The sequence below is a fragment of the Ictidomys tridecemlineatus genome, chromosome 1 (assembly GCF_052094955.1).
Source record: "Ictidomys tridecemlineatus isolate mIctTri1 chromosome 1, mIctTri1.hap1, whole genome shotgun sequence".
NCBI lineage: Eukaryota > Metazoa > Chordata > Mammalia > Rodentia > Sciuridae > Ictidomys > Ictidomys tridecemlineatus.
The window spans coordinates 87,507,611-88,084,326 of NC_135477.1; the positions used below are offsets into that span (position 1 = coordinate 87,507,611).

General features: G+C 38.5%; 5 protein-coding genes, 1 long non-coding RNA gene and 2 other non-coding genes across 20 annotated transcripts in view; 3 read left to right on the forward strand and 5 right to left on the reverse strand.

Moving 5' to 3' along the window:
• Window positions 1-3,240: 3,240 nt before the first annotated feature.
• On the reverse strand, window positions 3,241-15,131 carry Zbed3 (zinc finger BED-type containing 3). 5 transcript variants are annotated; one of them, XM_040272243.2, is made up of 4 exons: window positions 14,788-15,131; window positions 11,862-11,993; window positions 10,715-11,094; window positions 3,241-6,512 (listed from the first exon to the last, which is right to left on the reverse strand). In XM_040272243.2, the coding sequence occupies exons 3-4, from the start codon at window positions 10,799-10,801 to the stop codon at window positions 5,799-5,801; spliced, it is 801 nt and encodes a 266-aa protein (XP_040128177.1). In that variant the 5' UTR covers window positions 10,802-11,094; window positions 11,862-11,993; window positions 14,788-15,131; the 3' UTR covers window positions 3,241-5,798. The 5 variants fall into 5 exon arrangements, with proteins under 5 accessions (XP_040128177.1, XP_077900178.1, XP_005329032.1 ...); XM_078044052.1 differs by lacking the exon at window positions 14,788-15,131 and adding an exon at window positions 14,640-14,778; XM_005328975.5 differs by lacking the exon at window positions 10,715-11,094 and having other exon boundaries at window positions 14,788-15,098.
• Window positions 8,628-8,765, reverse strand: LOC120886034 (small nucleolar RNA SNORA47). Its single transcript, XR_005728810.1, has one exon. It is a non-coding gene; the product is annotated as a small nucleolar RNA SNORA47 (small nucleolar RNA).
• Window positions 15,132-63,299: 48,168 nt separating the features above from the next.
• Window positions 63,300-77,989, forward strand: LOC106145001 (uncharacterized). Its single transcript, XR_013436849.1, has 5 exons — window positions 63,300-67,365; window positions 71,703-71,867; window positions 72,910-73,004; window positions 74,374-74,454; window positions 75,213-77,989. It is a non-coding gene; the product is annotated as an uncharacterized LOC106145001 (long non-coding RNA).
• On the forward strand, window positions 69,014-69,085 carry Trnav-cac (transfer RNA valine (anticodon CAC)). Its single transcript has one exon. It is a non-coding gene; the product is annotated as a tRNA-Val (tRNA).
• A 12,893-nt stretch (window positions 77,990-90,882) lies between the features above and the next one.
• Window positions 90,883-320,608, forward strand: Pde8b (phosphodiesterase 8B). 7 transcript variants are annotated; one of them, XM_013360189.4, is made up of 22 exons: window positions 90,883-91,067; window positions 220,260-220,319; window positions 232,026-232,216; window positions 235,422-235,481; window positions 238,023-238,080; window positions 243,727-243,815; window positions 250,803-250,881; window positions 254,664-254,804; window positions 256,364-256,452; window positions 258,821-258,881; window positions 290,299-290,341; window positions 293,033-293,110; window positions 295,420-295,496; window positions 296,845-297,009; window positions 302,443-302,488; window positions 302,971-303,106; window positions 303,985-304,183; window positions 308,883-309,100; window positions 310,569-310,689; window positions 315,896-316,063; window positions 318,200-318,329; window positions 318,819-320,608. In XM_013360189.4, the coding sequence occupies exons 1-22, from the start codon at window positions 91,032-91,034 to the stop codon at window positions 318,926-318,928; spliced, it is 2,355 nt and encodes a 784-aa protein (XP_013215643.1). In that variant the 5' UTR covers window positions 90,883-91,031; the 3' UTR covers window positions 318,929-320,608. The 7 variants fall into 7 exon arrangements, with proteins under 7 accessions (XP_013215643.1, XP_013215644.1, XP_013215642.2 ...); XM_013360190.4 differs by having other exon boundaries at window positions 220,263-220,319; XM_005328976.5 differs by lacking the exon at window positions 90,883-91,067 and adding an exon at window positions 119,898-120,425.
• Window positions 320,609-323,252: 2,644 nt separating this feature from the next.
• Wdr41 (WD repeat domain 41) lies at window positions 323,253-365,078 on the reverse strand. Its single transcript, XM_013360179.4, has 13 exons — window positions 364,746-365,078; window positions 362,502-362,617; window positions 351,006-351,054; window positions 347,654-347,785; window positions 346,007-346,069; window positions 341,150-341,261; window positions 338,910-338,972; window positions 337,333-337,443; window positions 332,363-332,547; window positions 329,486-329,607; window positions 328,142-328,230; window positions 327,096-327,229; window positions 323,253-324,483 (listed from the first exon to the last, which is right to left on the reverse strand). The coding sequence occupies exons 1-13, from the start codon at window positions 364,794-364,796 to the stop codon at window positions 324,331-324,333; spliced, it is 1,380 nt and encodes a 459-aa protein (XP_013215633.1). The 5' UTR covers window positions 364,797-365,078; the 3' UTR covers window positions 323,253-324,330.
• A 132,370-nt stretch (window positions 365,079-497,448) lies between these two features.
• Otp (orthopedia homeobox) lies at window positions 497,449-507,058 on the reverse strand. Of its 3 annotated transcripts, none has more exons than XM_005328983.3 (3): window positions 506,773-507,058; window positions 505,073-505,482; window positions 497,449-499,385 (listed from the first exon to the last, which is right to left on the reverse strand). In XM_005328983.3, exons 1-3 carry the CDS (start codon window positions 506,807-506,809, stop codon window positions 498,855-498,857), a joined length of 978 nt encoding a protein of 325 aa, XP_005329040.1. In that variant the 5' UTR covers window positions 506,810-507,058; the 3' UTR covers window positions 497,449-498,854. The 3 variants fall into 3 exon arrangements, with proteins under 3 accessions (XP_005329040.1, XP_040128736.1, XP_077900264.1); XM_040272802.2 differs by lacking the exon at window positions 506,773-507,058 and adding an exon at window positions 505,899-506,239; XM_078044138.1 differs by lacking the exon at window positions 506,773-507,058 and having other exon boundaries at window positions 505,073-505,885.
• A 46,376-nt stretch (window positions 507,059-553,434) lies between these two features.
• The window catches only part of Tbca (tubulin folding cofactor A), a 64,125-nt gene continuing 40,843 nt past the window's right edge, over window positions 553,435-576,716 (reverse strand). The window contains exons 2-4 of the mRNA XM_005328984.5: window positions 568,989-569,094; window positions 556,122-556,208; window positions 553,435-553,664 (exon numbers count right to left, since the gene is read on the reverse strand). Coding sequence (XP_005329041.2) covers window positions 553,584-553,664; window positions 556,122-556,208; window positions 568,989-569,094 — 274 coding nt within the window. The 3' untranslated portion in view covers window positions 553,435-553,583. The remainder of the gene's footprint in view (window positions 553,665-556,121; window positions 556,209-568,988; window positions 569,095-576,716) is intronic.

Consider the following 576,716-nt stretch of genomic DNA (forward strand, 5'->3'; position numbering starts at 1 on the left):
TTTGAGATCTATTTGGGACTTCTGACCTACAGAACTGTAAAACTAATTTGTGGTGTTTTAAAAGTCACTAAGATGTGTAATCTATTACAGTATAAATAGGAAACTAATACAAAGCCCAACCTTACTTCTGCTGGGGAAGCTGTCAGGCCTGTCTCTGATACCACAGCTTGTGGTATCAACATAAACCCAAGTGTTAACAAAACGCACAGACCAAGATCCAGAGCTCCCAGTACTGCCAAAGATTAAAGAGACGCCTTGAAGGAAGTGTAACTGTTTAGTCACAGATGCATATGGACCCATGGACTGGGCTTCAGACCCTAATCTGTTGCTTACTACCTGTGTGATCTTCTGCATTCCACTTTATCTTTTGGAAGTTTGGGGTGTCATTTGTAAAACATGAACAATTCTTTCTGCTCTGCCTGTAAGGTAGTGTGAGGACAAAAGGAGTAGATTATTGAGAGTGAGCTGATGATTGCTACATATAGGTTCAGTTCTTGGTAGTGAATCTGATGGAATTAGTACTTAAAACTGTTATTACTTTTAATTATAATTTTTAGCAAAAGAATATGTGTGTGACTTTCAATGTTTTCCACTAAATCTGCAGTTAACAAGAAAATCCATTTAAACCAATTAACTGATTCACTAAAATGTCCATTAATGCTTTAATGTATTTCCTGTAATCATAGCTTATTAGAGCCAAAGAGGACCTTAATAATCACCTCATCCATTTTCCAGGCAAAGAAGCACATTCAGGTTGTTGAAAGGGTAAGAAGGTTAGACCTTTTGACATAGAATTCCTTGGCTAGACACAGTGTCACAATTTGTGATCCCAGCAACTCTGGAGGCTGAAGCAGGAGGATCACAAATTCAAAGCCAGCCTGGGCAACTTAATAAGACTCTGCCTCAAAAAAAAAAAAAAAAAAAAAGGTTAGGGTATAGCTCAATGGTAGGACCCTCCTGGGTTTAATGCCCTGTACTGTAACAAACAAGGGGGTGGGGGGAGCCAGACCTCTTTAATGAGTCCCACACAGTCCAGAATTTTTTTAAATGCATGTTTATGATTCTCTTTTGAGATTTCGAGGATACAGTTATTTGAAGCAGAAACATCCTAACCCAAATCAAACCCTTCTGTAGCCTCCAAAGAGAACAATTTATAGTTCCTTAAAGGTCCCTAGTCATTTCAAGTTTAGTTGTCATTATCATCCTGCTTTCCCGCACTCCCTCCTCCCTGCCGGAGTTAAACCTAAAGAATCAGCAGGCACCTTACAACACTAGGAACTGAGTTCAGGACACAGTCTGTATGCCAGTACCAGCCACCCACCTTGCCACTCTATATACCCCTCTCAAAAGAACAGGGTGAGCCAGGCGCAATGGTACACACCTGTAATCCCAGAGGCTAAGAGGCAGGAGGATTATGAATTCAAAGCCAGTCTCAGCGATTTATCGAGTCCCTAAGCATCTTAGCAAGACCCTGCCTCATAATATATACACACACACATATACATATATATGGTCTGGGGATGTGGCTTAGTGGTTAAGTGCCCCTAGCTTCAATTCCTGGTACCAAAAAATGTACACGATGGTGCCATCAGCAGGGCCAGTCATTTAAACCAGAGGAACTCTGTTGATACACATGAGGGATATCATCGTCACCAGTTATCAGTGACAGCTCTTTTTGAGCACCTGCCACAGCTAGAGAGGTAGATACAATCCTCAGAATCTACCTCTGCATTCTCAAATCCCACTCTTTAGCTGCTAGCTGGGTGCCAGCTCAGTTGCTTGGTTCTGCACTTCATGCTTTTGCAGATGAGCCAAGGAGGAGTCCTTAAAGCTAAAGAGCCTCAATATCTATAGAGGAAACTGGAGTCATCAGGTGACCTGCTACCACTACTATAGTCTAAGCGTAGACAGATTACTCTCTGGGATCCTGATCTGTCAAATGATGGACTGATAGGACCACAGTTTTCTCTAGCAAGGGGATTATATCCAACACTATCGTGGTGGAAGTTTTGTTTAACTACAGATGTTGAGGGAGAGGATTTGTTATTTGGAAAATGTAAACAATTTTTTTTTACTATAAAAGTAATTCATGCTTGATATTAAAAGTTACAGCAGTGCAGAAGCATGTAGAGCAGAGTAAAATCAGGCCCCTTACGTCCCATAGCCAGCACGAGGTCATGTTCAGGCTGCTTGTTTTCTCTTGTCCCCTGAACATGCCATTCAGCCTCCCATTAGCATTTTCCTGAGGGAATGTTTAAGAGTCTAAGAGTAAATCTGATCTTCATTTTAATGGTTCTGAAATTGGTGGAATTGAAAAGTTACATGAGGTTTTTTTTTTTTTTTTTTTGCTTTTAGATGAGCTCTTACAGCCCAACTTATAAATCCACATGAAGAAGTTAAAAATTGCAATAAGTAAGATAAATAACTTGTACTGTTAAATTAGAGTAATACCAAATTTTGAAAAGACAAAAGAAATGACAGGACATTAAAGGATTGTTTTTTTTTTTTTACTGTTATTCATAGGTTGTGACATTATATTAATTATATAATGAGAAAAAAACAGTTTTACAAAAAGTATTCCTGAAAAAATATCTGTAAGAATAGTTCATTGGATTCAAACCAAACAGACAGCCTAATAACTGGAACTTTTAAAATCTTTATTGACTGAGCTTCAGAAAATGATTGCTACTTCCTTTTAGGCTTTTTTTTTTTTCTTTTCTGTTAGGACTTATACTCAGAGAATAAAAGACAAGAAGAATCATATTACCGATGACAGGAAAACTAACTTGTAAAAGTCTTAAACCAAGTGGATTCCATACCTCAAATATTTATTGAGCATCTATTATTTGCAAGGCACTGTAAGAGTAGAAGAATTGAGAACAACTTATCCCAAGGGCTCAGGGTCTGACAGGGTTGGTAAGACAAGAACCCACACAGCCATGTGCTAAATGAAGAGTTGTGACACAAAATGCTTAGCAGAATCCAAGAAGGTAAGAAAATGCCTCTCAATAAGGAGAGATCAAAGCAAATTTTGTGGAAAACGGGGATAATATTTATTTTTTGAGGTGCTGGGGATTGAAACCAGGACCTTGTACATGCTTGGTTAGGGCAGTATCGTGAAACTATACCCCCATTCTTGGGTAGGATTTTTCATTCTCAGATTGAAGGGGTTTAAGTGGAGGGAAGGTGGATTGAGGCACAGAGATGTCAAGATCAGGGCATGTCAGGAAGAGAGTTCAGTTTGGTTGGAGCATATAGTACATGTAGGGGAGGGGATAGATAAGACTGGCACAGGGTGGGGGAGGAGGAAGAGAATGTAAGGCCACAAAGTTTGCTATAATAAGCAAGTGATGTGTGATCTCAATTTTTTAGCAGGAAAATTGATGTAATCAACATTAACCTCGGGCAGACAATTTTTTGGCCATGGTGTTAGGTAGTAGGTGGTATGGGAAAACAAGGATGGTAAGATGAATCCCAGATGAATGACAAATGAGTTCTGAGTCATGACGACAGAAGGCAGGCAGGAGCAATATTTTACAGAAATAGACTTAGAGCAAGTGCCTAGGAGTCAATGAGCTTGAAGTTCAAATCCTGTTCTGCTTTATAACAGTTATATGATTATGAAGACATTAAGTCCTCTGAGCCTGTCTCATCTACAAAATGGGTGTATGCATGGAGTTGCTGTGCTGCAGAATAATTCTTGTAAGGTATTTAGCCCAGCTGTGAAACCTGGTAAATGCTCAGTAAATGTTCATGTCACTAATTCCAGTTACTCAGTAACTAAAAATGGAGTTAGGAAGGAAATAGGTGTCTATCCCAGTGACTAAGAGGGATGTGGAGCTCTCTGGAAGGAGAATTGCATCCTGAAGGACTTATTGCATTTGGATCCGATCCCTACTCACTAGCTGTGATCTTGCACAAGCTACTTAACCCCTTTATCTCCCTTTTCTTATTTGTAAAATATAGTGTCAATGTCTCCCCCATGGAGCTGCTGTAAGAATAAAGTGAGATAATACATGTAGAATGTGTATTATGTGCTTGGTATACTTTAAGTGCCTAGAAAATATTAGCTTTTTGTGAAAGGATGCAGTTGAATAGTTTCCGCCTTCCATTTGTGATGGGAAGATTTGCAAATAGGGGCAAGTGACATATAATGGGACTGGGCATGAAGGGTTAGACCCAGTTGAGCCTAGAGATAGGAGTTGCTGGGACAGTTCATTGTAGCTCTATGAGATGAGCAAGGAGTATAGAATAGAAATCGTCCTGGAAAATAATCAGCCAAATACAGAATATAGGTAGAAGCTTCAAAAAGTGTGTCATGGGGGAAGAATCATCAGGAGGCTGTTCTAAACTATGAGATGTAAGTTATAACTAATAGTAATGCATGGACTTCGGACCTTGTTCTTTAAAAAAAAAAAGTGATTCTTCATACAATGGGGGCATCTTGTTTCAGGACTTTTATTAGAGGCCATAGAAAAGTTACTGTAATCGTGGCTTCATTCTTGGGCAATACATACTGAAATTCTTTTGGGTGGAATATTGTTTACACATGCATAGGGCACAGAGAAGGAAATGTCAATAAGGCAAAATATTAACAATTGTTCAATGTAGGTAGAGGGTACATATATATGGGGTATTGATTTTACTAACTTTGCCCTGATGGAGATTTTCAATATTAATGAGTACAAAGGAGGCCTGAGGAAAAACTATTTGGGAACCAGCTCAACCAGGAAAAGCAATTCTTTGGAGGAAAAGCAGGTTCCACCTACCAAAGAAGGGATTATAAAAGGGAGAGACGAATCAAAATAAGACTGAATACAAATCATATTGTAGTGGCTTGGAAAGAGTGGAATGTTGCATGGAACGCCGACCGGCAGTGAAGAAGTAATAAATGGGGAGGAAGTAGAAGCAGCAAGGATTACTTGACCCTGCTGGGCTGAATTTTTTCAGTACAGAAAAACTGAACATAGCTGAGGAAGATACTTAGGAAAGGGAAGAATGCTAGGAGAGCAAACACCTGTATGGAAAAGAAAGGGTGTGAAGACATGGCAGGAAGATGTAGCCTTAGATGGAAGGATGCTTTCTGTTTTGGCCCAGAAGTGAGGTCCATGAAGATGTGGGGAAGGAACTGCTCTTCCTAGTGATAAGATGTCTTGCTATTATGGTGGCAGGAAGGGGAAAAGTACAATACCTGCCACTGGATTTGAATACAGCAAGGTGAAACAGGTTGCACCTGGCACTGGTTGAACAAGTGGAGGCAGGGAATAAAACTGGGCGGTCAGCCCTGATAAGTTCTAGAGATAATAAATATAGAGAACTCTAAAGAGCATTTTTTTTTCTCCCACAACTTGGTACTGGGCAAACCTTATGCATTTGATGAGTAAAACTGTCTGTCCTCTGGGTAAAAGCTTTTATCCTCATTTCCGTGCCCTCTCCTTGGGCTGGTATGGTATATAGGCACATAGTATAATAAGTCCTTAGTGTATAAAAAAGCTTCTGTCCTTTTAGTCACCAGTCCTAAGTGGCCCTGCACTGGAGTGACTAGGGCTGTTTTCCTCTGCTATGCAACTCCATTCCTGTGCCCGACAAAGCCTGACAGCACAGGAAGCCAAAGGGGCTCTTTCCCAGGTACCTGGAGAATAAATGGTTTTGGTTCTACTCTGGTATCAGAATCGCGTGGAAGGCCCACATTTGGTGGCAGCGACACTTCATTCTGTGCCCAGGAGATGTCGAGAGCACTGGTCCGAGTCCCACTTGCAGGAGCGCTGCCACGCGCTGGTGGAAGTAACCAAGGTCCTCTACAGCAGGACCTTCGTGACAACGCACCCATCGTCCCTTCCCTCCTCGGCCTCCTCTTTGAAAGGCAGGGGCCACGCAGCGGCCCAGTGCTGGGAGCCCTCGCAGTGCCTCACCTCCGCCAGCTCCCCCAGCCGCGCCTCCAGAGCTGCTCGCTCAGCCTGCAACTCAAGGCGCGCTCGGACCGCGGCGCGTTCCTGCTCCTGAAGCTCCCTGCGCCTGCACTCCAGGGCGCGCTCACCCAGCTCCACCGCTGCCTCGCGCCGCTCTAGCTCCTGCTCCCGTCTGCTGCAGCGCACTGCCAGCGCACACATCTGCTCTAACAAGTTTGCCCAGTCACCTTCTGCGGCCGGGTTGGAGGGCGGCAGCAGACAGGGTGGAGTAGGCGGTGAGCACCCGGCGCCGCTCTTCTCCAGCTCCCGGCGGTGCGCGCTCTTCAGATGCTTCCACAGTGTGGAGGTTCCCGCCTGGAAGCCAGGGCCACGTCCCACCCGTTCTCCGCAGAGCCGGCAGGTTGCCCAATGGCCTGACGGGTGCCCTGTACGTGCCGGGGCCAAATGAAAGTATCCCCAGGCCTCGGAGTATGGCGCTCCCAGCAGGCCGGGAGGCGCCACGGGCAGACCCGCACACCCGCCACAGGGTGCTTCCGCGTCGTCTTGCTTACTGCTTTCTCCCATGGTCACAGCCAGCTCCTCACTCCATTCCTTCTGCAGCGTCTGCATCCAGAGGGGGAAGAAAGGGAATCATCATCATCTACACACAAAACTATGATTGTAGTTAGCCTCCCTTTCATGTGCAAAGGCAATAGTTGTCTGGGTTTCTTTCTCCTTAACAGTGTTAAGTGCTGGTGCATCACAAAAACATGTTACAATTGTCCAGCCTTAGGAATTCTCTTTGGAATCCAATGGGTCCCCATGTCCCATGTATTTATACTAATTGTGAGAAACTAAGGTTCTTGAGCTGAAAAAAACTAGCTTAAATAAGTGTTGTAGTTTTAAGACTATTTAACCCACACACTATTTTTCTTTTCAGAAAAAGGGTGAGGTTCTTTTATGGATCATTCTCAACAGTGTTGCAGACTAAACTTTAGAAACAAGCAGAAAATAAATTTTGGGAAATGAAAATTTTGTTTTTAAACTTAAGCTGTGGAAGTGCCAGTGGTGAACAACCTTTCTTTTTCCTTCTGGGTATTGGGGGTTGAAAGTGGTGCTCTATCACTGAGCTACATCCCCAGCTCTTATTTTTTTGAGACAAGGTCTCACTGAATTGCCCAAACTGGCCTGGAACTTGCAATCTGACCTCAGCCTCTGGAATTGCTGGGATTACAGGAATGCCCAGCCCAAACTAGTTATTTTCATTTCTCAACCTAACTAAATGGTCCCTCTGTATATTTGCAAGTTCTGAAGCTTTGCACAATACTTGTACCTAAGGAAGAAAAAGAAAACAGTGTGTTGTTTTGTCTTACTAATTATCTGTGTTAAAGGGGTTCAAATGTAAGGTGATAACTATCACTGCAGTGTTTTATATTATTGAAACCAACTCACTATTACAATAACATATCCAAAAAAGGGTGGAGGAAAGGTGAAGTTTTTTGTTTAGGAATAAGTTGATGAAGACCCAAATGTATGATTCTGGATAATCTTACTTTGAATATTTAAAAACAATAAGAGAACATATGACATATCCCTTAAGCTCTTCTGACATCCTAATGTCAAGGTTAAGGTGGAAGAAGCTGGATCAGTGAACTGTCCAGTGCCTGTAAATACTGTCAGGTTCTAAATCAGCAGCAGTGGAGATGATAAAAGTTCCAGGATCTCTCTAGTTAAACACAACTGGGAATGTCTGAAGACAAAGATGAGAACAGGAAAGATAAGCCACTATAATAATAGCAGTTAGTATAAGCTTTTAATTCAATTGCTAATAATCTTGTTAAAATGCATTAAAATTTTTTAAACCTAATTTGTTCTTTTACTCACCAAGCAAGTCCACTCATGCCATTTAGCAGCTCTCTCACATTGAAAAAAGATAGTCTATCAGAATCATCATAAAAGACAAATATTTGATCTCTTCTAGCATAAAAAATGGCTATGCATCTTCTGATACACATGATTTAATTTAAATGTGGTTATTCATGATAAGTAAAAGTTCTTTAGAAATAAAATCCTACATTTCCCTCAAGGGATTTATTAAATTGCTGAAGTCCTGAAGGTAGGAGTAGGTGGGATGAGAGGTTAAGATACTTTCAAGAAAGGTAACAATTATGGTTGGTAAACAGAACAAGATTTTAGAATTAGAAACATTTTTCTTAATCCTCAAATTTTCTGTGCTTTTTTCCTTTTTAGAATTCCATTTCCTTTTACATTGTGTATAATCTTTCCGTAGTTCTTTATTTTTTTTAATTAATGGGTATATACAAAAAGTGGAGGTAGTGTTGCAATGAATTTCTGTGATTTATTTCATAAGTTTTAAAAAAATTAAACTTTTTCAGTAACATCAAGACTACTGTTTTGCATTTTGATATGCTTTCTTGAGGTAGGTGCTGGAAACTGTATGCAACCTGCAGATTCTCTGTGCCAAAGCCTGAGAGTCATCTTTGCTGATATTTCCCCTAAGAGTGCCAGAGGTGACCCATTTCTATCATGCTTTTCACCTCTGTGCAAGTTGTCTCTTGGTTTCTTGAAAATTCTGGGATATCCAGAGGAGTGTCACCTGTGTGAATACTATCTATTATAAGAGTTAAGATGGGCAGAAAGTGAGAAGCACTGATTTTACTGTCATGACCTTGTGGATTTAGTGGAAAGCCTCATCTGAGCCACGGACAAGCAGTACCACAAATGTCGGCCAGCACAGTGCTGCCCCTCCGAAGTTGGCAGAGGGACATCCTCTGCCTGGGCAACCCTTCGCTGTTGGAGGTCTTAACCAGTAGAAAGCAGTATGGTATGAGACTGCCTCACCTTCTCAGTCCTCCACACTGGGCTGCATTCTGGCTCAATATATTCTTTTCAGACTCAGTATCCAAAGAATGACCCACAGTTGACGATCACAGTCATACAGCCTGCCCAGCTCTACAAGACATCCTTGAAGTCATCTCAACTGATCCTATTTTCAGCCATCTAACTTGGAAGAGAGTGTCTGGGAAACTCCTGAGTCATAATAGAGCATGCAGAAAGCTCTCACAAACGGACATGAACAAAACATGCCACCAAATAGAAAAATGGGCAAGAAATAATAGCAGGCAGATGATCAAAGAATGAACTCAAATGGCCGGGAAACTTGTAAAAACACACATCTCATATTCAGAGAGATTGTATAAGAATAACAGTAAGATCATTTTGTATCCATCATTCTAACAAAAGTGAAGAGGTTTACCAGCCAATGCTAGAAGGGAAGCTGAGAAAAGAACATACTCACACATTATTAGTGAAGATATGACAGCTTTGGGGAATGCAATCTGATAATTTCCATATTAATTAAAAATAGATATAATATCTATTCTGTAAAACTAAAAGCACCAATATACAAAGTCATATGTGGTAGGGTGTTTATTGAAACCTTATTAAGAACAGCAAAAAAGAAACATGGAAATGCTTAACATCACAGTGGCTGGGCTCATACTATCTGGTCATACCAGGGAATATTATGTACCCATTTAAAAGGAGGGAAGCTCCGCCAGATGTCCTAGAGGAATTTCTGGAGGAACTGTTCAGACAGAAAAGCAAAATGTAGAAAAGTGTGTATAAAATGACCTCATTAAATAATACATCTGTATAGAAATTATCAACATACAAATGCTCTTCAACTTGAGATGGGGTAACATCCCAATGAATATAAGTTGAAAATATTGTAAGCAGAAAGTGCATTTAATATACTTAGCTCATTCAACATCCTAGTTTAGCAGTGCAGTACACTGTAGAGTATCAGTTGTTACCCTTTGTGATCATATGGCTGACTGGGAGCTGCAGCTATTGCTGCTGCCCACATCACGTGAGTATTGTACTGCACATTGCTATCCCAGAAAAAGGTCAAGTTCAAAGTATGGTTTGTACAGAATGCACATAACTTTTTTTTTTTAATTTTCCAACAAGTTTTATTTTAATGTCTTTTTAAATTTTTTTTAATTGGTTGTTCAAAAGCACATAACTTTCACATCATTGTAAAGTCGAAAAAATCCTAAGTTGAATCATTGAAAGTTGGGGCCCATCTGTATAAATATATATGAAGAAAAACAAGGAAGGAGAACCTGATTTGATGTAGTGGTAGCTGATATGAAAGGAGGGAAAAGAGGAAGAGGGAGACACAAAAGCAAAAGAAAAAAAGGTACTTATGCATATGATCATATGCATACTTTTAGGCAGAGTGTGTGTGTGTGTGTGTGTGTGTGTGTGTGTGTATGGCAGGATCTATATATAAATAAAAAGTAACTATAAAACAATGCTTGGCTCCTCAGGCATATGAGCTCAGGCAAGGTGTTTTAGTTAGCTGTTTTGCCACTGTGACAAAAAAGCCTCAACAAAAACAATTTTAGAGAGGGAAAAATTTACTTGGGGCTTGTGGCTTCAGAGGTCTCAGTCCTCAGATGGCTGGCTCCATTGCTCTGGGCCCAAGATGTGGCAGAAAATTATGGTGGAAGAGTCTGGTAGAGGAATGTGGCTCAGGACATAACTAACAGGAAGCAGAGAGGGACTCTACTCACCAGATACAAAATATATACCCCAAAGGCACACCCCAGTGATCCACCTCCTCCACATACTACCAGCCTAGAATTACCACCCAGTTAATCCCCATCAGTGGATTAATGCACTGATTAAGTTAAGGCTCTCATGACCCAATCATTTCACTTCTAAATGTTCTAGTATTTCTCACACCTGAGCTTTTGGGGGACACCTCATAATGTAAACCATAGGTAGGCCACCCTTACCTCTGGAAGCTGGAGGGGACTTCCCAGTCTCATTGGGAAGCCCATTGCTGGCTTCTTGGAAGACCTACATGCATAGAATGCTGCCATCTATCCTGGAGGAAACTCAGTGTGTGGAGATGCTTAGTGTCAGTGCCCTGCCTAAGCAGGAGATTCTATATCCACAGGAGGTATAGGACACAAGGAGAGAGCAGCACACCTCATTCATTGCCTTGGCTGTTTTCAATGAAATTAACCTGGCCCTATGTAGCACAGCTAATTGAGTCTCAATCTCCCCACGTATCAAGGAAACTGAAAAGATTATCTGCCATTAAACAAGTGGCTAGGTCTTGCATCACAGGTCAGTGGTAGAGCGCTTGCCTCACATGGTTCGATTCTCAGCACTGCATATAAATAAATGAATAAAAAGGTCCATCAACAACAAAAAATTTAAAAAACAAGTGACTAAAATCAGATAATGCAAATGATCTCACTACTAGACTCCTCAGTGCTATATAAATTTAAGGCATGAACAACAAAGCTACCAGTATTTACTGTTTAGACATACCCACATTGCAATTTTAGTGGCTAAAATCTGTTTTTCTGTTGGACATTCTGTCTAAACTGGAGGATTTCCCTCAGAACTTTCTTAATACAAAAAGCAAATAAAAAAGAATAACAAATCCAAGGCCTTCATTCTCCACATTTATTTTTACTTCTAAACTGACTTTCATGTAAAATAAGTTGCCCATCACTTAGGCCAAAGGAGATAATGGGAAGGGTTTAGTTAGCTGAAGCCTGTGATATGTACTTGTCCCTTTCCAAGTTCTCAATAACAAAACATGGGCATTTTCTGTGTGATTAGCTAATAATGGAAAATTTGAGCTCCCTTAATATTTCCTTAAACATTTTTTTTTTAGTGAGAGAGAGAGAATTTTTTATCTTAAACAGAGAGAGAGAGAGAGAGAAAGAGAGAGAGAGAGAATTTTAATATTTATTTATTAGTTCTCGGCGGACACAACATCTTTATTTGTATGTGGTGCTGAGGATCGAACCCTGGCGGGACGCATGCCAGGCAAGCGCGCTACCGCTTGAGCCACATCCCCAGCCCTCCTTAAACATTTTTTAAAACAACTATGAAGGTGCCAACAAATGTTATTACTTTGCTTACATTCATTCATTGATTCATTCCACCCAGCTCTTTCAAATGCTCACTGTGCACCTGCCCAGGGTCAAATGCGTGTGCCTGCCGCTGAGCATTTCAATAACACCATGTATTCTCTGCCTTCAGGAAGCTCACCACCTGGTGGGGAAAAAAATGTTTTCAACAATAATTCTGATATCCTGATAAAGATCAGATCAGTATTCACTCATCAGGATGAATTCCATCATACCATGTTCACAAAGCAGAAGGGGAAAGCAAGGGGCAGCTCCTTGGCACCAAGGCCTTGTTGTCTTATACTAACCTTAATAGTGCTCAGCATCTCTTCTCTGCCCTTCCCCAGTGGGTATAAAATTGATTGTGTTATCTACCACCAAAGCCCAGTACCAACAAAACCCATTACTGTTATTACCATTAGTGATTAATGCCAATAAAATTTCAATGCTTTAGTGTATAACTAAAGAATAAAATATCTTGAAGCTACATAAAAGTACTGCCAGCATGAAACAAATTCAACAATGGAAATTTTTGTGGTCTTCAATGGGGGGAATCCTCATGATACAAATGTATATTTTAGATATTTTCTGGAAAGGGAGAGGGTGTTATTATTGGTACCATGCCTCTAAAACACTCCTATGCTGAATTTTATTTTGAGCATCCATCGTCTGGAAGATATGATGTCTAAGACTGTGAAAACAAAAAATTCACACTAATATCTCTGCATTTGAGTCTGATCCTGAAGAAGTTCTAATAATCTATCAGGTTAAAGCTTGAGAGCCTCAGTATGATCTCCCTGAATACCAATGTAGAGAGTGAAAAAAGAGCTCAATTTTGTAAATATTATATAAATATTATTATAAATCAAACAGATATTTCTGTCATTAGCTAAAAGGCAGAGACTTTCAAGGTCTTTGTTTTTTAGTTCTGGTGATTGAACCCAGGGTCTTCTATCACTAAACTACACATACCCCCATCCCTTATTAATGCATTTTAAAAAATATAAATTGTAAAGCATTCTTTTCTTAAGAAGACATTTATCTCAGACCCACATTGCTTTAATATGTGTAGTCATCCTATGAACTCCCTATGAAAGCTAATTTTATTTTATATATTTATGCTTAAACCCATAAAAAATATTAAGCATGCTAAAGACCAAAGAACCAAATAATGTTCTCAAAAGAACAACTGAATTATAGCTCCATTTGTCCTTCTGCAGTCATGGCTAATCACTTTAGTTGGATTAGTCAGGGAGAAACACAAATATACTTGTTGGTTGAGCTCTGGATTAGGTGAGAAGTCCACACTAATGTGAAATTTATACAGACTGTGTGAAAACACTAAGAAAGATTTTCATTTATTCCATCCACCAGTGACAAACCAAAGTAGAATACAATAAGTAAAAGAAATAATTAGCTTTGGCCACTGAAATGTCAGGAAATCACAGTTCATTGTTATCTGTTCATCTCTGTTGACCTATTAGGTTGCTGCCATGTATTCATGTATCTATAAACAAATCCAGACAATTAGAAAAATTAGTTTGCAATTATAAGGCTTACAGCTTTCAAAAGCAAGTAAAAATAACTCTAAACTGTAAAATGTGAATACCTAGGTTGGGGAATAAAGAGTTAAGTGTAAAAACATTTAGAAAAAGGTTATTTGTGGATTGAAAAAATTTACTGGACCCACAGCTAATTATCTGGTGAATCAGAGATGTGCCCTAAATGTCATAAGCCAAATTCTTAGATCTTTCTACCATTAGCTAAAAGGCAATGGAGCACTCTCTCTCTCTATTAATGCATTTTTAAAAATGAAAATTGTAAAACATTCTGCTATAAAGTGGACCTTTATTTCAGATCTGCATTACTTTATTTCATACATAAAGTTCTAAAAGGAAAGGTGGCCATTCATTTTATCTTGTAGAAATGAATAATTTAATATGAATTAGAGGGATTTAAAGGTGCCCTACTTCGAAGGCCTTTGTAACTCAAAAAAAGATTTTTAAATTGAGAACCAGTTTGGGCTCTTAGCATTTTTACATATTGTATGCTTTCTGTTGCCAGTTGCCTTGAACTACTTTTTGGCCAGAAAAACTACTAATATGAATAAAATATATAGCAAATAATGGCTCTAATTATGTCAACTTATCAAGCAATTCTGCAACAGCTGCTCTTAAACACCTTAACTTTGTAATTTGGGCTATTTGGAAGTCCAATTGGTTGCAAATACTTTTTTTTTTTTCTTTTCTTTGTAGGAGTGGAGAAAACACTGGTTGGTAAAGCTTTACACTTTTGGCTACTGTATTTACAGTATTTACAGCAAAGTATTTGCAGCTAACTGCTCTGGTATACTCCGAAAAGATCAGGAAATCCTTTTGTTTGAAGACCACAGCAGAAGGAGTGGGGGTGGGGACTCTAGTTTGAGCATCTGGCTGGCATTGGGGTTCTCTCCCCACAGGTGGGACACATTAACAAAAGTCCCAAAGGGCCCACTGCAGAGCGCCCAGCCCTTAGCGCTGTTAACAGTCTCACTGCAATAAAAGCAAAACTTTATAAAGAGACAGTAGGAAAGTGGTGATGGTTTTCGACATTTCGAAAAAGTTTGTTGAAGAGAGTCTGTAAGAAGGTGAAAAAAGGAGGTGATGGAAAGCAAGCAAGCAGGGCCTCTACGTAGAACCCCGCATCCAATGCATCTTCTGCAATAACGACAATAGCGCAGGGCACGCCCAGCACCCCTGCACAGCGCAGCCTGTTGATGCGCGGGCTGGGCGTCTGCGGCCAACCGGCTTACCGTGGTCCCCGCGATCCCTGGCGGGTGGCCGCGACGTTCGGGTTCACGTCGCAGCAACCCCGCTCGGCCCCCCGACCTTCCCGCTGCGGCCTGCCACGCCCCGGCCACTGGCCCCGGCGCGGCTCGGGGATACCAGGCCCACACTCACCGTGAGGCCCGCGACACGGGCGGGAGTCCCCTACGGGCGGGAGTTCCCTGCGGGTCGCGAGTCCTGATCGCCCATCCCCTACAGGCTCCTCGCAGACATTTTGTCCCGAACGGAAACCTCCGCTTCCCCCTTAAAGACACAGCGCTCAATTCAAGTGTGTGGGAGTGAGAAGGAGGACGGAGACTAGCGGTGGCCTTTAAGAGGACGCGGTGGGGGAGTTACTCTTAAAATCGTCCAGGCCCAAGAAGGATAGACGCGTTTGCCAAGGTTTTTAAGTGATGCAGCAGCTTAGTGAAGTTTAAAATGTGACTACTATTTTATGTTTTTGCGTTAACCTTCCAAGACCTGGATTCCCTGTCTTGAGCTCTGAGCGCAGTTTTCATCCTTTCAGGTTCAGGGCTGTGAAGTCACAAGTTGTTAGAAGAAATCCCCTCCAAGCAAGGTCTGGACAGATAAAGGCAGAGCTCTTTGGCGTCCACCACCAGCATGGTGTACCAGTTTGCCTAGTTTATACCCAGGTACAAACAGCCCCTACAACTCAGTGATTTATAATAATAAAGCTCTATTTCTGAAGAAAATTACATCAGTTACATTGCAGGCTTGGCTCTACTCTACCAATTTATTCCAGGATCCAGGTCAAAGATTAACTTTTTGAAACATGCTCACTGGAGTGCTGGTAAACCAACTTTGGGGCAGAGGGGAAAGTCCTGATTTGTAATGTTTGCTATTTCAATGGTGTAAATACTCCCACCATGACCAATTTCAATCTGCCATATTTAACAGGAGCCTTGCCAAGTTCCTGGATGAAACTATCAGCTCTTGTACACAACTGACACATGCTGCTCTTAAAACATTGTGAGGGCCTGAATTCTAATTGCATTTTATTTACCAAAGCAAAATCACATGACCAGGCTTGCAGTCCAAGGTGAAGAAAGCATACTTCCATACATCTATAAGGAATATTTGCAAGTCAGGTGAGAATGAGCAGAGAGATGTATAATTATCTTAAAACAGAACAAGAGTGCTGTAATACAACTCACCCGTCCTGCTTTGGTTCAAGTTTTCCTTGTGTTTGTTTTGTCATTTTGATGCTATGGATCTAACCTAAGATACTAAGCTAAGTGCTAAGTGACTGCTCTACCACTGAGCTGCACCCCCAGACCCTCAATTAATATTTTTAACCTGATTCTTTCTAGAAACTAGAGTTGCAAAGCCTATTTAATGGAATTTCTCCTTACCATCCCAAGAATGATTTCAGAAGAAAAAACTAGTTGGGTGTCTTTTAAAGAGAGAAATTTGCAATGTAAATGTTAACTTTTAGGTTACTATTTTTTTTTAATCTGACTGAAATGATACTTATGGCTGTAGACATAACTAGAATAAAGGAATCAGGTTAAAACTATTTAATTCATGTTTTACTATGTGAACAACATTTTAAATTTGTTTTATCCAGCAACTCTTTTTAACAAGAGACTTTATTTTCAGTGCTGGAAGTTGAACGTAGGTCCATTTTTGCATGTCAGGCAAGTGAGCTATGTCCCCAATCAAGGCTTTAATGTTTTTTGTTTGTTTTTAAACATTTTTTTCAATACCTTTATTTTATTTATTTATTTTTATGTGGTGCTGAGGATCAAACCCAGGGCCTCACCTGTGCTAGGCGAGCCCTCTACTGCTGAGCCACAACCCCCACCCAGCTTTAATGTTTTGAAGGCCTTAAAAATCCATTTGTCTTTAAAATGACCATGTAATAAAATACAAGATTTTTTTCATTAGTTTACAGAAGAGTTTTCAGTAAGTGCCTTTTTTCCCCCCTGCAGGGATTGAACACAGGGATGCTCTAACTCTGAGCTTTACCCCTTTTCCAGGCCCCCACCTTTTCTAACCCCCTTGCCCTCTCCCTCCCTTTTCCAGACCTTTTTATTTTTATTTTGTGAAAAGGTCTTACTAAGTTGATGAGGCTGGCCTTGAACTTGCAAGCCTCCTGCCTCAGCCTCCCAAGAAGTTGGGATTACAAAGTTTCACCTGTACCTGGCTTGCCAAGTGGTATTTTAAGCCTGAGTAGGAGTCTAGAATTTCAAAAGACCATTCCTGCCCTCAAGAAAATAATAAGTAAGAGGGTAGGACAAATGCAACTCTAGGAAAAAAGGGACAGTCAATGTAAGAGGAAACATTCAAGTGCCATACTAAATTGAGAACAGCTATATATTTTTCAGTGTGGCAGCATTTAAACAAGACCAGGAACATGGTGGAATTTGGACTCCTGGCATTACACATTCATTATTCTAACCAGATGTGTTTTTCATTTATTTTTGAAGTCCAGAGAAAAGGAACTTGTTTTCCTTGTGTTTCATTCTATTATCAGAAACCTCTTCCTTATAGTTGTAAATTGAAATTATAAAATGTGTCTCAAATATCTAATCACTGTTCTTCATCTCACATTCCTTGTTGAAGTTTCAGCAGGAAAAACACTTTTTCTTCTCTTGGTAGTGGGAGTTCTCCTAACTTTCATCATTAATTTAACAATAAATAAACAACATTTCCTTTACATTATCTAATGGTATATAGTTGTCCATAGTATTCCTTCAAATTCTTTTTATTTCTATAAGTTGATAAAATGTCCCCTCTTTCATCTGTTTCCTAGTTGTGCTTTTGCTAAGCCCTCCCATGGTGTCATGCCATCTGCTTTTGGTGAGGCACCTTGTAGGAAATAGTTGCATAAAATTAATTATCAGATGTAGTGCTGTGATGGCACTTACCACCATTTTCTGCTGCATCCTGCAGTGTTTTCTCTGTAGGGTCCAGTGGAGACCTTTCTCTGATGCCTCAGTGTCAAGATCTGCATCCCTTGAATAAATGGAACCTTTTAATCCCACTGGGATTATGTAACAGACTTGTTTTCTTATGTTAGCTGCCAGGCAGGCTAAGAGTCAAATACAGAATATCTACCCTATTAGTTTCTTAGGGCTGCCAAAGTATACAGAGTGACTTAAAACATCAGATATTTATTCTTCCCTAGGTGTAGAGGTTAGAAGTCAAAATCAAGGTGTTAGTGGGGCCATGCTGTTCAGTTTGAGAAAAATATTTATGGAGATTGCCTCAAAGCCCTGAAATACCAAGCTGTATACCTGGACCACATTCTTTTGGTAGCAGAAAGAAATGGCTTTATTCCTATGGGAGTCATTAAAAGGTATTAGGAGTTATTTTATATTTACCAGAGCTATTAGGAAGAAGTGGCTCAGATATTTGTCTCAGAATTTCAACTCCTTTTTCAGAATCCATTAGTTCATCCTCCTATATGGGGTTTATGCATCTAGTCCCCATAAACTACTATATTCTCTAAGGCTGGGGGAAGCTAGGAGGTAAGGCAGGCAAAGACCACCCTCTGCCCCTCACATTCTTTCTCTTCTATGATTCTAAGATGCCTCAGAAAGGCCGATGGTGCTCTTTCTAGCTGCTTCATTTAGTTTCATGTTTGCATTCTCTTCCAAATATATGTGTATATGACTAGACAGTGACAATCAAAATCTGCCTGCTATGGGACACACTTAGAAATATTTTTTTCCCCTAAAAGTCGGGCACAACTTTTTTTTTTTTAATATTTATTTTTTTAGTTGTAGTTGGACACAATACCTTCATTTTATTTATTTATTTTTATGTGGTGCTGAGGATGAAACTCAGGGCCTCTCATGTACTAGTGAGCGCTCCTCCGCTGAGCTACAACCCCAGCCCTTGGGTATGACTTTTTAAAAAATTGCTATATTTCAAAGAGAAATATAGCAATTTTTTAAAAATTTAAAAATTTAGACTATTTTTAATTCTTATTAAAAAATACCCAAGAAATGGGTTTATTTAGCTCACAGTTCCGGAAGTTCAAGAACATGGTACCATGCTCAGTTCTGACAGACATTATGGCAGCACGTGTGATAGTGGTGAGTGCCACTTATGGAAGAGAGAGTCGGAAGAGGCACCACACTCCCTTGTAGCAACCCATTCCCCTGGGAACAAATCCAGTCACCAGACCTGTATTAATCTCTTCCTTGGGTGGCAGCCCATGACCTAACCACCTTTTACCAGACTCCACCTCTCAACCATACTGGGGATCAAGCTTCCAGAAGAAATGTAAGGCATCTGGGGAAATTGCAAGGGACACACTCAAACCATATCCAAACCATAGTAGGGTAAGAGAGAAAAGAAAAAACAAAGCAATACGAGTGACAGTGATAGGACTCCTGTTCTTACTCACCCACCAGGGTCCCTAGGTGAAGCTTATGCTTGGATGAGAAGAGAGCAGAGCAGATAGGACACAGGGAGGTGACCCTGCACAAACAGCCTGGCCCCAGAGAACTTTGCTACATTGGCCCACTTGTTCAAAGAGCTGACAGGGTGGGATTAGGAGTCCCTCTTTTTTGTTTAAAGCACTAGTGTGACTGGCTGGAGTGGACATCTGCAAACTTATCTTGCTGTGATTCCAGGAGTTCATCTGTAGTCTGGGTTGATGTGACCTGACCCTAGTGATCAGACATTCCACACAAGTTTTGAAGTTTTTATGAACTCCTTTTGCCAATGGAAAAAGACTGACTTTCACAAAAGAGCTGCTGTTTCTATTTCCTGAGATAATTATAAAGAGCAACATCCTCCCCCAGCATTAAATTATTTTATGTTGTGTCTATTTTGCAATGGAAAAAGAGTAAATTACTATCCGTGTATGTGTGGTTTTTGGGGACAAGCAGAAGTCTGATTTATGGATGTAGGGTTTATTGCTGTGTTCCCTGAGAAACTATCAGAACGCTTTTGTGTTTTGGTTTTGGTTGAATCTCCTTGGAATGACCCAGCCTGCCTGCCTGGATTTATGATTTAATCAATTCAGACTCTTTCTCTCTGTCCAACCAGATCTCCTACTAGCTCTTTGAGTCCCAGAAGACTTCTTAGGCTACACCATCTTATAAAGGTCTCTCCTTTGTCTAAATTTCTCTTGTCCTCTCAGTATCAGACTCCTGGCACATTGTTTCCTAGAAGCTAGTCCTGCTTTCACAGCTCCACTGGAATGATCTCAGAGCAATATTTTAGCCCACCATTTCATTGCTGTGACCAAAAGACCTGAGAAGAATAATTAGAGGAGGGATAGTTCAATTTGAGGCACATGGTTTCAGAGGTCTTAATCATAGATGACTGACTTCGTTCCTTGGGGCTCCAGGTAAGGCAGAACATCATGGTAGAAGTGTGTGGGGGAGAAAAGCATCTGGGAACGTGACACTAGGAAGAAGAGAGAGCACTCCTCTTGACAAGAACAAACATACACCCCAAATGCACATCCCCAGGGCCCACATACTCCAGCCACACTCTACCTACCTACAGTCACTACCCACTACCTAGGGATTAATGCACTACTTAGGCCAAGGTTCTTATAACTCAATCATTTCACTTCTAAATGTTGCATTGTTTCACACATGAGCTTTGGGGACACCTAATATCTAAACCATAACAGGCAGCAATCAGATCTCATATATCTCCTCCATCCTTCTAAAGCCTTATATGATGCTGGGCAATTAGGTCTCAGTATCCTTGGAGGGATTGAAAATTCAACATTAGAAGCAAGGCTGGGGATGTAGCCCAGTGGTAAAAACCAGACAGGACACAGGGAGGTGACCCTGCACAAATAGCCTGGCCCCAGAGAACATTGTTACATTGGCCCACTTGTTCAGACCAGTCCCTGAGTTTGATGCTCAGAACAACAAAAACAAAAACAAAAACAACTCCAAACAAACAAACAAACAAACAAACAAACAAAAAACCCAGGAAGCAGAATGGTGGTTGCCACAGGCTGGACAAGGAGTGGGGAGATAGTTTTTAATGTGTACAAAGTTGCAGTTTGGGAAGAGGAAAGAATTCTGGAGTTGGATGGTGTAATGGTTGCACAACTATGTGGATATACGAACCTAATGCCAGCAATGTGTACACTTTCTAAAATTCTTTTGTATCAGGCTTTTTGTTTAGATTTGTTTTTGGAGTTTGTGTCTACAAAAGAACAGTTCAAGTCTACTTGGAAGAAAGTTTCCCTCAGAGTGATGGTAAAAAGCTGAGCAATGAAGTGACAGTGGGCAAGTTACTTAACATCTCAGAGTCTCGAATTTTGTTTGGTTTTGTTTTTCATGTGTAAAATGGAGATAATAATAATACCTACCTCCATAGGATTGTTGTGAGGATAAAATGAGATGAATTGCATAAAATGCCCGCAGAGGACCTGAGGTGGAGTACATTACCATCTAAAGGCATGAAAATTCATATGACTGCTGAGAATTCTTTCCATCTGTGACTTAAGTGTGGGCTTGAGAACAGATGCAGACCTCAGGTCTCTTGAAAAGGTGCCTTGTGTATGATGTGTGCGCCCACATCTAACCAGACCCCTGGAAGGCACCTGGGTGTTGGTAGGGGGAACAGCCCCACCCAGAGTGTCAGAACTTTCTCTCAGACTGACTTCCCCACCCACCCAGAGACAAGCTGCCAGCAACTCCTTGGCTCACATGTCCTAGCTGTTCTTCTTTCTTTAGCTCAAGTTTGAAACATCTTAGTAAAGGACTGGATAAAGCACCAACTGGGCTGTTTTTCTTTTCTGGTGATTAAGATGCTAGCACTCACTTGACCACATAGTCAGAGCGCCAGGCAGCTTCCCCAGCAAAGAGGGCTGCTGGAACACAGGAAGGGTGGGTAAGGAACAATGAGTGTCCACCTGCTCTGAGAGGTGCTCTGGGCAAGCCCAAGAAGTAGAAGCCCCAGGCCCACTTCGATGACCTGGTTCTTTATTGGCGATGATCTATTTACCATGATATCTGTTTTCAAAAAACACTTCGAAGAGTGTTAAGTGTGCTCATCTTAAAAGCTTTCAAATTGACATCTAAAATTATTTGGCCTCAGTCATATATAGGGAAATTTATCAGGTTATAAAAATGAAAATGATGCAGCCATATCAATGTTCATAGCAGCCCAATTCACAATAGCCAAACTGTGGAAGCAACCTAGATGCCCTTCAGTAGATGAAGAGATAAAGAAACTGTGGTATATATACACAATGGAATATTACTCAGTAATAAAAGAGAATAAAATTATGGCATTTGCAGGTAAGTGGAATTGGAGAGTATCATGCTGAGTAAGCCAAGGCCAAAAAACCAAAGGCCAAATGTTCTCTCTGATAAGTGGATGTTAATCCATAATGCGATGGGGGGTAGGAGGGTAGGGGAGCATGGGATGAGTGGAGGAACTTTGGATGGGGCAAAGGGGAGGGAGGAAGGGAGGGAGGGGGGATGGGGGAAAGAAAGATGGTGGAATGAGATGGACATCACTACCCTAGGTACATGTATGATTGCACGAATGGTGTGACTCTACTTCATGTACAACCAAAGAAGTCAAAAATTGTGCTCCATTTGTGTACAGTGAATTAAAGAGCAGGCTGGGGCTGTAGCTCAGTGGTAGAGCACTTGCCTAGCACGCATGAGGCACTGGGTTCAATTCTCAGCACGACATAAAAAATAAATTTAAAAAAATCCATTCTGCTGTCATGTATAACTGATTAGAACAAACAAACAAATAAATAAATAATTCTTAATGAAAAAACTCAAAATATAAGGCTGCATGAACATTTAATTTATACTTCCAAACAAAGCTATTTTATAATCCTATTTACTAGTAAGATATACCGTAGTTATTTTTCTCCATAACTCATTATGATGGGATATTTTTCCAAATAGTTCTTTTTCCAAATAGTTCTCCCTTTGAATGTGATACGAAGCTCTCATTTTCCCCATAAATTGCATATTGATAGAACATGGGAAGTGCAGAAATGCTGTATATCTCCTGAAGTTACTTCTGTATTTAAAGTATAGTGAAAATTACTTACTAGGATGATAAACTCGGGGCCTGTTTAACAGAGCAGAGAGCAGAACTCCACATTCTGGAACTTGGTTCAGTCTGTTCTGAGCAGAAGCCCACTGCTGACAAGATGCCTTTGGGGAGGGAGCAGAACTGAGGGGACAGATGGGCACAAGCCATCAGGAGCAAAGGCAGAACAGCAGTGGAGAACACAGCCTTGGACATCAAGTTTCCGGGGGTCCACTCTGCTGTGCACTGGCTCCGAAAGGTTGGACAGCCTCTTGGCCTTTCTGTTCCTTTTGCTTTTTTCTCTGTAAAACGGAATAATAGGGCTGGGGGTGTGGCTCAAGCGGTAGCGCGCTCGCCTGGCATGCATGCGGCCCGGGTTCGATCCTCAGCACCACATACCAACAAAGATATTGTGTCCGCCAAGAACTAAAAATAAATATTAAAAAAAAAGAAATTAAAAAACAAACAAACATTAACAACAACAAAAAAAAAACCAGAATAATAGGAGTTGTACTTAGGGTTGTTATAAGAATTTAAATAGATGACATACGGAAACTCCCACCACCGTGTTTTCCTTGGACAGAGCCATCAACAAACAACGCTTAGGGTTCCTGAGTTATAAAGCTGGACGAGGGTCCAACTTTCTATTCCTTTACCTTTCTTCTCTGGGTTATCCCTTTGGAAGCCTGGTGACGAGGACAGATCTCTACTTGGAAGAAAGCACTCTTCATTCCCCTCAGAAAGCTAAGTGGTATCCAAGAGTTGGGGAAGTCCTGTAAGCCTGCCTCACGTGAGAGGTTGGTTCATGTGGCAGGGCCTTCTTCACCATGGTGGGAAGCCACATGGCTGCTTGAGAGATGAAGTGCATTCTTAGCACAGTGGATGTTCTCTTTACACCATGGTGGACAATGAGAAAGGCCATGGCTTTTGTCTGGACCCTCCAAAATTCATGAAACTGAATTCTCAAAGCAATAGTATTGACGGGTGGGTTCTTGAAAGGTGATTAGATCAAGAGGAAAGGACACAGCATTCACCCTCTGGAGCACCTGGCCACAAAGCACCATCTTGCTGCAGAGAGCAGCCCTCACTAAGTATTGAGTGTGCTGGGCCCTTGTTCTTGGACTTTTTAGCCTCCAGAATTGGGAGAAAGACATTTCTATTCTTTATAAATTACTCAGATTGTAGCCATATTAAACAGCTTTCACCATTATAATGAAATACCAGAGGCTACTCAGGAGATTTATTTAGCTCACAGTTTTGATGGTTCCAAGTCCAAATGTCTTAGCAAGGCTTGGTGAGGGCTGCCCCTGGACTGCATCACCTCATGGCACATAGTAGATGGCAATGGTGGGAGCAAGCAATTGATTACCTCTCAAACAAGGAGCAGAGAAAGAATGGGTGGGGCTGAACTAGGGCTTCTATAGCAATGCCTTGGAGAGAGCTACCAAGGAGTCCCAGGAGAACTGCCTTTTTTAAAAAAAATTATTTAAAAATTTTTATATATGACAGCAGAATACATTACAATTCTTATTACATATACAGAGCACAATTTTTCATATCTCTTGTTGTATACAAAGTATATTCACACCAATTCATGTCTTCATACCTGTACTTTGGATAATAATGATCATCACATTCCACCATCATTTCTAACCCCATGCCTCCTTCCTTCCCCTCCAACCCTTCTCCCTGTATAGAGTTCGTCTATTCCTCCCATGACCCCTCTCCCTATCCCACTAGGAATCAGCCTCCTTATTTCAGAGAAAACATCAGGCATTTGGGTTTTTGGGATTGGCTAACTTCACTTAGCATTATCTTCTCTAACTCTGTCCATTTACCTGCAAATACCATGATTTTATTCTCTTTTATTGCTGAGTAATATTCCATTGTGTATATATGCCACATTTTTTTTTATCCATTCATCTGTTGAAGGGCACCTAGGTTGGTTCCACAGTTTAGCTATTGTGAATTGTGCTGCTATAAACATTGATGTGGCTGTGTCCCTGTAGTATACTGTTTTTAAGTCCTTTGGGTATAGACTGAGGAGAGGGATAACTGGGTCAAATGGTGGTTCCATTCCCAATTTTCCAAGGTATCTCCATACTGCTTTGCAGATTGGCTGCATTAATATGCAGTCCCACCAGCAATGTATGAGTGTACTTTTCCCCCCCATATCCTCTCCAACTCTTATTGTTGTTTGTCTTCATAATAGCTGCCTTCTGACTGGAATGAGATGAAATCTTAGAGTAGTTTTGATTTGCATTTCTCTAATTTGCATTACTCTAGCAATGATGAACATTTTTCATTTATTTGTCGATTGATTGTATATCCCACTTATTGACTGGTTTATTTGCTTTTTTGATGCTTAACTTTTTGAGGTCTTTATACACCCTAGAGATTAGTGCTCTATCTGATGTGCTTGTAGTAAAGATTTGCTCCCAAGAGGTAAACTCTCTATTCACCTCACAGATTATCTCTTTTGCTGAGAAGAAACTTTTTAATTTGAGTCCATCCCATTTATTGATTCTTGATTTTAATTCTTGTGCCACAGGAGTCTTACTAAGGAAGTTAGGGCCTAATCCAACATGATGGAGATTGGGAACTCCTATTTCTTTTATTAGAGGCAGAGTCTCTGGTTTAATTCCTAGGTCCTTGATCCATTTTGAGTTTTGTGCATGGTGAGAGATAGGGGTTTAATTTCATTTTGTTGCATATAGATTTCCAGTTTTCCCAGCACCATTTGTTGAAGAGGCTATCTTTAGGAAAACTGCCTTCAAAGGGCATGCTCCCAGGGAACCAAGGACCTTCCACTAGACCCCATGCCCCAAAGGTTCCACCAACAACACTTCATGGACCAATCACAATGGACCCTTAGGGAACAGAATTAAACAATGAAACCACACCTAAACCCTAGCTGTGGTATTCCTTGTGGCAGCAGGAAAAGAATGAGAGAAGCAGCAGATGAGAATTCAAGAACTTGGTTATGTTTTTGTTTTTCGTGAGGCTTTTTGTGGTATATCATAGATATGCTCCCATTTTAAATGTACAGTTTGATGTGTTTTGAAAACTGTATATAATACATGAAAATACTATATCAATGAGTCACAAAAAATTTCTGTAACCTTGAATTGCCTTATATCCTGTTCAATTAACTTCCTCTTCTCCCCATCCCTTAGCAAACACTGATCTGCTTTCTATCACTATAGAAAAGTTTGCATTTACTGGAATTTTTTTTTAACACAGGGAGTGTGTCAGGCTTCTTTCATTTATCAGAGGGGCACGTTGTTGTGTGTATCAGTGGAGTCTTCCTTTTTTTACCCCTGAATTGTATTCCATTATGTAGGTATGCCACAATTTGTCCATTCCCTTGACACACATTGTGAGTGGTTTCTGACTTGGAGTATATTATGTATATATTAAAGAACTACTATGAACATTTGTATACAAATCTTTGTGTGAGGACAAGTTTTCACTTCTTTTTGATAAAATACCTGAAGTGGGATTGATGGATCCTATGGCAAGTACAAGTTTAAATTTATGAGAAATTGTCAGAATGTTTTCCAAAATTGCAATAATATTTTATTCCTGTAAAATACCTGACAAGTACAACTTAAGAGGAGGAAAAGCTTATTTTGGCTCACATTTTCAGAGGTTTAGTCCATGGTTGACCTTCTTTATTGCTCTGGGCTGAAGGTGAGGTGGAGCATCATGGCAGAAGGGTGGGCAGAAGAAAACCACTCCTTCATAGCAACTGGAAAGCAGAGGAGGTGGGGAAGGGACTGCAGGGAAGATAAACCCTTCCAGGGTACCCCCAGTGACCCACCTCCTTCAGCCAGGCCCCACCTGCCTACAGTTAACCACCCAGTTAGTCCCTTCAACTAGCACACACCAATTAGGTTATAGCCCTCATAATGGAATAATTTCTCCTCTGAGTATTCCTGTATTAACATAGGAGCTTTTAGGAGACACCTCACGTCCAAACCATAGTAGATATGAAGTAGTGTTTCATTTTTGGTTTTAACTTGCATTTTCCTGATCCCTACTTGCATTTTCCTTACTGATGTTGTAAGGCCATAACAAGTGCTTATTAATCATTCATATATCTTCCTTTGTGGAGTGTCTTCAAATATTTTTCTCTCTTCATGGCTGAATTAAATTAATACTTTACACATTCTGCATATAAGTTATTTGTCAGATATATGTATGGCAAATGTTTTTCTGTGGTTTTTCTTTTATTTTTCCTAATAGTGTTTTTTTGGGTGAGCAAAAATGTTAACTTTGTAAAAGCCAAATTTACAAATTACGTCTTTATTAGTTTGTGGGTTTTACCAGGCATCTGCCTGTAATTCTAGGAACTTGGGAGGCTGAGGCAGGAAGATTGCAAGTTTGAGACCCACCTGGGCAAATTAGTAAGATCTTGTCTCAAAAATAAAATAAAAAGGGCTGTGGATATAGTTCAGTGATAGAGTGTCCTGGGGTTCAACCCCCAGTACAGAAAAAAAAAGTTGTGAGTCTTATGTCCTGTGTATGAAATATCTGTCTCTACCAAAGTTGCAAATACTTTCTCCTAGGTTTTCTTCTAGGAGTTTTACAGTTCCATCTTTATACCTGTTATACATTTTTAATTAATAATTGAATTTGCTATGAGATAAGGGTCATACTTACATTTTTTACATAGATAATCAGTTGTACCAGGACCATTTATTGAAGTATCACTTTTCTCCTTGAAAATGTCTAGACACCTTTTTTGACAATCACTTTACTACGTATATATATGCATGCATACATACAGTATGTGAGCCAAAATACACACACACACACACACACACACACACACACACACACACATTTTGGGACAGTGTCTATTTTAATATCCTCTTGACTATTACTTTCATATCACTTTCAAGTTATCTCATATTGTGTATCTCTCTTTTTTTATTTTTGAATTGGGATCTCATTATCTTGCCCAGGCTAGTCTCAAACTCACATTCTTTATATAAAACTATAGTTTTATTTAAAGTCTTAAAATTGTTTGGTTATATTAGTTTTTTTCCATTTCCTTATAAAGTTTAGAATCAGCTTGTCAAGTTCTAAAAAAATCTGTTGGGGAATTTTGATTGGGATTGTGTTCAATCTTTGAATCAATTTGGGGAGAATTGCCATCTTAACAATATTGAATCTTCAGGTTCATGAACATGATATATGTCTCTGTTTAGATCTGATTTAATTTTTTAGCAACGTTTTATAGTTTTCAGTGTACAGGTCTTATAAAAATGTGTTAAATTTACCCCAAAGTATGTCAAGATTTTTATGGCATTTTAAATGGAACTATGTTTTGAATTTTATTTAATAAGTGTTCATTACTGGTATATAGTAATACAATTGAGTTTATATATTGACCTTGTATCTTACGACCTTTCTAAATTCAACTTATTAGTTCTGGTAGTTTTTTTTTCTTTTTGTAAATTCCTTTGGATTTTCTAACACAATAATGTTATCTGTGAAAAAGATTGTTTTATTATTTTCCTGTCCAATATCTATACCTTTCTTTCCTTTTCATGCTATTTTTGAAATGGTTAGGACTTCCAGTGAAATATTGAACAGATGACAGAGAGTATCCTTGCCTATTCACCACATTAATACTGAAGTATTCAGTCTTTCACCATTAAATTTGATAATTACATGTAGATCTTTTCATAGATGTCAGAAAATATAGTTTGTTTTTTAAAAATATATTTTTAAGTTATTGATAGACCTTTATTTTATTTATTTATATGTGGCACTGAGAATTGGACCGAGTGCCTCACAATGCCAGGCAAGTGTGCTACCGCTGAACCCCAGCCCAATATAGTCTGCTTTTAACTATTACCATGCTCTGCCAATTTTAAACAAAGTCAATGATAAATTATCTTTGGTTTGTCTAAGTTCCAACAATTGCTAAAGTTCCTGCTGCGTTAATTGGTTTATATACATAAACTTCAAATGTATACATTTTTATCAATTACCGCTTCGTAATTATATTATACATGGAAGTTAATTAAGAGAATTCCCAGTTATGTAGTTGTTGTCCTATTTCCTCCCCCTTTCCCTGACACTTCCCACACTAATCCAGCTACATGCTTTCTTGGGAGAAGAAATTTGTAATAGATTGAAATCCCTCCAGCTTGCTTCAGGTGCAGTTGTGACTCCAACCCCTGGGGTACCCATATTCCTGCTTTTATACTGTGGAGTCCAAAGAAACGATTACAGCACAGTGACTGCAAAAATGAAGGAACAGAACTTCAATTCTGTCAACTCCATGGCCAATGAGTTTTGTTTGGGTTTATAATTCAAAACAGTAAAACTGGGAGGTGTAATTTTTTGTTTTTTTGGTAAGGGAAAACTTTCATTGATACATGACATTGAAAGACCCTAGCCCAGTTAGCCCAGTTACCTAAGGCCAAGATATAAAACCAAGATACCAGGCACGCCATAAACAGGTTCAGGCGCCAGGCATGATTTCCAGACAACCGGTTGAAGAACAGAGCACCCACATCCTGGGGCATGAATGAATAAACAGGAACAGATAAGCAGGAACAGAAAGAATAGAATGCAGACCTGTGGTTTTTGGAATGCAGACCTGTACCCCCTAGGTGGCCTATATGATAGATTTAAACAAACCAATAAGAAACCTGTTGCTTCCCGTGCGCGCGAAACCTGTCCTAAACCCTATAAAATCTCTGTATCCCCAAGCCCGGTGTGCCAGTTCACCAAAGCTCCGGCTGAGGTTGCTGGGCACCCGCAGGCGCCTGTGTCCCAATAAACAAACCTCTTGCTTTTGCAGCCAGTGTTTCGTGTGATTTTCCTTCGACAGGGATACGGGGGTCTTTCATTGGACTGGGGTCTTTAACAACATATTTTACTGAAGTGAGTCATATTCTTAAAAGTTTATTGAATTTAATTGCTATCCTTGTTGTTATTTGTTATTTAATTGTAATATTATTCGTTTCCACAGTAGACCAATATGTAGATCTAGGGTTTTAAAAATTAATGGAGTGAAAATGATCACTCATTACTTTTGCATGTTTATGCTGTAATATCTTCGTTTTTTAACTTGTTTCATTAACATACATATATGCACAACATTCAATAAAAGAAAGCTTTTATTGTCATCGTGTGTGTGTGCGTGCACGTCCATGCACACGCTGGGAATTTAACCCAGATATACTCTACCAAGGAGCTTTGCCCCCAGTCCTTCTTTTATTTTTATTTTGAAACAGGGTCTTAGTAGGTTTCAGAGGCTGGTCTTGAACTTGTACTCCTCCTGCCTCAGCCTCCAGAGTAGCTGGTATCACTGGTATATGTCACTCCCAGGCTCAGCATTTCTTTTCTGGTGATTGTTATTAGGTTTGGTTATTTGTGACAATAATTTTAGCACAGAGCAGGAGGAGGTGCTCATGGGTCATCAGTGCAGCTTCTGGGTCAGTGGGTGAAGCCTGCTCAGGGCCAGCCTCAGGCAATTATCTGCCTATGAGTCTAAGAGTGTGGTTGCTTCTGAGGAACACTGTGTGTGTGTGTGTGTGTGTGTGTGTGTGTGTGTGTGTGTGTGTTTCCCTGAGGCACAAGTAAGACAGGTATACTAATGATGAATAGCCATGAGACACTTTTGTAAATTCCTAGACTGAAGACCCTGAACTGAGAATCAGGACTCTTTCCTATCACCATATCATATACTTTTCACTTCTCAGGGGTAAGTGAGGCAATCTCAGCGATTTATTTGGTTCTGAGATTCAGTGAGTCTCTGATTGCATGAGATATAAGAGGTTGGTATTACTGTTGTTATTGTTTGTATTAATGAAACAAGGAAAGTCTCTGGAGACTTTGATCAATGGAGCAGGAAGGACAGTAAGGCAGTTAAATATTTAAACATTTTCAAAAAGGCAAACTAATGAGTCTTGTCCTCATACATGGTTCCATCCCAGACTGTGATCTTCTACCTTTTTTTCAGGTAGAGGGTAGACTCCACTGTTGGTTAACCGATGACGTGTTGGCCCTGGAGACTTCTGGATGTTCAGCTCCAACCCAGGTCTGTGTGAGCTAAGGTAGCAGAGGCAGAGACCCCCGCCTGGTGCTGTCCTGTTCCCGGCAGAAGCATATTCATTATCAGAGATCAGAACTTGCCAAGGCTATTCATGGATCACCTACATGAGAATCACTTGGAGGACTTCCAGAACTACTGACACAAATATAAGGACTCAGGAATCTGGCCAAGGCAGTGAGGATTTGAAAATGCTGATAAAATAGAAATGAATTACTAAAACATGTTGTAGTGTCTTTGTTATATATATATATATATATATATATATATATATTTTTTTTTTTTTGGTTGTTCTGGGGATTGAACCCAGGGCCTTGTGCATGTGAGACAAGGACTTTACCAACTGAGCAACTGAGCTTTATCCCCAGCCCTATCACAATATCTTTAATGATTAGATGACGGATGCTTTCTCTGTCCTCTAAACATCCTTCTGAAAAATCAGAAGCTATTTTAAGTAAGGTATAAGACAAAAGATACATAACTGATATGACAAATTATAAGATGATATTCATCACATGGAATCCACGGCCTGAATGAAAGGTTAGGGAAATCGTGGATTTCTAATGAGAAAGTCAAGTTTAATTGTTCTCTGAATAGATTTGTGTTGGGGGTTTGGCAACCAAAGCTTAATAGCTAATTACAAGGACTGCCAGAGAATAGTGGGTAATCTGCCTCCCAGTTTCATGTTGGTAATATCATAACTGCTGTTTGTCACAGGACAGCAAGGTGGCAGAAATGGATACAAGTTGTGGCCTTTTAGAGGAATTCTAAGATGCTGCTCAGCACATTGGAGAATGGGTGCCAGTTGTCAACCATGGATGGAGATTGAATCAGTAGTTTCAAGGGCTGCACAGTGTTGCCTTTGAATCATGGAGACAGCAGGGACTGCTAGGTGGCCTCTAGCTGACCCCTTTCACTGGAACATAATGCACCCAATTATTTCAGACAATATCACCTTCTCTATGTCCCTCTGACTTTTATCCCCCATCCAGCCAATTCCCTTTGGTAGTTATATATCAAGCAGAGTTTTGTAATTCTCTGTATCAAAAACATTTGACAAGATTCAACACCCATTCAAGATAAAAGTTATTAGCAACCCTGGGATAGAAGGAACTTCCTTAACCTAATAAGAGGCATCTGAAAATTCTACAGGTGGCATCATATTTAATAGTGCAAAATTGAATACTGTGATCACTGCAATTGCTCCTGCTCTGCCACTGTCATAGGAATATCAATAGATGCCCCAGGAAATCTCCTGTGTTCCTGACACAGTCTTCCTGGCACATATTACATACAGTAGCCTTAGCTGTTTATGATAATCTGAGTCAGTTACTCTTTTCATTATGTTAACATCTTCTCTTTGCTTGGGGGTCTAAAACCATGAACTGCTCCAAGTTTACAGATAGTATACAGAACTTTGAGTGGAAGTTCTACCATTTCCTCTAGTGAACATGTTCTGTTACCTAAAAGTAGGACAATTAATTCAGCAGAATCTTAGCCTGTGGGGATAGGAAACTAATTGTTAAATGGATCAAGAGAAGTACTGGTGAGATGAGTCAATTCTATTTCTACTTCATATTTCCTGGACCAATATTGCTAGACATTGGGGTCATAGCACCATATACCAGCTGTAGTTTTAGCCCATATATACAATATTCTGCAGGTCAGTGTCAAAACCAACACGATGCTGTTTCTGAGATTATAAGAAAAGGTCTTTGCAAGAATGTCTGCTTTTAGTCATGAGAGAGTAAGCCGGTCTTGAATTATATTTTGAATGTAAACAAGTAGAAAATTGAATGAGATGTAGGAATTAGACAAGAAGCAAACAAGATGGTAGCCCTGTGATAAGGAAAACAAAAGGTGTGAAACACCATGGTAAGGTCTTTCTGCCTGTGGGTAACTGCAAGGCAGTGTTTCAGGGAGAGCAAGTCATATAGAGTGAGCAATTCTCACCAAGTTAAATGGACAAAGGCCATTGTTTGAGAAAACCAAGATATCTATGATGCATAAGGCAGTATATTTGAGAGGAAACTGAACAAAAACAGAGCTCAAGGTATTTTCAAGCAATCCCCTTAAGTCTTGTCTGAATACTAAACTATTCAGGAATATGGTGCATGCCCGTAACCCCAGAAACTTGCAAGACAGAGACAGGAGGATTGCAAGTTTAAGGCCAGCCTGGACAATTTAGTGAGACCCTGTCTCTAAATAAAAATATAAAAAGGACTGGGGATGTAGCTTAGTAGTAGAGTGTCCTGGGCTCAGTCCCCAGGGTTGCTACATAAATAAACAAACAAAAAAGATAAAGGAAAAAAGAAAGAAAAATTAAAACTTTCTGCATTGAAATGCAAAGAGAAAAGACTGAGAAAACAACATCAATGAGTTGTAGAATAATATTGAATCAACTATATATGTGTATTTGATCTATCAGAAGAAAAGGAAAGAAAAAGAAAAATGTTTGAAAGAGTAATAGAAAATTTCTAAATTCTTCACATTTGTTAGGATCTATTGTTTTCTAAAAAAGAGAAATAACTCTTTTTGGCAAGGATGTAGAGAAGTTGGAAGCTTCGTGCATTGCCGATGGGAATGTAAAATTATGCAGCTGCTATAGTAAACCATTCGATGTTTCCTCAGAAAGTTAGACATAGAATTACTGTGTGATCCAGAAATTCCACCTCTAAGTATATAACCTAAAAAATTAAAGTAGGGACCCCAAATGGTGCTTCTACATCAACATCCATATGCAGAAACAATCTGATTGTCAAAAGAGATGAATGTATGAACAAAATATGGTATACATATACAATAGACTATTATTCGTCTTTTTAAAAAATGAAATTCCAACACATGCTATGCCATAAATGAACCTTGAAAACATTATGCTAAGTGAAATAAACCGAACACTAAAGGAATAATATTGTATAAGGAAAAATATTGTATAATTTCACTAATATGAAGTTCATAAAGACAAAATAAAATAAAGGTTGCCAGGAACTGGAGGAAGAGGAGAGTGGGGAGTTCCTGCTTAATGGGCACAGAGTTTCAATTTGAGACGATGAAAAATCTCTGGAGGTAGAGGGTGATGACGGCTGAATGACAGTTTGATCATACTTAATGACACTGAATTGTACACTTAAAATGGATAAAATTTTATGCTCTCTTTTACTACAATAAAAAAGTTCTTAAAGTTAGTCACCATTGTTCAAGAAGAAATTGTGCATTATTTGCAAGTATAGATCATTTGGAGATGATGTTAAAAAATCAACGTGCTTGATAGAAATCATTTCTGTAAAATGGCATCTATGTGATTCCTATGATAGTTTTGAAAAAATATTTTTAACTGTAGAAGGACACAAAACCCTTATTTTATTTATTTATTTTTATGTGGGTACTGAAGACGGAACCTCACCTGTACTAGGCACATGCTCCACCACTGAGCTATAATCCCAGCCCTCCTATAATCTTTATAAACATAAATGCTTATAGAAATTTAAATTACAATTGTCCCTATGAATTCCTGATGAATACTTTCTGAGATCTGCCATAAATGAATAATCAAAAGAAAAAAATAAAATCTTCTCTAATATTTCCATGTCTTTGAGCTTTCTGGCTCTTCTGTCAATGCGATGTCAGGCTCCAGCATCTGGACTTTATTTATTTCTGGCCATTGATTTGTCCATCCCTTAAGAAACCATCCTAGGCAGTAGATTGCTCCAGGTTCTTTTTCCAGGACCTTGAGTTTGAAGCAAGGAAAAGTGCTCCATGTCAAAAATTTTCTGTTATCCAGTTTTTCTATTTCTATTCTGGTCCAACATTCTCAAGATCCACTCCAAGAAGTCTATGCAGATTCCTGCCCACATGCATTAGCCAAGACCCTCAGTTTCTTCAATTCCTTCTTTCCTCTAGGAGCCCAGGTGCATTTTCCCACCTGCTTGAGTCAAAACCCAATTCTGATTTTCATTATGGGGTCAGTGAGTAGAACTGGGAGAGGACTTTGAGAAAGACAAGCATCACTTTGTAGAGCAAGACTCAGGTGAGGCATCGCCAGCGTCTCATGTCAGTCTCCTCTAGCAAGGGACAGAAATCTGATTTTGATCTCCTAGAAGATTAAAATAAATCTAGTGACTCAATATTCTCAGACTTTTCTACCCTATGCCAGATCTTAACCTTTTCCTACCAGGTCCCTATGTTTGAAATAGGAGACCAGTTGGGGATCTGCATTCTGTCTCCTTTATGGCTGTCACCTGATGACTAAATCTTTGGTTTAATATTCAAGATAGTATTCCTTGCATCTGCATAAGATCAAGTTTCTTTCAACATTGCCCTGGAATCCTTCTAAGGATCACACTGTTCTAGAGTTGAAGTTGGCTAACCTGACTCTGTCATTTTTTTTTTTAATCAAGATTTCCAAAGCAGTTAACAAAAACCAATAAATCCCTTGTTTCTTACACTATGGATATCATTGCTTTCATGTTGTTCAAGTACCACAGCCACCAGGTGACCCTGAGCTGCTTCTTCCTCCTATACCTCATCCCAATTCTCCACAAAAAGAGCCTTAATTGTGTTGTTATTGCATCTGCACTTACCACCAAAAATGGGGCTGGAGATATAGCTTGGTTGGTAGAGTGCTTGCCTAGCATGAATGAGGCTCTGGGTTCAATCCCAGTAACACACACACACACACACACACACACACACACACACACACACACACACGTCCTTATTTCTGTCCACCTGCAACATTCCATACAAAGGGAGATCAGAAGTGGTAATTGCCCAGTACTTGAGGACTATGCACGTGTAACTGCCAATCAGCTTTCTACAGCCTCACAGAAATTGGTGTCAGAGAAGTGAAATCTGGAGGTCCAGTGTCTGGATGGAGGCACTTTCAGGTTACATCTGGCCATGTGAAGCTGGCCAATGCCTCTTTGAGACTGTTTATACCTGTGGCTGAAATGTCTGGGACAACAGCATGCAAAGCAGTATACAAGATTCTAGTACCGTGGAGGCTCTGCCTATAGTTGGGTGTTACATACAAAATATTGTCAGCTGAGCATTTACTTGAACTCATGTATATTGGACATCAATTCCTAGATTCGTTTGACCAGAATTGCATCAAAGTCTACCAGCCTAATCAATATCCTATTTACCTGTGTGATTCTGATACTGGATTTGGTCTGAGTCCCAGGACCATGATCATAAATCCATGTCTCAGTGGACTAAAGGAGAAACCAAGCTAATGGGTTTCAAATTTAGCATCCTTGGCCTTCATCAGACATTAACCTGATAGTGATTTTATTTACAGGTAGTTTTGAGCAACAGAGTGTGAAGCTGAATAGTTTATTCCAGTTTAGTTATTAGATCTGAAATCTATTTTATGATCTATTATATCCTGATAACAATTTACCAATATTTCCCCAACTAGTTTATATCTGACAGTACCTTCAGATTTTAAAAAAAACATCTTCAGTATGAAGATAAATATAATTATTAGACTGCCATCATAAGTATTCACTAGTTTTAGAAAGTTATAATTACTTCAGGATTTTAAAAGATGTTTTATTATGAAAATTCCTAACATAGACGAAGTAGAAAGAATAAAATAATAAGTCCCTGTGCTCCCATCGGTCAGTCCTTAGGGGACCTTTACCAAGACACCAAAGGAATTCAGAATTCTAAGCATGCTTTGCAGGTAGCCAAGATGGTTGTTGTAAGAGAAGAACATTTTTCTCACCATTCTTGTCACAGCTTGAACGAGTGAGCACATCACCTACCTTGTAAATGGATTTTTACCTCTCTGGTGGGTTTATTTGCTCAGGTTCCCTTTAGCCAGAGGGGATCAGGGTCATGGCCAGGCATGAGGCAGAGTCTAACTGTGCCCACTGGAGGGAGCCGTGTCCTCCTGTTTCTCAGTAATTTGCTGTAAATTGGTGCTGATACTTGTCAAAGTTTTATTTAACTTTGTCCTTCTTCTCCTTCTGCCAGAATATCATTGGTTTTGCTTGGTCTGTGGGATACAGTCCGTGACCTTCACACTGGCTCCGGCATTACCGACTATAGTATTTCTCTGTAAATGAATTGGTATAACGTCACCGACCTTCTACATTGTTTGACTTTTGCATTTCGATCAGTCCAGGCTGCTCACTGTTTTCCATCTTAGTTCAGGGAATCCAGAAAAACATTGCTTTGAAATTGATTTTTTTTTTTAAAGTATGTTTTTCTAATGAAACTCCTCAATGGCCTCGATTGTGTTTTCCAACTCCTCCCATCTCTCTTCTGTTTTCACACTGAGACACATTTGTTTTTCACAGTCTGGAGCTCAGGAAAAAAATGTGGACTGTATTCTATGGTGATCAGAACCCATATGGACCTCTGAGTTTTATTTTGGGCACTGCATTTGGAAGGATATATTGGCAAACCGGAGTGCATCCAGAGGAAAGCTAACAGGTTGGTCTGAGCAATGTATGATGAACAATCAGCCATGGAGAAAAGAAGGCTCAGGGCTGTATTCAAATATAACTGGACCACTGAGGGAAAGTTAGCCAGAAAAAAATTTCAGCTTATGATGTAAGATTAGAAATACCTAATATTTAAACTGGATTGATTCAGAAAGAAGTGCATTCCCTCCCTGGGTGTCAGATAAATACCAGATCACATCTCTCATAAATACATTTATGGTGGTTTGGGGGTATACATTTACTGTATTACTAATTTAATCCTCACAGCAACTTTATGAGATAGGCACTTCAAATTCATAGGTTTTTATCTAAAAACCTTAGGACCAGACATGTTTCAAAATCTTTAATTTTCTGGATTTTGAAAATTTATATGGCACAAGCATACATTATATTAGAAAATATTTCCACAGGACTGTACTCTGTAATTAAATGTATTTATGTGATAAAGCATATGGGTTTTTACATTAGGTAGAATAAATTCCCTGCAGTGCGTTAGGATAGATTTTGCTATTATTCTGAAGTAGTTTTCGGTTTTTTGGATTCTGATTCCAGATAAGGAATGTTGTCGTCCCTCTTTCATACTTGAAGAAATTGAGGCACAGAGATTAAATAACTTGCTCAAAGTTGTCCAGCTACCACACAGATCAAAGCCTGACTCAAGCAGTGTCCTTAACTGCTCCCTGGAGTGTTGCTTCAGTACCCTGGACTCCACTTCTGGAGGCGCTGGCCTGAACCACCTTACATGTCTCCAAGTCTTTGAGTCCCTACCCTCTAACTTAAAATGGCTTTGGGCTGTTCCTAGAGATCAGGCTGCAAAGAGAAACATTAGGAAAAAAGTGACCTCCTGTCCTACCCCAACTTGTTTTTTGTGTCTTTTTTTTTTTTTTTTTTGGTACCAGGTATTAAACTCAGGGGCACTTGACCACTGAGCCAAATCCCCAGCCCTATTTTGTATTTTATTTGGAGACAGGGTCTCACTGAGTTGCTTAACGCCTCACTTTTTTGCTGAGGCTGGCTTTGAACTCTCAATCCTCCTGCCTCAGCCTCAAGCCACTGGAATTATAGGCGTGTATCTTGTGTGTTTACGGGAGGCATTTTAGTCCAAAGCTCTCCTACCACTCCGCAGAGGCAGCCCAAGAGAAAATGATGTGTCATTGTCATTTATCTAAGGTGACCTTTCCTTTTGATTCCTTTGCCACTAGATGTTCCCTAGAACATTATGTGAGCAAGCTCAGGCTTGCTCCTTTCCATCCATGTTTCAAAACAAATTTTCCCAGGAAAGGAACTACTGACATTTAACTCTGCCATTTTGAGATGGGCTAGATGGCAAACTCGGGCAAAGCCATTCAGCCCCATCCATCCATTAGTAAAACAGGATAGGTATTCATTACCCAGGATAAATTCAGATTCTGCGGAGCTTCCTACTATTTTGAGGCACCCTCTTTAAACAAAAGAATACAAACACATACATATGAATCAGGTACAAATGTGCATTTATATAGAAATAATGTCTGTGACCGACAAGGAGAAGTGATGCCCACTGCTACCACGGAGGAAATAAATTTACTGTTATACACTAGAAGTTAGAATAATCTCAGTGAAAGAGCATTTTGGGGTATAATTAACAAAAACATTTGTGTGAATGTATCTCTAGGACCCGTTCCTGGAGTTAGGAGTCTACTCAGCAAGAAGTCCTGAAGCTTGAGATTCATCAGCCTCACAAGAGATGTGAACAGTTAATTAACAAGAATAAATATATGCAAATCTGTTTCATAATTACTAAATACTGTTCAATACTGATAGTTTGGGGTTTTTTGTTTGTTTGTTTGTTTGTTTTTGCTTTGTTTTTGGTCTTAACTGTGTTGCCCAAGCTGGCCTCAAACTCTTGGACTTGATAAAGCAGTCCTCCTTCTTCAGCCTCCTGAATAGCTGGGACTATAAGCATGTGTTGCTGTGCCAAGCTTGATAGTATTTTGATATCTAGAATGAAGCATAAATGTTTATTGGACAGGTGATAAAACAGATGAAAATTTTTTCCCCAAGTTATTATGTAGACTTATGGTATAATCCTTATCCAAGCTTTAAAAATTTTGGTACTGGGGATTAAACTCAGGGGCACTAGACCACTGAGCCACATCTCCACCCCTACTTTGTATTTTATTTAGAGATAGGGTCTCACTGAGTTGCTTAGTGCCTTGCCATTACTGAGGCTGGCTTTGAACTTGCAATCCTCCTGCCTCAGTCTCCCAATCTGCTGCGATTACAGGCATGTGCCACTGTGCCCAGCAAGCCTTAAAAGTTTATCAGAGAAATATAGACTTATACTTTTGCAAAAGAGTCAAATAACAACTCCATGTTCTGGTCTTCAGATTTTCTAACTCCACTTTCCAGAATTAATACATTTCTTCCATAGTGCTAAATAATATGTATTATATTTCTTTCTCTTGATTATCTGTTGACCTCAGATATTATCTAGTGACTTTCTCTGTCTTCTTCCCATTCTCTCAATTTTTAAAAACACCACAACATGAAATACTTATTATAGCAGAACAAAATAGTAGACTATGATTATATTTACTTTTAATAAACATCTTATAATTTTTTTGGAGTTAATATTGTGCTAATTTTACATTTGTTTAGGTTTTAATTGTACCTATGCTTGAGTTTTCCCACTTTGTTTTTTTAATTCATTCTTTTTAATTATACAGGCCAGTAGAGTCTATTTTTACATATTTATACAAACATGAAATATATCTTATTCGAATTAGGATCCCAGTCTTGAGGATGTATAATATATTGAAATTCACTGTGTTGTATTTATATATGTACTTAGGAAAGTTATATCATATTTATTCTACTGTCTTTCCTATCCCCATCTCCCCTCCCTTCCCTTTATTCCCCTTTGTCTAATCCACTGAACTTCTATTCTTCCTCCACCCATTGTTGTGTGTTAGCATTTTCATATCAGAGAGACCGTTTGATCTTTGGTGTTTTGGGGATTGTCTTATTTCACTTAGCATGATAGTTTCCAGATCCTTCCGTTTACCAGCAAATGTCATAAAGAGCTGGTATAAATATTGATGTGGCTGCATCACTGTAGTATGCTGATTTTAGAGTTTTCCCACTTTCTACAAGAACATTTTATGTATTTTTTCACACAAATAAACTCCTTACACTGCTGATAGCATAGAGCCCTTCTCCATATTTGTGTCTAAACTGGTTTTTGAAGCTCTCTAGGCAACAATATGAAATTTCCATGTGCTATCATACTGGAAAATTCCTTCATCTCTCTCTTACATTGGATTTCATATTTCCTATCCTCCTTTTTCCTGGTTTAGTTTTTCTATTTGAATAATATTATTCTGTGGTAGCTTCCTGAGGAAAGGTATATGGGAGTTATATTAACTGAGACTATGCATGTCTCATGTCTTTAGTCTAGCTTTATAACTGATTGATAGTTTGAACAGACATAAAATCCTTAGTATAAAATCACTTCACTTAGAATTTGGAAGGCATTTCATTGTCTCACAGCTTCTGGTATTGCTCATGAGAGGTTCTGCCATCTTTATTCCTACTTCTTGGCATGCAGTAACTTTTCCTCTTTGGAGGTGATCTAAAATTCCACAATAAAATATGTGATAGATTAGATTATTGCTGAAAAATATTTGCTCTCTTTTTTTCTCCTCCCACTTTTATTTACTCTTCTCCTTTCCCTTCCCACTTATGTGAGTGGGGTAACTTCCTGTTTCTGATTCTAAGCCTGATCACATGACTTACTTTGGCTAATGGGGTATTAGCAGATATGCAGCAAGCAAGCAGTCTTAAAAGGCATTTGTGTGGCTGGGCTTGTTCTCTCTCTTTCTCTCTCTCTCTCTCTCTCTCTCTCTCTCTCTCTCTCGCTTTCTCCCCACTTCTGATTTCGAGTCCTCATTTTTAAATTTTGAGATAAGGTCTTACTAAGGATGAGGATCTCACTAAGATGCCAAGGTTGACCTTGAACTTGCAATCCTCTTGCCTTAGGTTCCCAAGTTGCTGCGATTACTGGCATGGACCGCTGTGCCTGGCTGGACTTTTTCTTCTTTGGCTTGTGCCAAGATAAGCAGCAGAACATGCTGATGGCTAGCCCCCTGATCCAAGGAGGAAGAGGAATAACACATGGAACCAAGCCAGTCAGTCCTGGACAAACTCTACCTGAATCAGCAGAGCTGCCCAGGCTGAGTCCAGCCTAGATCTGCCAACACTCAACCCACTCACAGATCAATGGTAAATATAGTCTTGCTATTTTAATTCACTAAATTTTTGGATGTTTGCTGTGCAGCATTTTGGGGCAGTAGCTTTTGCTATAAGACTTTGATATCTAATTGTGTGATATAAACATAAGAAAAACAAAAAAAATAAATGGCTTTGGTTTGGAGACTGTCTAGTGGGTACAAGAAAGCTGTAATAGGAGCTGTAAAGAAAATAGTAATCCATGTTATGTAGGGATGGGATTATTTTATAAAAGTGTCACTTTGGCAACTTGAAAGTTAGAATATGATCCAAAAAATATTTGGATTTGTGCTGAGAGATCTCCAGACAAAATGATGGAAATGTGAGCTAGCTGTTTTCAGCTGCATGTAATAGGTACTGTACTACGAAACAGGAGTTCAGTAAAGAACCAGTGGTTATCAAGGAAAATGTAGATGGACTAGGGATAGCCCAGGAATTCTGGGATTTGCTGAATTGGAAAACAAAATCTTTTCATCAACAACTTGCTACTTTGTGGTAAGTAAAGTACACTGGGCTTCTCTTCTGGAAGGTTCTGCAGTCCATCTCTCAAGATTAGATGGCTGTACTGGCTGTAGTTTGTCTTTCTTGCCCACAGAGCTTTAGCAAGCATCACGACCTGGTGTTCGTGACTGCCTGATCTAGTCATGGAATCACACACAACATAATATCCATCAAGGGACCCAGTTCATGGCTAACTAAGTATAGCAGCAGGGGATCCACTGGTCATTTCATATATTGCATCATCTAGAAGGATCCAGCCTCATAAACCACTGGAATGGTTGCTAAGGCATAGCTGAAGCTCCGGCTTGGAGGTGATACTCTGAAAGTCCAGGGCACCGCTCTCAGGAAGCCCTCTGTAATCCTCTGTACATCCCCTTTGCTCTGGATGAGACTTTATCTGAATCATGCTGGTGTCTGAAGTTTTCCCTATTGTGGCTGCTCTTTCCTCACTCCTTTCTTAGGTACCAGACCTGAATTGTGATCTGAAGACTCTCCACCTGCTCCTGCTCTCATGGGATCTTCTATAAACTTTTTTCGTCCTCAATAGAAAGAATACTTGGACTTGGGAACCAAGAGGTGGAAATAAGAGTGACCCCACTTACGGCTCCCAATGCCCCCCACCCCAGGAACTTTGTGTTTCCTATCTCCATACCTCTGGGTTCTGCAGGATTAGAAGTTCTGGTTCACAGATGAGGTACACTCCTCACAGGAGATACAGTGAGGATTCCATTGAACTATAACTGCCACCAGGGCATTTGGGATGCTTTATACCCACAGAGCAGCAGGTGAAAAGAGGCATCATGATCCTGACAGAGATTATCGGCCTTGATCCAGGGGATGTGGGGCTGCTTGAGAGCAAAGGGGAATGTGTGTGGATTCTGAGTGATCCTTCTGTGTCGTGACACACGACTAAACCAGCCAAGGTCACTCCAAGTGAATTTGGGCTGACTAAATAAAGACATAGGCACAGAAAGTTCCTTTTCTTTGGGTTGAGTGACTGATCCTCAGCCTCAACTCCTACAAGGGGGGCAAGGCAGGCAAGAAAGAGAGAGAGAGAGAGCACACCTTGAACCTGGGTTTTTCTAGGGAGACACCATTCAAATGAGGCAAGGGGTCAGGTTTCAGGGGGTTGAGTCTAGCTTTGCCATGTTTTGCTGTCAGCAGATTGACTGACATCTTTGAAGGTCACACCCGTCTCATGTGCTATGTGGGGATCATGGCAGAGCAAGCGAAAGGGACACTTCTGTCACCAGCCTAAAGAGAGAGGCAACGTCAGCCCAGTCCACTTATGTGCTCCGTGCTCACAGTTTACATATGCACAGCCCATGGCTGGCTCGCCACACTCATGAGCACCTCTTTCCATGTTCTCATCCTCCAACTCTGAAGAAATTCTTCCTGAAAAGAGTGTGATTAGCAATGACTAAGATATCTCTGAATCAAGTCTGCATCACCAGATAAGCCACTAAGCGCTGCAGAATTTAGAACTGAGAGGGAGGGGAGTTTAGACTGAGGATGAATGTCTCTTGTGACTTCAAGACAAACAGTAGCCCCAGGGTCTGTAGATCCACTAACTTCCTTCTTCTTCCACTAATTTTCTCCTCAAGAAGAGAGGCCCATAGTGATCATGGTGACTGAGATCTTTGCAGGACAAGAAATGCACTGTGACAGTCATGGAGGTGCACTACTTTGGTGATCCTTTAAGTTAACCTGCTGTGGAAGACGTGGTTGACCCACACACCAGCCTTCACACACTATGGTGGGAACAAAGGCTGTCTTCCTCCAAGGCGGCTCCCAGGCAATGACAGCATCAGGTGAGGAGGGGAGAGCCCGGCTGTGCCTGCCTGATGTGGAGCTCCTCTACCAACCAACCTTTGCCTCAGGGACTTCTCTTCATTCCGACTGAGACTGTCTCCAAGTCATGCCGGTGTCTGAAGCTTTTCCTACTCTACTCTTTCCTTGCTCCTTTCACAGGTATCAGACCTGCACCAGGATCTGAAGTCTCTCCCCACGGCTCCTGCTCTGGCCCTTTATCCTTCACAGGTCTTTTCCCCAGTAAATCTCTTGCACATTTAAACCCATCTTGATATCATCTCAGAGGATCCCAAATGATATAAATGTACAACAGCATTTTTTTTTGGTGTGTGGGGGGTGATAGCTAATCGATACACTATCACTCAACGTGGTTTTCATTCATTGTGCTGGACCCTTGGGGACTCCTTCAGTTGAAGGACTCAAGATTCTCAGTTAGAGGAGATCTGATTTCTTATTTGGAAATCTTCTTTGCTCATTTCTCTCTCTCTGGATCTCCTAAGAGTTGAATGTTGGATCGCCGAGATTGAGTTTGCAATTTTAAAAAATCTTTTCTTATTTCCATGTCTTTGTCTTTTAGTTCTATCTTCTAGGAGACTTTCTCATAATCTTTCAACTTTTCTATCAACTCTTTACATTTTCATTGTTTTCTTCTTCATTTTCAACAGCTCTTTCTTATTTTCTAGTTGTTTGTTTACTTTGGTATTTTGTTTTTATTTCATGAATACACTTTCTCTTCCTGTCTATTTCAGGATGTTGGTTCTAGATTTGTTTCTGAAGTGTTCTTTTATTCCCTACCTTGTCTGCACTTCCTGGAACAGGCCTTCTGTTTGTTGGCTTCTGATTTTGGTTTAGCGTGGTTTTTTATTTGTCTTTTTTTGCTGGAACATACCTCCCTTTTTTTAAACGACTAATGCTTCTTGATTATATGTTCCTATTGAAAAGTGAATTGTGAACTGGCTAAATAGAAAACTGAGCATGTGGGAGGGGCTGAAAACCACCTTGGCTCCACTGTAGGTGTATTGCAGTAAGAGTGGCTTTTTCAGCCAGAGAAATGTAGATGTCAGTATCTATAGGACTTTGTCCGGGGATCACTTGTGTCTGGAGAGAAGAATCTTCCAGTCTCCTTCTGAAGAGTCTAAGCCTAGCAGCTGGCATTTCTGCAGCTGAGACAAGGAGGACATTTGCATTATTTAGTACTTTTTCTCTGCAAACTAATCCACACCATATATTAGAAACTTTCAGGCTAACTTTTCTAAGAAACATATGTAGGGAAAGATTTATTTTTTATGACTTTGGGGCATGGGTGAGGACTGTATTCTTATTAAGTCAATTTTTGAATAAATCTCCCTGATATGGTTTGAGTGTTTCCCCACTCAGGTTAGAAGCTTGGTCCCCAGTTCATCAATGGTGATGTTAACAGATGATGGGAACTTTAACACATGGGTCCTTTTATGGGAAGTAATTCGATCATTGAGGGCACTGCCCTTGAAAGAAATTCCTGGTTAGTTCTCTTGAGAGGGTTGTTATAAAAGGACAAGTCTGTCCCCTTCTTTAGCTCTGTCTCCTTGTCTCACCATTGGATTGCTCTCTCTCTCATACTCATTTCCACCATGATGCCATCTACCACGAGGCAGAGCCAGCACCATGCTGTATGGACTTTCAGTCTTCAAAACTGTGAGCTAAAGAGTCCTGTTTTCTTTATATAGTACCCTGTCTCAGGTAATGTGTTATAGTAATAGAAAACACCTCCAATGTTTATGTTCATCAATTGCCTCATCAAATCGAGTGTTCAAAGCCTGAGCATTTCTGGGGTAGTACATGGGAAAATCAATTTGCTTCTTGATGATTTTATTCCCTGTAGTTTCCTAAATTTCACCTTCGTCTACTCTGCTAAGGCCAGAATTCGCCAGTTAAGGCCAGACTCCTGCAGTTACTTTCTGTCTTTAAATTGTGATTTGAGAGAAAAGGGTCTCCTGCTTCACCAGGGCTGCTTATGTTTCTCATGTTACTTGTGGCTGGAAGAGGAAATGAAAAAAAAAAAAAAGATCTTTTCTCCATCATTTTAAATGGGAAGTCCTTCCAGTTTATTTCATGTTAAAATAGTAAATGCCTAATTCATAACTAATATGCACAGACTATCCCAGGAGAGCCTGGTCCAGGAGGGATGGGGGAACCATCGTGGGGGCTGTGTGCACAGATGCAGCTAGCTAGAATGTCAAGAGCAGAAAGCATGAGGTAGCCTGGAAAAAAGCACGTTTCCAAATGGTCTATTCCAAACGAGGGTGGGAACTGCAATGGGTTTGAGGGTGGACTCATTCAGATGTGGAAGAGGGACAGATATGAGATGCTCTGATGTCAATGGACTAGCCAAGGCAAAGTCAAGGTAGAAACACCCTCTTTAAATTTCTATCCAAGCTTCCTGGTTCTCATTGTCTTCACAAACAGTAAAGAGTAGCAGTGGCCAGATCCCAGTGTTTGGAAGGGGCCTTCTGTATACCTGGAGAAAGAGCCTCCTTCATGAAAGGCCCATGTTGCACTTCTGCTCTGCCTCTGAGCAGTACTTTGCCCTCCCAGGTTGTGGACCTTGTCTAGTTGGGGTATTTCCCAGCTACAGGAGTGAAACAGACATGGCGGACGGGGGTGAGATGGCTAGAGGTTGGTCCTCATTAAGACAAAAGGGAGACTTCAAAGTCTGGGAAGGCTAGGGAGGACCCCAAATCTATAACCGACAGAGCTAAAGCATAGACTCTTTGTGCCCACCTCAGAAGCCATTAAAGATAAGAATGTTTGCTCATGAGCAGAAAGGCTCCTATTGCTCTACCCATTCCGGTTTCTCATGTTGATAGTAATCAAAAATTTTAAACCAAGTACCTGAAATTCTGTTATGATTGTCCAAGGACATTTATGTAGACAGGGAAATTGAATGTTTGAAGCCAATACCATCCTTGGGAGTTTGGAGTCTTGGGTGTCATCTCCTCCTGAAGCCACCTCAGGGGTTTGTCTCCGTACTTTCCTCTACGGTAGCATGCTTTAGGGTCTAAAATGGGTCAGGAGTTTCTTAAAGTTTTTTTTTCCCTCCTGCCCCTCAGGTTTTTCCCCCGATACAACTTGTTATTTTTAATAGAACAATTGTGCAAGGATTATCCGCTTGAGAGTTCTTTCTAGATTGAGGTATTTCTAGAACAGAGGTGAGTGGGCTGCTCTGATTTTAAAGTTTGCTGTGATTATTAGAAAAATGTTCTTAATTTCCTATCAGTTTGCTTATCAGAAACTATGTGAAGTTTCCAGAAAACAAATGATTTCCTTAGCTCCCACTTATTGTCTGGGAAGAACATGTATTTTAGGAAGCCATTTAGCAAAGACCCCTTTTCTCCTTCTTGCTGATCCATCTTTTCCTTTTTTTTTTTCTTATCTGTTTTCCTACAATCCAGACTGATCTTTCCTAGTTTCTCCAATCTAATATACTGTGTCAAGTTAAAGAAAATTCTTGTTGAGTCTTTTAAACATAACCATAATTCAAATAAGAAAAGATGTCTTAGTACTACGGTCCTGGCAGCACAAATTTTAACATTGACCAAAGTGACTTTTTTTTTTTTGAACTTGGATACTTGGAGCTGAAGCTGAAGGGTGAAATGGTCATCAGTAAAACTAATAATTAGTTACCCCAGGCATGTAACAGCAGCAAAGAAATGTCAAGCCATTAATTAAAATGGCTATAATTTCCCTCTTGGAACCAAGTTGTTCCCAGTTAGCCAACATCTGTCACAATCTGTGCAAAAGGGCAGAACGTGCTACACAACAGGACATTTGAAAACCCAGCTGCAACACATTAAACATCAGAACACAGAGGCTAACTTGCTTGAGCCATGGGAGTTGCCGAGTGAAGCAGGGAGTGCTCTGTGCAGGGAGCCGTCATGGACTAAGGCTCCTTCTTTCCCCACTTTGGTTCTCAGTGGACTGATGTGAGCAAGGCCACTGTGCACTGACCACATCTGCCAGCTGGCCATCAATGCATGAGTGAGCCCACCAAAATTAAGCTGCTGACCCACAAAACTGTGGGCTAAAGAAATGGAGGTTGCTTTAATCCGTGGATTTCTGGGGTACTTTTGTTACACGGTATCAGATATCCATATGGTATGTTTTTCAATCTAAGTTTCTGTCTCGTCAATTCTAAAAGTATTCTCAATGATCATTACTTCAAATATTACTTCTGTCCCCTTTTCGTTTCATCCCTCCCATGACTCTGATTGGCTATCCATCCTGTCACTTGTGGATCTTCCCCCAACCCCCATGCCATTTTTATCTCAGTGCTGCATTCTGAGTCATTTCTTTGTTTCCTTTTTTAAATCCATCTATTCAGTTTTGAGTTTAGATGGCTGTGAGTTTCATTTGTGAAAAACACCTTTTGGAATTTTTTGGTATCTTTATTTATTTCATTTATTTTTATGTGGTGCTGAGGATGGAACCCAGGGCCTCACCTGTGTGAGGCAAGTGCTCCACCGCTGAGCTACAACCCCAGCTCCCCCACCCTCACCTTTTTAAAAATTATTTATTTCTTTCATACATGACAATAGTGGAATGCATTACAATCATAATTATCCATTCATAGCACAAATTTTCATAACTCTATATATAAAGTAGGTTCACACCAAATTATGACATGATACATGAGCTCTCTTATTGATTTTTTTTGCATTACAATTCTTAATACACCTTTATACCACAATTTATCATATCTCTGTTTATATATAAGGTATATTGACACCAAATTCACATCTTCATACATGTATTTTGTATAATGATGACCATCTCCTTCCACCATTCTTGCTATTCCCTATCTCCCTCCTTTTCCCTCCCACCCCTATCCCCTATCTAGAGGTAATCTTCCTCCCATGCTCTCCCTCCCTACCCCACTTTGAATCATCCTCCTCCCTTATATCAGATAAAACATTCGACATTTGTTTTTTTGGGGATTGGATAACTTCACTTAGCATAATCTTCTCTAATGCCATCCATTTCCCTGCAAATGCCATGATCTTATTATTTTTTAGTGCTGAGTAATATTCCATTGTGTATAAATGTCACTTTTTTTTTTATTCATTCATCCACTGAAGGACATCAATGTTTATAGCAGCACAATTCACCTTTTTTTTTTTTTTTAAAGATGGCATCTCGCTCTGTTGTCCTGGCTGGCCTCGAACTCCTGGGATCCAGCCTTCCTTCTGCCTCAGCCTCCAGATTGGCTGGGCCTACAGGTGTCCACCACCACATGTTGTTGCCTTTTGTTTCTCCACACTTTCCTATTTAAAAAAATATTTTTTAATTGTTTCAAATTATGTTTTGATTCATCTGTTTCTCTACTTCTTGAGGCATTAATTTTCCTGTTAATTTCACGATCTGACTCTCAAAGTGGGTTCCTCCTGTGGTTTGGAGTTTGGGGTTTTCCCCTGGTGAAGATCTGTGTCCTGGGCTGTCAGACTGTGCTTTCACTGTCTTTTCTAGATGGAGGTATTTCCAGAACAGAGCTGTGATTAAAGTCTGCTGTGATTATTAGCAAAACCTCCTTATTTCCTATCAGTTTGTTTAACAAAAACTCTATGTGAAGTTTACAGAAAACAAGTATTTCCTAGCTCCCGCTTATTGGCTGGGAAGAATTCATGTTTTAGGAAGCCAATTAGCACAGACTAATTTTCTCCTTGCTGATCTGTCTTTCCTCTGCTGGGGTCCTACAGATGTCACCAGCCCTCAGCTGGCTTTAACGTGTTTTCTCAGTTTAGTATCTCAATCTTACAGTGGGAAATCTGAGCTCATGGCGTAGCATGGGCTGAGTTTCAAGTTTTTTGTCTGACATTTTCACCTGTAGCCTGAGAACCCAGGAACTTGTCTGGTCCTATTTTTGAACTCAGATTTTGCAAAGTGCTCAATTCTGGTTGCCTTTCTTGCTTACACGAGAGACAACATCTTATTGGCTTACAAGGGTGTTAAAATTCCAGAAACCCCTAGGGCCCATAGCTTGTCCGAATCTGGCAGAGGCTAGAGTGGCTTTAGTCTTTACTTATTGCTCTGATGTTCTCTTTCCTCCTGAATGCCTTCGGGTTCTCTCTTTCTTTCTCTCTTTATATATATATATATATATATATATATATATAAACACACACACACACACACACACATACACACACACACACACATGCAAAACTTTTTCCACTTAGCCTTTCTCTGTAACAGTAGCTGAAGAGGAATTCTGCTCTATCATCTTAGTTCACTATATGGCTGGAAATTCTCTTCTCCATGCTTCTGAGATGACGACGACGATGATGATGATGGTGAGGAAGAGGAGGAGGAGGAGGAGTGTGTGTGGTACTGGGGGTTGAACCCAGGGGAGCTCTATCACTGAGCTACGTTCCCAGACCTTTACTTTTTTCTTTTCAGCCAGGGTCTCAGTATGTTCCAAGTCTGGTCTTGAATTTGCGATCCTCCTGTCTTAACCTCTTGAGTCACTGGGCTTTACAGTGTATAACACCACTCCCATTTTGAGATATAGTTTTATAATAATGAAAGGTAAAAATCACAACAAACGTAACATTTGAAAACCTAATATATACTTTATTGTTAGAAACACAACAATAATGGGATGCTTTAACATGCTGCACTGAGTCTTTACCAAATCAAGAAAGTGAAAATTAACCACAATAAAGGTATCTGAAAAATACTAGAATCAAGGTAGGTTTAATATATGTATATATTTTGAGGCTGCGGTTGTGACTCAGTGGTAGAATGTTTGCCTAGCATGTGCGAGGCCCTGGTTTCGATCCTCAGCACCACATATAAATTAAGGTATTGTGTGCAACTACAACTAAAAGATAAATAAATAAATAAATATTTCAAATTTGTAACCTAGAAGCAGTGAATATGCATTTTCTGATGCTTGCTTGATCTTAACAGCCCCAAGGGCTCGAACAGCCTTTAGACAGCACTGGATGGAGTGGACTTGCCATGGCTTGCTGCCAAGACATCTGTCCCACCTACTTCATGGGTCTTTAGGGTATCCAAGTCCATCTCAACTCCGGGGGCCACTGAGTCAACTCTGACTATGCAGCCTGCGTAAGAGAGCTGATTTGTTATGTTGATATTTAGAGAAAGAGTCTTTTTTTTTAAAAAAAAATATTTTGTTCTTTTTAGTTGTACATGACAGTAGAGAATATTTTGACATATTTATCTCAATATGAGGTACATCTTTTTCTAATTAGGAGCACAGTCTTGTGGTTGTACATGATGGTGAGATTCTGGTGGTGTATTCATATATGTATGTAGGAAAGTTAGGTCAAAATCATTCCACTATCTTTCCTATGCCTTTCCCTTCTCCCTTCTCTTCATTCCCCTTTGATAAAAGGTTATATTTAATCTTGGCTATTTTTATGCAGTTCTTTGATCCTGAAACAACACTTTACATCTAACTTACTGAAGACCCACCTATACACCTACCTAGTAGTTTCTAGCCAGTAAGACCTATTGCCCATTCCATGAGATTTGTTTTGAAAATCTTATAATTACAATATTCCTTGTAATTGTGAAAAATTGGAAACACCTGAATGCCCCTCAGAGGAATAATGAATAAAAATATAGTACATTCACATTATATTGTGATATGAGTTTTTGCAAAATTCCTTTATAATGGCATATGATTTATTATAACAGCTATAAATGGATTGCATGCATATGTAACAATGTATCATATATAAAATAACTATATAAATCAACACATAACAATAAAAAGGAATTAATAGAATAAAATATACATGTCACATATACAAATTTAAAAATACACATTTATAATATATATTGTTTAAGAAATCATATCTATGTATATAAAATTATTACCAATGGATGGGTTGGTTGTGTTATACACTAAATTCATGATATACTTCACTTTTATCTCTTTTATTTAATTTATTTTACATGAGCATTCTATAATACTTGAGGTAAATATGATAAACTGTCAGTAAATGTCAGTTAATCTGCTTGCATATTAATCTTTTGCATTTCTCACTTTATTGAGGTATAACTGATGTACAATAAGCTACATATATTTTAAAATGTACAATGTGAGGAGTTTGGGTAAACGTATTATGTTATTCAGCTTTTCATTATTGTAACAAAATATCTGAGACACTCAACCTAAAAAGAGAATAGGATCTAGACATCATGACACATGCCTATAATCCTAGAGACTTGGGAGGCTGAGGGAGGAGGATCGCCAAGTTTGGAGCCTGTCTCAGCAACTTAGTGAGACCCCATCTCAAAATGAAAAAAATAAAAAGGGATGGGGATATAGCTCAGCGGACAGTTCCCCAGGGTTTAGTCCCCAGTACCGAAAACAAAATAAAATACAAAAGACCAAAACACACACACACACACACACACACACACACACACACACGCAAAACAAACAAACAAACAAACAAAAGCTACAAAAGAGGACAGGTTTATTTTTCAGTCCATGGTCATTTGGCCCCATGGCTCCTGGGCCCATGGTGAAGCAGTATATCATGGCAGGGAGTGGTTGGTGGAGCAAACCATTCACCATATGATGGTGGGGAAGAAAAAGAGAGGAAGAGGAAGGGCCAGGGTCCCAATATCCCTTCAAAGTTATGCCATCATGCAACTAGAAGACTTTTGACTGGTCCCACTTCCTAAGGGTGCCACTACCTCTTGGTAGCCCCATGGGCCCGGCACTAAGCCTTTAACACATGGGCTTCTGAGGGACACTCTCCAAACATCACATATATATACCCATGAAATCTTTACTCCAGTCAAGACAGAGGGCATTTCTGTCACCAGAATCGTTCCCTCAGGCCCTTTGGCAATCCACTTCTCTCTCTTCCCTGACCTTGGAGACCACTCGTCTGCTTTCTGTCACTATAAATGAGTTTGCTTTTTAAAATTTTTATATAAGTGGACTTCTACAGTATGGACTGTTTTGAGGAGGAGGTATCTAGCTGCTTTCATTCAGCAATTTCTCAAAATAAAGACAATTTTTAAAATTGTCTTGGGGCTGCTGAGGAGTCAACTGGAGCATATAACCTGTGATTCAGAAATGGAGGGAGGAAGGAATCTATGGAGCGCGGGTGCTCTTTAGGATAATCTTTCAAGCAAACACAAGGAGCAGATGTACTCTAAGGGTTTCCATCTTCCTCAGATCTTCCCTCAGGTAGTCTGCATTTGTTCTTTTGGTGCCACTGTCTGAAATTGCACAGATGAGTCTTTGGATAACTAAGGAACCCATTTGAAGCCTGAAGTATCAGGAGAATTCATTCACAGAAATTGTTCAATGGGATGGCAGTTATCCTAACCGTCAACTGAACTTTAGCTTTCCTAAAGGAGTGGTGGTTTGGATCCTGGAAGAGAGGAGCTAAACTGTATTGAAGCGTGGGTACTGGGGAAATGAGAGTGGGGCAGCACCTGGGAGATCTGGGGTATCTCCAGGATGCAGGGAACTAGGATCATGGTGAAAGGACCCAAAGAGGTGGAAAAGGGTTAGAAAAGATGATGGGAAGACAGCCAAGGTTAAACGTTACCCATTTCATAATGTACCTCTTGGGCAGCCTCTGCTGAGAAACTCGCAGGGAAAATTCCCATTCCATCTTCCTGCATCTCTTGTTTCACAATCACAGAATTCTTATTCTCTAAATCCAACCTGATATTGTTATTGCTATGTGGATTAAATCTGCTCTCGTTGGCTGGGCTGGGAGCCCAAGTCCCAGTTACAGCATTGTTTCTGTGGAAAAATGTGCCCAAATAGAAAATACCTGATCTCCAAAGAAAGTTTTGAAACATAACTTGTTATACTCCAGGGACTCCTTACCTATATAAATCTTTGTAACAATGAGCTATGTTAGAGTGGAAATATTTTCACAGATATAACTCTTAATCCATAGCCAATATCAGTCATTAAAACATACTGTTCAGTCTTGGGGCCCATAAGTGGAAGATGTTATGGAAAGATTGGAAAGGAGCCAGGGGAGGCAAAGTAAATGATGAAAGGTTTTGAAAAATAGCCCTTCAGGGAGAAGTCTACATTAGCTCAGAGAAGAGAGGTGTGAGTGGACTGAATATTAGTCTTCAAACTACAGAGGGATGCTACATTATTGACGTCAAGTCTTTTTTCTGAGTCCACAGAGGGCAATATTACAGGAAATGAGTTTAAACTACAGCAGAAGGGATTTAGGCTGGTCATCTGCTCCCAACACAAAGATCAGAGACTCAGTCTCAAGTTCCCAAGCTTCCATCTCACCAGAGAGCAGGTCATTTCCGAGTTTTTTTTTTTTTTTTTCCTCTCTGATCACTGGTAGGCTAACTCCACACAAATCTAGTGACCCGCTTGCAATTGTTTGTTAACATTATTTACATTTGGGAAACTAAGGAGTTCTGTCCAAGAACAGAAAATGTTTCAGAGCAACCGAGAGGGTACATACAGTAAGGCAAGGTGAAATCACCTGAAATGGGAAAATTCAGAAAAAATCTCAACTTTTGGTCCACCATTTTACAAAGCTGCTCAAAAGAGCGTGTGTGCTGGGAGTTGCGTGTTTGGCACGCAAGTGATACCAGCCCTGCCACACTGTGGGACAGGGGGTCTTGGAAGTTAGTATGTCTCCAGGGGCTGTTGACAAATCAGAGGAGAACAACTGAGGTGGAGAGAAGAATCTGGAAACTGAGTCAAATAAAGAATAGTTGAAGGAACCTTGTGTGTTGGCCTGGAGAAGACAGACACACCTGGGTGGGGGGTGGGGGAAAGCTGTTTTCAAATATCTGAGGTGCTGTCAGGTGGAAGAGAGATTAAAATTGTGCTGTGCAGCTCCAGAGGACAAATGTGGGGCCAGCGAGTTCAGGTTACAAGGACAGAGTGTCAGCTGAAAAGACGGAAGCGCTTAATGATTATTAAAGATGTTCAAAGGGGATTGTGGTGCCTAGTGACGCAGAAGTATTTGTGTGCAGACACTAGATAAGTGTCTCATAGGAACGATGGAGGAAGTGTTTCTGGGTTCTTCTTTTTTTTTGTCTCACTAATCAAATGAAACTTTAGAGAGAGATACTAACAAACAGTGCCTTTCTCTCGGTGCTCAGGAAAGGTGAACTTTGTAGTCTTAACCACTAGAGGGACTCAGGACAGCAGCATGGCAGTGCCTCCATCTGCTCTCTCCAGCCGCACAGCAACTGGTACCAGTCTTGGTTTTTGTCTCCTTGATTCTGCAGCTTTCAATATCATCCTCATGGATCTTTCTGGAATGTTTATGTTTTATTTAACTGCTCCATGTCTGAGGGACCTCTATGTAGAGAGGCCCCATCGTTGCTATTTGCAATCTGTTTAATGCTTGATTTATTCATTACATAAATGGAATAAATTGGTTTCTTCTAAAAATGAGAGAACTCCTTAAATAACTAAAAAAAAGTTATCAATTTTATAATATAAACCTTTCCAAACATTTAAACATTAATTTATAAACTAGTTGAATTCTCATCATATACATATTCTTCTATTTTGATTTATAAAAACCTTTTTTAATTAGGGCTGGGGCTGGGGCTGGGGCTCAGTGGTAGAGCATTTGCCTTGCATGTATGAGGCACTGGGTCCTCAGCACCACATAAAAATACACAAATAAAATAAAGGCATCTGTCCATCCCCCCCAAAATTAAAGGATTTATAATTAAATAACAGCAATATTATAAGTAATATTGTGTATAATCATATATTCTTCTTAAAGCACAACTATATCTGAATGTCTTAAGTGCTTCAAATGCCTTGAAAACAGAAATACACGAATGAATCGTCTCAGTGATACATATACAAAGCAAGGGATGAATTTGGTTATGTAGCCGAGATTTCCCAGCAAAATATTGAAGGTGCCACCTGTTTTCTTCTTGGTGCTTATAGTAAAATGTGAGAGGAGGGAGATAGAGGAAAGCTTTCCTGTTAACCAAAGAGGAACCAAGACTTGGTGATTTTGACAATTTTTAATCTCTCCTGATGGCAAAAGATGTGAAGATGAACAAAGCTTGCTTCTGAGCATGTTGCATAAGAGATAAGTCCTGGCTCCCTCAAAAGAGCCAAGCAGTGATTATACAGGCTTTTGTTAAAACCTCAGGAAGGTCAGAGAGTCAGGAGAGTCTTCAGTCACCCACGGGACCTCTCCAGAGACAAAGATGTAACTCATAGAAGCTTTCAAGGAATAGGGTGATAGGGAATCTTAATCGAGCTGTCTTTAACCATCTCATCAGGCCCCCAGGTAGATGAGGGTCTATTAAAAAAACAAACAAATTGGGAATGTGGCTTTTTGTGTAAAGGGAAATTCATAGGGATCCACAAAGTATTTGAGAAAATTATTTCTGTAAACACTGCCAACTTAAGCTGCAAGGGACAGAAAGAGTATAAAATGAAAGGAGGCTGATAGATCTCAAAATTCTACTGGCAGGAAGCAGGATGGTAGAACTTCTCAGCTGCACACATGTGCTGTCTTCATAATATATATATATGACTCAGAGGATGGAACCAGCAGCTATGGAGGCTTATGCCCAGTCTCTGAAATCTAAAGAAATTCTGGATGGAGTTTTCAGGTTGGAGTTTTAGGTTGGTAACTCCTTTTTACTTTCTATTGCCTACCTGGTCTTAAATGGGAATGTCTGTGTTATGGTTTGGATGAAGGTGTCCCCCAAAAGCTCATGTGTGAGACAATGTTAGAAGATTCAGAATCTTTTTTTGTTTGTTTTTATTGGTTGTTCAAAACATTACATAGCTCTTGACATATCATATTTTATACTTTAGATTCAAGTGGGTTATGAACTCCCATTTTACCCTGTATATAGATTGCAGAATCATCTTAATCCAATCAGTAAATTAAGCCCCTGATAGGGATTCACTGAGTGGTAACTGAAGTGTTAGGGCGTGGCTGGAGGAGGTGGGAATTGGGGCGTGGCTTTGGGTACCTATTTGTTTCTGGCAAGTGGAGTCTCTCTCTGCTTCCTGATGATCGTGTGAGTCGCTTCCCTCTGCCACACTCTTCCTCTGTGATGTTCTGCCTCACCTCAAGCCCAGAGGATTGGAGCCGGCCTTCTGTGGTTTGAGAGATCTGAAACCCAGAGCCCTTAAATAAACTTTTCTTCCCCTAAAATTGTTCTGGTCAGATCTTTTAGTCACAGTGGGGAAAAAAGCTGACTAAAACAATCTGTAACTATTTTATTATACCTGTTCCTACATTGTGTGCTAGGAGTCAGATAACTGATTTTTAGTTTTGTAGATTGAACTGTGGCTAAAGAGACTCACCCATGCCTGGACCAGATTTAGATGAAGAGAGTCTGGATTTTGAGGAGATCTGTCACAGTATGAGGTTCTTGAGGACCTTGGGAGGGAGGAAATGTATTTAGCATGTGGGAGGGTCATGAATCATTGAGGGCCACAGGAGGAGCTGTGGAGGACAGACTTTAGGGTGTCCCCAGGATCCCAGCTTCTGGTTTTGTCCTTTTGTGATATCCTCTCCTTGACTATGAGTGGGACCTGTGGCTCGCTTTTAGCTGGTCCAATTTGGCAAAAGTAATGGAACAAATGTGATTACATGTGCATTATATTAATCCAGCTTTCTAGGAGGCTCTCTCTCCCTTGCTGGCTCTGAAGGAGCAAGTTGCTATATTGTTAACTATTATCTGGTGAAGGCTATGCAGCAAGGAGCTCAAGGAAGGCTCCAACTGACAAAGAGCAAGAAAACGAAGTCCTCAGACTGACAACCTGCAAAAAAACTGAAGGCTCAAACAGCCGTTGGAAACAGGTGATCTCAGTGAGACATGAGTAGATTCTTAAGAGTCTTAAATGGATGTTTAACTTAAAAAAAAAAAAACTGTTAAACTCTTTCTCACTTTTACATTCCTATCAACTGAGATAGCATGCAGGAAGGAAAGATCACAGAAAGCTGGTATCCCTTGAATAGGACCCAGAGCCCCATAAGGATGGATTGAAACCCATGTTTATTTTTGTTACCTTTGACCTTGTTGATGGGCATTCTGCAGAGGCTGTGGTTCTTCATTGTGGAGCTAAATGCATACACCTGGCAAAAAATCGGAGTCAGAAAACTGAAGGCAAATCCAGAAAGTAGAGCAATCATAAGCCCAGATGCTGCTTCACGACAAGGTGAGTCAGCGGATCAGCAACAATGTGTGACAACTCCAAAGTGACTCACGCAGGTGCCAAAACAGAATGCACTACAAGCTTACATAGTCAAATGTTTTAAAACGATTAACATACTTGGTACAATTTGTCTTATACACCTAACTTTGGAATCACAAGTCAACTTTTCGCTTTCAAAAGTTCACTGGGGCTACTAGGTACATTTTTTTATTGTTATACTATGTTGTGGTTTCTCCATCCATCACCAAATGGAAATTTGGGTTGTTTCCAGTTCTTGACAATTATGAATAATGCCGCTATAAATATTCATGTACAGTCTTTGGGTGTACATGTTTTTATTTCTCTTGGGTAGATTCCTAGAAGTGGGATCACTAGATTGTACCTAACTTAAAAAAAAAAAAAAAACGTTAAACTGTTTGCCAATTTTATATTCCTATCAACTCAAACCTGTAATCCACTCATTTATTGATTTTTTTTCCCCCTTCCCCTCATTTCTGTTTTCAAAACACTTTCCCTCAAATTATTTGCACTTAAGTGCTTATCGCAGGGTTTACATTTCAGATAAACCCAAACTAAAGCAATTAGTCAAGGCACTTCTTACAACCAGAAGATGTCCAAGGAACAGCCGTCAGGGGAGTGAGGGGCTAGCAATGAGAACAGATGTGGTCTACCTCATTCATTCATTCACCTTCTCTCTCTACTGGCCCAAAGCAGAGAACCCAGCAGAGGATTCTGGGAAGGATCTAGGAGATGGCCCAGCTCCAGATATAGGGTGCACTGATCCGTGGACCATGGCTAAGGCACAGCATCTTTTGATCACATTGGACTGGGATGTGAACAGTAATCCAACACACATTGAATTGAGCCACTGAGATGAGGGTTGATCTATAGCTGGCATTCTCTAAGAAGCCATAACTTCCTGTCTCAGGAAGCATACAAGCAGTGGTTGAAGGTTCAACTGTCAAGGATGGTGTAAAAGTGATTCCTGGGAGAGCAGACCAGATGGCTTATAAAAATAATAGCTGACATGTGTTGAATTATTATTGGTCAGGCATATATACACATCCTCTCATTTAAGTCTACAATAAGCTTTATCATGCTCATGTTCTACAAGTGGAAAGCAAGGCACAGAGAGGTTAGATAACTTGTTCAAGGTCACACAGCAAGCATAGGGGTTAGACCAGACACTCTTCTCACCCCTTCTGGGCACCCCTCTCTTAGTATGGTTTGAAAGATTGTAGGCTGGGTTTGTTTCATCCATGCACAGCTTTTTGTTTTGTTCTTTTAAAATTTTAGCCTGTATTTAAAATTTAAAGATTTCACATAAAATTCCTGTTTTCCAATTTCTTTTGAAAAGTTGAAAAATCTGGCAAAAACTGGGTTTACAGACCATTAAGGCAACACCTAAGTCTTGGGCCCTCTAAGGGGGAGAGTTCCCACAGCCCCCCCTTTTAGACTGTCAGCCTTTAGAAGCTTTCTAGTTTGTGAACCCTGAAAGGCTCCAAGGAAAGCCAGGTTTTCCGCTAGAGTACAGTTTCTGGGCACACCACAGGGACTCAATATTTATCAATAACTTTGAACAGAACCTGGATCTTCTGATTCTTCCTTTTCCCCCAATTTTTTTTCTTTCTTTCCTTTTTTTTTAAAAAAAAATTTTTAGCTGTAGTTGGATACAATATCTTTATTTTTATGTGGGGCTGAGGATTGAACTCAGTGCCTCATGCATGAGGGGCAAGCGCTCTACCACTGAGCTACAATCCCAGCCCCCAATTTGCTTTTCTGTGACTGAGAACCACTGAATCTGGGTGCCTGAGTGGTAACACACAAAGCAAATTTTTCTTTTGTTCCAAGCAGCCAGGACCCAGGTTTCAGGTATTTACAAATGCTGTGCCTGACCTAGGTTCCATTGGCATTTTTATCAACTGAAAATATTTGCTCCTTTACAAATAAATAGTTTGTTCCCTAATAACCATTCCCAGCCAGGTGCGTTAGTTCTCTCTTAGATTAGGTTGTACACAATAGATTCTTTGTTAAGTCCTAGTGGCAGGGAGGGGCCAGAGGCAGGAATCCCCTGCCCCCAGCTTTGGAGACCTGCTGTGACAATGCTCAAGATGAACAGAGTACAATTTTAATCCGCCTGGTGTAGAGGAGCCACACGCGGCTGAACTCACAGGTGGGTGTGTAAGTGTGTAAGCCGGCACCACGGAGGAGGCTTTCTCCTGCCTTGCTAGCAAGGCTCCTTGGTAGGAGTGCACGTCTGGGGCACAGCCAGGGTGGCAGTGTTGACTCACACCCTAAACCCCCCAAGCTCCTGATCTGCAGCCAAGCCTGCTCCTCCCCCACCCAGACCCTCCCCACCAGCCCTAGACCTGCCCGCCTCTGTCTGGAGGGCTCCTCTCCCTCCAGGAGGGGCTGGGCCTGGCCTCTTCCAGAAGGGGTCTCCTGTTTGTTTATATGCAGAGTGAAAAGAGCCCTCCACGTACCTGCACCAATTTGAGAGAAAAGTGAATTGCTTAAAGCTGCAGTTCTCAAACTAGAGGGATTTCCTCCAGGGAACATTTGTTATCCCCCCAAGGGATTTCTGATGATAGGGAATTGAGAGGTGAAGGGGTTTGTAGAGCTGCCTGCATTACTGGGCAGAGACCAATACACTGAGAACATCCTCATGCCTAAGACAGCCCCGGGTGAGAATCTTCCAGCCCCATGTCAGCAGTGCTGAGACTTGAGAGAACTCACTTAAAGGAAAGCTTTCATGACGTGTTTTAGACTTAAAATTATGAGGGCTGAGGTGTGTGTGTGGGGGTGGTGGTAGCTGAGTGTTTGTGCACTCTCTTTGCTTGCATAAGGCCTTGGATTAGATCCAAGGGGTGAGGTGGGGGGACATACACACACATACATACATACATATATATGTATACACACATATATACATTACAATTATTATTTTATAATCATAGAATAAAATAAGAGTTATTTAAAATATAGATAAATATGCTAGAATCCCAAGTATCATCTGTATTTATGGATTGGGGTCTCTGCATATAGTAGTTCTCAGTACCTACTTGTGCAATGAATGAATGAATGACACACTGTTCAAATGTCCTTACTAAACTTGTTAGAATGTGGCTGTTTCCTTCTTGGGGCTATCTACATCTTTTGGGGGTAGCTGGGAGGAGATATTAGAGATCTATTTATTTATTTAGTTACTTACTTACTTAACTTACTTTTCTGCTTTGAGTTTTAGCATAGGGGGCCCTGTCTCCAGCTGTACTTTATTTAATAAAAATGTTGTCAGGCGACCCAGGTTCGATCATCAGCACCACATACAAACTAAGATGTTGTGTCCGCCGAAAATTAAAAAATAAATATTAAATTTCTCTCTCTCTCTTTAAAAAAAATGTTGTCAGATTTCTCAACCTTGTGCTATTGTTTGGGTGAATTTGCCTACAAAAATTTCAATTCACCTATGAAAAAAAAACCGGGCTTGACATTGATATGGATTGTAGCCATAAAGCCATTTTTCACCAAGGAAGAAGTATTTCATAATTGAAAACTTAAATTGCTAAGTATACCCCTTGAGTCAGAAAACCTCAAAGTAGAGTGTTTTACAGTGTTCGACATGGGAGGCAGGGTGAAATCTTGACTCATTTCTGGTACTTCTTGGCATCTACCCCAGTTGCTGTTGGCTTGTAGACTTCTTACACAGTCAGTCTGTGTGTTCTTCATGGCATTGTTACCACCTGGAATTCTATAATTTTTAATTTATTTTTTTAATGTTAGAGATTGAATCCAGGGCCTTGCACACACTTGGCAAGTACTCTACCACAGAGCTGAATGAATGAATGACTCCCAACTCCAGAAGATACTGTCAACACATTTTATATCTCTTTCCTCCTCTAGATTTGAGTTTTCCAAGGGCTAGGGCATTCTCACCTATTTATTACTCTATCCTCAGTGCCTAGGTTGGCATTGACTAAATGTGTGTTGAATGAGGCCCAGGGACTGAATGACCACTTTTCTAAGACCATACAGAGCCCCATCAGGAGAAATGGTCACATAACTAGTAACCAGATCTAGGCCCTCTGCTTGTGGTGGTCTACCCCACCTCCTCCACACCTACATCCGGGGTGGGGGAGATGCTAGGCTTCCTCTATTTGTGCTGCAGGAGCCGCCCCATGAGACTTAGGAGCACCAGGATGTATTATGGAATCATCTTTTCCCAAGCTGGAGGGGCAGCTCAGGGAGTGATCTTGTGATGTAACACATTGGGAGACCAACCTGGTTTGCCTAGGACATAAGAATTTCCTGGGATGTAGGACTTTCAGTCGGAAAAGTTAAACTGTGATGAAATTGATCACACGATGTGACAGTTACATTCTACAAAAATCTACGGTGCCTTACAGTAGATTCCTCCTTTGGAGAATTCTGTCAAGTTGTCAGGGAATCTTGGACTCTCAGTGGTTCAAGGGAGAGACAACTCAGTGATCTGTGAGTCTGAAAGTTGTTGTAGTCTCATGTCTGCATGAGGAATGGGGACAAGAGCAAATTGGTGCATATTTGCCCCTGCTAATAGAAGGTGGCCTGTGCTCAATTTAAGGTGAATGTTGTCCTGTGGAAATGAGATCTCATGTAACCAGAAGAGCTCATTTTCAAAAGAGGCCTGAAGTCTGTACATATGTGTTACAGAGACAGATGGATTTCTACTGATTTTTGATATTGAGAACTACTTTTTCAAAATGTAAACATTATGCAATGCAACAAAATGTAACTGCAGGCCAGTCTGGTTCAATGGCCATTGATTGACAGCTGCTGATAGAGTCTAACGTTGTACAAAGGAGGAAATGGAAACAGAGTCCAGTGAGGGCAGAGCAGGGCTGAAGAAGCCAGGCCTTTTGCCCAGACTAAATACTAGTTTCTATTGAAGATTAGTTAATATTTTTATGGTGGAGGAACTTGTAAAAGAAAAAACTGGTTGAGCATCTACTGTGTTTCAGACCATTGCTTCCTGATTTCAATGTAAACGATCACGTCCAATTTTCATAATATACCTTTGAGCAACTTTCTCTCTCCATGCCTGTTTTCTCAGATGCACCTAATACCAGCATATAACTTATGAGGTCATGGTAAAGATTAAAGGAATTAATTCCATATCAAGGGCCCGAAAGCACAAAGTAAGCAGGTTTTGGCTCTCACTATCACTGATACAGACGATGTCATCTTCATTGTGCATGTGAAGAAACTGATTTCTCAGAGGTTACTTAACTTGTCCATGATTGCCCAGCAATAAATCAGAATCTAAGTTGAATACTGGGTGTCTGACTCTAAGTCTTTGCCTACTTGCTTTAGCAGTGAGCTGATGTTTTACATTCAAGATAAGAAAAATGAAAAGTTCAATTTTTATCAATGGCAACCGTGATCAGAAGTTAAGTTTGGTGATTTTTCCTTTTCCTGTGAGCCCAGACTCATCTGCAGTGATGGAAGGGAAAACGTTACACAGATAATAAAAACGGTGGGTAATAAAAATAATTTCAGCTTGGGCATTCATTATGCAATTTGGAGGCAGATAATTTATCTTCCTAATTATGTTTTACTTAAGTTGATTTTAAAATTGGCTTGTTTATCCTGAGCGCACACTGATTAACAGCAGGGAGAGGTGGCCTAGAAACATCTTAGGTGGTAGAAACTGAAGATATTTTGAAATCTGAGGGAATTTCCATGGATAATTCTCATGTAGCTAGTTTCTATTGAAGACTGGTTAATATTTTTATGGCGGAGGAACTTGTAAAAGAAAAAACTGGTTGAGCATCTACTATGTTTCAGACCATTGCTTCCTGATTTCAGTGTAAATGATCACATCCAATTTTCATAATATACCTTTGAGCAACTTTAAAGAGAGTGAATTTGAGCAACTCAAGGCTGATATATTGAGGATACTCTGGGAATAATAACTATTGTGATTGGTTGTTGGGAGTATTTAAATACAGGTTGCAGACTTGGAGAGGTGAATGGACCCCATGCTTCCGGTTCATTCTTCAGAGCTAAGCAGAGTTCAGACAGTCAAGGTAGGTAGGTCCAATAAAGAGAGGCGAGCCAGCTGGAGGTGACCCCAACAGTTTCCTTTCCATTGATATCCACAGACGATTAAATGCCTATTACGTACTGTGAATTTTGCCAGTTGCTGAGGATACCAATGAATAGGGCCATTGTCTGCCCCTGTGCAACTCCACAATCTAGTAAGGAAAACAGATATTGCAGCCCAGTTGAATCAGTGCTGAAAAAAAAAAAAAGAGAGAGAGACAGGATTAGAGCAGAAAGAGTACAGGAGAGAGGGAATCTCTTTGCCTTAGGGCGGCAGCATCCATCCCTCACGCCTCCTTTACTCATTCAGTTTCTAGGGTGGGGCAGGGGAGAAGTACAGCAGTGAGTGGGAGGGCTAGAGGTTGGGTGTGGGTGCTAGGGCCCCTGCAGGCTCAGAGTCAGCAGGTCTTTGTTTCAGCATATGGGGGCCACTAGCAACAGACATGGGAACGGGCATGGGGAGTCAGGGCAGCTCTCTGGTTCCTCTGCAGTTGGCATCTTTAATGGTTCCAAGTAGCTGCCCTCTGGCTCACAGAGGGACAGTGGCTCCAGGGCTCTGACAACTTCCTTTGATGGCCCCTCCAGCTTCAGGAAGTTACCAGCTGCCCCACGGTCCCCTGGTTGGTGGCTCAGTTTTCCAAGTGCCTATAAAACCAATGCCTGTGTGAAGTTCATCTTATTTAAAGACAGAAAGTGGTTTCTGTATTTCTGGGTGGGCTCTGCTGAATATCAGCAGAGCTGATATTTGAGTTGGTTCTTAAAGAATGAAAAGTTGGCCTGGGGTTGGGGCTCAGTGGTAGAGCGCCTGCCTCGCACATGTGAGGCACTGGGTTCAATCCTCAGCACCACATAAAAATGAAGTAAAGATATTGTGTTCACGTACAACTAATAAATAATAAATAAATAAATGCATCGTGTCCATCTACAACTAAAAATATATTAAATACCTTCTCTCTCTTTTCTAGGTAGACATCCAGGGAAGTTTGTGTCCTAAATATACTTGCAAGTGTGAGACTCTCCACTATGGGGTTCCCAAAGGCACAGACAGTCCCATCAGTGGGGAGACACTAAAAGACTTTCAGAAAGAAGATGAAATATTTAGTTATTTTAGAAACTCATTTAACCAGTTCTGCTCAGAGAAGATTAGTAAAGAAAAGAGCAGGGTGGACAGGTAGACGAGTGAAGAGACAAGCACCATGATTCAGGGCAGAAGTCACTGAGCTTAAGACTATGTACAACACTTGATGGCTAAGGAGGAGAGGGCACACCCTACCTGTTATTCTCTTATTTCCAAGAAAAGAAATCTCTTATTTTCCTGGCCCATAATAGGTGCTCAGTAAATATTTGTTGAGTGCTTTAATAATATTTGAGTAACTTATTTGTGTTACAAAACCTTAGTTGTGCCCTTTCTTCCCCAATATTGCTTCCCCCTAGCTGAAACTTTGCTTGGCCTGTCCCATGGAGTTCACTGCACGCTGTCCTCAGGTTTCTGCTTCCCCTTTCAGGTCATCCTGGAATTCACACTGCTTCCAGACCCCTCTCTCTACTTCCTTAATATAGTTCCTTCATTAGAGCCATTCAATAAGCAGGTATTTATAAATACTCAAAATGGACATTTACTAAGCATTTAAAACCTGCCAGGCACCTGCTAAACACGTACCACACCTTTGTCTCAACCCTCCCCATGGCCCAGTGATGTAGTTAACTTTCTTCATAGAGGATAGAGGCTGAGGAACTTGTGGCAGGTCACACAGCTAATTAGTGGCAGAGCTGAAATTCATACTCAGGTACACAACTCGAAAGCCCAGGTTTTGAGCACTAGAATAGACTGCCCAGCACTGTGCACTGTGTGTAGCTGGGGATATAAGGAAATGTTAAGACAAACCCATTGGGAAAAAAAGATAAATACACCAAGAGTAAACTCGATGCTAAAAATGCATCATAACTCAAGGCAACAAAAGAAGAGCTGCCACAGGCCAGGATGTGATGACTACCAGTCTGAATGGTAGGGAAAACAGGGAGGGAGGTCATCCTGGTCTAAGTAATCAAGGAGGCTCAAGGAAGGAGGTCAGGTTTGACTTGTGGCTTTCCTGCTATTTAAGGAGACCTGTGACTTCCTTTGAAACAATGAAAGAGCAGTTAGTAGGTCCCTAGTGGACTGATTGTAAATTGCAGCGGGAAGTTAAAGGAGGGAGAAAAATTCATATGAACTGGAGCAGGGCATCTGCTTGGTGGTCCAGCTCTGGGCTCCTGCGGATGGAGCCTGGATGAGTTCCTGGGTGGAATGGCTTTGATCACCCCACGGAAGACCCATTTTGTACATGCATATTCTTGGGTTGAAACAGACTTTTTTCCTGGGACTCCATGTTTTCCTTTAAGTGTGGCCTTTCCCCACATCACCTGTGATCATAGCAGGGAAAATCCTTCCATTGGAGCTGAGAAAAGGGCACCATCTCTCCCAGCCCAAGGGGTGACAGTAACAGAGGAGACTGAATTTACTTACTTGTGGTGTATACTCATTAGGTAACACAGAAAGATATCCTCAAGAACTCCTAGAAGAAGAAGTTGGAGAGTCTCAGCGGTGAGGTGAGAGGACGCCTGTGCATACAGTAATCTCTGTACCTTCTTAACCTGCCTGTCATTTTTTCCCTTGGGGAACTCCTTTCCTATTCTATATGGTCTAAAGTGGTCTTGATCCCATATGCTGTCTCCTACCATAGAGGAAAGGGTATAATGCATCTGGTCACTCAGATTCTGCCATCCCTCCTGCCATAGTTGTTGAGCTGAGCCTGGAAAATGGGTAGGCCCCTCCTCTCCAGCTGGGCTAGCCTTGAGCTGCAGGAGAGCACCATTTACCATGGCAGGGCTGCACAGGAACCATCGCTGGGGAACGTTCTGCAGGCTCATGAGCTCTTGGCTCATACCTACCCAGGGTATGAGTGATGAGTCTTCTCTGGTTTCTTACTGGGTGTACGTTCAGACGCTCAGAGGATAGTGTCTCTCTCTGGTGATTTGGGGCCTTCACAGTGTTAGTCTGGTTATTCCAAGGAAGCTTAAATTTACTTGCTGGAACAGAAACCCATAATGGTTACATTTAAGGTTAAGATTATACTTTGCTTCCTGAGGCAGAAGCACATAATAGAGGCATAAATCACCAGAGGGGATTTGAGGAGGGAAAACAGTCATGGCTGCACATTGGCCTTACTTTTTGGCATTCTGTTAAAGCAAAAGGACGTTATAAATATGTTGACAATTATTTTTCACCCAGAAAGATTATACCAGCTTACATTTTCACGAAAGATCTGGGAGTATCTTTTTCTCACTGGCTTCACCAAACCCAGGTATTTAAATTTTTTAAAAAATCAATTTGATAGATAAGAAGTTACATTGTTGTTATTCTGGTTCTTATTTTTTATTTCTAAAGAGTTGGGGTCATTTTCATATTTATTATCCATTTATATTTCTTCTTTATTATCCATTTATATTTCTTCTCTGGGTAATTTTGCAATTTCCTGTTGGTATATACATCACTTTCTTGTTAACTTTTTAGTGTTCTTTGTATAATAAGGACCTCTCAAACTTATCTACCTTAGAGATTGCAAATATTCTGTCATTTTCTTTGAATTTTTATTATGATTTCAAAACTATTATTGCAGTATAATTTATATACAGCACAATACATACACTTGAAGTGTGTAAGTCACCAAATTCTGATAAATGTATATATTCAAGGTACTATGACCACAATAAAAATAGAATATTTCTGTCACACCAAAAAATTTACTTGTGCCATTGTATATAGATCAGATTTCCCGATTGATGAGTTTGTTCTTATTCTAGAACTTCCTATTCATGGAATTGTATAATATGTACTTATTTCACAAAGTATATTGATTTTTAAGCTTCTTCATACTGTTGTATGTATCAATAGTTTGTTCTTTTTTCTTGTTGTGTAATATTCTGTTATATGACTATACCACAATTTGCTTATCCATTCACCTTTTGGTGAATATAGGGTTTTTTTTTTTCCGGTTTCAATCTATTATGAGTCACACTGATATGGACATTTGAGTACAGATCTTTTTGTGGGCATGTGTTTTCATTTATTTTGAGTAAATATCTAGAAGCAGAATTGCTAGATCATATGGTGTTTAACTTTACAAGACACTAGCAAACTCATTCTCTACTCCCACCAAAGTTGAGAGTTTCAGTTGCTCCAAATGTTTTTCAACCTTTAGTACATTTAGTATTGTAGTCTGCTTAATTTTAGCCATTCTAATAGATATTTTTGGGTATTTTGTTGTTTACTTGTGCTTCTCTGATGACTAGAGCTGTAAACATTGTTTTATGTGCTTATTGGATATTTGTATATCTTCTTTTGCTATTGTTTTAAATATTTTGTTCATTCTTATTGAGTTGTCTTATTTTTGAGTTGTTAAGAGATTTTTATTTGAGGATAACGTAATCACACATGTAAGCAATTCTATGGAGTATACCCCCCCAAATAAATAAACTTTCCTAGAACTAATAACTGAATTTAGCAAGGTTGTAGGATACAAGGTCAATATCCAAGAATCAATTGTTTTTTTATATGCCAGCAACTAAAAATTGGAACATGAAATTTAAATTATCATTCATACTATTATCAAAACCCTAAACTACTTAGGGATAAATTTAAGTAAAATATATCCAAGAAAATCTATGCAAAAACTATAAAATACTGCTGAGAGAAATTAAAAGATATGCTTTAGTGAAGGAGTATGCTATGTTTATATATTAGATTTACTATTTGTAAGATGTCAGTTTTCCCCAAATGTAGATTTGACTAACCCCAATCAAATCTTTCAGGCTATTTTATAGAAATTGATTGACAGGTTCACTCTAAAATTTATATTGAAGCAGAAAGCATCTAGAAATGTTGAACATTTTATAAAAAAGAAGAACAAAGTAGAATGACTTGTGCTGATTTCAAGACTTAGAATAAGAGCTGGGGGTATAACTCAGTTGGTAAAGTGCTTGTCTCACATGCAAAAGCCCTGGGTTCAATCCCCAGCACCACCACACACACAAAAAAGAGACTTAGAATAAAATTATGGTAATCAAGTCAATGTGGTATTAGTGAAAAAACAGATCAATCAAACCAAAGAGAGTCCAGAAACAGACCCAGAAATATATGATCTTTTACAAAGATCACTTTAATGGGGAAAAGAGTCTTTTTCAACAAATGGGTGGGAATAATTGTATATCTGTATGAAAGAAAAATGTTCCTCAACATGAATTTCAACCACTGCAAAGATCAAATTAAAAGAATCCAGAGTCTAAAACATAAAAGCTGAAATTTTAAAATTCTGGAAAACAAATTAGAGAAATATTTCTGTGACTTTGGGAATACACAGAGTTTTCTTAGAACATAAAAATTACTAAACATAAAAAAAACAAAAATTAAATTTTATCATAATTTTCTGCTCTCAAAATAATTAATAAAATGAAAAGGTGAGCCATGGTTTGAGAGAACATGTAAAATATATATATTTGATGAAGAGCTCGTATTATAGATGTTTTTGATATATAAAGCTTTAAAATTTTTATAAAATCAAATTTATCAGTCTTTTTTTTTGTGACTTATACTTTTGGCATTGTTCTTAGATTCTATTAACCCCAAATTTATAAAAATATTTATTTACAATTTTCTGACTTTTAAAAAAAATATATTTTTTAGTTGAGATGGACATAATACCTTTATTTTATTTTTATATGGTGCTGAGGATCAAACACATGTGCGAGGCAGGCACTCTACCACTGAGCTACACCCCTAGCCTGTCTGACATTTTAATAAATGTTAAAATTATAATCTAACATCAAGATATTTCAAATTTTATTATTTCTGAATTAACTTTCAAAATGTTCTCAAACTGGGAAGGGAGTGTCGCTGTGTGGTAGAGTACTTGCCCGGCATATGTGAGGTCCTGGGTTTAATCCCCAGCACACCAAAAAAAAAAAAAAAAAAAAGAAAACAAACTAAAATAAAAACAAATTATCCTAATACTATCTATTGATGTTCCATCTGTCCTCCCAATTTGAAATTCTATATTTATTAAATCTTAAATACTTATGGACACTTGGGTCTGCTCTGGGTTGTTTATTCTGTTTTCCAGCCATGGGAATAGCGAAAGATTCTTATTTTAATTTTTTTTGGTACCCTGTGAATGCTGATGTTTTTTTCTCTCTTTCTCTCTTCCTTCTATTCTTTTTCTCTCAGCTGCTTCTCTTTCCACCTCCCTCCCTCCCCTCCTCTTTCCTCTCTTTTCCCTAAAGATTATGTTGACTTCTAATTGTTCTCCATGCCAGCCACCTTTTCCCCAAATCATCTTGCTGTTACATTTGGGTTTCGTGAGAACCTAAACTGTGTTTACTTGGAGAGAGAATGCAGCAATGGTGGTGTTCAAGCTAATGGAAAGCTAGTCTGTTTATTACCCAGTAATTCCAATGGGTAGGGAGAAAAATTTGTCACCTTTTCAAGTTATAGGAGTCTAATTTATAAATTGCCTTTCCCAGGGTCCAAGCCTGTCATTGTCCCACGGAATTATTAATAATTCAAAATAGTTCTTAGGGGTATTTGACTTACTTGCACAAAGAGTTGGTTCCATATTTGCTTTAACAAGACCTAAGGACTAAATAGGGTTGACTTCAAATAAAAAGACAGGTTAAAAGAGAACATTAATCTTACTCATGGGAAATGATTTTTGTTTTACTTTTTCAAAGTAGCCATTTGCCATTGATTTTACCCATGAGGCAGAGAATAAAAGCCAGAGAAAGAACAAGCAGAGTACCTCTGGAACTCAATTTTGGGGTGGAAGTGAGGGTCAGAAGTGGGATTAAGGGGACCATAGGAGAGCACAGCAATTTGGGTGGAGAGAGGACTGGAGAGATGACTTGCATAGCAATCCCCGTCCTCTGATAATAGTCTCTCTCCACATTTCTTTGGTTTTGGGGGAGATTTTTCTTCAATTTATTGAGAGAGAGGATTTTTATATAGGGTGTTCATATGACTCCGTTGAAGTAATGGACAAGAGCCCTTTGTAGTGGTGTGGACATGCCTTATAAATTTAAGAAGGTATTATTGTGCTTCTGAATGTATAAGGAAGACTGAAAAAAATTATTTATTTACTGAAAACTGTTGATCGTGAGACTTAAAAAAAAATCTCCATTTCCCCTCAAATAACCACTCTTAACAGTTTGGTACCAATTTTTCCAGTCATTTCTTATAAGACAGAAATGGGCCACTTCCACCACAAGGATATAATAAGTAGTTTCTTCCCCCAGTTCAAGGACTGGCTGAGCAGCTGTTTCACAAAAATCTGGCCACTCTCCTTCTCCCTATCACAGACTCTGCCCAACTGGCCAGTAAATTAATAAGACTTAATGTTATCCAGGCTTTTAGTCAGAAATTATAAAATTATAGGCCAAAATCTCATAAAATTGTTAGGAGTTTATGGTATATGGAGTCACATTTTCAGAACTCCATGTTCTTTACAAGCAGAGCTTCCTCACGATTTGTAGCTTTCCCCCCTGGATCAGTCAAATGTGGCCTTGTGATCCCATGACCTTGTTGTCTTCTTTGTATTCTGCTGTCATCTGTTAAGGACATTGAAGGCCAACCTCTAATCTTACTTTCTAGTAAATAAATGGTGCACATGGCCAGGATGAAACTCTAAATAGCTTAGTGCTGTGGAATCGGGTGCAAGAGAGTTCTGCAGGAGGAGGAGGAAGAGAACAGCAGTTGGGGTGACTTGGTGGACTTCAGGATGAAATAACCACACAGCATGCTTCCTAGCTGTGGAAGGTAGGCACTGTGGAGTCTAGTCCAGCTCTTCTGTAAATGAGCCAAGTGGGCAATGCTCAGTTAGGCGGCTTCAGAATTTTGGGCCACTTTTGTTCATAACAGGATTAGCAATGCATGTGTTGTGCCCATCTCATGGTGTTCTTATAAAAATTGTGCATGATCAGAAATGCAATATGACTTTGTAAAGTACAAAATGATGGGGATTCTTTTAGGGATGGTACCTTTTGTCCCATTCACTCTGAGAAAAATAAAAAAGCCAAATCATAGGTCGAAACTACAAGTTTACTTCTACTTGCTCAGCCCTCCCAACTCATTTATTTTGTGCCTGCCAAGACACAAAGTCGAGGAGGGAGAGCTGAGAAGAATCACTCATCTCTCAACTTAAAGGACTAAATGGTGATAAGAAATAGTATTAACAGTAACCTCATATTCAAAGCTCTGCCTTTGCTCTGCTTCTTGCCTCTTACATGTGAGAACCAATGTTCCCTCCACCACCCCAACTTGCAGTAGTGTTAACAGAATTCACTGGAAGCAGAGAATGTTGGTTATGAGAAGGGTGGGAAGGGAGTGCACATGTCTCTGTGGCAGGGAAGGGACACAGCAGGAGCCCTTGAGGGTATCAGAAATTCCCTAGGCAAAGCTTTGGGGAAGTTCTGCACCTCTCTGAAAATCCATGAACTTGGATATTGTGATTGTTGCTGGTCACGGGCCCAACTCCTGAGCCTGCTGGGGGCACATAGCAGTGGTAACAACTGGCTTGGTGGGAGAAATAAGGTCCTGATAGTGTTTGCCAAATTCTCTGGTGTAAATGCTCCCACCATAGCTGAGTAGTATTCCCACCCATGAAGATTCACTAGACATAAGTGACTTTAGGTGCATGGAGAAGAGGAAGTGTAATGAAATAATTAGGATAGGATGAGGTTTAAGTATCAATTATTTTTGTTTGTAATATAATTTAATTGTATGTCCATATAATTTAATATTGCCATATTTATTAATTTAATATAATTTAATAAAGACAACAATGACAACCATCTTACAGAATTCCTGAAATTTTGACACTCGGCTCCCACGAGGCAGTACAAACCAGTTCTAGCATGTCATCAGGTCCAAAGGAAAAGACAAAAATCTGAATGTGTAAGTATGATATAATATCCAACCTTTACAGAGAGTAAAAGGTTCCTGACTACCATTCATTCATCACTACCCTGGCAGGAGAAGAGCCTTAAATGGAGTTTATGACAAACAACAGGGTTATTTATTTATTTATTTTGATGCTGAGGATTTAACCCATGGTTGTTCTACTACTGAGCTATGCTCCTAGATATGTTTCAAAAATATTTTTTAGTAGTCAGTGGATCTTTTCTCTCTCTCTCTCTCTCTCTCTCTCTCTCTCTCTCTCTCTCTCTCTTCCTTCCTTCCTTCCTGTACTGAGGATAAAACCCAGGACCTCACACATGCCATGCAAGCATTTTACCACCGAGCCACAACTCCAGCCCCACCTACCCCGGATATTTTTAATTTTTATTTTGAGACAAAGTCTCAGTAAATTGCTGAGGCTGACCTCAAACCTGTAATCCTCCTGCCTCAGCCTCCCAAAATGTGGGGATTACAGGTATGTGCCACCACATCTGGCACAACAGGGTTTCTTTAATGAACTACTACAACCAAAACCAGTAGCCTTTCCTCAGCTGTCAAAAATTTTCCATGTTATCTTATGGATTCAACCATATCCATCTAGTAGAGAAGAGACCTGGGAGGCCGGTTGATAGAGAGGGTGAATTTTGAGATGTAAGGAAGACAGGAGTTTGGTCTGGACATGTTGCTCAGTGGTAGAGCATATGCTTTGCATGCATGAGACCCTGGGTTTAATCCCTGGAACTGGGGCAGGAAAAAGGATGGAAGATGGGACCTGAACAGAGTCAAATAGGATACCTCCAGAAGGTTTTAGAAGCCAACTATGGTATTTGAATGCTGGATGCACAGTTTGGGAAAGGAAGCACCAAAAATGATGGGGGGAAAACCAACTCCTTGCAATTCATGATTCTGCCCTGCGCTGGTCCTGGCACAGTTCTTGAAGAACTATGTTCCCTTGTGAGATTCTTTCAGTAAAGAAAAAAAAAATTCTTATAAAATTGGACTCGCAGAATTCAGGCCACAGATTTGTCCTCCACCCTATAATGGGACATAAAATGAGAAGGACCTGAAGTCTAGGTCCTACTCCATTCTTCCCCATGGAGTACACACAGAGAGAAAATTGGCCAAGTGCCATTTCAGTCCATTATCAATCCAATCTACTTCTTTTTGAGTGGGAGCAGTGTTAGAAATGTAGTCCTAAAAATAACATTGAAAGATGTGCCCTTCTAAATCACACCTATGTAAAGCCAGGTTAAAGTTTTCACGTGTGTGCACACGTATGTATGCATGTGTAGGGTGGAATGAGAGGATGAATGATATCTAGTGTGTAATAGTAATTTTCTCTCCTATTTTTATAATTTCTTTTTAGGCAGGAGATGCAACTTGATCAGGGAGAGGGATGAAAGGAGCCTGTGCTGCTGAGGACCTGCCAGGACCTATCAGGACCCAGGTACTGTGCATAGCACCTTTTCTCCATTATCTCATACAATGCTTGCAAACCTTGGAGGCAGGTGATTTTATCACAGAGAAAGGGTAACCAGCCCAAAGTCAAACAGTTAGGAAGAGAGAGAACTATGCTTTAAACCAACCTAGTAGACACCCAAAGTCACTGTCTTTTTCTCTATGCTGTGCTGCTGTTCAGCACTTTGTTCATCAGACCAGAGATTGCCAGAGGAGTTGGGTCGTCATCATCTCAGCATAACCAGCACCAGAACAGTGCTTAGCACAGAGTAGAGTTCACAAACTTTTGCTAAATGTAATGATTTCAAAGCAAAAACTTAGCATCTGAATGTTTGGCAGCATGTGAATTGGGACGACTCTGCCACTCTCTTAGGTGCAGTGAGTTGAAGTGATTCTGTCCCAAGAGTCAAGACATAAAACCAGAGAATGGCAGACGTTACTCCCCGTACCTGTAGTAACGGTTATTGGTTTATTCATAAGTGTGGCCCTGTTTGCCGGCATTCCTTGGCACACTTTGAAATCAGATGCCATTTGATGATAAAGATGTGTTGGATCGCACACCGCATCATGTCTATTTGTGGCTTCTGAGCACAAGAGCACTTGATACTATTTGAGAAAACCCAATACAGGAATAGCTGGATTTCAAAAGAACTTGCAATTGATGTTTGTACTTCAAAATTGTTTACCATGAGCTTCCTTTAGTCAGTCATAGAGTATGAACTCTGAACTCTGAATCAACACTCACAGGCTGATTTGAAGACCTCTTTCCTGCTGTGTGCTGAAGTTGATGGGGGAAGCAGAGACCACCATCCACACCCACCCACTCCTGGTACAAGTAGACCCTCAGGTCTCCCCTTCTCCTTTCTCTCCCGGAAGAGAAACATCCCCTGAATCTATTCCTAGGAAGTCTGGTAGAGGGACAAGCTGGCTGCCTCCGAGAAAGGACATTTGCATGGAAGAGCATAAGCTGGGGAAAGCTGAGAGGACGAGTAGAAGGAATTGGGACATTTTTAGGAATGTCACCTCCAACCCAAGAAACACCCATCCCGGGGAGTGAGGCCCACCCCGTGGGACTGTGAGAGAAACATGGTCCCCATTGACAGAGCCCCCACCTGTTTACACTAACAGCTTCCATCACCCAAGAGGGTAAATTGAGCTGATTCTTTGATGATGAGGAAGTTAAGTGGAATGTGAGAATCCTCACTGCTGACGTCAAGCTTGCCTTTCATTTTATTTATACCCATGACATTGTGACACGGGATCTAATTTTCCATTGTATTTTTTCCTCTGTTAGGAACCAAGTGATGACAAGTGAATTTGTGTCTGAGCTTGGAAAAAAAAAGTATTTTAAATTTAAAATCAGAGACCATACAGGAATCTGTGTCTATCTCTTTCTTCCCACAGCCCCCTCTTCCCTTTAATGGCTAAACTAACCATCCAGAAAGCCAAGGGAGCACACTCCTGCAGGGCATGGCTGCCTGAGAAGTCAGGGCTGCCAATATCTAGTTGCCCACTCCTTACCCATGACAGGCTGTTCCTTCCTGGCACGGGTGCTGGAGAGAGGCCAGGAGCAGTGAGGCCACACAGCAGCCTTGGCACAGAGCCTCAGCTGCTGTCCGGGCATGCAACAGGGCTCTGGCTCCTCAAGTGTGGTTCCAGCTCCCTGACCCAGAACTGCTCATGCAGGGGCTGCCCAGCTGCCTGAACTCTGGTGCAGTCCCACTTCTTCTGCCCCTTCAAGGCACCAGGACAATAAAGGAGCAGAGATGAATCTAGAAGGAATGGTTGGGACAAGTTATACCCCATGTGTAGAAACAGCTTTGGGAGATATCCCATAGTGGAGAGAATGGTATGTATGTCCAGTAAGTGAGGAGAGTGGACTTATCCAAAATTCTAGTACTATTGCTGAAGGAGGGGCCTTGGCCCTACCAACCGCCTCCCTCTGTTATTACTTAGGGCCTTGAACCCACAGACAGCTTCTCTAACCAGGATCTCTCTTCCTGCCCTGAAATAAAAACTCCCCCTGGGTCCCCATGTGCCTGCTGCTCTTCCAGCAGGGCCTCCTGTCATCAGGTTTGCAACAATGTTTTTCAGCCTCTGACCCCAGAGAAATCAGACTTCCTTGTACTCAGTCCAGAAGATGTTTGTTATTCAAGATTCTGATGCAGAGATAAGGGAGGCCTCAGGCCTTTCCAGTTAGTAAACCAGCAGGGTCTGAGGATTTAAAGAAACCAAGAAGTACAAAGACAGACACCCCCTGCAAGGCGGCGACACAGGGTCAACTCCTGTCACCTGAAATCTTCCAGATATTTAGAAATGAGTGTCAGTGAGTTCCACTACATCGACCTTGGTTGTTGTGTTTGGTTTTGTATTGCTTATGTTTGTTCGGAAACAAAGGTTTCCAGGAGCACCAGCAAAATGGGATATGTGTTTATTGAATCTGTTTTAGTTCATTCACTTGACTTAGTGCTGCCTTCTACTTCTCTGTCACTTTTCTCTGGCAATCGAGGTAAAATGGCATGCAATCAACTGTTATCCAGAGGGAATACCTTTCCAGACGACTTGGTATCCCAACCATCACTGGGCTACAGGCTCAGGACTTGCTGGGAGGGGGTTGTCTTCTTGCAAAACAGTTCAGCACAAGTCTGGAATTCCAACAGCAGTGGCCCACATTAGACCCAATTCTGAAGGCCTGTCTGTTCCCTCCAGACAGGTCTACCATGAGCTTTCTACTAGGTGCTGGGGCAGAGATGGGAGCCAAGAGAGAGGAGGTATGAATGAGACATGGGCCATTCCCTGAGGCCAAAAGCATAGGAGTAACACAAGTTTGCAGAGAATAGTAATGGCGGCAAGAAAGGCCAAGGGTGGACTTGGCATGTAACTGAAAACTCTAGGTTGTATTCTGGGATGCTGGTGTCAACCAGCAGTCCTTTCCCAAAGGCTCATTGGAGGGCTTTTTGGGACAAGTGCACAAAATTTATAGTCAGTCCTAACAATGAGAATTTGCCCTTGCCAATGAGTTCCTGGACAAATGTTGAAGCCTCTAGTTTGGAGACCATTGTGGAGACTCATTGGACTACAGGACCAGGGTCATTAATCAGGTGAAGAGAGAGTGGTAATTTCAAGGAAAGGAGGTAGTATGTCTGGAAGAGGACGAATCAGTGTGTTGTGATTTGGATGTGAGGTGTCCCCCAAAAGCTCATATGTGAGACAAAGTTTAGAGGAGAGATGATCAGGTATGAGAACCTTAATCCAATCAAAGAATGAATGCCCTGATGGGATTAACCGTGTGGTAGCTGAAGGAGAGTAAGGTGTGGCTGGAGGAGGTGGGTCCCTGGGGCATGACTTTGGGTTATATATTTGTAGCTGGGGAGTACAGCCTCCCTCTCTATTTTCTGATCATCACATGAGCTGCTTCCCTCCACCACACTCCTGCCATGATGTTCAACCTCACCGTGTGTCCTGAGACATGAAGCTGGCTGTTTATGGACTGAAACCTCTGAAACCATGAGCCCCAAATAAACTTTTCCTCCATTAAAATTGTTCTTATTTGGTCTTTTAGTCACATCAGCATATAGGCTGATGAAAACACAGTGGCCCCGTGGCTGTGCAGAACTGGACTCTTGTCCCCATCCTGAAACTCATTGCAACAGAGCTTTTCCAGTTGTGGTGTGTCTAAGAATGTCCTATCAACCCCCCGGAGATGTCCTGCTGCAACGTGGGGTTTTACAAATGTATGATCCTGCAGATTCCGTGAGGGCTTAAAGTGTCATGGTATGCAGAGGGCTGAGCACAGGGTCAAGGCTCAAACCTTTTAATTTTCTTTCCTCCTCCCATGACTTGAAATGTAGCCCTATCTCATGTTACCTATTTTAGCTCTAAGAGAACATATTCCTGAGTTGTAAACTTCCTGGGAAAGTCAGGTTGCTAAAGTACAACCCTACACCTAGAGCAAAAAGAGTTGATGTGGAGTGATTCATGATACTTAAATGGGATCTGGTCAAGTCAGTGTCTATAGATAAGAAATGTGGATACCATTTCCTAAGAGCAGGTGTGTGTGTGTGTGTGTGTGTGTGTGTGTGTGTGTGTGTGTGTGTGTTTTCCTCAATCACACCCAGTTCAGAAATGTCATAGAATTTAAACCAAAGAAGGTATGGGTTAGGTTTTGGGAGCAAAATGGGCATTTGACCAGTTCAATTACAACCACATCTATTGAGTGCTCTTTCTGTGCTGAGTGCTGTGATAGGTGTTGGAGAAGCTGAGGTGAAGAAGACTTGCTTCCTGCTCTTAGGAGCACACAGTCTCACTGGGAGATGGACGTACAAATGTCCATAGGGCAGTGGGATAAAAGCCACACCAAAGGCCTGTACAAAGGGCAATAAAAACTCCCCAGTTCTGTTTGGGGAAGTCAGAGAAGGTCACAGTAGCCAGCGATGTCAGAGCCAAGCCTGGAAAGGAAACTTCTAGAGAATTAACAGAACTGGAGGATAAATGAACAAAACTCCTTTAAGAAGTTTTTTATTATTGTTTTTAAGCTCTGACCTAAATCATTGTTATAGGCGTCCAGAAGATATGAGGCCACGTGGTGTTGAATTTGATTTAAAATATTACATAAGCCATTATATATAGAAACACATATGGAAACAATCTGAAAATATTTCTCCTTAAATATAGTGCCATTTGCTTTTGTGAGTTTTCTATTTCTGGATGAATGTGTGAAATATGGTTTGGTCTTCTGAGACTCAGAAGAAATTACATCACCATCCCAAGCAAAAATGATTTCAGTTGCTGATTTGGTCATTCATTTATTTTGTCAGTCAATAAACATTTAGTTAGAAAGTTCAACTTGTGAAGTCCTGCAATCAGTCAGTCAGGGACACAAAAACACATAAGACACTGTCCTGCCCTCAGGATCCTTCGAACCCAAAGAGTAAGAAAAAAATACCTAACCATAAATAATTCTGACCCAAATGGGTAATGATATCTGAACATGCAAACATAGTGATCCATGGGTCAAGAGGAAAACAATCTGTTTAATGGTTGGGTTGACCAGAGAAAGTTTGACTATTTATGGAGAAGGAGCTGTTTGCATTGGCCATGTAGGGTGGGAAAGGACTGGATGTACAGAAACATGAGTGGGACTAGCTCTCTTAGGCTGAGGAAAATCTGTGAACAAAATAGGTGGGTAACTTGAGATCAGTTGTAAATGGCGCTTTGTTGGGGTTAGGAATATAACTTGGTGAAAGAGCTGGCATAGGTCGATGCCAGCCTCACAGAAAAGCTTGAACACGATTCCCCCTGCTGTGACTACTTGGAATTTGACATGCCAAGTATTTGTCACGTGGTTCCTTGGACATTTGTTTCAGTTGGCATCTCAGACTTGACCTTAGACTTAGCAAAATTTTGTCTAACCTACGATATGTTGTTTACAAAAATATCCCTCTATGTAGTACTAGTAATATCACAATGTGGCTCCAAATGGTTTTAAAGGTCACAGATTGAAAGTAGAGCCTTTTCTTCAGGAATTTATATTTCCACATCTGGAGGTTGAAGGACATGGGTTTTGAATCACAGGCCACTCAGAAAAAGGCTGAATGCTTATTTACACAGGTGTGGACAGAGTCAAGGGATGGCATAGTGCCTGTGGGCTAGTGAAAGCCAGGAAACGGCTCCTACCCCTAGGCAGGTAGTAGTGTAACACAGGAAGAAGGAGATATTGGATCAGGGAAGGAGGTCTGGGCTGTCATGCTTCCAATCCTGTGCTGATTGCTACCAGTTGTCTGAAAACCTGCCTGGAAGTGAGAGGGCAGGGGCCCATTGATCCACCCTACAGATTGGCTTCTAGGATGCAGGGTGGGGGAAGGAAGGACAGAGAGCCAATTGGGAGGGACAATCAGACGTTGAATAAAAAATCCCAGCACAAGCTGGGTAGGCTAGCTCATACCTGTAATCCCAGCTGCTCAGGAGTCTGAGGCAGGAAGATTGCAAGTTCAAGGCCAGCCTCAGCAATTTAGTGAGGACCTGTCTGAAAACAAAAAATAGAAATGTAGATGTAGACCAGGAACCCACCTCTCTCAAATTTCTCAGCATAACCCTCTCTAGTGTTAATATTCTTGTGTGTGTGTGATAGAGAGAGAGAGAGAGGGGAGGGGGAGGTGGGTACTGGGGATTGAATTCAAGGGCACTTGACCATTGATCCATATCCCCAGCTCCCATTTTGTATTATATTTAGAAATGGGGTCTCACTGAGTAGCCTAGCCCCTCGTTTTTGCTGAGGCTGGCTTTGAACTTGCAATCCTCCTGCCTCAGCCTCCTGAGTCACTGGGACTACTCGTGTGAGCCACTGCATCCAGCTCTAGTTTTAATGTTCTTATTATTCCAAAGAATCCAAGCTACAGTATGCCTTCATTTGACAAATATGTTCCATATATTCATTTTGTTATCAGACATTTATATAAAATAAGAAACACAGGGAACAAATTGGTTGGATAGAAAAATGGATGGATGGTGAAGGAGTATCTGATTAGACATTTCACTAAGTAGTAACTCAATCAAATGGTAAGGTTGGTGTGTAAGGGACTTGGCCAGGTTGGCTGTTGTTATATCTTCAGTGCCTAGCACTGTGCCTGGAGCTTAGTAGATGCTTAATAAACATTGTTCTGAACACTCCATTAATGAAACACCAAGAGTACCCAGCAACACAAATGTGCATTTAACAAAATTAGGGTCAGGGGCTAACATTCTTTGACCTAGGAGAAGCAGATGGTGACAGTGTTTGCTTCTCTGCTTCTAGTAACTTTTATTTTTCCCACATTGTTTATTGGTGCATTATAGTTGCACATATGATGGGATTTGTTGTTATATATTTGTATACAAGCATTTAATATAACAATACAATTTGGCCTCTAGTAAATTTTAGACCATTTAATAATGGTGGAAAGATAAAAAAATTGTCTTTCTCTCAATCTTTTTTAGTCATTTAAAAGAGCAACATTATAATTTCTGCATCTTAATCTCAATAGTTCATTCATTTATTCATTTAGTAAAAATGTATTGAGCCAGGCGTGGTGGCACACGCCTGTAATCCCAGCAACTCCGGGGGCTGAGGTAGGATGATCTTGAGTTCAAAGCCAGCCTCAGTAGATTAGCACTTAGCAACTCAGAACCTGTCTCTAAGTAAAATATAAAAAAAGGGCTGGGGATGTGACTAGGTGGTTAGGCACCCCTAGATTCAATCCTTGGTACCCCCCCCAAAAAAATGTGTGTGTATCTATATCTATAGATATAGATATATCTATATAGCATATAGAAGTAGCACTTTAATGTAGATGCACTTACACCAAAGTGCTCTCTCTCTCTCTCTCTCTCTCTCTATATATATATATATATATATAGAGAGAGAGAGAGAGAGAGAGAACACGAACTTATTTTGTGTCTGGGAATCCAAAATTAAGACAGGTATAGCTTCGGCCCTCAAGGTGCTTAGTCAAGTAGTAGGAAGAGATAGGACATTAGGAAATTGCAATATTAGTGCTGGCTAGGGGAAATGTGGGCTGTGGGGCAGGCATAGAGGTGTGGTGTCAGAGCAGGTAAGTTGAATACTGAAGGACTTTCCCATTTCCTTATCCATTCCTGTTTACTTATCTCTGTCATCCATTTTACGTCTTCAACGCCACAACCTACTCATCTCTCTACCACTTCTACCCACAAAATACTTCACTAAGTAAATGGCTTGTGATGCAAATTCCTTACTCAAGTAGCACTTTAATGTAGATGCACTTACACCAAAGTGCCTGAACCAACCAATGAATATATGTAGATTCCATTTAATCAGCTACTCTGTAAACATATGAAGAGAATACAGTCCTTCCTCCCTAGTTTTATTAGCCTGTTTTCTGTTACTATAATGAAATACCTAAAACTGAGAACTTACAAATAAAATAGGTTCATTTTTACCTCACTGTTTTGGAGGCTGAAAGTCTATGCATCATGGTGCTAGATCTGGTGAAGGCCCCATGGCAGATGGCATCATGGTGGGAGCATGCATGCCTGGGAAAAATCACGTGGTGAGAAGGGAAGCCAAGGAGGCTGGAGAATGGCCAAGCTTGTTTTATTACAACCCTCTCTTAAGAACTAATCAGGGTCCCACGAGAACTATATTAGTTCCTTTGAGGTCAATGCCCTTAATGACCAAACACCCTCTAAGCCCTACCTCTTTGAGGTCCTAGCACCTCTTACATCACCACACTGGGGACCCAGTGGGATATCTAAACCATAACATCAGTTCTTGGTAGAGAAGGGTACAAGAGGTCAGGAGGGTACAAAGCGGATATCTGGATTAGAAAGAGCAAAAAATACAGATACAGGAAGGGAGGCTGAGAACCCTGTAGACAAACCTCATGAACTACAGATTTTGATTTGGAGAATCAGTAATATTTACTTCCAGTTCTTTGCAAACAAATAGAAAGTATGTGAAGAGGGTTGTTTGTGTTTATTTGTTGGTTTAATTTTTAACTTCTAGCAACTGAAGTTAGGATATAAAGTCTCAGAACTGTTGGTACAGGCCTGCACAGTCCATATCAACACTGGTTCATCTGATTTATAAGGGTGGTTGGCTAGTTTTAAAACACGGGCAATTTTGTTATAAAATTGCTTCTTTCTCAGATGGTTTTGTTAAATGAGATATTTGTGTATTTGGGGATAATGAATAGTAATGGCAGGAAAAAAAACAATTTGAGGATGAAAAGCAGAGCAGGAAAAATAAAACATATATATATATATATAGTGCAGGTCAAAATCCAAGGACCAAAAATTCCCCAATTTGCCTTTATTACCCTTTCTGAAAAGCCTACTGGTAGTTGTGAGAATTTGGTGGAAATGCATTTTAATTCTTAGATAAGTTTGGAAAATGTAGGTATTTTAAAATCTTCTCCCCTGCACCCAATACATCTCAATTTTTAACAGAGTGAAATTCCCCTTCTAGATCTAGAAAGTGTTGCTTAAGTGTATGTATGTGTGTGTTGGGTGTGTGTGTTTCATTTTGTGTAGGAACATTATTTTGGATAGGATTGAACTCTCCACATTTATAATCTTAAGGGAATTTAGCATTTTGGTGACTTTTTTTTTTTTTTTTTTTTTTTTTTTTTTTACTATTAGCATACTTAGTCCTTGGCTTGGAAGAAGTTATGTTGGGATCAACCACTGGCCTGTGAGCTGATTCTTGTACCTTCCTGCCAGCTGCTCACATCTGACTTGTCCCATCCTTTTATTCTGTTCATCCTGGAAAGTTGGTAGTCATTTTTGAGGCTGGACCCCTAGGTCTCCTGCTCGGAGATTCCACTCTGACCTATATATTGACGCTGCTGGCCTTTTTGGCTAACTCAAACATTTCCCTTCACCTGCAGGCCTGTTTCCTCTTATCTACGAGACATCTTTCCTGGGTGAAACTGTGTATCTCAAATCCAACATGCTCAAAACTTTTCTGCCTCAGGGTTTGGTTTTGCTCAACCTGATCCTGTGGGAGGTACCAGCATCACAGAGTCACCTACACATAACTCACAGGTTCCCAAGTCCTATTCTACCCCTGGATTTCTTTCCTATATATTTCTTTCCTTCCTTTCTTGTCCATTCCTAAAGCCACTGCTCTCACCAGCTCTTTCTGGATTATTATTAATGATCTCTCTGTCCCCATTGACACCCAATGCTACTCCATGCTTCTCTCATGCACCAGGTTTATGGGTGTGGTTTTATGGTTATAAGGCACACATCCCCATATCTTTCTCATAGAAAGTCTTTCAGCAGCTCCCCATTTTCTAGCTCTTTCTGTTGGTAGAAAAGTCATTTGAACAGTTCTAATCCTCTGATCAGGTTGGCCTCATCTCACAGTCCTAGTTTCTTAGTGTCTGCTAACATCTCCTCCTCTGCTCACCCTTATAAGTGTTGGTAGCTCAGAGTGTGGATTTCCACACTCTTCTACTTTATGGTGACATGACCCCTGTAGGTCACCTCCCAAGTCCCACCTCTCACAGCTCCCATACATGGATGACTCCCAAATTCATGGCTTCAGTGCAGACCTTTCTACTGAGCTCCTGGCACATAGATCCGCCTCCTTAATACCTTCCCTGGTGTGTCTAATAGGGGTCACACTGAAAAGGCCAAAGTCGACTTCTTGGTTTACTGTGCAGTCTTTCCTGCTCCTCTTTGGCCCTTCTCCACCTCAGTGAATGAAATTTGAAGTATTTTTTCATAGTGATGAAAAGCTAACAAAACTCTCCCTCCCTACCCCCTTGTGTGTGTATGTGTGTGTATACCTATATATGTATCTTGTATATATGGTAAATATTTGTTAGAAAGGTATTTCCCAGAGAGGCAAATTTGTTCAATTATGAATTCATTCATTTGCTCAGCAAATTTTCCTGTTTTCCGATGCTGGGAATTGATCCCAGGGCCTTGCCCTTGCTAGGCACATGCCCTTCACTGGAATGTAAACACCCACTGCTCAGGCCCAAAGCCTACAGGTTATTTTCTTTCTTACCTCTCCTTCTACTCCCCATATCCAATTCATCACAAATCCTGTCAAATTACTGCACTCAAAATGCATCCCGGGGCTGGGGTTGTGGCTCAGTGGTAGAGCACTTGCCTAGTGTGTGTGAGGCCATGGGTTCAATTCTCAGCACAATATGTAAATTCATAAATAAAATAACGAATTATCAACAACTAATAAAAAATATATATTTTTAAAATGCATGCATCCCAAACCTGCCTGTTTCTGTCAGTCTCTGTTGCTTTCTCCCTAGTCACCACCATCTCTCACTTGGATTATAGCAACAGCCTCCTAGTACTCTACCAGCCTCTAGCTATGATACCCTACAATTGATTCTCTATCCAGTGGCCAGAGTGATCTTTTCAAAAAGCAAATGATATCATGTTTCTTTTCTGCTTACAACCCTTCCAAGGCCACCTGTTGCACTGCAGCCACACTGGCGTCCTGTCACTTCCTGGAACTCGGAGAGCAGGTTCCTCCTACCTTAAGGATCTTGTATTTGCTCTTTCCTCCTCTGGGATCCTCTTCCCCAAGATCTTTGCATTCCCAGCCACTTTGGATAATGCATTTGCCAATTCAAAGATCCATACATACAGAGAGAAGCCTTCTCTGACCTCCCAAACTACAGAGGCCTCCCTCTTAGTTTCTATTATAGTAATTTATTTTATTATCTTCAGATCAGGACACAATTATATTTTTCTTTCTTCTTTTTCTGTAAGTTGTCTTTGTTCCCTTTGTAGAATGTAAGTATCATTGTATCTGCAAGTAAAGATTTATTTTGTTTACAATCTGTCCCCAGCACCTAAAATGATTTCTGGCACATAGTAAGTTGCTCAAAACTATTTGTTGAGGGCGGGGGATGTAGTTCAGTGGTAGAGCTTTTGCCTAGCATGTGCAAGGCCTGGGATCAATCCCGCAGCATCGCAAAAGAAGAAAATTTGCTGAGCAAATGAATGAATTCATAATTGAACAAATTTGCCTCTCTGGGAAATACCTTTATAACAAATATATACTGTATATATATATATATATATATATATATATATAAAATGTACATATATATGTATATACACAAATGTGGGGGGTAGGTAGGGAGAGACTTTTGTATGCTTTTCATCACTATGAAAAAATACTTTAGTTGATTAACTTCTAAAGAGTAAAGGTTTATTTTGGCTCACAGTTTTGGAGGTTCTGTTGGTTCAATTGATATTTCATGTTGGGCCTGTGGCAAGGCAGCACGTTATGGCAGGAGCCTATGGCAGAGGATATCTGCTCATCTTGATGGCCAGGAAGCAAAGGAGAAAAAGAGGAAGGGATCATGGTACTTCTATCCCTTTCCAGGGTATGCCCCCAATGACCTAAAGACCTCGGCCCCATATCCTAAAGGTTCCACCACCTCTTAGTAGTGCTGCACTGGGGATCAAGCCTTCAACACGTGGACCTTTGTGGGGACGTTCCACATCCAAATTAAAGTAATAGTATAAGTATCAATGAAGAATGAGAGGGACTGAAATGGCAGCTACTTGACACTGTGGCTTCTCCTCAGATATAAACACAAGACTGTCACCCTTAGTGCTCCTGCTGATATAAATAATGAGAGATATTTTAGTGATAGTGTTGAACTAACCAGTATACATAACTTTTGCAGATTTGTAACTCTAAGCCACAGAGCCAATGCTCATGTCTGCGACAGCTGCAGGTATACTATGAACTTTCAGTTTTTCTCTTTTTCACTTGAGTCATCCTGAGGGCAAGGATCCAGTTGGAAAATGTATGGTCCAGAGTTCTATGGAAGTCATTTTTGGTTTTCTCAGAGTGTCTTTGGTTGATTCTAAGATATGAGTATTATTAATACCAACTGGGGCTAGGATCCCAAATTTATTCACAGATTTAGAGTGAGGGAGATCACAGGTGGCTTCTCGTAGTCTGTTCCTGTTACCATTTGTGTAGTTATTTGGTTTGGGGGTAGGGATGTTGATGATGGGGTGATACTCTGCCTGCTGGATGAATGAATTACAAGGGGGGAGTTTAATGTATGTGTTACCAGTGACATTGATAATCTATGGAAGGTAAACCATGGACTTAGTTTTTCCAGAAACTGTCAAATAACATTAGCACTCAACAGCACTGGTCTCTCACACTGTGGTAAATATCAACTTATTAACACCATCAACATCTTCAGTCTCTGGGGAAGAATGCCCAATGACGTGTTCAAAGGAACCTAAATGGTACATCCCATTTTTTAACCTTCTTAATGGAACAAGAATTGTGTTATCAATAGATAATGTTGAACTTGTACACTTGAGTGATTTGGTTTCTATTTGTTTTCTGGGGAAGAAACCACTTTTTTTCCCTTTCCCAATCTCTGCATTTTGAGTAGTTGTAGACCTGAAATAGGAGATGAGACTGTACATCTGGAATAAGGTGACTTCTGCTTCTCTGTTGGCTTGTTGGCTTTCTGGTGATTCCAGATGTACAGTCTGGAATATGCATATTCCAAGAAGTAGATACAGAGAGCCATTAGCAAATCTCCCCCAGCAATGCCCACTTTCCTTAAGTAAGCATCAGGAGAAGCAGGGATCTGATAAATGGTCTCATGGAGACTTTAAAGGCACACAAAGTTACCATAAATAAAAATATTTACAATATTTAGGATAAAGCAAGCTGAACCAATTAGGAAAAAGAAAAGAAAAAAGAAAACACATAAAGGAAATTTCGAGCCCTTTCAAATCTGAGAGGGGAAGATATTTCTGGGTTTGAGCAGAGGAGAGGTGGATTGTCTGCTGCATCTGTGTTGAATCATGCTATGTTAGCCATTGCCTACGTACTTAGCTTGGTTTAGAGAGAGATGACAGGGGTTGGGGCGTTGTTTCATTCCTGGTGTTAGGGGTGCAAAGGAAGGGCAATAGACCAGTGATACTATCATGGAAGTGTTGACTGGTTGGTACAGAGAGCAAGATAGAAGGAGGAAGACCAGATAGCTGTGGTTTGACTTTGGAGTGGTTAGTAGTTGGAATCAGATCGGAAGCTTGGGCGATGAGCTCACACTTAGATAGGACTCACACTTAGATACATCCATGTCTAATGGGAAGTGTGGTAGAAAGGCTTCATTATGCAATTTTAGATTCCCCTGTTCAGCTAGCCAGAACTCTGTGTTTTGGTTTCTTTTTAAATTTTTCTTCTTTCTTCCCTTTGCTTCAAATCCCTTTCCTTCTCTTTCTTCCCTCTGTCCCTTCCCTTACCTTCTTCCTTTTCTTTCTTTTCATCTCTTCCTTCTTCTCTTTTCTTCTTTTAAAAACACACACCACTCCATCGTCCCCTTTAAGGTACATAGTAGATAATAAATACCCAGTGGGTTAAGTGTTGGTCTCTATTTTGTTGCATTATAGCATGGATGGAATACAAAACTTTTAAATGTTAGGTAACTTAAAACCTAACAATTCATACAAAACTTCAGAACTGGGGCTAAGTGTGTTGAGACACATTTCTTTATGCAATATGTCTGAAACAATAGACCATTTGCTGATTGCCACAGGTACCTACTGTGCACAGACATCCTCCTAGCTCTTGAGGGCTCTTTTGGAAAATCCCCACACTCAGAGGAGTGAATAATATGGCTTTTGTTTTTCTTTTATAGAACATTAGAAGAGGGGTTGGGGGTCGTGGCTCAAGTGGTAGAATGCTCGCCTACCACCTATGAGGCACTGGGTTTGATCCTCAGCACCACATTAAAAAAATAAAATAAATATAAGAGGGATTCCAAGGAATTGATACCTTATCCCTTCTCATCATCTCTTCATTGTTGTTTTCCTTTATCCTGTTCTCCTTTTAATTTATTTACTCTTCTTTCAGAATTTTTATTTTTTGCTTTGGTCAATTTACTCTGAGTTTTTCAAACTGTCCATTTACCTACTGAGTTATTTTTGTCTCACATTTGAAGTTTTTCTTTCGCTTTATGTCCCACCAAATCTCATCCTGAACTTGATCATTTAGGCTTCCAGTGTCTTTGCCATCCTGCTTTTCCCTGTCTGTACCGGCCTAAGGCTATGAGTATTAAATAATGATTGACATGATGCTAATTTAAATGACCTTGGTTCTTTGACCCAGCCCCCTACTGCTACACTTTTTCATCTCTGGAAAGTAGAAGTGTATTAGTTTTCTATTGCTAGATGATAACACACACACACACACACACACACACATTTAGTGATTTAAAACAGCACATCTCTTACCAATTTCATTAGGTTAGAAGTCTGGGCATGGCTTTTGGCATTCTGTTTTAGGACCTCTTTTGAAAGCTGCACTCAATGGGTCAGCTGGGACTGCAACCTCATCTCAAGGCTGGGGCTGGGGAATGACTCGCTTTCAGGCACTCTTGCTTGTTAGTAGGATCAGCCCCATTCAATTGGTTGATCTGAGGGCTCAACTTTCTTACAGACTCTTGGCCATTTCCTTGCCATATGGGACTCCCTACCATGACTGCCTGCTTTATCAAAGTGTGCCAGAGAAAGAGTCAAATCCTAGCAAGACTATAGAATCTAATCCATGTGGTGACATCATGGTTACCTATATTCCATTGACTTATTCCATTGGTGGGCAGCAAGTCACAGGTTCACCCCATACCCAAGGGGATGACCCAGGGCATGAACACAGGGGGTGAGGACAGTTGGGGGCCATCCTAGTATCTGTTTACACAAGAAAGAATGATTTTGTGGAAAAATACCATTGCGTTTCTAGAAAAAGACCTTAAAGTCTATATTAATACTGCTGTCACATGTTATGGTAGGACTTTATAGATTAATGGCTGACACCAAAATAATTTTTCTTCTTTGTCTCTATGTCCTTATGAACTAGGTTTTATTTCTAAAAATGACTTGTTTTCTGCCATTAGAAATCTCTTCAGCTTCTCTGGATGAGAAAGTCAGCGGGAACAGATTGTTTGGTCTTGGTTTTGGCTGGACTGACTCAACTCTGTGGGTAGCTGAGAAAGGAAAAGCCCTTCTCAATTCTCTCTAGGTCTTTGTTAGAAATCCCTCCACCCTAGAGGAGCCAGGTATGGGCACTCATGGGATAAACTGGAAGCAAGATGCCAGGTCTATTTATAAGTGAGGCATTTAATTAAGGATAATTTGTTACTTTTTGAAAGTATGGGAAAGATTCATAGTTCCGTTTAGACCTCTAATGACTCCAGCTCCCTAAACAGATTGGTGGGGGGTGAGGGGAAAGCTCAGGGGTGGGGGGAGGGCTGCACCTTTGCTTGATCATGTGTGACTCATGTTTGCAAATTGTCTGAGAAATTAAGACTGAGGGATAATCGCCATTTCCTAACACATACCATAGTACGTTCTTTACATATTTATTTCCATACAGGTCTTTCACTTTGAGGAAGAATGATCTTTATTTGCTATTTTATGTGTGTGTGTGTGTGTATATATATATATATATATATATATATAATACATATGTATGTGTATATATCTATATATCTCTTTCTATGTCTCTCTCCAATATTGCTCACTTTAAAAACCTCCTTGAAATAATGCATACAAATTTGAACTAAGAGATGCAGGTAAATCTGTTTGAACGTATTTTTGAGTGTAGAGGCCCAATGAGAGGAGAGTGGGGAACCCTGGGCATAGTTAAGAGGATACATGGAACCCCAATCCCAAGTCCCAAGAAAGATGCCAGGTTCAGCAGCGCCACTGAGACTGACTTCCCTCCAGGGGACAGGGAGGCGTTTCCAGAGAAGCGCAACTAGGCGGACGCTTGGTGGACTCAAAGTCGGGGCTCCACATCCTGGGAGGGGCGCTAGGACCCAGGCACCCGCTGGCCTCGGGAGGTTCTGGGGAGTGAAGGCGTGTAGAGGCTCAGGCTCGCAGCCAGAGTCCCTCCGGAGGACCAAGGACCAAACCCTTCACGTGGGCCCTGAGGCCCCAGGGTGCAGGGTGCTGGGCGCGCCTCAGTGGAGGGCTGCTGCACAGGGATCCGCACCTGCCATACTCCAGCAGCCGCTAGCCACCGGCATGGACTCGCAGCGCTACCAGCCAAGCACACGCCAGGTGAGCCCCCAGCATGGGGTCCAGGGCAGACCCTGATACCTGGGTACCTGGGAACCAGGACGAGCCCGGCTAAGACGCTCAGGGTGAGCATGCACAAACCCGGAGCGGAGCACCCAGCCTGCCTTCAAGCACCTCACTGCCGCGCGCTCCACCCCGCGCCCCTAGTTTCTGCTTATTCTGGTGCCCGGCTCTTTTTCTTTCCCAGGTGGGAAGCACTTGGAGGCTCTGGTGTAGCCATCTCATTTGTAATTCCCAGTAATAATAATCTCCCACAAACAACTGCTGTTCGTATCTACCCAGCGCCTTGCAGTGATCCCTGAGCCTCGCTGTCTCGGCTGCGTCTGCTTTGGCTCTGCTCCACTGCCTCCTGTTGCGTCCCGCGTTTCCCAAGCTCTCACTGCGCGGTCCCTATGCCCCGGCCCCTGCTATGCCCAAGTGTTTCCAATGGCTGCATAGCTGCCTCCCTTTCCGGGGAGCTACGCACTGTAGCCCTAGCCTGAGTGTGGATGTGGATGCTGGAGTGTGCCCTCGCTCTGGAGCTGAGCGGTGCTTCCAACACCACGATCCGAGGACCCACTCCCGCCTTCACACTCAGTTCCCCCAAAGGCGTTTGCTGGGCGGATAGACCAAGCGCCACCTCTTGCCCCTGCGCCAGTGGATGTGTGGAGGGGGAAGCAAGCAGGGGGCTTGGGAGAGAAGGAACATGCATGTAAAGAAAAGTCTTTCGTGTGGGATCTCGGGAAAGTGTCTGTGACCAATGTCTGCTCTGGCACTGTGAACTTGAGGGCATTCTACTAGGGGTGTCACTGAAGTGCATTTTGTTACCAGAATCTTGTAACTTCCGTCACTCTGGTGTTATGGGAGGTGAGGCTTGCATCAGTCTTTCCAAAGTCTCTGTACCCTCAAGATTAGCATGCCCACCTATTCTGCTTCTGGTATAATCTTGACACTAGTTTACCGTCTCCAGGTTGCTAGCCTCAGGAAAACACCACTGATGGGTGAACTGCGATTTGATAGCACCCTAAGACCACTGTAGTTGAGGGTTGGATATCTGTCCCAGCAACCTTCGCCTAGCCACAAGGTCAGGAGACTGGGGGGGCGTGCTTGTTGAGGGTTAAGGACTCTGAACCTGAAATTTAAACGTGCAGTGCTAACTTAGAAGAGAGTCTTCCTTTGAACTGTGTATTGGGAGACAATCAACAAAAACATTTGCACAAGGCTTCTGGGGTAGGTGAGGGCCAGAAAAACCCGCCCTCTAGGATTTATAATCGCTGGTTTCACATTGCCAGTTCTTGCCTGACTGCCCTTCTGACCTTGAATGAGCTATTTTAACTTTGCAGAGGCTTGGTTTTCCAAGAAGCAGAAAAGGAAGAATGATAATTCACCAGGAGTGGGAATTGCTGGGAATGGGAAGCAGGAGCTGGGTTCTAGCCTTTGCTGTACCGTGAAACCAGCAAGCCACACACCCTGTTTTTTTTTTTTTTTAATTTATTTATTTGAAATAGGTATACATGACAGCAGAATGAATTTTGATTCATTGTACACAATTGCACTGCAACTTTTAATTTCTCTGGTTGTACAGCAAGTAGCATTGTACCATGTGTGCAGTCATACACGTATCTAGGGTAATGATGTCCATCTCATTTCACCATCTTTCCTGCCCCCATGTCCCCTTTCCTCTGCTCCCTCTACTCCCTCCCCTTTGCCCAGTCACAGGTCCTCTATTTCCCCCATCCCCTCCCCCCCCATTATGGATCAGTATCAACTTATCAGAGAGATCCTTTGGCCTTGGTTTTTGGGATTGGCTTACTTCACTTAGCATGATATTCTCCAACTCCACCCATTTACCTGCAAATGCCATAATTTTATTCTCTTTAATGCTGAGTAATATTTCATACACACCCTGTTTTTTGATCACAGTTGTCAAAAGGACTCAAAGGGAACCTTCAGTTCTGTGGTCCAGTGGACCTCATAAGAATCTGCCAACTTTAGATAACTAGCTTACTAGTAACCCACTAGTTCTTTGGATCTTGCCATAGATTGTACTGAGTTCTAAAGAGTGTTCATCAGGACTGTGGATGAACTGAATTTTAATTCCAATCTGAATTTTAATTCTAATCTGTTTATAGAGATACAGATTTTTTTCAGGCTTATAGTTTGTGGAAATAAGCCTGACTTGTTTAGTTAATACTTAGAATGCATTGGAAAGGGCCTACTTAGAAAGTCCTGGTTGAGCTAGAGTTTGGTTGCATAACCCTGGAAGGATGAGATCTGTTCCATGTATTTGTAAGACCCTAACCCTAATCACCCTCCTAAAGGCATGAGTAGAGAAGCCCCCAGTTGACCACTTACTAGAAGAGGGCCCAGTGTGCTGCATATCTTATGGAAACCCCTTCATTTATATCTGACAAAAATTTATTTACTATGGAATGACTCAGTTAATTTTAACTATCAGAAAAGTATTTTATCAGTTTGGTAATGAAATCATGAAATTGTCTTTAGAAGCTACATTATATATTGGAATGTCCTATATTGCCAGAACATTTTGGGGTAAGCACTGCTTAAGAAAAAAAAAATGCAACTTTTAATTTTAGAAGAGAAAATAAGCAGGATGCTTTTTGTAAACTAGGTAAATTTTTTTAAAAAATAAAAGAACACAATTAAATACAACACAAGCCACAAGCAATCTTATTTCTTCAAGTTTTCAGAGATGAATCTCAGCATCATGCTGAATGTTAAGCACTTGCTGTGTGCTAGGGATTGTACTAAGCACTTTATGTACACAGTCTTCTTGTAATCCTATCAGCACCTTCTGAAGGAAGTGCTGTGACCGTTTCTTTCAATTTTACAGATGAGGGAACTGAAGCTTCTTGATTGAGATCATATAGCTAGTAGATGGCAGAGCTTGGCCAGCTAGCTGGGTTTATTTTCAAAGATCTAAGCAGTATGAAAGAGGGAATAAGGGGGACAGAAATTGCCTACTGGGTGTCAGATAACTTATTCACCTAAGTGAATTTAAATGAAAACTATTTTGTGAGAGGTAATTTCATTTTCTTTTTCAACTTATATTTCCTTGTTTTTATCAATATGATTTGGGTGTTTTCTGGTCAACAAAGAGACTGACCTCTTTCTTTTTTTAACTATATCGACTTCAGTGCAGAGGGATAAATCATGATTTACTTAAGCAATTCCCTGTGAATGGGCATTTGGATTATTTCCAAATGTTCACAATCATGTATATTACTAGCACAGTCAATCTTTATATATTTATATATGGATACTTCTACAAATTTGTATATTTCTGTATACCTGTTCAGATATATCTGGTAGGTCAATTTCTAGGGATGGCATTGCTATGTGAAAAAGCAGAGTTACTATTACATACATAGTTTTTACTACATACTTCCAACTTGTTTTTCCAAAGAAATTTTTTTTCTAATTTTTAGTCTAGTTCATCCACTGACCTGTTTTTTTGGACTTTGGTAAATCCTTTAACCTGAAGTGGTCTTAGGTATATTATCTGTAAACTAGAGATGACTTGTTGATGGCCAAAGTCTCTTCAAATATTTTCAATTAGAGGCTGAACAGATGAATTTTTTTTCTTTACCTCCCCAAACAACCTAATATCATAGGAACTTCAGGGTTGTTTCTGGTGCCCTAGCTTTTATGAGGTAGATTTTGTGTGAGAGAAGTGACTGTACCATAGTTATGAGTCAACCTGAAACTTTAATAGCTCAAATAAGAAGGCTTATTTCTCACTTACATTTTCTATCCAGAGCAGAGTGCCTGCTCCACACAGTCACTCAGGAAGCCAGGCTGATACAAATTCTCCTGTCTTGTAATTACACTCTTTAGAATTTGTAGTCTCGGTGGTGTCCTGGCAGGGGAGAGACAGAGTGGAGAATTAGTACCTGCTCTTAAATGTCTTATCACAGGAATAAGGCATGTTTCTTTTATTTACAGTCTTTTGGTCAGAACTCATTGTGATACACAAGAAGGGAAATGTTGTTTTCCTGTGTGACCAGGAAGAGGAAATGGTAAATACAGTAGTACTCTGGATTAGTGTCAGAGCTGCCATCATAAAGCATCAATGGCTGGGGGTTTACATAATACAAATTTACTCCCTCATAGTTCTGAAGGCTGGAAGCCCAATATCAAGGTTATCAGCAGGATTGGTTGCTTCTGAGGAATTCTCTTCTTGGCTCATAGATAGTCATCTTCCTATCTCTCTACATGGTCTTCCCTCTGTGGTCTGTCCTACTCTTTGCTTATAAAGATAATTGCCATATTGGTTTAGGCCTACACTGATGATATCATTTAATATGAATCCCTCTTTATGAACTCTTATCTCCACATATAATCACATTCTGAGGTACTGGAGGATAGAAGCCAACATAGAATTCAACTTATAGAGCATTGTCACTGTAAGCCAGTACATACTAAGGTATGCCCACACTGTTTTTGTTTGAGGAGGCTACTTAAGCTCATGAAGTCACACTATAGAATCATCTTCCTCTTTACATCACATCCGTCTCCCACAGACCCTGGCCCCACATTTCCTAACAAAAAGTGTTGTTTTCAAAATTCCCTTTGTATTAATAACTGAGCCCAACATCACTATGACTGGCCTCAAGTAACCTTTTATTGATGGCACTGACTCTACTGTGAGGAGGGAGACTGTAAATGAGAGAGAGCCAACATCATGGTAAATAGCATGAATCTCAAAGCAGACTGCCTGTGCATTAATCCCAGCTCCAGCACTTATCAGAAATGTTTTCTCATCTGTAAAATGGGGGGACTCATACTTTCTTGTTGTTGTGCTAATTAAATGAGATAATACATATAAAGGGGTTAGCATATAGTAGGGGATCAAAAAAATTGTTGATTTCCATCATTTGCAAGTTTGGAAGCTTGTGGAACCCTTCAAGTCCAGTGTGCTGAATCCCAGATCATGCCTCTGTGCCACAGAGAGCCCAGAGGGCCTGCTACTTGAGCTCCTCAGTGTTTCCATGGCACTCCCCAAAAGCATGTATTTCTTAGAATGAAAGTAATTGAATTATATATATATATATATATATATATATATATATATTTTTTTTTTTTTTTTTTTTTTTTGTGGTACTGGGGATTGAACCTAGGGCCTTGTACATGCTAGGCAAGCACTCTACCAGCTGAGCTATATCCCCAGCCCCGCATTATCATTTCAATACACAGCTTATACACATTGAAGTTATAGGTTAGAATTTAGACCCAAAAAGGAACACAAGAAAGAGACTGTCCCTTTAAATGTCTCTTTATGACTGTTATCCTACTCTGAGGCAACTAGGGTTGGCAGTTACAGTGATTTGTAACAGCAAAATTGTAGTTTTTCTGAGACGTGTCTTTTACCTCTCTTATTTTAATGAAACTGGGATCAGGGTGTGTTTTATACCCCCAAATATTGGAGAGTTAGGCATAGAACCTTCTCCCATTGGCCTGCTTAGGAAGACAACTTCAGACTTACCTTCTCACACCATCTTATCCTTGTGCAAACATAAGTCGTTGGATTGCTCTGTACCTGTGGTGGATTATTTGTCTTGATTATTGTGAAACTGTTGATTCCTAGGGCTGACCTGGGACTGGGAAAGCCATGAATTGTCATGTGACCTTGTGCCTGCATAGTTGGAGCAATGTACAGTCCAGTTGGAAACCAGAACAGTGACTTCTGGTCCGGGTGAACTGCACCCTTCATCCCTGGCAACTGTGTGCATCCCGCTGTGGGTGGAGTGGGGCCAAGACTCTGCACTGTAGGTGGTTGCTGGGCCTTCCTCTGAGACTGAAGACCATGCATTCTTTGTTTCCTGACCTGGTTCCTGCTGTAGAACTAAGTTAAGGCAATGATAGAATAAAGGCCACTGTGCCTGGTGAATTGATTACCAGTCTGAATCTATGGCTACTGCTGCTGGCCAAGCAGCATCTTATAAATTGCTATTAGTCAAGCAGTGTTGTAATGGATTTGTCATTTTCTGTGAATATATGTACACAGTTTTAGCTTTTTGTGTTTTCAAATTTTCAATAGAGGTGGGTGCCTTGTTGGTAATACATGAGTTGAGTTTCATTGCTGATTAAGATGATTTCGAAAGGCCACACTGTGATTTAGCATCGAAACAAAGTTATTGTTTACACAGGAGCCAAAGAAATAGAGTATAAGGTATGAATTTGATATTGATGAAGCAAATATTTGTCATTGGAGAAATGATGCAGTTTCAGTTTTGCTTTCTCTGTTTTGCAAAATAAAAGCCAGATGCTTTTAAGAAAGAAAAGGTACCCCCCCAAGTATGTGAGGCTAGATTTATGTTTTGTTACTGAGATGTGTGCAAAGGATTATCAATTACTTATTAAGTAACTAAGCTGACGGCAGAAGAAATTGCCTAATCCCTTGGTATAGAGGGAAAAAAATTCAAAGCAGTGAGACTAGTGGGACCAATTTTTATATCCTGTTGGAATACCATCAGGCCATTATGTCATTGATTAATGAGCAGCATTTTTTTCATAGAAATACAAAAAGTGATGGTGTTTTATATCATCAGTGTTATCTTAGATGAAATGAAATCCAACAGAGATGGCAAAGTCTGGAACTTAGAGCTCCTATCTCTCAAGCAGTCTATTTTTTCCTCCCTGCACCAATGTATACATTCCCTGACCAGGTGTTCTCTGACCCCAGCTTCTACGTTGGTGGCATAGTCACTTGCATGACCCCAGAGTGCCTCCTTAGGAGTGAAGCACCTCTTGTTTTAGTGTATTTGTGTTGCTTTCACAAAATAGCCGAGACTGAGTAATTTATAAACAATAGAAATGTATTTTCTCTCAGTTCTGTAGGTTGGAAAGTTCAAGATCAAGGCTCCCAGCAGGTTTGGTTTTCCAGTGAAGGCTGCTCTTTGTTCCCAAGATGGAGCCTTATTGCTGCAAACTCCAAAGGGAAGGAACACTGTGTCCTCACACGGTGGAAGGCACTGAAGGGTAGAGAGAAGGAGAAAAACTCCCTGCACAAAACCCTTTAACAACACATTAATCCAATCATTAGGGTGGAGCCTCCTCAAAGGTGCTAGGAATTAGGAAATTAAATGTTTAACACACGTGTTTTGCATCCGGGATTAAGTTTTAAACATGTGTTTTGGGGGACCATAACATTTAGACCATAACATTTTGCCTTTAGCTCCCCAAATTCCTCGTCCTTTTCACATGTACAAAACATTCATTCCATCCTAATAGCTCTCAGAGTCTTAACTAATTTCAACACCAACTCAAAAGTCTAAAGTCCGGAGTCTTATCTAAATCAGAAATGGGTGAGACTCAAAGCACAATTAATCCTAAGGCAAATTATTCTCTAGACATGAGCCTGTGAAATCAAACAAGTTATAGGATGGACATTTCCATTATGTCTTCATCTGTTTTCTGTTGTTATAACTGAATAACACAAACTGGGTCATTATAAAGAGATTTATTTCTTACAGGTCCAGAGTCTTGGTGGCAGTCCCACTCCTGACTCTTCATTAAGCATTTCCCTGGTGGGGACTCTCGGCAGCTGCTCTGATTCCACAGTTCTACTCAGCATTGCCCTGGTAGGGACTCTCTGGTGGCTCTGTCCATGAAGCAAGTCTTTACTGGGGCACCATGGCTGTTTAATGCATCTCTGAAATCTAGGTGGAGGAAGCTCTTACATTTTGCATGACTGCAGAATTAGCACCACAAGGACACCATCAAGCTTTATTGCTTGTGCAGTGACCCTAGCTACACCTGGGCTTGAGTTAGGGTTGGAGCAGCCAAGGAACATTGTGCTGAACACGTGGAGTAGAGACAGTGGTCCCTGGGCAATGGCCTTTCCCTTGAAATTATTCTGTCCTTTGGTCTTCTGTGATGTGCTAATGCCTTTATAAAGAGAGGAAGAGAGATCTGAGTGGGCATGCTTGCTTTGGCTCATCATGTGATGCTGTCTGCTATGTTATAATGCAGCAAGAACTCCCTCACCAGAAGCTGAGAAGGTGCCTGCACCATGCTCTTGGATTTCAGAGCCTCCAGAACCAAGACCCACAAAAACTAAAACTTAGGCAGTGTCCACATGATGCTAACTCTGTAGGTACACAGAAGTATAAAGGGATGCAAAGCAACTGTCTAACTCACATAGCCTGCAAACATCTTCCATTGTAAATATCATTTCTTCTGAGGGAGATCAGTGGAGAGCATTACTAAGGTTGGGATATAATGAGAAGTTAAGTGACTTAATAAACAATTAAGTTTATTAAGTATTATAGTCTATGTGTTCTTTATCACAAACACATGCTAGAAGGTCATGACTGATTACACATTAAGAAAACAAATGATTTCTCTAAGTTTTTAGCATCTGTTTTAAACTTTCATTTAGAATTTTATAAAAGAAAATTCAAGATCATCTTTGTTGTATCATAATGGAATAAAAAGAGGAAAATTAACTTGTTCAGGGATTTGCACTAAAACTATAGAAGAGAGCTCTTAGCAACCTAAAAGTGCTTTATAAAGTTGAGGAAGAGTTCTAGGTCTTTTCTTGGCTGATGATGAAATGACATTAAGAAGTCAGAGATAAATAATATGGATATCAGGTTTACCATGAGCCTCTTTGTCATATAGTCCATTGACCACTGTTCCTGCTCAGAGAGCACCATTTTGTGACATTCATTTTCTTGTCTTAAAGAGGAAAAACTCAGTTTATAGCACTTTGAGAGGGACAGTGGCCACTGAAGTATTTCTGCCATCTGTCTTTTATTGAACAGGATTTTCCATTTAAGGAAGGGCATTTGGGATCTTGTAACATGGCATGCACTCAGAGTTCTCCGTGTGCTGTTACTCGTGCTGTAGGAATAATTTCCCCAGGAAGACCAGCGCTTACCCACTGATATCTACAGCAGCAGAAAAGACCCCATGGCTGCCAGGATTGTACAAAAGGAAGATCAACAGGAAGGTGGAAGTTGGAGAAGAGAGTGGAAGGAACAGAAAGGAAGGCTTTCTGGAGGAAGAGTCGGGAAGAAGTGGGTTCCACCCTTTTGCATCAAAGCGCACAGGGAACCATGGTGATGTTGTTTAGGACATTGGAAGTCCACGGGCAAGGTGTTTCTGCTCCAGATCCTGCATAAATAATCAGAGGACTGGAGAACCAATACCTTGTCACTTCTGTACCAGTTCAGTTAGTATATTGGTGAGGAAGCTCTGGTAAAGCCAGAAAGGGGGCAGCGGAAGGGGTGGAGGCAGGGACACTGCACCATCTGTTTATGCCTTCCTCACCCAGATGGCCTCTCGTATAGGCCCACATGTAGGTGGCCCTCCTGGTTCTCCCCTAAACCCTTTTCTCTGCCTTTAGAGGTACTCGCTCAGACTTCTGGAATCTTAACTGCCACCACCATTGTCAACGAGGGCGATGGTAGCTATGAGCCCAGAGGAGGACAGTGGCAGTGTGGGACAGTTGATTCCTCACCCTGACTTCTCACTGGTAAAAGAAGAATTGTTTCTACTCCTAAAGAAACAATTTTGGACCAACATTCCTCTCCTTTTGTGTTTCTCTTTTAGTGCAAAGAGAAAGTCAAGAAGGAAAGGAAGGGAAGAGGGAGAAAAAAACTGTAGTAAGTAACAGGGAGAAAGATAACCTGAGAAAGATTGATGAGAACTGCCCAGGATGGGGTGGGGAATGTTGGCTCTACTCTGTGGGTGGTCAGAGAAGACCTCCTTGGTAAGGTAATATTTGAGCTGAGGCCTAAAGGAATTGGGGAGTAAGCCGTGTGGATATTTGGAGAAAAGCATTCCAAGAAAGAGAAAGCAGGAGCAAGGGCCTGAATGGAGCCCATCCTTGTGTTTGAGGCACAGGAAGGAGGCCAGGGTAGCAGGAATAAGGAAAAGTAGTAGAAATGGAGAGTGGAGAGGTCACAGGGAGCCAGACTGCTTGGGGCCTTGTGGCCTGCTGTAAAGACTGGGCCAGATGAGAAGGGATGGGATCTGGCTAAAGTTGTAGGAGATTCACTCAGGTTAGTTATGAAAGCTAGCCACAGGGGGGCAAGGTGAGGCTGGGAGCTATGCTTGGAGGCCATCATCATAACTTAGATGATGATGGTTTAGACCGGGATGGAAGCAGTGGACATGGTAGGAAACTAAGATTCTAAATTGATTTTATTTTTTTAAAATATTTTTTTGGTTGTCAATGGACTTTTATCTAATTTATTTATATGTGGTGCTAATAATCAAACCCAGTCCCTACACATACTAGGCAAGCAAGCACTCTACCACTGAGCCCCTCTAAATTGATTTTCTAAGTAGAACTAAGAATATTTGCTGGCAGATGGAATGTGGGGTAAGAGAAAGATCTGGGATGGCAGATGTAGGATAGCAGGTTCCCTTCTAGCACTAGCATGGAATAAGATTGGTCCTAAGCTGGGTTGGAGAGGCTTGCTACCTATATACTGTCCTTTGCCCATATCCTTGTGAGTTCTTTTCATGAGGTATCTCAGATGATGTGGGTTGATATGAAAAGTGACATGGTGTGGCTTGGTTCTTATCTGCTGACAAGAACCAGTCTGCTGTTCCCTTCTAGGGAGATCTAAGGCCAGGCTTTGCAACAACTCAATATGCCATGGTCAAAATCAAGGATATATAAAGAACTCAAAAAGCTAGACACCAAAAAAATAAAGAACCCAATCAATAAATTGGCAAGGACCCGAAGAGACACTTCTCAGAAGATGATGTACAATCAATCAACAAACACATGAAAAAATGTTCATTATCACTATCAATCAGAGAAATGCAAATCAAAACCACTCTAAGATTTCATCTCACTCAAGTCAGAATGGCAGCTATTATGCATACAAACAATAATAAGTGTTGGCGAGGTACACTTATACACTGCTGGTGGGACTGTAAATTGTGTAGCCAAATGGAAAGCAGTATGGATATTTCTTGGAAAATTGGGAATGGAACCACCATGTGACTCACCTATCCCTCTCCTCTATCTATACCCAAAGGACTTAAAAACAGCATACTACAGGGACACAACCACATCAATGTTTATAGCAACACAATTCACAATAGCTAAATTGTGGAACCATCCTAGATACCCTTCAATAGATGAATGGATTAAAAAATGTGGCATATATACATAATAGAATGTTACTCAGCAATAAAAGAGAATAAAATTTTCCTCCTTATTCTTTCAGGAAGGGAGAGCATGGGAGGATTAGATTAATTCTAGATAGGGAAGAGGGTTGGGAAGGAAAGGGATGGGGAAGGGGATTAGCAAAATGGTAGAATGTGATGGTCATCATTATACAAAGTACATGTATGAAGACTTGAATTGGGTGTCAACACTCCTTATATACAAACAGAGATATCAAAAATTGTGGTATATATGTGTATTAAGAATTTTAATGCAAAAAAATAAGTACATGTATAATGGCATAAATTGGCATGAACATACTTTATATACAGAGGTATGAAAAATTGTGCTCTATATGTGAAATAAGGATTGTAATGCATTCCACCTTTGTGTATTTAAAAAAATAATAAAATCAATAAAAAAGAATAAAATCATGGCATTTGCAGGTAAATGGATGGAGTTAGAGAAGATAATGCTAAGTGAAGTTAGCCAGTCCCCCAAAACCAAATGCCAAATGTTTTCTTTGCTATAAGGAGGCTGATTCATAGTGGGATAGGGAGCCGGAGCATGGGAGGAATAGACTAACTTTAGATGGGCAGGGCAGAGAAGTGGGAGGGGAAGGGAGGGTGCATGGGATAATTAATGATGGTGGAATGTGACGGACATTAGTATCCAAAGTACATGTATGAAGACATGAATTGGTGTGAATATGTGAGAGTATTCTGTATACAATTAGAGATATGAAAAATTGTGCTGTATATATGTAATAAGAATTGTATTGCATTCTGCTATCATAAATAAATAAACAAACAAATAAATAAATAGAATAAATCAAGGATCTCCTCCCCTTGGAAGCCTTCCCTTATAACCAAACTTCGAGTGCCCCTAAGTGTCAAAGTTTTTTAGCTGAAAAACATTATTCTTAGTAAATTAATCATAGCCATTAGAAATATAAGAATCAATGAAATCATCAATTATAGATTTTTTTTTCATAAATGAAATGACAGAAAGAGGGGAGAGAGAGAGTGGGTGGGAGGGAGGGAGGGAGGGGAGAGGAGAACTTACATCTCTAGTTTATGGGACAGTGCCAAATGAGGCTCAATCAGAAGGCAAGAGAAAGCAATTGTTTTACTAAGATCTGATCTGACACACAGTTGGGTTGTGACAGAGGTGCAGCTGTGATCTCCTTTTGACTTTGCCACAGTGGGTCTATCTGGAATTCATCTATTGCTTCTAGAAGCCTAAAAGTTGTATTCCCAGCATCACTTTGGTTGTAATACAGGTATCAGCTGTCTGATCTGTTGGTCAAGGCCTCCTGTAGAATTAAAATAATTTCTGCCACAGTAACGACCAACAATTAAAAAAAAAAAAAAGAAAATGCAGAAAAAAAAATAATTTCTGTGCTCTAAATACATACTTTGGAAAATATCAATTGACTGAAGATCAAATAGTCACAGAAAGGCTATGATCAGCAAGGAATGGTAAGTCTATTATTTTCTTATTCTTGGAGCTTAGATGTATTAGCTTTCTCAGATTGCCGTAACAGAATGCCACATGCTGGGTAGTCTAAACCACAGAAAATTCTTTCCTCTTCATTAAATAAATGGTCTAGAAGACCAAGATGCTGTCAGGGTTAGTTTCTGCTGAGTCCTATCTGCCTGACTTGGACATAGCTGCCTTCTTGTTGTATCTTCACATGGCTCTTCCCTGGTGCATGAGGGAGCTCTCTGGTGCCTCTTTGTATGAGGACACCGATTGTATTCAATTTGACCCATCTTTATCTTCATTTAACCTAATTACCTCATTGAAGGCCCGGTTTCCAAGTATAGGTTATGACTCCAACCTAGGAATTTTGTGAGACATGCTTTAGTCCCTAACATGAAGTAAATGCTGTAAGTTTTTAAAAAAATGTTACTGAGGTCTAATATATGTAAAATAAAATATATACCTTTTAAATGTGCAGCTTGATGAGTTTTGACAATACCATGCAATCACCTCAAGCTGGATGAGGCCAGCTCTTTCCACCTGTTTCCTCTAGTCCCTCGTGCTTCTTCTAGTCCATTCCCAACACCCCACCAGACCCCACTAGTAGCCACAGACCTTTCTTCTATTCCTGTAGAGTTGTCTATTATAGTTTAATGCCAATGAAATCATAATATAGCTTTTTGCATCTTCTTTCACGTAGTAATAAGGAGGTGAGATTCTTGTTTGTTGTGTTGATCAGCAGTTTGTCACTCTTTTAGTGTTTCATTTTATGAGTATAACCACAATATATTTATTTATTCATCTGCCAATGAACATTTGTTTCCAGTTTAGGGCTACTATTAAAAAGCTGCTATGGACACCAATAGAGAAGCCTTTTGACTATGTTTTCATTGTTCTTGGCTAAAGGACTGGAGGTGAGATTTCATGGTTTGATGTAAGTGTACTGTATGTTTGATAAGGAACTGTTTTAAGCCTGTGTTCCAGAAGTGGTTGTACCCATTTACATGGCAACATATGAGAATTCCAGATGTTCTGCATCCTTACTAAGGATGTTATTATCAATCTTTTGCTTTTTAGCCCCATTAATGGCTACATAGTGATATTTCATTGCAGTTTTATTTACATTTCACTGATGACTAATTGATACTAAACATCTTTTCTTGTATTTACTGGCCATTTTTTATTTCATGTATTGTAAAATATTTGTTTCAAATATTTTGTTCAGTCTTTAATTGGGTCATCTGCCAGCTTTTGTATTCATTGAGTTTGTCTATTGTTTACCTGTTATTTATTTATTTATTATTTTTGGTGCTAGGGATTGAACCTGATTGAACCCAGGGCCTTGTGCATGCAAGGCAAGCACTCTACTAACTGAGCTATATCCCCAGCCCTGTCTTCTATTTATTAATATCCACTTTGTTTATTTGACATGTAATAATTGTACATACTTATAGAATACATTGTAATAATTCAATATATTTATATAATGTGTAATGATCTTAAATATTTGTCTTTTTGTTGTTAACTTTTTTCTTCTTTTCTCTGTGATTCTATTTGAGTGTCTTCTAGTTCACTGATATTTTTTTCTACAGTGTCTAATCTGCTTTTAGTTTTATCCAGTTACAATTTCATTTCAGAACTTTTATTTTTCATTTCTAAAAATTCAATTTGGTTCCTTTTTGATCTTCTATTTCTCCTCTCACAATGTTGTTTTCTTTCAATATTTGAACATAATTATAATAGCTGTTCTAATGTTCTTGTCTGATAGTTCCAATACTTCTGGTTCTGTTTACGGATCTCTTTTGATTATTGGTCATCTTTCCCTGCTTCATGGTATATCTAGTAATATTGATTGTACACTAGACATTAAAAAAATTTTTTTAGATGTTGATGGGCCTTTATTTTATTCACTTATTTGTATGTGGTGCTGAGAACCAAACCCAGTGCCTCTCACATACTAGGCAAGAGTTCTACCACTTAGCTACAACTCAAGCCCCTAGAAATTTTGAATTTTACATTGTTCAGTGATTAGGTTTTGTAATCTTCTTTTAATGATGTTTGGAGTTTGGCTAGAAAAATTAAGTTAAGGGCTGGCATTCTGGCTCAGTCGTAGAATGCTTGCCTAACACATGTGAGTCCCTGGGTTCAAACTCAGCACCACATACAAAAATAAATAAATAAAAATTAAAAAAAAAATAAAGTTAATTTTGGCTCAGCTTGATATTTTCAAGTTTATTTTATTTTATTTTTTAAAAAAAGCACATCTGGGGTTTTTCTCTGTAATCTTGTTGTTAAGGTGAGACCTAGTTGGGTTCTCTGCTGAATTATCTGAGTAATTAACAGTGATTCTCCACTTTGGCTGGTCAGAACTTAGATAGCTCTTGACTTCTGTGTAAGCTCCGTGAATGGTTCAGCTTATAACTTTCTAGTGATTCTCTTCTTGATCTTCCTGATCAGTGGAATTTCATTCTACTTGTGCATTTCTTAGTATTTAATAAACTCTCAAGTGCCCCTCTATGTTCTTTTTTACATGAGGCTCCCTCATTTTGAAACTCTGCACCATGACTTCTAGCCACATAAGCTCTGATCTCAGTCTTCTCTTGTCAGTCACTGTGCTCTTCTTGGAATTCCTTCCCTGTTCTGAGGTGTAGAATTTGCCTTCAGGTTGAGTGCTGGGATAATCACATTGTATATCTCATTTCCCTTTTCTCATGAACAGCAGTCTTGAGCTACCTATTTTCTAATGTCTGATAATAGTTTTTAATATATTTTATCTTATTTTGCTAGTTGTTAATAGAAGGAGGATAAATTTGGCTCCTGTTTTTTCTTCATGGCCAGAAACAAATGAAAATTTTATTCATGATCCTATATAAAAAGGCAAAAGGTTGCCATCTTAAGATGATGTTCTAAGATTGGGGTTATAACTCAGTGGTAGAATGCTTGCCTTGCATGTGCTAGGTCCTGAGTTCAGACAAACACACACACACACACACACACACACACACACACACATACAAGCATGCACATACACAGACAAGCACAGCACACACACACACACAAGCAATGGTTATGCCAAACAATTTGGAAGAATTGTAATGCATTGTTTTCATTTGTCATTACAGAATTTTTGTTTTTCCCATAATGGTTCCTATGACTTAGTTTCCTTTTCCTACCCACCCAATCCAAATTGGACTGATGTGACATTTTAAATAATATTTAGGTTCTTAAATGGTTTTTCAAACTTTCCAGGGGAATGAATACACACACACACACAAACACATATATACATTCACATATGTATATATATATATAAACATGGCTTTTAGTAATACATTATAGTTATATATGCTATTGGGATTCATTGTGACATAATTATATATGCATGGAGAATAATTTGCTCCACTTCAGTTTCTAGTACTTCCCCCTTTTCTCCCCTCCTTCTCCTTCTCCCCTGTTCTCTTTCCTCTACTGTATTGGTCTTCCTTCTGTTTATTTATAGTTTCTTAAAATTAGTGCTTTATAGGTTTATCTAAAGGTGAAATTCACTGTGGTATATTTGTATATGTACATTGCATAATTTGGCCAATTTCATTCCATTGTTCCTCTCTTTCCCTGTCCGTCCTACCTCCCCCTCAATCCCCTTCCTCTGCTCTACTGATCTCTCTTCTATTTTCATGGGATTCCTCCCATTTTTCCTCCCTTATTTTGGTCTAGCTTCCACATATGAGAGAAAACATTCAACCCTTGACTTTCTGAATCTGGTTTACTTCACTTAGCATGATGTGCTCTAGTTTTATTTATTTACTAGCAAATGCCATAATTTTATTCTTCTTTATGGCCAAGTAGAAGTCCATTTGCATATATACCTCTTTTCTTTATTCATTCATCTGCTGATAGGCACCTAAGCTTGTGCCATTATTTGGCTATAGTGAATTATGCTGCTGTAAACATTGATATGTCTGTATCACTACCTTTTGCTGATTTCAATTCTTTTGGATAAATACTGAAGAGTGGGATAGCTGGTGGTTCCATTCCTAGTTTTTTGAGGAATCTCAACACTGCTTTCCAAAGTGGTTATACTAATTTGCAATCCCACCAATAATATATGAGTGTATCTCCCCCCCCCATCTTTGCTAGCATTTAGTATTCTTGAGGATTGCCATTCTAACCAGAATGAGATGAAATTTCAATGTAGTTTTGATTTGCATTTCCATAATTTCTGGGGTATTTGAACATTTTTCAAATATTTGTTGATCATTTTTATTTCTTCTTTTGAGAAGGGTCTATTTAGTTTATTTTGCCCATTAATTGGCGGTGGGTGGGTTTTTTGGTATTTTTGAATTCTTTATATATTCTGGACATTAATCTCTAGCAGAATTTCTCAGTTCCTCATAGCAGGAATTCTATGAATGGCCAATAGTCTTGCTTCCTATATTTCTCAAAACTGTAGGTTACTGGTAGATATATCTCTAACTCATTATTATATGTTTTATAATCACTTGTATACACAGACAGAAACAGGATATTAAAAATGCAATTAATGTGAAAAGTCATGCCATCTGAATTGTAGTGGGCCATGAGATTTTTACAGAACTTTCTGCAACTTAGTGCTTAAAACATCTTGGAAAGGTATAGACTTTGTGGTTTATCTCCATCTCTTACAAAAGTGTTAAGGAAAATCTTAAAGACCAGCTTGATTTCTTATTTGTTATGATTTGGATCCTGAATGTCTCACAACAAGTTTATGTGCTGAAACATTGTCCACAATGCAGCAAGGTCCAGAGATGGTACTTTTAGGCAATGTTTGGATCTTGAGGACTCTCTATCCTCTTGAGTGGGTTAATCTATTTGATGGATTAATAATTTGAATTGACTACTGGGTGGTAACTATAGGTAACTGGAAGAAGTAGGTCACTGGGGGCATGCCCATGGGGACTTTATCTTGTCCTTGGTTCCTCTTTCTCTTTCTGCTTTTTAGCTGCCATGAGCTGACAGCTTTCCTCTATCACATTTTTCTGCCATGATGTTTCTGCCTTGGAGCTAGCTGCCCATGGACTGAACCTCTGAAACCATGAGATGAAATAAACCTTTCCTCTTCTAAGTTGTTCTTGTCAGGTATTTTGGTCACAGTGATGCAAAGTTAACACATTAATTTAACAACAAAAGATAATTCACTTATAAATATATATATATATAATTATTTGATATATATTTGATATATATTTGATATATATGATATATAACAACAAAAGATAATTCATATATAAATATATATAATTATTTGATATATATTTGATATATATGATATATAACAACAAAAGATAATTCATGTATATATCATTATTATATATATATATATATATATATATATATATCTCCCAATATGTCGTTTTCACTTCAAAGGTCTAAAAAGTTGGTTTCTTTTTCTTTTTAAAGCTGATGATGGTGACTTAAGTAAGATCAGAATCCCTGTTATGAAGGATCTGAATCTTTCAGATTTCAGTGAGAAAAGAAATGAATTTGGCATTAGCTATTTTTTTCTTTAAAGGCCTATAAGATTTTTATAACCTATAAAAGTTTGATAGCTCCATGCTCAGCAGAAAGCAAGTAATTACTTAACCAAGGTAGGTGGGAATTCAGGTTAATGGTAAACAGAAAGATATTGAAAAATTTCATCTCTAAAGGGTAAAATCACAAGAGAAGTATACATAAATAATACATGGAAAGTACAAGATCATAACACAGGAAGTTATTTTCAAAATGATGCCATTATTACTATTATTCAATTTTGTCTGTATACATACACTGTATTGAATTCACACTGGGGAACCATTCGCCTCCCATCCCTATCTCTGCTTTCTAGAACTTTATTATTCCCAAGGATAGTGGACTTTTGTCTTTCCAGGTTTAAACTCTGCATATAAAGAAAAAGAAAATCAAGCAGTCTCCTGGAAACGTATATAGTTCTGTTGGAGTATACGTAAACCTATCCCTCCCCCACCCCCACTCACTCTTTTCAGAAAGGATCAAGAGTATTAAAAATTTGTCCTTCAAAGTTCCTGGGGAGACAAATTCCTGAAATCCATAACCTTCCATTCCTTGTAAATTGCCAGATGATAGTGCTCTATGGTAGTCCTTTGTGTAATGAAGCTTCAGGTTTAAATACACACACACACATACACACACAATTTTTATATGCACATTGACTTTCAAAATGAAATAAATAAACTGAGAAAGTGAATTAGTGAAAAACTAGATCCTGGGGATGAAAGCAAAGCAATAGTTTTACTATAAGAGTTATTAATGATTCTTTTACTTCTAATCCCAGCATTTTTGTTTTGGTTAGAAGGTACTTAGAACATTCTGGTTCCCACTGAGGAATAGCTGTTACTTCCTTTTTTAAATTAAATTATTTATTTATTCTAATTTGTTATATATGACAGCAGAATGCAATTCATTTCATATTACACATATAAAACACAAATTTTCAAGTCACTGGTGGAACATAACGTATTTTCACACCATTCCTGTGTGAAATACATACATGAACTTAGGGTAATGATGTCCATCTCATTCCACCATCATTCCTACCCCCTTGCCCCCTCTACTCCCCTCTCTCCCCTTTGCCCTATCTAATGTTCCTCCATTCCTCCCATGCTCCCCCAAGCCCCATCGCCATTGTAAGTCAGCATCTTCATATGAAAGAAAACATTCAACCTTTGATTTTTTGGAATTGGCTAACTTCACTTAGCATTATATTCTCCAACTCCATCCATTTACCTGCACATGCCATGCTTTTATTCTATTTTATGCTGAGTAATATTCCATTGTGTATATATACCAAAGTTTCCCTTTCCATTCATCTTACCGAAGGGCATCTAGTTTGGTTCCACAGTTTAGATATTGTGAATTGTGCTGCTAAGTATATGTTATATTATGTTTCAGAAAATAAAATATCATAAGTGAGGGGTTGTGTTTGTGTCATTGTTTTTGTTTTGTATTATCTTACTTTGTGTGAAGCACTGATTTTCATAGTGTGATCCCCAGATGAGTGGCATTTGCATCACTTGGGAATGAGTGAGAAACTCAAATTCTCAGACTTTGCAGTCTGTGTTTTAGATAACTTACAATTTGTTAAAATTTGATAGCCATTGGTGTGGAGAACCTGGAAAGCTCCTCTCCGTGTGACTCAATCCATTTTTGTGCATGATAGTATAAGCCATGTAATATGAGGTTTGAAGAAGTGATCACTTGTGCCCCCAGCTACTGTTGCCTTGGAGATATTTAGTGGAGTAACATGGGAAAGTGCCACGCTGCAGAGCAAATGTCAAACTCCAAGAAGGAAGAGACTTTCTGCCAGAGGGCTTCTAGAATACCTCCTTTCACAGTCCCAGCAGCCAAAGTGAGAGGATTAAAACACCAGATGAACAGAAGGTGTTAATGCTGGGCCCTCAGGCAAAGCTACAGCCTGGAGGCACCTGGAGCTAGTGAAGAAGTCAAATCCCAGGGCTTAGAAGCTTGCTTTTTTTTTTTTTTTGAGGCAAAAGTTTCAAAGGCTGACTTTAGTCATCCTGACAGGAAGCAAGAAACTAACATCCATGTGTGGGCCTGAATGTAGAGAAGCCCTCGAAAGTCTTGGCAAAGAGATGGTTGTCTTAACCATGTGGGGGAAGGGTGGGCCATATGCTTGTTGGTGAGGAGGACCTGGAGGCTAATACATCCAACTGTCTTCATGATTCTTTCAACAAATACTGAAACGTATTATTTCTGGTTTTAAGTACTAGAGATCCAGCCGTGGACTTAAAAGTGATTCTTGGCCTCGTGTCTCCCGTGTTGTAGTTATATTCTGGAGATACTTGAATGGACACTTTCTGGTTTCTAGACTAAGATTCTGGACCCCAAAAGTGCAAATCCAGGGAAAGAATCCCTTATATAGAAGAGGCTCATTTCTCCTGAGAGTACTCCCCGTTCTCACCCATTATCCTACCTATCTAAGGTGGGAATTTTGCAATTGCTTTCAATGTCACCAGCTTCCTGTCCCCTCACTGAATCAGTGTCAGATCCCAGGGATTTATTCTTGGTAAGGTCTGTATAATTCCCTCCCCTTTCCCCTCTATACTCACACATTTCATCTACTTGATATCCCCTAGGAGTTCCATAACAAAATACTGCAGACTGGGTGGCTTAGACAATAGAAACTTATGTTCTCACACATCTATAGCCTGGAAATGTACCATCAAAGTGCCAGCAGGGTGGCAAGGCCTTCCTCCTGGGATTGCTGATGGTGCTGTCTCTGTGAGTTCATGAGGCCCTTCTTCTGTGTGTGCATGCAGCTCTGGGGTCTCTTCCTTTTCTTATAAGGACACCAGTCCTGTTGGACAAGGGCCTCACCTTTATGATTTTATTTAACCTTAATTATCTCCTTCAAGGTAAATTAATTCAAATACAGTCACCTTGAAGATTAGGGTTCCAGCATATGGATTTTAAAAAGATAAAATTCAGCTCATAACGATCCCTATTATCCTATTTCTAAATTATTTTTTGTTGATTTTTGTTTTTGTTTTTTGGTACTGAAGTTTGAACTTAGGGGTGATTTACTACTGAGCTACATGCCTAGCTCTTTTAATTTTTATTTTGAGACAGATTCTCACTAAGTTGATAAGACTGGCCTTGAATTTGCAGTCCTCTTGCCTTAGTGTCCCAAAAAGCTAGGATTACAAGTGCCATTTCTGAATTATTATAGCTCCTTCTTGGTCCTCATTACTGACTCCCTTCACTGCCCTTGAGTATGCAACCAGATTCATCTCAGTGAAATAGAACTTTTAAGTTACAGTCTTATTAAAAACTAGAGTGATTTCCAGTGACTAGAGTTTAGTCCAACTCGAGAGTCTGACATTTGCTTCCCTGGTAACACCATAACTTGTCAGCCAAAACAATGCTGTTCTTATACCCCACAAAGCATTTTGAATCATCTCCTTCATTGTTCTTCAAGCAATCAGTGTTCCTACCTGTAGGCTTTCCTGTGCATTGTCTTCCCTGGAATGTCCTTTTTTTCTGCATTTTTAAACACTGTCATTCTTCCAGGAGCCACACACTATCTCCTCAGTGACATCACTTCCACCCACAGTGATCTTTCTTTCTGGGCTTGGATTTTTAGTTGAAAGCAAATGTTAACACACTTCTTTTGTGTGAATGTCTATGTTCCTGGCCAGACTGTCTGAGGGTAAGTATTGAGTATTTTACTTCTTTGTATCCTTCCCTGTGTGGGCACAGTGGTAGTTTTCTCATTGAATGAATGGATGGATGGGTAGGTGAAAAAAGGAATGAATGAAGACTCCCTTTGAAAAAGTTTTCTGAGAATCTTAACCTATGTGTCACCTTCTCTGAGAAAACTTCCATAACTTTACCCTAGTCTCTGTCACATCAGCATTTTAAAATCCCTTCACGACCATCAGAGAATTCTATTGTTTGTCCTTTCATCCTCCCAAAACTGAAACAGAGACTATTTCTGACTTGTTCCCTAGTGTTTATTTAGTATCTGATGCATGGTAGGCATTCAATTAATATTTGCTGAATGAATGAATGAATGAATGAATGAACTTAGCATCACATAGTATGATGAGATCTTTTAGAATGGATGGTGTATGCCTAGCAAGATGTGCGCGGCTCAGTTAGTAGAGCTCTTATTTAGCATGTGTGAGGCACTGAAAAAATTTTTAATCCTCCTCAGCACTGAAAAAAAAAAAATTACCCATGAGGCATTTAGGAAATCTCACACTAATTTAGAAACAAATATGCCTTGTGCTTGTCTTATTCATTATATATATTTTTAAAAAGTTGGTGTGAATTTGTAATTTGTACCCTGACTAAGCATACCTAAAAAACTCAAAACACTATATAAGAGTATTAAAGGAGCATGGAGTTTACTATTTGAAAAAAAGCCAACATTTAATAATTTGGCAAACAGAACTTTCTTTTTCTAGACAATGGTTTGTATTCTAAATTGGATTTTCACACAGGGTATTTCCAGAAGGGTGGTAGAAACTACAGTGACTTGTACATATAGAAGCTTCAGGTCTTCCATCTTTAAGTTTTATTATCCTTACTTCAGGAGTTGCTGTCTACTTGTCTGATCTGCTCACTGATTCCGGTCCCACTAAGGTCAATTCTGCGTCTGTGTCTTTGTTCACACTGATTCCTATGACTAAAAAGTTATCCTGGTTCAGGAGGATGACAAGCCTCGTTCTCCAGCAAGCCTTCTCCAAGTATCATAACTCCCATAAAAGAATTGACAGGGCTGCTCATTTTTGCTCTTGCACTCTGATACCCATGTATTATGTTCTGTTATTTTCTTCTAAGTTCATACCCTTGATTGCCCTATAAGCTCCTTTTTCGTTGGACTGTACCTTGTGTTTCATTTCTATGTCCTTTCATGACTCATTTTGTGAAATGTACTTATAAAACTCTTGGAAATGAATGTTCCATACCTCATAGCCTGATTGTTTGGGTCCAGGGGAATTCTGGGTTAGGAGCAAGGGTCTTCTGAAGTCCCTCTGGGGCTGATCCAGTCCCTTCCTGTGGTGTTCTTATAAATGGGAAGAACAGATCACTTTTATCCTATGCAGGGACCAGCATTCAGTGCAATCCATGTTCAGTGATGTTGACCTAAGGGAATCAGATGTTGGCTGAATCTCTACTTCCATCTTCTCTATTTGCATTTTCTACATCTGCCAAGAGAAAATTCTCCTACAGGCCAAATCCTCTCCTTAATTTCATTTGGTCTTTGGCAGAAGAACCAAGAAGTGATGAAACTATAATTAAAAATACAACTCACTTTTTCTGTCTTTAAAAAGTTGCATCTATAAACTCTCTTGGTATGGCTATTTTACCATAAAAATGGCTGTGTGTCTTTCTTAGACTTTCATTTTCTTTTTGCCTCTGTCTCAGTGTATATGATTCTGTATTTTCTTTGTAAATGGGTGTACATTAATTTCTCTGACTTCCTCCATCTCCTCCATTCTTCAATTTTTTCCATCTTTGACCTTGTTTAGGGGAAAAAGCATCTCTGGAAGGCCAGAAAAGAAAACATAATAAGCTAAGAATATTTTAAGGAGAGATTCATATAACCTTACACTCATTCAATTTTAAATAGAAGTTGGGGATAGGTTGCATTGAGTAGGGGATATCTGAACAGAGATTTAAAGGAAGTGAGGACGTTAGCAGAGGGGACAGCTCCTGGGGAACGTTGAATCTCTTGGAGAAACAGCAGGGAGGCGTGTGTATTTGGAGCAGAGAGTTAGGGCAAGAAGGAATCGAGATCAGTGAGTTTGGCAGGTGCCCAATTGTGTAGAGGCTCCTAGGCATTTGTAAGGATTTCAACCTTTACTCCTCTCCCCAAAGGAGACTGTGGAAAGGCCATGCTAGATTCATTTTCTTCAAAAGGACACCTGCTACATCCAGTCCTTAATACCTGAATCTAAGTCTTTAGGATAGGACTAGGGAACTGTTGTATTTCTGACAATTTCCTTAGGATGATTCTGATGTACTATTTGGTTTGGGATTGCTCTCTCAAAACAAAAAACACCTCATAGTTCTAACTTAAAATAACTTCATAAAAAGACAAAAACTTTTATGGCATCTTGAATATTGGTGATTTAGAAACTTTGGGGATTCTTTTAGAAAATCTCGAGGTTAAGTGACTTGTCCAAGGTTATACAACTCTAAAATGAAAAACCAGGTTTCATATTCACCCTTCTAACTCAGAGTTCAATGCACTTTTCGCTGTACTGGTCTGCTTAATAAACGGTATCATTTCACTTATCAGGTGGTTAGATTCCCAATAAATTCCACCATTAGCAACATGGTGTGAACTCAGAAGCTTGGTAAGGTTGATTGGTTGCTTAAATGTTTGGTTATTCAAAGATGAGTCAGATAACTGCTATAGCTTTAACCTCTGTGGTTAAAAATCACTGAAAATGTATTAATCACATTTTCTGTTTTTTTAGAGAAATTTTGGAAGATTCTTACCATTTTAGAATTGGAATGGACCTTACTTGTTCAGTATCTTGCAATGACTCTGGGTCATAATTTTGAAGTAAGCTCTTACTTAATATCATTATAAAACATAAAAGCCATTCAGCTGACCTTGGATATATCTGAGGTTTAGATTTTTAAATACATTTCTAATTTGGTTTTCTTTCTTCTGATTTGTTTCTTGGACATGTTGCTAAATTTTTCCCCACTTAATTAAATTTTTTTTTATATAATGTTGGGTTTCTTGGCCTTGTTCTGTAACTTGGGTCTAAATTATATCTGCAGTGTCTGAGATTGTAGACTTTGCTGTTGTCCTGGGATGCACTGAAGTAGTTACATGGGAATCAGTTCAGAAATCATTTATATAGGCAAGAACTCAGGACTCAGAACTAAGCTGGGGAAATGATTTTAGTGAAATAATTTCTCCTCCACTTCCACGTTTGTGCAAGTTTCAGCGATCAGATCTGTTCCAGCAATGGGGGCAGGTTGCATATTCCCACTGAGAACACTTGGTGGAGATTATAGGGATATATTATTTTTTCCTTTCACTAAGCCAGAATTGGCAGTGGAAGCTGCTTGAGCTATTGCTGCTTTGGAAATGGGAGGAAAAATATATATCTAGTGCATTTCTTCTTTCATCTTCTTTTCCTTCGAAGAACTGACTTTCAGCAAAAGACACTGATCCCAGTATAAAGTGTGCAATTAACCCACTATTTTAGTCAGCTTATTTTGTTGCTGCAACCAGAAGATCTAAGAAGAACAGTTTTGGAGAAGGAAGAATTTATTGGGTGTTCATGGTTTCAGAGGTCTCAGTCCATCAATGGTCATTGTCATTCCTCAGGGCCTGAGGTAAGGCAGAACATCATGGCACAAGTGTGTGGTGGAGAAAAGCAGCTGGGAATATGGCACCAAGAAGCAAAGAGAGAGAGACTACCTTCACCACTGACAAAATATATGCCCCAAAGCTACGCCCCTAACAACCCATCTCTTCTAGCTACACCCTACCTGCCTGTTATCACCCTATCAGTGGATTAATGCACTGATTAGGTTAAGGCTCTTAAATCCAATAATTTTACCTCTAAACTTTCTTTCATTGTCTCACAGATAAGCTATCAAAATCATAACACCCACTAAAGCAACTCAGTCCTATTCACTAACTATGTTGGTGTTATCTGCTTCCCCAAGGCTTATTTTATATATATATATATATATATATATTTGACTGCTGGTGATCAAACCCAGGGCCTTGTGTATGCTAGGCAAGTACTCTACCACTGAGCTACATTCCCAGCCCCATTTATTTATTTATTTAGGATATTGGGGATTTAACCAGGTGTGCTTGATCACTGAATTATATCCCTCAGCCCTTTTTATTTTTATTTTTAAAAAATTCCGAGACAATTCTAAGTTGTTTAGGGCCTTGCTAAATTGCTGAGGCTGGCCTTGAACTTGCAATCCTCCTGTCTCAGTCTTCCTAGTCACTGGGATTACAGACATGCACCACCACGCCTGGCTCCCCCATTTATTTTTAATGTGGAAAGTTCATCCTAAATTTGTTACTAAATGACTTGTACCTTCGTGATTCAGCTCCTAATAGTCTCTACCAAAAGATTGGTTATAAATTCTATTTTTAAAATTATAGTCTTGCCTTCAAAAGCCTCAGGAAGTGGCCAGCGCTCTTCTCTTCTCTGGGTGGTTTCTTGAGTAATTCCTCAAGAAAACTGAAAATGTAGACATGTGGCATGAGAATTATGGCTCTAAGTTTCAGTATGTTAAAGCTGCCACCATCAGCTCCATGAAGGTTAATGACTGCAATGGGTGCATAGGAGAGAATCACAGATGAGCTTTAGGAATGATTAACTCCTGACTTTACACCAGGGATTAGAATGGAGATCAGTGTTTTTATAATCTAGCTCTGATGTTGTTTGCTCAGGTCCTAAATGGTCCCTTGGAAGTAGAACAGATGGTAGCTATCAGGTTTAGTTTTAAATGAATGATTGTCCCATATCTGTCTGGACCATTTAATGTGGTGTTCTTATAGGCATGGCCCCTCGGCAGCCAGCAAGGAAACCATGGGGGAAGCTGAGATGCCGGGAAAGGACTGACTTACCCTTCCAGCTACTGGGAGTGCTGCCAGCAGAAAACCCTTGGCTCAGGTGCTGATTTGTAAGGGGAGTGCCTTAGTTGAAGAGAGCCAGCTTGCCCAAGGTCACTGAAGTGGTCTGCTCTTAATAACCCATCCACAATCCACGTGGGTATGGGCCTCTCAGTCTAGGACACTCCTAAGTATCATCCCATTTTCAGAAACCTTCCTGCAGGGAAGCCTGAGGCTAGGTCAGTTTTCCCTCTGCTTAAACTTTCCCCTCCCTCCTCTTGCTTTCTGTCCTTTCACAAAAGTTGATTACAAGAGAACTTTCTAATAAATATTCTGCCTGTTAAATACCATCTCTGAATCTGCTTCTTGGGGAACCCAATCTGGGCAGAAATAATATGAACAGTTTGCTTGTACATTAGAAAATGTAGTGTAGACTTTTTCCAAATGAAGGTTTTCCTGTCATTAAAAGAAAAAGAAAACAAAAAAGCTGAGTAGAGAAGTAAAAGTAAAAGAATAAAGTTAGACTAACTTTTCCCCTTCCCTATCTGATTTTGAGACTGGGAGTGATGTCTTGCTTTTCTATGAAGGTTAGAAGCCATCATTCAAAGTCTTCAATGGGTCACTTCAAGAGTTGATGTTATGGGGAAAGGATGAGAAAAATGAAGACACTATTTCTAATTGAATACTTACTACTTTGGGCTTTGCATCAAGACTTTGTGGTTTTGCTTTTGGCCTTATAAGCAACTCTAGATAAAGTCCTTGAGTAGACTATCTCAGTAGCTCCCTTGTGTCACTGTGACTATGGCAGGAACTACTCAAGAAGCCCATGAGTAAGTGGGCAGTGGTTCCTGACAGCTGTAACCCAGAATTCACATCAGGGAGAGAAGGAACAGCAGCCTTGTTTCTAAAGGCATTCTTATTCTCCTGCAATGAAGCTTAGTCGAGTGAAGGAAGGCATTTTTGACTGTTTAGCCCAGGGTGTGACAAAGAGCAGTTCAAAACTGGAGGCTCCATGGGGTAGAAGTCAGGGTGAAAATTTAGTGACATCCAGGGAAGAGGTCAAAACTCAGGGAGAGAAAACCAAGAAGCATGCAGACAGCTTCTTTCTGCTCTTCCCTTGAATCTTCTGTGGAAATTTGGATTTCCACAGCTGTGTTTAAGGATTCATTCCTCTGCAGGGCCTTCCCATTCCTTGGCATGAACTTCTAAATGATGAGTAGACAGGGAATGGGCTTCTGAAGCCTGGGCCACCATCCAACTTAAGCCTAAGTATGTGGGAAGGTGGGGATTGAGCAAAAAAGGATTGTATTCTGGAAGTGTGAGGTCTCCCCTTCATCACCTTCACCTGAATGTGTTGATAAGCAAGTAAATCAGTTGGGTGGGCCTGGGTTGTGGGGTCCCTATTATTTCAGGAGGGACAACCTATTTTGCTCCAGGATGTGCTAAAAAAAGCGAGGACTTATTGAGTTCCTTCTCAGGCTACCCAGCCCTTTAGGGCTTGGCTAGGGGTGTGTGCCAGCAGGGGACTAGGGACTGAGGCACTAGGGGGCGGCGTCGGGATGGGTGCAGAAGGGACAGGCCTCTGGACAGCGGAGCAGGAGGGGAGGGCGCTAAGGCGTGGTGCCAGTTGCTGCGCCCTGGGGCCCGGGACCAAAACGAGAGGCGGGGGCACGCTCTGCCCAGTCCCAGAGCCCGGGGCGAGGCGGGAGGGGCTAAGGGGCGCATAGGAGTCCGGGCGGTGGCGCCCGCGGAGCGGAGGCACCTGAGGAGGGCGGTGGGAGGGAGCGAGAAAGGAGGGAGACTCACGCAGACTGAAAGTGTGAGGGGCTGTGCTGACGGGCGGGCGGGCGCCTTGGCCCGCGGCCGCAGGCGCAAGAGCCCGGCGAGGTCGAGCTGGGCGGCGGCGCGGGCCGAGCCGAGGGAGGAGGGGAAGGCGGAGGCGCGGGGAGCGTGTTTGGGGCGCCGCGGCGGGGAGGGTGGCGGCCGCCGGTGCGTGCGGGGCGCTGTGTGTGCACGCTCTCCCGCTCGGTGAGGAAGATGGCCCAGAAGGGAAAGTTGGGGTGACGCGCGCTGCTCCCGGAGGCTCGGCGGGGGTCATCGCGGCGAGCCCGACGGAGCGGCGGCCACACAAGCCGGGGGGCGCGCAGTCCAGGCGCCCCCGCCGCCGCGCCCGCCCCCTCACTGCAGGTGGCAGCGGGTGCGCTGGGTCCGGGCGGCCCTGGGCTCGGGCGGGAGCGCGGGGAGACCCGGCCGAGGGATGGGCTGCGCCCCTAGTATCCATGTCTCGCAGAGCGGCGTGATCTACTGCCGGGACTCGGAGGAGTCCAACTCGCCCCGCCAGACCACCAGTGTGTCGCAGGGCCCCGCGGCCCCCCTGCACGGCCTCTTCGTCCAGACCGACGCCGCCGACGCCATTCCCCCGAGCCGGGCGTCGGGACCCCTGGGCGCTATCCGCGTCCGCAGGGCCCGGGCTGAGCTGGGCAGCGGTAGCAGCGCGGGCTCCGCAGCCCCAGCCACGACCACCTGCAGGGGCCGGAGGCGTCACTGCTGCAGCAGCGCCGAGGCGGAGACCCAGACCAGCTACACCAGCGTCAAGGTAAATGCTAGGCGCTGACACCGACTGGTGGGGGTCCGCCCGCCCCGTCCGAGCAGGGTTCCCACGGGCTGGGGGCTCCGGTGGAGTTGAGGGGCCGTGACGCGGCTGGTTTGGGGAGAGTGTCACTGAGGAGTTTACTTTTCATTTGAGGGGGTGATAAGGACCCAAAAAATGGGGACTGAAAAAGACCCCCAGAGGGGTTGACGAAGAGACCTAAGCTGATCTTGGGGCCAGATGGAGAAAGGAGCGCAGTGGGAAGCAGTCGGGGTGGCCTGTTTCTCACTGGGGGAGGAAGGCTGTGGCTCGGGAGTATGCAGCAGCAGGGTTGGGTATATATCATTGACAGCATTCAGGGCAAGTCCAGCTGAATGAGATCCGCCGAGCTGGATTTGCATGCCTTGTAGGTAACTGATGCAGACCCAGTACCAGGATATGGTAGTGCCTCCTATTCAGATTGTTACCTGGGAAAGCCAGTCAGGCCGGCTGGAATCTCAACACAGGGATCCAGCGCTGGGATTTGTGAATGAATGAGAGTGTTTGTGTTTTCAGTGAGAGGTAGGAACAGATAGAGGAGCAATGTGGAACCTGTTTGTAGAGTTTGTATTTCCCTGGGTTGGCTGTATTGTGGTCATAAATGAGAGAATCCAGCCATGATTTTGGATTGTCAGCAAAGCTACAGTGAGGGGACATGGTTTCTAGTACAGTGCGGCTCTCTGAAGATGAAGATTTTGCACAGACATTTGATCTTTGGGAAGAGGAATTGTGAGGAAGTTGAAAAAACACTTTAATGATTAGTAAGTAGATATTTCTTAATGTCATTTGAAAATTATTATTCTAATAGTGCAGTCCTGTATGTTTTCAAACTACTAATATATCTAAGAATATTTTCATTGTGTGAATATTTCATTGGGCCTTTTCCCTTATAACAAGCAATGATAATGGCACAATTTGCAGAGGAAATGTGCAGAGGAAAAAAAAAACAGTCTCTATGACAGTTTTTTTTTTTTTTGTACCAGGAATTGAACATAGTGGTGCTTAACCCCTAAGCTGCATTCCCAGCTCCCCACCACCCTTTTTATGTTTTATTTTTAGATAGGGTTTCTTTAAGTTACCTAAGGCCTGGCTAAGTTGCTGAGGCTGGCTTTGAACTTGCGCTCCTCTTGCCTCAGCCTCATGAGTCACTGGATTTACAGGTGTGCACCACTGCACCCTATAACTCAGTGTTAGATAGACATAGCTTTACATAGCCAGCAGATTATTGAGAACCATTCCATGATTTGGCCAACACACAATTGAATATTTGTTAGTAAAAACCTTGTTCAACGGTTGACCTGGTGTGAGGAGGCTCTGGACTTCATTGGATGAAGTCAGCACACAGTAGAGGAATGAGGAGAAGGGGTAGTGTGTGCTAACTTCAGTGTGGAAGACCAAAAACTTCTTTTAATGAACTTAATCTTTTAAAAACATCATCTGATTTTGCAATATAGAACTTAACTGATGTTTATTTGTAGGTTCAGTGTTTCTCTGGTAGTAATCATAATCATCATTAGAATAAAAATACCACCTATTGAGCACTTAGTATAAGCAAGGAACAATCTTCTTTTCTTATTATTGTGTGTTAACAGTGCCTCATTGGCAAAGAATAATCAAAGGGTAGACACCTGGATTCATGATGGTATTATTTATCAATTGCACGTTTATTACAAAGGCATATGCTGAACTCTATATAGCCATTTCAAGGGATTAAAATGTTATTTTTGGTGATAGCATTAAATTGGGATGTTATCAGGAAGGACTATCCTTTTACCTTTTTGCTGAAAAGGACATTTGAAGACCCAAGGCAGTAGTTCAGAATGGTGACTGCTCATGAACTATGTGGTCTTTTTTTTCTGGTTGCTCAAGAGAAATTGTGCATTTTTGCCTTCCAGAGTAGCAAGGACCTCACTTTAGTACCTGGCAACTCTAGTCACTCTGTGTTTGTTTAGTGAGGGAAAGAATAATGAATGAACCCATTCTATGTGTTTTAATGCTTCCCTCAAGAGGCTACTTACAGACCAAATGGAGTAAAAACTAGAGGGAAAATTAGTCCCGATTATTAGCAACTAGAAGAAACTTGTATAAATCTCATTGTTACTTGGCTTAAGTGTTCAAAGGCTTGACCTGGGAAGGAATTTAACTCATTTTGTTTTACCAACAAGATTGTCAAATAAGAACTTAATTCATTCCAACCTATTATTAAGAATGTTGGAAATGAAACTGCTGCCTCAGTGATTCCACACGAATTTGCATCGTGTAGATCTCAGGAATTATATATTTGAAATTAAATTTGAGACCAGAGTTATTTATACAGATCATACACAATTTTATCACATAATTGCCCTAAAATATTTAATAGTATTCTTTTTAAGCTGTGACTCAGTGTTGCATTGTCTTTTCTAGTCTTAAAGTTCATGTGTTCTGTACCCTTTTGTAGATGAGATAATTTTATAAAAACTTTACTTTCATTTCATTTTAGAATAAGAATTTTTCTTTTGCCTTAAGAATTTGAGAGAGTTAAAAAAAAAAGAGTTTGAGATACTTGCTGGTTGCTAGCTATGTGTGTCTCCACCCCTTTCTAAAACATTCAGGTGGAAAAATAAGATCTTTGCTATTTGGTTCTATTTATAGTGGTGGTGGGTTTCAATACTTTTTTTCTCCCTTTTTGTGCATCAATTATAAACAATACCCTCATTATCTACTTGGGCTCTTGTGTTCCCCAGAGTGCAAATATGTGTGCTTGATCTCTTTTTCTTTTTCTAGCAATAATTCATTTCATTATGCTTTTAGAATGATAAAGCATTATGATGTCAAACATGATGTCAACAGGAACCTTCTTGAATACCTAATTGGCAAAAAAAGATTATAAACATTAATAATTCATATGCAGTACAATGATATCACATGGGTTTCCATTTCTGGTAAGAAGTTAGATTTGTCTCCCAATTGCTGTAAAACTGCAACTTCCTAGCAATTTATCTCCCTCTTGCTTGCCTTTTTAAAAATAGTACTCCAACAGGAGAATCCTGCAGGATGCTCACTCCTGATATTGTGCCAGTTTTGTAATTCATGTTGGAAATCCTTAGAGGAGATGGTTGAACCTCTCTCTGGGAGGAGCCAGGGATTCTTACAAATCTTTTCTCATACCAGCTGTTGCTATTTGGGAGTATCCAGGACTAAGCAGCCAGTTGTAGTATAGTTTTCATTGTTGATATCATCAACTTGTAGACACCACTGTAGAGGTTAACTGTTTTGTGGATGAGGCTTGAGAGTTGTTAGTTTCCAAGTGACTGTGCTGATAGCCAGCATCTCCAACATCCCAGTCTTCTCCATGCATTGTATTCATTTATTTATTGAGCCAGTATTTAATGCTAGGAATTCAGGAAATATCCATGGAATTTGGTAAGCAAAGCCTAAGAGGAGGGTAAAACTCTTGCAAAAGGATGTGCCTAAACCAGTTTTTAGTGACTTCAACAATATATTCCATGGCATCCAAGAATCAGGATACTCTCATGTTGACTCTGTTTAAAAGGAAAATAAATAAATATTTTTTTTCTGAGCTTATAGTCATATAATATCATTGAGATATTATTTGAGAGAATGGTGAAGATATTTTAAAAAGTCATTTTTTTGTTTGTTTTCTAAGTCAATATTCACAAACTTTAGTGTACACTAGAATCACATGGAGGGCTTATTAAAATACAAACTGCTCACCTCACACCCAGAACTTCTGATTTAGGAGGTCTTTGGTGGGGCCTGAGAATTTGAATTTCTAGTGAGTTTTCAGGAGATGCTAATGTTGCTGATCTGGGGGCCACACTTTGAGAACCACTCCTTTTAAGTGAACTAAATTGTTTTGTTGACCAGGTGGGACTGCCTGTAGCAGAGAGTATGGTGCCACACTACCTATATTTGGGGCACTAATCATAGCCCTTCATCTCAGTTACTTTTGTATGGGGAACCTACCATCTCTATTTATGATGTCAAATTCTGAAACTTCAAGTTTGTATGAAAAGTCTGTAAGTGAGGAAAGCACTGGACCATGTAGCCCATTTGGGTTTATGAGGTTCAGTTCTCCATAGAATCCTCTTAGGTTTGCACAGGTCCTAATGCCCTGCTTTCCCCTTGGAGTTCCTCATTTGCCTCTGCCCTGGAGGGGCCATGTCTACATGATGGGAAACTGCATGGCAAGGAAGGAGCCTAAGAAGAGGCTGGATGTCTCATGCTCCAGGCCCATTTTCTGTCCTCAACTCTAGGAGTTCTTGCTAGTCCTTTCACCCTCATTTTTCACTTTAAAATGGAGCAGAAAGTTGGGTTAGCTCCAGTGACTACTGTAAATTGCTTTAGGAAAGCCCAAATTTGCCTTGGCCATTGCACATTTTTTCATAGTTTCACCCCTGCTCCTGTCAACACACTGATTTAGAGCCAGTAATCTCATTTTCCTAATTTTTCACTGCTTTCATTAATAGTTACATTAGTTTTTAAGGACAATCAGGTAATACTTTCTTTTGGCTCCATTAAAAAAGACCTCAAGCCAGAAAGTAACTATTTAGTGCAAGCTTCCAGCTTTTTTAGAGGTTAGATGGTTTGTATTGAAATCCCACTCTGGTGACCACCAGGTAGGGCTTGGGTCACCAGAGTGGGCAGGGAAAGGGTGGGGTAGGTTCTATGGCACCAGACTGGTGATAGTTTTAAGGCTAGAAATCCAAATAGGAAGGAGGGAGTGAACCTATAGCATCAAATAGGAAGATAAAGTGCAGAGTTTGGAAAACCTTTGAGTTGGGAAGGAGCACATGAGGATTTTAGGGTCAGGGGGGCAAGTGAAATCTAGAGCTGATGGGTTCCCCAAAGATGAAGGCTATTGAACCAGGTGGAGACTTCAGATTGGGAAATAGAACCTCTTTGCTTTCCGTTCTCTTGAGTGCTCTCTGTTGAGGATGAAGAGCTCAGATTGGAGGCAGCAGTGACTAATCAGAGGGCTATAGATAAACCCTGCACCTGGATGAGATGAGATTAACCAATTACACCTTCCTTGTTCCGTGATCAGACAGTGTCTGGGAAGGAAACAGGTTATAAGTGCAAATAAGTTCATCTGAAAACAGTGTCATGGAGGATTATTTCAGATGTGCTGGCAGGATGAAGGAAGGCCAACAAGTGATGTGCAGCACCTGAAGACTAGAAAAAGAGGGAGCTGTTCCCATGCTATAGTGTCAAGAGGTAGTAGTTATGAGAACCAAAGGAACCAAATCTATAGGACAGGGAAGGTCCCAGAAGCTGTGATCTCAAGGGGGACAGGTAGTGTTTGGAGGGAGAGAGGTAGACAGGGAGGGAGCCAAGGGAGTAAATACATCCATGTCACTGTCCCCCCCGTTTCCCCCGACCCCACTGGCTCATCTTTTATATTGCCCTCCCTTTCACCCCCGCCACTCATTTTTCCTTTTAATATTGCCTTCCCTTTCATGGATCTTCTGCCTGTACCTTCTTTTGACTAAACACATCTGAAAACCAGCCTGTTGATTTTGATTGAAAAGGATTCTATTGATCAAGGTTTCCAGAGTACAAGGCAGGGTGGAGAGTGGGTGTGGAGGTGCAAATCCTGAGCATAACCCATCGGCTGTCTGTGAAAATTGTTAAGATTTTTTCAACATCGTTAGAGATACCTAGGTACAGATGAACTCAAATTAAGAGGGGCAGCGTTGATGGTAGTCTAAAATAATGGCATATAAAAATTTCATTGTTTGCATTCCCTGTTTAATGACTTATGATATTAAAATATATCCAGTGATCTTTGTTGGAGATCTCTAAGTTGCTGTAGACATAGTCTCCTCCTGAGTTCATGACTCTCTGACTCTGCTGAGATATGTTTATATCAGTTTAGTCCATTTTTTTTCTCAGTTTGTACTTCCCCACTGTCTACAACCTTCTACCCACAAAAACTAAATAAAAACTACAAAAAAAAGAATTTTGCAATTTGTTTATGAACTGATATTTTCAATAAAGGATATATCTTAATACATATTTTAAAAATAGTAAAATGTGTCCTGGAGTTTTTTTACTTATTTCTTTACCAGGTGAGATCAACCAATTACACCTTCCTCGTTCCCTGATCGGACAGTATCTGGGAAGGAAATAGGTTATAAGTGCAAATAAGTTCATCTGAAAACAATCTTGGGATTGAACCCAGGGTGTCCTATGTGGTGGTCAAGCATTCTACCTTTGAGCTGTACCCCACTGTTCTGGGATTTGTTTTTAGGTGGGGTTACCTTTATCTTATAATGGAAAATCTTTGTAGTTAATTATGTTTTAATAGAGAACATTTTTTTTTAACAAGTTGTACTATAGATTAATTTAGAATTGGCTACTGATGGCTCCTCCCCCATTTCCTCTCATCTCCCATTGGCAGATAAAACCACTTTTATTTAGCATTTCCTTGCTTTATTCTATACCATGGATTGACTTCTTTTACCTCCCCATTTCTGCCTCCTTAGGGACCGTCCACACAAAAATAGTTTGTGACATGGAGTTATCTTACTCTGCTGATAGTTTGCTTTAAGAAGCTATTTTACTTTTGGATAATCCATCAATGAGAGAAAATAATATTTTGCGATTGTCTTTTGTTTCCCAGGTGATTCAAGTTTTCATGCATGGTTCATAGATTTTACAAGGTAAATAGGGTGGATATAATAACATTAGTTATTATTTAAGTCCTTGCTATTTGCTGAGCACTTTATATACATCATTTCATTTAATCTACTTTATTTCATGTAATGTACAGAGCTACAAATTATTGTTTCCACTTTAAAAGTGAGGAAAATGAGGCTGCAAGAGGTGGAATAAATTGCTCAAGGTGAGAGATGAAATTTGAATGCAAGCTTATTTGAAGCCAATCCCAAGGTTCTTAACTGCTGAGCTTTATGGCCTCTTACTACACGATCCACTCCTTAGGTGAGGCGCCACCTGAGACCTGTGGACAGCCAGGCCCAAGGCTGATCTATGATTGGTGCTAAATGTAGAGTTATTTGGAGCAAAGAGGTGAAGCAGGTCGGGGCATCAGAGCAGGGTCTGTGGGAACAGAGTTTTCCTTAAACACATCCACTATCACCTCTTCTGTGAGCTTAAACGGGTGTATGGTTTTGAGGTTAGTGTAGAATATCTGATGCACTCAAAATTCAAGAAGTTTTGGTACAACATGCCATTATTTTCACTGGACTCAATGCTTGACGTTTTATAAGTGCTGTGCTGTACGAAGAGAAGCTGCTAATAGTCATGTGTTGCCATTATTACCATTTTGGTATATAAATGAGATTCGGTTATTTAAATATTTTTGAAATAAGGTATTGGAAAATATACCCCACACTTTCAAATAGATTGATTTGGCTAACATAAACAAACTGGGCTTATCTAGAGATGTGTTATCTGGAAGGTTTGGAAAACCACAACCATGGACCAGGATTTGATCTGCTTCAACTGGATTTCCAAAGGTGAAGGCCCAGGGGAATTCTGCCAGTTGAATGCCCATGCTGTGGTTTGGGTTCCATGCCTGATGGGCCTGCACAAGCAGAATATCAAGGTCAGAGTCTTTGGTGTTATCTTGAGATGGTTCCACAAGGAATCTTTGTCCTAAATCTGTAACTTGGAGTCTAGGTTTGCGATTGATTGCTTAGAACCATTTTGCATGAGTGCTGCTGGCTTTTGTATTGCTGCATTTCAGGTGGTGTCAGATATAGTAGGTTGCTGGGAAAGTTTTACACTGTAAATCTAAGACCTGTTTTCTCAAATAGGAAGGTATAATGATTAGCTCCAGGGACCCAGTTGCCTGTGTGAGTCACGAAACTGAGACAAGACCCTGAGTTCTGGAAATTTTTATAGAAAGACACATGAGAGACTTTTAAGCAACCTATCATGCAGGGGAACATAAAAAAAAAGCAAGCTGCATTTTTTTTTTTGACGTCAGAACCACAAATAACATTAAAACTCTGGAACTGGAAAATGACAGAATACACGATGGATAGGGCTTTTGTCTGCTCCAGGGTTCCTGCTGAGGGACCCTCAAGCAATAGCTGTGGCTAAATGGAGAGCAAAGTACATTTATGAAGGTCAGCAATGGTCCAGCTGTCCATGACTCACCCACGGTGGTCTCCGGGCCACGTGGGACATTTTGTTTTTTTAGCTTAAAAAACTGATAGTCTTGCCTGAGAAACTGGGTGACTGTGAGAAGACCAAAAAACACCAAAAGTCTTGAGCTGAACTTTAATTAGAACTAGGAGTCTTTCCCCATAATCAAGAAAGTATAATATTTAGAAAACAAATGATGTTTAGCAAAAAATAAAGGCAGAATGAAGCAAAGTATAAACTTTGTTAGTGGCTGTGCAAATCAATCCCAAAAGGATTTGAAATGATACTAAACATGCAAATAAGCAGAACAAAACAAAACAACAACAAAAAACTCCTTGTCACTTTAGGAGAATACCAGGGAATCAGCTAATTTTTTTGAAAACTAGAAATAACAGGAAAGATACATGCATTTAATCTGTCTTTCCTATAGAAACTGTGTCCCAGGGAAATCAACTAGTTGGTGAGAAGTTTCTCTTTCTAGAAATCTATTCCAGCTAATAAATTAGATCCAATAACAGAACAAGAATATTACCATTTTGCAACTCATGATAACTAATGGACATAAGCCAGGATCACTAACAAGGGTTAGTATCATGGAAAAGACAACCACTGTGTCTCCTGATGTGCGAATACAATGTCATCTTAAATGTATCTTACCTAATAATAATTGCTGGCAAAGATGTGTAGGAAAAATAACACATACATTATTGGTTGGACTGTAAATTAATGCAACTGCTATAGAAATTAGTATGGGGATTCTTGAAAAGACTAGGAAGGGACCCACCATGGGACCCCAATATACCTACCAGTCTTTGACATTTAACCCAAAAGAACTAAAGTCAGAACACTATAGTGATACATGCATACCCGTGTTTATAGCAGTGCAATTCACAATAGCCAAGTTAGGGAACCAGCCTAGATTTCTGCTAACAGATGAATGGATTTTTAAAAAATGTGGTATATAGTCACAATGGAGTTTTACTCAGCCAAAAAGAAGAATGAAATTATGTCATTTGGTGGCAAATGAATGGAACTGGAGACTATCAGGCTAAATAAAATAAGCCAGATTCAGAAAGTCAAGAGTCATATGTTTTCTTTCATATGTGGAAGTTAGTTAAAAGGAATAAAAAAGTCATCTGACAAAAATAGAAGGGAGAGTAGAGGAAGAGGAGTGTGGGGAGGGGGAAGGAAGGAAAGGCAGGGACTGGAGAGTGAAATAGACCAAACTGTGTTCTGTGCATGTATGAATATATCACAATGAATCCCACTTTTATACGTAATTATAATGCACTAACAAAAAATGTATTTATCTCATCCTCACCCTCTGAAATTGAGTTATCATCTGATTCAACTTCTAATTAACTACTAGCTTCTGGCAAACAGTAGGGAAGTGTGTTAGATGGGCCATAGGAACACATCATGTGATACAAAGATTGGGGGAAATCTACACAACACAGAACTCAGATTTCTCAACAAATAAATTGCAAGTGGAAAAAAGAGAAAGAATGGGAAACTCATAAATTAAAGGACGCTTAAGAGACATACCAGCCAATTGTGATGAATGGATCTTATGGATACCAATGAACATAAAAGAATAGTTAACAAAACAATTAGGAAAATGTGATTGCTATCTAGTCATTACATTTTCTCCTATATAATGTTTGGTGATCTTTTTTTAAAAGCGTGCTTTTAATTAAAATAAAAACCATAATGGAATATTTGTAGGTGGAACAGAAAGTAAGTGCTTTAATGCAATCAGACACACCCCTATTTACCTGGAGGTAAAGTAGCAGGATGGAAAGAGGACAGTAGGTCAGGTGTAACTCTGAATCCCTCACTGTGTGATCTTGATCATGATCAAGCCACGTGAGCCCCTGGGCCTCAGCTTTGTCCCTAGAGTTATGGGGTTAATAACACCACCTGAGCCCCTTACCTCCTCAAACTGGCAAGGATTACTTCCCGTGACTACTCCCTGATAATTACTCTGTGAAGGGACTGCCCACGTTCTCCCTCACCTGCTTCATCACCCTCTAATTAAACCCACTTCTCCCAAGGGACACTTGCACGGAAAGAAACCATTTCTAATTCAATTTTATGTTTCTCTCATGGCAGTATTGTTTCAACAGTGTAAATATATCCCAGCCACACAATGGGTTAAATACTTTTTTTTTGATTAACCTAGAAACCTAAATGCCACGTAGAAAATTGTTTCTATATGAAAATCCTTTGCTAATATCAACTGGGTGCCTTTAAACATTTTATATGTCATATAATCTGCATGTAAAAGTGAGACCTGCCTTTTACACTAATCCAAAGCATTTTCTGATTGATTTTTAGGGTTCAAAGTTCTCACTTTTGACACACAAAAGATCTTCTCGCCTTTGGCCCCACCTTTTTCCTTTATGAAAATCTGAACCAACAAGGGGAAGAGAAGAATATATCTGTGACATTCCTTCCTACCACTCCCCTTATGGAGGTCAGGCTAAATGGACCATACACCCCTTCCCTCACCATTTCCTCTAAAAAAAAAAAAAATGATGGCTGTGGTCTGAGGTGACCAATCTCAAGGCTTCACAATCCTAGTTGAGTCCCAGGTCACTAAAGAGAAAGGCTTAGTGTCATTTCAAATGCTTGAACACAATATGTATAAATCCGTAAGCATTTGAAATGACACTAAGCCTTTCTCTGTAGTGACTTGGGGCTCACAAGGATTATAATATTTGCCCATTTTAGATTGGAGGGAGCTGATTCAAGTTGGTGAGGCACTTGTTTTGAAGAAATAGTTCCAGCTAAGTTGATTAAGTTTTGTTGTTATTCTTAATATCTTCTTTGTAGACAGGGACTCACTGGATATCCTGGAACTGGAGGCATATCTTGGTATCCACTCTGCCATCCTGAGTCATTCCAAGGCCCCAAACACCATGGAGTCTTTAAAAGGAGTCATTTCACAAGGCCTTTCTACAGCCCCTTTCTTATAATTTTTGTGGCTACCAAAGGGCAACCTGTGATGATAGAATCGAACTCACTGGCCACAGTTGAGTTCTTGCACAAATTCTGCACAAATTTTGCAACCTTGGAGAATGTATATAATCCCTCCTCATAGGATGGGTATAATATACTGCCAAAAGGATTGGTTCAAGTGTGAAGGGGAACAATTCCTGAAAACCTTATAGGTTCGTGTGTGTGCATGCATGCACATGCACATTTCCTGCTTTATATTGGGCATTACTCTAGGTTTGGGGATTAAAAAAATGAATCAAACAGTTTTGTCTTTTAGGAGCATTCATACTTTGCACTCAAACGATGTTGCCATCCATTGTAGCAAAGCACTGCACTGAATGTTGGCAGGAGTTAGGGTTTAGGGACTGAGTTCTTTGAGAGGAAGCACTACTACTGGGAAAAAATGAATGATGAGCCTGAGGAACAAGTCCCCACGGAGCAGACAACTATGTGATCACAGATACCATCATATTTAGAGGCCAGAGGCGAAATTAAGGTCAGGCTTTTAAAGCCCAGAGCTAAAGCTGCCAGATGCACAGAGGATCCAAGAGAACTGATTAAGAATGAACTTGAAGTTTGGTGAAGTTGATGACTGACCCTTGGGTAATGTGATTTGCACACTCCCAGGCATGGTTTGCCTTGGGCTGAAGCTCTAGAGCAGCATCATCCACAGAAATGTAATGTGAGTCCCAGATAAACCCCAACAGAGAGATTTTGAATTTTCTATTATTCACCATTTTTTAGAAAGTAAAAAGAAACAGGTAGAATTATTTTAGTAAGTATTTAACAAACATATTAAGAACATTATCATTTTAACATGTACTCAGTATAACATATTTAATGAGATAATTTGCATCCTTTAAAAATTTTTTTGAAACTGTCTTTGAAATCAGGAGCACATGTCACAGTGACAGTACATGTCAATATAGACAAACCACATTTTAAGTTCATAATGGCCACAAAAGTAGCTGCATAATGGAAAAAGAGAAAGAAGGTGAAAGTTCACATCAGAATTATGAATCAAGCAATTATAGTTTGACATTGCAACTTGACAAGAAATGAGGCATAGAAGTTTTGTTGGTTATTTGTCTCTTGGTTTTGTTTTTTCTCTGTCCTCCTTTGAATTATGATGGGGCTAGAAGTCTACAAACTGTGTCTTCCAGATTCTTCTGCAGATGATCTCCCCTTAGGTTTTGCAAGGAGGAGATACTGGCAGGAAATTGGATGAAAGGAAGAGCAATAGCAGCCACTCCCATCCAGTGGTACTGGTGGTGACTGAAGGGTGCAGAGCCAGCCCTCTGCTCACAGCCTGAGTGTGGGCTGTGGGTTCCAGCCCAGTGTGTTAGCAGCTTCTCATCTCTGAATGCTGCTACTTCCTCTCATTGGTTTCTCCAGCTTTATTTCTCTCTTTCTTTTGCTCTTTCATACCATCTAATACTCTGATGAACAGTTCTGTATGTCTGTTTCTCCCTTAATGTATGTGGGGTAGTTTCTAATTTTTTTCACCAGACACTCGGCACCTGAAGTCAGGTTATAATCTCATGTGTATCACCCACTTAGTTCTGTGACTCAACTTGTCTAATTTTCACTTTTTCCTCTGTTTAAAGTGGATATTAAAAGTACCAAACTTACAGAGTTGCTGTGGATATGACATAATTAATATATGTGCCATTGTTAGCTTTGAATAGAACTCTCAGCAAGTGTTGCTTGTTAAGGCTAACACTATACAATATACATGCTTCAAAGGCAAATCACTTAACATTTTTTTTATTAGGGAAAATAAATACAGAAATGGAGAGAAGAGTAATAAAACTTAATGTACACATCACCCAGCTTCAACAGTTTCAAAATTAAGCTTACTCTTTTATCTATACCACCTACTCTCCCCACTATTATGGGATTATTTTAAAGCAAATCTAAAACATTCTATTATTTCAGCTGCAACTATTTCAGCATGTAACTCTAAAAGATAAGGACTGTTTTTTAAAAAAGCATAACCATAATACTCTTACCATGCTTCCAGATTAAAATAAATTTTTAACATTATCAAATACCAAGACCGTGTGCACATTTTCCTGATTATCTCATAAATATTTTCATTAAAAATATTTTTGTTTGAATTATCTTGAGAATAAGATCTACCCATTGCATTTAGTTGGTATGTTTCTTCAGCATCTTTTAAGCTGAAGGCCCCCCTTCTTTCTCTCTTTCCTCACAGTTTATTTGTTGAAGAAACTGGGTCATTTGTCCAACAGAGTTTCCCACAGTCTGGGTTTTGCTGATTACATTCCTGTGGTGTCCTTTACCACGTTCTCCTGGCCCCATATTTCCTGGATATTGGTAGTTAGATCCATAGACTTGATCAGATCCAAGTTTACTTATTGAATTCTTTTTGGGAAGACTACCTTATAGGTCATGTTGTGTACCTCTGTCAGGAGGCACAATGTCTGGTTGACTCTTTTTTGTGATGTTAGCAGTCATTGCCAGTTGTTACTTAATTCCATTAAATCCTTTGGCATTAAAAGCCCGTTGCTCTTTCTACAGTGCCTCTGGAATCATTCTGTAAAGAGCACTTCCCCTTCATCCACTATTTGTTTATCCTCGAGTATAGTTCATATGCGAAAAGCTGAGTGAATACTTGCTTCTTAACTTCTCTTCAATGTTCCTGTTCCATGGCATTCCCAAAGGTAACCAGTGGTGTGTTTAGTATTGTCATAAACTTCTCGGTTTAGCTGGGCCTAGAGGCACACGCCTGTAATCCCAGTGGTTCAGGAGGCTGAGGCAGGAAGATTGCAAGTTCAAGGCCAGCCTCAGCAACTTAGTGAGATCTTATCTCAAAAAAAAAAATGGCTGGGGATGAGGCTTAGTAGTTATGTACCCCTGGGTTTAATACCTTCAGTAACCCCCAAAATGACCTCTCCCCTCAAAAAAGATCTATACAAATTAGGTATGTCTGAGTCCATTGCAGTTATTGAGTTGTTGACTGTATTGATGCTCAGCTGTCCTGTCTTTGTTCACATTGGCTCCTGTATCTCTTTCCTTGTGTTTTGGTAATGTCCAGGAGAGTTTTTGCTTTTGGGCCTGACAATATGTTCCAGGCCCATGTGTTCATTCCCTGCTCCTGATCTAGAGGATCAGTCATTCTTCCCTGCAACCTACTTCTTTTTATTATAAAATGGGATTTAGAGGCGGTCTGGGCAGTGAGGTGTTCATTGCTAATGAACTGGCCTTTATTTCTGAACTTCTAAGTAGACATAGCCAGGAAATACTTTTTAAAGGTAAAAATACACCATGAATTTATACTTAATTCAAATGTATGACTATCAGATTCTTCTTTAAATCCCACCAGTGTTGACACTTCTTTTTTTTCTTCTCCATGAATCCAAGTCCTTGTTCCTAACAGCATCATGATAATTTGTCATTTGTTCTATCTTATAAAACACACACATCTTGGAAAAAGAGTGGTCAACACTACTTCATGAACAATATGATCACTGAAAACAATTTAATTTTTTCTAGTCATTTTTGATGTTAGGGTATATCCCACTAGGGATGAACAGGTAAATTACTGTGTTTTTAAGTAATTTGAATCAGTTTCTTTTGTGTATCTCTTCTAACAGTGGAATAGTTATTGCTTAATTAAAGACAGGTTAATTTGTTTCATTTTACCTTTGATTCTTTTTTAAAGCTTAAAAAATTGTTGGGGCTGGGGTTGTGGCTCAGTAGTAGTAGGGTGCTTGCCTAGCATGCATGAGGTACTGGGTTTGATCCCTAGCACCACATAAAAATAAACAAATAAAATAAAAGTATTGTGTCCATCTACAACTAAAAAAAATTTAAAAAGTATAAATTGCTCACATGTTCCAAGGTCAAATATATAACATATATTCAAAGATGTTCAGATTTTATTCCTGGGCCCTTTGGTTCTCTGGAAATTATAAAGTAGTAACACAGTTTTAGTTCAAGCTTAAGCTTAACATCTCTATGAGAGGGTTCTCTGTGAGTCATACCTGCTCTCTTGTCTGCTTTTCACCCAGCTGTACTTTGGTTTTCATGGAGGTAGGAGACCAATTTTCTAGAGCAGTTATTCTTTGAATGGCATACATATTAGACATTGTAATTCTCCTCCCTTATCAAGACAGCAACATGGTTTGGGAAGAATAATGACTTCCCAAATGACTGCCTCTTTGTCTTCACTCTTGCCTGCCCACTAACCTTAAAGTGTCTTACCTTCACAAGGGCATGAGCCCTGTTAGCCCTCCCAGAATGCCACAGGGGCTCAGCATCACTACTTTAAAGAACTTCCTTGAGCACTCTTGAGAACTTAGAGCACAGTCGCACCTTATCTTGAGGTTAATTATCAAGACCCAAAGTCAGACTTTTTCTTCCACCTTAGAAGTGGATTTATGTTTTTGTGTGTGTTTGAAAAATCTGTTTTTTTCTTTGTGATAGACTCACATAGCTGATCTATGATGACAGTCAAAGGGGTTTCTTTTCTTTTAAAATTCAATGTCTACTTGCTTTCTTATTGATATGAGTGTTTCTTATTTGGCAGTTTAATTTGTAAATGTATCATTTTTTTTCCTTTTACAGATGTGTTAACCTTATCAGCTAGTAGTGCTCAAGGCAGTTTCTTGGCTCATGGCTGAGTGTATGAGTGAGCTACTATGAGAATTTGGGATAGAGCACTGTAAGGAAGACAGGGAGACGCAAAGACACCAAGAAAAGAGAGAAAATATGCATTAGAGAGAAGTGTAAGGGTCACAGGTGGGAACTAAGAAGTGGAGAAAGTGCTCTAACGAGTGGATGTACGCATGTCTAACAGAGGTTCCCTTGGAGGTGGAGTAGCAGGTTACATGTCATTGAAGATGGAACGCAGATCCCAAGCAGTTCAGGAGGGGTAGACGGGATTGGGGTAAACATTCAGGACCTTTGGGGGCAGGCTAATTCAATCCAAAAAACATGTACTTGAGGGTCTGAGTATCAAGCACCTGCATTAGATTTAGGAATACAAACATGAATAAGATGATTGCTTCTCTAGGAAAGTTGATGTTCTGGTTGGGATGGGGACGACATATAAACAGGTTATAATCTCTTACTATAAAACACATCTCCACAGACTTAGGGGCTTAACATACTCTTTTTTTTATTTGTTTCTGTAAATCAGGAACCTGGGCACAGCTCACATGGGTTCTCTACTTTGGATGTCTTCCAAGGCTGCTGCAGTCGAGTCGAGGTGTTGGCTAGGGCTGGGTGTTACCTGGAGGCTTGAATGATGCAGGTCTTCTTAGCTCCTTTAGATGGTTGCTAGTTCTTGGACAGCTAGTAGACTGGGGGCTTCGGTTCCTTGCTGACTGTTGACTTCGTTCCTTGCCACACTGGCCTACCTGCCATGACAACATGCTTTGTCAAAGCCAGAAAGGGAAACAGCCTGCCATCAAGTAAGATGGTGCTCATAATCTTACGTAGCCTGTTACAGAGGCAGAGGCCAGGATTCCACAAGGGAAAGATCCCAGGAGGTGGAATCACTGGGGACTCTGGTGGAGCCTGCTCACCATGGAGGTGTTTGCTATAGTTCTATAATGTCTGAGAGAGAGTGTGTTCCTTGGGAGCATGAGGGAAGAAGAACATCCATCCCAGCCTAGCACAAAAATGGCTTCTCAAATAATGTAATGACAATATGTCTGAGTGTGACCATAAGGACAAATAAAGATAACTTGGTGTATAAATGCTTTAGGGGAGTGCAGGTGGTGGTGGGGGGAGTTCCAAGCATAGGGATCATGAGAAACATCAAGGAGGTGGAATAAGGTAGTCTGAGGATCACCACCCAAGTAGTTCAGTGGAAATGTATGTGGAAGACATGTAGGAAGAGTCAGAAATGGAAGAAACTCAGGGCAAGGACCAGATTTTGATGTTTCTCCTTTGCCAGGCTAAAGAATGAGGATTTTATCAAGGGGACACTGGGAGAATTTTAAGCAGGGGAGTGACAGAGTTGTGATTTCACTGGTGTGGAAGATTGATGTTAGTAACCTTTGAAATGATTCAGATGCCTGACGAAGAGGACTTGTATCAAAGTAGTAGTGATAGAGAGGAAAGAATTCATTTTTATTTTTTAAATTAGGAGGTTATGTGATGTTTGGATAAGGCAGAGAGGGTGATGGGATAACTTGGAAGGATGTCCAGGTTTTGGCTTAGTTTTGGCAGAACATCCTTGTTGGGGATGTGGAAGGGGACAAGGAAAGGAAGGTGTGGAGGGAGAGATCTGTAAGTGTTTATGTAAATTTATAAATTAAGTGACTGGCTACAGGAGAATTTAACTCAAAGTATTCTTTATAGCACTTAGGTTCTCAATTTAATCAATGTAACTATATAAATTTACTTTCTAGTTAAACCATATGCTCCACTGTTAGGAGAGAGAGTCAAATACTGAATTCACTTTTCTTTCAAGCAGTTTGATATAAGAAATTTGGGGTCAGAATTAAACTTAGGCCAAACATGGGGAACCCATCTAAACAGTTCTCTCTAGTGCTTAGAATATTGTATTGTTCACTTGCATGCAGGCAATACTACAGAATTCCATAACTAGATATAAAGTGTTATGTAACTGACTTTTTCTTGAACACTGAGATTGTAACTTGCAAAACATGAAATTCATCATCATGAAGTGTACAGTTTGGTGGATTTTAGTGCAGATGCTCCTCAAATTAAGATGGTGTTGCATCCCTTATAAACCCTTTGTGAGCTGAAAATCTCATTAAGTGAAAAATGCACTTAATACACCTGGCTTACTAAACATCGTAGCTTAGCCTAACTTATCTTAAGGGTGCTCAGAATGCTTACATTAACCTATAGTGGATAAAATCGACTAATACAAAGTCTGTTTTATGATAATAAATAGCTCATGTACACATACAGATGAACATTTTGTAGACATGATGGCATTTAAAAACATAAATCACAGAAACCAGAAAACTCTAGCAACACTGAAGAGTGTCAGTTGCTTTCGCTTGTGGTTGTGGGTCATTGCTGCGCAGCATTGTGAGAGAGTATTGTACTGCATTATCACTGATCCAGGAAACAAAGCTGCAGGTTTGGTTTCTATTGAATGTGTACTGCTTTCACTCAGAACCGCTGGCAATTGCTAATTTACTTTCTGTCTCTATAGCTTTGCTTATTCTGGCCACTTCCTATAGATGAACTTACAGAACATGTAGTCTTTTGTGTCTGCCTTTGTTTTCTGCTTAGTATCTTTTGAGGTGCATCCATGTTGAAGCATATAATAGTACTGCATTCTTCTTTCCTGCTGAATAGTATTCTTTCATATGGATAGATGACATTTTATTGATCCATTTATCAATTGATAGACATTTGCATTGTTTCCAATTTTTTTTGGCTATTATGAGTAATGAACATTCTTGGGTACATACTAGGAGTGGAACTGTTGACTCATCACTCTGTGTTGAACTATTTGAGGAACCACTAAACTGTGCTCCAAAGCAGTTGCACAATTTTTTCTTCATACCAACATGTATGAAGATCTCCAGTTCTCTGTGTTCTTGCCAACACTTGCTATTGCTTGTCTTTTTTTATTATAACCATTCTAGTGGGTGTGCAATGGTGTATCATGTGGTTTGACTTGCACTTCCCTGATAGCTAATTCAGGGTTGTTTTTTTAAAAAAATATATATTTTTTAGTTGTAGTTGGGTAAAATACCTTTATTTTGTTTATTTATTTTTATGTGGTGCTGAGGATCGAACCCAGGGCCTCACATGTGCTAGGTGAGCGCTCTACCGCTGAGCCACCACCCCAGCTCCTAGGGTTGTTCTTAAGGGTTAACAAGAAACCTTATGTGAAGTCTCAACATGATTTTGGGTCTCAGTTCTCTGCTAGATTTGTGGGACTTCCAGAATAGCTGAATTAGTATTCCATGCCAATTTTATTTACACCCCAGCTTTTTAGCTCAGGAAGGCAGAGTACAGGTGTGGCTCCAACACTTTAAAGTGATGTTTGCTCAAATTCTCTATGGAACCCTGTCCCAGAGGTCTGGAATCACAGTCTCTGGGGCCTGCCAGTTTGTGTATTTTTTAAAAGCTACAAGTTCAGTGTGGATATAAGGCAAACAATTGAGAATCCTCGCCTGGCTCCCATCTGGGAGAAATAATTGAGAAAAAGCAAGAGACTTGGTCTCAGGAGTCCTTAAGCAGCAGCACCTTTATTTGTCACCATGGGAGGCGCTACTGAGCAAATGCCATTCATAGGAGCCAAAGAGTTGGTCACCACTTCTGTAAGTGCAGAAACCAAAGTTTAAATTTGGACCAAAGCTTAACATTAACACAAAATAATCAAAAGCACTATAGTTGAATGCACTGGTTTGGGCACAGGGAGTAAAACAGATTATATTGGTTCTTGATATTTCATTTGGTAATGTAGAGGAAATGGTAGTAAAAATAATTCCCAAATGGCAACTCATGCAAAATTCATAAGTAGTTGTTTTGGAACACATTTTCTTTTTTTGTAGTTGTAGATCTTCAGAATGCCTTTACTTGTTTATTTTTATGTGGCGCTAAGGATCGAACCCAGAGCCTCATGCATGCTAGGCAAGTGCTCTGAGCTTCAGCCTCAGCCCCTTGGAACTTGTTTTCTACATGCATGTTTAAAGGCAGATTCAGCTGACAGTATGGAAACTAGCAGTAGAGCAAACAAAACTAAGAGACCAGGTTTAAAAGCAATTAGGCAAAGTCTGTGGGAATGCCCTCTTTCCACATTTTAATTCTTCCTGCTTGTTGTTTGGATTACGTAGTGTTGCCTTTTTGATTGGCACAGTACCTAAGGAAACAGTTTATCTGCAGGCTTTTCTCCTCTGGTTATGCTGGAAAGAATTGGAGATATAGTCTTAAAAGGAGGGAATTTCAAATCAATTTCTTTTCCTTTATATGATAATCAGAACAAGTAGGAATGAAAATAATAGCAACAATGTCAAAAGGGAACTGTGTGACAAAAGGTTTTGCTACATGCTAATTCCGAATTGATTGCAGTTGTCAAAGTTGCATCAGTCCCTGTCCCAGGGGAAACAATTTACTCTGATTGGTTCTAATCAAGACTTTAGTGTGTCATTCTGCATACAGAGTTGTGAACAGAGATAAAGCAAGACAAGGGACAGTAGATGCCTAGACTAGCAACTGTATGAAGCCCTCACCAGGTCTGGCATTGCTGGCAGAGAGGGCTTTGGCAGGAACTGTGCACTTGAAGACACAAGCTATTATCAAAACATGGCACTGATACAGACAAGGGGTGGGAAGAAATGATCTGACTGCTCTTTCCTCCAGTGCCTTCCTAGCACCTCCCATTGGGCTGCACCTAATGTGAAGCCAGTCTCCAGGGAGGCTGGTTTAGGCTGCAGAAACCAACCCTCCCAGGGCACTGACCAGGGTAGGGTGGTGAATGTGAACAGGGTGGTTTGCATTTGGAGGATAACTTGAACAATAATCAACTATTTTACTATGATTTTTTTGTTGTTGTTAATTCTAGAAATTTATTCTACTTTTTGTTAGTTTTAGAATATGTTATTTTGGAAAACTCCAAAAGATATTGCAAGATAGAAAGTCATCTATTTCTTTTAAAAAATTCCACTGCATTTCACATTTATTTTCATAAAACTTCTTTTTTAAAAATATTCACTTTTTAGTTGTAATTGGACACAATACCTTTATCTTATTTATTTTTATGTGGCGCTGAGGATCGAACTCAGGGCCTCAAAAATGCTAGGTGAGCGTTCTACCACTGAGCCACACCACAAAACTTGTTTTTTATGTGCCAGACTTTATCATTAAATCTCTTAAATTTGTTTTGTACTTTTTTCTTATTTTTCCATTATCTTGGTACATATCCTTGTACTGTGATAAGTCTGAAACAGAACCAGGCTGTCTTTTAGATCGATAGAGGTGTTTTTATCTTCAGATTGGCAGAGGTGTTTTTATATTCCACTTTTCTAGATTAATGTGTATTTGTGAATTATTCAAGGTGGTTATTTGTCTTCAAATTGGTCAAAATGACTTTACTTTATGTCTTTTGTTAGCTTACAGCAGAGGGAGAAGAGGCAGTGGGTTAGAGACATCCACATAGCTGCATATATTGCCTTATATAGCTGCATAGATCTCCTTGCAGCAGACCTGGGAATTACTTTGCTCCACATATGAATGAAATATACTAACTTGAAATGTTTGTGCTAACCGAGTGACCTGTTTTCTGTGTGTCGTGCATATTCTCTTAGGTCTGAGTAAAGGGCTGAGATGAAGGTCTGTGTCTCTGGATGCCTATGGGGTTGCTAGGAAATGATTTCAAAGTGCTCTGTGGTGATGCAGCAGGTTGAACTTTTTTTTTGAAGCGTTGTCGTGGAAACCATGTGCATCATTGCCTTGTCTGAGTAATTTATCTTTTAATGATAAAAAATTCCAATCCAGGGTGAATGCATACAAATCATAATAAATGCAATACAAACACCAATAACTTTAAAGAGAACACTTTTATAAGTAGAAATCTTTTGAAATAGAAGATTTCCCTGTGTTAATGGCAAGAGTATTTATTGTGAAAGTCACGTTGGTAAGGGCTTGGCTGTATGAGGTGACAGGAGCTAATCAGTTTGTTTTCCTTCTCATCTTTGGAGGAGGAAAACCATGTTTGCCTTGTGGCTTATTGCTGTGGGGTTTATTACGGACCCCAGCTCTTGAGCATATAATCGAAGTGGGAGACAGCACATTGTCACCATGAGGCTCAGTGAAATAGCCAGGGTTTTGTTCTTTTGTTGGTTGATTGGTTTTACTTGTCCCTTACTCCCTCTGGCTGACCTCCCTGCTGGTGATATTGCCAGTTCTACCATCCATAAAGGTCTGTCACATGGAAATGGTGCCCAGGGCTTGTTCTCTCTGCTGAGCACCCCTTCATCCCACTGTCCTGACTTCCTTGTGCTGGTTTTAAGGGCCCTCAAGTAAGACAAAACCTTTGGAGACAAAACCTTCTACTACTTCAGGTGTTGATGGATGCTGCTTATATCTTGATCAGTGGTTTACTGGGATAAACTTTCAAATGAAAGTACTTACTCAGTATAAGGGAACTGAACTTGAAGGAGACATAATACTGTATTAGCTATTCATTTGCTTCCATGGAAGTTAAGTTCTAGGGTTGATCCCTCACCCCCACCCCTACCAGCTCTGGGTGTTTGTTACATTGGATTAAATCAGCTCATTTGTTTGTACCTTCTCAAAATGCCTTTTATTAATATACAATGTTAATATTTTAATATTTTCAATATTTGGATTTTATTTTAATTTAAGGGGGAAAAATTTAACTCCAGGCATGAGTTAGATAGATAATGAAAGATATCTAACGGAAACAAATCAAATTAAATCAGTATGCCGTTGAATAAAATTTAAGCCCTGAATCTATATTAGTTTTCTCATTTAGCATATATTTTCTCAGCAACTGTTTTGTGCCAGGCACTTCTGGTGCACCTATTTTGTACAAAAAGAATTGCCAGGAGCCAGGAGGTGCCTTTAAGGTGCTGAAGGCAAAGGCCAGCCAGAGCCTGAGGCCAGTCCAGAGCCGCTGCAGACTGGAAGGTTGCCATCTGGCGGCCATATTGGGATCTCTGAACTGAGGTTCCTGTGATTTACTTCCCATAACTGACTGTTTCTCCAGTTCCAGAGTTTTGGCGGAAGCTCCTGATGACAATGTGGTGGATAAGCTCAGTGTTTCCGTGTGACCTTCCAGTATTGACCTTTTGTAGGCAGTGTTATTTTTGTGGATGAAATGGTGCCCAGAACCTAGGGCTGGAAAGACAGAGTGACTGACCCAACATGTTTTACTTCTGCTTTGATCTCTACTGCTTTCCACCCTCCTGTGGGCCTCAGGGTAAGAGTGAGAGGCCCTACTAGTCCCATTTTAATAGTCTGGCCAACTCATGTACCTAAGATTCTGTCTGCCCTTCCAGACCACAGATGAGGCAAGACTGTCCTGTTCAAGAGGACTTCACGGAGGACCTAAAGACGATTGAGCAAGCTGAGTGCTCACTTAGCAACTCAACTCTCTGGTTCTCTCTTTGCTACAGGAAGCTCTTCCCCAATCCACCAGATGCTCTGGTCTGGCTTTCCCTACTCAATGCCTTTCCATAGACATTTGACCTTTATTATCTCTCTTTCAGAGTCCTCTCCAAGATTCTTGGACTCCTAAAATCCAGACCAGTTGAGGCTAAGACTCTTCTAGGAGATATGTCATCTTTGAGAATTAGAGTTTGAGAGCTTTGGGTCTGGAATTCCATTTCCTGCTCTTGCTACATGAATATTATTTTGTCTGTTTTCCTATTCATGGATTGGGGGTAAAAGTAATGCCTATCTCATTTAGAATTAGTGAGGATTAGTTGAGAATATTCATGCAAAGCACTCAGAGACCTGCCCGACACTCAGTGAATGCTTCTCATCCTACTGTTATTGGAAATGCGCCCCTCTCCGTTGGTCTCCCTACCCATGAGGACCGTTCTTAGCTCTCCTGGCTTCAACATAACTATTAAACTTCACCTGACATAATGCCCTGCAGAGGTCTGTGATCTTGTGGTTTATCTTATAACTTGGCTTCCTCTTAATCACAAATACTCATGTCCTATCTTTCTTCCAATATTTACCTGTAGATTGTATTTGTATGTGTGCTCTTGCATATGTGAACGCCAAGTTGGGAAAAAAAAGAAGTGGAGTCATAGGCTAAAAATGTGCACCATTGATTAATCTTTTAACACATCATTCAATGGATGAATATTTAGAATAGACTTTGCTATTTATTTCATGTGTGTATCACAGCACCCAGCCTTCCTTCATGACAGCAAGATTCTCTGGGCTGTGCTCGTGCCTTTGCCTGTTAGGGTATAACTATTTTCCAGTTCTAGGACCAGGAGACAGAAGACAAGGGCATTCATTCATTCATTCACGCAGCAAGTATGTTGAATGCCTACTGCGTCCTTGATTCAGGAGACACAAACTAGATACTTGCTCTCATGGAGATTATGTTGTAATTTATTCATTATTTTCATTCATTCATTCATTCCTTCAACACCCCTTGAAATTTTGTATGTTTATCTTATGATCAATAAGGAGTACTTCTTTCATATTCTTCTTTTTCTTCATTTGTACTCTCATTCATTTATTTGTTTAGCAAATATTGATTAGGGGCCAAATATGTGTCCAGCAATTTTTGAGACACTGGGTTACAGCTGTGAAAAAAAGCAAAAGTTCCTGTTTTCTTGGAGCATACATTCTAGTTGGATGAGACCACCAAAAATATAAATAACAAAGATAAAAATGTAATAGTTAATGATAATTGTTATGAGGAAAGCATTTCAGAGAAGGGGAAAAGAAGTGACCCAATACAGTTCATACATGTTAAATTTCATTGGTTTTTAAGGTGCACTTCATCAAAAAATATTTTTACACAACTCTAATATTAGGATGCACTTAAAAATTGATAGTATTTCTACTTTAATTGGCAGTATTTCTTTAAGTGGTAGATAAAAGAGTGGTGTATCTTATAATGCACAGCATCTTAGATGTAATAAATATGACAAGCCTCGTTATGTGTCAGGCACTACTCTTAGAAATTAAATTAATTCATATGACAGACTTCTCAGGATGGTACTTGTTAAGGTTTGCATATGTCTCCCAAAGTGCATGAGTTGGAAACTTAATCCCCAAAGCAACTGTGCTGGGATATGGAGCTTAATGAGAGGTGGTTAGGTCATGAAGACCCTGCCTTCACGAATGGATTAATGCCATTATTGTGGAGTAGATTTTACAAGACTGAACTGTTATAAAGGAGAGTTTGGCTGGCTCCCTTTTGCTCTGCTGACATGTATTCCCTCACCATATGATGCTTTCTGCCATAATGTAACATAGCAAGAAGGTTTTCACCAGACGCAGCTCCTTGATCTTGGCCTTCCAGTCCCAGAACTATACCAAATAAATTTCTGTCTTAAATTATCCAGTCTCTGGTATTCTGTCATAGCAGCAAAAATGGAGTGAGACAATACTCTTATAATCCTCCTTTAAAGGATGAAGATATAGAAGACTAGAGAGATTAAGTAATTTGCTCAAGGTCATACCTCTAGGCAGTACCAGAGATAAGATTAGAATCTTGGCTGGCTGGACTCTTAACTGCTGTGTTGTATTGCTAGAGAGGATGTCAGAACAGGCTTTGCTGTGAAATGTTCTTTTCAGATGAGACTTGAAGTAGGTAAGGGAGGAAGCCAAGTGACTACCTGTTCATTGGCAGATATTAATGTAATATTCTTTCTAATTTTGATTACTTTTTACTTGATGTATCTTTTCCCTTTCTTTTACTTTTAGCCAACTATAGATTTGAGGTGAGTTTCTCATAGACAGCATATAGTTGAGTCATGTGTTTTAAACCTATTCTAACAATTTTTTAAATTGGTTTTCTTAGGCCATTAACACTTAATACAGTTTTATACATATATGCTTTAGTTTAGGTCTGTAATTTTTAATTTGTTTCCTGTTTCCTTCTTCTATTTGAATTTCTCTCTTTTTTTGCTTTACTTGAACATTTTTTGGTATTCAATATTCATTTATCTTCTGTGTCTTTTATTGTATCTCATTGTATAATTTTGGCATTCAATTTTGATTTATCTATTGTGTCTTTTAATGTATCTCATTGTATAATTATTTCTAGTCGTTGCTGTAGGGAGATTTTGTGTGCATACACACATGTACACACACATGCACACACACTTAATGGTTTTTGGACATGGTTATCTGTGTACTTTATTTTTTCCCACATTTTTAATTGATGCATTATGGTGTACCTAATGATGGGATTTGTTGTTACATATTTGCACATGCACACAATGTAATAATATAATTTGGCTAATATCACTTCCCAACACTTACTCCCCTCTCCCAATCTTTCACCTCTTGATCCCTTATGTTTACTGATCTCCCTTTGATTTTCATGAGATCCCTCTGCAACCTTTCTTTTCATTTTTCTCTCTAGCTTCTGGCATATGACATAAAATATATCACCCTTGACCTTCTGAGCTTGATTTATTTCACATAACATGATGGTCTCTAGTTCCATCCATTTTCCTGCAAATGATATGATTTCATTTTTCTGTAAGGCTGAATAAAACTTCATTGACACACATTTCTCAGACTGCTTGGAAATAATGTTCTACTATTTCAAGTGGTATGAAGAAATTTTCATAGAGGTACTTTTACACTATGCTCTTTGTGTTATGGTTGTTTTATATACTAGATCTATATATATTAAAAACTTCATCACACAATGGTATAAATGTTTCTTTCAGCTGGACATGATGGCTCATGCCTGTAATCCCAGAGGCTTGGGAGGCTGAGTCAGGAGGATCGTGAATTCAAAACCAGCCTCAGCAACTTAGTGAGGCCCTAAGCAACTCAATGAAACCTTGCCTCTAAATAAAATACAAGAAAGGGCTGGGGATGTGGCTCAGTGGTTAAGCACCTCTGGATTCAATACTGGGTACCCCCCCCCAAAAAAAGTTTCTTTTAACTGTCAGATACGCTCTAAAAAATCCAAGAGGAGAACTGTCTGCTTTAGTTATGTAGATAGTTTCAATTTCTGTTGTTCTTTCTTCATCCTGAGTTTTCAGTTTGCTTCTAGAATTCCCTTCTATCTGTAGGGAATTTCTTCAGAATTCTTTGAGAGAAAATATTTTGACAACCGATTCCTTTTTCCTTTTTTTGAAGAATTTCTTTATTTTACCTTTATTCCTTATGGATATTTTCACTGAATATAAGATCCTGAAATGAGAGGTTTTTTTTTTTTTTTCAGTACTTTGAAGATGTCTCTCACTGCCTTCTATTCTCTAGGTTTCTGGTGAGAAATCTTCAGTTGTTCAAGTCATTTCCTCTAGAATTAAATTTCACTGGCTGTTTTCAAGAATTTTTAATTCTTTTTAGTTTTCAGTAGTTTGATTATAGTGTTTTTGCACATGGGTTTCTTTGAATTTATCCTGTTTGGAGTTGGCTATGCTTGTGGAATATATAGGTTCATGACTTTCACCCCAATTGTGGTGCTTTCAGCCACTATTTATTCAAATATTTTCTTTATCCTCTTCTTCTGGAATTCTTGTGACATGATGTTGGACCTTTTTTAATTTTCCATAGCCTTAGAGCTCTGATCATTTTTCATTCAGTATTTTTTCTCTGTTGTGTAGAATGGAAAATATTATTGATCCATCTTCAAATTTACTCTTTTTTATCTCCATCCTAACATTGAACCTATCCAGTTAGTTTTTTCTTTAGATTATTCTATCTTATAGTCTTAAAATGTCCATTTGATTCTTCTTTATATATTCTATTCTTTCACTTGTTTCAGGTATTGTTACTTACATATTAGGCTTTTGTTTTTAAATAATAATTGCTTAAAAATCATTGTCAGGTAGTTCTAGCATCTTTGTCATCCTTATGTCATATCTATGTTAGTCAGGGTTTTACAGAGAAACAGAGCCAATAGGATATACATATTTATATGAGAAGATATTTATTATGGGGATTAGTTTATGCAAATATGGAGACTGAGAATTAAAAAAAATTTTTAGTTGTTGATAGACCTTTATTTTATTTATTTATTTTTATGTGGTGCTGAGACTTGAACCTAGTGCCTCACACATGCCAGGCAAGTGTGCTACCGCTGAGCCCCAGTCTCAGCCCAAGCCTGAGAATTTTTGATCTGCCATCTAGAAGCTAGAGACTGAGAAATCTCAATCTGCTATGTATGAGTTGGAGTCCCATTTGTAGTTCAAATCTGAAGGCCTGAGAACCAGAGATGGTGATAGTTGTAAGTCCTTGTCTGAGTATGAAGACCAAGAACCAGAAGCAAACATATCCAAGCACAGGAGATACTGGATATGTCAACTCAAGAAGAGATAGTAAATTTGCCTTCCCCATACTATTTGTTCCAATTAGTCCTTCAATGAATTGGATGTTGTCCCCTCACATTAGTGAGGATGGATCATCTTTACCATCTATCCATTTAAATGCTAATTTCTTCTAGAAACCTCCTCACAAATGTACACCAAAAACATGTTTTATAAACTATCTAGGCACCCCTTAGCTCAGTCAAGTTGACATAGAAAATTCACCATTACAGCATTTGTTGTATTTTCCTAGATAAGTTGTAATTTTCTTGGTTTTTAGATCTAAGAATTTTGGATTTCATGATATTATGAGACTCTGTGCCTTAATGAAGTCTAAGGTGAATCTTGATATTTTTATTTTGGTAGTGAATCATCAACCCACTTGGGTTTAGACTGTGAGTTCCCATCAGCCTTCTAAGTGTTGGTTCCATTGTCTAAGCCTTCATGATACTCTTTGTATTTGTCCAATGTGTGTACAATCCAGTGCCAGACTATGACTTAGAAGGTGATCAATCTCATAATTTTGTTCTCAACATTTATAGTATGCTGTCCAGCATGCTGTCTACATATTTGCAATGTGATGTATGTGATCTCAAGTGCTTTGGTTTTCTAAGCTCTTCCTTCTTCTCAATCCTGATATTTTTCTAGTTTCCTGGATCTCCCCTTTTGGGTTCCTGGACCAGCAATCTAGGACTTTCTTTACCTTATTCACACACATGATTTGTGGTCACATTCAGGGCCAAGTAATGAGAGAACAGAAGAGAGGCAAAAAGAACTTCTCTAATCAGGAAGTTTTCTTCTTTTTCAAGTTTAGTCTCCCACGAATTGTTGCTGCTTCTGCCATAAGATAACATGAGAGCTGGGGTGAGACAGGGTGGAGAAAGAAGAAAGGCAAATGGGGAGTCTCCCCCACCAATTGCTGAGGGATCTCTCTCTCTCTCTCTCTCTCTCTCTCTCTCTCTCTCTCTCTCTGAACTAAGGACATTGGGAATTCACTTATGAGAGACTAATGACTTTCCGTCTGGACTGAATATAGGCAGAACACCTGTGGGGTTGGGAGATTGGCAACCTCAACACCAGCTTGGGTGATACTTTATAAATTCTGGTTTCTTCCCAAAATACATGCTACAGTTTGTTCTTCAATATTCTCAAATTACTGCTCCATGCATTCTCCATGGAGAATTTTATAATTGCTTCAGGTTAGTGAGAAAGAACAGAGTGTACTTCCTCCATGTTACCCAGAACTAGAACCTCTGGACGTTTCATCAAAGACTCATTGGCATGCACAGTACATGACTTTGGTATTGAGCCAGTTAAGGAAGATTTGAACTATAGAAAGTGTTCTGTTACATAGAAAGTGTTGGTGGTGCTGGCATCTTTTTCAGAGGCATTTTAGCAGCAACAGCAGCTCTTTTTTTTTTTTTTTGAACAATGATGACTTTGGAAAATTAAAGCAAAGTTTGAAATGCAAGTTGGCCAGACACTTGTGGTTTCTTTAGCAAATTAAAGTAGGTTTGCCATTTCCCCAGAGAAATCATCCTAAGCTAATGTGAACTTTGCTTTAAGAGCACATTATCTCATGAGAAAGGCAGGAAAGGGGGCTGGGAGCTAGCTTTGACTTTCAGAGAGAGGTGGACCAAGTGTTGGCCTCATCACTTAGTAACTCAGTGACCTTGGTCAAGCCACTGAGCTTCTCCATCTTTTTTTTTTTTTTTTTTTAGAATTTAAATATTTATTTTTTATTTTTTGGTGGACACAACATCTTTGTTTGTATGTGGTGCTGAGGTTTGAACTCAGGCCGCACGCATGCCAGGCGAGCGCGCTACCGCTTGAGCCACATCCCCAGCCTGCCACTGAGCTTTTCTAACCTCTGTTTCTTCATGAGTAAAATGCAGACAGTTATCACCTTGTTTACAGGGCAGGATTGCCTCGAGTCCATGAGGAAGTGCAGGCAGTGCTTGTCACACGGTCACATGCTACTCAGGACACGGGAGTGATTATTCTTATTGTGATTGTCTTGGTGTCAGAAGTAAAATGTGCCTGTGTGTCCTTTCTGATTCCTCTTAATCTGTTGAAATACATAGTATCGAATCACTCTTTCCCTCTCAATATTTCAGTTCATATTACACATTAAGTAAGATTGTTTCCTAAGACTCAAGAACAATATGCTTTGAACTATGGTATTCTGTAATGAAGTGTTGGAACTTATATGTGATTACAATGCTGAGGTACTCCTAGTACTTACCAAAGAAGAGCGATGACATGCAGGTGTTGAAGTCACCGTGAGCACGTCAACCAATCCTGGATGTTTTCTCTAAGAGCTGCCCCCTGAGAGATGCTCCACTAGAGAATACCTGGAAAAACTCTTTTCAAACTGTCTCCTCTGTTAATGAGAGTTCTGTTTGTTCATCCTTCATATATATATATATATATATATATATATATATATATATATATATATAAATTCATTTAAATACACCTCATTATGTGTTTACTGAAGTGAACAACAATCTAGTCATTTCTTAGGAAGTTTGTAAACAATGCTTACTTACCAATATGCTGCTTGGTTGTAATTACATCTTATTCGAATGGCTCCTTGAGCATTATATCCATCCACATTTGAAAACCTGTATTTGAAAGGCAAAATAATTTTATTTTGTGGAAATGCAAATCAGGCAGCCTTTTGGAGGTAAGAGTTATGTATTTTCTTTTTTTTTTATTCCCTTTCAAACACCTATTGCATAAAAGGTGCCGAATAATTGTGGGCTCACTCAATTTAAATTTGAATGCTTTTGAGTAATTAGTGTGAGTATAACATTTTATATTGAATATTTTACTGGAAATATTTTAATAACTAGTTCCCTGTGATGGAGAAGATGGTGGCATAGGGTTATTTGCCCAGTGACAAGACAGAGTATATTTGACTATGTTGTGGGTTACACTTATTTTCTTTCTACATGAGTAGAATCCCATCTGTATAACCTCCTATGAGCCCTGAGTTTTAATTAAAATTTAAACTGTTCTTCTGAAAAACTCTCCATTTGAATGACTAAGACACAATACAAAAAAAAAAAAAACCATGGTTTTATTTTAATTTCTGTCCTATGCCATCACTGGAAAGCTTTGAAATGGAAGCATCACAGAAAAAGTACTGATGAAGGAAGCCCAGCACTTAAACTTGGATGCACAAGGAGAGACTGGGCTTCAGGTGCTTCCTTGTGTCCCCCCACTTGAGGACCCCCTACAAAACATTATGTTCCCAGGGGATAATGGACCAGTAATAGCAATAAAAAAACACACTTTAAAAGCCACCCAAGTAGAAGAGTATTCTGGAGAGACCAGCCTGGGTTATGACAAGAACTCTGAACAGGAACGTGTTTAACCTCATCCTGGATCTTCAGAACCAAGCCGAGGAGCCTTGTTTGTTTGTTAGGGAGACACAATAAACAAGAGATCTGGCTATTTTCATTCAAAGTGTGGATTTTCATTCCAGAGAGCTTGGGCGTTATTTTCCATACTGAAGTGCTCCAGTAAAGGAGAGCAAAGATTAACGTTGTTAATTGTACAAAGAATTAGAGAAAAGAAAGGTGACCAGAGATCATCAGCAAAAGTGCTTAAGAAAGAGTCATAGTTCTTAGCTAACCTATTTCATCTATATTGGCATGTTTTAAAGTGTGTTTCAAAGAACACTAGTGTTGCAGATGTCAGACACATGCAAACGGAATAGCGGGGGTCCATAGCTGTGTGGAATTAAGCCATGTGTAAACCATTAAAAGGAACTAGATATTTTTTGGGGGGTACTGGGAGTTGAACCTAGGGGTGCTTTACCACTGAGCTACATCTGCAGTCATTTTTTTTTTTTTTGAGACAGGGTCTCACTAAATTGCTTAGGGCTTCTAAGTTGCTGAGGCTGACTTCAAACTTTGCAGTCCTCCTGCCTCAGTCTTGTGAGTTGCTGGGATTATAGTCATGTGCCGCTGAGTCCAGAAACTAGAAAATTTCTCATTTGGCAAAATAATAAGTATTACTTGGAGATCAAATTTATCATGGTTAGATTTTTATTAATGAGACTTCAGGTAAGACATCAATCCCTTCTGTTAGGAGTTTTCTGCGAAAACAGCAGTCAGATTTATTTTTCTCATTAGTCGTGGCATTCTGAACAAGGAATCAGTTTTACTTTTTTTTTTTAATATCAACTACAACAACATGTTTCTTATATTTTAAAAAAGTGGTTTCTTTTGATCAGATTTGCAGTGAAGTTAGTGAGAAAAGTTTATGGTGAACTTGTAGTTACAATTCAATAGTTGGACTATAACTTTTTTGGGGGTAAATGGGGTGCTTCTCAGAAGATGCCTTGTGTGGTATAGCTATGATAAAAAATGTAATTACGTTGTGTAAAGCCATATGTTCTACCAAAAATGATACTCTACATTTACAGTAAGCATTTTAGGAGTTATTATTGCATCTTTTATATGTATTTTTAAAAGAATAGCTTTATTAATTTATATACTGTGAAATGCATCCATTTTAAGTGTTACAGTTTTATGAATTTTAGTAAATTATAACAGTTTTGCAAATATTACCAAAATCAGTTTTAGAAAAATTTCACCACCCTTAGAAGAACCCCAGTACCTGATTATAGTTGAGCATACTCCCACCCCTAGACCTAGGCAACTGCTGATCTTCTTTCTGTTGATTTTACCTTTTTTGGGGGGAGTAGCATATAAGTGAAATTATAGAATATATAAACTTTTCTATCTGGGTTCTTTCACTTAATGTTTTCTAAGGTTTGTCTGTATTGTAGTATGCTAGAGTATTTTATTCCTTTTTATTGCTGAGTAGTAGTCTATTATATGGATATACCACATTTTATCTACCCATTCATCAGTTGATCAACATTTTGGCTGTTCCTAATTTTTTTTTTATAAATTAGTTGTTTTTAAATTATGTTTTAGTTGTTGATAGACCTTTTTGTTTTTGTTGTTTATTTTTATGTGGTGCTGAGAAATGAACCCAGTACCTCACACATGCCAGGCAAGTATGCTACCGCTGAGCTCCAGCCCCAGCCCTGTTTCTAAATTTTAATATTATAAAGAATGCTTCTATAAACATTTGAATACATGTTTTTTTGTGTGAAATAATGAAATATGTTTTCATTTTTTCTGTTAAATACATTAATGTAAGTGGAGTCAGGATTGTGTGGTAACCTTTTAAGGAGTTGCAAAATTGTTTTCCAGAGTACTGATGGCATGCTACAGGCCTACTGCTACCATTGTATAATTTTCTTTTTGATTACATGGTTAATATTTGGTCTGGCTTAAGAGCAGGAAGCCAAGTGTAGGGGAGGGTTGGAGAAGTCCCTTTACCATTACCACTCCTGTGGCAGGATGGGTGCGAGGGAATTGGCTTGGATACACAGTCAGAGGTGAAGAAAGGACTGTGGGACACCCAGGCTTGCAGGCTGTAGTAGCAGATCCAGAAACTATTCGGATGGGAGTTATAATGATGTAGACTGGTGGCAGCTGTCCTCTGAAATGGAATTCGTGGGCACAGTAGAATCCCAGATGTGGGCTCAGCTCTGGATAGGAAGATTGGAAACAATAACAGCTCTTGCCTGAGGCTCATGGCAAGACCACAGCTCTGGACATCTAAATTTAGACAGAGACATAAGGTCGGAGGCAGGGATGGAAGCAGGTCAGAGAGGAAGTTCTGGAGAGCTGTGCCTAGGAAACCACACGGGCCCCAAGGCTGGCAGCAAAGATGCACAGCAGCACACTTCTTACCACAAGTCCATGATATGAGCTGCCCAGTGGGCTTCAGCTCTGCTGCAAAGAAAGCAGGGACTTAGGAATGACAATGATAATAGCAAGCAACATTGTATGGCACTCATTTCTTCCTAAGTACTATTTTAAATACTTTACATGTCTATTAACTTGTTTATCATGACAACCTTGTTAGGATAGATGCTTTTGTCCTGTTTTGCTTGTCAAGATCTTAGAGCGTAAGAAAATAGTTGAACTGCCCAAGATCACACAGCTAGTAAGTGGTTAAGTGATAATTAGACATAGCCTTCCTCTTAACCACTGAGCTAACTGCCCCTCATTGGCATCCTTGGCACTGCTGCCTGCATCAAGTCTGCAACTTGTCAACCAGAAGTGGCTAGGAGCTTGAGACAGGAGAGGCAAAACCCTAGTTGAAAGTTTAATGCAAAAAAAAAAAAAAATCTTACAGACAGGCTACAGGTTCCAACGAGAGGACATGTAAGCATAGACAGGGAAAAATACCATATGTAAAATGAAATCGTATGTGAAACATTCCTTAAATTGCTTGAAATAACCCAAAATTCTTCCATACAGCTATGTAGCTTCTCTTTGAGGTGTGTCTAAGGTAGGCACCGTAGCAATGAACTAGATAGAACATTGTCATACAGACTGTACACGATTGGGTCCATTCCATTGATTTGAGTAAGCTATCTTCTATTCTTCAAACTAGCAAGATATTACATACATCAATGAGGTTTTAAAATGAATAATATTTTAAATGAAATAGCTTTTTGGCTTTTGGGGAATAACATGAAAAATTGTGTTGAAGTCAAAGCATCAATGTTTTGTGACTTTTCAATGAGTTCATATGCTAGAGATGAGATTCTCTTAGGAGGCATGTGGAAAACTTCATCATGAACAACTATTTATTGAGCATTCAGTTTCCTGATCATAAAGAATATAAGGCCTAGGCCTGTCGGCACTTAGGAGTTCAAAAGGTCAGGTGAGATGATGACCCTTGGGCCTCCTCTGCCTGTCTCATTTCCTCTTTCTCTTTGGTCTTCATTTCATGGGGGAGGCTGTGTGTGTGTGTGTGTGTGTGTGTGTGTGTGTGTGTGTGTGTTTACTGAGTACCATGCATTGTGCTTGCATTTCTGTGCGTTATCTCATTTATTTTTACTGAGACCTATGAGACAGATATATTATTCTTTTCATTTTACAGAAAAGAAATTGAGATTTAGAGTTTGAATAACTTATCCAAGGCCTTTCTGATCAGAATCTGTGTTCTCACCACTATGAATTTTGGATCTTTCCTTCTCTATACCATCACCTTTTAGCTTTCCTTCTCCGATGATCATAATATTTCATGGGCTCATAGGAAGTGCCCATCAAACATTGGTTGAAGTTGTGGAGAGTCCTTTTGTGGCTGGGTGTGGATGGACTAGGAACTTCCTGTTGGGATGGGGAGCAAAGGAGAGAGTGTGATGATGTACCAGGTACTATATGTTCTGCCCTCAAGAATTAAGAACTCCAAGTTTAATTAGTGTTGTTGTTGCTTAATATGCTAATGCGTTCCTAGGTCATTAGGTGGATTTGTCATTGCACACTGCAGCCACATGTTGATCTAAAAATGACTGAATGTGTCGGTGGGGCCTTGGACATGGGGCCTGTCTCAGGAGTCAGGGACTCAGGACAGTTAGCTTGTTCACTGGGACTCCCAGTCATGTGAGGTCAGGATAACGGGGGAGAGTCTTGCTTACTTACCGTCTATTACAGGGATCAGCAAATTTTGGTCCAAGGATCAAATTTGGCTCATTGCCTATTTTGATACAACTCATGACTTATGTGAAAGACTTTAGCAAAAGAAGATTTTGTGACAGGTGGAAATTATCTGGAATTCCAACTTCAGTGAACATAAATGCTGTGTTTTGAACCAGTCACACCCATTCATTTGCTTATTTGCCTATGATAGCTTTCACACTATACTGGTGGAGTTGAGTAGTTGTGAAAATAGCCTGCAAAATCAAAAAAAAAAAAAAAAAGAAAGAATGAAAGAAAGAAACAAATTTATTCTCTGGCCTTTTACAGAGAAAGTTTGCCAGACTGTGGTGTATTGGAGCAGATTGGAGAGATGGGGCTTGCTGAGGAAGATGATTGACCTTTACAAGGGGGAAGGAGGCAGTGAGCAGCTCAGGGTTCTCTCTGAGTAAGAGCTCCTTAGACCCGGGGCTTGATCTCAACTCCACCTGTGTGACTTTGGGCAAGTTACTTAACCTATCTGTGCCTCAATTTCAAAATCTGTAAAATCGGGATACTAATAGTTCCTAACTCGTAAGTTGTTATAAGGATTATATTTGTCTATAAGCATTATACACAAATTATTCAAACAATGATTTTTCATGAAATTATAATGTAAAAGGAAGATAATTCTTATTTATCTTCATGTCATGGTGAGCTATCTAGGCCAGGTACACCAAGACTCTAGTAGTCTCCCAAACTTAAGTCTATCTGGACAGCACCCTGCTCTCAGAATTATGAGACCCTCTGGTCTTCTGAGACCTTTCTGTCCCCAGCACAGGCCCTGGTGGCCTGGAATATACCTTTCTCCTGCGTCAGCACCTCTCTGTTCAGCCCTTTCCTGAGGCTCCTATTCTCTGTTCCAAGACTCCACTGAGGGAGGCCTGATGTGCCGCTAGTACTGTTGTGATGTGCTCCGTCCCTCCAGGCCCCAAGCTTGGCCATACTTATTGAAAGCTTACAGATTAAATAATGATGTCTGGAATTTTCATTTCCACGTGGGTCTCCCTTCATGTCATGTCAAGTCACAACGAGTGTGAGCCTTAACTCCGAGTGGAGGTGGAGCCATGCCCTGTGATGACCCTGTGACCTGCTAAGGCCTGGCTGCCTGCAGATTCATCACTATTACCTCTATAAACCTTGGGCCAGGGGTTTGCACCCATGGTTCTTCATCCTCATGCAATCCCTGCAGAGGAGCACTGCACTCATCTGGTGGTTGGGGAGTGTTGCTACAGTGCTTCAGATGAATGTCCCTGAGTCGTCAGGGTTCATTGTGCCCTTTCCCCTCCCCTGGTCAGTGTTCTGTAGAGATGTGGTTTCCCCCTAGAAAAGGGGAAGTCATACCCCAGTCAGATAATTGTGGGTCCTTTCTGGCCCCTACCTTTGGCTACCTCATTCCCTCGTCCCTGGCCACATTTCTTTCTCCAAAGCATCACATGAAGTGGGTGTTTGGTATGTATGTCTTTTCTGTCCTGGGATCCATGCAGGAAAGTCTGAGGTTATAAGCAGGCAAACAGAGAAAAATTCAAGGTACTTAAAAAGCCTGATGGTGTTTGGATTTAACAGCACATCTCAGCCAGGCCTGTTCATCCCGCCTGGGACAGCAGAGAAGAAAGAGGTGCAGACTCTGACTCTGAATCCACAGTGAGAAGAGAAGGGTCAGGAGCATCAGCTGGACCACCAGCTCAAGGTGGGCAGGGATTGTTCCCTGTTTCCCTCCCTGTTGGATCTCCAGGGCTCAGGGCAGTGACAGACTCATAGAAAGCCCCCACCCAACACCCTCTGAAGTCATTGAGAGTCTTCCTGGGGCTGAGTCTTCATGGGCAACACATTAAGTGTGCGTGCAGAATCCTGCTGGTCTGTGGGAAAAGGGAAAATCTACACATGCCAAAGAATTTCGGGAAATTTACACATCAAATGTGATGTGTATACTGAATTGGTCCTTCTCCATTTATATGTTGAAGTCCTAGGTCCACATGGGAGATAGGGCCTTTAAGAGGTGATTAGGTCAAGAGAGGTCACAGGGTCAGAGACCTCCTCCAACAGGATTAGTATCTTTATGAGAAGAGACGTGAGAGCTTGCTTTTTTCTCCACAAGGTAGAATGTGACAAGAAGGCAGCCCTCTGCAAGTTAGCCAGAGAGCCTTCACCATGACCCAAGGCTTCTGGACTTGATCTGGGACTTTCCAGCCTCCAGAACTGAGAGAAAACGAATTTCTGTTGCTTAAGACACACAGTGTGGTATTTTGTTTGATGTCCTGTGGGGACCAGTACACATGTCTTCTCATTATGCATTCATGTATACATCTAGGATTTGGCTGGAAAGGTCTTTCAACAGCAGAAGGCGAATTCTTTAAATAATGCTTTTTTAGTAGTTAAAAAATTATAAATCGGGGCTGGGGATGTGGCTCAAGCGGTAGCGCGCTCGCCTGGCATGCGTGCAGCCCGGGTTCGATCCTCAGCACCACAATCCAACAAAGATGTTGTGTCCGCCAAGAACTAAAAAAAATAAATATTAAAAATTCTCTCTCTCTCCTCTCTCACTCTCTCTAAAAAAAAAGAAAAAAAATTATAAATCAAAATAAGTAGCAGACACAATGATCTATATTTTTACAAAAGTAAAAACTATGCTTAATTATTTGTTTAAAAAGGCTCACCACAAACCATTTTAATTCCCACACTAGCATTGTGTTATTGTCTAAGGTAAGGAAATTCAGGCTCAGAGAGGTTGAATGTGTTATCTGAGCCCCCACAGTTTTTAAGGGGCAAAGTTGAACCCTAGTTAGGTTTTTGTCTCTTGGTCAAGGCTATGAGACTCAGGGATATAGTTCAGATTCCCTATGTTTAATGACAATATCTACCAAGTGGGAGAAAAAAGAAAAAGAGAGAGAGATTAAAAAAAAAAAACAAAAACCAAAAAACAAACTTCCAAATCAAAGTACTGTAACTCAAGGAGAAATCAGGAAAATTTAGAATGAAGGTTTGTCTTTGTCCTTAATTTACCTGACAGCATTTTCTAAAGTAATGGATGTCTCAGAAATGTGTGGGATGCAGTATGCCACATTTGCCACAATTACGAGGCAGGAGAAGAAGAACTGGGGAAGGCATTAGCAGCATCCACACTTATCAGCTGTCAAGGCCGTTTGCTCCTGTTCGCCTGAAGCACGCCACTTTAGAAGCACTTCATTTTCCACTGATGAAAATTAGAGGAATTAAGTTTCTTGGACAAGCGTTCCCACACAAAAGACACCATTCCACTGAAGTGACTGCAGGGTTAGACTTGATCCTTCAGAAATCAGGGAGGCTTGTGAAAACAAAAACAGTTACAAGTCAGCGCCGGGCCTTGGATGAAACGTGTGCTGAGGTTCCTTCTGCAGGCGGGCTGTCCACACATGTTCCCGTTGCACCATTCCGGCATGCTGTAGATGGAATGAGGTCCCCCCACAAAAAACCTGTGTTGAAGTTCAGTTGCCATGAAGAGGTTGGGCTTAACAGGTGGTGGGGCCAAGTGGTCTCCACTTCATGGGGTTGGTGCCAGGAGAAAAGGCAAGTTTGACCCTTTTTATGTTTCTTGCCCTTGTACCTTCTGTCATAAGATGATAGAGCATAAAAGCTCTTTGCAGATGCTGGCCCCTCCATCTTGGACTTCTAAGTCTCCAGGACTATAAGAAGTATATCTCTGTTCTTTATAAATTGCCCAGTCTCAGGGATCCTGTTACAGTGGCACAAATTGGACTAAGACACTACTTGACTACTTTTCTCAATTACCTCAATTTTCAAAAGACAAATAGCATGAGACTAGCCTCTACAGGCCTCTCTCTCATCCTACCGGGAGGAGTGATAAGAGGGTGTCACTGATTGTCTGTCTGCTCTGTGTCAAGCTCTGTGCTAGGCTTTTCAAATGGGCTTGTTGATTTTTATCTTTATGACAGTTGTGTGAGGTAGATCGCATCATCCGCATTTTACAAATTAGCCAATAGACTTGCTAACTAACTCATGCAAGGTTTTTCTCTTTTATGGCTGGAAATTAAAGCAAGGTCATGTGATTCAGAGATGCTTGTTCTCACTGTTAGTGGGGCCCAGTGACTACCTTTCCTTTTCTTTCTCTAAGATGGTTCTAAGGAGAGGCAAGGCCTTCCTGCCTCGGGACTGGGGCAGAGCAAATTGATTTGAATTTCCTAGTGTGGCAGACTAGAAGTAGAAGCCCCCTATCTAGACTTTAATACAAGATTGGTGGCCTTCTTGTGTTTCTTGTTTTTTTTCTGCCCATTTCCCCTTTTGAGAAAGAGTAGAAAGGAGAAGGTATATATTAATTTGGAAAGGCCTAGGCATCTCTTGGCAGAGATAGCTAGCCTTTGAGGAGTGAAAATTTTGAATGGTAACACATTGGTGCTTTGGTAGAAAAGAAGAGTACTTCTGATTAACATTTTCTCTCTGTTTTTATGTACCATATTCAAACCATTAGGGTTTGAACAGACAGTTCTCTATTTCAACCCTTCCATGGAGATCCCTTTTTACCAAGTCTAGTGCTTCCACTTATGACATTATATCCTATCATAGAGGAAAATATTGTATTGTTAGAGGGCGGATACCATTTGTGTGACAGAATTGACCCCCGCCACCCCCCAATAACACAGCTCAAGGAGAAGCGGCAAGAAAATTAATCAGTGTTCAAGGAACAGGAGCTGATCTTCTGATTCACTGAGTTAACATGTTTTTAGGGCAATATCAGGTATTTCTCTGAGGGAAGTTTGATTTTCATACATGAAAATATTGACTCAAAGTGATTATGAAGAAAACAATGTTCTAAGTGTGTTGCAATCTTATTTTAAGCAAGTATAAGATCTGAAGAATAAATGATGTGGTGATCAGGTAGTACTTGAAATCTGTGTTCTTCACCTGCAGAGAGAGGAGTGTGGAGAGGAAGATAGCGGACTATGAAAGATTTTGTTCATTGCTGTTGATGCATATTTTTTTCCTAGCAGCTTTCCACCCTTCATGCCTTTAGATTCCAAACTCCTCTCCAAAGCATCAAGTTACAAAATGATCAGCAAAAGGCATTTGAGACATTTTTATTCCATTTCTTAGAATAAACCCTCCAAGTAGAAGAGGAAAAGAAATTAAAGATGGCTCCATATATGTTTATTTTATTTGTTTGAAATTTCATTGGCATGAACACAATTTACAGTGAATATAGTTCTTGGTCAGCCTTCTTTATTTGGCATTATCTTTGAAAGATGGCCTAAAATATTGGTATAAAAGTTTTGGAGTAAAAGCTTGTGTTACTGGAAGTTTTTAGTTGTACATTCCTGATTCTTTATGTATAACTGAATCCCAGCAAAGAAGGAAATCTTAGGTGATATCATTGGTTACAAATATAAATGAAATGCTTTTCTGTTATTAAATTGATATATACCTGGTTCTAAGAGGGGATGGATGGACTTAATATGAATATAGATTGAACTATGGTAATACTGGAATATTCTACTGGATGTTATAGTGCATGCCTGAAATCCCGTGACACTCAAGAGGCTACACAATAAGATTGTAAGTTTGAGGCCAGCTCAACAACTTACTGAATCCCTCAGGAATTTAGTGAGGCTGTCTCAAAATAGAAAATCAAAAAGGTCTGGGGATGTAGCTCAATGGTGAAGCACTCATGGGTTCAATCCCCAGTATCAAAAAAAGTTTGAATCTTCTGAATTTTATGTTTTAGTTACAATCCATACGAAGTATGCTTTCACTTCTCTTCATTAACGTGGCCTAAAGGGTGACCCAAAAGTTAAGGAAGGTATTCATGGGAAATCAGCAAGTAGGACCATCTCTATTATTGTATTCTTATTTGAAATAATTTTCTTACGTTCCTTTCAGATTCATTTTTTATTCATTGTGGGTCACAGCATCTGGTTGCTTAGCAACTAGATCACATACGATGAAACTTCTTGAAAGAACTTTTAAGTGTAAACTTGTAAGAAAACCGAGAGATATCTTGCATATCATGAATCTCTTTAAAGGAGAATTGAATGGTGCTCAGCAAAGAACTATAATAACAAACTGTCCCAAAAGTAGATGGAAGAGATCTCAGAATTATTTGAATAAGTGCTTTCCAATTGGGGAATTTGGTTTTTTAAAAAATTCAGATAATTGCATGGAAGAATGGTAGACTGACTCTTTTTTAAGATTCCCACTCTTAATGTTTGTTTTTCTTTGTTCCCTGCCTCTTTTCTGTAGTCACTGTTGTTACACAAGCCCCTAGCCAGGTGTGTAATGATGTGCTTTGTTCTTCTGTTTTGTTACAAAAGGGCTGATCTTGTACTCTCTGTTAAATTTTTTTCTTGTCTTGCTTATTGATTTTTTTCCTATCAAGTTTCTACCTCTAAAATACAGTTGATTAATGGTTGGAACATTCATTGTAACTTGAAATGAAAAGAATCACAATTGGAATAAATTTCTTTTGATTGTTCTATCAGTTCTTCAACATTAACTCATTTCTTTGTGCCTGCTATTTTCTGTTCTTGAAATGTCTGACATCTTTGTGGATGGACCAGCAACAACAGATGATTCTGAGCCTGCCCTATGTGTCTTAGCTGGTGTGTGCCTTTTGTGGGTACTGGGAGATGCAGCATTTGAAATAAATCATACTTTTTGGGAAGAAAGGGTAGGTTGAAGAGTCATGTGATTTGAATCTTTTGTTTCTAAAGGACCTTCAGTTTCTGTTGCTTGCTTCTTTTCACCATCAAGCATCCAGGGGATATGACCCCCAAGTTGCTTCCCACCCCCCAAGTGTTTTGTCCTCTCAAGACTGCCCTCTTGGGTCCTGCAAACCTTCCAGCACTGCATTTCCTCTGTGGTCAAGATCAGAGCTGTTCTCTGTATTTCTGTACTCAAGGTGGCATGCTTACTGGGGATGACTTTCATCTGTTCCACTACCAAGCTCTGCCATCTGACTCGCTTTCCTGGCAAGGTTTCTGCTGGTTTCAGGTGTTCATTTTTCTCCCTGTGTGTTACCTGAAGCTTGGAGTATGCTCCATCTCCTGTTGTGTGGTGGGCAGGGCTGGCTTCATAGGCAGCCCACCAATGTAGTCGCACAGAGCCTCATTCTCAGAGGGCCTCATGCTTGGGGTTTAATGATGGATGTTACAGTCCTGAAATTCCTAATAATTTGATTTTAGGATTTGTGTTTTTTGTTATTGAAATCTGGTGGGACAATGAAACTTGTGCCGGAACCTCAAAGCCTTGGCTTCCATGTAGTCCCTCCCCCGCCCTTTCCTGCAGCCTCTCTTCTTACCTCCCTGGTTGAGTTCTCAGTCACTTACCCCCAGCCTGGCCCAGCTCTTACTGTGATCCTCTGGTTGGGGTGGTGTCCGGTTGCATTGTGGGTGGAGGTCCATGTTCTGTCTAGTCCTCTAGCTCACTAGGGCCTGGAAACATGTAAGGGAAGGGTTGGGAGTCTCAGCTTGGCATTGACACTATGCATTCAGTGGGTGATTCAGTGGGGTCCTCTTGTCCATGGCTGACCCAGGTACATAGCATGTCCCAGAAGAGAAGTTACAATTTCTAAGGTGATAGGCCCCTAAGAAGGGGAGACTGACTTCTCTGACCCCAGCTGGGATCCCTCATTTTAATTTTGGATTGGGCCCTGCCCATTTCATGATGGGCCCTGGCTATCGAGTTATTGGTGAGTTATGTATCATTTGCTCTCCTGGTTGATTTCAAAAGTTTTCAGAAAGATTCAAACTGAGGAAGCTGTCATTATCTCCTGAGAAATCGGAAGTTCCTGATTTCCTTTAATTTGCTTTATTGATTTTCTTTCCTTACTGTAGAAACAGTTCATGCTGTTTGCAACAAAACAAGTAAGATATTTACAAAGTAAAAGTCAACATTCTGATCTTTCTGTCTTCCAAAGTGACAAGTGTTCACATTGAGTATGTATTTGTGATCTTCCCAGATTTTTATTAGTGATCATGTATCACGCACACAACTTACATACACACATACACACTTACATATTTATATATGACAATATACATACATACACTCAAGGCATGTGGAATTATTAGAGATATGGCCAACATGCTTATATCTTGACAACCTGAAAGTCTATTTCAATATATGTGGATCCAATTCATTCTTTTTAATAACATAATATTCTCTATCCATAGATCTCCATCATTTATTTGAAACTCTTGTAATGTTGGATATTTAAGTTGTTTCCACTGTTCTAGTGCTATCAACAAGGCAGCAAATAAGTCTCTGTTATTTGTATACTTATATCTAGTGATTTTAGTTTGTGATAATAAATGACTTAAAATCAAAGTTCAAGACTAAGTCCATATTACTTTCCAAAAAGATTAGAGGGATTCACACTCCCACCAGCAGTGTCTAAATTGCCCTTTTCCCCATACTATTGCCAACACTGGAAATTATCAGTCTTGTAAATTATTATTTATATGAACAGTGGTCTTGATTTGCATTTTCTAAGTTCCTTGTCACATATTTATTACCTACTTGCATTTCCTTTCCTGTTAATTTCTTATTCATCCATTGTATATATTTTGCTATCAGAACACTGGGGTGATGAACCTCTTTCACCTATGTGGCAAGAGTTTTTTCAGTTACCATTTGTTATTTGACTTCATGATATCTTTGCCATTAAATCACTAAAATTAAATACATCTGTTGTTTTCTTGTTGTTTCAGTGTTTCTTGACTTGCTGAAGAAATTGTGATGCTAAAGTTATAAAAAGTCTTCTAAATTTAAAACTATTTAAATATAAGAACACTTAAAAACTATTTTAAATATAAGAATTTAAAACTCTTTAATATACATGAACTTTATTTTTGTGTCTCACATAATTTTGTTTCCTTTCAGATAAGTAATTATTGTAGCCAGTATCATTTATGAAGGAAGTTATTCCTTTCTGTAATTCATCCTATATTATGTTTCTAAGTATACTTGCATCTATTTCTGGATTTGCTATCCTGTTCTGCTAATAAATTTGTGCACTCTTCTGCCAAGGAATATTGTTTTAGTTCAGAGCTAAAATAAAATATTATTTTATGTGGTGAAACAAATATTGTCTCATTATTGTCTATTTTGCAAGATCTTCTTGGCAGTTCTAAAGTGCTCTTCCACATGAACTTTAAAATAGTTGCTCCCATTTCCTCTAAAAACTCTATTGAGACTTAGATGGAATTTTATGTATTCAAGTTGAGATATTAATTTAAAATATGTATGTGATTTTCTTAATATTTATCAGTTTCTTTACTATATTTTATACCTGTTGTTGCTATTATAGATGGAATTATTTTTTCTATAGGGGAAAACTATTAGTTTTCACTTGTTTATCTTATTTTTAGCCGCCTTATTAAAATTATTTTATTGTGAAACTTTCAATGTTGATGCTGAAAAGTCTAATATGTACTAATTCTCTCTTCTGGGATTTTCTTTCTTTTTTTAATTTAAACTTTATCTTATTTGTTTATTTTTATATGGTTTCAGGGATCAAACCCAGTGCCTCATGCATGCTAGGCAAGTAGTGCTCTACCACTGAGCCACAACCCCTGCCAAGCTTTTCTTTCTTAATGAAAGTTTATAAAATTTTCTATTTATTCTGGTAGTTCATGTATTTTAGAAGAATGTACCTTGTTAAGCCCAAAGGTTTAAGTATTTCTAAGGAAAGTTTTCATGTATTATTTCTTCAATTATGTGTTCTCCATCTGTTCCTTTTTCTCCTTTAGAGTTAGTAATTTCGCAGTTTTTTGTCTTCTAGATCTACTCTCAATTTTTTTGTCATGTATTTTGATAGATTTTTATTGGTTTTAGAGCAGGAATCTATAAACTTCAGGCCCCTTGCCAAAGCCATCTTGATGTCCATTTCTGTAAATAAAATTGTATTGGAACATAGCCCATCTCCTGTGTACATGTGTTATCTATTGTTGCTTTCATGGTACAGTGGCAGAACTGAGCAAGTTCCACAGAGACCATATGGCCACAAATTAAAAAAAAATATTTACTAACTGGATCTTTAAAGAAAAGGTTTGTTGACCCCTCTTCCAGACTATGTATTTTATTCTCAAGAGTGAATGTGTTCTTTCAGTTAGGTTATTGAATTTAAAATATTTCCCGTATCTTTTTAGTTCAGAAAATATTTTTAAAATATTCTAGTTACAGTACTTTAGGTGTTTGTATTCCTTTGTCCTTCAATGTTTGCTGTAGGCTCTGATATCAGTGAGGTCTGTCTGATTTCAGTTTGATCTTTTTTTTCTTAGGAACCAAGTCTCTTTTCAGGGATTGTAGGTTTTCTTCACCAATCTCTAGGTTGATGCCCTCAGTACCAATGCATTGAGGGTGTAGTCTTTGCTGGGGGCAGTCTCTGGTCAGAGAAGGAAGAAGGAAAGGAGGGAGATAGAGATAGAGATAGAGATAGAGATAGAGATAGAGAGAGAGAGAGAGAGAGAGAGAGAGAGAGAGAGAGAAAGAGAGAGATCTGTTCAATGATGATTGAGTAATGTTCTTATTCTTCAGCCTTGAAAGTGCAGTCGGTGGGTAGAGTAACCTATATGCAAGTCCATACATGTAGATACACATCTTTTGCGTTTTGGGGAAGACAGATGTTGGCCCTAGATGTCATGTATCACAGATTACAAAGGCAGGACCCACTCTAGCCTCTTAAAAACTCCAGACCTTAAATGAAACAAAACACAGACCAACAAACAGAAACCTCCAGGCCTTATCTGCCCCATACTTGCTAGGCCTCAGCAGAAGGGACAGTTTTGTTTTCCAGATTTTAGAGTCATTTAGTGAGTTCAGAGATAGGGAGTTGGCAAATCCTGTTGATTTCTAACTTGGACATTTACTGTTTTGTCTGTTTGACCAAACCTGGAAGCATTAGGTGATGGGACAGTGATAGTATGGATCAGCCTGGGACTTGGCACACTTTGAGTGAGGAGTTTAGCAGTTCATTAAGGAATTCTATATTCCCATCAATAAATGGAGGGACTACTCTTACATTTATTTTCTTTGTATATGTGTATGTGTATGCAAATGTACACTCCCTTACACATGCAAATGTACACCCCCTTACAGAAGCATACACAGGCTTGATGTTGATCATTAAGTGAATACTATCATAAAAGTGCTAGATATAGTAAAACCAAAACAGCCCAATCATGAAGGAGAAATAAACTAAAAAAGATGCATGCTTAAGCACTCTGTTTGATAACCTTCTGTTTACCCCATCTTCTGGAAATTCCATGAGAATATCTACTGGATAATGGATGTTCCTTATTGCTGTGGTTTACAGAGAAAATGCTAATTTGGTTGATCTTCAGATTTTGCAGTTTTTAGATGATTCTCTTTGAATCAAGGATTTTCAGGTTTGGAAGGTGATTTGCATTTGTTGTTCATCACTGTTAATACCTGTACTTCAGACGATGTTATTTAAATCTATGAATGTTCTTTATCTCTGCCAACATTTTTATTTATAATTATTTGTTATTCGTCATCACTTAATTATTAGTTATAGTGATAAGATTTTTTTTATATCTTCAGAAGAGCTTTTTCCCTAGAGGAATGTAAATGGTGGGAATACATGAAAGCAAAGGTAGGTCATATTTTATGTACCATAAAAGAAGTACAACCCTGTGGGAGCTATTCTGATGTATCATTTGGTTTCCTTATGCCTTGACTAAACGTAAGTGTGTGGGCAAATTCATATTGCACTCAACTTTTACTAGTGCATCATTATTCTTATCATAATCTCATCTGATTCCGTTTTATTTCTAAAATTCTATAGTGGTTTCTGTAAGTCTAACACCAAAATGGTTTTTTTCTCTTATTCTATTTCACCACACAGTAAATACTCTACTTTATTGGAATTAAGTAGTCTTTAGTGCCTGAGGAATGTCCCCCTCCTGTATTAAGGATAAAGGCAGGTTACACAGATTTTAAGATTCTAAGATTTTTTTCTCTTTCTTTCTGGTACTGGGGATTGAACCCAGGGGCACTCTACCCCTGAGCTACAGACCTTTTTATTTTGTCTTTTGAGACAGGGTATCCTAAATTGCTTAGGGTCTCACTAAGTAGCTGGGGCTGGCCTTGAACTTGTGACCCTTTTGCCTCAGCATTGCTGGGATTACAGGCATGCACCACTTCTCCTAGAAAGATTTTCTTTCTTTCTTTCTTTCTTTCACAAATTATAATTAAACACAATTGTGGGAAGATTTTCCTTAAAAAAGATAAAATAAATAACTCTTGTAAGTATATTCTGAGTTCTGTACAGACATTTATTCTACACCTTTACTTCTTTTTCTGTGTTTGAACATTGCTATCATTGTTGTTCAGAATGGTGCTAATGAGATACTGTGGAGTTATTTCCTGTACAACAAACTTCTAAGGCATGAATAGCCAAATATTATCTTTCAGAAAAAAACTTAAAACCAAAAAAGGATTGAATAATATAGTTTTCCGGATAATCTTCATTTGATTAGAAATCCACTTAACTAGAATGCTTCCTTTTTTGAGAATTTTGTTTAATTGGTATTTTTCTTGGCTCAGCTTTTCAATCGATTTAACAATAATGTATTGAAACCCCTTTAGGTTTTAGGCATTTTTCTAGGTGACAGAGTAATAGCAGTGAATTGAATGATAACATAGATAGATTGTGATGGTTAAATTAGACGTTAAAAATTAGAAAAGCCTAATAACCTAACATAGAAGATAAAGTAGCTTAAAATTTTTAAAAATGGGTTGTAAACTCAAAGGAAGGCAGATAAAGAAGAAAAAGGGAAATCAAGAACAGAAGAGACAAGTAGAAAACAATAAACAAGATGATAGATTCAAACCCAGCCACTTCAGTGATTACATTAAATGTGAATAGTCTAAATATCTCAAATGAAGGGCAAAGATTACCACATAGGATAAGAGAAAGGGCAAGACCCAATTATATGTTATCAAGACACCTATCTTAAATATTTAAAAAGACAAGCTAAAAGTATAGAAAAAGGTATATCATGCTAACATGAATTAAAAGAAAGCTGAAATGGCTATATTAATATCAGATAGAATGTGTTTCAGAACTAGGAATATTGTCAGTGGTAAATATTATAACTTCTTTGTTAAAAAGAGATCAGTGAATCAAGAGTTCATAACAATACTAAAAGATTATATATCTAACAATAAGGCTTAAAAATATGTAAACTAAAATTGGGTAGAACTGAAAGGAGAAATAGATATATTTGCATTTATAGTCAGAGACCTCAACATCCTTTTCTTAATAATAATTTGGGGAAGAAAATTCTGGACAAAAGAGAAGATGCAAAGGTCCTGAAGTTAAAAAGATTTTTAGTATTAGAAGAACCCAAAGCAGCCAGTATGTTTGCAGCAGAGCAAGTTGATAGAGCTTTGTCTATGATATACCAGGGAGACAGGGAGGTTCTGGATTTTGAAGGATCTAAGGGACCCTTATAAGGACTTTGAAAAAGCACAAAATAGGATTGGGGAGAAAAAATGTTTGCTTTATAGCCTTTACAACAAATGGTATGGGGAAAACTAGAAATCCAGATGTAGAAGAATGAAACTTGATCTCTCTCTCTCACCCTACACAAAAGTCAACTCAAAGTGGATCAAAGACCTAGGAATTAGACTGGAAACTCTGAAACTGCTAGAAGAAAATGTAGGCCCAACACTCCAACATGTTGGCATAGGAATTAACTCCTTTATAAGGTTCTAAAGTGCAAGAAATAAAACTAAAATTCAGTAAGTGGGTTGGCATCAAATTAAAATGTTTCTGCATAGCAAAGGAAAAAATTAAGAACGTGGAGAGAGAGCTTAAAGAAGAGCTCTGTCACCTGTTCCTCAGATAAGACATTAGTGTCCAGAATATATAAGGACTCAAAAGACCAAATAACCCAATTAATAAATGGACAAAGGAACTAGACAGACATTTCTCAAAAGAAGAAATACAAATGCCTAACAAATATATGAAAAAAATGTTCAGCATCTCTAGAAATCAGAGAAATGCAAATCAAAACTACAGATTTCCTCTCACTCCAGTCAGAATGGCAATTTTCAAGAATACAAATAATAATAAGTGTTGGTGACAAGGTGGGGGAAAAGGTATAGTCATACACTGTTGGTGGGATTACAAATTAGTGCAACCACTCTGTAAAACAGTATGGAGATTCCTCAAAAAATTAGGAATTGAACCTCCATATGATGTAGCTATTCAACTCCTCAGTATATATCCAAAAGATGTAAAATCAGCTTACTATAGTCATACAGGCACATCAATGTTATTGGCAATTTACAATGGTCAAGCTATGAAACCAATTGGAGTGCCTTCAACAGATTAATGGATAAAGAAAATGTTATATATACACACAATGGAGTATTACTCAGCCATAAAGAAGAATGAAAGTATAGCCTTTGCTGGTAAATGGATGGAACTGGAGACGATCACACTAAGTGAAATAAGTCAGACTGAGAAAATCAAGGCTGAAATATTTGATATGTGGAAGCTGAGTCCAAAATAAGGGGGAGAAAAAAGAGAGAAAGAAGGAAAGGGGGATTTCATCAAAATAGAACAAAGATCAGTGGACTAGATGAAGGGGATTGAGGGGACAGGAAAAGGGATGGGAAGACAGTGGAATGAATCTAACCTAACCTTCCTAGGTACATATGAATATACCACAGTGAATCTCACCATCACTAAGTAAGTCACTAAAAAGCAAAACAAAACAAAACCCGTAAAAGTCAGTAGCAGAAAGATCAGTAGAGTAAGTAGAATAGACAGAGGCAACAGGAGAAGGGGGGAAGGGAAAGAACAGAGAAATACTGGGGACTGAGAGCAAATCGTGTTCCATGCCTTTGTAATATGTCAAAATGAACCTCAATGCGATGTACAACTAATAAGAACCAAGAAAAAGAAAAAAATTTTAAGTTTGCTTCATACAGTAACTTTGATTTCTCCTGGGGTGGGGGGAAGCTTTAGAATTTTACTCCTGGCTGGGGCAGGGGGGCTTTTAGAATTTTTTCACAGTCTAAAACTGAAGACAATAGGTGACAGAGAGCCCTGTACTTTGAAGAACAGGCTGAACCTGGTAGGATACCATAAGGAAACAGATTTTTTTTTTCTTTCCCATCACTTTTGAAACCTGTACTTCTAAGTTTTCCTTCTGCATTTCTGGATTGTATCTCAGAGATCTATTACAACTTTGAATCTTATTTTTAGTTATTAAAAAGTCTGGTCTGATCTACATCACCCCTCCCCAACCATTATCCAAGACTCTGCTCCTGCCCTACCTCAGCTCAGGGCCGTCTGTGTCCTGGGGACCTGCAGAGCCGTATGGCCCTTAGCTCAGCTCTCCTTCTCCTCCACACATTTCTGCACAGGCTTTTGGCCCCTCAGGATCTTGGCAGGGTTAATGAGAAGCAGAAGGGTGGAAATGGGGTCCTTTGGAATCTTTTAATGCTTTCTTCTTGTTAGTGAGTGCCTTCTCTCATGGAGTATTTTGGTGATTCTCTGTGTATTCCCCCTGCCCCACTTCTACCCCTTCACCAGAGGGATGTGCTTTCCTGCTGACTTCTTGTTTTACCCTTTTGTTCTTGGCTCCTGCATTTGGGGGTACCACTCCAGAACAGTGGCAGGTGGCCCTCCTGGATCGGGTTCCTTCAAAGTAGCTCCAGTCCTCTGCTACCTTCTGCACTGTGGGCCAGGTGCAGGGAAGGTACTGTCTTTGCCGCACCAGGCATTAGAATTGTGGACTTCTCTCCCTTCCCTCTTGCCCTCTCCCTTCAGGGGTAGTTCTAGGCTGCTGTAATTTATTGCATATGCCTTCAGCTCTCTTAAGAACTCTTGTACACTTTCTCTAGTGGTAGTAGCTCAGGGAGGCCTATGCTTTTGTTTTTGTTTTATTTTAATTTTTTTCCTGTATCCCAGCAAGGATTCTGCCCGAATGATCTACTTGCCAGCCTCCTGGGGGCAAGTATGTCCTCTCTCTTGGGGAAATTATCTTCTTGTTGCTACCCTTAGAGAGAAAAGGTTCTCACCACTTCCCTATCTAAGAAGGAGGGGGATGGACATCATTACCCTAGATACGTGTATGAAGACACAAATGGTGTGACTCTACTTTGTGTGTACAGCCAGAGACATGAAAAATTGTGCTCCATTTGTGTACTATGAATTGAAATACATTTTGCTGTCATGTATAACAAATTAGAATAAGTAAATAAACAAATTAGAATAAATAAATAAATAAGTAGGGGGAGCTTTACAGTAGTCCTTACCGTGCAGAGTGTGTGTGTTTTCTTTGGTACTGGGAATTGAACCCAGTGCCATGGAGGTGAGAGATGTCTTTATAGTGTGAATCCGCATTTCATCCTTTAGCCATTTAATGTCCTGTTTTGTGTAGAAAAAAAGTTTCAGTATAGGAATATAGCTGTCATTCATAGTTTACTTAATTGCTCTAATGTAATTTAAAAGACCAACTAATTTGGTTGCTCAAGATTCTTCTGAAAAACTCAATATGGTGCTCGGAATTTAAAATCTTGCTCAGTTAAAAAAGTATTCCTCAGAAATCAGCTCATCAGTTTACTGTTTGATTTGGAAAGGAATAGGCTTCTTCCTATGAGGAATATTTTTAAAAGTGACATTTAAAAATTAAGGCTCACACAGTAGTGCACATCTATAATCCCAGTAAGTGAAAAGGCTGAGGCAGGAAGATTGCAAGTTCAAGGCCAGCCTGGGCAACTTAGGGAGACTCTGTCTCAAAATAAAAGAATTAAAAAGGTGCTTGAGGTGGTTGAGTACCTCTGGGTTAAATCCCCAGGACAACAAAAAGTAGATACTTTTTTTAGATAAAATAATTTTTTATATTTGTATATGGAAAGAATGCCTTTGTTTATTTTTACATGGTGCTAAGACCAAACCCCAGGGCCTCATACATACTAGGCAAGCGCTTTGCCACTGAGCTACAGCCCCAGCCCTAGGTAAAATAATTTTTATCTAAAAAACTAACCACCAATTATGTAGATACTTTTGGAAAGTTTGTATATAACATTTAATATTTGATAAATTAGGAAATAATAAGTACTTTCATAGATATCAGTTTTATAGACATCAAATATTAATTTCATAATAAAAAATAAATATATCCTCAGGCATGGTACTGATGATTTTCACTGAAGCTTACTCCGTAAATCAATTGTTAGTCTCTCTTCTCAAAGTACCTTTTTTTTTTTTTATTAGAAAAGTGATTTAAAAACAAGTCATGACTGTGCTAATACTGAAGATGGAGAAACAAATTAGAACCTATTGATCAAGGTCACCTATTAATTCTGTGGGATGTGGAAAGACTGTAACATAAAATCTGTTTGAAAGCTATTTGTATTATCGCTTTTAAATGTCCAGAAGTAAAAATGATAACCTTTAAATAATAAGTTAGAAAAGAGTCTAGTGGCTTTAAAAAATGTCAGAAGCCATCTTGTTGGAATTTTCCCAGGGAGGTAATAAAACCAGCCTGTGGTCCTCACTAAAGGGTCTCACAGGATGTTTCGTCCATATTTCATCATGAGGAATGTCTCCTTTGTTGGGAGGAGAAAGATACCAGGAAGGAAGAGCCCGAATCCCTTAGGATCTGTGTGAAGACCAAGCCCTTTTTTTGTTTTTGTTTTTATTCATTTATTTGGTACTGGGGATTGAAGTAGGTATGTTTTACCACTGAGCTACATCCTCAGCCCTCATTACTTTTTATTTTATGACAAGGTCTTGCTAAGCTGGCCAGTCTGGTTTTGAACTTGCAGTCTTTCTGCCTCGGTTCTGCCTCGGCCTCCCCAGTAGCTGGGATCACAGGTGTGTGCCATCATGTCCCTCAAGCCCGGGTTTTTTGACAGGTGGAAGTGAAAGTATTGCTAAACATTTCTCTTCAAGATGCAATGTCAAGATGAAATGAAGCACTAATAGATAACTCTTGAAGATTGGCAAGACTTGGAAAAAACCACTTATTTCTCTACATTTTGTTCTTAGTTATGCCATTTTGTTTCTAATAAATCATTAGCCTTTTAACAGACAGTTGATTGCTGTTAACTGTCGGTCCTCTCCCACCCCATATCAGAGATCCAGCCGTCTCTCCATCCATTGCCAGATCCCCTTCTTCCTCATGGCAGCTGCTGGCCACAGAGCTTGCTCTCCATACTCCACACCAGCAAAGTACTGGCAGAAGATTCATTAATGCTTCTCCTCAGGGTGTCCAAATGGGAGAAAGACTGTCCTGATGTCCTTCTGAATACAAATGTTTGGCTAGTTCTATTCTCAACTTCTGTGCCCCCAGCAGCAGGGGACTTTTCTGAGAAGTGCCTGTTGTTCCAAGGGGAGCTGTTTGTATTCCTGTGGAACATTTGAGGACATCTCTCTCTGTCACTGGCAGTCTCCTGTTTTCTGTTTTTCCTTTCTGCAGCTTTGTTCAGGGTAAAAAAACAAAAACAACAACAACATAAAAACAACTTGAGCTGTGCTTTTATGTTTTCATTTGGGTGTGTGAAAAGTATTTTAAAAGTGAGAATACTAAGCCTTAGAAACAGTTGCAGGAAACTCAAGTCTATATTCATTTTATACAAATAGTAACAATATACTTCATGTCTATATTGTGGCCAGTTAAGATGAAAAAAATCCTGCATGAAGGAATGGGGGGGGGTGCAAGCGAAAGTCTGGTGATAAAAGTGGGCAAAAAGACAGAAAATGGAGAGAATGGGAAGACAGAATAGTAACTCACCCAGAAAAGGGAGACAGTAAATTTAACATTTAAAAATGTTATTTAGCTCATTGATTAGCTTGTCTACAATCTCCCTGTGTGACTATTAAGCATAATCAGTATTATTTTTCAAAAATAGAACCAAGGGAGAAAGACAAGTATCCCTCTCACTTTGTACCCTGACTGAAATACTGAAGAAAGACTCTGGTGGGGGTATCATGCTTACATAAATACATGATTACACAAATAGAAAGTAACAGGGCTGACTATACACCCATTACACAAAAATTGATATCTATACTTAAAAACTTATTATCAAGTGCATACATTGCATGTCTTATTCAGTGTTTGTGCACAAAATAAATCCGATTCTATTTAGTTGTATTCTATGGATAGCATTTTTATTGCACATGTGAATTGACTGTACATTGTCTTTATTACACTTATTGTACCATGGAGCCCATAATGACAGGACCTCCCATGGAGGCTTGCTGGACTCAAGGGAGACTCTTGATTTCTCTCCCGGTGTCTGCTCTGTGAACCACATGACCCAAGGACTTAATTTGTTCAGCAGTGGAACCTGACCCTTCCACTTAGGCATATTCCACTACTTTCACAAGGCCAAGTATGCATTGGTTTTTCATTTTCATTTCACTTATGTTATAATATCTTTAACTGAAGATTTCTTCTTTTTTCTGATATAATAGTAATTTTTAGTAATTTTAAAGGGCTTTGGCCAATGGTACCGAATAGAAGACACAGAGATAAACCCATATAAATACAGTTATCTCATACTAGACAAGGGTACCCAAATACACATTGGAGAAAAGAGAGCCTCTTCAACATAAGGTGCTAGGAAAACTGGAAATCCATATGTAGCAAAATGAAACTAAATCCCTTTCCTTAACCATGCATAAAACTCAACTCAAAGTGGGTCAAGGAACTAGAAATTAGCCCAGAGACTCTGCACCTAATAGAAGAAAAAGTAGGCCCAAATCTTCATCATGTCGGATTAGGCCTGACTTCCTTAACAAGGCTCCTAAAGTACAAGAAATAAAATCAAGAATCAATGAATGGGATGAATCCAAACTGAAAAGCTTCTTCTCAGCAAAAGAAAGAAACAATGAGGTGGGCAGAGAGCCTGCATTTTTGGGAGCATATGTTTGCCACACGCACATCAGATAGAGCACTAATCTCCAGGATATATAAAGAACACAAAAAACTTAACACCAAGAAAACAAATAACCCAATCAATAAATGGGCTAAGGAGCTGACTAGATACTTCTCAGAAGAAGATATACAATTGATCAACAACTATATAAAAAATAAGTGTTCAACATCTCTAATAATTAGAGAAATGCCATTCAAAACTACTCTTAAGATTTTATCTCACTCTAGTCAGAATGGCAGCTATCAAGAATACAAACAACAAGGTTGGTGAGGATGTGGGGGAAAGGCACACACATACATTGCTGGTGGGACTGCAAATGGGTACAACCAATCTGGAAAGTAGTATGGAGATTCCTTTAAAAATTTGGAATGGAACCACCATTTGACCCAGCTATCCCACTCCTTGGGTCTGTACTCAAAGGACTTAAAAACAGCATACTAAGGGGCTGGGGTTGTGGCTCAGTGGTAGAGCACTCAGCACCACATAAAGATAAATAAATAAAGGTATTGTGTCCATCTACAACTAAAAAATTTAAAAATAAAGTTTCACACACACACACACAAAACCCAGCATACTATAATGATGCAACCACATCAATGCTTATAGCAGCACAATTCACAATAGCTAAACTGTGGAAACAACCTAGATGCCCTTCAACAGATGAACGGATAAAGAAAATGTGCTATATACACAATGGAATATTACTCAGCAATAAAAGAGAATAAAATTATGGTGTTTAGTGGTAAATGGATGGAGTTGGAGAATATTATGCTAAGTGAAGTTATCCAATCCCCAAAAAACAAAGGTTGAATGTTTTCTCTGATAAGTGGATGCTAATCTATAATGGAAGGGGCATGGGATAAATGAAGGAACTTTGGATTAGGCAAAGGAGGTGTGGAGGAATGGGGATAGGAAAGACGGTAGAATGATATGGACATCATTACCCTAGTTACATGTATGATTGCATAAATGGTGTGACCCTACTTTGTGTACAACCAGAGAAGTAAAAAATTGTGCTCTATTTGCGTACAGTGAATCAAAGAGCATTCTGCTGTCATGTATAAATGATTAGAACAATTAAATTAAAAAAATTAAAAGGAGAATAAAAATGCAATTATGCTATTCAAAATATTTTTAAACTTGAAATGAGCATGATTATCACTTCGTAGAAATTGGTCAAGTTGACTCTAAGACATACATCTTATCGGTGGTGTTGCAACTTTTTGCTGAAATAGAAGATGGAGGACACAGAGTGGTTAGTGGATCCTACAGAAGCCACCATGGAGAATATTTGAGTGATCAGCAGCACACTGAATACTTTTTTGTTATTGAATAAGATAGGTTCTGTTATTAATAAATTGAGATCAATAAGAAATTCTGTTCCAATGCTGATCTTGCAGTAGGTTAAATAATATTTTCTGATGTCTCAGTGTGCCTTCTTGGAACATAGCTAAATAAATAAAAGCCTTTGTTCTTGGATCATGTATTTAAGTGAATAAAGGTTTTTACTGTTTAGTACTAAGAGCTATAAAGCTATGTTAGAACTTTTAAAATGATCTGCTATTATAGATTCTGGTAAGTAATTTTTCACAGGGAACAAATTTGATTTTTCTCTACTGAAAGACTAAATTACAGGAACTCATCATCCTGCTTCCCTCTGTGCCCATCAACATAGGGTGATTTGAAAATATGATTATTAGCTTATGTGATTTGATTTATTAAAGTTGAAGAGATCTCATCGTATCATTGCTAAAGGTTTTCAATTGGTCTGAGTCGTTGGTATTTGCACAGGGTACAGTGGCCATATAACTAATTTCCTGTTGAAAATTGTCATTATTGTTATTTGTTGCTATTTTTATAGAACTTTTTATTGACACTTAATTTGCCTATGCAATTAACCCATTTAAAATGCACATCGTGTTGGTTTTTATTTTATTTTCAGTTGTTCAACTATCCACCACAATCAATTTTAGAACATTTTAAATGTTCCTCCAAAGAAACACTTTTATACATTAACAACCATTACCAATTTTTCTCTTTATCTTCCAGCCACAGGAAAAACATAAATTTACTTTCTGTCTCTATAATTTGATTATTCTGGACATTTCATGTAATTGGGTTCATACAGTATATAGCTTTTTGTATGTGGCTTTTGCAGTTTAGCATGTTTTCAAGGCTCCTTCATCTTAGAGCTTGTATCAGTTCTTCAGTCCTTCATATTGCTGGATTACATAGCATTGCATGGACATACCACATTCTATTTGTCTATTCAGTTCATGGACATTTGGAATATTTATACATTTTGATCCAAGAACAAAGGCTTTTATTTATTTAGCTATGTTCCAAGAAGGCACACTGAGTAATGTCCATATAAACATCCATGTATGTTTATGTGTATATATGTTTTCATTTCTTTTGGGTATATTTGTTTGTAGAAGTGGAATTTCTGGGTCATGTGACAACTCTGGACTTGACCTTTTAAGGGACTGGTAGACTGTTTTGCAAACGGCTATACCATTTTATATTACCGTCAACAGTACAGGAGAGTTCCAGTACCTTCAGATTTTTGCTAACATTTGTTAGTGTTTATCTTTTTATTCTAGTGGAGATAATTTTGAGAATGAAAGTGAGCACTACTACCAGATGTGATCCAGGTATGAATATCTTGAGCTAACTAGGACATTTGATTTCTCTGCAGCTCTGAGCAATGATGCCTACTCTGAAGAGCAAAAGAGGGGCAAGTAGGGTGAGGTTTAGGAGGAGTGGAGCAAAGTGCCAGGAAGTCGTAGCAGTTGAATCTAGTCAACAAGAGAACTCGTTCAGGTTTATCCTAATATCCAGGGGTAATTATTACTGTTTCCAAGGATCAAGCATACATTTATTTTGAAAGGAATAAAGCCCTTTAAAATAATTTTATGGCTGACAATGTAGCTTAGTAGTGTAGCACCTGCCTAGTAGGGTGAAGCTCTGGTTAGATTCCCAGAACTGCACAAGTTTAAAACACAAGATCATTTTTACATTGGCCAGTTATATTATTACTCTTAATAAGAAGATTCAACAATAGATCATCTATGCTCAATAGGTAAAATAGCTACCCAGTGAACCGTAGCCATTTCATTCAAAATTGGCTCCAGGGACAAATATGTAACAGATAATACAGTCAGATCTTCAATTACTCTTACTATTGTTTTTTCCCAGGGACATTTTTTTTGACACCAAAATACATCTCTGGATTTACAGGCTTTGCAAATATTTGTCATCTTATTTCTTTTTTATATTATTAGTGGTCAGCTGGTCATATTCTTGGAAAATGTCTTGTGTGGAATTCTCCAGCCTCTGCCCTCTCACTGGGGCAGTTGATTCATGGGGCTGGTAATAGCTCACAGTGCTCCTATGGAATGGTGAGGTGATGCCATAAGAACATTGTGAATATGAGCTGACCCAGAAACCAAAACATCATAAATAATCGGTGGTGCTGGCACAATAAATACCTACTGAACTTTAATACCCATGAAATGCATTTTCTCTAGATTAGGTGATCAGGTGTGTTTCCTTTTATCTGTTGGTAAAAACTTACATCTAAATGTTTCCCTTTTGCTGACAGAAAGCTTAGAGATAATTTGTTGTTGTTGTTGTTTAGCCGGAGTAACTAATTCATCAATATTTTGAATATAAAAACGTCTGTGCTGTTTCCAATGTTTTTAATCAAATTTTAATTGTCTTTATTTTATGAGGTTTTAAAAAACATTAGCCACCTTCCAATTTATTTTGAAAGTTAGAGTTTCATAATTTTTCAAAATTCTCACCCATAAAGTATAACTGTTTTTTTTTTTTTTTCGCCAGTATTGTAGGCCTCTTGAAAAATCTCATGATTTGATTTAGCTAATTGGCTCTCTTAAGGGTGCCGCCCTTCTCTAGGCTCGCCAGTATCTGGGGTTATCCTTTGTCATGCCAGGGAAGCGTAAGAATGTTCTTTGGATGTTCTTACAGAATTTAATTAGAAAAGGCAAAATGCTTGATAAAGAGACATTTATCTCAATATTAAATCTTCTGCAGGAAAATGGCCTCAAGTCCCCAGGCTCTTTGAGGTCACCAAAGCTCTCCTTGACTAAAGTGTGTAGATGCAGAATGGTCTCACTGTTGTCCATCTTTTGGGGGAACAGGTAGGAGTAATTCCCCAAGAACTAAAGAGGTAACTACTGCCCAGCACAGTGGCACACGCCTGTAGTCCCAGGGGCTTGGGAGGCTGAGGCAGGAGGATTGCAAGTTCAAAGCCAGCCTCAGCAAAAGTGAGGCACTAAGCAGCCCAGTGAGACTCTAAGCAACTCAGTGAGACCCTGTCTCTAAATAAAATACAAAATAGGGCTAGGGATATGACTCAGGGGTTGAGTGCCCCAGAGTTCAATCCCTAGTGCTACCCCAACCCTGCCAAAAAAGAGGTAACTACCATGGTCCTAAGGTCTTTTGAGACTTAGTTCAAACTGCCTAACTGTGCTGCTCACGGGATCAGGGGTGCTTACCATAGCAATGATGGGTTGCCTCAGAGAGACCTAATGCCCTTGTGCACCCAACTGTGTGCCAGCATTGTCCCCAAAGTAGAAAGTAAGTACAGAACAGTTGATCTTCATTTTCTGTGCATTCTGTATTTGAGAATTTACCTACTTGCCAGAATTTATTTATAATTCAATCATCAGTATCCTCAGTATCTGTGCAGTCATTTGTGAACACGGGCAGAGTGGTGAAAGATTTAGTCATCTGGTATGCATGTTCCCAAGATGAGGTTGAACAAGGGATGCTCTGCTTCTTCTTTCAGCTCTCATACTGTAAAAAGCATCCTTTCCAAGGGTCTATTTAGTGCCATGTATTTCAGCTTTTTTGTGCTACTCATTGGTGATCTCACTGTTTACAGTGGCCCCCACAGGCAGGGCTGTCTGTTGTTCCTGAATGCCAGAATTGTTAGATAAACTTTGTGAAGGTGCAAGTTATAGCACTGCTGGCCATGAGTTCAGTGTTAATAAATTAAAAATATCTATTTGGTGACATGTCTTTAAAATGGAAACAAACATAAAACAAAGTTATGAATTGATTGGTTGAAAATCATGTGGCCAGAGGCTTGCAAGAACGGAAGCCTGTTTTTCTCCGTAGAAGCGATGATTCAATATTTATTACTTCACTATTTAAGGTACCTTTAAGATAAGGATAACCACTTAGCTGATTTGAAATGTAAACACATGCAGTTCTGTAAGGAAATCTCATCAAAGACTCTGCTCATTGTTTATGTTGCAGGAAACATCTTAATCTAATTTTGAACTCAACAAATTCCCAGTCAGTCTATAGACAACTTGTTGGCTCAGTGAAGACACAGGTCTTACCTGAATTCTTACATCTGACCTGATGACTTTATGGAACAGAACTGCTTCGATAATGAGAATCTACTGTCTCTTTTCTTCCCCTTAGGATTCTTCCCGTTTGTGGGCAGCATGCCCTCCAGGATGAAGCCGTGGGGCTTTTTGTTTGTTGGTCCTGTTTTCTCTGGAGGATTTTTACTAGACAAGTTAAGATTATGTGGTGTTGAATTGAGCTTTTTTTTTTTTTTTTTTTTTTTTGGAAAAAATAGTCCCCAAGTCATCTCCATGATGTTTGTTCCAAACATGGAAGTTTATGTACTCATCATGAGTCTTTGAAAGTTGACAATGGAATTTGATTCATTCTAGATCCTTTAAGCCCCACCTGACACATTTCCCTGCATTCAGATTTACTTGCTGATCAACTGAGTGACTCATTCACTGTTTCCCACTTCCTGGAGGTTTAGCATCACTATTAAAAATAGAAGGAGTGAGAGGAAATCTTAGAGTAGTTTTGATTTGCATTTCTCTAATTGCTAGAAATGTCGAACATTTTTTTTTCATATATTTGTTGATTGATTGTATCCCATCAGAATGACAGCTATTAAGAATACAAACAACAATAAGTGTTGGTGAGGATGTGTGGAAAAAGGCACACTCATACATTGCTGGTGGGACTGCAAATTGGTGCAGCCAATATGGAAAGCAGTATGGAGATTCCTTGGAAAACTAGGAATGGAACCACCATTTGACCCAGCTATCTCACTCCTCAGTGTATATCCAAAGGACTTAAAAATAGCATACCACAGAGACATAGCCAAATCAATATTTATAGCAGCATAATTCACAATAGCTAAGCTGTGGAACCAATGTAGATGCCCTTCAGCAGATAAATGGAAAAAGAAAATGTGGTATATATACACAATGGAATATTACTCAGCAATAAAAGAGCATAAAATCATGGCAGATAAATGGATGGAATTGGAGAATATAGTGTTAAGTGAAGTTAGCCAATCCCCCCAAACCAAATGCCAAATGTTTTCTCTGATATAAAGATGCTGATTCATAGGGGGGTTGGGGGGGGGAGCAAGGGAGGATTAGACAACTCTAAATAGGGCAAAGGAGTGGGAGGGGATGGGAGGGGGTATAGGGGTAGGAAAGACAGTGGAATGAGATGGACATCATTACCCTAAGTAGATGTATGAAGACATGAATTGGTGTGAATATACTTTGTATACAACCAGAGATATGAAAAACTGTGCTCTTATGTGTAATATGAACTGTAATGCATTCTGCTTTCATATATAATAAATTAGAATAAAAAAATAGCAGGAAAGCATTACACAGTGGGTTCAGTGGCAAGGTTTACCTTATTTCTGAGCTTGTGGCTCTCTCCCTGAGCTAGAAGGAGGCTGCTCTGAGTACCTGCCCTCTCCAGTCACAGCAGCAGAGTCAGAGACACGTGTCTCTACTGGAGGCTGAAGCTCCAGGGTGCCACCCACTTTGAAACCAGTGCCTTCTGTTGCATCACTTAGTGACTCTTGATCCTAATCTGAGCTTGTTTCTCACAAGCCATCATGTTGAGCCAATCCCCAGACAATGGGTAGTGATTAAGTAAACTTTCACAAGGCTGCTTATATTATGTGAAATGATTACACAGAGATTGTTTACAAGAGCGGTCAGAAAGGAGAGTTCAGTTGAGGTTGGTGTCTTGATTGAGCCAACGAGTTGTCTATAGGATGATGATTGGGAAATTGTTTAGGTTGAGATTAGAATAAAATGTCTTCTGAAACACACAACCAATCCCTTGAAGAGATTTTCTTACACAACAGTGTGTATTTTCATGTTGAATCAGCTTAGTGATTGTCTTTATTTACCAGGTTTAAAAACCCCAGTGGAAGGGTGGTTGGTTCTTAGGAATGGGAGAGGTAGTTCAGGAAGGAAATAGAAACTACCAGTGGCTATATGATACCTTCATCCTTAGTTACTTATTTTTTTTAAAATTTTTTTCGTTGTTGTTGATGGACCTTTATTTTATTCATTTATTTATATGCAGTGCCGAGAATCGAACCCAGTGCCTCACACGCTCTACCACTAAGCCACAGCCCCAGACCCCCTTCATTGGCTTTTATGATTTCAGTGTCTCATTCTCTCCCATGTTGCCTCTTAACCCTTCACTCTAACCTCTACTTTATATCCTTATCACCAGAGCTACTGCCTCTTAAGAGATACAGTAACCTGATGGTGGCATTTGGATGAGGGACCCTGAAGCTCTGAATCTTACTTGATCCTTTTGCTCCTTTGGCAAGTGGAGGGGTCAGCCAGAGGCATCTCTTCTCTGACTTGCAAGCAGTGCTGGTGTGGTCCTGGCTCAGGCTTTCTCTGGAAGCCACTCCAGTTCCTGGCCAGGCTTACCTTACCAGCCAGATGGGAGTTGAGAGGGATCTAGAGCCACATAGGAAACCAAATCTCCTGAAACCATGCCCTTTCCAGTGTTGCTCATAGGCTTGTCCCTTACCATTTGCTCAGGAATCAAGCCAGCCCTAGAGGAATAACCCTATTCATGGACTTCAGGAGGTGATGGCATCATGGGGAGCATTGTCCACTTCCAGTAGAAGGGAGTCCATACTGCAAGGGATGTGCTATTTAAATGTCCAGGGCCCCTCCTTTAACACGCTTTTTCACAAGTCACTCTGTGATGCGTCATCAATATAAAAAGTAAAGTAAAATGGCAATTCATAAGACCATAGGGTTCCCCTATTCCAGAATCATTGATCAATGGTGGACCGTTGAGAGTGTGGTTTCCATAGATAAGTGGGGGTAATGATAAAGGTGATAAAAGCTTAAGGAGTTGTGGGGCAGTGAGCTTTGAGACAGCAGCCAAAATATGTATATTTCATATTTCAAGTTGAACTATTACTTATTTGTGTGAAATAAGGTAGTGACTGAAGGTCACACAGTTTACTTCTTAGGATGTGAAAAGTAAACACTTATTTCTTTGGGCAGGGTTATCTGGGGATAGAATTCAGGGGCACTTGGCCACTGAGCCATATCCCCAGCCCTATTTTGTATTTTTAGAGACAGGGTCTCACTGAGTTCCTTAACGCCTTGCTTTTGTGAGGCTGGCTTTGAATTTGTGATCCTCCTTCCTCAGCCTCCTGAGCCACTGGGATTATACGTATGTGCCACCACACCTGCCATGGTAAACACTTTCGAAGGTAGAGAAGAGGGATATTGAAAATATTAATAAATGGGATAATAATTAATAGGTCATAGTCCAGGAACAGGCCAGAAGGAGAGGAATCAAGAACAAGTTCGAGGAGGTGAGAGAGACCAAAGCGGTTCTGGATGATATCCATACAGGTTTTCACTATGACCAATACAAGCCACTACTTCCTCCTTGAAGCCTGACCAGGTGCTAGATGGTTCTTATACATTTTTACCTGTTTTTTTTTTTCCAGCATATTCTACAGGTGAGAAAACTGAGACCTAGGGCATGTTTTTCCAGGTGAAAAATGGGGAAGAGGGATGTGAGTCCAGCCCATGTGACGGACAGAGTCTGCTGTGGCAAAGCTTTACAGGTCCAGGGTGGTTCTTGGAAACACAGCATGGGTACGAACTTGGGAGCTATTAGAAATGGAGATGGTCAGCTCTGTTCTCAGACCAACTGAATCAGACCTTCACTCTGACAAGACCCCCAGGTGATATCTGCACGTGTTGAAGACTGAGAAACCCCTGGTCTAAATCTCTGCCCCTCTAACCTTGAGTTGAGGATGTTGGCCTGGTTCCCTGCTGAGTGTGAGGTCAGGGAGCAGGATGAGGGAGAGACTGGAGGGGGAACTGGAACAACAGTCATAAGAACAGGATGGGTTGTATAAAGAGAAAGCTTCTAGAAGGTTACGATACCTGTGAATTCACTGGTTATGACTAAACTGGGTAATGACTTCAGATGAGTTGATATAATTGTATTTTCAGAGTGAATGCCCATATATAACCTCAGTTTGTTCTAGATTTTCCTATTTTTCTCAGCTATTCATTCTTGTAGGAGTGTCAAACCACAACTGGTTGATGTATTACCAAAGGATTTTCAGTGCCTTAAACGGGCCCTGCTATTTCACAATCTGTCTGTGCTCTTTGTACACATAATTCCTTCTCTTTTTCTTTTGATTTGACATTTTTAAAATTATAATTTGTTGTTTTCAATATACATGACAGTAGGATGTATTTTGACATATTATACATACATGGAATGCAATCCATTACAATTTTGATCCCATTCTTGTGGTTGAACATGATATGGAGTTATACTGGTCATGTATTCATATATGTGCATGGAAAAGATATACCTGATTCATTCTACTGTCTTTCCTAATCCCGTCCTCCTCCCTCCCTTTCATTCTCCTTTGTCTAATCCAATGAACTTCTATACTTTCCCTCCCTACCCTCCCTTGTTATGAGTTAGCATGCATATATCAGAGAGAACATTCAGCCTTTGGTTTTTTGGCCTGGCTTATTTCACTTAGTATGATATTTCCATTTCTATCCATTTACCAGCAAATGCCACGATTTTGTTCTTCTTTTTGGTTGAGTAATATTCTATCATGTACATATACCACATTTTCTTTATCCATTCATCTGTTGAAGGATACCTAGCTTGGCTATTGTGAATTAAGCTGCTATACACAGCATCATTGTAGTATGCTGATTTTAAGTCCTTTGGGTATAAGCTGATGAATGGGCTGTGTCAAATGGTGGTTCCATTCCAAGTTTTCTAAGGAGTCTCCATACTGTTTTCTGTAGTGGTTGCACCAATTTGCATTCCCACCAGCAATGTATGAGTGAGCCTTTCTCCCACATCCTTGCCAACATTTACTGTTACTTATACTCTTGATAATTGCCACTCTGACTGGAGTGAGATGGAATCTTGGTGCCTGGCCCTGACCTACCTGGCACAGACCAGCTCAGCTCCCAACTTGGCTTGACTTTTTAAATCTCTGTTTGAGAGTTTCCTCTTCAGGAAAGCCATCCTTGGCCATCCATGGTCCTGGTCTGGTTTGGGCCCCCTTCTCCATGCTCCTACTTGCTACTCTGCAAGACTGTGGCTGGAAAATGATCATTGCAGAACTTGGCATAGTGTCTGGCACATAATAAGTGCTCCATAGATAGTAGCCTATTATTAGCCTAGAAGTGAAACCAATCAGAGTTGAGAGTTAGAAGAACACATGGTTAAGAGAGAGTGGCACGATATAAAAGGAGGAAAAAAGAAAAAACAAAGGACCTAGCAAGAGCCATATTGAAAGGGTTGAGTAAGAGTTTTCTGTACTGGAACAAAAATGTGAGAAGACAAGAAAAATGTTGAAATGTTGGTTTTTTAAAAAATTCATTTTTATTGTATATTTTTAAGGTGGGAGACATGATATTTTGATAGACATATACATGGAATGGTTTTGAATGGCTGTGCTTGCTGCAAGGTCAGTTGTAAAATGGGTTAGAAGGAGGCACTGATCTAAAGAAACTAGGTCTTCCGAATAATTCTACTTTTAAGAAAGCTTTGTACTTGTTATACCTGATTATAAGAGTTAGAACAAATTTATGACGTGGCAGTTTTGTTTTTAATTTATAGGTATGTCTTTGTGCTGTGTTATAAAGTCTTGTGATCAATATGCGGTGTATGTCTTCCATTTGTGTGTGTTTTGTGGAATCTGAAGCCCTATTTTATCAGCTGCAAAGTTTTACAGTTTGATTCTTTGTGTCTTTCCTGTTAACTCCATCTGTAATTTAAATCATTTTCTTAAACAGGCATGTAATCACCTATTATGTTATTCTTCCTGGGGTAAAATATAATTACATTCAGTAATTTGATTTTTAAAAATTCACAAAGTATCTATTACCTGGAAAGCACTATGGAAAATGCTTTTGAGGGATGCAGTTATGAACCAGAAATTACCTTTGTCCTCCAGGAAGCCTACAACCTAGAAGGGGAGATACTGCAGGAAGAGATGCCAATAAGCTTAACCATGTAAGACATGCCATAAGACAGGCAGGGTAGTGTGTGCTTGCTGAGTGAAAATAACCCACTTTTGGCCAGGAATAGGGCTAGGGGATAATGCTTCGAGGAAAAGCTGATGGTTCCTTTTTTCCTTGAGGTTAGGTCGAGGTTTGACAGGAAGAAATAGGACAAAATCAGGTGTACAAAATAGTATATAAAGATAAACTTTGATTTTCCTGAACACGTTGTGGTAAAAAAAGAAAATATTGCCAGATGATTTCATTATTTAAAGTTTAAGTGGCCACGAAAAGGAAAATCTACCATTTAATGAATACTGATGTTTAAATATGTATACATTTCCCCTCCCTACTGTCCCTTGTTATAGGTTAGCATCCATATATCAGAGAGAACATTCGGCCTTTGATATTTTGGGGACTGGCTTATTTTACTAGCATGATATTTTCCATCTGTATCCATTTACCAGCAAATGCCATCACTTTGAGATCTATCTATCTATCTATATATATATATATATATATATATATATATATATATATATATATATGGTATTAATTCTCACAAATCCCTTTTGAGGTAGAGAAGTGTTATTATACTCATTTTACAGGTAGAGGAACTGAGGTTCAGAGAAGTTAGTCATTTCACTCAAGGTGTAGTACACGGCATGGTTGGGATCCAGACAGACCTATCTGATTCTAAAGCTCATGCTTTCCTCACCACTTCTGCTGCCTTCCTGTGACAATGACTGACACATATTCATTCATTCTACAAGTCTTTAATGAGTACTGGGGATGTGGCGATGAGCCATCTTGTCTCCCCAGTAACACGGCTCAGCTGTGCCATGTTCCCTGCTGAATGTGTGGCACACATGGAGGCGCCAGAGTCAAAGTCAGTTCTTCTGGGACATAAAGGTTTCCAACTAAGTGTCAATTAGAGGATTAATAGGCCTTATTGATCTCATCAAATGACTTAATTGGTTACTCCATCAATAATTAGAAAAGGCTCAGTGCTTACTGAGAAATCATAGATGGAAAAGTAGAGCTTATATAGATGCCATAGTTGCAAAACCTACAGCATAAATATTTTATTAAATGTTAGTAGTTTACAATTTTAAAAGATGTAAACCTGAGTGCCCAAGAGGGTACTGCATCTGTACCATGCTGATTGTAATACAGATAAAAGTTCATGTGAATGTTTCAGAGAGAGAGAGGAAGAGGGAGAGATTTTGTTGACAACCAGATAAAATTTTATGGCCAGAAATTTTATCTACTGGTGTATTTTAAAAAATATTTTGTTTGAAAATGCCGAGAAACAAAAAATAATGTAAAAATCAACCATAATATCACTTAAAAATATATGTATGAAAGTACCCCCTCTCATTATCTACTCCTCCAGCCCCATTTTGGAGGAGTAGATAATGAGAGGGGGTATTTTCATACATATAATGTGGAGTTTATCTTTTTTGAATTTGCTACTTGTGTTGACAAATCCTATTACTTAAGTTTGCACATACAGTCTTTATTTTCTTTTTTATAAGAAGAGGATATTTTCTGCCATTTGCCTTTTGTAAATGTAATATGTCTTTGGTTACCTTAATCAATTTATCTTCAGTTTTTAAAGTGTTCCTGTGAGGGTGCTAACACCAATAGGGTTTTCAGCCGCTGTAGGTGAAGCTGTGAAATTGGATCTTACACTAAGCTGGGGACAGCCTTCTATAGTATGTGAAACCTGGGTGAAGAATAGAAATATCTGTGAGTCAACTAAAATACTACCAATGACTCCAAAGAAGCAGTTATAGATTTGCTCTTAATTGCTTTAATTGCTGCACATTTCTCCCTAGTCACTCAGTGAACTTGTAAGAATCCACCCACAGTTAAAGTCAGACTTGACAAGTTGTGAGAAATTGTTATGAGGACTACAATTCTTTGTATCCCAAGTGAAAAGTACTTCTAAGATGTTTCTTAAAATGTTGAATTTCATTTAAATATCTCAACAAGGAAAAAAATTTAACCATATGAGACTGAAAAGCTTAAAAGTAACTATTATCCCATCCTGTGAAAACACCAAAGGGTACTTAAAGAGGATAGAACGTGGGTTATGATTTCTATACTATTGTCCTCCGAATGGAAGCAAGTAGCATGCATTATCCTTTATGCTGAATTAGTTACATAAAAAATAAAGTTCAGAATATGAGTGGAGTTCCTGTGTGGTGAATTGCCCAAATTACGCTAGTGATTGTCATTTGTCATGTACATCATTTATTTGTAGAGTTCTGTCGATTTTAGTGAAATTATCTGAAAGTTGTCTCTGGGGTATGACATTTCTGTGTGCTTTACTTCACTTAGCGTGGAAAATGTAACCAGCTTCCTTTCTGTTCCTTAAAAGAAGTCAAGTCTTTCCTGCCTTGGGACCTTTGCACCTATAACACCCCCACTCCCTCAGGCCAGACTGACTCCTCTTGGGACTTCAGGCCTCCATCTCAGAGAGCTTGCCAGGAACACTTTATCCAGAGTGTCTTCTCTCTAGTTACTGTCATTTAATCTGCTTCCTGACACTTGCCGTAGTTGACATTGTCTTGTTTGTGGATTCCTCAAGGTCGGCTTCTGCCTGGACACACAGTGGACTGTGGACTCCTCTGTGAATACCTGCCAAGTGAATAAAGGGCTTCCCCAGTTGTTCTTTCCTCCTCCCTCATTTCTTCATTTATCTGCTCAGCATCAGCCATGTATTGAGTGTCTCCTGTGTGTAAGTCACTGTGCTGGGCTTTGCTCAACCATAGTGGTCTCAGTGAGGTTTTCAGATGATTAATGCTGCACCTCTCAGATACTCAGACTTACTTAAAATATTAGATATAAATACATAATTAAAGGGTGTTTGCTAAATCTGGATACAAATCTTCCTTGATACATAGGAACCTCTCTCTTAAATAGAACTACCCTGCCATAAGGTGGCAGGGCCCTCATTGTGAAGGGACCTTATGGTATGGTTTTTCCATCCACAGTTTGGTTTCTCTCTGTGCTCACAAAGATGCCACTTCTCCTGTAACCCTGACCTATTTCCTCCAACAATGACTCCTTCCCTAGCTCTGGACACAGAAGTCCTAGTCACTGACCTCTCCCAGCTAATGCAAGGTATCCAGGGTGGAGGTTCCCACCATGTCCTCTGTCATCCTGGCTCCCCTGCACTCTGTGAGAACCTGAAGTTATCCAAATATATTCCTGATTCACTAAGGGGTGACAGAGTAGAAAATAGAAGGAGACTTTTTGAAAATTATATTTGCAGAGTTTAATATTATGAATATTTTTTATTTTGCCATGAAATCACCTGTGTATATTCGTTCCATGAAGTCACCTTTAAAGAAAACAGCTATCATCTATGATGAGTTGTCAGATGCAAAAATTTAAACCATTTTCTTCATGGAAAATGGTTTGAAGGAGTCCTGAAGTCCAAAGAGGAGTTATTCTGGCCTGAAGGAGTGGGGGTGTCGGTAGGTACAAAGGTCCCAAGGCAGGAAAGACTTATTTTAAGGAACAGAAAGGAGACTGGTCACTCCTTCCTTGAGTCCTTTATTTCTGCTTATTATTTCTATGTTTCCATTCAAAGTTCTTCAGAAGGTGTATTAGTCTGTTTTCTGGTGCTAAAACAAAATACCTGACACTAGGTACTTTATAAAGAAATGTTTATTTAGCTTACAGTTTTAGAAACTGAAAGTCCAAGATTCAGTGTTCACATTTGTCTGACCTCAGATGAGGCTCCCCCTTGGCTGCATTACATGGTGGTTAGCTTCAAGGCAGGATGGCATGTGAGAGATAAAGCCATCGAGTAAGCTAGAGGCCAGGAAGGGGCCAGGTCTCCTACTTTTATAACAACCTACTCTCTCAACTACTGTCTCACCCTAGGAGACCAGCATTAATCCATTGTGAGACTTAATCATCTCCCATCAAACCCCACTTCTTAAAGGTTCCACCACCCAGCAACATTGCCACACTTAGGGACAAACTTCCAATATATGAATCCTTGAAAGACAAACCACTACAACAGGAGTGGCAGGATCAAACTGAAAAAAATTTATGTTTATTTGGTGGGGATTTCACATCTAGATTTATTCTTCTTGATGTGAAAAACAGTATCCTCTGCTTCATATTTAAAATTCAGACCTAACTTTTTTTTTTAATGTATACATATATATTTTGGTTCTGGGGATCAAACCCAGGGGTGCTTTACCACTGAGCCACATCCCCAGCCCTTTGTATTTTTTATTTTAAGACTGGGTCACGCTGAGTTGCTTAGGGCCTTGCTAAGTTGCTGAGGTTACTCTCAAACTTGGGATCCTCCTGCCTCAGTCTCCTGAATTTCTGGGATTACAGGCGTGTGCCACTGTGCCATCAAGTAGCTGTAATTTTGAAAGCTGGGTTCTGTTATTATCCAGTTTTTATTATCTTTTCTATTTTATGTGCTCTTTCTTCCATTTTTTGGGAAATGGAAGGGCAGAGATGCTGAGTCTTATCAGTGCATTACTTCCCCCATATTGCAGTGTGTCTTGATTAAGACTTCCCAGTGACCACGTTTTCCAGTTGGTGAGACTTATTTCATTAACTTCTACAACTTTAAAAGGTTTTTTTTTTTTTTTTAAATCATGGCTGAAAGTACACTCCACCGTTCCCTATTTCTTAAATAGACTCTGTAGAACATACAACTTTCCTGACTGGGTGAAGGCCAGCCTCATGAGCCTCCTGTCTTGTCTGAGGCTGGAAAGGGATGGTTTGGAAGCTGCTGAGCTCATGAGAGTGGTTTTCCTAGGCACCAGAGGCTCTTCTGTCTCCGTCAGTTGCTTCTTACCTGTCTCAGCTGCTAGTTCCTGCAACCATCGGGGTCTTTGTAGTTTCTGAGTATTCCTCATTGTAAACACAGTCAGCTAAGTTAAGGCCCAAATTTTCTTCTACTTCTTCTATATACGTCAGTCCCACGGGTTCATGGTCTTGGTTAGGTTATGGTAGGTAGGAATGTGACCTCTGGCTAAAGGGAGAGGGGGATTTCTTCTTAAATTATCATTGTAAGTCACTTAGCCCTTAATGATGGCTGAAGAATTCTACTTGAGATCATGTTAAATTTTTAAAGAGAGATACGTTTTTCAAATTTTTGAGTGGATGTTTTTGCATACTAATGCCAAAACATGGTACAAAATCAGCCTTCATCATTTCCAAACTGAAAACATGGTACAAAATCAATCTTCATCATTTTCATTTCTTTTTCTGATAAATAATATTTTAATTTAAATTGATATCTCAAAAAATCCCCCAAGTTTTTATAAAATATACAGTGGGGAAGCTTTGTGGCTCATATGACGACTTATTATTACAGTGCTTTGTTTAGTACTTTAATTACTATAAATTTCTGAAATAAAATGAATACATAACACCTTGTGAAATAATTTTAATTGCTATTTTAAAATCTTTGTTCTATCCAGAATTATATTTTTATGTCATGTTTCACTAAGTACTGGTAATTATGTGAAGATATGATGAATGGGTATATAAGAAAAGGGAATTTAGATTCAGTGGGGACACCACCTAAAAAATAAACTTAATTCTGGATTTCCAATTCTTTAATGTTTTGTATTATAAACAGGATAATGATTATTGCATTACAAAATACAGTATGGGAATTGAACGAGAGTTACTATTCTCAAGTCAGTTACTTTTATGTTGCTATATTTTGTCTTCATGATGTTCTAGATGTTATGCTTTTTTAATCCCACTAGGGTCTATAATGCTGCTCTAGTTCCCAGCTTCCCATCTCTCATATATGGTGGTACCATAAGCATTGGAAAGAGCACAGTCCTTAGAGCCAGGAACACTGGTTCCTTTGCTCTTTAACTGTGCACTTTGATCCAGGAGCTGTCTCAAATGTTTTTTAGATATTGCTCCCCTTAGTGATCACAGAGCACTCTGGTGCAGATATTAGTATTCACAATCGACAAATATGCAAACTCAGGCTCAGAGAGCTTAAATAACCCTCAGAGTTTCTAGCTGGTTAGGGATAAAAATTGGATTTGAATACAGGTCTTCCAAAGCCTGCCTTGACTCATTGCCCGGGACCACCTCCAATGCTGTCTGAGCCAACTTTGGGATTTCTGTGAAGTGAGAGTGACAGTGTCTCCTGAGGCTCTCCAGAGGCACAAGTGAGAAAAGCATAAAGAACTGGAGCAATATAGGTATTACAGCATGGATAGTCATTTTCTTCCTTCTGCACAGATTTTCCTTTTTCTGGATTATAGGTAGTAGTGTCTCCCACCTGGGCAGGTTAATCTGCCACCCCAGCTCTGGGTGGGTATACACCAAGGAAGGGCAAGTAACTGCAATATGCCCAATTAAGCAGGAAAATCATTGTGAGGAAAGGCATGCACTTGAGAGCTGTTCCTGTGTTCTTTGTCATCTGATAGATGGGCTCATTCCCAAGGCTATGCGAGGGCAGGGGACTGGGTATTAACCAGGACACGGAAGAGCTCATGGAGTTGTGCCTCGCATTGCCCTGAGTTTTAAATTATTAGTTCCTTATGCCATATAAGGTAAAATTCACAGGTTCCAGGGATTAGGACCTAAATCTTTTCAGAGGACATGACTCAGCCTACCAATACCAGGTTTGGGAATTCATGTCATTGTCATCTGAACCACTGTAAATTTTGCTCCTGTTGTGCAACCCCCACTGCCCCAATTAGACCAGTTGGGAGGTGGAATTTTTTGTTAGATGATCTGACTTGTCAGAGTCTGGGGGCTCTCCTGTGACAGCTGGTGGTAATTTGCATATCGGATGCTCTGCTAAGAACATTATAGATGACCCCTTTTCATTCAGCAGACAGTTCCTACATGGTCTCAGGTCTACCTACAGTGGGCCTGGGGTTGCACTTGCTGCTGTAACTAGTGTGCAGATGTTTGGACAAGCCCCAGACCAATGTGTATGCTGTAGTGCCATTTCCCTGTTGGCCTCCATGAAAGTTCTGTCCTTGGAACATGGCCTCCAACCCAGCTTCCAGTTTCAGTCTGGTTTCTCCTGGGTCTAGAACCCAACCCTGACCCTAGCTTGTGTGGCTGTAGCGCTAAGAAGTTCTTTTCAGCATCTTTCCTTAGATTCTGCTGTCTGGATGCCTGATTTTTAGCCAGGATTCAAATCCAATGTATTAGTTGCTAATTGCTGCTGTAACAAATTACCACATATTTAGTGGATTAAAACAACAGAACTTTATTTTCTTACGATTTTGGAGACCAAAATTTGAGGTGAGTCTTAAGGAGTAAGTTGGCAGAGCTGGTCCTTCTGGAGGCTCTAGTGGGGAATTACTTCTTGCCTCTTGTATCTTCTAGTGGCTTCCAGCACTCTTCATCGCCTGGTCACGTTACTCCAACCTTGACTTCCATTGTCATGTCTCCTTTTCCCTTTCTGTTGTCAAATCTCCCTCCATCTTTTTCTTTTTTAAAAAAATAAATTCTTTTTAATATTTACTTTTTATTGTAGGTGGTCACACAATATCTTTATTTCATTTTTTTAATGTGGTGCTGAGGATCGAACCCAGTGCCCACACGTGCTAGGCAAGCATCCTACCACTGAGCTACAACCCCAGCCCTCTGTCCCTTTCTTATTGCAATACTTTCGATTACATGTAGGACCCTCCCTCCCTAATAATCTAAAATATATTTTTCATCTCAAGATCCTTAACTTAGTCACATCTGCAAAGTTTCTTTTGCCACATAAGGTAAAAGTCACAGGTTCCAAGGATTAGGAACCACATCTTTTTGGAGGAGATTATTCAGCCTACCAATACCAGGTTTGGGAATTCATGTCCTTATCATCTGACTCACTGTAAGTTTTCTTCTGTCCTCCCACCCCCACCACACACACATACGCATGCAATACACTAGACTAGCTGGGAGATGGAGTCATTTGTGGGGTGGTCTGAGTTGTCAAGAGTCTGGGAGCGCTGGTGTGGCAGTTAATACTTTGTGAGTAATTTGCATTTCAGAGGCTCTGCTGAGGACTTTGTAGATTGCCCCCATTTAATACTCAGAACAACCCAGGTCCTGTGGCTTCCAACAGTAGGTGCTGAAGCTGAACCTTAAGTAAATCAGATGTTTAATAGCTTAAAGTCTCATGAAAAATTAATGGGGGAGCTGCAAGCAATCCTGGGCAGTCTGGCTCTAGAGCCAGAGTTCTTATCCTCTCTATGAGAGGTAGACCCTGAGATGAGAGCTACAACATGCCTTTCTCCCCAAGGACTGTCACATGGCAGGGCTCCTGCTACAGCTTGGCCCTGTGGTCCCAGCTTCTTTCCCTTCCCTGCCACCTTGCAGAATGCACCTTCCCAAGATGGGACAGCCAGGAGGAGCTTTCTGGCTCTCTACCATCAGAATGCACAGAGTTGAGGAGCCTAAGCGTGGCGTGTCATGAAACACTCCTGGCTGGAAGTCAGACATTAGAGCACACTGGAGGGCATTCACACCCTGTTCTGCAAGGAGACCGTTCCATCTTTCTGATTGCTTTGATACTCTCTAGAGCTTTCTGTTTGTATTTAGAAGGCAGTGTTGGCAACAGATGCAGGGTTACTGCTGGTACAGAAGCAGCTGGAGTTTTGCAAAAGGCTGTTAGGCCATGAGTCATCCTTTTGACAGTGAATTCCAAGTCCTGGTGGATCAATGTCCAACAGACTCAGGGAAGTTGAAAATCTAGAACTCTCTGCCTGATAGCCCCATATGTGGCTGGTAGAGCTGAGCTTCCTTGAAAGGCTTCCTGTACTGAATATTTATGGTGAAACCATAAGATGCCAAGCCAAAGGATGTGTAATGAGAATTAGCACTTAAATCCTACCTTGACCTTGGGGAGTGTTCCTGAGGCTTCCTGTGCCGGGAGGTTCCTGGCTCAGAGTCCTCCAGCCCAGGCCTGCGGCACCAGGAACATTCTCCCAGAGTAGGAGTCTTATTAAATTCCATGTAACTTAAATACATTTTAAGTAACAAAAGTATGGGTATATTATTGATGAGATTACACATTTTTGCACGTTTTAAATTATGAAAGTAAGCACCAAAGTGGTCTTCTTTTAGCAGACTATTTTTTAGAGTAGTTTTAAATTCCTAGCAAAACTGCTGGAAGTACAGAGTTCCCATATACCCGCTGATTCCACAAGTAGGTTCACAGCTTCCTCTGTTATCAACGTCCCCACCAGAGTGGTACATTCGTTATAGCTGATGACCCAATGGTCACGTTACTCCAACCTTGAGCATGACCCATCATGCTCACCCCAAATTCACAATCTGCATTAAGGTTCGCTCCTACTGTAAAAGAGTATACATTCTGTGAGTTTTGACAAATGTGTGATGGCATAAACCCACCATTAACAATACCACACAGAGTAATTTTACTGCCCTAAAAATCATCTGTGCTCCACCTATTCATCCCTCCTTTCCCACTAATCCCAGGAACGACTGATCCATTTAATATCTCCATTATTTTGCCTTTTCCAGAATGTCAGACAGTTGGAATCTATATAGAATTCCCCATGGGCTTCTCTCACTTAGTAATATGCACTTAAGGTTCCTCTGTGTCTTTTCATGGCTTGATAACTCATTTTTTCTTAACTCTGAATCATATTCCATTGTCTGGACATACCAGACAATAAGACAGCTTATCCATTTGCCTGCTGAAGGACTTCTTAGTTGTTTCCAAGTTTTGGCAGTTATGAATAAAGCTATGATATGCATCTGTGTGCAGTTTTTTATGTGGATATCAGTTTTCGGGTCATTTGGGTAAATGTCAAGGAATGCAATCAATGGATCATGTGGTAAGAGTATGTCTAGTTTGGTAAAAAAACTGACAAACTGTCTTCCAAAGTAGTTGTGTCATTTTGCATTTTCATGAGCAATATATGAGAGTTCCTGTTGCTGTACATCCTTGTCTCTATTTGATTTTGTCTACGTTTGAAACTTTTGCCTTTCTGATAGATATGTTGTGGTATCTCATTGTTGTTTAAATTTGCATTCCCATGATAACACGATCCTGAGCATATTTTCCTACACTTCTTTGCCATCTGTATATCTTCTTTGGTGAGGTATCTGTTCAGATCTTTTGCCCATTTTAAAATCGGTTGTTCGTTTTCTGACTGTTAAGTTTTAAGAGTTTAAAAATGTTTTTTGGGGGGGTAATAATCCTTTGTCAACATATATTTTGAAAATATTTTCTCCTAATTTGTAGCATGTCTTTTCATTCCCCTGACAATATCTTTTATAGAGCAGAAATTTTAAATTTTAAGTCAGCTGATCAATTTTTTTTTCTCCTATAAGCTGGGCTTTTTTGTCATATCTAGACTGTCATCACCAAACCCAAAGTCACCTAGATTTCCCCTCTGTTATCTTCTAGGAGTTTTATAGCTTGGGGCATTATATTTAGGTCTAGGTTTCCTTTATATTAATTTTTAATTGAAGAACAATATTATCACAGAAAAAATAGAAAATCGTAAGTATATAATCTGAGGAGTAAAAATACACAAACACACAGACACACACACACAAACCACATTCATAACTGTCACTCATGTAAGTTAGGAAATAGATCCACAACTGTAGAAGCCCCTTGCGCTCTTCCTGATCATTCCACTCTCCCTTTTTATTCTGACTTGTAAAACTATAGCACTGCCTGTTTTTTACCATTGTAAACAAATTCACTCAACATGTATTATTTTATGTCTGACTTCTTTTGCTTAATGTTACACTTCAGAGCTGAATCCGTATTGTTACGTGTTACAGTACTGAATATGTTCACTGCCATATAATAGTCTGGTATATTATACCACAATTTATTTACTTATTCTCATATTAATGGATATTTGAAATGTCTATTTGGGACTATTTTGAATAATGCAGCTTGAACATTCTTGTATATATCCTTTGATGCACATAGAGGCATATTCCTGTTGAGTACTCACCTTGGAGTACATAGGTAGCGTCATATATTTCTAGTTTGTGCCTAACTGTCCCAGTTTATACTTTGTTTTCCATAGTAATAATGAATTGTGCTCCCGTTCATTCTCAGGAGTGTCCTTCTGAGCCATTAAAAATGTCTCAGAAAAAATGACATTCTGACATTAAGAAAACATGTCTCTTGATAAATAGTCATTTAATATAGTCCCAAGAAATCTTTCCCTACCTCATGGCCATGAAGTCAGTATCCTATGTTATCTTTTAGAAGTAGTATTATTTTACCTTATTTATTTTTTTCATGGTAACTCAGATAAAGTAAACTTTTATATTTACCATATCTGATGCTTTTTATTCTCTCCTCAGCAGTTAAGTTTCCTTCTGATACCATTTCCTTAAACCTGAAATAATTATTTTAGTATTTCTTGCACTGCAGGTCTGTGGGCAAAGAATTGTCTTAGCTTTACTTTGTTCAGAAATGTTGATCCTTTGTCTTCTGGCTCCATAGTTCCTCATAAAAATTCACTGTTTTGAATTGTTGTTCTACCATGTATAATGTGTATTTTTCCTCTGGCTGCTCGTTATTATTGATTTTTAGCAGGTTAATTATAATGTACCTAGATATGGTTTTCTTCAAATCTTATTTTGTTTGTAGTTTGTTGACTTCTTAAATATGTAAACATATATCTTTCAGCAAGTTTAGATATTTTTCAGTCTGTGTCTTCCATTTACTTTTTCCTCTCATTCTTTCTCTTCTTTTTGGCTGGGACTTCACCAGTAACCAATGTGGTCGACCCCTGTGCATTTGTGATTCTGGGGCCAGACAGGGACTTGGGCAGAGCCTCTGCACACAATTTAGATTTCTCCTTCTCTAGTTACCTTCTTGCTGGAATTCTTTCCTTGTTCTTGGGAACCTTGGGGCAGCCAAGGCTCTGTCCTCTGTTTCCTGAGGCAATATTAATGTTGAATATTGAGTTTGATCATCCCACACTATGACTGTGTCCTCTTCTCATGGCAAAAGTGAAAATCTGGGGAACTCTAAGGGTCCAGGAATTAGTACAGACAAATAGTGTGCACGGAAAGATACTGTGCACAGGAAGATAGTGTGCATACTTGCCTAGCATACATAGGGAGCTGGGTTTAATTCCCAGCACTGGGGGGAAAAAAACCCACAGAAACCTGGGGAACTATTTTAATCAGCTTTTTGACTGAAGTGACCTAAAGACATGACAAAAATAATTATAGGAAAAGTTAATGTAGGGGCTAGGGTTTCAGAGGTCTCATTCCATAGATATCCAACTCCATTGCTCTGGGTCTAAGGTGCGGCACACCATTATGGTATAAGAATGTGGTGGAGGACAGTAGCTCAGGACACGGCACCAGAAAGCAAAAAGAGAGACTCCATTCACCATGGACAAAATATAAATCCCAAAGGCATGCCCCCACAACCCACTTCCTCCAGCCACACCCTACCAGCCTACAGTTACCACCCAGTTAATCCCTATCAGAGGATTAACACACTGATTAGGTTAAGGGGGTCATACCCAATCATGTCATCTCTAAACTTTTGTGCCTTGTCTCACACATGAGCTTTTGGAGGACACTTCATATCTAAAACTCAATAGATACTGGATTCTTTCTCCAAGCTCACTTCCAAAATCTGCTTGCTTTTGTTCACTCTCCAGATCCCGTAGGTTGTTATTTTATGTATTTTTCTAGAATTTGTCATTGTTATTGGAGACAGGGTTGGTGGTTTTGGAATTTACTATTTCTTACTGGAAGAGAACCTAGTTCATTTATAGTAAATATAATTAGCAATAAATTTGCATTTAATGCTTTATTCCAACTATTTACTTTCTATTTTCCATACCTATTCTAGGTTTAGAGTTTCTTTTATTATCTTGGTTTCTATCAGTTTAATTTTTTTTTTTTTTAGTTGTGGTTGGACACAATACCTACCTTCCATTCGTTTATTTTTATGTGGTGCTGAGGATCCAACCCAGGGCCCTGCACATGCTAGGCGAGTGATCTACTGCTGAGCCACAATCCCAGACTCCTCAGTTTAAATTTTTAACTTCATTTCTTTCTCTGTTAACTTGCTAGTTTACTGTTTTATTCTTTTTGGAATCAGTAAAAATTACAACATTACTATTAATCTATTAGCCGGATGTTTTTTTAAAATTTATTTGTTCTAATCAGTTATATATGACAGCAGAATGTTCTTCTATTCATTGTACACAAATGGAGCACAATTTTTGACTTTTCTGGCTGTACCCAAAGTAGGATCACACCATTTGTGCAATCATACACGTACCTCGGGTAATGATGTCCATCTCATTCCACCATCTTTCCTACCCGCTTTCCCCCTTCACCTCTTCCCTTTGCCCTATCCTAAGTTGCTCCACTCATCCCATGGCCTCTGCCCCCCACTTTATGGATTAACATCCACTTATCAGATAAAACATTTGGCCTTTGGATTTTGGGGATTGGCTTATTTGCTTGGCATGATATTCTCTAACTCCATTAATTTTTCTGCAAATGCCAAAACTCTATTCTCTTTTATTGCTGAGGAATATTCCATTATGTATATATACCACATTTTCTTTATCCATTCATCTACTGAAGGGCATCTAGGTTGGTTCCACAGTTTGGCTATTGTGAATTGTGCTGCTATAAACATTGATGTGCCTGTGTCACTGTAGTATGCTGTTTTTAAGTCCTTTGGATATAGATCGAGGAGAGGGGTAGCTGGGTCAAAGGTGGTTACATTCCAGGTTTTCTAAGGCATCTCAATACTGCTTTCCATATTGGCTGCACCAGTTTGTAGTGCTACCAGCAATTTATGAGTGTGCCTTTTCCCCCACATCCTCTCCAACACTGATTGTTTTTTGTATTCTTCATAAACTACCATTCTGACTAGAGTGAGATGAAATCTTAGTTTTGATTGGCATTTCTCTATTCACTAGAGATGTTGAAAATTTTTGCATGTATTTGTGGATTGATTGTTTATCATCTTTGAGAAGTGTTTGTTCAGCTCCTTAGCCCATTTATTGATCCTTAGTCCACTCTTCTTGCTAACAATTGCTTTGGCTATTCTGGGTCTCTATGCATTTGGAAAAATAAGAGACCCAAAATAGCCAAAGCAATCCTTAGAAAGAAGAGTGGACTAAGAATCAATAAATGGGCTATTTCTATTTCTATAAAGGAATGACATTAGGCTTTTAATTGAATCTGTATAATGCTTTCGGTAGTATGGCCATTTTGACAATATTAACCCTATCTATCCAGAAGCATGGGAGATCTTTCCATCTTCTAAGGTCTTATTCAGTTTCTTTTTTTAGTGTTGTGTAGTTTTCACTGTAGAGGTCTTTCATCTCTTTTGTTACAATGATTCCCACGTATTTTATTGTCTTCTTCCAGACAATAGAGGGGCTTTAGGACACTTAAATTTCAGTTATTTTCCTCTTGATTTTATGTTCTTATTGTCATGCATTTTAATTCTATATATTTTCAGATTTCAGAACATATTATTATTGTTTTCTAGACTCAATGTTTATTTGGATTTACTCAAAAATTGCCTTTTTACAGGAACATTCATGATATTTTTGACCTCTGAGCCTCAAGATGAGATCATTTGTCTTCTGACTAAAGATCTCCCTTTAGTATTTTCTTTAGTGCCAGTCTCCTAGTGATAATTCTCAGTTTTTGTTTGGAAATTTTATCCTACTATTAGTTTTGAAGTATATTTTTATTAAGTATAGAATTCCAGGTTGGCATGTTATTTTATTTTCATATTTCAGTGTTATTGTATTTTGCCTCCCATTATTTCTGTTAAGAAATTAGCTATTAGTCTTATTATTATTGCTCCTTTAAGCTAATTTTGTTATTGTCCTTGGCCATTTTAAAATATTTACTTTGTATTTTGTGCTCAATGGTTTGTCTATCATGCACTTAGGTATTATTTTCTTTTTATTCCTTCTTAGGGTTAATTGTGCTTCCTGGCTTGATTTATTTCTTTAGCTTTGGAATATTCTTAGTCATTTTCTCTTCAAATGTTGTTTCTGGTCTCATAGTCTCCTTGTGATCCTCCTGGGACTGTATTTACATGTATATGACATCTTTTCTGTCCCAGATGTTTCTGACACTCTTTATATTTGCCATCCTTTTGTTTCTCCATATCTTTTTCTGTCATATATTCTAGTTCCCAAGTTCTCTGTTCACTATGCTGAATATCCTTATAAACCCAACTATTTAGTGACAAACTTTATTGTGTTTTTAAGTACTAAAATTTCCACTTAATTTTTAATAGTAGCCTTAGTTTTTCCAAACAATTTATATTGTCTCTTTTAACTATTTGGACATGTTAACAAACCGTTGTTTTGTTTTTTTTAAATCTGTCTATGATAACTCAAGTATCTAAATCTTCTATGTGTCTATTTTATTTTTTTCTTTTGGCTCTTGATCAATTTTTCCTCTTGTAATCCTAGATGGTTTTTGCTGAGTGTTGAACATTAAATTATAGCAATTTTAGAAAAAAATTGATGTTCAAGATGACATATTTCTCCAGACAGATTTTACTTTTGCTTCTAGTTGGTTGCTAGGCAAGGAGCAGGTGATGATAATTTAACAAGTAAGAAGACTTGAAGAAGAGTTTCATCCATATGAAGGATGGTCAATTTCTAGGTCAATCCTGTACCTAGATTATAGCCCTTTGGAGTCCCATTGAAAATCTTTCATGTTTCCAAGAGCCCTCTTTCCTGATGAGCCCAAAATACCAGTTTTGTCCTTCCATATTTGTGAAGTGGATGAAAGCTCCATTCAACTTCTCATCTGCTGCTTTCAGAATGGTCAATGGCCTTGAAGAGCATGGGCACCCAAAGTCACATTTTTTCCCTATGCCTAAAAATGTGCTATTTCATACTTCTCTTTTTGGAAGGAAGGCATTTTGGTGGTTACCAGGAATAAAGTGTGGAACAGGTGGAAGAATCACTGGGCCAGCAGCCCGAAGACCTCAGTGTTGTCCCAGTATGATGTCCCATTTGTGCGTTGCCTTGGGCATGCCATCCACCCTCATAGGCATTATTGGACAACCTACAAAACAAAAGGTTGGACAAGATGACCTCTTGGAAGCCTTGCCATTCCCAGATCCTTGGAAGCCATCTTTCACCATGAGGACAGCATCTAAAGGACATTTTGTAATAATAAAAGTGAGGGCATAAAGCAACTCTTCTCTGTGATATTGGGATGTGAGTGGCTAAAGTTAGCTAATTTAGAAGCTGACATCTGCTTTTTTTAAAATCAGCAGGTCAAATGTTCTAGGATTTTATTTTGCTGTGTACTAAAGAAAGAGCTTATGCTATGATAACCTAGCTTATTAAGAGAGATAACAAATGTAAGGCACCTATTTTATTTCTGGCTCACTCTGGGGATCAGTAAGAATTTTCCAAAAGAATGAATGAGAAATCATCATCATAATATCTATCATTTATCACCTGCCTGCTGTGCCAAGATACATCCATGAGTAATACAGATTCAACATCTGTCCTCTCCAAGGGGCAAGTATTATTATCCCTTAGCTATACATGGGAGAAAGGAATTCCAGTCTGGTTTTATATTAAAAACCTTTTACCAAGTAGCAACATTGGCAGCTTTAGTTCTCCAGTAGCCCGCATTTTATGCCAAGGAGCAAAGTAATCTTCCATTTACCAAGGGCTTTTTCAGCTTTTTAATGATGTATTAAATTAAACACCCACTCACCAAATATCTGTGAGCGTTGGTTGTAGCAGATGGATCTGGGCGTTGGGTGCTGATATGCATCCTGTCACAGCTGATCATTTATTGGTTCCCTAACTGTGATTGGATAGAACTGGCATCTTTCTCCTAGGGTCCTCCTGCACCCAACAGTTTGTGGTTATGGTGACCAAATTATTGCGTGATAAATATAATGGCAGATGTATAAACAGAGGAAAGGAGACAAAGATTGAAAGAGTCTCAGACATAGTTTAGGATTCTAGCTGTTTATTACCAAGGCCCAGAGGCCCAGAAAAGCATGGTGTGTGGGGGTGTGTGTGTGTGTGTGTGTGTGTGTGTGCGCGTGTGCATGTGTGTGTGTGTGTGTGTGTGTGTGTGTGTGTGAAGGTATCCAGAATCTCTGGGAAAGTTTTCTTCTCCCTCAGGCAAGGTGTGAAAACACTGGTCACCTCAGATCCTCATCAGCACCAACCATCATCATTGAATAATCTTTAGAATTTGATGAGCAAAAAGTGGAATTTAGTTGTTTTAATTTGCATTTTTGGATTGCCAGAGAGGCTGAGCATTGTTGCATAATTTTTAGAGCGTGTTTGTATGTTTGTTTTGTGAATTGCTTGTTCTTTTCTTGACCTATTTTTAATTGGGGTGCTTGCCTTTTTTTAATTAAAATCTTATTAGAGCCTGAAAAAATTCTAATAAGGATGTCAAGGCCTTTATATTTACATTACTAATATTTTTTCTTGGTTTGTTTTGTATTTTAATATTTATTATGCTTTTAAATCTTTTTATTAGTAAAAATCTAATAATATCTTCTTGCATGGTTTATGTCTTTGATGTTATTTTTAGCAAAAGTATGTCTTTAATTATTTTTAAATATATGTTTTTCGTGTCTCCAAAGATAATGCATATAAATTTACTTTTTTAAAACAATTATTTGTTCTAGTCAGTTAAACATGACAACAGAATTGTTTTTTCAATTTTTTTGAGTTTTTTTCCATCTGAAATTTTACACCTACCTGGAAATAATTGGGTATGTTCCTAACACGTGGAATTGACTTCATTTTTTAAAACATAGTTAACTAGTTATCCCAATATTATTATTGAATTGTCTACTTCTTCCTCACTGATAGGAAATGACACTTTTATAGTATACTAAAATCTTGTTTGTCAATATATAGAGAGGTTATATATACATACATGTATTGAGTCAGTTATAGGTTCTGTTATCTTTCATTGATATCTCTGCCAGAATCACATCATTTTGATCATTGTATCTTTGCAGTATATTTTTACATCTGGCAGAGCAAAAGAATCATAATTCTTCTTTGCAGTTGCTAGCATTTATTCTTCTACAAGCATTTCAGAATCATTTCAGAAGTTGAAAATGTTGTGCTGGAATATGGATGGAACTAGAGGACATTATGTTAAGTGAAGTAAGTCAGGCACAGAAAGACAAATACTACATGTTCTCCTAGATGAATGATAAAAAGAAGTTGATCTTACAGAAGTAGAGAATAGAATGGTGGTGATCAGAGACCAGGAAGGGTGTGAGGGAAAATGGGATGGTGATAAGATGGTTAATGGGCACAGCAGTGCAGTTGGAGAGGAGGAGTATCTTCCAGTGTTCTATAGTACAGTAGGTTACTAAGGTTGACAACAATTGACTATGTTCAAAATAGCTAACAGAGAGGGTTTTGAGTGTTCCTAGGACAAAAAAGGATAAATGTTCAAGGTTATGGATATGACAGTTACCCTAATTTGATGGATCATTATGCACTGTACCCTATAAATATGTACAATCATGTGTCGTTAAAATTTTTTAAATAGAAAAATAATTGTTCCAGGATACTTATAGTAATTACTATGTGGATTAATTTAGGAGAGACTTGACATCTTTTCAGTATGGATTCCCCCTTCCCCCAGAAAGACAATGGATCATTTCATTTACTTCCCTAGTAATATGCAGCTTACCTGGGGGCTAATGTAGCAGGTATAAGCACAGGGTTTGGAGGCAGAGACTCCGAGTTCAAGTTCAAATCAATTCATTAATTAGCTTGTGCAGCAGGGAGCAAATGTTAATTACCTCAGTGACTGCAATCTAGTGGATGCTCAGTAAACATTTGTTAAAGAAATGTTTGGATGAAACAGTTGTTTCTTAAGGTTTTTGTTTTTGCTGTTGAGAATGAGTGCAGTCCACATCCTCAATTAACTTATCTAAAAAGTGGGCATTGCCATAAGCTTTCTTCGTATCTACTTTGGTGAGTTGTCTCTTCAGATCTTTTGCCTATTTTTAAATTCTAGTTGTTTGTTTTCATGTTGAGTTTCAAGGGTTCTTTGTGTCTTTTGTGTGTAAGATGTCCTTTATCAAATATGTTTTGAAAACATTCCCCACCCCATCAGTGGTTTGTTTTTTCATTCTATTCATAGTGTCTTTTGAAAGCAGTTTTTAATTTTAATAAAATCTAACTAGCCATTTTTTTATGACATGGATACTACTTTTATGGTCTGATTAAAAAAATCTTCTTATATCTCCTCATAAAAACAGAAAAAATAATGTAAATGAAGCATACAATACACAAGTAACATCTTTTATAAAACTAATTATCTAAGTATGTCCTTGAACACAGAAGTACAAGCAACTGGAGTCAAAACACTAGTTACCACAAGCTACCCTGCAGGAAGAAATGACTGAAGGACAATGACTTCCGGTGACCCTGAAGGGTGGGCATCCCAGATATTGCCCCTAACACTTATCTCAGAAAGTGGGGCAGTCACCCTGGGACTTGGTATTGACTTAAAAGCAATAGCTGAGAGTGGAGGTGGCTTTACAAGCCCAACTGGCAGGTAGTGAAGGTCCATGAGAAAAATATGCCTATAAAACAGAGGAAAAACAGCAACCTAATGTCTCGAAATGATCTAGAGGAAATTAAGAAAATGATTAAAGGTTTTGAAAGAACAGGATGAATACAAATTAAAAAAAACAGATCAGAGAGTAGAAAGATATGAAAGAATTCGTGGCTAAGAAAAGAAGTAGAAATAAAAGCAAAAGAAATCTAAGAAATTCAGATCCAGCTGGAAATAATATAAGGATGAACATACTCTGCTGAAACACTATAAGGGGAATAGAAATGAGAACAGAAAAAGAAGAAACAAAATGAAAAAGCAGATAAAAACATTTGAGAGAAAGAAATAAATGTGGAGCACAGGCAAGGGAAATCCATATAATCCACATAATGACCCATTATATAATGTAATCACAAATGGAATATCTACATACACACATAGATGTATGTAATATATACTACATACATTTTTATTATATAGAGGTCACCAAAAACAAAAACCAAATCACATTGCTTACTGGCAAGATTGATCCAGAATGGAAAACATCAATACATATTCTAATAAAATAATTTTGCTATAAAATAAATAAATCTTTTGGGGGTCAGGCCAAAAGACCGATTATTTTACAAGGAAAAGAAAGTCAGACTGGCACCAGACCTTGACAGCAATGCTTTAAGCCACAAGACAATGGAGAAACATAAAGATAATCTAGAAAAGAAAAATCATTCTCTCTCTAGCCGAAGTGACCTTCAAGTATAAGATCCACAGCAAGCCATTTGAACATGCCAGACCTTAGGGAATGAGTTTCTGCAAATCCTTCTGGAGGAATTTTCTGGCAGCCACTGTGACTGGAGAAGCTTGGCATGGGGACTGCTGATTGGCACATGAGACATTGGGGTGCGTTAGAACCCTGGCTTCTGTGCGACCCCTGACTTTCCTGGATTCCCTTAAGTGTTCCTGATCCAAAGACAGCTGTGAATGTGGACTGTTATCCCTCAGTGGGAATGCCATTTCTCCTTTGCTCAGCTGTTGGCCTTGTCCCCAGTCCTGTGGGTTATGATTGTTTCATATCCTTCCTTTTGGGAAGCCACACACCAATTCAGCTGTAGTTTGTGTGGCCTGTTCTCCACTCAGAGGATACATATTATCAGATCTCTTTCAAATATCAACAAGGGGAAGTAATTTGTTTTCATTGGATGCTTCCTGTTTTAAGCACAGAAAGGCTCATTTGACCTTGTTTAATAGGAATAAAGGGGCAATTTATTGGCTCACAAAACTGTAGACACAGCTTCAAGCAAGGCTGGTAATTTGGGGGTATTCCAAAGGATCTGGGTTTCTTTCCATCTCCATTCTGCATGGTGTTGCTTTCATTTTTACGTGGTGTCAGCATGTTATAAGCAACAACTTATATATATACACACACATATGTTATAAGCAACAACTTGTGTGTGTGTGTGTGTGTGTGTGTGTGTGTATTTTCTCTTAGCATTGTTGGCAAAATCCTGAGGTGAATTTATATTTGACCAACTTCAGTCACATGACAAGCCCTCACCAGTGGTGGAGGCCAGGGAAATGAAATGCTCATCTGTGTTCACATTTATTCATGTGTCCTCTTTAGAACCACACAGATCCCAAACAGAAATCAATGACCCCTGAAGAGAAAAGAAGGGATGGATGTTGGAGACATTATCATTAAAGGAATTTAAAAATGAAAATGCTCTCTTGCCATCTCTGAAGATGACCATGTATTGACTTATTGATTGTGGTACAGATTGTGGTGCATAATATAAATAGATACTCTCAGGGGACGCAACCTACCTAACCAGGTCCTGAGGAAGTAACTGAGGTTCTGGGAGAATCAGCCTGATTTTCTTTTCTTTCTTCACCTGTCCTCAGCCCTCTGACAATGGCGTTCCCCAGAGCTGTCTGGGAAACAGACTCTGCCTGCTCTGAGTGTTGATAGAGTTTTATCTGCCTCTTCTGTATACTTCTGTCTCTCTCTGACCCTCATACTCATTTCCTTGTGGGTGGCCCAGAGGCATTTCAAACTCAGCGTGTCCAGCATGTCCAGCACTTAACTCATTATCTCCTACAAGTGTACTTTACCTCCTATATTCTTTCTTTTCTTTTCCCCTCCCTCCCTCCCTCCTTTCCTTCCTTCCTCTCTTTCAATAGGGACTGAATCCAGGGAATTAGGGGTACTTATCCCCAGCTCTTTTTTATTTTGAGACAGGGTCTCACTAAGCTGCTTAGGCCCTCGCTAAGTCACTGAGGCTGGCTTTGAATTCACGATGCTCCTGCCTCAGCCTTTGGGATTACAGACATGCACCACTGCACCAGCTTACCTCCTGTATTCTTGATCACCCACCCAGTCACTCAAGCCAAAGTCCTTAACTTCACTTTCTTTCTTCTCCTCTGCCCACGCCAGTCTCAGTTGGTTTTCTGAGCCCGATCTGCCTCTAATTCGTCCCCCTTTTTCCATTCCTTCACTACTACACCTAGGGTAAACACTCAGTGTCTTCTGTCTACACTGGTGGTGGTTCTCAAACTTTAGTAAGTGCCACGACTTACTAAAGGTCAGTCAGGCAATGCATCGTTGGGCTTTATGTCCAGAGATGCGAATTCAGTCCATCTGGGACTGAGAGTATCCACATCTATAAGTCTCAGTTGATGCTGATGCTGTGGGTTCAGGAACCAGCTCGAGAAGCACCAGATTGGCCACTGAAGCAGCTCCTTTCTGATCTCTGGCCCTCCAGTCCTGACTCTCAGTTTACCTCCACATTTACCAGAACTCTGCAGCTAACCACTGATCCAACAGTGCTACAACTCAGTCCACCTGGGAAAGTCCAAGATTCTTACCACAGTAACTTTTCATGACCTGCTTATTGTGTTGCAGAGATTGGGGGTGCAAGGCCTGGGAGTGCATGGCTTGTGAGGTAGTCTTCTTTAATCAGGGGTTCTCACGTGCTGGACAGCATGGGCCAGAATGTTCTCAGTGTCTGACTGAAGTATGTGATGCCTTATTCCTGAATTCTGCAGTGTGATCAGAGCCTGGTCAGGGCACAGAACTCATATTCTCTCTGATGAAGGCATTTTAAAAAAATTTCCTTGAGTACAGAAAGCTGAGAACCCAAGGCCTCTCAGAACAAGCACATGGGCAGGACTATATAGCAGGAACAAAAGGGAGTCCCTGGCCCTCTTTCTCTTAGGCAGAGGCAAAGTAAGCCAGCCTGTTCTCAGCCAAGAGAGGTCAGTGGATCCAAGCATGGTAGGCTATGAATCTGGACCATTTAAAAAAAAGAGATGTACTTTGGTTGAACATAGAATGGTCTTTTGAGACTTATTTAACCCTTTGCGATGCTGTGGAAGTTTCCTGCTCCCTGCTGTGAACATGTTCATTCTGTACCCCTTTCCAACTAAGCAGTTTCTAGGAGGAAGAGGGGTACTACCGGGGAACCCTTCCTCAGATCAGCTGCATGTTCATAACCAATGCTGCTCCCCTGCCCGCCTCTCTACATCTTAAAAATAATGTAAGGAAGAAGCAAAGTCTTGGGTGCTGTCTTCCTGGCCTCAGAGGATCAAAGTGCAGGGGGGACTATCTCCCACATGCCTTAGCTAAAGGAGAGGGGCTAGGGATGGGTCTGAGTCCTTGGGGACCTTACCAGGGGCAGCTCTGCTGATCTGGGGGGATCTATCATCTTTGCTAAACGTCTAAAAATGTTGAGGTTTTAACTGTGTAGCGTTTTACTCAGGTTTTATTCTTTTGGATGTGAAGGGTACTTATTATGAGGTAACTACTTGAAATTATGATCATTTTTACCAAGTAAATAAAATTCCTTTCCAAAAAAATGGGCATTTGCAGTTTTTGTGTGACCTCACATGGCTTCTGTTAAATGGGATTCGTTTTGGTGAGATTTCTTTTTTAATGGGAGTCGGTGCCCAGGGTACCCTGTGGACCATGTGACCTGTGGGACTCAGTGCCTGAAGGTCAAGGTTCATCCTAGTGTGAGTGGCCCTGACACACCAGTCAGGAAAGCTAGTGTTGGTTGAATTCTTGGTGGGGTACCTGATATGACTGGAAAATTCAGAGTTGCTTCAGGGTCATGGAAGACCTCATGTGAGGTTCCAGTGGAGCCAAGCGAGGAAAACATTTCACTCTTGGTTCTCTGAGGCAGCTCTGGTTTGTCAATGGTAAAATTGAGGGCAGAGGCAAAATGGGTAATTGAAATCCACAGGAAATCTCTAAAACTCATTTTTAGCAGATGGTTTGTTTCCTTGGCCATCAAATGTGTTTACCAGAACTGCTCACCGTGGAGCAAAATTGACTGATTTGGATATCTTCCCTCTCTACTTTCTCCCTTCTTCATTTAATGCTCAGGAGAAGAGCAGGCATCTGTTACGGTGGGTCGCAGGAGGACCAGAAATGAAAGCTTGGGTTTTTCCAGTCTGTGTAATTGCCTGCCCAGTAGTCAGAGGTCAGCTGTTCTTGCTTATTCTCTGGTTTACACAGTGCAATTTTACATGCTTGAAGTCATCAACAGTGTCTATGACCAGCAGTGTCCCTCATCAAAGGAAGGAAGTTAGAGATGTCACGTTTTTGCCGTTGCCTATAAATTCCTCTGCTCCCCTTGTTGGACCCTGGGTTTGATTTTGGAACCTGGGAATGGAGCTGTGTTAACACACTCAGCCTAGTGCACTAGTGATGAGAAACCTTTTGTTACTGAGGTCTTTTGGCCTCCTCTGCGGTTGACTCTCTGAGCCTTCTTTGTGCTGTCATGTCACGGGTATAGTCTGGACCATTTTTTTTCCTTTCCATTTTAATACATAATCGATATCAGGCTGAGCTCCTTTTTCATGGCTGTAGATGACATGACTGTGTTGTGTGAATTATTTTCTCTTTCATCTGATCTTTATAGGGGAAGTGACTTCTTCATTAGAGGATGCCAGCCAAGATTTTCTGTTTGGATCTGATGACATCTGCATGACTTCTGTGTTTGTTTATTTTTTTAAGTCACTGCTTCAGAGCGACATGAGTATGGCCTTTTTTATCTTTTCTCACTGACATATTTTCCAGGCAGGGTGAGAAGCAGCACGCTCTCCTCCTCTCAACTAGTAAGGCTCACAGAGAGCAGTGAGCAGCTGTTCTCCTCCTCCTTCTCCACCTCCTTCCCCCCCCCTCTTCCCTCTCTATCTCATTTTCCTCCTCCTTCATACTGGGATTCAAACCCAGTGTCACTGTACAACTGAGCTACACCCCCATCTCCTCCCTCCCACCTTTTTTTTTTAAACTTTGAGAGAGAGAGTCTCACTAAATTGTTAAGGCTGACCTCGAACTTGTGTGATCCTCCTGCCTCAGCCTCCCAAATAGCTGGGATTACAGGTGTGCGCCCAGTCAGTGATAGCACTTCTTAAAAAAGAACAGCCTTGTCCACAGTAGTGGCAATGGGGAGTGGAGGAAACTGCATGGGTGGGCCAGTGTGAGCTGGACTGTTGGAAGGCCTGTCCCTGTGTCTAGTGCGTGGTGAGGCCCAGGCTGTGGGGATGGGGGTGCTATCATCTCCATCTTTGCCCCAGCAGTGCAGCCTCATGGATTCGGAGCCCATGTCTGTAGGAGTGTGTGTTTGGTGGCAAATGCTGTGGACACTTACCTCTCAACTCACTTCATCTTTTCCCAGATTGTCATTTCTCAGGAGCTTATTTACATCTTGTTTATAAGTCATTAGAAGAACCCTCTTACTTATTTACAGTCACTTCATACCCCATTTGAAGATCTTTCTGGGACAAACTGAGGCATAAGTGAAAACAGGAATTAGAGCATGGTCTTCCCAATGAGGCAGGCCTGGACCGCAGCCTCAGCCCCAGCCCCTGGGAAAGTCTCTTCCCCTCTCTGCAGCTTTAACTCCTTCAGTATGACAAGGGCCCAGGCGTCACTGTGGGATTGCAGTGACCAGTCCATGAGATGATGTAAGTGAGGGACTCATCAGCTGCCTCTTGTCCTACAGGGACACAGAGCACTCATCTTGAACAAGATCCCTAGAGTCTCAGCTCAATTTTCTTTGATTTTATTTTACCAAGTTCCAGAGGAACTCCATCTATATTCTGAGAATCTTAATTATCTCATCTTATTTCACCAAATAATGGCTTCCCTGGAAAATAAAGTAGTAAATGTCGAATATTGACATAGGGGATATTGTTTAATTAATATTAAGCCCCAAATAAAAGGTGACCTTTTCAATAAAATTTAATATATATTTTTAAAATTTTACAATGCTTAATATATACAGTCAGATAGAGAGCATCGTTTAATACACACCTGAGTAGTCACGACACAATGCTTAAAAAAACAAATTATTAACAAGATAGTGGAAGCCCCTGGTATTTCTGTCCTTGAATACATCCTCCTCTCTGCTTGCAGGACTACTTGCCTCAACTGGGAACTTGTCAGTATTTTTTGTTATATTTTGTTATCAAATATTCCTAAACTATATTTAGTATTGTTTTTAATATTTCAAAAAAATTATCTAAGTGGTATTTTAAGGCATGTGTTCTCCTAAAACTGACATTTTTGTGGTAGCCTTTAATTTCATGTTTGTTTGAGAGATTTGTCCATTTTGAATGGGTAGCCCTAGTTGACTCATTTCATAACTGTATAGTATTCCTTTTGTATGGCTATTCCTTGGTATATTTATCAATTTCACATGATGGTAGATGTTAGTGGATTGTGAATTAGGCTGTTTCTAAACTTTGCTTTTGTAAATAATGCTGATCCTTGTAATGCATCTTTATATTCACAGAGAAAGCTGTATTATAGAATATACTCTTTTTCATCTCTAGTAGAAATTTCTGAATTATTTTTCAGACAGGTCGAACTAGTTTACACACTCACCAGCAAGGTGTAAGCATTCTTGTGGGTCTACCTTCTTGCCCTTGCTAGATGGCATTTGATTTCTTCACCATTTTCCTGATTAAACTGGTTGGGTGTTACATAGTGTCCCATTGTAATTTGAAATTTTCATTTTTGCTGATTACTAACAAGGTTGAACTCCTCTTTATACTGTGTTCCTTTTTTTTGGTTAATCTTTTAAAAACTTTTGTCTAACTTTCTTCTTGTTTGTTTTTTCAGTTCCCATTTTAATTTTTTTAATTTTACATTTTGGTTACTAATATTTTGGGGTTTTCAGTATTTTAGATTTCATCTCTCTGGAAGTGGGAGATCTCTTTTCTTTTTTTGTTATAGTGGTCTTTTTTTTTGTTGGTGGTGAACAGAAGTTATAATTATAAAGCAAATTAATAAATCTTTTCTTTAACTGTTATAACTTTTGATGAGTAGATATTTGTATATTTATGTGATTAAACATCATGCTGCCAATTAATGTAATATTGAAAACAGCAGGACACTCAACATCAAGTAGTTAGATATGTCACCTACTGTCAAGGTTTAGTGACTATGATGACTCTTCTACCTATGTATTGCAAAAATAGGCTACAAAAGATATTTTTATTGATTTTGATTGTAATTAATGGATATTGTTTTGCATGGGTCTGGTTAAGGGAACAGTGGTTCAGAACCCCTGGTACATCTGGGGAGTTTAAAAAGTGCTGATACCTGGGCACAGAAATCCTCATTCTCTTATTGTGGGGTTAGATCCAGCCTGTGATGTATTGTAATAGTTCTCCAGGGTCAGGTGGAGAATGTCCATCCCAGAAGTTTCAGCAGGAAGAGGAGGGAAGATCATGAGCCGCTATGACCTCTTGGGCCCTGAAGGGTCCAGGGTGTCAGAAATTCCAGGAGGTCCTGGAGATCAACCAGATCAAAGCCAGGCGAGGGCTGGAGGCTGATGTGAGGGCCAAGCCAACCAGTGGGCCGTGCCTGAGAGGACAGAAGGCAGCTGAGCACAGTGGCTGGAGTGGAGGGACGAGGAACAGGGGTCCTAGTCTGGAGCAGAGATGCCCAGCCTCTCGATGGGGTCATCCAGATGCTGCAGTGCCCTGGCCTTTCTGATTGGCAGCCATGGAGTGGATGCAACTCATTCAAAAGGCAAAAGTCAAACACAACCTTTGTTTGCCCAGAGCTCAAAAGAAAAGAGAACCTCGTCAGCCTGAGAATGGAGGATGGACAGGGGACATCTTGAGATACTTCAGTTTTATTTTAAAATCAGAACTAAAAGGATAGTAGGCAGAGTGGATTAAGGGCACATTGAAAAAATGAGAATTCCCATGCCACAAAGGGTCCTCTTACGAGTGAGAACTGGTCTTCACCATGTACCCCTCATGAAATGGTCAGGTTTGCCCTAAGCCATGTGAGTCTGTGCCTCTGTGTGAATACTCAGTCCTGTGGGAAGGAAGGGATTCCCAAGGGGAAACCTTTGAGGTAGAGAAGATTCAGACAGAGCTGGTTTCTGGAAGTCATGAATCTCACTCCCCAACACACACATGTGCACACACACACCCATACCCCTTCCTTCTCAGGGATGTGGAGCTCTGTGAACAGACTCCGAAGGTATGAGCAGAGATCGCCTGGTACTGCTCATCTAATATGCAGAATTATTAATGGAGTCCAGAGAACTTGAATAAAAAGGTGGATGGTGAAATTTTGGAGCCTAATGGAAGAACAGTACAAGGGGAGTTAGGGAGAATGAAGTCTTATTCCTGAAATTACTTAAAATCTGTGTGATCTTAAGCGGTGAACTCCAATTCCAGAAAAGTAAAACTTTTACTGAGCACCTTCTAGAGGCTGGGGATAAAATGTTGAAAAAGACAATGTGTTTTCAAGAAACTTGCAGTCATGCCAAGGAGCAAGATGGTTAAATGACTAATGAAATAAGAGCTGTGAAGTGTAGAAGGATCCCTGAAGAATAAGTGTTACCCATTCCACCTGAGTGAAGCTTGGCTTGAGCATCTTCAGATGGCAGAGGCCACTGGAGCAGGCCCTCAAAGGATGAGCAAATTGCTGAGCCCCTGAGGGAGGGAAGGGCTTGCTAGGTCAATCACTTTCCTCCCTGAATTCTCAGCTGCTCTCAGGACAGCTCTAAAACTTAGTGCCAAGCTAACTTACAAGATTCTCAATGCTCAAACTACCAAGAGCTATGGCAATCACCTCTCGAGAATGTGGTGTCATGACATCTGAATGATCCAGCCTGAAAGATATTGTGTGTCTCGTATGCCTGTCCCCCAGCGGCTGGGCTGCGTCTTGGAGTTCCCTCTCTATTGAAGGGAAGCCAAGCTGTGCTTTTTGTTCCTCTAATTCCTTTTCTTGATCATTACTATATAATTTCCCACTTGTTTTTCATTGCTATTGTTCCTACTCAAAGGAGTTTTTTGTTTGTTTTGTTTGTGCTAAATCTCTGTTCTTGTTTATTCAGAAAGTAGGCAAACCAAATGTTTTATTTTCTCAAGTCAAAGATCTGATTCTGTGAGTCCTCTTCTCAAAAATGTACAATGTGATGATTGGTACTTACAGAATGAAAAGGGAGATGCTCTCTGAAGGTCTGACCCCAGCTCACTCAATCTTCTCTTGATTACACTTTATACTCCAGCCCCTTCAGACACTTCTTTTCTTCTCCATGGGCACCTGTACTTTTCTGCCTTTGTGACTTTGCTTGAGCTGTCCTGTCATGCCTAGAATCTCCTCCCTCAAACCAGAATCTCTGTCTTCCTATTGCTTACTACCTTCCCATCTTCATGAAATCTTCCTTGATTTCCCCGCCTCCCAAAGCAGAATTACCTCTTCTCTCTCAACTTCAAAGCCTGAGGGAGAATGTCTTGTAATTAGAATTCTATATCCAGCTAAACTATCAAAAGAAAGTGGGCAACAAACATTTGCAGATCAACCAAGACTGAAGGAGTTTGCCCCTCAAACTCTATGAATGAAAAGATGCATTCCCACTCCCACGGTCCAGGAATATATCTTTTTATTTCAACGTAGCCAGGCTGCATTGCTAGGTTGAGATCAGCCATGGCACATCTATTTAAATCATGGAAATCAGCAAATGCTATAAAATAGAACTCTTTCCCCTACTAGAAAGCCAGTTCATCTGAGCCGGGCATGGTGGCGCACACCTGCAAATCTCAGTAGCTCAGGAGGCTGAGGCAGGAGGATTGCTAATTCAAAGCCAGCTTCAGCAACTTAGGGAGACCCTAAGCAACTGATAAAAAATAAATAAAAGAAGCTAGAGATGTGACTCAGTGGTTACATACTCCTGGGTTCAATCCCTGGTACCTAAATAAATAAATAAAAGCCAGTTTATCTGAAGGGAAATTGGTGATCCTACACACACACACACACACACACACACACACACACACACACACTACAAATGGTATACAGTATGGTTAAAACTACAGTATTTTCAACAGTCCTTCCTTTTTAGATTACTGGGGACTCCCATGGTTGGAGATCCTGGGAAGTATGTCTCTCCATTTCCTGGTCCCATCCTCCCCTCTTCTCAAGCAATAGAACTTTGCTGCCTGACTCCACCCCTACACTTGTTTCTTTGTCCCTGGCAAACATGATTGCATCCTGAGGTAGAGCTAAGATACTAATTGAGGATCTGTACATCTGTATTTGCTCAGAGTTCACTCTTTGAAGTTGAAAGCCTCGGTGAGGCCACACAGGTGTCTGTACACAGTTGCTGGAATGATAACTTGGTGACATAGAGGCAGCAGAACTCCTCTGTCAGAAACAAAAAACTGCTGTGTGCAGTTTCTATCTGCTGCAAGTTTCCACTGTCTGGGGCCAGTCACATAGCCAGCAAGGACAGGTGCCAGGGTTCTTTTGGGACAGTTGACCTCTTTTGAACATAGAAGGCAAGGTCACGTGACCTGGAGCACAGCCCAAGCAGGTACAGAGAAACCAAGAGACACAAGCCAAGTGCGGGGGGGGGGGGGGGGATGGGGGGGGAGAGTCAGGACTAGAGGAGATAATTAACTGAGGCACCCAGGCTGGACTTGGTGGTAGAGTGACAGCACTGGGCAAGGTCGCAGTGACATGGGACTCCGCGGAGAAAAGCAAGGGACAGGTGGAGATGGGAGCAGTGGGGGCTGGGAGAAGGCTTAAGGCTTGGCTCCTGCTAAGTTGGATCAAAGTTAAAATGAGCAGGGGACTGACTAGGGGACAAAACATGGGGCCTTCCTGTTTTTCGGTAGGAAAAAGGTGTTTTCTGGATAGAATGTCCCTTTTAAAATTCCATGCTCCCCTGTGGTGGCTGTCTCCTGTCTCCTGCTAAGAGCACACATGTGAAAGTCCTAGCACTAGGCCCAGGACAGGGGTGGAGGGAATGTTCCTAGTCACCAGGCATCCCCCTGGTGCGGTGTAAATTAGCTGCCTCCTGTCACCGAGGAGGTGCGCTGTATCACTACTTCACGTGCATAATTGTACTTACAAAGAAGTACAGGCAACACATCAGTTTGGGGAGAATTATCTTTATTTTGGGGATAGTTTGTGCCCTTCTCCTCTCAGTCCCTTAGTCTTCCAAAGCAAGTAGCTTTCTATTTCATTCCTTTTAAACTTTGATTGATTTATTATTTTATCAATTTATTTTTTTGTCCCTGGACGGCCCTTTTAGGAACCCAGTTTTGCTGGAGGACCACTAACAAGTGGCCTTATTGGGTGGGGCTCCTGTGTAGGATGGATGCTGTGAACTCTGGAGAGCTCACAGGGAGAGTGAGAAGATAGCCCAGATTGCTGCACTTATCTGAGCCAAATTGGTTTCACTTTTTAATCCATTTTTTTAAGCTGAGTCCTGTTTGAAGGTGGGTATGTGTTTCCAACAGCATCAGCCTTGGGAGTGGAGCTGGGTGGGGGCCAGCAGCTCAGGAAGGCAGGAGGCCCCAGGATGTGCCTTTCATTCTTGGGACCATGCATGAGGCTGCTGGTGTCGGTGTGCACACCTTGCAAAATACTGCTTTGCTCAGGGAAAAGGAGTGTAAGAGAAGCACACACACAACTCAAGCATGTCACTTTTACCTGGACACAGCAGTAAAATGCTGAAGGAACTTGTCTCTGGCTCATAGGCTCAGGGACTTGAAGGCCTAGTCAGTTTCACTTGACAGACCCACAGTCAAGGAGATGACATCTACTCCAGAGGAGCAGGAGGGACAATTTTGCCTACTTGAGAATCACTGTAGAGGGCCAGCAACCTCAGGTGAGCTGTCGTGAGAGGGCTTTTCGAGTTTTCTGCTGACCAGTTTGGTGAGAGGACAAAGCACTCAGCCTCATTTCTTTACACAGTGATGTCAAGGCAGGGTGGGAGAATCCTGCCTACACAGGAAAAGAATGTTGAAACTTTGGAGAGCATTCACAGCATGAGTGGCCAGAGTTAAACGTGGGAAAAGAGAGAGCTAGGGAGAAGGAGAGTTTTTAGTCCTCTGAAATATAATTTCTAGAAACTTGTGCATTTCTTGTTTTGTTTTATTTTAATGGAAAAGGCCTCATCTGATTCCAGGTCATTGCAGTGGTCCTATTAATTCTGATGCTTGCTGACAGGGCTCCTTATGACTGACAAGGGGACAGTACAGTATGTAGCTCACAGGGTAAGCTTTCAAGTGGTGGCAAGGGACTAGAACCTTTTAGAGAAAAACAAATTGGATCCATGGAGGTGAGGTCAAGACCTTCAACAAAATTATTCTAGAGAAAAGTCATTTTTAGAAATTCAAGTAAAGTAATTAAAAATAAAGACAAGTATTTGCTCTTTGCCTGCAAACAAAGGGGATCAGATGGTGTGGTCTAGTGGACACCTAAGAACCCAGACTCACTGTAGGAGCAACAGGGCAGAGTTTAGCCTCTTGTAGTCATGATGTGGAAATTCCACTGAGATGAATAAGATATTCATGGTAAATGTGGGTGAGAGTGAGCTGTTTATTCTTTATACTAAAACATGAAGATAAGAAAAATAAGATTCAAATATAGAAATAGCTTTTAAACCATAAGTATACTTTAGCTTCTAAGGTCAAGGGAAACTTTTATTCTCTTTTGAATTTTAACAATAATTATAATAATAGTTGTGCTTAGCATATACTATGTGCTCAGTGAATGATTAATGAATTGCTTTCTGCATAAAATAGTACATGTTTTGTATAAATCTAGGCCCTGAAAGTTGAAGTAACCCAAAGCTACCACTTAGTAGTTGGAAATATATCCTTCCAGATATTTCCAGCAAATATAAATGTATATATTTTGTTATAGAATCAGGTTTGTACTGTACATGATATTCTGTAACTTGTCTCTAGGTAAGTAAGTTAGATCCTTCCAATTAGAGTCTGCAAATTTGCATAATATGTTGTGTGGGAGGATTTGTCAATTGCTGTAGTTGAAGGCTTGACACTTCTCATGCGCTCTCGTTTATTTAGCAGGTGTCTTCTGCGGAGGTACGCATTGGGCCCATGAGACTGACGCAGGACCCTATCCAGGTATGCCTCCATTCCTTAGCAGGGACTTTATTGTCAGGGCACATGGTTACACGAAGGGGTTCAGATAGCCATCCTTGCCCCACATACACGCACATGGATACAGGCTATATATATATATGTTTGCAAATGTTTGCTTTTATTAATGTCATAATTGAGGACTTATTATTTTCTTTTTTAACTTTTATTTTGGCAGGGGGTACTGGGGATTGAACCCAGAGTTGCTTTACAGCCTTGCCCTTTTTATTTTTTATTTTAAGACCGGATCTAAGTTGCTTAGGGCTTCACTATGTTGCTGAGGCTGGCCTTGAACTTGAAATCCTCCTGCCTCAGGCTCCCTAGCAGCTGGGATTACAGGTGTGTGCCACTGAGCTCAGCTCAGATTATTTTCTTGAAGACTAAATATTGTTCCATATTGAGTATAGATATAATGAGTAAATTCCCTGGTGAATAGTGAGGAAGAACAACTTTTCTACCAAAAAATGGCTGCAGCCAGAGTAGGAGGAAGCAGTGTGTTGGTGAGGGCAGATTTTGCCAGGGCCAGGTGTGAATCTCAGCGTTACCTCTCATCAGCTGTGTGAGCTCACAAGTATTGGTTCACCCCAGTGGCCCAGTGCGCTTTCTGCAAAGTGGAGACAATGATGCTTTCCTCATAGGGAGCTGTGAGTGAAATGAAATAGCACGGGGTGCCTGGGATGGTGAAATGAGAGCTATTATTGTTGTTTGGGGATAAAAGAGGACAAAAGTCTTCCCTTTCATGTCCATGTGACTTAAGCCAAGTGGCCACTGGGCTCTTGAAGGAAACTAGGGTCCCAGGAGAGAAGGCTGAGCCACCCACAGGGCTGACCTGGCTCTAACAATGACAGCAAGGGTGTCTTCTTGTCAGTTTCCTATGCCCATGTTTGAGAAACGCGTACAATGGAAATTTGTACCTGTTTAAATCATTTTAAAATCCTCATCAGCATATAAATCAGCCTATTAGTCCTAAGTAAATGAGCCTCCTCCTTGTACCAGCTGTAGCTTGTTAGCACCTGGAAGCTTAGCCTGTGCTTGGGTTGCCTACAAGATGTAGACAAACCAGCCAACATAGAGATGACAGGGGAAGCAAACTAAGGAAATGCACTATTTGAGTTAAAAGAGAATGATGCTTTTTTAGATGCTTGGAAAAGGAAATGCAAATCTAGGGAAAGGAAAAAACAAAAGGAAGAGTTTTAGCTTGGGAAAATCTGATGAAAACAAATTTAGGAGGGAGAGAGAGAGAGAGAGAGAGAGAGAGAGAGAGAGAGAGAGAGAGAGAGAGAGAGAAAATAAACACAAGCCACAACTATTTGTGTAGAATACAAACAAGTGGAAAATTCCAGTAGTCACTCTGAGGGCATGTACTTTGTACTCCAGTTTTGAATAAAGGCTGTGACAAATAAAGGAGCTGGTGTCAGGAATTTATTCCCAAAGCAATTCCTGCAATACTTCTTGGGGGACTAGTATACAGGCAGATCAATCTCATTTGTCTTCCTTTTGTTCTATGCTGCCCTGGCAATGAATGCTCATGATAAGGCTGTCTCATTCTTTTAAAAATGTAATTTGTTAGAAAATATTTCAAATATTCGTAGAGGTATGTGTCCACACTCACTTCTATCAGATATTAACATTGTGCCCTGTTTGTTTCAGAGAGGTCCCCCCAGCTCCAGAAACAACAGATTGCAGATACTATTTAGCCCTTCATCTATTCCTTCCTTTCCTCTCTGAAAATAACCATGATACATATTTGGATACTCCTTCTTCATATGTATGAATCCATTCATAATATTCACTCTTTTTTTATTGTTGGTTGTTCAAAACATTACATACTTCTTGATATATCATATTTCACACTTTGATTCAAGTGGGTTATGAACTCCCATTTTTACCCCGTATACAGATTGCAGAATCACATCAGTTACAATAATATTCACTCTTGTTTTGACTCTTTTTAAACTTTATTTGAAAGGTGTCACATTCTAAGCATCGTTCTGAAATTTGTTTTCTTCATCCAGTATCATTTGATGTCATATCTAAGAATTCATTGTCTTTTCTTCTTCCAAATGCTTTATATTTTTAGTTTTTACATTTGACTTTATGATCCATTTTAAGTTAATTTTTGTCTATAGTGTGAGGTAGAGATCCATCTTCATTTCCCTGCGTGGGATACCTTGTTGCTCCAGCAGCATTTATTTAAAAACACCCCTCTTTCTGAATTGAATTATCTTGGCATCTTTGTTAAAAATCAGCTTCCCATACATGTGAGAGTGTATTACTATGTGCAAGATCATGTCATAATATCTTCCTTTCAAAATCTGGACGAATTTTTTTCTTGCCTAAGACTAGTTTATGAATAATGTTTAGGTTTTTTTGTTGTTGTTTTTGTTTGTTTGGGGGGCACCAGTGATTGAACCCATGGGCACTGGACCACTGAACCACGTCCCCAGCCTACTTTGTATTTTATTTAGAGACAGGGTCTCCCTGAGTTGCTTAGCACTTTGGTGTTTTGCTGAGGATGGATTAAACTTGGGATCTTCCTGCCTCAGCCTCCTGAGCTACTGGGATTATAGGCATGTGCCACTGTTCCTGGAAGCATGTTTAGTTTTTAAAGATACTTCCAAACCTTTCTCCAAAGTGGTTGTATCATTTTATATTCCTACAGTCAACATGAGACTTCAGGTTACTTCAAATCCTTAGTACTATTCAATGTTGTCAGTTTTTAAAATTTAGTTAGTTTAGTGGATGAATAGTATTCTTATTGTGATTTAAATTTGCGTTTCTCCCTGACTAGTGATGAGCTCTTTGTCATTTGCTTATTTGGCTCTGTTCTATGCAGTGTTTGGTCAAATCTTCTGTTTATTTTTTATTGGATTAATTTTTTCTTTACATATCCTTCATAAGATTTTGGGAACATTCATTTTCTCCCAATCTATTGCTTTTTTTTTTTTTGGTACCAGGGATTGAACACTGAGGTGATTAACCATGAGCCACATCCCCAGTCCTTTCTTTAATTTTTTTATTTTGAGACAGGGTCTCACTAAGTTTCTGAGGCTGGCTGCAAATTTGCAATCCTCCTGCCCCAGCCTCTCAAGTCACAGGGATTGTGGAAATGTGCCACCACACCTGGCTATACTGTGGCTCTTTTATTAATTTCCACAACTCTGGCTTTTGATGAGGAATTTTTTTATATTTATTTAATTTTATATTATATAATACATGCTAAGCAGTTAAATTTTATAACAAAGTCTCAAGCTATCCTGTATTTCTGTCCTTTCAAACATGGTATAGTCATTTGCAGGATTTAAATAGCCCTTGACAGCTCTACACCCCCATAACTAAAAAACAGTTGTCTGTAATTTTGAATTTATTACACTTGATATATTAAAACATACAAAAATATTTTTTATTTATACTCAAACTTTGAAATATAATGATAAAATGAATGCTGTGAACTCACCACCCAAAGCAAGGACTGAAATGTAACCAGTGCTACTACATAACCACCTGGTTGGATGAATTTTGCTTTAAATGACAGCAGACTCAAGCAGTCGAGTGTTCCTCTCTGAGTGAAGAACAGGATAATTGAGGCTCTTAGAAAAAAAATAAGATGTTCAACTTAGGACCAAGAATGCCTCTACTTTGAAACATAGAGTTTGACTCATGGATTCATCCAGCAAGAATCTACTGGGTACCTACTATGTGCAAGGCTCCATGCTAGGTACTTCAGGAGGCAGAGATAGCATGATGCTCCCCAACCACACACAGAAGTCTGGAAAGGGGTTTTATTATTCATAACCCTCTAATAACAGGAGCTTTGGTAGCTAGTCACATATTATGCTTCACATATTGCAACTGTCTTAAAAAAATCAAGCTGTGACTTAAGGATGGCATCTTTGTTTTACTTTTTTTCTCCTTGGAGAAAAATATCTATTTTGTTACTTCACTGGAATGCCAAAAATATTAATTAGCTACATCAGCCAGGAGCCCTTAGGGCTTGGGAGGAAATGGCTTGATAAGAATATTTCAGGATGTGGTTGTTTTGAGGGTGCATTTCTGAGTTCACCAGGGGAAACTGGGACATGGAACATGGGGCTGCGGAATGCCCCACACAGAACTGGCAGGAGCACGGGTAGGAGTGGAATGGATTGCAAGTGCAACGTGGTGCGGTACAGCACATCTCTCCTGGGTGAGTAGATGTGAGTCACTGAGAAAGTCATATTTTCCAATCTTGGCATGAAAATAAAAAGTAAGGGAAATATTATGAGGCAGTAAATTCATATCAACATGATACTGTCTGGAAGTCAACTGGTCTTTTTTTCATCAATGCCTGGAGCACACTTATTTCCCCAGTGTGTTGAAATGATGTGTTTCTGCTTAGAGGGTCCCGTCCCCACTCCCTCATGCTAGGTTGCCCAGTGAAATGGGGATCAGACCCCCTTTAGCTGGTGGTTGAAGCTTTTTCCTTTTTTTTTTTTTTTTTTGCAAGGTAGCATTGCCCTTCAAAACTTATCCTTCCATGTTGCATGGGCATGGATTTCTCTAGAACATTGTATCCTGGGGGTTTTACCTATTGAGATCCCATGCCTCGTGGGGAGCTGACTGCCACATATTAAGTGAAGCGAGTGATGCAGATGACTGGTGCAGATGGGCAAACGGGGTAACTCGCTGCAGTGAGCATGTTCCTTCCCATCTGTCCTTCCTGTTGCCACCACGTTGTGCCTTCTGCCTACTACAGCCAGTCTCATGGGACCACAGAGCTGTTAGAAATTTTGATCCAATATTTTAGGGGATTAAAAATAAAACACAAGAGAGTAAGTTACCCAAATAATGATTTCAAAGCCTCTGGGGGTAGGCAGCCTCAGTTCCCCTCCTGCTACCTGTGCAGCTATAGACAAGTCTCTTAACCATCCAAGCCTTAGTTTCTGTCTGTTACATCTGGATGGCATCCACCTCCATGGAGTCACTAAGGTTTATGAAGTGAGAGGATTATTTCCAGTACTTTGGGTATAATATGAATGTCTCAAGCTATAGTTCATATCAGCACCATTTCCTAGGGACAGTTAAGGAAAATTCACAGTTTTTTCCATCCCTCATCTGAACTGGCCTCTGCTCTGAAGGAACTGGACCACTCACTGTTCAATGCTATATTTATATGGATGCAACGTACATGGTCTAGTCTAGAAGGTCCTTGTTATCAGGGTTTGGCTTAAGGCCAACCCAAGGATTCTGAAAATGGGTTGTTTGATAGAAGATACTGAGAATCCGTTTGGAGCTCTGTAGACCCAGCCTTAGAAAGAATACTAGTAAGAACAAACCCTTATCTTATGCTATCTTCTTCCACTTAAGGAAAAGTTAGTTTTGTTTTTATCTTTTTTCATTTTTAGTCTTTACCAGAAAAAGATAGTTTCATTCTATCTTAGCTTATTGCTCTCCTCAAAAAGAGATTTCTCTGTTCTTTCTTGATAAGACTTGTACAAAACATGGTTGTAAGGATTTCCAGAAAAGTAAGGTGATATGGACTGAAGCTGGGAAAAGATGGAATTGATGTGGGCTCCAGTTCTGCTGCTGCTTTCCTAGAGAGATCTCTGACCTCAGCTGTGGGGTGGGGTTGGACGGGTCATACTCAGAGTCTGCTCTGAATGCCTGAGAGCCGTGGCCTCTGTTGCTATCATTGCCATCACCTGCGGTCCCTATGCTTTTCGTCTCCACAGTCTCCCACAGCAGACCCCTCCACCTCCTCTTGCCCAACCCTAGGTCAGCTCTTATTTCATCATAAGCTTAGGGTGAAGATGAATTAAACCTTGTGGTTCCAAGAAGGTATAGGCAATATTCTTTTGGAGAAAGAGGGGAGAGGTCTTCGTAGTTCCATTTGAAAAGCAGTGCAGGTAGCCCTCCCCTTCACACAGTTCTAAAGTGCACAGATTTCATTGATTAGTTAGATTAGCACCAGGCCCCCCCAAAATGTGTTTCAGATGGCAGTTACATTGGTGTTTTAACTGTGAATAATTGCATAAAGTACAAACATCACTGCAAGCTCTTCAGTCCACAGATCACTAGGTAAATAACAAATGGGCAGCATGACCAGTGATCACGCACATCAATATTTCAGAGTCTCTGTAATTAGTCCAAGCCTATCTGTTATTCAGCTTAAGTACAGACAACAAAGTGTGTAGTTGCGTTTCCTCCTGTCTCTCAGTGATAAACCCACACGACTTTAGGAAAAAGTAGACCATTGAGAGGAAATAAACCAACAAAGATGAAAGCACAGCAAAGAAATGCCAAGTGATGATTCTGTAAGTGAAATTTGAACTGAATGGAAATGGAATTAGAGGAGAAATAGCTGGCCACGGGAATGCTGATGGGGCTATACCTCTGGGAGACTCTGGACATGTAGCCAGTAGAAGTTAGTGAACATAAGCTCATCGGCGTCAGTGAGAACAGTGTTTGTGACAAGAAGAATGAAGATGTCACAGAGGAAGTGAGGTGAGCAAAACACATCACACTCATTAAAGGAATTCTGAGGGTGTTGCATGACACTAGAAGCACAGAAGGGAAAATATTGGAAGCTGATCCAAACTTAGAAGGATGACAGTTCTTCAAGGAAGAGAGAAGGTGCTTAGTCCCTGCTGTAATTTATATGGCTAGAAGGTGACAAGCATTATTTAAACTACTCTTGATAATTTTTTAAAATAAATAAAACATCTTAAATCTCCACGTTTCTAATGCTTTAAATCATAACATACTGAATATTCATTTTACATTTTTAGAATTTCCCTATACATTTGTAACCCAGAATTAAACTGCTTAATGATGCTCTGACAAAAATCTTCAAAGGTCAGAGAACCATCGTTTATTAAGATCATGCTGCATTCAGGTCATTTTATAAGGTGCACTTTGCACTCCCATGCAAAGTGAGCATGTCAATTATGACCCCAGGTAGAGCCCAAGTTGGCTGAAGTCTGCTGCAGAAAAGAAGACAGTTCCTCGTTGTTCAGGCGTCAGCCCAGATCCATTCTTTATCTTCTATCAAAACATTTTGCTAGGTTTACTGTTGTTGGAGTGAGATGTCCTTCTGATTCTTCTCCTGTGCCTGGTTTCTTGTCCATGCATGATATTTGGACACTAGTTCTTAGTATTTATTGTAATCATCTGCTTTCCTAACTCTCTCCCCTGCTGGGGCCCTAAGGGGAAAGACTGGCCTGTGGCAGTTTTTGTCATGGTTTTAGTTCCAGTTCTTAACATTTTGTATTATCAGTCATCAATAAATATTTTTGAATGAATGCTGAGTGTATTATGTATATCATGCACAAGGATCCATTTACTTTTCTTTGTTACAAATCAAGTTCAGTTTTATGCCTTTAATGATTTTTTTAGGAATGTATTTTGCCAAGTCATTTTACAAGATTTGTTTTAGTAAATGGTCAATACAGCTTAACAAAGGACCACATCCAACAAAGAAACTACAAATACTGATATGTAGAATGTTAAAGCTGAAGAGCGGCTGTATTACCGAAGATTTTAAAAATATTTTTGTTGGCAAGTAATAGCTGCCTTGTATAAGAAAAGTAAATAAAGGAGTCAGAAAGTCCATTAGAAAGATAATGCAAATTTTTTTCAGAATCCATGGAACACTTGATGAAAAGTCTCCCCTCAGTGTCTTCACCTGTTAGTGGGCCAGAGGTCCCATTCTATGGATCTGTATCTTTTTGTTCAAATCCTAATCTCCTGGAAGCACAATATCCTTAGTCTCACTGTGGCCTGGGAGATGGAAACAGAGTCCAACCCTGGTCACATAGATCCATCCTCCTGGAGAAGACATAGTTTTTTAGAGCTAGGCAAACATTTTTAAAAAGGTGATTAGGACAGTGTTTTTACTTTAACTTAGATATTGTATTTTTATTCCTATAGATTTTCACTTTGCATAGAAGTTGAATAATTGGAAAGTAGCCTTTCTAAAATAATTTTTAGTAATGGGAAGAATTTTAAATACTACTCAAATAAATTCCCCAGTAGTGCCTTTATAATATGAATACTCCAATTTTAAAATGCAGATTTTATTATTATTTAAGGATGGCAAGGTCAACAGCCCAGGGGACAGTTGACATTCAACTGTCCTAAGGGGGAAGGCATACCACATGAGTCCTAAGGGGAAAGACATACCAGGCCACATAGGGCCACCCAGCGAGGCATAAGGATCAGTCCAGAGGCCAGGGAGCAGGGAGTGCCTGGGCAAGGGCCTTTACTATCATTTCCCTGGAAAGGAATGGGCAAGCAGGGTCAGCTGGTTTGCAATTGGCTAGTTTGGATAATTTTAGGGGGTCTAGAACATTTGTTTTGTTTCTAGTTGTCTAGTACCTAATCCTGGGATGAAAAGGGCAGGAGAGTAGTGGCCCAGAGGGTGAAGTCCTGTATGAGAACCTATAGATAGATAAAGGAGGAGGTTAGAGTGTGAGCTCTGGGTGTATTGGTTTGCATATTAAAGAAGAGCTAACAGGAGAGGTGTTTTCTTTTTCACCCCTGTTCCAGGGATTGAACCTAGGGACACCGTACTACTGAATATACACCCAGCCCTTTTTGTTTTTTTTATTTGAGATTACTTGTCCTGGAGTTTATAATAATCCTACTGCCTCAGCCTCCCAAATTGTTGGGATTACAGGTAATGCTTTTCCTACCTCTAGGAATTAGTTTACCCTGGGAGAGGCTGTCCCTCCGATGTCAACAAGGCCCTGAATGTCAAAAAACATCCAAAACACAGAAAATAAAAAGATATGGTTAATACAACTCCTTCCCATCAATGTGTCTTGAAAGTTTTCATGTGAAGTTTTTTTAAGTCTTTTAAATGACCTACACTTAAAACATGATCCAGCGCTGCTGTGAACTTGACCTCCTCCCACACTTCCACTCTCTTACATTCCTGTCCATCATACTGTATCCCTTACAGTTCGTCAGACATCTCAGGCACAGTCATGGCCCTATAGGGCTTCTGGAACTCTACCTGGCATGCTTTTCCTTCAGACGCCAACTCCTTTCCCAGCCACTCACTCCATACCTCTACCATCCCCCACTCCTGCCCCCCCCATACTGCTCGACTGCATTTTATATAGCACTTGGCACTTTTTAACATACCACACAATCTCCTTTCTTAATGTACTATTGCTTTCATCCTTCTACTATGACAATTAAAGAATCTTTGCTTTGTCCATCAACTAAAAACAGTGCCTGCCACATAGCAGATGTTCAGGAATATTAGGTGTTCAGATGTTGTTGAATAAAGTGCTTTTTATTTTCCCCAAAGTGGAACACTCGGTCTTAAAAGGACACAAGAAAAATGAGATCAGTGGTATCTGTAGAAATGTCCAATAGGAATAGGATTGTGTTCTTATTGTGTTAGTCAAATTTTGAGGCATGATTAAATCAAGGAAATACAAGTTGTTGAAATTCATGTTTGAAAATCCATCACTCAGCCAGACAGATGAGAAACAAGAAGTTCTGTTACTCTCTGGCTCCATAGCTCTGCACATTGCGTTTCTCAGGTTAATCCCACAGCTACACCAAGAAAAGGGCTATTGACTTTTTTACAAACTGGTTTATTCTACCTGCTGTTTCTCATTGTGGCTCCCCTGTTAATAGTTTGGTTTGAAGGCTTTCTTTTCACTGTGAAGGTACAAAAGGTGGTGCCCTTCAGTTTTCTTGGGAGATGCATCTCCCATTTTTCCCTTGTAGGAGCTCTGTGTCTGAAGACATTAGGAGTGCCCTGGACTGAGGAGTGACAGGCTCTGACCAAAGTGAGCCTTTAGTAAGTATGACTGCCCCAAGTGCTACTGCTGTGTGGTTTTAAGCCACATGTGAAGAAACTAATGTTGAAATCATACTGAAAAACTGCATTATTTCTTTTTCAGAAATATGGCAGTTAGAAAACAGAAAATGCTTCAAAGTATAAGACAACATGTATATTTGGATATCTAGTGATATAAAGGAATTATTGGGGAGGTTTAGGTATGAAATAGTAGTGTGGTTGTTTTTTTTAGGAAAGTGTTTAACAGATGTGTATGGATGAAATGGTGCAGTATCTGATTTGCTACAATCTAACAGGAGCACTGGGGAAGGGGGAGGTGTAGAGATGAACTCACATTGGTTGGCAGCTGGCTATTGAGAAAGCCGGGTGATGGGTGCATGAGGTTTATTATGTTATTGTATCTACTCTCCTAGATAGTTCTGATTTTCAAATAATAAAATACTGCTTAATTAGAATAGTAATTATTGGACAATTTGGTGTATTTCTTTATTTAATACATTGTTGGTATTTTTAAAATTTTTAGTCATTGATGGACTATATTTATTTATTTTTATGTGGTGCTGAGGATTGAACCCAGTGCCTCACGTGTGCTAAAAGCGCTCTACCACTGAGCCACCACCCCAGCCCAATTTGACCTATTTCTGATTGTAAATGAAACACACTGGGTGATGAATGATATTGGCTATTGGCTTAAAAGCCCTTCATGCTGAGAAACTACCATTCAATTCCTAATTGTTTAAACCAGTAGTGGCTGCTGAAGAATATTAAATGCCTTACCAATATTTTGAGATATTTAAGTTTTTTCTTACTGGACCTCTTCCTGGGAGGTAGTCTTACTCGTATTAAGAGTAAAGCCCTCACTGAGCACAGTGGCAGACGTCTGTAATCCCAGATACTCAGGAGACTGAGGCAGGAGGATCATAAGTTGGAGAACAGCCTGGGCAACTTTGGGAGATCCTGACCCAATAAATAATAAATAATAAACAAAATATATAAAATAAAAAATAAAGACCTCTTACATTTCTCAGAAAAATCCTTAGAGTTATTACTCTTTGACTTACCAAGTACTTACTGAACAGCTACTCAGTGCCAGCAGGTCCTTGCTCTTCTGGTACTTTATTCTCTAGTAGGGGAGATAGAGCATATGTAAATAACTTCAGATGTTGGTGCGGCTGTCTCTGGCTTTCTGGTTGGCAGAGAGTCTGTGTTCCTGAGCCCAGGGGATGAGGAGGGAAAATGGTGTGAAGCACTGCTGCCTTCTTTTCAGTGGGTGGAGCTGCACTTTGCAATGAAGCAACTTGAAGCACATTTTCCTCAGTTTAGTTCCATCCACTTCACATTTCATGATCATTCTTTGCACATTTTGGCAAAGATTAAATGTTCAAATTAGTTTCTGAGGTTGTCTTGAGTTCTTTTGAGTTCCTGTGTCATTATAGGTACTATAGTTGTGAGTTCAGAGGAGGGGAGGCCTCCAGGGACTTGGAGGCAAATGTTACTTGCTCTGGAGCCAAGTGATATATTCCTATGCAATTCATCACCTAATGTGCATGAAGTACCCTGTAAATAAGTTTACTGCTTATCTTATCTTAAGAACACTTATAATTGCAACAAGTAACCCCACCAGAGTGATTGAGCACCAATCTGTGTCTAATCATTCAAGTCTTAGAACTAAGCTTATGGGGTGCTCTGCTAAGCACATCTCACAGCAAGAGAAATAGACCAAGGAGATGAATTAACTTGTTCCAAGACCCCTAGAACTAGTTGGAGGACCTGCATTTGAAGTCAGATACTTCCCTCCAGTGCCTCATGTTTTACCAGTAGACCACAGGCCCTTTCCCAGTGTAGTCTCTGAGGACAAAGATTTCTGTCAAGATGCTCTGTTCTCTGTTTTTCAGGTTTTGCTAATCTTTGCAAAGGAAGATAGCCAGAGTGATGGCTTCTGGTGGGCCTGTGACAGAGCCGGTTACAGATGCAACATTGCTCGGACTCCAGAGTCAGCCCTTGAATGCTTTCTAGATAAGCATCATGAGATTATTGTGATTGATCACAGACAAACTCGGAGCTTTGATGCGGAATCAGTGTGCAGGTACCTTCCTCCTTCTAAGGCATTTAGTATCTTAACTGTCCACTGAACAAGCAGCTCAAGGTTAAAGTTATAGATATCTTTAGTTCTAGCCCAAATATTCTATAAACTGTGTTGACCTTGATGAGCAAGTGTACACAGATATCTGTGATAAAAGCTGTAGCTTTTCCCATAGATGTTTCTCCCACCTTGCTGTTTTTCCACATTTAAGTTGGGCTGAATTCCAAGATTTGAGCTGGGCTCAGGGGTATTCCTCTTCCCACCTCATGCACTGCTCATAAAAAAAATAAAATAAAATTCACACAGTTTGGCTTGCACAGATATGGTTTGGATTTAAGGAAGATATTTTAAACTTCATTATTCTGTCCCAAAATGAACATCAGAAATGTGTGAATATACATTTTTCCATGTGTGACACAGATGGGTAGATCCTGCTGCAGACTTCCCAGACATGGAGGGAAGGCAGACACTTTGCAGTAGCAGAAAGTCTTCCAGGGCCCAGGCCCTTGCTTGTTTACAGAAATGCCTGCACTCTGGGGAGCAAACTCATGCCTGTTCATAAATAAACGCACAATCATAGAAGTTTGCTTGTGATGAACTGAACCATTTATTAGAAGTGGAATGCTTTGAAGCTAGACAGGAAGAGGTCACTAATTAAATGCTAGACCAAGACAGAGTCCAGTTACATATGGAGCTGGAATTCTCTTGAATATTACTGAGAGGAAAGGTGGAGAAATTGCTTCCTAGAAATTTTGGTACACTGACAAGAAATTAATGTATTAGAAGAAGTTTCTTGTCCCAGGTATTACCTTGCGATTCCTTGATGATTTTCATTTTCCCAAAGAAGAATTTTTTCCTAAGTAACCAATTTATTAATGTTTTAATGGTCTTAAATTGTATCTTTCTGAAAGGAAATATTTTCCTATTTAATAATATAGGTAAACTCACACTTAGCATATTTGGATGTTATTGTTAAGATTAAGAAATACATTTTGGGGCAACTCTTATCAGGTTTCCTCTCACCCTATGAGAGCTCTGTCTTTTTTCTTTCTGTTTGAATAAATCCCACTCTTAAAAAAAAAAGAAAATATTTGTTCCTTCTAAAATGATTTGCATGTTAGAATTGGGTCCTTTGTAACTATGTCAACTTTTTCCTGGCTTTCACTTAGTTTTCTTATGTGTTAGTAATGGAAAAACCATAGTCCTTGTACGTACGTAGAATGATTAAGGTTAGCTTCCATTGTAAAGAAAAAAGAATAGGAAGAACTCCTTTACTTCGAGCAAAAGCCTCATTCAGCAGATCAGCTTTACATTCTTCATTGAATATAACCAGCGTGCTGCTTCTGTCTCAGCTGCACAAAAGAGTAATGGGGAAATCTGTACAGTTCAGAAGGCAGATGTACATAGCTGTGTGTTTGCCAACCACTACTGGTCTTGTTGGCAACAAATTTTCAAATGCTTACCTATCAGCAAAGGAGATAGTGGGGGACACTCCTAGCAGGTGTGCATTCTTTATTGTCATTGATGACCCTAGATCTCTGGCTTTTGATCTAGACTGCACCTTGGCCTAGCATACATGCTTGGACCTTACATCCATCCTAAGTCTCTCAACCAGGAGGAGGTCTGGGTCCCTCTTATCACACACACTTCTTTGGAGGGATAGAAGGGAAGAGGTAAGCAGCAAGAAGCAACCTGAAAGAAGTGAAAGGAAGCCAAGAGTGCACGCTCCAGACCAGTTAGATTTAATACATGCTTTAATGATTTGCTGAGACTCACCGCTTAAAGTATGACCTAGCAGTGTGCCTGTGCTGCTTCCCTGGGGTTGAATGAAGGTTAGAGTTCATGGTGTTTACCTAGAGATCAGAGCACGCCTCTGAAACACCATGTTGTTTTAATTTGGTGCTTCTGCTGAGTATCCAGTGGGCTCCTAAGTATACGATATAAGTAGCTTCATCTTGGCAGCATCTGCTCTCTGGGGTGGCTGAATGGCAAGTGATCTGAGCCAGCCCTGAAAGGGTGCTGACTGGCCTTCCTGCTTTGTCTCCTCAAAGGAGCTCACTCAAATACCATTTACCCACAAGGGAAACTTAACTTCCCAGGAATAGGCAGCTGATCATGTTCCTGAGCCTGTATTCACACAGTATGAGGTCTCAAGGAGTAAGATAAGGAGTAGGTAAAATTTTTAAGAAGGGTCAGGAAATTTTGGAGTTGAAGGATATAAAGCAGTAGGAGCCACTGTCTCTGGGAGGTAGTAGCCCAGACACATTAATATGGAGAGGACCAGAAATACCTATACCTAGAGAGAAAAACAAATACATATTGTTTCACAAATTACTCCAGAGTAATTCTGTCCTTGGTGATGGTGGTTCCTTTTTGAGGGATCTCAAAACAAGCAGAGGCCATACCCAGGAGATAGGTTAAAACAAGCATGCTGATTTGCACTAATATTTAAGGAGGTGTTCCTTTATTAACAGTATGTCCTGTTCATAGTTCCCTGATCGGAGCAGTCCAGAATCTGGGCTGCAACATAGCATATTTTCTAAGAAGATTCATGGACCTCAGAATTCTATATTCTTCTGTAGTTTCATCCTATGAAATTTCTAGGAAGTAAACTAACTGTATACAGGTGGTTCTAGTACAACAAACATCATTATCTAGTGACAGTTACTATATTGCAACGTTTCTCAGCCCCAACAAATGACCAAATTGCTTAACGTATTTAAACACAAAAGTACAACTGAAAATTTGGGGCAACCCTTTGAACCATCTTTAATAGGCTTTATACATGGATGTGGCTTTCTGAATTATCTACTATTTGAAAAGGAAAAAGATTCAACCTAACTAGTCTCTCCAGTACAAACTAATAACTGAAGGATTGAAGAATTGCCAATGTCTTTTTTAAAAAAGAGTGGGATTAAATAAATTAAAAAAATGAGATTTAGGTGGAATTTACCAATTTTTTGAAGTGGAAAATTGGCAGGTATGACCTTGTTGGATGATTGCCCAGAAGTTAAAATAATTTTTTAAAAAATGAGGAGATGTCCTAATCCACAAGGGCATCTTTCTTTGTTGTCTTTCATGTGTTTTAAGACTTTTTCTTTAGAGAAAGATTTGATTTGGGGCCACTTTCAATGTGAAGTAGTTTCATATTTGCTTAATATAACAAAGGCCAGATCACCTTGTTTGACTTGGAGCCTTCTCATTGCAGGTCGATCCGGGCCACGAATCCCTCGGAGCACACAGTGATCCTTGCCGTGGTTTCACAAGCGTAAGCTCAACTCCTGCCCCCAGCTGGAAGTCCTACTGTTCACTCTGAAACATTTGTCTGATGTAATTCGGTTTTTGCTCTAGCAATGCACAGGGCATATCTTGGGCCCTACGATACCAATTTTAGAATTTGCTTTGGGGATTATGTTTATTTCACAAGTTTCTGGAAATATTTCAGTTTTCATCTCTTATATAATTGCTGTTAACACATTCTCAGATACCTTAGGGAAAAAAGTTTATTTATCATCCTTATATGCCAGAAATGAATAGAAAATCTGAAAAGGAGGTCTAGAGAGAACATTGTTCCTGTTAATCTTTATTCTTTGAAGAAAAGAAATGGGAAAGTACTTGATTTTTCATTTCAGAAGAAAAAAAAATCATAGCATGAGAACAAAGAGGCATTACATCCACGGCAAGAAAAGGTTTGTGAAGTTTATGTGAGAACCATCGTTTGACTGGAAGCAGGACAGTAGGGTTTATATTGATATTGGACCACGGAGAAGGAGAGTGAGCTATAGGCATAATATGACCGTGGGATGAGAAACTGCTCTGCTGGGTTTATTATCTGAAATGGCCAGCACTCAAAATAAAAGAGCCAACAGGGTGGAGAAAAAAGCGAGCCAGATGTGGTGGCGCACACCTACACCTGTAATCCCAGTGGCTTGGGAGGTTGAGGCAGGAGGATCACAAGTTCAAAGCCAGCCTCAGCAAAAGCGAGGCACTAAGCAATTTGGTGAGACCCTGACTCTAAACAAAATTCAAACTAGGAATGGGGATATATAGCTCTGTGTTAGAATGTCCTTGAGTTCAATCCCCACTTGCCCTCCTCCCACACACAAAAAAAAAGAAAGAAAAGAGAAAAAACTAAAAAAAAAAAATGTACAAGTTATAAGCTACAATGGTAGGAATCTTTGTAAGTGACAAAATTTGTTGTAGTCAATGAATGGCTTTCATTAGCTTCAGAGAGAATAAGACCTTACTTAATTAAGGCCGAAGACCTGTCAGACTTGGCCCCATTGTGGCATTTGGCACAGATTCTGCAATGAAGGAATTAACAAGCCAGCAACTCTAACGAGAAAGTGTAGGGCTCCTGCAGACAAGCTGGCCCAGGGAACTGGTGAAATCTGCATGACAAAGTCCGATTGGTGTGGTAGGAAATCATGGCTGCAAAGTCCTGCCCTGACCAAGGTCCCCAATTTACATGTTAGTCCTTGAGTCTTCACTTGATACCTACCATGGTCTGTGGTCCAAAGAAGGTGAAGAATTGTCCCCATTAGTTCCTTAGACGTGCCATCTGGTGGGAGATGAGATCCCAAAGGGAGGGAGTGGGGGAAACTGAGACATGAGGTCAGCTTCCTTTGGCCCTCTTCCTTACATTTGTCTTCTGGACACTCTAGCCCCAGAGCCTTGGACGTGAACACCAGAAACACACCAGGCCACACAGCCTTTCCTCAAGCCTGGCTTACTTCATGGGCCCAAGAATAAAACACCCTTTTTCCCACACTAGAGCAAAAATTAAGTTTACTGTAGCTTATTTGTTGTGATATTTCATCTGTTTTATGTTTTTATTATAAAATATTTCATCTAGAGAGAGTGTTCATTAAATGAATGCCTGGGTCTATGCTATCCAACTTAAGAAATAGAATATTATTAATATCTTTGGAACCCTTTCCACATCCCTCCTGATTTGTCATTTAGAGAAGTCAGAATCTCAAGTTCCTGAGGTAGAAAGAAGGTAGAACTTTCCCGTAGGGCAGAAATTGGCTGTGGGCAATGCCATAAATGAACAGTGGAGTTTCTCTTGTTCTTTTCTGTCAGCATTTCCACCCAATCCTCTTGAACCACTTTTCCTCCCATATTTTCAGGGTAGGGTATATACCCCCATGCCACTTGCTAGCTGTCCCAGGATAGTTGGCAATAGCAGCCCAGGTATAGGATATCTTCATGACAAGTCAGCCCCCACCCCTACCTTGTACTCAAGCCAACTGTTGTAGGCTCAGTATAGGAAACCACTTCATAAAGTGGGTGAAAAGGATCAATTTTGGTTTCCTTCCTTTCCAACTTTGTGTTCTTGCTGACACTTCTTTCCCACTTGCTGTGGGGTCCCGCAGCCATTAATGCCAGGTTGTCTATGACACAGTGAGAGTGGCGTAGCTAGGCCTTGGGGTGGGAGTCATACTTCCAGAAGCTTGGGGGCCAGCAGTCTCAGGATAACTAGCATAACTGATGTGACCTTTATAGTACTGTTTCGATATATCTGCTCCAACCACAAAGAGAAATCTACAGTTGGATCAGGCTACTCATGTGTATCAGGGACGCTTTTGGGCACACCACTGGACTTGACTGCCTGTGTTCTGTTTGCACCTGAAAGGCAGATGTGAGGTCTGTGTTCCTGATGGCAAGTGTCCCCTATAGGAACATACAGATCACGAAGCCACTCTTAGAGCTAATGCCCATGGTCTCATTGCTCTCTCTCCATGTTTCAGTGTGAGGAATCCTGGTTTGTATCTGCTGAGTGACCACATTTTCTGCTTTGCTGCAGATCTGATGACCATGAAGAGGCCTCGGTCCTTCCTCTCCTCCATGCAGGCTTCAACCGGGTACGTACAAGGTGAAGCGGGACCTCCCTCTGACCCTCCCATAACAGCAAAGCAAATAGCTAGGGGAACTTTTAAGGGTCATGAGCTCCAAAATTGAGAGGGGAAGGAAGTAGCTGTGTTTTCATTGGGTTGGAATGAGCAATTGATAGTTAAGCTTTTTGCTTTTTTTCTCCACCATATAACAGATATGTAATGACATAAAAATACATATTAGAATATCAGATCAAGATTCTATAGTTCCAAAGTAGTCTGATGTAAATCAGTTCAGTTTATCAGATTTAACGTGTGTGTATGTGATTATATAAAGATGAGTCCACCAAATTGGCACTTGGGATTCTGTGTTCCCCAGGACCTGGCCACAGCTTTTGCTCTAGACAGGCCTATGGTGGGCACAGCATCATGTGAACTTCTGGTTTACACCATCAACATCAGCAAAAGAAAATTCTTGGAGCGACAGCTATGTGAAAAACACTGATATTCAACTTGGAAGATTAAAACTGATGATTCCAAGGAAACTTATCCTAGAAATATCTAGGCTTGCCAGGTTTCTTAAGGTAGAAATTTGATTGGAGGCAAACTCTGTGCATGCAAATAGAAAGAAAATAATGGAGTTCATTTAAAATTTTAAAAAAGGAGAGAAAGAGGATGGGAAAAGATGATTAAAGGGCTGAGATTGTGGCTCAGCGGAAGAGCACACGTCTAGCACACGTGAGGCCCTGGGTTCGATCCTCAATTCCACATAAAAATAAATAAAATAAAGGTACTGTGTCCAACTACTTTTAAAAAATAATTTTTTTAAAAAAAAAGATGATTAAAATGTGAATGTTTAAAATAAGCATATTTCATAATTTTTAAAGAAAGCAAGTTTTTATAGAGAAGCTATAGAGGATCTTCCTTTATAAGTTTGACATTTTTTAAAATATAACAAACATATTTACTATTCCAGTTAAAAATTCCCTTTGCTTAAAAATAGGGTTGAGATCCATAATTGACTTATGCAAGTTTTGTTGATGATCTAAACTCAAGTAAATGACCTGTACCATCCTTGAAATTCCTAGTTTAAACTATAAATATTAGCAAAGAAAAATTCTTCAAGTGATAACTACTTGAATAAAGCTGATATTCAATTTTAAGATTGATATTAATTACTCCAAGTGGACTTTCCAACAATGAAATAACTGGGCTTACCCTGAATCTCAAAGAGATGGTATAATATACCCCTTCTAAAATAGGAAAAGGCTTGTTTGTGCCTTGTAGATTAAGAAAATTCCTTTAGTTTTTTTTTTTTAAGTATAGTGCTTTGCTCTCCTAGGCTTAAAAGAAAATTCCTCTTGGTTATAGACCATGGAGGAGCAGAAACTGTCTTTGCTGCTTTGTGCTTGGTGTGCTTCACGGGAAGCAGCATGCTGTGTGAAAGATTCAAGGCAGCATAGTGACTCCATGTGTCTGGTTACCAATACTCCGCACTCTCCTGGCATTTTCTCAAGTCTGTCATCTTCTCCCAATGGTTGGCATTTGTTTTGGAAAGCTACTCTATGCACAGAAGTTTAATGAGGATGCGTAAGAGAGTGTTCTGAGTTTTGGAATAGAGAGTTGCCAGAGGGAAAATCAACAAAGAAGCCACGTGGTTCAGATTTATTTTCTTTACTTGTTTATTTTCTGAGGAATAACTCTACAACTAGTCTCAGATTCATAAATCAAGTGTCACATTGGCCATCCTACTCCACCCCTTTCCAATGCTGACCTTTTTAAGCCTGAGTCAGGACCCTTGAGTGTGAGGTCTTCAGTTTTCTTCATTATCTGGGGGATGATTGGAGAACATTGTGGACACACTGTGGGTTTTATCAATTAGGACTCATCTTGGTCTGTGGAGTGGTCCTTCAGAATTCTGCTTTGGGTTCAGTGATCCTTCTCCCTCCAGCTGGCTTTGAGATTGGTTTTGTTTGGAGCCATAGCATCTGGGACTGGAGAATTGAAACTATATATATATATATATATATATATATATATATATATATATATATGCATGCTCATGGAAAAGCTTGGGGAAAACAATTGCCTTTCTTTAAGTGTTTAGTGCTCTTAAGAAAATTTAACAAAAGTTCGTCAGTTCCTCTTTGTGTGTTTGGTAACCTGTCCGTGCTGTTCTGGAAGGATTTGTTTCCTGGATGTGTTGCTGATTTTTGTAGTCAGCCAAGGTGAATAAACCTTTGGGAGTAGGGGGTCATGAAAGCCAAGCCCTGTCAGGGACCACCAGGTGTTCCTGAATGCTGGGTCAGATCTGATTAAGGTCACTTACCAGTTGGGTCTACATGTCCCCAGTCACTAGGGCTCTCTCCCAGGGAAGCATACAATTCCTGCAGTGGCTCCCAGAGTTACTATGGCTTGAGATCAGCTGAGGTGGATCTCCAGGTGGCTGTTAATCTCTTTTGGTATCTCTACCCAAGCACCTTCCAAATATGCCATCTATTCTTGACTTCTGTGAAGTTGTTTCCCTTCTCTGAGTTGTTTTGATTGTATTAAATCATTTGCTGAATCTCAGCTACCTAGATGGCCAGCGCTTCAGTGTATGGTCCTCAAGTGGGGATCCATCAATAAATTGTGTCATCAAATATCCCCAAGAACTCCCTGTGAAGCCTTTGGAGCCCCATACACATGGCTTATTGAATGGATGCTCAGTCCACACTGCACCTTTTAGAAACTAGCTTCTTAATAAAGATGAAGCTGTTCCTACATTAAACTTTGCCTGTTCTTCTATTCAAAATGATGCTTGTTCATCTCAACAAGTATTTATGGAGCTCTGACTATGTGCAATGCAATGTGCTAGGCATTCTTGGGGCACAGCTGCAGGATATGGTTCTCCCTGGAGAGGATCTCTGTGGAGTAAGAAGTGGAGAGCTGCAAATTATTATTTGTCAGGCTTAGTTCCAGTGATTTACTGAATCCTCCTTGACATATGAGGGATTTAGTATTTTCTCAGTTTTTACAGAGGAGAAAACAGTTTCAAAACAAATAAATAGCTTGCCAGAACTCAAGTTTATGGCATAGCCAAAGATGCACCTGGGTCCACTAAAGTAGTATTTCCCAAATTGTTCCATGAAACACTAGTGTTCCAAAAACTCTTAACAGGTGTTTCATGGAAATAGCCTTCTGGGGAATCAGTGCAGACTTGATTTCTCCTTCCCCTGGAGAACCCACAGAGCATGTTAGCAATGCACATTGAATGCTCTTGAGGGCTCCTGTAGTCAAGAAGCCCGCTAACTCCATTCATCCCAACATTATCAAAACTTACTTTATCACAGAATTAATTTAATATTTCTTCAAAACATCAGAGCTCTGCTGTAGGCTGAGACATAGTTTTCATCCATTTTCTCAAGTTGAACCTGACCATTTTTAACTTAGCTTTGTAAAAAAGAGAGAAAGTATTTCCCTTCTGTGCATATTTATGGTTCTTGCCATAGTCCTTCTTAACTTCTATATGGAATAGTGAGGGACCAGTGGCTTAGGAAAAGTTGGGGAGTTCTTGAAGGTATTTACCAGGGAGAAGGCATTTGCTCCAGATGTTTGAAAATGTGTGTGTGTGTGTGTGTGTGTGTGTGTGTGTAAGAGAACAGGAGAGAATGATTTTTTTCTTTGAACAACTTGGTTGAAGGAAATTTAAGAAATGTGTCTTTCAGCAGGGCCTGCTACTGTCCCTTTCTGCCTGTGTAACTATCTGAGAGATAAATATGTGATTGAGAAGTTTGGAATACTTTGGAAGTCTGGTTATCTTTTCATTTAATACTTTGCTAGTTATATGTTTAGAAAGATTTGCATAGTGTGTATTTTTTATAAGTTAAAATGCAAGATATTTTCAAGTCAGGTGCAGTGCTGCACACCTATAATCACAGTTATTTGAAAGACTGAGGCAGGAGGATCCAAGTTCAAGGACAACCTGAGCAACTTAGCAAGACCCTGTCTCAAAAATAAATAAATAAATAAATAAATAAGTAAGTAAGTAAATAAATAAATAAATAAATAAGCAAGCAAGCTCAGGGGTAGAGTGTCCTTGGATTCAATCCCAGTAACTCTCACACACACGTACCTCTCCCCCCACCAAAAAAAAAGGAAAACAAAGCAAGACACAGTCCCCATTCTTAAGTAGAATTTTCCTTAAATCTGTTTCTTAATGTTTTTTAGTTATTATTTTCTGAGTTAATTATTTCTCATTATCAATGTATTTGTATAAGAGAAGTACTCATTTTCTTGTATATCCTACAAGTAATATGATATATATATATGGAATGTTTTACAAATTATTTGGGTTTGTTAAGTAAAAACCCTACTCTCCTTGGAGTGCTGGGCTTCAGCATCTCATGCCTCCTATGAGTAGGTGCTTAATGCTTCTTTGATGAATGACTATATAATGCATTTTCTTTGGCTCTATCATTTGCCTATCTATCTATTCACTCATCTACTTTTTTTAAATAAATACATGAAAGTCTTTTTTTTTCAATTAAAATGAAACAAATTAATCTTTTGAGAGTGAGCAGTTCAGTGGCATTTAGTTTATTCACGGTGTTGGGCGACCACCACCTCTCTCATGAGCCCCAAATAGAAACTAATTTCCCATTAAAGAGTCACTCCCATCTTCCTCCCTGCAACCTTGGCAACCACCAACCTACATTCTGTCTCTGGGGATTGACCTATTCTAGATATTTCATGTAAACAGTATCATACAATACATGAATTTGTGTGCTTGTTTTCTTTCACTTATCATTTTTTTCTTTGAGGTTCATGCATGTTGTAGCATATATTAGTAGTTTGTTCCCATTTTATGGCTTGAATGATATTTCATTTTATGTATATACCACAGTATTTTGTGTGTGTGTTTGTTTGTGTGGCACTGGGGATTGACCCCATGGTCTCATGCCCTGTACCACTGAACTACATCCCAGCTCTATATTTTATTTCAAGACATGGTCTTGTTAAGTTGCCCAGACTGGCTTTGAACTTCTGATCCTCCTGAGTGGCTGGAATCATAGCATGCACTGCTGTGCCAGCTTCCATTGTGCTTTTGATTTGCATTCCTTTGATGACGGATGATGGTGAGCATCTTTTTGTGTACTTGTTGGTGATTTGTAGTTTTCTTTGGAGAAATGTCTCTTCAAGTTCTTTGAATAGTCTTTAATTGGGTTGTTCTTTTGTTGTTGATCTCACTGATTTTTTGAGGAACTCTGCATTAGGCACTTGGAAAGAAGCAAAGAACATCTCTCCCCTTGATAGATCATTGATAGTGTGATGCATACTGAACATGTTGAGTTTGGGGCTTAGCTGATTTTCATTAGTGCAATATGAAGCAAAGACATTTTGGTATTTTAATGCTTTGGGGGAGGCATTCAAAGCCCTTGTGTGTTTATTTTCCTATAACTATTTTATCCCACTTTTGTTATAAAGGGAGCTAAATGTAAGTATTACCTTCTATGTTTCTCATACATTTAATTAAGCATTTCAAATTCCTCGACATTTTTTCTATTTCATCTCATCCTACCTACTAGATGGCTTGCATAAAAGTTACTTGGGGGTAGAAACAACTTAAATTTTTCTATTTGACTCTCTAAGAAATAATTGGCGATGTCTTATGTATTATCTTTGCTTTATTTTCAGAGATTTATGGAGAATAGCAGCATAATTGCTTGCTATAATGAACTGATTCAAATAGAACATGGGGAAGTTCGCTCACAGTTCAAATTACGGTAAGTAGCAAAACAAGACTGTAGGTACCACGAGGCTAGCAATTCTTTAGAAAATCTTATCTGTCAACAGGCTGATGTTCACAGGTTCATAGCTGAATCCCAGGGATTTTGAAACTGTTAGATGGCTAATGGCAGCTAGCCAACAGCAATATCTAAGCTGGGGGCCCACTAACATAATGAAATAAATTAGAAGCATTTCTTCTTTTGATAATATTTTCCACTATTTACATTAGTTTTAAAATTATAACCTAGGAAAATTTATATTTAATTTTTATGTTGTTAGACCAAGATTAAGAATAGCCTTTGAGGGTTACTTTCTATTTTCTACTTACGACATTTATAAATCCTGCTTAAATTCTTATAGTAGAGGCAAACTAATGGGAACATTATTAAGCTAGCTTTAATAATTGCTGTGTAGCCACAATAGTAATTTCATGAACTCTGTTTGCATCTTCAGTATGCACAAAGTGTCTTTAAGAAATAGACGTGAGCTCTCTTTATAGATACAATGTGTTTTAAGAGCAGGCATCTCACTGGTACTCAGTTCCAAGCTGGGATTCTCTTGTGTCTGCTGCTGGCCAGATACTGGGTGGTGGCATTTTCTGCTTCTGAGCTTTCTTGGACTATCAGGATCTAAGTGATCTGCCTGGTTTCTGCTCTGGCTTGCTCTCAGTACTCTCATTTCTTCAACCTGCCCTCCTCAAGCTAAAGGAAAGAGGCAGGAAGTTCTTCTCTACCTATAGCCCTCCTGGAAGGGCCAGTCCTACACAGCTTCCTGGCATCTCATAGGATAGCCCTACAGAGCTTCTCTCTTTGGCCAACTGAGAGGTCCCTGGTAGTTTCATGCCCAGTGCAAAATCAGCAAGATAGCATCTCCCTGTAATGATAATGTATTTGTGTGTGTAGGTGGGAGGGTGGTGGAGGTAGGAAATCAAACCCAGGGCCTCATGCAAGCTAGGTAATTATTCTACTACTGAGCTACATCTCCAATCCTTCTAACAATTTTACTTCTTATCTTGATTACTTAATTTGTGTTCAAAGATGACAATCCCCCTGTTTTTTTCTCCAGTACTGAGTATTGACCAAGGACACTCTGAATTATATCCCCTACTCTTTTTATTACTTTTTATTTTGAGGCAGTAACTCACTAGGTTCTCCAGGCTGGCCTTGAATTTGTGATCCTCCTGCCTCAACCTCCTGAGTAGTTGAGATTACAGGCATGTTCTACTGAGCCCAGCAACAAAAATCTTTTTAAACCCCCCTTCTATTCCTGGGAAGCAAAATTGATTGGCATAAACCTCCAGAAGCAGGTCCCTCTGCTGGGTACACCCTGATCTAAGAAGTTGCTTTTTGGTGAGTAAAGAGCTTTAAGAAATAAAGTGTTAAGATAAATACTTTTTTTTAATGGAAGAGAATTTTAAAAGAATGTCCAACCAGTGGGAATTCAGATATTTGGAAAACTCTGGTATTTCAGTCTTTAATGAGGAATATTGTCAAAAACTTTCTGAATGTTTAAATGAGTTAAATCCTGGTTTCTTTTTATCTGTATTTTTTTTTTTTTTGGCTTCAGACAACTTCTTAAAATTTTTCTAGAAAACCACATTGCCTTTACTTCAGTGATTTACGCTTTTTAATCATGTATATTAATTGTATTCCTAGTGGTCTCTATTGCTTTAATTGGGGGGGGGGAGAAAGTCTTAGTATTTTTATTTGAGATGTTTTTACTATAAATAAACTTAGAAAAAGAGATTTGATTCTTGTTTAATTCTTTGTGCATCATCTCCAATAAGGAATGTATAGCCCAACACTCTATAGCTTTGGCAGGCAATTCCCTCGTTTTATTTTAGATAGGTGTTCCTGTTTCTTAGGTAACGTTAAATGAGATGGCACATGTTAGATGCCAGGAGGGGCCCTGGTACAGATTTTGTACTACACACTGCCATTGGGGACTGTCTCAGAGATCTTAGGGGCACTTTGCCCATGGCAAGCAGGACAAAGCAGGCCTACCCATTTGAAATGAACACACCTAGCTGATACAAAGGTGTAAAGAAAAGGCTTCTGGTTACTGTGCTCGTGAAATCTGCTTAGACCCAGGGTGCTGAAAACGTCTATGGGGGTCTTATCAGATTCAAACACTTGATTTCTAACAAGTAACGTGATATGATAGTACCATGACTTCTTAGTCCTCACTCCTGGAACTGGTTGGAGGAGTTGGACCCATTGCTGAGACCATAATGAAAAGATTTAGGTTCTTCAGATAAATCAGTGTAAAGCTGGTGAGTGGACTTGACACAGGGAGACTGTGGCCCCAGGAGGGAGGGCTTGCCTAATTCCCAGATCCTCTTACTTTCTACACTATTGTTTTTTAGCTATTTCTGCCTCTCTACCTTACCTAAGTGTGTGCTCTTTTGGGGTATGTGCATGTCCATGCATGTAAATCTCTCAGGTCTACCAAAACTGGGCCCAGAAGATACGTGGACAGTGACCCAGACCATGACCTCCCTCCAGCTCTTTGAGGCATTCAAGGACATCAAGAGCTTCTACCTGCATATGACTATGTGGCAGGCAAATGACTATGTCGTTTGTTAGACTGGAAAATGAGCTCTTTATTATACAATGCCAGAATAATTATAGTCTAATTATGTAATACTTTTCCCTACAATTCCGCCCCCAGCTGCAGCTAAATATGTAACATGACTGTCATTCTGCAAGGACATAGTGTGTACAGCAGTATAATGTCGATTATAGACACTTCTGTCCAGAACATCATGTATGGTGAGCATATTTACTTCACCAAGAAAAAATAAGAGATCATGCATGACTGATTGGATCAAACACAATATGTGGTCTGATGTTAAGATTCCTTTGTGTAGAATAACTTTTTAAAGGTGTAAGACCTAAATGACATTTCTGTGTATATTTGATGAATTACTCTGCTGAACAGAAGAACTCATGAAAGGCAGTGTCTGGGATAATCTGAGTTAAATGAGGACCATTTGTCTCTTCTAATGTTCTTATGCCTCTTTATCATGAAAAGACCTATTTCATCTAAAATAAAGATAATGATTTAGTTCCTCATGAGGAGTTTCAGCTGATCCGTTTATATTAATGCAGTTCCAGCTATTCTTTCATCGTTAGTTGGTCTACAAGTTACACCCAAATCATCATGTTTATTTTGCTCCAAATCATAAGATGGTAGTAGTTCTCAGTTTTAGAAAGAATCAAAGTTTCTGAGGGGCAACACTCTCTTTTCCATGGAACCCTTCCTTTCTCAGTGTTAACAGACACTTGTAGAGCACCTTATCCTCACCTAGGCTCTGTGTGACAGCCATTGAAGGACAGGAGTGAAGCAAAGCTGTAAACACTTAAAATAACCAGCTCATTCTGCATGTTGTTTTGGAACAAATAGCAAGTCTGTGATCCCTTACTCTGCCACTTCCCCCTCCCTACTCATTCCAAACCCCTGCTCAAATGTGAACTTGTGTCCAGAATTTTCTCCCTTCAGACCACCACCTATCCTTTTTCTAGGAGGCTTCAGTGTGTGTGTGTGTGTGTGTGTGTGTGTGTGTGTGTGTGTGTGTGTGTTGTTTTGGTAGCATGAAGGTCCCTTTCAAAGGGAGATCATATATTCACCCAGCCACAATTGACAGAGGAAAACACTGAGAGTGAGGGGCCTCTTACCACCCAGCCTGTTGACAGCAGTGCTGGACTGGGATCAGGCAGCCTGCTTTTCCATACTGTGCTCTTTGCACTCCATTCTAGCACTAGTTCTTCTTTTTTTAATGTTTTTTTTTTAGTTGTAGATGGACACAATACCTTTATTTTATTTATTTGTTTTTATATGGTGCTGAGAATTGAACCCAGCACCTCACACATGCTAGGCAAGTGCTCCACTACTGAGCCACAACCCCAAACCCCTAGCACTAGTTTTTTATAGACTTTCTACCTGCCGCTGGGTGATGTTTGCTTTTTCTCTCTAAACCTTCAAGTCCTTAAAGAAGGTGCTGGGGAAGCCAGGCACAGTGACACAGACCTTAATCCCAGGTATTCAGGAGCCTGAGGCAGGATTGCAAGTTCAAGGTCAGCCTAGGAAACAGTGAGACCCTGTCTCAGCATTAAATAAATAAATAGATAAATAAATAAATAAGGCTGGGGATGTATCTCATGGTCAAGGGCCCCTAGCTTCAATCCCCAATACCGGGGATGGGGGAAACGCAGGGGTAATGGTTATATTGCCCATACTACCTGGGTTTCTACACCTAGGGTACTTTCCTTACCTTTGTTTCTTTTTCCAATTTTCCAACTTCTTAACCTGAAGGATAAAAATAAAGACACGTGAGAAGCGGTTATATGGTTCCCAAGAATGGAAAATTAATAAAGCTAAAGTTCTTCTGCTTGAAGAGTATGAATAATTAATACAGGCAATTAAGTTCTCAAACTCTAGGAACATGACTCAAATTGATTACGCCATTTTGCTGCAGGTTTATTTAAATAGAGCCATCAACCAAAAGAGGTTAAAAGTCCATATAAACCTTGCAGTCTGGTCGTGTTTGTCATGGCGGAGGTAAGAGGGAGAATAATATGCTGCTCCTATCAATAGTGTGCGTATAAGAATTTGTTGTGTCTTACGGAATTTGCATCATACCTACAGAAGATTTTATGCTTTGTAGAGAATCATAAGATGAATGTTTAATAGATCAGTTCTGGGGGTTGATCTAAGCTCCCCCATAAAGGCCATGCTTCAGTTGACAAAATGGTAATGGTCTAAAGTACCTGTTTATATACTTAGTTGAAACATACAGGTACCTTAGGGAAAATTCTTTAGCAAGAGAGGAATTTATCATTTGATAAAATGTGTTAATTAGAACTGAATTATCCAGCTCTCCAAGTTGACATATTAGCCTATACAGAGTGTGTTCCTCCACACATAACTTCTGAGAGGCACTTACTGCCCAGAAGTGCTTTCCTGTAGTGCCGAGCTCCACTCTGGACCAGGAGCCTGGAAAGTCCTGTTGCTAAGGCTGACTTTTCTTGCCTCTCCAGAAGCAGTGAGCAGTGATGTTGGTGACAGTCTTAAGCTTCCTCTTTTTTTTTTTTCTTACTTAAAATGACCGTTTACAAATGCAGTAATGGTCATGGGACAGCCAACAGTTTAAATTAGGTGGACTGGAGCATTGAAATAAGGACATGGTCTGCACCACTCAGGAATTTTGGTCGAGTTAAGTTGTTCCTCCCCTCTGCTCTGCTCACCCATGTCATGTTCATTGTCTTGCTTACCATCACACTAACGTCCTCGTCTCTGCAACCATAGAAACTCACTCTGTCGTCAGTGGACTAAAATTCTTCACTCTGCATGTATGTTTCCTTACATACATTACTGAATGCAGTTCTTGGTTTGACATTTCAGCTATTCTCATGAGAAAAGATCAACTACAATTCATCTTTCTTTTCACCAAAGGTTTTCGAAAGCCTTAGAGAACAAAGAAATATTACTCTGTGATCTTACAAATAATAACTACCCATGTATCGAATTATTATTCGGCATAATCCCAAGCACTTTGCCATATGCCTCACATACATCATCCTTTCTGATCCTGACAAAAATCTGTGAAATAGATCATCATACTCATTTTAGAGATGAGGAAACCAAGGGCCAACAAAGACGAAAATTTGTACAAGATTCCGTAACTGGAAAAATACAGAGCCAGATTTCACTCAGAACTTTTTGCCTTTTTCCTTGTAAACAGAGCAAAACAGGGTGGCAAAGTTAGATTGCCTTGATGACTGGAAAACATGGTACGAGTTTGTTTTAGAAGAAAAAGAAATATCAATGAGTAAATCAATGTCTTTTGTTTTATTTTTGTGAAGGATAAGAATGGCTTTGCCGGGATTCTTTAGACAGTCCATATAAATAACAGAGCTCTAGCTACATACTTACTGTGCAGGACAGTAAATAACTCGCTGTGTTTGGAATTGCTCTATATTTGAAAGTTAGTTAAAATTATAACCACAAATTGAGAGTCTGGTTTCCCACATATAAAGGGCAGGTTATCAAGAAAAGTGCCACCTGGGGGGGTGCATAGGTATAATGAACTGGGCAAGAGGACTCTGCTCTATCTGTATTTCCTCATACCAGTGGGTATGGTTGGAAGCAAAGTAACAAAAGGAGGGGGTGGGGAAGGAGAAAAAAAAATTTTTCTGTGTCTGTTCCAAAAGGCCAGAATTCCTCAGATCCAATTTAGGCCTAATTAGGTTTTCCTAATTGATGAGGACTTGACTTCTCCCTGACCACCACCGTGAAGGAAATGGAACATCACTGATGTAGAACACATGGGACTCACAAGAGAGTCTCAGCTGCATCCTTATTCTCTTGTGTCAACTGTTTAAGTTCTATTCAGCACATAAATAATCCATTCAGATTGTGCTGAATTATAATCTTTCTTTTTGAATCATAAATACAGATATGTATTTTTTTGTTTATGGATTTATCTTACAAAACAACTCTCTTTTCAAAACATTAATAACTGTCTTCATTCGTTCAGGCTGATCTAACAATATACCTGAAGCTGATTAATTTATAAATAACAAAAATTTATTGCTCACAGTTCTGGAGACTGGGAAGTCTAAGATCCAGGGGTCAACAGGCTCAGCCTCTGGTGAGGGCTGGTTCCTCATAGATGCTACTTTCCATATTCTCATGTGGTAGAAGGAACTAGGGTGCTCACTAGAGCCTCTTTTATAAGAGCACGGCTCCCATTCATGAGGGTGGAGCTCTCACAACATAATCACTTCCCAGAGGCCCCACCTTTTAAATACCATTATATGGGGCATTAGATTCCAATGTGATTTTTGAGGGGACATCAACATTCAGACTACTTCAATAGTTCTAATGGTTCTAATGAATTTGGGATCTGTTTACTCTGTTAAGTTAACCTAAAAGTGAATGGTTTTTATAGAGGACTAACATCAATCTTTTGCATCTTTCAGGGCCTGTAATTCAGTGTTTACAGCATTAGACCACTGTCATGAAGCCATAGAAATAACAAGCGATGACCATGTGATTCAGGTATGGAACGAAACACTGTATATTAGTAGCTGTTGAATAGAACCTTTCAAGTTTGAGCCACTCTTTTCCAAGTACTTTCCCATAATTTTCACATTTTCCTTGAAGAAATGAAAATCAAAAGTATGCAAAGAAAATACTAATAGACTTAAGCTAAGAATTAGATATTCAATAAAGAACAAAAATTGTTGATTCATGTCAGAACCTGATATTTCTTTGATGGTGACAGAGGAAAATTTTGGGGTCATCTGTTAAGATAGCATTTACATAGAAATAAATCAGAATTATAGAATAAATGCATATATATATATATATATATATATATGTATATACGTGCCTATGGGAACAGATTGTTTTCAAAGATATTTATTTGCCAGCAACTGGTATTCTAATTATAAGGCACTCTAATATTAATATCCTCTTCCTAAGAAAATGTCTATAGCAGACAAAACTTGGTTGGGGCTGGGGATGTGGCTCAAGTGGTATCGTGCTCACATGGCATGCACGGGACACTGGGTTTGATCCTCAGCACCACATAAAAATAAAATAAAGATGTTGTGTCCACCGAAAACTAAAAAATAAATATTAAAAATTCTCTCTCTCTCTCTCTCTCTCTCTCTCTCTCTCTCTCAAAAAAAAAAAAAATTCTCTGAAAGATAGAGGTTCCACTAATTGGTGGTGGCCTGTCTGCAGCAGATTTGCAGTGTCACCATGTGTGAGGAGCACTTGCTATCATCAGTGGACAGTACCAGTAACAGTGGTCCACCCATGGCTCCCAAGACAGGAGATTCACCTTAGCCTCCTCTGAAACCCCCTGTGCACACAGACACACCTCGCCTCATCCCAGATCAATAATGGCAGTGGCCCCCCATGCCTAGGCCCTGCCCTCAGCATTTTCATGAGGTTATCCAATTTCCATTGAAATTGACAAATTGCCCTGTAGTACAGATGAAAACACTGAGTGAGGCAAGGCCAAAGAAAGCCCCAGTAATAAGCATTCAAGCCAAAATATGTAGCCACTTCTTTCTGACTCCAAAGCCTTCCTACCTGGTTTCCTGTCTGGCTGTGTTTTTAGAATTTGTTTTTCTTGCTGTCCCTTGAAACGGAGCTGATGGCTTCCTCGAGTTGCTGACTGTGAGTGGCCTACCAACCCATAGCTCTGTCTCTGGGACCACAGAGAAAGCCAGACATGTTTCCATTACAGCCAAACACAGGTCCCACATCTCTTCCCCCCACTTTAGTCCAGGCTAGAATATCAGTGCTATTTATGGTGGGCCACTTGGCTGTGATTTCAGCAATTAGGAGAAGGGACTTCCTGCCCTCTACACACCTTCCCCCCTTGTAATCTAACTGATAACTACTTGAGAAGGAAACTGACCTTCATTCCATAGGTAGCCATCAGTGGGTAGTAAACCCATATCCCTGGGAGAGGTAATATGGCGACGGTGTTGCCACTGTGGTAGAAAGCATCTCGCAGCTTCTACCTGAAACAGAAAGAAACAGGAGAGCGAGGACAGTGGACGGCTATCAAGAGTAGATGGAGGGAGAGTTGCTATCCCGAAAGGGAAACTTGGGTTCTGAAATTAGACTATAGTTTTTTTTTTCTCTCAGGGAATTTCTTCATGTTACTTTGACAGATGTACCAGCAATCTGAAATGTAAAACTCAAGGCAAGATGAAGAAGGGAGAAGTTGGATTGGGAATGTTGTATGGAAGGGGGATACTAAAATGACCCTCGTGCTGTGAATTCGAGGCCGAGTCCTCATGCACAGGCTGTCACATTTGTGTTCTTCCTTCTCAGGGCACTCCAGCTACATGGTTAGGTGCCTTTTTGGGGTTGCTCTTGAGCAGTTAGGTATTAGTACTTAAAATGTAGGAACGATTTCTATTATCTATCTGTTTATCCATCTATCCATCCCTTTCTTCTTGCCTCCCTCTTTTTAAACTATCTGTTTTTTCTCTAAAACATTTATATGACATAGTTCTAAGCATTTTACACGTATTTATTTATTCCTTGAAACAATCCTATGAGTCAGGTACTACTGTTATTCTTATTTTACGGATGAGGAAAGAGAAGTAATTTCCCCATAGTTCTGTAACCGATAATTGGCAGAGCCAGGATTTGAACTTGGGTGCCTTTCCAGATTATGTCCTGGTGTACCTGCTATATTTGGAGGTTATAGGATTCCTAGTGTGAAAAAAAGGGCCAGGACTTCTACCTGTATTAACAACCCAGTGGGGAAAGCATACACACACACTTGAAAATGTACAAGACTATAGCCAATCAACAAGGAGAACAATACATTTTCAAATATTATCTATTTACTTATCAAATATTTACTAAATAGCCCTGAGTATCCAAAGGTTACTCCCCAAATAGCCCTTTCCTTGAGGATTTAAGTGCTCAGTGGTGGAGAGAAATCAACAGAAGTTTAAATTCAGCATAATTAAAACACTAGAAGTCTGCCCGGGAGTCAGTGGGAACTCTTAGGAGTGGCACACCTGAGATTGGGCAGAGGTCAAGGAAGGATTTCTGAGGAGGAAAGGGACACCTTGGAGGTGGGGAAGGGCATTCTAAGCAGACAGCATGTGGGGAAAGGTGCTCAGTGGCCTGCAGGGTGGGGCTGGGAGCCCTGCGGCCAGCCTAAAAGTAGGAACCATGATGGGAAGCAGTGCTGCCCTGTGCAAGTGACAGGCCCAGAGAGAGTCTGGAGATGTGTGAAGATAGTGTCCTGGACTCCTCTTCAGCCACCCCAACAGAGCCTGATGGCCAGAGCATCCTCCCCTTCAGCTCCTAGTGTTAATGGACACACTGTTCCCAAGGGAGTAGCTCTCCAGGTGTCACTTTGTCACTTGGTTCATGACTGCTCTTATCCCCGTGGAGGGCAGGAATAATCACAGTTGGCCAGACTGTTTTAAAGCATCAGACAGATGGGAATTTGTGCCCAAAGAAACCTGTGACCCAGGTGCAGTGTGTTCTCACATTTTCCCCACGTTCCCCTTTACTTGTCCCTCCACCCGACTTCTCATCTGGTGGCTGTGCTCCTTGAAAAGAAAGTGGTGGGTGGGGGCAGGAGCCAGGAGTTAGTTAAGACAAAGCTCTGAGTTCCTGAGTCCACTGCAGAATTTGGAAAGACTGCTGACCCCGAGTGTGTTGTAGGGATGCTCTTTTCTCACCTGCCTCAAACCTAATATCCAAAGGGCTACTTCCTGGGCCATTTAATGGCATTTTATTTTTCAGATTAGACTAGAAGTAGCCCCAGCAAATGTGGCAAATGGAAAGGAGATGTGATATCTAATTGCTGCTTTACTGAAAAGGTTAATGTAGGCCACAGGCCATTGAACTAAGCGATTTTGTACTTATTTATTTATTTTGCAGTGCTGGGAATCAAACCTTGGGCCTCACATGTGCTAGGCAAGTGCTTTACCACTGAGCCACATCCCCGGCCCTGTTTTTATTTCTATGTTCTTCTTTCTCCTTATTTAATGCAGTAGTTGGTGGTGAAAGAGGCCCTCCTCAAGCCATGACTGCTAGATGAGGGCATCCTGCTCTTTTCCTGCTAAAGAGTTTCTTCTGGTTTCCCACAGGGGACCAGAATAATACTTGAATGAATAAATTTCTTGGCCCAGGAGGGAGGCCACTACTTCAGGAGGGTCAGGGAATGAGATACCCAGTGATATCTCCATCAGAGAGCAGTTGTGCAGGGCACTTGTTGCTTGATACTCCTGTGTCCCAGAAGCATCTCTCTGGGGTACACTGATAAAGTCTCCTCCTCCCATTAACAGTATGTCAACCCAGCCTTTGAACGAATGATGGGCTATCACAAAGGGGAGCTCCTGGGGAAGGAACTTGCCGACCTGCCCAAGAGTGATAAGAACCGTGCAGATCTTCTCGACACCATCAACACGTGCATCAAGAAGGGAAAGGTGGGTGGAACTGACCAAACCACTCCAAGAACCCCTCCCCAGTGCTTTTTTCCTCCTCGGGAGTTTTTATGTCCCATCCTTAATGTTGGTTTCCCTAATAATGTCATAATGAAAAGAAGATCTTTGATATTTGCAAAGGAGCCAAGGGTTAGTTCATTTTGGGTCTTGTATGAATAAGGTGCTTGTTACGATGCTACAACAGCTTTGTGAAAGAACACTTCATCCGTTGCAGGCATGTACCCCCCCCCCCCCCCCGTCATTGCTGGAACACCCTGCCTGTCTTTATACCTCCTCAAAGGTATAAAGAGAGCTGCTGTGTTTTTCAGTTTATTAGTGTCTGGGGACTGGAAGGACTTCCTATCAGTCCTGATGGGTTAGCTCAGTTTTTTGGGTCAGTTATTGTTTTTCTGTTCTCTCATCACTATTCAGTAATTTACTGTGTAGCTTGCTTCTTCCTGACCCACCTGTTCCCCCAGAGGCTTCCACTTCATCCAGGTTGATGAAGGCATGGTGGAGATGGGGGAGGCATTTCCCCGCTAGTCACCTTCCTCCTGAGGCGTTCTGGCCCTCAGAGCTGGGACTGAACTGCCTGGACGCTTTCTTATAAACATTCCGAATGCTTCCTCACTTATTATTTCTTCCATCCTCCTTTCTCTGCTGTGCACCAGTTCAATAAATACTGTCTTCATTGAATACGGAGGTTTTTTAAAATAAGAATAAAATAAGTTTGGATTATCTGAGGGCCCAAATTACTTTTAAAAAAAAAAGTTGGAGCAACAAGACTTAAAAAGGAAACAGAATATTATAAAGTACTCCAGAAAATTTTTGCCCAAAGAATGCAGTCACAGGTCTGGTGACCCTAATATGTGTTCTCATTAGACACATCATATATGAGAGGGGGGCGAGAAATAGCTGCAGAGAATCTCAGTTTCTGATTTAACCACTCCCTCCCAGAATTAGTGGAGATGCTCACCTGGCTCTTTATCCAAGCCCGATCCACAGGGTCCAGAGAGCAGGAATCTTCATGCCCTCCTTGGCATCATCTATGGAAGTGGTGAGGAGCCTGCCTTGCCCTGGAGAAGTCTTGGCTAGGAGGCTGCTGGGATGTTAGAAAGGTGGGGGCTTCAAGGAGGGTTAAAGAGTCGCAAAATTATAACCAGATCCTTCACTTTCTGATGTGCAAGTCAGTGAGAATCTCTACACCTCAGTTTGTCCATCTGTAAATAAGGGTGATAATATCAAGCTCACAGGTTGTTGTGAAGATTTAGAGAGAGAGAGAGAGAGATGCCATGGAACCCATAGGGCTGATAATACAAATTCCACTCACTGGTCAAGTGTCCTGGGATCCAGGACAAACAGTATAGCAGTGGACATGTTGGTTTTGTGGTCTTGTCTTTATGCACTGTGACCAGGACAGCATTGTAGCAGGTGCAAAAATGTAGCAGGTTTGTAAAATGTAACAAAACCATGGGGAACTTTCTCACAGCCTTCTAAGAACTTCTGTGGGAGCAGCTGTGTGCCTCCACCCCAGGATTTAAGAGTTCTCTTTGTCCATGTAGGAGTGGCAGGGGGTTTACTATGCCAGACGGAAATCCGGGGACAGCATCCAACAGCATGTGAAGATCACCCCAGTGATTGGCCAAGGAGGGTGAGAGCAAACTCTTCAACTCTTTCAGCTGAAGATAAGGACTCAGGGGCCTTGTGGGCATTGGGTTTGCATATTGAAATGCCAGCATAAGCCTTAGGTCCACAAACGCAGCAGGGTTGGGGCAGATGTTGCCTGTATCAAGGGTACTTCCATTGGGCCAGCGGCAACCTCTGGCGGTGGTTTCCCTATCCTCTCTCCTGTCTGTGGTCTTTCATGAAGCATTGCCCCCACTCCCCAACTGTCCACACCCACCTGATCCTATGTGGTCCCATTATTCCTAGTACTTGCTAAGCATATTTAAGGTCTAGGCTGTCCCTTCCCCTTGATGACAAGTGATTTCCAACCAGAGTTGCCGGTCTCAGCCCACAGGGAACCAACCTTCTTTCCTTCTTGAGGCCCCAACTCTTGGTTGGTTCTCTCCAGACTGACTCTGAGCTTATTCTACAAGGGGAGAAAGAGCCATGGAACCTGCTGACCTGCAGAGAAAGGTGTCTGATCAGGAGCTAAGGGCATTTGATTCCATGGACCCCAGGTTACTAGAGAATCCTGTAGAGAGATAGGAAAACAGGCAATTCCTTCTCCTTCTTCCAGTCAAATTTTGTGAGGAGGTTCACAGAGATAAATAGGACCACCAAATAGGATGATTCTTTGTAAACTAACTTGAAGGTCAATACCAGCACAAGACTTTGAATTTATAAGGACATTGACATGTGACATTTTGGAAGGAATCACGATAGCTATTATTATGCCAGTGACTGGAATCAGAAAGTCCCATATATAACTTCCAGACAAGCTGAGTTCCTTTAAAATCATTATGTGATTAGAAAACTAGATATTTCGTGGAGCTGGGGTTGTGGCTCAGAAGTAGCACACTTGCCTAGCATGTGTGAGGCACTGAGTTCAATCCTCAGCACCACATATAAATAAATGAAGATAATAAAGGTCCATCAACATTCAAAAAAAAAAAAAAGAAAGAAAAAGAAAAGAAAACTAGATATTCCATACATTCAGTAGTGTTTGTAAGTTATTTCCCCTCCAGTTTTACTTGCTTGGTTAGTTTGAAAATTGTCCTTCTGTCTGTTCAAATACTACCTCCTGGTATTTCATGCTGTTTTGTAATTTGTGTCTCCCCTTTGGCTTGACTCTGGAGGTTGTGGGCACTGGCAGGCCCCTGACCAAGTATTCCCAGCCATGGGGAAGAGGCTGTCCCTAGGCCTTCCTCCAGACGGGTAGCACCTCACCTACAGCCATCAGTGCACATAACCACGGGAGGAAGATAATGCCCGTGGCTGTCATGTTGTTTCTGTCATCATCCTTAGACCATCTTCTCAGAACATGGAAGCTAAAAATCATTTTGTAGGTGTGACCAGAATCATTGGGTAACCAAAGCAGAGGAAATATGCTATTGCCTGGTAATTGCTGTCAGAATAATTTTTTTTCTGATTTTACAGATGAGAGAAAGAAATTCTTTTATCCAGACATAATTTCCAGTGTTATTTTCTCTAATTGTAGACATTGAGCTATCAGAGGCTATTCTGATTAAAAGTAGAGTAATTTTACCCCATCCTATTTGAGTGAAACTCATTACAGAATAATACAGGATTTTTAAAGCTATCTTTGGAATCATCTAGAGAAAAGTAAACCAGAGAGAGACAGAGACAGAGAAAGAGAGACAGAGAACGGATGTACCCAAGTCTTCTCAGATATAAATTCTAACATACTCTCTGGATTTCATGGCTTTACTCTTGGTAGAAAATCCATCCTGAGCTGATTTTTTTTTTTTTTGCACAGGACTGGTGCACCTGTCCTCTTCTTGTTGGTTTCTCTTGTGGTGAGCAGGACCACAGATTGAGTTTCAGGATTCTGTCCATGACCTTGAAATAGGAGGATTTTTCTCAGCCTGAAAAATGCCATCATTATGACAACCATAGTGTGAAAGAATATGGAATATTTAATGTAAAAACAGCAACCATGAAATTTGGTCATTGTCCAAATGAGTCTTTCGCTTTTTATATAAGCAATAAAATTATTCATGTCAGCTGAATTAAGACCAATTTATCTGCAGTAGCATTTCATTTGATCACTGAAGATATCTAGGCACCAAACTTCAGGAGGCCATTGCAAAATGAAATACCTATTAGGAAGGTTTCCAAGCCAGCTAGAATGACCAGGAAGGCTTGTGTTTGAAGGCATTGTGTGGGCCCAGGGTGGAAAGTGAGTTTCCTATAGCTTGGGTTTTGTTTGAATTCTACACCTGCCCTAGGAGTGACCTTGGAGTTTTGCTTTAAGAAGGCTGTTGATGTTTTCTATTTGTTGACTTGTTGAATCCTCTCCTATCTGACTAATAACTGATTATTTATATTATTAGGAAAATTAGGCATTTTGTCTCCCTCAAGAAGCTGTGTTGTACCACTGACAATAACAAGCAGGTACAGTATTCAGCTTCTTCCGTTTGCTTTGTCAGCTTGGCCGTGTGTTACATCTCAACCACTGTTCTCTGCTTGTCTTTCTCCATATCTTACTGTAGTTGCCAGTGAAGAAGGTTTATGAGAAAACTAGATACCTCTGACAGATTTCCGCCCCCCCCCCCTAAATTCCTCTACAAGTCTACGTGACATGATTAGTAGTCTACATTAGTTATGCTATACCTTATGCCTGACTCTCCTGGCTAATGTATTTTATGATATAAAATCCTTCTTCCAAACCAAAAATGTTCTATTTCCTATCTTAATCTTGTAAACAAAAATGAAGTATGTATTCACTTGAGCATTTCACCACTACAAATGATCAAAAATAATTTCAAAATAGTCCTTGCCATTCCATCATGTAGAGCAATACATTTGAATGCTGCCTTCTAAAATAACAATTTTAGTATGTTGTTATATTCAGGAACTTTTTAAGGTAGTTTTATCACAGGAAGCATCCTGGAGACTGGTATTTATATTTGATTTATACTTTTACCACTGGATAATGTAGATTTTTTTATCTTATGCTTTATAATTTGTTGATTAAAAAGTATATAACAAACATAATTGCCAATCTGTTTTTGAAAAATTGCACCATGTGGCCTCTGATGAAGATTTTTAAAGAAGGGACAGTCTCAGGGACTTTAAGAGCACTCAGGGAGGAATCTATTGTATTTTGTGTGGTAGAGACTTGTGAAGTGCAGAATGAGGTGAAGCCTGGTCCGATGAAGAGATAGACCTGAGCTGGGAGGACTGTGGTCACCTGGGCTCTTTTCAATAAGGAGAGACTCCAGAGGGAGGCTGGGACTGGGTCAGTCGGTGCCTCAGGGCATCAAAGGCATCTGTGGCCATGGGCTTGTTCATAATATTTATTCCAACCCAAAATGCTTTCTTCAGAACTGAGAATTTAATCTGGAAGCAGGAAATTTTCCGGTAATACCATAAAGTCACATAGAGAGAGGCAAATCCTTGGAGACCCCTGGGAAAGAAAGGGAATGACTTTCATAAGAAAAAAAAAAAGAATCTTCAAACAGCCTCCCTCTGGAGTCTCTCCTCTCAGACATGCTGAGAGGAGAAATGAGGTCTGCATGAAAGGTGACACAGGCAGAGGAGGGAGAGGGACAGGCGACCCTGCTGTGTCTTTTACTGAACACAAGCTGTGCAAACCGCTGTCTCTGGGCTACGGACCCACAGTAGAGCACACAGATACACTTGACCCACCAGTTTGACCTCACTTCCCCTCCTCTTCCCTTCCTGAGAATGAATTGCCAGTCTCCGATTCCACATGTCTGAATCGTAACAGTCCCCCACAATTCAACCCGAGAAGTGTTAAGAATCACCTTGCTCCCCAAAGCACCTTCCTTCCTTTGTATTACCTCCCCCCCACCCACCATTGTCCACAGCTGTTTTTGTGCTAACTTTCCCTCCCCTCATCTCTAGGTGGGCTACCTAGTATTTGTGTGCCCATCTGCCTGGCACATAGTAGGCCCTCAACCTGTTGGTTAGCTTCAACAAAATGGAGAGTCTCAGTCCTGGCGTCCTGTCAGCTATGAATGCTTCTTTCTGGACCAGGAGAGCAGACAGTCCGTTAGCCCAGGACTTCAGGATGCAGAAGCAAGGGACCACCTCTTCTTCTCTGCAGCTCTAAATAGAAACGCCTTTACTGCCATGAATCAGCTGCTGTTCTGAGAAGAGTAGAAAACACAGAGCTCGGATACCCTGAGCCATTGACGTCACCTAATGGTGCGGCACAGGCCTAGAGAGACTCTTAGTTTTTCCAATAATAAAGCATTTTTATCCCCCTGGCTGGCTACGGCACTTTTCCTCCTCATCGAAGGCGGCGGGAGTGCATGGCCAGGGGCTCCGGGCCAGGGAGGGCTCCCTGGACGGGGACCAGCCTGTCTGCAGGCGTTCCTGTGGTGCTGCTTTCTGGGGTTTAGCCCTGACGTCAAAATCGACCCGTGGGCTTGAATTTTAACAAGGAACAAAATAGTAAGCCAGGCAGCTGACTGCTGGTCGTGTTTGTCATCAGGAAAGATTCCTTTTCCGCTGTGAGTCCTGTAGCTTTTTACCAAGAGACTGGAAATGCTCAGCAAGGTTTGTCTGCTATAAACATTTTCTTCCCCTCCGCCGCACACACTTTGTCCCCAGATGTGCACAAAACACCTGCTCTGTGCTGGCCCCAGGGATGCGGAGTCTTGACCTTAGATGCCACAAGGGTCACGGACCATTAAACAGATTGAACAAAACAAAACATAACACAGGGGAAGAACCAACTGACTACTGAAAAAGCATGAAACTCGGGGGCTAGGGAGGCTGGCAAAGAGTTTTTGAGGCTTTGTCTAGGACCAGGGCAGCAAACTGCAGCCTCCAGGCCAGAGGTGGCCTGCTTTGTACTTACAGCCACATTCTCTTTGGCTGCTGTCACACCATGACAGCAGAGTGGACCGGTTACAACAGACCATAGGGCCTGCAAAGCCAAGAATATTTGCTGACCTCCATTTCTAGAAGATAATTTTCTTTTTTGAATTTCCCACTTTTTTTAGGCTAGGAATATCCCAGATTCCCAAGAATTCTTATCCCCTGCCACAGTGCACATACTCTTAGGGGACCCTCTGTCTTCATGTTAACCCCATGTTCTATTTCAAAGCCTGTATCCACCCCTTTATACTGGCATCCTAAGGACGTGAGGACATAGGTCCCTGGAGGCCTTTGTCTTTTCCCCAGGTCAAAATCAAAATTCAAATATATGACTAAAACTGTGAAATTTCAGGGTTCTGTAGCTATGGCCCAAGAGTGAAATTGCATAGAGAAAAGGAGGTGTACAGAACCCTGCATTACATCAGATCCGCCTAAGCCAGACCAGAGCCTGGCCTGGGAAAGGAAAGGGCCTGAGTCAGGGGAGCCTGTCACAGCAGAGGGGCCTCCTGGCGCCACCCCTACAGTGTCTGTCCCCAGCATGATTGCACAAGCCTCCCCTGGTCTCACTCCTCCAAGCCTTGGCCATAAGAATATCCAGGGCACAGCAGTCCTGAAAACCAGTGTGCCAGTGGCAGGCTTAGATCCCATGGGAAAGAACATGGGAAGGCAGTAGGCAGAGGAGGACAGGGCTGCCGTTGTCAGTGTCTGTCAGATGGCCTGATCCCTCTTCTCATGGAATCCCTCTTCTCACAGGGCCATGGAGAAGCCCTCAAGGAGCTGCAGGTATCTCCCATCCTATAAGAGGAAGCATTTCTTTTGCAAAATCAGGGAGCGTCAGCCACACGATGAGCAGCTCCAGAAAAGATGCCCCCTTCCATTCCACAGTGGGGAGTATATACAAGGAAAGGCTGTGGCCAGACTCAGAGGAAGCGTTCTGCTTTCTGGCTAATCGAGGATCCAAGACAATAGCGGAATGAGAGCAAAATGAGACCAGTCTGACCTGATTTTTGTACAGGGCTTATAGAGCTAGAAATTGGGGCCCTGATTTTGCAACTCCGTTGATCCCCTGCTCAACCTCATTTCAAGAATGTTATTTCAACCATGAAAAATAGGAAGGGCATAATCTCTGAATGGAGAGTAGCTATTTAACTAGAAAGAATTAGGCTTCATGGAAAAACTGGTTTCTTCCACTGCAAACTGATATACACGCGTTGTCACAGTCTCACATTAGCCTGGGGCCTGACATTAGGAAGTCACAGCTTCAAAAGCACTTTCACATATGTAACTTATATGAGAACAGAAAGGCTTTTGAATTGGTCAAGTTTACAATGTTGAAATCTTACTTTGGGATATAGCTTATTGGGGTTCATGCATATTTTGTTTTATAAGCTATTTAATCTTGAAATCGTACAAATTAGGAAAAAATAGGACTTTCCTGTCATAGTAATGCACAAGGTTAAGACAGAAGTGTCTAAAGAAAGATCTAAAGGGGATGAGATGTGAAGGAGCAGGAAAGAGAGAAAGGGATCTTCAGTTTTGTGAAGGCTTCATGGAAGGAAGGAAGGAAGGTCCAGACCCTGGAGGCAAAAGCAGGGGAAAGTTTAAAGGGATTGCTCATATTCGGTTTAAGGTGGGGAAACTGACCAAAGCTCATAGTCTTCATGGATGGTGAGTTCCCCACTATAAGGGGGTGGGGGTAGAACTAGACTGAGCACTCAGTGGGAAAAACTGTCCGAGGAATTCACTGGAGGATCAACTGGATAGATGATTCCCAAAGTATGATTCCCTGGAGCAGCAGCAGCAGCATTGATGGGAATTTGTTAGAAATGTAAAATCAGAACAACAGAATCAGAAACTCTAGGGCGGGACCTCAGCACTGTTTTAACAACCCTTCAAACATGCCAAAGTTTGAGCGTTGTAGGCCAAGAAGAATGACTTGGAGACTGGGATGGTATGAACTATTATCATTAGTCCAGGGGCAAGGTCTGTCCTGAGTTAAAAGTAGTCAGAAAAAAAAATTGTTTTCAGTATTCCACGGGCCCTCCAGGTCTCCCTGTCCCCCAAATTATTACGTACATAACCAATATATTTCTCATGTGGCAAGACAAAGAATATTTGCTTGCTCTTCAGGGCACACATCCAAGTGTGACTTCTTAAAACAGAATTGAAGACAAGGTTATTATAGCTGCAAGCATGACCTCAGCTGCCTCTAAAAGTGGCCATTCACATTTAGAAGTATATTTTGTGTCATTGACGTATTATCACAATAGAAAGTTTGTACACACAGCAGGTGTCCTGAAATATTTGTTGGTATATTTGGTAAAGCCACTAAATAAACAAAATTATCCAAATTTTTCCATTTAGCTTTAGTACATATTTATAAGAAGCTATTTAAAGAAAGACCTCTGACGTTGCAAAACCACATTTGTTTTTCCCTGAGAAACCACATTTTGAATAACCAAGCTTTGAACAGACATGGATGGAGGACCTGCTGCAAGTCAGGGACCCCGGGAGCCCCTGAGGCTGCAAGACTGCAGGAACTTACAGGAGGGACATTGAGAATTAACATCGTGTGCATGAGAAGGTCTTGGTTCAGAGGAGGGAGAGGACAATTTCATGTTGGGCATTGGCGGGGTCATGGCCTGTTTCGTGAGTATCAGAAGTCAAGTTGAGAGGGAGTCATTTGGCTAATAATGGAGAAGGTAAACCAAAGACATACGAAGTCTATGTACTGACATTGAGCACAGCATGGGAGGAGAATGCACAGGTACTGGTAGACTCAGGTGTTCTTTACCCTGCCAGAGAATCTCCAGCCTCTTGTGGCCAGCAGGGCAGCAGGCCCGGAGTTGTCTGCTCTGCACAGCGATATATGGGGTTTCTTTTGCCTCCCCCTGTTCTTTCATCTTGTCCTCTCTGCCATCACTAGATGTTTATAAGACACTTGGTCTACAGTGTAGGATGGGAGAAAGGGAGGGAGAGAATGATAAGTCTGAGCTGTAACTAAAGTTTCCCTCTGATGAAACCATTAATGTCCCGTCACCAATAATAACCTACTCCAACAGGGAGGACCTGCTCAATTTAGCTTCAAAACTGGAGGCCTAAACATATGGAGAAGTTAGTTTGACCTAAGAAAAGTAACATAGGTTCGATAATGAATGAGAAACAGACGTAACTGAGCTCTTTCTTTAAAAAGTGATGTTATTTATCTCTAATGCATTTAAGATAACTAGGACTTAAAGAGGTGATATAATGTTGGCCTTGAAGAGGAGGATTTTTGCCTCCAAAATTAATTTAAATTTCAGAGGTCCTATTTTTATGATTTGTATCACTGAGGTTATTGCAAGATTCTGCTCATTCTGGAGACTTGCCCATTATATTACCTAAGACCTGGCTTCTGTTAACATTTTACTCATTCACCAATGTTTTGTATGTGCGATTTATGAGCATTAGTACTCTCTGGAGACTTTTCTTTTTCCAAGGCACTAGCTGGTGCCTGATTCTCCAGAAGGGATTCATTCAGTTCATGTTAAGGAGAAAGGCTGAGGTTTGACATTTGGCTCAGCCTGAGTAGTCATTTATTTATTCACTAAGTGAGACACAGCAACCACCTGGCACTTTGGTCCAGTGGTGGACATTAACAAGGGGTCACCTGTCTCTCCCCACATCTGTGCCTGCTCTCCTGTTGTGCCTGACTTGGCTAATAGGACACCATCCAGTCAGCGACCCACACCCTAAACCAGGGAACCACCCTTAGCATCCTTGCTTTCCTGATTCCCTGGTATCCTGGAAGCCACTTAGTTCTGAAGATTGTGCCTTCATCATAGCTCTTGACCTCATCTCCTTTCCTCCATCCACAGCCCCTTCATTTGAGCCATTAGGACCTCTGGTTATACCTGCTTGCCATGTCTCTGCACACTGTGTGCTGGAACCAGACTGTATCCACTAATGAAAACTGATGGTTTCTTTTTCTAGAATTTTGTGAGTCATTTGTTAAATTGACCATTATCAAAAATTAAATTGTAGAGCTGGGTGTGATGACATTCACCAGTGGTCCCAGCTACTCAGGAGACTGAGGCAGGAGGCTGGCTTGAACCCAGGAGGGTAAACCCAGGCTGGTTAAGATGACCAGACCCCATTTAAAAAAAATAAATTGTGTAAGAATGCAATTAAATGAATTTTATTTTAAAGAGTATAAGTTTCCAAAACCATTACTTCCTTAGCATGTTTCTACATGTGTTATCTGCATGCTAGAGATTCTGCATATTTATTTCATCTTTATTGTGGAATTGCCTCGTAAACATAGGCTGCTTTGTATGTCTTCCTGACTCCACATTCAGTGACTTTATGTTTACAGAGTCAAACAACCACCGCAGATGGAAATTAGCAAATACTACAGATAAGGACTTTTTTTGGGGGGATTGGTTCTTTAGACTGAAGAAAAAAATATTAAAAAACTAACATTTAATTCAAGAAGTCACTCTAATGAATGAATGAAATTTCTATTTTACTTTCATCTTTTTAATGTAAATGAAAATATTAACTAACATTCACCTTGGAACTCTACTCATTCATCAGTCACAACTCTCAGTGGGCTACAGGCACAAGAAGTCAGCAAAAATCAACAAAAGCATTTGTAAGAATCAATTGGCTGTGTAAATTTTACAATAAAGAATGTTTTATGGCTCTGTGCGGTAGGTAGCACATGCCTGTAATCCCAGCCACTCAGGAGGCTGAGGCAGGAAGATCATGGGTTCAAAGCCAGCCTCAGCAAAAGCGAGGTGCTAAGCAACTCAGTGAGACCCTGTCTCTAAATAAAAAATACAAAATAGGGCTGGGGATGTGGCTCAGTGGTTCAGTGCCCCTGAGTTTAATCCCCGGTATCCCTTCCCAGGAAAGAGTATTTTATGTTTTTAGTATTATTTAGGATTTGTGAGTTTATATTCTTTAAATCAGGTGCTGGGACATTTTTTTCAGGACCATTTATAAATATTTTAGACCTTTCAGTCTCAGCTGCAACTCAACTCAACTCTTAGTGGGTAGGCAGCCACAGAGCAAGTGTCAAGGAATGGTTAAGGCTGTGTCATAAAATTATATTTACAAAAGCAGGTGCTAGTCCCTGGGCCAGAGTTTACTGACTCTTTTAGCCAGCTCTGCATCGCTGTGATCAAAAGAACTGACAAGATCAACTCAGGGAGGAATGGTTTATTTTGGCTCATGGTTTAGAGGTTCAGTCCATTGTCAGCAACCCTGTCACTCTGGGCCCAAGATGAGGCAGAGCGTCATGGCAGAAGGGTATGGCAGAGGAGAGCAGCTCTGCACCTGATAGTAGGAAGCAGAGAGAGAGCTCTGCTTACCAGGCACAAAATATAAACCTCCGTCCACACCCTACCTGCCTGTGGTTACCATCCAGTTAATTAATCCACTGATTTGATTACATGTCTCACATAACCAATCATTTCACTTCTGAAAATTGTTTTATTGTCACCATATGAGCTTTTGAAGGGCACCTCATATCTAAACCATAAAACTGACCTCTGCTTTTTATGAAAAAAATTTATGGTAAGCTTATATGCAGCTACCCATGAGAGTTTTTGTTGTTGTTTGTTTGTTTCAAGTACTGGAGATTTAACCTAGGGCTAACCCAGATTTTATCACTGAGCTAGATCACCAGCCCCTTTAAGTTTTTGTTTTAAGACAGAGTCTCACTTAAGTTGACAAAGCCTCACTAAGTTGCCGAGGCTGGCCTCAAACTTGCCATCCTCCTGCCTAAGCCTCCGGAGTTACTGGGCTTACAGGTGTGCACCACCATGCCGGGCTATCTGTGCACTTTTGCAGCAAATCAGTGATTAAATCTTTACTCACACGCCATTGATTATCATCTCATCCAGTCCCCAGGCCTCACTCTAAAGGGCTCACCAGTGATTCTTCATCATCCAGGAAACAATCATCAGACATGGTTTAGGGGTACTCACCTTACTCTCCCTCTCCTCCCTGACACTTTGAAGCTCTCTCAACACAGCTGGTTTGCTCATACAGTGGGGTTTCTCCCACCGCTCTCTCTTTTGAGCCTGCTCATCCTTCTTCTTATCCTCCTAGAAATCTCTTGCTCACCTGTCCCAGGTGGTGTCTCCTCTAGAAGTGCCCCTGGCCACTTCTCTTTCCTACATGGTGGACTCAGCCCTTATTCTTGCTTCCCCATGAGACCAGATCACCAAGGACAGTATCCTGTCTTGGACTCTGCACCTCCATCTCCTGCTGCTTCTACTAAACTCACTCAATGAATGTTGTATTGTTGAAGTTTATCAGGGATCTTCTGTTTATGTGTCATAATAAGACATAGTATTTGTACCCCTCACTGTGCCAGTGCTTGTCAAATAGAATTCCTGTAGCCCTCACCACAACCCCATGAGGTGATCCTAGGATCCCCTTTTTTATACATGAGGAGTCTGAGGTATGGAATAGTGAAGAAACTTGTCCAGGTGTCACATAAGATAAATGTGGCAGAGCCAGGATTCAAATCTGAAAGTAGTTAGCAACATGGTCTTAAAAGAAATCCAAGTGCATATTTGGAGACTTCGTAGAGAATGGTTATCCTTACTTAGAAAGCCAGGGGATGACTTCACAGAGGAGATGTTGGCTGAGATGGGTTTAAATAGTAGTTAAAATGTGTTCTTAAGGGAGGAATCCCTGCAGAAGCTAAAAGGTAGCTAGAAACAGGAAAAGAGAGCATGACCAGGCTTGGATGGATCCCCTGGAGTGGTGGAAAGTGGGTGAGCTAGAGCTAGAACTGCCAGTGAACTTGGGGATCCAGCCTCGGCCACCCACCTACCTCTGTCCAGCTCCTTGGTGTACTCTGCCTCTAGCACCTTCAGGTCCCACAGCCATTGCTGCTAGCTGTTTGGACTAAAGGAAATCATACCATGTGTGTGGGTATGTTTATGTGATGTGCGTAGGGCAGCTTGGAGGTAGGTGTGGAAGGCTAAGACAGTGAGGTACCCAGCTGTCCACAGAGGAGCCTGGGGCCTTTCCTAGGAAAATCTGGAGCCTGGGACCACCACTGCTTTTGAAGATCAGCAGAGTGACTTGTCCTGGGACCAGGTGTCATCAATAATGCATGTTGAGTATTGTCACTTCTAACTGCAGCCCTTCAGAATTCATTCCCCATCATACTTGGCAGTGTGCACCCAATGCAAACCTAACAACCAACCATAGTGCCACCTTTTCCTTTGCCTAAAGAGTCTTTTGTCTCAACCATAAAGCAGTATTCATTGCCAAGGATTGTATTCACACTTCTAAGTCTCATTCACACTTATGTGGTGCCTTCAATTTCCAAGAGCAAAATCCCAAGAAGTGTGGCCTTCTCTACTGCCATGGATAGAAAAGGAAGTGAGGTGAAAGAAGAATTTGAAATGTTTCGGGTTAAATTTGCTCTGCTACATTTTGGAGAAATCTGACTTGCATCAGTCTCTCACCCTGGTTTGCTGAAGGCTAAGTTTCAGATTTGGGACTTCAGAACCCAGCTCCAGGAAACCAAAGAAAGCTGCATTTGCTTATCTTCATGACCAGCTTGTCCCTAAACCCAGAATCACAATTGTAAGGAGTGGGTTCAGTAATACTTGTTCTTTGTTAGTTAGCAACAGAGGCTGTGGGCTGGTGGCTGAGCAGGTGTGACGTATGTACTTGGAGTCAGTCAGTGGGAGTATGATAAGGGCCAGGTCCTGGGGGTGCCTTTCATTCCACAAGGGCTTATGGAACGCTTCATACCAAGCAAGAACCAGAACTAAGGCACTGAAGGAAAACCACGGGCAGGGCCTGCACCAACGCTGCTTTGAGTCCCTTGGAGGATTATGAGAAGGCTTCCATCTGTAGAACTGTTAAAAGGATGTTAAGTGCTTAGTTACAGAACACTGACCCAGGCATGACAAAGGAAGCCAAAGGCAGATTCATAGGAAGCCGGTTGTAATCATAAGGAACACCAGACCTGTTTGACGGTGGAAAGGTCTCTGGGGAGATTGCCTGTACCTGCTCCTCCGCCTTGGGGGCAGCACTTGTAAGTGGCAAGGAATGTGAAAAGGCTCTTTATCTTGGCTGCTCATTGCAGTTATCTAGAGAGTTTAAAATAAAGTATAAAACAGTGATGTTGCATTTCAGGGGCTCCAAGAGGGTGGGTCTGAAGTGCAGGCTGGCCATGAGGGTTTCTGAGACCTTCCCCCAAGGGATTCCAATGTCCTGCCAAGGTGGAAGCCACTGACTGAAAGCGAAGCCTCCGGGGGATTTGGTCTGGTGTGATCGGGTGTGTTAACTTAGGGACTTTTCCCGCTGGACAATTTAGAGGCAGACTAGAGTGTGGTTTGATTAAAAAGCCATGGAGGGGCAGGTTGCTAGAAGAATGTGTGTTATTCTCACAGGGAGGACGAGGCACTGTGGAACTGCCAAGAGCAAGAACCTGGCCTTCCTCAGCTTTGAACCTCCCTTCCGAGCCCTGGCATAGAAAATGTCTGTTGAATGAATTTTTGCATCTGGGAACTGAAATGTGGGAAGCAGGAGTGGTTTCCAGGAGCCAGGAGCCCTCTGTCTGCTCCACAGGCCTGGGGAGCATGGAGTGCAGCCTGGGCTTCTGGAGCAGCCTCGGACCCACAGAAGGCCCACCTGGGAAAGGCCAGTGGCTGGGCTTGATGACATGAGGGTAGCCCCTGCCTGACTTCCCAGCTCTCTCTTCTGACCTAGCACAGAGCCTGGCACATGGGAGGGGAGGCATTTCCAAATGGACAGGTGATGTTCTGGGCAGTCTTCCTCCCTGGGCTGTTTCTGGGCGTCTCTGTCCTTAGAGCCTGACCCGACCACACTGTAGTTCTGATCACAGTGAGATTTGGGTTACATGCAACCATGCATCCCTTGGTCTGCCTCCCAAGTCTTGTTACCTGATTCAGCTGACAGGATTTGGGCTTATGTTGTTTTTCATTTCTCTTCCACATTAATGTTTCATGGCTGTGAGATCGAGTAGGAGAAGTAATGGTATAGACAGGATTTATTGAGTTGTTGGTTTCAATTTAAATTTGAAAAATTCACCCAGTTGCCTTTAGGATATGAGAACTGTTAAAAAAAAAAAAGTCTTCGATAAACCCATGTGACCCTACAGAGCTGAAACCCTAAGTCTTGTTTCTCTACTTGTCACTGCTGGGTCCCTAGGTGACATAGCAGGTTGGCAAACCCATTAGTCGCAGAAGCACAATGTTCTGTGTAAGTGACCATATGCTGCTTAATGACATGACCAATTATGAGAGCTTCGCTATTAACTGATTGTGTCTTTGTGTGAACATCATTGCAGGAAGGTGGCTATGACCACAGTCATATCTGTTGACAGAAATGTCATTATGAGACATGACTATAGTTGAGGAGTTATACTCTAATTATGTCCCTGGACAGCACTCTGGTGGCGAAGGGATGGTAAGACCCCCATAGGAAGGAGCCCTAAGGAGCAACTGTCCCAGGAATGGTGAGCTGTGCCAGTTGGGTCAGTCTCAGGCAGGGACAGTTTTGTGCTTTGTGGAGTCCAGAGGGCAGATCACCAGCCCTCTATGTTGCCAGTGGCTTTTCTGTACCTGAGCACCTCAGCACCCACCTGTGCTTGGGGATTCTACCACAGTGGCACGTAACCTCTTGGGGCTGCAACAGCTCTGTGGGGCCAGAGTGTCACCTGTGTGTGTTCCCCTTACCTTTTGACCAATCAGCACTCAGATGGAATTGTTTAAGCAGTGGCTCCTGAGTCGTTTTCTGGACTAGTAAACTAAAGCGACATTAAAACCGAAACATCTTTAAAACATCTAACCAAAAGTGTTGGGGCTCTGGGGCCCTGACCTGGCTAGCAGCCTCCTGGTGGCCAGCTGAGGTAGATCAGTGCAGGGACCACTGGGGTGGCTGTGCAAAGGAGCACGTGAGGTTAGGCCTGAGAGGCCATCAGGGCAGAAGTCAGTGATGACCTCTGGGGGTCCAGGCTCCCTGGGGCCTCCATACTCATCAACTTCTATTGGAGCAGGAGAGTAAAACTGGAAGAATAAAAGACTGTATATGAATTTATCTGAGATGAACCCAACTACTATGTGTAACTCTCATGCTCTAATGAAAAAGTTCTTTTCAGACGACATTTATAAGTTTACAAAGAAGAGCAAACATTGAAACACTTGTCTCCCCCAAAACACAAAACAGGTGTCTTTACATAAAAAGGAAAGGGAAAAAATTGCCTCATTTTGCTCAGAATTACCTTCCTCCCTGTGCAAGGGCTAAAGGTGACCCAGTGTTTTGTTGTTGTTGTTGTTTGTTTTGTTTTTTTAAATATACTTTTAGATGTTGATGAACCTTTATTTTATTCGTTTATTTATATATGGTGCTGAGAATCGAACCCAGTACCTCACACATGCTAGGCAAGTGCTCTATCACTGAGCCACAACCCCAGCCCATGACCCAGTGTTTTGATTCATGTCTGCATTCCTCCTTGGTTCAGTAGTAGAGAGCAGAGAAGCAGAAGCTGCAGCCCAGCGGGTCCTGTGCCTGTTGAGTGGGCCATGCCTCTTGTGTTTGAACTCATCTCAGGCCCACAGTACAATTTCCAGATAGTCTTTCTGGCCACGACCTTGACTTTTGATTCTGAAAATACAAGCTGGTAGCCTGGAGAGTTTTGTGTTTGTCTAAGGCTCTGAACAACACTGAGTCACAGAGCTGGGCTGAGTCATGGCAGGTGGGCAGCTCTGCACAAGCAGCCCACCAGTTGTTCCTGTTCCTGAACCAGCCTCCCTGGCCCCCTCTCTGGAGTGAGATGGGCAGCTCCAATGCTGACCGGGACCAATGAGGCCAGATGGCCTTTGTGACTCCTGTTTTCTCCCAGAAGAGAGTTCCTCAGGTATGAAAGCACTTGATTGCCTGGAGAAATCTTGACCTCTAGCATCCCATATTTGATAATAGCATTTGGAGAAGAAAGTATGATTTCCTGTTTGGTCTTCCAACTCCTTCTCTCTTTGTCTCCCCAAGAACTCTGACTTTCTCCAAAACTACTGAGCTAAAGCTGTCTTTCTCTCCAGTACATTCCGCATTCCTGCCGGCTTTGTCTCCCCCAACTTGGCTCTAGGATCATTCATTTCTCCCTTTGAATAAATCTAACATAATTTTCTCATGCACACATATGAAATTACCTAAGCGAACACCCCCATTGTGCCCATGCACAAGAATGGGGTTTTACTAGAATGAGATATATCCTATGCTTATATAATTTTATCAAAATGGATTCTACTTTCATGTATAACTAAGAAAAACAAATAAAATAAAATAAAATAAAAAAGCCATGCTGGCTGCCTGTTGCCTATAAGGTCTGCCCTGGTGACTTAGATTCCTTCACAAAGGATCAGCTATTTAGCATCCTGTTAGTTCACTCATACTGACTCCCAGTTCCCATGTGTGCATTCAGAAGGAGATTGAGAAATCCTGTTCCTCCCATGGGATGTCTGTCCCCTTCATAATGGCTGTCCTTTTGGGGGTTCTGCTACCCTTGACTGCTATGTCACAGCCCAGTGCTGAGTCAAGTTTTGTCCCACCACAGAAGTCATCCTAAGCAACCTCAGTGTCTTCCCCATCCTGACTACTTCTGTCACCAACTGATTACCTTGCACAATGCTAGGCAGGTGACTAATAAATTCAGGTGAAATTGAATCACCTAAAATTGTTCTTAATTAGGTTACCAGCATTATGTCTTACAAGACAGTCCTTGGAAGGTACTTGATAAATGACACAGAAGGAATAAGACAGCCCCTGTCCCGGTCTTCCTAAGTCAAGTTAACTATACTCAGATATATGAAAACAGAAAGAAAAGCAGAGTTATCGTCAAACAGCTTAAACACAAATGAAAAAGGAGAGGTGAACATAAGAGATGTTTTGACCAAATAATGAGCCAGATTTTCTGCTGAGTAAAGTTTTGAGGCATAAGACAGAGATGGGAAAAAGAGTGACCCTAAGGGAATGGCCAAAGCACTGACTGTTCCATGACTTTAGAGATGGACAGGAATCTCCAGGGCACCAATGGCAGGTCCCTGTTTCCCAGGAGACCTGCCCACGGAGCCTGAGCAGCTGCAGGTGTTCTAACCACCAGTTCTTGCAATCCAGCAGGAATAACTTCAAGCCTGTTGCACAGAATATAGACAGGAGCTTATTGGAACAGCGAGAAATAAGGATAAGTTACAGTTTAGGCCCTATACAGATGGCCTCTGAGCAGGACAGCATGGCTCTTAGAGTCTGGGGTGGTTAAGGGTTTTGGGTTCCTTTGTTCTTGCCCTAGTTTCATATTCCCCCCTTATGTACTTCATTTCTCTTTGTATATAGCCCTTGGCACATTTCCTTTGGGACAGTACTAATGACCTAGTCCAAAGGGGAGGGTTATGAGGACCTGGTCACAGGGGTGGGTGTGACATGCTTTTGAAACAACAATTCCCTGCAGGGGTTATAATTAACTATGGTTGGGGTAGGTTTGGCATACCAGTTCCCTTTTTCCAGATGTTTGTCTGTTTTGGTTAGTTTTCCTGTGATTCCCTGTTCTTCCCTATGAGTTATTACCCTTCATTGTCCTTCTCTATCTACTCACTCATGGCTGACCAGCTACTTAACAGTGTCTTCACTGGACAAGAGAAGGAGGGAGGCTAAGGTAGTCTAGCTCAATATGCTGGGTGGAAGCCACACAGGATCCTGTGGCTATTTAGATGTGCAGAAAGAGATTCCAAAATGACCCACTGTATCAGAATACAATGAAGCTTCACAGTCATAATTTACTGAGTGTTTATTTTATGACAGGCCCTAGGCTTTTAAAAGGCATCATCTCAATCATCAAGTCCATAACACAGTATTGTCTTCATCCAACAGATGAAGAAACTGGTACTGAGAGAGCTTGGCATCACACCTTGCAACCACTTCCCAGCCCCTCCAGCAATGTTCTCACTGGCACAGTCCAGCTTCAGCTTACAGTATTTGTTGTGAACCACAGGGAAAGCAGACTCAGTGAAAAAGACACCCAGAACCCATCTATTCACAATTCACATTCCACCCAAGTTTTTTCTCTAGCATTTTGTTTTGAAAATTATACAGCAAAGTTAAAGACTTGTACAGTAAACACCTGAATGCCTTCTAGCTAGATTGTACCTTTAACATCTTACTCTACTTACCTTATTATATCTCTTCAAACATACATCCTTTATGCATCCTTCAATCCACTTTGGTTTTTAAAATAAATTTCCTGTATTAGTACTCCTCCCCACATGCTTAGCCTGCATTTCATTCATTAAGTACAGTTCTATATTTGCTTACATTTTATATAAGATTAACATTCAACAAAAATACATGAATAGTAAATATGCTTTTGCATGATCCTTGACAAAAGTATGCACCAGTGTGACCTAAACCCCTAACAAGACATAGAACACATTACCATTCTAAAATAATCTTTCATTCCATATCCCAGTTTATCTCTGCTGCTCAACCCCCAGAAGCAACCATTGCTTTGATTTTTTTCCACCATAGATTAGTTAGGGCTGTTCAAGAAATTCACATAAATGGAGCCATACAATATGTACAAATATAATTTGTGCAAAGCTCCTTTCAGTTAGTATAATATTTTAGAAACTTTTGGTTTTGAGTGTATCAGTGCAGTGCTTTTTATTGCTGAGTAGTATTCCATTGGATTGGTACACCGATTTGTATTAATCCTTTTTCCAATTGATCAATGCCTAGATTGACTCCATTTGGGGGATATTATGAATAAATCTTCTATGAACATTCTCATATAAGCATTTTTATAAATGTGTATTTTAATATTTATTGGGGAAAGCCTAGGAGTATACTTGCTAAGTCACAGATTATATATTTACTTTTGTAAGAAACTGCCAGTTCCTTTCCCAAAGTAGTTTGTTTTATCATTTGACATTCCCAAGAACAACATATGAGATCTTTGCCACACATCTTTGTTTGTAAAGACTGTGTTGCCAGTCTTTACAATTTTAGCTGTTCTATTAGGTGTATAGGTTTTAATTTGCACTTCTCTGATGATTAATGTTGAAAAATTTTTCCATGTGTTATTGACCTTTCATAAAGGTTAATTCAAAGGGTCTATTCAAAGTCTTTGCCACTTTTTATTGGACTATTTTTTATTATTGAGTAGTAGAAATACTTTATACATCAATCTATTGCTAGATATATATGTTTTACTAATATTTTCTTCCACTCTAGCTTTTCTATTCATTTAACAGAATTTTCATGAAGAGAAGTTTTTGATTTGACATTTATAATTAATATTTTGTTCAATTTACCAGTATGTTTTTGTTATTGCTTTCAGTGACTTACCTCAGAAAACTTTGCTTATACCCAGGCCATAAAGATATTTTATATTTTCTTTTAAAGGCTTTGTGGTTTTCTCTTACATGTAGATCTGTAATCCATCTAGAATTCTTTTTTGTTTGTAGTGTCAAATAGGATCAAGCTTAATATTTGTCCATCTGGATACTCCGTTATTGAAATTCAACCATTTGTTGAAATGACTTTCCTTTCTTCATTGGATTGCCTTGGCACCTTTACCAAAGGTCAAATGATTGTACAGTATTACTACCTCTGGACTCTATTCTATTGCATTGATATATGTGTTAATCCGTATGTCAATTGCATACATTTTTAGTCAGCTTTTTATTGCTGTGATGAAAATACCCAACCAGAACAACTTAGAGAAGGAAAAGTTCACTTGGGGCTTATGGTTTGTGAGCTCTCAATCCACAGAGAGCTGAGCCTATTGTTCTGGGCCCAAGGTGAGGCAGCACATCGTGGTAGAAGGGTATGGTGGAGGAGTACTGCTTATGGCATCCATTAAGCAGAGAGAGTGGCAGGGAAGGGGCCACAGGAAAGATGCCCACAGAAAGATGCCTCCTATAATAGTTCCTCATCTGCCTACAGTTACCACCCAGTCCATTCAAACTAGGATGGACTGGTTAGGTTGCTGCTCTCACAGTCCAATCATTTTGCCTGCATTAACACAGGAAAAAGCTGCATTAACAGTTTTGGGGGGACACATCATGTCCAAACCATAACACCCTCTTAATTACCTCACAGTAGGTCTCATAGTCAGATAATGTAAGTTATCCATCTGATTAGTTATCCTGTGTTCTTTGCACTACTATATAAAATGTATAATTAGCTTGATAATATTTACCCCAAAGCCTGCTCAGTTTATTGTTAGGAATTCATTGAAACTGTAGATCAATTGGAGTGAATCAATATTTAATGATAGTCCTCCAATCCATGAACATGGTATACTTCTCCATTTGTTTAGATCTGTAATTTCTCTCTGGAGTGTTTTATAGTTTTCAGTATAGAGGTCTTTGTGTGCCTCCCTGAAATGTTGATATGTTGTTTTATTGGGAGGTTCCAAGACCACCCATCTGTTTGGTGATTCACCAGAAAGACAAGGATTCAAAGGCAGTTGTATTTGTGGCTATTTTATTACAACAGTCATTAGAGGAAAAGATATATCAGCCAGAGTCTGGAGGAAACTCCACATAGGCTCCTAATGTTCTCCTCTCTTCTATCACAGTGGAATTCAACACGTGTGCATTGTTTTCACCCAAGGACTCAAAGTCCTACATTGTTTTTTTCATTCAGTTCAAAATATGTTATAATTTCCCTTGAATTTCTTCTTGGTTCATGGGATATTCAGAAATTGTTTGTTGGGTTTGGTTTCTAAATATTTGGAGATCTTATAGATATTTTTCTGTTAAGAGTTTCAAATTTAATCCATTGTGGTCAGAGAACATACTTTGTGTGATTTGAATCCATTCAGATTTATTGAAACATGATGTATGGGCCAGATAGTCAATATTCCCAGTTGATTTGAAAAGAGTATATATTCTTCCCTTATTGAGTGGAGTGTTCTATAAATCTCAATTAGACCAAAATGATTGATAATGTTATTCATATTTTCTGTATTTGCTAATTTTTTTCTAGTTCTAAAAAAAATGCCAAGAGAGAAATGCTTAGATCTTTAATTATGATTGTGAATTTGTTTATTTCTCCCTAATCAAAATTTTGCATGTGTTTTGAAGCTCTGTTGTAAAGTAGCATGCACATTCGCACACACACACACATTTACTATGTGTTTATGATGAATCAACCCTTTTGTCATTCTAAAATGTTCCTTTTTAATATCTAGTGACACTCTTATAATCTATTTTATTTGATTGAATATAGCCACCGCAGCCTTCTTATGCCTTTCTGTTTGCATCATGTATCTTTTCTCATCCATGTACTTTCGATCTGTGTCTTTTTAAGTGAATTTCTTATGGAGAGCGTATTAAGGTTTGATCCTTTCATCAATTCTAACAATCTGGTTTTAAATTGTTGCATTTAATTCATTAACATTTAATGTAATCATCAATAAGTTTGGACTCAGGTCTACCATTTTATCCTTTGTTTTCTGTTTGCTCCTGTGCTCTTCATTTTTTTCTCAGTTCCTTTATATGAGCCTTCTTTTAGATTATTTGAACAAGTTTTTAAAATTCCACTTTAACCATTGGCTTTGTAGTTAAATCTCTACATTTTTAAATGGTTTCCCTCAGGATTACTGTACACCTTTAACTTTACACAGTCTTCTGTGTAATATTATGTCTACTAATATTATGCCAATTCATGTGAAACATAGAAACTCATGCAATTTTAAGGTTCATTTACACTTTTCCTCCTCTCTTTTATGCTATAGTTTACATATATATTGCATCTACATCCATGTTAAAATCCACAAAACAATGTCATTATACACACACATATAATATATGCATATTACAGAAATTTAGAGAAAATTGCCTCAAATATTTGCTACTCCTGATATGGAAGATTGGTAAGGCAGCAGGCATGTTTATTCTGTCCTTCCCTCTCTCTGGAAAGTTTTGTGCCTTTAGGCAAATGCCCTGGCCACTTGACATCAGATGCCTCCCTCTATGGCATATCAGTAGGTGCCTTAACTGCCTGCAGACCTCAGAGGGAATCACATCGTTTCAAACATACTTCACTCAACTCTATGGCCTCTAATTCTTGAGGAATTACATCATTAACATGGCATTTTTGGGACACTGAGGAATACTTCCCACCTATTTTTTCAGGAAAATTTCAATATAGTTGCTGGGTATGTGATGTTTGGATGCTGTATTTTGGCCCCACAAACACAGTGATATGGCCACTCTGGGACACCATACCAACAGTTGTTTTTGTAGGGTGATGAACAACCTCCTAAGCCACACTATGCATTATTCTCACTTGAAATAGAGCTTCAGTGTCATGAGGGTTAGTTTTGCCACTGGAGGCAGCCTCAGGGCCCAAGGGTATAAATATACTGTGGGGACCTCTGGCTTGAAGGCTCAGGTGCACTCCCTCAGCAGTGAAAGAACATTTATATTTGTTTAAAGTGAGAATGTTTCCTGACTGCACTGGCCGCCACCTATTCCTGTCTCCCTTCCATCAGCCAGGTCACCCCAGAGAACTGAGTCTCCCTATAATTACCTCCTGGAAGTAGCCTGTCATCAGGACACTCATAGTCCAGTGCATTTGGCTCCAAGAAAAAGTTAGTTACAGCATGCTAGTAACCATGTTCCTGCTTGGCTGTGGGTACCATTTTTTAAATTTTGTATCTAGCAGGGGAAAAAAAAATCTGTGCATGCCACCTGAGATTTGTATACTTTTAAAAAATGACAAATGCCGTTTGGTATGTCCATTTTGCTAGCCTTTTTCAGAGCACAGGAGTGTTGTTTAATACCCCTCCTGTGCCTTCATTTCTAAAGGAGCATTTCCAGACAAATTGGGTGAGTGGTCTCACGTCCTAGGATTTCTCCCTGGACTGGCCCTCAGACTGGCTGCCCTGTACTAGGAATGGCAACAGCATCCCAAGGAACAAATGATTTGTATGTGTGGATTGAGTTTATTTAGTGTCAAGTTTGGGAATGCCCACAACTTACCTTCTAACGCTTTGACTTCCCAGCCTTTGAGAAATGCTGTCTTTGGCTATTCTTGAACTAGGTCCTTGAGAGAGGAAGCTTTCTCTCTTGTCCTCTGCCACCCCCTCACCCCACCCCCACCCCACCCCCACCCCAGTATCTAGAGCATCACCTGGCACATAGTAATGCGCTCAAGAATGAACCAACTCAATTGTGACAGCATCTGTCTTTATCTGCTATTGACAGTTAAATCCCTTGAGGATAGAGATGGAGATCTAATTATTTTTCTCTCAATAAACATTTCTTGAGTTGCTTTAGCAGATAAGGGATCAATTAGAGATGCCCTTTTACTCCTGGGCATGATTGTTTACCAAATGTAAACAAAGATTCTAATGAACAACATTTTCAGAACCTTGGGACACAGAATGATAAAACTGTTTTATGTTCCTATCCTCTTGCTATTACTAATTTTTCTTTGTGCTGTCCCCACCTCTGCAGTAGATCTTGGTAGCTCTCTGGAGACCTGATTTATTAAGCATTGGTCCTGAGGATCGCTTCTATCTTATGCTAATCAGAGTGCAAATGAAGCCCTGGTGTCATTAAGTAGTTTAATGACTCTCTGTTGAGGGCTGAAGTAACAGGAGTGGGAAAATGTTAGATCTTTGTAATTTCCTCATTCTTTCGACAAAATCCAGCAGGCATGTGGGTTTATACTTTGTGTAGCAAAAGTGCCATCCATCATTAACAATTCTTCAAGAACAAGAAACATTAAGCAAAATGAAATTTTTTCCTGAAGCTGTTTGTATTTAAGTTCTTCTTTTCCCTGTGCACTGAGAGGACACAGGATGGAGGAAATGACAGCATGCAATTGAGGAACACAAATGTGCTGCTTGCATGTAAACTGCTCGGCAAAACACACCACATGTGCTCATATTTAAGCTTTGGAGGAAATTAAACTCAAATCGATCCTGAAATAGCAAGCATTAAGCATCACTGAATCCAGATTCTCAACAAACAGAATTCATCTGTGAAAGAGAAGCAAAGGGAGTAGACATTATCTGGGCCACAGTATGGGCCAGGCCACGGGTTCTCAAAACATGCCCCTGGACCTACCTACAGGCTCAGCATCACCTGGGGACTTAGTAGAAATGCAGCTTCACTGTGTGCAGTGGCACAGAACTATAATCCCACTACTTGAGAGACAGAGACAAGAGGATCACAAGTTTGAGGCCAGCCTGGGCAAAGGAGTGGACCCTGTCTCAAAATAAAATTTAGAAAAAATAGGGGTTTGATCCCCAGTACCCACCGGCCATGCACACAAAAGTGAAGCAAAGCAAAAAAAGGAATGCAAAGTGTCAACCCTTACCCAAACTGCTGAACCAGAATATACAAGGGCTGAGCCCTGAAGAGAGTGTTAGCAAGCCCTTCAGAGATCAGCTTGAAGCTTGCAGGCCAGGTCCTTTGCACACATTATCTTATTTGAACCTCTTAGATTCTCAAAAGTAAGTATAATTGTTAACTCCAAGTGTCAGCTTGTCTGGGTTAAAAAATACCTAAATAGTTGGTGAAACCTTCTTTCTGGGTATGTTTGGGAGAGTTTTTCCCAAAGAGGTTGTCATTAGTGTTCTAGGATCTTAGGGTTTTGGACTCTCAAACTTATACCACTAGACTGCCTGGTTCTTCAGTTTACAGATGGGACTTTCTAGTCTCTGTAAACCATAAGCCAATTTGCATCATAACCCCCCACCCTTGTATATCTCTCCATATACCCTGATGGTTCTGTTTCTCTGAACAACCCTACAATACAGTTGATATTGGTCACCATTTCCCCTAAGGAAACTGAGAGCAGGCGAAGCTTCTAAGTACCTCAGTCTGTACAACTAGAAATGGAGGCATAAAGATCTGTTGTGGAAAACCTGTGATCTTTTCACTTAACTAGTGTTTCTCAAACTATAATGTGTAATTGAATCGCCTGAAGATTAAGTGTTACAATGTAGATTCTGATTCCCGGAGTCTGGAGAGAGACAAAGAGTTAGTAGTTTTAACAGACTCCCTGGTGTCTCCAACATCTCTGGTGAACCAACCATACCTGGAGCATAAAGGTGTCACACGTTACCACATGGTCCCTACCTGAGGCTTGAGCCTGACCCAGGACTCCAAGAGACCCAAATGCTTGGTCTTTGCCTGTCTGATTTGTGTATCAGGATTATGTATATCAGAGTACAGGGGGCCTGAGATCTGTTTTAACAGGGCTCCAGGACATTCTGATCCAAAACTCAGTATTTTTCAGGTTATCAAGTACAGTGGCACTTCACCATAGGTGTTTGAAAATCATTAAAAGAGAAATTGGACAAATGAAGAAAGTTATAACATTTAATCCTGAATGGCAGTTTGCATTACTGTTTTTCCATGAGATAAGGATATGAAAATGACTATCACTGGGCTAAACCATGAAAATGCCTCTCTATAAAGGCTCTTAAAAATGCTTGCTGAATGTAGAGCCAGTGGGCACAAATAAAGCCCTGGGAAATCAGATATGTTTGATCAAGGTACACCAGTGGTAACTGAACATGTTGATCTGGCATCGCACAGGAGAGGGATGCTTAAACTTTTCCAAGAAAATATCTGTAATAGAGGAGAGGAAACCTAGGTTTGTCTGGCATATGGAAAAACGATCTGATAAAACAGCTTGGAATTTTTCTTTTTAGTCTTGTGAAATCTTAAAAATTCATATGCCCTTTCAATCATATCAAACCAATCCATGTTGCTTTGATATACATAACATTTTTAATTGCCATTGAGATTAAAGAGAAGGGACACTGTTGTGCTGGGTCTATTAAAATCTTAAAATTTATTGATGTTAAGAGAACTTACCCCAAAGATTAGGTTCAGCATCTGTGCAAACCCTCTTCTGTCTTGATGCTCCAGGATTTTGAGAACTGAAGCTCAGAATACATGAACACAAGTGGCCACAGCTTGTCTATGGCTGTGCAAAGGTATCATGGGGACAGGGGCCCAGGACGTTGCATGAGGTACTTTGTTCCTGTGTTTGGGGACTACTTGGGTATGAGTGTTGAGAAGTGTGTTTTGAAGTGGTTTTTGAAAACAGAGCAGACAGAAAAGATCTTTGATCTAGGCATCAGATCCTTTCACTTTTTGAGAAAATACTCATCAAAGTACTTTCAGTAAAGAAAGATGATCAAAGATGCTCTGTATGACACCACTCTGCTATTTCATTACATGTAAATGAAGGGAGGGTCTCAAATGACTGTTTCTGTGCTCAGATCAATTCATCCAGCACTAGAACTTCTCCTCATCAAAGGGATCTTGTCACATGCATGAAAGCATTTAGTTTTGTTGGGAAGCTTTAGATAAGTTTAGTCTTTAAAAAATGGATTTCTTAATAAGCCAACTTTGAAGCTACCCTGATTTTTAAAGTAAACAGTACTTTTGTTCATCTTAATCAACTTTCTACCCCTTTTCATAACATTTGGGGGGCACAGAAAAATAGCAATAAATTTTGAGTTTGAAAACATTGATCCAGATCTTTTATCAAAGTCAGCATTTGACTATGAGATCAAGAAATATTTTAGTCATTTCCAATTTTATTACAAATATATGGATGGATTTGAACAGCATTTTTGTTTGTTAATAATATCAACGATTTTTACTATTGAATCCAATGAGAAATGTTCATAGAGAATCTCTCAGAGGCTCGGGGAACCTAGTCAGGGATGAGGTTGCATTCAGGTATTTGATGACTTTGATTTCTCACCCATAAAACTCTTTGCCTATCTGATCTGTGTATCAGGATTATATATATATCAGAGCACAGGGATGTATTTTTTTAAGTCAATATTGTCTTTGCTTTTTGAAAAACCACCTTTTATGTTAAATTTTCATGTGTTTTATCATGAAACAATTTACAAATTAATTTCTTCAGAGGCATAAACATTAAGCATAATCAACAAAGACCAATATGATGGCCAAATCATCAATAACAATATCTTCCCCACAGCTCTAAGGTAAAAAGAGTCTGGTTCATCTCAGTATCTTATGGATTCATGTTATATTTGTTAGCTCTGTGTACTAGATATACAAAGACCATCAAATAGTGGTATACAAAGGCCATCAAATTGGAAATAGCTCCTGTCCATAGAACTTATAGTTTGGCAGAGGAACAGACGTTAGTCAAAAAATGCAAAGTTGTGAACTACAGTAAATCCAATAAGAGAAAAGTCCATTGAGACCATGTGACAGTAGGGCTTGACCTTGTAAAGATGGGCAGGAAATATCAGGGAAGCCTTTTCTGTGCAAATCACATCTGAGCTAAAATCTGGAGGCCAAGAATGATTTGGGAAACTTCCAGAGCAGAGGAGACACACATGCAAAGGTCATGAGGTAATAAAGGACATGGGAGAATTAGAGAAATGGAAAGGAAGCCAGTATGGCCTGTGGCTAGGAGTAGTGGGCAGAGTCCCAGCCATAGAGCTGGCAGGGGCCAGGCCAATGACAGAGCTTTCTAGCCAGATTGCTATCCAGGGTTGCCCCCAAGACCAATGAGAAGTGGGAGTTATAAGCAGAAGGTGAAGGGATTATGCAAGCTTGTACTGGCTATAAAGTTGAGATGGACTGGGCTGGGGGTATTGGCAAGTCCAGAAAAGCGCTGATGGTAGCCTGCATTCTGATGCTAGAAAGATGCAGCCGATCCCAGGGGTATTGGAAAGAGATTTGACAGGATGGGATGATGGGCTGGACACAGGTTAGGGAAAGAAAAGGAAGCAGAAGGAGGATCCATGCTTGAAGACTGAGGTAGCTGTTAATTTAATAGTGATTCTGATACCTTTGACCTTATTGTTCAGTAAGGACAAAATCATACACACACTTTGCTGCCAAATACTATTCACCTTCCCAAGGTAATTCTAAACTGAATGCTGAAGGAGGCATTAAGTATTTATTTGCTGACGTGTTTGTTGTATTTATCCTGTCCTTGACTCATTTTAGATATTGTTATTTATTTATTTATTTATTCTTTCCTCTACCAAATTCTACATTACTTGTTTGGGGTTTAAAATTTATAATCAGTAAGTTATTCCTAGGGTTGTTTGATTTTTTTTTCCTTTGAAGTTGACTCATTTTTTTAAAATATATTTTTTAATTGTAGATGGACACAATATATTTAGTTTTTATTTATTTGTTTGATGTGGTGCTGAGGACCAAACCCAAGGCCTCATGCATGCAAGGCAAGTGCTCTGAGCCACAACCTCAGCCCATGGATTGACTCATTTTATTTTATTTTTTATTTTTTTGAAAAACATCGACTTTTATTCAATGCCCTAGAGTAAGAACTATGATAATTATCTATATTCTCTTAATTTTTATTTTTTTTATTTTTATTTATTTTTTTTATTGATTGTTTAAAACATTACAGAGCTCATGATATATCATCTTCCATACATTTGACTCAGTTGGGTTTTGAACTCCCATTTCTACCCCAAATACAGATTACAGAATCACATCTGTTACATACTCACATTTTTACATAATGGCATATTAGTGACTGTTGTATTCTGCTACCTTTCCTATCCCCTACTATCCCCCCTCCCCTCCCCTCCCATCTTTCCTCTCTACCTCCTCTGCTGTTGTTCAATTCTCTCCCTTTTTTTCCCCCTCCCCTTTCCCCTCATAACCTCTTATAATTTTGTGTATCATTGAAGGTCTCCTACCATTTCCATATGCTTTCCCTTCTCTCTCCCTTTCTCTCCCCCCATTCGTCTTTGTTTACTGTTAGTCTTTTTCTCATGCTCTTCCTTCCTGTTCTGTTCTTGGTTGCTCTCTTTATATCAAAGAAGACATTTGGCATTTGTTTTTTAGGGCTTGGCTAGCTTCACTTAGCATAATCTGCTCTAATGCCATCCATTTCCCTGCAAATTCTATGATTTTGTCATTTCTTAGTGCTGCATAATACTCTATTGTATATAGATGTCACATTTTTTTATCCATTCATCTATTGAAGGGCATCTAGGTTGGTTCCACAGTCTAGCTATTGTGAATTGTGCCGCTATAATCATTGATGTGGCCGTATCCCTATAGTGCGCTCTTTTAAGGTCCTCAGGGAATAGTCCGAGAAGGGCAATAGCTGGGTCAAATGGTGGATCCATTCTCAGCTTTCCCAGGAATCTCCATACTGCTTTCCAAATTGGCCTCACCATTTTGCAGTCCCACCAGTAGTGTACAAGTGTACCCTTTTCCCCACATTCTCGCCAACATTTATTGTTGTTTGACTTCATAATGGCTGCCAATCTTACTGGAGTGAGATGGTATCTTAGGGTGGTTTTGATTTGCATTTCTCTGACTGCTAGAGATGGTGAGCATTTTTTCATGTACTTGTTGATTGATTGTATGTCCTCCTCTGAGAGGTATCTGCTCAGGTCCTTGGCCCATTTGTTGATTGGATTATTTGTTATCTTATTGTTTAATTTTTTGAGTTCTTTGATTGACTCATTTTAATTGCTAAAAAATCGTACGATTTTTTTTAAAGCTTGATTTGAATGCATCATCATTAAAAGTGATGCTTTCATGTCATTATATCTCAGGACTTTCCTCCAAGAATTTCTCCACAATTTATAAAATCAATCAAATGAATTAAATGAGTATTTTAAATGGCTACCTAGGTAAACATTACACTTCTTAGATTGATAGTTGCTGTTTATAATTCCTTAGTTATGTTTTTTTTCCTAGTTATGGTTTGATGTAGAGCATCATCTCATGCCCAGGCTCATGGCAGGGAGTCCCAGAGACTGTGACATGTCATTCACCTCATTTGGTTCCAGGCTGTTCTCAATTTCCTTCATCTTCTTTATTTCACAGATTTTAAAATTGTACTTCAGACTTCTTAATTTTAACCATCAAACCTTATACTAAGTGGAACACACAATTTTCCAAACACATTTTTATGAAAGGTTTTAAACATATAGAAGATTTGGAAGAACTTTAAGTGAATAACTGTGTACCCACCACCTTGGTTCAGTCATTAGCATTTTGCTCAATCATGTGTCCGTTTGGGTCCCTCTAGACATCCCCCAGTCTATCCTGTTTTTTCATAGATCCTCAGGTGTCCAAAGTTATGAATGCCAGCACATTTTCAGATCAACTTGAATATTACTAATTGGAATTTTATTTTTAAACACAATAAATATCTTTATTTTATTTTTATGTGGTGCTGAGGATCAAACCCAGTGCCTCACACATGGTAGGTGAGCACTCTACCTCGGAGCCACGCCCCCGCCCTACTAACTGGAATTTAATGTTGTTTTTTAAAGGTAGAAATTATTTACAGTGACATGTACAAATCTTAAGTATGGTTTCCTCTGAGTTTTGACAAATGCAGATAGCTCTGCAACCCCAGAGCCATCAAGAGTGCAGGCTTCTCTGTCCCCCCAATTCCCTCATGACCCTTTGCACCCTCCACCCCTGTCCTGCCCACCCTAGATAGAACCACTATGTGTGAATGTTTAGTCATAGGTTGGATAGAGCTTCACTCAGGTGCACTCTGTTGTGCTTGGCTTCTTTTCCTCATCATAATGTTTTTGAGACTCATCTATTTTGTATGTATCAGTAATTTTTTCCCCTTTTTATTACTAACTGTTCTTTTGGCTCAATCCTCTGCATTGTACTTCTCCTAATCTTAGATTCCTAGGCTGTTTCCCACTCTGGGCTGCTTTGAACATTCTTATACAAGTCTTTCTGTGAATAAAAGCTCTTGTTTTTCTTGGGTAAATACTTAGGGATAGAACTATTGGGTCATAGGGGAGATATATATATATATATATATATATATATATATATATATATATATATATATATATATCCATCCATCCATATCCATATTCCTGCCAGACCTTTTCTCAAAGTGGTCATACCATTTTATTTTCCCTCCAACATCATGTTAAAGGTTTCAGTAGATCTTCATCCTTGAAAAATTTTTTCTTTAGTTTTAGACATTCTGGTGGTGGGTGTGGAGGAGGAAAATATAATTTTTAAGTGATTATTTTTTAAGAAACAATGCTTTTTAGAGTTAAGCATAAGTGTTTGTAAACATAGCATTTAGCACAACAGCAAAATTTGTGGCAGCCTATGGTATTTTAAGTAATTAAAGGTTTAAAATTATGAGTCCTCCCTTAAGCTGGAAGTCTCCAAGGACATGCTGAGAAACTCTAGCTTTGAGCTCTGACAGAGAACTTCACAGGCCAGGGATGGTGGATTTCATGTTGCATAAACCATAGTGCCAAAGCCTCTGTTTTTCCAGTAATGCACAGTATCACCATTCCAAGCCAGTTCTGCACATGAAAATATTCTACATTTTAAGATTTTATAAAGGGAAAAACGCATCACACTGTGTAGAGTGATGGCATGAGTACATTGAATTCTGACCTTTTTGCTTTAGCAAACATGTGATAAACCTTTTGATCAGAGAAATTCAAACCATCCCCCAAATCTCAAGGAGAATTATTTTTCAAATAGATGTTGTACATAGATCCAAGAGATATTTCCTTAGACCCCAGTTTAATAAGTCAAAGGGTGAGAATTCCTTTCTGGAGCCTTTCTCTGACGGAGCAATTGGTTTTGGACCACGGCTTGATGTTGAGCTCTGTGTACTAGCTGAGTGTCATAGGGAAGTTTAAAACCTCAACTTCCTTGTCTGTCCAAAGGAATGGTGCTACTTCCCCACTTGCAAGGGTGTTGTATGATTACATTGCAAATGGAAAGCTGTCAGTCCTTGGGAAACATGTAAGAGATGTGTGTTGTCACAGGGTGAAGCTTAACCCTCTTCCTGCCCCACGGTCCTCAAGCCTGTGAGCCTCCCCGAGCTGCCCACCACAGAGAACATGGAACTACAGAACCACTCATCCCCCTATTTATATTCTCAGCTCAACTAGGGGTTGTGAGGAAAATAATTTTGATGGAATAAGTCCTACCAAGTTATAAATGACTGGTGGGTTTAGATCTCTAGAAGAAATTCTCATTCTAAGAGAATTTGTCATCCAAGTGAACTCAAGTTGTAAAATGGAGTATTCAGGAGAGGCACACAGATCATCAGAGAGCTTCAGTTAAAAACCCAGCACTGCTGGGGTGTGACAGAGATAGGTCTTCTGGTTCTGCCACTGGTTCAAAGCATCACAAAGTGAATCACAACAAAGGATCTGGGCAGTAGATGCTGATGCAGCCCTGGAGAATCTCTGATTTCAAAGCAAGGAGTATCTCTGGGCTCTCCTGCTGGCAGTAGACGCAGAGAGAGAGTAGTTCAAAGGCCCATGAGCCAATCTGGGGGCAGTGCATCCAGCTTAGAAAGTACCATGTGCAGCATCCTGTGTGGAGAAAGATGCAGCAGAGACACCCCAGAAGATGGGACTAGTACCTGTGCTCTGCATCCTTCCCTAGTCACTCTTCTCACCCTCAGTGGATGGGGTACATTCTCCCAAGAAAAACCGGATTGGTTTGCAAATCTGCTGGACCTTATGCTTCATTTGGTTCCTCTCCAGACAGCACACAGCCCATGTTGAGGTTTCAGGAGCTCCATCGTTCAGTCAGCTGGCCTGTGGGTCTGCAAAATATGAGGAAAGGGGGTTTTGGGTTTTAGGTAATATGGGAAGCTTTGGGGCCTTGCTCCTAAAAAGGAGATGTATTTTGATTCAGAGAGAAAAAGTAAGCATTTAAAAATCACTTGCTTTTGAGCTAGAGCTGATGGTGAAAACAAAACTAGGCAAAAGTTTTATTCTTTCAGTATAGTATAAAAATCCACACTGAACTTAATAGCTTTATAGCAGGTAGTCTTTATTCTTTAAGGAAAATGTAAAATACTTGTTCACAGAATAAATAAAAGGACCCCAAATTATGGGATAACTGAGTCAATAGCCCTTGGTGACATAATGACCAAGGTTTCACAGAGGTGGGTCATGTAATTGTTTCTGTAATTATGTGGAAAGGGACTGAGCTGAATAGTTCATTTTAACACTAAACATTTTACACGATTATGTTTCAGTGTTCTGTCAGGCTGGACCATTTTGCCTGTGTCTGATACATGTGAGATTTCTAGCCATTACAGTTGATGTTGCTAAGCCATCCTAACCTTCCTCCACTGATGGTCCCACACACTCATCCTATTTTCCAAGTTAATCTCATCCCCTTGTTGAGTGGCTGAAAAGGTCTATTGGTCTGAGCCCTGGATGGAAGCAAGTGGAATTGGCAGTGAAGCAGCACAATTAGAAGTGTGATAGAACAAAATGTGCCCCACCACTAGTAAGAGAAGCATATTTATTTCTTGTGTTAATGGCATCATTTAAAATCTGATAATGAGAAAGAAATAGGTGCAAAACAGCATCTCATGAGTTCAGATCTCATTGTGAGGAAGAAACAGTATAAATTGGCTCTATAATTGAGGAGCATTTGAAGGCCTTTTGGAAAGTCTGAAAAAAAATCCTGGACTAAAATTTAGATTACTTTTATATTACAGAAACATTTTACAAAATATCTGAAACAAACAGGTTATAATGAGACTGATGAGGAGAGACACTGCAGACTTGGCCTGAGCCAGGAAGCTGAGAAGCAATTACAGGTTATATATGTTACTTTAAATTTAGGTATGGCTTTCTGTCATTCTGCATTTCTGCAGACTGTCAACATGAGAACAGCTGACTGGAGCGTAGCCATCCTGCTTAGAAAGTAGGTCCTTGGGTATTTGCTTGCTCTTAGGCTCAGCTGTTCTGGGTGTCTGATGGTGATAGAGCATTTGTAGTCTTGCCGCGTGGTGTACATCTTTCATCTGTTCATCCTGTCTGCAACTTTTTGCTTTCTTGAAATCTTCAGGGTTTTTTTTTTAAATAACTAAATTGTTTGAGAAATATAGCAAATGCTCTATTTAAAATCTCTCTTCTTTCTTCCAAACTTCTGCATGATTTTAGATTCACAAGATTCATCGTGATTCAGGAGACAATTCTCAGACAGGTAAGACTACTTCAATCTGACTCTAATATGCTCAGAAGGCATTCATGGGTTCAAGTCTAAATTGCCCTGAAGGAATTTCAGTTGACATCCGCTATGCCAAAACATGGATTGCTAAAATCCAAGAGCTAATATGGGAAGGTTGGAGAACCAGAGACAAATTTAGGACCTCTTAAGATTCCTTGAATCCTCATCCATGCTTCCCCCATCTTGGTTAGAGATTACAAAGAGCAGATAAATTCAAAATAGAGTGGCTCAAAAGTCTAGAGGAGACTCTGGTTGGATAGGAAGCAGGTGAGAATATGGGGTTGGTTCAACTATGACCATTCTTTCCTTTCTATGCAATAACTGGTGACTGGACCATCCAGTTAGAAAATGTGGCTGGGCCCTGGCCTGGTAGGCAGGTGCCCTGAGATCCTATTTCAGCTGCCAACCTACTTGCCTAAGACCTTGGGCAGTGCTCTGGTTTCTTTCTCCTTAAAATGAAGGGCTGGAGCTCAGGACTTCTACATGTGGAAAGGCCTGGAATTATCTGCCCATTAGAGTAAAAAAATCAGCCGGTTAGTAAAGATTTTTCAATTCTTGTTCTTTTAAGAATTGCAACCAACCATTCTCTGGCCTGTTGTTGTCTAAAACCAGGTCCTGGCCTAACTCTTATTCCCTCTCCTTGATTCTAGGATGAGCATATTTAGCCTACTCAGAAAGATTTCATTTGCTTTTTCTGACCTTTAGTGTCTTCATTTGCAAAGCAAATTAACAACGTCTTTCTTGTGGTTAATGGTGAATAAAGAAAAAAATGTATACTATCTAGCAGTACCTGCATTTAACTATATGGTATCTTCCTTCCCATTTTCTGAAAATTTTCTAGGCCACAACAGCCTTGGATGACATGGTGACATTCACATGCAGGCAGATTTTCTCCCAGATATTTTAGTTTCTTGAAACACTTTAGAGTGAAGGTATTATTTTAACAAACTTATGAGTTTCTGGTGCCCCAAACTGAAATGAGCATTTACAGTGCCCAGCATTGCCTTGTACATCATAGACACTCAATGAATATTCACATTGAGCAATTGAAACCATTCCATCCTGGAAACCATAGGTTCCACCATTTATTAGCCCTTTGACCTTGGGCTACCTACATAAGTAAAATGAAGATAGCACTATGTAACTTTAAGAATTGTAATTATTAAATGAGATAGTTATTATATTTAAAGTATATAAAACAATGCCTGGTACATAATAGGTGATCAGTAAGTGGTAATTATCTTTTTTTTATTTGGTGACACAATATCACTTTTTGCCATCAAATTTGGCTGTTTAAATCACCTTTTATCCTTCTTTTCTCTACTTTAGATTTAAATTTATTCTACAAGGCTTCTGTTAAGAATGAATAATGAGTTCTCCGATTTAAATGGCATTATTTTAGCCTTTATTGAAGAATAATTTCTCCAAACTTTTAATCATTTCTATTGTTATAGATTCTCTTAATTCTGAGTTAAAATTGGGAAAAATAAGCATTATCCATCTTTGAATAATTTCTAATGAATGGTTGAGAACCCAGGCAGCCAGCCTCTGTCATAGCCTTAAAACTAAGCTCTCTGCTTTTAGTTGTATTTAGAAACTACATTTTGAGGAATTTTAAGTTCAATTTATTATTTGGTAAATAAATGTTAGGAATGTAGCTGATTAAATTCTTAAATAAGCTAAAGACATTCGTCTTATTAAATGACCAAATTAGTTTCTCAGGGTTGTGAAAAAGCCATGTGACCCTAATAATATCACTTAAATCACTAATGTCTGTAGAGGTCTTTGTAAGGAGAGGAAAGGTATTCAGGCAGAGTCTGGAAGATGAAAATTAGGCAAAGGACGAGTAAATATTTTCAGTTAGGTCACTTAAGACAAGGTTCTATGGCTACATCATTCAGATTAACTTTGTTATAGTTCTGCCTTCACTTTGTGCTGTATAAATACAATCTAGGTTTTGTTCTTATTTTTACCATTTTTTTAGTTGAAACAGATTTCTTAGGACAGTAAAGTGGTTTTAAAAGTTGATGTAGAGCTGAGCGTGGTGGTACACACCTGTAATCCCAGCAGCTCCGGAAGCTGAGGCAGGAGAATTACACATTCAAAAGCCTCAGCAACTTAGCAAGACCTTATCTCAAAATAAAAAATAGAAAGGGCTGAGGATGTAGCTCAGCGGTAAAGTGCTGCTGGGTTCAATCCCCAGTCCCTCTCCGGACTAAAAGTCAATGTAGAAAAGTACCTATGACGTTAGGAAATGGAAACAGCAAGAAGTGAATAATATGATAAAGTCTATATGTGTCTAAGTAGACCCATATGTGAATGAAGAGATGTAGTGGGTGTTGATGAATCTCCCCAAATTTTTAAAGTTTTAATGGTTATTTTTTAAATGATAATTTTACTCATGTAAAATAACCCTTTATGATAATCTTTATGTCCATGATGTAATAAGGCATCCGAAGAAAAAGTCATCATTTTATTACTAATAGGACAAGTAATTTTGTGTCTTGAAGAGTTGAAGAGAAAGTGGTTTATTATTTGCTAAAATTATTTTCTAAAGCTTAAAAAGTAACCTTGTGTTCTTTAAAGAATAAGAGAAAAATGTGTAAACTTTACCTACGAATGTGCTGAAAAGTAATCATTTCTCCTCTTCTGATCTGAAATCCTCAGAACCTCATTCATTCAGATATAAGAACAGAAGGAAAGAGTCCATTGATGTGAAATCCATATCATCTCGAGGCAGTGATGGTAAGAAGTTTTGATGATTTCTTTGACCTTTTTAAAATGTAGAAAACGACAGAGGAACGTGTTCAAGAATCCATCAGCAATACAAATTCCAAGAAGAAAGATTTTTAACTAAACTGGCTCCTCACCCTCCATCCCTAAGTAAGCTGAAAAATTTTCAGAGTTTTGTTAAGATTTTTTATGCCTTTTATAATCTTTGCCTTTATTTACTTATTTATCTATTTTTTTGAAGGCTCTGTATGTGTTTGCCTTCATGGGCTAAGTTGTGTCAGGCCACATAACCACCTAAGCAGCTCAGTTTCCATAGCTAGCCAAGGTCGTTCTTGGTACTAGTGGCTAAGGTGGAGCCAGTGTCCTGGCTTCCCAATTCCAACACACACCCATTTTTCCATGTACCTGCTGCACGCACTTACTTTTCCTTAATAAAATGTCACAGAAACTGTGAGTCAGAATTCAGCAAAACATTTCTGCCCTACGAGGCAGAATTTAGAAAACACTTTTTGAGTTCAATGAACCAGGCTAACAAACCAATTGGATTTGTGGGGAGATGGAAAAGTCAAGGACGATTCTGAAATGTCATTCCTAGGTGCCTGGGAAATTATAATAATACTTACAGAAATAGGAGAGTCTCTAGACATGGCCAGGTTGGGGTTGAGAGAAGATGATGATTTCTTTTTCAGTGGAGATGCCTAGGAATCTGAAATGCAGGACTGGGGCTGGGGCTAGAGAAGTACAGATGAAGCCATGCGCAGAAGAACTTCTCTAAGGATTGTGTGTGTGATAAAAGAACAGAGGGCCTAAGCCCAAGCCTGAAGGCCCACCTTCAGTGATGGCAAAGCACAGGAAATAGGGAGATTGAAGAGAACAGAGATGCTGGGGTGCTGGGAGTGAGCCATGTGAGCACAGTGTCACCAGGCAAGAACATGAATGTGGCAAGAAACAGGGTGGCCAGCAGTGTTAAATGCTAGTGATCAGAGCTCTAGAACCAAGGACAGATGAATAGATTTCACTCATTCATTTGTTGTGGTGGTGGGTTTTTTTTTTTGTTTTTTTTGTAGTAGTTGGGATTGCTTCCAAGTCCGTGTATATGCTAAGAAAGTACTGTACCACTGGACCACATTCCTAGCCCTTATTTGGTTTTTATTTGGCAACTGGAAGGACCGGGTCTAAGGGCATGCGGAAGAGGTAGCTATTAGCTGTCAGAGAAAGGAGAGGTGCAGGGTAGAGATTTAAAGGAATAAATAGAAGGGTCAAAGGAAGTGGCTGCAATAGCAAGAAATGCAGAGTCTAGAGATGATCACAGAACAAAATGGACTGGCTGACATGGAACGCAAATGATTGAGACTAAGTATGCTCCATCGAGAATACAGATTGAACTATTTTGAGATAGGTTGAGGATATAATTAGGTAGAACATATAGATGAAAAGGATCATGGACGAGCTAATTTGAACTGGGTTAATTCAGTGTTTGGAGATTTCGAGGGGGTATCATCATGTCTCCAACATGGGCAAAATGGAGGTGGAAGAGCACAGGCGGGGCCCTCAGTGACTGCCACCTGGGTACTGGAGTGGGCAACTCTGCTGATATGGGCTGGATTGAGTTGCCCCATCTAGGAAATGGAGATCCAGCCCCTCCTCCTGTCTCACAAGAGGAGGTGAGAAAATCTGATGAAACCAGTACCTTTAAAGTGATGTTCTACCTCTTGAATTTTAAACCACATATAAGCATTACCTAGTCAAAAAAATTAAGTTACTTTTAAATGAAGTTTTCTACAGATAACAGCTAGAACCACCATGGGCTCTGGGTGTTCTGAACCTAAAGGCTCAGGAATAAAGTTTGAGTAGCCCCAATTGGCACTGTGAGTGCGCTTGGTCTGGTGCCCCACACCTTGCCATGACCTACACCTTCTCTCAGGATGCACAGTTAACCAGTCATGTGGCCAGCAGCTCAGGACTGAAAGTGACAGAATTGAAGGAGGTTTAGTGATTTGTGGAAATGGAAGTCCTGGGGGATCGTTAGGCTGTTGGAATCAGGCCTTAGGATCCCATCAGCCTTCTCTGAACTTCTCTCTGTGGTCCAGGAACTTGTCAAGCCCTCCTGCTGCCAAAGTCCCAGGCCAGATGTCTTTCCTGGCATGGGTTAGTCAACGTGAGCTGTCAGCCTTTTAGGAAAAAGAGATGAGTGTGAATTCCTTGTTTCTTTGGTGGGAGGGTGGTCCCAGCAGAGTCGGGCTCCTGGCCCGTGGATTTCTGAGCTACACTTGGCCATGCTGAGCCTGAACCAGATTGCAACTTACTTTCCTTCTCGCCAGCACCAAGCTTGCAAAATCGTCGCTATCCATCCATGGCAAGGATCCATTCCATGACCATTGAGGCTCCCATCACCAAGGTGAGTGGCAGGTGCTGCCTTCTCTCTGCAGTCAGGGCCCCCTGTCCCTGAGCTCTGTTCTGGAGATGCATTCTACAAATGATATGGAGTTCATGGTCTAGTGGAAGAAACAGATATTGAACAAGCAAACATATAATAAATAAGTGTACAGTAATAAAACACAGTAAATGCTTTGAAGGAAATCACAGGACTCTCTGAGAGAAAATGAGAGTAGAGTCTGAATGTAGGCGGGGTGAAAAGTTTGACGCAAAACTTGAAGCATGTTGGTCTAGAGAAGACTGCAGGGAGCAGGAATGGCAAGGAAGAAAGCACTAAGATATTTTTTCAGACAACCTGAAAGGAAGTCAGGGAAGCAGGAGCTTGGCGAGTAGAGGGGAGAAGACAATGGTGTGGGTTGAGCAGGGCTCAGATCATTCTGGTCAACTGGGGCCATAAGAAGGCTGTGGTAGTTCATATGCAGCAGAAACCATTGAGGAGTTTAGAGTTGGGGTGGCATAATCAGGGGTGTTATTGAAAAAGAACCCTGATGCCATGCAGATAACAGATCCAAGATGGCAAGTGTACAAGGCAAGAGGCCAATTTGGGGCCTTTCTCAAATTCCAGGCAAGAAATGAGGTAGCTGGGATAGAATTCAGGTAGTGGAGGTAGAGAGAAATGAATAGATCAAGAAATGTTTAGGGTTGGAATCAACTGGACTTGGTGAGGTCTGGGTGGGGAGAGGAATGAGGGAAAGCAACATGCTAAGCAGGGTCTCCCAGGTTTCTGGTTGAGCATGAGGTGGATAGAAGTGCTCTCTACTGCAGTTTAGGAAACAGAGAAGGAGCACAGCTTCTGTCTTTGATTTTTTTTTAATGTTTATTTGCTTGCTCTGTGAGGGAGGGAAACAAGATCATGAGTTTACTTTCAGACACGTACAATATTCCACTAGGTATGTCCGACAGTTAGCCAGATCTACAAGTCCAGAGGCTGGGAGGTCTACTTGGGAGTCTTGGCTATGGATCATATGTGTCCAGAGACATGGAAACAAAATATCATTTATGGAAGGTCCACAGAATGAGAGAGAGGACCAGACCAGTCTCTGAGGATCTCTAGCCTGGAGAAGAAAGCTAGAGAATAGTCAACCAAGGAGCCTGGAAAAATGTGGTTCAGAGGTGGGCGGACATAGGAAAGCATGGGACACAAGGCATGCTTCAGTAAATGGGAGGAAGTGACTTTAGAACAATAAGATATGTCATCCACTGAGATTCTTCTGGATTCCAGGGCTACATATGACTTTTGAGAAATCGCATCTTTATGTCCACAAATTTATTTATTAATTTATTTTATTTATTCTTGTTCTCTTCTGTAGGTTATAAATATAATCAACGCAGCCCAAGAAAACAGTCCAGTCACAGTAGCAGAAGCCTTGGACAGAGTTCTAGAAATTTTACGGACCACAGAATTATATTCGCCTCAGCTGGGTACCAAAGATGAAGATCCTCATACCAGTGATCTTGTTGGAGGCCTAATGACGGTGAGTGATGGGCAAAAGCCAGAAATGCAGGGGGACCACGTTAAGTACCTGTTAGTGTACGTGTAACATGTCACTGTCACTGTAGTTGCAGAAATATCTGTTTTATAGACTAACATCAGTGTAACCAACAAGCAGCTGCAATAATTTATGTATTACGTGTGGTGATTCTAAAGTGATTCTTGCATTCATTTTTTTTTCATAAGGCTGATTGACCACAGCAGTGGGAGACAGCCCGTCTGAATTCCCGCTACAGTGAGGAGTGAATCGGCAAGTGATTGAGGACTAAATATACAAGATGGGAGTGATAGAGGCCCTCGTGGGCTGCTTCTTCCCCTTGATCTAGATTATAGTATTGGATGAGGCTCATAGCACTATTTCTTGGACCTCCGAATTTACCTACTCGGTTGGTCCTCTGTATCCATGGGTTCTGCTCTACAGGTTCAGCCAACCACAGAAAGACAACCCAGAAAAGAAAAGAAGCTCCACACACAAGACAGTATCTATACTGAACATTTACAGACTGTTTTGGTCATTATTCCCTAAACAGCATAATAACTGTGTGCATTGTGTTAGGTATTATCAATCATCCAGAGATGATTTAAAGTATATGGAGGGTATATATACTGTGTGTAAATACTATGCCATTTTATATAAGGAATGTTAGCATCCTCAGGTTTTAGTATCTAGGGGAGGCCCTGGAACGAATCCCCTGAGGATACCAAGGAATGATTGTATAATGAAAAGATTTGTATTTAGACAACAGCAGTTTCTAAAATCTTAGCTATAGAATCTTTTTTAAAAAATATAGAATCCCTTTTTTCTTTATTAAATTACTTATTATTCTAATTTGTTATATATGATGGCAGAATGTAATTCATTTCATATTACACATATAGAGCAGAATTTTTCAAGTCACTGGTTGTACACAACATATTTTTACACCATTCATGTCTTCATACATGTACTTAGGGTGATGATGTCTAACTCATTCCACCATCATTCCTATCCCTTTGCCCCTTCCCTTCCCCTCCCTCCCCTTTGCCCTATCTAGAGTTCCTCCATTCTTCCCATGCTCCCCTCCCCCATCACCTTTATGAGTACCATCCTCATATCAAAGAAAACATTTGACCTTTGGTTTTGGGGGATTGGCTTACTTCACAAAGCATTATATTCTCCAACTCCATTCATTTACCTGCAAATGCCATGATTTTATTCTCTTTTAATGCTGAGTAATATTCCGTTGTGTATATATACCAAATTTTCCCTATCCATTCATCTACTGAAGGGCATACTGGGTTGGTTCCACAATTTACCTATTGTGAATTTGAGCCTACTTTTCCCTCAATATTTATAGCCTACTTTTGCTATAAATATTGACATGGCTGTGTCCCTGTAGTAAGCTGGGGTTTTTGTGTATAAACCAAGGAGTGGGATAGCTGGGTCAAATAGTGGTTTCATTCCAAGTTTTCCAAGGAATCTCCATACTGCTTTCCAGATTGGCTGCACCAATTTGCAGTCCCACCAGGAATGTACAAGTGTGCCTTTTCCCCACATCCTCACTAACACTTATTGTTGTTTGTATTCTTAATAGTTGCCATTCTGACTGGAGTGAGATGAAATGAGTAGTTTTGATTTGCATTTCTCTAATTGCTAGAGATGATGAACATTTTTTCATATATTTGTTGATTGATTATACCTCTTCTGAGAACTGTCTGCTCAGTTTCTTGGCCCATTGATTGATTGGGTTATTTGTTTTATTGGTGTTTAGCTTTTTGTGTTCTTTATATACCCTAGAGATTAGTGCTCTATCTCTTGATGTGCAAGTGGTAAAAATTTGCTTCCAAGCTGTAGGCTCTCTATTCACCTCACTGATTGTTTCTTTTGCTAAGAAGAAGCTTTTTAGTTTGAATCCATTCCATTTATTGATTCTTGGTTTTAATTCTTGTACTATAGGTGTCTTATTAAGGAATTTGGGTCCTAATTTAATATGATGGAGGTTTGGGCCTACTTTTTCTTCAATTAGGCACAAGGTCTCTGGTTTAATTCCTAGCTCCTTGATTCACTTTGAGTTGAGTTTTGTGCATGGTAAGAGATAGAAGTTTAAGTTTATTTTGTTACATGTGGACTTCTAGTTTTCCCAGCACCATTTGTTGAAGAAGCTATTTTTTCTTCATTGTACGTTTTTGGCAGCTTTGTCTAATGTAAGATAACTGTAGTTATGTGGGTGTCCTCTATTCTGTACCATTGGTCTACAGGTCTGTTTTGGTGCCAATACCATGCTGTTTTTGTTACTGTTGCTTGTAGTATAGTTTAAGGTTTGGAATAGTAATACTACCAGATTTACTCTTCTTACTAAGGATTGCTTTGGCTATTCTGGGTCTCTTACTTTTCCAGATGAATTTTCATGATTGTTTTTTCTATTTCTATGAGAAATGTTATTGGGATTTTGATTGGGATTGCATTGAATGTGTATAGTGCTTTTGGCAATATGGTTATTTTGACAATATTAATTCTGCCTATCCAAGAACAAGGGAGATCTTTCCATCTTCTAAAGTCTTCTTTAATTTCTTTCTTTAGTGTTCTGCAGTTTTCATTGTGGGTCTTTCACCTGTTTTGTTAAGTTGATTTCCAAGTATTTTATTTACTTATTTAATTTTTTGAGGCTATTTTAAATGGGATGGTTTTCCTTGTTTCTCTTTCTGAGGACTTGACACTGATGTACAGAAATGCCTTTGATTTATGGGTTTTGATTTTATATCCAGCTATTTTGCTGAATTCATTTATTAGTTGTAGAAGATTTCTGGTGGAATGTTTTGGGTCTTCCAGGTATAGAATAATATCATCTGCAAATAGTGACAATTTGAATTCTTTTTTTTTTTCCTATTTGTGTCCCTTTAATTTCTTTTGACTGTCTGATTGCTCTGGCTAGAGTTTTAAGAACTATGTTAAATAGAAGTGGTAAAAGAGGGCATCCCTGTCTTGTAGCTGAAATTAATGAAATTGAAACAAAAGAAACAATTGAAAAAATTGACAGAAAGTTGGTACTTTGAAAAAAATAAATAAAATTGATAAATCTTTGGCCATGCTAATGAAGAGAAGGAGAGAGAAAACTCAAATTACTAACATCCATGATGAAAAAGAAAATATTATGAGGGACACTACAGAAATACAGAAGATAATTAGAAATTGTTTAGAAAATTTGTACGTCAATAAAATAGAAAATATCGATGGCATCAACAAGTTTCTAGAGGCATATGATATTCCCAAACTAAATCAAAATTTAAACTGATCCATTTCACAAGGAAATAGAGGACATCATCAGAAACCTACCAACCAAGAAAAGCCCAGGACCAGATGGATATATACCTGAGTTCCACAAGACCTTTAAAGAAGAACTAACACCAATACTTCTCAAAACTATTTCATGAAATAGAAAAAGAGGGAACACTTCCAAACACATTCTGTGAAGCCAGTTTCAAAACTAGTCATAGACACATCAAAGAAAGAAAACTTCAAACCAATATCTCTAGTGAATATAGATGCAAAAATTCTCAATAAAATTCTGGAAAATAAAATATAAAAACATATCAAAAAGATAGAGCACCATGATCAAGTAGGGTTCATCCCAGGGATGCAAGGTTGGTTCAACATACAGAAATCAATAAATGTAATTCATCACATCAATAGACTTAAAGATAATAATCATATGATTATTTCAATAGATGCAGAAAAAGCATTCAACAAAATACAGCACCCCTTTATGTTCAAAATGCTAGAAAAACTAGGGATAAAAGGAACATACCTCAACATTGTAAAGGTTATCTATGCTAAGCCCCAGGCCAACATCATTCTAAATGGAGAAAAATTGAAAGCATTCCCTCTAAAATCTAGAATCCTTTCCTTTAGTTTATATAAAGTTCCATTTATAATTAGATAAAGGCAGTGCGAAGGAACCACCCTCCATTGACACACCAAGAGACAGCACTCGTGTGTGACCACCAAGAGCAGCTGGTGTTTAAGGACTCACTCTGCTTTGGTGTTTTGCTCTGATTTATTTGGCTTCAATCATAATCTATTAGGAAATGAAGAAAATCAAAATTATTCATTTGGGCTCCTCATCAGATGCTAAAACTAGCCTAGGAGTTTAATTTTGAAGGTTTCTATCTAGACCTACCTCTACATACTGAGTGTTGCTTGGCTTTCCAGTCTATTCTCAGCCTATATTTCAAGTGACCTCTTGTTTTTACCTTGGTCCTGGGCTGGCCTTGGCTGCCCCCTTCCAATGTAGTGTGGACTTAAGCTTCTAGAGAACACTCTCAAGAGACTGGCACCAGGCAGCCACTGCAGAGCTACAGCTGGAGGTTGCTGGTTCCAGGAATAAACTTCTTGTGTCCTCCTCCACTGCTGTATCTTCTTGGACTTCCTGCCCAGATAAGGCTGTGAAGACCCATGGAGATGTCTGCCTCATTTTTGTGTGGCTTTTAGAATTAGAGAGAGAAAGGCAAGGAAAAGGCAGGGGAATTACCATCCCTAACTTAGAGGAAGGACAGGTGTGGCTGTGATTGCTTACCTTCTTATCTATATTTTAAGATTAAGCTATTGACCTAAAGATTCAAGATGTGACTTCAGGGGAGCTGTTCATAGCCAATACTACTTTAAAACTTACTACACACTTTCCCCAGGTAACAAGCAATTTAAAGTGACCCTTAAGCAAAGTTCTAAATAATGAGGTATTTAGAAAAGGAAGGTGGAGGCAAGGATTTCAGATCCAAGAACCTTTGCGGGGACTGGTTCAAGTTCAAGAGCCAATAAATGCCAGAATTCTGAAATTCTGTGCACTCTCATTCTGCCACTCCAAAGACTCAAACTCAGAAATCTTTTTTGTTTTTTAAAGATTAGCAGCCATGCTCACATAAAAACTAGCTAGAAAAAAAGTATGTTAGTTATTAATAAAACATTGGCCCGCCTTCTTTGAGACTTTATAGAAGGTTACCCCAAAATGGGGTCCATGGTTCTGGCTCTTCAAAATACAAATCTAAGAACATCAGCATAACACAGTTCCTATGAGGGACTTTAGACACATCAAAAAAAAAAAATGTGTATCCAAAGCGAGATCTCTTCTACAATTTCAGTTCTGTGGCTTCACAGTGCCAGAAGATGTCATGTTAACCAAGCCAACTTGCAGCTCGGGTGTGAGGCCCGCACACAGTCATGCCCGCGGTAGTCACAGTTCATCTCTTGGTAAAGTGGCCACGGAAGAGAGAGTATCATCTGTCTTATAGCTGTTGTTCTGATTTAATTTTGAGCTCTGCCTCTACTTGGGGCTGCAGATTGAGCGGTTATTGAGGGTTCAGAGCTCTGGCTAATGAAGGAAATGAGAGAGCAATGATGGGATGTGAAGCCTGCTTCTAACAGCATCTCTTTTTATTCCAGGATGGCTTGAGAAGGTTGTCAGGAAATGAGTATGTGTTTACAAAGAGTAAGTTCTCATCTGTTCACCTGTTACAAATAACCCATCTTTGTTGAAATTATTGTTTCAATTGGGGAGGGGGCTTGTTGTTCTTCTAGTTGATCTCACTTGAGTTTGTGCATCTTTATGGCCCATGTCTCCTAATTAAGAAGTCTCCTGATTATTCAGCACTTTTAGAATAAGAATTGTAGATCTCTATACATTTAAACAGACAGTTATACTGCATTATTTTCTGTTTGGGGGTCTCAAGGTTTCATAATGTTAGAGAAAAATTTTGATGTGAAAAATCTTTCTACCTCTGAAAGTTCAAGACTTTCTTTCTACTGGCAACCATGAAGATGATGATAGATGCTCAGGGGCACTCAAGATTCCACAGTTAAGGGCTGAGGATGTGGCTCAGTGCTCACATGCCCCTAGGTTCAGTCCCCAGTACCAAAACAAAAAAAATAATTCACAATTAACCAGCTTTCTCACTCCATCTGTTTGCTCAGATGTGCACCAGAGTCACAGTCACCTCGCAATGCCAGTAACCATCAATGACGTTCCCCCTTCTATTGCCCAATTACTTGATAATGAGGAAAGTTGGGACTTCAACATCTTTGAATTGGAAGCGGTTACACACAAAAGGTATGTGACATCTCTCGCTAAGGCTAGTGGGGATTGATGGCCATGTCCAAGGCCTTTGCATCTGGAAATTTTGAGGGACACATACATCCTGAGCCAGCTCCTTTATAGAGTGGGGAAGATCTGGGAACAGCCCAAGTGTCCTTTGATCTCAGATCACTCCTTTGGCTAGTGAGCCAAGAGTTTTAAGTTTTCTCTTTCCCAAACTTATTGAAGCTCCACCCTATAAATGAATATGAGACAGGGCTCAGTGGCACACACCTGTAGTCCCAGCTAATTGGGAGGCTGACACTGTAGGATTGCTTGAGCCCAGAAATTTGGGGCCAGCCTGGGCAACATAGTGAGACTCTGTCCCTTCCCTGCCTCCAAAAAGTGCATTCAGAATCTCTATAGCTCTTTGATCCATCCTGTTGGCAGGGAGAAGACTGAAGAACTAAAAGAATCTCATTTATACTCAGAGAAGGCTATTTCTTCCCAGAGGTCTTGGTCTGTGGGATATGAATGACTCTCAAAAAGTAGCATGACTCTAAATGGGGTGGCTTTGCCATTCCTTTTGTCCTCAGGGAGCATAGAGCAGGTGCAGGGCTTATGTGGAGGGAAGAAGGCACGGCCAGAGATTTCTCTTGGTTGTCAGAGCCACCAAAGGGCCTGTGACTTACAGAAAATCTAGAAGTAGTTTGGATTAACACTCATGAGAGTTGAACAGGTAACTGGTGAGAAGATGCAGCTCCTACTAATTTGGGGAGATATTTTTATGCCCCTGTTCATGTAGAATAATAAGAAAAAGAAAAATGCCTCCATTCCCATATCATCAAAGAATGCAATTTCCAGGCCAGTCAATTCAATGAAACAGGGTTGCTTTTTCTTTTCCTATTTTGCAGGCCATTGGTTTACCTGGGCTTAAAGGTCTTCTCTCGATTTGGAGTATGTGAATTTTTAAACTGTTCTGAAACCACTCTTCGGGCCTGGCTCCAAGTGATTGAAGCCAACTATCACTCCTCCAATGCCTACCACAACTCCACCCATGCCGCCGATGTCCTGCATGCCACCGCTTTCTTCCTTGGAAAGGAAAGAGTAAAGGTAGGATTTTGATATCATCATCTAACTGCCTGCTCTGGATCAGAGGTTCAGGAACTCAGATTTAGTTAAATACATCAGGCAAAGAGCTACTTTGCAGCCAATTTGACAGAGGATTTTTTTTTGGGGGGGCCCTACTAAATTGGTCATTTCGGTGTTACAAAGACATGTACCTTTTGCCTAGCCCTGTCCTCCTCCAAAATGCTTAAAATGTTAATTTATGCCACGATAGAGACTCCTTTACATGTGTGGCTGATCCATAAGCCTGTGCTCTAAATGTTCACCAGGAGCATTGTGAAATTGAGTTGCAGGACAGAACTTCATTATCATAGCAAATGGTTGCTAGGTCTTGAGGTAAAGTTATAGTGTCGGGATTTGGCCACTGGTAATGTTACAATCTAGATAATATTGAGCTACTCACTTAACATGCATGTGTGTATGTTTTCTGTAGGTTGTAGGTATGAGTTTGTGAATCTGTATATCAATGACTTGTGCCTAATTGGGACAGAGTTCCACATCCCTCGCTCTTACTTAGAGTTCAGTGCTGTCTGTGCATGAGTCCTGATTTGTAGGGTGGCCTTGTGTCCTCCCCATGGAAACCTGGTAGGAGATCCCCATTGTGCCTCTTTCTTAACTACCATCGATTGCACAGTGAAGCTTGTGATCTCTTTGGTACAGTTAGAACTAAAGTTTAATATTTGGTTTACCTTTGGGAGAAATGCTATATAGAGGCTGAAATTCTCTGTGAATACTTGACATTAGATTGTTTTCTCAAAACAAGTGTTGATGAGGGATCAAGACCCTGGATGCTGAAGAAGAGACAGTGGGACAATTACAAGGAGCAGAAACAGCATCCAAACTAGTGTCATTAGTTTGTCAGTGTCTTATACTGTTATTCACCCTTCTAAGTAAGAAAGCAAAGGATGTGGTCCAAGAATGATGCTTTTGAAGAATTTTGTCTTCTACTTAAAAAAAAGAAAGAAAGAAAGAAAGAAGGAAAGAAATCGCAAAGTCAGGCTGTGTTTGTAACACCTCCCTCTGAGGAGCCACAGCACCTCTGCATCCCCACTTGGGATTCTGTTGTGAAACGGCTCACCATGTGATGGTGCACAGCTGAGGTCTCACCACCCGCTCAGAACGGCCCCCAGGTCATGAGTGCTGTGATCCCCAGCAGCTGCAGCCTTGAGTGAGAAGTGAACCTCACCTAAGCAGAGCTCTTCTAGGAAAACAGGTGAAACATGTGACCAGTTAGGAGACACTTAGTCACTTCATCATCTCCCTGCCCACCCCACCTCCAAAATAGGTATTCTCCTTCATCTTGGAGGTTCTGCTAGTGCATTCAAAGTCTGATTGGGTTTCTCAAACTACACTCATAGAAACAAGGCTTACAATTCAAGGCATTTCCTAACTCAGGCAGACCCTGCCAGAGATTCAGAAAACATAGAGCTGCAAAGAACCTTGGAGACTTGGGGTATTAAAGTCTCCTGAGCTCAGAGGTTTAGTTCCCAGCTTAAGATCACCAGACAGTCCACCACGAGGCACTTGCAGTGGGATTTACGCCTAAGGCCTCTTCCATCAGACCTGTTACCACTGAAGAAGAGGGTCAGGAAAATGTATTACTTCCTTGACTCATTAGTCCCTCTAATTTCCTAGGGACAGTAAATCTTTTTTTTTTTTTTAAGAGAGAGTGAGAGAGGAGAGAGAGAGAGAGAGAGAGAGAGAGAGAGAGAGAGAGAGAGAGAGAGAGAGAGAGAGAGAGAGAATTTTTAATATTTATTTTTTAGTTCTCGGCGGACATAACATCTTTGTTGGTATGTGGTGCTGAGGTTCGAACCCGGGCCACACGTATGCCAGGCAAGCGCGCTACCGTTTGAGCCACATCCCCAGCCCAGGGACAGTAAATCTACAGTCTTCTTTTTGTGTGTGCTGAGGATTGAACTGAGGGCCTTGTGCGTGCTGTAAGCACATGGACCACCACGGAGCTCACCCCCAGCCCCTAAGGTCAAATTCTTAATGTCACTATTATAAAGTATCCTCTATCTAGCCATAGAGACAATGACCCCAGAGCTGACAGGTCCCTTCAGTTTGGGACACCCCCCCCATCTTCCCCTCTTAACTGATTCATAGGAGCTACTGCAAGTAGAGGCCAGGACAGCCACATTCCTTTCTTATTCTCTGGGCCTAAATGACTATCATGAATAAGGAACTATTTGAAAGACTGTGGCTAGTCTTTCTCGTGGGATCCAAATTCAAATCTACTTCTGGTTAAAGAAATAAAACACATCCAGAGTGATCTGCATATCCTGAGATTTGGAATCTCACCAGCTGCAGGTTTGGGAGCTTCGGAAGCCCCTCACCACTCCCATCTAGGCAGGCCCTTGCTTCTCCTCACTCATTGATGATATCTAGCCTGGTCTTCTGTTGCCACCTCTCAGCCATTTCTTACAAGACAGTGCATTATTAGTCCTCACCAAACGGCAGGACACAGCTCATTATTGGTAACTTTGTAGAAGTGTCTTGTCATTGTGTTTTTGGTTTAAATCAGTGTAGGCTGGATAGGAAGGCAGGTCTCCTCTGGTGCCACCTGTGTTTTCTATTCCAGTTACTTTATTTCATTGAATAGTTTAAAAATAAATTGAGGAGAGGGGCCTGGGATTGTAGCTCAGTGGTAGAACACTTGCCTAGCACATGTGAGGCTCTGGGTTTGATCTCAGCACCACATAAAAAACAAATAGATAAAATAAAGGTATTGCATCCATCTACAACTAAAAATTTAAAAATAATAATAAACAAATAAATTGGGCAGAGACTCCAAGCAAGATTGGACACATTACAGGAGCCCTAGCTGGAGCCCAGAGCTTGGCCCCATGGGTCCTCACTGTGTAGGTAGAATCACTGGAAATGGAGCCCAAGTTGAGGCAGTTCTGAGTCCTGAGCTTGGAGATAACTGACTGCACCTGCAGGTTACAGTGGCTTCTCTTGAAAGCAGTGAAACAGGGTCAGTCATGCTTTCTTGGCCTGGTTACTACAGACTCTACCCTGAAAAGAGTTGAAAAGATGAATAACATCTACTGCTGCTTGGGAAACCTGGTCGTGTTGCCCAGGACCAATCCAGGTTGTTGCTTACCAGCTCCATAAGGTTAGGATTCAAAATGGAAATGGTTCCTTTTGAGAGGAACAGTTTTCAGCAAAGCACACCACAGCCCTCAATCCAACACAAGCATGACAGGTGTCTGTGCAGGACAACGCTGTGCCGCAGATTCAGCCCTCCTCACCTGAGCAGCAGTTTCCCGCCCCCCCCCCCCAAGCCTTTCAGGTTGGGCACAGCAAAAATTATGGCCACACCTCCAGCTTCACTCAGGGGAGCACTTTTCCCCTTTCTCCCTGTCCTTTAGCCATGCTGATGCTCTCTAGTTTTCCTGAATAATCCCTTTTGCTTGTTTGCTCTCAGGAGCTTCATGTAGGCCATTCTTGTCCCTTGTTGTCTGGTTAACTCCAGCTTTTTCTTCAAGTCTCAGCATAAAAAGAAATCATTTCATTAGAAAAGCCATCCCTGGCCACCCTCTGGGTCTGTGTCATCCAATTTGGTAGCCATTAGCCACACATGGCTATTAAAATGAAATAGAGTTAAAAAGTTTAGTTTTGCCATTGCACTGGCTACATTGCCAATTTCCAGTAGCTACACAGGACCAGGGCGTTGAATAGAACAGACAGAAAACCTTTTTGTTGTCACAGAATGCTTGTTGGACAGTGCTGCCCTAAATTAGACGAGGTCTCATGGTGATAGTCACAAAGCATTTTAGAACAACCACACAGTTACTTCTATTGGTGTGTTTTTAAAATTTATTTCTATTTCTCCCTCTAGATGATAAGCTCCATTAGTGCAGAGACTGTGTCGGTACAAATCATTGCTGTAACTATGACACTATGCCTGATAACTGGCACCCAGTAGGCATCTAATAAATAATTACTGAATGAATTATCTCCTAGAATGGCATCTCTTCTATAACAAGAACCTATTTGATAACTTCCTCCTAAAGCTTCAAGCTAAGAACACATTTGTATCCCCAGATGCACTGGTTTGTGTTCTTAATTTGCATAACGAAAGCTTTAGAGTTTCTCTTCTTGCCTTTGCTACCTGCTGTTCCATAACTGAATTTCATTCTTAGCTGCAAGTGCCCCCTTAGCTTTGGGGTCCAGGTAAAATTATACTCACCCAAGATCCTCTACTGCTGGGCTCCAGTCACTCTACCATTGTGTGACTAGTGCTGTCCCACCTGTGCTCTTTACCACCAGCACTCTCAAGATATTTTCAGAAGTGGGCAAACAGAATAAGTAATATTTGTCATCCTAGGCCACTCTACTGTATCTGTCACAGAAGACAGTCACAGTGATACTATACAGCATGCAATTCAGGAGGCCTTTGGATTTTTCCTGCAGAACTGGAGTTCATGGGCTCTGGGAAAGGGTTTAGGTAAGGACTACAACTGCAGCTTGGGGTTCCATTTCCCTCCAGATAACACAGCATCACAAGGTGACATGATGTGTCCAAGACTGCCTCTAAGCTAAGGCTAGCAGAAGGCTAAAAGAACATTCTAACCCCCCTCCCCGCTCCCCGGCTCTTTCCCTCCCAAGACAGGAATGGACACAGGTCTCCAGAACCCAATGAGTGATGCCCAACATCATTTTCCCCTTATCCCAGGGAAGCCTGGACCAGATGGATGAGGTGGCAGCCCTGATTGCTGCCACAGTTCATGACGTGGATCACCCGGGAAGGACCAACTCTTTCCTGTGCAACGCGGGCAGTGAGCTCGCTGTGCTCTACAATGACACTGCAGTCTTGGAGAGTCACCACACAGCCCTGGCCTTCCAGCTCACAGTCAAGGACACCAAGTGCAACATTTTCAAGAACATTGACAGGTTTGTTGTGCTTGGGCTTCTGTGCTCAGGTTTGCAAAGCTCAAGTGGGAAATTCAGCTTTCTCTGGCTTCTCTGAATACTCTGGAAATAAGAATAGTTGTAGCATTGTATCTGATAACAAAATAATAACCTGAGCCTTGTAAACTTAATTTTACCTTTCAGACTGCCTTCTTGTTTTTAAATATCATTTGGTGTTCAGTCAGTTTATGAAAATGTTTTATACACTACAAAGCACTGCATAAATATTGACTGTGTTATTAATAAGACTAGCAGATATTTTTATCCTCTCAGGAGGACATCTTGTCTTTTGTGTAACTCAAAGAAATGTGTCCTCTCCTGTCTTTTCACAGCTGTTTTTGGCCACTTAAAATTCTACCTCATGAGGTTTTAGCAGGAGTGCTGGAGCCCAAAGGGTTGGGAAGGAAGGGTTTCCTCACTGTGAGTTCTCTTCTGCTGATAGCTGGCCAGATGTGACCAGACAGGAACAGTTCTTCTTGCCTCTGAGTAGCCCCGAGGTCAGGCTGTGGGTATTTCCTGTGCAGTGGTTGGGCAAACCTCCTGGGAGAGGACCCAGAGCTCGCTTGGGTCTCAAGACTTCTTGTCTCCCTGAGCTTATCACGAGTCTCCAGAAATCTAGGGAAATTAAAAGTATCAAGGATTTGTTTGTAAACTTTGCAGAAAGAAGTTTTTCTTTTTGTGGGGGAGGCAGGGTACTGCAGATTGAACTCAGGGACACTCGACCACTGAGCAACATCCCCATCCCTATTTTGTCTTTTATTTAAACAGGGTCTCACTGAATTGCTTGAACTCTTGATCCTCTTGCCTCAGCCTCTTGAGCTGCTGAGATTACAAGCGTGTGCCACCTCTCCCGGCGAGAAAGAATTTTTTTCTAATAGCTAATTTTAGTCAGCCCCTCCATTCTGGCTCTTAAAGTTAAAAACACGATAGGAATTGAACAGTAATTTGGGTTTGATGTTCTATCCATTATGACTAGAAGTTAGAGAATTGCTTATTAACAGGAAAATCTTTTTCAATTCCATCATCAGAAGAAATCATGAGAGTTCTCTGCATAGGAGTCTTGTCTGCACAGAATGCAGAGGGACAGCTTATCAGGAAGTGACAGTCCCAGCCTGTCACTTCCTTCCACCTCCCTGGCTCCGGTGTTCTCAAGGAAAGGGAGAAGGGACTTAGCTTGTAAAATAAGTGTCCACCATACAACAGTTACTTTCTTTTCTTTTAATACTCATCATTCATATGAGGATGGGTTAGCTGTCACTGGGGACAATGGAACAGTGTCTACAATCCTGGCTTGTTGAAAGGAGGAGCAGGTACACTTTTCTGTGATCTGCACTCATTTAACTCTGGCCCAGCTTTCTCCCAGGTTGTGGGAAGCATGGTGAAAGGCAAAAGAACAGTTCTAATTTGGGAAATGATGTGAACAAGGCCCTTTGTCTTCTGGTTATTTTAGGAACCATTATCGAACGCTGCGCCAGGCTATTATTGACATGGTTTTGGCAACAGAGATGACAAAACACTTTGAACATGTGAATAAATTTGTGAACAGCATCAACAAGCCAATGGCAGCTGAGGTAAGCATCTCCCATGTAATGAGATGCATTCAACTGTACTTTGATACATGAGCACCCACTCTGGCATCAAAGCATTTTCTCCCTCTTGAATGCAAGGTGGTTATTTGCTTGGAGCTGGTAAAGGGCCGAAAGTCCTGGCTTCTTGTTTTTCTTGGGGATGAGAACAGATTGACAGTGTCCATAGCAACTCTGAGCTAAGTTAAAAAAAAAAAGGCTCTGAGATAAAGCCAGTAGTGACAGAAGTATGATAGGCCCAGAGAATTTGCTGGAAGGAGCCTGTAGACCAGTGGAGACCGGCATAAACAGTGGCATTAACTTAGGGGAGCCGAGGCCTTTCTAATTCTGCTCTTGGAGCTCTTAAGAGACCTCACAGTTGGAGAATGTTTTTAAGAACCTCACTCCTGCTGATTCACCTTAAAAGCATACTAGTATCCGAAGACTATATTGAAAATGGGACGGAAAAGAAAAGTTGTTTTTCTTTTTTTTTTTTTTTAAAAAAAAAGCTTATTGATGTACCTTGGACCTGCCTTAAGGTCCTTAAAATCTAGGTTTTAGGAACAAGGGACAGAAGGTTCACATTTCTGTTGTTTAAGATGAAATCAACTGTCTTCTAAACCAAGAAGCTGTCTGCAGCCCTGCAAAGGTAGCATTCTGCTCACACTTCTGGAGAAGAGGAGGTTGGAGAAATGGATGGATGATGAATGGCTATCTTTTTTATTTTTTTTAATCAGAAAATTTAAAAAGGGGCTGGGGATGTGGCTCAAGCGGTAGCGTGCTCGCCTGGAGTGCGTACGGCCCGGGTTCGATCCTCAGCACCACATACAAACAAAGATGTTGTGTCCACCGATAAAATTAAAAAATAAATAAATATTAAAATTCTCTCTCTCTCCTCTCTCTCTCTCTCTCTCTCTCTCTCTCTCTCTCTCTCTCTCTCTCTCTCTCTCCCCCCCTCACTCTCTCTTTAAAAAAAAAAGAAAATTAAAAAAAACTTTATTTGGAATTTTAAAGTTAAAGAACAATATTAACCAAAATTGGAATTAGTGCTGATAGAGTCTTTCTTCATTTTTCCAGATAATTTTTTAAAAAGTTTTAATTTATTTGTCCTAATTAGTTATAAATGATAGCAGAATGCTCTTCAATTCATTGTACACAAATGGAGCAAACTTTTTGATTTCTCTGGTTGCACCCAAAGTAGGGTCACACCATTCGTGCAATGATACATGTACCTAGGGTAATAATGTCTGTCTCATTCCACCATCTTTCCTACCCCCATGCCTCCTCCCCACCTCCCCTTTGCCCCATCCAAAGTTCTTCCACTCATCTTATGGTCAGCCCCCCCCTCCCCATTATGGATCAGCATCCACTTATCAGATAAAACATTCGGCCTTTGATTTTTTGGGATTGGCTTACTTCACTTAGCATGACATTCTCCAACACCATTCATTTACGTGCAAATGCCATAATTTTATTCTTTTAATGCTGAATAATATTCCATTATATATATATACATATATATATATATATATATATATATATGTATGTGTGTATGTATGTGTGTGTGTGTATCACAGTTTCTTTATCCATTTATCTATTGAAGGGCATCTAGGTTGGTTCCACAGTTTAGCTATTGTGAATTCTTCTGCTATAAACACTGATGTGTCTGTGTCCCTGTAGTATGCCGTTTTTTAAGTCCTTTGGGTGTAGACCAAGGAGTAGGATAGCTGGGTCAAATGGTGGTTCCATTCCAAGATTCCAAAGAATCTCCATTCTGCTTTCCAGATTGGCGGTACCAATTTGCAATCTTACCAGAAATGTATGAATGTGCCTTTCCCTCCACATCCTCACCAACATTTATTGTTGTTTTTATTCTTTTTTATTGGTTTTATTTTTTAAATACATGACAGCAGAATGCATCACAATTCTTATTACACATATAGAACAATTTTCATACTTCTTTTTGTATATAAAGTATGTTCACACCAACTCAAGTCTTCATACATGTACTTTGTATATTGATGTCTATCACATTCCACCATCCCTGCTAATCCCCTATCCACTTCCTTTCCCTCCCACCCCTCTGCCCTATCTAGAATTCATCTATTCCTCCCATGTTCCCCCTCCCTACCCCACTATGAGTCAGCCTCCTTATATCAGAGAAAACATTTGGCATTTATTTTGGGGGGATTAGCTAACTTCACTTAGCATTATCTTCTCTAACTCCATCCATTTACCTGCAAATGCCATTATTTTATTCTCTTTTATTGCTGAGTAAAATTCCATTGTATGTTGTTTGTATTCTTAATAGCTGCCATTCTGACTGGAGTGAGGAGAAATCTTAGAGTAGTTTTGATTTGCATTTCTCTAATTCCTGGAGGTGTTGAACATTTTTTTATTTATTTGTTGATCAAATGATTGATTGTATATATTCTTCTGAGAAGTGTTTGCTCAGTTTCTTAGACCATTTATTGAGTTGTTTGTTTTTTCGGTGCTAAGTTTTTAAAATTCTTTATATATCCTGGAGATCAGTGCTCTGTCTGATTTGCATGTGGTAAAAATTTGCTCCCATACTGTAGGTTCTTTCTTCACCTCATTGATTGTTTCTTTTGTTGAGAAGAAGCTTTTTAATTTGAATCCATTCCATTTATTAATTCTTAATTTTATTTCTTGCACTTTATGGGTCTCATTAAGGAATTTGGGGCCTAATCCGACTTGATAAAGATTTGAGCCTGCTTTTTCTCCTATCTTCAATTCCAAGGTCTTTGATCCACTTTGAGTTTTGTGAATGGTGAGAGATAGGGGCTTAATTTCATTTTGCTACATATGGATTTCCAGTTTTCCCAGCACCATTTGTTGAACAGGCTATCTTTTCTCCAAAGTGTGTTTTGCATGCTTTCAACTAGTATAAGGTAACTGTATTTATGTGGGTTTGTCTTCTATTCTATACAGTTGGTCTACATGTCTGTTTTGGTGCCAATACCATGCCGTTTTTATTACTGTGGCTCTGTAGTATGGTTGAAGGTCTGATATTGTGATGCCACCTGCTTCACTCTTCTTGCTACAGTTTGCTTTGACTATTCTGGGTCTCTTTATTTTTCCAAATGAATTTAATGATTACTTTTTCTATTTCTATGAGGTATGATGTTGGGATTTTAATTGGTATCACATTGAATCTGTACAGCACTTTTGGTAGTATGATCATTTTGACAACATTAATTCTGCCTATCGAAGAAAATGGGAGATTTTCCACCTTCTAAGGTCTTCTTCAATTTCTTTCTTTAGTGTTCTGTAGTTTTCCTTGTAGAGGTCTTTTACCTCTTTTGTTAAATTGATTCCCAAGTATTTTATTCATTTTTTTGAGGCTATTGTGAATGTGGTAGTTTTTCTAATTTCTCTCTCAGAGAATTCATCAGTGATGTATAGAAATGCATTTGATTTATGGGTATTGATTTTATATCTTGCTACTTTGCTGAATTCATTTATTAAATCTAGAAGTTTTCTGGTGGAATTTTTTGGATCCTCTAAGTATAGAATAATGAATGGATATGTTAAAGGTAATATGATGATCAGTAAGAAGACTATAGAGCACATAATATGACTAACCTGGGGAGAAGGATAGTGTCCATTTCACCAGTATTGAGCCCCCTCCAACAAGAACTTCACAGTACAATGCCAGGGCTTTTGCCTTCCCCTAGCACCTTATGGGAGCAAGAATGTGGATATTTTGAGGGGAAAAGTTACACAGAATCATAGAATTAGAATTGGGAGGGTCATCTATCCAAGTAAGACCCCCAATTCTTCTGTTGAGATTTATGTTTTACTGTGAGGTCTGTAGTAAGAAGTATCTTCCCATTGCTCAGCAATCAGAACAATCTTCAGAAAGTATTCAATCAATGCTTTAATAACTCCAGTCTCAAAACAAAACAAAACTCCCTGAATGTTATTTATGCAGTCTCTCATTTTGGCAAAGCCCTGGAAAACTAATTAACTGTTTTCACACAATTAAATCAATGGTGCCTTTGAGGATGGAAAATAACTTCCCAGGCTCTATAACTGGCTTGTGCCTGCATGTATGCCCACCCACTCCCCAACCTGGCTATGTGGCTCAGGAGCACTGACATCCTCCCATTAGTATGTATCGGTGCATAACCATTGTTTTAGTCAATTTTTTTTCACTGCTGTGACCAAAAGACCTGACAAGAATAATTAGAGGAGGAAAAGTTTATTTGGGGGTTCAGAGTTTCAGAGGTCTTGTTCATAGAAGGCTGGCTGCATTCCTCAGTGTTCAAGGTGACGCAGAACATCATGGTAGAAGAGTGTGGTGGAGAAAAGCAACTCAGGACATGATGATCAGGAAGGAAAGGAGGCATGGGGAGACACTCTTCTCAATAAGGACAAAATGGCATTCCCCAGGGACATGCCCCCTCTGGCCAAATCCTACCTCTTCTAGTTACCATCCAGTTAATCCCTATTGGTTTAAGGCTTGATCCCTGATTGGGTTAAGGCTTCCATAATCCAATCATTTCACCTCAGAGCCTACCTACTTTGTCTCACACGTGACATTTTGGGGACACCTCAAATCTAAACCATAACAACCATCTCTTCCAATGTCATTGAACACACATACTCCTGCCCTAGCCCACTCTTGCTCCATCTACCCCAAATTTACATGGCTTACACTCTCTACCACCCAAAATATCAGCCAAGAAAACAAAAGTGTCCATATACCTTCTGAGAATGAAAAAAAAAATGGGAGGGGTAGACAGAAGGTACAGGAGAGGGGAGCTGGTGAATGGGAACAAGGAAAATAACTGAAGAGTCACCTGTGCCATCTTCCCACCTTTAACATATTCAAGAACTGAAAACTCTGCCTCTACACATTTTCTGATAAACTGTGGATGGGAAGAACCCTCTTTCTTTGAGATTACCTACCAAGTTGCTCACAGATGCAAACATTGCCAGTCTTCTCTGGTTAAAAGCCTGGAAATAAGGGGTGGATTGGTAGTGACAGGGATTTTTCACCTTTTAAACTCTCAATCCTGTCATTTGTTTTTTAAAAAGACTATATCAGCATGTTATATTTGGAATTAAGGAAATTAAGAAAAAGCCTTGACTGCTGAGTCCCAGTCATGCCGAAGCATGCCTGGTGAGTTGGTACCTGTGACTTTACCATCCTCGTGATCAGCCCTAATCTGATCATGTGTTCCAGACTGAGGGCAGCGACTGTGAATGTAACTCTACTGGGAAGAACTTTCCAGAAAATCAAATCCTGATCAAGCGCATGATGATTAAGTGTGCTGATGTGGCCAACCCATGTCGCCCCTTGGACCTGTGCATCGAATGGGCCGGGAGGATCTCCGAGGAGTATTTTGCACAGGTGCGCTGACTCGAGGGAGGTTCCACTTCCTGTCTAGGAGTGGGCCCAAGGCCATAGAACTCTGTGGGTCCTCCCGCTGAGTAACTTTTTATCAATTACTGAACTCTTCCCTGGAAGGAGGCAGCTCTCCTCTGCCTGGTGTAGACTTCTGGTTCTGAAGGGACTAACCTACAGTATCCTAAGAGAAATCCCTCTGGGAGAAGGGGAGTAGACTGAGCCTATGGAAGTAAATTTTATCCTCAAATTGTTGGATCCTGAATTTCCACAAGAACTAGGAAATCTCCCAATATTTACCAGATTATTAGTGAGTGCTTCCAAGTGCATTCTGGGAACACAGACATGAGTAAGATACATCCCTGATATGGGTCACTCATGGTCCAGTCAGGGAGGGATGTGCACATAGATAGGCCCACATGAAAAAAAATTGACCATCTAAAGGAAGTGTATATATTAAGTGCTACAGAAATTCAGATAAAAGGGGGGTTTGGGACAAGTGATAGCAGAGTTTTGTTTTTTTTTTTTCCTGAAGGATATAGAAACGCAGAAATAGAAAAAGACTTTTTGGAAAAATAGGATTTTTATATAAGGAGGGCAGCAATATGTAATTCACCTTAACTGTGGGAGTAAAAAGAGGAATTAAGAAAAATTCAGAAAAGAGTAGACTATCACATGCCATTTGAAATATAGCCCTACTTCCAGAGAAAAGTTTCTAAGGATTGGTGTGTACATGACAGGAGATAAGTAGCCACAGTGACCGCATTTGGAGGTATCTGTTTGGCTGGAATGTACTACTGAGGAAGGATAACAAATTGCCCACAGTGTCTAGCAGGGCTGGGAGGGAAGATGGCTAACAGAGAACCGGGTAAGCTAACTGTAGCTTGCAAGGCTGAGAAGGAGCTGCTGAATTGAAGAAAAGTAGGACAGGCAGTTCTGAGCTTGCCAGAAGAGGGGAGGGGAACAAATTATCCCTTGAACACCAGTGGATATTTTAAGGCTGCTTGATCAACTGTCCTGAAACCAGTGAGCAGAGCCAAACACTGGTAGGAGGCCATTAATGGGCTTCCTAGGATCCACACAGAGGATTTGAAGTCCTACTCCAAGCTATTTTCAGTGTGTGAATGGGGAATGGGAGACAATCACTGTTAAGTTCACTGATGTAAGCTTCCTACTTAGGCATCCTTTTCCCTGAGTCAGCGTGACCTAAAAATCCAAAAAGTTACAAAGGCAGCCTCTGATCAGCTGGCTTCTGGCTTAATATAGCATTAGGAAATGTGGATCTTACTACGCAGCTTTGTGAAGTATGGCTTTACACACATTACACCATAATGTGCGTAGTACCCAGATTTCCACATACCTTGAGAGAACTGCATGGCTGATACTCAAATCAGAACAACCATAGTTTACCTGTCAGTCATTCCTCTGTAAAAACAGTGCTCCGTGAAAAAAAGTAACTAGTTTAGCTTACAACTCAATTGCCTAAGTGCCATTCCTGTTGATGACCATCAGACCAGGCTGGTACACAGCACACGGGCTTTCTGTGTACTTCCTTTTGTCATGCTGAATATTAAGAGACATACTCAGAAGATGGAGATTTAATAAAATTAGTAGTTATTATACAGCTTCCAAAAAGTAATTTCTTAGGTGAAACTTTTTTTTTAAATTTTAAGCATAAGACAGTGAAAATACAATGACAATTGCTCTTAATACTATTTGGTGCCAGTTCCTTGATTTATGCAAAGTTGCCAGTAGATTTAACCACTGTTGCTTTTGTTCCCTCAGTATGTCAACTAGTAGTAGTGATCTGAGTAGTAGTAATATTGGTCAGACTTTGAAAATAGTTATCTTTTAAATAATAAAAACAGATCAGAGAGGGGCTAAGCCCCCTAAGATCAATGCTGTAGGAGGGTGTATGGTATAGCATGAGAAGCAGGAGATGTCAGAGTGTCAGAAACCTGACTGCAGTCACTTCAGCAGGTGTGGTGGCTGACTTACCTAAGACTCAGAGCCTTGCTGAGCCTGTTTCTCTCTATATAAAAATGGATAATCACCATGTTCAGAGAATTGTTTGGAGAAACATGCTATTGCCGTGAAGTCTCCTTATGTGCCCATGGCCCTGTGGTGGTGTTTTCCTTACAGACGGATGAAGAGAAGAGACAGGGGCTACCAGTGGTGATGCCAGTGTTTGACCGGAATACCTGCAGCATCCCCAAGTCCCAGATCTCCTTCATTGACTACTTCATAACAGATATGTTTGATGCGTGGGATGGTAAGTTAGTGGCTGTTTCACCACTCACAGAGAACACTTACCATTAATTACATAGGCTAATTCTAAAGGCAGATGAAATACTTTTTTCAAAAGTTATTTGTGGCCAGAAAGGTGTGTCCCTAGCACCTAGCTCAGAGCTTTGAGTACAGAGGACTCAATGAATGTATGACAACTGGATAAACAAGGTTTCAGCTCCTCAAATGCTATGTTTCCAAAGCAATTTATTCTTTCATTGGAGGAAACTCCAGAAAGATGCAAAAAAAAAAAAAAATACATCCACTCTGCCACTCTGAATTACAGGTTAATGTCATCGATGGCCAGCTTTCTAAGTAATTAAAAGGACCTGTTTGTTTTGCAGCCTAAGGCCTAACCTTGGATATGTCTCCAATTCTAATCCCAAACTTACCTCAGAGAGCCCCTGCCTGATAAATGCTCCAGCAATCCAACTTAATTTAACAGATTTCTTTTGAATCTTTTATGTTCTTGCAGCCTTTGCACATCTACCAGCCCTGATGCAGCACTTGGCGGATAACTACAAACACTGGAAGACATTAGATGACCTAAAGTGCAAAAGTCTGAGGCTTCCGTCTGACAGCTAAAGCCAAACCAGTTGGGGACCTCTTGATCTACAAAGGGCACTGTGAATCACAGTAGTGTACAAGAGGCTTTCCTTTATAATTATAATGACAGGTGTAGGTTAAAGAGCAAATGTTTAATCTTTGACCTTGAATCATGCAAGCCCCCAAATTTCATTTTTAGAAAGTTATGTTCCATGAAAAAAATACATATTTTTTTGAATGATCACTTAGTGACAGATCAAATACTTGGCAAACTCCTTTGCTGTGCCATCATCCTGTGAAGCCTTGTCAAACTATGGAGCTGATTCACTGTAACTAGTAGGATACAAGAAACTGGCGCCTGTGAGCCCATCCCCTGGATGGTGACCAAATAGCTTAGCTAGTGTTCAGCTCATCTCTTACCATAAAAGTCATCAACACTGTTTAGCTTGACTATTTTCCTCAAGAAAAGGATTCCTAAGAAGCTTATCTGAACAGATCTATCTAAGAAAAAAGCTACATAAAATGAGCAGAACAGCTAGGACCAAATTGTTGATCGACTAGCTAGCTTCACAGCTTCTATGGCTAGGTGGATCTTCTAGGTTGAGGGTGTGACACCCAAGTTAGGATGCTGCCTTGGCCTGGCATGTGCCCCTCTAGACGAGGATGAGCAGTCTGTGTCACCCTCCTTCATGTGAAATTCATCTGAACAGAAAGGCATCTATGACTGGGGAGGAGTGGCATTGTACCTGGGGGGAATCCTGAGCTTCCCTTACTTACAGCTCACAGGGGCAGCCACACGGCACTACACTGAGTATTAATCTAAAAGCCATTAAATCTGAATGCCCTTGGACAAGCTTTTTTTAAAAAAAGAAAAATTTATAGACATTTGCTGTTAAAAATTTTTATTAAAACGATCTAAATTTTCTGGGTCTAAGCCCATGGCATTTGTTGTGCCGTGCACCACCTAGACATATATATCTGGGGAGGGGATGGGGAAGTTTCAAGGTTCAGATATTTTTAACTTATATATATTTGAGATCATGCCATTTGCTTAAATGATATAGAAAAGGGATTGCAAGATGTGTAAATATATCAGAAAATAGGTCTATGGAGAGGCAGTAAATACTATTTTAAGCTATTAACTGTATGCTAAAAGCTTCTAAAGCACAAGTGCATATTTTTATACAGCTCTTTTCACATAAAGTCAGACTGGAGATTTTCCTTTCTTTACCAGCCAACACTTCTCTATGTATACGAACATTAGAAACTCAACAAACAAAATATCTTCATTTTTTTCTTTCTCTGTACTCCATGCTGCATTTTAAGAGGTATAAACAGAGACTGAATTAATTGAATCACTAATTACTTTTGTTTCCAAATTAAAATTGGTATGCAGAACACTCAAAACTGGTACATGGGAAGAAAAAAAAATGACTTATCACTACATGATGTGCCAATGTTTTTTTCTATGTTTTGTACCAAAAATGGAAACATATATGACGATTCCATGTGATGAAATGTATCTAAATTATTTTTGTTAGATGATAAGAGAACTTGCTTGGTCAGGACAGCAGCCAGCTTTGTATTGTAATGCTGCATTATGTAAATGTGATGAAATGTTTTTGTGAAGTACTTGTAACTAAATTCCTACAGCCATTTTTCATCCCCAACAGCTGTTTTTATTTTACCTCTTTGGCCTAAATTTTTCATAATTTCAAATTTTGGGTTTAGTGTCCTTTATTTCATGAGTCACACACTTTGTTCTCAGAACACATTAAAATCAGGATGCCAGAATCCCATATTAAGGAGCTAAATAATTTGACTAGGCTTCAGAAGCTTGTCTGAGGCAAGGATGATCTTTTCCTGACTATCTTGCTGTCAGCTCCATTTGGTTAGTAACGTTTATCAGGTCCCTGACATCTTCTCTATGAAACATTACAGTTTACTCAGTGTTATGTCAAGTCAACTTCATATTCAAGCCTTAGTGTTGATGGTAAATGCTTTAAGACAGCCAGGTACTCAAGCTTCAGTGTGGCTCTGCTCTGTATCAGTATACTCTGCAGTGTAATTTTCTAAGTTGCTAGCTATGAGTATTTTCTTCCATAAGGTCAACTTACTAGAAATATAGTCCTGTAGGTAGTAGATATATCAGTTTCTGTATGCTAAAATAATGTAGAAATAATTGAGCAACTATTATAATTTCCTCTTATACTCAGTTGTTTACTAAAATATCATGTATTTTTAAATTAATTTTTAAGAAAAACTAATTAAAGTGACATTATTACTATTACTACTAGCAAGAAGAAGTAAAAGTTATCAGATATTGTTACTTAACCCAGAATGATTCCATAGCTTCACTGGCATTCTTTACTTCTAACTTAAGGTACTGAAATTTACTTGCTCTCAGAGTTCAGGACTAGTTAGCCTTCTGGGCAAAGAACAATCATAATCAGCACCTATTCCACTTGAGACAAACTGAAAGGATGATCCAACACTTTTAATTGTGTTATGTGAATACAGCCAGAGATTGAGGTAAAAGTATTTTTAAAAACAAATGGCAAAGGCTGGAATTGTGGCTCAGAGGTACAGTACTTGCCAAGGACATATGAGGCACTGAGTTCAATCCTCAGCACCACATAAAAATAAATAAATAAATAAAGTTATTTTTTTCATCTACAATTTAAAAAAATATTTTAAAAAATGACAAGGTATGATACATAGTGTTAGGTATTAAAAGCTAAGCTTGGGAAATAGAAAAAATGCAATTACATATTGACCTGAATTATCATTTTCTTCTAAACTGAAAGTTCAAAGTTTAGCAATTACATGTAATTACTGAGCAGCAGTTGAGTTTAAGTCCCCACCAGAATCATGTTGCAATCCTCTAGCTCTGACCTCAGAGCTCTCACGAAAAAAAGCCATCAAGTCCTCTGACTGAGCTGGAGGCTACCTTCTGAATACACAAGTTTCTCATGATGGAAAAGTAGTTAGCTGGACAATAACCACAGAAGGGATTCACTGTGGTACTGTTCGATCCTCAAGCTCATGTATGGTTTTCACCACTCCATTCGAACAGATCACTCTCACAAGATACTAACCCAGAATAGGTTAAGAAATGAAAGTTTAAAATCTCTGAATTCCTATGTCTTTTACAACTTCAGAAACATCTTTATTAATTCATGAGCCAATGTAGAATTTGCAAAGAATAAGTTAGTAAAGGGGGAAAAGTCTATATAGAGAAGAAAATTAAAAAGCTTTAAAGGAGTCCATAGAAACCTAGCCAAAGTGATCCCAATCTGATGCACTCAGACTAGACTGCACGTCCACCGAGCTTGGGGATGCTACCCGTGCCCCACCTTCAGGTGAAGCTCTTTGTGACTTTTCAAATATGCCTCGATAACAACACTTAGTTGGCTAAAAGGCAGTGTTAATTTTCACATAGAAGTAGCTTAAGTTTTAGTATAGTTTTCTCTATAGCTTTTTTTTTCTTATGAATTCAAATAGCAATAATGACTGTAAACACTAACTGGCTTTCCTCAAGTGGTAGTCATATAGTCATTATCTCACTCCCTCCTCCTCGATTACTGTGTTTAAAGTTGCTCAATGATGACATCAGGCACTACACAGCTAATCATCTTCAGGTCTTACCTCCTTAGCCCTAGGTGTCTTCATTTATGACATTATTCCATTAGTCTACCTAGATGACCTTAACTCTTCCAGTTTTTGTGGGTAGCTGGGAATATTAAGACCAGTAAAAACAAGGATTTATAAAGATTCCATTTAGGAAGTATGTCTGTGTATAAGGAGCAAATATGCAGAAGTGTCCTTTGAGAAGGATTAGCTTCTGAACATCAGTCACCTCGCCCTTTCTTTAATAGGATTCTTTAATCAGAAGATTAAGAATAATTTCATAATTAAGTCCACTGAATTTTTACTGTGGAGAATATTTTGGAGATTGAATTCAGGGGCATGCAACCACTGACCCACAGCCTCGAACCCTATTTTGTATTTTATTTAGAGACAGGGTCTCATGAGTTGCTTAGCACCTCACTTTTGCTGAGGCTGGCTTTGAACCCTTGATCCTCTTGCCTCAGCCTCCTGAGCCACAGGCATGCACCACCACCCAGCTGAGAATACTTTTTAACTTTTATTTTTCAGCACTAAAAGTGAGAGCATATTCTGTCACAAGGCTGGTGAGGTAAAGATGATCCAATCTCAACCCACACAGAAGGAGCATTTCATATTAACTCCGAGGTCGGTCAATCAGGCACTTGCAGCCACAGTCTTGATTCTAAAAACATTGTGCTGCTTTGCTGGTCTAGTGGTGTGACCCCTTGCCCGCAAGGAAGACACGACTCAGGTATCTTCTCTCAGCAGTTTATTCAGGCCTTTACTCAGACATGTCTTCAAGCATTCTCTCTCCGCTTGCGCCTCCCACACTTAATAAAGCACACCAAGCCCCAATGCAAAGCCGCCACGTGGACCTTTCTCATAGGGTGTTAAACAATGACGTGCCAACTCTCCCTAATAAGGAGTTGTTTGTCTCAGACCACGGCGGAAACCGGCGCCATCTTGTAATGGCGGCCACGGTCCGCTGAAATGGCTCACCACAGTCTAGGACTCATCGTTTGAACACCTGAGGGGCAGCCTCTGTTCTAGTACTAATTTGGCCAATAATATTCAAGCCAACTCACACTGGGAAAGAAATATACCTTCATAAGACATCTATGGATTTTAGTATGTAAGAATTTTAGTTGCCACAACTAATTTATTAATGATTTAAACAAATCAATTGGTACTCCCCCCCAAAAAAATCACTGATAATTCTTAAAGGCCAGGGAAATCTGTAGAAAAAGGGCATATTTATCACAAGAATTCTCTTTGGGGAGACATGGGAACACCGGGGATTGGACTCAGGGGCACTCAACCATTAAGCCACAACACCTCAGCCCTATTTTGTATTTTACTTAGAGACAGGGTCTCACCAAGTTGCTTAGCTCCTCACCATTGCTGAGGCTGACTTTGAACTCATAATTCTCCAGCCTCAGCCTTTCAAAGTGCTGGGATTACAGGTATGTGTCACTGTACCTGGCTTATCACAAGAATTCTTAGTGAAATATACCATAAAGGAATCTCAAAATAAAACTACTACTTTACTCTTACCCCTATTCCCACCATTTCACAATGGTTCAAGTTAAGCACTCACCATCTGCACAAAGACCAATGGAGAACTTGTGGCATGTTCTTTAGTGGGTTTTCTAATACCTGAGAAGCAATTTTTTGCTGGGTTGTAAGTGTGTAAAAACTCAAACATATAGAATTTTATGGATCAAACAGGGAAAAAAATACAAATTTAAATAATCAATATATTAATGTTTTTCAGAGTATTAATCTATATTTGATGTTCAAGGTTCATGCATATGTATTCTCAGTTCCTTAGACTAAACAGCAAGGTATAAATCACCATTTTCCTCTAATTTCTGAAATAATTTTAAACTGCGCAATCCAGATTCTCGCTCTCCATTTTTCCACAAAATAATGAGATGATCAGCAGAGCAAGTAACAAGTCCATGATCTTCAAAGTACAGAAACATCTGTAAGGAAAATTGAAACCACTGATTATAGGAACTTATGAAGAGAAGAGGCTGATACAAGATTACAAAATATGCTTTCAGACTTCCTTGGATTTGAATGTAGAGCTCTTTGATTTTCACGAGAAGTTTCATTTTTAAGTAGTGGTAACAGTTATATACAAAAACAACCACTATCTAAAATGTTAAAAGTCAGAATGTTACTAATATTGCTCAACTACAAAATTATGAGTAACAGCTATTTTTTTAAACTAAGTGAATTCTCAAAGTATCTTCTAAATGTTATCATAATCTAATTCTTCAAGTATTGGTTTTAAGATTCTCTCAGGTACAGGTCCTGCCATGCCTGCTCTACTTAATCATTCTGTATGTACCAATGGCACTCATAAAGTCTTTGAATTCCAAATTTCCCAAGATAAACATTGACTTCAACTCTATGGAAGTAGATGCACTCAATCAATCCACAAGCATTTACTAAGTGTCTCTGGTGTGTTTATGGTCCTTGCCCTCAAGAAGATCATACTTCAGTTGGGAAAACGAAACCTTATCTGAAACAATTAGGGCATCAAGGAAAGACTCGGTAATTGGGTCCTAAATAATGCAGTACAGACTACAGCATGCCACAGAAACTCAAACAGAGGGAAGACCCAGATATGAAACTGCAGTCACAGAAAGCTTCAGGAGAAAACTCTGCAAGGAAAGGGAGGAGATGTGCCTAAGAAAGGAACAGGCTGGGGGCTAAGGACAGGACAGTGAAATGTGGATGAAAAGGCAGTATGAGCACTGGGGATGGAGGGGCATGTCAGAGAGGAGGTAAGTGAACCCACGGAAAGGACGAGGTCCTTGAAGGCAAGAGTGAAATACAGGAGAGGAGCAAACATGAAGGAACCAGAGGATGACAGTGTTCTCTGAAGTAACACACATTTCTGAAGACAGCAGGATGAGGCCACAGGTGAGTCACTGAAATATAGAAGTGAGGAGGGAAAATATCAGCACAAAATTCATTAAGAGTATGGAAAAGACAGAATTGAGTACATAGGTAGAAGGGCTGGGCCAGAAAGCAAGGATGAAAACATACAAGTGATGAGGAAATTCAGGAGACAACACCTAGGAGAGCATTGAATTTGGAGCACTAAATTTTTATCAATGAAGTCAGGACGCTTTTTAAAAATGCTGAAGTGTCAACACTTCAGGAAAATTCCTAAGAATCTGACTTATGACAAATATGCCACTTTCAAGGTCTCCCAACCACATAAAACCTTTTGACAGGTCCCTACTACTTAAAAAAAAAAAAAAGTCTAAACTATTCAGCCTTACATACAAGACATTTGTAATCTAACCCGAAAGTACCATCTCAGGCTTTCTCTCACACTAGTGTCTTATCATGGGAACCCAATGCCCCTGCACAGCCAATCTGTTCCTTGCCACCAAGTAAATGCTGTCTTTGCCCTTGTCTACCACATGCCACATTCACCAACTCCAAACTACAAATAGATGCCCAAGCAAAAATAAGGTAAAACAAATGAAAAACCCCAAAATACAAAAACACAAAAAACTGAGCTACCTGGTAAAGCAAAGCAAAGCAGAGTAAGACATAGTATCCAACATCAGAGAGCATACAGTGACAAGGCTATACACCTGCCTAACGTCCAAAGTTCAGCTCAAATCTGAAGTCCCATATCTTCCATCAATATTTACAGGACTCAGCAAGAAACATTCTAATTCCTGAGTATTCACTGTCTGCTACTCATCTGGGTCCATCATAAGCAGCCTAAATAAAGCTTATTAGCTTTGCCCCTTTCCTCTCTGCTAGAATATAAGATCCATGAGGGCAAGGATTTTACATTTCTTTGCAAACTCTAGGGTCTATGTAATTTAGTATTAATTCCTGATATATAGAAAATGCACAGTAGCCAGAGTGCTGCTGCTGCTACTCCTAAGTATGAATGTCTATTTGGATGAAAAGTAATTTGTTCCTCCCTAGCTATGAAAAAATTAAGAAATTCATTACTTAGAGCTCTGTTTACACAGTCATAGTTACCAGTTCCAACTACCTCTTTATCTTGACTGATCTTATTTCTCCATTACAGGCAATGATGCCTATAGTAAATAGTAATGTGTTTGGATTTCACTAAGTTAGAATTTTATTTCTTATAATTTTCATATATGCACAATGATTATCAAGGTTTAAGGTTTAATAAAGTTAACAAATTATCATCCATCAAAGACAGGTCAAAACAGTGCTTTGGTCGTGAATTTGATAGGTCCCTGGAAATCAGATTCTACTAAGGCTTTAACTTCACATGTTTAATTGTAAACAGTCCACCCCCTGTGGACTACTAGTAGACATATACAGTTAACATTATTCACATTGCCTTTATTAATTAACTATCTGTGTCTCACAAATGGTGAGTAAGTTCATGCTTAAAAGCAATACTTTCCTTGTTTGTTCAAGTCCTCTCTCTGTAAAGGAAGACCTTAACTACCCACACTTATCCTATTCTGTGTTCAGATATAACAGAGACCTACAGATGAGAGAGTTTAGGTCTTTCTGAGACAAAGAGCAGTACAAGGCAGGGAACCACATGGCCAGTGCTGTCCACTAAAAGCAGTACCTCCACAGAGGATGAGTGTCCAATCAAATCACCAATGAGCTCCAGTGAACACAAAGTGGCATTTTCTTGCTGCTTTTTAATAGGTTGGCTGGCTTGTTTGTTCACTCTTCCAAATCCCCACATGTTAAAAAAACCTAAAAAAATGCAATCAGTTCTGTCATTTCCAAACTACTGAGCTTGACTTACAATAATTAATATGAGACCAGAAAAACAGACAATATTTAAATGCAAAGATGTTCCACACTTATATTACCAAGCAGATGGTACCAAGTACTACACTGGGGTCTTTAAAATACATTATTTTGTTTCATTTTTTTTAACCGGCAAGGTTTGTTCCTAATTTCTTTTTATTGTCCCCACTTACCCATTAGTAAAGGTATATTAATATACATACACAAACACAGGGAATGAAAGAGAAGTAAAAGATCTGAATGACAAAGTCTAAAACAGGAAATAATTAAGATCAATCAACAAAATCAAGGAAAAGCAGCATGTGTGTGTTAAACACAATACCCTAGGGCCTCAGGTAAGTAAAAGAACCAGAGGAAACTAGAGGCACCAGCCTCTGATTTCATATTGGGTACTGGTAACTAATTCATTCAAACATCTAGAATTTTATTTTTCAAATGGAGCACCAAAAAGTCAAGAGCTCATGAGGTGATAACAAAGAAAAGTGTTCTTTTCCCATAAGTTATGTTTGATGTTAATGATAAAGAACACTTTAGTTTGACAACCGATGGTAAAAATTTTGTTTGTGTACCAATCAGAATTATAGACAATATAATTGAATAACTACTAGAAAATAACTGTTTGCCCTCAAAACAATAAAATCCCAGTTGAACTAAAATAAAGAGGCAGTTCTACTTTAGGACAATATTAAGAAGTGGATCCTAGATCCCAATTACCCTATACTTACGGTAAACATCTAATGCCTGTTTAGAGTACATTCTATTATTTCTGTGGCTTCACACAATCACCTTTCTTCTGCCTGACATATGAGGAAGGAGAGACAGAGAAAGGCTCCCTTTTGGGGAAAAGACACACACCTGTTGGTACAGGTTCAGCTGTGAGCTGCTGTTTTTCTCGTAACTCCCAAATGCGTACACTGCCATCTTCTGAGCATGAGATTAACTGCCTGTCAGAATAGAAAATCAGTAATATGGAGAGAGCATCATGGAAGACCAAATGCTGAATCTGCAATCAAAGAAATCATTGGAACCCTTGACTGTTGTTGTTTTGTTTTTTTTTCCAGCTCTTGGCACAAGTTCATAAAAATCACAATTGAGGGGCTGGGGTTGTGGCTCAGCAATAGAGCACACACCTAGCATATGAAAGGTCCTGGGTTTGAGCCTCAGCACCACATAAAATAAATAAAATAAAGGTATTGTGTCCAACTACAACTAAAAAATACATATGAAAAAAATCACAATTGAATGTGGCTTTACAATGCAAACTAAACACACTCTTCAGTAAAGGCATACATGACACTATGTGCATTGGCTCAAATGCTTTAAATTTAAAAAATTTCTCCATTTAAAAAATTGCATTTAGGAGGGCTGGGGATATAGTTCAGTGATGGAGCACTTGTTTAGCATATGCAAGGCTCTGGTTGTGATCCCCAGAATGGGTGAAAAAGACATTCAGGCAAACTGCATGCATTATATTTTTACAATATTCTGAGCATTTGTATTCAGGGTGCCTCTTACTCTAAATATATCCTGCATAGAAAATAATGCTATTGTCTTCCCATAATTTCATCAGTAGAAACTCTGCAGCTACAGCTACTCTGAGAGGAAAACCCTCACTTCGAAGCCTTAGACAATGAGAAGCCTACCATTTAATTCTTTTTTAAAATATTTTTTTAGTTGTAGATGAACAGAATACCTTTATTTTATTCATTTTCTAAAAACTATTTTGTTTAGTTGTAAATGGACGAAATACCTTTACTTTGTTTATTTATTTTTATGTGGTGCTGAGGATCAAACCCAGTGCCTCATATGTGCTAGGCGAGCACTCTACCCCCCAGCCACAACCCCAGCCCCTACCATTTAATTCTGATTATAAACAAACAACAACAAGGTGGGTTTATATAAAATATAAATAGGAAAATCAGTACGTTGTTAAATGCCACAGTCTTTAAACTTGTTTTTTTAAAAAAGCACCAAATTTAAATGATCTTTTCTTAGAATGATATTCAATATAATTCCTTTGAACCTTGGTTCCTGTAATCAACTCCTCTTCAGAGTCAGCCATAGGGCATTCTCCATTACCAAAAGAACACAGCAGGTCAAGCCACAGAGCCAGGTAACTTGGTCACTTGAGAAATTACACTGGCAGCCCTGGGAACCGTGACTTACTTTCATCTACTGCAGAACAGATGGAACTTGTACCTGTTTGGAAGTTTGGCAATATGCAAGACATTGGAGTCATGTGCAGTTTTCTGGCAGGCAATCACACGCTTCATTTGAAGGTTATACACATATAAACCCCTTCCAACTGCAGCAAATACATTCTGGGGGGAAAAAGTTATTAAAAAAGGGCATAAAACTAATGCCTACTACACCTGGTATAATAGATTCCCAGCCCTTGTGTGACATCAGAAAATCATGGTTATCTCCCCTGTTCCCAGCCTTCAGCCCAAATTACTGTACTGCCCTCTGAAGTCCAAAAATGTCAAAGCACAAAGCTTTCCTTGGTGCTTGGTACTTTGATACAACTACTTATACAGAAAAGGCTCTGCATAACATTACTTTCTTCCTCAATGAGTTGTGACAGCTCAAGGAAGGAACTGTGGCTGGCAGCTTGGTCCTGCAGCAGCCTGGATTTTCATCTACGAAACACTATCCTTGAGAAAATTACTTAGCTTCTTTTGCCTGGAAAATGTGAGTAAAATTACTCGTACCCCGCATCTTAAGCAATCAAGAGACCTATAAATATGATTGAAAAAACATATGCTATAGTTGTACTATCATCATAAGATCCTCTGAAGGCTTCACAAAAAACGTTGTTTCTATGTAATGTTAGAAATACCTTTTTACTAAAACAACTTTAATTTTTTGAAAACATTTTTGCCAATTTCATCTTATATCAGCTTCAAAACATCTTGTTAAGGTAGGAAAAACATGCATCATTGCCATTTTCCAGATGAGCAAGTTAAATTTTTAAAAAGTTTAAAATTACAAAAGAAATCAGGCACAGACTCAATATCAAAATCAGTCATGCTATTCCAGTTTCTTGCTCTTTCCTTATACCATACCACCTTGCTTCTGAAATTATTTTTAAGTTACTAGACATCAGGTAGCACTTGTCTTGGAATCATTCATTTTTATTCATTAGGTACCCTAAGAGGCAGACCTATCAAAAATTCCTACAGATTTCCCCCTGCTTTCAACCAGAGATGTTGAGCCCCTAATCCTTCTTGTTGGCTACAAACCCAACTCAGACTTACTAACTGGGTTAGCTGTACCAAAGCATGCCCCTGAGCTTCCCAGAGTAAAAGTCGAATGATTAACAGAGTACTTAGGATTAAGTACTCTGTTCTCAGTAATGCAAGCTGAGACCAGTTGCCATGCACAATTAAAGGAAATGGCTAGCAAAAGTACTAAAATCTGGAGTCCTAAGGATTATATTCAATGCAGAACCCCCAAAACTCATTCTACAGAGCAGGAAGTCCATGGAGTTCAAGTAATTAATCAAAGGCCATGTAGAAAATTATAAACATAATTAGAGAACTCATGAGCTTTGGGGCAGAGACATTCAACAGAGATACTCTATCAGTCATCCACCATCAACAATTAATGGAGGATAAAAAGAACCTAGAGATGGAAAGAATCCCCAACAAAAGAAAGAAAATTGGGGGAAACTGATTAATACTTACTCAAGCATTTATAGCGCTAATAAAGATTAGTCAAAAAATCTTGAATACAAAATTTAAAAAATTTTAAGTATTAAATTTTACAAAAGTGAGAAAAAATACAAAATTTAAATACACACACACTTATATATAATTTTAGGGCTATAATAAGAACACTTTTCTGAGTGTTCTCATATATTATATATAAGTGTGACCTATTGTTCTATCACATATATATTTTTTTTTTCAAAATAAAATTGGGATACATAGAAACTTGATATATAGGTGTACATGTATTTTAAAAAAATTTTTTTTCAAACCCAGTGTTTCACACATGTAGGCAAGTACTCTGCCACTGGGCTACAAGCCCCAGCCCTGTGTACATGTATTTTTTTTTTAATCCACTTTTATCCTATTCTTATGTTTTTGTTTTTAAAGAGAGATGCAAAGAAATTAAAAGCCTTTCCCTTTCAGTACACAACTTCTGAACTTTTTAAATAATAATAATAACATGTATGCCTTTAGAAAACCAGGATATAAAGGGACAAAATAAAGTGAAAGAAAAGCTTCCTCTAGTCCCCCTCCTCAATGTTTACATTTTTTTGTGTGTGTGATCATGTTTAGAAAACTAACTCCCCCTTTCTGAGTTTCTCAGGCTAAAAGAAGAGATCCCCCCAAACCCCATTCCCAGTACTAGAGATTGAACCCAGTGATGCTCTATCACTGAACTATATATCCCCAGCCCTTTTTATTTTGAGACAGAGACTTGATAAATTGCCTAGGCTGGACCTGAACTTTTGATCTTTCTAAGTGGCTGGGATTATAGCATAGGTCACCACAGAAGACTGTTTGTTTGCTTGTTTTTGTCAGGTCAGAGCCAAGATTCAGAAGTCCATTGGTACTGATCTTTATAGCACACGTGCTTCAAGAACATCACTGTCAAGGCCTAATATATGGATAGCAGCAATTAATCAATTATCTTCCCCAGATGTCAGCACACTAAAGATAAACATTCCTAGAATTTTTTGTTTTTATTTTTTTATCCCTCTCGGAAATGTACTAGAATCTTCAAAATAATTTTTACAGTGTACTGAAAACAATTTGAAGCATTAACTTCAAATTCTGTGGGATTATTTAATCCAACCCAAAATTGTAATAGGGTTTCTAAATCTGCAGTCATCTAATAACTTCTTTGCCTGAAGATTAGGAGCAAAGATTTAAAAATCCTTTTTTAATGTAAGTGGTACAGTCTATGTAAAATATTAGACCATTTGAAGACACAACTTGAAACGATAGGGAATGATATTTTTATCATTATGAGATTAAGTTTTAAAAATCAGAAATTTGGCTTATTAAAAAAGTTTATAGATAAAGTATAAACTTTATAGATAATGTATAGAATTTTTTTTTTTACCTCTTCATCACATGTGAAATGATGAATGGAAATGTCATTTGGTTTTTGACAGAGTTTTATTTCTTGCTGGGTGTCCAGCTGTGGAGATGGGTCCCAGAAGTTGCGTTCATAAGCCTGAATGGTCCAGTCCAGGACATCCCAGATGATCAGCTCTCCAACATGGGAGCCCGTAACAAAACTCTGATCTAGGCAAAGTTCACAAATGTCTAATTATTGATCATTTTCTCTAGGCTAAAGGAAAAAATGAATGGAATGCCTAGCAGTAATATTCTATAAAACCACAATAATAAGAACAATGAGACACCTAAATAAGCCAAACAGAAAGGTTAATAAAATAGAATTAAAAGACTAGAAATAGGCTTTAAGTTTAGTTTCTTAGTGTTTGATAATTATTACATTTTACTCTTGTAATAAAATATCTCATACTGGAATGTTTAGTCAAGTTTGGGAATAAAAAATAAAAGAACCTTACCTTGGAATGTATACCAAAATAAGTTTAGAATAGTTTAACAAGTTCAAAAGTGTACATAATATAAATTAAAATATTACAGGAACTTAAAGGATTAAAGAAAATAAAGCTGAATAGTTTTAAGAATATGGAGTGGTAAAGGGCTCTAAAGGAAGAAGGGCAGGAACGGGGTGGGGGGGAGATCCAAGTAAATATCTGCTTAAAAAGAAGAAAAAAAAATCATACACTTAGATGGCAAAGAGCTGGAGAAAATTTGCAACTTAGAAGTCAAAACAGGTTTAATATATTTGATACATAAATAGTGAGTTCTGAGTGAGTTCTCAGAAATCACTAAGAACAAGATAAATACCCCAGCAGAAAAATGTGTAAAGGAGCTGAACAGGGAAACAAGTGTTCAGTAAATATGTATAAAGATTTTTAACCTCCTTTAATAATCAAAGAAATTTAAATGCAACAAGATACCATTTATTGACTTGTAAATTGGAAAAGTTACAGATTTATAAATTGAAATTCATAAATTTCTTATTATAAAACAGAAAAATGCCCAATACCAGCAAAATCATAGGAAATCAACATGTTCATATACTGCTAATGCCTTAGTACTCATTGATGTAAATCTGAAATAATCTTTTCAAAGATTAATTTGGTAATATATATCAAAACCATAAAAATATAAACCACCAATTCCACTTCTAGGAATTTACTTTGAAGGAAATGTATAAAAGACATATATAAAAGGTTGCTAGACATAGTCTTAAAAACCTGAAGACAACTTAAACATCTAATTGGAGAGCAAATATATCAGACATTCACAAAATGAAACAGTAATTCTGTTATTGAAAGTTGTAAAAGTATGTTTTTATATTGACAAGGAAATATATTCATGAGACACTGTTACAAAACAGTATATCATATTTATATATCATATATAATTATAATACACACACATATACAAGGATGTGGACTAGTGTTTAATACTGGATGATGGGATGATTTTAATTCTTTTTTTTCCAGTGTTTCTCACTATTTTCTTCTATGATTATCTAACTTGTATAATGACGTTTTAAAAATCTTTAAATAAAATGAAATCAATGGGCCAAGACACTTTACACATTATGCATTCACTGAAAATGTACAACTGCTAGATTAAAAATTACCTCTAAAATGTAATTTGTTTTGATTCTTTACATTTTTGAGGTAAGAGAACAAAACAATGCATTGAATCTGGAAACCAAAGTTCTAACTTTGCCTCTGCCTATTTTTAGGCAGGTGTTCTTTAGGAAATCATGAACCTTTCTTCATCTTGGATTTCTCATGCATTAAATGAGAATGATTGTAAATATCAAGTTAAATAATACATGTCTAGACATTTTTAAAAAGATATCAAATGTTATCGTTGAGTCTCAGGTATTATTTTGAGCCCCTAGTATTATTCCACATTAATGGTATTAAAACATCCAGTGACATGTGATTTAAGAAAACAGAGATGAACACTTGTGATTTAATTATTCCATTTATCCAGTAAACCAGCAAGGCAGAAATCTCTAATAACCAGATGTCTCTTAGAAATAAAAAAAATTACTAGTAATCATACATGTAAACATTCTATCTTAGTTCCAAGGCCATAATAGGTAGCTTTATTAAAAGATTATAGATTTTTCTGTGTGAAAAATAAGTTCATTTCTTATATCAGGAGAGAAACAACTTTGTATTTTCAATAGTGTAAAAGTTTAAAGCAGTCCAAATCATTCTATAACCTTCTCTTTCACCCTTTACCTTGCTCTTTTCAATTTCACTCAAATTGTAAAAGAATCAGAGAACTGAGAGTATAGACACCTCCTGACTTTGGTTCTGCATCTTAGTTATAACACAGAATGAACCCACTGAGGTCATGCAGCTGTCTGCTGACTTAATCCTCCAAGTACCTGTGATTCCTCTATGCAACAGAAACACAGTATTAATGACCACTTGAAAATTTTCACTAAGAACAAAATGCTTACATTCATCTGAGTCAGCACATAGTTTATCACTGTGCAAATTATTTATATTCCTATACAAGTCACACAAAATGTTTCACACCAAACAGCCTCAATGGTGTAATATTAGTGGATGGACTTTCATCCTCTAAGTATCAAGATACTTAGTATGGAAATCTGACCTGGCATCTGTCTATTCATAACTTGCAAGTACTAATACTTTGTGATACCAGACCATGCTGTCAGCACAAAGCAAGAAAAGAAAAAAATGAAGAAGCACACAGAGCCTTTGGCCAGAAGGTATTAGCAAAGTTATGTTGTTTGTCTTAGGAAATCTCTGCCCGGGCATGCAAATCTCCTGGTATATATTATTCATATTTGTGGGAGTTCTAGTATACCATTCTAAGGTTGCCTTGGGTCTACCTCACTGAACATGTACGTACTCCCCCAGCTCCCCAAGTTAGAAACCCAGTAACTGGCCACATCTTTTAGTGTTAATGGATAAGGACAAAGAGACAGGGTAGAAATTAGAGGAGGAAATTAAACAACATAATCAATTCAGGATCACGAAAATCTTCAACATCACTGACATGCCCATGCACAAGAGAAGATGGTTAGCAATCTTTTTCAAACTTTACCAGACTGCCTGGCCATGTATGATTGCTAAATATTCTTTTGCCTTATTTATATCTGTAGTGTAATTTTATAGTCATGGAGTTTATAAAGTAGAAAGTACTGCAAGTTTTCTATAACATTCATTAATAACTTTTTTTTGCATTAGCTTTCCATTTTCCTTCCTTTAAGAATCTGGCAAAGAAATATTTGAAAGAACTTTCTTAAAATGTTATAAGCCTTGAAATGGAGACAGCTAGTGGTAGAACATCTGCTTAGCAAACCCCAGCACTACCCGAGGGGGTGGGGGTGGGAAACAAGTATTGTAAAAGAACCAGAGAACTAGAGTATAGACACCTCCTGACTTTGGCATCTTAGTTATAACACAGAGTTAACCATAGTTTATCACTGTGCAAATTATTTATATTCCTATACAAGTTTGCATACCACACAGAGAAAAAGAAAGACCATGAAGTTAAGGCTATACCAGGAACACCCCATCATCTTCATTTAAGTAACCATACTGGTTCAGTGGTAGCACTGTTTCATCACTAAAACAAGCTAACTAGGCATGACCAGTGTAACAGGCCAGAACATTGCCATGCTTTTCTCAGCAGCTCTGGGGCCTTAGGGAGGCTTCAAAAGGTCTTTTGTGCTACTATCCATGGCTAGAAAAAAAGGGTCCCCAGAGACAATGAAAGGGGCACTACCAATCATTGTTATTTCTATCACCATAGACAATTTGGGCCTTAGAAAGACATATAGCTGAGTTTATAAGAAGATGGCTATTGGGCAAAGGATTTTGGAGCTGGAAGGGACATTCTAATATACATGAAAACGTGACTGAGTAGCATAAAAACAGAGACCACATTTGGTCCTCTTGGTGCTTTCTGTGCCCTTCTTTCCCCTCATCTCATGTTTACACAAAATATTCTTCAAGAGCCAGTCCAGGCTTCAGATAAATATGAGGATGGGGTCCAGGTCCTTTCTACTATTTCATATTCACAGGATCCTTACAGGACTCATTTGCAGTCTCCACAAGAAGAATTCTCTCACCTGATTCATACACAGATCACCCATAGAGCTCTGATGATATAAGCTGTCACTTATTTGTAAGTGAACTAGCTAAATGTCAAGATCTATGGTTTGTGATCTTTTCCTGCAATGTGATGTCAGCTTCAGCTCATAGACACTCACTAATATAGTATATGGAGCCAAATAAGATGTCTGGCAAGTCAAAACCCATAACTACAGGAAGGGCAGACATGACTCATTTTCTGCAAACCTTTCTTATTCACTGGGATTCTTCAATCATAACTACAACTGGCTTAAATCCTGGTTATTCTACTTTAAATGTATAACTTGCTATGTGATATTGTACAATATGGTCAGCAAGATAAAAGGGCATAACTATTTCCAATCTTTTCTACTAAAGAAGAACTGGCCAAGGCTGGGATTGTGGCTCATCGGTAGAGTGCTCGCCTAGCATGGGCGGAACCCGGTTTCAATCCTCAGCACCACATAAAAATAAAGACATTGTGTTGTGTCTATCTACACCTAAAAAAATAAATATTAAAAAAAAGAACTGGCCAAAACTATTTGCCAAGAATGCTGCAATACTATGAGCACTATGATGATCAGCTCACAGCTACCATGGGGCATCTAGGATAATTATGCTTTTCTCTATCTTCTTGTTGCTGCCTCACTCTGTTTTCCTTATGCCTAACTCTTAGTCTTGACAACATTTGAGACTTGTTGCTTAGCTTCACTGGCATAAGCTTAGAGTGAAAGAGAATCACAATCTCTAACAATCTATTACTCTAATAACAGTCATTCGAGAATTCTGGAAAAAAACACTAAAGTTCAGAATAGGTTAACATTGTGCTTAATATAAATATGTATGATGAGCTTACCATTGACATTAACCAATGAAAGAATATTATCCTGGTGGTCAAGGAGGCGCTTAACTTCAATAATATCCCATTCAAAGGATCCTTCTGTGGGTTCTACTAATCTGAAAATTACTAAATGACAAAAAGAGATACTGTTCTATTAAAATGTTCAAGAAAGATGAAGTACCATTTTCTTCTCAAAAAGCAAGTATTTCGTGAAGTGAAAAATACCTACCATATTGAAAAACCCATCTCCAAAGATAGCCTTATTCATACTAATTTAAATGGTTTCTTTCAAATGCTTGAGATGTTTGAAACAATCTACTCAAACTCCAAGTCAGGGTTTCCTTAGAACTTGTTTGCTTTATTGATTCTTCCAAATTAACTAGCAAATACTGAAGTCCCCACTCTTTCTAGGACTTCAACTCATGTTGTCCAGCTATCCCATCCCACTCTTGTGGGTGACTGTCCCACACCTTTGAAACAAGTCCATTATCTATTTTCTCTACTCACATTCCTAGGCCAGTAAGTACTGCTTTGAACTAGACTACAAATTCATGCTTAACTTTAACTCAGTGACAAATAAACAAAAACACAACTTTTCTTGATATCTAGACACACAACATATTATAAATTGGCTGAGAATAAGCCTTAGAATTTTTGTATGTCAAACAGTTCTTTTGATAGATGTTCAATGTTTTGCTTAACTCATTATCTGACTTTAATAGTTTTATTTAAACTAGTATAATCCTAATTTTAACCAATACAGAAAATACAAAATCAAATCAAGTAAAGTGATTCTGTCAACCAATATTTAATCATACTTCTACTACGTACTTGGAGCTTTAGCTATCAAATGTGAACAAGACCCAGGCACTGCCTTGAAATGCTCAGTGCACAGTGAGAATGAGACTCTTACACAGACTTAGCATCAGTAAATTAAGTGCTATGATAAACCACTGGAGCAAGTGCTGTGGATGCTCAAAGATTATGATTCCTAACTTCTGAGCAGTCGAAAGATCTTTTATCCTTTCCAAGTAGTGGTAATTACCCACCCAAGACTCTCTTCTTTCTCACATGTCTCTCTGGCAAACAGGTCATACCATTTTTTTTTCTTCTTCTGTATTTCTGACACTATTTCACCTACTTATAAATCTCTAGCAAGGTTATTATATTCTGATAGCCATTCATGTTCAAACTGTGGTTGTCAAGAGAAGGTCTTTTAGATGATAAAAAAGAGAACTCCTTCCTACACCTATCAAAGTTGTGTGAAAATGCTGCTTTAAGTGGAATACTACCAAGTTATCCTGAGACTGCGATTTTAGAAAAAGCAGCAATATATTGTTAAAACAACAAAGAAAATAGTAAACTAAACTACTAACAAGAAACCTGATGTAACATCTTGAAAATGTTTCACTTTCTGTATCACTTTCAACAATCCCAAGGAGCCAAGGCTTGGCAGGGGCAAATATCCCTGAAATAAAGACTACTTTATCTTTCCAGCACTTATATACTAGTCTAGTTTAAAATATATACACATATACACACATGCACACACATGTATATAAATAAAAAAAGAAAGAAAAAATCATACTCACTCAGTTCTTTGCCAACTGCTGCTATGACATAGTTCTTGGGTATTTCAACCAAAGCACTGATACCTTCATAAATATATAAAATTCAAATCATTTTTTATGAATTCCAACAAAAATATTCTGAGTTTTATGTCAATCATTTCCTATAAAGGAGATGGTAACAACAAAGTACCCAAAACTTGCTACAAACATACTTGTATACATGTTTACAAATGGAAAATGATTGTTCTAAGTAGATTTCTGAGACCTCCGGAAGACACTGATTTATTATGGGTAGAACATGCTCTTTGAAAACTTTTACTGTTGTGGCAAAGTTGTATATTCAGCCATTTCAACTTCCTTCTGATAATCTCCATCACCTATTTACAAGATGGCTAATTCGAATGAGAAAAAAATTGGTATTTTTCCCTCAATGTAAACTTAAGCCTGGGCACTAAATGAACTAAAAGGACATTGTGAAATACATATTTGTTCTTCATCCTGTTTCCTATAACCCAACTTCTAGAACCCTTTGAATTTCCAAAAATATAGTGTGTTTTATATGCTAATGGGATGGCTGGCAGTCACTAGGTCACTTCAGAATGAGGACTGGTTGCCAGAAAGATCAAGGCAGAATTAGAGGATTAGGGCTTTAAGCCCCATCTCCCTATCCTCCAGGGAGAATATAGGGGCTGAAGGTGGAATGGGTCACTAGTAGCCAATGACTTAATCAGCCATGCCTATGGAATGAAGCATGTATTTTGTTTGAAAAACAACAGGACAGGGTTCAGAGATTCCATATTGCAGACACGTGGAGGTTATGGAGGTTGACACACTTGGAGAGGACACAGAAGCTCCTCACCCCTTCCCACCTGTGTTCCCCATGTGGTTTTCCTCTGCATTCTTTGTAATACCCTCCCTGAGTTCTGAGAGCTGCTCTAGTGATTAATCAAATCCAAGAAGGGGGTTGTGAGAATCCTGATTTATAGCCCATGGGTCAAAAAACATAGTGTTATAAATGGCATTTGAAGTGAGATGGGGCAGTCTTGGGGACTGAGCCTTTAACCTGTGAGATCTGACTGAGGCGAATTAGAGGACATCCAGCCGCCGTCTACCACTGAAGCACTGCATGTTGGAAGCATGATTTTGAATGAAAATATAGGAGAAACTGAATTTGGTGAGTCAGAGTTAGCCAATAATTAACAGCATTCTTATGGTCAATAGATACATTTACAAAAGTCCTTATATTACTAAAATAATCAGAGTTAAACCACACCATATTTCATAGAGTTTTCTGTAGGGTTTGTCTCTTTATTGTGTTAAGAGACAGGGTCATACTATGTCGCCCAGACTGGGCCATACCTCTTGGGCAAGTGATCCTCTTGCCTCAGCTTCCCAAGAAGCCGAGACTACAACCATATACCACCATGCTTTTAAGTATAGAGTTCTGAACATATTTTCATAACTGAATCATGAAGTGATTTGAAGCTAACCACAATTTCTATATGTTATAATTATTACTTTTGTTAGAAAGGATTATAGAGTTAGAGTTGATGTATTAGAACCAGTATATATGTTGGCAAAAATCTATGTATTAAAGTTAATTTTCCATTGTGATATATACCATATAGATGTAATTCATAGTATATAGGTAAATTTGGAAAATATTTTACTCATGTGCTTGTCCTTCCCATCCATCAAGACTAGTAGCACTGTTGTGATCTGAAGAGCTTTTCTGGCTTAATTTGTCCTCCACATGTCTTTTTTTTAACCAGTATGTTTTGTATTTTCCCATGTGTGAGATAGTGCTAGAGGAGGAAATGAAAGTATAGTGGGGCCAGAGGAAGTGGAGGAGATAAGAGCGGATGCACAGAGTATGAGAGTAATTCTAAATGCAGAAAACATTCTATGTTAAAAATGTTCATTACATTATTTGTGAAGTGAATATACTAACTGAATATGGCTACCTGTAATCTTTGGAGCTAAACCAAAACAAAACCCAAATCCCCCATAAAGACCTTTGTGTTCATAAAGTCTCTTTGAAGATTTGCTGTCTTCTAGAGTCTATCAATCATGATTCAGCTATATATATATATATATATATATATATATATATATAATTTTTAGTTGTAGATGGACACAATTCCTTTATTTATTTATGTGGTGCTGAGGATCGAACCCAGTGTATCATAGGATCATAGGTGCTAGGCAAGTGCTCTACCACTGAACTTCAACCCCAGACCCCAGCATTATATTTTGTTTACCTGTATCAGAAAGGTGGCTGGTCTTACACAGGAGATCTAATTTTCGGTTCCACACACATAAGTCATTCCCACCAGAGAGCCAAACATCTAGTCTCTTAAGAACAGTTAAACACTGCAAAATTGATTTGAAATGTGTGTCAATTTAAAAACTCAAGCATTTCATTGTTCAATGGTTTTAAACTATGCCCACAAGTTCAGATCCTGAGCCAGAACCACTGAGCTAAGATGTTCTCTGTTCCTGACCACAAAAACTATTAGATAATAAATGTTTATTGCTTTAAGCCACTAAACTGTGAGGTAATTTCCTACTCAGTAATAGAAAACACACAATGTTTAAACTCCTTTTTAAATAAAATAGAAAATGCAACCTTAGTTTGAGTTTCAGATTAGTTATCTCCTAATTCTTCCCAATAATTCTGTTTGGTAGACTCAGGATGGTTAGCATTTCAAGGACTGACCTTCACCTCTAGTGGCTCCCTAAAGGGCCCCTTAATAGTCCTTTCCTCACCTGCCCACTGGCAGCTTAGAACAAAGACAAGAGCAAGAAAGAATTAAAAGAAAATGAGGAGGTTCTGGTGATCTTGTCTAGGTTGCAAGTAGGGCTGTTTTTAAAAAGAGTTGAAAGCAATCAATGTAGTTTTTATTTCAAGAGGTCCTATGCTGCCTAATCTCTGCTTTAATATCAGTACCTTATTCATTTTATTGCCCAATAATATTCCTCTTTATGGATATGCACATTTTATTTATTCATTCATCAAATGCTAAACATGTAGGTTGTTTCTATCTTTTAGCTATTATGAATAATACTGCTCTGAATACTTGTGGACATGTTTTTATTTCTCTTGGGAATATATCTAGGAGGATAGTTGTGTTAAATAATTCTGTTAAATATTTTGATCAACTGCCAAACTGTTTTCCAAGGTGATAGTACCATTTTACAATCCCACCAGCAATGTATGACGGTTATAGTTTTTTCACATCTTATTAACACTTGTTAAGACTGGTCTTTGGTCTTTTAGACATGAGTCATTCTGGTATGTATAAAATAGTATTCTATTGTATGTATATGTGGGGTTTTCTTGTGTTTTATTTTATTTTTACATAGGGTCTAAGTTACTGAGGCTGGTCTACACATTCAATACTCCTATCTTAGTCTCAAATTGCTGAGATTATCAATGTAGTTTTTGATTTGCATTTCTCTAAAGACTAACAATGTTGAGCTTTTCATGAGTTTCTTGGCTACTTGTCTTATTCAGAGAAATTTGCTTTAAATCTTTTGTTTATTTATCTCTTAATTGTGGAGAATTCTTTGCATATTCTGGATGCAAGTACACTGAATTTGCAAATACTTTTTTCCATTTTACAGGTTATTTTTTCACTTTCTCAGTGGTGTTCCTTTGAAGCACAAAAGCTTTTAATTTTGATGAGGTCCACTTCAATTAATTTTTTTAATAAATGAAATGTTTTCAATTTAATTATTTTGTAGGTGGATATCTTGTTGCATTAAGCTTTTTTTTTTTTTTTTTTTTTTTTGAGACAGGTATCTCCCTAAGTTACCCAGGCTGGTCTCAAACTTCTGGACTCCTCCTACTTCGGCTTGCAGAATAGCTGAGACTATGGCACCTGGATCAGCATCATTTTTTTGAAGTCTTGTCTTTCTTCCATTGAAGGGTGTTGGCACCATGTCAAAAATCACAAATATTGTCTATATAAGTGAGATTTTATTTCTGGACTCTCAATTATATCCCTTTCATCTGTGTGTCTACCATTATGCCAGTATAACACTGACTTGATTACTTCAGTGTTATGTAAGTTTTTAAATGGGGAAGTGACTGTCTTACAATTTTGTTCTTCCTTTTCAGGACTGTTTTGGCTATTCTTGCTTGCCAGTTTCTGAAATAAAAAGTCAGCTATAATTTTGATAAAGATTTTGTTCCATCTGTAGATCAATGAGTGGTGCTATAATCTTAACAATATTAAATCTGATCCATGAACATGGAATATTCTCTTCAGTTATTTAGATCTTCTTTCAACTCATTTTGAAATTTTTAATGAAAAAATCCTGAACTTCTTTAAATTTATTCCTAAGTGTTCTATCCTTTTGGATGTTACCATAAATGGATTTTCTTAATTTTTAGAGGGTTAAATATTAGTAAATAACAAATACGACTGATTTTTATATATTGATTGTGTATCCTGAAACCTTAATAAATTAATATATTAGCCTTATAAGTTTTATTGTGGATTTAGGTTCTATATGCAAGATCACATCGTTTGTAAATATAGACAGTTTCAGTCCTTTCTTTCCAAATTGATGTCATTTATTTCTTCTTTATTGCTAATTGCCCTGGCTAGAACTTCAAGTACTATACCAAACAGAGCGCTCAGTGCAGACGCTCTTCCTTTGTTCCTGATCTCAGGAGGAAGAGTGTTCAGTCTTTTGCCCTTAATAAAATCCTAGTTCACAGAGTATTTTTATCATTAGAGGGCACTGATGTTTATTGAATACTTTCTCTGCATCTATTGAGATGATCATGTGATTTTTACCAAATATTCTTACTATGATGTACTTCATTGACTGATTTTCTTATGTAAAATTAGGCTCATACTAATGGGATAAATCTCCCTTGATTATGTTGCATAATCTCCTTTTATATATTACTGGATTTTATTTGCTAATTTTTTTAAATATTTATTTTTTAGTTGTACACAATACCTTTATTTTGTTTAATTATTTTTATGTGGTGCTGAGGATCGAACCCAGGGCCTCACAATTGCCAGGCGAGTGCTCTAAGGCTGAGCTACACCTCCAGTCCCTTGGTTTGCTAATATTTTATGGATATTAATGTACTGCTTTTGTTACATAACATTATCATTAGCATGGTTCAAACTCTTTATAGTCTTCTGAAGTGATATTTTTAAAAAAATATTTTTAGCTGTAGATGGAAACAATAACTTTATTTTATCTATTTACATTTTTATGTGGTGCTGAGGACAGAACCCAGTGCCTCACATGTGCTAGGCAAGTGCTCTACCACTGAACCACAACCTCAACCCCTGAAATGACATTTTAATGAGTGTGTATATGTGGGTATCTATATGGGGTGTGTGTGTGTGTGTGTGCACACATGCATATAATTTCTTAAATTTTAATTTTTTATTCTAATTAGTTATACATGACAGTAGAATACATTTATGTACTTTGATATATATAAGTGCAGTATAATTTCTCATTTTTCTTATTGCACATGTTATAGAATCACATTGGTCATGCAGTCATATATGCATAAGGTAATAATGTCTGTTTCATTTTATTATCTTTCCTACCTTCATACCACTTCCCCTCCCTTCACTCCCTTCTACCTAATCTAAAGTAACTCTATTCTTCCCTAGCCACCCCCCCTTACTGTGAATTAGCTTCTGCATATCAGAGAAAACATTCTGCCTTTGGTTAATATTTTTTGATTCATTAGTAAAGCCTAACTGCCTTCCAGCAGAGCATGTGAATTTATTCTCTCAAAAAGCAATAAAAATGTCAATTTCACTATCTCCTTGCTAACACTCATCCTGATAAGAAAAATTTACTAGTTCAAATGATAAATAATAGCATTTCACATATATAGCATTTCATATATATATGAAATTCTTAAAAAATTATCTCTTCAAGAACAACTGATCTAATAAACTAAAGTGAACACAATATTACTTGTTTAACAATTTTTTTTTGTAAAGCAGGATCACAGTCAGAGTAAACAAATACAAGTACCTAGCTAATTTCAATAAAACCCCTTTATAAGGTATTTTTACCATACTGAAATAAGGCACTTTATTATTGACCAGTTCCTATGACTAGTTCATGAAACAGTCCCAAAAGGAACTTCCCCCAAAGACGCTAATTTTTTTTTCTCCTTCTCTATTCCTTCAACTCAAGTATTTTCAATTGAAACCTAATGACCTTGTTTTTTCAGATAGTAGGAATTATTTTTAAGAAATATATAAGTAACATCTTTTCATATCATTTAGAGATTTTGCTCAAGTCAATACTTTAATGACTTCTTCAGAGAAAGTTCATTGGTAAACTAAATATAAGCATACAGGACATAGTACTTCTTTCCCCAGAATCTTTATTGTTATTCATAACAGCACAGTGCCATGAGGTAGCTACCAGAGATGCTGCCTTTTAGGAAAAAAAAAATCTTTTCACTGTTGGGGAAAAAAAAAAAGTGTTATCTCCAACATGAAGCTCAGTTAGCTTTAAAGCAAATGAGGAAACACCTCATTTTAAAAAACAGTGTTACTTTCTTAGAACATTTAAGGTAATTTCTTTTGTATGAATCACAAGTAACCAAGACTTATCCATGTTTGTTTCTCCAACATGTAGCAGAGTTTCTCTCACATAAGAAATGCTAAATGATGTTTGTAAAATTAATGAACCTAATAGAAGCTAATTAGTCACGAAAGATTTTTAATTTTAGAACTAATTGACATATCTTTATGACCTTAAAGATAACTCCATATTTTTAGTTCAAAGAATAAAAAAAAAACCCGACTAGTTATTGTTACAGTCTTCCTATAAGTGGCATCTCAGGATTACCTACTAAAAATATGCCCAGTTCTATTTTCTTTCTTATCTTGCTAGAATAATTAGCCCCTGCTCTACTTTCCATTTGAAACACTGTTAAGAGTCAATACATATGTTCACAAAAATCTAGTCTTAGAATCATGTGACTGCAGGTGTCTGTGAAGAAATAATTTTTAAATCTCCCAAAGTAATTTTATGTACTTTATTTAACCATTTTTTTCCTAAGACAAAAACGGATTACCATTAAAAACTCTTAACTTCTTTAAGATTTTTACCTTTACAGTAGACTGGAAACATGATACTCTCTGAACTTGTCTGCCAGTATCAGAATCCCATACCTAAATTTATGTTAAGAAATAATTTCTAAGTAGAATTTTTAAAATCTTAATTATGAGATAACTTTTTCTAATTAGAATGAAATCACAAACATTAAACATTCAGTTAGAAGATCTTTAAATAAAACATAAAATATTTAATACTTATACTACCACAAAATTTAATTCATATAGTAAGTCATCAACTTAGCAGAGCAGGCTTACGATCTACAATAAGCTTGAGGTAAATTTTACTACCAAACTATTTGCCAATGCCAGCAGAATGAGTGGCCTGATACTGAATCTTTACATGCATTAAATACTGTAAATGTTTAAGGTTTATTCACTGAAACAGTCTGCCGTAATCTAATAAACATGAACATAAAGAATTTATACTAAAAAGTGTCACATCTGTTAATTGATATTTCCTAAAGGGTCCCTGCAGTATGCGTGGCATGATTTACTACTGTTATCCTGATTCAAAGAAGACACAGTATACTACTGTTACCTGTATACATATTTAAAATAATTATAATCACCTTGAAGTACTATTAGAGTATTTTAGGAATAGTTTAATAAAGAGAAAGTATTTTAAATTCTATATTTGTAGCTTATACTGAAAAAGAAAAAAAAAACAAAGGAAAATAATACTTGCCTCAATGCAGCAGTAGTATTAAAGCAGCTCTGGTTAACATATGAGCAAATTTTTGTCCTTGTTTATGTCATACTTTAATCACCAAGACACACGTGCTCATGTATGTGTGTATATGTGTGTGTGTGTGTAGGTATATATACATATATGTGTGTATATATACATACATATATGTATATATATGTATATAGTATATACACACCCACACCCATACACACACACACACACACACACACACACACACACACACACATACATCTATTGCCATTTAAACCTTTTCTTGGAAGTTTTCTCACCTATAGGCAATGTGTCTGGAAAACACTTCAGCTGAAGAATTTCTTTAAAGTGTGTTATTAAATAGTATGTCTTAGTACTATCAAAGCCTAAGAAATAGTGTCACTAATCCTTGAAACTGTTTAAACAGAACTTCAGATAATCATAAACATTTTAAAGTCAATCTGATACCTTAAAAATAAAAATGAAGGACTATAGTTATCTCTAGCACTTGGCTATGAGCTTCACAGATTCAATTCCTCATATAGATAGTATATGAGGATGAACTTGTTTATAGAAAATATTTTATGAAGACAGTGTCACAGTGTCCTATAGTGGTCCAGAGTTTGTTTCCCTAAATTGAAAAACAAAAATAAGATAATAAAAAAACTTTAAGCCCACTTTCTCCCATTTCCTCCATTTTACACAACTTGATATAACAGTAACTCTGGAAAGAACAGCTTTAGTCATGGGGTTTCCATCAATACAAGCCTTAACCTGCTATTTCTAGTCTAATACTTTTCAGATGCCTAATACTTTTAAGAAGTGTCTTATGAAGACTACAATAAAATCATTTTTGCTACATAAGGTAGATAGGCCCCTAGAGTCTAAAGACTGATAATGCATGTAGTTGTCCCTTGGGCCACTGTGGCTATTTCACTTTCTTCTAGATTTAAGGATATAATAACTGTTCGATCAGCAGAGGCTGTCAAGATGAGTTGATTTTTTTCTTCACAAGATTCCAAGGAAGGAAATGTAATAACAGCTGTTATCTTTTGAGTGTGTCCACTGAGTTCCAAAAGCTTTTCTCCTGTCTAAAATACAAAAAAAAAAGTTAATAGGTTCATCTTTCATAATTTAAATAATCTTAAATAACATTAAGAAGAGGGCTGGGGCTGTAACTCAGTGGTAGAGCACTTATATAGCATATGTGAGGCACGGGGTTCAATTCTCAGCACCACATATAAAGTTCATCAACAACTTTAAAAAAAAACAAACATAAAATACACATATATTTTGTTTAAAGTTACTTATTCAAGACATAATTTTAGGGTTGGGGATGTGGCTCAGTGGTAGAGTGCTTGCCTAGCACACACAAGGCCCCAGGTTCAATCCCCAGCACCACAAAAACAAAAAAATGAATCAATAAATATATCATAGTTAAAAAAAGACATAACTTGAGTTAAAACAATTGAATGGAATCTAAACAAGTGCTGAGAGAAAAGCAAAAAAATTTTGATAATTTTCTAATGAAAAATGCCAACTGTAGCAATATTTCATAGAGAATTTAAAGGAATATCCTTTTCTATGGTTTTAAGAATTGTGTAAATGAAGCAAATATAATAAGCAATTTAATCTGTATAAAAACAACAGAAAGTCATTATTATCCATGTATGTTATCTAACTCTATATAGTTATGAGTTGTGGAAGAAAATAACATGTGTGTATATGTGTATATGCACTGACTAACCACTTATAGTTAGTTTCCACTCCATTGAACACCAGCCTCTATCCCCACCCATTCAGTGTCTACCTCCATTAGTCTACCATTGATTTCCCAAGAAACAAACATACAAAAATAAAATTTAAATATAATATAAATTGCAAATCTTTCAAGGTTGCAGGATTTCATGAATGTGGTGAAAGTACAAGTGGACCTCTGTATCTACTAGTTCTGTATCCATGGATTCAACCAAATAAAAAATAGTTGGAGGACTCATTTACACACCAAAAAAATATTTTGTACTGAAAATATTTTTAAAAATTGTGTCTGTACTAAACATGTATAAATTTTTATTTCTTGTCCTTATTACTTAAATACAATGTAATGAGTATTTATATAGCATTTACATACAATCTAGAGATGATTTAAAGAACATGAGTTTAGTATAAGAATACATATTTTATATGTATGTATGTATATATATTCTAAACCATTTTATGAGGGACTTGAACATCAATAGATTTTTGGTATGGGAAAGGAGGGCTGGAACCAATCCCTCGTGGATATTGGGAAACTGTAATGTTAAATAGCAGGGCTTTTTTGTTGTTGTTGTTGTTTTTAAATAACTTATTTTATTTATTTATCTATCTATCTATTTATTTATTTTTATGTGGTGCTGAGATCAAACCCAGGGCCTCACATGTGCTAAGTGAGCGCTCTACTGCTGAGCCACAACCCCAGCCCAAAGAGTTGTTTTAATCATAGGCAAAGTCACTAAGAAAAACTAACACGGATCTGACAGACTAGATAACAACAAAATAAAGTAAGTGAAGAAAAATACTAAGAGAATAATTTGAGAAACAAAGGATCAGGAAGAGAAGCCTTGGGGAAACCTGGTGAAGCATTATATATTTTGAAAAAAAATATTCCTTTCATTCTATTAAAGTCAAACATGAGAAGAATGCTATATTATGCTATCATACAATACTGAAATAAAAACTGTGGCTCTCACAAAATCAATACTTGATTCATTCTGGAAGTCGGTGCATAGTTGATGATGATCTAAATTTTGTTCAACAAAATTAAAACTTTTTTATAATTGCCATTCTGACTGGAATGAGATGGAATCACAGTATAGTTTTAATTTGCAATTCTCTAATTGCTAGAGATATTGGACATTTTTTCATATACTTTTGACCATTGGTATTTCTTCTTCTGTGAAGTACCTATTCAGTTCTTTTGTTCACTTATTGATTATTTTTTGTTGTTGTTATTATTGTTGTTGCTGTTAAGTACTTTGAGTTCTTAGTATAACCTGGAAATTAGTGCTGTATCTGAGGTATAGGTGGTAAAGACACTCTCTCATTCCGTAGGCTCTCTGTTCAATGTTCTTGATTGTTTCCTTTGCAATAAATAAGTTTTTAGTTTGATACCATCCCATTTATTGGTTCTTGATTGTACTTCTTGTGTTTTAGTAGACTTGTTGAGGAAGTCATTTCCTAATGATGTAGGGCTGGGCCTACTTTTTCTTCTAGTAAGCGCAGGGTCTCTGGTCTAACTCCAGTCAGAATGGCAACTACCAAGAGTACAAGTAACAGTAAATGTTGATGAGGATGTGGGGAGAAAGTTTCTCTCATTTACTGAGAAAGGTGGGACTGCAAATTGGTGCAACCACTATGGAAAGTAGTATGGAGATTCCTTAGAAAACTTGGAATAGAACCACCATTTGACCCAATTATTCCATACTCGGTCTATACCCAAAGGATTTAAAATTAGCACACTTCAGTGACACAGCTACATCAATGCTTACAGCAGCTCAATTCATAATAGCCAAACTATAGAACCAACCAAGATGCCCTTCAACAGATGAATGGATAAAGAAAATTATACACACACACACACACACACACACACACACACACACACAACGGAATATTATCAGGCATTAAGAATGATTTTTATGGCATTTGCTGGTAAATGGGCAGAACTGGAGAATATGGTGCTAAGTCAAATAAGCCAATCCCCAAAACCAAAGGCCAAATGTTCTCTCTGATAATGTGGATGCTAACTCACAACAACTGTGCATAGGGAGGGGAAAAACAGAAGTCCATTGGATTGGACAAAAGGAAATGAAAGGAAGGGATGGGGAGGAGAATAAGAAGGACAATAGAATTAATCAGACATAACTTTCCTACCCTTGTATTTGAATATACAACCAGGGTAAGTCCATAACATGTAGAACCACAAGAATGGGATCCTAAATAGAATAAGTCATATTCCATGTATTATAATATGCCAAAATACATTCTACTGTCGTGTAAAACTAAAAAGGGCAAATAAAAAATAAATTAATTCTAAAAAAGGTTAAGACTTATTTTTGAAAAACAGTAATTATTTCTCATGAAAACTTGCCCTCTTTACTATGAAATACTGGTCCTGTTAAATGAAATTATCCAAGTAGGCCTTTTCAAATATTGATTAGTCTCAAATAACAATGTTATGCAAATATACCCCATTATAGTATTTATATTTTAATACACAACTATACTGTCATATATTTACTACATGATTCATATATAATCAATACAAACCTGGGCATTCCAAATGACTACAATTCCATCATCCCCAGCAGATGCAAATCTAGTTAGAGGAAAAAAAGTCAAGAAAAAAAATCACTAATGAAATTTAATTGCCAAATTAACTAGGAACTATCAGGTCTTATCAATGGTATTTTACTCACTAATATTAATGAAGAATAGGTTCTTTAAGCTAATTTAACAAATATCTGTAAAATACCTTCAAAGTTCGATGCCAAGTAGTAAGGATCCAAAGATTAAACCACATTTATAGGGCTACAAAAAATAACCTGTTAGAAATGTAAACATGAGGTTATACATAGATGACCTCTGAAGTCATTCCTTGCTTTATAAGTCTATAGGGTTTTGTTTGTTTGTTTAGTGCTGGGGATTGAACCCATGTAAAGTCTATGATTTTAATAAATTTCTGAATAATGAAATGAAACTAAGAAGAACAGCTTCACTGACAGGAGATAACAGTCCAGGCAGGGATAGAACAGAATCATGTCCTTAGTTTCATTATTTCTATTATTTTCTCTGTAAGGGTATTTTAACTCTATTACTTTGAGGCAAGAGTTTTCCTTTGCTTATCTTGGCTCTTGGTCTTTCTACAAAAGTTGTGTTCTTGGTTTGGAAAGCTTGAGGGGTTTTTTTTGTTGGCAGTTTTTAACAGAGATTCTTAAAATTCAAAGAGGTAAAAGAAAGTTGTCTCATGGCATGAAAAAAGAGTTGTGATAAACTCTGTTACAGATTATCTCTACTTTACCTCCCATTCTCTCTATATAAATATAAGAATAATAATCTACATTCTGTAGAGTAAAAGGCATCCTTAACACAAACAATTGTCAAGAAAATAATCTGTCAAACAGGATTATTCATCATAGAAACTATTGTAACAAGATCAAGAAACCAAGCATTAAACTAACATGCTGGTATTAAAAAAAAATCAAACTGTAAGCATGTCAATGTTATTAATTATGTAGAACACAAGTTTATAAATGAATTTTAACGACTCAGAATCAGTTCAAAGTTGTCCCCCAAATATCACTTTCAACCACTTGAATTCAGATTTGATTTTTTGAATAAGAGAAAGAAGTGGTAGTATAGACAGCTGTGGGATGCCACTCATGACTTATTTGAGTTTATCTGAGCATCTTCGTTTGACCTTGAGCCAGGGAGATTTAGGTTTGGCATTGCAAACTATTTTGTGACTCCTCCCACTCAATGGATTGCACAATTCATGTGACCTCTGTCTTTGCTCAGCTAGGGAGACTGCTCTCTGAAGTTGGCGTAACCTGTTGGAAACTCGAAAGACCACCTCCTACCTTATTTGACAAAAAACATTCCGTAGAAAACCTTTGATGCTTCCCCCATATAAATAAAGCAAGCATGGGCTCTCTTGCTCTCTTTCCAGTGTGGAAGCATGATCCCTAAAATGGAAGAGCCATCCCACCTCTGCTTTCTAAAATTATTTCCTGTGTCCTGTGGTTTCTTTGCCGTTTTCTCTTTCTTAGCTTTTATTTCACAGTCAGCCCACTTCACGGAAAGGAACCCCAAATTTCACTGCCTGCGGGGGATGTGGGCAAAAGACAGCCAGCTATGAACTGCATATACCTGGCCTCTTATAGTTCATAACCATTAACAAACAATATTCCAGCAACAACTATGACATTTATAAAATTTGTTGTATGTACTTCCCTGCAAGATGATTAATAGGTTTCGCAAATCTGGGTATGCCTAAAATGTCTCCATTTAAGTGAACATTGTTGGTTGGACACATATTATTAAGAGAAAAGTAGAGAACACAGAAATCACTTTATTCCTACAAGAGCTTCAATTCTTGTAGGAACTTATGTATCTCATGTTACCCCCCACATGAGACACATAAATTCTCATGATTTCAGTCATGTAACACCTTCTTTAACACTCCAAACTGTGCTTCAAATTGAAAATTCTCATACTGTTTTTAACTTTCCTTTCTAACTGTTGTCTTCACTGGTTCGGATAAGTTCCATACTCAATTCAAAACTCTACAATTAGATCTCCTACCGTTAGAGCTAAGAGGTTACCCTGGAAATAGATTTGTCAAACACAGTGAGATGGAGCCGATCAATAATTCTTTAATACAACACTATATTTTTAATGGCAAGGACCTTAAAGCTTTTCATTAAACTAGCTAGAAACCACACAAAGGGTTCATTTTAAATTCACGCTTCACATTCATATTTATTTCAAAATGTAAGAGATAAAAGATCTGATTAAAAAGAAAAATGATCACTTTAAGTTAAAAAAATAATTTCCTATGCTTAATGACATACATTTTCTGAATCCAAATACTAAACAGTGCCTTGAGTATCAAAAGTAGTCACTGGAAGTAAATCTTTAATAACTTACGTTTCTGAGCCTATTGATTTCTTTTTATTTGTATAGTAACGGCACGGAAGGCAGCACTCAGGTCTTGAGTTTTTTTGGTATAAAACATCAATTTCTATTGATTCTTTAAACTCTCATAATTGCTTTTCTCCCGTTTAGAAGGCTATAGGTTTAAAATACATACTTTTTTCTAACCCTGCTTTTTAACTTCTCATTATTGTTTTATCATGTTTGAATCTCACAATGAGAGATGGGTTCACAATGAAAGATAACAACCAAGAGTTTAGAAACGAATTACAGAGCACTCCACCTCAAATTTTAATTCAATCAATAGGGAACAAAAGTTAAATCTAAACAATGCTCAATAGTAATGCATGAAATCACAGCCAATTTTTTATTGTTCAGAGGTCAATTACCCAGTTGGCAGCTTACTCAGGCCTTTCAATTTTCACACACACACACACACACACACACACACACATTTTATATCCTCTCATGGTTGACTTTAAAATATATATATATTTTTTCTCTCCTCCATAGTTGCCTTTTTTTATTTTTTAGTCATTTCAGTATTTATTGATATTGCCTCCAAATACGAAACAAAAAGCTTTAAAATGCAAACCAGTATGACTTAGCTACATATTAGTATCTCTCATAAAAGAATTCATAAATGGTTAGGAGATCATTCATGGATTACAATTAACCCTCTTAAAATGAAGAATAACTAAAAACTGATGCACTATCTCAGACATGTACAACCAGATTCTAGTCAGCCAAGCACACTCCAAACATTTCCCTATCAAAAAAATGAAAATTCAACTCAATAATTCCTAGTAAGATATATTGTAACTGTTGAAAGAAAGTAATGAAATATAAAAAAATAAAAAATAAAATGTCAGTAAGGTTTAAGCTATTTAGTGAAAGGAAGAATGGTGACTGTATACATTGCCATAATATTTTATATACTGATATTTCAAAACAATACTCTAATGGAATCCAAAGACTTAAAGCCTCAATATAAGATTTTGAGAAAAATGTTTCTTTATTGTTTAGCACAAAATGTATTGATTGAAAAAAATAATGTATTCAGTGAAATTCTGCAATAGTTTTAGGGAAATTTAAGAAGAATAATATGTGACTCTTGCCTTGTACTATATTTCAACAAATCTAAAATATCAGTGTGTAAAACACTCTCTATAATTATGTATCAATAAGGAAAAAATGCTGCCAATTATACTGAAATATACCATCGATGAGATAACATGTCCAAATTTTAGAGATATTAAAAATTAAGAAACAATATGCTTTTTGGAACAAAACATAGTAATTACCATATTTATTAATCTTCATGACAATTTACAGTCTAACAAATTTCTGATTATCTCTGGTAGGTTTAAGGTGCTAAAGACATGCTTGTCAAATGAATAAAGGCATGAATAAGCAAATACTTAAGTGTTACAGAGCTCTGTAAAATAGAATCCTTAATGGCATTAATGTAACATCATTTTTTCCTTTATCATTATTAATGGGTCTATATATTATTACAACAAAAATAGAAATTAAAAACTTTTAAACCCAGAATCCCACCACACAAAAATAAAATCTTTTTATTTTTTCCATATTCCCATCTAATTCCTATGTATATCCTTTAAGTTTCATCTTGAAACCAAGTTTTTAAAAATACTCTGAGTCTGTACAAATCACACACACACACACACACACTTACGTGCATGAAAAACAAGTTTAACAAGGAGAGGCACAGTTTAACAAAGACCTATTGCAGACCTTCTACAATGTTCCATCTTCTCTTCTACTAATTATGAGAATTTATTGAGTCAATGAGTAAATGTATTGACTCATTCATTCAAGAAATACTAATTAAGCACTAATTGTATATATGTTATATTCTGAAAATAAGGACCAATAAGAAATGGTTCTTGCTCTATGAAAATTCAGTCTAACATTATCAGTGATACTACCAGATCTAGATCAAGAGTCTACTGAGAATTTTCACAATAATTTCAATTTTCAGAAATCATTTCCCTAAACTCCTTTTTGAACATCTTAGAGTACTCTTATCCTTGCCAATTGTGTGCTGAAAGTACAACAGAGTTTCACAAAGATTTGTATAAAATAAAATGGTTTCACAAATAAATTCTATGTCTATTACTTAAATGCTCATTTAATAGTTATTACTCATGTGAAGGCATTTCAATTAAGACAAAGGTCCTATAAATTCAAATATAATCTTAAAGGATATAATAAAAAGCATAGCACTTGGACATAAACTTTATTCTACTCAATACATGCATAACTATAAACTACTGGAAAAATCAAAATAGAACATGATTATGGCAGTCCCAGAGGTTAACTTTCTAACTAATCCCCCAGTACTAATGCGTTATTAAATTAAAATGTTATATTTTACAATAAAATAAAATGGAAAAAATGCTGTTATCAGAAAACAGACAAAACTGAAAAGTAACACAATTTCCATTTAAAAATTATTTTCATTTGTATGCTAGAATTACTTGAAGGAAATTACAAAAGTATGCAGCTAGAGACTTACAAGAAAAGTTGAAGAGAACTTTAAAGCATTTTCAGGAGTCATAGATATTGATGCCACTGATTCTTTCATTAGAATTACTTGAACTTAAAACTTTTTTCCATGATTAAGAAAATTTATTATGTGGGCTAGGGATGTAGATCAGTGGCAGCACATTTGCTTAGCATGTGCAAGGCCCTGGATTTGATCCCCAGCATTTCAAAAAAGAAAATGCATTATGTTAACACAAGTCTCATTCTCTGTCCCACTATGTAGGTAAGAGAATGAATTGGACTAGCCTCTTCTGAGAATTCTCTAAGGATCTGTCTGTGAATACAGAGAGAACATTGTGGTCTGTTCTTATTTTTGAGGCAAGCCTACATCCAAGTAGGAGGCTTCCAACTGTACAGCTGTACCCAGTGATTCAGTGAATGAGTCTACCTACCTCAGGGTGAGGCTTAGCAAACCCACTGTGATTGTTTATCAGAGTCAGGTCCTTTAATCTAACTTTTTATCAGTTACTTTTTTTTTTAGCTATTACTTTATTAAGCTGATGTTATGCCTAGCTGTGTGATTCCTGTTTCTGTTCCCAATCAATTCCGTCCTCAAAAAGAAACAGGTATTTCACCATTGAATACTTGGAACATTAGTATCAAAAATGTTTTATTTCATACTGAAACAAAATACCTTTTAAATCAGCAATTTAATTTCCTCTAAACCAAAAAAAGTTTTTAAACTTTTCTTTATGGAGAATTTAACATATACAAAAATGGAGAGACTATTTAACTGTACATTAAAAACAATAATATAATATCTATCTTATATGATGTAGTATAATTATAATAAAAATCTTCCATGTACTCACAACCTGTCTTTAATATCTATCAAATGATGGACAATACTGTTTCATTTGTCCCCCACCCAATGCCTCTTCAGCAGATTATTCTGAAGCACATCAGAGCCAATGTTATCTCATTTCATCAGTAAACATTTCAGGGTACAAACACTCATAAAGACTCTTCTTTTTTAATATTTTTTTTTTTAGTTGTAGATGGACACAATACCTTGATTTTATTTATTTATTTTTAGATGGTGCTGAGGACCAAAACCAGTGCCTCACAAATGCCAGATGAGCATGCTACAGCTAAGCCACAAACCCAACCCCATAAAGACTCTTATATCACCTTTAAAGTTAACATTTACTTCATTAATGTTACCACCCAGTGATGAAATTTTCCTGATTGTTTCATAATTTTTAAAACAGCTTATTAGAAATAGGATTCAAATAAAGTCTATATATTGCAATTAGTTGATGTATTTCTATAGTCTTTTTTATTTTTATTGACAGTTTCCATATATATTTTCCTTGCAATTTATTTATTGGAAAAAGGTTATCTGTCACGTAGAGTTCTTATAGTCTGTTCCTGGTCTGTTCTGAATTCTTGTGCTGGTTAGTTTCCCCATTTAGTGTCATTTAACATACACCTCTGTCCCGCCTTGTGTTTTTAGTAGACTGATAGTTTGACCTAAAAACTTAATCAGACTCAAATTTGACTTTTTGGTAAAACCATATAATTGGCAGTTTATAAACTCCTTCAGGAATTGTAATTGCTGTCAGTCTTTGTATTTGTTTGTGATATTAATATCCATCAAAATCATTACCTAAATTTGTTATTTCATATCAAATGATTAAGAGTATGCAATCTCCAAATACACCATTCTAATATAAGAATTATTTTCAGCAAAAGGCAGCTGAGAAAAAGACATAGACTGTGCTCTCTACCCTCCCCATATTCATGGAAAACAGAACAAAAATCACTCTTGTGAACATGCTTCTCTCCCACCTCATTTCCCATAGCAGCAAGGGCATACCAACCTCATCACTGGAGATGAGATGGCACCGAGAAAAAGTCTGCACAAACAAACCTTACTAACTGGCCCTTATCTACTATTAGTTTTCCCCATATATTTGCCTTCTCACAATTTGCCACTGCAAGACACTCAAAAGACCCTTCCTTCATGTTATTACTTCTCCATAAATTGATTGCTCTCCTGTTAAGGTGCTATCTAAGACCACGTTTTAAGTACACCTTTGCATTAAAGGAGAATTTAACATACACAAAAATTCTCAAAATAAAAAGTTTGGAGATATAGCTCAGTGGCAAAGCACCCTGGGTTCATTCCCCAGTACCAAAAAGGAAAAAAAAAATTAAGTAGCACTACTCACACCTATAGAAGTATAGCAGACCTAAAGATGTACCTTCTAGATTCCCTTTCAAGACAGGAATAGCTGCCCAACTGTGAAGAATACAGTTATCTGACTGCCTCCAGCTGTTGACTTCAAGATCCATTTCAGCTTTTAAGTCAAAAATCATACTAGCTCACTGGGGTTCCAGGCAATGGGAGTTAAGCAAGATGATAGAAGCCAGGGGCACATTCTTCCTAGAGGATTCTCAGCAAAGGTACAAAGGCCTAGTTACTTCCATACATACAAGAACTTCATTCAGGGGTAATCCTTCCTCCATTGTGGACTGTCAGAGACTGTGACATCTGCATCAGAGTCTGACATAGCTCCCCCATCCCCATCCTGCCTCCTTCCTTCTTTCACTGCCACTTCTCTCTAATAGACCTTTTGCATACTTAATTCCATTTTAGTGTCTGCTTCCTAGGAATTAGAAGAATCTACGTTATCTTGACTACTGATCTCTATTCTCTAAAGGTTAGCATAGGAGAAAGAATATTCTTCAGAATATCTTCTTGCTGGGGCTGGGGCTCAGTGGTAGAGCGCCTGCCTCACACATGTGAGGCACTGATTTGGATCCTCAGCACCACATAAAAAATAAATAAAGATATTATATCCATCTACGACTAAAAAAAAAAAGACGAAGCACACTGTTTTCAATGGATTATCAAACTATACTGTGTTGACTGTCTTGTGAATGTACAGCTCCACCAGCCACCCTAGAGGCATGTTTGTTCTCCAGTCTGGCACTTCATGGGTCATCTGATTCTTTTCCAGTCATGATCACCATCCTACATAACCTTGTATGTTTCCTGGAGGAGCAAGGAATGGTCAAATAAGCAACAGAGAAAACTATTCTTAAAATGTGTTATGAACTCAGTTTAGTTTAATGTGTCAAATGCTAGAGTATTACATGCAATTTTAGCACAGTCCATTTTTTGGAAGACTCTTGCTGAGGCTTAGCCTTCTTTAGTGATCTCCCAATCAATATGACCCTCACTTCATGTTCAAAAAATACTAAAGAAGAAAAGAAAAGGCAGCTGTCTGTTAGGTTATACAGGATTTATTTGGTATCTTCAAAAACCAATCTGAGAAAATTTTCCACTCACTGATTTTAGCTGAGCCACCGAGAAAACAAGAAAATCCTTCTGCAAAATTTTCAATAAAATGATATTATCTAAAGACCTGAAGCGTGAAACCTGGATTACAACTGCTGACCAAAAAAAAAAAAAACAAAAAAAACCAGAATATAATGCCTACAAAACTAAATGAAAATATAAAAAGTATAATGACATAAACTTTATTTTAAAACAAGAAATGTAGTTCTATAATTTTTTTATATTTTTAGTATTAGATGAACACAGTACTTTATTTTTGTAGTTATTTTTATGTGGTGCTGAGGATAAAACCCAGTGTCTCAGCTCTACCACTAAGCTACAGACCCAGCCCTGGTTCTATGATTTGATAATGTATTAATAATGTACATGTACAATAGTAAAGATAATTCAAAACTATCTAAACATTCCATCAACATGCAAAATTATGTGTTAATTTAAAAATTTAAGAGTGGAAAACATCAAGCTTTTAATTCTCTTCATAATAAATATTTAGTATATATAGATTTTCTTATGTCTGTCTTGTATCTTATGTGCAAGAATGACTCTTTTAGTTCTTTTTTTTTTTACTATAAAATTAAATTTTTTTAAAGCAAAACATGGAGTGAAAGTTCTATAGGTCTGCAACTGAAATATTTCACAACTAGTTATATATAAATTTGATACAGTAATGACATGTAAAATTAATTAAACATTGTTCATGAAATCATATCATCACTGTAATGCAAAAGCCAAAAGGCTTTTTCATCTATTGTAGACATTTAAATTCAATGCAGTGGATAGCAAACATGGCCATAAATTATTTCCTCTTCCTATATCCACCATTTACAGTAGGACTTAGTTGCTCCTCCCATCAAAAGGAGAATTTATTTACCTACTCAGTGAATTTAAGTCAACTTCAGACTTCCTTCAGCCAATGAAATGGCAGCAAGCAGACATGAAAAGTGTCTTACTTGAGGGATTGCCTTCCTGCTGGCATTAGAACTCCATGAACACTGGATGAACAAGGACATGATGACAGAAGGCAGTCCCCCAGCTGGGACCACTGTAAACCAGCCAGCCCCAGCCAATCTACCAGCTGACCATGGATAGGCAAGTAAACCTGGCCAAGATCAGCTAATTCTAGTACAGATGAAGAGACTTACCCAGCCAAGCCTGACCCAAACTGCCATCCTGCAGAATAATTAGCTAAATAGCTGATGGTTGTTTTGTTTTAAACCAGTGTGATATCCCAAGACAATTGGTAATTGATATACTCATCTATAGTTTTTAATTTATAGAATATTTACTATATCAGTGAATAACTGATTATATATGAGCTCTACTATGGAGTAAATATAATCAAGTATCTGTCAGTCTTTGTTCAATGATATTATTTTACAAGGTGGCCTTTCCTAAAACTTATTCTTCTAACTATGCAATAAGAATAGCAAGAGGGCACTTCACAGAGGACAGCCAGCCATGAACATGGTATCTTAACAATCTATATAAAATTTAAATATCATATACATTTATTACTGAACATATACATTTATTTAACTCTCCAAGACAAGATGATTTTAGGATTTCTTATGGCCTAAATATTATTGATTTTAAGAAATTATCTGGATGTTTTTCTAACTTAACAACTTATTAGGATAAAATATGGTATAAGAAAACTTTAGGTACCCTAAATGCTACCTTTGCAGAGATGTTTAGTTTCCTGCATAAATGACCATTCAAATAAATAAACAAAATGTCTCTAAAGATATTTTTTAAATGAATATTACCAAAAAAAAAAATGCCTGAAAGTTGTCATACTATGTTTAACAGACTGTGATTTGGTTTGCTTGCATCACAAAAAGAAAACAGTGTTGACAGGCTAATAGTAAATACGAGATAAACCTTTTCAAGCAAAAGTTGGGAAACAAAGTGTATAATAATTTCATTGGCCTCTGGTTCCTATAAGAGAGCCTCTAAACCCTTGGAAATGTCCTAAATGATAGGAGTTTCTTCATTATTCAGGAATGGTGTCTTGCACTACATCTTAGTTTGTGCTATCAGGATGATTTACTGTGGGCTCTTAGATAATTTGAGAATAGGGACTGGCCACACTGGAAAGATAAACCTTGAGTTTGGAAAGTTTGGGTTTTGTGCTTCTGCCACAGGATATCAGACTGACTTTTCAACCTCTAGTGGGGGTCTAAAATGGGAGAGGAATCTGAGATTGAGTTCAAATCATGGAGTCAGTGATTCCCACAATCATGTCTATGCAATGATGCCTCAATAAAAAACTCTAGGCACTCACAGCTCAGGCAAGTTCCAGAAGGGCAACAGATGCTGAGGACATTGAGACTTTGCATTTGGGATGCTCCTAGGCCTCGCCCTATACATTTCTTCATTTGGCTGGGCCTGATTTGTACCCTTTATAACAAAAGTATAATCATAAGCATAGGGCTTTTCTGAGTTCAGTTCCAGCTACAGCCCCAGCCCTCCACTATCATCTTTAATTCTTTAATTTTTTTGTTTGCCTTTGCTGCTTTTTTTTTTTTTGATTTCACAAGTGACTACTATTGTAATTATTTCTAATTCTGACTTAAAATTTCTGCTATCTATTGACCTTATCTTCTTTCTGGTATTTATTTATTTATTTAATGTCATTTGTATTTAATTACTTTGACTATGAGCTGTGCAGTTCTGGTTGTATGTGGAGTTAGGTCAGATCCCACAGGTAAAGGGCATAGTCCTCTATAATATTTCACTCACCTTAGTCACTAGCCATGATCTGGGCTCCCAGGCCACCCACACTTCTGATCAGCTGTCTACAAGTTCCTACTGTCCCTAATCCTCAAGTAGCGAAACTTAAGGATCATCTTAATGTGCAGTTGTGAAACTTGAGGATCACCTTAACGTGCAGTTGTAATTCCAATCCAAATTTTAAAGTCATTCACTTCTTATAAACTAACATAAATATTTCTGATAACTCTAAAAAACAAAACAAATATAACCTCCAGATGTGACAAGCTGATATTGGGCAAAAAAGACTTTAGATACATAATTCCCCCAAGATGCAGAGCTCAATTTCAATTTCTACTGTTACATTTTTTTAAATTGTTTGCATTTCTCCAATTACTAGATGGAGTTTTGAAATTTTAGAAAAGGTGGTTAATAGTTGTTATTGTTGTTTTTAATATAAACTGTCCTTAAAACTCCTTCTAAAGAAAAACAGTTTCAATTAGACAACTGGAGTCTCTTACCTGTAGTCATCTAACTGTACCAGAAATCGTACAATATCATGATGAGCTTTCAGTACAAGCAGCTCAGTGTAGGGGTTCTGAGTTTGTTCTTCACCTATTGTCTGTAATGGAGATTTCTTATAATGGGGAAAAAAAAAAGGCAAAAACAAAAGAGAAAGAGATAAAATGATTTATAACTGCATGTTATATACTTAAGAATACAAGATTTTTAAAGCCATAAAAATTATGTTCTAATATCAAGTATAAATTCTCCTATTATCAATTTCACATAAAACATTTTTCTTACCACAAATTAATAAATTTTATTATTTTCAAGTCACAAATTTACAAATTTATTTTATGTATATTAAATCTTAATAAACATGACTTTAAAACTAATGGGCCAATCCAACTCAAATATTTTAGAATGAGTGTTTCTCAGTTAAAACTTGTCAGAAGTAAAACTGCAGATCAAGAGTAAAATGTAGACTGAAATATCCCATTGCAAGCACTCAACACATTTGCTAATGAATAAAGGAAGGAATGAAATCATTCATGAAGGAATGAAATCATTCATATTCATGAATTCAACTCAATATTGATAAAAGATAATTGATAATATTTACAGACTACTATGTGATAGGTCATATGTCAGACACTCTGCTAAGCACATGTGCATGTAACAATAATTCTTTAAGAGCAGTCTCAATGCCATTTCTGGAGTCAAATTCAGTACTAGTTCATGATAAAATCCTGTTTTTAACTTCTAAATCAAAGTTAGACAAACCTGACACTACTGACACTTTGAACCAGATTATCCTTTGTTGCTTAGGGCTATCCTGTTCATTTTAGGATACTGAGCATGAGCATCCCTGTCCCTGGTTTCTACATTTAAATGCCAACACGAAACAACCTACACTCCACATCCATTTTCTTCCCTTACTCCCTAAGCTGTGACCATCAGAAATGTCTCCAGACATTGCCATACATACCCTGGAGGGAAAAATCACCCTAAGATTGAGACCCATTGCTTAATCTGGAAGCCTGGATACAAAGTTCTCACATAAAATTAGGTAAAATTATTAGGTTCTGATAATGTACAAATTCAAAGCAGTTACACAACTAAAGTAATTTTACAGGTAGAAATGTACAAATTAACATGTATCAATGTTTTCTAAAAAAAATCTTCAAAATGGCAATTTTCTCCAATTGTTATCCAGTGTTTATCCTGTCTTCCTTTTAGCAAATGTTCAAATGAGAAAAAATAAAAATGGTATAAAATGCTTCTCCCAAATGAAAACTTAGCAGGAATGGCAAGATTGTTTAATCAAATTATATGACTAATCAAGTAAATATCAAATTAATATATATATATCATATATGGTTCAATCATCCACAATTCTTCTATAACCTGAAAGACTTCAGACTTCTGAAGAAATGTTTTCTTAAAAAAAAAAAGGCAGTAAACCTCAACTGCAAAGACATGAGGAAGTTAAAACGGAGAAGTTAGGTCGCTTACTCAGCAACAACCAATTTTTTACTTTAGATAAATATTTCCTATGAGAAATAAAATGGAATTAAACAGAAATTCTGTTCTCGTGTGGCATATGAAATATTCCAGATCTCAATATTTTTAAGGCAGCAAAATTATTCCACTTGCATTTCAAATGTAAATGTCATTACATGATGTGGTCTATTCAATTATCCAAGCCCGTGAAGAAAGTGTGACTATGGAACCAAAAACAGATGTTAAATTAGGAAATCACATTCTTGATTTGGAAGCAGACTATTAATTGTTTTACATGGCATCCTTTAATTGGTTCTTGGGTAACCAAATCGATTTTATATCCTCTCAGAAAATGTGAGTTGACGTCGGGAAGAGGTTCCAACTCAAATACACCAAATACAGGGCGGGGCGTTCCAGTCGCCCCTGGTCCGTCTCCAGTTCAGGCTGATACCTTTTACACTGAAATGAGACGGGTGGAAGCAGCCAGACCTGAGCAGTAGGTCCCACGAGAACCGACCACCAGCTGACTCCCCAAGCCAGTCCTTAGTGACTTCGGCTACCTCTCAGGATCGCAGAGGGGCACCGCTGGCCGAGAGGCCCTGCCTGCCGCCCCGCGCCCGCGCCCCGCGGCCTCCGCAGCGTCACGCGCACGCACGCAGGCCCCGCCCCGCCCCGGCCAGCCCGCCGGGACCGGGAACCCGAGCCACCGCTCGGCTAGTGTGGCCTCTCGGACGTAGGGAAGGTCGCCCGGGGTTTACCTCGGCCAGTCCCTGAGGTTCGCGGCCTCCCCCGATCAGCCATCGCAACATCCGGCCAGCAGCGGCGTCTCGCCGGGTCCAGGCCCCAGTTAGCCCGAAAACCACCCAGACAGTGACGCAAAGGAAACACTAGTATTTGCCGCCCGAGATTAGCCTGCGGGCGTAGGAGTGCAGAGCCGAGAGCACAGAAGGCGTAGGAATTTTGTTCCTAAAGTGCTCCTGTACCTGACCACGGAGGATTAGTTTGGGGAGCCGCCGCCAAAGCCTAGGATTTCGGCGGCAGAGGTCCCAAGTGAGCACGCGCTAGGGCGCCGCCCGTCGGCTCCGGAGCTTGGGTAGCTCCAGCGTCCCCTGGTGGACGTGAGCGGCGCAGACACTAGAGAGCCCAGTGAGGCAGCAGGATAGAGGGAATAGTGCCTTCCCAGTTAGGCTTTTGTATTCTTCGTTTGGTTGAGGGACCAGGAGACATCCCCGGTTTCACAAGAGCTGGCTGGAGAAGGTGTACTGTAATAGGCTTCTGCATCTGCACGAATCTGGTGGCACGTGTGTACACCAGAATAAATCTGACCCACATTTGTCATGTGTTAGAGCACAGGTGCTGTACCAAGGCTTTACATGGATCTTCATAATAACCCTGTAGTTCCAATTTTATAGATCAAGAAATGGAAACTCTGAAAGACTAGATAATTTGTCTAAAGATAACAGGACGTAGCTGAAGTGAAACTGGAACCTCATCTCCAAGCTCTAGAAACAGTTCCTGATTATATGCTTCTTCATTATATGCTAAACTAACACAGAATCTTTCTAAAACTAGAATTGATTTTATTGTCTTTCTTTCCTTTTTTCTTTCTCTTTTTCTTACTTTCTGTGCTAAGTATCATACCCAGGACTTCACTCATACTAGGAAACCACTCACCACTGAGCAATATCCCCAACCCCAAATACTTTGACACTAAATTTTCTTAGGCAGCCAAAGGGCAGTGGTTCTCCCCCATGACTAGCATATCAGAATTACCTGGTTTGCTTTTGGAAAATGTAGGTTGCTGGCTTCCACCCCAGACTTACAAAAACAATCCCTATGGCTGGAGTATCATGGTTTGGTGAATGAATGTTCATTAGATGATTTTGTTAGTAACAAGATTTGAGAAAACTGATCCAGGGCCTACTTATACATCTAATATATTTTTAAAACTTCATGTGTGTCTACGTATTTGTTAGATTCAAATAAGGTTCCTAGCAGTAAGTTCCTATAAAGAATCTAAGCAAATGTTTCATCCAGTGCATTAGTACAACAAATATATGTTGGGCACAGGTGTACTACAGATGCAAAAAATAATCACTAGGATTCTCTGGGAACAAGGCAAAAGGTCCTATACACTCATAAGAGAGGCCCATTCAGTCTAATTTAAGGTGTGTTAGTTGTAGGTTACTACATAAATTGACAGTTCCTGTAGGACTGGGATCTCTTATGATTCACCTTTGTATTCCCTGGGAACACTTCAAAGAATCAGGAGAAGGTTGTCTTCTGTGTGCTAATCCAAAATTGCAATACGCATGCAAATGAAGATAGATCAAAGAGAGACTAGCCCCTAGAAAAATAAGTCTTACTTTTACAGAAATACCAGGAATTCCTTTCTGGAAGAAATATCTTCAAGCAAAGCAACATGGTTGCCCAGATGACCTAAATTTTATCCTCAATTTTCACATTTTGTAGGGGTTTATCCACTATCATGATACTCAGAGCTAAGGAACAGTCTTCTGACCTTAAAACACTAGTCCAGGGATAAACACTTCCTCCCTTGTTTCAGCTAAGAATGTTATGAAAGATTATACTACAGTGAGCTGGGCACAGTGGTGCATGACAATAATCCCAGATACTTGTAGGGGCTAAGGCAGGAGGATCACATTTCGAGGCCAGCCTTGACAACTTAGACACTGTCTCAAAGTAAACAAATAAAAAAGGAGTGGGGATGTAGCTCAGTGAGTATCCCTGTGTTCAATCTCCAGTACCAAAAAATAAATAAGATTATACTAGAGTGATGTCAAGGAAGTTAGGAAAGTAAGAAGTTCCAGGAACTCATTTCTCTAACTAAGGAACAATTATACTGGCATAAACTGTGTGAAGAAATAATTTTGGAACACCAGAATCTATTGAAGCTTTATATTTTCCAGGATAAATCTTGACTGGCACAGAGGCTGGCCAACCCTCATCAACTGAAGAAACTTTCAGGGAATTTAAATTGGTGACTTTTTCCTCCCCCTGCCTGTTTTTCCCTTTTTGGAACCAGACATTTAAAGATTAGGACATGTAAAAGCAACCTTGTACATGAGGATTTCTGGAAAAAAGTTACTTCACATACCCAGGGGAAAATATAGATTCAGAAAAGACCCAAGAAGACCTTGAGCTTTCACCTCAGGCTAATCTCTGGCACAGGGACAAATTTAAACAATCAAAAAGTAGTTACCACATTGTAAGATTCAAATGTCCACAAAAGTAGAGAGTGAAAAAGAGTTAGAAAAAGAAGAAGTAAAAAGCACAAGACATACAAAGAAATGGGAAACTATGGTGTACTGAAAGAGCAAACTCAGTCAACAGAAACCATCTTTGAAGAAGCCTATACCATTAGACTTACTAGACAAAGACTTTAAAATGGTTCATGGGCAAAATAAGAATATGAATAAATAAAACAAAATTATAAAAAAGAAAGGAAATTCTAGAGCCAAAAAAAAGGAGCTGAAATAAATTCACTGGAAGAGTTCAAGAGGAGATTTGAATAGACAGAAGAGTCAATGAAGATATTTGAAATAGGACAATTGAAATTATTAAATCTCAGAAGCTAAAAGCAAAAAGAATGAAGAAAAGTTAATACAGCCTAAGGAACCTATGTAACCCCATCAAATAGATCAACACATGAATTATGGGAATCTCAGAAGGAGAGAGGAAGAAATACTATTTGAAAAAAAATCTTGACTGAAAAGTCCCAAATTTGATTAGAGATATTGACTTGTAAATTCAAGAAGCTGCATTAACTCCAAGTAAAATAAAGACATCCACACTGAGACAGATTATAATCAATCTGTTTGAAAGATAAAGACAAAAAAAGGTAAAAGATTGAGAGCTGAAAGAGAAGCAACTCTTCACAGAAATCATCAATTGGGTTAATGTTAAGGTTTCCATATGAGGCCTCCCCCAAAAGCTCATGTGTGAGAAATGCAAGAAAGTTTAGAGGTTAAATAATTGAGTTACAAGAACCTTAACCCTTATCAGTGCATTAGTCCCTGAGAGGGATTAAGTGGGTGGTAACTGTAGGCAGGTAAGTTGTGGCTGGAGGAGGTGAGTCCCTGGGGACATGTTTTGGGGGTTTATATTTTGTTGTCTTTGAGCAGAGCTCTTTCTCTAAGCTTTTGGTTGGCCATGTCCCCAGCTGCTTTCCTCTGCCACACCCTTTTGCCATGAGGTTCTGTCCCACTTTGAGCCCCAAGGAATGGAGCCAGCTGTCTATGGACTAGACCTCTGAAATTGTGAGTGCCAAATAAACTTTTTCTCCTCTAATTGTTCTTGTGAGGTCTTTTGGCCACAGCAACAAAAAATCTGACTAAAACGGTTGTCAACTACTATGTTATCATCAAAAATCTTGAAAGCCAGAAGGCACTCAAAAGTGCTGAGAAGAAACAAAAAACTTTTCAACCAACAATTTTATGTCCAACAAAACTGTCTTTTTAAAACAAGGAAGAAATTAAAATATTCCCAGGTAAGCAAGAGTTGAGGAAGTTTTTGACATAGAACTGCCCTGTAAGAAATGCTAAAGGAGGTCTTTGGGGTTGAAGTGAAAGAATGCTAGATAGTAACTTAAAGTCACATGAAGAAATGAAAATCTGTGGTAAAGGTAAATGCATGAGCAATTACAAAAAGATCACATAATTGAAATTTTTATTTATAACCACTTTTGTTTATGATTTAAAAGATAAATGCATAAAAATCATTAATTGATGTTATTGGATGCAGATGTATTAAGATGTGATTTGTGCTAATAGGAAAGGAAGAATGAAAGTATCAAGGAGCAGAGGTTTATACCTATTGAAGTTAAGTTGGTATAAGTTAAAATTAGATTGTTACAATTTTAGGATGTTAAATGTAATCCTTACAGTAACCACAACAGATGCACATAGAATATACACAAAAGGAAATGAGCGCAGAGTCAAAACATTCACTGCAAATAATAAACACAAAAAAAGGCAGTAATAGAAAAAATGAGAGACACAAAATTTATAAGGCATTTAAAAAACATATTGGGAAAATGGCAAAAGTAAGTCCCATCTTATCAACAATTACCTGATGGATTTAACTCTCTAAACAAAAGAAAAAGTTGCAAAACAGGGAAGGGGGAAGAATCCATGATCCAACATTATACTTTCTACAAAGACTCACTTTTGATCCAGAGACATAAATAGATCAAGAAAGGATGGAAAAAAAGAGCTGGGGTGGCAAATACAGTCAAAATCGACTTCTAAACAAAAAAGCACATAAGAGACAAAGGAAGACATTATATTACATATTTTAGAATGTTCAGTACAGCAAGATTATATAACAATATATTAAAGATATTTACACTTCTAATAATAACCCCCCAAAATATACAATGTACACATTAACAGGATTAGAAGAACAATAGTTTTATGATAATGTTGCAGACTTCATTAGCCCACTTTAATAATGTAAAGAACAAGACAGAAAATAAATAAGGAAATAGAGTATTTGAGCAACACAATAAACTAGAATTAACATACATATATAGAATACTCTATACAGAGAAATTATATCCCATCTGATTCAAATGTATGATATGTCAAGATCATTGTACTGTCATGTGTAACTAATTAAAACAAATTAAAAAAAGAATACTCTATACAACAAAAAAATACATATTTTTTCCTTAAGTACACAGAGACCATATATATTAGGCCACAAAATAAACCTCATTAGATTTAAATATAAAGATTTCATACATAGTATCTTCTCTGACCATAACAGAATGAAATTTTAAAAATCAATAACAGAAATACAACTGGAAAATTCACAAATATGTTGAAATTAAACAAAGCACTCAACCAACCAATGTGTCAAGGAAGAAAGCACAAGAGAATTATCGAATAGCTAAAGACAAATGAAAAATCAACACACCAAAACTCAGGGGCACAAAGGGAAATGCGTAGTTGTAAATACCTATATCAATAAATGAAGATATAAAATTAATAACCTAATGTTCTATCCTAAAGAACTAGGAAAAGAAAAGCAGACTAAACACAAAACTAGGGGCTGGGGATATAGCTCAGTTGGTAGAGTGCTTGCCTCACATGCAAGAAGGCCCTGGGTTCAATCCCCAGCACCGAAAAAACCAAACAAACAAATAAACACAAAACTAATAGAAAGAAGAAAATAATGAAGAACAGAGACAAACAAAATAGAGGACAGGAAAAAATAGAATAAATTAAACTAAAAATTGACAAATTTTTAGGTAGACTTACAAAGAACAAGAGAAAGTGCAGATAATGAAAATAAAAAATGAAAGTGGAAACATTACTATGGATTTTATAGAGAAAAATGGGATTATGAGGATAATATGAACAACTGTATGCTAACAAGTTAGATTACCTGGAAGAAATAGACAAATTTCTTGAAACATACAAAGTATCTAAATTAACTCAAGAATAAATGGAAAATAGCAACAAACCTATAATAATTTAAATGATTGAAACAGTAATAATAATTTTTTTAGAACTCTCAACAAAGAAAAGTCCTATACTAGATGGTTTTAATAGTGAATCTACCAAACATTTAAAGAAGAATTAACATAAACCCTTCTCAAACTCTTCTAAAAAATGGAAGAAGAGGAAATATTTTCTAATTCGCAGAACAAGGTCAGCATTTCTTTACAGCAGAGCAGAAAAAAATCAGAAGAAAAGACAATTACAGACCAAGATCCCTTGTAAATATAAATGCAAAATATCCTCAAGAAAATATTAGCAACTCAAAACCAGCCACATATTAATAAGTATTACTCACCATGACCAAGTAGGATTTATCCCAGGGATGCAAGGCTGGTTCAACATAAGAAAACCAACCAATGTAACATATCACATTAATAGAAGGAAGGGAAAAAGCCACGTGATCATCTCAATTGATGCATCAATGGCACTTAATAAAAAATAACATTCTGGGGCTGGGATTGTGGCTTAGTGGTAGAGCGCTTGCCTAATACGTGTGAGGCACTGGGTTCGATCTTCAGCACCACACTGAAAAAAAAAATGAATAAAATAAGGTTAAAAAATTTTCATTCTTTTAAAGATACTGTTAAGAGCTGGGCATGGTGGCACATGCCTGTAATCCCAGCAGCTCAGGAGGTTGAGGCAGGAGGATTGCAAGTTCAAAGCCAGCCGCAGCAACATAACAAGACCTTATGCAACTTAGTGAGACCCTGTCTCAAAATAAAAAATGAGGATGTGGCTCAGTGGTTGAGTACCCCTGGGTTCAATCCCTAGTACAAATAATAATAATAACAATAACAACAACTACTACTACTACTATTAAGAGAACAAAAATAAGCCATAGACTGGAGAAAATATTTGCAAATCATGTATCTGATAAAAAGAATTGTGTCCAGAATATATACATATGTGTGTGTGTGTATACACACATACGTATGTATACATTTATTTTATATTATATTATATTTACTCTAAAAACTTAACAAGGGTTCAGTTTGGGGTAAGATGGAATAAAACACATATTACTTTTCTCTCCAACTGAGCACAACTGTAAAGCCTGAACAGAATAGATACTGCTATTCTTTGAGGGCTACTGAAAAACGAGGACTGAGAAAGAATACCAGAAATCACAATACCATCAAGTCAGCCTTTCTTTTTTCTCCAGTAACTTCCTCAACCTGAATCTAATGCAATTTTAAATCTAGACATGAGCACAATGGCGCAAACCTAGAAATTTTCAGGAGAAGCTTCTAGTTGTGTCTGGGGAAGCTGAAAAAGGAACTCCTAAATCTCAGAGAGAATGGGGGAAATCCTTTAGGGTCATTTTCACCCCCTTTTACTCCAGTCAGTCAACCATCTGACTCCAAGCTATCCCACAATGGTGGCAGCAGTGACAATGGCTACTTGTAGTAGACCATAGGAATCAGAACTCTAAGGGAAGGAAGAGATCCTCTCCATTTGGTGGATCTGAGGCTGCAAAAGGGTGGGCCCAAAGCCTAGATCTGTTTGTTCCTACCTTTCCACCAGTTGGCACCAGAGGTTGAAGAGGAACCCCAAAGAACCAGAAAGTACTAGAGCGTAGTGAAAGGGGAGTTCAGGAAAGAAACTCCAGATACTTTCATATGATCTCTTAGGTTTACCTCCCCCTCCACTGTGTATGCATGATCTTCCCCTAATTGGAATACCAAAGACTTTGAGAACTGAGCTAAGAGAATACTACTCAGGTTCAAGACTAATTATTAGGTTGGGCAAAACCATATAGCACTACAAAGACTTTAAAACTGAACTGTCACTGCAACTACAGCTCACAGAAAGCAGGTTAGAACTTGTATCTAAGCCTAGCCAGGTTAATTGCTGGCTTAAAATTTTTAAAAACAATTCTCCCAATCTCCATAGGATTTAAATAAAACAGAGTTTCACAGTATCATATCCCAAAGTTCTAAGAATATAAACCAAAATCACTTGGCATAAGAAGAAACACACAGAAAAAAACTCAACTCACATGGGAAAACACAATCAACAGATGTCCATTACAAAATTATACTATTGATGGAATTATCTAACAGATTCTAAAACAACTATTTTAAAAATGCTCCAATGACAATTTTGAGTATTCTTAATACAAATATTACAATGGAACATGTCATCAAGAAAATAGAACAGAAAATAAAAGAACCAAATGGGAAAAAATGTTAAATTAAAAATGCAACAATCAAAATTTAAAACTCACTGGATGGACTCAATAGCACAATGGGAAATGGCACAGAGAAGAGTCAGTGAACCTGAATGAGAAAAATTAGTGAAACACAAATCTGAGTTTCGAATAAAGACCACTAAAATTGATAAATCTCTATCAAGACCAACAAAGAAAGAAAAAAAACACAAATTAGTAGTAAAAGGAATAAAATAGGGGCCATCACTACAGAGTTTGCAGACATTAAAAGGATAATAAGAGAATACTATGAACAACCCCACACACATAATTTAACAACTTCATTGAAATGCAATTCCTCAAATATCATAAACTAGCAAAACCCATCCAAGCTCAAAGAGAAAAGCTAAGTAGTGTCATAACTATTCACAAAGTTACATTTATAGCTTAAGATGTTCTGAAAAAACAAATTTTCAGGCTCAGCTGGCAAATACTAATGAAAAATCCCAGCAAGGCTTCTCACAGACAAGCTTCTTCTAACATGTGTAAAAAGAGTGTTAACGGATCTAGACTATTCTGTGGACCATTATGCTAGGAACAAAGAAGGATATATTTTTTAAAGAGAGAGAATTTTAATATTTATTTTTTACTTTTCGGCAGACACAACATCTTTGTTTGTATGTGGTGCTGAGGATAGAACCTGGGCTGCACGCATGCCAGGCAAGCAGGCTACCACTTGAGCCACATCCCCAGCCCCAAAGAAGGATATTTAAAACTTTAAAATTTGACACTTACAATCTCTGGTCTCAAGAAACTTATAGTAGATATTAGAATAACATTGAGTGAATAGTTCCATTTTAAGAAGAAAAACTGAAAAGTAATGGATGATCACATACAAATTAGTACTGAAGGAGTAAGTTCTAAGGGTGATTTAAAAATAATCATCATTGTTCTGTAGATTGGTTGCACAATGAGCATATATTTTAAACTCTTGAACTTTCCATTTTAAAATTGTTAAAATGGGAAGATGATGGCTGAGTAAGGTCCTCTGGTGATCTCTCTCATAAATATACCATGTTGAACAACTAGCTATTCATACACCAAATCACCCGCACAAGAACTAAGAAAATCAGGTGAGACACTATAGTGTCAACTTTTAGTATAACAAAATGAAAAGATGCATTGAAGAAAGCAGAAAAGAAAGAGTGGCCCATGTCTTCCCTTACCCAACTCCAAGCAACGCAACATGGAGAGAGGAACATCCTGCTTAAGGGAGGGAGAAAGAATTAAGTCCAGACCTTAGACTTAAAACCTAGAACCAGGTTCACCATGGGGAAATCCCATACTGGGCAAAGCTCCATTATGCCTACCACCAAGCTGATATCTGTGGACTTAGCCACTGGAACTGTGGTAGGCCATGCCACTGACTACCTCCATCAACCCCTACAACCTCAGGCAGCAGAGCAGGAAGCAAGACTTCACTTAATCAGGTTCAGGTCACAAAACCCAGCACAGGGTTTTGTCTTATATGCCAGTGCCAGGCCTGCTGTGGTGTGATCCAGCACCTAGTAGACAGTGAAGGCCTTGCACACAAGCTAGAGCTTATAGACAGAACCACTAGACTGGCTCAAGTGTTAGGTGCAGACCTATGTACTGGAAGCACAGACCTGAGTTGCTGTGCATTAGAATGGGCCTGAAGAAAATCCATCCTCTTTCCTAGACTGTGTGGTCCCCTGTGGCTGTGAGACTCAGGTGCAATCCAAGTTTAATGCCAAGGAACTGTTTAACGTCCTATTCCTGGACCTCAGGCAGCATAACCATCACCAGGCCTATATTCACAGACGAGATTCTAAATTAGCCATAACACCCAGAAGAGACCTGCACCAAGTTGTTCAGATTCATGTTTTAGCTTACATCCCAGCAAACTGCAGCATGGGCATTGGATACCTGAGACTGAAGGTCCTCATGGTTGTGAGATTTAGGTACAACCCAGCTTAGCCAGCCTAGATGACAAAAGATCTGCTTTCATCAACACTGCTGCAACCTCAGGCAGCATAGCATGGTGCAAGATCCTATTTACTGAGGGTAGAACAAGGTAGTAAGCAGAGACTTAGTCCTGGGGCTCATTGCTTGTTGATGAAATCTAACACTGGGCAGATACTAATGGCTCCACTCCCAACCCCGGGTCTGCCTGGATGAATTCTCTGGACTTCTAGTGCCAGGGGAAAATATGCAGACCCAGTCTACCAGACTTCTATTCCAGGTAACCTCACTCTGTGGTTGTAGTAGTCTTGGGTCATAAGTCTACTTCAGCAATAGACAGCCTATAGAAGTGTAAGCTTTGGTCCTAACCCATTGTTGTGCTGATTTGGGTGGGCTGTGGGCTTAGGGTATGACACAATTTGACAGCTTTGGTGGCCACAAGTCTGACATAGGAGCCTAAGGCTGGTCTACCCATGGTGATTCTGACAAGAACTAGGCAGAATCCTGCAGTGTCTGACAGGTAGTCAGGTAGTTAACTGTGGGTGAGGCATTGGGCCTACCCTGGTCCTAGGAGAGGCTTCTGGGAGCAGGCTACACTCTCTAGGTGCTCTCCTGTTTCTTTCTGAACAATACACCAAAAGAGTATTTGGGATAACTGGCCTTGGATTGTCCTCTAATACTAAAACACTGACAACACACCATCAGCAGATTCCTGGAAAACCGAGACCTGGACATCTAGTATTGACATAATGAAAGTGAATATAGGCTCAGAGAAAACAAGCAATGTGCTTAGAATTTCTGGGAAAACTGGTACAAACAAAGCCATATTAGGAAGACTAGAATAAATACCTGATCCTATGATTCTCAGATGACCTTTCATGACAAGAAGCATTTCGGGTACTCAAAATAAGGTGCCAGAAACTGACCAAGCCGTGATCAAAATGGGAGAACTCTCAGAAAATTTGAAATATTGTTTTTTAAAAAAATCAATGAATGAACTTGAAGAAAATATAGAGAAATGTTTTAAAGCTCAACAGAAAAATTTATAAAGATTATAGATAGAGTTTTAAAAGTCAAATGGAGCCAGGTACGGTGGTGCCATGACCGTAATCTCAGTGACCGGTGGCTGAGGCAGGAGGATCACAAATTCAAAGCCAGTCTCAGTAACTAAGGGAGACCCTACCCAACTAAGTGAGACCCTGTCTCTAAATAAAATTTTTAAAAGGGCTGGGGATGTTGCTTAGTGGTTTGGTGCTCTTGGGTTTAATCCCAGTACCAAAAAAAAATTGTAGATTTGTAGGTATATTTAAATGGGTAGATTGTGTGGTATGTGATCTTAGCTCAATAAAATGGCTTCAAAATTCAGACCATTAAAGTGTGTATTGGAAACCCAAAGCTGTTGAATCTTGCTACTTTGCCAGCATATGAAAATAACTCTTTAATAGAACCTCTTGGGAATCCTCCCCTTATGCATCTCATTAGTCAGGATTGGGTCCCCTTCCCTTTCCTAAACCAAAAGCTAAGGTGCAACCTAGGTCACCAGGATCAAATCAGATTAATCATGATTTTTACTAAAAGGGATTGAGTGAATACCTAAATAAAAGGAAAGTTCTGCCCTGAAAGAACAAAAGAGACAATGCTCTCAGAGGGCTCTCAGTAGTGTCCGCTGCAAACTTACTCAGCATTCTCAGGTTTCAATCCTTTTCCGGTATTTTAATTTTTCTTCATAACCACCTAATGAGGTTGACAGGAGAAATGGGTACATTTTACAGATTATGAAACTGAGCCTCATATAGGTGAAGTAACTTAACCACATTTACACTGCCTGTTAAATGATGGAGCCAGGATTTGAACCAAGGTTTTTCTGACTCCAAGTTCATGTTTTTAAATTAGAATTTTTAAAAATGCCCCTACTAAGTAGAATTCATATTAAACAAAGTGTTGCTCGTTATGATTTTAAGACTCTACACCAAAAGATCCTCCAACTCACAACTCTTGCTCTCTCTTACTAACAAGCACAATCAGTTCATTCTCTCTAGTTGACCTCTTTTCAACACATTCCGTGGCACCAATATACATATCCTGAGTTCTCATTCAAATGAGAAATTATTCAGCTAAGGATTTTTCTCTTACTATAGAGCTTGTTGTATATTTCATGGAATTAAGCAGAATGCAGTAGAATTTTAAATTGAGTTCTCTATAATGGCTTTTCATTCATAATTATAATTTTTGTAATGAGTGCATTGGTGATGACAGAAATCCACCATAACATATTCCATTGTCAGAATTAGCTTCAGACTCTTATTTAATGACTTATTAATCAACCACAGTCAGTCAATAGTGTATCACATTAAATCCTTGAACAACAAGCAAAGAATTTTTATTTTCTCCCTGTATAACCTATGGAGCAATCTTTAACAATATGAATCTGTTCAAACATCCATCCTCAGTTCTATTCTATCTGCAGTTCTATTAGTAAGGGTCAGCTTAGGTTAGTTCACTGTCAGCAGCTAGAAAGTTTCAAGAATAGATGAGCTTAATTGCTTTATTGTTACTATCGCTGTGCCTATTTAGAATTCTGGTACATAAAACTTCCAAGATACTAAATCTCTATTTAGGTTACCAAGAAGCATTAGTTAAGTTTGGGTTCTTACCCAGAAGCCACCCTAATTATTAATACTACAGATTTAAGACCCTTCATAAATCAAGAACAGGTAATGTATAATTACTTTGCTACCATTCTTAGAGCTTTAAGCAGTTAATAAATCAATGAATACAATATTCTACTGGGCATTCAGAGCTGATAACTATAGATACCAAACAACAATATTATATTTGTAACAAACAGAAATGAATTCATAATTTTCTTAGTTTAGTTGTTTATCTAGAGCAATGATTCCCACCCTTGCTACACAGCTGAATGTCACCTGGAAAGGTGTCCTTCTTTCACCCAGAACCTAATGTCATTTGTATAGGGAGAAGCCTGGAAATGAGATTTTTTTCAAGTTCCTCATTTGACTGTAATGTGCTCCTGAAATGAAGAAAACCATGGTCTGTAATTGAATGGTGTTTGTACGTGTTTGTGTATGCATGTTGCAGACAATCAAGAAGAAAAGACGAATAGAAGACTTTGAGACATAAAATTGCACAGGAGACCTTCAATTTTTCTGTAGGAAACTGATGTTTAAATTTCTACAAATAGAAGTTAATAATCAATATACAAATGTATTCTTTTATTTGATATGTACTCAATACATTCTTTGTAATGTAATGAAGAAGTTGTCTGGTTCTTTCTGAATTTGTTCTTTGTAACACACCTAGCTCCCTTTCAAGTGCTAAGGTGTCAAAGATGCCTTAGTCCTTATGGGGACACTTAAGTAGCAGTAGAAAAATTCTTATTTAGACAGAATAAAAGGCTTATGAATTTTTTTCCACCTCACTGAAAGCTGAAGTCAGAATTTAAATAATGATTATTTTTATCTCAGAAATGGTGGCAAAAACACACTCAAATAACTGGTATATTTTGAACCTACCTAGATTGATTCTGTTTCCACATTTTGGGGGTGAAATACATGGTGTATGTACTTTTTCAAATTCTTGCACTTTTCTACATACTTTCTTTTGCTAACTCTGTTTAATGAAATTTTGTAAAGATGCCTGGGCCCAATGCATAGATCCCAGTGTCACTTGTAATTCTCTCTATGTACCTGCCAGTAAAACTTTGAATTCTTCTGTGGCATTCTCTTTCTTATTGTTGTCAGTGGTCAGCATTCACCAGAGAGATAAATTAGCTCTTACACCATAATGCATCTCCTTCCCTCTTTCAAGATTGAAAAGTAACAGTTGAAAAATTCACAACTTTCTAAATACATCACTGTAGCCATAAAACTTGAAACTGTTTTTTTTCCCCAATTGGCAAAGCATTTCCTGTGGAGCTAAATTATCATTCCTTATTCATTAATCTGCCTCCTTCCTCCATGCATTCAGTACAGATATAAAAGTTATTCACACTCAATACCAGAGAGAACATGAAGAAGTTGTCTGGTTCTTTCTGAATTTGTCCTTTAAAAGGGCTATGTATTACTTTTTCCTTCATAAAAATTTAAATATATATTTAACAGAACAATGTCCAAAATCTACTGATCATTTACATGACAGTATTAGCCAGATTCTAAGTCCACTTTTTTAATATACAGGAGCACAATTTATTATTATTTTTTTAGCTCTTTCAGTTATAGTAGGTCTTCTGAATAGCAATATATATACATATTTTTTCTCTCATCATTCAAACCAGGAGTAGCCTAATTCTTTTGCCTCCTTCCCAGCTCCACAGATTTTTTCTTTTTCAGTGATTGCTTAAACAAACATTTATTTTCCTTCTTGTGCTTTACAAAAACTTTACTTTATTTCTTATTTGTACTTTAAGAGTCAAAGCTTTCCTGATAGTTTTATGTTACTTTAATAGAAAAACAGTATTTCTTTAAAATTTTTTTCATAAAGTAATTATAGCACATTATAGAACATTGGGGAAATATATGAGGGAAAAAATCACCCATAATTCTCCTACCTTTTAAAGCATTCTTAACATTTTCAAGTATTTCTGATGGTCTTTTCCTGTACACCTATTTCACCCATTATTATATTACAGATTTATTTATGCACTCTGTGCTCTCCAGTTACTATGGCTTAAGCATTTTTTATGGCAACATATAGTTTTCACATCCATTCTCCTCATGAAAGTCTTTCTTCATACCTTAATTCAAAGGCCACGTCTTTAATTAGCAATGTCTATCTTAATATCTCGGTATAGAGATGTTACTTGCTTTTATAGAACTATGTTCCTTTCCCATGCATCACTAATTATTTCATCATCTATCTTTCTCACCAGGCTATAAGCTCCAGGAGAACCAAAATCATGACAATCTACTTTCGCTCATCATTATATAATGAACAAACACTGAAATATAGTAGACACTCATATTTGTCAAATATTTATATGGGGCAACAAATACAAGTTTGTTGCATAGCTGGAGAATATTTCATTTTCAATATCCATTTGATAATCTGTCCATTATATATTATCATACCTTTCTTAGCTGATCCCTATGTTGGACATTTAGATTGTTGCTAATTTGTCACCATTATTATTTCAGTGACAATTACTGCTTTGGTGAGTATCTTTGGGCACATAACATTTCAGTATTTGTAATTATTTCCTTAAAACTGTTTCCCAGAAACAGAGTTTCTGGATCAAAAGACAAATAAATTCTTATGTTCTGAATATGATATTATATTTCTGAAAAGTTTTCTAATTTATATTGCCACAAGCAACTAAATGCTATGTTGGTTTCCTTTTTTATCTGTTTTCAGCATTTAAAATTTTTTGTTGTTACTTATTTATAAGGGATAATTTATGGTTTTAATTTGCCTTTTAGTTATAGGTTGAATTTTTGAATGTTTATTATTTGCTTTTTATCAACTGTGTATAGTAGTTTCCTTTCTAATAGTGTAGTAATGCTTCTCAGTTAAGAGGATGGACAAAGATAATGTGGTAGATAATATATGACTAGGTTATGTATAAATTAACTTTTAAAAATATAAACTTTTTAAATAACTGCAGTCTACAAATTAATCTGCATTTCCATGGTAATTATATTAGTCTATATTAGATTCACTTTTAAGTCATAAATAATAGAAGCTGCTTTCTTTCCCAAGAAAGTAGTGTAGGGTTTCATGGAATATTACTCAGCATTAAAAGAGAACAAAATCATGGCATTTGCAGTTAAATGGATGGAATTGAAGAATATTATGCTAAGTGAAGTAAGCCAAACCCCCAAAACCAAATGCCAAATGTTTTCTCTGATATGTGGATGCTGATCCATAATGGGGATGGCGGGGAGGAGCATGGGAGGAATGGAGGAACTTTTCATAGGGTAAAGGGGAAGAAGGGGAAGAATGGAGGCATGGGGGTAGAAAAAATGGTGGAATGAGATGGACATCATTACCCTAAGTACATGTATGAAGACATGAATGGTGTGATTCTACTCTATGTACAACCAGACACGTGAAAATTGTGTTCTATTTATGTACTATGAATTGAAATGCATTCTGTTGTCATATATAACAGATTATAACAAATAAATATATTTTTAAAAGAAAGTAGTGTAAGGTTATTGTAGCATTCCACAATGTATATTGAGGAACTACTATTAGTTACTAGCATTATTAGAGTTCTCTAGAGGAACAGAATCAACAGGAAGTATAATTATAAAAAGGGGATTTATTAGGTTGGCTTATGCAACCAGAAGCTGGATAGTCCACAATGGCCGTCTGCAGGCTGGAGAGCTGCAAGAACCAATATCTGAGCAGTCCAAGAGGCTGAAGTTCCAGAACAAGAAGGGTCAATATGCTATGCTAGTCGGAGACCAAAGGCTTCTGGAGAATCACTGACAGAGTCTGCTTTGGAAGAGTGGAGAAGTGAGAGTCCACTATCCTCATATGACCACAGCAGCAATCAAGAACCCGTTCAAGAAGAATGGAGCTTGCATCTGCTGCTGCTTCCCAACTTTTATTCTTTCAAAGCCATCATCCTATTGATGGTGCTGCCCACACTTAGAGAGGGTCTCCATTTCAGTTGGCTATCCCACGTGCCAATCATTCCTAAACACGCACCCACAAACCTCTTAATCTTCGGCATCTCTTAATCCAATCAAGTTGACAATTCAAATTAACCATTTCACTGGCACAGTGTTATAATTTAGTTCAAATAATCTACAGATGATTTACAGATCTTCATCTTTAAACATTTCAAATTTCATCAACTTATAACCAGAAATTCTAGCAGATGCTATAGTGTCAAGTTGACTATAAAAACAGACCAGAATTATTTGCAAAATTTATTCTTCTTGTTCGAAGACACCTACAACAGTTCAACCACTCTTAGTCCTCTAAACATGTGCACATATTAGCTATATAATCAGGCTGCAAACAATGGACCAAATCCTTCATTCCCCAGATCTATCTGCTATCTATTTTTAATTTTTTCTCTTCCTTTATGATACATATTTTCTGTTTGGACAACTAGAAAACTCAAAAATGTTGATTTATATATTCACATATATTGAACATTCTACTATCTATCAGCCTAATAAGTGGTTAGAAGAAAGAAAAAATATGAATAAGTTGATAAATAAAACTCTTGAGTTTTTCATTAAATATGACATTGCTTATAGCAACAGAGATTTGGAAAATGCCCATAAAGGAAAGATACAATTAAAGGATAAAATGGCCAAAACGTCTCTCAGAATGATTAAAAATAACCATTTTGTTATAAAACAAAACAAATGAGGGAGATGGAAGGTGGTGGATTAGAGAAAGGGTGCACCTTTCTGGTTGCTCCTCAGCTTGAGGTTTGAACAGTATGAATACTGCTGAGAGAATTCACTGCAATTCAACATTGGGCAGTAAATAATCATAGAGACACAGAAATTCAGGAGATTTGGGCATAAGACAAATATGTTAGAGATACTCAGGTTGGCTGGCAGTGGCAGTGGTAGCATGGGCATCTCCAGATCACTGCAGAGAGGAGGGGTAACAGGCTGAAAGAGAGGAAAGTATGAGAAATAAATTTGACTTTGGGGAAACGGAAATAGAGAGGGAGGCTATTCTTAACTGACCCAGAATTAATGGTGAAAGTTGATGACTGAAAATTGATCAGAATCTCTCTGAAGGCAAGGGGAGATTAGAGGCAAGAATCATCTGCAAGTGGCCTGCAGCAGCTTGCAGAAATGGAAGATTGGGAGGTCACAAAAAGTGTTGTTAGCGTGACACAACAGTTACCTATTATGGGGTCCATAGCTTGCCTGGACTACTGAAACAGGCATACAGAAGATTGTGCCCAGGGTGATCCAGGATGGGGATATAACAGGAAAGAGTCTTGCATTCCTTTGTTGCTGGCAAACCATGCAAGCAGGTAGGAAGTGGCCAGAAACAGGTCAGATGTGTCTGTACTCCAGGCCTGATCCTGGGAAATCCACATCGATTGTGGTAGGATATATAAGACCTGTGGAGGGCTAGATCTCCACTCTAAGAGTGTAATATTCAGGAGGTCCCTGAGACTCATATGTCACACAGTGTTTGGCCTCTGCCCAGCAACAGGCAATGTATATATAATTTCAAATACCCTCTGACAAAGTTTCAAAGGACAGCCAGAACTAAACTCCAGCTGCTGGAGCTTCACATTAGATGTCTGCATCAACCCCATTCTGGGAGTGAATCAGCCAAGTATGTCTGACAAAACTCCAATTGTCAATAATCCCCAGTCTGTCCTAGACTATAGTGTGAGACAGGAGAGCTACTACAGCCAGTTTTGGTTCCAGGCCACAATAGTTGACTAAGGAAATACAAAGAATGGCACAACAGCATAAACAATGGACATCCACCCTTGCCAACAGTTTTGACCACCTCAATTGAAACAAGCTTTCCATTTTTCAATAAGAATATATATTTTTTAAAATTTTCTATTTTGTTTTAGTTTTTCCATTCAGTGTGTTCATATGTGTACATGTGTGTGTAGGTTCTTGCTGCACTGATGAGTTAGTACACACATACACACACACACACACACACACATAGATTATATATTCATATAATTATTTTTTTAATATTTATTTTTTACTTTTCGGCGGACACAACATCTTTGTTGGTATGTGGTGCTGAGGATCGAACCCAGGATGCTTGCATGCCAGGCAACGCGCTACCACTTGAGCCATATCCCCAGCCCATTCATATAATTATCTTTCATTTTAATTGCCTTTTTCCTCCATTCTTTCATTATTTAGCCTTGTTTTGACTTTGTAGGGGAAAATTTATGTGGGTTTGCACATAAATACAGTTACCTCATATTAGGCAAAGGCACCAAAAACATGCTGGAGAAAAAAATAACCTCTTCACTAAATAGTGCTGGGAAAACTGGAAATCCATATCTAAGAGAATGAACATTTTTTTCACCCTGCACAAAAGTCAACTCAAAGTGGATCAAAGACCTAAGAAAGACCAGAAACCCTGCACATATTAGGAGAAAATGTAGGCCCAACACTTCAACATATCAGCTCAGGAACTGAGTTGCTTAACCAGACTCCTAAAGCACAGGAAATAAAATCAATAATCAATAAATGGAATGAAATCAACTAAAAAGCTTCTTAAGAGCAAAGGAAACAATAAAGAGCATGAACAGAAAGCCTACAGAATGGGAGAAAAATCTTTGCCTCTTGCACCTCAGATAAATCATCAATTTTCAGGACATACAAAGAACTCAAGAAAATTAACACCAAAATAGCAAACAACCCAATCAATAAATGGGCAAAGGAACTGAACAGACAATTATCAAAAGAAGAAATATGAATGGCCAACAAATATATGAAAAAATGTTCAACATTTCTAGCAGAGAAATGAAAATCAAAATTACACTAAGATTTCATCTCACACCAGTCAGAATGGCAACTATCAATATAAGCAATGATAAACGTTGCTGAGGGTGTGGTACACTCATACATTGTTGGTGGAATTGCAAATTGGTGTAACCACTTTGAAAAGCAGTATGGAGATTCCTCAAAACAACTAGGAAAGAAACCTCCATTTGACCCAGTTATCTTACTCCTCAGCATATAACCAAAGGATTTAAAATCAATACACTATAGAGACACAGCCACATCAATGTTTATAGCAGCATAATTCACAACTCTTTAGCTAAGCTATAGTGCCAACCTAGATACCCTTCATAGATGAATGGATAAAGAAAATGTGGTATATACAAACAATGGAATATTACTCATCTATAAATAAGAATGACAATGACATTTACTAGTAAATGGATGGATCTGGAGTCTATTATGCTAAGTAAAATAAGTCAATCCCCAAATATCAAAGGTTGAATGTTTTTGTTGATATTATGTGGAGGCTAATTCATAATAAAGTGCATGTGTGTGTGTGTGTGTATGGAGAAAGAACAGAAGTTCAGTGGATTAGACAAATGGGAATAAAGGGTAGGGAAGGGGAATAGGAATAGAAAAGACAATGGAATGAATCTAACATGATTTTCCTATGTGCATGTATGAAAAAACCCAAGCAAACCCCAGTATTGTGTACAACCACAAAATGGGGTCATAATTAGGATAAGATATAATGTATGCATGTATAATTTTGTCATGTATAACTAAAAAGAATTAATAAAAAATTAAAAATGTATAATAAAGCATGGGAGTTTGTTTTGGCTTGATTTTTTTGTTTGTTCCTTTGTGGGTTTTTTTTCCCTCTTATTCCTCCTTCTTCACTTTCTTCCCCCTCTAAAAGCCAAATTTTCTTGTTTGTTCTTTCTTTCTCTCCTTATTTATTTTACTACTTTTTGTTGTTTTTTCACTCCTCCTGCTACTTCTCTACTTCCTGTCTGTTCACGTTTTAAATATTGTAAACTTTCTTTTGACTTCCTAACTTATTTTCTTTTTACTTAAGGAACTGTAACTTCACAATCTGATAGAACTGTTTGGTTGATATAAGTCCTAATCCCCACCATGCATATTGCTGTGGTTATTAATACAGTGGATGGTGTACCTGACACTTGCTGTTCAATGCTAGATCTAGTTCACAGTCATCTATTGTTCATGCTAATGTTAAATTCTGACCCCACCATTTCTCTTCATGTGGCAATTAGTGTTATAAATGTCATAATAGGCACTGAACATTCATTTTAAGGCTTCACCTTGGTTGCTACCATTATTGCTATTTCTTATGCCCCCATTTCTCTAAGTGGGGCATGATTGGGACACTAGAGGTTCTCAGGCAATCATCAAGAATACAAATAATTATAAATGTTGGCGAGGATGTGGGGAAAAAATAAGCTCATATATTGTTGGTTGGACTGCAAATTAGTACAACCATTCTGAAAATTAGTATGGAGGTTCCTCAAAAGACTAGGAATAGAACCACCATATGACCCAGTAATCCCACCCCTCTGTATTTATTCAAAAGAACTAAAATCAGCATACCACAGTGAAATAGGCACATCAGTGTTTATAGCAGTACAAATCACAATAGACAAGTTATGGAACCAGCCCAAGTGCCTATTAACAGATGAATGGATTAAGAATATGAAGCACATATACACAATGGAGTTTTACTGAGCCATAAAAATGAATGAATAAAAACGTGAACTTGTGGCATTTGTTTGAAAATGGATAGAATTGGAGAACATCATACTAAGTGAAAAAAGCCAGACTCAGAAAGTCAAGGGTAGGATATATTCTTTCATGTGTGGAAGCCAGAACAAAGCAAGGGGGGTTGGGGAATCTCACAAACATAGAGGGGAGATCAGTGAAGTAGAGGAAGGAGATTGTGGGGGGAGAGACTGGAAAAGAGAAGAAATGGGAATAAATTTGACAAAATTTTGCTGTGTACATAAATGAATATACCACAGTGAATTCCACCTTTAGGTATATTTATAAAGCACAAATTTAGGAAAATGACAGAGAGATAGATGATACATAGATAGATAGAAGGAAGATCAGTAGATTAGAGGAAGTAAAAAAGGAGGAGGGAGAAAGGCAGGGAAAGAGGAAACACTGGGAACTGAAATGGAGCAAATTAAATTTCATGCAGCTATAATGAGGTCAAAATGAACCCCACTATTATATATAACTATAATATTTCTTTATTCTAAGCAATATTCAGCAAACAATAGGCATCCAGTAGACTCTACAACATAGTAAATGCAAATGAACTCCCTCAAAAAAGAGTGTTGCATTGTAACCACTTCTCAAATGCCACCTCCCTAACGTGGTCCTCTGGTTCAGCTAACTCTCCTACAGATTTTTAAAGTGAGCAAAAAGTAGGAGGATTGGCATTTTCACTATCATAGACGCATACTATTTTTCTTTGAGCATGTTCTTCTAGGGCTGAACTCTGTGATCCTATTGCATCTCATTATGTAATGTAAAATTTTAGACATATTAAGTTATACATACCCTGCCTCTTAAGAGGAAGAATACTGTTTGGTTATAGGAAAGACAATTCTCCATTATGGAAGAACACTATTTGGCTATAGGAAAGACACAATTCTCCATTATGTAGATTGTAGAAAATAGGGTAATATTTTTAACTATGTTTCTTCTGTGTAATCAATATAAAAATCAACAAAAAGGGGAAAATAAATGGTAATTATCGTTCTGAAGGACAAATGGAGTTGTAATTATAAATTACTCTATAGGATTATTAGTTTTAGTGAACTGTGATGTCCCTAAAAGCCCCCAGGTGGCATTATAGCCTTGTTTTTCCTAAGTTATTTGTTTTCATATGGTACAAATCAGAATCCACTTTAATAAGGAATTCCTCTTACTCCAATGATGAGTGTCCATATGAAAAATATTTTCTTAATTTATTTCTTCACTTTGAGCAAGTTCTTTAAGTTCTGAAATAGCATCAAATTTGAAATGTTTTGATTAAAGTAAGATAAGTGACTTTCCAAATAAAATAGTTCAAAAACAAAAATTTTCCAAAAGAACAAAATGTGAATTTTTTTCCAGGGATTAATTTATCTTTAAGGATTCAATAATATATGATTTTAAAAATATGTATAGAGCATGTATAGCATAAACTTAATCCCAAATACTTAAGCTCAGTGAGAAGTAGATTTTTCTTTACAACTGTTACTAATTTTATTTGTGACCTCTGCAAAAACATTAAGTGACTAAGACTCAGATTCTCTGACTTTCAAAGCAAGGACATTACATTTATTAAACTGAAAAATACTTTTGAGATCTGTAGCTAAATGCCAGGAGTAGGTTTGAGAACATATTTCTCAGCTGATATCAAATAATGGAATTTGTATATTCAATAATTATAATTTCAGGCACTTGATAAGAATAATTCAATAGTGAATCACCATAATGAATACTAAAAGAAAAATATTTATTACAATGTGCTGCTGATTATTTATTTTCAGTTAAATAAACTTGTTTTAACTACTGTCTTATGTACTTGCATATATAATGAGTAGTTTTTATCTAAACCTCCTATAAATTATTTTGAAAGTATATCTTAGCAAACTTATCAAACTGAATTTCAGCTGTAGGCACCATAATTAATTACACTGGATGATTTTCTAAGAACATTAATTTTTTATTCACTTTATTTACTAAATAATCAGCATGATAATTAAATTGAAAGTTCAGATTGTTATTTAACGCCAAGTATTTAGTCTTTGTTCTTTCCAAATTTAATCTACCCACAGCCCTATCAAATTATTTCTAGCATAACCTACTAAAAGATTCAAACAAAATTATATTTGTTGAGAAGTAATTATTTAAGATGAAACTTGAAAATAGCTTCTAATGAAGATTTGTACCAGGTTTAAAATTCTTTTTTTCTAAAACAGTATTGATAGAACCTATTTAGTTTGCATTTAAATTGAACAATTAAAATTATTTTTAATTTTATAAATGTTTCATATTTATTAAAGGGGTTTATATGTTTATGCTAAATGTGAAGTTCATTTCAAAATTATTTCAATTCAAGGCATGCATTTAATGTTTTTCATGAGTTTTCATTACTAACATTTTTTTTCTTTTGGTGCTAGGGTTTGATTGAATGCAGGGTCTTCTATTTGCCAAGCATGGTAACAAAAGCTATGGCATCTTGTGTGTGTACAAACACATTTAAGAAAAACATTCTATTCAAAGCTCCAGAAGATTAAATAAGTTAAGCCCCTAGATTATTCATTGAAAATATTAGAGGAAATTATTCTCAACATATATTTCCATTTGTTTTTCCAGTACATCAAAGTTGGTATTTTTTACTAAGTGAAAAAAAAACTTTTAAAAATTTAGGGCTCTGAATTACCTTTATTTCTAAGTCACTAAGAGTTTTATTTTCAGAGGGGCTATAGTCTCACTGGGAAAAACTGTATAATTAAAGAATAGTCAGTTGAGAAAATAAGTAAAATTATCTATCTTGCTCTCTTTGACAGAGTTCCAAGTTCATTTAGAATGGGTTGATTAAATAAAATGAGATTGGTTAAATCAGAAACCACAGCTATAACTTGAAAAAGTATCTACTCTAATAAATGCGCATGGACAGTATTATGTAATCTCTTTAGACCATTATTCAAGAGTCCAAATGTTTCTAGGCTATGATTGATAATGGTACTTTCATCAAAAGAAGTTTGAGCTCTTTTCCAGCATTAACCCATTAGCTTTCCCATGTTCTTTGTGAGGCAGTCAGATTTAAGTATGGTTAGTCTAATTTTCCACATGAGAAAACCAAATCACCAAGAAATGAACTTGCCAAAAGTCACACAAGCATTATCTGCACATGATACAGAGCTCAAAGACCCAACTGAGTGAGGAGGAGACTCATTTCTCACTGATACACAGAGAAGGGCTGACTTTGTCACCAAATTTCCTCTGTATTCCTATATAATTCAGACTTTTCTCATATTCCTTCTTTGTGCTCTTCCCCTCCTGCTGATCCACTCTAGAAATAAACTTCCTTTCAAACAGGAACACTATGAAATTGCAAGTCACTGTGCTTTCTGTTGCAATCATGGAGTGTGCTATTCCTGTAAAAAAGAGCTAGTTGTGGGTAAGATCATGGGTTCCGATTATGCTTGTGTAACTTATACTTGGTATTATTTAATCAATCAAGACCTAAATTAGACTAAATTAGACAAATAGTATAATACACCTTCACAATACCTATTAATTGTAATTCAATGGCTTTTAATATTTTAGCACACTTGTTTTCTTCCTTTTTTAATCTTCCTTTCTCATCATTACCCTACTATTTTAAAATTATTTCCTGACATTACATCATTTCCACCTTAAATAGTTCTATGTGTATCTATGTGTATCTCTATAACATAAGGATTTATATATATAATACATATTATATACATTAATATTATATATGTTAATTGCCAGAGATTGAACCCAGGGGTGCTTAACCACTGAGCACATCCTTAGCACATCCCTAGCCCTTTTAAAATTTTTTTTTAGTTGTAAATGGACACAATACCTTTATTTAATTTATTTATATGTGGTGCTGAGGGTCAAACCGAGTGCCTCTCACATGCTAGGCAAGTGCACTACCACTGAGCTACTACCCCACCCCCCAGCCCTTTTAAAAATATTTTATTTAGAGACAGGGTCTCCCTGAGTTGCTTAGGGCCTCTCTAAGTTGCTGAGGCTGACTATGAACTTGTAATCCTTCCTCAGTCTCCCGAGCTGCTGGGATTACAGGCATGCACCACCATGCCTAACACATAAGGATAATATTTTATTTCACCACAATATGATCACCTCTGCAAAATTATTATTATTATTACACTACTACAATGTTATCACCCTTACAAAATTATCGTTATTGTCGTCTAATAATCAGTATTCAAATTTCTTTGTTTCTCTCAAAAATACTTTTTTACTATTATTCTAATTCTTTTATTTATTTCATAGTTTTGGGGCTGTAACCCAGGGCCTTGACCATACTAGAGCCAGTATTCGACGCCTGAGAGATACCCTATATTCTAGTAATTTTTGATATTTTTTGATATTTCTATTCAATCTGTGACAGTATTCTATGTTTGGATTCAACAATCCTATTTTTCTTGATTTCTATAAATGTCTATTCTGATCTGGTACTTTAGTACAAGGACCTCAAAACATCTGCAAAGTCATTAACTTCAGGCACACCTTCCCAATCCTGACCCCAGCCTCAATGTACTTTTAATTCTTCAGTGATGATTTCATATATCCTTCCTGCTTTTTCACACCAATACACTTAATCCATGACTCCCTTATTACTTTCTCCAGGCTATTAAAATTTTAGTAAAACCTCATTAAAAAGGCCCTTTTTATGTCACAGATAAAATCACCTTTGCTATGTATATAGTGATGTGTGATTCATATAGCTGTAATTATAATTCAATAAGCCTAGATATTTTCTTGCTTCGTCAATGCCAAAGTGAAGATCAGGTTTGACTGTATTTGAAACTTGATATGGCTCTTTTGTTGGCATGGTGCTTCTAATAGCTATCCCGTATGAAATTTAATTGCTTTACATTTCAGCTTGAAACCATATTCACTATCTTATTCCTTTTTCACAGAGAATTTAAAAACCAAAATGGAAATGTTCTCAATAGTTGTGATACACCTAAAAAATGTGAGCCTACAATAAATATTTCAGAAAGGACTACCTATTATCTTTAGTTTAACAGAAGCCTAATTAGCAAATTAGCAAATTAATTAGCAAATTAATTAGCAAAGAAGAGATACCTATACTTGTGATCAATAAATACTAGTGAACTAAATGCTCTATTAAGAAGACAGATTAGGTAAAAGGTTGGGAAAAATCATACCACTCACATGGCCCTCGGAAGCAAGCAGGAGTGGCCATACTCATATCAAATAAAATCAACTTCAAACCTGTTAATTAAGAAGGATAAAGAAGGATACTATATACTGTTAAAAGGGACCATCCACCAACAAGACATAACAATTATCAATTTGTGTGCACCAAACAATGGAGCTGCAACGTACATAAAACAAACGCTCCTCAAGTTCAAGAGTCAAATAGACCATAACACAATAATTACGGGTGACTTCAACACACCGCTCTCGCCATTAGACAGATCCTCTAGACAAAAACTGAATAAAGAAACTATAGAACTCAACAGCACAATCAATAACCTAGACCTAACCGACATATATAGAATATACCAACCATCATCAAGTGGATACACGTTCTTCTCAGCAGCACATGGATCCTACCAAAGATAGACCATATATTATGCCATAAGGCAACTCTTAGTAAATATAAAGGCGTGGAGATAATACCATGCACCATATCTGACCATAATGGAATGAAATTGGAAATCAATGATAAAAAAAGGAAGGAAAAATCCTACACCACATGGAAAATGAACAACATGTTATTGAATGATCAATGGGTTACAGAAGACATAAAGGAAGAGATAAAAAAATTCTTAGAGTCAAATGATAATACAGACACAACATACCGGAATCTATGGGACACAATGAAAGCAGTTATAAGAGGGAAATTCATTTCCTGGAGTTCTTTCATCAAAAAAAGAAAAAACCAACAAATAAATGAACTCACACTACACCTCAAAAACCTAGAAAAGGAAGAACAAAACAACAGCAAATGTAGTAGAAGACAAGAAATAATTAAAATTAGAGCAGAAATAAATGAAATTGAAACAAAAAAAAAACACTGAAAAAATTGATAAAACTAAAAGTTGGTTCTTTGAAAAAATAAATAAGATAGACAAGCCCTTAGCTATGCTAACAAAAAGAAGAAGAGAGAGAACTCAAATTACTAATATACGGGATGAAAAAGGCAATATCACAACAGACACTACAGAAATACAGAAGATAATTAGAAAGTATTTTGAAACCCTATATTCTAATAAAATAGAAGATAGCGAAGATATCGATAAATTTCTTAAGGCATATGATTTGCCCAGATTGAGACAGGAAGACACACACAATTTAAACAGACCAATAACAAAGGAAGAAATAGAAGAAGCCATCAAAAGACTACCAACCAAGAAAAGCCCTGGACCTGATGGGTATACAGCGGAGTTCTACAAAACCTTCAAAGAAGAATTAATACCAATACTTTTCAAGCTATTTCAAGAAATAGAAAAAGAAGGAGCTCTTCCAAATTCATTCTATGAGGCCAACATCACTCTGATCCCAAAACCAGACAAAGACACTTCAAAGAAAGAAAACTACAGACCAATATCTCTAATGAACTTGGATGCAAAAATTCTCAATAAAATTCTGGTGAATCGAATACAAAAACATATCAGAAAACTTGTGCACCATGATCAAGTAGGATTCATCCCTGGTATGCAAGGCTGGTTCAATATACGGAAATCAATAAATGCTATTCACCACATCAATAGGCTTAAAGACAAGAACCATATGATCATCTCGATAGATGCAGAAAAAGCATTTGACAAAATACAGCATCCCTTTATGTTCAAAACACTAGAAAAACTAGGGATAACAGGAACTTACCTCAACATTGTAAAAGCTATATATGCTAAACCTCAGGCTAGCATCATCCTAAATGGAGAAAAACTGAAGGCATTCCCTCTAAAATCTGGAACAAGACAGGGATGTCCTCTATCACCACTTCTATTCAATTTAGTTCTCGAAGTACTAGCCAGAGCAATTAGACAGACAAAAGAAATTAAAGGCATAAAAATAGGAAAAGAAGAAATTAAATTATCGCTATTTGCGGATGACATGATAATATACTTAACAGACCCAGAAGGATCTACAAAGAAGCTGCTAGAGTTAATAAATTAATTCAGCAAAGTGGCAGGATATAAAATCAACACGCACAAATCAAAGGCATTCCTGTATATCAGCGACAAATCCTCTGAAATGGAAATAAGGAAAACCACTCCATTCACAATATCCTCAAAGAAAATAAGATACTTGGGAATCAACCTAACAAAAGAGGTGAAAGATTTATACAATGAAAACTACAGAACCCTAAAGAGAGAGATAGAAGAAGATCTCAGAAGATGGAAAAATGTACCCTGTTCATGGATAGACAGAACTAACATCATCAAAATGGCGATATTACCCAAAGTTCTTTACAGGTTTAATGCGATGCCAATCAGAATCCCAAAGGCATTTCTTGTAGAAATAGATAAAGCAATCATAAAATTCATATGGAAAAACAAAAGACCCAGAATAGCAAAAGCAATTCTAAGCAGGAAGTGTGAATCTGGAGGTATAGCGATACCAGAGCTCAAACTGTACTACAAAGCAATAGTAACAAAAACAGCATGGTACTGGTACCAAAACAGGCAGGTGGACCAATGGTACAGAATAGAGGACACAGAGACTAATCCACAAAGTTACAACTATCTTATATTTGATAAAGGGGCTAAAAACATGCTATGGAGGAAGGATAGCATCTTCAACAAATGGTGTTGGGATAATTGGAAATCCATATGCAACAAAATGAAATTGAATCCCTTTCTCTTGCCAGCCACAAAAGTTAACTCAAAATGGATCAAGGAGCTAGATATCAAAACAGAGACACTGCGTCCTTTAGAAGGAAAAGTTGGCTACGATCTACATATTGTGGGGTCGGGCTCCAAATTCCTTAATAGAACGCCCATAGCCCAAGAGTTAATAACAAGAATAAACAAATGGGACCTACTTAAACTAAAAAGTTTTTTCTCAGCAAGAGAAACAGTAAAAGAGGTAAATAGAGAGCCTACATCCTGGGAACAAATTTTTACCCCTCACACCTCAGATAGAGCCCTAATATCCAGAATGTACAAAGAACTCAAAAAATTAAACAATAAGATAACAAATAATCCAATCAACAAATGGGTCAAGGACCTGAACAGACACTTCTCAGAGGAGGACATACAATCAATCCATAAGCACATGAGAAAATGCTCACCATCTCTAGCAATCAGAGAAATGCAAATCAAAACCACCCTAAGATACCATTTCACTCCAGTAAGATTGGCAGCCATTATGAAGTCAAACAACAATAAGTGTTGGCGAGGATGTGGGGAAAAGGGCACACTTGTACACTGCTGGTGGGACTGCAAAATGGTGAGGCCAATTTGGAAAGCAGTATGGAGATTTCTGGGAAAGCTGGGAATGGATCCACCATTTGACCCAGCTATTGCCCTTCTTGGACTATTCCCTGAGGACCTTAAAAGAGTGCACTATACGGATATGGCCACATCAATGATTATAGCAGCATAATTCACAATAGCTAGACTGTGGAACCAACCTAGATGCCCTTCAATAGACGAGTGGATAAAAAAATTGTGGCAGCTATACACAATGGAGTATTATGCAGCACTAAGAAATGACAAAATCATAGAATTTGCAGGGAAATGGATGGCATTAGAGCAGATTATGCTAAGTGAAGCTAGCCAAGCCCTAAAAAACAAATGTCAAATGTCTTCTTTGATATAAAGAGAGCCACTAAGAATAGAACAGGAAGGAAGAGCATTAGGAAAAGACTAACAGTAAACTAAGACGAATGGGGGGAGAGAAAGGGAGAGAGAAGGGAAAACATATGAAAATGGTAGGAGACCTTCAGTGATACACAAAATTATAAGAGGTTATGAGGGGCAAGGGGGAGGGGGAAAAAAAGGGGAGAGAATTGAACAACAGCAGAGGAGGTAGAGAGGGAAGATGGGAGGGGAGGGGAGGGGAGGGAGGATAGTAGGGGATAGGAAAGGTAGCAGAATACAACAGTCACTAATATGCCATTATGTAAAAATGTGAGTATGTAACAGAAGTGAGTCTGCATTATGTATTTGGGGAGTTCAAAACCCAATTGAGTCAAATGTATGAAAGATGATATATCATGAGCTCTGTAATGTTTTGAACAATCAATAAAAAAATGGAAAAAAAAGACAGATTGTCATATAAATTGTAAAAATACATGTTAAGAAGTCAATATAACTAAAAGTGAAATGAAAGAAAAACATATACCATGCAAACACCTACAAAGAGGAAGCTGGTATATCTGTAGTAACATCAGGCAAAGTAGTATTTAAGGCAAAAAAAAAAAACTTCATTAGAAGAAGAAAGTGATACTTAACAACAAAAAGCTCAGTTCGTATGAAAGATGTAACAATTCTAAATTTGTATGCACCTAATAATGTAGTCTCAAATATATAAAGCAAATGTTAGAGAACCAGAGGTAGAAACAGACAATGCATGATTAGAAGTTAATTGAATATACCAGATATATAATTTAAACAAGAGGAAACTTGACACAATTGATGTAGCACCACATCAAACAACTCAAAAGCACATAAAACAGTTTTTAAAAATTTAGCATATTCTGCAAAGTAAGTCTCAAAAAATTTTAAATAACTGATGTTATACAGTGTTAAGTTCTACAACTACAATGCAACTATGCTAAGCATCAATTTAAAATAAAAACTTTAAATTTTCCTTATATTTGGAAAATAAGAAATCTATCTCTATGTGATGCAAGGGCCAAATAAGAAATAATAGAAATATTTTTAAAGTTTTATTTTATTTACAATTAACATGTAATTATTTATATTTTGGGTGTTCAGTGTGATGTTTAAATACATATATCCATTGCATAATGATCAAATTAGGGTAATTAGCATATCCATTACCTCAAACATCTATTCTTTCTTTGTGGTGATAACATTCAAAATCCTCTCTTTTATTTTTAAATATACATTATTATTAGCAACAGTCACTGTACCATGTAATAGACCACCTTAATTTATTCCTCTTGTTTAACTCGTGAAAAATACTTTGAATTGTAAATTTAAAATATCAAACCTTGTGTGATTTAAAGAAATGCTTCAAGAGAAATTCATAGCATTAAATGCATGTTAGAAAAAAAGAGAGACTGAAAGTGAATGAGGTAAGTTTTATTCAAAAGACAGTTGGAAAAGAATAGGAAATTAAATCAAAAATAGAAAAAAATTAAAATTTTATCAAAACTAAAACTGTAAAAATCTTACAAAAGAAGTTTAATAAATCAAAATTTGAGAACACTATTAAAATTTATGATCAAGGCAGAGATAGAAATCATAGATATACAACATATAAGTAAAAAAGAAAAAATGACTACAGATACCAGTCATTTAAAAAATATTAAGAGGAGCTTATGAGCAAGTTTATGAGAAGAAATTTAAAATTTTAAATAAAATTTACTTCTTAGAAAATACAATTTACCAAGGGCTGGGGTTGTGGCTCAGCAGTAGAGCACTTGCCTAGCACATGCGAGGCCCTGGGTTTGATCCTCAGGACCACATAAAAATAAATAAATAAAATAAAGATATTGTGTCCATCTACAACTAAAAAATAAAAAATTTTTTAAAAATACCAAAATGACACAAGAAGTAGAAAAATCTAAATAGTTAATTAATTACTAATATAAAATATAATTCACAAAGGAAACTTCACACCCAGGCCTCTTCAACAATCCAATTCCATCAAATGTGCAATAAATGTCAATCTTATTGCAAAGTCCGACAAAAACATTCTGAGGAAGAAAAATTACTGATGAATCTCGTTCATGAACATAATTTAGAATCCAAAACAAAAAAATATTAGCAAACAAAATTCAGCAACATATACAGAGGATAATGCATGACCAAGATATACTTATTTCAGAAATGCAATATTGGAATAAAACTCTGAAGCCAATCAATAAGATTCAGAACTTTAATGCAGTAAAAGAGAAAAATCATATGATTGTGTTCATAGATTCAGAACAAATATCTGAATCCTTGTCAATACATTTAACCATCTTTCAGCATACCAGTAACAGAAGTGAACTTCTTTAATTCAATAAAGATGATCTATTTAAAATCCTGCAGCACCATCATACTTAATGAAAGGTCCATATCTTATTTTTGAAATTTGGAATGAGATAAGAATGCCCATTCTCATTACTTCCATTCACATTTATATATGCTTACATTTATTTGCATACATAGATAATGCAAAATAGTCTGTGGATATACTATTTAAAATAATAAGCAATTTTAATAAAGTTGCCAAACACAAAGTCAATAAACTAAAATCAATTTATTTCTATTTACCAACAACATATAGGCAAATAGACATTTTAAAATATTATTTATAAAGAACATCACCAAAAGCAAACAAGATTAAATATAACAAAAGATCTGTAAGACCTCTATACAGAAAAATTAAAAACCATTACAAAAATAAAAATTAGAAGATCTAAATAAAATGAGGGTTTTCCCATGTTCATGGATTCAAAGGCTCAGTATTATAAAGATGTCAATAAAGAGTCAATATTTACCAAAGGGTCTGTGGGAGTTGATGCTACTCTCCTAGCATACTATAAAATTAAATAACAGAGAATATGTATTGAGACACTCTCCATGTCCTCTAGTTAAAGACAGTGGTGTGATGGTAAATGGTTAATAACCAGCTATATAGAAGGAGGAAAACTCCTGTCTTGTAAGAGTCAGTTTGCAGTTTGCAAATTTCTGTGGTGTAAATTCTCCCACCTTGACCATTTTCCAGCTATCAGTTTGATTCTATAAAACAAATATAGTTGACTGTCAGTAGTACAAGTGATGCTGTATATCTCCATGCAAAAAATAAATTAAAAATAAATAAATAAAGTTGGACCCCTATCTTACTCCATATATAATAATTAACTCAAATGTATCAATAACTTAAATACAAGAGCTAATACTATAAAATTCTTAGACTAAAATAAAGGTAAGTCTTTATGACCTTGGATTTGGCAGTGAATTCTTGGCTATGACACTAATAGCAGAACGATGACAAAAGTAGGTAAATTGGGATTCATCAAAATTATGTTTATGCATCAAAGGGCATTGTCAAGAAAGTAAAAAGACATCCTAGAGAATGGAGGATAATATTCACAAATTACATATCTGATAAGGGTCTAACATTCAGAATATATAAAGAACTCTTGAAATTCAATAATAATTTTTAAATGGACAAGAGATTTGAATAAGTATTTTTCCAAAGAAGACAAATAAAAGGCAAAAATGAGTATAAAAAGATGCTCAACATTATTAGTCATTAGAGAAAGCAAATCAAAACCACAGTAAATACCAACCACTTCACACTCACTAGGATAAAGATAATCAAAAAAGATGAACAAATGTTGATAAACTGTGAAGAAATAGGCACCCTTGTGGGTATGTAAAATGGTTCAGCTGTTGTGGAAAACAGTTTGATGGTTCCTTAAAAAGTTAAACAGAATTGTCATATGTCCCAGCAATTCCACTCCTAGAAATAGATTCAAAAGAATGAAAACATAAACCAGACACTGTGGTACATGTCCCTAACTCAAGTTACTGTAGAGGCTGAGATACGAGGAACACAAGTTTGAGGCCAGCCAGAAAACTTAGTGAGATCAGGTCTTAAAATGCTGCAAAAATGAGGGAGAGAAAGGTACTTGTACAAATGTTTGTACAGGAACATTTATAGCAGCATTATTCATAATAGCCAAAATGTGGAAACAACCCAGCTGTCCCTCAACGGATGAAGACATTAACAAATTGTGATGTACATAGACAATAAATATCTTTAGTCAGAAAACGGAATGAAATACTGATACATCCTGCAATGTAAATGAATCTTGAAAGCAATCAGAAAACAGATTAGAGGCTGTAAGGGACTAGGGAGAGAAAGGAATGGGGTTAACTGAATAATGGGTAAGGAGTTTTTTGGGAACATGATAAGTGTTTTGGACTAGTGGTGATTGCACAACACCATGAATGAGTAAATTATGAATGCCACATAATTGTTCACTTTAGAATGATTACTTTCACGTTATGTGAATCTCACCCCAACTAAAATATTTAAAAAAAGAACACAAAGAGAGGGTTTGAAAGTTCTGGACGCTAAAACAATATGTTAATGGTAGAGTGTAGGTGGTGGATATTCAGATGTTCATTGAAAAGTCTTCCAATTTTGCCATTTGTTTGAAATCTTTCATAATAAAAGATCAGAGGGAAAAAATTGAACATATTAACTATAATGCAATTTTAAATAACAGAAACTCTCAGGTGATGCTGCTCGGAAATGGAAATTAATACAACCATTTTAGAAAACTGTTAAGCATCACCTGTTGAAGCTGAATATGCTTATGCCATGTGATCCAGCAATCCTATTCACAGGGTATACATCCAACATAAATAAGTGCATCTTAGGCCCAAGAGTCATGTATAAAAATGTCCATAACAACTTTATTTATAATATCCAAAAGCTTTTGGAACCCAAATATCTATCCATATTAGGATTGATACATGAATTGTAGTATATTATAGGTATGATCACATAGTGGACTATTACACAACAGAAAAAATACATTAACTATAGCAGTATACAACAATATGGTTGAATCTCCTAAACAAAATATCAAGTGAAAGAATCCAGATTCAAAAGAATATTTACATAGTTCAAAATCGGGGGTAGGTATTTAGTACATATATGTACTTATGTATATACATATTGTGTGTCCTGGTAAGTATGAATCTCCAAAAAAATGTATTTTGGGGGCTGTTTTTTACATTTATATAAAGGGCATAGATATCATGTTGTAAGTTACTTTTTCTTACACTATTTTAAAAATCAAATGAAGCTGAGCATGGTGGCACACGCCTGTAATCCTGGTGGCTCAGGAGGTTGAGGCAGGAGGATTGCAAGTTCAAAGCCAGCTTCAGCAACTTAGTGAGGCCCTGAGTAACTCAGCAAGATCCTGTCTCTAAATAAAATATAAAAAGGGCTGAAATGTGATTCAGCAGTTAAGCATCCCTGGGTCAATCCCCATACCAAAAATAAATAAATAAATGAATAAAATAAATAATTAATTAATAAATCCATCTTATTCTATGCCCCTTTTAGATCATTGCTTCTTATTGCTGCCTATCTCTCCTTAATATATATATATATACATATACATCAGATTTTACTTATCACTTTCTTGTCTGCAAAATACCTGAGTTGCTTCCAACTACACACCAGACAAAGCAAATAAACAAATGGATGTTGCAAAGAATAACCTTGTACCTGGGAGTCAATTTCTCTGGGGTAGATAGCCAACAGTGGTATTACTGGGTGAGGAGGAGTCTGCCTGCTGAACTCCAATGGTAATACTTAGCTCTTCAGGATGATTGTGCTCTTTACTGCCATTAGCAACGCACGAGGGATCCCATTTCCTGATATCCTTGTCAACTTGCATATATGTTTAAAAATGTTTTAAAACTTTGAAATATAATGCACATGCAAAAGAGCACATAATGTAAATGCACATCTTACTCAACTATTGAAAAATAAAAATTTAAACCCCCAGGTAAAGATATAGAACATTGCCAATGTCCTCAAAATCCTGAAGGTCCCTTCTCAGTTATATTCCTCTCCCTTTCCCCAAACATACCCACTGCCCTTATTTTTCAGGTAATCATTTCCTTGTCTTTCTTTTTACCTTTACCCAAGTATTCATCCATATTCACTGTAAAATGTAGCTTTGCCGATTTTGAGTAGCGGGTACATGTGGAAGGGAAAGAAGTAGAGATGGAGCCAGATATGGAAGGATAAAAAGGATAAATTAAGAGAGCAGCCTTGAACAGAAAATGGTAGTGTGCTATGAACAGAAGAATATAATTGTCTCTCCAGTCCTAATGTCCAAAGAGGAAACGAGAGTAAGTGTGTTAGTTAGCTTTTCATCTCTGTCATCAAGAACTACTTGAGAAGTTTGTTTTGGGTTCACAGTTCCAGAGGTTCAGTCCACCATCTGGTGACTCCATTGCTGTGGGGCCTGAGGTGAGCCAAGAAAATCCTGGTGCAAAGGCACGGACGGGGAAAACTGCAAAGCTCGTATGAGAAGCAGAGAGAGTGAGAGAGGAAGGGGCCAGGGACTGAAATAGTCCAAGGCACCTCCAGGGACCTACTTCCTCCAGCCACCTGCCTACATTTTCACTCAACAGTTCATTCAAATAATTAATCCATCTGATGGATCAGTTCATTATGAGAGGTTACAGCTCTCATCAACCAATCTTTTTATCCCTGAACATTACTAACAAGTGAGCTCTTCAAGGGACATTTTTAGATCCAATCTATAACAGTAATGTAATTAACAGTAGTATTGTTACTAAACTACAGAACCCTTGGATCAGTGTGGGGGCTTCTTCCACATCTTTAAATCCTATTAGATTTGTTTCTTGTAGGGGTTACTTCCTTGTATTATGCCTGTGCTTTCCAAAACATTAAAGAACTGGTCTCACCAGCTCTGTGTCTTCCATTGGAAGACTTACAAAAGTCACATCATAGGGCTGTTAAACTGCATTAAAGAAATAAGCTCTACATGTTTTTGAAATGCATACTGATACTACAGTTATCATGAAATTTAATCTGAAAAATACAATGTAACATTTTTGGTGAAAATTTAAACCATTGCAGTGGAATCTAAAGATTCTATCCCAAGAATGTAAGTTTTAAGTAGGTGCTTCTTTTTTTTTTAAGAGAGAGAGAGAGAGATTTTTTAATATTTATTTTTTAGTTTTCAGTGGACACACGTCTTTATTTTTATGTGGTGCTGAGGATCGAACCCAGTGCCCTGCGTATGCAAGAGAATGCGTTACCGCTTGAGCCACATCCCCAGCTCTTTAAATAGACACTTTTAAACTCATTATTTGCTCTTAAAATTAAATAATATAAAACAGAAGGGACAATCGAAGAACAGAGGAAGAAGATGAGGGTATGTGAAAGGAGATGAACAGGAGAAAGAAACTGACCAAATTATGTTATGTATGAATATATCACAATGAATTCCACTTTCATATGTAATACCAATTTTAAAAAGTAAGTCTAAAAAATAAGAAAATTTAAATATCATATTCTTTGCTTTTAAAAACTATCTCACAAACTAGTAGCATAGTCTTTAAGGACAGAATCTTTAAATTTATACAGGTTCTATGTAAAATTATTCAAAACATAAAATTCCAGATAACATCCTGGAACAAATCTGTAGTTATAACATACGAGTGAGTGCAATCTTATGTATACAAAAATAAATAAAACCAAAAGTAATTAAGCAGAAAAACAGTTTTAAATGAAGTACCTATAAAATTCCAATTTAACCAAACATTTGTTAAGCATTTAATATAAGGAAAACATAAAATAAGTACTGGGCACACCAATGTGAACTAAGGCCTAGATCCTACTCTAAGAGTCCAAAGCCTAAAAGCAACAAATAGTATGAGGTAGTGTCTGTTCCAGAAAAAAAAAAAAAAGGTTGTTCTGATTGCACTTACAAAATGTGCACTTTTGTAGTCTGTTTTCTATAGCTAATAACAATACCACAGACTGGTTAAGTTACAAAGTAAAGGGTGACGACATGGCTCAAGGTTCTGGTCCAAGGTCAAGGGGCCATTCTGGTGATGGCCTTCTTGTTTGGCAGAGTCCCCAGAAAGCACACAGTATCACATGGCAAGAGACAAGGATCACGTGAGAGACTCAGCCAAACTGATTTTTATAGCAGAACCACTCTTAACCCGTTAACACATTAATCTCATGAGTGAACTAATCCACTCATGAAGGCGGAGCCCTAATCACCTCTTAAAGGTCCTACCTGGTCCCACCTCTTAATAGCTCATAAAAGAGATTAAATTCCAATATGAGTTTCAGCAGGGACAAATTACATTCAAACCAAAGCATGCATAAATTAAGACAAAATAGTTCTGAGATTAGGTAAATTTATGAACCTAATAGATGCCTTTAACCATTATCTGACATGTAAACTATTATGAGTAAATACCAAAGATGTTCAGAGTCTTTTTTAAAAGTCATGGTTAAATTTAGCTGGAGAAATTCTGAGTCAGGTCATCAATGTCTTGCTAAATTCCCCTTTCAGTCTCAGCTGGACCCAGTATTCTTCATTTCCTATCCTAAATTGTCTTCCCAGTGTTTCATGCTTGCTGTGAAGAACTGCAGCTCTTAATTGCCTCGGGCCAGATTCTCCCACACCATTTTCCCCTTCTGCTGGTGAAGCACTCACACCCCGAGGAGAAAGGTGCTATTACCCATGAAAAGGGTGGTTATAATTGTGGATGCTTCTCGTAAACACTGAGAATATGTTTGACTTTAGAATGTCAAAAGTAATGGCAGACCCTTGAGTAACAACAAAACCTTCTCTTGGAAAGCTATTCCATCAGTTTCACTTTGATGTCAGTTATGTCAATAACTCCAGGTAGGTGTATCTCAGAGTTAGAGATAACTAGCCAGAAGGCTAATAACAAAGACTTTATTTTCTACCACAATCTGACATTTAAGTAGTTCCCACAGTAGTTACCTGAGTCACAAAAACACTGAAGAGGCCAGTGTCTCTTGGTGATCATGGGGATAACCGCTAGTGTAGCACTGCTGTCTCATCTGCTTCAAATTTGAACTAACACCTGTGTACCCAATATTGTGATAACAAACAGACATATTTAATTTGTATATATCAATTCTGACTGATCTTAACTAGAATAATAGTTTAAATACTAATCATATTTTTTTTTTTAAGTAAGCTGGGTGTGGTGGCACATGCCTGTAATCCAAGCAACCAAGAACACAGGAGGATTACAAGTTTGAGGTCAGGCTGAGCAACTTAGCAAGGCCCTAAGCAACTTAGTGAGATCCTTTCTCAAAATAAAAAATAAATAAATAAAAAAGGGCTGGATATGTAACTTAGTAGCAAAGTATCTCTGGGTTCAATCCCCAGTACCAAAAGACAAAAATAAATAAAGAGGTCCCCTACCCCCGTGCCTGCAAGGTAGGCGGAACTCTGACCACCGGCACATCAGGCCCAGTGGCCTGCTGAGGGGTGGAGCCGCCCCCTCCCTCCGTGCCTGCAAGTTAGGCGGACCTGCAACCCATGGGCAGGTCAGGCCCAGCAACGTGCGGAGTGACAGAGCTGCCCCACGCGCCTGCAGGGTAGGCGGACCTGCGACACACCAGCAGGATAGGTCCAGCGGCCTGCTGAGGGGCAGGCCCGCCCCCTCCCCCAGTGCCTGCAAGGTAGGCAGGACTGTGACCACCGGCAGATCAGGCCCAGTGGCCTGCTGAGGGGCAGAGCCGCCCCCTCCCCCCGCGCCTGCAAGGTAGGCGGACCTGCGACCCACAGGCAGGTCAAGCCCATCAACCTGCGGAGTGACAGAGGTGCCCCACGTGCCTGCTGGGTAGGCGGACCTTCAGCCAACCGGCAGAGCAGACCTAGCGGCCCGCCAGCGTGGTAGACAGATCACCTCAATTGGAGGAGGATCACAGCCACTACCTGCCCTGCAAGGGAGATTTTTCAACTATACAAGAGCCATATAAATAAATAGAGGGAAAATTTCAAAAACACAACAGTTTCACCAAGCAGAAAGAAATGCCAGCAGTATGAAAAGACAAGGAAAGAAAGGACCACAAGCAATGCAGGTCAACTCAACTTTAGAAGAGGTAATAGCTGCAACAGATGGAATGTCAGATAGAGAGGTCAGGATATACATGCTTCAGATGATCTGGAGTCTCAAGGAAGACATGAGACAGCAAAATCAGACAATGAAAGATCACATTGACAAGGAACTACATAAACAAATCCAGGAAGTAAAAGATCAATTTCACAGGGAGATAGAGGTAATAAAAAACAAACAAATAGAAATCCTAGAAATGCAGGAAGCAATAAACCAACTTAAAAACTCAATTGAGAATCCAGCAGAGTGGATCACTTAGAAGATAGAACATCAGACAATGAAGACAAAGTATTTCAACTTGAAAAGAACATAGACAGCTCAGCAAGTCTGCTAAGAAACCATGAGCAGAACGTCCAAGAATTATGGGATAATATTAGAAGACCAAACTTAAGAGTCATTGGGATACAGGAAGGCACAGAGCTCCAAACCAAAGGAATAAACAATCTATTCAGTGAAATAATACGAGAAAACTTCCCAGACTTGAAGAATGAGACAGAATCCCAAATCCTAGAAGCCTACAGGATGCCGAATGTGCAAAATCATAAGAGATCCACACCTAGACACATTATAATGAAGATGTCCAACATACAGAATAAGGAGAGAATTTTAAAAGCTACAAGAGAAAGGAAGCAGATTACATTTAGGGGTAAACCAATCAGGATAACAGCTGATCTCTCAACATAGACTCTGAAAGCTAGAAGATCCTGGAATAACATATTTCAAACACTAAAAGAAAATGGGTTCCAACCAAGAATCGTGTATCCGGTGAAATTAAGCTTCAGGATGGAAGATGAAATTAAAACCTTCCACGATAAACAAAAGTTAAAAGAATTTGCAGCTAGAAAACCATCTCTTCAAAAAATCCTCTGCAAAACACTACAGGAAGAGGAAATGGAAAACAACAATGAAAACCAACAGTGGGAGGTAGGACAGAAAGGGGGGAAAATAATCAAAGAGGAAAACAAATCAAGTTTAGTAGCATTAATAAACAAATATGGCTGGAAGAACAAACCATATCTCAATAATAACCCTAAATATTAATGGCTTAAACTCACCAATTAAGAGACACAGGCTAGTTGAATGGATCACAAAACAAGACCCAACAATATGCTGCCTACAGGAGATGCATTTGATAGGAAAAGATATACATAGACCGAAGGTGAAAGGTTGGGAAAAATCATATCACTCATATGGACTGCGGAAACAAGCAGGAGTGTCCATACTCATATCAAATAAAATAGATTTCAAGCCAAAGTTAATCAAAAGGGATAAAGAGGGACACTACATACTGCTCAAGGGAATCATACACCAACAAGACATAACAATCATAAATATATATGCCCCAAACAACAGTGCAGCTATGTTCATCAAGCAAACTCTTCTCAAGTTCAAGAGTCTAATAGACCACCATACAATAATCATGGGAGACTTCAACACACCTCTCTCACCACTGGACAGATCTTCCAAACAAAAGTTGAATAAGGAAACTATAGAACTCAATAACACAATTAACAACCTAGACTTAATTGACATATATAGAATATACCACCCAACATCAAGCAGTTACACTTTTTTCTCAGCAGCACATGGATCCTTCTCAAAAATAGATCATATATTATGTCACAGGGCAACTCTTAGACAATATAAAGGAGTAGAGATAATACCATGCATCTTATCTGATCATAATGGAATGAAACTGAAAATCAACAATAAAAGAAGGAAGGAAAAATCATGGATCACTTGGAGAATGAACAATAGGCTACTGAATGATCAATGGGTTTTAGAAGACATCAAGGAGGAAATTAAAAAATTCTTAGAGTTAAATGAAAACACAAACACAACATATTGGAATCTATGGGACACATTGAAAGCAGTTCTAAGAGGAAAATTCATTGCTTGGAGTTCATTCCTTAAAAAAAGAAAAAACCAACAAATAAATGATCTCATACTTCATCTCAAGATCCTAGAAAAAGAAGAGCAAAACAACAGCAAAAGAAGTAGAAGGCAAGAAATAATTAAAATCAGAGCTGAAATTAATGAAATTAAAACAAAAGAAACAATTGAAAAAATTGACAAAACTAAAAGTTGGTTCTTTGAAAAAATAAATAAAATCGGCAGACCCTTAGCCATGCTAGCGAAGAGGAGAGAGAACTCAAATTACTAGCATACGGGGTGAAAAAGGCAATATCACAACAGACACTTCAGAAATACAGAAGATAATCAGAAATTATTTTGAATCCTTATACTCCAATAAAATAGAAGATAGTGAAGGCATCGATAAATTTCTTAAGTCATATAATCTGCCCAGATTGAGTCAGGAGGATATAGACAACCTAAACAGACCAATATCAATTGAGGAAATAGAAGAAACAATCAAAACATTACCATCTAAGAAAAGCCCAGGACCGGATGGGTATACAGCAGAGTTCTACAAAACCTTTAAAGAGGAACTAATACCAATACTTTTCAAGCTATTCCAGGAAATAGAAAAAGAGGGAGAACTTCCAAATTCATTCTACGATGCCAACATCACCCTGATTCCAAAACCAGACAAAGACACTTCAAAGAAAGAAAACTACAGACCAATATCTCTAATGAACCTAGATGCAAAAATTCTCAATAAAATTCTGGCGAATCGGATACAAAAACATATCAAAAAAATTGTGCACCATGATCAAGTAGGATTCATCCCTGGTATGCAAGGCTGGTTCAATATACAGAAATCAATAAATGTTATTCACCACATCAATAGACTTAAAAATAAGAACCACATGATCATCTTGATAGATGCGGAAAAAGCATTCGACAAAGTACAGCATCCCTTTATGTTCAAAACTCTTGAAAAACTAGGGATAACAGGAACATACCTCAACATTGTAAAAGCAATCTATGCTAAGCCTCAGGCTAGCATCATTCTGAATGGAGAAAAATTGAAGGCATTCCCTCTAAAATCTGGAACAAGACAGGGATGCCCTCTCTCACCACTCCTGTTCAACATAGTTCTCGAAACACTGGCCAGAGCAATTAGACAGACGAAAGAAATTAAAGGCATAAAAACAGGAAAAGAAGAACTTAAATTATCACTATTTGCAGATGACATGATTCTATACCTAGCAGACCCAAAAGGGTCTACAAAGAAACTATTAGAGCTAATAAATGAATTCAGCAAAGTGGCAGGATATAAAATCAACACGCATAAATCAAAGGCATTCCTGTATATCAGCGACAAATCCTCTGAAATGGAAACGAGGACAACCACCCCATTCACAATATCCTCAAAAATAATAAAATACTTGGGAATCAACCTAACAAAAGAGGTGAAAGACTTATTCAATGAAAACTACAGAACCCTAAAGAGAGATATAGAAGAAGACCTTAGAAGATGGAAAAATATACCCTGTTCATGGATAGGCAGAACTAACATCATCAAAATGGCGATATTACCAAAAGTTCTCTATAAGTTCAATGCAATGCCAATCAAAATCCCAACAGCATTTCTTCTAGAAATAGATAAAACAATCATGAAATTCATATGGAAAAATAAAAGACCCAGAATAGCAAAAACAATGCTAAGCAGGAAGTGTGAATCAGGTGGTATAGCGATACCAGACTTCAAACTATACTATAGAGCAATAGTAACAAAAACAGCATGGTACTGGTACCAAAACAGGCGGGTGGACCAATGGTACAGAATAGAGGACACAGTAACCAATCCACAAAACTACAACTATCTTATATTTGATAAAGGGGCTAAAAGCATGCATTGGAGGAAGGATAGCATCTTCAACAAATGGTGCTGGGAAAACTGGAAATCCATATGCAACAAAATGAAATTGAATCCCTTTCTCTCACCATGCACAAAAGTTAACTCAAAATGGATCAAGGAGCTTGATATTAAATCAGAGACGCGGCATCTGATAGAAGAAAAAGTTGGCTATGATCTACATACTGTGGGGTTGGGCTCCAAATTCCTCAATAGGACACCCATAGCGCAAGAGTTAACAACTAGAATCAACAAATGGGACTTACTCAAACTAAAAAGTTTTTTCTCAGCAAAAGAAACAATAAGAGAGGTAAACAGGGAGCCTACATCCTGGGAACAAATCTTTACTCCTCACACTTCAGATAGAGCCCTAATATCCAGAGTATACAAAGAACTCAAAAAATTAGACAATAAGATAACAAATAGCCCAATCAACAAATGGGCCAAGGACCTGAACAGACACTTCTCAGAGGAGGACATACAATCAATCAATAAGTACATGAAAAAATGCTCACCATCGCTAGCAGTCAGAGAAATGCAAATCAAAACCACCCTAAGATACCATCTCACTCCAGTAAGATTAGCAGCCATTAGGAAGTCCAACAACAATAAGTGCTAGAGAGGATGTCGGGAAAAGGGTACACTTGTTCATTGTTGGTGGGACTGCAAATTGGTGCAGCCAATTTGGAAAGCAGTATGGAGATTTCTTGGAAAGTTGGGAATGGAACCACCATTTGAACCAGCTATTCTCCTTCTCGGTCTATTCCCTAAAGACCTAATAAGAGCATATTACAGGGACACTGCTACATCGATGTTCATAGCAGCACAATTCACGATAGCAAGATTGTGGAACCAACCTAGATGCCCTTCAATAGATGAATGGATAAAAAAATGTGGCATTTATACACAATGGAGTATTACTCTGCATTAAGAAACGACAAAATCATAGAATTTGGAGGGAAATGGATGGCATTAGAGCAGATTATGCTAAGTGAAGCTAGCCAATCCTTAAAAAACAAATGCCAAATGACTTCATTGATATAAGGGGAGTAACTAAGGACAGGGTAGGGACGAAGAGCTAGAGAAGAAGATTAACATTAAACAGGGATGAGAGGTGGGAGGGAAAGGGAGAGAGAAGGGAAATTGCATGAAAAGGGAAGTTGATCCTCAGGGTTATACAAAATTACATATAAGAGGAAAGGAGGGGTAAGAGAAGAATAATACAAGTGGAAGAAATAATTTACAGTAGAGGGGGTAGAGAGAGAAGAGGGGAGGGGAGGGGAGGGGAGGGGGGATAGTAGAGAATAGAATAGACAGCAGAATACATCAGACACTAGTATGGCAATATGTAAATCAATGGAAGTGTAACTGATATGATACAGCAATCTGTATACGGGGTAAAAATGGGAGTTCATAACCCACTTGAATCAAACTGTGAAATATGATATATTAAGAACTGTGTAATGTTTTGAACTACCAACAATAAAAAAAAGAAAGTAAAAAAGAAAAAAAGAAAATTAAATAAATAAATAAATAAATAAATTTTAAAAAGTAAAAAAAACAAAAAACACTGGGATCTTCAACTCCATAAGGACAGGAAAAGGAACAGTTGGCCTGGCTTACATCCTTTTTCCTGGACTCAAAAATAACTCTCTTTATTCATTTTTAAAGTCTTTCTCAGTCACAGGTAGTAATGAATAGCTGCCAGATGACAATACCAAATTGCCTCTGCCCATGGTTTAGAGTATAATGTTACAGGCTCAGCAGCAGAAGTTTAAAGTATAAAAATAAGAACAAATGAAACCCACTTGCTTGGATTTGCCTACCTAACTCATGTAAGACTGACTTAAGATCTACTGAGAAATTTTCAGTGAGTAATTATTTTTTTTCTTACCCTTATAAGGATGAATAATTTTGCAGTCAATATTTTTGCTCAAGGATTTTGCTATCATGTTGAACTTGGGTATTTCATGTCTGAGCCAGGGAAAGTCAAAGGTAATTGGTCTAATCAGTGTCACATTCCTTGAAGTACACTGAAGAATGCTCCCCTCTGTTTCATTGACTCAATCCAAATATCCTCATTACTATGTATACATATAGTTTTACACTAGTCTATAAGGAAAATTATATTTAGGCCTTAGATTCCACAGAGTAATCCCTTCTGCAAGTCTCTTGATGGTTTATTAGTCAATTCATATCAATGTTTGCTGAGATCCTACTGTGTGCAATGCTATGCTAGATGCTAGGGATAACAAGTATAAATATCTTCTTGAATCTTGAGGAGCTTAGAGTGTAATAAAGGAGACAGATATGAAAATCACCTATAAATGAAGCAAAATGAAACAAGATCTGTAACAGGTGCAGAACCAAAACACAAAAGTAAAAGCAATAAAATTTACCTGAGGAGATCAGAGAATATTCAGTTAAGGTATAGCAATTAAACTAGAAACAAGATTTCTAAAGTCAAATAGGAAAAAATGGGACATGATGAAAAAAAAAAGAACTTAAGAATTAAGTAGTTCAGAATTGCATTTTAAGAGAAAGAAGACTGGACAAAGTCCTAGCACGAAGTTCCTTTTGCATCTCTTACTCTCTATAGAAGCTTGATTGATTAAGTAAAGGAGATTAGTGTTACCTATATCCAGAAGTGCTACTCAAAAATTGGACACATGGTATGATATGGACACTGACCAATCAAAATAAATGTTGGTGTTTAATAACAAGCACAGACACTTGGTTCATCTAAGTGAATACTGACTGCTTTTACAAGGTTCCATAAAGCAACTACTATTGTGTTCTAAAAATAGATCCACAATTTAATCAGGTGTGATAAGACACACAGGCATGAAAATGATTGCTATAAAGGAAAAAGTTAACACTTGTATGTCCTTAGAAATAGAGAGCATGGTTGACCACTCCTAAATTTTGGAAGCACTATGCTAAAATAGAACATTAAAAAGGCAGATTAGCTTGAACAGGGAGACTGAAAAATAAAGTCTTTGTAGAGGATAATATCAACTTTTGTCTACAGATGGTGCTATGGACTGAATGGTTGTGTCTCCCCAAATTCGAATGTTGAAACCCTTATCCCCACTGTGATGTTACTTGGTAGGTTTGGTGGGGAGGAGGGAAGTGATTAATTTATAAGTAGTTTTCATATCTGTCTCCTTTATCACACTCTAACTTCCTTAAGATTAAAGAAGATATTTATATTTGTTATTCCCAGCACCTAGCATAGCATTGCACACAGCAGGATCTCAGCAAACATTGATATGAATTGACAAACAACAACAACAACAATAACAAAACCATCAGGAGACTTGCAGAAGGGATTGCCCCTTGGAATCTAAGGCCTAAATATAAGTTTCCTTATACACTAGCATAAAGTTATTTCCAGGTAATGACTGGAAAACTAGAGAGCACTTTTTTTTCTTTCTTTGGTTTAGTTTATAATCTAATAAACTTTCTCTTGGAAGTCTTTTTCTGTATTACTGCACTGTATCTGTCTTAGTCTGGGTGGCTAAACCAAAGATCATGGGCTAAGTAGCTTAAATAACAAACATTTATTTCTCACAATTTTGGAGACTGGGAGGTCTAAGATCAAGATGCCAGTCAATTTGCTTCCTGGTGGGGGCTCTTCTCCTGATTTGCAAATGGATTTACCTTCTTACTGTGACCTCACAGGGAGGGAATATAGAGATCATCTTTCTAGTATCTCTTCTTATGATGTTCTGTCCTCGTTACCTATTTATTTCCCAAAGATGTCCCCCCCACACACACACACCAAGTAACATCATATTGGGGATAAGGGTTTCAAAATACAAATTTGTGAAAACACAACCATTCAGTCAATAACGCCTTCACAGACAAAAGTTGATATTATATCTCTTTAATGTTCTGTTTTGTGTAGTACTTCTCAAAATCTAATGTTCATAAGAATCATATGATCATCTTATTAAGATGAAGATTCTGATTCACTGAATTTGGGCTGATTCTACCTTTCTAGTAAGCTCCACTGAGATTCTAGTGCTACTGGGAAGGGGATGCACAGGTTTTAGAAGATGGATTTTTTTCTATTAGAGAGGAAATCTAGTACACAGATTGCTTAAGAGTAAGTCTGTTTGAGACCTGGCTCTACTGTATGTAACCTTAGACAAGTTGAATGTCCTTAAGCCTCAGTTTACTGGAAAATGAAAACAATAATATCTATTTCATAGGGTTGCTCTAAAAGGCTTAGCATAATACCTTATTCATAGTAACAATAAAAACTCCACCAAAATAATAATAATATAATAATAATGGCATGAATAATAAAAATTATAATATCCCAAAGGATAATCACATAAATCCATTTTGGATCCAAAGAGGCTTTCTGACAGTTTGGTGATCATGATTTCCCCTGCAAAGAAAATTTGAGTTAGTGTTATTAAGGTGAATTTTCTCCTCCCAGTGTAGATATAAAAGTAGGTAGGTTCTTTTCCCTCTGCATAACTAAGCTTTTACAGAGAACAGATTTGTAAGATAAACTAGGTAGAGTATAAACAGTCTTAAGAGGATAAGAAGATCTCCTAGTCTTCCTCCACCCAGCCAGTAAGAAAAAGGAAAGAATATAAGCTAGGAAGGAAATGATGGGTTACAGCATCCCATTGCTTCAATATAGTCCTCTATATACCATAAGGATGGCCAAATGTCACATAGCTGGCAAGACCCTATGGAATGAGTCTTGCCTTGGTGATTCTGCAGACATATCTCAGCATGTATAATAGCAACAGCAGCACAAATTCCACCTGATCTTATCTCAAGCTGCCTTGATGAAATGGTCACAGAAAATTTAATTTTTAAATTTCAACTCTTGGAACTTTTCAAGAATGGCTAGGTATTTAGGGACAATGCTGCCAGGCCCAAGTGATCCAATAATCCTTAAAAGTACACAGCTAAGAGCTAATGACACTCTCCCCTTTCGAACACAGTTTCAATCTGCTGTATTACAACAAAGCGATATAAACTTGATTCACGTTTAAGGACTAGAGGTTTTAACTAATGAAGGAGATAATTGGATGACTAAAGAGAAAAAGTCTTGTCGAAAAAGTCGAAAAGAAAAAGCCGACAGGTGTAAGGGGAGCCAAAGCCCTAGAAAGAGAATTTTTTCTAAGACTTCCTACAGTATGGAACTTGAGGCTACTGCTACAACCAGTCCTTACAGAGGTTTTGGTGACTTGCTAAAAGCTACCGTATTAAACTTGAAGGATGCATCATCTCAAGTCAACAAACATAAATGAGACTTTAAATCATTAAAACATTTGATACTCCATTACCCCAAATACCATTTTAAGAATGTTTTTGTTAGAAACAAAACAAGTGCCAAAAACTCATGCCAAAAAAGTTAATGGGGCTGGGGCTGGGGCTGGGGCTCAGTGGTAGAGCACTTGCCTGACATGTGTGAGGCACTGGGTTCGATTCTCAGCACCACATAAAAATAAATTAGTAAAATAAAGGTCTATCAACAACTAAAAAAAAAATTTAAAGTAAATAACAGTAATATTTATAAGAAACAACAACTACCACCAACCCTCCACCGAAACTTACTTTAATGCCAATAAAAGAGGAAGAAAAATATGTCAATTTATTGGAATGCAATGCAGCTATTACTACCTTAAGTCACTATCAGCCTCAACTCTTATCATAGTCTGGTCATACAATAAAAATACAACTTAATAGGATTCTTGCAAGAAATATCTTGCAAAGAAATTGTGCAAAAATGAAAAAGAAGCAATGACAGTACAAATATTCCCATTTGGCTTAACAGTACTTTTGTGAATTTATCTATAGAGGTATGTTCTCCCCTCCCAATATCTGCATGAGATAAATCATTTATTTAGTTACATGACCTTTGTTAATTTTGAACCAGTCTATCTTGGGTATAGAAATTATTTCAAGTCAAGTGATCATCAGTAACAATAACTATAGCTTTCATTTTAATTGCCTTTAAAAGAAAAATGAACTTTTTCTAGAATTATGGTGGATTACCTTCCTGATCTCCTAATGAAATCATTAAATTCTAGAAGTATGAAAACGTCCTTTTAAAGGTATCAATGAGGAAGTGAGATATTAAGAAATATTCAGAAATCAAAAATCAACTGACTTGGGCTGGGGATGTGGCTCAAGCTGTAGCGAGCTCGCCTGGCATGTGTTCAATCCTCAGCACCACATACCAACAAAGATGTTGTGTCTGCCGAAAACTAAAAAATAAATATTAAAATTCTCTCTCTCTCTCTCTCTCTCTCTCTCTCTTTAAAAAAAAATCAACGGACTCTCAGAACCTATAAAAGGTAAATTCAGCATGAAATCTGCTTTTTCCCATAACCTCTCAGAAGTAGAAAGGAAGGAGGGGGGAAAAGAAAAACAAAACAAAACAAAACAGGCCGCTCAGATTAGAAAGTATAAGGATGCAACAGTGATTTCTCCACTTACAGCAGGACCATAAAGTGGTAATCTTATATGTTGATGTACTAAAAACAACTCCACTACCCTCCCCCAACTCTCCAAGGAGAATTTCAGGGAAAATTGCTTGATCTTGGTGCTGAATAAACGCAGAGAAGGGGGGGAAATCCCAAGCATTAATAACCACAACAGCTTTCTCATGGTCTACATCCAGATTTCACACTATGTATGTAGATGGTCTGAGAAACCTCAAGCTCAGAGTTCGATTTGAAGATGGCCCCAGACATGCAAAAGAGTCAAATATCAATCTTTGGACGACTTCATTTCTAAGTCAGGCCTCAAAGAATTTCCACTATTCTAAGAAATATCAACTCTGTCAGTAGAAATAAAAAGAAGAGAACCAAATATATAAAAACCTTAGACATTAAACTATAGATGATAGAACATAAAATAAATATTTTAGTATCTTTAAATAAATAAAAGCATTGAAATATGACTTAAAAATGAGAAAACAAATCATAAGTTCATATTTGAAACAGAACCAAATACACAATAATTGAAACTTAAATTCTGAAGAAGATTAAGAAGAGTAAAAAGAAAATAAAATAGTGAACTGGAAGATAGGGCTCGGAAATTTATCCAGAATTAAACAGAGAGAGAGACAAACAGAAAAATATAAAAGAAATATTAAGAGACATGAAGCATGGACTGAGAAGATCTAATATAAATGTAATCCGATGACAGAGGGAAAGAGAGGGAGGACGGATGAGACAATTGTTGAAATAATACCTAAGAACTTTTCAGAATTGATGATAGACAATAACCCACAGATTTATGAAATCTAAAAAGTTTCCAAACAGGATAAATAAAAAGAAATCCACACCTAGACATATCATACTAATGGCAAGATACCAAAGACACAAGGATATTAAATGCAACTAGAAATAAAAAGAGAACAGTGAATTGATGGTTCAATTTTCAACAATGGTGGGAGTGGAGAAGAATATATTCACGCTACTGAAAAAATTAATCATCAATCTAGAGTTATGTACAGAAGAAAAATATCTTCAGAGACCAGTGGGAAAAAATCATTTTAATTTTAGGGAAAGAAAAAGGAAATTGAGAAAGTTTGCTTCCAACAAAATCTCATTTAAGAAAATTCTGAAGCCTCCACTTTGGGAAGAAGTTAAGTAGTATCTTTTTTTTTTTTTTTCTTTTTGGTACCAGGGATTGAATCCAGGGGTCCTTAATAACTAAGCCATATCTCTAGCCTTTTATAAATATTTTATTTTATTTAGAGATTGTCTTGCTAAGTTCCTTAGGGCCTCGCCAAGTTGCTGAGGCTGGCTTTGAACTCACAATCCTCCTGTCTCTGCCTCTGGAGCTGCTGGGATTACAGGTGTGCACCACTGTGCCCGGCAAGTCACTGATTCTTTTTTTTTTTTTTTGTGTGTGTGTGTGTGTGTGTGTGTGTCTGTTACTGGGGATTGAAACCAGGGCCTTGTGCAGGCAAGGCAAGCATTCTACTAACTGAGCTATATCCCCAGCCCAAGCCACTGATTCTTATAAAATAAAAATTGTGAATTGTGTAGAGCTAACAAAATTATGTTACATGACAATAATAATACAATAGCATGTAAGGCAGAATGTGCCAGGAATGGTGTTTAGTTAATCTAAGGATTTTGTATGTTTCAGAATGCAGATAAAGATTATAGTTAATATTAGATTTTGATGGATTACATTCAAAAGATAATTATAAAATGACTACCAGAATAAAAATAATAGAGCATAATATCTCTTAATGAGGGAGGGTAAGAAAAAATATAATCAATGCAGAGGAGAACAAGAAATAAATATAAAAATGCAGGACAAATTGAAATCACTAAATAAAATTGTCAAATCTAAACATGTCAGTCATTTAAATATAAAAGATACAAAAATTAACTATAGTAACAATGGACATGCAGAAACTGATATTTAAAATAAATGACTTATAATCAATTTAAGGAAAATGAAATACTTATGTATATACTTAATATGTATGAGATTTTAAAAAATTCTGATTTTAGAAGGTCGAGAAAGCCTTAAACTGGATATGGTGGTGCACACCTGATTTTTAAAAGTCAAGGAAACCTTAAATTGGACATGGCAGCGCCTCCTCCCAGTGACATAGTCCTAGAAAACCCAACTCAAAAAAAAAAAAAAAAAGATAAGGAGGAGAGGAGGGAGAAGATGAGAAACACAAAGAAAACTTAAATGGAAAGAGGTATCATGTTCATGGATTGGAAAATTCTGTACAGTAAAGTTGCCAATTCTCTCCTAATTGGTATATAGTTTAATGCAATTCATACATTCATATCAGAATCTTTGCAATGTGTTTTTCATTGGCCTAGGCAAGCCTATGCTACAATCCATATGATAAGGCACAGGACTTAAAATAGCTAAAACCATTGTGACAAAGAAGTGGGAGAAAATACCCATAAATTAAACCTTCATATATACTTACAGTAACCAAGAGAGTATGGTAGAGGCAGAGAAATAGACACAAAAATTAATGGAACAGAATACCCAGAAATAAATCCACACAAATATAATAAACTAACTTTCAATAAAGGAATAAATCTAATTCAATGAAGGAAGCATAGCTTTTTCAATAAATTGTACTGAAACAATTACACATTAATAGAGGTAATGAACCTAGACCTAAGCTTTGTATCTTATATAAAACTTAGCTCAAAACTGATTGCAAACATAAATGTAAAATATAAGCCTATAAAACCTTTAGAAAACACATAAAATTGTCATTTGTGGGGCCAAACCAGTAGTTTAGACTTAAAACCAAATGCATGATCCATACAAGGAAAAATTAACAAATTGGACCTCATTAAAATTAAAAACCATCACTCTTGTGAAAGCTTACATGAAAAAGATGAAATGTTTGCAAGTCACATATATTAGTGTATTTGTGATGCTATAGCAAAATTCTCGAGACTTGGTAATTTATTAAGAATAGAAGTTTATTTCTCACATCTCTGAGAGATGAGAAATCTAAGATCAAGGCATTGGCATTTGGTTTCTGATTAAAGGCTCAATATCTGCTTCCAGAATGGAGACTTGTTGCTTCATCCTCCAGAGGGAACATAAGTTGTGTCCTCATGTGGGAGAAGGGAAGGAAGGGCAAAAATTCCCTCAATTAGCTCTGTCCAGCTAGGCATCAGTTCATTTAATCACATCATAATTTAATCACTTCTCCAAAGGCTCCACCTCTCAATACAACTACAATGGGGATTAAGCTTTAACACATAAATTTTGGAGGGGAGGACATCATTTAAACCATAGCACCACATAGAGGGGCTCAGTAGCTCAGTGGTAGAGTGCTTACCTAGCAGGCACAAGGCTCTGTCTTCAATCCCCAGTATCAGCTGGGAAAATAAAACCAAACAAAAAACAGATTCTAGCATAGCACCACATATCTAAAAAAGGACTGATACCCAGAATATGTAAAGAACTCTAAAACTCAACAGGTAAAAACAAACACCCCTAATTATAAAATGAACAAAAAAGATGACATTTTACCAAAGAGGATATGCAGATGAGAAATACATGAAAAGATGTTCACCATCAATAATCATTAAAGAACTTTAAATCAAAACTGCAGTGAGACACCACTGCACACATACCAAAATTACTAAAATTAAAAATAATAGCAATGTCAAATGTTGGAAAACATGCCGGCTTGCTTTCACCCTACTGATGGGAATGCAAAATGGTACAGCCACACTGGGAACAATCTAACAGTTGTTTAAAAAGCTAAGTGCGCAACTACCAATACAACCCAGTAATCGTACTCCTGGACATGTATGTAGAGAAATAAAAATTATTTTTACACAAAAACCTAAACATGAATGTTTGTATCAGTTTTGTTTGTAATTTATTACTAAAAATCTGAGCCAGCCATTAAATGGTTAAGGAACTTGTGGTGTATACACAACCATGGAACGCTACCAGGCAATAATAATGAACAGACTATTGATATATAAAATAAATGACTATCGATACATACATCTTGGGCAAATATGTAGGGAATCACACTGAATGAAAAAAATCAATTATAAAAGGTTATACAAATATTCTAGAATGAGAATATTTTAGAAATAGAGGGCAGTTAGTGGTTGTCAAATGGTAGAGGTGGTGACGGGGGTGACAAGAGTGGCTGCTCTGATCTGAATGTTTGTCTTCTCCAAATTCTTATGCTGAAGCCTAATCGCCCATATTATGGTATTAGGAGGTGAGGCTTTGGGAGGAGTTTAAGGGGAAGAAAAAGACTGAACATCAAGATCACCCCTTGTTCCACTTGAAGTTGCAGCAAGAAGGTGCTACCTACAAACCAGTAAATGAGCCCTCACGACATGGAGTCTGCTGGCACCTTGATCTTGGACTTGCTAGCCTCCACAACTGTTAGAAATAAAGATGTTGTTTTCATTGTAGAGGTTTTTTACCTCTTTTGTTAGGTTGATTCCCAGATATTTTTTTTTAAATTGAGGCTATTGTGAATGGGTAGTTTTTCTAATTTCTCTTGCAATGGATTCATCACTGATGTATAGAAATACATTTGATTTATGGGTATTGATTTTATACCCTGCTACTTTACTGAATTCATTTATCAATTCTAGAAGATTTTTGGTGAAGTTTTTTTTTTACCTTTTAAATATAGAATTATGTCATCCGCAAATAGTGATAGTTTGAGTTCTTCTTTTCCTGTTTATATCCTTTTAATTTCTTTCATCTGTCTGATTTAATGCAATTCCTATTAAAAATCTCAATAACATTCTTTGTAGAACTAGAAAAAGCAATCATGAAATTCATTTGGAAAAATAAGAGACCCAAAATAGCCAAAGCAACTCTTAGCAAGAAGAGTGAAGCAGGAGGCATCACAATACCAGACCTTAAACAATACTACAGAGCAATAGTAACAAAAACAGCATGGTATTGGCACCAAAGTTAGACATGTTAACCAATGGTACAGAATAGAAGACACAGAGAGAAACTAATATAAATACAGTTATCTCATACTAGACAAAGGTGCCCAAAACATACATTGGAGAAAAGATAGCCTGTTCAACAAATGGTGCTGGGAAAACTGAAAATCCATATGTAGCAAAATGAAGTTAAACCTCTATATCTCACCCATAACAAATCAAATCAAGGTAGATCAAAGACTTACGCACTATAACAGAGACCCTGTACCTAACAGAAGAAAAAGTAGGCCCAAATCTCTACCGTGTTGACCTAGGAACTGATTTCCTTAACTAGACTCCTAAAGCACAAGAAGTAAAATCAAGAATCAATAAATGAGATGGATTCAACCTAAAAATCTTCTTCACAGCAAAGGAAATAAAAATGTAAAAAAAGAGACTACAGAATAGGAGAAAATCTTTATCACACACACCTTGGATAGATCACTAATCTCCAGGATATATAAAGAACTCAAAAAATTTAACACCAGAAAACCAAACAACCCAATCAATAAATGAGCTAAGGAAGTGAACAGACGCTTCACAGAAGAAATACAAATGATCAACAAATATATGTAAAAATGGTCAACATCTCTAGCAATTAGAGGAAACTCATTGTAAAAGGCAACCAGAAGGAGTCTTGTGATGTTGGAATTGTTCAGTATCTTAAACAGCAGTAATGGTACAAAAATTTACATAGATGATAAATTGTATAGAACTTAATATACTCAATTGTAGAATTAAAACAGGAAATTTTAATATGATCAATGAGTTATATTAACTTCCTGAATGTAAACTTCTACTATAGTTTTGCAAAATATCAACATCAGAGGAAATTGAGCAAAGAGTACAAGGAAACTTTCTGCATTATTTCTCCCAAGTGTGTAAGTGTACAATTATCTTTTAAAATATATATTTTTTAAAAAATTGTAGACGGACACATACCTTTATTTTATCTGTTTATTTTTTCATGTGGTACTAGGGATCGAACCCAGTACCTCAAGCATGATAGGAAAGTGCTCTGCCACTGAGCCACAACCCTGATCCTACAATTACCTTTTTTAAAAAACATTTTTAATGTCCTTTATAATCACAACAGCTTCAAAAAATATAAAGTGCCTAGAAATTCATCTAGCAAACAATGAGTAAATAATTACTCATGGAGTAAATTCTGGAGAAATTATAAAATTTTATTGAGAGAGATTAAAGAAGAGCTAAATAAATGGAGTATAAGTCTCATAGTCAGGAACTGGAAGAGTTAGGTTCATAAAGATAAGAATTTGAACAAAGTCCTAACAAGATTTTTTTGAGGTAAACTAAACAAGTTGATTTACATCGAAAAAAGATATATGGAAAGAAAAGGGCCAAGAATAGCCTAGATACTTCTAAACAAGAAAAACACAATGAGGAGAACTGCCTTATCATATAGTGGGTGCATTATAAAACTAGAGCAATTAAGACAATGAAACTTCCATGGGGACAGACCAAACAACCAACAGAGTAAAATAGAATCCAGAATTAGCCTCAATTGGAACAAAGGTGCATTGCAAATGGTGGGGAAAAGACTGACTTCTTATTGATGTCACTAAGAGAGCTGGTTACCATATGAGAAAAAAAAAATGGAATCTGATCTTATTTTTGTGGTTGCAGAAGTAGCCAAGAGCATAAAAAGATTAAAGACACTAAACAATAAGATTTCACATCTGCAAAATTTGCAAAAATGTAAAATTCTGACAATATCATTAATGTTAACTACTAGAACACTTATATACTGATAGTAGCAGTAGAAATTAGTATAACCACATTGGAATTTGCCATTACTTAATAGATTTGAAAGCATTTAATTACACTCTTAGGAATATACTTAAAGACACTCATGTACATATGGTCCAAAATACAGGCATAAATATATTTCTATCATTGTGACACTATTGTAATAGAAAAATTGGAAAAAATCTAAGTCTTCACCAAGAATAGAATGAATAAATAAACTGTGGTACCGTCATACAATAAAGTATTATATGACAATTAAAAGTAATGAGTTACGATAGCACTAATAAAGTTATAAAACAAATATATACAGTATGATTCTTTCATATAAAATAAAAGCATACACAATTATCAATATAGTATTTATAAGAAAAATGTGGTAACAGTGAGTAAAAAATAAGCAACTTGGCGGCCTGGCAACCTGGAGAGAGGCTCACCCCACTGCCCCATGGCCCAGAGACCTGGAGAGGGGCTGCCCTCTGCTGGGGATCCTTATTCACCAAAGCGTGGCTCCACAGCCCAACATTGGGGTACATATAGGCTTAAGGCTGCCGCCACCACGAAACTGGTATATCGCCGCTTTTATCAAGGGACAAAAATAAGGACCTGGTAAGAAGTCACCAAGGCCCTGTGGGCCTGGCTGCACCAGAGGTATCACTGGGGTGCTAATACTTATTCTGTTGCCAAAGTAACAAGGAGTTTTGCATGGGGCTGCCTCTCTCTTGTTTCTCCTACTAACAGCTAACTTCTTAGGATTACCCTTTCACTAGTCTTATAATCTCCATGTTCTCATATCCTACGTCATAAACATCTCAGCCAACCCCCAGACCCCCGTTTTACCATTAGAAACTGTAAACCATTATGCAAACTTATTGACTATATGGGAGATGATAACCAAACTCATCATTTCTGATTATAGTGAAAAACTGTAAATGTAAAATTAGAAGCTAACTGATCTGTGGCTGAACATTGGGTACATTGAGTGCTGTAATGTTGATCTCCCCCTTAAAAGTGAGGTATTGATAGCCTACAGGGACATCATAAGACAATAGGGCAGAAACTGTAATACTTCAGATCTACACTGCAAGAGAGGAAGACACATAGACATCATGAAAAAGCAAGAGAGGAAAGTGCTCCAAACAAACCAAGATACTTACAACAATAGAATCCATAGATAGCTCAGTAGATGAAATATCAGAGAAGGAGCTCAGAATATACATAACTAAAATAATCTGGAAATTAAAGAATGACCTAAGTGAGCAGATACAGGCAAAAATTGATCACTTCAACAAAGAGAGCAAATACTGGTAGCAAGATATTACTTCAAGAAAGAGATAGTCATTCTGAAAAAAAAAACAGAAATCCTTGAAATTAAAGAAACAATAAGCCATTAAAATAAAAAAAAACTCAATAGAAAGCATCACCAACTGACTAGATCACTTGGAAGTTGGGACCTCAGACAATGAAGACAAAATGCACAATCTTGAAAATAAAGTTGATCTTACAATGAAGACGGTAAGAAACCATGAACAGAATATCCAAGAATAATGAAATACCATCAAAAGAGCAAATTTAAGATTTATTGGGATAGAGGAAGGTTCAGAGAGTCAAACCAAAGGAATGCACAATCTCTTCAATGAAATAATATTGGAAAATTTCTCAAGCATGAAGAATGAATTGGAAAATCAAATATGAGAGGCCTATAGAACACCAAATGTACACAAATGAAAATCTACAAAGGGAAGAACTACAATAAAGGAAAATCCAACCAAAAGAGAAACCAAGCCAAGTTAAATACCAAAAATGAGCAAAAATGACCAGAAATACAAATCATGTCTCAATAATAACTCTGAATGTTAATGGCCTAAACTCACCAATCAAAAGGCATAGACTGATAGATAGGGTTTTTTTTAAAAAAAAAAAAGTCCCAAAAATATTCTGCCTTCAAGAGATTCATCTCTTAGGAAAAGATGTTCACAGACTAACAGTAAAAGGTTGGGATAAAATATACCTGTCACGTGGTCTACGTAAACAAGCAGGAGTTTCCATCCTCATATCAAATAAAGTCGACTTCAAGCCAAAGTTAATCAAAAGAGATAAAGAAGGACATTTCATACTGCTTAAGGGAACCATGCATCAACAAGACATAACAGTTATAAATATATATGCCCCAAACAATGGAGCATCTACATTCATCATCAATCAAACTCTTCTCAAGTTCTAGAGTTGAATAGCCCACAACACAATAATTCTGGATGACTTTAACACACCTCTTTCACCACTAGATAGATCTTCCAAACAAAAGCTAAACAAACAAACTATAGAAGTCAATATAATCAATAACTTAGATTTAACTGACATATATAGAATATATTATCCATCAATGAGAGAATATACTTTCTTCTCAGCAGCACATGGATCTTTCTCTAAAATAGACCAAATATCATGCCACAGAGCAACTCTTAGTAATACAAAAAAGCAGAGATACTACCCTGTATTCAGACCACAATGAAATAAAATTAGAAATCAATGAAAAATAAAAAATAAAAACTACTCCAACACTTGGAAACTAAATAATATGCTACTAAATGAACAATGGATTGCAAAAGATATCAAAGAGGAGATTAAAAAATTCTTAGAGGTAAATGAGAACACTGATAACAATATATCAAAATCTCCAGGACACTATGAAGGCAATACTAAGAGGAAAGTTCATTGCATGAAGTTTATTCCCTCAAAGAAGAAAAAGTCAACAAATACCTAACATTACATCTCAAAGCCCTAGAAAAAGAAGAACAAATCAATACCAAAAGCAGTAGAAGACAGAAAATAATTAAAATCAGAGCTGAAACCAATGAAATTAAAATGAAAGAAACAATTGAAAAAATTGACAGAACAAAAAGTTGATTCTTTGAAAAAACAGATAAAATTGATAAACCATTAGCCAGGCTAATGAAGAGAAAGAGAGAAAACTCAAATTACTAATATCTAGGATGAAAAAGGAAATTTTACAACAGACACTACAGAAATACAGAAGATAATTAGAAATTATTTTGAAAATTTGTACTTCAATAAAATAGAAAATATCAAAGGCATTGACAAATTTCTAGAGGCATATGATATGCCCAAACTAAATCAAGATAATATACACAATTTAAACAGACCCATTTCAAGTAAGGAAATAGAGGACGCCATCAGAAGCCTACCAACCAATAAAAGCCCAGGACCAGATGGATACAGAGCTGAGTTCTACAAGACTTTTAAAGAAGAACTAACACCAGTATTTCTCAAAACTATTTCATGAAATAGAAAAAGAGTAAACGCTTCCAACACATTCTATGAGGCCAATACCACCCTGAATCCTAAACCAGAAAAAAAGAAAACTTCAGACCAATATCTCTAATGAATATAGATGCAAAAATTCTCAATAAAATTCTGCAAAAATTCTGGAAAATATAATGCAAAAACATATCAAAAAGATAGTGCACCATAATCAAGTAGGGTTTATTCCAGGGTTGCAAGCTTGGTTCAACATATAGAAATCAATAAATGTAATTCATCACATCAATAGACTCAAACATAAAAATATGATCATCTCAATAGATGCAGAGAAAGCATTTGACACAATACAGCACCCCTTCATGTTCAAAACGCTAGGAAAAACTAGGGATAACAGAAACATATCTCAAAATTGTAAAAGCTATCTATGCTAAGCCCCAGGCTAACTTCATTCTAAATGGAGAAAAATTGAAAGCATTCCCTCTAAAAACTAGAATAAGACAGGGATGCCCTCTTTCACCACTTCTATTTAATGTAGTTCTTGAAACTCTAGCCAGAGCAATTAGACAGATGAAAGAAATTAAAAGGATATGAATAGGAAAAGAAGAACTCAAATTATCACTATTTGCCAATAATATGATTCTATACCTAAAAGACCCAAAAAATTCCACCAGAAATCTTTTAGAACTAAAATGAATTCAGCAAAGTAGCTAGATATAAAATCAACACCCATAAATCAAAGATATTTCTTTATATCAGTGACAAATCTTCATAAATAGAAATTAGAAAAACCACCCCATTTACAATAGCCTCAAAAATAATAAAATACTTGGGAATCAACTTAACGAAAGAGGTGAAAGACCTCTACAATGAAAACTACAGAACCCTAAAGGAAGAAATCAAAGAAGACCTTAGAAGATGGAAATATCTACCTTGTTCTTGGATAGGCAGAATTAATATTGTCAAAATGACCACACTACCAAAAGCACAATACAGATTTAATGCAATCCCAATCAAAATCCCAACAACATTCCTCATAAAAATAGAAAAGGCAATCATGAAATTCATCTGGAAAAATAAGAGACCCAGAATAGCCAAAGCAATCCTTAGCAAGAAAAGTGAAGCTGATGGCATTATTATTTCAGACCTTAAACTAACTACAAAGCAACAATAACAAAAACATCATGATAATGGCACCAAAATATACTTGTAGACTAACAGTACAGAATAGAGGACACAGAGACAAACCCACATAATTACAGTTATTTCATATTAGACAAAGGCGCCAAAAACGTATATTGGAGAAAAGATAGCCTGGTTCAACAAATGGTGCTGGGAAAACTGGAAATCCACATGTAACAAAATGAAATTAAACCTCTATCTCTCACCATGCACAAAACTCAACTCAAAGTGGATCAAGGACCTAGGAATTAAACCAGAGACTTTGTGCCTAATGGAAGAAAAATTAGGCCCAAATCTTCATCATGTCAGATTAGGCCCCAACTTCCTTAATAAGACTCCTATAGCATAAAAATTAAAACGAAGAATCAATAAATGGGAAGGATTTAAACTAAAAAGCTTCTTCTCAGCAAAAGAAACAATCAGTGAGGTGAATAGAGAACATACAGAATGGGAGCAAATCTTTACCACAAGCACATCAGGTAAAGCACTAGTCTCTAGGATATATAAAGCACTCAAAAACCTTAATACCAAAAAAAAAAAAATAATAATCTAATCAATAAATGGGCCAAGGAAATAAACAGACACTTCTCAGAAGAGGATATACAATCAATCAACAAACATATGAAAAATGTTCAACATCTCTAACAATTAGAGAAATGCAAATCAAAACTACTTTAAGATTGTATCTCAATCCAGTCAGAATGGCAGCTATTAAGAATACAAACAACAATAAGTGTTGACGAGGATGTGGGGGAAAAGGCACACTCATACATTGCTGGTGAGACTGCAAATTGGTGCAGTCAATCTGGAAAGCAATATAGATATTCCTCGGAAAACTTGGAATGGAACCACCATTTGACCCACCCATCTCACTCCTCGGTTTATACCCAAAGAACTTAAAAACAGCATACTACAGGGACACAGCCATATCAATGTTTATAACAGTACAATTCACAATAGCTAAATTGTGGAACCAATCCAGATGCCCTTCAGTAAATGAATAGATTAAAAAATGTGACATATATACACAATGGAATATTACTCATCATTAAAAGAGAGAATAAAATCATGGCATTTACAGGTAAAAGGTTGGAGTTAGAGAATATAATGCTAAGTAAGCCAATCTCAAAAAACCAAAGATCAAATGTTTTCTTTGATATGAGAATTCTGACTGATAATGGCGAATGGGCGGTGGTGGGGGGTGGAGGGACGAGCATTCATCCAGAGGAATGGATGAACTTTAGATAGGACAAAGAAAAGGGAGTGGGAGGGAGGGGGCAAAGGGGTAGGAATGATGGTGGAATGAGTCATCATTACCCTAAGTACATGTATGAAGACACGAATGGTGTGAAAATATGTTGTGTACAACCAGTGACTTGAAAAATTCTGCTCTATGTAGTAGGAAATGAATTGCATTCTGCCATCATATAAAACAAATTAGAATAAATAAATAATTTAATAAAAAACAAGCAAATAAAAACCCTAAATCAGTATTATGGTTACCTCTAAGTAGGAAGTGAAGAGATGGGCTCACAGGGAACTTCCAATGTTTCTTACAAGAGTAGGGTAGGTGTATAGATAGTCATCAAAATGCAGTCCTTTGGACATTAACACATTTCAAATATTTAACTTCAAAATAATTTTATATGGAAAAATCAGAAATCTTGTGTAGGAGAAGAAATTTACAATGGTGATATTTTTAATGGATTATGAGCTGCTTCTTATACGTAAGTGTAAATCCAAGAAAAATAGAAAAGGAAATTGAAAGTAGAAAATTCTTTTATAAGTGCTAGGCAACAGCATTTGCCCATCTTTCCCAGGGAGTCTGATGACAAAGGACCTATGAAAGATGAGCAGATGCACTCATAAGAGCGCCCTTCTGACTGCACCACGTTCCCAGGACTGAGTCCTACTTAGTTTTATACCATTAGCTCTCTTAGGGTAGGCTGAGATCGCTTCCAATTTGAAATGACCTTGGATCACAAGCTGAGGATTTTAGTTTGTTTATACTCTGAAGCATCCTGAGTTATGATTAATAATTCCACATAGAGAAATCAGTTTATTTTTAACAAAGATGATGATTGGTATGATTCTACTATCTTTATATTGTTGTAGTGAGTTTATTCCACAAACTATTTTCTCGTACATTCTAATTTCAGCATTGTTTGGCAGTGCCTTAAACTCAGCAATCAATAAGTTACCTGTTAAACTGATATGCAAGACACAAACTGCTTAGTAAGCTATGAATATGTGATGACTTTCCTCCTTTGGAAATAATGAAATAATTGAAAAAATATTTTTTTCTGTATTTTCTAAATTGTCTATTACAATAGGGAAAAAACCCTTAATTTTCAAAGTTTAGCAAGAAACTGTGGTCTAAGGTTCCTAGAGAGCCAAATATATATATTTCACATTTTTGGAAGAGGATCTGTGAGAGCTGCTATTACTCTGTTAGATCAATCCAAGAACAAATGACAGAGAATATGTGTTGTGTGGCTATGTACATACTATGATTAAACAGCAGTGTGTAGTTCACAACCAGCAACACAGAAGTAGAAAAACTCTTGATTTCTACCATTTTCCTATGTCTGTGGTATACTGTTCCCCCCAATGACCAATTTCCAGCTACCAAACTGATACCACTATATGTGGAGGTTGGAAGAAATATACAGCATCACAGCATTATTCAGTATTTTTACCATATAAGTCCAATAGATAGCCGCAAATATTCTTAAAAGCATAGATAAAATTAAAATGTAGCATAATAATTATAAAGTGACAAGTTTTGAGCATTGCATAATTTATTTAACTCTAAGTTCAAGTGATCTGACTGTTAATAATGCCCGAGTTTAACAATAGACTGTCAGAATTCCTGAATTTGCTTTAGCATACCACTGATTAGACTGCACTCTAGTGATGTACCCACACTGGTACAATGGATAGATAATAGAATTCACTGTAGAAATATGATTATACATGGATTCCTACATTCTTATGCCCGGTTCACAGGAGATAACTCCAAAATCCTCCTTTAAGGTAATTGCGTGGTAAACTAGACACACAATTCAATGTCAGCCATCCTAGAGGGATTATTTTTGCAGAAATACAGCCCTCATTTTCAGAATTTATCCACTAGTTCAGGCAGATTGGAAGAAATAATCCAACACATGATTTCTGGATTCCTAGGAAAGCCGTCCAGCAAGCCTAAGAACTTCAGTATCATCCCCAATCTATCTAGTCTGCATATGAAACACAAGGTAGAAAAAGGAAAGGGGGAAAAAGGAGACTCCCAAAGGATGCCTTCCACAATTAATTATGCAAATCACAAGTAAATTAGACACTAAAAATTTAAGATTGATTGAAAGGCTTGCCCAAATTGCTTTAACTGTGATTCATAAACCAATCACGCAAATTCATATGTTAGGTTGTGTAAAAAAAAAATTAGAAAGATGTAGAATGGAATAAGATTACCTTAATTTAAATGTAAAAGACATGGTTGCTGAAGTATGAGTCTCTTACACTGTTAGCACCAGCCCATCAGATGTTAACAAAATCTGATATGCAACAGTTTTACATATCCCCTTGTGGGAGAAAGATCAACTTGTGATCTGCTTTATAAATCAGCTACAGTGTTAGAGTTAGGCTACTGTAGCTAAATGGCTTTTAGATATGCTTCCTGTTTTAAGCTACCATATTTACAAATGAAAGCTTTTTCAAACCACGGCTTTTAATATAATTTGCATATTTAGTAATACATTGATTAAAATTAAACACGGATTATTGCAATTTATTTCAGAAACAGATGGGATGCATTAAGTGAAAAGCCAGAGCTTTTAAATAGAACAGACTCACTGGCTGACTACTGATGAATGATGAATACAAAAACTTTGTAAATTTGCAAAAAAGGGAAAGAGAATAAAAAAGCCCTTTGAGCCCATTTCCTTTCAAGGCTTTTCTGACTAGTGATTCCATGAAATTAGTAATGAAGTTAATTTAAAATGAATAATGTCTATCAAAGGTATACATCAGCTTAATGACAGTGGCTTTCTTAGAAGAAAAAATGCTTGCACAAACTGAATTTGCAGGATGCGATGTCCTTATATTTTCCTAATCATGGGATTGATAGGGTTCACCAGCAGATGGCATTCTCCCATTACATACACTCCTGTTGGACTACTTTGGTTTTCAGTTTCAAGAAACTTCACCAGCTAGTGTAAATTGACCATGAATTTACTCAATGGTACAGATAGTTGGATCCAAGCATTTGTTTCTAAAATGGCATATTTTCAAACTAGTCTTGATTGCTCTGAACCTGATGAGACTGTAAACGGTATTTCATTTTTACTGTTCTCTGTATCTGTTGCTTTGTTGGATGTCTCCTACTCTATCCCCTTTGTCAGTTGTTTCATCCAAGTTAGAAGAACTAAGCTTTCGCCTCATCACCACCACAGCAGTATGATACGATTCAATCAGATTATTATGTTAGTTGTGAAAATAATTTTTGCATCTATGTATTTCACTTTGCATTTTCCCCATTAATTTGGTAAAATCTAGCCTCGTGTGCTCGGCTGTCAAACACTTCCTATTTATCTAAACAATTACTTCAGAATGACATAAAAGAAAATCTGTGAAGTAGGTAGAGAATTTATTATTTAATGTAATGCTTTTTTTCTTCTGGATTTTTTTTTAAAGTTAGAAGTGAAAAGGGAATTGGATCTATAGCATTTAAATTATATTTATATTATTCAAAACCTTTATTGGACGGTACAGAAATTCTATTAATATAAACTCATCCACTTCAACTGAAGTGGATTGCTAAAGGTGAGCTTGTACTAAAGTCAGACTTAGTTCTAATATTTACTATTTAAGATCAATGCTAATAATAAATTCTCATAATAAACAAAAGTCGTCTGTTTAAAGCACAAATTGTTCATTTTGTGATCAATCAACAGCACATTTTTCAAGGCAAGAGATCAAATGAAGCTGTTTTTACACAAAAGCTTTTCATGATTTTGTTTTTAAAACATAAAATTGAAAAAAGAATTGTTTCGTCAAAATGTTCATTACAGTAACACCACTTGGTAGAGGTTTTATTTTCTCGTGCTTTGTTTTTAAATATGAAATATTACCAAAAATCTACCACCGGCTTTTTCAAAGTTTGATTAAATACTCAAAAGTACTTAAAAGGTCAGTTCCCAGTTTCACTGCCATGGATTACTCTAACATGAAATGTTTGTCACCTATTGTGAGTTGTGAAAATCCCCCTGTATCCAATGTGTTTTGTTTGGATTGAGATGGCATGCAGTTGATGGCTGTGACCTTCATGGTGGCTTAGATCCCTGGCTGGCACTGATTTTTGATTTAGTGCCGATCTGCTGCGCTTGTCACAGGCTGCAAGGTGCTTTCCATGCACTAATGGAACAGCTCAAGGGCAGAGGGGCCCTGTAAATGTCTATCTCTCACCAACCACGGGCTAAATAGAGAGGTGAGTTTTCTACATGTGAATGACAGAGTCTGAGATTCCATGCAGAAGGTAATGCAAAGTTTTAAAACCTGCACAGACTTGGTGAAAATAACAACCATTTGCAAAGTGCATACTCTAAGGTTATTCTGCCTGCTAATGAATATGTATCTGCACTGTTAAAACGGAATATTTAATACAAATACAGATAATATATCTTCATTTGGTGGCAGGGAACTAACAATCAGTTGATGTGTCCTTTGGTTCAATTGTAGTTGTTAATAAATTCTGCTCTTTAATGATGTCTTCAACAGAAAATTTCATGTGTCCAAACTTTTTCCTTCTAAGAAAACACAAAACAATATGGTAATTGTTATAGAAAGTGATAAATTTAGAGAAAAATTCTAACAATTTGGCCTATGTATCATCTTGGCTAGGCATGTTGACCACTGAGGGATAGTCTAGATATGCAGTAAAAGAGAAACACAGGTGAATTTTGCCTGCTCACCCCACACTGATTTAGGTGAAAGCAATCCTTATCAAGAAGTTAGTAAATATACTATTAGCACATCTATAAGCAACCAAATCATATTCATCCTTGAAGTCTCAGCTCAAATGCTGATTCTCCTTAGCTAAGAAGTAATTTCTTCTTCCTTGAACCTCTACACTATTTGTCCTGTGTGCATTTCTTACCATTATTATTGCTCTTTATTTTACATGATAGACATGCTTTATCAAAGTTCTTGCAATACAATGTAAACTCCTTAGGAATCAAGCACTGCATCTCTTTCATCTTTATAACTGTCACTTCAGCTAGCCCTATGCCTGATATACTATAGATGCTGAATATGTGTTTGTTGAATGAATGAATGATGAATAAATGAGTAAGAGATTGAAGCAATCTCCAGGTTGCTGAAAATTTAAAGCTATAAGTGTGTAGGGTGATTATATCATTAACAATTAGTATCTGACTGAATTCCTAAATCTCCACTTCTTCAAACACCACATACCAGTGATGCCCCTCTTAGATCCATAAGTCTCACTTGAGAGTTTCTGATGTCTCTCTGAATCTGCTTCCCACCAGCAAGACCACATGCTCATCTAAGGCAACTCTACAGCCAAGATCACCGAAACTATACATATATGCAAAACACACACTATTCAAATGTCTTCACTAAATAATATTGTTAGTGTGCCTCATCTAAGCACAGAGTAATTCACAGAATATGTGTCATTCATTTCTTAGAAATTTTTGAAATTACTCTGTGGGAAATTGCCTTCTCAGTACACTCAGCAACACTTTATGACCTTTTGATCCATACATTATTTCTCCAACTCTTTATTGAGAGCCTACTATACACAAGACACTAAAAGGAAATTATGATATAGTGTTGTGTACCTCCAGGGAATACCTGAAGCCACTGAAGAAATATGGAACATCTTCTTAAATGGGCAAATTAAGTAATTTAAAACACAATTTTACATGTATGGAAACATCACATGATATCCCATAAATATATATAATCTTATGTGTCAGTTTAAAATATTTTAATATTATGAAAACAAAAATCTCACTCTTACTATTTTTACATTAAGACAAAGTAAGGAGCAGAAAGCAAAATTTACATTGATTTCTAAAACATAAGAATTCAGAAAATTCTTATTTTCATAGACTGCTTTGAGTTCCCCGGAGGGAATTCTTTCTCTTTTACCATTCAAGATAAGTCAGTTGAAAATATTGCTAAGCTTCTGAAAGAACACATGTTTTGGATAAGGAAATCTTGATTGGAATGCCAGTTACTCTTCTTCTTAATTATGTATCTTTGGCTGAACTATTTAATCACCATATGCCTGAATTTTTTCATCTATACAATATGCATGATAATATCTACTTTTTAGGATAATTATAAAGATTGAATAAGTGACTAACAAAGTGCAAAGACCACAGTAGGTGGTCTTTTAGGAACTCAACCCTAAAATGTTACTACCTCCCAACTCCACCACTTCAACTCCTTGCACCTAAATCGCTGAATTACTACTGATGTAATCATTTAATCATCAAATTGTTTTATTTTCAATAAATTTATATTCTGCATGCACAAGACTTCATGGACACCTTTCAGATGATCTACATAGTTTTGTCATGACTTTCAAAACTCTAGTTCAACCATCTCACATTCTAAATGGCCTAATTCCTTTGTCTCCTTTGCTGCTGAAATCCTTTCACTTCCCAGTGGCCAGATACCATTTAAAGTTACACTCTTAGTACTCATCTTTTCTCTCACTAAACCTATAACCCTTGGGGAGTATATCACTCCAATGGCTTCAACTATCAACTCTATCCCTGTGACCCCCAAATCCTTTTCTCCTTCCCTGATCTTTTGATTGTGCTCCAGTATTCAGATTCACCTGACCACAGGATGTGTGCTATTAAATGAATTGCCATCTACTCAGATCCAACAGGCCCACAATTTATCTCAAACTATTTTTCCTTCTATCAGAGTAGAAATAAGAGAAGTAATTTTTGACCCTTTTCTCTTTTTAAACCCCCTATAATCATTCACCAAATTCTTTCTTTCCTCCCTCCATTCTTCCTTCCTAATGTCATTCAAATTCAGTCATTTCCACTCCCATTTCCATGACTATTCAAGCACCTTGTTACCTCAACCCTAGAATCATGCAATAGGAACAGTGCTTCGAAAATCCTGAATGCGAATCACATAGAAAATGTCACATAGAAAAGAACTATGTCAAAAATGTTTTTCATATTTTCCCTCATATTATTCCTAAACACAATGTAGGTGCTCAACAGATTGTAATTAATACCCATTGAATTCTTACTGCAGAGCAGACATCTGTATTAATTCAATTCTCACAACAACCCTATAATGATTTTAACATAAAACTCGTTTTCTATTTGAGACATTAAAAATTTAAAAAAGTGAAATAACTTACGAAACTTACACAGTTAACAAATAGAAGAATTGAAACTCGAACCTGGACAGTCTTCCCAAAGCTTATACTCTTAACCAACACACCATAGAGTCTTACAATATTAGTACCAGGATGGGCTTTATGGCCACCCCGTCATCTGCCTATTTTTCTATTTACTAATCTTTATGTGTTAATTTATTTAAAGGTTCCTGCTCTCTATTCACTTTACTGTTTGTCCTTTAGGTCTCTTTGTATCTTTATTTACATTGATTCTATATAACTTTTAAATGACTCAATATACGCATATTAGTTATAAATGATAACCAATGATAAATACCTAACACAATGATAAGACAAAAAAGATGCATATAAAAGTGTCCTCTGAACCAAACTTTCCACTTGAAAGGATATTAAAGAAGGCCTAGACACATATTTCATTTGAGGACTACCTTTGCAATATTTCTGGGTCTTTGCTGACATATTTTTAAAGAAAGGATTTATTAATTCAGTAAGTTGGGGGTGAGGGGTACATGCATGTGCTTACTTGGCAGTATTGGAGGATTATAGGGGTTAAAAGAATATGCTTTTGAATAAAGAATAGACATCAAAATTTGTTTGTGTCAGGGCGATAAGTGACTTGTTTTCTACCCTGTTTCTATGTGGTATACTTCTGACACACAGAACTGCTGCACCTCAGGGTGAGTGAATTGACTGCAATCAAAGTCTGTGCACGTGTCTAGGCCTGGGGGGTCTGGTTTTCCTGACAGTCAGCATGATCTGAGGGGCACCAGAAGTCACTGGAGTTAAATGGCACTCCATGTGATGGAATAAGACACTTCTATCAGCTCATGTCAATGGGAAAAAATAAGTTCCAGCATGCAGAGGAGAGTCCAATATGGTAGTACATGAACCAGATTTCATATCTTGGACTAGACACTTTGAAAATTTGAGGCCTATTAAAATGCTAAAAACAAATGAGGTAGAGCGACAGAGTCCATTGCTCTATTTACACTGATATTGGCTTCCACATACTTATTGGTGGCTCTACTAGAACAGGTAATAAGCAGGTCTGGATTTTTCATGCTTTGGAATTTTGGAATAGCATGAATAATTGAAAATTCACAGATAACACCAAAATTTAATTTTAGTCAAGATATTAAGCCATCTCCTCCTCAATGAAGATTTTATTATATTAGCTAACAAACAGTATTACTGGCTGGCTTGCATTTCAGCTTTTCATTTTTTTTCTGTGCACTTCTAGGGTTCTTGGGTAAGTGTTATTGAGCCACTAGAAAACGAGAGATCTGCACTCTTGCCTTGTCCACTGTGATCAACTGCTGTGTCTATATTTGCAAGATGGTTGGCTGATGCTGGGGTTGGATCAGGAGTACTATTTTCCATCCTTGTGGAAATATGTGGCTCATGCACATAGCAATATTATAGGGTTAGTACAAACCCCTCATTCCCAAGCGGTAGGGGCTGCATGCATGTGCTAACTTGGCAGTATTGAAGGATTACAGGGTTAAAAGAATATGCTTTTGAAGATAGAATTGACATTGCTAATAAGTGCTGTCTTTATATATTACAGGTACCCAAAATGAACTATCAAAAAAAATTGTTCTTCAAGACAAGGAAACTACCGCTGTTATGAATTATCCAAGTATCCTGTTTAAAATAAAATATTACTCTAGAAAGTCTGACTCAATAGATTGGGCTCCAAAATCTTCATTTTAATAAGTACCTGACCTTCTCTCTTTATTCACCCCCCTATCCTTCCCTTCTTACCCCAATTTCTCACCTGACCCACACAGGTGATTTAGGTATGGAGGACAGATGGAACACATTTTGAAAATTACTGCCTAGAGTATAAAAGAGAGTTTGATATTCCTGCAACTCGTTTCCTAAACAAGATATTATTTTGTTTTCTGGTTCTAAAACCCCCAGATAAGTAGTGTCTAAATCAGTTATACTGAATCAAAGACCATGTTAAAGGGCTGGGGTTGTAGCTCAATGGTAAAGTGCTTGCCTAGCATGTGTGAGGCACTGAATTCTATCCTCAGCACCACATAAAAATAAATAAATAAATCTTTAAAATTCTATCAACGACTAAAAAAAATTTTTTTTAAAAAAAGATCATGTTAAAGATCCCATGTACACTTCTAAAGGAAGAGATGATAAGAACGTTCACTTACAGGGTATGTGGAGCTTTACGGAGCCCTTGAGAGTTGCTTAAGGGCAGGATCGGGCTTACAGATAATGAAATGTACAAGATAGTGATACTGTCCAGCCAGAATACGATCCTGCTATGCTCTGATCCAGGCAGAACAAACAGCTGCTGAGGCCAAACCATGACAAGGGCTATTTTTGCCCGTGACATTGGAGAATTTATTCAAGAACAGTCTCCCTTTGAGCCAGGACTTCCACTGTGCAGCTGCAAAGGTTGCTTAGTCCTTGGATCATCTGTTGTTTAAATTTTCTCAAATGCCTACAGTAAAGCTAACCATTTTCCCTAAGATTATAAACCCATATGAGCTCTACTAGCTGGGGATGACACCCCCTTATCCCTATTTTGTCTGATCCACATACTTTGATGAGTGATTACTTTGCAGCACCTCTAAATTATACAAATAGCAACTCCTTGTACAGTGCTATGATTGTGTGTGTGTCGGGGGGGGGGGGGTAATTTCGCCTAAAGGTGACATAGTTCAGAAGGGTCTTTGTAAAAATTAAATAGTACAATTCCCATTATGGTATTCTGCATACCATAAGACACCATGAAAATCCTATAATTATAAGTAATATGTAGCAGAAAGGATTAAAACCATAAAAGTTTAACCAGGGGCTAGGATTGTGGCTCAGCGGTAGAGCGTCAACTTGCTCGAGCAGGACCCAGGTTCCATCCTCAGCACCAAATTAAAAAAAAAAAGGTATTGTGTTGTGTCCATCTACACCTAAAAAATAAATATTTTTTTTTAAAAAAGTTTAACCAGGATAGTTACTTTTTTTTTTTTTTTCAGTGCTTTGGACTGAACCCAGGGCTTTGCACAAGCTAGGAAAACAAGGGTTCTACCATACAGCTATACCCACAAGCCTCATGATGGATACTCTAAAATGGAATTCAATCAATGCTCTTCTGTGCATGCTTGGCTTCCCCATTTCTAGTCTGGAAATAAACAGTCTGTATTCTGTGTGCTAGATTTCTGTGGACTGCAGCAGAAAAGCCCTAAGAAAAAACATAGATTATTGTCTTCATTTCAGCAACAACAGACGGTACTGCCATAGAGCGTTCCCAGATCAGGGCACCTCAGCTGCCCTCCCCAACACCCAGGCCTGCCTCTTTCTGGCTCTTGCTCACCATTCAAGCTCTTTGACACTGTGGGTTATGCTTTCAGGTTCTTTCATCAATTTAAGATTAAAAGTCCTGTGAAATATTAATGAAATAATGTTTTAAAAAGAAGGAAAGAAAAATGTTCCTACAATACTGCAACATTTTAATGCCTCATTAAAATCATTAGCAATGCTAATACTAAAGAACTTACTTCATCTTTCAAGGAGTCAAAAAATAAATCATAATAAAATATTTGTTAATGTTACATGCAGAAAAATAAATTATACAATGCCTCTCCTCTATATGGGCTTTAGGTAGTTTTAAAATGACTCTTTAAGGTCATGCCATTAAGTACATGCAACTAGGTTTTTCCCATTGAAACTCATATTGTATTATTTTATAATATTCATTAAATGCTGAGAATATTGTTTGTGTTTTTCATTTATGAGAAAAATATATGGTGTGCCTATCAACCAGCCGGGGCTCTCATGGAACTCAGGTTGCAAACAATGACATGCTTCACTGACCTGGATGACTTACAAAAGCCATTTATATTCAGTACTCTCATTTATGCTATCTTTAAAAATGAGTAAGAGACATATATTAATAGAAGAAACTGGTAGGATGATTGCATCACTACCCATCCCCAGACTTATTGCAACCCTTCATTTTCCATCAGCTGAACTGACATGGGAATGTAAATGTCGTATATAACAGTCATGTAAAATTTTACTACAGAAGTAACGAAGGCAAGTGTGACAGTTTCCTTCTCTTTGTTGACCAACTTTCAATTGGAAAGCGAAGGGATTTAATGACATGGCAAAGTTCTAGCTAGCTTGTTGTCAAAGGAAACCTCTCACCGTTGTGGCAGAGGAGCGTGCTCCAACACGGAGCTACAACTCCTGTGGCAATTGCAGAGCACACTACAAACTCAGCCTATGGCACATCTAGATCATCTTGGGAAATTCTCTCATTAGAAAAACAAACAAGCCAGTCTTTAGTCATGTAGGTGGACAAAGAGTAAAACATAAATAAGGCTGGGGGTATAACTCCGTGGTAGAGTGCTTGCTTAGCATGTGCAAGGACCTGTGTTTGATCCCCAGCATGGTAAAAGTTAAAAATAATACATAAATAAAGAAAACAGAAAATTCACCCATAAAAATGTTCCCATGTTCCTAGATAAAAATAGCCACATCCAATCTCTCAGCTACAGCTATATGATAATTCACTCTGTTGAAAACTACCACGTTCCATGATTGTCACCAGGGTTTGATGTCTCTCAGGATCTCTATCATGGGTTGTACTATTTAAATGCTTCTTTAGAGGTCAATACATATTAACTGCAGATTTACATATTTTTTTATTAAAATAGATCATACAAATTCTTACTACTATTTGCTATTAATAATTATTATTACTCTAATCATTATATGACTATAAGATGATTGCTCTCATTCAGGGGGGACAATTGCTGGAGTTAGGGATAAAGTGCTTACAAATGAAGCCAGAGTAAATTCGACACTTATCAATAAGGAAGATGGGGAAGATTATAACTTATTATAATATGTCATGTAGTATGTAAAGCATCTCAGGTATTACTAATTTTCACATTAGCATTCTAAGCTATACTGTTGAAATTTTAGATTAGCATAGTTCAAACATTTTTAAAAATGTAATCCTAAATCTCCCAAATTCAAGGATTTGAAGGTGTGAGTTCCAAATTAGGTAACTTCATTTGGCACTTTCAATTCAAATTATCATTAGGTCTAGATAGATGGTTAATTAAGGTTTTTTTTAATAACATATTGAAAACATAGGCAGACTCTACAGATGATAAAATAATTTGTTAAAAGACTTCAGTTACATCTTCCTTAGTCATCTGTCTCTTCAGAGAGCAAATTAATTGTTCCAATCTAGTAAGCAATGAAAGAAATAGTCGACAAAGGGTGAAATATGAACATCAATGGTAAGTTTTGAATTTACCCTATTTATCTTGAATGTAAGATCTCATGACCCACTAAAACTCAGTTCACAGTGTTTTATGAAAAATAATGGCTGAAATTGAATGTCTTAATTTACATTTAATGCAATTAAGAATGGTTTAAATGATGACTGATGAACAGCACACACAGATGTCAGTCAGCTTCATCAGAATAAATTGAAGTCAGTGTCAATGAATGCTCCACTGACAAATCCCACTTTACGTTAAATTAATAAAAATAAGGAAATATAATCCTTAACTAATTGCAAAATGGTCTGGAATTCCCCTGAATTTTGGTGGGGAAATTCATGTAACTGAGAAAACCACAATGTTATTTGTAAAAAGGTTGGGTCTTTTTAAATAGTTAGCTAATACCCAAAGTGACTCCATCAACAATAACCCAAAAGAGTGAAAGGGTACGAACTTCTACATTGAGTGATTGCAAACAGTCATGATGGTAGATAAAGGAAAAAAAAAAGAATTCAAACAGAAGAAGAAAAATAGAAGGAGGAAGAAGGAGGAAGACAAAAATAAGTGGGGGAGGGGAAGGGGAAGTAGAGAAAGAAGAGGAAGAAGAAAAAAGAAAGAGAAGTGGGAGGACTGGAATAACATTTGCAGAATGAAAGCATTTATCATAACTCTTTCCAGGTTACTGCACTCCCAAGTTTTCTCAGCAAGTTTCAAGCATAATACATGGTTCACATCTTGCTTTATAAGACTGCTCCAAATCTTTTCTGGGAATGATGTGTTTCTTCAATGCTTTGATGCAAAGCTACGAAGACTGTGTTTTGCTGGCTGGATTCTTAGCTTACAGAGAGCACTCTCTTCTTCCATGGTAGACCCTGAAGCTTTGTGGATTGGAGCAGATGTTGCTGCTTTTGAAGTTAATAGAAACTTTATGGACCATTTTTCACTCTCTCGTCCAGGAGCAAATGTCAACTGTAGTTCTATTCAAAATCTGAATTCTTGGCTCAAGTACTAATTGCTGTTAATGTGTTTAAATCCCAATTCTCAGGGAAAGGGGGAAAGTGTTTTCCAATGGAAGAAACTGGGTTAATATTTGCATTCTTAGTGCCTGGATAAGCAAGAAAAAAAACAAAACGCTAGACTTCTGAGCCACACAATTCTGTAAGCAACCGTGGAAGGCCTAAAAACTAAATATCTGCAGGCTTAGTGGGTTAGTATGTTGGGGATAAAGTGAATATTGAAACTCCAAAGAATGTGGAAAACTTTTAAGGGAGACAGGCTAAAAAAGGAAAAAAGAGGTTTACTTTATAAACCTATTTTAATAATGACGACCACTATTCCTATTACTCCTTGTACGGTAATTAGAACTAACAGCGAACTTCCATTGTAAGATATGCTGCTTTTTAATATTAATCTACCCATTTCACACATGAGTGAAGTAATCAGAAATTAAGAGACATAGCTAGGAAGCAGCTAATGCTGAAACCTGAGTCCAGTTCTTTTGACTCCAAATCTTGTGTTCAAAAAAATTTGTACATGTATCTGCTCTAGCTTTGTGAGTTGACTACAATTTAAAAATCTCAGGAGTACTCAGTAATTGTTGCTGCTTTACAAAGGTTATAAATGTTAGCTTTAAAAAAAGCTTAGTTCAAAGGGATTTTGTTTTCTTGTTTCATATTGTAGACTTTTAACCCAATTAAAATTCTAACTATCTGGGCTGGGGTTGGCTCAGTGGTAGAGCACTTGCCTTGCTTGTGTGAGGCACTGGGTTCAATTGTCAGCACTGTGTATAAATAAATGAATAAGATAAAGGTCCATCGACAACTAAAAAAAAATTTTAAAACTGTCTAATAAATAATATTGAGTAATTATAGTCATTTCTTTATGATTATTTTTATCTAACCATTTCCTACTTTTCTATTTTAAAAATATTTTTAGTTGTACACGGACATAATACCTTTATTTTATTTATTTATTTTTATGTGGTCCTGAGGATGGAATTCAATGCCTCATCCGTGCAAGGTAAGCACTTCACCACTGAACTACAACCCCAGCCCCCATTTCCTACTTTTCTAACGTGAATTGAGAGCAAATGAAGACAAGACCAGTTTTAGGAAGAAGAAAGGATTAATAGATAGGAAGTCATCAAAAGTACTGAAAATTTTGCCTAGAAAAAAACATTTTATCCACTATCATGAAGTTTTATCTATTTATCATTTCAGAAAGAAACATTTATTTGCATCAAGGAAAAGTTTCCTAAAGCAGTAATTCATTAAGCAACTCTTCAAGTTAGTTGCTTCACATTATTTCATCAATATTTCATCAATTGAGTCTTTCAATAACTATGTAGGTTATTCATTGGGTATCTTTCATTAGCTCAGTCTAATCCCAAAACTGGTGTACAAAACAGGGTCTCTGAAGTTCCTTTTTATTCCTATGTATTTCCTATGCTTTCAATTACAATCTACTAATCTTTCTATTATACCAAAGAAAGAAAGAATTTACTCATAATTGTACATGGATGGTGCTACAGAGCCACCTATTCAGACCTTTCACTACCTTCAAAGAATTTACTACCAAAGACTCCTTTCTAATCAGGTCAGAGCTATTTTCACTACCATATCTCAGCTTCCTTCAAAGCTTAGGGAGCCCCAACTCTCCACTATGTTGGCTTAGGAACCAACTTCAAAGACTCCTAAAGTGCAAAAAGTAAAATCAAAAATCAATAAATAATATTGTATCAAACTAAAAAGCTTCTTCACAGAAAAGGAGACAATCAAGAACATAACCAGAGAGCCTACAGAATGGGAGTCAATCTTTACCACCTGCACCTCAGATACAGCAATAATCTCCAGGATATACAAAAAACTTAACACACACACACACACACACACAAAACAACAACAATAAATAAATGGGCTAATGAAGTGAACAGAAACTTCACAAAAGAAATACAAATGATCAACAAATATTTGCAAAAATGTTCAACATCTCTAGCAATTAAAGAAATGCAAATTAAAACTATACTGACACCCCAGTTCACTCCAGTCAGAATGACAATTATCAAGAAAACAAGTAACAGTAAATGTTGGTGAGGATGTGGGGGAAAAGGTACACTCATACGTTGCTGGTGGGACTGCAAATTGTTACAACCACTATGGAAAGCACTATGAAGATTCCTTAGAAAACTTGGAATGGAACCATCATTTGAATCAGTTATCCCACTCCTTGGTTTATACCCATAGGACTTAAAATCAGTGTACTTTAGTTATGAAGCCACATCATTGTTTATAGCAGCTTAATTCACAATAGCTAAGCTATGGAACCAACCTAGATGCTCTTCAACAGATAAATGGATAAAGAAATTGTGGTGTCTATACACAATGGAATTCTACTCAGCCATTAAGAAGAATGAAATTATGGTATTTGCCAGTAAATGGTTGGTACTGAAGAATACTGTGCTAAGTGAAATAAGCCAGTCCAAAAAACCAAAGCAGAATGCTCCCTCTAATATGTGGATGCTAACATATAATAACAGTGGAGGAGGGAAGAATAGAACTTCATTGGATTAGACAAATGGAAATGAAGGGAAGGAGCAGGGATGGGAATAGGAAATATAGTAGAATAAATCAGACATAATTTTCCTATCCTTATGTGTGAATACACAACCAGGGTAACTCCACATCCTGTACAACCACAAGAATGGAATCCTAATTAGAATAAGTTTACTCCATGTATGTATAATATGTCAAAATACACTCTACTGTCAAGTGTTTCTAAAAAAGGGGGGGAAAGCTTAGGGTCCCACAAAATAATGGAATCTTAAGAAACTAAACCAAGCACAAGTCAAGTGCTGGACCTACTCTGCAATATTCTCTTAATATAATGAGTTTCTCAGGACATTGCCAGAACATTCAGAGACTCCATTCAGCACAGAAAGTACAGGTTATTTAACTTCACCCCTATTCTCTAAACTTGCAGAAGGGACTCACAGCAGAATCCAGTATGTAGCTTATCCCAAGTTGCTAGATCTTCCACCTCCTAACTTCCTCCTTCTTGCCACAGGCTGAGGAACTATTCTGCTTACAGGTACAAAATTTCCAACTATAAACACCATTGCCTGCGCAGTATTGATCCAAACCTCAGAAGTGCATCACAGAAGTTTTAAAGGAACAGGGAGAGGTCAGAAGGGGGAAGAAAACTAAAGAGATTTGATTCAGAAATTTCCACCAGAACGCAATGTGGTCTGGACAGCATCAAACACACTACCCTTCTTCTTTCCAATAACTCTGCCTCATACTTCTCTGAGCAGCATTTGAGCAAGTTTATGGGAAGACATTACAATCTCTGCTAAATGACCAGATTTTCATGCCCCACCACAGGCAGTTTTTCTAAAAGAGACAACCATAGTCCCATTACTGCTTGCTTCTTCCCACTCACTCCCCATTTCTTTCTGGCTAAGAAGATATTTTGCAACAAAGTCCCCTTTCAGTTAAAATTCTATGTGGATAGTGATTATGTTTAGCAAACTGGTTTCTGATCTCATCTTTCTCCACCCCAAACTCCTGGAGACTCATCAGGTGCAGAGCCATAGCCTAGACTAAGTATTCAGTATAAGAGACGCATAAGCCAATAAACACTGTGTAGGGTTTTTATGTACATTTTTTTCATTTGACTTTAAGGGATCATTACTCAATGTTATTTCTCATATTGAAGAATCTAAGGCTAATGCTTTGACTTGATTTTAAAGACTGAATTTTTTCTGCTGGTATAAATAGTATGGACACAGTAAAAGTACTTGAGAGAGCCTAATGAACCATTTCTTACACCCCATTACCTTCAGTCTGATATGACTGAGAGTGCAGGCGCTAATTATCCTCTCTTTCACAGACAGCAACATAGATCTACAGTAGGTCTTAAAACAAGATTTCCCACGTACCTCAACACTTCCTAGAGTGTTAGTTCTGTATTTTTCTCCTAGTTGAAATTTTAATGAGAAAGGCCAAGTTATCTTCTTACAACCTTTTCTAAATACAAAAGATGTACCATTAATGATACTTTGTAACCTCCAGAGACCAAATGTCAAATTTACACACAATAGAAAAATGAGGATTTTTTAAAAATTACAAAAGTCACATTTCATTAAAGCTTCCATCCATAGGAAAGTGGCCTAAAATGCATTTAGGGAAATATATATAAATATATATATATGCATATGCAGGTATGCATATATATAATTAGGAAATATATGCATATATATGATAGTTCTTACTAGAATTTATTAATGATTTATTGCACTGTACTTTATTAGTGGCTTATTAAGTATACACTGCAGTATAGAATCTGGCACAAAAAATAGGCTTTCTTCTAGCATTTTACTCTAACTTGTGAAAGAAATATCTTTGTAGATTTTGGAATAAAAGGAATTGAAGAATAAGCTATCGCACATATCAGATTTGAGACAGTGTGAAAAGGAAAGAACTTCACAGTGAGATAATGTAGTAAATTGTAACATTTAGTTGAAAGTAAATGATTCTTTAAGATCATACACAGTTATGAAGGAGAGATGTAGGGGCACAGCAAGTCATCTGCTTTTTTTATTAAGTACCTTCCTAGATTACACAGTGAATAGTTTTGGTAAGGATTTCGATGGTAGGATGGAAATTTCTTTATCATATAGTAGAAACGAAAGAGAGACCAAAGAGTTGGGAAACACACCTTAGGGCAGAGATCCCATTCAGAATGCCATGGCACACGAGTAAGTCACAAGACTGCCCAGCTGTACCCATGCTATTGACACTCTCCTGGCAGTCGGGTCCAAGTCCCTGATACCAGTCATGAGCAGCTCGTTTACCGTAGTGTTCAGGGAAGATACTATTTTTTTTCCTGGTACCATGATGTAGAAACACATTAGGAAGCACTGCAAAAAAAGTTTCTCCATCCAAAAGTCATATGGCTGAAAAGCTGAGACTTTCCTCACCAAATCTATGTATGATGAGATGGACCAAGTGTAAAGTTAGCAAGATTTATTTTGTGCACCACTCACAATATTTGAATATAGATTGGGGAAAACAGACTAAGAACATATCATCTACAAAACCCAAAGAATCCTAAGGTATCTGCAAAGACAAAGCTCAGGTCTATGGTGAGGATGCAGGAGACCTCAGGGATGGTGTCCCCTGAGGATGCAGGTTATATTGGCAGGTAGGCAGGCAGAACTCTTCTTGATGCCACCCACAGATGCAGTAACTCTTTCCTGGATTACCTTCCATGTTGTGCGTATTTCAGGGCATGACTTATCCTGTCATCATTTTCCATGTGACAAAATACATCCTTATTCTATTTATTTCTTAGAGGAACCTTGTGCTCTGCACCATTCCCTTCTGATTCCTGGAAATCGTGTTCTTTTTTGCCTGTCTTTCTTGCTTCTCCTCTCACGAATCTCACACATCTCTAACTACCCAAATCAACACCCCCTCTAGATATCTTCCTGTTTCTCCGTTCATATCAAATTCCTCAAAATAATGCTCCATACTCACTCCCACTTCCTCACATCCCATTTATTTCTTGACTTTCTGTGGTCTGGTTTCCAGCCCCAAACACTGACCAAGCCAACATCATCTGTGGCTCCTCACTGCCAAATCTTACTTGACCTGAAATTAATCATTCTCTCCTTGAAACTTAGGTCTCACTCATTCATCGGTTTACTATTCCCTGTTCTTGAATCTTTCCTCATCCCTTCACGAGCTTTGGGTACCTCATCTCAGATCTCTTTACTGCCTCCTTTCTTCTTTTTATCCTTTAAGTCTAAAAATCAACCAGTTTTCTGTTGCTACTTCTTTTTCTTTACCACATCTCACACTCTTATGGGATGGTTCTACTTGGATTCTCCATAGGTAGCACAACTCCACAGGTTCCCTCAAACATTACTCCCTCTCTCTTATAATCCCAATTTTGGTTAATGGTTCCACTGTTGGACCAATTACCCAAGCCAAAAATTTTAGACCCATATGAAAGTTACTTTTAAAATTAGGATTTGTGGCTAGAAACATCAAGAAATTGACTCTAGATAACAATAATATTTTTGATAGGTGGGTATTGAAATATACTGAAATATCTCACAGAATTGAAGGAAGAATTGGCATTGGAAAATCAAGACATCACTGGGGACTTCGCAGGGGTCGGACCATGACATTTTTTCCAGAACCCAGTCATAAACATAACTCCCAGTCTCTAAGTTATTTGCTTATCTCCAGGGAAAGAACTGTATTGGCCCAATTTTCATCATGTGTCACATGCAGGTCAGTCAGCTATGACCCTGGAACTGGAAGAATAAAGTGCAACTCGTATAATCAACAAAACCTTGGTACCACAGGGCTGGGGCTGGTGCTTAGAGGGAGAAGGCTCGCCTAGCATGCATGAGGCACTGTGTTCGATCCTCAAGCACCACAAAAATAAAATAAAATAAAGATATTGTGTCCACCTATAACTAAAAATAAATATTAAGAAATAAGTAAATAAAAAGAATTGTCACTACAATATAAAAAGGTACCCTACCAATTAACACCATGCCACCGCATGCCCTTGACTCCTTCTCCCCAACGATAACAACCACAAAAAGATAATAATAGGTAAGTGAAATAGACAGTTTTTTCAAAGGAAACATGTATCACTATTGAGAGACTGCCCAATCTTGGCAGTAAAAAATGCAAACTAAAAAAAACAAAGAATAGTTTTATATTGATCAGAATTGCATACCTTATTAGGCCTGATAACACAAACCATTGTTGAGGTTGAAAGGAAAACACAAATCCATCTAAATGCTATACAGAATACTTTGTCAATACTTGGCAAAGTTGGCCATAATGAGGCACAAAGATTTAGAAATTTTTCTTCTAGGTATGTACCCTAGAGAAAGGGAGATACTTACATGAATGCATTTTGCAACACTGTTTCTAACGAAAGAATGGAAGCAAACTAATTATCCCTCAGTAGAAAAATAGCTAAATAAAATAAACGTCTTCACAGAATAAATCAGTATGCCATAGTGATAGAATAATATACAGTGGTGAAAGTGAATTAACTAGAACTATATTCACTAACAAGGATAATTTTTTAATGTTGGGAAATAAAAAGATTCCTGAGAGAGAGGCCTCTACCATGACAGCATGAATTGCTCCCTATTCCCCAATGAAACTGGCAAAAATTATTAAATATCAACCACTTATTAGAGCCTCTAAAATGGTCCTAAGGACATACAATCAATCAACAAGTACATGAAAAAATGCTCACCATCTCTAGCAGTCAGAGAAATGCAAATCAAAACCACCCTAAGATACCATCTCACTCCAGTAAGATTGGCAGCCATTATGAAGTCAAACAACAATAAGTGCTGGCGAGGATGTGGGGAAAAGGGTAATTTTGTACATTGCTGGTGGGACTGCAAATTGGTGCAGCCAATATGGAAAGCAGTATGGAGATTCCTGGGAAAGCTGGGAATGGAACCACCATTTGACCCAGCTATCGCCCTTCTCGGACTATTCCCTGAGGACCTTAAAAGAGCATACTATAGGGATACTGCCACATCAATGATCATAGCAGCACAGTTCACAATAGCTAAACTGTGGAATCAACCTAGATGCCCTTCAATAGATGAATGAATAAAAAAATGTGGCATTTATGCACAATGGAGTATTATGCAGCACTAAAAAACGACAAAATCATGGAATTTGCAGGGAAATGGATGGCATTAGAGCAGATTATGCTAAGTGAAGCTAGCCAATCCTTAAAAAACAAATGCCAAATGTCTTCTTTGATATAAGGAGAGCAACTAAGAACAGAGCAGGGAGGAAGAGCATGAGGAAAAGACTAACATTAAACAGAGACAAGTGATGGGAGGGAAAGGGAGAGAGAAGGGAAATTGTATGGAAATGGAAGGAGACCCTCATTGTTACACAAAATTACATAGAAGAGTTTGTGAGGGGAAAGGAGAAAAAAAACAAGGGAGAGAATTGAATAACAGCAGATGGGGTAGAGAGGGAAGATGGGAGGGGAGGGGAGGGGGGATAGTAGGGGATAGGAAAGGTAGCAGAATACAACAGTCACTAATATGCCATTATGTAAAAATGTGAGTGTGTAACCGATGGGATTCTGCAACTTGTATTTGGGGTAAAAATGGGAGTTCATAACCCACTTGAATCAAATGTATGAAAGATGATATGTCATGAGCTCTGTAATGTTTTGAACAACCAATAAAAAAATGGTCCTAAGGGAAAACAACAAATGAAGATATATCTATTAAGTAAAAATCTGTGAATTCACTAAGAAAGAAACATAGTCTACTATATGAACTCTGTTGGCATCCTCCCTCCTGCTCACAGCTCAGGGAGGCAGAGACTCCATTCAACATGGTTGCAGCTAAAAGCAGAGCTTCCTCTGCCCTCATCTCCACTGTAATAATAATGCCAAAAATGTATGTATCAGTGGTCTTAAACTAACAAATATGAAGCTGATTCTGATAAAGATGAATATGTTAAACACAAGAACAACCACCAAAAAGTTACAAGAAAATGTAGTGAAAAAAATCACCAAAGAAGTTCAAGCGCTACCTTAGAAATCATTCACTTAAAGCAAAAGAAAGCAGTCAGAGAGAAACAGAGGGAAAAATGTATGTGAAACGTATGGAAAACAAATAAAGCACAATGGCAGATGTAAATCCAACTATATGAAATAATAATAATATTAAGTGTAAGTGGATTAAGCAATCTAATCAAAAGGCAGAGATTGTAAGACTGGATAAAAACATGATCCACAAGAGACACGCTTTAAATTCAAAGACACAAGTAGATTGAAATAACTATTATGCAAATTGCAACCACTCGAAACCTGGAATAGCTATACTAATTTATTAAAAAGAAACTTTAAGACAAAAAATATTATTAGAGATAAAAGGGGCATTTATAAGGAAATGGTCAATTCATAAGAAATGATAATGATGAACATATAGGCCTCTAATAAAAGAATATCCTCTGGGCACAGTGGAGATGTGAAGAATCATTTGATTCTTCAGGGCCAGGAGTTCAGGGCCAGCCTAGGCAACATAATAAGACCCTGTCTCCAAAAAAAAAAGAAAGAAAAAGGCACTGAAATACATGAAACAAAAATTGACAGAAAAAAGAATAGATGACTAAAATATTATACTAGGAGGCTTTAATAACCCACTTTTTATAATACACAGAAAAATTAAACAGAACCTATAATGAAACAGAAGACTTGAGCAATACTATAAATCAATCAGATCTAACAGACACCTGGGACATCCCATCTGTTAGGGTTTGGATATGTGATGTTCCCCAAAAGCTCATAAAAGAATTTTCAGAGGTGAAATGATTGTTATGAGAGCCTTAACCAATTAATGGATTAAACCACTGATACTGATTAACTGGGTAGTAACCATAGGCAGATAGGGTATGGCTAGAGGGAGGTAGGGTCATTCAGGATGTGCCTTTGGAGTTTATATTTTGTCCCTTGTGAGAAGATCTCTGCTTCCTGATCACTACATCCTGAGCTGCTTTTCCTCCATCATACCTTCTGCCTCTCCTTGGGTCCAAAACAAGATAGAGTTGGCCATTTGTGGAATGAGCCTCAAATGAACATTTCCTCCTCTCTGCATTGTTCTTGTCAGCTCTTCTGGTCACAGCAGACTAAATCACCATTGAACAATAATAGAATATATGTTCCTCTAAAATGTAAGGGTTCTCCAGGATAGATCATATGCTGGGCCATAAAACAAACTTCAATAAATTTTAAAGGATAGAAATGATGCCAAGTATGTTCTCTGATCACAATAATATTGGGGGGGGGATTACAAAGTTAGCAGGAAAAAAATGAAAAACTCACTACCACATGAAAATTAAACAATCCATTCCTAAATAACCATGTCTCAAAGAAGAAATCAAAGGGAAACCACAAAATACTTTGAGATGAATGAAAATATTCATCATAACAAAATTTAGGGGCTGTAGCTAATGTAGTTGTTAGAAGCAAATATGGAACTTTAAAATCCTTTCTTAAAGAAGGACCTCAATCACTAACATGACCTCACACTGTAAGACATTAGAAAAAGAAGAGCAAGCTAAATCAAAAAAGAAGAAATAATAAAAATGGATACAAATAAAACAAAAGAAAACCAGAGAGAAAAAAAAAATAAAGCCAAAAGCCAGTTGTTTTAAAATGTTAACAAAATTAAGTTTTTAGCTAGAGATGGTTTGGATCCTGAATAACCCTGCTATGAGCATTCCTGTGCAAGTCTTTGTTTGAGTCCCTGTGTCAATTTTATTTCAGGTTCTCTTGAGTATATAAGTAGGAGTGGAATTGCTGGTTCTTATGGTAATTCTTTCATTTTAAAGAACTGCCAAATTGTTTTCCATAGAAGCCGAACCATTTTACACCTTCACCTGATGACTGGCATTGTTGGTGCACAAGCACCTTGTCATGTGCTTGTTGGTTACTCTCTTCTTTAGGGAAACATTGACTCAAGTTGTTTGCCCATTTTTAAACTGGATTGTCCTTGTGTTACGGAGTTGTAAAGGTTTTCGTATATTCTGGAATCTAAGATTGTTGTGATTTATTTAGTTTGCAAATATTCCCATTCTATGAGTTGGGCTTTCACTTTCTTAATAATGTCCTTTGATTCACAAAATTTATTCATTCAAAGCTCAATTTATTTTTCTTCCATTATTCATCATTTTGGTGCCATATCTAAGACTCCTTTGGCAAATCCAAGATTTACCCCCACATTTTCTTCCTAGAGAAAGAGCTAAACAAAATGTATCTGAATGTTCAATTAGCAGCACTATTCATAATCCCAAATATTTCCATATGCATAAACCTTGCAAATACTGGGCTAAATGTAATAAGACAGTCACAAAAGGCCACATAGTAAATGATTCTACTTATCTGAAAGATCCATTATGGGGAAATCTAAAGAGACAGAAAATAGATTAGTGATTTCTTAAAACTGAGGGTGGTAAAAAGGATGGTGTTGGTATTAGCTAAAGGGTAACAAGATTTCTTTTTGAGGTAAAGAAATGTTCTTAAAATGGTGGTGATAGTTGCACATATCTGGGAATATACCAAAGACAATTAAATTTTACACTTTATGTGGATGGATTATATGATATGCAGATTCTATGTTAATAAACTGTTTTTTAAATGTTGAGGGGAAATGAGGTAAGTTGCAAAGCAGTTTAATTTCTGTGATATTTTGAAACACATAGAACCATAGTAAATATTTTTATTTCTTACTATTAGTAAAACTTTTAAATTTAAAATTTCTGGTTGAAAAAATACCACTTACAGAGACTGGAGATATAGCTCAGTGGTACAGCACATGCTTCATGTGTGCAAGGCCCTGGGTTCACTTTACCTCTAAAGAAGGAAGTGATGGCAGGAAGGGCTCGGGGCAGTGGCCCCCATGCCTCTAACCCCAGCTGCTCAGAACACTGAGGCAGGAGGACTAAAAGTTCCAGGCCAGCCTCAGCAAGTTTACAAAACCCCATCTACAAAATAAATAAATAAATAAATAGACTGGAGATGTAGCTCAGTGGTAATAAAGCACCCAGAATTCCATTCCCAGTGCCATATGAAAAGAGGGAGGGAGGATGGAAGGAAGAGAGGGAGAGGTAGAAAGAAAGAAACAGGGGAATGGGAAAATGAAAAGAAAAAGAAATACCATTTACAGAAGGAAAATTACACAATCTTGAATTTTTTTATAAAATGGACATACTGATCGATACTTCACCCAGATCAAGATACTGAATATTACTGGCATCTCCCAAAGCCTCCCTGTGGCCCTTTCCCACAAATTATTCCCAAAGCTAATTCCTATTCTAAATTTTATCATCTGAGATTAGTTATGCCCATTTCTGTAGCTTACAAATGAAACATCCTTTTTTGTGCTATGTTTGTTCACTCAACACTGTGAGAATTACCTGTGATGTTATATGCAGCAATAGTTAACTGCTGTATAGAAATTTATGGCATGAAACCATACTACAATATATTTATCCACTTTTCCTGTAATATGATACTTAGGTTGTATTCAGTTTTAGGCTATTACTAATAATGCTTCTATGAAGAGTCTAGTTCATGTGTTTTTGGCATATATATCTATATCTGTATCTCCAACTATATCTTTTGGACATGTCCCTAGGAATAAAATTACTGAATTTCCAAATTCCACAATGATTTCAATCTGTATGATTTTCAATCCTTTGATACTTACTGAATCTTGCTTTAAGCCCTGAATCTTGTTTTGATCATTCTTAATAAATGCTCTAACAATTAAAATGCTCTACAATTAAGAATATGTGCATTCTTCAGTTGTTAAATGCTAATTTTAAATTATGTTTATTGAGTTCCAACTGTTCAAATCTTTTCTATTTCTACTTACTTTCCCTGCTTCTTATATTGGCGAATACAAGGTATATTACTCTCCAACTATGATTGTAGGATTATCTATTTGTCTTTATACATACATTTCATTTTATATATATGCAGGCTGTTATTAGGGACATCAAATTTAGGTCTGTTATCTTCATGCAGTATTGACCTTATGTCATCATTAAATGTCCCCTTATCTTAATAAAATATCCTAAGCTGGTGATATGGCTCAGTAGTAGAGTGCTTGCCTAGCATGCATGAGGCCCTGGGTTCAATCCTCAGCACCTACCCCACCAAAAAAAAAAAAAAAAAAGGTTAATGAAATTTCCTTCATCTGATATTACTATGGCTACACCAAGTTTCTTGCAAATTGTGGTTACTGGGAATATCTTTTCTTGTTCTTTCATTTTCAGTCTTCCGTGTCCTTATATTTAAGACATAGCAGTGTAAACAGCACATGGTCAGATTTTTAAAAATTGAGACGACAGTCTTCTAATTATTTATTCCATTAAATATAACTATGATAACATCTGGGTCTAAATCTCTGAGCTTAATTTACATTTTCTGCTTGACTCATTTGTTCTTTATCCCTTATTTTTTCTTTCTTGCCTCATTTTAAGTTAATCAAGAATTTATTATTATCCTATTTCAGCCCTCTATTGACTTGTTAGCAGACCCCAAGATCCCCTCAGGCTTGATGATACCTTAGAAGGACTCAGAACTCAGAAAGGCTGTTCTATTCACCATTACAGAAAAGTATGGGGTCCTGAATAGAATAAGTCATTCTCCATGTATGTCAAAATATATTCTACTGTCATGTATATCTAAAAAGAACAAAATTTAAAAAGTGTACAGATTGAAATAAGCAAAAGAAAAGGGTGCATAGAGTTGTCCAGGAGAAACTACCTTAAGTTGTCCCCTCCCAGTAGTCCCAGCAAGAGCACTTAATTTCCCAGAAATGATGCTAACAACAAATGCTAAGTATGACCAACAAGAAAAAGACCAGGGGAGCTCACCCAGGGCTTGATGTTCAGGGTTTTATTGAAGGGTCAGTCACATAGTCATGGAAAACCCTTGTGACTGACCTTAGCTAAAGAGTCTCTAACCCCTCTACTCCAGAAGTCAATCTAATGCAGTCTGGCCCCAGGCCAGAAGTGAACAAAAATAGGTTTTGCCATAAATTACATTGTTAACAATCCACTAGCTGGCATGGCCCACAGTCCCAGATACACACTGAGCAGACAGCATATTCCAAGGGCTCACAGGTTATCTCCCAGGAGCTGGTCAAAGGCCAGTACTGAGGACTTGGGATGTGAAGGGTTTGATCAGGCCAGGGCTGATGAGATTAACCCTTTGCTGCACATTAGTTACACATCAACTTATTATTCTCCTCATTTTCCCTAGAGATTACAACATGCATCCTTAATAATCTATTACGAATTAATACTTGAACCATTTTCTGTACTGCTATAGATTGAATATTTGTGTCCTCTCAGAATTCACGTATTGATGTCCTGACCCCTCATGTAATGGTGTTAGGAAGTGGGGACTTTGGAGATCATTAGGTCATGAGGGCTCTGCCTCATGGAATTAGTGCCATTATAAAAGAGGCACCAGGAGCTGCCTGGCCCTTCTACTTTGTGAGGGTATGGTGACAAGATAGGCAACTACAAACCTGGAGCAGACCCTGCCCAGACACCAGATACGCCAGTGCCTTGATCTTGAACTTTCTAGCCTTCAAAACTGTGAAAAATAAAGTTCTGTTGTTTACCAATGACCACATCTATGGCATTTTGTTATAGTTACCTGAAGGAACTAACACACAGGCCTAGAACTTCACAACATTTAAACACCATGCATCCCCTCCTCCATTTTGTCTAATTCTTTTGTGTATTTTAATTACACATATATTTTAATAATATATTATTTTGGATATATTTAATAATATATTATTTTGGATAATCAAAAGTTACTTAACTTTATTCATATACTTACCTTCTCCTGGGTTCTTTTTTTTTTTTTTTTAGTGTCTTTATTTTTATGTGGTGTTGGGGATCGAACCAAGAGCCTTGCCTATTCTAGGCAAATGTTCTACCTCTGTGCCACAACCCTAGCCCTTCTCCTGGGTTCTTAATTCCTTTCTGGATAACTGACCTTCCATGCATTGATCACTTGCTTCTGCATAGGTAATTCCCTTTAGTGTACTTCAGTACACTTCAGTGTATTTGTCATCTGCCAATGACAAATTCAATTTTGGGCAGAAAATATCTTTCTTTTGCCATCATTTCTGGAAAGTTTATATTGTGCATAGATTTTATGTGGGTAGTTATTTTTTTCAGCATTTTAAAGGTGTTATCTGTGTGCCTTCTATCATCTAGCTTTATGACTCCCAACTGGTAGTTTTTCCACTAGCCAACAGCCACTAGCACTTTGTAAAATCAAGGTAGCACATGATAGGGAAGTCAAACCTCGGTAGTTATTCTGTAATTCTTCCTTTTATTTTTACAGCTTTATTGTGATATAGTTCACATACCATATAATTAACCTATTTTAAAGTGTATGTCAATGTTTTTTTAAGAGTTATGCAACCATCACCACGATCTACTTTTAGAACACTTTACCTCCATTGAAGAAACCCCGTATCCACCAGTTGTCACTTTCCATCCTCCTTCTCCCCAGTCCTAAGCAACCACTAATCTATCTTCTGTCTCTGTAGGCATCATACAATATACAGACTTTTGTAACTGGTTTCTTTAATTTGGTTAATGTTTTTGAGGTTTATTCATGTTATAACATGTATAATATTTCATTTATTTTTACTCCTGATACTATTCCATTGTAAGAATATGTCACATTTTATTTAACAATTCTCTAGTAAATATTCAATTTGGGTAATAATGTCTATCTCATTCCACCATCCTTCCCACCCCCATCCTCTCCCCTCCACACAATCCAAAGTTCCTTCATTCTTCCTTATCTCTCCTTCCCCTATTATGTATTAACATCCACTTATCAGAGAAAACATTCAACCTTTGGGTTTGGGGGTTTGACTTATTTTGCTTAGCTTATTTCCATCCATTTATCAGCAAATTCCATAATTTCATTCTTCTTTAAGGCCTGAATAATATTCCATTGTGTATATGTACCACCTTTTCTTTATCCATTCATCTGTTGAAGGACACCTAGGTTGGTTCCATAGCTTTTATATTGTGAATTGAGCTGCTATAAACATTGATGTGGCTGCATCACTATAATATGCTGATGTTAATTAAGTCCTTTGCGTATAAACCAAGGAGTGGGATAACTGGGTCAAATGGTGGTTTCATTGCAAGTTCTCCGAGGAATCTCCAGGTGGAATGAGGATAGTGGAATGAGACAGATGTTATTACTCTATGTACATGAATGATTATGCTACCAGTGTGACTCCGAACCATGTTCAGCCAGAAGAAGAAGTTGTACTCCATTTGTGTTCAGTGTGTCAAAATGCATTCTACTATTGGCCAGGTGCAGTGGCGCACACCTGTAATCCCAGTGGCTCGGGAGCCTGAGGCAGGAGGATCTCGAGTTCAAATCAAACCTCAGCAATTTAGCTATGTGCTAAGCAACTCAGTGAGACCCTGTCTCTAATAAAATACAAAATAGGGCTAGAGATGTGGATCAGTGGTCAAGTGCCTCTGAGTTCAATCCCTGGCACACCCTCCCCGCAAAATGCATTCTACTGTCATGTATAACTAATTAGAGCAAATTAAGAAAAAAGAAAACCTTATAAAGAAACATCAATAGTGCCCAAGATTTTATGGCATTGAATTTGCTTCTTTGTGGTCTATGCCATTTACATTTTTGTTACTTTTATCAGCAATTTTGTGGCCACATTACAAACAACCTTCTGATGTCAAGAATCTTTGTTAAATATTTTCTCAGGTTGAAGTTTTAATGTTGTTTCCATGTTAGGGAAGAAAAGGTGCATTCAATTTAAAATAGCTGACCACATCTTAAGACTGCTTCTGCAATTGACTGCTGTATTATATTGATGATGGTGATGATGATGCTAATGATGATGATGTAGTAATAGCAGGAGTAGTCACCACTAGGTAATTATAAGCAATATTATTATTAATTATTAACATGATAATAATAAAGCTAATAGCAATTTCAAAGAATAGTACATTTGGAATGTTTCAACTTGGGGGCTACTATAAATAATGCTGCTATGAACATTTGTACATAAGTTTTTATGTAGACCTGTTTTTACTTCTCTTGGATGTATGCCTTAGAGTTGGATTGAACAACTGCCAAGCCATTTTTCAAAGCAGCTACACCATATTACATTCTCATCCATGTATTTGAGGGTCCCTGATGCTATTCATATTTTCCAAAACTTATTTTCTACCTTTTTTAAAGATTTTAGCCAGCATAGTACATCTATTTTATTTAAATAATTTGTGTTTCTATAAAATGTCTCCGATTTTAAATTGGTACCATTTTTTTTTTTCTGGAAGGCAAAATGTTCACATACCAGAAACCTTAAAATGCCAATACATTTTGATCTAGCAGTTCCACTTTTTAATTTTATGCTAAATAAATCATGCAGATTGTAAGAACTGGCTACAAAGATTTTTCTGCTGTGCTATTTCTCTATTTCAGGGATTAGAGGTAGCTAGGATCTACTTAATTCTTCTTCCTACTTCTTGTGAGCAACCTAATGGCTTCCATTCACTTCTTGTTTCATTTCTGATTCCTGTTGAACTCTCATTCTCATGTACACATTGCTCCTTTACCATCACTTGGACTCTGACTCAAACATGAGACCTGGCTCTTCTTGATCTTTCCCAACAAACACTGCCATTAGGTAGCTACGTATTGGGGAGATTCAGGAAGTATATTGGTTTATTTGGTGCTGCTCTAACAGAATACCACAGACTGTATAATTTATTAAAAAAAATATATTTCCCACAGCTATGGAGGTCAGGGAGTTAAGGTTAAGGGGCCGGCATCTGGTGAAGCCTCATGCCGCACCATGCCAGGGTAGATGGCAGAGGGGCAAGAGCTAGCAAGCAATAGGGAGCTAAAATCACCTTTTGTGACAAATCCATTCCCATGATAACTGACCCTCTCCCTTGAGAATCACGTTAATCCATGTCATAGGAGGGTAGAGACCTAGTCACCTCTTATCAGGCCTCCTTTCCAACACTGCTGCTTTGGGGTCAAGTTTCCAACACATGAACTTTGGAGGACACATGCAAATCACAGCAGGGAGAAATGAGAGAAAATGTCTATTGTAATGCAACGTAACTTAAAAATTAGTATGAAAAAATTGTTCTTTAATCATTTCCTCAGTCATTTCTGCATACCCCGCCATAGCCTTCTGCCCTGTTGTCCTCCCCTCCCTCTCCACATTCATTCCCCCACCCTTTTCATTCTTCTCTCTTCTATTCCCAAATGATTATTCATTTCTTTTTCAAGGTATTTTAGCTATGTCTTTGCTATTTTTATCCAACCCATGTCCTTAGGGTCACACACTCCATCTGCAGAGACTAATCATGGTATTTTTCCAGAGAAAACTGACCAAAAAAAAAAACAAAACTTTTTTTTCCTTCAACATTTATAACAGAAAAGTGTCGAATTGAACCTTGAGTCACTCAACAAATATTTTCAAGTGCCTTCTATGAGCCAGGCATAGCTTTTGTGCTGGGGATATAGCAATAAACAAAACAGATTTAGCTCTGCCCTCAGGAAATTTACATACTAATGATAAGAAGAAAAAAACTATAAAGAAAATGATGGAGGAATAATATTTTAGGAAGATACTCAGGGAAGAAATATTGAAGGAGGTGTCATTTAAGCAGAGTCCTGAAGGAAATAGAACGAATCATGAAAATGTCAGAATGAATAGTGTCTCCCATAGGCTGGGATGCAGCTCAATAGTGGAGAACCTTCCTAGCATGTGTGAGATCCTGGGTTCAATCCTCAGCACTACATAAATAAAAAGTAAATAAAAGAGTGTCCCAGGCAGAAAAAACACCAAGATCAAAGACTCTGAGGTGTAGACATGCTTAGAAAGTCAGCAAAGAGCCAGAATACTGATGGAATGCTATCCACATAATGCGTTTGGATTTTATTCTAAGTCATTAAAGTGTTTTGATCAGGGCAATGTTGTATCTTATTGCTATGAGACAGATGATAGATATAGACAAATAGATGATAGATGGGGGAGGCTCATTGCTTATATAGATTATAGGCTATAAGTGGCAAAAGTGGATGAAAGTGGGGGACAGTTAATAAACTATGGCAATGTTACAAGAGATATATTATTGTAATTTTGTTCCCAGTAACAGGGAAGTGGTTAAAAGAATCACAGCAAAACCATGCAATGGAATATGATACAGCCACTATAAACTATAAAAGAATACAAACTATACTAAACACTTAATATATACTATTTAATTTCTCAGAGCTGAACTATGACAAGGGTCTTATCATCCTCAATTTACTTATGAAAAAAACTAAGGTCAAGAATAGATAAGTAATTTATCTAATATTGGTAAACTTCTTCTCATTTTAGTTATAATCAAAGGTTTACCTTGACCGTTTAAAAAACCAAACCTAGCAGGGTACAATAGTGTGCATTTATACTTCCAGCTATTCAGGAAGCTGAGGCAGGAGGAGCACTTGAGCCCAGGAGTTTGAGATCAGCTTGGGCCACTTAGGGAGACCCTATCTCAAAAAACAAACAAAACCATCTCCACCACCAAACCAAACCACACCAAAAAACAAAACAAAATCCTCAATAAAAGAATCACCCACCTTTGACTAATTGTAATTCCTGGATTTTCCAATATAAACTGAAAACTATACAAAATTAGTTGCACAGAATTATTATTTATAACCTGTCTTTATAGATCAACTAACCTTATATCTCTACAACAAATATTACATATATTAAAATCTAAAAAGAAAAGAATACATAAGGACATAAAAGCATGTTTATATTATATGATGTGCAAACAAAGCAGATTATCAAAGATGATTATCTGAGTCATAAAGTTTATTCATCCATCTATAATATGATGCTGTTTTGTAAAAACACTATAGCATAGAATATTAAGGTGCAAAGGACTTAGAGCTTGTCTAGTCCATGACAATGAAAGGTTACATGATTAAGAACTGAGCAAGAACTAGAATTCACATCTGATTCTCAATCTAACATTCATTCCATTCACCCATGGCCTCTCTATTACACTGGATCTCATTAGTACTTAGACTACAGCTAATTTGGCATTCAAATAGGAAAGAGAGATAATGGAATCTTTCGTGTTATTCATAATATATTACAAATCTGCTTAAATCTATACTTTTTAATGAATATACAGTAGACTAGATCCCTGTCCAAATTTAAAAAGAAGAGGGGGAGCAGAATTATCTCAAAATAAGATATAGGGTAAGTAGATATACAGAAAATTTGCAGGACTATTCACAAGGATCAATCATTGCATATAAATAGTTAAATATACTTCATATCCGTGTACATTACAAAGAAAAAGTATGTGGCCCATGATTCTTTACAATGCTAACAATGGGACACAGAATTTCTCAAAGAAATAACATTCTTGAACAGCAAAACACTGTTTCTGTGATACCAGTAGCCATTTCTCCTTTGAATCTGCAGTTTCCCTGGCTATGATTTTAGACCTAGAGGGCCAGAAGGCTCCTGTAAGAAATCAAACTGCCCAATCTCCTCCTTTCATTGGTAATGTAACTGACTCCTTCACTGTCTGACAAAGGGGGAGGGAGATCTGCTTTTCAGTAAACATTAATTACTCGAATGCAGCTGTATTATGTGGGAAGATGTGCTACTTTCATCTTAATTTAAACAACAGTATCTGAGGTTCCAGATGACAAGACGAGACCCTTTATAAACACATTAATATCATCATTCTCTTTCAGAGTTTAGGAAAGAGACTCATGGCCTTGAATGAGACAGACTTCTGTGGTTCTGCAGGACTTGGAATGGCAAGAAAGGTGAGAGCTGAGGAAATGGGGTTTTCTTTCTGAGGCTTTTCACAGGACAGGAAAATATTACTTTAATTTGAGAGATTTTTTTAATTAACTATAAGTAGCTATCTGAATGTTGAAAAGTAAAATGAGGTCTGATGGAAGCTAATAATACATATTTGAAATTTTAGGTGTTTGTACTTATTTGCTCTAAATACTTTAAAGGCATTTGAATTTGTGTACTAAATTAGATCAAATAGAAAATAGAAAAGATTTGTCACAGGTATAGAGTGCATGACCAATAAAATCAAGTTCAGCTATAAGAAAGAATGTTTATAAATATGGGGGAGAGTTGCCTCAATATTTTTATAATTTTATGTGCATTATTTTTCACATCTTAAAGCTGCCCGAGTATAGAAAAACACGAGACTTCAATAACAGTTACCAGCATGATTTGCTTTTATTACCTTTCTGTTCAAGACCCTTGTTTCCCCTTGTAGCATGTCAAATTGCCCCCAAAACCATATTATACAGCAGAGAAATGTTGTTCACACTTCACTGGCTATTGATTTACTTTATTTATTGGCACAAAATCAGCCTGAGATAAACATTTTGTCCCCCATTTCCACTATTGTAAGCGGTATACTTCATTGCAAGATAGGTAAACCCAAATGTGCAGGGTCACAATTCGACATGGCTTTCTAATCAATGTGTGAAAAATTATCTAATGAATAATGGGTTGCACATTTCCACAAACAAATTAACCAGGGTGAGACTGAAACTAATGATTATATTTATCTAATGTAATTTCACATCTGTTACTAGTGGTAGTCATTTTTTTCTCTTTCATCCATGGTGTCCTCAAAATTACAACTTGGCTTTTCAGATACAGTGATAGGACATCAGTTTAACTAGAAAATAGGCAATTTTGTGGAATATTTTTTCTTTGAATGCCAGCATCCCTGAAAAATATGATGCTATTTTATAAAATTTGGGAATCCAGACATTTCTTGATCTTTACCTCTTTTGTGTTTGAAATACTGCCTGTGGGCTTAATTCCATAGCCTATGGGTCAAATTCCATCATTCAGTTTTATAAAGAGCAAAATGACACCATTTTATTGCTGTAAGATCATCTTTAATTTTACCTGTCCTAATAATAATAATATTTAACCCTGATTTAAAAATGTATAATTTTTCAAAGTAGAAGGAGGTCTCAACTTAAAAACAAAGTTAAATTAAATTTATTTTTTACCCTTGGGACACCTAGGCTCCTGGACAAGCCCTGAGGAGCCCATTCCATTGCAAGATACCTGATTCAGCACAGAAACTAACCATCATATCAATGAGAAAATGCTCACAATTTAAACTAAGAACATGTATCTTCCACTTATGGTCTCCCACCATCTTGCCACTTGCCAGGGAGTTCTGGGAGCTTTCTACTTTATGTCACTGAAGGTTGGCACCAATGGCCTAAAAGAAAGAGCCTTGGGTAAAAAGGAAATTTCATGCAGTAATGAAGTGAGGAGCTATAGAGGCAGGAGTCATCTGTTTAAGTACACACCAGCACTTTCTTGTTTGACTTTCTTGTCCAGATAGACTATCGCCTATTTCCAAAACCAGATCCTCTAATTTTAATAAAAAGCTCAATGATTTAATTTTTAGAAAACCTACAATATTTCAATGATTAAATGCCAACTGCCAATGTCTCGGCTTGGCACAGAATCACGAGCCACCACACAGCTTTGTAGGTTCAAACAGCAATTCTTTATTCCCCATCTCACACCGCCTCCACACAGGTTCAGGAGCAATCTAAAATCTCCTGCACAATTCACGTCCTAAATACTTTCTCTCCATGAGAACTCAGCAGGAACTCAGGCAGCAGGCACGCCCTACTCCCAGCAGCAATAATCTTCAACCTCCAACTTCCCTAAAACTCTTATTGTCTTAAACCGGGCACGCCCTAAACCCAAGGACTGGGATACTTCCTCAAACCTGCAGGATACACCCTAATCCTGGATCCACCCTGGTCATTGAGCAGGGTCACCTTTCTCAAACACACATGCAAGGTCACAGCGGATTTCCAAGGCAAGTCCATTTAACATGGGGTACGCTGGCAAGGATTACGATGCGTCATTCCTACTTGGCAATGGCCCTCAACAATTAAAGATCAGGTTCTGGGGGGTTGTGGTGTCATACACCTGTAATTCCAGTGACTCAGGAATCTGAGGCAGGAGGATCACAAGTTCAGGACCAGTCTCAGCAACTTAGTGAAGCCCTAAAGAATTTAGCAAGACCCTGTCTCAAAATAAAAAATAAAAAAGGGCTTGGGAATGTGGATCACTGGTTAAGCACCCTGGGTCCAATCTCCAGTATCAAAAAGAAAAAAGAAAAAGATTAGGTTCTGATCATCACCAGAGGACCTATAAATCTACCACTTGGCTGAAGAGTTTCCTTAAAAAGTTTATTTTTCTGGGGAACTCTGTGGTTAGGGTCAAGGAAAAATATAGAACTGAAACATACCTTTGCTCCTTGAAATTCAAAAGCTTTTCTGAAGGTGGTAGTCCTCAGTTTGAGGAGTTCTCAAACTTTCTTGTTCCCTTAAAAATTACTGAGAATCCTGTGTAAATCAAAACTACACCAAGATTTCATCTCACTCCTGTCAGAATGGTGATTATCAAGAACATGAATGATAATAAATGCTGGCGAGGATGTGAGGAAGAACAAATACTCTTATGTTGGTGAGATTGCAAATTAGTACAACCACTTTGGAAAGCCGTATGCAGGTTCCCCCCCCAAAATCAGAAATGGAACAACCAAATGACTCAGCTATCAAACTCTTTAGTATGTATCCAAAAGAACAAAAATCAGAGTGCTGTAGTGCCAAGGCCAATGTCTCGGCTTGGCACCAGAATCACGAGGCACTCACAGCTTTGTAGGTTCAAACAGCAATTCTTTATTCCAGCTCTCACACCACCTCCACACAGGTCCAGGGGCAAACGCGTTCTGCCGTCTTCCGCACCTCCCGCACAAACCACCTACTCCACGAGGCTCTCTCCAAATCCCATTTTAATCTCACGAGAACTCCATGGGAACAAGCAACAGGAACACCCTAATCCCAGCAATAATCTTCAACTTCCAACTTCCCTAAAACCCATTATCTTAAACTGGCAACGCCTTAAACTCAAGGAGCCGGTTACTTCCTCAAACCTGATCAGCTCTAAACCCGGATCTGCCTTGGTCCTTGAGCAAGGTCACCTCATTAAAGCATGCATGCAATGTTCCATCAAATGTCCTATAAGCAGCATGGGGTACGCTTGGCAAGGAAATTTCGATGCATCATTCCTACTTGGTAATGGCCCTCAGCACTGTAGTGATATAGCCACTTCAACATTTATAGCATCACAATTCACAATAACTAAATTATAGAATCAACACAGATGCCCATCAATAGATGAATGGATTAAGAAAATGTGGAACACATACACAATGGAGTTTTACTCAGCCTGCCTTTAATTTATCATAATATGTTGTTTTGTTAAAGTATGTAAAGAAAATTCAACACTATAAGTAAGAATGAAATAATGGTATTTGCTGGTGAATGGATAGAAACAGAGGAAATAAGGCCAAGTAAAATATGTCAGACTCCAAAAACCAACGTCAAATTTTTCTCTCATACTTGGAAGAACAAAATAAGGGAAAGAAGGCAGTTGGGAAGGGAAACTGGATATTATAAAGACATGGGGAAGATCAGTGAATTTGATGTATGAGAATGAGCGGGAGGAATGAAGGGAAAAGGGAAGATAAATTGAATGAATTTAACAAAATTATGTTACATTCATATATAAAGATACAAAGGGGATTTCACTTTTGGGTTTTTTTTTTTTTTGGTACTGGGGATTAAACCCAGGAGCACTTAACCACTGAACCACATCCCCAGCCATTTTTTATATTTTATTTTGAGACAAGGCCCTAAGCAACTCAGTGAGGTGCTTAGGGTTTTGCTGATGCTGATTATGAACTCACAATCCTTCTGCCTCAGCCTCCAAAGCCTTTGGGATTATAGGCTTGTGCCATCATGTGTGCCCAGTGAGAATTTCACATATATTTATGCAGAAGAAAGGAAGTTTAATACAGTAGAAGGGGCTGGGGATATAGTTCAGTTGGTAAAGTGCTTCCTTAGCATGCACAAGGCCCTGGGTTCAATCCCTAGCACACCCCCCACACAAAGAGAGTAGAGGAAGAATAATAGGGGGAGAGAAGAAAAGGAGGATGGAGCTTGAAATCAAATTCCTTGCATGTGTGACTTTGTCAAAATTAAACCAATTACTCTGTAAAATTATGATGCTCTAACAAAAAAAAATTATTGTAGATCCCAAAGAACTTTTGTTTATAGCTTATAGCGATGCTCATAGTATCAGGAATTAAAACTCACCATTCTCAAGTATTTTTGCTAATTTATTTAAAAATAACAAAACAAACCTATTACATATTAATATAATAACATTATTAAAAAATATTCATCTCCCTAAAGAAACCTTAGAAGTCTGTCTTAATAGAAGATGGTGGGTCTTCTCATAAATGAGCCTGGCTTTAATTTATTAATATGTTGTTTTGTTAAAGTATGTAAAGAAAATCCAACACCATTCAGATATGTAGTTGGAAGAAAGAGGTTATTTTAAAAGTCATTTTGGATGATTCTGCATATTCTGTTTTGATAATAAGCCCAAATGTTTCAAGATCCTTAGAGGTTAGTTGCAATATGGAATCTGAACTCAATTTTTCATAGTTTCTTGTACATGTGTGCGCGTGCACGTGTGCGCATGCTGCTGGGAATCAAACCCAGGGATTCATAAATGATAGTCAAGCACTATAGCACTGAGCTACAAACACCTTCAGTCCTTATCTTGTAATTTGTATCTTCTAGCCATGCATGATGTTGTACAATCATGTATTGGGTATTTGAGAAATAGTTCAATGATTTATGCAGATCTTTCAAATATTCACATCTCATTATATAGTGTTTTAAAAATCATTCATTGGTATGACTATCGATCTCAACAGAAAAGCCTAAATACTGGGCCACCATCAAGCTCACAGCCGCTTATACAAGCTTTCCAAATTTCTAGTTTTTCCTGAAGAGCTTGAATTTTAGCATTAGCAATAGACATTGCTGGTTGTTTTCCTTGAAATTTTCTTCAAAGACCACTTAGTTCATTTTTGAAAGATGTCTACTAGATATAACCATTGTCTGTCAGTTGCTCTCTCAAGTAAAAACAATATCCCATCACCAAAGCATCTCCATTAGCTCACTTGGACAATCACACAAGGGCCTTTCCTCAGAAGCTATCATAACTTGAAATGCAGGCAAAGGAGCTTTACATATACTTCCTTTTTCATCACCTAGAATCTTACAAAGAGATCTTCATAAAAGTTGAAATTTTTAAAATTATTATTATTTTTTTTTCTTCATCAAAAATGATCTTAAGAGGAGATCCAAGATGATGGGCTAGGGAGGCTGCATTCTGTGCCATTCTGTGACTTGGGATTCAAGTAGTGGGAATACTGTTTTTCTATGAGTGATAGAGGACCCCCTATAGCTGCTCCCATGCAGGAATCACAGCTTCCATGCCCACGCAGAACACCCTGCCACTACCCATGCTTAGGAACTCCACTGCCACTCCCATGTGGACCCCCATCTACCAATGTGAAGATCCCCTGGTGGCCTCCATCTTGGCACTCTGCAGCCATTTTGCCATAGTCCCCTACATGAGGTAGCCTGCCTGTACCTGGAGACATTGCACAGGGTCTGGAGACAGCCATCAGCCACAACAGCTGCATCTCTGAACATATTACCCAATGCCACCACCTGGCCCCACCCCACCGAAAACCCCATCACTGAAAGCAGCCGCCTCCATTTTGGGGGCACTTTTTTTGCCGTCTTTAGTTGGGGCAACTCCCAGCTTGGAACACTGGCTGGGCAGGAATTGATAGTGTTACTGCTGTTGACCGGTGACGAGTTCTTGCTTCCCTGATGTTGAAGAATAACACCAAAGAAGCACGCCGAGGCAAGGTCAGAGTAAAAATTAGAAGTTTATTAAAGGACAGCAGAAAAGACTTCTCCCGGAGGAAGAAGGGGACCCAAGAGGTGGAATCCGTGGAAGTGCGGTTGTCTCCCCTTTTTATAGTTCTTTCAGTGATGGAATGTAGGTGGGAAGGCCCAAGGGGTGGGACACAGGTGGGCCAAAGAAGTAATCTGGTCAGGAAGGACTTCATTATCACTTCTTTGAGGTGGACTTTGGCCTAGGACCTCTTCAGGACTTCATTAACATTCCATGAATTGTCCCGTGTTTTCCCTGAGTCATTCCCAGCACGGCCTCCATTTTAGATTTCACTCAATATTAGACTCGATTTACCTAACTACACTAACTACCTAACTTTAAATCTGGCTTCATTAGTCCCCAGCTCCCCTGTCTCCCCAGCAGCTGCTAACCTGGCACAGTGACTGCCCAATACAAACAGGCACACAGCCCCAGAGCACAGCCCATAAGACTTGTGGAGGGAACGGTTATGGATTGGGAAGTAGTAAAGGGAGAGGGTGAGTGAGATACAGTGTAGAGACTAAATTAGAAGCCAGGGATTGGTGAGGTCTACAGGTGATATAAGGAGATAAGACCAGGCACCCACATCACACTAGCCTGCAGGCCCCAAAGGAGATCCTTGGGGTGCAGGCTCCCATTAGAGACTGGCAGGTACTATACCCCACCTTCAGGAGCTCTGCCCCCAAGACCAACCCTCCCACCCTAATAACCTTCACTATCCTGAGGGTGGAGATACCAGCAAACAACAGACAACCCCACCTATTGGATGAGAAAGGAAGCAGGAAAGATACTGATCTCCAACAAAAACAATCCTGTATCTTCCTTTGAGATTCTTTTTTTTTTTCTCTTTTCTCTCTCTCTTCTCCCACCCTTATATCCCCAACATTTGTGAAACCAAATACTTTGCATGAATTAGGATACTGAGGACTGGGATGTCTGAATAGTAAATTATAGTTGTGTTGTAATTATTTTATCTCCTATTTTACATTTTTTAATTTTTCTTAATATTTATGTTTGGTTTTTGTACTCTCTCTGTTGTCTTCTCACTTTCTTGTCTCCCCTAAATCATTTTCTCTCTCTTTTCCTGCCACCAATCAACTTCTTTAGATTTCTCTTTCACACTTCCTAAGATCTAATAACTATATCCTCACCCCCCCTACCTCCTCAACATTCTCCCCTGTACCTCACCCCTGGGTTCTTTGTTCACCATCAGAAACTAAAGACCCTTTTGCAAACTTACTGTGTACATTGTAGATAATAATTGAGCTCACCATTTCTGTATATTGTGACAAAACTGTAAATGTCTTAATAGCAGCTATTTGGTTTAAGGTTGTATATTGTTAGAATAGGGATCTGTTTATATTGTTCTCCCCCTCAAAGGAGAGGTATTGGAACCCTGCAGGGGCACTATAAACCTATAGGGTAAAAATGGTTGCACCTTGAATCCACAGTGCTAGAAGGGAAGAAACACAAACAAAATGAAAAGACAAGGGAAGAGAGTGCCCCAAACAACCAAGAAACTACATTATTAGAATCCATGGGCAGCACAACAGAAGAAAAGACAGAGAAGGAGTTCAGGATGTATTTAATTAAAATGTTCTGTGAATTAAATGATAATATAAGACAGCAAATAGAGGCAGCAAAAGATCATTTTGATAAAGAGCTACATATGCAAATACAGGAAGCAAAAGATTATTTTAATAATGAGATAGAAGTTCTGAAAAAAAAAACAGAAATCCTTGAAATGAAAGAAAAAATAAACCAAATTAAAAGCTCAATAGAAAGCATCACCAACAGATTAGATCACTTGGAAAACAGGACCTCAAACAATGAAGACAAAATATATAATCTTGAAAAGAATGTTGACAACACAGTAAAGATGGTAAGAAACCATGGGCAGAACATTTAAGAATTATTTGGGTAGAGGAAGGCATAGAGTCCCAAACCAAAGGAATGAACAATCTATTCAATCATTCATATTATTATATAAGAACATTTTTGAAACAGTAAGAATGAATTTGAAAATCAAATATAAGAGGCTTATAGGACACCAAATACACAAAATCACAACAGATCCACAACAAAGCACATTATAATCAAAGTGCCTAGCATACAAAATAAGGAGAGAATTTTAAAAGCCCAAAGAGAAAGGAATCAGATTACATATAGGGGGAAACCAATTAGAATATCTGCAGATTTTTCAACCCAGACCCTGAAAGCTAGAAGATCCTGAAACAACATATACCAAGCTCTGAAAGAAAACGGATGTCAACCAAGAATCTTATATCTAGCAAAATTAAGCTTTGGATTTGATAATGAAATAAAAACCTTCCATGAGAAACAAAAATCAAAAGAATTTACAACTAGAAAACCTGCACTACAGAACATCTTCAGCAAAATATTCCATGAGGAGTAAATGAAAAACAATGAAAATCAGCAGAGGAAGGTATTACACTAAAGGAAAAAATAATCAAAGGAGAAACCAAGTCAAGCTAAATACTAAAAATTTAAACAAAATGTTAATGGCATAAACTTACCAATCAAAAAACATAGACTGGCAGATTGGATTAAAGAACCCCCAACAATATGATACCTTCAAGAGACTCATCTCACAGGAAAAGACATCCACAGATTGAAGGTGAAAGGTAAAAGGAAAAATCATACCACTCACACGGACTGCAGAAACAAGCAGGGGTTTCCATCCTCCTATCAAATACAGTCCACTTCAAGCCAAAGTTAATCAAAAGGGATAAAGAAGGGTGTTTCATACTGCTTAGGGGAACCATACATCAACAAGACATAGCAGTTAAAAATATATATGCCCCAAACAATGGAGCATCTATGTTCGTCAAACAAAGCTTTCTCAAGTTGAAGAGTCAAATAGACCACAACACAGGAATTCTGGGTGATTTTAACACACCTCTTTCACCACTAGATAGATCTTTCAAACAAAAGCTAAACAAACAAACTATAGAACTCAATAATACAATAACTTAGACTTAACTGAGATATATAGAATATTTCATCCATCAACAAATGAATACACTTTCTGCTCAACAGCACATGGATCCTTCTCTTAAAAATAGACCATATATTTTGCCACAAAACAACTCTTAGCAGGTATAAAAAAGTAGAAATACTACCCTGCATTCCATCAAATCATAATATAATGAAATAAAAATCAATGATAAAATAAAAACAAAAGCTACTACAACACCTGGAAACTAAATAATATGTCATTGAATGAAAAATGAGTTGAAAAATACATCAAAGAGGAGATTAAAAATTCTTAGAGGTAAATGAGAACACTGATACAACATATCAAAATCTCTGGGACACTATGAAAACAGTACTAAGAGGAAAGTTCATTGCATAAAGTTTATTCCTTCAAAGAAGAAAAAGTCACCAAATACAAGACCTAACATTACATCTCAAAGCCCTAGAAAAAGAACAGATCAACACCAAAAGCAGAAGAAGATAGGAAATAATTAAAATCAGAGATGAAATCAATGAAATTGAAACAAAAGAAACAATTGAAAAAATTGACAGAACAAAAAGTTGGTTCTTTGAAAAAATAGATAAAATTGATAAACCATTAGCCAGGCTAATGAAGAGAAAGAGAGGAAACTCAAATTACTAATATCCAGGATGAAAAAGGAAATATTACAACAGACACTACAGAAATACAGAAGATAATTAGAAATTATTTTGAAAATTTGTACTTCAATAAAATAGAAAATATCAAAGGCACTGACAAATTTCTAGAGGCGTATGATATATCCAAACTAAATCAGGATGATATACACAATTTAAACAGATCCATTTCAAGTAAGGAAATAGAGGACGCCATCAGAAGCCTACCAACCAAGAAAAGCCCAGGACCGGGTGGATACACAGCTGAGTTCTACAAGACCTTTAAAGAAGAACTAATACCAATACTTCTCAAACTATTTTATGAAATAGAAAAGAAGGAACACTTCCAAACACATTGTGTGAGGCCAATAGCATTCTGATTCCAAAACCAGACAAAGACACATCAAAGAAAGAAAACTTCAGAACAATATCTCTAATAAGTATATATGCAAAAATTCTCAATAAAATTCTGGCAAGTCAAATGCAAAAACGTATCAAAAGATAGTGCACCATGATCAAGGTGGGTTCATCCCAGGGATGCAAGGTTGGTTCAATATACAGAAATCAATAAATGTAATTCATCCCATCAATAGACTCAAATATAAAAATCATATGATCATCTCAATAGATGCAGAAAATGCATTCAACAAAATACAACACCCCTTCATGTTCAAAACACTAGAAAAACTAGGGATAACAGGAACATATCCTACCATTGTAAAAGCTATCTATGTTAAACCCCAGGCATTCTAAATGGAGAAAAATTGAAAGCATTCTCTCTAAAAACTGGAACAAGACAGGGATGCCCTCTTTCACCACTTCTATATAACATAGTTCTTGAAACTCTGTTCAGAGAAATTAGACAGGTGAAAGAAATTAAATGGATATGAATAGATAAAAAAGAACTCACATTAGCACTATTTGCAGATGATATAATTCTATATACCTAGAAGACCCAGAAAAATTCCACTAGAAAACTTCTAGAACTAGTAAATGAATTCAGCAAAGTATCAGGATACAAAATTAACACCCCAAAATCAAAGGCACTTCTGTATGTCAGTGATAAATCCTCTGAAGGGAAACAAGGAAAATTACCCCATTTACAAGAGCATCAAAAATAAATAAATAAACACTTGGGAATCAACTTAATGAAAGAGGTGAAAGATCTCTGCAATGAAAAATACAGAACCTTAAAGAAAGAAATTAAAGAAGACCTTAGAAGATGGAAATATCTACCTTGTTCTTGGATAGGCAGAATTAATATTATAAAAATGACCATACTACCAAAAGCACTATACAGATTTAATGCAATCCCAATCAAAATCCCAATGACATTTCTCATAGAAATAGAAAAGGCAATCATGAAATTCATCTTGAAAAATAAGAGACCCAGAATAGCCATAGCAATCCTTAGCAAGAAGAGTGAAGCTAGCGGCATTACTATTCCAGACCTTAAATTATACTATAGAGCAATAGTAACAAAAACAGCATGGTATTGGCACCAAAACAGACCTGTAGACCAATGGTACAGAATAGAAGAGACAAAGTCTAACCCACATAACTATAGTTATCTTACATTAGATAAAGGCACCAAAAACATATACTGGAGAAAAGATAGCCTCTTCAACAAATGGTGCTGGGAAAACTGGAAATCCACATATAACAAAATGAAATTAAGCCCCTAGCTCTCAATTCAAAGTGGATCAAGGAACTAGGAATTAAACCAAAGACCTTGAGTCTAATGAAAGAAAAATTAGGCCTGAATCTCCATCATGTTGGATTAGGCCCCAACTTCCTTAATAAGACTCCTCTAGCACAAGAACTAAATCCAAGAATCAATAAATGGGGTAGATTCAAACTAAAAAGCTTCTTCTCAGCAAAAGAAACAATCAGGTAAATAGATACCCTACAGAATGGGAGCAAATCTTTACCACAAGCACATCAGGAAGAGCACTAATCTCTAGGATATATAAAGCACTCAAAAATCTTAATTCAAAAAAAAAAGATAACCCAGTGAATAAATGTGCCAAGGAACTGAATAGACACTTCTCAGAAGAGGATACACAATCGATCAACAAACATATGAAAAAATGTTCAACATCTCTAGCAATTAGAGAAATGCAAATCAAAACTACTTAAGATTTCATCTCACTCCAGTCAGAATGTCAGCTAGCAAGAATATAAACAATAAGTGCTGTAAAGGATGTGGGAGAAAAGGCACACTCATACATTGCTGGTGGGACTGCAAATTGGTGCAGCCAATCTGGAAAGCAATATAGAGATTCCTTGGAAAACTTGGAATAGAACCACCATTTTACCCAGCTATCTCACTCCTCAGTTTATACACAAAGGCTTAAAAAGAGCATACTACAGGGACACAGCTGTATCAATGTTTATAGCAGCACAATTCACAATAGCTAAATTGTGGAACCAACCTACATGCCCTTCAGTAGATGAATGGATAAAGAAAATGTGGTATATATACACAATGGCATATTACTCAGCATTAAAAGAGAATAATATCATGGAATTTGCAGGTAAATGGATGGAGTTAGTTGGAGAATATTATGCTAAGTGAAGTAAGCTAATCTCAAGAAAACAAATGCTGAATTTTTTTTTTTTTGATATGAGGATGCTGATCCATAATGGTGATGGGGGTAGCGGAGCATGGGAAGAATGGACAAACTTTATATAAGACAAAGGGGAGAGAGGGAAAGGGAGAAGGCATGGGAGTAGGAAAGATGGTGGAATGAGTTGAACATCATTACCTTATGTATATGCATGAAGACATGAATGCTGTGACTCTACTTTGTGTATAACGAGAGACATGAAAAATTGTGCTCTATATGTGTAATAAGAATTGAAATGCATTCTGCTGTTATGTATAACGAATTAGAATAAATAATTTTTTAAAAAAGATCTTAAATGAAACATTTTGTCTTTTTCTTTCTTCTTTTAAAACTGTAAGTGAGAATACAACAACTACTAGCACAGTTTGGTAGCATTGTGCTGATCCTCTCTAAAAGATGAGAAGTTTTACTCACCATTGGTTTGTAACCATCAGAGAAAATGTCAACTCAGTAAAAAATAACATTTTGTCTTATGATGAAAATGATTTTACCTTCCCAGATCTCCTGAAAGGGGACCACAGGTATCTGCAGACCATCCTTTGGGAACCATTGCTCTAAAGAGTCTACACTTCTGTGTATCTGGAGAGAAGGTACTAATTGGAGGATTGTGGAGAGACCACTCTTTCTAAAAGCGATTCCATAAAATTGAGGAAAAGGCATTTTGAACACTAATGAATATTTAATACATTTGGCCTCAATGAGCAGTGTTTTCAGAGTCAATACCAGGCAAATTATGAATGAAATTTCATAGTTCTGCCTAGACCAGTAAATACCCAGAAGGGATTGAGCTCACTCAATAATCTCAATTAGAAGGGAAGACTCATGATCATCTGATTTTATACCTCCTTCAAGTGTTTTCTCTACACTAGCATGTTAGCTCCTTGAGAGAGGGACTTGTTTTGTTCACGGCTTTACCCTCAGTTCATAGAAAAGTACCCAGCTCACAATAAACCCTCGACAAATATTATTGAATGAACAAATAAATCTCATGTAAGCCTGTGCAAGGAATAGGCTCAAAGTAACGTAACATATCATTTTACAAACACATCCATATGAGTACCTCAATCTTTAAAATAATTAGACTACAATCATTTTCTAGTAATGCTGTAGCTATTGATCAGGATGGTTTTTGAACTTTAAAGAGGAGATGATAGGAAATGCACTGTACTTGGATTCAGAAATACTAAAATTCTGGTTCCAGTCATTACAACTGGCTAGGATGAAATTAAACAATGACTTAAACTCTCTGAGATTATCTCCTTGAGTGTAAAACAAAGAGAAATAACTAGTCATAGAGATATTGAGAGAATAAAGTTAAATAAACTATACCTGTTAAAAGTGTCTCGCCCAGTGCCTTGCAAATAACAACAGCACAGGTCAAGTGCTGATTTATAGATATTTGGTCTTGTGCTACCATACATCTATTCCTCCTTCCTTTAATAGAATCCCAAGGTAGCTAAGTGGTAGAGCACTTGCCTGGCATGTGCAAGACCTTGGGTTCAATTCTCAGTATTACTTAAGTATCTCAGTAATATATATTGGTAGCATTGTGCTGATTATATCCCAAGTGGTCCTTGCACAATGTCCCTCTACAGTTCTCAGTCCATATGATTTGAATGGAACTTTGGACCTAGGTTTATTGACCTGAGACTAAACAGTCAGTACATTTTTTCCCTGGGCATAGTCACTTGTACAGATGACCATATATCTCAACAAGAGTCAATGAGATCAGGAAAATTCTTACTGGAAATCCTGGGGGGAAACTCTTTTCCACTGAACTGACAGCTGGAAAGATGCAAATGGAAACTGTGAAAGCCATCCTAGAACCATGGAGGGAAACCTGCCTATGAACAGAACCCAGACAGCAGAAATTAGAGCTGAAAGATAAGGGAAGGAGAAACTAGGTTTTGTGAATAATGCTTGGACTTCAATCAAGTAATGTCTGAAGCCAGCCTGGCCTGGTGAGTTATGTGAATCAACAAGTTTCCTTTTTACTAGGTTAGCTTCTGTGAAGTATCCTGACATTAAGCATAGGAAGAATTCAGTCTGTTGAAGCACTTTTTTTAATATATAGCTCAATCTAGATTTGCACAGACACTTATGGTTCAGTGTTAAAGCTGCTGATGAGAGCTGAAATACAATGCCAAAGTCTGTCCTTAGATTCCTGGAATTTCTCTGGCCTTACATGAGCCACAAGTCCAGGTTCTCAAAACACTGAGATATCTAGATCAGGCATTCCTGAAAAAAGAAACCACTTGGTAATCCCAAACCTGGAGTCTCCTGACCTTTAGGGATATGCAAAATGTAATAATGAGGCACTTAAAAGCTATTGGAAACATTTCTAAAAAGCCTAACTCTAGTTGCATATGTTCCCTTAGTGAGGTTAACTCAAATCTAAGTTTGTTATTGATAAAATTCATGTCTAGAATTGATAGAATTATGTCTATTCCATGCAGTTCCTAACTCAATATCAGATACATAGATAGATGGAGATAGATAGCCTTGATTGATTTCCAAAGGAGAAAATTATTTATTTAATAAATGCTACATCATAAGGTAAACTCTTCCAAAATATAAGGTTCCATAGTGAGAGAAGGGATGAAGAATAAAAAGGGTCTTTGGCATTTGGTGGATAAGAGAACAGAAAACACTCATGTATGAGAATGTTAAGAGGCTAGCCCTCTTTCTTTACAGCCATTTGTGGGGAACAGCAGGGAAAAACCACAAGTAAACAAAGTGCACAATAGTTTTTAGGGCACTATGCTTTAGGGTCAAGATATATTAAATTCACAGGCAGATAAATGGCATTCTGGTATGACTTCTGCTTATTCAACAAATAGCTGTTGAGGGCTTTAAGTAGCGTTGGAGAGTGGAAGGTATTATAGAAAAGAACAAGACCAGTTCCTGAGGAACTCAGAGCTTAGTGGCTATTCTCACTTATTGTTCTGTGACATTCTCCTGTGGATCATGACATTCTTTTTCCTCATGCCTCCAGATATAACCAAGGGATACCTTCTACATGGCCTGTTCCTAAATAAAATTTATGATTCTAATGCCAGAATGTACTTCTGAATTTTCACAGGGTAACTTGGGTCTGACCATGAATGAATCGAAATCATGCATCTATGTACGCAAACCTTACCAATATGCTCGACTCTCTTTTTAGAATCATGCACTAAAAGTAATGGCTCTTGTTGCTCCATACAATGGAACCCTACTTAGCACTAAAAAACAAGAATATACTAATACTGATTAAAATGTGGATGAAACTCAAAACCTCCCTGCTAAGTGAAAGAAGCCAAAGTCAAAGATTATATAAACTTCATGATCCTACTTATCTGACATTCTGGAAAAGACAAAAATCTTTAAAGACAATAAACAGATCAGGGGTTAGGGGTGTGGGGACAGTGACTACAAAGAGGAAAGAGGAGGATTCTGGAAGTGATGGAAATATTCTATATTTTGATTATGTTCTGTATATTTGTCAAAACCCAGAACCTTACATTTTAAAGAGTGAATTGTACCATGTTAATTTTTCTCAACATATTTTATATATATATATATATATATATTGTGCTGGGGTTTTGTTATTGTTGTTAAGAAACAGGGTCTTGCTATGTTGCCTAGGCTGGTCTTGAAATCCTGGCTCAAGTAATCCTCCAGTCTTAACCTCCCAAGTACTGAACTATAGGCACAGGATCCCATACTTGGTATGCATGTGTGTGTGTGTGTGTGTGTGTGTGTGTGTGTATAATGAAAATCTATATGAATAAACATAATACATATAAATACATATTTTAAAGGCCTTACACAATGTTTTTCTAGTATTCATGTAAGTCAAGTAAGTTTAAAAAGGACATTCAGAAAGGGGTTCAAGCAAAACTCAAATGCCAGAGTTCTGGAAGTTCCTAAGCATAGCCAGGGAATATGCTTCTTTTAAAACCACGGGAATTATACATGAAGGATAAGAGGGAGGTGTGGAACTGGTAACAGGGTGAGAATAGTACTACTCCCTGAAATACTTTTAAAAATTAACAGAAAGATAATGTTAGAGGAATAACTTGTCCCTTCATTAAATTTTTATTTCTTCAAGCCGTACTACCTGAGGTAAGATGAACCCCAAACTAAAGTGGATCTGAAAGTTGAAAATCATTTATTTTGGCTGCTGGGAACCAGTAAGTTGCTTTTGACTTTCCAAGAAGAAAAATTACACAATGTTATAGTATATTCTCAAAATCCTCATAAGAAAGAGTCTCAAGAATGTGACTAGAACAGAGAACTGCATAATATTAAATTAACTTCAAAGTAACTTTTCATGAGTGAAACATTTAGATTGCAAGGAGTTTAGGAGAATGGGAGGGGACAACCTGAAGACACATTGATTAAATCTGTACTACAATGTGCTAATCATTTGGCACTTAAAGATTCAGGAGGAAAGTCTGCTGCTTTAATATGAAGGTATTTCTCTAAATGTAGCTAAACCTTCATCTCAAGTTCATTGCCCAATGTCTCATCTCCCCTTGTCCCTGATGTCTTTCTCAGAGACTTAGAATAGAAAAAAAATTTTTTTAAAATTCCTTTTTCAACTTATTTTTCTACTCTTAAGCTTCAAGGGTGAATCTTTAAAAAATCATCCTCAGAGGCAAACTAGAATTCTCATAACTTTCTGTTGAGACTGTAAGTGGTTAAACCTTCATGGAAGCAAATTTGGTATTATCCACAAAATTAAAAATGCAGACTTCTGACCTAGCAATTCTACTTTCATAAATTATTCATTGGATATTCTTAGATACATGAAATGATAAATGTTCAAGATTGTTCACTACAGAATAATTATAATAGAAAAAGACCAAAAATAACATAAATGTCCATCAATAGTGGACTTAAATAATTACATTACATCCATAGGATGAAATACTATGCAACTGTAAAAAAAATGAGAGTTCTTTATGACTGCTATGGAAATCTTTCCAATATACCTTATATAAAAAGAAGGAAATGTACAGAATGGTGAAACAGAATGTTACTATCTCTGTACAAAAAGGTGGGAAGAATTTATAATCACATTTGTTTCTAGTGCACTTTTTTAAAAAAAAAACTAGGCTGCACAGGAAACTACTAATAATAACTACATGTTAAGAAGAATAATTTTGGTGTATGACAGAGATAGAGAAGGAAGGCTTCTTAAGACTCCTTTATGTTTTAATTCTTAACCATTTTGACATATTTCCTGTTTAAAAGGAAGCTTTTTTAAAAAGAAACTAACCTCTCCGATTTGATGAGCCATCTCATCTCCTGAAGAAACCATCAAAGACATGGTACTGACCAGAATCAGCTTCCTCTGTTTGCTGTGTAATCTATAAAGAAAAGTGGTTTGGGCTCATGATCTGGAGGCTGGGAAGTCCAGGAGCATGGTACGGGCACTTTCTTCCCAGCTGCTGGGTAAGGCCTTCTTGCTGCATCACAACATGGCAGAGGGTGTTGCGTGTTGAGACAGAACAGGCAAGCCCAAGAGAGGCTGTTCTTGTCACAAAGCCACCCTCTGAGTAACCCATTAATTCACAAGTTCATTAATCCATGAATGGATGAATCCATTCATGAAGACAGAGCCCTCATAAACCAATCCCCTCCTTAAGGTCTCACCTTCTCAAACACCATTCACATGACCTGGGATTAAGTTTCTAGCATGCAAAAATAATGGTACACATCCCATTAAACCATAGCACAGCTCTAAGGGAAGTGATGAGGATTGTCTTTAGAATCCTCATCCTACATGTCCTGTTTTCTGCTTCCCGCCATGTTAGGTACACACTGCTCCTTTCTGTTATATACCCTAAGATCTCCCTATGTGCCCAAAGAACCTTGCAATAGATCACTTCTCTGCCATATCCTCTCCCCAGATTTCTGAAAGTAAATGTTACACACATTGTTCATTCATTAGTGGTATGTGTGTGTGGGGGCGGGGGTACTCAGCATCAAATCTTCCTCCTGTTTAGGGAAATCTATTTAGTGAATAGTCTAGTAAGAGGCTTTGCTCTGAGGGTCCCTAGGGAACAGATTCTTTCTTTCTCTACTCCCTGAAAGGCAGAGCTGCTTAGAACTCTGAAGGTTGAGAGAATGACCCAAGGCAAAGGCTCAGATGGGACTGCTTTATGGAGGCAGGCAGTAGAGATGACATCACCAGCTGACCACACCTGTAAGGTTGCTTGGGTCCTCTTCCTGACCATTGTCCACCTGCTCTATAAGCCTCCTGTAATTTCTGTGAATCTCCATGATCCTGCCAATGAAACTGCTTAAAACAGCAAGATGACTTTCTGATTGGTATAAAAAAAATGACTTATATAATTTAAACAAAAATGTGAGTAGCTATTATGAGAAGGAAAAGATCGACATTTATAAGATACGAATATGATTGCTGTTCTCAAAGAGGTTGTCATTTAATTTGGGAGACATAAAGAACTAAAAAGGAGAGTGTTAGGAAATGGTATGGTCAAAGGACAAAGAATGAAGTCAGTGATTTGAAGCAATCAAGGAAAGCTGAAGACGTGGCCCTCCCAGGCAGAGTTCATCATTCCTGTCCTCCTAAGCAGAACTCGTCACTCTTTACAAGTATCTATAAATATTGTAGATGAACACAATATCTTTATTTTATTTATTTATTTTTATTTGGTGCTGAGGATTAAACCCAGAGCCTCATGCGTGCCAGGCAAGTGCTCTACCACTGAGCTACAACCTCAGTCCCCCTTTTTAAATTTACTATTAAATTTATCTGTTTACATACTTTCCTACAGTCTCTCTACAGTCTATGAGTTCCTTGAAGATAGATTTTTATGAGCCCATCCAGTGCCAGAAAAACTCATTCATCCATTAATTTCACGCACAGTACCAGAAACAGATCTTAAGTATAAGATTAGTTTATTTTCCTGGTTTTTGGATGAGGGTAAGAGAGAAGAAAAGGAGAAACAGGATAACAAAATTGATGAAGCTTAACTATGGGGGAGCAATAGGAAATAAAGTTGAGAAAATGGAGTGCAGGAATTATCGAGGGCATTGAATGAATATCAGGCTAACTGTCAAGAAAGGTGGCAATTTCAAATGGCTAAACAAGCAGGAAATGTGAATGGGTAGAGTGAGTGAGCTGGATACAAACAATAGAAAGTCAAGCAGGCTGGGGTGAGGCCATGCCTTGTATCAAAGCAGTTAAATTTAAAACAAAAAGGCACTTTGTTAAAATAAGTTTTCAGGCCACATATTATCAAATTATGACTTCTGTGAGGTCATGAGAAGTCTTTGATTAAGACGGAAATAAGCTGGGCATGGTAGTGCATGACTGTGATCCCAGAGACTCTGGAGGCTGAGGCAGGAGGATCACAAATTCAAAGCCAGCTTCAGCAACTTAGTGGGACCCCATCTCAACAAATAAAAAGGAGTGGGGATGTGGCCCAGTGGTTAAGTGCCCCTGGGTTAAATCCCCATTACCAAAACAAACAAACAAACAAACAGAAACAAGATTGAAAGAACATATTAAGAAGACAGACACCTGGCCTCTCCTGAGCTGAGCTGAGCGGCTTTGCTCCACCACATGCTCCCCACTCCCAAGCTGTTCTGCCTTGCCACAGACAATGGAGCCAGCCAACAATGGATGGGAATCTCTGAAACCATTGAACCAAAATAAACCTCTCCTCCTTTAAAGAAGAAGAAGGGGGAAAAGAGGAGGAGGAGGAGAAGGCAGCAACAAATCAAACAGCCATGCACCTGGAGAGAACCCTAAAAACTCAGGGGGATAAGCAAGAAGGAATAGGGGTCTAAATTAAGATTATAGCCAGTGGATGAAACTGAAATCAAAAAATTGATATGGACCTGGCTGGACAAGGAAAGCAAAGGGGTTAATGCTGGAATCCAATTATCACTTACAGCATCACTAAAAGTGAGGGAATGGGAGAAGGTGTGATGAATGCTACAAGGAAGAATTCCACATCTGGGCACAGTGGTGCTCATCTGTAATCCCAGGGGTTTGTGAGGCTGGGGCGGGAGGGTCACGAGTTCAAAGGCAGCCTCAGCAATGGCAAGGCACTAAAAGCAACTCAGTGAGACCCTGTCTCCAAAAGAAATACAAAATAGGGCTAGGGTTGAGTGCCTCTGAGTTCAATCCCCAATACCAAACTAATAACAACAACAACAACAACAACAGTAACAATAATACCACAAGACTTAAATTCTTAGATACCAGACAGATGGAAAGGAGAGAATAGGTACTATTCTTCCCTATTGTAAGCCTAGTAGCTAGAGCAATAATGCTGTCAATGAAAAAGACAGGTAAATAAAGAGGTAGAACTAACTCCAGAGCAACACTAGAAGTTACTGGGTGCAAGGAAAAGAGCATCAGGCTGGGGAGGTACTCTGCCATCTTCACCATGACTTACCTTGAGCAAACACAAAGTCCTGGACTCCATGTCTTCTTTTTAAAAATTAGATCAATCTAATCACATAGATGTTCTATATGATCCTTCCAGATCAGATATTATAGGATATGTGGTTCAATCATGTTTAAAGTACCTCAGGATAATGAAGGGGAAAAAAGATTCCCATGACTTTTCCCCCAGAAGCACTGGGGATTGAACCCAGGGGCTCTCACATGTTATGCTAGCACTTTACCATTGAGCCCCCAGCCACCTATGGATTTTTTAAGGATACAAATTTCTTTAATAATATATGCATACATGATGAAAATTAAAAATTACTATATTTTAAAGTGGCATATAATGGATTTTAAAATACTTTGATTTTTTATGTATTTTAAGTTTTCAGATAATTGCCTTTATTTAGATTCTCCAATTCTATTACTTCCACTTTCACTTAAATGCATTCTATTATGGCCTTTGCCCACACAAAACTATTTTTAAAAACAAGCTGGTAAAATACACATAAAAACAAGTTATCACTTTACCATTTTTAAGTGTCTAGTTTGGTGGCATTGATCCTCAGAATTCTCTTCACCTTGCAAAACTGAAATTCAATACCCATGAAACAATAATTCTCATTCTCCCATTAATCCCTGATAATCACCATTCTGCTTTCTGTCTCTATGAATTTGGCTAGTCTAGGTGCCTAACATAAGAAGACTCATATAGTATTTGTTCTTTTGTGACGGGCTTTTTTCATTGAGCACAATGTTCTCAAGGCTCATTCATATTGTAGCATAGATCAGAATTTCCTTCTTAGCCTGAATAATATTCCGTTTCGTGTGGGGGGGGATGGGGGGGGTTTACCCTTTCATCCATTGATGAACTCTTGGTTTGCTTCTTCCTTTTGTCTATTGTGAATATTGTTGCTATAAACAAGGGTATTCAAATACTTCATCAAGTCCTTGTTTTCAATCTCTTTAGGTATATATGCGCAAGCAGAATTGCTGGATCATATGGTAATTCTATTTTTAATTTTTTCAGAAATCACCATGCTTTTAAACATAGTGGCTGTACTATTTTATATTTCTACCAACAATATATAAGTGTTCCAATTCCTCCATATCCTTGTCAATATTAGTTACTTTCTTTTTTTTTTCATACTTACCATTCTAATGGTTATGAGGTGGAGCCCTTACTGTGGTTGTGGTTTGCATTTTCCAAATGTGTAGTGTTCCTAATGGTTTTATATGAAGAACATACAAGCAAATATAAAAAGCTCCTACTGACCAAATATAAGATACACTGAGCATAAAAAAGAAAAATAAGCCGAGTGTGGTGGCACACACCTGTAATCCCAGTGGCACAGGAAGCTGAGGCAGGAGGATGGCGAGTTCAAAGCCAGCCTCAGCAATTTACTGAAGCCCTGAGCAACTCAGTGAGACCCTGTCCCTAATTAAAACACACACAAAAAAAGGGCTGAGGAATATGGCTCAGTGGTTAAGTTCCCCTGTGTTCAAACCCCAGTACCAAAAAAAAAAAGAAGAGAAAAAGATATGAAACTGATTAAAAGATACTGAATATGTAAATGCTCTTGAGTTCATAATAACACTAAAAAGAAACATCTTCTCATTGAATATGACTCTGAAAATAACAATTAAAAGGCAAAAATCTGATGCTTATCCTAACTTTGCTGTAACAATAAATATTTTAGGATAGGCAAAATAACTCCAGTTGATGAAGGAAAGTTCTTAACCATAGAATAACAGCTAATAAAGGAGGGAGGTAATGATAGGAATAGGAAATCACTATTTTGTGAGCCCTAGTAAAATAATTACTTCAGGCAATATTCATAAATGGATGAACTATTAGATAAAATATTGATAGGGAATTATTCCAATGGAGATCAGGCTATCACCACCAGAACCTACTGGTTACATTGGATGGCATTGCAGAAAGTTCTATTGGATAATGCTGACTCAGAACATCCTAGTTTTGCATCTCTTTAAGTAGTACAAGCAAACATTATATGCTTCTTAATATAACACAGTATAAAGGACATAGCACTATCTAGAAATATTCATGGACAAAACACTGGACCAGACCTGAGGAAGCTCTACTACCACTGCCACAAATAGCTATTTAAACTTAAAACGTGTACTTCAGCTTTTTCATCACGATAGCTACTTTTCCAGGGCTCAAAAGCCACATGCAGTCAGTAGACAATGCAGATACAGAACATTTCCATCATTGCAGAAGTTCTATTGAAGTGTGCTGCTCTGTATCTAAATTCATTTACAAGAAATAGGAGGGGGCAAGGAATCAAGTGACAGGTTAAAGACACCAGAAAGAAGCAATTAGGTAAGTACAGAATACTGGGCATTCTACAGAAGAATAAGTAAATAACAGTGAGGAAAAGGAAGAAAGAGGAAACTCCTTTAGATTTTAAAGACTTAAGACATACAATGAGCAGAAAAAGAAAATGTATACAAATAGCCCCCTAGTGATTGCTTAGGTCTGGAGGAGGGAGCAGGGATTGGCTGTAAATGGGCTAGAGGGAGTTTTAGGGAGTAGTGTTGTTCCAAAACTGGATTGTGTTAATGGTTGCCCAACATGACAAAGTTACTAAATATATGGGCCCTGTTTGGACCTGACTCTGGTAAACTGACTCTAAAAAGACATTTTTGAGATAGACAAAATTGAATATGAATTAGATGATATCTTAAAATTGTTTTTTATTGGGAATAAATGGTATATTTATTAATATTTTTAGAAATTTTTATTGAAATGTAGAATGTTTGTGATATGCTTTAATATACTACAGCAGAAAAAAAGGATGGAAAAATGAATGAAGTAAATTAAATAAAATTCTGACAATTGTTGCACCTGGGTGATGGTTGAGTGAGAGTTCATTGTACTCTTTGTATTTGTATATGCTTGAAATTTTTATAATAAAAAAATTACTAACTAATATGCTGTCATGGTCAATGCCATGAACCAGGGCAACAACTAAGATGCCAGGTTATCATTTTAAGTAAGTTTCAGTTTTTAAAATTAGTGTATATCTCCAAAGTCACAACAAGTTGATTGCCATTTGAAACTTCAAAACATTTTATAAACCCACTCTACATATTTCTCTATACTTGCTCCGTTTAGTCTCTGTTCATTATATATATTTCATACCACACAAGTGAGGAAATAGATCCATCAGCGTTTTCAGTAACTAACCCATGATAAATATGGCTGGCACTAGTGCAATGTATTCAAGCCTTTTCAATAGCTGTTTCTTTGTGCACATCTGCATAGAGAATCCACAACTATGACCTGCATCATAATTAATTCAGCAGCACATCTGACTGGGTCCACAGGTTTTGATGTATATCCCATTTTGATATTTGCAGGAAAATAAGGATACCCAGGGGAGAAAGTGAGGCTAATTTCAGATCAGGCTTGAGCAAGCTGAAAGTGATAGGACAGTTGTTTTCCTAAAACAGCTGACATTGTTGGAGGAAAATCTTAGTATGAATATATATGTATGTGTGCTACAAACACGTTTACCTCAAATCATAGTTGCTTTCCCATTACGTTCCTTGGTACATCTCTCATACATCCAGTCTAAGTGACCAAGGTATAGCCCCAATGTTTATGTACAGACACATGTAAAATCTTGTATTAAAAGGTTTTTTAGTTACTACTGACAGAAAATCATTGAAATGTGGATTTGGGCAGTGGTATGCAGCAAGTACAGAAATACTAGACCTGAACTATACATTCTTCTCATTCTACACCCTTGGTAGTTAAAACCATCTTCTTCATGTCCCCTATGCCCATTAAATTTTTTTACATTAAAATCTAGAAAGAAATCTTATGGCTAGATAAGTTCCTATTTGTGTACATTTATTCAAAAGACCTCAGGGACACTCAGTGTTTGCTTACATTATCTGGTTCCATAATGAAAGCCCAGAATGAAGTCCCATAAAACTCAGCAAGCAGAGCAACTTGATTCATATCTTTCTAGCCTAGAATATTCTGAGTCAGCATTGTCCAATAGAACTTTCTGCAATGCTATCCAAATGTAGCTACTAACCATATGTAGGTTTTCAGCACTTAAATAGTGACTATTGTAACTGAGGAAATAAACTCTTAATTTTATGTAACTTAAATTTGTTTATTTATTTTACTTGAAATCTTGTTTATTTTTTCCATATTTTTATTAGTACCTTATAATTATACTTAATGGTGGAATTCACTGTTACATATTCATTCATATACATGATATTACAATATGATTGGGCTAATGTCATTCCCCAGAATTTCCCTGTTCTCTCCCCTCCTCCCTCCCCTTGGTTATTTATCTTAAATTTAAATAGTCACTCATAGTTAGTAGCTACCATGTTGAACAGGGTTGACAATAAGTGAAAAATCTTTCATGTGTTTTCACTCATGAGACTTGTTATTCACAAAGATTCTTTAAAATATTTTTCTCTCTCATACATAGACACACACACACACACACAATCTCAATAGTACTTAACTCTGGGTAAGGGGGCAATGGAATCAGAAATATTTTGAATGAATAAATACAGATTTATATTTGACGATTTTTACAATAAACAAGTAATATTCTATAACCAGAAAAAGCTATAGATAAATACTATTGTCATTATAACTATGCATTTGAAGATATAAACCACTATGACAAAATGTACAGAAGCAAAATACAAAATAGCACTTGTATTTTGGATACAAACATTAAAAATTAGGTACATGGATAAGTATTGGAAGGAAACAATCAATAAAAATAATCAGTTGGAGGAATAGTTTAAAGTAGTTTTAGTAGGGTTAGTTGCATTAAAATTTGAATATAAATTAGGTTGTAGAACAAATAAAATAAAGTTAAAGAATAATGAGATCTAAAGGATTGAGCACAGAAATGTTCTCATAAAAATTGAATGTTGAGAGTGGGTAACTATCTTACACGGGACAACAACCTGAGGATATGAAGACTAAAAAGAATTCAAGTTGTAATTTTTCAGGGAGAGGTTATAACTGCAATTGAGAAAAAGAAGGGGGAGAGTTTGTAAATGAGAATACAGGTTGGTGTCAATATTCAATCCATAACAGACTCAAGGTTGTTCCAAGGCTGTTAGTTGAGAAGTCAGAAAGTCTCAACATTGTTTTCTAGGTGGCCCATTTCTGAGATTAGCATCAATTGAATACCTGAACTGCTTATGCAATTGAAATAGTGGTTCTCAGGCTTTAAAATAAGATTCTTAAGCCCCATTCTCTGGGAATGAGAAATCTGAATTCAAAATAACAACTTGCTTTAAACATCTGGGTAGGGGGCTGGGGCTGGGACTCAGTGGTAGAGTCCTTTCCTAGCCCACTTGAAGCTTTGGGTTGGATCCTCAGCACCACATAAAAATAAAGTAAAGGTATTGTGTCCACCTACAACTGAAAAAATACATATTAAAAAATAATTTAGGACAGGAATAAATGTCCAGACACCCTGATGTTCCTTACAGATAAAATCTGTCTTCTATTTAATAAAGATGACTAAATTGGTTTTTTGATGATTTGAGGAAACTTAGCACCTCACCATTATCTTTTCTCAGATTTTAAGGAAATCAAACGGAAATCTGTCATTAAACATGTGAGAACCCATTAAGCAATAGAAAATGCCAACTCATTCTGTAGGACATCAAGCCAGAGGGAAAGGTTTTCAGTTTGATATAAGAATGTTGTAGATGAAATGGAATTCCTTAAAATGTCAGGAGCTTTCTGTGTTTTGGAGACATCTAAGCTATATTAAATGATCATTTAGTCTATAATTTTTGTGAATAATTTAACTAGCAACAATAAGATTAGATGACCAGATATCTCCCTTTCTACCTTGATACATCCTTCGTAACACCTAGTTGAATTTACTACTGTTACAAAATAGAACTCAAAGTTCATTTGAATGTATTTTATTTTACATATAATTGCTTCAGTGCCTCATGGCCATTAGATAAGCAGCTCAAATTGATATTTTTACTTTTACACACACAAAAAAAATCATTTAATCCTTCTCTCTCTTTTCTGGTACCTGAAATCAAAGTCAATTTTGGATTTCTCTTATGCTTTTATAGTATCATTCATTGAACAAATTATTTCTTTCTAATCAGTATCAGATATTGTGCATTCAGGCCAGAAAGTAGCTAACCTAAATAATTAATACACATAAGTTGGGACAAAAGTTCTGGATCTGATTCTCCAAAAACTCGGGTTTCATTGTCTCAATCTAGCCCTATGTTTTGGGGCAAACCTTCCTTGTTTCACCTCCATTTCCCCTCTCCCCCTCACTCCAGTTACCTGAGTGCTTGAGCAACATGGCCAGCTGCTGCTTCTTCCCAGCCCTGACCCCAGCTCCAGTTGTCTCTGATATAGCAGGAATTTGGGGTCAGGAGGATGAGCATTGTCTGTCTAGAGGGAACAATGATATTCACTTAGGGAAGGAAAAAGTTAATGCAGAGCAGTATGTTATGAATAGGGATACATCCTGGGAATTTCAAAACAAAGGAATAGAGAGTGGCATAAAAAAAGTGAGGGTTGTTTGTTTGTGATAGGGGATGGGGAAGAGGACTTCCAGAAATCCAGGAAGTAAGTGGAGGCAACTCTAGAATCCTGGGAATCCCCTAGAAGACAACAATGCCAAAAGGTACCTATGTATACTATATTTGGTAGCTTTGAGGCAAGCAACTCTTAAGGGAATCTAAAGTCTTGTTACTCTAGAAAACCTGATGATTGATGATGGGAGACTAAAGCAAGGAGGAAATTACTGCTGGTAATATGCCCAACAAAGAGTATATGTAATTTACAATTTAAAGGATAATAAAAACAAACACCTATATTTCCACTTCCCAAATAAAGAATATTTTTCTCTCTCCCCCTTTTTCTCCAGTTCCTTGAGCATTCCCAAACAACTAAGAAAGACTCATCACAGGTGTGTATAATTTTCTTGCTCTGCAGAATGGTCCTATGCAAACACTCTACTCCTAACAAAAGATAAAGGCATTCTTTCTACACTAAAAGGGTTTAAAATGGGTAAGTAAGCTTGTAGTTGTAAATCCGTTCAGTCTAAATACAAATTATCTAGCTAATCTCCAGTTTTGATTGGGGGAAATAATTTGAAAGATAAATTCCTATGACCAGACAAGAAAGAGAGCTGAAGGCTCCCCCAAACCTTCACATACTTTATCAGTTTGCCCTGGACTTGAACTGTTAGCCTTCATGCACACATAAGGAGAGAGTATGAGCAGAGGTACTTCCTGGCCTGTGTACTGTGCTCACCTAACAGTCACCAATCGCCCGTTCTTTTCATTCTCCCATGTGGTCACAAACACCTGGCATTGCCTTGGCAACTGAATACATATGCTGGCACTCCCCTACCCAGCTTCTAAGTGGTTGGCCAATTGCTAAGGTAACTTTACAGAAGGAACTTGGTACTAAATTTAATTAATCTAACCAAAATTTACTGAATGCTTCCCATATGAGTGTATCTCTAGGTTGTCTTTTGGCTGTAATTTCTCCCTTTCAGTTAACTCCATAAGTACATGATTTATTAGATGAAGTATTAACCCATGTCACTAATTGTATAAGGATAGAGATTAGGATTCATTGCATGGCAATATTTGTCTATGAAAGTTATATTCTTGAATGTTCCAAATCTTCAGTTTTAACTCTGGGAAAATAATTCCTATGTAGTTCCAACCCCTTCCCTGGATCCTATCCCAAGGAGGCTAGAGATGTTGCCAATGGCAACAACTTTTCAGCAGGACATGGATGTCATGAGCTCACCTTTTTATCTCCTTAACATGATGCTGACCAGACTCAGAATCAGATCCCCTCACTATAGACAAAAAGGACAATGTCTTTAGAAGAAACATATTAAGGCTAAAGGTATAATTCAGTGGTAGAGTACATGCCTGGCATGTACTCTGGGGGCCCTACATTTGAAACCCAGAACCTCAAAAAGGTTTTTTAAATAACTAACAACAGATAAGGATAAGGACCAACCCAGATAACTGATCAACAGGTATTTTAAAACTGAATTGCCTTAGACTAGTCAGCAATGTAGAGTTCTATCATTATTGGAAATGATTATCACTGGGGAAGAAATTCATATATTGTAGGAGAAATGGAAGCTCATAGCTTCTAAGTGACTTGTCCAGGATCACACAGTCATGTAATGGCTGATTAAGGGCTACAACTGTGTTTGCCAAACCATGCTACATTTTTTTTCTGGGCCCCCAACTTTGCAGAGTAATGAAAGGCAGGATTGTCCTATAACTAAAAGACAGATCTAACTCTCTGAAATTTCCTATCCTGTACCCAAAGCAACCCTACCAGAACCTTAAGGTTATCATATTGGAGTTCTTCTGCCTAAAGGGAAAATTTTCATCATGACTCTTCAAATCTAAAATGTCTCACAGCATACAACCAGTTCTCAGAGAAGCCACTAGTTTTAAAATGAAAATGAAGCTCTTAAGTCTTCCAACTGGGAAATCTAAGATAGCTGGTTTCCTGGCAAGTGTGTGCTCCTCCCTCTATTGTGGAAAACAATCTAGTCACTGGAGTTTCTAAGAGTGGCATATTAGCTCTTCCAAGATACCGGGGCATCATTTACTAAATTACCTTTTTGAACATACTACATGGTTCCCCAGTTCTCTGGAAAAGGTAATTAACCTCCCCTGTGTAACTATTTTACTCCAAGCGAGCACTGTGCTCACCACAGGAAGAGGATGGTCTCTTTTTGTGGGAATGAAAACATTATCTTGCTTGTTATAGGGAGTGATTTGTTTATTTTTCACCTTAATAATCATATATGCTCTTTAATATATACATATACTTAATTGTTAACGACCTCCTCTAGACATTATAATAGATCAGTAGCAAGTGCAATATGCTGGGAGTTTTAATACCAAAAATTAGGGATACTATGCCTGACACTGTATCAGAATACAAAGCATTATTAAACTGAGTCTTAAAAATGGACAAACGTGCCATGCCCTGGTCAGCAGAGATCTGGATCTGATTCATTGTTCCACATTTAAGAAGATGGTGGAGAATTTAGTAAGGACTGCCTAAACACACAAAAGGTACAATTCTAAAAATAAGACCCACAAGGAAAGTTCCCAAAGAATTCCAACAAGTAGAGAGGAGATTCTGAAGAGTGACCATGCTATCCTATAAGGACCAGTTCTTCCAGGAGGCCTTGCCTAGGAATTCTATCCCCAATGATTTCCTGCTTCTTTAAATTCCCATTAAATTTATGATTTCTATCAGAGTATTTAACACTTGATCAATCCATTTAAAACCGCCTGGTGGGATTTTTTTTTTAAATGCACTTTTGAACACCTATAATCCCAGTTACTCAGGAGACTGAGGCAGGAAGATCACAATTTCAAGGTCAGCCTTGGAATCTTAGTGAAACCCTGTCTCAAAATAAAAATTTTGAGGGTTCACATGTAGATCAGTGGTAGAGCAATTTGCAGAGCATGTGCAAAGCCCTGGGCTCAATCCTCAGTACTGCAATAAGTAAATTAAATATATTTGTCTTATCTCCTCAATTAAATGGTAAGTTCCTCAAGAGCCAACCTGAAGGTCATACTTTCTCTGGTATCTCTGTGCTTGCCAACAAGCACCAAAAAAAAAAAAAAAAAAAAAAAGTTGCTGACCTAAAAGTATGCAAAACATGTTAAATGGGAAAACTCAAAGTGTATATCACAGAGAAAACAGCAGAGATGTTTTCTACTCACTGACTATCCATGGGCTCCTTCTCAACTAAGAGAATCCATGTAATTAGTTCTTATTTATTATACTAGGAGCAGAAATGTCTTAGACAAAGCATTAAGAGCCAGTCCACAACCTTCCAGCTTTCTCCTCCTGCCACAAAGACCACTGAAACCCTAAAAGGTGGGTAATCCATAAAGTGAAAGAAGCTTGGGCCACAAAGTAAGCACATAAAGGGGAGCTGTCCTGGAGAGTTACCTCACTCACAGTGGAATTCATGGAAGCAAGAAATAAACCTTGACTATGCCAAGTCTTAGGTGTGAAGTTTACCTGGTAGCATAACAAGTCAAGTGTTATGCCAACTGATAAAAAATATTAATAAAAGAAGACTAGAAATACCATGCATCATTAAGAGATGTGATTGAAAGTTCTTATTAAAGCAGTAACTATAGAAGGAAGACTTGGGAGGCAAACTAGGCGTAATAAAAGGAAGACCACTATCCTTGCAATTGGGCAAAAAAATAGAGACCTACCTTGTATTCAACCAGAGTCTATTAGACCACTTTTAAAAATGAAAAGAAAATAGATGACCATTGTCAGGAAATTTTAACTAGATGATTTAAAACATTCCTTCCAATGCTAAGATTTTTATGATTTATGATTGACAATGAATCTCTAATATGTATGAGAGGAAAAAAGAAGATGCAGCTTATCTTGAATTGTGACTGTTTAATATTATGTAGAAGCTATATCAAAAGATCCCTCCCTCCGTAGAATCTTGCAGGAATGGACAGAAACACAAAAGGATTCAGGGATTCTCCTCTCTGTGTTTACCATGGCACCTCAAGCACTCACAGAGCTATCTCACCAATTCTTGCCACCTCAGTCATAAGGAGACAACCTGATAGATAAAGACTTTTCATGCAATAAGGAGGCTACTTAGTGGCAAAGTCGAATTACCTTTGAAATAACCTCCAGGTGAAGTTCAGGAGGAAAGGAGTGCTTCCAAACTCTTTATTTTATTTATTTATTTGGTTATTTATTTATTTATTTATTTTTGCAGCTTTCATGTCCCATCATGAAAAAAAGCATCTCTTGTTTAAATTACAAGGATTAATTGCTCAACTTCAAAGTTAGGAGAGTTATCTAGTTTTCTTCCCTGAAATATTTTAAGAAAAGCAGCGTTTACATGGTAAATACACACAATGATATTGCTGACAATCTGAAGACCTGTCTTAAAGAATGATCTCTGTTATTTATAAGGTTTGTGACCTTTGGCAGGTTACTTAGCCTGAATGAGTCTCATCTGTAAAAGAGGGATTATAATATCTACTTCACAAAGATTCTATGACTTAAATGAGATATGTACTCTGTAAATTGAAAATGAGGTTCAAATGTTAAAAACTGGAGGGAAAGTAATAAAATCAATACCCTCTGAAAATGCATTTTCTGAATTCACAGTTGAAATACCTATAAGGCAGACTAAGGATATGATAATTAATAAAGCAAGAACAGCAAAGAAAAAGACCAGTTCAGCTTTATTGAACTCATTCAGAATTTTAAAATTAGAATACCTACAAAAAAACTTACTTTAATTCCAATATATCTATGTTTTGTGTTTTATAATTGATCTTGATTTCATAAGAATCACGTACAATCTTTTTAGTGCTAAGGGTTGCTACAGTCCTTAATCTGACTTTGAGTTTATCTTAAGTAGATTAAATAAGTACTGTGAGCAAAAACATAAAGCCCCGTGACATTTCAGTGAAAGATATAAAGAACATACATATGTCATGTGGGTTAAGTACACATTTCCTGGTACTTATCCGGTATTTCAACACTGAGAACTGAGAGAGATTGCGGCAACATAAGTAACTGCAACAAGTGTATCTCAAATTCAACATGACCTTCAAGATGGAAACTTGGATAGGTAGAGTATTTGATCATGGACATGGAAACTGCATTTAATTACACAAACAACTGATTGTGCATCCTTAAAGACTGATTATGGTATGACATCAAAGTCAAAAGTGGGCCCTCTGTATAGCTCATACCTAAAATTCCTTAATATTATTTTCTAGTAAATCTCATAAATCCATGTCTTGTTTTGACAGAGAATGCATGAGAAAAAGCCAAAGGCATTGTTCTGTTTTTCTCTGTAATGGCCACATGCTAAATAGGCCATGGTTCCTATCCTGAAAGCTCTGCACTGATGAGAGTTAGCAGAGAGCCAGGCAGGGGGTGCCCCCCTTTGTTGCTGCTTTCATTTTTAAAATGAATCATAATTTCTGCACTGGATACGAAGATGGGTTTACAGCTATTAGCCATCGTATTAATAATTTAGAAAATACATGCCCAATCACTTGTGTTCCTTCAATTCCCTATGAACACAGCTGCAACCCATATTAGAAGCGAGGGTGAATGGATATTTTTCAGATGAGATATTTGGGCTGAATTATTAGGGTAGCCTGTACTACAAAATTACTAATAAACATTGCTTCTGGCTCAATTTAGCCTGAACTCAGTGAACCTAGCCAATGGTGACAAATCAAAAACTCTGAAATACCCGATGAATGAATCTAACTAATCAAGGAACCCTGTAGGAAGTAGATGCCAGGATTAATGAGCCAGTCGTTTCACCATGCCATGCTGTTATTTCTTCACATAAATGCCCTCAGATGAGATTATCTTTATGTCATGAAAGGGAGAAAAGGAAGGTTACATTCTTTCAACTGACAGGTTAACTACTGCCATTACTAGAATACACGTCTTTGTGGACGAAGTTTTTTTTTTTTCTTTATCCCCAAATTAAAATGTACAGTCTGCAATATAAATTAAAACCACAGCTTCACTTTCATGGAACAAGATCATTGGGGGCATCAAACGTAAGTTGCCCCAAAGTTAGAATTTTATCTGTATTTCCTTTGTGTATTGACACCTTGATTTACCCAAATTGCTCTGCATCCTCTTTAGTATTCCATATCTGACACCATCTTTAGCAGTTTCCATTCTACATCATATTTCTTCCACCATCTACAAAAGGTAAGATAAGTACACCATTACTGCACCATCACTTGCATACCATGTATGGTATTTAGTACCAATGTTGAGAAGAAACTAAAGATACCAGGATAAATGTATGTATTAAAATAAACCAATCACATAGTTATAACATTATGGACTTTGACTTTTTCTGGCCAGTATGTGGTGACCGGATTCAGAATATGCCAAATCGACTGCTCTGCAAAAAAATGCAATTCCTCAGAAGCAGGACATACAGCGTGTTGTACTTATTTACCTACCTTGTATTCTGATATCACTCATCATAATTTATTCTGTATTAAATTTAATTAGCCATTATTATAACTAACAGTTTTACAATCAGTTATTATTATTACTAATAAATAAACAATAACATGAAACACTATTCTGTTATTAGACTTTTTTTCCTCCCCCTCAAAAAGCAGATTCACGTTCACATTCCCTGCTTTTTAGCTTCGCTAAACTGTCAACCTTAACCATTTAGACCAGGTTGCCTTCTGTTATCCTATTGGCATACAGGACTTTTAAATGTTCAAGATTCTTAATACAAAAATCTATTGCCATAGAAACAAATGTTATTCTAGAATCAGGTCAAGTGAAAAACTCTGTACACTTTCATTTTAATATTGAAAAATAACCACTATATCATGAAATATAAGCATCTTTGAAAGCATCTATCACTTCAGTTGATTTGTAACTTCTCATCAGTGTTCTGAGTTGGCCCATTTTTTTAAAAATGAAAGATCCCATTTCCCTTGCCTTTGAGAAATACAATTTTTAAAGATTCCATTTAGCATCCTTTATTGCGTTCCTACATCATAAAGTTATGCTTTATAGCAGCATAAAAAAGCTGTAAAATTAGCATCCTTGTAAACAACCTTCCATGCTCATTGGTGAAGCAATCTGTGATTTGTACTGATTTCTTAAATGTGACTTAAGATTACTGTATCCACAATTTCAAAGTTTTTTTTTTAAGGCACTAACAAGACAAGGGAGAAAATGATGTAATATGAAAACAGTGAAAAGCAATCATTTACTGATACTTTTGAAATTTGGACATTGTGCTGCCAAGTTCTAGAATGAATTCTAAAATTACAGAAATGTCTCATTTTATATGAAACCCCAAATTAGTATATTTTCCTCTTCTTTAATACTTTAATGTTATATCGATAAGTATTCTTTAGAAAATGTAGAATTGAAATATTCTGTAAATTCACTCACCAACTGACCTCTAATTAAAATTCCTAGGGTAACATGAACATATGGGTTTTTTAATCATAGAAAATCCTGCCTTTTTATCCTCACCTTTGAGGAGATTCCATTGCATTCTCTTAGTTGAGTAATAATCACCATACATATGGTTCCTAAAATGCACAAGTAGCCCAGTGATACAAAACTGTATTTTATGACAAGGGTGTTTTTAGGGTTTACACTCCGTAGCAACCAAATGAGAAATCATCCCATGGGGAAAAGGGGTGCCTTTCTCAATGCCTAGAAAGACCATTAAATTTCAAACCACGAGATTGATCTTGGTTAGTTTTCCAAAGCAAGCCTGTGCTATCGATTTGACTCCAAGTTTAAAACACACTGGCAACCTTCCCCATCAGACTATCAAAGAAACTGCAATTTTTACTACTAGTTGGAGGAAATCCCCTGGGCACGTGGCTAACTTCGAGCCTAGCTGGCTCCAAGCCTAGACCCTGAGAGAAAATCGGAGGAGCCCAGCGGGGGAAGCCCTGACAGGTGCGACCTGCACCGGTGGTCCTGGACACTCCTCTTCTTTCCCTCTTTGCCCCCACTTGTAAGGTCCTGGGGTGTCTGAAGCCTGGGTCCGGGGACTCGGAAGGACGCGGCTGCCTGTTTGGGAAGGCTGGGACGAGGCGTAGGCCCTGGGCGGAGAAAGAACCGCGGCCTGGGACCAGTGGCGACCCTGGGCGGCGCGGGAAGGCAGAACTCCCGGCTCTGAAGGCCCAGGGTTCCACCCGCGGTCTCCTCCGGCCCACAGCACCGCGAGGGGCGCCTTCTGCTCCATCGTCGGAGAGAAACCCTAGAAGCCTATCAACCCTCGGGCTCTGCGTGGGCGCCGGCAGCTGCGGGCTTCTAAGCCCAGGGTGGCCCCGGAGCCTCTCCAGCCTCGGCTGGCCTGGGGCGCCTCCCGCCTGGCCTCCGCCCTTGTGGCCTTCGAACCGCGACTGGCGGCCTGTGGCCTTCCTGGCCTAATGCTGTTCCCCAACACCGCCTCCCTGCAGAGGTGCCGGCCATAAACTGAACCTAAGTCTGGAGAAGGTCCAAGGGCCCACGCGTCCCAAACGCCGCATGCGGTCAATGGAGAGCGAATATGAGAATCCCCCAAACTCTCTTTTCTCCCAAGAGATTCCCTCCCCCTTTCAATGTCACACCAAAGCCCATCATTCTCCATATCACATACTGAAAATGATTTTATTTTATCCATTTACATTTAACTTGATATAAACTTGTCCGGAAAAGTCAAATAATATGCTTTATATTAGCTCAAACATTTATTAAGAAAACCAAATTCCATAAATAAGCACAGACAATAAGTTAAAACATATCACAAATTGACCAGTATGTAACAAGAATGCTTTATCTACACAAAACATCCTATTTCACATGTTTGTTCATTCTTAGAAAGCGCTTCTGTTCTCTGGGTTTGGATTTGACCAGCACATGCAGAAAGAGCTGATTGTGTTTCTCTGTACAAAGTTGCAGGGTTGTAGATGTCCTAGCGCACCCATCGGCGGCCGGCAGGTGGCCGAGGGGCACAAGAGACGACAGGACGACCACAAAACAACCAAGGGCACAGAGCAGCGAGAAGAGAGAAACGGAAAAGGAAGCAAACAAACCCCAGTCCTGAAGGATCCAGAAAAGAGATGTGGCTTTTACTTTTACAAAAGGAAAATTTTGCTTGCATGTTTATTTTATTCTTCCTTATAAAGGCTTATCAAAATGGGTAAGATCACCTCGTCTTCGTCACATAACTGCGTTAGTCTACTCCAGCCACCCGGTCCACTGGCATGTTCCTCCTGAGAAGCCTCCCCTCTGTACCCTCACACACTTGTGCTTAAGAAAATAGAAGTAAGATAAAACGAAAGCCTTCTTTTGCAAGCCAATAGAGGGTTGCATGAGTGTGACTAGATAGGGCAAGGGTAGTGTGGTGGGAGAGGAAAGAAAGGAGTTTTGAGAAAGAATACAAGCACAAATCAAATTATGTCAGTTTGGGCCCTCAGATGAGACGGTTGGTAGCAGATGCTTGTCCTCCTTTAAGACCCAAATCCCTAACATTGTGCTGTCCCTTGAACACGTCCGTGTATGACCTAGGAACACTGGTGTATGTGTGTGTGTGTGCGTGTGAGTGTGCGCGCGCGCGTGAAGTGTCTGAGCGTGAGCGAGAGCGGAGTGTGTGTGTTTCTGCCCACAAACCAGTCCATTGGTGTCTGATTTCAGATCCTGAGTCGACTCCCTGGTAAGTAAAATGGCGGGAAGGATGCTTTCTGCCAGGCGCGGGAGGGGCGTGAGGCGTGGGGAAAGGAGCCAGAGGGTAGGCACGGGGGAGCGGGGTCATAGGCGTCGTGTCCTAGGTGTCGCTGGGAACGCCGCCGGTCGGAAGGCCGGGAGGAGGGCGCGAGCACGGCCGGAGCGGGGCGGGAGGCGGGGGTAGCGGGAAGGGCGGGATGAGGCGCTCCAGACCCGGCCGAGGGAGGAGTTGGATGGGAAGGGACGGGGACTCTGGGAGGTGGGGGGCCGCGAGCGAGCAAAATCAGGCGGAGGGGAGGCCTCGCAGGCTGGGGCTTGGGGAGAACCCGAGCGAGTGGAGGTGAGAGGCAAGGACTTAACAGACCTGGTGAAGGCCAGGGCGGGACGGGACAGGATAGGGCGCCGGGCAGAGACCCGGACAGGGAGCTGGGGTCCCCGCGCGCGCCGAAAGGGCCTCGGGGCGGCCCTGGGGACGGCGCTGGGGCAGAGCGGGCTGGGGCACGGCTGCATTAAGTGAAGCTCATGGAGACTGTGTGCTCTAGCGCCTTGCGGCGGAGGGAGGCGATGCTTGTGCCCCGCCACACATCGCTGCTGTCCGGGGAGCTGCAGAGCTGGGGCGAACCGGAGACATTGCTGGGGCCAGGGAGGGAGGCGGGCACCATGCCGGGGAAGGCGGGCTGGTAGAGGTGCGACTGCAGCCCAGCGCCGTTGGAGCCCGCCAGGCTGTTGGACAGGCCCATGGAGTTGGGCGGCGGCCCGGCCGCCAGGCTACACTGGGACAGCGACTGCGCCATGGCCTGCTGCCTACCCAGAGCCGGTGGCAGCGGCAGCTGTGACACGCCCGGCATGGCGGCCGCCGCCCAGCGGGTGTCGTTGGCATGGAAAGAGCAAAGGCTGTCGCCCATGGCAGCGGCGGCAGCGGCGGCGGCTGACGGGAACTGAGGCAGGCCTGGGGTGGGCAGCAGGGTGCCGGGTGCGCGGAACACATTGGTTGTCTTCTTGCGCTTCTTCCACTTGGCGCGCCGGTTCTGGAACCAGACCTGGAGCAGGCGAAGAGGGAGAGAGACAGGGGACTGTTAGCGAGCCCCGCGGTCGTAGGGTTGTGGGGGCAGGGGCTTAAACGACGGAGTCTTTGTCAATACAGCCACTTAGCCACAGGCCAAACAACTGCAAACGCACCACATCGGCTTGACACGCCCAATACCTAGCCAAAGATCCTGGTTCTCCACCATCTCGTGGCAACTGGAGCCCCTTCTACCCACCAGGCGCAGAATCACGCGTCTTCGAGTGATCATGCCCCAGAGCGTTTACGCGCAGTGCAAACACACCACAATGTGTAGTGTTCACCACGCCCCTGCACGCTGGTACATTCCGTGCAATGCACAGGTCTGCAGGCAGGCATGTGTCAAGGCTCGACCCACAGGTGTACAAATGAAGATAAACATATGTTCCCATGTGGCTTAATAGCATGTCTTATAACTCTGATGGGGTATAGAATTTTCAGAAATGCTGGAAATTTGGAAATTGATGAAGGGCCATGGATGACATAGACAGTTTCAAAATCGAAAGACAAAGGAAGCCCCTAACACCACAGTTGACAGAGCAGAGAGGTTAATATAGTGATCCGTGTGGGAAAGCGAGTGCCACTGAGCTACAGTGTTGTTTGGGTTGCCACAGTGACTTCTGTTTCCTCCCACAGCTCTTAGTGCCATAACCACAAATCTCCTGCCCCATTCCCAAACCATTTTTAAGGACACATTTGTCTGGGCAGAATCCTAAGCTGGAACCTGCCACTCCAGGGCTTTCAAGTCTATTTTTTTTTTTAAAGTAACTTGCTGAGGATAACAAGGCCTCTGATAACCTCAAGTTGTCCTCTTTTCATTTATAAACTGAAAGTAAATTTTCTGACCAATACAAGTGAAAGCAGATTAGATTTGAAACCCACACTAGTAATGAACAAATTTAATTTTTCTAAGGCAAACACAGATGTCTTTTTTCAGGAAGATGAGTTTGATGAAATGCATTCCAGATGAAAACGAGCCTCCTTCTTTTTCTTTACAGTAGCCCAGAAAAATCTTTCTACTAGCCAAATCTGTCCACAGATGTCCAATTCACTACCATAGGGAAAGAGTTCTATGTGGAAGATATTAAGTAAGCTGCCTGGCTAAGATAACTTCCCATCTCCATCTATTTCAATTTGATCTTTAAGAAAAAAAAATGCCAGCATTCCTATTTGGCAGGTTTGGAGTCTAAAATCTAGTCAACTGGAGATTTGCTTTGCCTAAATGTAAATGATGTGGGACACAGCTCAGGTACTGAGTTTCCTTTTAGAATTTAGCCAGCAGAGTGTGACCACCATACTTGTGGCCCAAAAGGAGGTTCAACCCATTAATCCAATCTATGTAGTGTTTATTCTGCAATCTCTAATATCAGGAGTACCAAGGCATACCTACCCCCATTCTCAGTAAACCAACCAGGCACAATCTTGTATTGATACCCTTGCAAGCAAAGACATACTCTCCGCTTACTAGAGTAAACCACATTGCAATCTAGAATTATCTTTGAGTGGGCCTTGGCCTTCCTATCCTAACTAGTCATGGCCCACTACTGTCTTTCTATCACATTTTCTACGTTGCTGCCTATTTCAGCATCAGCAATGGGCAAACAAGCTGCTTCCCTTCCTCCTTGCAGCCCTTGAGCTGTGGTGCAGTGGATTAATGAGGCAGCAGGACCCTCGATGGTGGATGGGATCAATGTGGTTGAATTGAGCTGTTAGAGGCCTTAGCTGGAGAGCAACCCTCAGATGACCAGGAGAGACTTGCAGTGTCAAATCCCTTTGCAGCACCCACCCAACACTGAATTGGGGTGAATTGGACAGGACAAGAGCTCTTAACAGAGACTGTCCAAATGGTTCCCACGCCTCACAGGCAGCACCTAGATATATTTTGAAAGGTATCTTACAAAGTCAAAACCAGTTCCTAACACCCTACAAGTGCCAGTGAGTTCTGAAGTGTTTGGTTGTTTGAAGGGTGTAAAGTAGATGAAGGAGTGGAGAGAGAAGCAGAAGAAAGAAGGTGGGGGTGGAATTGCCCAGTACAGATTTAATAGCAAATATCATTGCCAGAAAGGTTTCTGAATCTAGGATCTGCTCAGGCACAAGCGGAAAAGAACAGCTATTAAAGAACTAAATATTGTAGGAATAATAAAAAATTGTGCTCAATTATGTTTGAGGGTTAGTAGTCAAATGATGGCTACAAATTTTTTTATGTTTCATGGCTTACTGGGGTTGAGAAAAAAAATCTGCATGGGATCTGAGCACCTCCGTTCCAAGCTATGATGCATATGTTTTTAAAATGTGAATGTTTCCACTTGAAAACTAGAGCATGACGGATTAAAATGCAGGCAAAACCTGAGGGAGATTTTCAGAATGCACAGATGACAACTGCAGGAAATATATTAACCGCAACCACGGGACAACTTTGTACTCAGTTTGAATTGCAGCTCTTCTCAGAAAATGCTTAATACAACAGTGAGAATCTAATGGAGGTTGGAATCTAAAAATCCACTTTCATGATATCTGCTGTTACAGTAATATAGACATACTGTAAATGTATTTTAAAATATATAGCCCGTTTAATTCCCCAGCTATAAATGGCTCAGAAATAGAGAAAGAGTGGGAGAAAGAAAGAATATTACTTTTTTCCCCCCTCGAAGCAAACGCTTTATGAAGATCTCATTGGAATCCAGCAAGTGATTAATGTGAAGATTTGGGAGGAAATCTGGGGAGCTGTATTAAAGCCTAGATCTCAGGTTCATTTCGATCAGCCAGCCGTGAACTCTGGGCCGAATTCATTACACTTTAATAGTGCTGGGAGAGGAAGAAAATGCAATTTCTCATTCCATTAGAAAACTAGAAAATACTCTCAGCTTGTCCCCCTATTAAGATGTGGCAGGTGACAGGGCCATTCTGGGGGACACGGTCAATGGAATTACAGCACATTATTTTTGTTCATATAAAATATTGAAAGGCAAGCCTGACTGTGCAGAAGTTATTTCACTGATTTGGTTTTTATGTAAATAAAATATTGAAAGTTAATTAATCCGTGCTAGAGACTAATGATTATGCTTATTATATTGCATTTGATCGCATAATTTGCATGATTCTCGCATTGCTGCTTAATAAGCCATTCCAGGTTATAAATAATTCTGAAATTGGTTTCTAATAATGGCATGCTATAAAAGGAATGGTTTTATTACACTAGCCAGAAAAGGGGAGCAATATCAGACATGGAATTGGCCTCCATGTGAGTAGAGGTGCTTTAATAAATACTTAGAAGTGTGATATATACCAAGTATAGATAAAAATAAGTATATTGGGTAATTTAGCCTAGAATCAAAAAGCATCTCTGAAAACATACAATTGCAATAAATTAAATGTTTAGATCATTTTTAATCAGTGCAGTGGCCCACATGCTGAAAAGAATGTGTGGCAATCTGTTAACTATAAAGAAAACTATGAAGTACTCATCATATAAGAACATAAACCAATTACTATTTAATTTGAATTTGGTCAAGGAGCAATGGTACAGTGAGTTGTGAAGTAAATACATTTTCCATAAATTATTTTGCATTACATTACATAATGTTAATCATTTTGAAATGTTAATTAAGAAGGTTATGTTGATCTGATTACTTTTTAAACTATGAAACATTATTTTTAAAAATATTGAAATTACCATTCTATTAAATTGTTTCTATCAACAGCCTCAAGCTATTATCTTTGGTTGAACATTATGCTAAAACAATTAAAGTACTTTGTCTCTTTCTTCTTGCATATTCTTTTGTGTACTCTTAAAAAATAACTTTCTATCACATAGTTTGTATTTTATTTCATTTACAACTTTTTCTATTAAAAGAATCACTGTCATTAACCTTTGGAAGACCTAATAAAGTTTAATAGACCTCGTTTTCTTTTTTCATAAAATCAGTTGTCCAATTATATTTTATTTGTGATTCTAAGTTCTATTTTAATTTGAACTAATTACCAGTATGTCTGGGTCAAAACACAGCATTTTTCTCTTTTAAACAACAATTAACCACTAACATTTCTCTTGAGGAACAAAATAGCAAATTTGTGAATTTTGAACCTGCAGAATGACCTACAATCAAGAATTATAATGAGCATAGTTTTCTAATTTTGTATTTTGCAAAGTTGAATTCAGTTTCAGATTTTTAAAAAGGTGAAAGTAAAAGATTTAAAGGATACTAGTAACAGATATATGCACAATATAATTAGCAGTCTTTTGATGTGTAATTTTAGTGGCCCATAGTTCAGGCCTTTTGAAGTTCACTAACAAAAACACTCAGACTTATATTAAATAAAAATGCTAATTATTATGTTATATCCTGAACATTGCTTTATTAATTTGACCATTTAAATCCCTGATGACATTCATTACTACTAGAACAGAAGCATGTACTACTTTTCCCGTTTAGACTCTTAAAAATGCCAAATGGAAACAAACATTTAACACGGGAACACCTTCATTGCTCATTTATTGGATGATATACAAATTATTTGAGATATTTAAGATCAATCTATAAAAGCAGGTAGCACAGCTTTAACAAGTTAGGTTAACACCCAGGACACCGGACAGAGGACAGAAAATACCAATGTCCAAGATAGCAAGATGATTTTCAGCACCCTGGATAGCTCAAGACTAAGTGCCTGTCTTGAAATTTCTCCTCCAGGCACCTGCCATAAAATATTTGGTATTATTTTCATGCTTTTTTAAAAGTAGAAAAGAAATTTGGGATTCATTAGGCTTGTGCTTTTGTACCTCAATTTTCAAAACAGTTATAGGTGTGATATCTAGATTACATATAATTTACAACTTGGGTGGCTGGATAACAACAAGGGGTCAACAATGATTGCGTTTACTTCCGATCAAGCTTTTTCCCCCTATGTGTGCCTTCTTCGGGTCGGGTATCTACAATGGAAAGCCTTCATTTCTCATCCAAACCCCAATTTCCTTAGGGGAACGTTGAAAAACAGACAAACCAAAACCCAGTGCCCACAAGCGGTTGGAGGATCTCCTGGCTACTTCCGGGGAATTGGTAGAACCTCTTGCAAACATCAAAGGTTTGGGTGTTTGGCCGGAGAGCTGCAAGAGTGTGATTTTAAGAGAATAAAGCCACACCGTGAAATCCGAGGGGGGGGGTCTGTCTCTCTCTCTCTCTCTCTCTCTCTCTCTCTCTCTCTCTCTCTCTCTCTCTCTTAAAAAAAAAAAGCTTTATTTCCTCTCTTTTTATGCGTTCTGTATAATTGTTGCATTCCCCGTTTTATCCAAAAGCTTAACACAAATTCATTAGGGTGTAATGAAATACTTGTCAATAATAGGAGCTGGAGTGGAGGTGCACGCTGGGTTTTACCGCGTGAGAGACGCGGGCTTGCCTTCTCAGAAGGCTGCCCAACAAAATGGAACTTCACTTTTGAGGAATTTCAGGTGGGATGCGGCTATACTGTTGGGAGATAGGCCTTGCGTGTTCTTTGGAGGATGGCGATCTGGGCCAGTTTTGGGCGAGAAGAGGCTAACTAACCCAGGATCGTTTAGGCAGCTGGAGCAGAGCCCAGGAACTCAACAGGGAAAGGAAAGGCCCAGCTCCCCTTGCCCCAATCCTCCCGTCCCCTCCTTGCCTTCTGTCGGAGCGCCCAAACTCCGCATACCTGCACTCGGGATTCGGTCAACCCGATACGCAGCGCCAGCTCCTCACGCATGAAGATGTCCGGGTAGTGAGTCTTAGCGAAGCTCCTCTCCAACTCGTTGAGCTGTGCAGGAGTGAAGCGCGTCCGGTGGCGCTTCTGTTTCTGTTGGCCCTGCTGCTGACCGGCTTGGCTGGGGTTCGGGCCGCCCTGGGGCCCGGGCTGCTTGTCCGGGTCTTTGGCGCTCACCGCCAGCGAAGCCGGGGTAGAGCCCACTGTGGTGATATCCTCCCCAGGTAGCAGAGTTGCTCCCTCGACTGGGTCGGAGTTGGGCGCCAGGTCCCCTGGATGGCCCCCGGGGTCCGAGCCCCCCACGCCCAGCCTACACTTCACCGCCTCCCGGTGGCCCAGCAGCTCGGCGGCATCTTTCATACCTGAGAAGGCAAGGGGATCGTGGTCACTACTCTCCTGGCGACGCCAGGAAGGACTATCTTCCCGGTGCGGTGATTCCTCGGCCCCATCTTCGGTACCCTCGGCGTTTAAGCTCGCCCTATGGACGAAACTCCCAGAGCGCTCAGCTGGGTTCCCCAGGATTTGGCCAATTACGTTGGAATAACATCTGGCCCTTTCCCCTCTCTCTGCAGCTGACCCCAGTAGCAAACAGCACATGCTTTCGTTTCTCCCACAATAAAACGCTCCCAGGCCCGTCAATAAAACATGCCTCCTAGTCCCTTTCATAAACCCTATCCCGGGCGCCCCAGGAAATCGAGAGTAAATCCTTGGACATGGGAGGTAAAGGGGAGAGATAAAGAAAATTAAATGATTCTTGGTTCTTCGGTTGCTGCCTCACCTAAGCTAAGGCAAACTGACGGACTCTACCTCCTGCAGGATTCCCTCTCACTTTCGGAAGATGGATAAGTCTTCAAGACTTCCACCCCCAGAAATCAACCCAAATCAGCTCCGCCTCCCCCCTCAAATCTGAGAAAGTGTTTGGAAAATGGAATCACATCCATCACTAAAGAATCCCAAACCGGAAACCCAGAGCCCAGCGACCCAGATGGCTTAAAAGAAACTCGAGTAAACTCTACAGACATAACAGTGAATCAAACTTCAGAGAATTCAACTTTTCTTTCCAGAGAAATAAAAGGTTCCTTTCAGCCATTGGCAACGCTGGATCCTTTTTTAGAAGGTAGAGATGCCTGTGAAGATGAATTTGGCTTCTCTCCTTCTCAACCAGCACACTTAGCAAATCCACCTCGATGACAGCAATTTCTCCTTTTAGGCCAAATTTTTTATTTTATTTTATTTTTTTTTTAAGAAAACAAATTCAACCATACTTAGAGGAGGAGGAGGAAAAGAGGTGGTGGGAGAGAGGAGAAAAGAGAAAGAAATCCCAAGTCAAAGCTAACAGGAAAGAAAAAAGAGAAACACCTCCAAACAAATTATCACGGGATAGATCGCCTTTGGAAAAAAAAATAAAGGGGTGGGGGTAAGCAAAAATAAGAAAAACAAAAAGTAACACCATTCCCCAATTCCTTTTCTAGATCTACATATTCCATAGATTTTTTTAAAAGACGATGTTAAATCAAATTAAACTTTAATACTGCACAATTACTTTTAAAGAAATTAGTCCATTTAGGGCGCATTAAGGTAAAATAAGGAACAAATTGACAATTTCCTGCCCCGGCTTCTCCTGGCTGCCGGGGCCAGAGGCGCACACTCACCTAGCCTGGCGTCCAGGAGGTCGGCGTGAGACAGCATCGCGCACCGCTCCAGGGCGAAAGCTGTTCCCCCCCAAATTTTAGCGGCTTTAAGTTATTTAAAATAGATATAAGCTATAAGCTATACGATATAGATATATATAGATCACCTAAATGAAAGAAAATTCGGTTTGTGGTTAAAAAGGGGGCTTCTTGCATTATAATGTCCTTTAGAGAGACGGGGAGGTGCTTAACAGTTGAATGAACCCGTGAGCAGCTTGGCGAGGGGACCAATCAGGAGGGCAGCCTGCAAATGTCAGCGCCCGGAGAGTCCCCCACTCCGCCCGCCCGCCCGCCCGCGCCCGCCCGGAGGAGGCGGCGGCGGCGGCAACCCTGGCAGCTCCAGCCCGAGCAGCAGCTAAGGCAGCGGCGGATGCCTCGGTCTCACCCTGGGCTTCTGGGCCCGGCCTCCGTTAGTTCTTTCCCTGAGATTTTTCTCCCAGACACATCTTTTTCTTCCCCCTGTCCTGATCTGCTTGCTTCACTGGCGCAGCCGTGTCTCTGAGCTAGTAACTTCCTGGAGCAGGGGCAGGGAAGAGACCAGAGCAGGGCATGACCCCCGCGTGACCCAAGAGTCGCCCCGCCCGCGCGTTCTAGGCAACATTGGCCTGCTCTGGTCAAGCCCAGGGCCCAACACGGGCACGCGGCGGCCTCCAGACGATGCCTAGACTTTTCCGCTGCTCAGCAGGCCTGCACCAGAGATCCTGCCTAAGCCACGGGGCCTACCGACCACCAACCCTACCGCCGGCCTAGAGCGCCAAGAGGAGTCGGCTCCCCGGGCGCTGCGGGTGCCCGGTGTCGGCTTCCAGGACCTGAGTCAGGGTGCATTGGTGCGCTCTACACTCTTCCCACGAGGCTCAATCCTAGGTTCCGCTCCTCGGCCCAATCCACTCTAGATCCTGGCCCCTGACCCACTCTTCTGGTCAAAGTTTCTAAGTTCAGCTCGGCTCCCAACTCCACTTAAGGCTGTAAATAAAGTTAAATGCTCTTTATTTTCCTCTTGAATATGTTAAACTACGTGAACAATTTAAAGTGCTTTGCACAAGTGAAGCGAACCATTTCTAATGTTCTGATTTTTCAGAGCCAGCCAACAACAAAGTTTAGATTAGTAATATATTTCTAACCAGAGTAATTTTCAAGATCATTAGGCATTTATGTAATTAGTGCCAAATCTATAAGCTTTTATTACGATTATTAGAGTAAAATCAGTATAAATTTGTACTAATTTACTACTGTTTAGACTTGGCTGTCAAGCCCAGAGGTTCTTATTGTAAATGATAACTGAGGAAATTAAGTGCAAAATTCTGTACCATTTCTGATCTGCTCCTAAACAATCCGTTTCAATTGTATTTGTAGCAGAACATAATGCCCTTTTAAAGTTATTTGACTTGTATTTTTATTTGCATCACAAGAAAAATGCCCTCTACCCAGTCACAATGAAAACTGATATTTACTACTCCCATCTTGATTAACATTGATTTTTAATTCGAGAGTGATGCAATTAAGATTATTCATTTAGTGCAAATAAAGCTTCCACAAAAGGGTGGCCCTATGAAGTCTGTTTTAAATAATACAGAGCAAATGGCTTTTTTTGTTCGCCGTCCAATTGACTTACACAAAACACTGGAAATGCTGCCCGAGAGCAGATGCGAGAGAGGAATTGTGTGTGTGTGTGTGTGTGTGTGTGTGTGTGTGTGTGTGTGTGTGTGTGTGTCCCTTCAGCTGTGTGTGACAGGGAGCAAGCAAGGAGACAAAGGAGGCGGCAAAAGCGAACTCTAGGGCAGTTTTGTTTGCTCTGTCCCTCCTGCAGCCCGTTCAACCTCCTCTCGTGCACACCAGTGTGTGCGTGCTCACACAAGCGCACACACGTGTGAATGCAGGGCAAAAACTATACCCGGTCCTTCCGAGCTGTGGAGACGGCTCACCCAGAAGCTCCGGGCCCGACCGGGCTTCAGAGGCCGTTGCAGATGCTGCCAACGCGGCCTAGGTGGAGCTGGGGCGCCGAGACTGGGAATTTCGGTTCCGCGGAGCCCGGTGGCTGCAGCAGATCTGCGAGCCGAAAGGGCACCCGGCAGGCGCGCGGTGCCCTTTCCAGAAAGGTTTTGCTGGGAGGAGAATTTGGAGACCTAAAGTAAACAGAGTCCTTCCAATAAAATCTTTCTTTCCTCCAACAATCCCCCAAACCCAAAAGCTAAAGCGCCAGGCGCGCGCAGCAGAAGTAGACCAGACAGCAGACCTGGGCGGGGCGGCGTTTGCTCAGCACGCGGCTGGGAGTGCGCACCTGGCTGCGTCTGTCCAGGGACTCGCAAGGGGTTTGTGCCCAACGTGTGGCTTGGGTAGTTTCCTGGCCGGAATGCAAAAGCAGGGGTGAGGAGAAGTGCTAAGGAAGGGACTGGGAAACCGAGCAGCCGCACCCTGCTCCCCCAAAGAAGCAGGTCTGCGGAGGCCCGCACCGCAGGGGCTCTACACCCTGCGGGGAGGGAGGAGAGGTGGTGACTTGGGAAAAGAAGGGCACAGAGCCTTGAGTTGACACGTGTGTGCCCATCAGCGCTCGGGTCCCCATCCCACAGCAGCCCCAGATCAGCCTCCAGCCACGCCGCGTCCTCCCACACGCACTCGCTCGTATATTCTGTTTTGTTGTATCTTTCAGGTCGATAAATAAATGTGTAATAGTTAATGTGAAGACACATCAGAGTAATAACAATGGGACGAAATCAAAGGATTATCCATCTCTGTTAGTAACCGCTGAATAACAATGTTGCGGCGTGATTGATAGCCCGCTTCATTTTATGACTTTTCTATTGGTCTTGATTTTTATAGCAGTATAAACAAACTAAATCATTTCTTCCAAGACTTCAGAGCATAAGCACCTCGGGGTGGGGGAGGAAAGGGGGGTTGAAAGAAAGGGAAATCAGAGTGGGTGGGGGTGACCCGGGTGGGTGTGGGGGCGTTGGTGTGGGGAGGGCGCTAGTAGGAGCTGGAGCAGGAGCTTGGAAACTGCAGCCCGCAGGCGAGGGAAAACAATAGTCTCGGTGTAAAATGCCCCCGCGCCTGGTTTCCTCTCGGCAGCTCGTTTTGGCCAATGTCTGAATCCACCTGGGCAGCGGCTGAGATGTATTTACCAGAGTTTTATCCCCGTCATCTTCCCACGTTCCTGGGGCAGCCGGGAAAGTGCCGGTCAGGCCCATTGCTGTTGATAATTTAAGGCATTTCCCACATGATCATGGGAACTGAAGTCCCTAACAAGGCGAGGCTTTAGCGCAATGGCCCCCAAATCTTCGGAATGACAAGAATGTCTTCAGAAATCACTTCAAAGCAAAGTAAAAGGATTTTCTATGACGGATCCAGTGATTTTTCCTCAATAAATAGGTTTTAGATTGTTACACACACGTAGAAGTGGAACAAAGGGAACTACCAGAAAATATATTGGTTGCCCCTAATAAAATTTATTTAGACAGTTTACTTCTCATAAAAAATAGAGATTGAATTTTGTACAAGAGCCTGCCAAGGGGCGATGCACAGGGAAATCATTTTTTTCTTTCTCCTTTCCCCCCCTTCTCCTTTTTAACGAAGCACAAAGAGCGTTTAAAGGCCAGGGAACCGTCTCCTGACACAGGAGAGCCTAGACCTAGCAAGAGAACTCAGTAGTTTGGGGAGAGATCAGCTTCCGGGGAGAGGTATATATTTTAAAACCAGAATCTTAATGAACAATTATGTAAATTACAAACACAACAACTACACAATAGGTATTTTTTCTTCTGCTTTGCCATCCCATTTCACAGCAGGACAGTGTGGCTGGATGAGGAGATGGGATGAGGTGGAATAGGGTAGGACATGGGACAGTAAGTACTTTAAAGATGAATTTATGCTTATTAGGTTTGCAATTCTGAGTTTCTCTCTAATTGCATTTCTGCATTCATTGTGAATCCTTTATAGAGAAACAGAAAGGATGAAAATATATACAGGGTGCTCTGGGAAGAATTGGGTAGTGTGCCCAGAACCCTAATTGCTTTTTCCACTTACAGAAACCTTGGGTGTTTATTAAATGTAACTTTCGGTTGCTTAGGTTGCTTGTAAACTGCTCTCTTTTCTTTGCAGATACTGGGCTGAAATATGGCGCGTTATTATTCACATTCCTGCTATTAAATGCTGAATTGTAACATTGTTCCCTTTAATGAGGAGCGCCTCCCTCAATAATTAACGATCTCACATTTTCCTATTTTCTTGCCTGATGAAAAGAATCAATTTTAATTCGTGGTAAATTACAGCCATGCTTTTGGGTATTATTTGCTTACAGAAAACAAATCAAGTGACTTGAACACTCCTGTTTACTTTTCCAGATATGCAATAACCCAAATGCAATGGCAAATCAGGTCGTGTTCTTCAGGCCTACCTTAGAAACGGAAAAAAGATGAAAGGTTGGGAAGCAAACACAGGAGGAAAGTAGAAGAAGCTCCCAATTCTACTGCGTTTGGATAAACACACATCCTGCCTAGGGTGCCAGAACCAGCTTTCCCCTAGTCCCTACCACAGGCGCCCCACCCCTCTTCCTGGGCAGGGGTCGATAGATCACCTCTGGCCACCCTAGAGTTTGGACTGCTCCATGGATGGCTTATTGTGGGGGTCGATCTGAGGGTGGGGTGAATGGAAGGAAGGAGATCTGGGAGGGCGGCCAAGTCTCTGCGAAGGGGTGCCGGGTGCTTCCACACTTATTCTCTACACAAAAGAACTCTCTCTCTCTTTCAAGGTTTCCAGCCAAAGCGACCACAGTTAAAGCGCTCTTGCACGTTCACAGCGAAATCTCCCGCAACTCGCATTGGGGCGTAGTCTTTCCCGGACACCTAGAAAAACGTCTTAAACTCCTAGCCAAACAAGCCTGGACTCAGCCCAAATATGCGTCCTCTAGGCTTGCCTGGGACCAGGAGAGCAGGGACTCCAGGCCTCACTCAGCTAGAGTAGTTGGCTTGATAATAGCCGGCCCGAAGCTGTGGCCACAAGGACACAAGTTTCCAGCCTCGAAGTAAAATGCCAAGGGCCGGTATGCTAGACTTGCTTTCTTTTTCTTTTTCTTGTTTTCCCTTTAGCGTAAGAAGCAGGGCTGCATGTGCACGACACGTGTACTTGTGTGTGCGCTTGAGTGAACAGTGCGTGTCCACTGCCTGCTCCCACACATGGCAGGGCGTGCCAGCGGTTGCTCAGGAGCAAAAAGCTTGCCCCAAACTCTGATTTGGAACCCACCAACCAAACCCTTTGGCAATATAGGAGATGAACGTATTTTTTTCTGGAATGAACGCTTTCCCAGACATGTAAGTTTGCAAATACAACCAGACAATTCACCTGCGTGACTCTTTGTGGGCTCAGGGGCCAGACCCTTGCTTATTTTTTTTTTTTCTCTGAACTTTCTCTTCTAACTAGCAGGGCCCTCAATGCAGAAACCTCAACACAAAACAATGAGGGATAATCTACCCCCTGACTGTGTATATTGCTTTTTCTCCCCTTTCGCCCAGTAGTTTTAACGGCCCCAATTAGCCACACGGAATACAACAAGTAACATAGAAATTTTGTTTGTATGTGTTAAGTTCGTTGCTTTTTCTGATTTCTATTTACTCAGGATAAATAATCATATATCAGTTATTCAGTTAGGTGACAAGGCTAGTAATTGGAATAAAAAGAAAAAAAATCTCATCCTTATCTCTTTCTGTAACTAGATATAGCGCTAATAAGACTGCATCAATCTTATCTAGCAAATAAATAAAATAGACAAACAAACAAATTCGCCTCCAACAAGTTAATGCGGTGTATCTGAGTGGAAAGTAGATATTTTCACGCATTCTGGAGATGAGGAGTGACTTTTAATAAAATCACAAGAAAAACAAATGTAATTCTGTAAGCCATTTCTTGGAGCTGCAAGCGTTCCCCCCTCCCCCCTCTCTTCCCTCCAGGCTCCCCCGTCTCCACCGCATTTGGTACTAGGTTTAAGACTGACACTGGCTCGGCTTCTCCATCCACTTTCCACTTGTAGTGTGGGGTAGAGGAGAGTAAGTAAGACGATTCTATATAGGTCATGAACCTTCCCCAAGTAGGATTTTCTCTCTTTCCCTATCTTTCCCTCCATTCTTCGCCTTCCAGCCTGTGGTGCGCTGCCTCTTGCTTCCTTTCCCTCCTTTGCTTTCACTCCTTTTTCCTCTTGCCTTTATTCTCTTTCTTGCATTTCATCCTGCTCTTTCCAATTACTCTTTCCACTCACCCTCTTTCTCTATTCTCCCGTCTCTCCTCCTCCTCCCTCTCCTTTTCTCTCTCCTTTCTTCCCTTCTTTCTTCTCCCTCTCCCCCCTCCTCTCTCTGCCCCCCTTCCTTGTCCCTTGTCCCCTCCCCGCAGCCCGAGTGCGGCTAATTCCGGGCGTCTATATTCACTCAATTAGAGAAATCTACAGAGAAGATCGATCTTCCATCTGCAGACATGCCAGCTTAACAAATTAGATTCTTGTTTCGTGCAGGTGATTTGGTGACAGTTGGGGAATTAGAAGTAATAAGTTGTTGTGTTTGAGCCTGGGCCCCCGCCCCCCGCCGGCGCCCCTCCCCGCCCGCAGGCCCCTCGGCCGCGCCCGCCGCCCGGGCACCCCCTACCGCCCCCCCAGCCGGCCCGCGCCCGCCGCCGCCGCCGCCGCATCCCCCGCCGTAATTAGTGCTGCTGCCCTCCATGTGGGCTCGATTAAACCGTGATTTAGCCGAAAGAAATATAATTATGGCTGCAAATAAAATAATCAGCATTGAAGAGCGATTTCCTTAATGAGATGGAGCGGTTGCACGTCACGGAGTAAAGGGGTCTCATTAAGAGGTGGTAATGAGGCTTGGGTGGATGGTGCAGTCACAAAATAGCCCAACTCCTCTGCAGGCCCGGCCCGCCCTCCCGAAGTGGCGCCGGTGTCTCCTTCTAGAGGTCCGGAGATGCAGCAGTCCTGGAGGTGCACCTGGGCACTCCCGGACTGGCCCCCAGGGGGCGCAGCGCCAGCCCTGCGGCCTCCTCCCTCCGGCCTGCAGCGCCTTGGCGCTTGGAGGGACGAACCCAGGCGGCAGCTCAAGGTGATGGGGCGGCGGGGGCTTCTCCAAGCTCTCACCTGCAGGTCTGCTTCGCGTCACAGCCAAGTTTGCACAAACTTAAAGGACGCTTACACTGGAGGACCTAGGAGGGTGTGGCCCCTGCTTGGTGCTGAGGAGCAATCCAAGGAACTTCTGGGAGCAGGTGGAAGCTCTACAGGAGGACATGAGTTCAATTTGGAAATGTCACAAATCAGGTGCTCAGAGTAGGCATAGGCCACACTTTTAGGACACCTGCTCTGGAAGGGCTTTGGGTTTCTCATTCTCTCCAAGGCATTTCCCAAACTTTATTCAAGTATTTAAAAAACCACAATTGTTCATTTTAACCACCTCATTAATAAAATCAAATTAATACAAAACTTTCTTAACTAGGTTCTTCTGAACTCTCTGGTTTATAGCTCAGGAGGGCCCATGAATTCCTTCTTTACATCAAGGTGCTTTCATACCCATACTCCCAATGTCCAGATGTGGTGATACCTCAGTATTTATACCTTATTAGATTGTTAGCCTTTTCCTTGATTCAGTTTCATCATTTGAAACCATTCCCAACTGGACGAGGGAACATACAGTATCCACACAACGTGAGTAAGAGAAGCTGACACACTTTCCCTTATTCATCCATCCAATACTTCCTGAACACCCACATGTGCTAGGCACTGTGCTGGGTGGAGAGTGAGGTGAATGGACAGATCCTTGGCCTGGTACCGCTGACAGTCCAGTGTGGCCATGTTTAAGCTAGTTTTTGGTTTGTTTGATTGTTTTGGTTTTGGTTTTAGCCACTGCAACTAAAAGATCTAACAAGAACAATTTTAGAGGAGGAAAAGTTTATTTGGCACTCACAGTTTCAAAGGTCTCAGTCCATAGACAGCCAGTTCCATTGCTCTAGGATTCCCCCCAAAACATCAGGGGGAAAATATGGTGGAGGAAAGCAGCTCAGAACATGGCACCAGGAAGTACGTGTCCTAGAGAGAAAGAGAGAAAGCTTGGTTCATCTGTGACAAAATATATACCTCAAAGACCCACCCCCAATGATCTCCCTCCAACCACACCCTACCTGCCTAGAGTTGCCATTCAAGAGTTAATCCGTTCAAGTGGAGTAATGCATGGATTAGGTCAAGGTTCTCATAACTCAATCATTTCACTTCTAAACTTTCTTGCATTAACTCACCTTTGAACTCACACATCACCTCATATCTAAACTATAACATAACAGGCCTGCATTGAATTTTTCATCCATGATGAACTGTGGCCATTAGGCATTTGCACCCTGTGGCAGACAGAGATGATAGCTTAGTCTTTTATTTTTATCATTTTTTTGTGGTGTTGGGGATCTGTGTTAGCTTTTCATCACTATGAGAAAATACCTGAAATAAATAACTTAAAATGAGGAAAGATTTATTTTGGTTCATGGCTTCATTCCTTGATCACTTGGCTCCATTGTTTTGGACCTCGTGGCAAGCCAGAACATCATCGTGGAACATACAAGGTGGAGCAAACCTACTCGCCTCACAGTGGCCTGGAAATAAGAAGGGAGATAGGAGGGGCTGGGGTTCCAATATATCCTCAAGGGTAATACCCCATATGACCTAACTTCCTTCCTCTAGGCCTCACTGCCTAAAGCCCCCCACCAATTGCACCACAGGCTGGTGATCAAGCCTTCAACACATGGCCTTTGGGGTACATTGAAGATCCAAACTATAACAGGATCAAACCTGGGTGTCATATGTACTCAATACATACATTACCACTGAGCTAAGTCCCTTCCCCTCAGTTTGTGTTAGTGTGCTCTGACTCTCTTTCATCTTCTCCATCAGTATTTACTTGCCATTCAGAAACCAAGGGTCCCAAGAAAGAGAATATCTTTCTTGAATCTTAAGAGTTGATGAGGGGCTGGGGTTGTGACCCAGTGGTAGAGCGCTTGCCTAGCATGTGTGAGGCACCGGGTTCAATTCTCAGCACCACATGTAAATAAATAGAGGTCCCTCAACAACTAATGAAATGTTTTTTTAAAAAAAGAGTTAATGAAATACCCTTTGTGGGATGCTCTCATTTCTTTTTTTTTTTTGTTGTTGTTGTTGTTTTGTTTTGTTTTGAAAATTTATTTATTTTACAGCTCCATTGACAAGTAGAGGCTGAATATAATCACCATGTACAATGTGATGTTTTGATGTACATATACATTGTAAATGATTACAACAAACAGGCTGTAATACTCTCATTTTAAAAGAAGACTGTAAGAGGAGGCATTTTGCCTAGAGAAATGACTTTCATATCCATCTAGTGGTGAGAAGTTTGAAAGATTATTTCTCAAAATAACTACCATCTAAATTACTGGTTTCTGAACCAGCCTCACCAGCTGATGGAAACTCTTGGATATTTTAAGAAATAACTTTTGGTGAGGGGTTACAGATCTCTTGGAAAATCTGTTGAAAGCTACAGATCTTTTCCTAGTAAAGTGTCTAAATTGCAAACAACTTTAGGGAATTCAGGTCCCTTATGAGCCCATCGGTGGGCCCCAGGTTATGAAAGAGCAATATCTGGGTAAACCTTTAATATTTATGATTGTGACCTTCAGAGAAGAACTAATGCAAATCTCCAGAGGGGTTTCTATTAATAAGTCTGAATCTAGGGAAGAGTCAGGTGATAATCGGAAAGAAATTGTCAAACCAGTAAGTTCCAAGAAAATAACTGGTTGGAAGATGCATACAGCTTAATAAATTCATCTTCCATCTGACTTAAATATAGGTTGATATTAATCTAAATTTGCATTAAAATTTTCCACATGGCAGAGAATTATAAGGAAACCTGTGTTGATAGCAGGCAACTCTTGCCCCAAAATGCAGGCCCTGGGCAGCGGAGGAGAGCAGCTCACACAAATGGTGGATTTTAAATAAGCAAACCTTGCCCTGAGTGGAGGTACAAGTGAATGTGATTAACATTCACAAACTGGGACCACAAGGAGTGAAGGGTGATTGAAAGTCTGTCTTAAGCCCCCTAAAGCCCCCAAATCCAGAGCTTAAGCTAATTCTCTCATTCACTGCCCAAAGGCATTTTACACTTTAGGACCTGAAAGCCTGCCACAGGGCTGCCTTCGCCACCCTCCCACGCTTTCCCAAGTTGCTAACATATGGAATTGGAGAGTGTTTTCTGCACAGGAGAATATTCTTTCCTGGATGCTTTACAACATGGATTTACTCCCCACTCCCTTAATTTTCAAGAGGTCCCCAAGTTACCATTAGGAAAGATGTTGACTTACCCATATATATTCTTCTGGCACAACCTTTTTTACTCCTGTGGAGCTGCTGCTGTAGGTATGGAAATGGGTATTAGCTAGGATACATGTTTGGGCTATTGGAACAGAGAACCTAAGTTAGAGAGGCTTAGAACAGACAGAATTTTATTATTCTCTCACATAACAGCCTATGCAAAACATTCTAAGACTGCTGATGGGACAGCTTTAAAATGTTGGGAACCAGCCTTCCTCATTGTTTCCCTGCTTTCCTTAACATTTGCCATCCATCTTGTGGCCTAAGGTGGCTGTTCCTGCTCCTGCCATCACCTCTGCATTTTGGGCAGCTGGAAAAGGAGATGAAGAGGAAAGTTTATTCCTTTTTTTTTTAAGGGCATGGCTCAAAAATGCTTTTATTACTTCCTCTCACAATGCATTGATCAGATTTAGTCAGAGGGCCACACCGAACTCAACAGAAACTGAGAACTGAAGTCTTTGCTTGTACTAGTTAAAACATGAGAGGGGAGGCTCCCAGCTCTCCTGCTCTGGGGTGGACAAAGCTACTATCTTCAATCTTCAGCATGGCCTCTACTTATGATTGGCCCCGTCCTTACTCTTCAGCAGTATTTGTACTGAAAGATTCATGTGTGTGGAGTAGAGAAGGGGTAGAGGGCAGAAAGTGGAAGTAGAAAGGCCAGTTAGGAGCCAACACAATAATCAAAGGGAGACATGGTACTTGCTTGGATAAGAATAAGAGTAGTGGAGGAAGTGCTAAGTGGTTAGAATCCAGAAGTATTTCTTGGCAAGTCTAGGATTTGCTTCTAAAGTGTGGAGTATGAGAGGAGTCAAGCTTCATACAATCCATTGCTGATTTATTGACCACTCATTCATTCACCAATTGGTTACTGAGCACTGGCTGTGTGTGAGTCAGCACCAGACAGGAACCAATGGATATGACAGGTATAGTCATTCCAAAGAATTAACAAAGGTAGACAGCAGATAAATAAATCAAATATGATGTGTGGTGTAAAAAGTGAGTACAAGAGGCTTTGTCATAATAACTTGAGGAAACTTATCTAGTCTGGAGTCTGGGAAGTGATGTCATAGCCAAGATAGGAAGGATGCATAGAAAATGCCAGGACATTGAGACCTGATGGGGACAAAGGGCAATGGCAGTCTTGTAAAGGAATTGCTGCAGTCCAGATTTCCTCCATGGTTTCATGTTGTCTACTGGGGATAGCAGATGAAAGCTTAGGCCATGAAGTCAAGAACCCTGGACTTAGTTCATGCTGTCTCTTTGAAGATAAAATGCCTTTTAAAGTTCAAGCTAATTCAATTCAACCATTTGTAGGTTCTGAGCCAGGTTCCCAGCCCCGAAAATCATTGTCCATGGTACAATTTAACTGAGAGCAGAAATAAAATCAAAGTTGCTGACTTTTAGGAAATACAAAGTCATTCTCCAAGAGGACAGTCTAAAACTAAGAGGATTTCAACAGAAAAAGATAGGTGATGAGAGGTGATGTTATCAAAATCTACACAACTCAAGGAAATGATAAGAGAGTAAATATGGATTAGGAGACAAACTACAACCTTCAATGAAGACAAAAGAAAAAAAAAAGTCCTTTCCACAGGAAAGGTCACATCCATGGGTTGTGTAGTCCATTCTCTCTAAGAGGTGGTAAAAGTACAACAGTTATAACGGCGATTTAAAAAATAGCAATGAAACCAACTATGGTTTAAATAAGGTAGAGGTTTATCTTTCTCTCATTTCATGATCCATAGGTCAGAAATCAGAACTGTATGGTAGTTCTATGGTGTCAGGGCTCCAGCCCCTTCTATCTTGCTATTCTATCTGCCAGGATGTCCACCTTGTTCATGTTATCGAGGAAGGGTCACCATCATGTCACACTCCAGTCAGCACAAAGGAAAAGGGGGCAGAGTAGTGTGTCCACCTTTCTTTAAAACTGTAGCCCAGAAGTTTCACATATCACTTCTGCTAGTCCCATTGACCAGAGCTTGGTCACCCAGCTATAAAAGAAGGTTGGGAAATAGCCTGTATCTTGGATGGTTGTGTTCTAGGTAGGAAATAATAGGGGATTCTAGTAATAAGAGAGAGAAAGTGAGAACAGGTTACCAGGGGTTCCTTTTCTGACCTTTTCAGAACTTCCAAGGTTAGTTCTTGAAAGGCCATTTCCAGGAGCGTATGTGGACATGGACATCTGAATCATAAGTTTCCCTTCCTTCTTTGGGTTCTTTCACTTTAGTTCCTGCTGGTACCCAGTTGCTCTTACCTCCTGGCTGGAGCAAAGATCAACATCTTTCCCTGGGATTCCCTTAGCCAAGGCTGAACAGTGCTTTCCAGGAATTTACTATAGATATGAAGAGGACACAGATCAACACAGGAAATATAGGTCACTCAGGAGCTTCCCTGGTCCAAAAATCCAAGACATCAACTACTCCTCCCTCTTGTCTAGCAGATATAATCCAACTTCTTCAGCATCTTGATCATAGCTCTCATTCCTGGTTTCCAGTCTGTCTCTGCAGGAAGGGTACTTGCTTTAATATCTATCCCTCAGGAACTTTCTGCAGTATGGCCTTCATCCCTGTGTAAGAAGCCCCTGGCTGTAGATGGTCACAGTTAGACTTTCTCTAGCTGCAACCTGCACAGAGACTGTTCTTGCCCCTACAGAACACCTGGAGCTTCAGAATTTCTTACCCAACAGTTCTGTTTCTGCTTCCTGGGTATCTTTGGGTGTCTCCTACATTTGTCCTCCTGCATACCTTTAGCCTTAAGAGGAAGCTATTTGTGGTGAGATGTGGGTTGATCCTGGACAAGTGGGCAAGGATGATCACTTGTGCATGTGGTAGGTCCCTTGCTCAGCTTGAATAACAGCAGGTGGGCAAGTCTGGAGCTGGGGTCTGGGACTTCCAAAATAATAAATTTAAACTCGAACTTCCAGATTATTATAAAGATATATTTGTCAAGATAAAATTATAGGACATATTTCATTTAGCAGTTTCTCAGCTTGATTTATAATTGGAAAATAGTTCAACATATAGCATGCAGACTTCTATTTGTACTCTTGCTTCAGATCCTGACTGATTGGCTACCTGTTTTGTTATCTTTGAAGTCACTTTATGTGAGACTCCTCTACAGCCCACATGTGTCATTTCCAACCTGTGGCCAGTGAGGTTGTGAAGGAAGGTCACCACCAATATGCATACTCACCAGCCTTTTGCTTTTTCTTAGACTCACAGTTCTTGTTCTCACCTCACTTGGGACCATTGTTCCTTGTTCTTTGTTTCTTTTTCTTGAAATACTCCAGACTTTTACATGGTTACTTCTTTCCATTCAGGTCTCTGCTCCAATGTTAGCTCTATGGAGGGTCTCACCCTAATGTCCTCACCCAAACCTAAAAGAGCATCTGAACATGTCAGATAGATCAGTAGTTCTTCATCCCTCACCTTACTTTGTTCTTTCAGCATAGCACTTACTGCCATCTGAAAGTGTGCTTATTTGTTAATGGATTTTTCTCTGAGTAGACTGCAAATTCTACAGGGTTGAAACTTTGTGTCTCATTATCTCCAGAGCCTTTTACAGTGGCTGATGTATAATCATGTTCAAAAGTGTTTGCTGAATAAAAGAAAGAATGAAGTAATGGTCTAGTTGTGTAACAGCAGATGGGGATCAGAATTCCTGATTTAAATTCAGCTTAGTAAGCAACTGAAATTTGAAGCAAGTTCATTATCACTGGAATTTACAGCATCCATTCAGGATGGGGCCATCTTGACCTGCTCACATGTGTAGCAGTCCATAGGAGACTGAACATTTGCCTGGTTGTGAGGGGTTAAAATGGTCCTGTTGCTAAAGAGTCCAGTGTAACGTTTGTGAATGAAGTTGGGTTTTCTCCTTTCTTTCTCCAGCTCTGTGCTCAAGTTTTAGCCCTGGAAGGTAGCTGAATACAGAGACTGTCTTGTGACTCATTGGTGATGAGAGACTCAGTGTTTGAACAGGGGACTGAGTTGAAATTTGCTATAGTCAAAATCAAGGATGCTAAGTGAAGGGCCCTCTACTGTCAGAGCCAGAAGATTCCTTAAAGATTATTGCCTAACGTTTCCAGTTTTCAAGATGAGAACCTGAGATCCAGAGCGACCAAGGTGCCATAATAGCTTATGGAAATAAGAGCTGGGGCTCAGGCTCTGTTTCCATGCAGAACAACCCTGCTCGATTTCATAAAAACCTTCATGATTGGTATGAAATTTCTGTTGCATATTAAGTATAGTAAACACTTATTTTAAAAGTCCCTACTTGCAGATTTTCTCTAAATGATCTGTAATATGGGGATAATCCTAGTACCCACCTCATATGGTGAGGTGATATTTTTAAAAAATATTTATTAGTTGTCAATGGACCTTTATTTTATTCATTTTATATGCATTGCTGAGAATCAAACCCAGTGCCTCACATATGCTAGACAAGTGCTCTACCATTGAGCCACAACCTCAACCCTGTGAGGTGAGATTTAACAGCTTTATGTGCATCAGTCATATGGTAAGGGATATTTGAGTGACAGTCATTGCTACAATTGTTATTTCTTTTAATTAGCATCCATTCCGGTACAAATTGTCCTTGCTGAGAAGTTGTTTTCCTGGTTATAGTTATTCTGATAACAAGAGAACTAGCCCCTGAAGCTTGTTCTAACCCATGGTGCACAAGAGTCATATTTCAACCAGACCTGTTGTCCCTGGTACCAAAAATAGCTTCCACAAATCTGTAAGTGACCAACCAGCAGGAGCACCCTGCTTTCCTAGGCAGGTGTGGGGAAGGCTCTGAGGTGCTATTGGCATGAAGCAGCTGCTTCTCAGGGTCAGGGATGTGCCATGGCCCTGAGATTCTCACAGTCCTGTTTTCAATTTGGGCCTTGTGGCTAAAAAGGTAAATTAAGAATATTGATCACCTCATCACTTCACAATTAAGTTGTTCTTTTTCCCCTTCTAAAATTTGGTGCAGTGCTTGAGATAGAGGGAGGTGTGGCCACCCCACATGGCAAAAGCGCATGGGCTGTCACTCATGGCCAAGTCATGGTTGGGAACTCTTGATTTCAATATTTTTGTTGTCACCCTTTTTTGGATTGTTCGCATGATGGGATGGTGCAGAGTGGACAGAGCTGCAAATGAGAAGGGAACAAGTACACTTACTGGCTGGGAGAAGGTGGCCCAGATTTTGAGCTGTCCAAATACTCTTAAGTTCTCTGTCTTCCTGGAGAGCCACATGATTAGGAAAAAAAATGGAACAGTGTTCATCTCAGGAAAAGATGGAGAGCCCAATTTCAGGAAGGTGGTGGGGAGGAGGGAAGCAGGTGGAATAAATAAAAGCAAGAATGCCAAAATGTTTAGGCCGCATCTTGGCAGAATGCTAAGCTTATCCCTTTGTTTCCAGAATTTTGAGACCAGACAACATAACACACAACTTTAAATCCTATTACTGTTAAGAGATAAATACACACACTAAAGCTCCTCACCTGGCCTATAAGCACCAACATTACTCTCCATCTCTCTATTTCTACACCTTGGCCAGCCACTTAGCCTCTTGAAAACTCACAAAATAATTACTTTCCTCTGGTTCAAGGACCTTACACATGCTGTTATCTTCCCCCAAATGCTCTTCCCCTACTCCTCACATAGCAGGATTCTTCCCAGCTTTCAGAACCCAGTTTCCGTATGGCAAGGCCTTGCTCCTGCCTTATCCTCTCTGTGGTTCCCTTCCATATGAGTACTCTGCTGTTGCTCACACAACCCCCTCCCAGAGTTAATGTTAATTGAGTGCTTATTTACTGTCTGTTTCTCCTATTACATGGTGAGTTCCCCAAGGGCAGGACATGTCTGTTTTGTGCCTTTACAATAGATTCTTAATAAGTATCCCCCAGTTGTTCAAACCCAAAGAATTAAAGTCATCCTCAGATCATCCCTTGTTCCCACCCCAATATCTGAAACAAAAGCAAGCTTTCTTGGTTTTACTTTTGAAATATATGCCAGGATCTGCCCACTTTTCTCTTTCTTCACTGCTGTGCATTTAATGTGTTTAGTTACAAACACATTTATGACTTATTTTTGGCACATCTCAAAGTTTAATTTTGTGAATAAATAATGATATTGTTCAGATTTCTCAAATTAGAGAAAGGTATAGAGTAAAAAGTTCTCCTTTTGCTCCTGTTACAAAGCATCCAGTTCCTTTCCTAATGGGCAACAAAAATTTTTGCATTATATATATATATCAGGGAACACATTTTATATGTGTTCCCTGATATAGTTTCAGCATGTGCAAATAAGTATGCATATTATTTTAAAATCTTTTTACACTCTTTTTAACTCACTATTTACTTAGTTGTCAAATAATAACATATTTCTATACACTCTCATTTTGAATTTTTTTACTTATTATACTTAACACAACTTAGATATAACTTAGATATACTTAACATAACTTAGATATCTTTCTACACCAGTATATCATTTTCTCATTCTTTCCTATAGTTGTAAAATATTCCCTTGCACCCCCTACTGATGAACCTGAAGGTTGTTTCCCATCTTTTGCTATTAAAAACAATGTTGTGGGCTGTGAGTACAACCTCAGTGGTATTGTGCTTACTTAGCATGCAGAAGTCCCTGAGTTTGATGCCCAACATGGGAAAAAACAAAAAACACAGCATCAGTTCACATATATACATTAACCCAGTGTATTATCAAACTCTTGGATCTTTGCCAATTGGATGAATGAAAAATATTGCAGTATAGTTTATACACACACACACACATATACACTGGGGAATATATATATATATACACACATACGTATATACATAATATACATGGTATTAAACCCAGGGACCACTTAACCACTGAGTCACATACCCAGCCTTTATAAAAATTTTAAATTTAGAGACAGAGTCTTGCTAAGTTGCTTAGGGCTTTGCTAAGTTGCTGAGGTGGCTTTGAATTCATGATCCTCCTGCTTCAGCCTCCTGAGCCATGGGGGTTACAGGCATGAACCACCACTCCCAGCAGTATATAGTTTTTTGGTTTGTATTTTTAAAAAATCTTTTAGTTTTCAATGGGGTTTTATTTTATTTATTTATATGCAGTGCTGAGAATTGAACCCAGTGCCTCACACATGCTAGGCAAGCGCCTACCCTTGAGCCACAACCCCAGCCCCCACCATATAGTTTTAATGTGTGAGATGGAGCATTTTTTCTTATGTTTAAGAATCACTAATGTTTCCTTTTTCTGTAAACTATGTATTCATTTTTCTATTTTGTTGTTGACCTTATTCTTATTGATTTGCTGAAATCAATAAACAATGGGGAAAAGAACTGAGGCATATGGAAGGTGAAGTGGAACCAAACTATGTTCACACAGAATGAAAAAGTAAAAATTGGGGCGCTACTCAGGGATTGAAATGTAAGAAGTTAAACTATAGAATTCAGTGTAGTGTCCAATTTACAAGTAATAATACAACAGTTCATTCCACGGAGAGGGGAGAATTCCCTGTTGAATGATTCAAAGCTCCTAAATATTAAGGACTTACAGAAGGTTCATATCAGAATAATATATATTAAGGAGAAAATTGACATTTTCTTGTTAGGTTATTTGCAATTTTTAGAAGAATCCTGCAGAGCTGGCCCAAGGTCATCTAATGCTGTGACAAATCTTCCTTTTTAGGAGAAAAGATGAGATTAAAAGACGATGAGGACCTATCTATTGTTCTTTGGCCAGGTAGTGCCCAGGCTCTGGGACTTCTCCCCTAAACACGAGCTGCATTCATAAAACCCTGTCAGATGCTTCTTGGAGGTAATAGATCAAAAGATTGACTTCTCTCGTTGTTACCCAGGTAAGGAAAAGAAATTTATGATTGAATGTTACATGAAAGTCATAATTTCTGTTTCAAGGAACAGAATCAGAACTCTTCCTCCTCTTCATTGGAAGTCACTTGGTTGTCTCATAAGAGGGCCTTGGCCAAACTCTGGAGTCCAGTACTATTTATCCCAAGGCCAGTAGATCCAAGGAGGCATGCTCAACATTGTGAGGTATGAAGAAAGACTGGGAGAAACCCTTCGGTGGCTCTCTTTCTTGGGAGTTCTGCAGCCTTCTTGTGATCGGAAGAATCAAAGTGCTGGGTAGCCCAGAGGAGTCATTTGTAATCATGGTACATTCTAAAATAACTATGTTTTGAGTGGCATCTAGCACTCAACAGGCACTTAATAAATATTCACTAATAACATTAGGCCACTCAGCACCAAGCAGGAGATAAGGCCATTTCTTTGTTGTTTTATACTTCGGTAATTGATAAAAAATAATTGCAAAGCTTTAACTGTTTAGCAGTGATTAGCTAAAACCATCACCTCCAAGCCCTTCCCACTTTGATAAACTCATTCCCATGAAAATACTCAGAACCTGAGGAACAGCAGGGAAAGAAGCCAATAAACTGCTGCTCAAAGAGTTTTACATTATCTCCATAAGCTATCTAATCTAGCCATTTTGAATGATCTATGTAAATTAATTACACTTTTTAATTAGGTGGTCTTTTAGCTTGCATATTGAAGTTTACCACTAATTACAGCAAGGCAGGAGGTCACTTGATTGGTATGGGGAACAAGAGGCCTTTATTTCATTGAACTGAAACACTGAACAGTTAATGCTTAGGGGGGAAAAAAAACCTGTAAAATTTATGTCTGTTCTCAAAATTCAAACTGCACAGCTCTTGTTCAGTTTTTGTTTGTTTGTTTATTTTCTGACTCAAATCCCTTTCAATGGCCCACTGGGGCTTTTTTTTCTTTGTAAATATCAGAATGACTTCCAAACATGCAATGACTCAAAACTATTATAATAGCAACTGAGAAGGCTGAATTTTGCATTCCTAATGCTAGAGGGAGAAAAACCCACCCTTTTGATATTAGTCACATTAAATGCCATTTAATTGCTAGTGCAGCTGTTTCCAGATGTGACTTTAGTTTGTTCCTGTCAGCCAGATAGTCTGCGATTTTTATTAACTTCATCATTAAAAAAAAAAACAAAGGCTGGCACCCTACTTTATTCCAAGCAGAATATTTTTTAATTAGAAAAATTAGAGTGGTCATTGTTGTGAACAGACTGCATTTTAAATCTTTAAAATATTTCTGAATAACATTTTATGGCTCTTTCCCTCATCTGAGATTGTGTCATGCACCAGGATCCCTGATTTCCATTCTTTTCCACCTTTTAGTGACCCATGCCACCCAATGGTGGATCAGTGGGTTGGAAAGAAGTTATGCAAGAAACATTTGCTGATTTAATGCAAACCTTAGAAAAATCAGGACTGCTAATTGAAAACCACGGAGTGAATAAAAGCCTTGACACAGAATAATTCTCCTATCTGCCATTTAGAGGGGCTCTTATTTTCACGTGGGCACATGCATCACCCCTATCCTGGAAGTTCAATGAATCTACTGCTGGTAGAGTTTCTTCTTGAGCCAAGGGATATTCTTCTTTAAGGTGGCCAGCCCACCTCCCCAAAGTGTAAAGGCATATTATCCCATTCTGTTCGTCTAGCTTCAAAAGCAACATTTTTAAATTGCATCAAGCAGGGCAGTGTAGTAGGCAGGACCCCAGCCTGGGCACTGGGACTTTTGTTCCAAGCCTGGTTCTCTCTGCAGATAACTGGGTGACTGTGGCCAGCCTCTTCACTTTCTTAGTGGCTCTCACCTTCCTTGAAGGTGAAATGAAGGATTCATTTTGCATGTTCTCTCAAGTTCCTCCCATTTCTAATACTTCCAAGACTGTCTCCACCGAATCACATTCTGCCTATTGCTTAGTTGTCTACATGGACATTAAGCCCTTAGAAGGCAAAGATCCAATTTATTCCTTTTCTTTTTTTTTAATTACATATATATTTTTAAAATTTATATATGACAGCAGAATGCATTACAATTCTTATTACACATGTAGAGAACAATTTTTCATATCTTTGGTTGTATATAAAGTATATTCACACCAATTTGTGTCTTCATACATGTACTTTGGATAATAATGTCCATCACATTCAACACCTAAAGACTGAACGTTGTAACGGTGCCATAGATATTTGTTGAATTAAGCCAGGGGTGGTGGTGACAACTGTAATTTCAATGACTCAGAAGGACTGTGACTTGCCAGGACTCTGTCTCAAAACAAGGGCTGGGGATACAGTTTAGTGGTAGAAGGTTCTGGGTTCAATCCCCAGTACTGAAAAAAAAAAAAGTTGTTATCGAATTAATGGGACTGTGAAAATCAAGACTATGAATAAATACATTTTATTAACAATACCGGTAGTTGTACTAGTAGCAACAAACCTCCTTTTTTGAGCACACACTATAAGCTAGACATTGTGTTGAATACTACATATGGTTTGGCTCATTTAATCAAAGGAGACCAGCTTATATTTACTTTTTCCTTCTGTGGTGAACACTACTAAATGTAATCCATCCACATCTTTGTCCTAACTAATAGAATAGAATCTCAGTTTTTTTGGGGGGAGACAGTAATGTCAATATTAGAAACAATGACCTCCCCCAGGTACCCTTGATTCTTGAGATAAACCATGGGGTTTATTTTTAGCTAATGAGATATAAGCAGAACTCTTTTGGGTGTTTTTTTTTTATCGTGGATTTTAATTTATTTGAATCTATGCAACTTCCATCCATATTAAAATATCAATTAATGTAAATACTTTATTATAAAACTATTTTACAATTTAAATTTCATTTGAAATTTATGTATTCACATCCACAATTTCTTAAAAGTCCTTTATATGAGTGCATTTCATAAGAAATACACTAACATTATTATTTATGTTTCCTAGGGGAGAAAAAAATTAATAATCCTATTAATCCAAACCATATCATTAATTTGCTTATTTCTTAAACATTTACATGTTCTGGGTGTTTTTTTTTTCCAGGAAAGTTATTATTGCCCAGATAAAAAGGGAAAATCTCAGTCAGTATTTGATTTTTGCCATTTTACCTTCTGCTACTTCCTGCCTGGAACAGGACCCAATGTTGACAGCCAGGTGGACTGGCCATCTTGTTTCATGGACAAAAGCCGAGTGCAGCAGGATGTGGTAGGGAACACGAATCCTTGGTGACTTCATCCAATGGAGCCATTGGCCCTCCACTATACCTCCAGACTCCTGGTTTTGTGAGAAAGCAAGGCCTCCTGAATAACATATTCTACCATGGGCACATTTCATCCACGATGACACAATAAATATTTTCCCAAACATGGATGTCCCTGGCCTTTGCTTTCATAAGCTCTGGCTTACTCACACTCCTACCAAAAGCTATCTCACAGCTGCCTCGTCACTGCTTCTGCGAGACTGTCTACCTCTCTGGTTCAGCTTTTGTTTAACCACTCCTGCAGAAACTGTATTTTCTTACTTCCTATATTCTTGATGCTCTGACATCTGAGATTCACAAACTGGGGAGAGGTGGCTTCTTCCAGGGCTAGCCATTCCTTAGAGATAGCAAACAACGCTTTGGAAAGTGGATCTTTCATATGTGAACTGACCAATCCAGTGCCCTTCCTCTGAACCACTTCCTCCATCAGCTTTTATACTCCTGGAGGAGCCCTGCACCTGCGCTAATCACCCAGGGCACAGGCACTAGACAACTAGAGACCACCCTGATAGCCTAGAGCCTGCCACGATTATTCACACTGTCCAACCCTAAATCCACTTGGTTGCTTACCCTGCCTTGCCTGGTTCTTCTGGTGAAATCACAACAAAGTTTTGCTTGTTTTTGTCTAGACTCCTGACCAACCCTGATGCTTCTCTAATGAGCTTGCCTGGTGTGGCATGTCCTCTCTTGGGAACTGTAAGTACCCATCTTCAATGGCAACAGTTTCCTGATCTGTTGGCCTCATCATATCTGGATAAAATCTACATTTCAAAACAATTTCCATGGGGTTGTGATTCAGTGGTGGAGTGCTTGTCTAGCACATGCGAGGCATTGGGTTCGATTCCCAGAACCACATAAAAAAACTAAATAAACAAAAAACAATTTCCAGTAGCTTTAATTTTACCTACCTTCCTCAGTTTCACACCACATATAAAAACTTATGCAGGAAGACAGATGTGGCAGATTTTTTGACACTTTTTATTCTTTTTGTATCTTCAGCATTGCACTTAGTCACTGTTATTGAGTGTGGATCATAAACACCTTAACTGGGAATAGGTATTGTCTTTCTTGATTGATTAAAATTTTTTATTTTGCAAAAAATCTCTACAAAGTAGATGCCTATGACAACATAATACATACTAGCAAACAGTCCAAACTAATAACGAAACTGGACCTACAGATTCTTGAAGTGCTAAAGCTGAATGGTGCTTTATGAATCATTTAGAGACCAGACTCTAGTCTCCTCCTATGTTTTATCCCAGGGCACATAGGGAACCAATAAGATACAAAAGTAAAAACAACTAAATTGAGTTAACTTCTCGGTTGACCATACCCTGAATGAAGCTACTATTGCTCTCTCTCTCTCTCTCTCTCTCTCTCTCTCTCTCTCTCTATGGTTCTGGGGATTGAACCCAGGGCCTTGTGCATGCAAGGCAAGCACTCTACCAACTGAGCTATATCCCCAACCCCAGGAAGCTACTCTCTCAACTAGAACTCAGAGGATAAAAAGGACTACTGGGAGTAGATGAGGAAACTGACCACATGTGTTGAGCTCCTCCCTTTACTAAAACGTCACTGAGAAAATACTAAATAATGTCAAATGACTCACAAGGACAACAAGAACAGTAAAAGAGATTTAGATGTGCCAGGTACAGTAGTGCACACTTGGAATCTCAGCTACTCTGGAGGCTAAGGTGGAAGGATTGCAAGGTTGAGGCCAGCCTGGGCAATGCAGTGAGACTCTGTCTTAAAATAAAAAGAGCTGGAGATGAAGCTCAGTGATAAAGGGTGCACAAAGTCCTGGGTTTAATCCCCATTCTCTCTCTCTCTCTCTCTCTCTCTCTCTCTCTCTCTCTCTCTCTCTCTCACACACACACACACACACACACACACACTCATGTACAAATTAAACAGTTTTTTAAAAATGGAAAGCAGAAAGAGCAAAGGCAACTGACTTATCAGAAAAGAGGAAGGTATAATCTAGGTATTCACAGGGCACCGAGAGGAAAAGGTGATGCCCTTTGCCCTACAGCTTGCTGGAGGAGTTCCAGGTGGGACGAGTCACACTCCCTTTCCCACCAGAACTCCTAGTCAGGTGATTACCTCAACTTTCCTGGGAAACAGGTTTATTCTCTAGAAAGACTGAACCTGAGTGATCTACCTAAATTCGGAAATGCAGAGAGACCAGGGAATAGACACTGATAATAGTGGAATTAAATGAAAAGTGGACACTTGGCTCCTAATCACTTCCATTCCCAAAATGCCAGTCCCCTCCCCCAACAAGACGGCAGCCTGGAAAATTTTCTCTAAAGAAATAAAAAAGTCCCAGAGAACAAGGGGTGGAGGTGCACACCTACAATTTCAGCAAATTGTCGGGCTGAGCCAGGAGGATCACAAGTCCTGGAAAGCCTGGGCAACTTTGTGAGACTTTGTCCTTCATACACACACACACACACACACACACACACACACACACACACGCACACGCACATCCACATATATATATGAATGACCAGGGATATAGCTCAGTGACTCAGTGGTAGAGTTCAATCCCAGTAAAACATACATACACACACACACACACACGTCCTGGAGATAAAGCCTCTGTACCTGACACCAGTGGTGGTAGTAGTGACCGTGTCTCTAAAGAAAGTTCAGCTTTCCTCCTAATCAACCAGTGAGCAGCCAATACACGCAGAATATCAGGCAGCTCTTTGGTGACTCTTGAATACCAATCAATACCCAAGAAACATCAGACACCTGAGGAATGCCTTCAAGATGGATGATGAAGACTAAACCAAGAGAACAGAGCTTGTAAGAAACCAAAATAATGCATATGGCAGAGAACTAGAATTATGAAATCAGAGAGATTAAATCCATAAAGTTAATAAAGGAGGCTACATAAAAGGAAGGCTGAGAGATTTATAAAATGCTCTTAGAAGTTAAAAAGAGGGAAGCAGAAAAAAAGTTTGGTAGGAGGATTAAATGTGGCGTTAATGATATTTTCCAGAAAACAGAACTAAAAATGAGATGGAAAAAGAAGACTGAGAAGGCAATATATATTGGAGCAATGCTACCTAACAGAAATATACTATAAGCTGTCTGTTAATTTAATTTTTCTAGTAGTCACATTAAAAAGGTAAGAATAAACAAGCACAATTAATTTTAATAATCTATTTGACCCACCGAATCCAAGTACTATCATTTCAACATGCAATCAACATAAAAATTATTAATGAAATATTTTACAATCTTTTCATACCAAGTCTTACAGCATGCTTCAATTTGGACAACTCATATTTCAAGCATTCAATGGGCACAAATGCCTAGGGGCTATGACATTTAACAGCATACATATAAGAGATCAATCTAGAATATCTTTTATATATACACATGAAAGTAATGGTATTAATATGGATAAATGCTAAGAGAGTTAAGGGTGGAGAGGTTACATACTTTCAGAAAGAGGAGAGTTGAGAAAACATCTAAGAGGAGCTAGAACTTCAGAAATTGTATATACAATATATTTTAGAGCAATTTCCAGGTTTCCCCTCTCTAGTGAGGAGATATGTTTAAGTAAAAAGTACTGATCTGCAGATCTATGTCTATGAAATTAGAGGAAAGGATAGTAAAAATAATGCATTCTTTGGGGATATTTTTCCTTTTTGACTGAAACTGATCTTGCTATTAGAATATGGAGTTACACAAATCTTACAGATCACCCAAGTCTCGAATCTCAGGCTTGATGATCATGATATTCATCCAGGATGTTGTTTAATCAACGTTCTCTTCCTGGGCAAAGCCCCAGGTCCTTTTCATCAGAATCTCCAAAGGGAGAAGCAGTGATCTGTGTTATTTATAAAACTTTACAGGAATGACACGTTCCTGCCTGTGTAGCCACTTCATCCTACAGTTTAGGGAAACTGATGTACAGAGAGGTTAAACCCATGGTTCTCAAAGGGTGGTTCCCAGACCAGCACTTTCAGCAACATCTGGGAACCTCTAGAATTAGAACTTGTTAGAACATGTGAATTCTCCGGCCTCACTCCAGACCTATGGAATCAGAAAATATATTTCCACAAACCCTTTGGGTGAGTGTGATGTACACTCAAGTTTGAGGACTATTTGACTAAACTATTATCCAGGGTAGAAGTTGGTTTAATGGATAGCTAGATCCCAAAGAGGCCTTACTCCTCATTTAATCACATCTCTCATTTTATGGATGAGAAATAGAGAACCAGAAAAATTTAAGTGGTGCCCACCTGGGTGGCAGCAGCCATCTTAGTACCAGAGGGATGACAGTACATACAAGATGACATTGTGAAAGTTGAATAGGTCAGGGCAGCCTGGGCTTTTTATTCACATCAATGAACTGCTATTCTGAACTTAGAACCATCTATCCCTAGGCTCCCAACTGTTTGAGTCCCTTGATAACCTTTACTGTTTAAATCAGTATTGGTCAGGTATTCTGCTGCTGGCAATTGACATCTATCTTCTCCAGTGGTCTTCTGAAAATGCTGAGATTTTTAAAAAATTATGTCCTACTTGAGATGACTTGGGCATCTGTGACATAGTGCATGAAATCCAAACTGAAGGGTGTATTTTGGTCCCTTCCTCTGTGTTCCCCTAGGACCTCCAATGCCCTTTATCACAGTACTCAGTCCAACACAACATAAGGGTTACTTATTGGATCACGAGCTTCTCAATCTTGTACCCCCAGAGCCTAGCAGACTCCTGACATACAGCAGGTGCTGAATGAATGCTTGTATCATGAATACATGTAAAACAGGTTCTAAATCTGTGTTCATCCTGTACCCACTGCTCCTCTCTTCTTGTCTACAGGTCCAGCTATTTCCTCATCCAAGAGTCTGTAAACATCCTGATTTATAGGCAAGTTAATAACTTCATTTACAATGTAGCCTTTCCCTTTCCCCCTAACAGGAACATGCAGCTTTTGTTCTTAATCGTAATTTTCCAACTGCCCCTGGAATGTCTATATCTCTGTCTTTGGAGGAAGTACATGTAAAGGGTAGATATTCAGAAGATGATGACCTCTAACTAGAATTACTTGCAAACTAAACTATGTTCTGTCAAGGGCCTGGAGGGCCTGGAGCTGTAGAGAGTAGGGGGGGATCAGGACAGTGGTGATAGCTCTCCTGCTCCGCTGAGAATACTTGGGTGAGGAGGCTGGCCACAGGACACCCCCCCAGGGCCAACCCAAGGCTCAGTTGCAGTGTCTATAATCCTTACACTATATATATATATATATATATATATTTTTTTTAAATTGTAATTGCTTTATTTTCAGGAAACTTTTTTTTTTAAAGAGAGAGAGAGGAGAGAGAGAGAGAGTTTTTAATATTTATTTTTTAGTTCTCGGCAGACACAACATCTTTGTTGGTATGTGGTGCTAAGGATCGAACCCGGGCCGTACGCATTCCAGGCGAGCGCGCTACCGCTTGAGCCACATCCCCAGCCCAATCCTTACACTATAAATCTTTAAAAGAAGACTGCCCCATCAGAGTACTCAGAGAAGTTTCTCTTTTGCATTTACTTAGGGCTTCTGGTCAAGAAGACAAGCTGTGGGTTGACAGCTACCTTCCTTAGGGAAGTGAAGAGGAAGATACTATACCACATGAGTCTTTCCTCGCTGGGAATCCTGCCTGGTTACAGGAGCTTGGGGAGGGGAACTTCTTAGCAATATACCTTGAAGTTAAGAGAACAGATCCTGGTTGGGGACCCTGGTTTGTAGGAAGAAAAGCTCCCCAAATGGAGGTTTGAGGCAGGCAAAACTCTGAAGGATTATGTTTCCCAGCTTTACTTTGTGTCCCCTTTATCTCTGGGTCTCAGGATAACTCATCAGAAAATTGTTTGGTTTTATAAGGAACAGAGATGTCTAGTGCTGTCTTTCTCCCTGAGATAACCTAATGCATGTCAAAGTTCTACAATCTCAGATTGTACAGCCCAGTCTGATCACCTTCATGATGGACTCTCATTCTTTTTCCCAGGCTCTGGAGTAGGAGATCCACTTCTCCACACAGACACCAGCATAGTTAGCTTCCCAGGCTCCAGACAATCTCTTCTTCCCTTTGTCCCTCCAGCGTGGGGTGGTGGCAGTTGATAATTCTCGTTGCTTCACCTTCTCCTGTTTGTTTGGTAACCAAATCCCTGCATAATTTCCGTGCCTTGGAAGTACTTGGTTTGTTTCCTTTGGCATCTTCTCTGATAAAAACACTTGTGTGTGTGGCTGTACATTAAGTATGAATATGCATCATCATGCAGGGCTGCTCTTGCAGTTGACCTGTTTCCACATCTGTAGAAATTACCGTCAGCACCACCACCGCTGAAAGCACTGCATCCCTCTCATTGCTCACAGTACTAGCTCCCTTTAATTTTTTAAAATTTATGTATGATAGCAGAATGCATTACAATTCTTATTGCATATATAGAGCACAATTTTTCATATCTCTGGTTGTATACAAAGTATATTCACACCAACTCGTGTCTTCATACATGTAGTTTGGATAGTAATGATCATCACATTCCACTATCATTAATAACCCCATGCCCCACCCTTTCCCCTCCAACCCCTCTGCCCTATCTAGAGTTCATCTATTCTTCCCATACTCCTTCTCCCTACCCCCACTATGAATTAGCCTCCTTATATCAATCAAAGAAAACATTTGGCTTTTGTTTTTTGGGAGATTGGCAAACTTTACTTAGCATTATCTTCTCTAACTCCATCCATTTACCTGCAAATGTCATGATTTTATTCTCTTTTATTCCTGAGTAATATTCCATTCTGTCTATATACCACATTTTTAATACATTCATCTATTGAAAGGCATCTAGGTTGGTTCCACAGTTTACCTATTGTGAATTGTGCTGCTATAAACATTGATATAGCTGTGTCCCTGTAGTATGCTGTCCTTTGGGTATAGACCAAGGAGAGGGACAGCTGGATCAAATAGTGGTCCCATTCCTAATTTTCCAAGAAATCTCCATCCTGCTTTCCATACTGTTGTTTGGCTGCATGCATACAAACAACAATAAGTGTTGTCGAGGATGTGGAGGAAAAGGTACACCAGCTCCCATTTTAAAGTCTAGAGTGAGTGTGTCTGATGCACGGAGCTGAAGATAGAGGCTCAAGCTCTCATTTTGGCAAGGGAGGCTGAAAAAGCAAGTGTTAAGGATTTTTCCAGCTTTCTGTCATGCAAGACAAACTCTGCCTCTGTTTTACTCAGCTTTGTATCACTGTGACCAAGAGACCTGAGAGCAACTTACAGGAGGAAACATTTATTTTGGCTCATAGTTTCAGAGAAGTCCAGTCATTGTCAGCTGACTCCATAGCTCTGGCCCCTAGGTGATGCAGAACATCATGGGGGAAGGGTGTGATAGAGGAAAGCAGTTCAAGACTTTGCAACAAAAAGCAGAGAGAGCTCCCCTCACCAAGGACAAAATATAAACCCCAAAGGCACACCCCCATTGGTGTCCCTCCTCCAGCCATATCCTACCTACCTACAGTTACCACTCATTTGAGCAGTTCCAACAGCACCAGAGAAATGCTGCGCATCTGGGAAGTGGTAGAGGGAAGAGCAGTCACTTGCTGGACTCAGGAGTCATAAAGCTCAACTAGACAGTTGTTAAGACTGGGTTTTGAAGGCTCTTGAAAGCCAACAAGAGTATGGGCTTCAAGATGACCCAGGCAACATGGAGACTTAAATCTTCTTAAGCAGGGAAGTAGAGACTCAAATCTTTAGCATACAATTTATACTGTGTCCCTAGTGTCTGAGCAATTCAGTGTGATTCAGTCATTTACTCATCAAATCTTTATTCTGTAAACTTGTGGAAATAAAATGGTGAATAAGAGAGTCACAGTCCCTGTCCTCAGTTAACTTCCAATCTAGCGGGAAAAACAAACAGCAGACAAGTAAACACAATGTAGCAGAAAAACAGAAGCCCTGGAGGGTTCTGGAATGGGGGCATTTGATGTCAGCTACCAGTGGGAGGACAAAGTGGTGGGATATGGTGAGGAAAAATGTCCCTCAGTCCCTCAGGGATGTGAAATTTAAATGAAGATCAGCTGTCGCAACCCCTCGCCGGCAAAGGAAACACGACGAAGGATTCTTCTTTCAGCAGTTTACTCAGGACCTTTGAATCATGATGAGAAAACAGGAACAAGCAAGGAAAGAGCGCGAGCGGTCGGTCTGCCCTAGCTTAAGTACCCAGCCTCGCCAATGAACTAGCACCGCGTGGAGAAGTCCAATAGGTACAGCGCAGCGGAAGCAGGCCAGAGCCCAGCCCCACAGCCCTACAAGGAGTTGTTTACTTCTAACAACTCCAACCGCTAAGTCATCAGAAGCAGGAGGCCAGCGCCATTTTCAGGGTGCGGTCGCCAGCTCCCAACAATCAGCAGCACCCCAGTGGAGGTAACAACCACCCCCCTGGATCTCCATAGGGGTTGGGACCAGTTTAAGTTAAAAATGCCACCAAGCTTCCTATTCTTTTTTTAAAATATTTTTTTTCAGTTGTAGATGGACACAATACCTTTATTTATTTCTCTTTATATGGTGCTGAGGATTGAAACTAGGTCCTCACGCATGCTAGGTGAGCACTGTACTGCTGAGCCACAACTCCAACCCAAGTTTCCTATCTTACTATGAGCCAATCAGTTCTTTCTTTGTTGTTCAAGGTTTGGTTAATTTCCAGAGCTAAAAAAGAAAGAAGGAAAGAAAGAAAGAAAGAAAGAAAGAAAGAAAGAAAGAAAGAAAGAAAGAAAGAAAGAAAGAAAGAAAGAAAGAAAGGAAGGAAGGAAGGAAGGAAGGAAGGAAGGAAGGAAGGAAGAAAGGGAGGGCGAGCCTTCAAAACCCAGTCTGAAAGAAAGAAAGAAAGAAAGAAAGAAAGAACATTATTCTGACAGTTCTTTGTCAATTACTTCATTGATTTTGGGGTCCCTTACTCTACCATTTTACTGATGTCACTTCCATATATATATATCTTAAAGCCCTGAGCAACCCAGCCCATGTCCTTGCCCACAGCATGCCAACTGGCTGATGAAAAAGCAACATAACTGCAAGACAACCAACCACAAGGCATCTATCTGGAGGAGGCACTCCTTTAGGCAGTATGTACATTAACGACGTTGGTGATCAGGAAATAACCCTAGCCTCCTTATAATAGGAAGATGCACACTCCTAGGTGGAGATTCAAGATGCTAATAAGACATGCAATGTAGGGAGTAGTATGATTGAGCAAGGGCAATACTCAAATGCGAGGAAAACTGGACTACAGTTTACAGGTGGTAATACAGGTGGTATTATATATGTAATACCACCTGACTTCATCTCTAGTTCAGCCCTCTATACTATTTCTCTATAAAAGATAAAACCCCAGAACAATATGTTGCACTCACTCTCTCTGGTGGTCCACATTCCATTTGATATTGCACTTTCCTATTTATAATAAATCACTTGTCTGCAATGTGGTCAATAATCTGGAAGGTCTGAGGTCTCTACTCCTGGAGACAGTCTCAGGCCCCTGAATGGTGACATGCTCTGTTTTGAAAAGACGTCAAAAGACAGGACTCTGTCTTGTGCTGTCAAATCAGAGGTTCATACCCATCAGGGCATGGTGGTGGGTGGATATTTGTTAATTGCTACCGCAGCTTTCACTTTTCTCCTCTGCCAACAGTTTCTGTTTAAGTTTGGGGAATCCATTGTTAACCATAAGATTTGTATGGACTTTACCCCATCCCTAGGTTTGGGGGTGCCCTTTTGTTAGTTTAAGTTCTTTATTGTATCTCTTCCCTTTATTCACAGTGATTGGCTCAAGAATCAGACATAGCCAGGCCCAATGGCTCATGCCTGTAATCCCAGCAGCTCCCCAAAGCCAAAGCAAGAAGATCATGAGTTCCTAGCTAGCCTCAGCAAAAGTGAGGTACTAAGCAACTCAGTGAGACCCTGTCTCTAAATAAAATGCAAAATAGGGCTGGATAGGGAAGTGGCTCTGTGGTCAAGTGTTAGGGTCTGTAAACAAGTCAGGATGGCATCTGGCATTTTGCCAGAGGGAGTGGTTTGTGAAGTAACGCCAGCGAACCATTAAGTGTGGAGATTCCTTATTGGTTGGCTGCTGTATCTAGTTTATGTTAATTAAGATAAGCTGTGTGGAATGTATATATACCCCTCCTGTCCTACAATAAACCGCTCCCACTCCTGCTGTATCAAGGTACACAAGTTGCTCGTCACCCCCCCCCCCCCCCCCGTTATTTTGCTGCAGCCGGACTGTGGCAGATGGTGGCCCATCCAGGGAGCCCCAGGACACTCGGGGGTAAGTGACGAAAAAAAAGCTGCCCATCCCTAGATAGGACAGGAGTAAATCTGCTCGTCCCTAAGCAGGGTGAAAGGAAAAATGGCCATTTTAAGAAAATGGAGAAGATTGATACAGTATATTTGTGTCTTGTTTTGTCTTGAAATGTTGTATTGTCTTTGTGATGAAAATATGGAAGGGGTATTAAGTAAATTACTAAGGGAAGAAGGCACCCCAATGGAACCAAGGACAGTTAGGGCATATGTTGATAAAAGCCCAGGAACTCTAGTCAGAAAGAAAAAGAAAGTTCAGAAGAAGAAGGATTATCAGGAAAAAAGTTGCAGCAAAAGGCTATTACTAAATATTTTTGTTACCAGAGGGTGTGTGAATCCACAGGCGGGAGCCAATCATGGCGCAGCAAGGACTTTCCAAGCGGTGGCAGCTGGCTCTTCCACTGCCTTGAGCCCAAATCCAAACCTGACCCGGAGGCACAGTCTCCCAGGCTCTTGCTCCCTGTGCCCAGTGGCAGTTTAAGTCTGGAACACTCCCCGACTCTCCTGGGGCCATCTGGGGCTGCCCAGGACTCTGTAGGCGGAAGACGGCCTGCATCCCTGAAGTCTGATCATTTCCAAGGCCAGTAACTACAATGGTTCTCCCACACCTGGAGGCTAATGAGTAATAAGTGCCACTAAGGCCTATTTCAAATGTAAAAAACCTTGAGATAATGAACTAAATTGTTCAGAAGGTTGATTTCTTAGTGGAATACTACAGGATTTTCTTTAGCATCATTGCCAGAGTTCCTGCCTTCATCCCAGTGCCGGTGAGGACGAAAGTGGAAGAATTTCCAGTGTTGCTGAGAACCGGACGAAACTTCAGATCAAGCTAGCTGCCTACAAAACTTACCTGGACTGTGATTTACCTGGACTGTGAGTTAATCTATTGAGACACTGCTTTACCTGGACTCAGATAACAAACTGTAATCTACAACAAATAGTATCTTTGCTAACGGTGTCATTGCTGGTATAATTTTTCCAAGGGCTTCTTGCATGGAGCCATCAATTGGCTTGGTATTGTGGCATTTTGTATCCTCCCCTTCTGCTTGTAGCAGATTATTTATGGTGTTTGTGTAAAAACCACTATGGTCGTTATTTAAATTAAACAAAAGGGGGAAATGTTAGGGTCTGTAAACAAGTCAGGATGGCACCTGGCATTTTGCCAGAGGGAGTGGTTTGTGAAATAACGCCAGCGAATCATTAAGTGTGGAGATTCCTTATTGGTTGACTGCTGTATCTAGTTTATGTTAATTAAGATAAGCTGTGTGGAATGTATATATACTCCTCCTGTCCTACAATAAACGGCTCCCACTCCTGCTGTATCAAGGTACACAAGTTGTTCGTCACCCCCCGGTTATTTTGCTGCAGCCAGACTGTGGCAGTCAAGTGCCCCTGAGTTCAATCCCAGATAATAATAATAAAAAAAGAGTCAGCCATAACCCATTCCCAGGCTAACCAGTGTATTGTATTACTCCAGCCACAGGAATCAGTTCATGTATAGACTTGAGATCTACACAGATCCAACCAGAGTGAACCTCAGGAATTTTTCCAGAGGTTCAGGATACAGACTTGTCCTCTTTTGTGTTTAATGGTGGCACCAAATGGTACATATTAGTGACAACTGACACATTTTGTGATGACATACAGAGTCCAAAGGCAAATGCTTTTAATAAAAGAGGGTTAAGAAAAAGTCAAGCTTGTTCTTTGGAGATGGGTGAAGAAGGTATAGTATATCAGTCAAGAGAGGCTAGGCTATGCTTCAGTAACAACTACAAAATCTCAGGAGCTTGGAGCAATATGTATTCATTTCCTGCTCAAGTAACATATCCATTACTTTGTTATAAGCTGTCTTTGTAGGAGCCTCAGCTAATGGAGTAGCCTCTTTCTGAAACATTACCAGTTATCAGGCAGAGGTATGAAAAGGCATGGAGGTCTACATAGTAATTCCTAATGTTTTTACTCAGAAATGACTTGTGGCCTCCACACACTTTATTGTCCAGTAAGTCATATGGCCACAACTGCCCCCGCCCCACCAAATATGAGAGAATACAATTCTTCTGCTGGAAGAAGCACCAAATATGTATGTATGAATATATATAAAGGACTCAAAAAACTTAACACCAAAGAAACAAATAACCTAATCAATAAATGGGCAAAAGAACTAAACAGACATTTCTCAAAAGAAGAAAGACAAATGGCTAATAAATATAAGAAAAAATGTTCAATATCCCTGGCAATCTGGGAAATGCCAATAAAAAAATAAATACATTTGGATTTTATCTCAATCCAATTAGAATAGCAATCATCAAGAATACAAAAATAGTTGGGCATGGTGGCACATGTCTGTAAACCCAGTGGCTCAGGAGGCTGAGGCAGGAGAATCACGAGTTCAAAGCCAGCCTCACCAATTTAGTGAGGCCTTAAGCAACTCAGTGAGACCTTGTCTCTAATTAAAATACAAAAAGGATTGAGGATATATGGCTCAGTGGTTAAGTGCCCCTGAGTTCAATCCCTGGTACCAAAAAGAAAAAAAAACAATAATTAATACTGGAGAAGATGTGGGGGAAAAGATAAGCTCATACATTGTTGGTGGAACTGCAAACTAGAACAGCCACTTTGTAAAGCAGTATGGAGATTACTCATAATACTAGGAGTAAAACCACCATATGACTCAGCTATTCCCACTCCTTGGTATTTACCCCAAAGAACCAAAGTCAGCATACTATAGTGATACAGGAACATCAATGTTTATAGCAGAGCAATTCACAATAGCTAAATTATGGAATCAGCCCAGGTACCCTTCAACAAATGAATGGATTAAGAAAACATGGTATATGTATTCAATGGAGTTTTATTCAGCCATGAAGAAGAATGAAATTATGGCATTTGCTGGTAAATGGATGGACTTAGAGAACACCATGCTAAGTGAAATAAGCCAAACTCAGAAAGTCAAGGGTCAAATATTTTCTTTCATTTGTGAAACCTAGAGAAAAGTAGAGGGAAAAGTGGGAGGGGGGAATACCACAAAAACAGAGGAAAAATCAGTGGAGTAGAGAAAGGAGATTGGAGGTGAGAAAAGAGAAAGGGAAAAGGAAGAAAATGAGGAATAAAATCGAGACAATTACCCTTTATACATATATGAACATACCACAGTGAGTTTCACCTTTATATGTATCTATGAAGTATGAATTTTAAAAAATCAATAAACAAATAGAAGGAAGACCAGCAGTGTGGAAGAAGGAGAATATGGGGAGAGAAGAGCAGAAGAAAAGAGAAAATTATGCACTGGGGACTGAAATTAAGCAATGTATGACTACTCCATGTGCTTGTATGAATATGACAAATTGGACCCCACTATTATGAATAACTATAATACCCTAATAAACACACTTGAAAATATCTATGAATAGTAATTTCTGTCATAAAATGTATCATCTCAAATATAAAACCTAAAGAAATAGATGTCTATAATTTAAAAGGGGGTTGGCACACATAAGAAGAAAGAGATAATCTGAATAGGCCTATAATTATTAAATTATTAAATAAATTGAATTGATAATTAACAAACTTCCAAAATACAGAGCATCAGGTCTAAATGAGTTTACTGAAATATTCAACCAAAAATTATTTATAATCTCTTTGAGAGTTCAGAAGCAGAGGGAGGGAATACTTCCTAATTTATTCTATGTGGCCAACATCACCATAAAAACAAGTCCAAACAAAGACATTCTTAAAAATATCACAACATCTGTTATAAACATAGGTGCAATAGTCCTCAATACAATATTAGTAAATTTCATCAAATATATATAAAATATGTCCCATGACCAAGTGCAATTTATCTCAGGCATACAGAGGTGGTTTGACATTCAAAAATCAATTAATCCCAGTGGCTCGGGCAGCTGAGGCAGGAGGATCATAAGTTCAAAGCCAGCCTCAGCAAAAGCAAGGCACTAAGCAACTCTGTGAGACCCTGCCTCTAAATAAAATACAAAATAGGGATGGGGATGTGGCTCAATGGTCAAGTGCTCCTGATTTCAATACCCAGTAACAATAATAACAACAACAAAACCCCAATTAATGTAATTTATTACAATAGGCTAAAATAAGAAAAAACACATGATTAATGGATGCATAAGAAGCTTTTGACAAAATTCAACACCCATTTGTGATAAAAAAAAAACTCCTCAGTAAACTAGGAGAACTTCCTCAACTTGGTAAAGAATATCTACAAAAACCCTACAGTGAACATTATTCTTCATAGAAAGAAACTAGAAGCTTTCCTATTAGGACAATGAAGGCAAGAATGTTTCCTCTTATTACTGTTTTTAACATTGTACTAGAAATTTCAGCTAATTCAATAAGACAAGAAAAGGAAATAAGAGGGTATGGAAGAAGTTAAATGGTTTTGTGCAGAGGTAACATGGTTGTTAATGTAGACAAGACGTAGAAATTTAAAAATAATCAATAAAAACCCTCTTGAAACTAATAAGAGATTATAGGAAATTTGCAGTATACATGTTAATATACAAAATCAATTGATATCCTATATACTGGCAATGAATAATTAGAGTTTGAAACTAAAAACACAAAATCATTTATGCAAGCTTTCCTAAAAAATGAAATACTTAGACATATATCTAGCAAATTACATATGAGGATCTATACGTATAAGGAAAACAACAGAGTTTTGATGAACAAAATCAAAGAACTACTAAATAAATGAGGAGATATTCTTTGTTTATAGCTAGGAAGACTCAATATTGTTAAGACATCCATTCTTCACAATTTTATCTACAAATTCAACGCAATCATAAAATCTCAGTAAGGGATTTTTTTGGCCATCAACAAACTGATTCTCATGTTTAGGCAGAGATGTAAAAGACCAGAAGGACCAACACTATGTGGAAAGGGAAAAGCAAAGTTGGAGGAATGGTACTACCCAACCTCAAGACTTACTATAAAAACTAAATAGTCAAGATAGTTTAGTATTGGTGAAAGGAAAATGGGCCAATGAAACAGAACAGAGGACCTAGAAATAGACTCACATAAATTTGGTCAATTAATCTTCAACAAAAGAGCAAAGATAGTTGGCACAATAAATAGTATGAGACCATCTCCATATGCCACAGAATGGGAAAAAATTTGCAAAAGACACATCTGATAAAGGACTGTTATCCAACATATATGAAGAACTTATCAGGAAGTAAACAAAAGGCTAATTAAAAATGACAGTTTGTTTCATCTATGACTTCCCCAGTCCACTCTTGGGTTATTTTAAAGAAAAACTCAACTATCTGATAATTTAGTTGATAAATACTTCAGTAGAATACCTAAAATATATGGACTACTTGACCCTTTTCTATAAACACAACCACAATAACTATTACAACAAACAAAATTAATTCATTAATATTATCAATTATCCAATAATTGTTCACATTTTAAAAAAAGTATTTGACCAAGTTGCAATTTCAAACAATATCTACATGTTTAAATGTGTTCAAGAAAACATGTCCTTTTTGTTGGGCCTGGTGGCACATGCCTGCAATCCCAGTGACTTGGGAGACTGAGGCAGGAGGATGGCAAGTTCAAGGACAGCCTGGCAATCTTAGTGAGACCCTACCTCAAAATTAAAAAAAAATATAAAAGTCTGGGGATATAGCTCAGTGCCTCTGGGTTCAATCCTCAGTACCAAAAGATTGAGGGAGTGTGGTATATCCTTTGCCCTAAATTATTTCCACACAGGGTTTTCTGACTGCATCCCTGGAGTGTCATCTAACCTGTTCTTCCATTCCCAGCATTTCCTGTATACTAAATAGTTTGATCTAGAGTCTTGCCAAATTTTAGGTTTGATACCTGGGCAAACATATTTAAAAGACAGTGCTATGTTCTTTCTCTTGTATTCAATCAGAAGTCATGAGATATCTGCTATCCCTTTTTCAATGATGTTAAAATCAATCAGTGAGTTTAATTCTTATCAACCCAAACCATTCAGAATTATAGTTTGTCAACAGTCTTTCACCTAATGTTTTTAGGAAATGCAAATTTTTAAGGAATTATATTATTATTGACCCTTTTCTATACACACAACTTCTATAGTTCTATTTCTATATATTTGAGAGTCTATTATCTCCAATTTTGCCATCTTTATATAAGAATTTTAAAAATTCCTAGTCAAATTAATTGTTCAAATTTGAATTTCTTTATTCATAAGACTGACCGTAAATATTCAGAGACTTGTGAGATATTTGTAATTCTCATTTTATGTATTGACTATTCATGTTATTTACCCATTGCTACTGATCTGCAAGATTATTTTTGTTAGGAGCTATTTTAAAAATTATTTATTTATTTGTTTGTTTTGGAGTGAACCAGGGATTGAACTCTGGGGCTCTCAATCACTGAGCCACATCCCCAGCCCTATTTTGTATTTTATTTAGAGACAGGGTTTCACAGAGTTGCTTAGTGCCTTGCTTTTATTGAGGCTGGCTTTGAATTCCATATCCTCCTGCCTCAGCCTCCTGAACCACTGGGATTATAGAGATGTGCCATAGTATCAGACTCTAAGAGCTATTTTTTAAAAATTAGCAGGCGTCAATTACTTCTAAAATACTGTAATTTTTTTGCCTCATATTCTTCAATCCAGTCTTTGGCAGATATCACATGCCTTCAGAATATATTTGATTCACTCCCATAATAATTAATGCAGTTCCAAATTCCATCTCAAACTGGGCACAGTGGTGCATATATGTAGCCCCAGCTACTTAGGAGACTGAGGTGGGAGAAGCCCTTGAGCCCAAGGAGTTTGAGATCATCCTTTAAATATAAATAAACCCTCATTTCCAAAATATAAAAATAAAATAAAATAAAAAATTCCATTTCAAGTACTACTCTCTTCCTCTAGATAGATCCCCACACCCCGGGAGATTTCATTAGGATTGGTTGCCAGTGATAGGAGCAGGAGCTGTTTTTTCTGCCTTGTGGGTCCAGGCAACATTCACCTTCTCTTGGATTTTGTTTCAGTTTTACTTTACCATGTTTTATTTTTGAAGTTAAACAATTTGCTGAATGTCATATGGCTGGTAAGGTAGACTCAGGATCTGAACTTGGATTGTTTGGCTTCAGAATCTGGGTTCTTAACCACTCTCTTCTCAACTGTCCTCAGATATATGCAGGCACATGCAGCAGCATATAATATTAGCTAATGTGCTTTTACTTGTATCCAATTAACCCACTACGTTATATCCTTTGACCTCCAAAATATGAACCAAACAATGCTCTAAGTTGCATGTATGGTAAAGAATGATGGACAATGAGGTTCAGGTGTAGAAGGAGTGTGGGCGATAGAGGTTAAAGATAGAGAAGATTGTTTTTTAGATTAAAAAAAAAAAAAGCAGGGGCAGAGGTTTGGGAAGAACTTGGGTGAGTCTTTCCCTCTTTCCAATTCCCCCCCCAAACAACTAGATACTAAGTTAGACTAGTGGATGACAACAATTTAAAAGTGACCTACCCAGGCTCTAGCTCAGTGGCAGAGCGCTTGCCTAGCATGTGTGATGCACTGAGTTCAATCAGTACCACATAAAAATAAACAAATAAAATAAAGGCATTCTGTCCATCTACAACTACAAAAAACTTTTAAAAAGTGACCTATCCATTTCCATTTCCTCCTCCCTCTCTTCCTCCCTCCCTTTTGTGCTGGGAATAGAACTCAGTCTAGTGCTAGGTAAGCCTTGCTACTGAGCTACACACTCAGCCATATCCTTTTGTATAGTGAGAACACTATCCTTCTACTAAATAATTAATCTTCTACCAAAGTTTGATGATTGTTATGTAGCTTCATTTTTTTTTGTTTAGCAAAAAAACATTTTCTGTTTAGCAAAATCTATTAATCTTTGTAGTTTTAAAAATTGAAGATTAAAAAATAGTAAAATGTTCTGAGTGTGTGTGCGTGTGCGCACACACACATTTTCTGGTATTGGGGATTGAATCTAGTGGCTTTCTAGTACTGAGCTTCATCCCCAGCCCCTTTCATTTTTTTATTTCAAGACAGTGACTCACTAACTTGCCCAGGCTGGCTTCCAGCTTGTGATTCTTCTGCTTCAGCTTCCTGAGTGGAAGGAATAACAGACATGCCCTGTCACTTCTGGCTTATGTGTTCTATATTTTTATATTTAATTGAAACTGCCTGTCTCTCCTTTTATTTTTGCCTTCTATGACTCAGTCTCTACAAAGTGACGATCTTTAAAGTTTATTATATTATGCTACTTTCCTGCTTAAAATCTTTGTGGCATCTCATTAGAATAAGACCTCAATTCCACGGCTTACGAAGTCCTACAAATTATTTTATTAATCCCCCTACCACTCACTCCAGTCTCATTGGTCTCTTTTTTTCTTGGATCTCACTTACCTCCTTCTCTTAGGCTTCACACTTCCTCTGCTTTTGTTTGGAATGTGCAATTCTGTTGAGATTCTGATTCCTAGCTCAGCTTAAATGTTGCCTCTTCAGAAAGGCCTTCCCTAATCACCTAGTTCTTCTCTAGCACACAACCTTGTCTTAATTCTATGCACAGAAAATGCTCCTGATATTTTCTTGTTTATTTATTGTCAACCTCCATTAGTTGCACGTCAAAAGCAGAGACCTTTGTCTTGCTCAGTGGTCTAGCACTAGAATAGTGCCTGGCTAATAGAGACTAAAGTATTTGTTGCATAAATTTAATTCTTTATTTCATTGAAGCCTTATTTTGTTGTGTGGGCTAAGACAGAAATCTATTTTTATTTTTCTCAGACAGTAACCTACTTTCCTAATTCCATTTATTGGAATAAAAATTATCCATCCTTTACCACTAACTTGAGATGCCACCTCTATCAGGAATTTATGTATTGATATATACTTGGGTATGACTTAGGTTTTTCCAGTCTATTCTGCTGACAGTCAATCTTATGCCAGTTTACTGTTTTCAGTGTGGGTGTTTTAAATTTCAATATCCAACTACAATGCCTCCTATATTTATCTCTTTTATCCCTCACCCATTTTCTATTTCCCAGATTTTCTTTAGTCGTCTCATATTTATTCCTCTTTATCTTCTGTGGTTTTGATTCTCACTGCATTGCATTTATAGTTTGTGAAGAATTATCTTTAATATATTCTTGCCAACAGTGGATTCAATTTTTTCCTATTTCTCTTTAATCTTACTGCATAGTGTCAATGGAAAAATTCTTTGTTAATTAGTTTCACCAACGGTTTCTTCTAGCTTTTCCTTTTTATATTGAAATCTTTGACTAATTTGAAATTTATTTTGGTGTGAGAGACGGTTATACTATTACCCCCCAAAAAGCTAGCCAATTACTGCATAATCTGCTTCTCCCCCAGGATTCTGAAATAGCCTTTTCTATATTGAATTTATATATACACACATAAATTTACATGCATAATGACATGTTTCCAATTATTTTTCTTTAAATGTGTATGTTTGGACTCCATTTTATTTGTCTATTCTTTTATTATACATTGAATTACTGAAACTTAACAAGTTTTAATACTAGGCAAAGAAATTTCCCTCTATCACTACTCTTTTTCCTATTCCCTCCCAGATATTCTTGCCTGCTTAAAAATATTTAAAATTGGATTGAGAGTCATTTCCACAAACTTCCCTTTGTCCCAACCCTGTTATATTTTCTTTCAATTTGCACAATGACATAGGAAGAAGCAACATTTTGATAATGTTATTTCTCCATATATAGTACAAGTCATTTTTAAAATGTTACCTTTGGCTCAGTGGAGTCCCCCCACCCTGCCCCACCCTTCCAAATATCTAACAAATTATGTTTGGTTATTACTTGCATACAGGAAAGTTTTGGGCTTCTATGTACTTGTTTTCCAGGACTGCTGTAACAAAGTACCACAAAGCAAGTGACTAAAAACAACAGAAATTTATTGTCCTACTTGAGGAGGCTAGAAGTTCAAAATCAAGGTGTCAGCATGGTCACACCTTCTCAAGGCTCTAGGGAGAATCTGTGCCATGCCTTTCTCTCAGCTTCTCTTGGCTTGCAGCTACATAACTCCAATCTATGCATAATGTGTCTTCTTGTTTTCTTTTTATTAGGACATCAGTTACATTGGATGAAGAGTCAGTCCTACCCTACTTCTTCCTGTATCATTTCTGCAAAGATTCTATTTACTGTAACAGTTCCATTATGAGGTACTAGAGGTTAGGATAGGATTTTAACGTATCTTTTTAGGTGACATAATTCTACTCCTAACAGTTTTATATTTTTTAGAAGTACTTTGTTAATTTCCTAATTGCTTCCAATTATTTCACAGATGATTCTCCTGTGTTTTCCTGATACTTACCATTGCATATAATGAAAATTATGTTTCTTTTCCAATATATTTCCCCATTTTTTCCCTCTAATCTTAACCTCACTGGTTGATCTGTCATTACACCCAGCCAATAGACAGGTGTTCATTATCTTAAAAAAAAAATTCTGCTTCACTGTTTTTAAAATGAGTAGAATATTTTTTAAATGATGCATTTGTGTTTCTTCTGTGAACTATTTTTTATCCTTTGTCTACTTTTTACACTGGAGATTTTTTCTTATAAATTTGAAAGAGATCTTTGTGCATTAAAATTCAACCTCTTGTGACATATTCAAAATGTATCCCCTCAAAACTTTGAAAGCACCTTGTCAACTATCCAACAGCCAACAGAAAGCACAAAACAAAATGTAAGAAAGGTGCAGATCTACTGTACCATAAATTAATAAACCTTTCTGTGTGACAGACCAATACCTCAACAAATACTTCTCATATTGTAAGAGCCCTAAGACAAATAGTGGAGTACATGTAGATTTTTATGAAGCACTCTTGAAAATTTCAAGTACACTAACACTTATAATTTGTTTCATAGTACACCATTTCTAAACCATTCAATTTCTTTCCAGCTAAAGCACTCAAAGGAGCTCAAGGACTAAATGATCTGATTAACCCTTTAATATCAAACGCTTCACAGCTTTTGCTCTCACATACATGTCAAGTTTCCACTGACATTTAAAGACCCTAATTCGCCATCAAAGAAAGGATTAATCTGTCCTTGGTTTATCTAAATGACCAAATAATAAGATTTAAGTGATAACCAGCTGCAGGATATGTCCTTATTAAATTTGATAGGATTTTTAAAAAGCCAAGTAAAGTAATGAAGTTTGCAAAGTGATTTAGATTAAACAGATTTGACTACTCAATTTGGAAGAGATTCAGTGCACAGGTATAGGCATAAAGACAATTTTTAAATATTAGGCTTTCAATGTTGCTGATCAGAAAGTTGTGAAATGTTAAAGGAACATTACAATATATTGCTCTGACCAGTTTTCATTACTCATGAAATAAACATGTGTTTATTTTAGCAGTATGCTTTTTTCTCCCTCCCCACAAGTCCCATTTCTTCCCAAGGAGCTGTTCACATGACTCATCCACATGCAACAAAATCTAGTTTTGGGGACATTAATACTCATTCAGCAATGTTAATGTGCCAAAAGATCAGCCAGAAAGCTTCCGTCCAGGACCACTGAGGGAATAGTAATTTGATGTACTAGGACTAATCTCATAAGCCAAAAATATATGCCAGGACTTTGGAATGCTTTCAATGACATTAAAACCAGTCTGGATTTGGTAACTCAACTCATTCTGCACCTGATTATCTTTATTTCTTTGTCCTTTGTACTCCTGTATAGAAATGATGTGACTTTTTCTGTACATATACAGGTTTATTATGTGTGTCTGTCACTTGTGCTTTTGTTTTCCTTGTATTCTTATGGAAGCCATTCTATTTGTGCAAGAATTGAGGGCATGGGTTGGGGGTGTAGCTGAGTGGTAGAGCACTTGTCTAGCATGTGAGGCCCTGGGTTTGATCTTCAGCACTGCATAAAAACAAACAAACAAAGTATTGTATTCATCTACAGCTAAAAATTTTTAAAGAGAAAGACTTGAGGGCATATTATAAATGCTAAGTGATTACACTTAACCATGATACTTTATATCTGCAGTGTGTTTACGGAGTCAATTGCTTTGATACCTGCAAGTTGGAATGTATATAGGTAATTTTTATAACTATAATAATTATTGTTTTAGAGCAGTATTTTTCACAGGTGGTGAGATCAACTAGTGGTCATAATTACTATTTTAAAATATGAAACAGTAAAAAACTGTGAGGCAATATATATGTGTGTGTATATTTATGCACACATGTGTATGCTTAAGCACGCATGCAAACACACACACACACATATGTATGTACTGGGTAACAATGGAAAATGTGTTTCTTATTGTTGTTTGTAGTCAAAACAGTCTGAAAAGCAGGCACTAAGTGTGTTAGTGAGGTGATGGAATCCTTTTTGGCATTCTTTATCTCACTCTAGAGGTCAGAGATGGTCTTCCTTTTCACTCAATCTATTAATGTTAATCGAGTGATTACTATAAGTTGGTTGAGGATTAGGTGTGTTGGGGCAATTTCTACCAATTGTTACACAGTGGTAAGATTTTAAATAAAAGCTTAAAAATAAATTAACACAGACTCAATTACAACTGTTCTTAATTTAATGTGCCTCTTGATGGTCATGAAGTATAAGTAAAATGTGTCAAAAATTCCCAGAAATAACACCTTCATAGAATGTCAAGCTTCTTGTACTTCTCATTAATACCTGCAGAGAAATCTAGCATAAAAGTCTGTAGTTGAGAAAGGAATTATCTAAGGATATATTTCTTTTCATCTACTTGCTCATTGATTTCTTCTTATTTTTTAAAAATATTTTTTAGTTGTACTTGAACACAATATCTTTATTTTTTTTTATTTTTATGTGGTGCTGAGGATCGAACCCAGGACCTTGCACGTGCTAGGCAAGCACTCTAACACTGAGCCACAATCCCAGCCCCTTGATTTCTTCTTTCCTGGGCTTTTTGGTAGAAAAGTAATTTTTTCAATGATCAAGAGTCAGGTGCTGGCTCCAAAATTCCTTTTCAGAATTTCTTTTCTTCAGGAAAAATACATTTGTTTTTAATGTTCTGTTTTCATAAAGCTTTAATCAGTCAAATAACCATTTGCTATAATATATATGTGTATATATTTATATATAAATATATAACATTTATATACATTTTTTATATACATTTATGATATATTTATATATACACTATATATTATTACACATATTATATATATATATTTAAATTGGGTAGAGAGAAGAAATGAGGTGTTATACATTTAAAAAATTAATACTTTCTTTAGATGAAATTCTATTTGAAAACTAAATGTACGCTCCTCCTCCCACCCCACAAAAGGCAACTTATTCTTCTGGTGCTTGATATAAACTGCAAAATAATCTAGAGAGTTTCAAGTCTTTTGATATTCTGATCTCTCATATTGAGCCTCAGTATTAAATTTTACATTGTAATTAATTATAGTTTTAATTTTCTCAACTCTTCTTCTTCTCACCTCAAATACTTTCAAAATAGCATGTGATGTTTTAAGATAACATTTGATTTTAGAAATATACCTGACATGTTATTCTCCAGTGAAGTAACTTTTTGGAATATATAAATAAATTTTAAAAGTGAAACATTCTGGGGCTAGGGTTATGACTCAGTGGCAGAGTGCTTGCCTAATATGTGTGAGGCACTGGGTTTAATTTTCAGCACTACATATGAATTTAAAAAAAAAAGGTCTATCTATCAACAGCTAATTTTTTTTTAAAGTGAAAGATTCTATGCTTTATAAGAGGTACCTTTCCTTTAGATATAACACTAGGAAAGAATATTCTTTTTCTCTTCTCTGATATATTTGTTGAATCTGATGAACAGATTCAACAAATATATGCCATGGTTTCTAGTAATCATTTAAACTTCCAAAATCAGACCAACAATACTACTACTGTTAAGTATTTTATAGCAGCAGAGTTCCAAGTTTTCTTTTTCAATTACGAGTTTTAAAATTTAAATACTATTGATACTATTATGGTTCATTATTTCAATGTTTGTGTTAGGCTGGTGATAGAAGGTTCATTCATACACATGTTCTAGGTATACTAGAAAACTAAATGAGTCGTCATATATTTTTGGAAAGTAAACCCAAATGATTAAGTAATGGGTTTACAAATGTAATGGGAAAATATTTTGTGACAAAATGATATTTCTTTTCCAGTCAATCAAGATAATCAAGGTTTGGCTAAAGCCAACAAATGTTGCAGTTGGCTTGTATCCTGCCACCTCTGTTCAGAGAGGTCATGTCAGTATCTTGAAATCAATCACAGTAGTAGTATTTACAATGCAGAAATCAGCAAAAGTCACAAATCAGAGGTTCCCCTCCCTTTTGAAGAGTATTTAAGCACTTTCCAGCACATCAGTCTTAACAGTTATTATATTCTTTTAAAATATAATTCCTCATTATTCATAAAGATATAAAAATTTTTAAATTTTCTCAAATTAGTTTAGAGTAATGGAAATGTTACACTTTCATGGCGAAGGAATAAGTATACGGAGGCCCTATCCACAAATAATTCTTCTTATTAGGGAATTGTGGTCTATTCAAAAATTGCTTAAAATTTGGATTTTTTTCTAAAATCACAGTATCCTATTTATAACTCAATCTATGCTTATGAAGCCAAATATTTAAACTTCAGATGGAAACTCACAAATTTTAATTATCTATCAAGAATTTTTGATTTAATGACAAAAAGTTAATTTTGGAAAGTACGAAATAAAACAATTTTATAAGGTGGACTCATTTATTTGACACATTAAAATATGCAAATAAAAATGTATGCAACTTAATAAAAGAATCACATTCTTATACTTCTTGAACACAGCAGTGGTCAAAAATAATGAATTATAGAATGGACCCTGCACAGAAAAGTTTCAGGCTTCTAACTTCACTGAATCCAGTACTAAACGTGCTTCTTTATATTCCTCAGCTTCTTCCAAGTCTTTTTCAGTTTCCTGAAATGAAATACAGTAAAAAATTAGGCTTATTCCTCTCAAATTTCATTACTTTGTTATTTATTCAAATATTCCACACCCTTCATAAAAAGCGTAAAAATTAAAGAAAAATGATACCAATTCTCTTCTAAATATATCACAGTTCTGTTCTTTTTATAACAAGGAAAGAGAAGAAATAAAAGCTTGGTGTTCTTCCACTATAAATTCTCATTTATTTTAATTTTATTTTATTTGGTGGTGGTACCAGGGATTGAACTCAGGGGCACTCAACATGAGCCTTACAGGCGTGTGCCACTGTGCCTGACCTAGTCTCATTTAATAATACAGTTATCATAAAAAAAACTATCATAATTAAATAAAAACTCAGAAAATTTAAAAGAAAAATTTTACTCTCATTTTGTTATTACATCATTGTGCAAAAGAGATTCTTATTAAAAATGGATTAAAAGCCAAAAAGGAGGGATTTTTAATGTGCTACAAATATGATAACATTCAGGCCAAAATAATTCTCCAACTACTCACAATAGTAAAGACAGCTACTGGTTTGTCACATCAGAGTTAAATACAACATTTGAATTAGAAAAGTAATTACTTGTTAATGAAAATTACATATCTCACACTAAAGGAAACAAAATACATCTTTCATCTTTTCATATTTAAAGATTGAGTTTTTCCAAGATACTGACATATAGGACATTTTTACTGATATATTATAATGATAACAGACAAATGAAACAATATTGTCTGAATTATACATTGGAAATTTTTTTTTTTAATTTTAAAATGAAACTACGGTCAACAATTCATGTCAGGTCAATAAAAGATGGAGATTTTTGGTTATTATAGAAAAGAGGCAATAAAATATATATTTAATATAAAAATTTAAAGTAAATGAGTGAAAATCCGCTTAGCTTAGCTTAGAGATAAGAATTTCTTAAACTTGTACATTACACCTTAAATATGTTTATATTCTGTCAGTAAATATAAGCTTGCATAGGATAGAGATACTGTTGAACATATCCTCAGATACAAATACATTATCCAAAGACATTTTTTTTCTAAGAAAATTTTATATTATTTTCTCAGCTACAGCATTTAATGGTTAGGAATACAAATGGTGTTTTTTACGTAGTATTTTAACACTAATCATTTCCTGCTTTCTCTGTGGTAAGAATTATCCTGCCTTTAAAAAGTTTTTATAGATAACTATGGAGTTTTGTGCTCAAACTACTGTGAAATGTAAACTTTTTTCTTTTTTGTTTTTCTATAGAGTTAGTCCTAATTTTTTTGGCAAACAAATTTCATTCTCTTTCAAATCATACTGAAAAAGCCTTATTTTTGTCATATAAGGGTAAAACTATGAATCAGGAAAAAAGTTATTAGTTCAAGAAATACAAACATAAAATTAGTAAAGGAAATGACAGAATTCATCAATCATCAAACAGCAACAACAATGGCTTGTATATAGTATTATGTTTTTATCTCTATTAAGAAATAACTTTTACTTATAGTTAGAATCATTTATAAACTGAGTTAGCCACTGTATCACAAAGTATTTATACCAATAATATAACAGTGTTACCCACCTCCAAATTTTATTTTTTTCTCTAATTGATTTCAGGTTTGAATCTGAAGGAATTCCAGATCCCTTAAATAAGGGCCCAGATTCACTTGAAACATCGGATCTTTCCAAATTAGAAACAGGCCAGGCAATGGTGGCACACACCCCAAATTCCATTGACTTGGGATGCTGAGGCAGGAAGATCCAAAGTTTGAGGATAGTCTCAATAACTTAATGAGACCCTCAGCAACTTAGCAAGATCCTTTCTCAAGGGCTAGAGTTGTGGCTCTGTAGTAGAGCGCTTGCCTAGCATGCATGAGGCACTGGGTTTGATCTTCAGCACCACATAAAAATAAAATAAAGACATTGTGTCCACCCAAAACACTCACACACACACACACACACACACACACTCTCTCTCTCTCTCTCTCATATATATATATATATATATATGATCCTTTCTGAAAAAAATATAAATAAATAAAATAAAAATTAAATTAAAAGGGCTGGGGATGGAGCTCAGTGGTAGAGTACCCCTAAGGTGAATCCATACTACCACAAAAAGAAAAAAAAAAACGAACTGGTCAACACATCCTTAATATGCCCCCAAAATGGTTTTCTGCATGAAAACCAATTCAAGATATTGTTGGACAATATTAATCTGATGAATACCTGCTATCAAATGCAATTTAATTAAGTTTAAGTAGAATAAACATGCTAGAAAACTACTTTTATTGGAGTCATAACTCAAACACAATTTAAGGTCAACTAATTATTTTAGTAAAGGGTAGGTGAATAAAAATGTTTTCACCTAGCTCTCAGTGTTAAATATTTAAAATTTTGGATATGAATTGGATTGAAATTTTTTAAAATACAAGACAAAGATCTTTACTTACTAAAATCTGCTGAAGATCAGTATATGCAGCTTCTAACCTGCGTTGGCAATCTGGAATCATCATCCGTGACTCTTGAAGGATCTCTGCCTATAATGAGAATTTATGTGTGTTTAGGTTATACCTCAATAAATATCTAATGATTTAGAAGAATCAGAAAAAATTATGTTTATGTTAAATGGCTCAATGTTTTAATTAAATTATTAGAAGTTAGAACTTATACTAAATGTAGGGTGTTTTTTGTTGTTGTTGTTGTTGTAATCACTTTCTCATGGTAAGTGAAAATTAACTGGAAAAGCTTTTCATAGAACATTTATTTTAAAAGGCTATTTAAAATAAACTATTTCCCCTGCTGTCACAAAGCACCTTTATCCAAAATGGGATCAGCTGGTTATATAAATATCTCCTGCATCTTTTGAGTAATAAAGAAAAACAGTGTTCAGATAATATCACATGGAGATAATTACTGCATGAAAAAAGTTATTGAGTTATTGATCACATCGTGTGCACCCTGCAGGAGGTTCTCACTGAAAGACAGAGGTAAAGAAAAATGAAAAGCAAAGACCAGCAGGTTCATATTTTTGATGCTTATCATGCATAAAAAGTTATTACTTATCCTTGTGCTTCATTTTAGTAGAAAGATTATTCTCCCCATGCAGTTTGAGCCAAATTACCAGTGTGGCACCCCTCTGAAATCTGAACTTGCCTACTTCCCCTGACGACAAACACTACAGAATTAAACACAGGAATATTTATTCCAGAGGATATTTTTGGGCTTAAAATTCATCATTCAAAACTGGACTATAACATATTAAATTACAAAGGAAAAAAATCAAATCAATGACAGGAAAACCCAATAATTAAGTTAATGTCAAGTGTTGGGCCTAAAATAAAATGTTTAAAAAAATGTAGTAGGAAGCTTTATTTCCCTAGACTATTCCCCAAAAGAGACATAGATATTAATTTAACATTTATTCCCCCAAATTAGTGTTTGGTTAAATACAGAGACATGGGTTAAAAATCTAAACTTTTACTGAGTTATAATCTAGCTCATATAAAATAAAAAGGAAAGATATAATCTCATGGTAATAATACTGAATTTTCATAGAAATTAATTAATTCCAGTACCTTCATTCATTCCCTAATAGCTCATACTGTAAATAAAAAACAGAATTATAATATACAAGGACATTCCCCACCCATTCTATTTTTTTTTAGGTAGAATCTTATTGCTGAATTTTTAACTCTTTTATTAATAAAGCATAGGTTGAAAATTTCAAACAGGATCATGACTTTACTTTCAGAGCTAATCTTGCTATACCTAGACATTTGTAATCACCAAGTTATTTTTGCATATCTGATTAGTTTGAATAAGAAAAGTCAGTGGCAGGAACATTTCATATTTCTTTTTCTATGAAATGCCTTCAGAATACCTCATAGGAATTAACACAAAGAATTAGGTCAAATCCATGATAAGTTAAAATATATACTCATTAAATTTTTGTGAAAGCTTTAATGTTACTGAAATGCACTTTAGGCAATGTTATCCAAAATAATTTATACTCATTATTATTCCATTTATTATTATAGTGAATCTTCAATTAGTCTATCAAAAGAGGATTCTGGCTTAAGCAAGGCCTAAATTCAGTGTTCTATATTCCATCCAAATGCATTCAATACATTCAGTTTGAACATACATTTTCTCTGTTGATATACAAAAGTTCTCTGTATATCAACAGGTACCACATCTGCAGATTCAATCAAGAGTGGGTAGGAAACATATTTTAACTACATCTGTACTGAATATATAGACTTTTTGTCATTACTCCCTACACAGTACAATATAACAACTACTAACATAGCATTTACATTTATTAGGTATTATAAGTAATGTGCATAGTAAACATGAGAATGTGCACAGATTTTATGCAAAATACTAGGACATTATGAACAAAGGACTTAAGCATCCATGAATTTGGGTATCCACAGGAGGATCCCAGAATCAACCCCTTGACCAAACCAAAGGATGATCACATTCATGCAAGATGACAAAACAGGGAAAACAAAGATGAAAAAGAGAAGGTCTCTGTTCTCTAATTCAGTATAGGAACATAACCATGAAAATGAACATATGACATTGCATCAAGAAGACCAAGCTAAAGAAAGCCAAAAAAAAAAAAATAGCAATAAATTATTATACTTTCCCTTGTGGTAATGGGTTATAACTATCAGAAATAATTTTTTATTTGTTCTTTTAAGATATACATGAGAGCAGAGTGTATTTTGACATATTATACATACATAATTATAACTTATTCTAATTAGAATCCTATTCTTGTGGTTGTACATGATGTGTGTTTCACTGGTGGTGTATTCATATACAAACATAGGAAAGTTATGTCTGATTCACTGTACTGTCTTTCCTATTCCCATCCCTGCTCCCTTCCCTTCATTCCCCTTTGTCTACTCCAATAAACTTCTATTCTTACCCCCACTCTCTGCTCCTTATTATGTGTTAGTATATGTTAGTATCCACAAATAATATTACTAACATTAGTACATTCAGCCAGGTTTTGGGGGTCTGGCTTATTTTACTTAACATGATAGTCTTCAGATCTATCCATTTACTCTCAAAAATCCTAAAGTCATTATTTTTTTGGCTGAGTAATATTCCATTGAGTATATATACACCATATTTTCTTTATCCATCCATCTGTTGAAGGGCACATAGGTTGGTTACACAGCTTAGCTATTGTGAATTGAGATACTATAAATACTGATGTAGTTGCATCATTATAGTATGCTGATTTTTAAGTCCTTTGGGTATGTACTAAGGAGTGGGATAACTGGGTCAAATGCTGGTTCCATCCCAAGTTTTCTAAGGAATCTCCATACTGCTTTCCATGATGGTTGCATGAATTTGCAATCCCACCAGCAATATATGAGTGTACCTTTTCCCCACATCCTCGCCAACATTTATTGTTACTTGTATTCTTGATAATTACCAATCTGACTGGAGTGGAGATAGAATCTCAGTGTAGTTTTAATTTGCATTTCTCTAATTGCTAAAGATGTTGAACACTTTTTCATATACTTTTTTGATCATTCGTATTTTTTTTCTGTGAAGTGTCTGTTCAGTACCTTTGCCCATTTATTGATTGGGTTATTTATATATTTGGCGTTAAGTTTTTTGAGTTCTTTGTATAACCTGGAGATTAATGCTGTATCTGAGGTGGAGGTGGTAAAGACTGTCTCCCATTCCATAGGCTCTCTCAGTTCACATTCTTGACTGTTTCCTTTCTGTGAAGAAACTTTTTAGTTTGATACCATCCCATTTATTGATTCTTGATTTCACTTCTTGTACTTTAGGAGTTTAGTTGAGGAAGTTGCTTCTTAAGCTGTCATGACAGAAAGTTGGGCCTACATTTTATCAAAAATAATTTTAAAAAATAGTATATGAGGTATTATCCAGAGAAGACACCCCCCAAAACACTGAATTTGACCAAAGAAATATTATTTTTCAAAGTGTTTACCTTGGTAGGTAGCAATTATCTTTAAAATATCTGAATAAACTATTAGTTTATTCTAATGCTGTCTGAGGTAAACTCAGGATCTTAGCACAGATTGGGAGGAAAAGGGAACTTAGGGGGATACAACAGGCTACAGTTCCGTTGATAACTAATTTTTTTAAAAAAAAAAGATATGAATTTTTAAGGTAATTATTCAAATAAAATGGAAGTTGGGGTGGTTAGGTTACAACAATAAACAATCTGTTGAACCAAAATTCCAGTCACTTTCCTTTATGGTTAAATGTACATAAATCAGAAAGAAAATGTTCTTATTGAAGGACTTTCATTTTTTTCAAAATAAAGAATTCTGTGAAATAATATGACTAACTTCAAGCTCTTTGGCTACTGCCTAATTGGGATAAGGTTTCTAGCTTTTTTAATATTTCATAACATTCACCGGGTACTGGCTATACCTATAGCTATAAAAAAAATCTATAGATACTCTTGCAGCACATGATCTGGATTGATGCTGTGGCTATAAAGGATGTTGTAAAGGCAACTGGAAATTTTCAGTGGCACCTGAGGATTCCACGGTAGTATTGGGTCAGTGTCAGCTGCCTGACTTTAAGGCTGATATATGATAAAATATGAGAATGCCCTTGTGTGTAGTATGCACTGCAGCATTTGGAATGTTTCTTTGGTGGGGAATGAAGTTGAGTATCTTTTTATATGATTATTGTTCATTTTCATTTATTTTATTATAACGTTCCTATTGACATTCATGACCCATCTTTCTATTTTTTTTCTTACTGATGCAAATAAATTCTTTGGAAATTAGCCTTTCATTAGTTATATGTATTGCAAATATCCCCACTTAAAGTGTACAAATAAATTTATTCATCCTTTCCTAAACAAATAAACAAACAAACAGAAAAACTATAGGCTCTCCAATATTGGATATCAGCTTCTCCTGGAAAAAATGGTAATCACATTAGTTTATCTGACTGAGTTCTAGAGTCATCCACAGATTATTAAAACAATGGTTAAGTCTTGTCTTTTACATGTGGTAAAATGATATTGTGTTCATTTGACTTGTGTTTGAGGTTATTGCTGAATGGTTACAATTATAAGAATCCTATTAGTCAAAAATTATTTGGACCCTTAAGTTCTAATATATCAATAATTACTTCATACGTAAACAGTATTAATATACCAGTTTAAAGATAGCATAAGTTCCAGTCAGTAAATCGCTATCTATAAGAAAGTCACTGCAAACATCAAACTTCAAACTCACTTCTAACAGAAAATTGACAAAATTCAACACTCATTCATGGCAAAAATACTCAGCAAACTAGGAATAGAAGGGAACTTCCTCAACTAGATAAATATTATGTATAAGAAATGTACAGCTAACATATTTAATGGTAAAGACAATGAAAAATTGGAAACAATGTAAGGATGCCTACTCTCACTACTCTTATTTAGTATAGTTTTTTAAGTTGTAGCCAGTGCAATAAGGTAAGAAAAAGAAATAGGCATATGTATCTGAAAAGAATAAAGCTGCTCCTCTTTGCAAATGACATGATTGAAAGAAATAAGAAGGAATCTACAAAAACCAAAAACAAAAACAAAAAACCCTCTGGAATTAATAACTGAGATCACTAAAGTCACAAGATACACACACACACACATACACACACAAATAAAGTATGTGAAAATAAAAATGGTATTGTTTCTAGTTTTAAACAGCTCCAAAGAAAATGAGATACTTCAGTATAAATCTATGACAGATAAAGGATCTGTATGCTCAAATTACAAAATGTTTATGGATAAAATCCAACCTAAATAAACTGGAGGGACTTGCCATGCTTCATTGGCTGGAAATCTCAACAAAGAAGTTAGTTATCTCCAAACTGATACATAGATTTAATATAATTCCTATCAAAAGGTGTTTTATAAAAACAGAGAAGCCTATTTAAAAATATGCAAGGAAAGGCAAAAAACTAGAATCACTAAAACAATTTTTGGAAGAGAGAGAGAGAGAGAGAGAGAGAGAGAGAGAGAGAGAGAGAGAGAGAGAGAGAGAGAGAAGCCAATACTAAGGCTTACTACGTAGTTACAGTACACAGGACAGTGCCATACTGTTAAAGGGATAAAGATGAACAGACCAGAAAAGAGAACACCATAATAGACCTACAAAAATACAATAACTGTTTTGACCAAGATACAACAGTTTACTTCCTTGCTTGCTTATTTATTTATTTATTTTGATACCAGGTATTGAATCAGGAGTACTTAACCACCAAGCCACATCCCTAGCCCTCCTTTTTTTTAAAATTTTGAAACAGGGTCTCACTAAGTTGCTCAGGGCCTTGCTAAGTTGCTGAGGCTGGCTTTGAACTTGTGATTGTTCTGCCTCAGCCCCCTAAGTTGCTGAGACTACAGGCATGCACCACCATACCCAGTTTACAAAAGCAATTTAATGGAGGAAGGACAGCCAATTCAATAACAGGTGCTAGAACAATTGGGCATGCATGGGCAAAAAGATAAACTTCAAACTAAAACACACACCTTACATAAAAATGAACACAAATTGAATCAAAGACTTAAAATTAGACAAAAGACTTAAAATTAAAACACAAAACTATATAATTTTTAGAAAATCAATAGAAAATCTTGAGAACAAAGTATGATTCATAAAAGAAAGTATTGATAAATTGAATGTTCACAAAATTCAAAACTCGTTCGGTGAAAGACTATATCAAGAGGATAGAGGTTAAAAGGTCAGATTATAGATGAATATTTGAAAACCACATATTTGACAAAGAGCATATGCCCAGAATAATAAAAACTTCTTGGTGGGTGCTATGGCACATGCCTGTAATTATAGTAACTTGAGAGGCTAAGGCAGGAGGATCACAAATTTGAGGCCAGCCTCATCAGCTAAGCAAGACTCTCAGCAAATTTAGTGAGACCCTGCCTCAAAATAAAAAATAAAAGGGACAGGAGTGTGGCTCAGTAGTAAAGTAATCCTGGGTTAAATCTCCAGTACCAAAACCAAACAAACAGTCTCAAAACTCTAAAGTAAAAATTCAAAGCATCCAGTGAACAGAAATTCATTGAAGAGAACACATGGGAAGTAAATGTGCATATGGAAAGATCTTTAACTTATTAGCCACTAGGGAAATGCAAATTAAAAGCACAATGAGATATTACCACTCAACTATCACATAGGTGATGGTTCAATACTAAAATCAATAGTGACAACACTGAATGCTGGTAAAGATGTGGAGAAACTGAATCATTCACACACTACAGGTAGGAATACAAATGGTATAGCCACATCAGAAAAGAGTTTGGCAGTTTCTTTTAAAACAAACAAACAAAAATATACTACTATGGCCTAGCAATTGCACTCCTGGGCATTTTTGTAGAGAAATAAAACTTATCTTCTATTCTAGTCAAAATTGTATATAAATGTTCACAGTAGATTTTTCATAATAGTCAAAACCTAGAAATAACTTAAATGTTTCTCAATGGTCAAACTATGGTATATTCATATCATGAAATACTACTCAGCAATAAAAAGGAACAAACTATTCAATAACTTCAAAAGACCTCAGGGGAATTGTGCTAAGAGGAAAAAGTCAATTTAAAAAGTTTACATAATGTATGGTTCCAATATAAGTGATATGACATTGCTGAAATAGTGCAATTATATAGGGTTTGGGGCTAGAGAACATGAGAACAGTTATAAAGTTGTAGCATGAAGGAGCCTGGTGAAATTTCATCTTGATTTTGATGGTATTTACATATGCTACACATGTGATAGAACTCCATAGAAATAAATATACATACAAACATGCAAATGAGTTCATATATAGCTAGTGAAATATAACATCAACTTCATGGTTTGGATACTGTATTATAATTACACAAGATGTCAAAGTTAGGAGAAGAAAAACAATTAGAAGAAAGGTGAATGGTGTGTAAGGCCTTCTCAAATATTTTTTGTAACTTCCTGAGAATCTATAACAAAAAAGAAGCAAGTGTACTAACAGAATAGAACACTGTTTATAAACTTGAGCATATATACCAAGAGAGAAAAATATTTTCATGCATGACTGAAAATTATTTTCCATAATATTTTTATTATTGATTAAAAGAAAGTCTTGATATTTCTTGCAAAAACCTTGTGAGACCTTTAGTAAATTTTTCTTTGTCCACTGAGTTCTCCTAATATTAACCATATATTTAATGAAAAAATTTTCTCTTATATTGAGGAAAAAAATAGAAACATCTACTTGTAAACTTATATTTCAAATGAGTCAGAAAAAATGTGTTCATCTTTCTTGTAAAGACAAATTTTACATCAATGGAATTAATGCACATATAATAACTGCAAAGTTTTTGTGAGGAGCCTTTGTCCCCAAATTATGCCAGTCCTCATTGCAGCAACACCTAGGAAAAGGATGAGTCATGCCTCAGAAGAAATAACAGAGATATGTTTGACTGAATGCTATTACTGCCAAGCATTTCTGTTCCAGGACATTAAAAAACAAACAAAACAAACAAACAAACCAGAATATCTCCCTTACTAAAGACAAAAGCCTCTGTGTCTGTCTTTAATTAGGGACTGGGACAATGGAGAAGAGGAGGGACATCAGTAGCAGATGGCTAAAATCAACTGGGGCAATACATGAATGTTGTGTTAACTTGTTTTGCCAGAAAAGAGGTAGGCAGTAGAATAAATCTTTGATTGAGTGTTGTTTTGGCCTCTGAGGTTCCTAAAACTTCTGCCTAGTTACTTCATTAAAAGAATGAAAATAAGACCTAGTCCACTTGAAGTGGCAACCCACTTCAAGTAAGAAGTTTGATAGAGGGCAACAGAATTATATGGGCTTATTATAAAACAGGGCCAGTAGGAAAGCCAGAGAAAATAGACCCATGCGAGAGAAGAGCCAAGGCAGTGAACAGCGACCGAAGATGGCATTTAGCTCAGAGGAGGAAGATATCCAGAAATGTGCAAAAAGTCCACAAAATACAGTGCTTAAATTCCTTAATACTTTCTAAGAGTCACAGCAAATGTCAAGAAAAACATATTGACCTTAAAACTTCTGGACAAATCAGGAACAGAGCATTCTCACGACACCCATTGTATATAATGAAAAGCATGGAATGCCCATAATACAGCTAAACCAAGGAAAGGAAATTAAGCAAAACATGGGAAAGGTTGGGCTAAAAACAAATTTTCAGGAGACAAAACTGCAACTGGTAATGGTATACCAGTTGGTAATAGCAGCAAAATAGAAAAATCTATTGTTTTGTAACCAGATATGGGATGATATTTTTGAATGTTAAGTACTAGGTTGATTAAGAATCTAACAAATGCTATAAACCATAACCACTGTGACAAGAGAATTTTAACACTGTTGGGTGTAAAGAGGACTAAAGAACTGAATTATTTTTCTGTCTACAGGTGCATATGTACTCAATGAAAAAACCAGTATGTAATTTTTTGTTGTTGTTGTTTTGTTTTTGTTTTTGGTGCTGGGGATTGAACCTAGGGGTGCTTTACCTGAGCTATGTCCCCAGCATTTTTACTTTTTTATTTTAACATAGTGTCTAAGTTGCTGAGGCTGGCCTCAAACTTGTCTTCCAAGTCACTGGGATTACAGTCATGTGCCACCATACCTGGCCTGTGGCTAACATTTTTAAGTAACAGTGAGAACACAGTATTGAATAATTAAGCCTTACTTACAAAGTAGTGGTTTTATTATAAAATGGTAAGTAATATAAATTAAACAGGTTCTATGATAAACTGTGAATTATTTGTAGAATTTTACTTTAGAAAGGTACAAACACATTTATTCCCCATTCCATGTAACTTAAAACTTCCCTTCTATCTCTAAGGCTACTATTTTAGACTGTTTTTATTATACTTTATAGTTAATTTGCTCCTTAAATTGCTAGTACTTCTCCTATCCCTTTTCCCGATACCTTTCCTCTACTCTATTGGTCTTCCGTTTATTGGTTTTCAATTGGTGCATTATAGTTAAACAAAAAAGTGGAATTCACTGTGATATCTTCATACATGTACATAATATAATTTGGTCATATTCATTCTGCCATTCCTCCCTTTTCTGTCAGCCTCGTCTTCCCCCCTGAATCACATTCTTCCACTCTGTTCTCCCTTTTATTTTCATGAGACATCTCCCCACCCTTTTAAATTCTTTCTCTCTCTCTAGCTTCCATATATGAGAGAAGACATTCAATCCTTGACTTGCTGAATTTGGTTTATTTCACTTAGCACAATGCTATCCAGGTCCACCCATTTACCAGCAAATGCCATAATTTCATTCTTGTTTATTGCTGAGTAAAACTCCACTCTGCATACACATCACATTTTCTTTATGCATTCATCTGCTGACAGGCACCTAGGCTGGTTCTGTAACTTGGCTATCGTGAATTTTGCTGCTATAAACACTGGTATTTTAGTTCTTTTGGATAAATACCAAGGAGTGGTATATCTGGGTCATATGGTGGTTCCACTCCTAGTCTTTTGAGGAATGTCCATATTGCTTTCCAAAGTGGTTATACCAATTTGCAGTCCCACCAACAACACAAGTGTACCTTTCCCCCCACATCCTCATTAGAATTTGTTATTTGTATTCTTGGTGAATGACATTTTAACCAGAGTGAGATGAAATCTTAGTATTGATATGCATTTCCCCGATGGCTAAGAATGTTGAACATTTTTCATGTATTTGTTGTCATTTGTATTTCTTCTTTTGAGAAATGGCTATTTAGTTCATTTACCTTTTTATTGATTGGGTTATTTATTTATTTTGGTGTTAAGTTTTTTGAGTTCCTTATATATTCTGGACATTAATGTCCTGTGGGAGGAGTAATCACAAAGATCTTCTCCCATTCTACAGACTCTCTCTTCACCATCTTTATTGGTTCCTTTGCTGTGCAGAATTTTTAAATTTGAAATCATCCTACTTATTGATTCTTATATACACACACACAGAGTTTATTTTTATGTGGTGCTCAGAATTGAACTCAGTGCCTCACACATGCTAGGCAAGCACTCTATCACTGAGCCACAACCCCAGCCCTACTTATTAATTCTTGCTTTTATTTATTTTAAAACCAGTGATGAAAAGAGCAGGGCAAAGAAAAAAATGAGGCCATCAGCTTTATAATTACAAATATAAGTCTAGTGCTGAGGCTGGAGCTCAGTGGTAGAGCACTTGCCTATCATATATGAAGTCCTGGTTTCAATCCCCAGCACCATATAAAATAAATAAAATAAAATAAAGGTACTGTGTTCATCTACAACAAAAAAATATTAAAAGAAAAAATAAGTCTAATAGGGTCCAAAAAGGACTTGGATAAAATAAAGGTATGTACTATGTCATTTTTTCTCACTAGATGTGGGAAAACGATAGAGGACATTGAAGTGAGGGGTATAATAGTAGTATATACAATCATTTTAAGAATCAAAAAGTTACATTTCATAGGTAATTCCACATGAAAAGCAGTTAGTTCATAAAGTTCAACATACTGGGGACATTCTGTGTCTATAAGTTTATTTACTAAACCTCCTTCAATTTGGAAATAATGGACACACTAATATCCTTTACATATGAAGAAATGCTATCCATACATAGAGGAAGTCAGGCTCTTCTTCCAGTTCAAGAAAATAAGAAAGTTCTCTTCCTGGATAACCAAGGAAAATCCATTTTAAGTGATAAATTTTGATTAAATATGAGTTAAGGGCATTATTACCATCTGGAACATATTTACATAGTAAAAACTAAAGTTTTAACACATTATCTGTAGAAGATATTTCAGACTCTCCTTTTTTGAGCATCATCTAGATTGTCTTTTGACAATTGTTTTATTGTCTTTTTAAATACTGTGCTTAGACCAGTGCTTGGCACATAGTAGGTGTTCAATAAATTTTATTGAAGTGAACAAATAAATGGGCATAAAATGGCATATATTAAGGTCTATGAGATGGTACAAGAATACCCAGAGAGGAATTGTATAAAAGTATACATGTGGAAAGAGATAGGTTCAACAAAGCAAACTGGAAAATAATGATAGTTAAACATGAGAAAAATCAGAAGGCTGTTCTATCAAATTTGCCCATATAAAAGAATAGGTGTAGTGGTGCATACCTGCAATCCCAGCAACAACAGAGGCTGAGGCAGGAGGATTACAAGTTTGAGGCTACCCTCAGCAACTCAGAAGGCCCTGTCTCAAAATAAAAAATAAAAAGGGCTAGGGATGTTGCTCAGTGGTTAAGTACCCCTGGGTTCAATCCCCAGTACCAAACAAAACAAAACAAAACAAAACAAAACAAACAAACAAAAAAAAAACAATGAAAAAAGCCCCAATATTTCAAGGAGAAAGTGGTTACTTGTATCAAATACTGTTGAGGTACGAAAGATGAGAACAAAGAAATGATAACATCACTGACAGTTACATAACCAGGGCTAACGCACACAATCCTCTCTCATAGGAAGGAAGGTATTATGGGTACAGATGCAGGTAGAATGATAGATTTTGTGGTGGAAACACAAGGAAGTTCTCTGACAGCTTTTATTTTTTCAAGAAATTACAAAACAAGTGTCTGCTGAGGGTAAACATTCAATAAATGCTTCAATGGTAATACAGAAGGTGCTATAGAAGCATAAGGGATGGACCCTTTTCTGTGTAGAGGTGGATATAGAGGAGGCTTATAGGAAGAAACAGGAATTAATCTGGAGAGAATAGGTTAAAAAAGGAGAAGGGAAAGCATCCCATATATGGGTAACATTTTAGAGGCAAAGAAGAAAGGGCATATTTAGGAAATGAAAAGGCAGACACCTAAGAGGTCCGGGTAGGGACTGATGAAAGTTGAGGTTAAAGAGATAAGCAGATGACAAAATCAAGACACGAAGGAGACCAAAATTGGTCATGATACAATCGGAAGTAGTCACTGAGAAATGCAATACATATTTTATTTTGGTGAACTTCCCATCAATTTGGAGAAGATATTTCTAAATTTAAATATGTAAGTATATTTAACATAAGATTAGCCCATTTTTATATTTAACATTTAGAGAGGCCATACAGCTTAGTATACAGTTTCTAGAGCCAGAATGCTTAAGTTCTCAACTATGCTACTTAGCAGCTGTGTGACCTTGGACATTTATTTCACCTGTGTTTAAGTTTCCTTTTCTTTAAGTGAAGGATTTAATGGGAAGAAGTAAATAATAGTACCATCTTAGAGGGCTGCTATAAAGACTATATTAGCTGATATGGTATTCTAAATATGTTAGCTATTACTATTTAAGATACAATTTACCTGCTTTTTAATGGCATAATTTTCACCATCTTCAGCTTTCATTTTTTCAATCTTTTCTTCTTGTTGTTTTGCTTCTTTTTCATACATCACTTTTTCTTTGACCAATCTACAAATAAGCCAAAAATGTTTCAGAGAATTAGCTTCTTCTCTAGAGAATAAACCACACTTAACAAAGAAACAATGTAAATATAAAACGTACTTAAAATACTAACGTTGATGGATTAAATGGGGTGGGAAAAAGGAAAAAATACTTTAGCTATAATGTAAGTATGATCTTTGTGCTCTTAAGCCCTCTATCTAATTAATGCAAGTGCAATCTATCAACGCATGAAATTCTTATTTTTAAAATTAAAAATGTGTTCCACTCTATTCTATTTACAATGTGAAAACAATACTCAAAGTTATTGTGTACTAAAATTTCTGTCTTGATTTGTGTGAGTATACACACACATGTGCTTACTCTGCTAGAGATAGAACTCAGGGGCTTTCATATGCTAGGCAAATGTTCTACCAGTGAACTACATCCCTAGTAAATTTGGTTTGATTTTTGAGGTTAAAAATTATATATTTTAGGGGCTGGGGCTGGGGCTCAGCAGTAGTGCATTTGCCTGGCATGTGTGAGGCACTGGGTTTGATTTTCAGCACTGCATATAAATAAAGTAAAAATAAAGGTCTATCAACAACTAAAAAACAACAACAAAAAACATGTATTTTCTCTGGTTCTTATACCAGCTACAAAAGAATTAACTCAAAATGGATTGAAAATCTAAAGTTAAAAGCTAAAATTATAAAACTCTAGGATGAAAACATAGAGGTAAATCTTGGTGACCCTAGAGTGGGCAACAAGTTTTCGATATGACAGCAAAAGCACAAGCAACAAAAGAAAAAAAAGATAAATTAGCCTTCATCTTTGATTAAAAATTTGTGTGCTTCAAAAAGAACTACAGAATGGAAGCAAATATTTGCAAATCGTACACCTGATAAGGAATTGCATCCAAAATATACAGTTCTCTAAAGAAGATACACAAAGGAGCAATAAGCACGAGTCATTAGTCATGAGTAAAATGCAAATCAAAACCACAGTGAAGTAACACTTCATACCCATTAGGATCAAAAAGTCAGGTAATAAATAACATATGTTGGCAAGGATGCAGATAAACTGAACTATGCAACACTGCCAGCAGCAATGAAAACTAGTGTTGTTGCTTTGAAAAAGTTTGGTGAAGCCTCAAAAAATTAAAGTTATCTAATATCCCAGTAATTCTATTCCTAGATATGTACCATAAAGAAATAAAAACACTTGTCTATATATGTCTACAAAGATTTGCAATAGCATTATGTATAATGGCAAAACATGGAAACAACCCCAAAGTCCATTTCAATGAATGGGTAAAGAAAATGTGATATGTCCATTCAATATTTGGCAATAAACAGGAATAAAATACTAATTTACACTAGAATACAGATGAAGCTGGTAAACATTAGACTACTGTGAAAGAAGATAGTCATGAAAGGCTACTTATTGTATAATACTATTTTATAGAATAAATCCAGAATAGGCAAATATAGAGACAGAAAGTAGATGAATGTTTGCCTGTAATTAGGGAAGATACAGTAACTGGAAAGGGTATGGGTTTTCTTTTTGGAGTGATGAAAATGTTCTAAAACTGATGTGACTGTTGTATAATATAAATATACTAAAAAGTAAAGAATTATAGACTTTAAATGGGTAAGCTGGAGGACGTGAATTATAACTCAATACAACCATGATCAAAAAGGAAAACAAAAGTAAAGTTTGTGATCACAAAGTCAGTGCAGGAGAAAGTTCCAAGTACTGATACCTCAAACACAACAGCTAAACAGGTAAATACTATGTATTGCCATTGTATTTGTAATTTTAAATTACTTTCACAATAATTTAATATTAAGATAAAAAATATATCCTCTGAGATTCGAAGTAAAATAATTGATTCATATCACTACATATACTTGTCTAAAAGTTCCTTTTAAATAATAAGAAACAGTACAGAGAAGGCAAATTGCCAGTCTGCTTACGTGAAATCTAAAGATGGTTCTGACTCACAATATAAAAAACAAAGAAAAGATAGAAAGGGAGAGAATACAGCAGGGGAAAGGGGGGACACAACCTAGCTTTTCTTGAGTGTTTCATTAGGGAACATGGGTCCTGCATTCTCATGGGTCCTACATTCTCATTCTCATTCTCATGCCTCTTTTAAATGGGTAAAATGCTATTCACTTTGCCCCAATTAACATAACTTCCCATTTCCCAAATACTCTGGCCTTAACATTTGGCCTCTAAAAGCATTTGAGTTCTTGATCTTGCATATCATCAATGCAACAATGTTATTTTTGTCTTTATTATCATTATATAATTATGATTCTTATTCAGAGTATCAGGTATACTCAGAATCCACTGGATTAGCAATGAGATTTTCAATACCTGTAAACCTTTTTGGCTATAAAACATCCCTAGTAAGAAAATTGCTGGAACTGGACAGCTATACGAGAGCAGCACAATCCACAACATTCTATCATAATTCAAAAACTTTTTCACAGGCTGGCAAACGTGGTCAGGGAACCAAATCTGGTTTGCTATCTGTCTTTGTATAACCTAAGAAGTATGAATGTTTTTTGCATTTTTAAAGGATTAAAAATTTTGTGAAATGTGAAAATTATTTGGAATTCAAATTTCAGTGTCCATAAAGTTTTAGTGGAACACAGCCATACTCATTCATTTATGTATTGTCTATGACTAGTCATGCAATGACAGCAAAGATGAGTAGCCAAATGGCATGGTATGCGAAACCTAATATTATTTACTCTCTCTGGTCTTGTACACAAAAGGGTTGCTGATTGCTGACTTGGAAGATTGCCACTTAACTCTACTCAACCTCTAACTTTAACTTTTATTACACCACACTGTAGTCAGTTTACTTGCTGGGTCTTGAAGACAGGATGAGGTAATATTCATATTGTATGCCTCATCTTCACATATAACATTCACTATAAACTCAGTGAATAAAAAATTATGTCTAAAATTTCACTATTGCCTTTTAATATTATCAAAGAAATACATGAAACAAGTGTGACAAAAGTGATTCACAATAATTGAGAAATAAGAATAATGTGGTGACTTTTGAGGAAATATATAATGGAAGAGAAGGATTCTATGTGTGGGACCACAGACTATTAATCCCAATCTTCCTACCCCATTGTGCTTGTCTATGGAAAACAGCAGCAACGACTCCAGCAAAATTGAAAAGATACCTAAATATACACCACATCTGACAGGTAAAGGTGTTGAATATTTTCATGGCCTTTGGGATATCAAAACAAATAAAACCGTTTTTAAAAGTTACATTTGGGGGCTTTGGTTATGGTTATGGCTCAGTGGTAGAGCGCTTGCCTGGCATGTGTGAGGCACTGGGTTCGATCCTCAGCACCACATAAAAATAAATAAATAAATAAAAGTCAGTGACTAAAAAATATTTTTTTAAAAAGTCACATTTTGTAAAAAGACCTGGGAAGAAAAAAAATATTTAAAAGCAAAATCATTACTCTAAAAAAGAAAATAAATCACCTAGTTAGTGAGAATCCAATAATGCCAGCATATAAAATTAAAGTGAATAAAATGCTTGGGCAAGATGTAGAATGAGAAACAGAAAAGGGAAACCAATGTATTGATGACAAGTCACATGATATTTAAGAGGTTTATAGTATATATACAACTTGAACTTCACTAGATATTACCAATTTGATTTCCAAAGTGATTTTATCAATTGATATCGAAATTGTAAGGTAGGAATTTTCCTACTTGTTTGGCATCCTGGTGAACTATTGGAATTGTCAGATTATTTAATTATTTAATTGTTTAATTGTCAGAATTATTTCTGACAATTAGAAAAGTGTGAATTGGCATTATATCAAGGTTTGAAATACTAATTTCCCTGGTAAGGTAGAACATCTTTATCTATATTCTTATTAAAATAGTAGTTATATAGATAAGTATTTATTGAATCAATGAATGAATATCTTTTGGTGAACTTTTTTTCCCCTTTCTAAGGAAGGCTAAGATTTAATTAAAAAACTTAAGTATATACAGCTACAATTTTTAAATTTGTTACTAAAATATTTTTCTGTAACATTTTTTTATGTTCCTATAAATATAGAAATATATGAAAGACTATAAAAAACAAAAATTTAAGTCATATTCCCATTGCCCAAATTCCTACTGACCCAAAATGCACATAATTCTAAAATCCAATAAACTATAAAAACAAGGTTTTTATTAAGCTTGACACAATCTTTTTAGCAGCAGTTTCACCTCAATTGACATAAAAATTATAGATTTTATGTATACTACTTAATGTGAATAGTCACATATTTCACTGCAGAACATTATTGTGATTGATAATAGAGTGTTCTTCTAGATGCTATTAGGTAAATGCACAATACCTTTGTAAAATCTAAAAAGAAACTGCAATTCAGAAACACATACGGGTCAAAGGATTTTTGTATATTGGATTATAAACCTGTATTAACATATTAGTATTTTCCATCAGATTTTTTTATCTCAATATGTATGCGTGAAATTTTAATACACATAAAAATAATGGGGATAAGATATCATTTTTAATGTCATTAAATATGCTTTGAAAATATAGCTGTTAGTGGCTGCAAAGGATTTCATGGCACAGATATGAAAGCTTATTTAAGTATTATCCTATTTGATATTTAGGCAATTCCTATGTTATATGCAATACTGTGATGAACATCCCTACCCATGAATTTCATCAACATACAATATTTTCTTATTGAAAATGTTTACAGTATATTACACAACCTGAAATTAGACTAACCCCCTTCCCAACAAACCAATGATCATTTACTAACATTTTTTTTCCTACTAATGTGATAGGCCACTTTGGTCATTCATTATTTGTGAGAAACAAAATACAAATATTAAACAAATCTACCCCTATTTTAGTTCATCATTTGATATTTTAGTTTTATATCTTTTTAGCAAAAGCTCTGATGTGCTTATTAAAAGCTTATGCTAAAAAGATATAGTATAAGAAAAGAGTAGATTTTTTAAAAAGAGAATAAAATTTTCCAGAGCTGTGGGGAAAAAAAAAAAACAAAACGGGATCAATGGAAAACAATCTCATCCATGTACATTAAGAATTTCCAGAGCTCCTAGAAAATTAAAGCTTTTAAAAAGAGAAGAAATAAGTCACCTAGAGAAAAAAGAAGAATCAGATTGACATTATATTTCATATTAATAACATAGATGCCAGGAGACAATGGAGTAATCCTTTCAAAGTTCTGAGAGAAAATGATTTATAACTCTGGATTTACAACTATAATAAAAGGTGATAGAAAAATTCATTAACACATTTAGCAGTTATTTATTGAGGGGCTACTATATGCCAGGTATGATTTTATGTACCAAGGATATAGTAGTGAATAAAACACAAAACTTAACAGTACTTTTTAGTGAGGAAATAAAGACAAAAATAAGAAAAATATATATAGAAAGGTAGAATATGATAAGTACTCTAGAGAAACAGCAATAAGATGATTGGTAATACAGGGGGACTGCAATTTAAAATAAATAATCAGAGAAGGCCTCTTTGAAAAAAGAATATGAGTTAAGATCTGTAAGAGGCAAGAAGTCATGCATATAGCTGATGGAAAAAGTTATGAACCAATGGAACTTTTTAGAGTCATATAAAAATTCAAAAAGTTGGGGCTGGGGATGTGGCTCAAGCGGTAGCGCGCTTGCCTGGCATGCATGCGGCCCGGGTTCGATCCTCAGCACCACATACCAACAGAGGTGTTGTGTCCGCCGAGAACAAAAAATAAATATTAAAAAAAAAAATTCTCTCTCTCTCTCTCCTCTCTCACTCTCTCTTTAAAAAAAAATTTCAAAAAGTTTATCCACTATGCCCCCTGAGAAATTTGCTTTATAATATATCTAGCAAACTGAAAATGAATATCAAGAAGTCATGAGACCAAGAAGCTATGTTTGACATAGAGTAACAGTCAAATGAAGGGGGGTAAAATCCCAAGATCTAAACTGCTATAAGTCTGGAATACAACTGGTCTAAATGGAAATCTTAGTGTGAGCTCATGTGGGAGAATCTTTCAAGAAGAATGGAATAGATTCTAAGGAGAGATAGTGAGTAAGAAGATAGAATATATTACTAGATAAAGAAATAATGCTTTTTTTCCTTTCAATTAAAAAAATAAAAAATTAGGAACTCTAGGAATCCTTCCCAATGATTATGATTGTAAAATGAAGCTACTGATGAAGAAGGAGAATCCATTTAGCCAGAATTTATAAGAAAAAAAATCTACTTTTTTCTTATACTATATCTTTTTAGCATAAGCTTTTAATAAGCATGTCAGAGCTTTTGCTAAAAGATATAAAATTAAAATATCAAATGATGAACTAAAATAGGGGTAGATTTGTTTAATATTTGTATTTTGTTTTTCACAAATAATGAATGATCTTTTAGGCAACACAGGATGCATTGAGAGAAATACAATTCTATATTCTATACCACAAAGTGAAATAATTATAATGCACTTATTCATTTTCAACAGACCTGCAAGCAAAATAAATACCCCCACCTTGTTTAAAATATTTGCATTTTAAAGTTTGTTTATAGGCTAAGCAATGTCTAATAAAAATTTCTCAAAAAAAAAAACATGATGTTTAGTGGCTAACATGACCCCTGGTGAGCAATGAAACTTCAGCATTTCATAAAAATTATAATACCTATGTAACCAATTCCCTGAATTAAAGCCGTGTTTGAAATTCCTGGTATGGTTTCCTTTTTCTTGACAGATGCAGTTCTCTTCTATTGATACAGTTGATAAAAAGCTCTACTATTTCTGAAGAAACTAACAACACTTGAGATTTTTAATGTGTAAAAGATGAAGGAAAAGAATAAATTTTCACTGGGAGCCATTATGAACAGATCTTTGGGGAGTGTATTGCACTTAATACTTGGAATCTTATTTAAGTATTATCCCCATTTTACAGTCTCAATTATGACTTCCCACAATATATTTTTTTAAATCTTTAATTAAAATAGAACTTCATTTTATAACCATAATCATTGGGAAGGATTCCTAGAGTTCCTAATTTTTTATTTTTTTATCATTTTAGAAATGAATAAAATCCAGCGGCTGCATTTCATAAAGGTGGTCAAAAAATTATACTACTAATAAAAATTAATCTGAAGACAGCAACACTAATGAAAATAGGTTGGATAAGTAACTTTTGAGGTTTTATCCTTTCCAATGGCCATAACTAAATCTATTCTCCCCAAACCAGTTGTTTAGTAAAGTTCAACAGTTTTAACTCAAGAAGAGAGTTATGATAATGGCATCTTATGAAGCATTATATATAACAAAATCAGGCAAAAGATTGAATCATTCAAGAAAAGCTAATTAAAATGATTTTTAAAAGCAGCTAACATAGCAGCCACTTACAATAAGCCAAGTAAGCTAAATGTATTGTGTCACTTAATCCTCAAGACAACCCCTACAAAATAGGTACTGTAACCATTCCCCTTTTAGTAATAACTGAATTAAAATTCATGGAGTTTCAGTATCTTGTTCAAATTCTCACAACTACTAAGTGTCAAAGAATTATTTTATTTTAAAATATATACCCTTAACCACTAGTGATATATT

Excerpts from the sequence above, each read along its gene's own strand:
- Zbed3 (XM_040272243.2), bottom strand. The coding sequence starts at position 10,801 with ATGGCAGCATTCTATGCATGTAGGTCTTCCAAGAAGCCAGCAATGGGC. Across the intron at positions 6,513-10,714 it reads GTCCCCTCCAGCTTCCAGAG|ACGCTGCAGAAGGAATGGAG; the intron begins GTAAGGGTGGCC and ends CTCTGGATGCAG.
- Pde8b (XM_005328976.5), top strand. The coding sequence starts at position 120,087 with ATGGGCTGCGCCCCTAGTATCCATGTCTCGCAGAGCGGCGTGATCTAC. Across the intron at positions 254,805-256,363 it reads CGTGCATCAAGAAGGGAAAG|GAGTGGCAGGGGGTTTACTA; the intron begins GTGGGTGGAACT and ends TTGTCCATGTAG. Across the intron at positions 295,497-296,844 it reads TTGAGGCTCCCATCACCAAG|GTTATAAATATAATCAACGC; the intron begins GTGAGTGGCAGG and ends TCTCTTCTGTAG.
- Wdr41 (XM_013360179.4), bottom strand. The coding sequence starts at position 364,796 with ATGTTGCGATGGCTGATCGGGGGAGGCCGCGAACCTCAGGGACTGGCC. Across the intron at positions 328,231-329,485 it reads ATTGCCAAACTTCCAAACAG|GCAGTTAATCTCATGCTCAG; the intron begins GTACAAGTTCCA and ends CTATTCTGACAG. Across the intron at positions 327,230-328,141 it reads AGCTGAACCTGTACCAACAG|GTTTTTTTAACATGTGGGGA; the intron begins GTGTGTGTCTTT and ends GCATTTTTTTAG.
- Otp (XM_078044138.1), bottom strand. The coding sequence starts at position 505,786 with ATGAAAGGGACTAGGAGGCATGTTTTATTGACGGGCCTGGGAGCGTTT. Across the intron at positions 499,386-505,072 it reads TGACCGAATCCCGAGTGCAG|GTCTGGTTCCAGAACCGGCG; the intron begins GTATGCGGAGTT and ends CGCCTGCTCCAG.